Source organism: Notechis scutatus, chromosome 8, assembly GCF_049901735.1.
Source record: "Notechis scutatus isolate UNSWTSFEM ecotype Mainland chromosome 8, rNotScu1.2, whole genome shotgun sequence".
NCBI classification, from domain to species: domain Eukaryota; kingdom Metazoa; phylum Chordata; class Lepidosauria; order Squamata; family Elapidae; genus Notechis; species Notechis scutatus.
The window spans coordinates 27,151,116-27,641,992 of record NC_142016.1 but is presented as its reverse complement, the minus strand read 5'-3'; the positions used below and the strand labels follow the sequence as shown (position 1 = coordinate 27,641,992).

Genomic DNA, 490,877 nt, shown 5'->3' with positions numbered 1-490,877 from the left:
AAAGTTTTTTAAACATGTGACTACGGTACCTGCTTTTCTGTCCCTTAACGAGAGCGTTTGAGCTTTCGTAATACCGTATTAATGTTAATAATGAGGCGTTTCAATTAATAATTATTCGGAATAATAAACTTTAATAAAACCAGAGTGACGAAAAAGTCGCTGCGCGAGGAAGTTGGGCGGGAAGACTCAAAAGAATGGGCGGGAAGTCGGCCGTCACAGAAAGGTCGTTCTTCTCAGGCATCGGGGGTAGCCGCGGTGAACGGACAACCCCAACCCCTAACCCACACCCAAACCCTAAACTCCCTTACCCTAACCTCCAACCTCAACCTCAACCCCAACCCTCTAAGCCCACAACCCCATCTTTTTCTGGGACACCTTTTTCTGTTCATCTATTGCGGCCTTCGGTCTCGTGTTGTCCTATTAATATTAATAGCATATTGATAATAAAGATACGGGATAATAGCCTAAAAAACTATTAAAAGGGTCCCACACCTTCTCCCCGTTATTCCTTCCTGCACCACAGGACGGCACTGTTTCCCGTTTCCCTCAGAAAGGCGGCCGTGAAAAACCCGTTTCAAAAAAGCCCCCCCAAAAGTTATTTTTTAAAAATGAGACTGCGGTGCCTGCTTTTCTGTCCCTTCACGAGAGGGTTCGAGCTTTCGTTATACCGTATTAATCTTCATCATGAGGCGTTCCAATTACTAATGATTCGGAATAATAAACTTCAAATCCCCGAGGGACGAAAAAGTCGCTGCGAGAGGAACTGGGCGGGAAGACTAAAAAGAATGGGCGGGAAGTCGCCCGCCACAGAAAGGTCGTTCTTCTCAGGCATCCGGGGGCGTGGGGGGACAGCCACGGTGAACGGACAAGAAGTTCACCGTGCCGAAAATGTCCGCGCGAAAGGAAGTTGGGGGACGACTTAGAAGAAGGGACGGGAAGTCGGCCATGATGGGAAGGTCATTTTTCAAAGGAACTTGATCGTCTGAAAAGCGGCATTGAGTGGCGGGGCTTTTTTCCTGGCGCTCTGCAGGCCGCGTTTCTCGGTCTCCTTGGTTCTGGGGGAAAGGGGGGAAAAAGAGGACGTGTGAGCGGGTTGCCCTCCCTCTTTTGGTTTTTCCTAAACAATAAAACGTCCTTGTGCGCCAAAAGCATGGTTCCCTTTTTTTCCTAATCAGAATGATTACATTTATAGGAAATGCCATTACAATTCTTAAAATGAAATAAGAATCGGTCAACTTAAAGCTTAGAGTGGCGGTGCTTTTCTTGCCCTTCTGCCCTTCTGGCCTCGCTTCTCGGCCTCTGCGATGCTGGGTGAAAACCTGAGGGAGTGAAGGTGGGGAGTGAGTGATTGTCACCGGGTTGCCCTCCGTGTTTTAGTTTTTCCTAAAAAATAAACATAATTGTGCGCAAAAAGAACTTTTCCCTTTAAAAAACAAAAACAAAAACTACTTCGGTAAATCGCTGCTTTTCCCTTTGGCTACTTGCTTCCTGCTGGACCGATAGGCCTCGGCTTACGACCGTTTCTTTAGTGACCGTTGAGTTGCGATGACGCTAAAGAAAGCGACCTGGGACCTTTTCGTGGACCGCTGTGGTGTCCTGCAGTGCTGTGGGCATAGAAATTGGGGTGCTTGGGGACTAGAGTCCCCATTGGGGTCTTTTACCTGATGAGAGAAAAGGGGGCTCCGTTGTCCTTAGTTGAGGACTACCTGTAGGCTGGATGTGGAAATGAACCTTTTGAAGGGAAGGTCTTACAAAGAAAATAATTTTATTATTGTAAATGTAGGTTGTACATTGTTGAATCTACCGTTTTCCCAGGGATGCGAAGAATTGATCCTGCGTCTATTAATTATGAGCAATTATTTTCCCTTTTCTGAAATCTGTAAATATCCGGGCGTCTCTCTCGCTTGTGGGCTCCCCTCTGGTATGTCCTGATTCCGTCATAAATGCTGCGGGGAACCTGACCGAGCTGGGACTCAGTCTCTATGTCTGTTCAAATTAAAAAGGGAAAGCAGGATGGACGAGGAACGGCTCCCTAAAATCCTGGCTGGACATTCCGATGACTGGGAACCCGGCCTTGTCTCAAAACCCGGGCCCCCTGAGTGCACGGGGAGCCTATTCCCTGAATTTGGGAGAGAAAACTTTACTGTTGCCAAAGGGGATTCTGGGTCTCTGGGAAATACAAATTGACGAGAAATTCAGGTCAGGCTGAGCTAAGTGTGTTTGTCGAGGACGTGTCGAGTCTTTTTATAGCGTAAAGAAACAAAGGATACGCACGCCGGGTACATGCGTCAGTAAGCGAAGGATCAAACAATACGATGTGTTGATTGCCTGAGAACTTTAATTGACAAAGTATTCCTTACAAATAACTTTCCGCGAGTGACAAATTTAGGGGTTAAGCTATTCGCTACCGGTTAGGTTTGTGTCTTTATTGAAAGGGGCGAGGGCTTTCATGATACGCTTTCTATGGTGTATTTGTATAAAAGTATACCAATTTTATTAAAAAAACAGTCGACCAGATTTTTACCTTTTGAAGAAATGATCCGGGACTTCCGTTAAAGTTATCATACACCTTTTAAACTTGGTTTAATTCTTGAAACTAGATTCCTTCTTGTGCTGTCCAGACGGTTATAGTTAATGGGATTTGGGATAGTTAGTTAGGAATTGTGAGCTGTCCCCTTAAGGGAATGCATCATGGTAAATGTAGTTAAGGTATCCTGGGAAAATGCAGTACATGTCATATGGCCACATCTGTAACCCTGATTGGTCACTGAATTGACCCTTGGTGGGTCGGGAGAGGTTTCTTCACTCTTGCCTGAACACTGATCATGATAGCAGCTCTACCCCCTGCCTCTACGATATGGGATGAAAGAGATAACCATCTTTTTACCCATAAAGACAGATATGCAAAAGATTGGACATTAAGAAGAACCTCGTCATAACTGTGAGTTGATAAGGATGCCTGATGAACCAATAAAAGAGTCTTTGTATGAATGCTTTGTGGAGTTTATCTATCTGCCTTTGTACAGTATTTGTACAGTACAGGACAGGCAGAATACTTCTTCTGTGCCTGTGTGGCAGCTCCTGGGCTTCCTGCTCCCTTATTCGTGTTATTAAGGCATTTAATAAGAAAGATACAGAATAACAAACTTAAAATCCCATTAAAATAACACAACAATAGGGTAGAAAAAGACCTTGGAGGTCTTCTCTAGCCCAACTCCTGCTCCGGCAAGAGATCCGTACCATTCTGGATAAATGACTGCCCGATCGCTTCCGATAAACCTCCTGTGATGAAGTACCCTGGCACTGAAACCAACATCACGTTCAAGGTAGAATACCTCTTTGTGCCTAGTGGATCCGCTTGCTTTTTGTTCTATCCTTTAAATCCTAGCCACGTTGTATGGGAAAACACCACTGGGAATGGAAAAATCGTCTAGGATTAAGGTTACTCTGTTCTGCGGGATCTTTTCTTTCTACTGAACGTTCAGAACCTATTTCGCCTTGAAGGGCTGGAAACATTTTTCTGAGGTCCACTGTGCAGAATATCTTGCTTCTGGTCACCGCTGTTATCTGTTTGCTCTCCTTTTTCACTTGTTCAGTAAATGCAGTTATTAAAATAATAAACTATAATACAAAAGAAAGCTAGATAAGTTATATGTTAATTTAAATGAACTATCTGGGACACCAACACCATTCTGAATCACTCTCCAAGTTATTGTTAAAATGTGCCAGTTAGTCATTCCAATGATTACAGATGCCGTAGACCTGCTGCTCAGATTTATAGCAATATTGACTTTTGCTTAGCAAAAAGACTCGCTATGCGCAGGAAGTCCTTTAGGCTTTCTCTATTTTGCCCTAAAAGAGACCCTGGGGTCAGGGACTAATCCTGTTCCTTTGTCGATAGTAATAAAGCTGGTATCTGGCACTCGTCAAAACAAGGTACCGGTAATTCTCGCTTAACAAGAATAATCGGGACCGGAATTTTCATTGCTAAGTTGTGTGGTCATAGAGCGTGATGCTACGTGATGGTTATTTGGCATTCCCCGTTCCTGTCATTAAGCAGGGATCGTGGCTGATTAAAGCAATGACTTGGTATCTTTTGATACTTCATGCCAGGTTCTCGGAAGCAAAGTGAATGCAAGTTGCGAGTCTGAGGGGGCTCGCGAGCAGGTCAGCGGATGGGGTATGTCAGGTGGGGGGATTGCTATGGTACCGTGTGCATGAAAGTACGCATGCACTATGGAATGTGTGACACCCCCCCTTGGATTTTGTATTCCGTAGTGGTCTTGGGAGAAAAGGCAACGAGAGCAACTTACCGGAGCAACTTGCCACCTTCCCTGCCGGGTTCCCTGTTTACTTTGCTTATGCAAAGCCATTGAGGAAGGTCACAAATGACAACCCTGTGGCTGTGGGACGCTTGGCCCATTTAAGTGCAAGCCAATGGCCGAACCTCCAAATCTCGATCCCATGCTGGCAGGGGTGCTGTTGCACCAGCTGGAACTTTGAGGATCTGTTGTAAGTGTGCTTGTTCACCATCGCAACTTTGAGCACTGGTTGTTAACTGAGAAATTTGTGTACTGGTCTTCCCTAAACCTTTCCATTCTCTTGACGTTTTGTAGCATTTTGGGTTTAAATGCACTTCCTCCTCAGCCTGCTATCGTGAAGTGTGACCTGAAGGTGCTGTACGTCTGCTTAATGGTGAGGAACCTGCACTACACAGAACTTTTCTAAGTACCGATCCAGACTTGGTTGCAAATAGACAAGAATGACTAAAAAAACCTTCAAAATCACACCATTTATAGTTAATATAGTGCAACAAAAATAGTTAAGAATGCAAGAACTTTTACGGATTAAAAAAATAGTGTTTAAAACCATCTGATCTTAAAAATAGACAGCGAAGCTTAAAATACAACCACGTTAGTTATTTTTTACTGCTTCTTGCCTGGGACCAGCATAACTTATTAAGGAAAGGCTTTGTTTCTTAAAACAGGCATGTCTGTAGAGGCTGCTCGTTTGTAGTCCAAGTCTAGTATGGTTTTGCCTCTGAATGGTGAGCTTGAACATTCTTGCTGGATCCATTCAATCGGTTTAGAACTGGAATGTACCAGAGAGTTACTTTGACTACCGTTGGTTTGAGAGCAAACGTTATTCACTTCAGGGTTTTTGGTTTTGTGGTGGTTGATATAAACTTTGTATTTTAACAAAAGTATGAAGATAAAAACAAGGACGGATGCCACAATGATGCCTCCGATGATAATAATCATGGTTCCGCCAAGAAACTGTGCGTGGAGGGACTGACACTGCCGGTATGCCTCCTCCGTGGTGAACTGCACACATCCTACCACCAGGGTCGCTGTCAGAGAAGTCACGCCATCGTCATAAACAGCAAGAACACACAGATCGTAGTCCCGCCCAGCAACCAGGTCAGTCAGGAAGAAAGACTTGCTAGAAGCTGGGATCATCCTGCAAGAGAAGACAAATTCAGTCTACAGCGAGAGGACCACACAGTGTTATTCCCTCTCCGCTCCTATGATTTCCTGAAAGGCTAAAAGGATGAACGGGGTAGCCGTTGGCTGTTTAAGCAGTGTAACTGTCCGTTGGTGGCTTTGATGGTGTTAAAATGGCAAAGTGTGCATTATGATATCATGATGCCTTCTGCTTTCTTCTCTTGGCATTGGTGTTGCGCACAACTATAAAGAGAGAGTGTAATTTGTGTTCTGACATCGCAATGTTCCTGCCCGACCCCTGCTCCCCGTGGACAGCTGTGCTCATGAGTCAAAGGGGTAACCACGTATTACTTGCCTGGTGAATTCAGAGCAACATTGAGATGCAAGCTTGCAACCTTCATAAAGGGAACAGAGCGATGTGATTGAGCACAGAGGGGCTACTCCTTTGGCTGGCTCTGTTGACCGACCTCGCAACCACAAAACCAAAGCTGACCCTATGCCTGAGAAGCATCGGTGGTTGTTTTGTTAACTTTGAACGGGAAATGGCTTTGATGGCAACAGGTGTTTGCCAGTTTCGGAGATCGGCCTAAGACTCCAAAGGGATGGCGTTTAATCTCTCTGGTCTCAGTGCAATTGACTTGCAGACAGCTGACGTGAGAAGGGGTCCGCTAGCACCTTTTTGGACTGTGGTAGCATCTTTATTAAAAGCCCGAAGCTTTTTCAGCCACGATACTTCGGGTAAACTGCAGCTGATGAAAACTTCTGCCTTTTTAATAGCATTTCTTGGTAGGGAAAGGAGCTACCAGACCCTTGTGGGGATAGGATATCATAGGGCTACGGAAGGAATTTCATAGGTTTGTATTGTTTCTTGATAAGTAACATGATGACACGGGTGGCCGTACAAATGGAAATAAATGCACGCACATGTAAATTATTGTCGATTGTCCAGTAACCAAAGGGGTTTTGAAAATAGCATGAAATCTATTTTTATGAAGTTTTCTGTAATGTCAACACACGGCTCTGTTTTTTAACTGCTTTGAGTTGATGATGCATTCTTATTCTTATTTTAACAAAGCAACAGTATAGTCCAGGGGTTGCCAACCTTCTGGACCTCAGGGACCACCAAACTCATCATTTTAAATCTCGTGGACCAGAGACCCTGGGAAAATCCCCCACCCTGTTTTCCTACCGATCGATCATTCTTTATTGCAGGATACCATCTCCAGCTCCGTTCTCAGGGGGAGAGAGAGAGAGACTTTTGGCTTCATGCAAAGAAAGCAGCAGAAGCACCAGAAGTCTTTCTTTCTCTCCCCCAAACTCCGCCAGAAATGAGTCTTTGTGACTCTTGGAGCAGGATGCCTTGCAGGGTCCCAAAGGCTAATTTCTGGTAGAGTTTCAGGGAGAGAAAGAAAGTCTTTTGCTGCTTTCCTTGTGTGCAGCCAAAAGCAGAAAAAGAAAGAAGCAGAAAGAAGCAGCCTGGTGCCTAGGCCAGGCGTGTGGGGCGAGTAGGGCAAGTTCCCCCCCTCCGCCCTTTCCCCCTCCCCTCACTACCTTGTGTTGTTCTCAATGCAAGCGATGCAAGCCTTCCCGTGCAGCCTGGATTAATTGCTTTGGGGGTGACATTTCTCTGCGGACCACCAAAATTTTCTCGCGGACCACCAGTGGTCCCCGGCCCACTGGTTGGCGATCTCTGGTATAGTGTGTATATCTACATATTTCAATTGCTGTTTTTCAATTATGCAAAGGCCTGTTGTATAGATTTTTCTCTGACTAACCTGGACATGAAATTTACCCGAGAAGGCCATGTTTCACTTGCCGTGGGGAACAAAATTGGGACTGGCAAATTGAAGAAATTATCCGAGGGAGGGAGGGAGGGGCTCTATCCCCAGCTACTGTTAGGCCTAGGGCAAGGAAGCAATTTCAGGAAACCAGGAGAGCATGAGGTCTAGGCCGGCTGGGTGATCTTGGGCCAGTCACTCTCTCTCAGCCCTAGTAAGAAGGCAGGGAGAAATCCCTTCCAAAAACGTGGTCAAGGAAACAACGAGATCGCTCCGGGCAGTCACCAGGAATCAAGGCACAAAAATAAAAATGAAATTGACCACCCTGTTTTTAATATAATTCTCATCTATCCTGTATGAAGTTCTGGTTTAAAAGGAAGGTGAGGAAAGGAGAGCCCTGGGCTTGGATTTTCCCTTTAGAGTAGAAGACGCTTCTCTTTTCATTCTGCCTCTTGATGATCTCCTCCTACCCTTCTCCTAACTCATTCCGTGCAAAGGCATCAAGCAAGCGGTGCCCGGTTTTACTCCTGATTGTCGAGCTTCCCACCACTGCCACTGTGCCAGAAATAAGCTTGAAACAAGCCTGGTAGGAATGCGTACCTGTACACCAGGATATCGTCAGCAGAGCTGTTGTACTGGATCTGGAACATTCGCATCCCAGGAATATGGTGCTGCGAAGGCCACTGGATGAGGGCAGAGGACGAGGTCAGCTCAGCAATGGCCACTTTCCTCTCTTGGCGAGATTTGGTTTCGTTAGAGAAACTGGACTTGGCTGAAATGAGAATATCCGATGGACCCGCCTCAGCTTCTTTGCCAGAGTTTGTGCTGTTAGCAAGATGAGGATATGGGCTGACCGCAAGTTCAACTGGTGCAGTGGACTCCCCTGCAGCGTTGGATGCTATACAAGTATACATGCCTTGGTCTTCCGTAGAAGTCACTAAAATGTCCAAAGTCCCATTCTCATAGGAAATTGCTCTGGAAGTATTGGAGACCAATTTTCCTCCTGGTGAAATCCATCGTATGTATGGTTCTGGATCACCTACTGCTCTACACTTCAAGGAAACACTCTGTCCTTCCGTGACCGCTTGCTTTGCTGTTCTGTGAGTAATCATTGGTGGTTCACAGACAAATTCCTCCTCCTTAATAGACCAGAAATACCTGCCCGTCAGCTCAGGTGGGGAGGCACAGGTTTCCAGGTCATCTTCCCTAGTCAGGCGCCGTAGCCATACTAGCTCACAGTTGCAGTGTAGTGGGTTCCCTCCAAAGCTCAATACCAGAGAGGATAGAGGGGTACCCTTGGGCTTGGCATAGACGGGAATGCGGGAGAAAAGAGGGTCGGGGGGGATCTTCCTCAGCTGGTTAGAAGTCATGTCCAGCCGAGCTAGTTTGTGAAGATCGGAGAAGATGCCTTCGGGAACAAAATCTATGAGGTTATGATCCAAACTAATAGTATTGGCATTTGAAAGCCTCCCAACAGTTTCCCAGGGGATCTTAACAAGGTTATTATAGGATAGATCTAGATCCTCAATTATGTCAATGAAATCTTCAAAAGATCCAGGTGAAATATAATGTAACTGGTTGTTACTGAGAATTAAGTGGCGAAGGTTAATCAATCCTTTGAAATGATCCTCATCAATATAGGTGAGTCGGTTACTATCCAGGTGTAATGCATGAAGGCCTTTAAGATCAAAAAATGCATAAGGCATAATATGACTGATTGTATTTCGTGATAGCGTTAAATGGATCAGGTCTGTCATGTTTGCAAAATCCATCCTTCGCAAAGTCGTGATGAAATTATCCATCAGCCGGAGTTCTGCTGTCCGTCGGTCAATGGCAGGAGGAACAAAGAGCAGCCCATTCTTCGTGCAAAGAATGGTGAAAGATGGAGACACTGTCTGGCAGCTGCAGCGCATGGGACACATCAGGGCCCTCACAGACATGCTGCTCATCATCAGGAGGCAGAAGACCAACTTTTCCATGGTAAGATAGAGAGGGTACCTAAAAAAAATGAAATCAACAAGTCCATGAATGTGAATTTGAACCAAACATGCTTTAAAAGTGAAAAATAAATAAACAATGGAAAGCCGCATTTGCCTGGGTGTCTACTTAGCTACGCCTACATTGGGCTATTTTTTCAGCTAATCTATCTGCTGTGGACATTAAAAAAAAATAGCCTGAGACTGAAAGATGACTGTGGTTGGAGTCAGAATTTCATTCTGAGGTGCTTCTGGCCTCTTGAATTGATTTACATCAGAAAGAAATCCACCCTATCAGAAAAGTTATTTGGTTCCCCTTTGAGAGAGAACTTGAAACGCTCCATTTACATAAAATGGCACCAGAGTTAGAAGAGGGTACATCCTCCAGATTTCCAGGGAAAGGCTGTTCCCAAGCAAAGGACCATGATGGACCATCTCCAACTTGCCCACCCTGGACTCTCACTCGCAACCTTCCTTCTCAAGACATGTGGGCCACGCAGGGAGATTTCACCTGAGGCAGTCTGTCTTAATAGAATCGAAGGGAAGGGAAGGGAAGGGAAGGGAAGGGAAGGGAAGGGAAGGGAAGAGAAGAGAAGAGAAGAGAAGAGAAGAGAAGAGAAGAGAAGAGAAGAGAAGAGAAGAAGAGAAGAGAAGAGAATTCTTTATTGGCCAAGTGTAATTGGACACACAAGGAATTTGTCTTAGTGCATAGGCTCTCTTAATCTCGCTATACAGGGCATTAGTCAGGCATCTTTTGGGATACTGTGTCGAGTTCTGTAAACCTCATTTAAAAAAAGACATTGGTAAGATTGAGCGAGTCCAGAGATGGGCAACAGAACGGTGCAAAGTCTGAGGAACAAAACATATCTGGAGAGATTGAGGGAACTGAATATGCACAGTCTGGAAGACAGAAGGTAAAGGGTGCATGTGACTGAAATCTTTAAATATATTAAGGGTGTGAATAAGACTCTAGAAGGCAGCATTTTCAATATTAAAATATTGACGTTTTATTGAAATACTTCAATATTTCAGTTTTCTATGTTTCTAGGCAGCATTTTCAATATTAAAATATTGACATTTTATTGAAATACTTCAATATTTCAGTTTTCTATGTTTCTAGGTTCACTTTTCTCATTCCAGAAACAGGGAGGTTTTGTCTTCTACTACTAAGCTTCTCTTAGTACTGGAGAGACATCAGCTCCACATTCTGAAGGGACAGAAAGCAACAGAGCAACCTTTTGACCAGAGAAAAAGCACAGTTAGGAGGAAAGAGGTAAGGTAAGAAGAGATTCTCCCTGCAATTACGGAGACCATTCTTTTGTGCTGGAATTCTACTATAGCAGAGACTTTGCCGGGTGATGGAACAGGTTGCAATAAAAAGGGCTGTGTATGTACACATGCATGTATTTCTGTTTATATGGCTGCCCATCTCGGCCATGGGCAAATCTGGGCAGCAAACACAAATAAAAACATCAGCATAATAAGAAATATGTAGACGTGTAAAGACCTCATAAATATATTTTGATATCTTTCAGTTCTGGATAGGGTAGCACCCCCCGACAGACCCAGTACACAACTCTCAACTCCTGCTCAAAGAGCAGGTGGCAGTGGTGCCTAGGAGAACTTTTGTGCAACTTCAAGTTGTGTTCCAGTTGTTCCCCTTTCTGGATTGGAAATCCCTGTGCTCAGGCCCTCAGACCCTAGTTATCTCTCGCTTGGACTACTGCAATGTACTCTTCATGGTGTAACCCTTGAAGAGTATTTGGAAGCTACAGCTGGCTCTTAATGGAGCTGCCTGACAGTGCGGGGGGCAGGCTACGCTGGCCCATGTGACACCTCTGTTATATAAATTTCACTGGTTACCCATTTGCTTCCAGGTCCAATTCAAGCAGGGGTGTGATTCAAATTTTTTAACAACCAGTTCGGTGGGCGTGGCTTAGTTGGTGGGCATGGCTTGGTGGTCATGTGACTGGGTGGGCATGGCCAATTCGACATCAGTCACATCGAGGGGCGCTTCTCCTCGTCTGGCCTCTCATGACTGTGGGGATGCTGCAACGGTCGTGTGAAAAATGGACATGTCACCTTTTTCAGTGCCATTGTAACTTTGAATGGTCACTAAATGAACTGTTGTAAGTCAAGAATTACCTGTACAAAAATACAAAAAGCTTCTTTGCTTGCAAAAAGCTGCCCTAAATACCAATCATTAGATTAAAAATACCTGCAAGCCAAAGTTACCTTCAGGAATTAAAATAGTTAAAATGCAATGATACCTATCAGCAGCCAAATTTTGCTCACAAAGTGAAACCCTTTAGCAGAGAGGTCCAGAAAGAGCATACCCAGGAGAAGCAATCCTTAGATCCATTCACACCATGTAAAGATACCAGCTGGTCTCATTCACCTCACAAGATATCCTAAGGAAATCATCCAGATTTAAGGAAAGATCACATGGCCCTCAGAAAGGAAGTAAAAAAATCAGTGCCAAGCTTGCATCCTGCCTCTTGGAAGTACACCCCAAAAGGACAGTGCCAGATACCATTAAAGCAGTGAAGGAAGACCCCCTCCCCAGATTAAAAAAAACATGAGGCAGGAAAAATTCAAACACAATAGAAATAATTAAATCATGACAGTAGCTGTTGCTTGTTAAACCAATTATCAGAACAAAGAGACATAGGAACTAGCCAGATTTCTCAACCCAGTTTCTTTTCAGAAACAGAGATTAACCTTTTTCCTTCCAAACAAAGTTGAATAGGGAAAATTATCCCATCAATAAACACAGGATTAAACGTCACCAAGGACAGAATTAAACTTCACCAAAAACCAGTTTTAGACCAAAACTCAGAAAGGGTATGTAAACTCGTTTGAATGTCAATCTTTCTAGCTAGCCAAGAAGCTTTGTTGAATGTCACTCATCTTGGTTCCTTGTCATTGAACGCTTCTTTCCGGCAGCTCTGCTTCGTTATTCAATTATTTCTTCAAAGTCCTAACTCCAACAGTATTTCCTCCCAACAGCAATGTAAAAAGCTTAAAATAATCCTTCCCCTTTAAGAAAGTCAAGCTGTCAGTGAAATGGCTACACATTTGTCAATTTAGGCTCCACACAAACAAAGTACCAGCAAAGGAGAGAGAAACCCCACCCCACCCCCAGAGAAGCTCCAGAGACAGGAAGTCTAGTCCTGCCAAGAATGTAATAAGGGTTAACTGAGAGGCAGTTTTTGTAACAACACCAGAATGTAAGGAATGCCTTCCTTACAGGATTGGGCCTGTAAAGTGAAAAACAAAAAACAAAAGGAGATTTCTTCTAACAACCACTTCTCTGAACTGCTTAGAAAGTTAACAACCAGTTCCAGCGAATAGATGCGAACCGGTAGAATCCCACCCCTGAATTCAAGGTGGTGGTTATCACCTTTATGGTAGGGGTTCAAGTTACCTGAGGATCCTTCTCACCCCATTGGAATTGGCTGATCACCAACGCCAGCAGAAAGGGCATGCTGCAGACCCCATTGACCAAGGAATTTGGGCTGGTGGTGTCCAGGAGATGAGCCTTTTCTGCTACAGCACTCACCCTTTGGAAGCCCACAGTCCTTGGGGTGAGTTCAGCCCCCATCCTTTTGTAAAGATCTTAAAACCTGGCTCGGCCAGTTGGCCTGGGGTCCAGATGGGGGCTTGCAATTCTTTCATTACTGACCCCCCTCTGCTCTAATATTCCCCTGCCCCATCTCTGCTATTTTAGCTATTCCTTGTTAGTTTTATTGTATTTATTGTCTCCTTTTATTGTTTTAATTTTTATGCTACAATCTTATTGCATGGTAAGCCACCCAGGGTCATGCGACAGTGAGATGGGTGATGAATAAATTTAATAAATAAATAAATTAAACAGGAAAGCAAATTAAAATGGAAGCAGGGAAAAATCCATCGGTAATAAATTAATACTTCACTGGCTCAACTAAGCAGATGAGCAAAGGCCCAAGGTGAGTTTGTCCTTGTCAAAGGTGGAAAGTAATGATCTCCTCAGTACTTTGGAGCAGAAACAGCTGCAGCTGCCATTCCAATGCAAAAAAAAGACACTCATGTGTAACATCACAGCACAATCCACACCCTTATGAAACTGCACCGATGTCTGATGCAAACATATCAACTGTACTGTGACATCCTGAAGTCTGTTTAGCACTCCAGCCCCTGCAGATGTTGATGAGAGGATTCCCCACTGCAGACTTCATTACTCCAGCTGCAAAGCCACAATTTATGCCAACCATGTGGAATCCAGCTTAATGCCCTGACCCTGCACTGGTTTTCAAAGCCCTTCATCAGAAGTTAAGTAAAAAGACAGAGCAAAACTAGAAGCACCCAACTACTGTAGCAGTTACAATTATAAATGTCATGACCTCCCCACTCCCCATGTAAGCACTTGTTAGAGCATGTACAATATGACCAGATCAGGGCCTCATCCAGTACAGCATCCTGCTTCTGCAGCAACCAACCAGGTGCTTCTTTTGGGAAGCCTTCTAACGGGAGACTCTGGCTCCCTCAGCTGTTCTCCACAAGGCTGGCACTGTGACCAGAGGCCAGTGCTTTCACTCTTCTTCTAAAGCCAAGTCCTTGGCCATGACTAACCTTCCAAGAGAAAATTAAAACTCCTGTCGTCTCTCTCAAGTTTCCCACTGGAGAACAATTTATCTGGAACGCTAAAGGGATGCATTGCCAAAGACTATCAAACATCTGGTGGTCAGGGTGGCACTTTTCCCATTTCTAGCACTGAGAACTAAAAGAATGAACTGCAATGAATGTAATCTTTACATATTTCAAAGTATTGATCAAACTGTTGCACCCCTTAAATGCAAAGCTTCCTCCCCCAAAACATCTGACTCAAGGGTGGGATACTACCGGTTCGGGATTTACAAGCTTCCCTGCCCGCTGTGAGCCGCGCATCATCATTAGCATGCTGCTTGGCGAGAAGCAGCCTTTGAAACAGCCCTCATTTCTTGTTTTTTTTAACTGCAGCTATTCCTCATTTGTCAGCTGAAGTTGAAAAATCAGGAAATAAAGATCAGGCAAGAGCACGGGTGGGTGGGTGGGCAAAAATATCAGCAGACATAGAACCGGTTCTATGTCTGCTGCTCTTCAGAGCTACCAGTTCTAAAGAGGTGGACAGAACTGGTAGAAACCCACCCCTGATCTGACTCCAATAATATTCAGGAAAGCAACTCAGTAAATCAATCAGTAAATCAATCAATAGCAGGTTGTCTCTCTGTTCAATGACTGGCCCACATTTTTTAATTAACACCTAGTCCTAGAAGAGAGGCTATTTAGACAAGCTAGGTCTTCTATTTACATCTTGTGAGCTGTGAGATAAGAAATTTCCAGCTCAAGGTGTTTTAAAAGGTACTTGTAAAATTCTTCTTTACATTGTTCTTTACAGATTATGTGATTCTAAATGTAATCAAGAATCAAAACAAATTTCGCCCTTCAAGGTGCAAAAGAATAACAAAAAAACCTACATTGACAACAGAATGCAAAATATAGTTATTAATTTTTATTTTATTTTCAGAAACTGTACAATAGTTAAGAATAGTTACATGGTACAATAACTATTTTTTCTACTTATTGCTATAAATCAGTTTGAAAAAAGGCCACATAAAAATCACTAGATGAGCAAGAGGGATGCTGATTGTTAGCTGCTGCCAATTATCCCAAACTGTCCTTTCAGCAGTTCCAAGAAGGTCCCACACCCATTTGGTCTCTGATTCAGGTGACCCTTAGGGCACAGATAAACCCCCAAGTGGCCTCAATGGCTCCCACAATGCTAACAACAAGATGACTGCAAGGAATATGAATCTTTCCATTCATATTCTACCCCCCCCCCCAAATTCATCAGAATTTAAGATGCTTCTTGGATGAGAAGCAAAAGGTCTTCAAGGAAAAAAACAACAAAGAAAGTCCAATTGCCTCTTGAAAAAGCACCTTTGGGAGAACCATAACACAGGGGTCCCCAACCGCCGGTCCGCGGACGTACCGGCATGCGGAACAAGCCTTACCGGCCGCTGGTTGCTGGGCGCCGCCATCTTTTTTTGGTAAAAAGCGCTTCTGGTGAGCTTTTCCGGGTAGAAAGCTCACCGGAAGCGCTGTTTCGTCATAAAAAGATGGCGGCGCCCAGTTGACGCCGGTACCGGGCCGCGGCGCCCAGCTGATGTCGGAACCGGGCCGCGGCGTCGAAAAGGTTGGGGATCCCTGCCATAACACACTGTTAACAAGGAATAGTTTTCAAGCTAGCTCCAGACCCTGCAAACGTCTTTCTCTTTTCCACCTGCTGGCCTTCTCATGCAAGCAGCGTTCTCAAAACCCATTAATGCAGAAAATGAGCTGAAGGCCAGCTCTGCCCAAATAACTACCCCAAAATAAGAGTTTTATGTATGTTTACTGCCTTGTGTTACTTATAAAATAAATGCAGAATATTGCTATAAAAGTCAAATAAATAAATAAACTTTCCAAGCACTCAGATTATTTAATTACAAGGTATAGCCACAAGAGCACAGAGGACCAATTTATCAGTGGGTCAGGTGGCATCTTTGGCAAGGAAGTGAGGGAGGAGCCTTCCCTCTTTCTTTTTGACTTGCCCATTCTTCTTGCTTCCAATTCAGCCCACTTGCACCATTCCTTCACTCGGGCAACAATCTTGTCAGATGATGTGAAAAATGGTAAACATTTTTGGACAATTCTCAGCATCTGATTCCACAAAGAAAAAAAAACTTTTTAAGCTGACAATCCCAGCAAAAAGCAGTGCTGGGATCTTGGAACTTGATGGGGCAGGTGATCCAATATAATTTTCTGATGGTTGAAGGATACTGAAATTCCCAGGACAGTTGCTGTGAGGAGATGGTCTTGACTAATCATAAATGCACTTTTCTTGTAGAGCACTTGAGGGTTAGAGGTATCAGGCTCACGGAACACTGGCTAGATTTAGGAGAAAAAGAAATGGTCTGAAGCATGATTTCCCAGCTCAAAAATAGAACAGCAAAGATTGATGCCCAAAGTAAATTGGGCATCAGAAAATCCACTGGGCCCGGAACATTACAGCCTTCCCGCCCCATGGAAATGGCTCTAAATAAGCAAAGAAATGCTGACAATAGCTTTTTCTGCCCAACTGCCAAGTAAATACAAACTTCCAACAAGACCCTGGAGTCTCAAAAGCAGCACCCTTCCCCTCCTGAAAAGCAAGATGGGACTAATAGGAAGCCTTGTACTTTAGAGATTGTCAGTCTTCCAAAAAACAACAACCACAAAGTGATAGTGTGGTAACAATGAGAAATATTCAGAAAAGAGAAACCCGCCTACAGTTATAGGTAGTCCTTGATTTACAGTTATTCATTTATTGACCACTCAAATGTACAATGGCACTGAACACTTATGACCATTGCAGCATCCTCACAGTCATGTTATCAAACTTCAGGTGTTTGGCAACTGACTTGTGTTTACAAAGGTTGCAGCGTCTGGTGTTTAAAGTCCAGATTGTTCTAAGCAGGAAAACCTCAACATTCAGTTTCAGTCATGGAGCCAGTTAACCAAGGGATGATTAGCACCTTTGGCTGAAGATGTTAGGTACCCATCTATTGGAGATGCTTCATTTTTAATGGGCAAAATAACCTCCTCCTGCTCTATGATTCTGTGGCCGCATAGAGAGAAGCCATAAGACTTTCCTGTGCTCTCCAGAAGCAATGACTAGAAATGCCATGGTGTGTGTGTGTGTGTGTGTGTGTGTGTGTGTGTTGAGGTCAGTTGAAATTTGAACAGCTGCAAGTACCCTGTTTCAGCTGACTAAGGAACTCTGCAGAGCAAGTCTTAGCCTATTTGGGAAACTAAAAAAAGACCCAAACCCTTGTCTTGGTCCTTGAGAGGTAGCAAACCTCCCCCACACAGAGGATGTTAGGTAATGAAATGTCTGGAAGCAAACAACCAAACTCAAAGAGCACCAAGGTCTCCACACTTGAACCCAGGTGGAGGAAACCTTGGTTGTAGTTAGAATTCATGCATTTATTCTGCAGTTTAGAACAATAAACTTTAGTTGCACAGTTTGCAACTAAATTAAAGTTCTTAACTGAGGAAAATCAAACAGGTCTCATCTACACTACACTACATCCTAATGACACTCAGAAAATCATTAAAAACATGGTTGTTCTTCCAGCCCTTGATGCAGGATGGTTGTGAAGATCTTATATGTTTGGCTTCTGATTTGTTTTTGTTTTTTTGTTTTTTAAATTGGCCTTTTAGGAAACTCACCATTCTCTTAGATGTCTCTTAATGTATCTGCAGCTGCTAAGTGGTACAGAGGATGCCAAAAGGGTTGGTTTCCATGCTGATCCAATGCAAATGGATAAATGCAGGATATAAATAAATAAATGAATGCCACAAATGCCAGTTTTCAGCACACACAAACTCCCAAGGCCTGAGCACTAAAGACAGGCCCTGAATGAAGAAGGCACTCGTGAAAATGATGCCTATAACTTTTTAAATAGAGGTCTCTCTCTCTCTCTCTCCCCCCCTCCCTCTGTCACACTTTATTTCGGACATCCTGAACAGAAACTTCGCAGAAGTAAAATTTTTGACAGCCAACATGTGCAGAGAAAACACAGAAAGCTGGGCAACCAGATGGCCCAATGGGACTCCACAGGCATGAACACCCAGCCTTCCTGACAGGAGGCCTTGTCCGATTGCCTCTGTACCTAGGCTCTCCAATGAGCTAACAACTCCACACACCACAGAATCTGAGCCCCCACCCCCTTCTCACAGCTTTCCCACAGGAGAGTCACAGGAACCACAAAACCACCCCATCCCTTTGGGCCAGCAGCAGCAGCAGCAGCAGAGGAAGGGAGGTGGGGCCAAGGCCTTTACAAATGCCTCACAGAACAAGGTGAGCTGCCTTATGGGATCCAGCAGGGGAAAAAGCCTCTGGTGGCTGCCTTGGAAGTGGGGGGGCATCTTCATTAAGCCACCACACACACCTTCACATTTCAAGCCACCCATTTTTTCTCTAGGAGGGGAGGCTATGGCTGTTATGCTCTGGATCTATGCAATTATTGACAGATAATGTATTTGCTTAAGCATTGAACAATTCTAAACCATTTTAAAAGAAAAACCACAACATTCTAATCGTGTTCTGTAGAGTTGTAATTGCAGGAATTTTCCAATCTGATGGCAAACCTCAGGTAATGAATGTTTACCAAGCAAATACAACTCAGGCAAACAAAGTCATTAATGTAAAGGAGGATTAGAGAGAGGAAGTAAACATGTGTTAGACTTTAACTAGAGATAATTAATTGTATTACTATGCTAAACAGTAACGAAAGTTAAGCAATAACCAAAGTTAACCAATGTTAGAGGATTACTAAAAATGTGTATAAATGCAAGACTAGTCTCCAATAAAGTTCATGATTCATTTGATCATGATCAAACACCTCGACTGCCTCGTCATTACAACAGTGTTCCACACAGAAAATGTAAAAAGCACTAGTGGCCCGTGGCTCTGCCGGCCATCCTCCGGCAGCATCCTCTCCCACCGGGTCAGGCCCCATTTCGCCAGCTGAGCAAAGAGCGGAGGCCCTGGCTGAGAACCCGCGGCACTACAGCAGCCTGGGAGCCGGCACGGAGCCCGTCCTCACGTGCACACCAGTCCAGTAACTAGCCGGCCGCAAGGATCACTCGAGGCTATTTCAGCTGGGCAGGGGCAAGAAAGGACTGTCCCTCCTTCCCTTGATGGCAGCGGGGAGAGCCCACCCAGAATCACCGCAGCAGCTTTTGCAGTCTAGCCGCCGGGGTGAAGGCCGCTTTTGGCGAGCGAGCGCACGCGCGCACACAGGCGGACGAAACCGGAGGTCTGGACATGGTTGCCCAGCGGAGGAGGGGTCCCCCAGGCGTAGGCCGGCGCGCTCCCACCGCGCTGCCAACCAGGGCTTGGCCGAAGACCGCAAATAAGCTTCGCTTCGCCTGCCCAAGAATGCGATACCCAGAGCGGCGCGGCTCCCGGCTACAAAAACTGCCCCGCGGAGAGGCTCCAGGTCCGAGACCTGCAGAAGGCGGGGAGGCCGAGCAGCCTCTGCAACTGAAGGCCAAGAGAAGGCGCAGCCAGCGCCAGTGGCGAGAGCGCCCCAGTGGGACTGGAGACCAGACGTGTCCGACAGCGGCCGGCTTCTCCTGGTGGCGAAGGCCGGCCCCGGCGTCTTCCGCCTCCCGACGGGGCGCTGCCTTGCCCCCGTTCGTCGTAAGAGCCCTCGCTGTCCGACTCGGCTCGAAGCTACCTCCGCGCCACAGACGAAGCAAGTGCTCGCCACTCCCCCACTAGGGGTTCCCCGCCGCCAGGTGGGCACCTCAGAGCAGCCGCCCAAAATGGTCAGTAGGGAGCACGCGTGAGCTGCTGACAGGAGCTCATCCACCTCGGAGGAAGCCTGGCACGAGTGGAAAGAGGCCGTTCCGCCAGCAGCAAGAGCGCGCACACAAGCGCGCCCGCACATTCCCCACCCCCACAAGCTTCGAAGCGCAGCGTCCCCTCGTTGCTCCGCTTCACAACAACGGGTAAACACCCCCGCGGCTTCCCGCAGCCAGGAGTTCAAAAGAGCGCAAACCCGGCCCGAGGACGCCCCACCCGCCTCCCTTCTCACCTTGAGACCTGCCATCAGTCGGGAAGGCGCTTGCCCTACCTGCCACCGGCCCCTTGCCGGCGACAATTGGCCTCCCCCCACGGAGAGTGAGCAAGACCAGGTCGCTCGCCTCCGTCGAGGTCCGACGCGCCGGCCTGGAATCCCTCCGCTCCCGGCGGCTCCTCTGTCTCCTCCGCGAAGGTTGACCCGCGACCGGGACGACAGGCGGCGACTGCGCAATTTCGGGCAAAGGCAAAGGTGGGCTGCCGCCGCGACGCCCCTCCGGCCGCGCGCTTTTACCTGGCCCGACGGCCGCCGTTCGCGGCCGCGCCTCCTCTGCGCGCCCGAGTTGGTAGGCGAGGCTGGCCATGCGCTCTCCCGGAGAGGCTCCTCCTGCCGGCTCTTCACGCGCGCGGCACCGTCCGCAGGCGCTACGTCCGCTTCGCCCAGCAGCCACCTCTTCCGACGAGGCGAACTGGGGGGTGTCTCCTGCTCTTGCGGCTCCTATCCCCTTGACGATCGCCGCGGCCGAGCACGGTAGCCACCGCCCGGTCGGTCCACGCAAACCGCTAAGGAAGCCAGTTCTCGGCCGCCGCTGCGGAAGGATTTCCGTCCGCTCGCTTGCTGAGTGGGGCAGCTGCAGCGAATGCGTCGCCGGCTCTGAAGGCAGTCGCTGCTGCCGATGACAGAAGACATGGGAGGGGGGGCGGAGAAGGGGAGGGGGTGTAGCAAGCAAACCTGCCGGCGGCTGTGTTGAGGCTCGCAGGATTTCTGGCAATTCTGCGCTTGGGGCGATCGCGTTTCCCTGCTGTGCCCACCCCGCACGCGTGCCTGTTCGCGGACGGAAATGACGAGTCCTGGTCTTTCCCCTCCACCCTCTCTTTTGCGGAGCTCCTTTCCTCGAGGCCTGCCCACCGGAGTCAACAGAGTTGGAAGGGACCTTGGAGGTCATCTAGTCCAACCCCCTGCTCGAGGAGTCTTTCCAACAGCAGCAGCAGCTTCTGAAGGCACCTCTTCTCCATAGGGCACCCACGCCCTCCCCCCTACTCAAAGAAGCACAGGGAGCTTTGCGCTCAAGCTGGTGCTGCTGGAAGAGTCTGTCGACTAGCCTGGAGATGTATATGTCTAGTCTAAGGAAGAGGCAGGCTAGGGGTGATGTGGTATTAATCTCCCAATATCTAAGGGGCTTGTTATCCTCCCAAGCACCAGAAGGCAGGACAAGAAGCAAGGGATAAATTTCCTGGCAGTGAGAACAATTAACCAGTGGAACTGCTTTTCTCCATAAGTTGTGGATTCTCCATTCCTGGAGGTCTTCAAGAAGAGACTGGACTTCCCTGAAATGGCTCTAGAGCAACAGTCCCAACCTTTCCAGCTCCAAAGACTGATTGGAGGGTGGGTTTGTTTGCATGCTTGTCTGCCACTTGTGCAACCTGCTTCCCAACCGGCTGTGGCTGCAGACTGGAGGTTGGGGACCCCTGGTATAGGGTCTCCTGTTTCAGCCGGAAGCTGGACTAGAACACTTCCAACCCTGGTGCGTTTCTGCTCTCTGCCAATCAGCCTCCATCCATCAGCAGACAGGGGATTAACACAAGAGCAGGCAGAGGGAGGGGGCAATGACCTCACTTACAAGAATGCCTCTGCGCAGCAGAGAACAAAAACCTGGACCTCTGTGGCAGAATTGGCTACAACTATCTACCGTGCCCAGAAAGAGCACCATTGTTCTGGATGCCAAGCTGAAGATTCTTCAAACTCAGGACACAAGGGTCTGAAAACTTTACTGTAGGAAAGGACAGGCCTTGTTCGTGGCCTCCTCTGCTTGGAGGACCCTCAGGGAAATTGCCAGGCTGGGTTTCCTTTCCTGATCCTGGTGAAGACAAGAAAAAGGTTGTCTTCATTTCAATGGAGAGAAAAACTGAGCACACCAAATAAATTGCATGGAATTCTCACTTGCTTGATGTGCATGTGAGAAATATTCTTCCTCTTTCTGGTTGGCATTTAACCAAGAAGCATTGTAATGTGGCAAAGTCTGGTGGGGCAGATCTTAGGACTTGCAATTAACCACAACAGTGGTGGTTAAACTCTTACCTGTCAAAACATTGGACAGAGACCTGGCCAGAGATGGAACTGGCCTCCGGGGCTGTTGCTAGCAGGGAAAGCCTTAGAGCATGGATGCCCCCAACATCCAAGCACAGGCAAGCAGCTCAGTGCCTTTTCTCTGGGTTGCTGTCTTCCTGTGAAACTTGCTCATGAACACTCGGCCCCTGGAGCAAAGCTGGGTTGGCAGCAAGACATTCTGTGGCCTGGAAAGCTCAATGCAGGAGGACCCTACAGAATTCCTAGCAGCTGAATGAATGTTGTTTGCCATCGCACTTGCCCCTTCCCACAGCAAGCAGCTCCAAGCAGACCTAAATTCTCCCCCCTCCTGCTGGACCTGGTTGGGAACCTCTTTCTGAGCAAAGGCAGGGCTTAAAATGTGTGCTGGTCATTTCACCTGCAAAATATCCCAAAGCAGAAAGAAATAATTGATTACATTAAAGCAAATGCAATAAGATGTACAATAGGTAACAGTCCTGATCTCCAGGAGCCAACAGATGGGCAACAGGTGGGGCAGAAGATTAGAACTTCACATTCATATCCTAGTTTGAATTTCACCATATAATTTTGGACTTGCCAACCTTTATAAACGATTTCAAAATCCAGAACTAGGAAAGGCAGGGAAATAAAAAAATAAAAATAGACAATTCATTCAGTTGATTTAAGTTCCTTGGGCAAATACTCTCCAAAATGGATTGCAAACAAGCAACTCTTCTGATATGTTTAAGTATGCATTTGTGCCACCTGGCAAAACAAATCAGATAGGATCAGGAAGTCAAGTCACCCTTATACTATCACTATTCCTATCCCACGAATGGAGATGCCCTGTTGGCCATCAGATGGGGCTGCTGTGAGAAAAAAATCCCCGAGCTGGCTGGGATGGGCTTGTGTGCTCAGTCCTGCATCCAAATATGCCCAATGTAACCAGGGCATCCCCAATCCCCCTACCTCAGACCAATCCCTCTCCACCAGAACTGAAGCCGGAGCATTGCTTGGGAGCACCAGGCATGTAGGCATTGAGGAATGGGAGAAGGGCTCTTCTGATCAAGGTTATCCCTCCATCCTTTCCTAGGTTCTTAAATGCTCTTCCCAACAAGGAGTTCCCAAAAGAATGCAGTGTTTTGTAAACCTTCGGTTGCCTTTAGCCTTTAAACGAGATGTGGAAATTGTTCAAAGAAAAAATATTTTTAAATGGCAGCAACTCCACTGGTTCATTAAGGACATGAACTGCATTATTTTCTGAGTCCATACTATTTCTCATAGCTGCCCACATACATTTGTTCAAACCACATTCCAGATGGAATCAAAGAAAGTGAGTTGCATTTTCTCAGACTCCAAATTCTGCCGTGTGGGGGCTGGAGAAGCCGCAGAGGAGCATATTTGAGCAGGATGCTTCCAGACAGATAGCGCCTGATATGTGCTGCTTTAAAAGAATTCTGCAGCTGCTTTGTCATTTTTCCTTCTTAATGGAAGGGGGAAAAGATGTATGAGAGGATTACAAATGTAAATTTTCCATGAATTGGATTATTCTATCTAATTCTACTGAGCATCATGAGGCAAAAAAGAAGCATCAAAAGTCTTGGCAGCTTGGAGGAAGGAGCTGCTCAAAGTGAGAAGATAAGACATCAATGCTACACCTCTGCCTTGCAAGGCACTGCCTTGAAACTATCCTGAGGTGGGCATCACTGGATCCCTCTTCAAGGTGCAAGGCGGCTGCAGCTATAACTGATGTTTTGCCATGTTTTACCAGGAAGCTGAAGGCCCCAGTGAAACGCTCAAGTGGAATTCAGTGCCAGGAAGAGCAGAGATGAGGCCAATGCCTTGCCATGCAGACTGTTAATGGGGAAGATTTGGCTTTAAGGGTCACAATCTGCATTGCCTAGAGATGATAAGAATGTTCATCACAAGATGAACTGTTTCCTGCAAGAACTTTTCAAAAGATATTTGGCCAAAAAATGAAAAAACTTGATGAGGAGCTACTTAAACAGTATCTCTGTGGTTCTGTGCTTAATTTTAGGCACAATATTACTTAAAGCGAGCTATTTTCTGCTTTTGCAGAAATTTTTATAAACTGGGGACTAAGATCAGCTTCAATGAAACTGCCATTGCATCTGCTGGCTGCCCCTCCCCTCCCCATGATCTCCTTTCATACAAGCAACACTGGCTGTTAGGATGGGTCCTTGGTGTTCTCTTGAGTGCAAGGATGAGGCCCACTCCTCCGATCACAATGTTTCCTTTCTGTGATCAGGATGCCACATTCCATAAAGCCTTCTTCCTCCCTTACAAGGCCAGCATCTTCTTAACTGATAAGCAAAAGGAGCTTTAGAAACGGGAAATCTTTTATGGTGGGGAAATTCCAGAGCTCCTGCTGTATTGACACAATGAAAGCAACCTACTTCCCTCAAGGCTGCTGAGGGGGTGTAAATGCCTGTCTTTATTCCAATGTCTTGCGTTTAGTTGACCTTCAGCAATGCAATTCAGAAGCCTCACAATAGCAGACACTATGGAAGCCCACAAATGAATGAGTCAAGCACATGCTGTTGCTAACAGCACCTCTAGAGCCGACTTGGTTGACCATGAAAAAGCATGCCACAAACACTGTGGCCTTCTCCAGAGATGATGAAAGCAATTGCTGGACATGAACAGAAGCCATTCACCTAACCAAAGGGGCCATTCCCAAGACCTTTGTGGTTTCCCTTCTGTCTATCACAAAACCAGGCTTGCCTACACCTGTGATTTCAGGCTTGTAGGTGAGGACCTATGGTAGTGGGTTAGATGCCCTTGTGAGCATTTATGCCAGGAAGGACAGCAAAGATCAACAGCCTGGCAACAACTTTTGACTAATGAAATTCTCTCCGGAAATGTAGATTGAAAGATTGCCCATTTGTGCTCTGGACAGCTGCTCCTAGTGATACTCTGGAAATTGAGTTTCTCCTGGGGCCTGTGGGTTGAGCAGCTTAGAAACTGAGGGATTACCATCACACTCAAAACCATTGTGCAGCCTTTATGGACGCCAGATATGCAAAAGCCTCGTTTTCTTAAAACACTTTTTGATACAATTAATTTCAGTTTAAGAAAAGTCTTCCAAATAGTACGAAAAAATAAAGACAGTGAGTTGCTTTTGTTTTGGAATCAAGAGGGGGAAAAATACTATATTAAAGGTTTTTGACTTAAAAAGCAAAAAGCTTAACAAGATTGAGTTTTGGGAGGTGCAATAATTTTAGAAAACAGAATAACTTTCTTTGTTGTAAGTTGAAAACCACTGCCATGTTTTATCTTTATCCACTTTCCCCTTGATCTTGTGTAGAAATTGACCATGTAGTGCCAGCAGTTGGTTCTTGTTTTTATTACATTATTTGAATATTCATGTTATGTTTCCTGAACATTCAGTAAGTTCCAGTTATGCTTGTTTTTTGGCAATCTTTTATGTAGTCAGTTGTGCATGCTTTTCTTCTTCAGCAGTTTGACTCGCAGTAAACCTCTGCCTCCATATTTGCAGGGCAGATATAATTGATCACTATCACTACAGGGATATAATGAATAGTGAATAGTCATTCTCTTGTTTTTTTAGTCCAAACTGCCCATTTGAGCTTCTTTCCTATTAATAATTCGAGCAGTATATTGTATCCCAGGTATCGAGTGGCATGGTGGCCTAGTGAAGATGCTCGCCTCCCACTAGGAAGGTTGGGAGTTCAATCCTAGACAGCAGCAGATGTTTCTTTCTCCTGAGATACAAAGAGAAAATATCTGCTATAAACTTGGCATAAGCATCAAGAAGGGCATCCAGCCAGTAAACCCTCAGCGCCAGGCTCTATCCCAAGTTAAGGGATTACAGGGTAGTAAAAAGAGGTTTTTACTGCACCACAGGTATGGCCCAGGTATAAATGCTTTGATGCCGTTTCCACCATTCAATTTTGGTTTTAACTCTTTTCTCACTCTTTGGATATACTCTGTCCTAATTGCACGTTTAACTTGTCCGCATTTTATGATATGCAATAGTAAAATACCCAGATACTTGTAAACTTCATCCTGATGGCTCCCAAGGATATAGCTGTTTGGTATTTCGATTCTATTATTGTTTGTGATTTTACCCCAACATTATTATTACTCTTGCACATTTCTCTAGTCAAATTCCATTTATTTATCTATCCTAAGAATCCTTACGGTATTTGTTAATGACTGGGCTTCAATTTCTGATTTTCCATAAAGCTGCAGGTTATCCTTATAAAGCAAAGGTGAGATTTTATTAGCACCTATTTTGTTTGGTAACCAAGATTTCCTTCCTTCAAAGTCACTTAAATAAATGTTGATAATGAGTCACTCTGCAAGATGCCTCTCCCAACGGTGACAAGCCCATATTTTTCATTTCCAACCAATTTTGTCTTCTACTGCTCCATATTTTTACTATAAACATCCTAATATTTTTACTGACACCAGTTGTTTCCAAACATTTGATGATCCAATTATGTGGTAATGAATCAATTGCACTTTATAATCAATCCAGATGATATGTAAAGTGGATTTTCATATTTTGCAATTCTCCAAAATTATTTTACCAATCTGAACTTGATCTTTGCTTGATCTGCTGTTCCTTTTATTTCCTTTCTGTTTTACTGGATATTATTTTCTTCTAAACAATCTTGGGTGTTCTCCAGTTTTATGCTGTAATTTAAACATTGTAGGCAAAGATATTGTCGGCCTATGGTTTCCTGTTTTTGTTGCTTTTGCTGAGTCCTTTTGAATCGGATACATTTTGCCAGCTATTAACCAGTCACTGATGTCTCTTTTTTCATTAAGCTATTTAGTTATAATGGCATGTCAGCTGGTCAGATATTTGAGCTAAAATTGAGTCATGTAATTGATGACTTCCAGATGTTGTTTTTAATCCCTTTCACCCAATTTTAGCGATTTCTGCTCTTGTTCTTCCATTTGATTTTTAATAAATTCATCTTCAAATTCTTTTATCCATCCATCATTTTTATTATAGCTTGAGTTTCTTGTAGATCTTTCCAAAACTGGATTGTTTCCTTTTTGTTTGGTTTTCTATTTTCAGAAACTCTATTGCTATTTAGACATTGGTATAGTGGATTTTAACATCATCATCATCATCATCATCATCATTATTATTTCCTTATAACCCCAGCTTAAAATTATCATATTTTATTTCAGCAGAATGGTTAAAAATGTGCTGGTTAATGACTGCAATAAAATAAATAATGCCTGACAATTACAATATGCCCACATCAGTTTAAAGTTTTCACAGCAACTCCAGGCATGCCTCATAGAGACTCATTCACCTTGATTGGGCCAAATGATGTTTGCTGGGGAGCAGCCAGACTCCCCTTCCTCTGGGCTCATCCTCCGAGTCACGGCCAGTTCCAGGGAGTGACCCAACTGTGAAAATCCCCCAAGGGCCCTTTCACAAGTACCCCTGATGCTGCTTCCGATGCTTCAGGATTTCTGTGGGTGTGAGGTGCAGGCTGTTCTGGCAGATGGCACAGTGGTAGAGTTGCTGCAGGGCAGAGGTGCCAGAGGCAGTCTCCGCTGCGCCCCCTCTGGGCCCTGGGGGAGCAGAGAAGTCACAATGAGAGGGAGCCCAGTGTTCCAAAGACGAGACCCTGCCCGTCTCCTTCCCAAATCCCAGGAGACCCCGCTGAAGATGCAGCTACAAAAGGACTTGCCTTCGCAGCCGGGGGGCCCCTCCTGAGGGCCAGGAGACCGGCAGGCCTCTTCATGGGCCACACGCTCCAGAGGAGTGAAGGGCATGTAGAGCCCACATTGTGGGCACGTCCAGAAGCTGCGCAGGCAGTCACTGTACAGATCTCCCTCCCCCTGTGGGGGCGTAAGGAGACAGCAGTTACAGGGCGGGTGGGCTGCTGCCCCCTCCCACAGCCAGGAAGGAGAAACATCCTCAAACCCAGGAGTTCTTCCTTCACCCCATCCCTTCCTGCACTCACTGCCAGACAATTAAATGTCAGGAACTCGCCAATCCTGTAGCCACCTTTCACCTCGTGGGGCACCAGCTGCACCCCCTGGAAGAAGCTGGGCAGCACTTCAGCCTCCTCAGGTGCCATCTGAGGGCCTCCATAGAGGTGCTGCTGCTCCAGAGAGGTCATTCGGCGGAGGCTGTACTGGGCCTAAAGGGACAACCAAAGGTGCTCAGACCAGCAGCAGAGGCCGAGCCCCTGCTCCTGAGTAGCAGGGAGGTTCCTCCTCTACCCCTTAACCCAGCGGCAACAAGCCCTCTCCAGGGAGCAGCCTACCAGGCTTGGCCAGCCTCCACCTGTCTCCCAAGGGCATAGCCACGCACCTCCGTCTTCAGGAAGCCCAACAGTTCGTGTGTGAGTTGGCACACCTCTGGGGCGCTGAGTGGTGCCTCTGTCTCTTCCTCCTCCCCAGCCGGGCCTGCCAATCTTTGCAGACACTTGTCCAACACTTTGTCCCAAGAGGCCCGGAGGCGCAGGGCAATGCCAAGCATCCGCACGGCCGTCTCTGCCACGGGGACTTGAAGCTCAAGCCAGGAGTCAGCCACTATGCGCGTGCAGTCAGCGTTGGTATCGAGAGAGCGAGCCAAAAGCAGCAACACCTGGGGAGGAGAGCAGCTGTTTCAGGAAGGAGAGAACCAAAGGGCAGAGTGATACACACAGCCTGCCAGAGCCCACTTACCTGCAGTGCTGGCAGGCGGAGACAGTTTACCATGTAGGGCTTGTGGGTCTCCAGCAGTGAGACGAAGGACAGGATTTGGGGGTGGCTGGTCATCCTCTCCTTGGCATCTGTGGGCAGGAAGGCCACTCCCTCAGGTCCCTCTGAAAGCCTCTTCCCATCTTTCCTGAGCTCTGGAAAAGTCTTGGGCCAGACTAGCTCGCCCTTGATGGCCTTCCAGCTGAACCAGCCACGAAGGGAGAGGATAGCCTGTTTGCAGCTTCTTGCAATGTCCACTTCTTGGCTGCTTCAGTGCAACCTTTACATGACCCAGGACTGCTAACTGCCCTCCAGATGCAGAAGAAAGCCAGACCCAAAGGTCTCTATGCCTTATTTTAATTGTGACATGAATAAAAAGCAATCAAATAAGATGTGGAAGGAATCTTCCATAACAGAAATAGGAGTTGTCAATTGCGGATTGTGTTGACAGGAGGATTGTTAGTTCTAAAAAATGTTATCTAAGGTTTTCCTAATTTCAAATCTGGTTGACTTTTTTCCCCTTTTCTCAGTCTGCTCAGCCAACCCATTTCAAGAAGCCACACTGTCATTCAAGAGGAACTGACCATTAAATCTGGTAAGAATTATACATAAGCAGCAACAGAAACTTCAGATGGATAAGGATCATTTCCCCCACCCCATGTTTTTTCCCAGTGAAATTATTTAGTCCTTTTGCCAAACAATCCTGGGATGGAAACCTGGATTTTCCCTCTTCCTCCCATACCATCACAACTTCATTTCAAGTTAGGCTGGAACCATGATTTCCAGTACAAAAAACCTCCAAGGAATACCGGAAAAAAAAAAAAAGCCAGAAAGAAGCTCTTGACTCTCTCAGGTGGCCAAGATCTCTCTTAAGGCCAGCTGGGAGTTGAGATTCTCTTGGGGCTGATGGGCTTCCTCCTCACCTGGGTCCTTGCCAGCCTTGGAGTCCGAATGCAGCAGTTCTGGGGCATCAGCAAACACACTGGTCGGGTGCAGGACAAGGCCTGCTTTCTCTCTTGTGTGGAAGATCTGGAGAGCACACAAGAATGGTTTCATCGGATCTTTTAATTGTTTATAGATTGTAATTTCTTTTGTTTTGTGCTTAACTGCTGAAAGCCACCCAGATCATCTGCAGGATTGAAGATAGGCAGCTGTACATACTGAAGCAATAAATAAAACAAGAACTAAACAAGCAGGGATGAGTCACGGCAGGGGACCGATTAGGAGACCATCAACCTCTTGAAAGTCTAGGAAAACCTTCCCCCTGCAACGCTGGGCCTGATTCCAGCCCCCTTTGGCCCTCAGTAGGACAGAGTGGCTAGCAAAGACTGCAGGGACACCTGCCTGTTCCGAATCCTTGCGGGTCTCGTTGAAAGGGTCGGGGACAGCCAGCTGAGGATAAAGGCCCTGAGCCAGCACCAGCTGCAGCAGAGCCAGCTGGCTGGTGGAGAGCCCATGGCCTTCACGGGCAGCTGCCTGCAGCTCCTCCATATCATGTCGCAGCTGGAAATTCACATCCTGCAAGGCAACAGCAACACAATCAGCTGCCTGCAGAGGCAGAAAGGGAGACACAGGCACGCACCCACTCTGCCTTTCAGTCCTAAGCCCCAGTGGCCCGTCAGAAAGACACCCCACCAAGTGCTTTGCGGGGCCCTCTAGAAGGACCGGGCCTCCCCACGTTGCAAACATCTACTTCTGGGTGAGGCAGGAAACCTCCCTGTGCTTTCCAAAGTGACCAGCATTTCTTTTGGAGCCGGGAGGGAGGACCTGCTGCTTTCACAGAAGCTGCCGCTGAAAACAGGACAAGAGAGAAGGGGCCACAGTGTCCTTAGAGGAAGGGCCAATGTTTGGTGGACATGCAAAAAGCTAGAAAATTCCGGATTCAAGTACAAGCCCTGATTCAGAGGATTTTAAAAACGAATAAGTTTTTCTTTTGAAATTTATGGACAAACAATTGGGAAAAAGTCATGGAATTTTGTCCCAAAGGAGCTCTTTTTTCAGGAGGCAACTAGACTTTGTTTTTTCTTCAAAGACGTTCTGCTCATCCAAGAAGCTTCTCTGAAGTAGCTTCTTGGATGAGAAGCGAAACGTCTTCAAAGGAAAACCAGGAAGTCCAGTTGCCTCATGGGAAAAAAAAGAGCTCCTCCTTTGGGACAACCATGACACCTGGAGGGCGGAGAACCTCCATAGTCTTGGAACTTTGTTTTCATATGTGCAGCGAGATTATTGTGTGTACAGATGAAAAGATTCGGCATGAAAAGTAGTCCTCAATTTGGGCCGTGGCAACGGGCATGGAGCCACACTATGGTGATCATTATTTGTGACCTTCCCAGTCAGTTTCTGAGAAGCCAAGTCAATGGGGAAGCTGGATTCACTTAACAACCATGATGATTTGCTTAACAACTGTGGCAAGAAAGGTTGTAAAATCAGGCATGACTCAGTTAACAACCACGTTGCTTAGCAATGGAAAATCTAGTCCCAATTGTGGCCATTAAGCCCACTAGTCATTGCTGCCTCTAGAGGGCGCTGCTCACTTCAGTTTCAATGCCATTGAGCCAGTGAAGACATTTCCTTGGTCAGATGGCCAGCATGATGGAGTGCTGTTACCTTCCCACCAAAGTGGTACCTATTTATCTACCCACATTTGCATGCTTTCACACTGCTAGGTTGGCAGGAGTGAGGCGAGGAGAGAGCTCGCCCCTTCGTGTGGCCCTCAGATCTTGAACTTGGGCTGCCAGCTTTCCAACCGACAAGCCCATCATCTCAACCCCTGAACCATCCTGCCGCCCCTGTAATCACAGAGTAAGCGGTAAGTTTATAATTGTACATATAACCGCTATGAAGATCAGAAGCTGTAACTTTTTTTCCGTTTCTTGATTTTTGGCTTTCTCTTTGAATTCTTTCTTTTCCTTCTCTTCTTCTTTATATTAGCTTGTATTACTTATCTTCCTTTTTAAAAAACTGTAATAAAAATTGCATGCGTGTGTATACACATATATACAGAGAGAGAGAGAGATACAAAAGGGAGATTGCAAGTCAACTGGCCCTTCCTCTTATTTGCCCCACCTGGATGTCTAGGCAGGAACTACCCTCCTCCTCTTCCCCAGATGAAAAACCGGACCCTCCTCCTCCTTCCTGCTGCTGCTGTTCCTCCTCCTGCAGCCGCAACAGCTTCCGCCGGCGCCCACCCCGCTGCTCATGCTCCCGCTTGAGTCTGTGCAGCTCTCGATGTTCCCGCCTCCTCCTCTGTCGAGCGTAGGAGCTGTAAGGCTGAGCAGGAGGGCGCAGCAGTCGGTGGTCCCGCAGCAATTCCTGGCAGAGCAACCGGAAGGAAAGGATAGCCCACCCTTGCTCAAGGCTATGGAAGCCCCTTCGAGCCCACCTTCTCTTCTCTCCACAAAGGATGCCCTTGCAAGTGGAGACAAAGAACAGAATGACTCCTCCACATCACCACCACCACCACCACTAGGCGCCCAGCTTCATCTGTCCTCAGTCCCAGCCATTCTCAATGGACACCAACCTGAAACTGGCGCCGCAGATTGGCCGCCTCGTAGAGCCGATGTTCCTCCAGGCCCCGATGTCGGCACCACCGCTGGGATCCTCGGCGATTGGCCGCTTTCTCCTGCCAGCCAGACACAAGGGAAGCCCGGTTCACGTGGCTCAGCAGGAGAGCAAGGCCGAGCTCTGTCCCCCATGCAAGGAGCACACGTGCCAACAAGACCTTCCCGTCCCCTTGCCTGGAGCAGGAATGGAGCTTTGCTGGAAAGATGCCGCCTCAAATGGGTGTCAGTTGCCAAGGGAACCGAAAGAGCAAAGGGCAAATGCCAAGAGAAGGTCCAAGGAACCCAGAGAAATATTCTGGCACAAGGGCCCTGGGCTGGAAAAGGACCCTGCAGGGAGAGGTCGTCCAGGAAGGGAAGGACTAGGAAGGACCTAGCTCTTCACACTGGCACTTCCCATGTCCTGCCTACCTGGACCCAGGCGTTGAAGATATTCAGAAGGGTCAGGGGGTCTCCCAGTGGGCTCCCCAGGCTTCGCCGGGCTGCCAGGCAGTTCAGGTCGCTGCGCCCCCCGCCCCTGTGCAGGAAGGGAGAGGGCACGCTGAGGACAGCGGCAATGGTGAGTGTCGGGGCAGCCAGGTCCAGGAGCGTCCCCAACACTAGCATCTTCCCTGCAGAGGGAGAGACTGCATGAGGTAACAGGCAGTGCCCACCCAGGAAGCCACTCCTCCCTGCCACAAAAGCCCCCCACACACACACACACACTTTCCAGCAAAGTTCAGCACAATGCCCACCCCATGGACCTGAGGCTGAGCCCTGCACAGAATTCTCAGTTCCAGGAAGACACACCGGGATGACAAGATGACAAGGAGTCTGGAAGCAACCCAGCAAGTTGCACACTGCAACAAAGTAGCCGGAAGGAGAAGCCTTGACCCTCAGCTGCACCCATCACTCACCAATCACCACATCAACTGGCAGCTGAGCCAAGAGAGTCCCAATGGGTGTTAGGGCCTCTGCTGAATCCAGGGCACCCTGATGCTTTAGATAGCCCAGGGCTGCCTCCAGGCTGGCCCAAGGAGGTGGCTCCAGGAAAGGGAACGCTCGGGGATCGCCTAGCCCCATGCTCTTCATCTGGAAACAGAGGGCAGAAGGCGGGTGGCTTCATTTTAACAAGCAAGTCAGGCTCTCCTGCTCTGGTTGGGTCCAACTGTTACTCTCCTGCCTGTCCTTCCCGCCTGCAGAAGGACAGGAGGGGTCATTTCTCAAGACCAGGGGAAGGCTAGCAAATCCATAGGGGCCAGGCAGGGCCTTGGAAGGCATTTCTTTGGCCCAGAACTGGGCCAACTGGAGCTCCAGAGCCCAGGCAGGAAACAGCTTTACTTGCCATCTGCTGTCTATCCACACACCTACTCCACCGCATCTCCATGCTAGGAGTGAAATGTGAGGCTTCTCACAAAGCAGGCTCCCACCCGGAACAAGGGGGAAATGGTGGTGGTGCTTCTTCTCCTCAGCAGACTGCCACTAAGGAAGCGCTTCCCCAACAGCCAGGTGTCACCCAGCGCTCTGCATCTGGAGGCCAAAACCTCCCGGAGCGTTCACAAATGCCCACAGCCTGCAGCCCTTCCCTCCGAGCAGTTACTGGGCAGTTTGAGGCATCTGGAGGGAGTAGCTGTCTTCCTTGTGACTCCCCTGACAGGCAGCCTTGAATCACAGCCGTCTGGAGAAAGCCTACCTGTAAAATCAGGGCATCCAGGGCCACCCGCTGGATCTCTGGCACTGGGTAGGGGGCAAAATTGTCATAGTCTGATTCAGCGTAGAGGCGGTAGCAGACCCCGGGCCCAGTGCGGCCTGCCCGGCCCTTGCGTTGCTCAGCACTGGCTCGGCTGATCCAGAACTCCTGGAGGCGATGTAACTTGGCCTTGGAGTCATAGCTCAGCTCTTTCACCTTTCCTGAAAAGAAGGGGAGTGGTGGGGAGAGCAACCATGAGGAAGAGGCCCAAAAAACTGGAAAGAAAAGAGACATCAATGCAGGCATTCCAAGGATGGGGTTGGGACAACGTATCAGCAACAAAGCCGAGAGATCAATTAAAGGAGGGAAAACCCAGCATCGTCTTCTTTCGGCGTCTAACGGTCATCACCAGGCAGGCCATTCAGCTGAGAGGGTCTCTCATGGTCCTACCCTCGGATCAGGCCCTTTTGGGCTCATCATCATCAATTGATGTCTTTGATCGCTGAGTGCTGAGTCTAGACTCTGTTCCTAGATGCCGTTGTCCATGTTATCTTTTAGTCTTTACATTGTTCCCTCCAGCGAACCAACCAGAACTGTCAATGTTATTATTTTTTGCCCTGGGGATACTCAAGCTTATCCGTCCTTTGTTGATGACCTGAATCAATCATGGCAGAATGCTTTGGCACCATTTCCGTCTGGCAGGTCCTCCCAAAGATTATTGCCCTTCCTCTCCTCTCCTGCTCCCCCTCTCCTGCCTCCAAAGCCCAGGGTCACTGCAGTTTCATCTGCTCAAACCTTTGCAATCTTGATTTACAGTCAATTGACTTGGTATCCATTTACTACCGATAGTTTTATAGTGGGAGTTGCTAATTTTCACTTGAGGGACATTCATAGAACTTGGGAGGTGGCTTCACAGGTACCCTGATGGGTCAACTCTCACAGGGTTAGGCAGCTGTTCCTTGGCAAGGGTCATTCAGGCTGTTCTGGACCTTTTCGGGTCTCATTATATTACAGGGCTCTTCAGTGGATTGAATTCAGGGTAAACCCAAGTGCTCCTTCTGGCTTCACATCCCCTAGTATTTATCTGTCCTGCTTTCAGGATTTCAGGCACCAGCTATGTCCTACTCTGGAAAGACCTGTGCAACAACTTGAAGATTAGGACTTCAAGACCTTTTGAGTACAGACTATAGTTCATGAGCAGGATCTGCTCATCCATTCCTTAATCCTAACAATTCTTATTGTTTTTATTTCACTGGAAAGCTTGGTCGTATCATAGTGTTGTTTTAAATATGGAGGGGGGGGGAGTCCTGTGGTTGGGTTAATTTTAGCTTCAGCATCTAGTGTCCCCTGGTCGTAACAAACTTACTACTCTATTAGTGATGGAGGTTTTCACAGTCAGTATCTGTTACAGAGTGTTGGCCTTCAAGGTCTAGTGGCCCCAGTCTAGGCAACAGATTTCCCAACATTTCACCCCTCCCCCCCCAGACATGGTTGGCAAGGTAGTAATTAGGGAGTTTTCCTAATTTGTACTGAGTCTTGGAAAGAGCAGTCAATAGATCGTCTTCATCACCATTTTATCTTGGAACGGTTTGTGTCATTCCAAGGAAAGGAAAGACGGAACTGCAAAAAACAGCCCAGGCGGATTAATCCCGACTCCATTCAGGGCCCTCCATGTCCGTCCCCACAGTGTAGAGTTATGGAGGTGGCCTGGAAAGGAACACCCAGAAGCTCTACAAAATCAACGAGGGCAGAATCATGGTCTGAGTCCTGGGAAACAGCACATGTGAATAACACCAAATCAGATCAAGATGCCCCAGGACCCCAGGAGGGCCCTCCGACAGGAGGCTGCTTGGGGCTGTCCTCCTCCCCTCCCTGATCCTCTTCTTTCCCTTCTGCCTCTGTTACTTGTGGAATGGAATATTCCCTTCAAGGCCATCTCCACAGAAAGCTCCTTTCCCGCACCATGCTTTGCTTCCTGGGTGAAAACAGCGGCTCTCCTCCATTGGACAAACACGGGGGAGAACTCTCACCTGCATCCACAACAAACCGGACCCCATCGATGGTCACAGAAGTCTCCGCAATGTTGGTGGAAATGATGCACTTCCGGACTCCTGGTGGAGCAAGGTCAAAGACCTGAAGAGCAAGGACAGCAGCCATTAAGAGATTCTGGGCTGGTTTGTTTTTAAACAGTAAGTCTCATCTCTCTGGCGAGGGAAAAACAAGAAAAACTGCAACTGAAACCTGGGAAGCTGCCATTCGCTGCCATCCCCAAAAACTCTCGACTCTACATTTGCAAACCGCTTAGACCAGGAGTGTCAAACTCAGGTCATGTAACAGTATTGTGACCTTTTCCCCCTTCGCTAAACCGGGCATGGGCGTGGCCAGGCAGCCTGCAGGTGGTGAGTTTGACACCCTTGGCTTAGACAGGGCCATGAAGTGCTGCAGGGTGACATGTCAGTCTAAGTGCCATTGCTAAGATTTCTCATCTTTCCATGAAAAAAAATACAAGGATATCTAGACAGCAACAAGCCAAAAGAGCCCCAAAATCCCAGCCCCCCCCCCCCATCTGGTCACATCACCACCCTGGATTTAATTGGCCACTGCTCTCCATAACAACAAGAAGGCTTTCCCACCATTGAAAGTGGGAGGAGGCAGTTTGCCTCTCTAGCCCTACTCCACTCACCTTGTCCTGCTCGGCCACAGAGAGGGTGCTGTGAAGAGGAAGGACCACCCAGCGCTTGGTGAAGGCCGCGTAAGACTGCGCGGCCTCCATCACTGCCCCAATCTCAGCCACCCCGCTGAGGAAGATGAGCAGGTCTCCCCTCTCCTCCGGCGGATACTTGTGGTCAATGGCCTGGAGCACCCGCAGGAAGGGCTGGACGCCCAGTCGCTCCCTGCGCCCACAGCTGCTTTCCTCAGGGCGGATGGGTTCGTAGATGACCTGCATGGAACAAGAGGTCACGTTGGCCTACAGTTTTAAGCCTTCTGTATTACAAGATCGGCAGTTGCAAGGACAGGGGCAGCTTCTGATGGAGAACTCACAGAGGAGGGTGAGTACAAGGACTTGGCAAATTACTATTATTTATTGATGTATGAAATCCACATACCGCAAAAGATGGCAAATCTGAAAAACAACAAACAAACCCACACTTCCCAGAAGGGGCTTCAACCATCCTTGCCAAAGGACCTCCAAAACACCAGCTTCAATTTCTCAGGAGAACCTGGGTCCAAAAGGCAGGCCTGCTCTGGACCAGTTTCTGGGTGGTCTTCAAGGCCAACCCCAGGTACAGTGCATTGCAGTAGCCAAGCCACAGGGCGACTAGCACCTGCGTGACTGACTGCCGAGCCTTCTAATCTGAGAAAGAGCACAATTGGCACCTCGGTTGAAGTTTTGAAAAGCCTTCCTGGGCACAGCTGCTCTGTGAGCAGGAACTGTGAATCCGGGAACATCCCCAGATTATACACCCACTTGAAATGGGGACACACCACCCTACGATCCATAAAACATCCTAGATCTGGGTGACCCAAACGCACTCAGTCCTGGTAGGTTTGGAGGCAGGTCCTCCTCCCCAGCCAAACCAGCACAGCCTCCAGGCACAGGGGCGGGACTTCAGCAGCTGAACTGATGATACCAAACCCCAACCCAGTGGTTTTGTGTAGCGGTTGACTGGTGGGCTGAGCAGGCCGCAAAATGGGCCTAGGAGCACTTTCTTCAACACAATCAGCTTGGAGCAGGCCCAGAAGGATGCAGGTCATCTGTGTGGAAAGCCACTTGAGAGCTCAAGCAGCCCAGAGCTGGATGTTTGCCAGTCAACACCCACCTTTTTAAAGGGTCTCTAAAACAGAAACACCTCCTCATTCTACCCAACTTGGAAGGAACCCCCCCCCCCCAAAGTATTCTTCCCGCACCCTCACCGTGATGGGGAAGAGGCGTCCAGGAACCTGGATCACAGGTGCGCCCCCAAAATAGTCGGCAAAAAGCTGGATGTTGATGGTGGCAGACATGAGCACCAACTTGAGGTCAGGCCGGGCATCCAAGAGCCGGCGCAGGACGCCCAGCAGCCGCTCGTGGACCTCATCCACAATCAGCACCCGGTAGGCGGGCAGCGTGGGCTCCCGCTGGGCCTGGCGCAGGAGCAGCCCTTCGGTCAGGAAGACGATGCGCGTGGCCGGCGAGCGGGCGCTCTCGAAGCGGATCTGGTAGCCGACCTTAGCAGAGAAAGGACGAAGGAGAGCGGTCGCTCCCGGCACCGGAATGCTCCCCTCCCCTCGCCCCGGCTGCCCCCGGCCCCCCGCGCGCCTGTGGTCACCTGGTCCCCGAAGCGGCCCAGGCTCTCGCGGGCCACGCGCTGGGCCAACGCCACGCAGGCCAAGCGCCGCGGCTGGGTGCAGGCCACGTGGGAGTAGCCGGCGGCCAGCAGGAACTGGGGCACCTGCGTGGACTTGCCGCAGCCCGTGTCCCCGGCCACCAGCACCACCGGGCTGCGTGCCAGGGCGGCCAGCAGCGACTGCCGCGAGCGGGCGATGGGCAGGGCGGCGCGCTCCCGCTGCAGCCGCGCCAGCCGGGCCAAGCTCCGCCGCTGCGCGAAATCCAGGAAGCGGAGCAACGCTAGGCCGAAGCGGCGCGCTAGCGCCGGGGACACGCCGGCAGCCACTCGCCGGGGCAGCCGCAGGTTCAGGCGGCACCCGGGGTCATAGGCCGGCCGGTCTCCCGCGCCGGAGCCCTGCCGCTCGCAGAAGCCCCGCAGGCGCCGGAAGAAAGCCCAGAAGTCCTCCAGCTCCTGGCCGCTGCAGCCCGGCGGGAAGTAGGCGGCCTCCAGGAGGGCGCGGGTGGCGGGGCAGTCCCAGCCCTCTGCCGCCATCCCGGCCGTTCCCTCGGCTAGCCGGTGGCGCTGCAGGCGCGGGAGGGCGGGCGGGGCGAGGCGAGGCTGCGGCGGAAAGCCTAGGAGTCTGCGAGGGGTTGGGAGGTGGGCGGAGAAAGGGAGATAGCCTCCCCCAAGCTTGGCCCGGTGAGCAGAGAGCTCGGGCGGAGCAGGTAGGTTTTCATCGTTTAGGTCGGAGAAGTTTGTGTGGCATGAGCACCTGAGTTGCACTGACTGTGTGGCGATTGGTTGAATGAACAGATTTTTTAAATTTAATCAGTGACATGAGTTGGAGCATGTGATCTACATTGTCTTAATTTTTGTTTTTTGGACTTTATTGTACACTGCTCAAAAAAATAAAGGGAACACTTAACACAATGTAACTCCAAGTCAGTCACACTTCTGTGAAATCAAACTGTCCACTTAGGTAACAACACTGACAATCAATTTCACATGCTGTTGTGCAAATGGAATAGACAGCAGGTGGAAAGCAGAGGCAGTTAGCAAGACATCCCCAATTAAGGAGTGGTTCTGCAGGTGGTGACCACAGACGACTACTCAGTTCATATGCTTTCTGGCTGATGGTTTGGTCACTTTTGAATACTGGTGGTGCTTTCACTCTAGTGGTAGCATGAGACGGAGTCTACAACCCACACAAGTGGCTCAGGTAGTGCACCTCATCCAGGATGACACATCAATGCGAGCTGTGGCAAGAAGGTTTGCTGTGTCAGTGTAGTGTCCAGAGCATGGAGGCACTACCAGGAGACAGGCCAGTACATCAGGAGACGTGTGGGAGGCCGTAGGAGGGCAACAACCCAGCATCAGGACCGCTACCTCTGCCTTTGTGCAAGGAGAGACAGGAGGAGCACTGCCAGAGCCCTGAAAAATGACCTCCAGCAGGCCACAAATGTGCATGTGGCTGCTCAAACGGTCAGAAACAGACTCCATGAGGGTGGTATGAGGGCCCGATGTCCACAGGTGAGGGTTGTGCTTACAGCCCAACACCGTGCAAGACATTTGGCATTTGCCAGAGAACACCAAGATTGGCAAATTTGCCACTGGCACCCTGTGCTCTTCACAGATGAAAGCAGGTTCACACTGAGCATATGTGACAGACGTGACAGAGTCTGGAGACTCCATGGAGAACGTTCTGCTGCCTGCAACATCCTCCAGCATGGCCGGTTTGGCAGTGGGTCAGTAATGGTGTGGGGTGGCATTTCTTTAGGGGGCAGCACAGCCCTCCATGTGCTCGCCAGAGGTAGCCTGACTGCCATTTGGTACCGAGATGAGATCCTCAGACCCCTTGTGAGACTATATGCTGGTGCGGCTGGCCCTGGCCTTCCTAATACAAGACAATGCTAGACCTCATGTGGCTGGAGTGTGTCAGCAGTTCCTGCAAGATGAAGGCATTGATGCTATGGACTGGCCCGCCCGTTCCCCAGAATCCAATTCAGCACATCTGGGACATCATGTCTCGCTCCATCCACCAATGCCACGTTGCACCACAGACTGTCCAGGAGTTGGGCGATGCTTCAATCCAGGTATGGGAGGAGATCCCTCAGGAGACCATCCGCCACCTCATCAGCAGCATGCCCAGGCGTTGTAGGGAGGTCATACAGGCACGTGGAGGCCACACACACTACTGAGCCTCATTTTGACTTGTTTTAAGGACATTACATCAAAGTTGGTGTGTTTTTTTCCACTTTTAATTTTGAGTGTAACTCCAAATCCAGACCCCCATGGGTTGCTAAATTTGATTTCCATTGAAAATTTTTGTGTGATTTTGTTGTCAGCACATTCAACTGTGTAATGAACAAAGTATTTAATAAGAATAGTTTATTCATTCAGATCTAGGATGTCTTATTTTTGTGTTCCCTTTATTTTTTTGAGCAGTGTATTTATACCGCTCATATCATTTTTAAAAATAACTCAGGGAAGCGAACATATCCAACACTACTTCCTATTATCTCTATAACAACAACCCCGTGAGGTGGATTGGGCTGAGTGAGAGGGACTGGCCCAAAGTCACCCAAGCTGGCTTTCATGCCTAAGGCAAGACTTGAACTCAAGGTCTCCCGCTTTCTAGCCTAGTGCCTGAACCATCAGGCCAAACTTGCTCTATAAATTCTGGTTTAGTCCATGAAAGGAATCAAATTACAGAAAAGTAGTAGCCTAATGGCGGTGCAGCAGATGGATTGGTTTTTAGTTTGTGTCTTCTGAGATCAGCAGTTGTAGCCTGCTCAGAAATGAAGGGCCATATAAGTTGCAATAAGTGAAAGATTAGTATATCAGTAATATTTCCTTTTATATTTGTACACATATACACAGACATACTGAAGCAATACATGAAAGTTTAGGTACATTTCTGTTCACCTATTTCTTTTTATCATGGAATAAGGGGGAAGCAGTGATCCGAGAGTCAGCTACAATTACTGCATCATAGCAAAACTAGTACAGAATGGCCAGAGAGAGCTGCTGTAAACACGTTTCCAGCCGGAGGGGAGCAGGCGTATAGCTAGAAGCACAAAAGACTTGCTTGGGAAGGGCTTACAAGGTTGTGTTTATGCTCTGATCCTCTGTTGTTCTCTGGGAGGGGGCTGTTGACAGTTCCTCATTCAGGACGTTGTGCAACACAGCACTCAGCGAGCGCAGGATTTTAGCCTTGAAGTCTTGGCCTGCAATGACATAGATGATGGGGTTGATGCAGCTGTTGGTGCAGGCGAGAGCCACAGTCAGAGGGTCCAGCTGGATCAGGGATTGGAAGAGGGGGCTGCTCTGAGTCTTACTGGCCAGAATCAGGCCAATCACGTGATAAGGAGCCCAGCAGACAAAAAAGACCACCACAACCACCACAACCATTTTCAGAGTCTTATTGGAGCGTGTGAAGCGACCACTGCGCACACGCAGAACCAGCACCCCGTAGAAGAGGCTGAGGGCTACCGAAGGGACCAGGAAGCCAGTGAGGAAGCGTATGGTGGCCACAGAGACCTCAGCAGTTTGGTGATTTATACCAAAGAGGCCATAGTCGACCACACAGAGCGTCAGGTGATGAAACTCGTAGTATTGTGTTTTTCTGGTTACGAAGGAGGGCAGAGTGAGGAAGGTGGCAAAAGCCCAGGCTGCACCACACAGTTTCCAGGCTAAGCGGGTCGAACGGTGATTCTGGCACCAGACAGGCTTCACCACAAGGGCACATCGATCCATGCTGATCAGGGTCAGCAGCAGGATGCTGGCAAACATGTTGAGGATGACAATAGAGGGCAAGAGCTTGCAGCCAAAATCTCCCAGCACCCAATGATTACCGGAGCCGAGGGACACAGCCAGAACAGGCAGAGACAGGCAGCAGAGAAGATCTGCTACCGAGAGGTTAAGGAACCAGACTGAGCTCACTGTGCGCTGCATCTGGAACCCCAGCACCCAGATGACAGCCCCATTGCCCAGTGTGCCCACTAGAAACACCAGGGCATAGAGGACAAGGGCCAGCAGGATGATGGGACTCAAGCTTCTCTCTACACTGAGAGGTACCTCTGTGAAGTTTGAATAATCGTAGTCAGAAATGTTTGGAAGACCTTCCATAGGGTAATCCATCTCCAAGTGGTGGGGAGTTCTGTAAAGGAACAAGAAAGAGAGGAGGTGGGTGTTGTCCCCCCAAAAGGTGGAGACCAACTTCACCTGTTTCAGGAAAAGGCAGTTGTTTTTTTTAAACTCAGTTTGGACCTCTCTATTCTGGTGAGTTCTCACTTGTTGGTAAACTATTCTAAGAAGTTCTAAAATGATTATAAAAAGTTGGTAAAACCCAGAACAAATGGGGAAGATGAGAAATAAAGCTGATGGAGAAACACATACTCAAAACATCTGGTGGTTGGAAAAAAAAACCCTCAAGATCAGCTGAGATAAGGTATAATTAAAGTAAAAATGTATGGTTTACAAAGCATGGACTAGTTTGAGAAGAAGTCAGTGACACAGCAAGAGGCTGTGTCTGCATATCTGATATTTAGAAATAATGGCTGGATACGAAAGTAAATATTTTAATCCTTCAAACCCAGGGTTCACATAACATGTTAAATCTAGAACGGCAAAGTAGAATTGCGGGGTTCCTAAAAGATGCAGCATGCAAGCAAATACACTGAATTGTGGCTCCGTAGAACATCCTGGTCCTCAAAGACAGCTGCCCTCCCACCGCATCTTGGCTTCATCAAGCGTGCTAGCAAGCCCAACTATTTTTTTAAAAACCTGCCACTACATGTTCCAGAATAATATTCCATCCTTCACAAACTGTGGTTCACAAGATCTGTATGGCAGAACAAATTCAGAACTACCGTATATAAGAATTTCAGGCAAAATATAGCACAGTTGCCCTCTTCCTTCCTTGGTTTTTAATTGCCTTTTAATTTGCATCTTTTTAGGTTTTGAATGACCACAATGCTGCTGCCAAATTTGAATGTGGTTTTCATTCTACATTTTATTTGATTTTATTCTATATATACTGTATTTATTTCAGTTGTACATGTTAATGCATTTTAAAAAAGCCTGATGATGGCAGATGAGATTCTGCTGAAACGTTGCTACTTTAAAAGCACCACTACTATGACGTGGGAAAATACCCGAACAAAGCTGAATGCCATAATGCATTTTATTGTAAATAGTCCAGAGAGTTTCAGCTATTGGAGAGCTTTTAAATATTAATAAATAAACTTTGGCAAATTGCTCCTTCTACCATCTTTACCAGGGCCCAGTGAAATTACAGTCTTGGCTGACAGCAGTTCTCCATCTGAGTCAGTCTGTCACCTCCACTTCAAGCTAACTTTGTGCTGTGAATCCCTTGACTATTTTGTCTGGTGCTTTCTCATCGCTTATTTTTCATGTTCAGTGGAATCCTAAGAAAAAGGATAACTGACTTTAAATTTAGAAGACATTCAATTGCAAATGGCTTCGGACAGCTTACTTTGGTATGTAGGATCTAGTTTCCGTCAAAAGTTCTGTGGTCATGGATGGGAGGGAACAACAAGAAAGAGTGAGCAAATCTAAAAATATGAATCTGCTGATGTTTTCCTCACATACATTGCCTAATCTGACAGCCAATGTTAAAGCCAACGGACGCTGTTTTTCAGTGGTATCTTGGCTATATACATTTGAAGCCCACAAAGATCCCAGACAGACGAGTGAAGAGTGGGTCACCTAAAGATGTCTGGGATAGCTCCTGCCATAGTTTTAAGAGAAGATTTTTGACCTGGTTTAAAAAACTAAACATTACTCATTAAATCTTCTCAATTTTTCTGATTTATAGCCAAATCTGCCATTAGACTAGATGAGATTACTGGGGTCAGTAGGGGCAGTTCTCCCCACTGCCAGACCTGTTTTGCTCAGGATGGCCCAGAAATAAGCCTTGCTGGCCAGGAATGGAGCGGGCACTCTGCAGTGGCTCCTTCTCCTTGGCTTTGGGAGCAGGGAGCCCCCTCCTGGGATTTCCCTCAAGCACATGGAAAGAAAAATCCTGCAGACAAATCCCACTTGGCTCTTGATAATCATTTGTATCCAAAGGACTGGAAAGATCCCTTGAGATGCAAAAGTGTGTGTGGATTACCAAACAAAGCAAATACATATCCTTAAATGATGCACAGTTTAACAGGGAAATTAATCCAATGTGAAAAGGCCTGAAAGAAACCTCTACATAGTCCCAGGTGAGGAAAAAAAGACAGAAACTGCACTTACGGTGGAAAACAAGTTGTTGCTGTGAAGCCTCTGCTTGAGATGACAAGATGGCAATTTTGCAAGGAGGGGCTTGGACACTCTAAAAGAGGAAGTTAGACTTTATTGTTAAAAAGTGTTCCCTAACCAGATGCACCAAATTCAATCAAATATTAATAGGATATCCTTTTGGTATTTATTGGGTACCTTCATCTCCCAAATGTTGGCCCTACAGATCTCCGTTAGGTCAAAAATGCTACTTGGCCCTTAAATAACTGGACACCTTCAGGGCTCTGGGAAAGCAGGAGAGACACATGCCTTCCTTGTCCCCTGATGACGCTCAGGCTTATGCACGTGTCCTGCAGGCTGCAGAATGAAAACACCCACCCATCTATTGCTGAGGCCATCACCTTACACCTAGCCTCTAGCTTCACACCAGCTGCTCTGAGTCAGAGAAGGGCGCTCTAGGGTCAGTGGGGTTTTCCCTCTTATTCCAACACAAGGCATAGCATGCAGGTTCCTAGGATGCACAGAAGACCAGCCCTATTGCATTTTTAGGAGCCTGGGGACTTGGGGGATTTGTAAGCAACCTTGCCAAAGGGTGGCCAGGAACTAAGTTTCATATGGCCAGGCTGAGATCCTAAGAAGAGAGGATCCTCTATTAATTAATTTGAAACACCACCACCCTTGACCCAGTGGGACATTTTCTTGTAGCTACCATTCTGCTGAGTTCTTTGTCTGCCAGCCTCCCTTTCAGAAGATCACAGGGTATTACAATGGGGGATGAGTTTCTTGGATAAACGAATGCCAGCAATGTTCTGGGGATGTCAGCATGCAACGCTGCACATGAAAGTAATCCTGTCTCTTCAGAATGCATAGACTATCATTGGGGCAAAGTGTTCACTCAGCTATTTTTCTACCAATGTTACAGGTACAAGGAGGCAGGGTGGAAGGGTGTCACTCCACAAATAGCGCAGAGCATTACTAGGAAACAGAGAGAACTCCTGCAAGCCCAGCTACCTTTCAGTACATTTGCTCGTCCCTTATGGATATCAGGCCATGCGAACAGAAATGCTGCAGCAGACTACCTGCAGATCAGGTATAATTTAAGGGGAAAAGCCAGTATGGACTCCTGACATGAGGCCACTTGCACCACTATATGTATAGCATCTCGCCCTGCTGGAACACATCTCTGAATCATTACTATACGCATTCTCTCCCAGCACTTGCCCAAAGCATCCTGCGATGTTTCTTGCATCAAGTTATGGCTTTCTGCAGAGGGAGAAGTGTCTGGCCCGAACCAATCCATCTCTGCTTAGATTTGCTTCAGGTAGGCCTGTTTGCTTATTCATGTCAGAAGCATCACAATGAAGATAATGCACAATATGCGACATAAAATTTAAAATACAAAATACAAGATTAAAGTATGTACAAGTTAAACAGATCCTGCCCAGAAACTAGCAACATTGTATTGTCGCACTGCCATGAGGTCCTCAAGTGTGCACTGAGGGCACAAAGGACAGGTACACAGTACATATGTGTTGTTGTCTGCATGTTACCACAATCCACAAAGGCAGAAGCCACCAGATAACCCCCCTTTGTTCAGAGTGCCTCTGGCTCTTCTTGTACCTGTGCACAGTCTGTTAATGAACAAGTTCCATCTTTTCCACTTTTACCAGACCCAGATGTCAGCTTCTACGTTGCTTCTATCAAGTGTTGGCTCCTTGTACCTTTCCATCCGTCCTCACTGCTTTTAAATTCTTTGAAGTCTTTCGCTGACCTAAGGAAGCTTTTCCTAGATTTTAGTCTCAGCTGAACTGGTTGCAGGCCATAGAGAGGGTGTTGTCTGTCTCAAGATTGATGTTCTCTGTCTCAAGATTGAGTCTCTTTCTGTTTGCTGCGGCTTCTCTGCAAACAGCAGGCAGGGCAATCCTGGCTAGATGGTAGGTCTTATCTAGAAGGGCAGGTTTAAGGCATCTGGTAATAAGTCTGCTAGCTTCATTCAGAGCAACATCTACTTTCACAGGTGCTGATTTATATTAGACCAGGCAGAGCTATTCGCCTGCCAAGTAGCAAAGAGCTAGAGATGTTGTCTTAAGGACCCCTAGTTTGGCAACCCAGATGGAGCTTGTTAATTTTCCGAGGATGTTATTTCACCCACTGACCTTCAGTTTAGTGTTAGCACAATCTGCCTATATGTTAGGGTCCTATCTAGAATGATCCCTAAATGTTTAGGGCTGTAGCAATGCTCCAAAAACACCCCTTTCCATACAACAGGCAGCTTCCTAGCAGCCTGCTTACTGTGAAGACAGAAGGCACATACCTGAGTTTTTACTGTATTTGGTCTTAAGTGGTTAGCAAACTAGTATCGCTCTAGCTCTAAAAGGGCTTCAGTTAAAACATGGTTGAACCTTCTCAAATGTTTATCCTTGTACAGTCATTGCTCAAGCATACATATTGCTGTTATTACCTACAGAAAGCAACCGATCATTGGTGTCAATATTAGAGTGGGAGCCAATACACAACTCTGTGATAAGCCATTCCTTTGATTCCTCCATTTACCTCACCTTCCCCAGAACTCCACAAAAAATGTGGTTCTGAAGCAGATTCCTAATGATATTTGTAAGTTTAAAATCTTTAGTCATATCACAAACTTCTTGCTTCAGAGTTCCAAGATCGATGGTATCATATGCAGCCATGAGATCTGTGACTACGTTGCCCTTTTGGAATCCACCTTCAATATACAGGGTTAAATTAAGGATCTATGCAGGCAACTTTTTTCAGGGCAAAATCCAACCTGCTGCGGTATGAGAAGGGGTTCTACAGCTACAGTGAGGATATTTTGTAGGTCTGACAAAAGGGAGAAATTGGGCAGTAGTTCTTAGGGAGATTGGCCTCTTTACCTGGTTTTAAAACAACTGCAACTGTAGTCTTTCGCCAAACACCAGCAATCTTACATTGTTCCAAGCATTTCTAGTAGCCACCATCTCACTTTTGGTCCAAATTGCTAAAGTCCAGTTCTCTGTTGAAAAGCAGCTTTGAGGGAGCTGTGACCTGGATGATAAGAAAACCTCCATAGACACTTAGTTGTTCCATCCTTTCTGTTGATCTCAATTGTGTGTTTTGGTGGGCTTTGATCTGAGTTGCCGTTTTTAAGAAACTGTCTGGTGGTTTGATTTGCACTCATGAGCAAGTTGGATCATTATTCAGGCGATCAACAACCTCCACACTTCAAGGCTACTTATGTTCATGTCCAGTTTATTGTTTTAATGCAGCTTTCTTATTTTAGCTATAGAAGTAATTATTGGGAATGTGCTTATTCCCACCTGTGCCAGGTTCTCCCAGTTTAGTGGTTGCACGTAGGAAAACAAATAGGGGTGGGTGGGGGCACATAATCAGCTTAGTGTTATTACAATTCCATAAATGATCCAAGTACAAGCCTTCTTGAATTCCGCTCACCCTTTTCTGGTGCCAATTTAGAACTAGATTCTTGTGGCTAGGCTTCAGCAATATAAATCTGAATTGCAACTTAACATATGATCCTGATCCTTTGGATCACATCAGACATACATCTCATCAGCTCTGCCTGGTTCAGCTTGGCACCTCACAGGCATCCCATCATCAAAGGACGGAAGGGCAATAAAGCTGTGTGTGTACGTGATGGGAAATCGGGAGAGGGGAAATGACAGGTGATAAAGACCAAAACAACCGCATTCAGTTTGCACTAGCATCCTAATGCCAGGCACCCTCAGAAATGAGGACAATCCTCAAACAACTCAGCATTCTCAAAACATTTTGGAAAGCTCCAGTTGACTGGAAATGGACTGGTCATGGGAGCGGGGGGAGGGATGGGCTGAGGGCTATCCTTTTTTTAATCTTTCCAAAGTTCAGAGCTGGCTTGACTTTACATGCAATCAACCCCTTTAGTAAAAGAACCCTTTGCTTTAACCAAATAGAGTCAAGGGCTTTTCTTTCCTAAGGAATCAGATTGAGGCAGGTCTGACACATCTCCTTGAGCTCCTCAGGAAACCAAGCTGAAGTCCAGAACTCAGAGGCAATCTCATTGAGAGCCCAGGCCATCTCTGGATGTCAGAGTCCAAGCAAACAGGTGGCAGAAATTCCCTGAATACCTTTTAGAAGCCACCCAGACATCCATTTTCCTAATCAAACTTTAAGGTGGCAGCCAACCTCATCTGGACCAGGAAATGGGCTCATTCCAACAGCCTGAAGCAAAAGTTCGGTCCAAAGGGCATCCCCTTACATGGGAAGTACTATCTGCGCTACCCTATCGAGGGGGGAGACTGAAGCATTCCATAACCAAATGGGTTGAGGAACCCCAAGAATTGGATTGGACAGCACATTATAGAGGTGCCAGGTTGTTTGCTGCTGTGGGCCAAAGTGACATGTGGATACATGGCTTTCAGGTGTTACACCGGTGATACCTGACCCACAGTCAGCGGATGAACTCATCTGGCATTTCATGTTATGAACATAGAGGGGCAAGAGCACTATGTCCTGGGACCCTCCCCCAAAAAACTGGGGCTTGAAGCTGGAAGTCTCCCTACCTGCCATTAACAAATGAATATACCAAGGACACCAGGGCACCCATTCCAACCATGATTCATGGGATCAAGAGACTCTGGGGAACCCAGATAGTCAAGCTTTAGGCACCACCATGTACTGCTGGATGCCTATTGCAGGCCCAAATAACCAGGGATAGAATTGCAATTGAGACTATCCAGAAGCCACTCCTTGGCTCCCTATCGCTGGTCAGCATGGTGTCACAGCCTTGGCAGAGGGCAGCTGGTTTCTCCAGCACAGGCCAGACTTCCTTCCAAGAAATGATTCAAGCTTTTGTCGCTTCCACTCCAGCAATGATCCTCTGCACCCACAGCCACTCCGTTCCCCAGGCATGTCCACAAGGTCTCTCTTCTTTCCCCACTTGTGCTTCTGAGAGGACCAAGGGACAGGCAGGAAGACAAGACACACGCAAGCTTTATTGTCAAGAAATTATTTACTTCGTACATGATAATGGAGAAGCCTGTGACAGGAAGGGCCTCACTCTCTCCCAGGGCCCAGGTCACCCCTCCTATACAAAAGACTGGGCTGGAGGGAGGACACTACTTTTCCCATCCAAGAAAGATTGCAGAAGGTTTGGAAGCAGAGCTGCAGGCTCCACTTGTCCATGATTTGTGTGTTAAGAGCACTAAAGGGTGATGGGGGAATTGGGGTGTGTGGCTGGCTGGCTTAACCCAAACTCTGGAGAATGTTCAAGAGTGCCACAAATATGCAGAACACATGTGTGTGTCACAACTGTATCCAGCAGCTCTGATGGTCTGGCTCAAGTTCTCGGCAGGCTGCCAGCTGCATTCCAAGCAGCTCTGGAAAAGAACTGTCAGGGGGCAGCCTCTGGTGCCTCCGTCTCCAAAGGCTCCTGGTGGGCAGGAGAGAAAAAGTCACCAAGCACGAAACAGCCCCTGGAAGGTGGCTGACCACAGGCAAAGACCTGGTCAAAGTGGATCCTGAGCTTCTCGAGACCAAGCGACCGGCCGATGACCAAATTACCTAGCCTTTGATACCTGTGCACTACACAGCGCCATAAACTAACCAAGCCAACTGTATGGGAACAACAGGCCAAGTCACAAAACTTAAAATTAAGCAAGCTGAGCCTATTCTGCAAATGGGCTATTAAGTTTCAAGCCAAGTTGGTTAAGCAGGGTCTTCGAACTCAGCCTAACACTTTTGGGGAGACCTTTAGTTTTTGAACTGAAATGGTTCATTTACTCATTTTCTTCTTTCCAACCTCTTAGATGAGCAAAAATTGCCCTGTTATGAAGTTTATTGTTCTGGTGGCCTTTCAGGGTGAAGAGCAGCAAAAATGCCCCCAAAATAATGATAAAATGATGCATGTATATTTTAAACCTTAAGCTAAAATCCCTACTCACCCCCTTCTTCCACCTTGCTTGGCCAGCCACCTCTTTGGGCTCGGGCATTTCTGCATCCATTTTTATCTCTGCCTCGGGGGCTCTGGGTGCAACAGAAGCTGCCCCTCCTGCTGGGGGGTCCATGGGGAGAGATCCCTGCGCTGCCAGTGGTACCAGGGAACCCACTCCTGCAGGAAGAGAAGAACAGCCTGAGCAGCATCCCATAGTAAAATACACCCTCCTCTTGCCCCACCTCTCCCGGGTTGCCCCAGGAGCCCTCCACCTTCAGGACACTCTGTCCTTTACCAGAAGTCCCAGCAGGCGGTTCCTCCCTGAGCGCAGCCAAGAGGCTTTGGCTGTTGCTGCTGGCCCGGGGAGAGCGCATCTCCATCTCTTCCCCCCAGTCGGACACAGGCTCGTATCCCTCTGCTAGCCCCAAGGGGGTCACGGGCAGCCCCTCCATGGCTGCAGCCTCTTGAGGTGAAGCAGGCCGAAGGGTGAGCTGTTGTCTAGGCTTCCTCGGGGGCAGGGGGGAGCAGGAGGGATGAGGCCCGTCTCCTTCCGAGGAAGAATCCTGGCTACTGTTGGCTTCAGGTTCTTCTTCTTCCTCCTCCTCCTCCTCCCCACTGACATCCTCCCATTCATCCTCTTCCGCATCCTCTTCTGTCACTGCTGTTATTTGTGGCTCTGTCTGGGGGATCCCAGGTGGGAGAGAAAAGGATCACAGGGGAAATCTAAGAATCATTTTTGACTCAATCGTAGACCACAGTTGCCTTGGGAAGAGGCCTCCAACTCTGGCCCAAGGGAGAGCTCCCCAGAGGCCCACCTGGGTCTCCCAGATTGGTTTGGGGAACAGTAAGAAACACTGGCTTCCGGGCCCACCTGCAGCACAGAGGTAGCCTCCACCTTATCCTCCCCTGCAGATGCAGAGAGCGTCCGGTCTGCTTCCTCCTTTTCCCACCGGTTGTCGTGCATGCTGCAGAGACAAGCCAACGCTGAGTCAAGAGTCTCGCACCAGGGCAGGACCAGCAGAGAGACCCTCTGTTGCAGCTCCCACCCTCCCAGCCTGTGTTCACCTGTAGGACTTGGGAAGACTCCCTCGGGGGCACCCACGGCCTTGAATCTTCCGGTGTCGGTCCCCAGATTGCCCAACCACGAACTCCCCAAAAGTGGGCAGTTTGGGAGGATACTTGGAGTGCTCTACAACAGGGGTCCAAAAGGAGGCGATGTCTGTCAAATGCCCACTCTCTGCCCTGTGGGACCATCCCCACTCGGGCAAAGAGGAAGCACCCACAGCTCGTATCCCCTCCTTACCCTGCTTGTCAACCGATGAGCCTCGAGGCTCGCTGCCTTCTTTCAGCCTGTGGAGATGAGAAGCCAGAGGTAAGGGAGACCCTCCCACTCCTGCAACTAAGCTGCTCCAGAGATCCCCTCCTGGTCCCCTGCCCAAAAAAGGTCTGCAGCCACCCTGTGGGATCAGGGCACCTACACGGGATCTGTCTTCTCGGCATCCCATTCTCGGCGCCACTCCCCAGTGGGCTGGCGGTGCCGGGCCAAGCGATCCCGGTCGATCTGCTCCCGTTCCTGCTTCCACCGAGTGTACTCAGCCCGTTCGCGGCCAGTCATGGAAAGTGTCATATCCAAGGTCGTCTTCAGGCCCCTGCGCCGGCCACTGCCCCGGCCCTGCCAGAAGAGGCCAGCTGAGGACAGGGCCCTCCTATACACATACAATCACACACACACACACACACACACACACACACACACACACACACAGAAGGCTGCCTGTGGTCCAGGTCCAGTCAAAGAACCTTCCATTGAGAAACCCAGCTTTTGTATGTGTGGGTGTGTGAGTGTGTAGGTGTGCGCGCCCGCGCGCAAAGGAGGATTCACAGGGACCCCACAACGACTCCCCCACATACATACGCCCATTCTCAAACGCACCAGCGAGGGCGGCTCTTTCTCTGGCTCCAGGCCTGTCTTGACCTTATCAAAGTCAGCACCCCCCCAGTTCCGGACGTGGCGGCGGCTGCCCTCCCGCCTGCCGGCCTCGGAGAAGGTGCCACTGCGCCGCGGGTCATCCAGGAAGTTGCGGACCGGGTTCTTCTCTTGCAGGCCGTCCTGCCCAGGGGAGAGCAGCGGGGCCTGAGCTAAGCCTGTGGCCGCCCGCCCCGCTTGCCCCCCCTGCCACCCCACTCACCCGCTGCCCGCGCTCGTACTCGGCGATCTTCTCCATCTCCTCGTTCATTTGCTCGATGTTCCGCCGCCGCCGCTCCTCCCACTCCTGCGGGGGGAGAAACAGCCCTGCCAGCGCCCCGCCGCCGGACACCCCCGCACGCCCCCCGCAGCTGCCCCCGCCGCCTTACCTGGGACCGCCGGTCGCCTCCGGCCATGCCCGCTCGGCCCCGCGGCCTCCGGCCTCGCTCGCCTCGGCCCCGCGGCCCGCCGCCCTCTCCATCGGCGCCCGGCCCTGCCCAGCCGGCCTCGGCTCGCGGGGGCGGGCTCCGGGCTGCGACTCTCCCCGGCCTCCCGTGGCGGCGCCCTTCCTCCCGAGCGCCCGCCGGGCCTGGCGGAGAAAAGGGGCGCGTGAGGCTCGGGCGGCGTCGGGGCTCCCTGCCCCAGCCTTCTTTCCGCCCGGTCTCACCTCGGGCGGCGGCGGGACTCGCCCCGCGAACCTGGCGGCCTCCGTCTCCACTCGGCGTTTCTCGGGCTGCCCAGCCGCCTCCGCCGAGCGGGCCTTCCGCGCTCCGGTCACGGCGACGCCCTCCCGCTCGGCCTTGCGCCGGTCCTCCTCGATCTCCTGTGCGGGCGAAGGGAGAAGCGCTCAGCCGCCCCGTCGAGCCCCGCCGCCCCGCCGCCCCCGCCCGGAGCCCACCTGGTAGCGCCGGATGAGCGCCTGGTTCTTGCGCCGCAGCGCCTCGATGCGCTTGTCTAGCTCGGCGTCCTTCTCCTCCCGCGACCGCAGCTCCAGCTCGGCGGACTGCGCAGAAGGAGAGCAGCAGGAGAACGGGCGCCTCCCCCTCGCCGCTCACCCCCCCGTGCGCCCCCAAAGCGGTCCCCGCCTACCATCCTCCACGCCGGGCCCGAAGCGCCCGGGCGCCCCCACGCGCGCCCCCCTTTAGCGCCGCCGATCCGCTTCCACTTCCTTCCGGAGAAGGCTGTTCTAGCTGCTTGCTGCGTCGTCCCTCCAGCGCCACCCCTCGGTCGGAGGTCGGGGCGTCGCCGTAGAGAAACAGGTGCCCGCGGGCAGACGGCCGGGAGAAGCGACGTCCCGTCCCTCCGGGGAAGGGCCTGCCCAGGAGGTTCCCGTCCTGTCCCGTTGGGGCTGCCGGCCTAAAGCGCCCTCAACTGCCAGCCGCGGTGGAGGCGCTTCTCTCCGGCCAGGGCAGAGGCCGGCCGCACCGCTGTCCCCTCGCCCCAAGCCGAGGAGACGAGGGGAGGGGGGAGCGAGAGCAGGTCCATATCCTGTACTTACACGCGACAGCTCTCCAAAATAAGACTTTACTTTTATTATTGCTGGATATCATCCTGTTGGTTTCAGCCAGTGTTCAAGCCTGCTGAGGTTAGACCGTAAGCCTTGCCCCCAGATGACATCTTTGCAGTCTGTTTGCACAGTGGCTAGCCACAACAAAGCCCTGCAGATACCTTAAGAAGCAGGCCCACTCAGTGCTCCCGGTACAGAATTCCAGAGTTTAATTATACCTTGTATTTTAAAAATGATTTCTCTCTCCTGATTTTTCCAGGATTCTAATTCATTTGGGTAACCTCTAAGTCTAGTATTTTGGGAGGGTGAAAATGGCTTATCCTTGTTTACTATATCATACATACTTTTGTACCTCTCTGTCATGTCTCCCCCCCCCCCCGCCATTCATCTTCTTGCTAAAAATTCTCCAAATGTTGCACCCTTTCCTCTTGGAGAAGTTGCTCCAACATCTGGCTCATCCTCTGAACCGTCTCTAACTCCACTACTTCCTTTTGGAGGTGCAGCAATGGCACATATTATTTTCAATAACATGTTCAATGCCATGAACTGGCATATATAAGATCTTGGTCAATCTCCCTAGTTACATATCCTGCAAATTTGCTAAGCATTTATTCCATGCTACCCTCACTAGAATGGAGTCCTAGTGATCCCATCATACTTCCAAGACAATGCAGGACCATTGACAAGCAATCTGCGGGTGCGCTTGGTCAACGGATGCAAATTGAACACACTGCACAGTCTCTAACCTGCACAAGCAGATACTGAGAAACTTGTGATCTCACATTTCCACTATCGGTTGGGTGGCTAATTTAGAAAAGTTCTCTCCACATCCTCTCTCAGTGGGTGGCCCACAAGCCTGCCACTTCTTACTCCTTCTAATTGTAATTGTAAAACATTTCACAAATGCTGATCGAAGGCAATATTTGTAGCTTAGGATTGAACTGTGGGGTCCTCAGTGCTCTCTGAGCTTACTAACTAGGTAATATGGATATTCCTTAGTTATGTAATGAAACGTCTGTCAAGCTCAGAGAGCACTGAGGACCCTCCACAGTTCATAGGCACATAGGGCTTCTTTACATATGCAACTACTTCATCACATTTCCTTGGAACAAAGCTGTGACTATCCTTGATGCTCCATTCACGACTCTCCTCCCAGAAGCCTTGAGGTTGCTGGCTTCCTCCAGCTAGGTTTGTGTCCCTAATTCCTGCTCTTTAGGACTGTTTATTTTCACACCAGCTGGACTCTCAGGCAAGCATGACTCCATCAAGCCTTACTGGGTGCTTTTAAAGAAGGGCCCCAGTTGGCTGCATTCCAAGCAGCCCCTTCCTCCCCCCAGTTCATACCAAAGGTGGAGGCAATCCCAGCAGCCATCCCCAGCAGCAGCCGACAAGCATGGGGTGGCTCAAGGCTGCAAAGCTGCCATCCCCTCTGATCAGGTCCGGATGTAACTATTGGAGGACTGCAACCACAGGGGGCTCTTCAGCCGGCAGAGGCTGTTGCAGCTGGGCCCCAATCCCAGCCTAATAGCGTCCAGCTCTCCTCTTCCTGGCTGGGATGAGGGCCTCAGACCAGTCCCCCCCCTTTCTGGGCCAGTTGCTGCTCCTCGGAGGAACAGCCGTGGATGCTGTTTCCATGGCAGTTGCTTTTCCTGCTGGGATGGTCAGCCCTGATTGGCTGCGGCGGTGGAGTGGAAGGGGGTTGGAGGGGCGGGAACCAAACGCCGCCGCCTTCTACTGTTGCTGCACCAGCGGCGAAGGCAAAAGAGGGGCGGGCGGGGCTCCCTCTTGAAACGGGTTGGGCTGGCGAACTGCAAACCGAATCTCGGGACCCTAAAGATGCTCTCGGACCTCTGAGGAGGTCCAGCGCCTGGGCAGCCGGGACTCCGCAGCCCTAGAGTTCTCCGGAACACCGTCTGGCCCCTGGTGCTCTCGCTCTAGCCGCCCGGACAGGCATCAGAAGCAAGGAGCGCCGCTCCGAGGCTCGCGGCTGTAACTGCCGCTGAGTTGGAAGGCCCACCACCCACCGGCCCCCACCTTCTCCCCAGGCCCACGCAGCGGGGCGAATAGCCCGAACTGTCTCTGGTCCGGCTTCCAGCGCGCCTAGGGCTCCGTAACTGGAGCCAAACGCCCCGCCCTGGCCTCCTCGGCTGATGGGTGGGTGACCGCCGGCCGCGTGTTGCCTGGTTTCTGGGCTGCCGGCAGGCGCTTTCCTGTGGAAACAGGCACCTGCCGGCCGCTGAATGGTTGCGCACCGCCCTCGACGGCCAATGGAAGCGCCCGCAACCGCGGAGGGGCTCAAGGCAGCCAAGCGGAACCGGCGGGGTGCGCAGGGCATCCCTCTCGAGGCAGCCGCCTCCGGATTTGCTTGAGCGCCTCTGCCTCTGCCGCACTTGCTCGACGCTCCCCTCACATCCCCGGATGCCCTCCCGCCGCGGGGTCCAGGGCTAGACCAGGGCACGTTCAGAGCGGTGCTTAAACTGCCAGGTGTCCGCCTGCCGCCGAGTTCGCGAGTAAAAAACGACTCGGCCCGGATCCTTCGCGCGGACGGGGCTCGAAGGGCCAATTCCGGCCGCCTTAGGCGGAGAGCACGACCAACGTGCTCGCGCGGAACGCCTCCGCCTCGCCAGCTGGAGGCGGACTAGAAGGCATGGCGGACTGTCCGGGTAGCCTCGGCGCTGCCTCCCCGGGACCATCCCCCAGTCCCCGGGGATGACCTCATCGCGAGGCGGCGTGCACAGGGAGGGAGCTGTCACTGGGCAAATTCACTTGCGCCCCAGCCGCCGAAGCCAGGCGTTCGTCCTGCCCTGCCCGGCGCATGTGCCAGCCGAGCCCCCCGCCAAGAAGCAATAAACAGTGACGTCAACGCGGGGGGGAGGGAGAGCGCAACAGAGACAGCCGCAAAAGCGCTCCCACCGCCTCTACGCCTCGCGTCGCCATTGGCTGCTGCCTGGCTCCCGTCCCGGCGACGCGGCGCTCGTTGGTTCGGCGGCAATGGGGCTCAGCCAGCCAGCGACTGCAGCCCCGCCCCGGCGCTGGGCCCGCTTGTTCCTGGATGCCGCGCGACCCTTCGCTGCGCTCCCCTAGGTGCTCGCGCGGCAGCTCGGAATAAACAAGCGCCTCGGCCGCGCCGAGTCGTGGACTGTGCTCCGTGGCCAACGCCTCTTAAGAGTTAGCCCGGGCCAGGGGCTTCGGGAAGCGACCCGACGTGTCTGGCCCGGCAGCTGACCGGCGGAAGCGCTGCCCCCTCGCCGCCTTCCCAGCCGACTGCCCGGTGCTGGCGGGCGTGGCGGGCCGCGGTCCTGGCCTGGACAGCAGCCTCCTGTTTCGGCCCACTTAGCTCACCAGAACCGGCCCCGCGCCTAGTTGGGGCAAAGAGTCTCTCTCGCTGTAGGGCAACCCCACCAAGGCTCACTAAACCCCAGCGCCTTTCCCAAGGGCCGCCCGGCTAAAAGAACCTCTGCTCCTGCCCCAACGGAGGAGGCTGGCCGCCCCTCTGCCCCTCCTCCACAGGGAAACCAAAGGCGGCGGGCTCGCTTCCCATCTGAGGGTTCTGCAGGAACCTCCGCTCGGCTCATGGTCTCGCTGTCCGAGCAGGAAAACCCGGGCCCGGTTCCCCAGAGGTCAGCCGCCTTTTTCTGCCCTTTCACGTAAGAAACGCTGGGCTGGAGGGGCCGATCTGCCCTTGTCAGGCGAGTTCTGCCGCAAGGACGGGGAGCACGACCTCAGGCCGATGCGGAGCCGCTGCCATGGAGGCGCCCGCTCTCTGCGTTCGTGCCTTCAAAGGGGCGGCAGTGGGGCTGGTCCGAATAGCGGGCTGGGTGGGGTGCCCTGACTGGCCGGTCGGAGACGAGCGCTGAGACGGTGAGGCGGCCGGGCAGGGGCACCTCGCCCCTCCCGCGGGGAGATCCCCGGCTTTTGCACAAGCCCGAACTTGCCTGGGGGCGGGGGCGGGGCGGTGACGTCACGACGGGCGGGGTCTGCGGGCTGGCAGCTCTGCTCAGCGCGGCTGCCTGGCTCGCAGCGAGGATCGTCCCGCCGCTGCTTCGTCCGCTTGCCCTGCCTCGCTCGTGCCGCCGCTTGCGCCGCCCGTGCCAGTCGGAGCCCCGCGACCCCTGAGCCGCCCCGGAGGGTTCATGCAGCTGCAGTAAGTGCGGGAGGACGCCGCGTCGGGTCGGCGGGACTCGGTCCGGTCGCGGAAGCGGGCGGGCGGGCGGGGCACACATGGCCGCAGCGGGGTTGGGATCAGGGCGTTCACTGCTGTTGGGGCGGGGAGAGACCCCGTGCCCAGGGCAACCCCGCAGCCGAGACGAGCCAGGTGCCGAACCGCCGCTCGGTTTGTTTACAAACACGGGGCTTGGCGCGGCCGTTCTGCTCCGCCCCTTGGCTGGGTCGCCGAGCCTGCTGCGTTCCGAGCGGCCAGGCGGGCGGTTCGTCGCTCTGTGCCTTGACCGCTGTTTGCCCGGCAGATCCCCGCGAGCGCCATGGCTAGACCATTGCAGGACCGGAACCTCGTCGAGCCGACAGCCACTGTGTCCCGGAGCCCAACCTTCCCTGTGGGGGGACGCTGGCCCTGCCGCCCGCCGTCTGCCGCCCGCCGCTCGCCTTGCCACCCGGGCTAAACTGCCTCTATCGTTGCGGGCGGGCGCTGGAGCCTCCCGGGAGCGTCCGTGGTGAGTGGTGTCGCTTCCCGCGTCCGCCAGGATAGCTGATGATCCCGTCGCCGCGCCTCGGCGAATTTGTCCCAAGCGTTGCCTGAAGCGCGGCCCGACTGCTCTGCTTTGCTTCCACGGCTGCCCCGACGTGGCTGGAGCTGGTGCCGTGCTGCGCCTCTAGCGGAGCTTTTTTTCTGGGAAACCTCGCCTCGGCCCCATCCTGGAGCCCAGCCCTCCAGGAAAGCCGCACCACCACCACCAGGCCAGTCCTCTGGAGCCCGAGGCTGGAGAGGGTGGGAGCAGCGGCCAAAGGGGGCGGTGCCCGCAGCTTCCACTAGGATCCTGCCAGCCTCCTAGGCCCCTTGCTGACACCGGGACAGGCAGCGCCCCTGCCCTGCTGGCATGGGGATCCCTCCTGCCTGCCCTTAGGATCTCAAGCCCCCAGCAGCACTGACCTGAAATGCCCCTGCTAAGCTGCAGCAGCCCCAGTTGCCAAGGAGATAGGAAGCCACACTGGAGCTGCTCCCATGCCTCCTGCTGCTGAGCCCTGTCCCAACCTGCCAGAAGGCACCCTTGCCCGCCTCACCTCCCTTTCCTTCTCCACAGTGAGCATGCAGCCAACAGCATCCTGCACCCAAGAGGAAGCCCCCAAGGAGCCAGAGCAAAGTGCAGGGGGTCCTAATGGGCACCTCCCAAGAACCCCACACAACCTGGAGCAGGCCATCGGGGCTCGGCTTCGCCACATGGGAGACCGTTTCCATCAAGACCACGAGCACAGGGTAAGCTTTGGGGGTAGAGTAAAGGGTGCTGTGCACCAGACCTGGCCCCACATCTTTTCCCCTTGGAGAATCCAACTTCCTGGCTTGGAGTTGCTGCATCCTGGGCCAGAAAGAGGCCAACTGCCCACCCCACCCCCCATCCCTGCTTCAGTCTGTTCACTCACGGAAGGGCCTGGCCCAGCAGCAATTCGGAGTGTATAAATAAGCATTGGAGGCAATAGCACGGATGTTTGTCCTTTTAAGCACCTGGACAGGGAGCTGGGTGAGGCCAGCCCTGTCCCTGCTCAGTAGTCTTTCCTTGTGTCTCCTTCTGGCATTTAGGAACGCAGGCCTCAAGGTGCCCTCTGGGCCCACTTGTACCATTTCGTCTTCCATCTACTGGGTATCTTGGACAACTTACCTGCCAGGGGGTGACAAACAAGCCTTGGAGTGAAGAGCCATCTACTGAGCTGCTTTGGGACTTCTCTTCCTGCTGGCCAGGAGAACAGCAGTCTCAGTGGAAGAACAGATGCCCGCGAACAGCCGGCCTCGAGCCCATCATGATGGGCAAACAATGCCCTGCTCCAAGTTGCCGAGCGCCATGGCACCCTTTTGCCCCAGCCCAGCAGTGCCTTATGGGGAGCTGCACAGATGGGTGGGGGCGAGACAAGTTAGCACTATGTGAGTGTGTTTCACTGAACCTGTACATGCGGGTTGGGGGACAACAGAATTGCACTTGCCACCTCGACTCGAGGGACAGCCTACAATGTCCACTGTCAATAGGGCCTGGACTTGTATACAGATATGTGGGGTGGGGGAGGGGCGGCGAGAGAAAACCTGCACATTAGTGCAGCTGCTGCTGTGTGTATATAGACGGTCTTCATGCCTGTACATAGAATACAATTGGGTGCTACCTGTACATACCTGAGGGGCTGGTTGTCCGTATCTTGTGAAGAGGTGGAAATTTTTTTGTATATTTCCTTTTCAATAAAACTGGATCAAAGCAGAAACGGCACCTGGCTCTTTTATCCTATGGAGCAATGTAGGCCAAGGAGGTGCCAATGGGCAAGGAATCCCTTTGGCATCCTTCCCGATGATGCTTGTGGGAGAATAAGGACTGCAAGAGGTCACACTCCTCACCAAGGAAATCTCTGGTTCCACCAAGAGTGGGAGAGGAGAGCCAGGCAAGGCTTAGCCCCTCTCTGTGGCCTAGCAGACATAACCCTTCTGGAAAGCTGCCCCTTCTCTCTTAACATGGAACCTGAGCTCCCCCATGTCCAAGCCCAAAGCAGCTCTTTCCCTCCCAAAGCGGCCTTGGACACCTAATTGCTCCAGAGAGCTAATGACAGCTGCCATGGGGACTATCCTTCCCCACTCTCTTGCAAGTCAGGCTGAGCCAGGGGGCTTGCAGCAGCACAGGCATCATCTCTCCTTCTCTAAGGCTGGGGACTCTGCTGTCTCCCTCCCCCCTCCATTTAAAGGGGATGTTGTGGGGAAATCACTGCCAGGGAGACTTGGTAACCAAATAAGTTTTTATTTAGGCTAAGTTGGGAAGAAACATTATGAGGGGTGGCTGTTCAGGAAGGGAATCCATAACTGAAGACCCATCTCCCAAGCCCACGTAGTTCAGGATGGGAGGTTGGGGGCCAGGCACTCTACCACCCCACTGCCCTTTACACCATCAAAGAAGAAGAAATTGTTGAGGGGAGGGTCCCGTTGTGAGAGAGCCTAGGAATAAGAAAGTAGGGGCAGAGGGTAACAGGCCTGGAGGCAGCAGGAACCCCATTACTCTTTGTGCCCCTTGACTGTCTGCCAACGAAGACCCTTTCCATACGAAAGCTCTGCAGAGCAGAAGGGTTTACTTTGCCAGGGTTTCAGGCCACCCCATCTCCAACCCCTTTGCAAAGCGGCAGGCAAACCAAGCCTTGGGTTGGGAGAGGCCTTCCCCAGGCAAAATGCCACACTCTGCTCCCTTCAATTCAGGGCCAGAGCTGGGGGGTGGGGGGGGCGTAGAACATACCTTGACAGCCTCCTGGCTCAGCACCCCTCCAACCACAGCACAAACGGGGGCCATTTCTGAGAAGCAGCTGTTGATATCGGCAAACAAGGAAAAGTCAGGCAGGGGCCCCAAAGCCTGTTGCTCGTAGGGAAGGGAAGAGCTCATCATCTCCTGCACCGGATGTGCAGATGAGGCAGCCCCATATCAGCTGCCCTCTCCTGGCCTACGCAAAGGGAGGCCGCATCCTTTTCTGCACTGGATGAAGGAACTGATGAAGGAAGGTGATCACAGAGGGAGGAGGGGTTTCCCCTGCCACGTCTTCCCTCTTAATGCCCACCCCCCAGCCATCGTCCTTCCCTCAGGCAGCCTATAGAGGAAATGGGGGCCAGCATTGCCACCGCTGCCCATTGGCTGCTGGGGAACATGCTCCTACTTGTTGGGCCACACACAGCATCCTGAGCCAGTTTTTCTACAGGATGTCCATCCACTGCCAATACCACCTTTCGCTCCTTGGTCCCAAGCTGGGGTGGGGGGAACGGGGACAGTTGACCCGCAGCAAGGCTGGCCCCCTAATCTGGTCAAAGGAAGAAAGGAGGCCCCTGCCTGGCAAAGTCGTCAGCAATCAGGTCAGTTCCAACACCCAAAGACGCCAGCACACTCAAGCGCATCTGCCGGAGCGCCTCTGCATCCTCCAGGTAACTCAGTGGGGAAGGGTCTCGCCCCTTTTCTGTCCGGAATTTGAAAAGCACTGCAAGAGGAAAAGACCACAAATAATCTGTTTTACAAGACATACAGCATGCCCAGAAGCCTGTAAGATTGCCACCCAGCTCCCTTATTTGGGGGTGCTCATCTCTGCTCCCCTTGACCTGTCGAGAACTGTAAATCTAGTAAGTCAAAAGGCAGTGATTGCCCTGGGCCAAGATCCACAGTCCGTCTGGACCACCTCCATGCTCATGGAGTCAATCTGCAGCATATAGACCACAGCCCTGACTCCTTCTGACATTCTTCTTCCCCAAAGGGGTGACACAAAATGCCACAACCAATTACACCCCTCCCCCCGAAAGAGGACCTGCAGTTTGCTGTGACCAAAGAACAAAGAGGACGGGTTTAGTGATGAAGGCACCAGAAAACTGGGAGGATGCCAGTTCAAGTTCAGCCTTAGGCATGAAAGCCACCGATAAAGATAAAAGGTTTGTAAGAGTTGAAATGAGGGATCCTTGCTGCTCTCTGAGCTGGGTTGTTTTCTTGCAGACATTTCAGGATCAAACTGGGTAACATCATCAGTGCTAGTGAAAGCATGAAAGCCAGCTCTGTGACTTTGGGCCAGTCACCCTCTTAGCTCAACCCACTTCACAGGGCTGTCGTTCCACGGAAATAGGGGGATGTAAAAGTATCTCCATGGTGAAGGGGGGAGCCATTGCACTCTCTATGAATGCTTGGTCTGTTCTAGGACCAATTCCCAGGGTGCTTTGCTTCAACTCCCGTCCGCTTCTCCCTTGGGCCACAAAGAGTTCACATGCCCGTCAGCTGGAGACTCCTCCATTGTCTGCTCTGGTCAGGAATCACATGATCCAGAAGGAACACTCGCCTCCTATTCTGCTGTCCCACTGCTAGGCCAGATCCTAGCAATGGCTTCCATCTCAGCTGCACCTCTCACCTTGCAGCAGGAAGTAATCTGGGGCAGTCCGCTTCAGGGCTGCTTTGGCCCCTTCACTGCTCCAGCTGAGAGTCAGGGCATCTTTTAGGAGGCAAAAATGAGCATTCTGGGAATGGGTGGAGAAAAGAACAGTGAGGCAACAGAGGCATTCAAATAGCTTCACTTAACCTGCAAGATGCTGCAGGGAGCTAGTAGAACTAAGCAGGTACACCCAGGATCCAGGAGTTAAGGATGTTAACTTAGAGTTAGAATAATTTTATTGACATTTTAATTTTATTGTAACTCTGCTTTACTGTACAACTTGTTCAGTTTTCTGCATCATTTGCTCTTTTCTCTCCTTCCCTATACTGACAACTAAGAGACTTAAATAAGAAATCGGAAAAATCCGCTTTGACATCAATAGGCAATTAAGCTGAAAATAAAACAAAATGCCAAAGGGATAATAAAGATTTCTGGACATTAAAAACTTTCTTTTTCATAAGCAGGAAGGGAGAGGAAAACAATAAGGGCAGGATCTGGAAGAGGGAGGAGACTGCCTGGAATTAAAAAGAATCTAAAGTAAAACTTCAACAAGACTTATAAAAGATACATTTTAACTGACACTTTGCAACTAAATAGTAACCCCAGGAAGAGAAAGTGAAAAAAAAAGAGCAAAAAAGAAACAGCTTGCGTGTATTTGGATTATTTGGTGATCTTTGGATTTTTGGTTATTATATTTGAATGACTAAAATCAACTGGGTGGTTGTTTAAAAATTTATACAATGGCACCACTTCTGGATGAATTGAAAATGGAACTTAAAAAGTACAAAGAAGATGCACAAGAAGGGAAGGGTTCTTTTGGCTTCGTCTTTCAATTTTTAGAAATGGAGATTTGGAACTATGAGAAACAACAAGAAAAGACTGCAAAACAAGACGACTGGGACAAAGAAGAAGCCATCTTTAATGAACAAGCCATTTTATGTGGGGAAGAAAAAGGAAAGGGGGGAAAGAGAATGGAGAATTTAAGACTTATAAAAACAACCAAAGAAAAGAAAAATAATTCGAAAAATAAGTATAATACTGGAAAGCAACAGAAAAGGGAAATACAGAAGAGAGAAATAGAGGTAGAGAGACAAGCGGGTAAAAAGGGGAGAGAAGAAGAGAGGGAAGTAGGAAAGGAAAAGAAGTTACAAAGGACCGGAGCAAGATATAGAGAAACAGGACCTATTTAGAGATAATGGGTGAAAATTTAACTAAAAAGGGGATTCTGTAAAGGTACATAAGATTGTATTGTTATATTAGTAATAGAAATAGCTTTAGAAAATTGGAAACAACGTATGATTAAAATGAGGGATAAAATAATTAGTGTAATTTAGCGAAATGTTTGTGAATAAAATAAGTGAAATAAAATAAATGAGAAAATTGAATCAGGAAGGAACGGGAACATTTTAATTAGTTAATGTTTTATAAAATATAAGTGAAGGGGGGGGGAATTAACTATGGAAAGCTTATAATTGTTCCCATAGAAGTATGATATTTAATTGAAAAGTAATGATAAAGATGTTAAGACTTTAATGAATATTAATGTTAATGATATAATTGAATTGGAATGTTGTTTTAATTATATACATTTATAATTTTTTTCTTTTTTTAAGAATATAGTGTGTATTTTAAGAATGTACCAAGTAGAATCCGAATGGAAGTTATGTATTATATTGAATGTTACAACTTTAGGGAAAAGATATAAAGGCGTCATACTCCAAATCAGTAACTACAGGAGAAATTTTGTTTAATGAGAAAAGATAATAGATAATTGAAACAGGACAGACAAAAAATATAAATACAATGATTTGAATTGAGATAATTAAAATAAAATTGAGAAAATTAAAAGAGGGGAGAAGCTATGCAGAAAATGTAAAATAGTAATAAGATATGGAATAGAATATAAAAATGAGCATGAACCTGAATTTGTGTCTGTACGAAGAAATGTAACCTGGGATTATGCTGCTTTCAAAAAATATGTTTTATTTGTATTTTTTTATCTTTGTAAAAACTCAAATAAAATTTACAAAAAAACAAAACAAAAAAAAAATGCCTGTGACATGGGAGGCCAAGCAAACAGTGAATATCTGCAGGACTAGGGTAGCTCGCCTGAAGGGCCTCTCAGCTCCAGGGAGTTCATTTATAGCTTGGCCATGAAATTGATAAAATCTCCTACACCACAAACAGAAGTAAAAGAGGCTCTGAAAGAAGCAGCCAAATGGTGAAGTCGTATTTCTTGGTACAGTCCTACCTCTCCATCTTCTATGATCCACAGACACAGACTTCACCCACCTTCTTCACCAGGGTTGTCTCTGCAATATCCAACTTGGCTTTCTTCGCATCTGAGCCACCCTGCCCTTCCTGGCTGGCTTTGGTAGTTTTTGTCTTTTCTCTGAAAAGCAGGGTGAGGGAGCGATCAGGGAGGTTAATATAATAGTTTCCACCCCTCATTTCAGTCAGTAGTTCGCTTACAGAATGGTAGCCTTCTTGTCTTCCAATACAGATGTCCAAGAGGAGCTGCTCTTGGACCTATACCCCCTCCCAAGCGGCTTGAGGGCGGCTTCAGATACAGGTGTCAGCCTTAGATTCCAAGCCAAGAGAAACTCACTCAACAAATTCATGTTCACCCAGGTTGGCAAACATGTAGCCGTGATAGCCAAAGACGTCACCAGTGAAGAACTTGATGCCGTGTTTCTTGCATATTTGGTCCACCTTCAGGAGGACTTCCTGGGTGCAGCATGTCAGGCAGACCTGGAATATGAAAAATAGCAGGGAAGACAGAACAAGCAAACATCAACCCCAGCTGTTTTCTCTTCCCTTGAACAGGAAATAATTCCCCCGGCCCTTCCCAGATGGTCGTCAAGCCTCAGAGAAGGCCATAGCTTGCTCAACAAACCAGGCAGGCAGCCCTCCTTCACCCCACCGGGAGTCTTGTGGAGTCAGTGGGCAGAGAGAGGGAAATGGCCCAGGTGTGGCCTGATCCCTGCAGAGACTCACCACATCAAAGCCAGTGAAGAATTCCTCCGGTTTCTGCTCAATATTCTCCGGATCTGCTTTCACATCAACCATGGGATTGAGGTCCTGAACGCGCTCCAGGGACGCCTCCGCTCGGTTCTTTCCCCGGGAGCTGGCTGGAAGCAGGAACTGGCCTCGCGCGTCTTCCAGGGACACCTACGAGGAGCGGGCGGGTCGGAGCCGGGGGCACCGGGCACCGTTCCCCTCCCACCGCTGCCTTCCCGGGAAGTAGCCTCAGAGGCAGCCGGGCCCAAGCCTCCCTCCGACTGCGCTTCTCTTCCACCTTCATAGCCGCCGAGGCCGAGCCAAGCGGGCGGCGGAAGTCTCCTCCCGCTGCTCCGACCCTAACAACCGCCCCGCTTCTCCGCCGGCCCTTCGGACCCACCTGGCGGTGGTCGAGCAGCGTCAGCGCCTTCACGCCGGCCAGCGCCAGGTTCTTGGCCACCTCCGCGCCCAGCCCGCGCAGCCCGGCCACCAGCGCCCGAGAGCCGCGCAGCCTGCGGGGCGGAGAGACACGCGTCAGGGGCGCCCGAGGTCTCCCCCCGCGCCTCACTCCCTCGCGCCCCCCGGGCGCCGCGCTACCGCTTCTGCGCCTCCAGCCCCCAGAGGCGGATCTGCCGGTCGTACTGCGCCGCCTCCTCCTCGCTGATCCCGCCGCCGCCGGAGCGCCCCTTCTCCTCCACCATGGCGGCCACGCAGCCGTCCCGCCCCCACCTTCCTCCCTTCGCGCCTGGCCGGCTTCTTCGAATGGCGGCGAGGAGGCGGGGTCTGGGGAGGAGCCGCGTCGCGCCCCGCCTCTGGGGGGACGACGCGGCCGCTCGGGTGAGCCCGGCAGTTTCCGGCGCCGTTCGGGCGTTTCCGCCGTCGGTCCTGCCCCCGCGTTAGCCGCCTCGGGTCGGGTCGGGTGTGGCCGCGCGCGCCGCGCCTGGCTGGCTGGCTGGCTCGGGCGTCGCTCTCTCTCTCGCTCTCTCGCTCTCTCTCTTCTCAGGCGGGCCGGCGCCATTTTGTGTGGTGCAGCCTCGGAGCCAGCCTGCCGTCCCTACCGCCGCCGCCTGCCTGCCTGCCTGCCTGCCTGCCGGCCAGCGAGCCCACGACCGAGCGACCGAGCGCGGCGCCAGGCCCGCCCGTACAGTGACTGTGCCCCGTGCCCCCGTCGCGCCCGCCCTCCCCCAGCCCGGCCCCCCATGGCGGTGGAGAGCCCCAGCGTGCCTCCGCCCAGCAGCCCCCACGCCAGCAGTCCCCGGCCCCTCTCCGGCCGCCGCCGCCGCCGCCGCCAACCCCTGCTCCTGCACGGCCCCCTCGGCAGCCCGGGCCTCGGCGCGCTGGCGCCCGGCCGCTCCAACAACACCTCCTCCTCCACGGGCCCGGCCCGGACGAAAGGTCCAGTACCCGCCTCTCTTTCTCTCTCTCTCTCTCTCTCTCTGGGTCTCGCGGGGGCGGCGGGCGGCGGGGGTCTCGCGGGGCGGGGGAGGGAGCCCTCATCAGCGCCGGGGCGAGCAGGGCCGGGCCGGCCGGCGGTAAGTAGCAGCAGCAGCAGCAGCCGCGGCCCGTTTCCTCGCCTGGCCGCGCTCCTTCCTCCCCCGCCGCGCCGACCGAGGGGTTCAGCCGGGTTAAAAAGCCCGAGCCCGCCGCGATGCGTCCGGGAGCCCCCCGTGGGCCGAGTCCGCTTCCGCTCCGAGGTTCGGCTGAGCTCGAAGGAAAACTGTAAGCAGCCGCGAAGTGCGACAATCACAAGAGTCCCCAAAGTCTCACCACACGCTCCCGCGTCCCCCCGCGCCCCTCCCCTGCCCCCCCGCGACCGACCGAGCGTGGCCGTGTACAGTACAAGCACCTGAGCGCCCCTGTTGTGGCCCGTTGTTAACCACACACCGTGAACAGTCCACGCTTTTCCCCACACGAGATCAAGGAAGCCGGGTCCTGCCCATTAGGTTAGCCCCGAGCCCGGTCCGCTCCAAAACCGGGCCCCCAGTCTGGTAGCATAACCGTGTTCCCTGGCACACTCTTTCCTTTTTTTCTGAGTGGGGAGGAAGCCACTCTTGCTCATCTAAAATAATGTTGCCTTATTTGTTCCCCTTTACTTGCCTACCAAGTTGGTGTTGTGCTCATGTACTAGAAAACCTAAATTTACAAAACAAGGAAATAAGTTGGGCATTTTTACAAGTTAACATACAGTACTAATGCACCATTAAGCCAATACCTCTATAGTTCTTTGTAATTTCTGCCTCTTTAGTGTGGTTGCCTCTGTAGGGTCAATCGGGTATTCTTGGCAAGCATAAATTTTCCTTTCTGGTGCTAAAACGTGATGGCCAAAATAGTAGTTAACTTGACCAATGTTTGTAGCTTGGGACGAAGTAGATTTCACTCTCATACTTTATTTTATGAAGCAACAAACATACATTTTCTCAAAGGACACATTTCAATGTTGTAACAGCTCACTATAACGTATATGAAACATTCAGTCACTATAACATATATGAAACATTTAACTATTTTACAGCGCTTCAACCAACCTTTTAGAAATTTCCATAACCCAGTTGACTTTTTCCCATTATTTCCGAGGAAGCTTGGGTCCACAGGAGAGTGAGGCAGGGAAGAGCAACCGAAAGCTGCCATTTGACTTCAGCTTTCAATGGCGATTGCCATCTTGCCGTTCCAGATTTATCATTTTAAATTAATCATTAAGCATAAGTGTGGATGAAGCTGTCTCTTAGCATTTAAAATAATTCCTTGATATTTCTAAACCTTAGATAGACCAGAGCTTCTGGGGTCCATCAGAATCTTTTTCTTGATAGTTGTTATAAAATGGGGCTCGGAGTTCACATAGGAATATACAGAATAGCATACCAAAATTTTATATATTGTTTTACACTGTAAATTCTGATCCTTTGCCCAGTAGTTCGGTATACACTCCAAATATGCTGGTCGATGGTCTACAAAGCTTCTCTGATTTTCCCTGGATAGTTTTGCAGGAAAAAAGTGGGGAAAATCAGGATTGCGAGATTCCAGGGTTAGGAATCAGCCGGGCCAGCTGGCAGATTCCTGCTCTGCTGCTGTTTTGAAGTGGCATCTACTGACTTCCCACTGGTTGTCTGCTCTAAGAGAAACCTGTTGAATTTGGCACGTTCCCTCTTGGAAGAATTGGCTCAGTGGTGAATCTTGTGAGTCAGCAGAATTCTAAAGGAACACAGCACCTTTAGTTTTCTGACCTCTTCACTCAAGCGTTGTGTTTTCCAGCAGGCCCAGAGGTCGCTTGGCATTTGAATGGCTTCCATAATTGCAGCAGGTCTCCTGGAGACAACAGCTGCACTGGACAGCTGCAAAGAGGGGCAGGTGAAATGTATTCCATATTTGGTCTTGGAGGTAGGGATGTCCTCAATGTTAAGGAAAACAAAGCAAAATTAGCCACCCCAATGTCACAGTGTGTAACCGGGCCTTTGAAATTCTCCATCAAAGGCAACAGCGCTCCTGGCTCCACCATGGAAGTGAAAATCCAAAGTCAAGTTAGTCTCTCTTGAAGCTCTGCTGGGATATAGAATTGATTAGGCGAATTGACTCTGATGGAAATCAGCAGAATATAGTCAGGCTCTGAGCGGTTAGGTAAAATTGTGTTTGGCTTGTTTTTGGTGGAAGCAGCATTTCCTTTTGCATGCTTTTACCTATTGAGTGAAGTGCACTTTTAGGTAAAATTTTACTTTGACCATTCACAATAATGTTCTTCAAATGTTACTGGTTGTATTGCTTTTTTTGTAGCTGCAACTCTACGGTTTGCCTTAGTTTTGGGTTCAGTTCAAAGCAGGCTAGGAACTGTGGTGCTGTAGTTGTATTGGTTTCATCTTCCTTTATGAAGAAATCGCACTGTTAATGTTGCTGGCCCCAGTGTCTTGGGGGTGTGGTGTGTATAACCAGTGGTGGCTTTGAGTGTGCGACTCAGTAGCCTCCCCTGGCTTGAGCTGGCACTTCCTGGATCCTCCTGGAAACTTTGAAAGAGAAGCACCGCCTCCATTTTGTGGCAGAGGGTTGCAGGGCAATCCTGCCAGGAGATCCGCGAATCAGGCTTGGCTGGGGAGGATTTCCACAGCTTTCTTGTTCAGTGCCACTAGGCGGCTGCAGAGACAACCAGCTTTAAAAGAACAGAATTTGAAAAGTTATTTCTGTCTAGTTTTCAGGACAAAGCTTATTTAGCCTTCCATTTATTTTTCCTATTGGAACTAAGCCAGAGCCTGAAGTTCTGTCATTGAGATTCTAGTCTGTAGTCTTTTTTAAGGAGTAGGGATACTTTATTTGACCAAGTGTGATTAGACACACAAGGAATTTGTCTCTGGCACAGAAGCACTCGGTGCACTTGCAGTCAAATGATAGAATCATAATCCTATTCATAATGATCATAATGCCAGTGTCATCGCTCCTCTCTGCTTGTCCTTCTCATTTTCAGTGTTCTCCTCTTCAGCTCTGCATTATGCTCCCTTCAAGCTTTGTGATTGTTGAGTCCTTCCTACCCTTTTCCAGCTCTAATCTTGGTGCCTGGACCATACAGCTTCACTGCACGTTCGGTTATCTCCCCCCCCGCCGCTCCTCCTTTGAGCTTCTGCCAAGGCTTCATTGATCCTCCAACAACCAGGCACTAATCCCTGCCCTGAATACTGCAATATTGCAGTATGAAAACTGCCTGAATTAGTGACAGGAGAGGGGGGAATGTCTGGATCAGACCTGGGAGGAGAATCCCATGCTGGGCTGCTGTCTGGCTCAAGTCATGTGATCTGTGAGCTCACACAGGTTGACTGTGAGGCAGCAGCCTACCTGGAGAACATTCTGCAGAGGTAGCCAAATGTAGTCCCATGGTGGGCTAGCCACAAGACTAGCAATTCCCCTAATATCAGCTTTATCCTGTGAAAACACCATAGCTTCATGGCAACCACGTTGCTTTGTTCTGTAGCCGGGGTGAAAACGTTTGGCAAGTTGGAGGTGGCAGAATCGTACACTTTTCAGTAATAATAATAATTTTACTCAGAGTTGTAGTTAGTAGCTTGCCCACAGTTGTAAGCCAACATGTGTTAGATCTGGGATTATTTTTGCTTTGACATTGCAGTCTTAAGACCCAGCACTTGACAAATCCCATATTTGGGAGCAGTCCCAGTGAATGCAGAATATCTGAGTAGGCATGCATTTGAGAGCCAGTTTGATATCATGGTGAGACTGTGAGTTCCAATCCTGCCATGGGCACAAAGCCAGCTGAGTGACCTTGGGCCAGACATTTTCTCTGCGCTCAGGAAGGAGGCAATGGCAAACTACTTCTGAAAAACCTTGCCCATGAAAAATGCAGAGATTTGTCCTGACAGTCTCCAAGAATCAGACAGGATGGAATGGAAGGGAGAAAAAAAGCACGGATTGGCAGGCTGCCCTTCCACCTGAAAATGAGTGGCAGAAACTAGGCCTAACAGCCTTAAGACTCCAGTCATCTTTTGTCTGCTATCTTGCCACAAAATTGATTTCCTGGAAAGGGGTTCTGTTCTTTTCAGAAACAGTTCAACAATTCAACCTGATAAAATTGTATCACCTGATCTAATTTTGCTTTGGCCATGAAATCATAAGTGCACAGTTTTGCTGCTTGTGGTCTGTGAATAATTCTGGAGTTCATTTCTTGCTTTGATCCTTTCCTAGTTTGACATGAAAGACTCATGTTGGGCTTAGCAGCAGAAAATATAGAGATGAAGAAGTCAGATTGAGAACAGAGTTCCAGCAGCAATTGACAAGCTCTTTGGGGGAAAATTTAAGGTCCCCAAAGAGACAAAACAAGTAAAGGGCAAGAACTAAGCTGGGCAAGACTGGAGAGATCTTGCCTAAGTTTTGCTTCCTTTTTTCATTTGGATATTGATAAAACTAACTTGTCAGTAATTTCAGGAAGAAATGTCTTAACTTGTTTTGTATTCAGATATACCAGTAGCTTCCTGCAAATTTGATGGCTTGTAGTATAAAAGATATTGGCTTCTGTATTGGCATTTTAGTTTGTGAAATTGAGGATTTCCTATTTTAGAATACTGGAAACTAGACTTTTAAAAAGAAAATGGTTTATCACCAGATTTTATTTAAAAAATTGATTAGGCTCACTCATCATGCTTAGCCAAAGCCTAGTTAGTTGTGCTTTATATGTTGTTCAAATCCATTGTTTGTAAACTAATTTATTGCATTGCCAGTTGTTATCAATAAGTTGTGGCTAACTAATTCTGCTTCAGAATGATTGTGGAGCAGTTCCTATTAGATGCATAATAGCAAGGGCTGGACAGCCAGCTGCCAGGGATACTTGAGAATTCCATGTGCCATATCTGATGGCTTTTGTGACTGTGCAGGTGTCAGGCCTTCTATACGTGAAGGTCCAATTAATCTAAACAGCTTATGAACAGGAGTCTTCTAAACTAACAGTGAGGGCCTGTTTGGAGTTAGAGAAGGATCCATGGAATTCAAGTGGGTTGGATGGGGTTTGTCCCTTGGAACAGGGAATGACCTTGAGGGAGAGGAGGAAGAGCTGCTTCGGAGGGGACACTCGGATAAAAGGGTCCTGAGCCCAGCCCAAGAATATAACATATGACACCTAACAGACGAATTCTCCTCAGGTCACATGAAGATGGAGGAAGCAAATTTAGACATGCAAGATTCCGTTCCCAAAGCTTTACAATAAAAGTCATACGGACCTGTGTGGCATCAGTTTTCTAGTCTGGTCTTCCATGAAGGGCCAAGACATCTTCTCCAGCAGGTGGCCCACCTTCCATTTTCTATAGACCATGCTAAAAAAAATCCTTTTTATGTTGCTTTTAATTGCTCTTGAAGAATCACATTCTTTTTATACTTTTGCATTCCTTGCCGTGTTTCTTCAGATACTACCTGTTTGCTGATAAATCTCTTTAATGATTACATTTGGGGGGGGTTATAGCTCAGTCAAATGCTCTGTCCGTCCACAGCAGGTGTTCCCCATTTTTTTTTCTTATTGTATGTCAAGAATCATGTGTCACTGGGAATTGAGTGGCACATAAATGATGCTGGTCATCATCGTCATCATCACCATGATCCCAATCCAGCCATGTTCCCTTTGTCCTATAAATGTCCAGGTGTTTAAGCTCCCCTAATTATCTGGTAATTGACTAAAATAAATATTATTTATCTAAGCTAACTCCATAACTGAACAGATGTTGGCTTGTATCTGGACTTAATTATAATTTGAGTAACTACACTGAAAGAACTGGGCCTTAAATTAATCATCATATGTAGTTGATGGTCCCATTGCTTTTAATGAATTTAAATGTGAACTATTATAGTAATTGCATTTTAGTTGTAAGTTTCAATCTTATTCCTTTTTTGTGCATCGCTAAATTTCATGTGCTGATCAATTACGTGGGGTTAATTTGGCTTTCTTGCACTTTTTTTCCTGCCAATGGGCTAGGCTTATTGATGGAAGATTTGACAGTTACCTCTGCTAATTTATATACCTGTGCCATTGGTATCATACCAATCGTATCTGCATTGGGCTAAAAAAATTTGGACACGAGATTTTAACACTATAGTAGTGGCAAACAAAAAAGGGACAAGAGCTGTAAATTTTAAATAAAAAGCTAAAACTAGAGGTATCCCCCGCCCCCAAGCATACACAATGGTAGAAGTCATGGAAAAATCCCTGTACATGGAGGTATGGCACATTTAACATTTCCCCCCTGCTCTGAGACCTCGAAGGGGAAGGGAGTGAATTGTTTTTGATAGCTGTCAGTATGATGGAAGGCTTGGCTTTTGTAAGATGATAATATTTGTGTAAGTGATTGCACAGGTAGAGCTGAAGCCATCCGTTTCTTTTCAGTTGTGTGCCTTTAAGGCTGCACCCCTATGCAGTAACCCCAGACTAAATAGTATTGAAATAACTCTCTGCTCCCTCCTGCCTCTGCAACCCCCCCACCCTGAGAGGGCTTGTTTTGCCTCAACTTTGCTGCCCTTTAGAAAAGCTTTAAAAACTTGGGTTTTCAGACAGGCCTGAATGTTTTGTGATTCCAATTGATTGATTCATTGATGATGGCCGACTGGCTAGCCGGTTGATATTATTTGTTTATTTATATAGAGTGTGCTATTTGGTTGTGTGTTATTAGGATGACACTGTATGGTGCCTTTTGATTTGGCAGTACTTTAATACATCATTATTATAGTAAGACCCTATGGACCAAAGAAAAGCCTTGGAACTCCAGCACTAAATTCTCCTCGCCAGCAGTTATGTGGGGGCTTCTTTCTTCTTAAGGTGGAAGCATAATACAGTTGTCGTGATCAGTCCTCTAATCCCACCATTCTCGAATCTGTTGTTCAGCCGATTGGCTGTTACCATATCCTCCTCCTCCTCCTCCTCCTCCACAGGTGAACCCGGTGGACCATCTGACGGAGCAACAGGGGTGAACAGCGCTTGCTTTGAAGTCACTTGCTGTCTTGGGGCCTTTGAGCTCCTGGCCTTCAGAGAGGCTCTGTGGTAGAAAGTAGAAATTGGAGGAGGCCACATGTTGCAGCATCCAGGCCTGGAGTTTTAGCTCACAAAATCACCTGAGGCTTAAAAAGTCAGTCTTGTGGTTCTGCTTTTGGAGAAGAAAAGTCTGATGTTCTGCTGTGGGAAATACAGTGGAGCAAAAGGGAAGGCTTAGAACTGCTGTTGTCTTCTTTTGAAAATGAAAAGCTGCTGGCTGTGAAACTTGCTGCCTGTTTTTAATCCCTTGTCACTACGTCAGAGTAGGGCACATTATATGTCTGTACTTCCAAAGATGAGCTCAAGTAGGAGTTTGATGTGAAAATGCTAGAGGATTTTAGGTTAACTTTCGGAAATGAACTCCAGACAACTTTAATCATAAATGAAGAAGCTGGAAACTGTTGTAGCGGAGGAATGTGAGTGTGAGATGAATTTACATCCTGTCCAGACTTCTTTGGCCAGGAGGTTTATCTTCCAGATTGCAAATGCTGTTTTCATCCAGAACCTCAAGATGGAATTTCAGATAGCTGAAGTGAAATGATTTCTGTCTTTCTACTCCAACTAATGCAGGTCCAGTCTCACTGCATTAAACAATTGCAAGGAAAAAAAAAATCCTTGCCAGTATATTCAAATCATTCTGTAGTTCTAGGATTATTTTCTGGTCCCTCAGACCAACTTCACCAAATTTTCTGGCTTTCCTTCTCCCAATGTCAATCATGGGAATAAGAAAGATGTGATTTCTTTTCCAATAAGAAGAATGAGGTTTCTGACTTTGGATTTGGAATGGAGTTGCTTCCTAGTGACAAATTTTACAGATCAAAACTATTTCAGTGCATTTGTGTGCAGTAAATATTTTCATTAAACCTTTGGTAATTGACAGCTGAAGGTTGGTTATGAAGCCAATTTTACTTTCTATTTGGGTAGCAAAGCATGTAGTAGGTGAAAATTTGGTGTTTTCTGTCACAGATAAATGTTTTGCAAAATTAAAAAAATCAATTGTATTTGGATTATACTATACTGCTTTATATCCAGCAGATTCATATTGATTTATTGCTTGCCAAAATTAATGGAATTCGTCAATTGCACTTTATCTAATCAAAATATGTAAATTATAATGCAATTGATAACCATTTGTGTTTGTGGGTAGTTTTCTGTTCTCAGGAAAATATTACAGAGATCTGTTCTGGCTAACAGGTTAGACTCCCCCCCCCCCTTTTTTTTTTTGGTCACTGAATTGCCCAGAGGGATTTTTGAAAAACATATGGGAATAGTTTGTAATTGGTGTGATTCTCAGTTTTGAAACCTGGCTTTGCTCTTTATCCTGCTACTTCCAGTCGTTGATTTTGCTGCTCCACCTTTTCAGGGAGGATGGTGAGTTGGAAGAAGGAGAATTGGAAGACGACGGGGGTGAGGAGCCCAACGGTGCTTCAGAGGCACATGAGAAGAGCAGGAGGGAAAAAAATGAGAAGCACCACAGCGACTCAGACGAAGAAAAGACGCATCGGAGGAAAAGGAAGCGTCGGAAAGAGAGAGAGAAGGAGAAGCGGAGATCCAAAAAAAAAAGAAAATCTAAACACAAAGTGAGTAATGCGAGATGAGTCTTGAGGGGCTAGCTTGCTTCCCTTCTCCCTTGGAAGCAGGAGATGTCTGTGCGGGGGAACAGAGCTCAGGCTGCGTTTCTGCGCCCCTCACAAAACCAAACTGCTTGATTGGCTAGGGGATGGCACCCTTTCCAGGCCCTTGCCCCTGCCCGTGGCCTGACAGTCCCCCAGTAGACAAATCGTGTATCAGAGGATACTGAACTCGCGCCGGGGAGGATCCTGGAAGACTCGGCCATCTTCCAGGCTTTGGCCAGAATTGGGGGATAAGGATTGAAAGGGCTGGGGGGAGTGAGGGGGGGGGGAGAGAGAGCCTGGTTGGGAGTCAGTGACTTCTCTTTCCCCACAGCGCCACGCTTCTTCCAGCGAAGATTTCTCCGACTTCAGTGAGGATTCTGACTTCAGCCCAAACGAAAAGGGGCACCGGAAATACCGGGAGTACAGCCCCCTCTACTCCTCTGTGAGTGCTGAGGGTCAGCCATAAGGGTGCCCTGAGGGTGGGATCCCCAGGGTACATAAGTCTGTCAGATGTCCTGGTAGTTTAGCAATCGAAATGGTGCTGTTTGGTTCTGCATGGTGGCTTTAAAATGGTAGCAAATCAACGTTGTTTGCTTCTGCTGATTGTGTAAAAGTGATGCTTTATAGAATAATGGTTTATAAAATTGGTCGAGACCCACTTCTTCTTTTGGGGGTCCAGTTCAGTTTGTGTCCTCTCTTTTGTGCAACCATAACCGTTTGTGTGTTTGCCTCCAGTCCCATCAGCAGTACTCATCCTCTCACAGTGGGCCAAAGAAGGGGTATCCTAAAATGGAGAACAAGAGCTACCCTCCCTACGAAGAATACGAGAACGAGGGCTACTGTGACTACGAGGGGGAGGAGGAGGAGGACATGGGGAAAGAGGAGTACGATGACTTTGCAAAGGAGCTGAATCAGTACCGGAGGGCAAAGGAGGGGACGCACAGGGGGCGAGGTACACTTGCTTTTCCTTCAGCCCAGGCACTCAGCACGCGAGGCAGATGCTAGCCACTAGGCAGCCAGACAAAACAAAAGAAAAAAAACCAGGCCCCTCCTGAAAGTGGGACCATCTGTCCGTAGCCATCCATGGGGAGCGTGGGCTGTCTTTTTAAATGACCCAACAGCTACCACTTTTTGCTCCGGAGTGCTGAACACAATGGAGACAGACAGCTCTGGTCCTGCTTCCTTTCTTCAGCAGGGAGGAACTGTGCACCCCCGCTTGTTGAGACCGTCTGGCCCTGTTTGCATGTAACCTATCCAAGTCCCTATTGACTCTAGTTCCAAAAGGCTCCTGCTGATGCAATATTTTCAAGTTAATGCCTTTTCTTTCTGAGTTTCTTTGATTTGGGAGCTGAATTTTAGAAATGTAGCATGCAGGTGTAATCTCCATTGGTTTGCAGAGGCTGGTATACAACATTGCATGAAAGCGTTGTTGTCTCAAAACTGGGAACTAGATATCAGATGCCGTTGTGGTTCTCTCCCTAAACAGTGATCCCAGTTAAGAGTATTGCCTTGAGTTGCTACTTTTTCTCACAGCACTAAGTAAAATGCTTTGAACACACCATATTGGCTCAGTTCCCACAACACGCTAAACCAGGCAGATCAAACAAAACCAGTATAGTTTAGTGTACGTGCAAATGCTGGAGTCTGATCAGTTTGGCACCTTCTCTGGTTTGTGTCAACAGGTGGCCGTGGTCGTGGCCGAGGTTACCGTGGACGTGGAAGAGGTGGAATGAGAGGACGAGGTATGGGCAGGAGCAGCCGAGGCAGGGGAAGGGGAGAACACCCTGAGGAGGAGGAGGAAGAAGTGTACGACGAGGAGATGGAGGTGAACATTGTGATCTGCCCTTGCTCAGCCTGGCTTCCTGCCACGGTGCCCTTTGGCTAATTTCCCCTCTGTCTTCTTGGCAGTTCTGCGAAGGGGAAGAGCCCATGGGGGAGGAAGACTATGATGATTATTCCAAAGAACTGAACCAGTACCGCAGAAGCAAAGAAGGAAGGGGGAGAGGTATGTGGGCGGAGGGAGAAAAAGCCGAGCCGCCTGTCCAAGGCCTCTGCCAAGCAGATGGCCAGATGTAGTTTTCCGTGGCTGGGCTGCAGAATCAACTCGAGTGGTCTTGTTACAGGCATGGGACGTGGACGAGGCCGTGGTTCCAGGGGGCGAGGAGGCAAGGGGATGAGCCGTGGACGAGGTCATCGTGGCAGATCAGGCCTAGGCAAAGCAGCAGCGCTTAATGAGGAGGAGGACTACTATGAGGATGACCTGGGGGTAAGTGGCGTAGGAGGCCCCTCCCTGGCTTTGGGTTTAACTGGGGCTTGAAGTTGGACGGAGGCCAAGAAGTGGCAGCGTGGGAGTGAACTCCCTGGGGAAGGCCAGGTGAGGCCAGGCACCTTCCACCTGCTAGGACTGGGGCCTCAGCGGCGGATACAACTGGGCTGCTCAGTACAGATGAATCAGAAACTCCCAATAATGAAGAAAAGAGCGTGAGGCTCAGCATCCTCCGTTCTCATTGGCTCTGGACTGAGCGTAAGGCCGCGGTCTCAACTCCACGTGGTCTTAGTCCTGAACCTGCCGCCTCAATAGTCGGGGCTGGAGGTCAAGAGAAGTCTGGGCTTGCATGGATCTGACTGACGTACAGCTGCAGAAGAGTGGGTGGGGGAGCCAAGGGGGAGCTTTGGCAGGCGCTTCCGAGGAAACCAACAAAATGCCTTTTTACCCCCACCTAGAAATTATTTAGGCTACCAAATTAATTTTATCTGACTTTTATTCTTGCTACTCTTCCTTCTTACACATTGTTTTTAGTTTTTTTCACAAGAGTCTGCCTAACATTGACATATAAATTAGTCCGGTGAATATTTTTCTTGCAATCTGTACAGGACGGAGGTGGCAGCTGTGGAAATTACAGGCGAACTGATCACGAGAAACCCCACCAGTCAGATAAGAAAGGGAAAGTCGTCTGCAAGTATTTTGTGGAGGGAAGATGCACTTGGGTAGGTGCAGCCAGTTTATGGCACTTTGACCCCTGCAGGATCAGTGGTGGAGGTGCCCAATTCGTAGTCCCCATTGAACCCAAACTTTCTGTTGCTAAATGAGGCATTTGTTAAGCGAGTCGCACCCCATTTTATGACCTTTCTTGCCACAGTTCTTAAGTAAATCCCTTCAGTTATTAAGAGCCACACGGTTGTTAACTGGCTCTGGCTTTGCAACAGTGGATCACGTGATCCCAGGACATTGCAGCCATCACAAATACCTGCTGCTGGTCGCCAAGCGTCCGAATTCTGATCACATGACCACAGGGGGCGCTGCAACGGTCGTAAGTGGAAAAAATGGTCATAAGTCACTTTTTTCAGTGCCTTGGTAACTTCGAATGGTCACTGAATAAATGGTTGTAAGTCGGGGATTACCTGCAGGTGCCTTCGAGCAGGAGTCTAGGGGCTGGTGCAGAGCCTTTTGTGCCTGGGTTGCCCAGGAGCAGAGAAGGCGCCCACTTCGTTCCCTGTGGCATAAGGTGGGGGACGTGGGCGAGGAGGAGTGCCAGAACAGCCTTTCTTCATGTGCATCAGTGCCCCTCCCCACCCCCCAAAAAAAGTGTTCTTGTGGCCCCAGTGTTCGAAAAGGGCCTGCTTAGCCATTTTCACTTAGTTCTCTGTGCAGCAAATCCTCTCGGCAATGTTTAGTCCCATGGTAGATTTAAAGTTTTAGAGCCTGCCTTCCAGATCAGAATCATTTACATACACTTAATAAACAGTGAAGGGAGCAGCCATGTCGTTCATTGAAGCTGATTTTCCACAATCGGCATCCTCCTTTGCCTGCTCCAGGCCATGGTAGTTCCTCTCTGCTCCACTGTGACAGATGCCTTAGTCTCGGCAAGACCCTTGCCCTGGGCTCCTTCCTTCATGAGACTCCACTGCACAGATGAGGGGACTCCCCCCTGGCTTCATGGGGATACTTTAATTCAGCAACAACAACGATAATAATAATGACAACAACAACAGGTTCAGATGTCTTCTGGTCCAACGCCCTGCTTTCCTGCAAGCTTTACTTTCTGCTGGAGTCATTGGTCAATCTGGCTTCTCTTGAAAAGCCCCTGAACGTCCCTTGGCTTCTTTGCTATCCTATCTCCCTTTCTCTGCGTGTTCTCCCATGGAGTGCTACTCTCCTCAAAGCTGCATTTGTATTTGTTTATCCCCAGTTAGGAAAGGATGGAATTAACTGTGGGCCAGGCTCACCCAGCAGACTGAGGGAGGAGGCGGGAGTGGGTAGGACTGGCCTTTGAATTATTGTCGTGGCTGTGAACACCAGCCCTTCTCCCAGCAGCCAGGGTGAGATGCTTTGCATCCTGTCAGCTGATGTCCTGTTGTGTTTGTGGCTAAGCCTTTTGTATTTTTTCTGCCAGGGGGAACACTGCAACTTTAGCCATGATATTGAGCTACCAAAGAAGAGGGAACTGTGCAAATTTTACATCACTGGGTACTGTGCCAGGGCGGAGAATTGTCCCTACATGCATGATATCCTTTCCGGTCACTTTCGTCCAGCTTGTTTAGGACAGGGTTTTGGGAGGTTTTTGGTACCCTGGTCTGCCTCTCCCTACTGGGAGGACTCGCTGACTGCAGGCTGCAGGCCAGCTTTTTTCTCCCAAGGGGATCTTTCAGGGGGTCTTTGTGGAAGCAAGAATTGTGAAATCGTGGATCTCCTGGTGGGTCCCTGTGGCTTTTTTTTGTTTTTTTGTTCTTTGCTTTCCTCAACACCTGGCACGGGACTTCCCTTGTAAACTGTTTCACACCACTGGGAACTGCATTAACGGAGAGGACTGCATGTTCTCCCACGAACCGCTCACTGATGAAACTCGGGAACTCCTTGATAAGGTAAAGGGACAAATGGGCACCCAGATACTCCTGCTCTGCAGACAGGCCTCAGACGGCCCCTGCAGTTTTCATAGTCAGGAGGGCTCCAGCTCGGCAGACGGTGGGAGGTGCGGCTGGAGAAACTGACCGCCAGCCTTTGCCTTGCCTCTTAGATGTTGGCAGATGACGCAGAAGCCGGAGCGGAGGATGAGAAAGAAGTGGAGGAGTTGAAGAAACAGGGCATCAACCCATTGCCCAAGCCACCTCCTGGGGTGGGATTGCTGCCCACTCCCCTGCGTCCCCCAGGGCCCCCAGCTCCAACCTCCCCTAATGGCCGGCCCATGCCCGGAGGCCCCCCTGCCCCTCCCCCTGCCCCTCCTCTCCCTCCCCCAGGGCCACCACAGATGCCTCTCCCGATCCACGAGCCCCTCTCGCCTCAGCAGCTGCAGCAGGACTTGTACAAGAAGATCCCTTCCCTCTTTGAGATTGTCGTGAGGCCGACAGGGCAGCTGGCAGAGAAGCTGGGGGTGAGGTAAGCGTTGCCTTCCGTCCCGGAAGAGGGGATGCAGAAGGCCAAAGCAAAAGAGGAGGGGGCGTCTGCCACAGTTCTGCCCTGGTGGGCGGCAAGTCCAAGGTGCCTGGATTTCCCGGGCAGCCTGGCTGTCGTGTCCATTATCGGCCGGAATGAGGCGCTTCATTGAGATGCTCTTTCCCTCTAGGCATCCTGGCCCATCCCCACCTCGGTTCCCTGGGCCTGGGCACCCAGAGTTGCCTCCTGACATGCCCCCCGACATGCTTCCCGACCTGTGTGCAGACATCTGTCCTGATATGCCGATGGGCCCAGGGATGAACCCTGGCCCTCCATTGGGCCCCGGACCCCCCATGATGCCCTTTGGCCCCGAAGAGATGCCCCCCAGGCCCCCAACACAGGACTTCTATGACAACTTCTACCTGCACCCAGAAGGTCTGGAGATGGGCCCAGGCAAGTCTCTGGGTGGGCTGTGGGTGGCTTTGTTTGTCCCGGCATTGGAACAGGAGGCTGGCTGGCTGGTTGCCTTCTGTTCCAGGGTCTCACTGCTGCCACCCCCACCCCCACCCCACCCCATTTTCCTCATAGAGGGCTACCCAGGCTATGAGGAGATCCCTGCGGAAGGGCTTTTCCCCGACCCCTCTCTGGAGCCAGATTCTTTCTGCGATGGAGGCCTCCCACGGCTGCAGAAACCCTCCAGCAGCATCCCAGATTTCCTGCCTTCCACCCAGAGGGCTCTCTACCTTCGCATCCAGCAGAAGCAGCAGGAAGAAGAGAGGGCTCGCCGTCAGGCAGAGAGCTGCAAGCAGGACCGAGACCATGAGGAAGGCAAGGGCAGCCGAGGCGGTGGGCAGCTGGGAGGGGCTCTGAGAGGGGGAAGCTAAGCCTGCTCCATGCTGGGCTTCTTCGATGCGCTGGTGGGGCCTGGAAGCCCTCGGGGGGCAGTTTGGCAGCCGAACCCAGGAGCAGCCACCATTCGGGCAGGGTCAAGGGTGCACATATCACACTGCCCGAGTGTGGTGGCTTATTCAACCGCCACAGGGACTGGGGAAAAGCGCCCTTGATTCTTCCTACTGAAACTGTAGGGACAGGCTCTTGTGGAGGAGGGCTCCCCAACCCCGTCCTTGTGAAACGGCCCCTGTAGACAACGGGAGAGCCAGTGTGGTCTGCTGGCTAAGGTGCTGGACGAGGATCCGAGAAACTGCAGGTCCATCTCCAGCCTTGGAAAAATGGGGTGACTTTGGGCCAGTCATGGTCATGAGAAGTAAAGGAAGCATTGAGCTACTGGAGGAAAAGTGGGACAGGAGTCTCCCTTAGGATAGGGAAAGGCCCATCTATGGAGTGCCCTCCCCCTTCCTGTTGGGACAGGAACCGATTCCTGCTTGTCAGGGGAGATAAAGGCAACTGTTGGCTAAGAAGGAGCAATTGTCGGGCGTTCTTTTCTGCAACTTGGTCAGTCTGCGGAAATATTTTTGCCTGGGTCAATGAGTTTCCATGAATGAAGTTCCTCTTTCAAATGTGTCTTTGAAATTATTCTTGGTTGCTTCTTGAAGAGGCTTCTGAGATAGCAAGTATAGGCTCACCGCCCTCTCCGTCTCTCTACCAGGCGATCCTGGCAACTGGTATTCCAGTGATGAGGATGATGGAGGCAGCAGCAGCGTCAGCTCCATCCTGAAGACTCTACGGCAGCAGAGTTCCAGCAGACCCCATGAAGACCTCTCTGGAAGCCCCGTTCCTGCCTCAGGCAGGAGCGATCCTCGCCTTCAGAAGAGCCGGCCAGCCGATCCTCGCCTTCTGCGTGACCCCAGGCTTTCTCGAAACCTGGAGCCTTCTGGAGCCGCAGAGGCAGGGCCCACCGATCCACGATTGGCACGGCACGGCGCATCCTCTGCCCCCAAAGCAGCAGAAGTTCTCCATTCGAGCCCTTCGGTCAGCCAGAAGGCTGTTCCTGTCCCAGAGGAGGAGGAAGGGGAAAGGGCCCTGCGGGACAAACCGGTCACCATCCCTCTGGACACCCTGCCGAACCACTCTCTGAGGGACCCTCGCTGCCAGTTGCAGCAGTTCAGCCACATCAAGAAAGACGTCGTCCTGCTCATGCCCAGCTTTGCACGCATGGTGCTGTGGAGCCCCGAAGACTTGATCCCCCTGCCTGTTCCTAAGCAGGAATCAGTTCCTGTCCCAACTGCTCTCCAGGCCCTGCCTGCCCTTGATCCACGCCTGAACCGATCTCAGAATGCCAGCGTCGCTGACCCCAGGCAGCGGGCTGGGTCCCAGCCAGAACCCTCGGCCAGTCCTGGCTCCAGCCTTCCAGATTTTGAGCTGCTGTCCAGGATATTAAAGACGGTCAACGCAGCAGGCAGCCCTGGGCAGAGTGATAAGCCAAGCGATCCCCGTACACGGAAGGCACCTGCGGACCCCCGGTTGCCCAAGTCTTCCGAGCCAGGATCCTCGGGGACCGCCAAGCAAGCTGAAGTCAGCTCCCTGCTAGGAGTGGGTGCAGAGGCTGCCGCCAGTATAGCCCCTTATGATCCCCGGCTGCTGACGGCCGGCGGGTTGAGCAGGGGCCCTGGCCAAAGCAGCGTCCTGAGTGGGATCAGCCTTTACGACCCAAGGACTCCCAGCCCTGGCTGCAAGCCTGCTGATTCTGCTGGCGAAGGGAGCCCAGCCGCCAAAAGTGCCGAAGGCAGCAAAGGTGGCAACCGAGGAAAGGAGCCGCTGTTTGTGCGTCGGTCAGCCTTGGACCAGCTAGAAGCTGAGAAGCCCAGCCCAGAGCCGGTGACTGACCGCTACAACAGCTACAACCGGCCACGGCCCAAGGCAGCCCACTCTGCTCCTGCTTCCTCTGCTCCTGCTGCGGAGACCGCTGTCACTCAGCCTGGCGTCCACAACCTCCCTGTGCCGCCTGTCTATGGCATGGTGAAGCAGGCGGCCAAGTCGGGGGCAGGCAGCCCTTTTGCAGGCAACAGCCCTGCCCAGGAAGGAGAGCTGCAGGACGCGGGCTCTCTGAAGGATGTTTTTAAAGGGTTTGACCCGACAGCCTCCCCATTCTGTCAGTAGTATTAAGAGACTTGTACATGCAGCCTTGTGTCCAAAAGAAGCAGCAGTGTTTGTTCTTCACTTTTTAAAAATTCCATGAATTGCCATTGACCGTGTACCTCCATCCTTTGAGCTTTGCTGAGTGTAACCTCCAAGCGACCTTGTAGGAGAGGAACAAGGGTCTTGAGCCACCCCAGGCAGTATTGTGTCACGCCCCCCCGCCCCCTCAGGGTTCCATTGCAGACTATTCTGAGGTCCACTTGGAATCCTTCAGTGTCTTCAAATCTGGGCTGGCTGGTTCTGCCAGCCCTTCCCTCCTCCTTTACACAGTGGCTGGGCCATGTCTCCATCCCCCCTGCTTCTCCTCTTCAGGTATTTATTGTCTGTTGAATGGAGGATGAAAGGATGACAGTTTCCTAGCGTGCCCTGTTAAGGGGTGAAACTGTCAGCCGTGCTGATCTGTAGAATATATATATCTTTGTTTCTAAACTGTAACAATATATGTGTATCATAGCCTTTTTTTAAAAAGAATCTAGCGCAGCAAAATTATTATGGAGAAGTAACCATGATGAATTATTTTTGTAACTCTATTGAATTTTGTTTTAAATACCCTTCTGCCGTTTTCTTGGATTGCTGGATTCAGATGTGATACAGCCAGGCTACAACAGGCTGCTTCTGCCTCTGGTGGGTGGCCTCTTGAATAAGTGATGCCTTCTACCAAAACAGAGTTTGTAGTATTGAAATTAAATTATTAATAACACTAATTTGCTTGTATGCGTCCTGTGCTCCTCTAAAAAGCAAACAGAAGCCCTGGTGTTCAGAAACGAGATGTTTGTCATTCCTGCAAAGAAGCATTTGTTCCCACAATCTTCTATGCAGGGGCAGCCATAGCCTTCTGGCATCCCAGAAAGCCCCGGGTGCAGTTCCCTTAAAACTCAGGACAGGCAGTTGGGGGAGAGATTGCTGTGGACGAAGGGCCTGTTTTGTAACAACCAAGAGTAGCCCCGCAAATTTAGTCTTTCCAGAATTGCTGAACAGAGCTAGAAGCCCGGCCTGTTTCTGTCCCTCCAGTGCTTCTAACCGATGGATTTGGTCTCTTCTCAAATGCAGAGAACTAAGTTGCACTAGTTTGTCTTTAGAAGGCTGCTTCGTTTCTCCCCCAATAGCCTCTTTCAAAGCTAGACCTTGTTTTGGGGTTAAAAGCAGTGACTTTTTGTCCTGATCCAGCCTGGCAAGAACCACCTGAAGGATGAGCGTCTGTGTGCGCTGGCTGGTGTGCTCTTGAGGCGGGCAATTTGGAGACTCCAACCTTATGGCTCTTCGTACTCTGAGCAAGGGGGCTGAGCTGCATAAGCATAGCTTATTGGGGCTGAGAGGCCAGCCCCTTTTCTGCCTGGGAGATGGCTGGGTCAGTAAAAAAAGGCCCACCTTCCCCACAGAGCAGATGAGCAACTCCGACTGCGGCCCAGCTGCTTCGGTGTAGTGGGATTGCAGCTTCTCCATGAAGTGTATGTGCAAGAGCTGCTAGCTGGTGTCTCTGTAAGAAACCAAGGGATAGAAGTCCTTTGGCCAGGGTCTTTGCAGCTTGACAGACTGCAGGGCGGGAGTGACTGGAGCAGGGTTCATGCCCAGGTTTAGCAGTGTTTAATCTGAAATGGGTGGGGGAGTCTCGGTGACTCCTACTTTCCCAAGCACCTCCCTTTTTTTGCCCAGGGAGTGTAGCACAGTGTAGAACTCACTTGGGAAGGAGAGAAAGTTATGTCCTTTTGGTACAAATGCAAGCTAGTTTCCTTGGAAAGCCAAGCCGGATTCCTACTTTGCCAGTTTCCAGCCACTTAGCTGTACAGGCTCTTTATGCCGACCCACTAAAGTCCAGAGACGGAGAAGAGCTGGAGCAGATTTCCAAGGAACCTTTTTAAACTTGTCCGGAGTGAGCAGGACCTTGTGGAGAAGCTGTCCTGGTCCTGGGATCGATGAACAGCTTGTCAAGGAATATGCTCTTTGTGAAGTATTCTGTCTTGTGAACCTGCCTAGGTACATAGATGCTCTGTGAGATTTGTACAATCTGACTTTTGTAAATCAAGATCCATTCACTAGACTCAAATCTTTGTTATCAATGAAATTTGCCAGCGCTTTATAAAAATGCTATAAAATGTAAATATTATTTGAAAAGGGATTTGTATATATTGTACTGGTATTTTTACAGTGATTTTTGGTTGCATGGCTGTTTGCTTTTTTTTAAATCACACATGCGTCTTCCAACAATGTCCAGACTTGAGACTCCAATCGTTGTACTGCTGGCATTAAATGATGCAGTGATTTTAAAGATTGCCATCCATCTTACTTTGGTATGGAATTATTTCAAATATTCCTGTTGTGAGGCAGAAGGGCGCAGTCAGCCAGGCTACCGTTTATAGCTTGGCAGCTACAGTAAAATGTTTTGCAGGGATGAGGAGCGGTGGGGAAAGGGTCAGAGAAAGCTGACCTTGGAAGACCCAGCCGCCTAAACTCTGGGGGGCCGGCTGAGAAGATGAAGGTGGCCTGCTTGAGTCCGAACAGTTGAGGCCAGGAGACCCCTTTCCCCAAAGACAATAGTTGCTGTGGTAAAGTTTGACCAGAGTCCGGGCTGCAGGAGATGCCAGGGGACTGATACTTGCAATCGTTTTACTCACATACGGTCTCCCTCCGCGCCCCATGCCCCTTTTTAGGTTTCCTGAGCTCAGAAAGGCAGCACAGGTATGACCACCAAAGAGGTCTAGGACTGGTCAAACCTTGGCTTCGGGCAGGTCATGCGTTGCCTGGAGAACGAGCCTGAGCCTAATCCTAAGAACCAGGTATCAGCAGCTGCAGGAGGCCCGTTGGGCATCCCAGGAGGGGCTAACCTTGGAAAGAAGCAAGCCATGAGAATCTCCCTTGGGTGATCCCCTCTCCCAGCCTTGCTTGGTGTACTGCTGCTCTTGGGTGCAGCCCCCAGTCACGGGGCGCCCTCTTCCTCCTTGCACCTGGGGGCAGAGTCCTGATCTCCTAACCCATTGCTTCCCCAATGGCAGCTGCAGAGGTGGGGACCCCTGTTGCCCTCCTGGTGTTGTGAGTTTGTTGTATCCCAGCCTTTTAGAAACAAAACATTTACAATGGACTAAATACACTTCTGGGTGGGTGGCCTTTCTTGTGATGGAATTGCTCCCAGAGGAATCCAGTGAGACTATTGCTGCCTTATTGCAGGTCAAAGATTAGGGTATTTGTGCGGGGCTTGGAAAGGGCCACTTATGGCCAGAGGCAGCCTGGGCTTGACTGACTACTCCAAGGCTAGGCTGTACTCCAAAGAGCCCCCCCCCCAGCTCCTTCTGCTGTGGGTTGGAAGTTCTTGCAAGGGTGTGGGAGGGGTCACTCACCTGGCGTCCTCCCCCTCTCCCAGGGAAGATCCTGGGTGAATGAATCATGGCAGCCAGCCTGGCAACACAATGGTGAGAAACCCAAAATAGGATTTCAGGCCACAGTGATCTCTTCTCCCTTCCCTCTCCCACCTTCATGCCTCTGATGGGTCATTTTCACAAAATAAATCATTCAAAAAATAAAATGTAAAAAATCAGTTTTTATCAAAACCAATAATTCAATGGGAAACAGTGGGACCATGTGCAATTCTTCGAGAAGGTCCCAGGACGGCGACAGCCAGCTCCATGGAGCCTTCATCCCTAAATGCCAGAGAAGGGGTGACCACCTTCACTGCCACAATTGATGCTTCTGTGACGTTGAAGCCCAGGATCCTGTTTCTACAAAGAAAGAATCCTGGACTTGGATGGAACAGGAAGCAGAACTCAAACCCTGAGCAGGAGGTCGGGCTAGAAGACCTCCAAGGTCCTTTCCAGCCCTTGACTCTATGTTCTAGACCTGCTGCCCTGCTGTACGAGAGAGGTCTATCTTCAGTGCGAACGTAGCTGTCCCATTGAACTGGGGAGCTAAAAAGCGCACTGAATTATATGACCCTCACTTTATTAGCGTTGCTGAAATGAATTTAAAAGCAGGAGGGTGGGAATTGCCTGCGTGCCTGAGGTCCCTTCAGGGGGGCAGGGTGGGGGGGATGAAAATAGGATGTATGGTTGACTCCAGTCTGCCCTCTAGTGTCTGCTAGGATTTTCAGGTGAGCACATGGAGACTTTACCCATCTGATGAAGAAAACTAGCTCACCAAAGCTGACCACTTAATTACACGTGCTAGTCTGAAAAGTTTCTGCCAGACTTCTCTTGGTTTTGGGCAGCAGGAGGTAATTTGGGAAGGGGGCTCTTTCAGACACAGCTTGCACTGTAATTGGGGCACAACTTTGGTTTGAGGAGGAAGAGCTAGATCCTTTGGCTAGGCTAAGGGCCTGGGGCAGAAAGCACATGAGCTCTTTAAGAGCACCGTTTCAGCGTGGGGAAGGAGAAAGGGTAGCAGGTGGGATTGAATCAGAATGAGATTGTGTTGTGGTTGGGACAAGGGAGCCCTCAGCCACCCAGAACTGAGTGGCCAGGGATGAATTTCCACACTCTGGAGATTATGCCCATCTTTGAGTCTACCCTGGTTAATTATTACCACGAGGGAGGGTGGAGGCCCAAGATGGGCCCCTTTGGGGTAGGGAAACCAGACCTCTCCAGCTTAGACCGTCCTTCGATTGCCTTCCAAGGGTGAGTGGAGAAGGCCTCCCCTCTCTCAGCCCAGGATGGGAGCGCTCTGGTTCTCCTCAACAGCTCTTTTCTTTCTGATCAGGCAGAAAAGGGAGGGGGCTGGAGAGCAACAGGCAGCAAGCAGGACCCCTGGGGACATCACAGGTACCATTGGAAGGTCCTCCCAGGCACTCTGGGGCTTGGGCTTTGCAGCAGGTGGGATAGAAGAGAGGTGCTCAGGCACAGTGGGGTTGTGTGCCCATCTGCACACCTTCAGTTTGCTCCCAAAGCCAGAGAGGTTGGAACGAGGAAAGGCCAGGTCCTGGGTCAGCATCACTTTCTGGTGGCATTAACAGGTCCTTCTGCAGCAGAGATAGCCAGGTCAGTGGCTGCCTGATTAGCATTATGGCTGATCTAGATCAGTGGCTGCCTGCGAAACCATTTGCACCAAAGCTCAGTTTATGATGCAAAGCAAGGCAGGCCCCAAGAAAATCATCATCCCGGCCACCCTGGATCAGCTCATCAGCTCATAGGCCCCACTTGCTATGCTGGATCAGCTTACAGGCCCCACTGCCCCAATTGCCAGGGCCTAAGCAGGGGAGAGACTCCCACCTGGCCAAAGGGCAGCAGTCTTCCCAAGCAAACCAGCTGCTTGCTTCTGAAGCCGGGGAAAGGCACGCTGCATTGTGCATAGGCCGGGGGAATTACAGTTGGTGGTCACTGCTGTAACTCAGAGAAGCAGGTCCCAAGGGTTCATTGGGGCGTCAATCTGAAATCAGTTTTGGTAAGAGATCCCTTTGGAACTCCCTGCTGTCTATGGATTGCCAATAACCCTAAGGTGACAAGGCAAAGCTTGACCTCCTAGCTCCTTTTGCCTCCCTGAGAATGGCTGCCCTCGGGCTTCTGCTCATGTGTCTCGCCAGGCAACAGAGGCCACGGTCACTGGTTGTGCATTGCTCCTGAATCTGGAAGTGAGCAAAGGTGGCTTTAGTCACCAGGAGGACCAGCTTTTGCAAATGAAACCAGGGACAGCCTGAGCAGCAAGCGATCCCCTTGAAGTGGAAAGGCTCGTTCTCCAGTAGGCAGGGAACCTGTTTTGGGACCTGGGATCTTATAGGAAAGGGAAAGCAAGGACCTGGCAAGCCAGGGCCACTCCTGACCACAGGGCATGAGAGTCAGCATGGCCCTTCCCGTTAAAGCTCTGCCACGACAGGAATGTGATCAGGGCCAGGCAGGGCAGGCTTGGCAGGGCCAGAGCAGGCTTTTAATTTGCAGTCAAAGCGCCCCGCCCAGGTACCAGAGAAGTCACCAAACTGGGGGTCTGGACTGAGAGGCAATGAGTATCAAGAGCGTTTCAAAGCACAGGAGAAGGGCCACAGCCCAAACGCCCAAGGCTGCAGCTGGTGATTTGGGGCTTCCTTCTATTTTGGCTCAAGACTGATCTGGGGAACAAACTACATCTAGCCTTCCCCTGAATATGCTGAACATGCTCAAGCCACCTCTTCTAACCACAGCAACTCTGGGTGGCCAAGAGCACATAAGAGCAATAAAACATAACATTTGCAAAAACTATGTTTGGCCCAAATGCATTTATTCATTCACAGAAACTTAATCTCATTGTATTCTGACATGAAACAATAATTCACCTCACTATAAAACAATAAAGTGTAAAAGACAATGAAGTGAGTTAATTCAATGTTAACTTTGGGATTGCACGTTATACAATTAACATTATATACAGATTGGGATTAAAGTGTTGTTTTGTGCCAAGAAGGAACTGTCAAATTTGGGTTTCTTTTTGGAGGAATATTTTAACATACATTATGCAGATGGCTGTTTTCAAGTTACATTTGTCAATGTTATTTTGAACTACGTTATGAAACTGGGACCTGATCACAGGGGTCTTTCTGAGGGGTTTATTTGTTGTACAGAATAGCCAAGAGAATTATACAGAGAGATTGGAAAAGTGCTCAGTAGCAAAGATTGTATTCGGGAAGTGTGATATCCATTTTTGAAAAGGCTGTTTTCCTCAATTTTGTTAATACTATTTCATAATTAATTTTTGAATATTACTGGTGGGTTTCCCCCCCCCCCCCCATGTTTTGTATGCGATGGGGGCTTTCTTGGTGGGTGTGGGGTGGGTAGGGCTGTGGGCATCTCTAGGCCATGGGAAGCCAAAGGGGCCCAGATGAGTTGGCCACCCAGGGCTCCAGTAAGTCCCTCCCCTCTCCAGCCTCTGCCTGTTCCCAAATAAGGGCACAAGCTCCAGCGGCTCCAGCGTCTACTGGACCAGCCATGGGAGGGAGGGAGGGAGGGAGGGAGGGCCTGGCCCAGCTTCCCTTTGCAAGCATCTTCCCTCCCTCTCTCCCTCCCTTGGGAAAAGACCCCCCCCCCCCGCTTGGATTGAGGCAGGCAGTAGCTGGTACAGATTGACTTGCAGAGACAGTAATGGCAAGGAGGGGGGGGCACATGGGGAGCCATATGTGCACAAACATCTGTGGGGCCTGGGAGAAGTCCTTCTGTAGCCAGATAATGCTAGGGGATCCAGAAGCTCCAGGGTGGACTGGATTGAGAGGGCTGCCACAGGCCCAGTTGCAGGCAGGTGGGCTAAACATGTGCCCCCCCCCACCTGTTGGTGGACCACGCAGACATCCTCCACCCCCACTCCACTGGCAAGGAAGAAGCACAAAGTGCTGCTTGTCTCCTGAAGCAGCTTCTAACCTGGAAAAAAAACCTCTGGGTCCCAGCTGGGGGGTGGGGGGGAGAAGGACTCATTGCCTCTGTCTGACTGAGGAAGTTGTCTGAAATGGGGAAAGGCTGGCGGGTCGGAATGGGACAACTTGCTGCAGGACAGTTTAACTATTCTATTTAATTATTTAAAATAAATAAAAAATGTTTTAATTTTTTGCAGTTCATGTTTCATTCTGTCCCTCCTTTTACATCCTTTCTTTAATGATTCTATTCCACCATTTCTTTGATATCAGTGTAACTCTTGTCCTGCAGTGAGTTGTCCCACAGTGAATTGACCCAGCTAGCGTCACAGCTGTGAGTCTCTAGTAAAGCCTGCTGCCTTCACCTTAACTCACTGGCTAAAGAGGGGGTGCTGATGGGTAGATTGGACAAGGAAGCCATTTCTGAGTTTTCATGGCCCTGGATAATCAGGCAGATAATGTGCCAAACATTCCGAGCCGGAGAAAACCTACCCAAGAACATGCAAACCCAGACACAGCTTCTGGGTGATGGCCACAAAAGCCCAGAAAGCTTCACAGGGGGCAAACCCTCTCCTGGCCAGGTTCTCTCTCACAAGGGCCCCAGTCATCCTAAGGTCCCGTCTCCCCCACCCCGCTCTGGCAGAGGCAACAGTTGAGCTTCTGGGGGGCAGAGCACTTTATTATGGGGAGGTGGCCCAGCAGAGCCCATCCTCCTCCATCAGAGAGAAAGGTTCAAAAGGGCCCAGGAGACCTTCCCAGCAGGGTGAAGGTGGCTGAAGCCATGGAGCCAGCCCATCCTAGTGGAGTCAGGGAGGTGGCAGCAAGTTCTTCCACAGTTCAGCCCTCTCTGCAGCTCTCCAGCGTCATGGTCACTGTGGGACTTTGGGACCCTGGTCCATGTTCCTCTGGCTGCTGGGACTTGTCCGGCGGAGAACATGTTCTGTCCGGAGGCCTCTCAGCTTCTCCAGCAGCTCTCTGGTGAAGTCCTGGGGGGTGGGGGGAGGTTGAGTCCCACCATTCTTCTCCAGTAAGGTGGAGAAGAGGTCTGGCCCTGGGGGAACCCTGCCAGGAAAGGGATCTCCCTCCAATAGGGACTCCCAGGATCAGTAGCAACCAGATCCCAGGAATTGCAAGGGAGCCTCCTCAGGGAGTCATGGGGTGGGAAGAAGGCCGGGGAGCCCAAAGGGTGAAAGGGTGCCTTTCCTCAACTATTCCACAGCAGCTGGAAGCGGGGCATCTCTTTGGGAAAGCAAACCCCACCCTTGGCGGACATGCACATTCCACAGGACCCAGTGCTCAGAAAGGGGACACCCACCTCCGTGTTGTTGTGGCATGACTCCAAGGTGCCCTAGAAAAAAATTACAGTGAGGAACAGCCCCAAAGGATGGGTGGCCCAGCATTTACTCGTCTGGCCCTTTTAATGTGCAGCCTCTTTTCCAGGATTACTCTTGAACTAAACCAGGAAAATCTCTTCCCATGGCTCAGATTCCCTGCCCCCAGATCTAATTTACAACCTTCTCTTTCACAGTGAACACAGATCCCCGGTTCCCTTTTCTTATTCTGTTCAGATCCTAATTTCCATTTATTAACAAAATGGCACAGCCAAGGCTAATGCCACAAATAGTGCAGGGAGAGATAAATCTATGCATCATTCTTGGTTCTCAGAAATTAGTACCAGCATGTTGTTAATGAGCATTAAGGCTCATTTGATCATTTGGTTCTGAAGAAGAGCTTCACTTCTTAGAGTAGCAAGTTCTTCAGAATTTGTGTGCAATGGTGCTCTGTCTGCATAAGAGCCCCCTGGTTCACTCTGCTGTAATGCTGCAACTGCTTTGTCCCTGCCAGGTTTATAAACTCAATATTTTCACCTCCCTTCCATTCCTGCTGACAGGACCCAGTCAAGGGTGCCTTGAGGATTCCTGCCTCTGAGTCAGCAGACCTGGTCATGTGAAGGCAGCTTACCTGTAATTTCTTGGCCCTCTCCTCATCTGTGTCCATCTCTAGGAGATCATCGATATTGACTTCATCTGGCATCTCATCTTCCTGACACAAAATCAAAAAGGGTCAAGCTAGGGGGATCTTGGAACAAGAGTTAGGAACTGGAGCTCTGGGGTCTCAAAGCTTTTTGACAGTAGCCCAGGATCTTCAGTGAAGCATTTCATAGTTCGAAAACATCTAGAACAGGGCTGTCAAGCTGCCGGCCCACAGGCCAGATGCATCACGTGCTGGCCACACCCACACCTGGTTTAGCAAAGGGGGGGGGGGAGTTCCTATATGTCACGTGATGTCACCGTGACAACGTGAGTTTGACACCCCTGATCTAGAACAACAAAGCTTTCAAAGTTTTCAAAACCCACCTGTATCCCGCTTTTTAAGCCAGATGAAGAGCATCCCACCCCACAACATCCCAGAGACGTGGTTGCTGCTTTTCCTGGGGACATAAGTACCCCTATGCCATTGCTCCTATTCTGCCTACCATGCAGTAAGTAATTGATCCAGTTGGAAGAGCCTGGTTCCATCTGTACCCCTTAACAGAATAACAGCATTGGAAAGGACCTTGGAGGTCTTCTAGTCTAACCTCCAGCTCAAACAGGAGACCCTACACCACTCCAGACAAATAGCTGTCCAGTCTCTTCTTAAAAGCCTCCAGTGCAAATCTTTTATCTGAAACCGCCCTGTAAATATGCGGGGGCGGGGGGGATGATCACACACTGCTGCCCCTCACACCAAGAAGCCTCTGGATCAGAGCATCAACCGAGCACCATGTTCCAGCCCAGGGCTTGCTTCCCCCAGAAGAGCTGGCCTGCCGGCTGAGCTGCTCCCCTCTCGGACTCCCAGGGGAGGCAAAAAAGCAACCCAGATGGTAACTCGCTCCTTTCATGGGAGGATTGGAGACGTCTCTTTTATAGCTAGGACAGGCTCCCCACCCCCACACATCCTTTCTAGGCAAGAAAATGTTAGCAACTGGAGGCGGAGATACACATTCCTCCCTGGGAAGAGAGGAGAAGGAGGAGGATGACCCTTCTCTGCAAGCCCATCTGCCACTTTTTCTGTGATCCTGGCAAGGTCCTTTCCAAGCCAAGCAAGGGGCCCTGGGACCTGAAAGAACCTTGGAGCAGGGCAAATAACGGCCCTCTGGTAGCTGGGCATGCAGCTCCCATCATTCCAGCCTGAATTCAATAGGAGCCAATCTCTTGCTCAGTTTTGCCTGCTCCGTGACCCAGACAGGGTCTTCCCGTGCATTCAGTGAGTGGGACATTTCTGAATTTAACCTTGAGATTCCAGGAAAAACCAGGGCTCAAATATCTGGTTCTTGGAAAGATGGCTGAATGGGGTGACCAAGGGCAACAATCCCCGCAGCCCAGAGTCCCTCGTATTTCTGGGTGCAGCTTCTCCTCTTAGCAGTCGCCACAAGTCTCTCTCAGGCTCTTGAGCCTTTAAAAGCAAAACCAGCAGCAAGCAGCAACCACCCTTGTGGACCAAGGCCACCACTTATCAAAAGGCTGCAACTAAAGGGCCTCCTGGCACCCTTAAAGACAGATGTGCCTCCCAACAAGGCAGATGGCTCCCCAGTCCCCGGGGGAGCACTAGCAGCTGGGAGGGAGGGAGGGAGGGGCAGGGGTCCCAAGCAGCCTTAATGTTAACCCCATCGTGGCCTCCAAGAACCAGTTCAGAATTGGAAGGCAGCTGGCCTGGCTCTCTCCCACCAGGCCAGGAAGCTGAGTGAAACCGCAGCTGCCTTTGGCCACGGGAGTTGCTGTGTCCCGGGCGGGCTGGTCTGGATGAGGGCAGCAGCGGTCCCCCCAAAGGACAAGACTTCGAGTCCTCTCGCCCAACTGGCATCCCCCTCACCCGTCCTCGGTACAAGTCCTCCAGCCGGCCGTCGATCCACTTTTCTGTGTCAAGGCGACGCTGCAGTTCCCGTCGGTCATACTTAACCGTGACCCGCGCTTGGCGCCTCTGGATGCCCGGGCTGGCTGTCCTTTCCGCGCGGCTGCCTCCGGGAGAGAGACCGGTAGAGCGGGCCGGCGACGCACGCCCCAAGCGCCTCCCCACCCGATCCGCCGCCATCCTTCGTTCCGCCAGCTAGACGGGGCGTCCGCCGGCTTCCAGCGCCTTATAGCAGCCGGGGCGGAGCTGTGTTGCTCCCAGACCCTCCCTCGGGGTGGAGGGCCGTCTTGCTCTGGGGGCAGAGGCGGGGCCCAACCGGCCTCCCGGCCGTTCTTGTGGACCTCCCTGAAAGATGGAGGCTCGAAGGCCCGCTCTGGCGGGCAGGAGCCGATCGGCGGCCTCGCGGGCCTCTCTTTTCCAGAGCTGGATCCCCGAAGCCTCGGCTCTAATCGCCTTCCAGCAATGTGCGGTCGCCTGACCACTTCCCCCTCCTCGCTCTTTTAGCATTTTCTGAAGTCACGCGGGTTACTAAGATTTGGGCCCGGCATTCCGCCAACTGTTAGCGCCCGCTCCCCTCCCCGGCCCCTTTTAATGGGTGGTCGGCACGGCCCTTCTCTCCTAGCGCCGGCCTGCGAAGGGCTTGCCTTCCAATGTCCTCACCCGTCTCTGCCCCACCTCTGGGAAAAGTCGGGGTTTGCCCCTTCGAGTTGCTGCCGCCTTCTCTGCTCGGGTCATTTGGTTCGGACTCCGGCTGAGAAAGCTGCCGCAGCGTTCTGGAGCGGCTTCGTCGCCCCGCTGCCTCGGCCCCCTTCCTTCTAGCCCCCCACCTGGGCCGTTCTGTCCTTATGCAAGCACGTTCGTCGAAACGACACCCCGCCCTTCCCAAGAGGGGGGCTCCTTCAGGAAGCCTCCCTGCGACGGCCTTCCTGAACCCCTCGCGCTTCCAACAGAGCGGCTTTCCGAGCGCGAAAGGGGGCCGCGGGACCCCCAACCTGCGCTTCGGCAAAAGGTAAGCTGGGATGCTGAAGCGGGAGGGGGAAAAGGGGCGAAGGGAAGGGACTCCGGCTTTTATTCCGGGGCCTGTGCCGATCCCAGCACGCTCTTCCCAAGTCGAGGCGGCGGCGGCGGCGGCGAAACGGAAAGCGGATGAGGCTTCCACAGAAGCCATCCCGGAACCAGGCAACCGCGAGCGGGAGAAGGAACCAGGAGCAGCGGTGCGCACCGTAGCCCCGCCCCGACTGCACCTGCTACATCTTCCGCTTTCACCTTGCAGGTTTCTCCATCCGGGACTTTCCCACTTTGCAGCCGGTGGGGCGCCCCGCCACCACGTGATTGCTACGCAGTCTATGCAAAATAGGTGGGCAGACAGGTGCGATAGACGTCGGTCCCCGTGATTGGCGCCCGGAGAGCGGTGGGCGTGGTTCACCTGTGGTGTTCGGCGGCCGTTGTGGCCCAGCGGGCAGCTTGGCCCGGGAGGACGTTGCGATGACGCGCGAGAAAAGTCTGGCGCTGTTGATCACGTTGGCGGCTGCGCTGGCGGCCGCAGAGTCGCCGCCAGGTAAGAATTCGCGCCCCGTGCTGCTCCCCTGAGCCGGCCTTGAGGAAGAGGCGTTCCTCCCGTCCCTTTGTAGCTTGAAACACGGTGGCCAGGCTTGGTTGCGGATCGTTGGGCGGGTTCCTGCGCTGTGTCCGGGCCACTGCCAATGCCCTGGTCTCTACAGCGCAGGCTGGCCTTGACATGCCCCACCCGAAAAGATCGGCCGGCTGCGGCTCGCTTTAGCCCCTCCCCCACACTGTCCCGGTTGTCGAGAGTCCTCTCTCCCCCCCCGCGTCTTTCCCAGCCACGTTTGGCTGCTGGGTCTGGGAGATGAGGGCCTCCTTTCTGCCCAGCTAGACGGGCACTAGCCTGGTAGCTCCTCCCCCTCCCCCCGGTCTGGATACGCTCCTGAAGCCCGGTCTGGAGTGTTTGCTGGACTGCCTTCGCTCTGCTAGTGGGGTGGGCAGGTACGAAGATGGCAGCCTCTCGCCAGGCCTCTCTTGTGCCCATCAGGGCTTTATGCACTGCTGGTTGTGTTGTCCTGGCTGAATCCCCAAGAGGGGGGAATCTTGTCTTCTGGCAGGGTTGGGGGCAGAAGAAAGCCTTTTCCTGGGCTAGAGCCAGCTGAGAATGGTGATGTCTGCCCTTCCCATGAACTCCCATGGATGAGAGGATGTTCAGTGAAATCTGATCGGGTGGGATGGGCCAACCAGTCCTGAACCGGTTCAGCCTGTTCGGGTGAGGTCTGCAAGTTGTGCCTGAGTCACCTGCCTCCCTGCCATTGTCTGCTGGAGGAAGTTGGTGCCAACTGGACTTCCTGTAAGAAAACGTTCCTGCCGCCCCGCCTAACAAAGGGGGGCAGCGGGTGCTTTCACCTGCCTTTTCTACAAGGGCCAAGTGGCCACAGGGCAAATCCCAAACTTTGGGCAAATAGGAGGAGGGAGCAGGATCCTCTCTCTGCAGTCAGGAGCGGAGGGTCTTCCCTGCGCTGTCTCTTGGTGTGGGAGGTTATGGTGGGCCAATCTCTGGCTCCTTGCCAGCAGCATCCTGGATGGGATCTTTGGGCCACAAATATTGCACGAGGGAGCAAAATGGGAAATTAAGGGCTTTCTTCTCTGAAGCTCACACTCTGCCCAATTATTTCTGGACAAAATCTCTGTTCATCTGAAAAATGGCTAGCTTAGCCCCCTGCAACATTTCATTCAGGTCAGTCATAAACTGGAGGCTCTTACAGCTATGACACGGTTATATGCCTGAAGCCTCAAACTCATTCCAAGTTAAGGAGGCGTTCAAATTAATCCATTGGGCCTTTTTCAATTTGGGTTCTGCTTTAAAACTAGTGGGGTTATGGACAGCAGTTTTGCATGCACATTACAGTGAAAAAGCCTAGAGAATTGCAGTGCAATAAATCCCACACTAAGCAACATGTGTTGCTGAATGAGTTTCTCCTCTGCTCTCCAAAGACCTCCCCCTCACCCCGTAGCCCTCCTTCTTTCCAGGTGCATAGGTTACTTTTCCCCACTTTTGCCCTTGGAAATTGCTCCTCCTGTAGATTCTATTTATTTCCATATAATTATAAAAGCTAACTACGGAGTTCTGATCTCTTTTCCTTTTGTGGGTCACTGGGGGGATAGAAATCTGCCCGGACACTGTGTTTGCAAGGGTTGGGACTTAGACCTTGGAAACGGGGTGTTTGCAGGACATCAGCCAGAGGGAGATGGGCGGCAGTCGAGAAAGTTTCCTTTCTTTTTTAAATTCAAAGTTTTTTTTATTTTTATTTTTTACACATCTCTTCATGTGAGCAACGTGATTCCAGATTACAATATTTATACATAATCATAGACACTTTCAACTTTCTTAATATCATTTCAAATTATTATCCATTCGACTAATCTTTAGATAAATTTCCCTTTCATATTTCAACTCATTAATTCAATATCAAAATCATTTCATCCTCACATATATTTTTAATTATTTATCCCCTATTATTTCCATTTTCAGCTTACCACCTATTTATGTTACCTTATATATAGTTATCTATAACTTTCTCAAGACCAATTTAAAATTAGACAGTCAATGAAAGAAGAAATGAGTAAAAGTAAAATAAGATTAATACATTTAGGATCCACATGGTATATCCCCCATCTACAATATATTTTATATCTATTCCAGAGATATTCATATAATCATTTCATGTTTTTTCTTTGTTTCTAAAATTTACCTATATAATTTTAATAACATTTCATTCCCCAGCTTTTGATTATAATATAATTCATTCATAATAAATATTTTACATTCCCACATAATCCCTTCTAGTTCATTATATTTTCTATTTTCTCATACCCTTTGTATAATCAATTATATTTTCTATTTCATGTATACCACAAAAAAATAAGAATAAAAAAAACAGAGTTAATTTCCCCTTTTACTTCCTTTTAACCAATTTCCACCTATAGCATTTATATAACCCTAATTCACACTTTTTAAACATAATACCAGATTTTCGCCCATCATTATATTCTCTGTTTTCCTAATATTTAAATAGTCATTAGCATACTTTAGTGTGTGTGTGTGTGTATCTTTGTTTTCTGAGGTATTTGTATGTGGGTCTTTGGTTATTCGGGTTTTCTCCCGCGTAAGATTGGAAGTATCTAGGCAACGTTTCGATGAAGTCTCATTCATCATCTTCAGGCTTGTGTGTTCTGCTCTGTGCTTCTCAGAGTAATCTTATACAGAAGCCTGATGATGGCAGATGAGATTCTGCCGAAATGTTGCTACAACTTTAAAAGCACAACTACAATGACGTGGAAGAATACCCGAACAAAGCTGAATACCATACATACATACATACGTGTGTGTGTGTGATTAATAACAATAGAACCCTCTTAATATCACTCACTCCATTTTTCCTCTCCCCCTTGCTTTTTTTCTTTTTTGAAATTTCTTCTTGTACAGCTTCTTTTGCTTACTCTTGGGAGCTTTTTCTCTTTTATTTATTATCTGTGTCGTCAATGTCTTAGTTTTAGTTCCTTTTCTGTCTTTTGGCAATGTCTCTGAATCTTCATGTCCATCTTGGCTGTTTTCCTCTTTGGCCCCTCTAGAATTCCTTTGTTCTGCTATAAATTGCATTACTTTTTCTGCCAGTGTGTTCAATAAACCCCTTCTTTCTTTTATCATTTCTTTCACTGTTTGCAGTTCCAACTTAAATTCTTTGCTTGCTTCTTCCATTTTTTATCAATTATGTTATTCTTTATCTTATTAAAGTTAATTGTAATCCTTGCCAAGAGACGTTTATATCTCTTTTTCTTATGGTCCTTCTATTTCCTTTGCACAGTCAACCCACAACAGTCCCAAGATATTGCCTTCCTTTGTCCTCTTACTGCAATCTCCCCCTTTTTCTTTTAAGCTTCTGGGCTTCTTGTTATGTAAAAGTCTTTTATTTCATGTCTTTTCTCATTCACACATTTAACAGACCTGTAATTTTCCATAAAGCCATCCAGGAAAAAATGCCTTGTACCATTAGGTGGTGCTCTATATCACTTCCACTTTTCAAAGTTCTTTTTTCCCCCTTTTTTTCAATTTTATTAATGGTAATTTTCAAGCATTTCAACCATTAGCTTTTTTTAAAAAAATACAATCAATTCCAAGCAAGTTCAGCATTTTATCCAATGCCTAATTAATGCCAGGTTCTGTATATTATTCCCAATTGCATCCTTAATTTCGTTATAGCTCTTTTGTAGTCCAGACTTTTATTTACTTTATATTGTCCTCTTGTTTTCTATTCGCCACTGTTGTACTCTCAAGCGAGGAATCTTTCTTTCTGCTTTTCGGGGTTATTAAAACAAAAGGTTCAGCTTATCTTGTCTGGATACATGCCACTCACCACTTCACTTCTCCAGCCCACACCTAGGTCCCAGTAGCTTCCTGTCTTCAGGGCAGCCATTAAAACTGACGCTTCTCCCTGTCTTCCAGGGGAGTATACCAAGCCAGGGAGGGGAGATGCGGCTCCCCTCAACCCAGCTGGAGGTCTCCCCCTCTTCCCCCACCCCTCTGAGGTGGGTCTGATGCTTCAGTCCCGTAGGGACCCCTTTAACAGGGTAAGCACGGATCGAAGCTGCACACGATCACAGTCTCCATCCGTCCTCGACGGAAGTGCCACCATAACTCTGAGAAAGTTTCCTGAAGCGGTGCATTGCATTTCAGCCTGGCCTGCCTCAGCCTGCATTCTCTGAAAGCCCTCCATCCCCCAGCCACACAGTAGGAAATGTGACCATACCAGGTTGCTGGAAAATCTAAACAGCAGCTGTGGCACAGGTGGACCATCTTGTGGTGGTCAGAATCCTGTGGGATTTGCTTTTGCTGGTGGGCAAGGAAAGTGATTCAGAGAGGCAGCGTTCCTTTCCTTGGCCGGCTTCGCCAGGGATGAAACCCAGACTCTTAGGCCTCTGTGGTCTTTCCACTCGTACCCTCCCCCCCAAACAACAGCTGTTTCTGGCAAAGTTGTTGTTTTCCACTCTCCTGGGACAAACGGTCACATGCATAGAGAAGGACCTTCCACTGGAAGAGAGACTACAATCAGCTCTAGAATTAGGAAAATACTTTTAATCTTCAGTAACAGAATCAAAGTGTAGGGCAAGCATTCATCTGCTCTGAGAGAACAGTTCACAAATGCCAGCCCCGCCAATGCCTGCAAGTGGATATTTGCAGAAAAGCCAAGGAATTTTCAGCTTTCTGAATGCTATCCCTCCCAGGAAAAGTACCACTGTAACTGCTCTATTAAGGCAAGTTGACTTGCACAGATGGGTATTCCAGACTTATCTCTGCAAGATCAGCCTTCTGAGGAAGAGGGGATGAAGGATCCCACTAGCATCCCATTCATAACTTGTGGTTCACAATCCTACTTGCCTTTCCAGACCAATCTGGGGGGTGGGTTGTCCTGGGCTCTTGGTGCCCAGAGTAGGCAGCAGCTAAGTGTGGCAGTGGGCCTAAATGCCATCAGAAAAATATTTGATACTTCTGATGGCGTTTCAGTTGAAGATGGACCAGAGACCGCGATTGTGCACAGCTTTGATCCGTGCTTGCCCTGTTGGAGGAGTCCCCGAGGGACCGGAACCATCTGACCCACTTTGTAGGGCTGGGGGAAGAGGGGGAGACTGCCAGCTGGGTTGAGGGGAGCCGCATCTCCCCTCCCTGGCTTGGTACTTACTCCCCTAGAAGACAGGGAGAAGTGGCAGTTTAATGGCTGCCCTGAAGCTGCCGGGACTTAACTTTGTGCTGGAGAGTGGAAGTGGCAAGCGGCGTGTAACTGGATAAAAGACTTTGAATTTAAAAAAAAAAAAAACTCCAAAAGAGGAAAGAAAGACTCCTTGCTTGGAAGAATGGTAGCAGCGAAACGAGAATAAGAGGAAAATATAAGGTAAAGGAAAAATCAGAAATAAAAGAATTATATGAAATCAGATATTAAATTTGAACTAATATACAGAATTGGACATTAATTAGGCATTGGATAAAATGCTGGACTTATTTGGAATGAATAAAAATTAACATTAATACTACGGAAAAGAGAATTAAAAATAAAAAAACTTTGGAAAAATAGTGATATGGAACACCACCTAATGGTTAAAGATTTTCCTCTTTTATGTTTTTATGGAAAATTACTGGTCGCATAAATATTTGAAAAGAGAAGAAATAGAATAAAAGATGATTAACACAACAAAACCCCAGAAGTTTTGTTTGTTTGTTTTTTTAAAGAGGGGACTATAGTAAAATATAAAGGAATACAATATTTTGGGACTGCTGGAGGTTGACTGTGACAAGAAAACAGAAGAAAGAGAAAGTGAGAGAAACAGAAACTTTTGGTAAGGACTATAATAGAAAAATTTGATCTTTAATAAAGAAATGGAAGAAATAAGCAAAAAAAATATGTCGGAGCTGCAAACTGAAAGAGGTATGTTAAAAGAAAGAATGAAATTGCTGGACACAATGATTAGTAAAGTAATGGCATTGCAGCTTGCAGAAGAACAAAGAAAGCTCAGAGAAGACGAGTCGGAAGAGGGAAACAACAGCCCAGATGAATATGGAGAACAAAGACCATTGCCAAAGGATATAAAAGGATTTAAAATAGAGACATTGACAACAGAGACAACAAATAAAAGAGATAGGCTCCCAAGACTAAGAAGAAGAAGGAATTATATAAGAAGAAACCCAAAAAAAGAGAACTGGAAAGGGTGGGGGAAAACATGGCTGACAGGCAGAGGAGAATAAAAATAATACCAGAAGAAGAAAAAGAAGAAAGACCAGGATATTTAGAAAAAGGAAAGCTGGCTAAAATTAAAAGAAATAATAAAGCCGAAAAATTTAGAGATAAGAGTTAGGGATTCTATAAGGGGGATACCACATGGGAATGTATATTGGCATTTAGTCTAAAACTTGCTGGGAAATATTTTAGGATTGTGTGTGTGTGTGTGTGTGTGTAAGACCAATAAACACAGACCAAGACTCCCAACCAATCAGGATGAAAAAAAAGCATTCTAACACAGCAGTAGGCTAGCCCCAAATTTAAAACAGAAATGGCTGTGAAAGCCTGACTCGCAGACTAACACAATACACAAGCCTGATGATGGCAGATGAGATTCTGCCGAAACGTTGCTACAACTTTAAAAGCACAACTATAATGACATGGGAAAATATCCAAACAAAGCTGAATACCATACATATAAATACCCATGAACTTAAACACACACACACACATATGAATATGAATTGTATATGAATTATGCTGTTATGAACCCTTTGGAGGATGTAAAAACGGGAATGGAAATGAATTAAAATATATAAAGTGGAAAGGAAGAAAAAATATGATTGTTAATGATTATAAGTAAAGTGAAGATAAAATGAGAGATATTAAGAAGTTATTTTAGGGATTTACTGGGGGAATACTTTAAAATATATACATTTTAAAATATACAGTTGATTATTTAATGGATATTAGAGGCGTACATTGAGAGTATTTTATTATGATTAAAGTAGGGGAACGAAAAATACCATGTGGATCCTAAATATATTGGCTTTATTTTACTTTTACTCTTTTTTTAGATTATTTATTATATATCGGCTTAGAGAAAATTAAGGATAATAATGATGTGTAATGTAAAATAAAATAGGTGATAAGCTGAAAATGGAAATAATAGGGGATAAAGAATTGAAAACCTATGTGTGGATGAAATGATATTGATATTGAATTAATGAAATGCAAATTTATTTAAAGATGAGTGAAATGGATAATGATATGAGATGATATAAGATTAATGGAAATGAAAGTATGACTATGTACAAGTGTTATAATCCAGAATCATGTTGCTCACGTGAAGAGATGTGTAAAATTAAAAAAATAAAACACTTTATTTAAAAAAAAATATTTGAGTGTGGAGTCCACTGGCCTCTTTGAAACTGCTTCCTTCCACAAACCTCTCTCTGCTTTCAGGCCGATGCCACTCGCCCAAGACAGTGGGGCCTTGTCGGGCATCCTTCCATCGGTGGTGGTACAATGCCACGAGTCAGATGTGCCAGGAATTCATTTTTGGAGGTTGTAAAGGCAATGCCAACAACTTCGTCTCCAAACAGGACTGCTTCCAGACGTGTATCAGAGGTGAGCATCAATGAAGGAGTATCTATAGCTCAGGGTTAAAATGAGGGTCCTGGTTGTTTCCCTGAAGACATTTCGTTACTCAGGCTAAGTAACATCATCAGTGCTAGTCTAGCACTACCGTCAGACTAGCACTGAGGTCATCTAGTTGGGTAATGAAACGTCTGCTAGAAAACAGCCCAGTCCAGAGAGCACAATGCCACAGGTGAACATGCCACAGAGAGTTGCCAGAAAGTGTGTTTATGAACCCAGTGCTTGCTGCTGCCTTCCTCTTTTCCTACCGCTGGGACCCCCTGTCACTACGAGGGGCACAAGGCTCCTGCTGCCTTTCTCCCCTTCATGCTTTGTGGCTTTCACTACACCCAAATTCTCAGCCCTGAGAGAAAGCAGCTTGCGTTTCTCCTGCCTTCAGAGCAGCTAGAAGTGGGAGTTCCCAGGACCTGGTATCCACAGTTGGTTCCTGGCGAGGGGTGTGTGCTCTGGGTCACCATCAGGAATGCAGCATAAAACTTAACCATCTCAACACAGAGCAGTAGACAAAGAAAGGCTGAGATCTCCCTCCCCAGGGGATTTTGTCCAAGGCTCCTCCGGGCATGAGGGAGTGTTCCAGGTCAGGCCTTCTTCAGTGAATCTGCTCCAGACCATTGCTCTGGGTTTCTGATGCCAGAATTCTCTTGACTTCCAGGAGGGGCTGCAGAGGCAACAGTGGTACCTAGCGGGCCAGCCACTGAAGGTAAGGGTCTTGGGCTCATGCACGAGGCTGGAAGAATTGGGAACTCGAGGAATTGCTCTCAGAGGTGGGCTGGAGGCTGGGGTCTCCGAAAACCTGTAGCCCCTCAACAATGCTGCCTTGGTGGCCAATTTCCCTGCAAGGGGCTGTTTTCTACAGCCTCCAAAGCCAGATATTTCTTGAGGTCTTCTGGCAGGTTAGGTCTTACCCTCTGTTTTGCACTGGCTGCCTTTTGGAGAGAGGGGCAGATGAGCCTCTGGAACTCCTGGTGTGCATATTAGGGGTGCCCAGGCCTGGGAAGGGGGGAGTGGCTTGGAACAGCCAGCTTTTGCCAAGGATGACCACTGGTCTTCAGCCTCTGGCCAATTGCTCTGCTTTTCTCCCAGTGGCTACACCAAGAGCTGGACATCTCCCAGAGGCCTACGAAAACAGGCCTGGCTTCAGAGGTAAGAGAGTTCCTTCCTTCCTTCCCTGGACTGTCTTTCCTCCAGGGGCCTCTCCGAACCATCTCTTTCCCCCTAGAATTCTGTGCTGCGCCCCGGGTGGTAGGTCCCTGCCGGGCCTCCTTCCTCCGTTGGTACTTCGACCTAGAGAGCCGGATGTGCAAGATGTTCGTCTATGGGGGCTGTCGTGGCAACAAGAACAACTATCTCTTTGAAGAGCACTGCTGGAGCCAGTGCACAGGTGATGGAGGTAACACCTGTCACCCTTCCCAGGCAGCTGGCATGCCCTCCCACCCCACCTCCCAAGATCCAGCATGATTTGGAAAAGTCCATGCTTCCCCTGCACAACCCCCAAAAGGGCAGCCGGGACTCCCAGTTGCTCCTCCCCACTTTTCTCTCTGTCTTCTCTCTGCTTCAGAGATAACTGAAGAGCCAGGAGATGCAGGCGCCCAGCCTCCCCTCCCCTCCGAACCCTTCAGCTTCTCCACCAGAGGTGCGTAGCTGGTCCTCAGCCGAAACGGAGGGAAGTGGGATCTCATGCCACACTTTGGCTTTGTGGCCAGCTCAATCCAAGAGGGACCTGGGCTTCCTGGGGCATCTTGGCAGGATTGTTCCTGGTACAGCTCCACAGCAAGGGCTCCCTAATTGTGCTGCTGCCACAGCTTCTCCAGGGGAGGAAGTCCCATTCTGGATAAGGAGGCACACAGAGGACCGTTGCCTTGCCAACCCAGCAGGCAGCAGGGAAGCTCCCCCGCCTTCCTGAAGCAAAACCCCTTCCCCGCCTGAGGCTTTGTCTCTTCTTCTTCCCCAGCTGTGGTCCTTGCCGTCCTTCTGGCCATCCTGGTGACTATCCTGCTGGGCTCGATGGGGGTTTTCTTTGTTAAGATCTGCCGGAAGAACCCGGAGTTGTCAGTGGGAACAGTGTGGAGCACGCTGGATGACAAAGAGTACCTGATGAGCAATGCCTACACCCTCTGAGCGAGGGAGCTGCCTCAGTGGGAACTAAAGCAGCATGTAAATACCGCAGCAGGCGGCTGTGCCTTGCTGGGCTTTGATAGGGAAGCATCCTTTTCCCCTGGGAACGTCCCCCTTCTCTCCCCTGGCCTTGGTCACCCTTTCGGCTCAGCTGCTCCACAGGAGTCCAGAAGGAGCTGCGGGCACTGCCCCCCCCCCTTCAGACCCAATGACGACTCCTCCTTCTCCTCACTTGACCCACGGCCCCACCCTTGCCTTCCCCCTGGTGAACGGGCTCTACGTAGCCCTGTCCCACTTGGGTCCTCTCAATGCAATGGGAGAGTACCTGGGAATGCCCAGCTGAAGCTCCTCCGGTTGAGTCCCGCAGAGGCGGCTCTGGAGGGTGGGCCTGTGCCCTGCACACATTAATCCTGTTGGGGAAAGAAGGGGTGGCGAGGCTGTTGAAGCCACGTTTCTTCAGGATGAAAACAAAAACAAAAACTTTTGGGGTGTTGACCCCACTGTGCTTCTGTAGAATTCCTCCGGTGCACCCAAGACCTAGAGGTACTGTCTTCCCTCTCAAGCTGGGCTGGGCCATGCATTTCCCAGCGGGGTGAGAGAACAGGCTGCTGTGCAGGGGTTCTGCACAGCTTTCACCAGGGCCCTGCAAAACCTCATTTCCCTGGGGGACACCAGCAAGGAGTGCAGAGTGCCCCAAATATGGCTATGCCAGGGCAACGGGCAGAGTGCAAGAGACCCCAATCTGGGAGCCAGGAAGGGAGAAAAGCAAGGTGTAAGGACCCTAGTAGCCCTTATGTTGCTTTGTCTGGGCAGGGGGCCTTTGGCCCCCTTAGTTCATTCCTCACTATGCCTTAAGCTCAGCTCTTCTCCAGGACCTGTGGGGGCTGCCCAGTTTTTCTTGAGATTACCAGGTGCCAACAGCTGCAGCTGTTGAGGCTCTGCCGTTGGCTGGCATGGACTATTTTCCCCCAAGCCTCCCAGATGAGGCCACCTTTGGCTCCCAGGCCCACTGCAAACCTTCATTTCTCTGGATTGCACTGTTGGCTGTGGCTGCCAGCACTTCCACTGCATGGTTCCCTCCCTGCCGGGAAAGGCTGTGTTTTCAAAGAGTGGCTGCTGCAGAGGCATCTCACTGAGCAAGCTTCTACATAACCAGCTTTAAATGGGTTTTTATATATTTTTTAAAAAACAGATCAAAACTTGATTGTATTAAATCCTGAGGGACTCTTTTAATTGTTTTTAGTAATGAATGAACTCTGAATAAAAGAATCACTGAACTTTTGTGCAACGAATGCTTTAGCACTGGAGGGGGGTAGGTCCTGGCCAAGGGGAGCAGCTGTGGCTGCAGCCCAGAAGGCATTGGAGAAGCTCCTGCCCAACTAGGATTGCCCTTTGCCCATTCAGCGCTGGTGACAAAGGTAGCTGCTACTCCTTGGAAACCTTCCTTGAAAGCCTCTGTGGCAAAGCAGGCTTGCCTACTACCAGAAACCTAACTGCTTCTCTTCCCCACTCTCTTCCAGACATCTTCCCATGTGCCTGAAGGTGCAACCATTTTGCTTCTGACCGCATGTGGCAGAGCAGGCCAACCCCTTGGGGGAGGGCAGGTGGAAGACAGACAAGGCCTTCCAGTACCCCTATCGAAATGACAGAGAGCATGCACACACTGCCTCCCACATTTTATTTTGTTTCTGGCAAGCAGGAAATTCCATATCCTGAAGAGACAGGAAAGTAGGCCCTTTCCCCAGTTCCTCTGCAGGAGTGACCAGCCTGGCTGGACAGGAACCAGACAGAAAAGAGCAGGACAAGCAAACGTCCTGAGCCAGATCAAGGTGGGAGCAGTGCAAACTGCCAGGCACCTCCCGAAGAAGGACTGGGGAGCTGTGATTTAGGGCCCAGGAAAACCCACTTGCCCTCCTCTGTCTTCTGCACAACCAGGGCGGCCAGGGAGAGGGGACAGTTTGGAAATGCTGGGTGTTGGGGGCACAAAGCAGCTGCCGGAGCAAAGCATCAGTAGATGAGCTGAAAGGTGAGCCAGTACATGAGGAAGGGCTGCAGCCCAGCCACAGCCATGGTAAGGTACATGCGCACTTGGTTCTTGGTGTCCCGCCTTGGGACCCCCTCGGTTGCCTCTGACAGGATCTTCAGGCGTAGCGAACGGATCTGAGAGAAGGAGGATGGATGAGAGCAGCCCGCTTAGAAAAGCCAGTGTAAGCAGGTGGCCAAGGACCCACAAAAGTGAAGGGGAGGGCCACCCATCCACCCTCGCCCAGCATGGCAGCCTCTCCCTCTCACCGTAAACACAAAGACGGTGACACAGCACCAGCCGAGCAGCATGTAATAACCGGTCTTCCCAAAGAGCAGCCCTGCCAAGAGGCCTGCAATCATGCTGGCAAGGAGAAAAAGATGGGTTAACCTCACTACCCATCCTGTCCCCCCATCCCGCCCCGCCCCGCCAGGATGCAAGGGCCCCAAGCTCCTCACCCAACATATTTGTAACCTGAGAAGGCGATCAGGTCGATGGGGGTCAGTTTGGTGTTGACGGCCACAAGGTAGAGACCGACCAGAATGGCCAGCACCTCCACGATGAGCCACGCCAGGGTGGAGCTTGCCAGCAAGCCCAACAGGTCAGGGGAGAACCTGCAAGGAGCAGCAGGAGTGGGGAGGGGGTTCCAGGCTAGGGGAGGGGAGCCCGCTAGGCTCAGGTGCTGCCACCAGTCTCACCGATTCTGAGTCCCCAGCGCCAGCCCAGCCACCAGCAGGTAGGTGATGAAGGCCATGACTGTGGAGGAAGAAAAGGTGGAGGAGGAGGAAGGGGGCGGCTTGCCGCCGTCCCCCCCCACACCCCCTGTCCGAGCCCTACCTGGGATGTAGAGGTCGGGGGCATTGACGTCGAAGCGGGGCGCCACGGGGGTCCTGCTGGTAGCGCACCTGCCAGTCCTGCCGAGACAGACAGACAGACGGAGGGGGAGGGGAGGGAAGGGGCGGGAGGACCCCTCGCCCGCCCCCCGCCCCTGCTCACCTGGTGCCCGAAGGGGAAGAGCAGCCGCGCCAGCTTCTGCCCCACGTACCGCGTGTCCACCGCGAAGTAGCACTGCAGGCGGCGCAGCGGCACCAGGCGCTCGGCCTGAGGGGAGACGTGGGTCAGGCGGGAGGCTCTCTGCACATGCTCGGCAGAGGCTCGGCACCGGCGCGGCACTCACCAGTGACCGCCCCCGCCAGGCCAGGCTGCTCCCGTAGGCCGCGGCCAGCTTGGCGAACGGCTCCGGCCGCGGGGGCGCCCGCTCGGGTCCTCCGAGAGCCGCGGCGGGGCGGCGGGCGGGCGGCGGGCGGGCGACGCTGCGAAGGGAAAGGCGGGTGCGCCCCCGCGCCCCCGCTCGCGCGCGCCCTCCCGCCGGGTTGCCCTCCATCGCTGGGCGCTGCTGGGCGCGGGGCAATGGGCGACCCGGGACGCGAGCCACGTGAGGCCGCCGTCGCTCCGGACAGGCCGGCCAGTTGCCAGGAGACAGTTTGACGTCACCGGGGCCCCGCCTGCATGGCGTGCAATGACGTCACTGCACACCAAGCCGCCCCGCCCGTCTTTCGCGGAGGCGATTCCAGGTTTTTTTTGGGGGTGCGGCAGGGGGTCTGATCTGGCAGCCCAGAGAGGCTCGAGGGGAGGAACCGGCTCGGCGAGCGGCTCTGGGTTCTAGTAGCCGTGAGAATAACTTCTCCGGCGGGTTTGCCTGCGACGACTCCGCTCGGCTGCGACAAGCAAACCAAGGAATTGAAGGAGGGCGAGTGCAACGATGTGCGTTTGGCAATCGCCAAAGGCCTCCTGGGTGAAAAGCAGGTGGTGGCGTCTAAAGCTGGTTCCGGAGGGCAGAAGTTCCTTGGTCCTGATAAATCTGGCAGGTTTTCATGGCAGGAACCTGGAGCGTTCCATCCCTGCAGGAGTGAATCGGATGGGCCTATAGGTTGGGGGACAGGTGTTCCCTCAAATTAAGCTAGCACCCACCACCTTGCAGGCTGCCTGGAAGTAAGCCAGCAGCCAACACAGCTTGCAAAGCAGAGGTGGGCTTGTTGAGGCATGTCCATTGCTGCTCACGACTGCATTCTGGAGCCAGTTTAAGTTCCCGGTGCTTTTCAAGGGAGCCTGGTGTATGGTGCATGGCAGTAGTCGAGCATAAGGAGACTAGAACAAGAGTGACTGAAGGGCCCCCAATCTAGGAAAGGCCTTCTTGGCTCTGACATAGAATGGGAAGAACCTCAGGGGGCACACCTTGAAGGGGGATGGGCTACCTCCTGCAAGTCAAAGATCTGGGAGGTGCCCAGATCTGGGTGATTGAAACACCTGCACTCGGTCTTGGCAGGGTCAAGTCATTCCTCTCCATCCAAACCCACCTAGGCTCCTGACACGGTCAGAACCTTGCCAACTTAACTTGACTGGACCTGGGGATCTCCACCTCTGGCCATGAATGCAACGCCCATTTGGGACTGACTGGCAACCCACCTGGACTCTCCGCTCAGCTTGAAGAAGAGATGGCCGTTCTGGCCAGGAAGGTCTTCAGGCAGTCTTTACCTGGGGCACCCTGTGGGTGGACTACTCAGAAGCTGCACTTAGCCCGTGTGCAATGGCATAAGTAGGGACGCTGCGTGCAATTGCAGGTTCTGTCAAGCGCAGTGTGCTCTACAGGTACTAGCTGCAGCCTCGGCCTATCCTGCACAGCCTGACAGGCTTAGCTTGTTTGATTAAGCCAGTCCTCTTTCTTGCTGCACAGGCCTCTCAAGATCTGTTTGCGCCCCCCCCCTACCCCCACCCCCTCTTGAGAATCCGGCCATTGTGTTAATCGGCTGTTACTTGGGGCATCCTCCTTTCATGGCTGGGCTGCTGTTCCTTCAGATTCCTCTTGCTAGATGGAGCCTTGCTTTGCTTTCTGCAAGAAGCCCTTGCTGATGGGGAGCCCATGGCATCAGCCCTCCAGCCCCCCCCATAGGTTTCAGGAGGAGGATTCCACTTTCAGGTGGCTTGGTGGCTTCTGGGGGTCATGCTGGGAGTCTCTAAGCAGCATAGAGGCATAGAGGCCCAGAGAGCCATAGCCTGGCTCCCTTTCCCTGGGTCTGGTGGAATTGGGGAACCAGTCCTTGTGGAACAAGCACTCGGGCCCTCATGGGCTGTTCATGTACACGCTGACATGTGAACACTCTGGATACACCCACATAAAAGATGAGAGTGAATGTTGGAAAATAAAAAATGTTGAGGGATTTGCTTCACTTTTTGCTTGTATATACACTGACAGCTTATGCACTGGAGACAAATTCCTGGTGTGTTCAATCACACTTGGCTGACAGAGAATTAGAATTCTAATTCTCCTGCTCCCCATTCACGCTGCTGTTGCAGGGGACCCTTTCTCTCTGCCTGGTGGCTCTTCCCGGTCCTTGTTCCCTCAGGCTTCCTTGCTAGCAAACCTCCCACCAGTCGCCCAATTCCTGTTTTCACACAACTTGCTTCCTGCCGAGAGCACACCCACAGTCCTCCCTCCTCTAGACCTCCTGAGGGGGCTAACGAGCTCTTTTTCCTGCTCTCTTGATCCCTCCCTCCATTCTGGGAGGTGGCAAGGACCAAGGCCAAGACAGGACAGGACAGGACAGCAGGGGAGCAGCAAAGCACAAGGCCTTGGCCAGAAGTCCTACCTGGTGCCCACTACCCTTGCTTCCTCCAAAATCTGACCCTCCTGGGGTGAGCTTCCACTCCAGTTGGAAAGGCCAAGGATTGGCCTTAATTTCTTGGTCTACGCCAGGGCGAGGAGCCAGGGGCTTCTGAACATGTACCCGATGCTGAGCACCTGACCGTCGGAGTTGGTGGAACTGGGACTGAACTGGGCGAAAGGACCCCGCCTGCCAGGTGCAACTCTTGGCTGTCCCGGCTCCGCCTGACGGGAGGAGCCTGGCCGCCGCCCAAGAGGCTGGTCAGCGGAGTCGCCGGGGCGGACACCGGCTTGGCTTCTGCAAGCGTCTCCTTCTTCTTCCGCTTCTATTTGCCGCGAGTGGCTCTGCGCTCCGCCGGGAGAGCCATGAGGCGCGGCGCCGTGTTGGCGGCCTTCGCGCTGGCCTACGCGGGCTACCTGCTGCTCGGAGCGCTGATCATTTCAGCCGTCGAGCGACCCTACGAGAGCCGGCTGCGAGCCGAGCTGCAGGAGCTTAAGAGCGACTTCCTGCGCAGCAGCCCCTGCCTGTCCGAGGCCAGGCTGGAGCGTTTCCTGGGCGCAGTCTTGAGCGCCGACCGCCACTCCGCAGCCCTCCTGCACAACGGCTCGGCTGCCACGTCCAACTGGGATTTCGCCTCAGCCTTCTTCTTCGCCAGCACTTTGATCACCACCGTGGGTGAGTCGAGGCCGGCCTCGCTTCTTCGGGACAGGCGGCCCTGTTCTCCTCCACTTTCCGCCAGCCATTCCGGGCGCGGTAGGGGGGAGGGGGAAGGGTCTGGCGGGATCCCCGCAACCGTGCGCCTTGTAAGGTGGCGGCGCCGGGAGGAGCGCGCTTCCGGGGTCCAGGCCGAGACCCACCCTCCACGCCCAACTCTCGGACACAGCCTCTTTTTCACGCTTGAACGTGGCGCCGTGTCTCTACCCTCCGAAACGCGATCTTGACGGAGAACTGCTGGCGCAGGTGAGCAGCCGCGGCCGCTTCCTGGTCTTCGCCTGCTGCTCGCTCAGGGCTGCCGAGGGTCGAAACAGTGCGCTGAGAAGGGGCCTTAATACAGTCGCTGGCTTTGCCTGGGGCGGTTCTCTGCTGGTGCGGGTGGTCACATACGGTCCCTGCAGCCCGTTCTGACCCGAAGGGTGTGGACGGAACTGCCAGGCTTAGCCGGAGCTGCGTCTCCCGGCTCGGGTGTTCAGGCTTGTTTGGCTGCGTGAACTGGTAGCAATCCACCGGCTCCGCTTTGTACCTTGCCCGGTGGCAGCTGGCTCTTCTGGTGGAACCCGCCTTTTCCGAGGGAGCCTCGGGCGGCTACTGGGCTGGCCTCCGCGGATCCTCCCTTACTCCTGGCAGGAGCCCTGCAAAACAGGTGGCAAACCTGGTGCCCTTCTCAGTGGGGCTCCATCAGAGGTGAGAGGCAATTTCTGTGCTTTTGGTGCCAATGGCAAGTTTTAAAATTTCATGTTCCATTCTTTTTAACCTAACAGCACAATTTTATTAGCAATAGTTACATGAATATTGCACCATTGTCATGTAGAATGACTCCGAAGATAACTGTTGTGGTTACAACACTCATAAAAACGGCAAAAGAAGAAACAACAGTTAATTTACCCCCCTCCATTTCTTTCTGGAGAAAGAAAAGATGAAAGGCGGCAATGGGCAAGTGCTGGGCTCTGTCAGCTACACTTGGCTTAGGGGCAGAAGTGCCAGCTTTGAAAAAGGGCCCTAGCCTTGATCATTCGTGTCCTCTTGCCACACAGGGTATGGGTAGCCCATCCATTTGGCCCCCTGGAATTGAGCAACAAGCAAGCTGGCTAGTTTTTCCAGCATAGTGTGGCATCCCCAGTTGGTGTGCAGTTGCTGTCCCTCCTGTCTTAACCCAGAAGCCCCCAAGACAACACAGGCAGTGTTCCATGTGAAAGGGGTGCTGCCCAGGAGCCAGAATTCCCCACCCTCTGCTGTGTCACCAGTCCTGGGGCACTGGCACCTGCCACCTGCCTTTGCCCCGTGTCACTTCTGGGTAGCCCGCTGTGCCCAATATACAGGATTGACATTTTTTTCCTTTCAGCAATGAAAACCATTGGAAGTCCCAGCAACGGCCAACCTATTAATGCTTCCAGCCTGAACTCTCAGACTAAAGACTAAAGCGGACTCTCGCCAAGCCCCACCCCACCTGTCATGAACCATCCAGCTGCTCCATGAATGTTCCACTTCCCTTCAGAAGGGCAGAGGTCTACCTGCCTCCCACCCTTTTTTCCCCTTCTGTCCCATGAGCTGTGTGAGGCTGCTATCCAAATAAGAATTGGGCCCCACAGCAGCTCATGCTGCAAAGGCACGAATAGTCCTCCCGTGGGCAGAGGTGGCTTAGTCTGTTTGCTGGTCTGGTCAGTGGAGGGACAGACACCCCTGTCTCTGCCCCTGAACCCAGGTGCTGCTCAGGGCGGAGCCTCAGCACAGGTACCGCTGCCCCTGATGCTCACCCTTCCCTCCTCCCAGGCTACGGTTACACTACGCCCCTCTCGGACGCCGGCAAAGCCTTCTGCATCCTCTACGCTGTGGTGGGCGTCCCCTTCACCATGCTGGTGCTGACAGCTACCGTGCAGCGCCTTGTGGGCACCTTCACCTCTGGGCCCCTGGAATACCTGGCCCTCCGCTGGGGCTCTGACCGCCGCATCCTGTCGTGGGGGCACCTGTTTGTGCTGATGGGCCTGGTGTTGGCAGCCTTCTTCTTAGTGCCTGCTGCCATCTTCAGTTCTCTGGAAGAGTCCTGGAGCTTCTTGGACGCTTTCTACTTCTGCTTCATCTCCCTCTGCACCATCGGCCTGGGGGACTACGTCCCTGGGGAGCAGCCTGGGCAACACCTTCGCCCCCTCTACAAGGTCTCTATCACAGGTCAGTAGTGCTCTGCCCCAGGAACAAATGGAAAGGCCATCCCACCCAGAGAGCATCCAGGTGGAAGGTTGAACCAGAGTTTTGATGGCAGGTTGGTGCTGGGCACCCCAATCCCGCCACTTCACATGGGCAACCCGTGATTCCCAGGTGGGCAAGGAGGAGGGAAGAGCCTGCCTATCTTCCAGATCTGTTCCTGGCTCACCCTCCCCCCTCTCCTTCCAGTTTACCTGCTTCTGGGGCTGATGGCCATGCTGCTGATTCTCCAGACCTTCCACAAGCTGGCAGACCTGCATGGCCTCTCCGAGCTGGTCTTCCTGCCCCCGGAGCAGCCTCCCGAAGAGCATCAGAGTATCCTGGGGGAGCCCAGCTGTCCCTCTGAGCCAGGGCAGAGGGAACAATTGCCTGCACACCCCAGGCCAGGAGGCCCATCCCATTATTCCTCCATTAACACATCGTAGCAAGGAGCAGCAGGGTGAGAGTCGGGGCTAACCCACAAGGAAGACTGGCTGCTCTCCTCTGTCCTTCCTGACCAAGGAAATGAGGCTGCTGGACGGTCCACTCCTGTGGAGGGCAGGGGAGGGAATAGAGCTCCGCTCTGGCCAGGAGAGGAGAGCTTGGAGAGGCTTCTGGCTCTGCCTTTGGATCAGCTGGGAGGGGGGATATTTAAGAAGCTCAGCTAAAAGGCTGGAGCTCCTAGGCCCTTCATCCCTCCGCAGTGACTCCTCCTTCTATCACTGTAGTCAGTGCAATGTGGCCCAGTATCCTTTGCTTCCAGCTGTGGCTTGAGCTGCCGAGGCGGAAGTGGGGGGGCTGTGCGCTTGAGACACCAAAGCCTCAAATGGAAAGTGGAAGGGAAGGGCCCCAACCAGGGTCCATTTCTCAAAACATTTTGCTACTGACACTTCACGCCAGAGAAGACAAACTGGTGGGGTTCGCTCTGTGTGGTTATTTCTGAGCACTTGACTGCAGAAACCCTTTCCCCTTCTGGCTGGTGAGACCCCAGAGCCACCCTGGAGGCTGCTTGGCCTGTGTTGCTATTTCCACCCCCACCCACCCACCAGTTAATCCAGCCAACTCTTCCTGTCCCCACCAAACACCTGTGCCCCAGAGGGAGGGGGGACTGGAGGAACTCCTTGCTGGTCTCTTCTCCTTAGAGAAGCCAAATCTGTCAACTCCTCTTATAGAAAATATTTATTGGTCCAGTAACAGCAGTGAAAAAGTGACTGTGGCCCCAGCTGGCATGCTGCCAAAAAGGCTGACAGCCCCTACCTGGGTTGTGGGCATCTTTGGATGCGCGAGAGGGTTTAAGCGTCTGTTCGAGCAACAAGGGAGGTGGAGCTGGGGGAGCAGAGGTGGTGAGCTGTGGGGCCCCTCTCCTCATGACAGGCAAAAGGACCTGGGAAATGTTTGGGGCTGTGGGCTTCCGTGCTGCCCTTGGTCCCGAGGGTAGGGCTGGAATCCTGTTAGCAGGCATTCACTGGGACTTGGCCCTATTCCCATCCCCTCTGCGAAAGCCCCGTGGGCCCAGGGAAGGACTGGCCCCAGTGCTCCTGCCAGTGCCCTGCAGGGTAACTCCGCTGTGAGTCTTCAGCAGATGAGGAAAGGGTGCGGGGGGGGGCATGCCTTCCCGTGCACACATGGACAACGGGGTGGGTGGGGGAGAGGAAATGTTTCCAATCGGAGGCAACATCCCCTCCCTGGGACAGGGCAAGGAGGCAGCCAGATGGGCTCAGCCTTCCTAGGACAAGAGGGATCCAATCTTATTTTGGAATTTTTTAGCCACCCTCCCCTTGCCCCATGGCCCTAACAAGGAGTAGAAGAGCCCCCGCTCTCCTGAGCACTAGCCCCCTCCCCAGCTCCTCCAAAGGTTGCAGGCTGAGGGGGGTGGGGCGGGCAAAGGGCCCTTTCTCCGTTCCCACCTGGAAAAGTAATAAATATTCCCCACCCGCCCCAGCTCAGGCTCAGCTGCGGGGGATGTGGAGGCATCGGGGGAGCCGCCCTGCGGGAGCGGTGCCAGGAGGGCACAGGCAACGGTAGGAGCCTTCCAGGTTGAGGCAGCGGCCGCCAGAGCACAGCCTGTCCACCTCCCTGCATTCGTCAATATCTGCAGAAGGAGAGAGATCATGTCAGGCCTCCCGTTGGCCAGGAGAGCCGGGCTCAGCCCGCCAGCTGAGGTGGCAAGAAAAGGGGGGCCCTCACCACGGCAGGCCATGTGGGTCGGGTCAAGGCGGTAGCCCTCGTTGCAGAAGCAAGTGAACCCGTCGGCAACCTGGATACACCGGCCGTTCTCACAGCCACTCAGGATCCCGCACTCCTCGGCTGGAAGCCCTCTGGTGCCTCCAAAACGGCCTGCTGGTGATAGACCAAGAGATGCCAGCAGGCTTCCCTTTTGCACTGGCATGGCCTGAGCCGCCCCCTCCTTCCAGCTTCCCCTGCCAGAGGCCCCCTTTCCTTCCAGCCCAGGACCACCTGCAGGTAGCTCCCCCCTCCCCCTTTGTCACCTACTCACGGTAGTCTTCGCTGGCGCGACTGGGCCGCTCAGGATAGGAGTGCCCACGGCCACGGGACAGGTAGTGCCAGTCTGAGTCAGGGGGGCTGTGAGGCTGGTATCCATCCCGAGGGTCCTCAGCTGGGGTCTCTAGCTGCGCTTCGCCATAGGTTGTGTCATCCAGGCCAGCGGCCTCGTAGGGGGATGGCCCATAGAGCGACTCGTGAGGGAGAGCGTCATAGCTGGGAGCCAGAGGGGCAGGCCGTGCCAGGGGGTTCGTAGACCTCAGGGCCATAGGGAAGAAACTCTCCTCCGCCATATTCGAAGGGTGCCCCCAGGCTGCCTGGCCTCCCCAACCCATAAGTGGGACGCTGGAGGACATTACACAGGGCCTCAAAGTCATCTGGGGAAAGCAAAGGGGTGGGGGCGGGTTAGGGCCAAAGCAGTCTAAATGCAGGGGTAGATGGTCTCCAGAAGCCCCCCAGCAGTACGGTGCTGTTGAACAAAGGAGGAAAGGCCCTGAAGCGTGCCCCACAGAGACTCCCCACAGCCTCTCCTTGCTACTGAGGGTCACAAAGCTAGGGAAAGGGCAGCAAGACCCCCCCGGTGGCCAGGTGGAGGTGCTCAGGAAGAAGGCAACATTCTCGCCCACCCGGGCCTGGAAGAGCTGCATCCTCAGCACACACCACGGGGCCTGAGGGGGCACCTGGAAACCTTATTGTGTCAAATAAGGACTTTCCACCCACGGTCAAGATGGCCTCCAGCTCCTTGCCATGAGGACGGGTGGCATAAAAGTTTAATCAATAAATGAAAACAGACGTCTGGGAAAAGGAAAGGTGGCTGCAGTTCTTCCCAGCACCTGCTGCTCCTTTCCTCTTCCCTGTTCATGAGCCTGCAAAGGCGGGGGAGCACGGGGCCCGCTCCTCTGCTCCACCCTCGGCTCCTGGGGGAAGAGGAGGGCACCTACCTGAGTCCCGGGCTGGACACAGAGCGCAGTTCATGCTCCAGGCCTCCCCATAGAGGCAGCAGCACTCCATGTAAGTCACCCGCCGGTCCAGGCGGGGTCGGCGCACACCAGGTCCGGGCCCACCTCCTGCCAGCAGACGGCCAGGTCCTCATCTGGAGGGGAGGAGGGATTGCCAGGACGACTCCCAAAGAACCAAGGCTCCTCCCGATGCCCCCCGCGAGGCTGGGCCTGAAGGGGGGAATACGAACCCAGGCCGTGGCTCTCATTGGTCACGCATCGGCGCTGGGAGGGGTCCAGCACCAGGGGAGCTGCGCAAGAACAGTAATAGGAGCCGATGGTGTTGATGCAGTGGCCCCCCACGCAGGGCTCGGCTTCTTCATCCAGACACTCGTCGTTATCTGGGGCAACAGGGGCATTGGTCACTCTCGGGCCATGAGCACCTCAGAAGCAGGGAGGGAGCAGTGCTCACCGATGCACTCCAGGTGCTGCGTCTCGTAATAGTAGCCATTGGGGCAGTAGCAGGAGTAGCCAGGGATCTTGTTCAAACAGACCCCGCCCTTGCACACCTGGGAGCCGAAGAGGGTACACTCATCCACATCTGTGTAGGAACACCGAGTTGGGCATAAAGGGAAAAAGTGAAGACTTCTAACCCACTCTCTTCCATGTGGGACCCCGTCCCATTTAAGCTGGCCGCATCCAGAGCCCTCCAAGTGCGCACCTGTAACTGCTGGGACGTTTCTGACGAGGACAGCAGTGTAGCCCCTGCCGTGAGGACACAGAGCCTGGAACTCGGCTGCAGGGAAACAGGCCGCCTGTCAGCAGCTGCCCCAAGGCCCCCAGCCCTCCTCCCGGACTCAGTCGGGGGGGGGGGCATCCAACAGCCTTTACAGGACCCTTCAGAGGAGACGGAAGATGACCGAGGCCAGGAACACCCACAAAGGGAACCTGCTCGTGTCTGCCAGAGGCAGAGGGGGCTTCTGACCGGCCAATTCTCAAGACCACCTGCAGCCCTCCTGGTGCCCCAAATGCCAGCCCAGCCCCCTACCCCTGCCCCGCTTCGGTTCCCATTTGGAGCACAGCTCTCTCCCTCCCTGTTCCTTTTGGATTCCTAGAAGTCGGGAGCAAAGCTGGACCGGAAGGCTGCTTGCAACATCATTTCTCCCCTCTGCATTCCCTGCCCCCCACACCCCAGACCAACACAGGTGCTTGGGCTAAGAACAGTCAGGCAAGCGAGCCTAAAGCTCACTCCGCAAAATTAACTTTGGGAAAACCCTCAAGCCCCTCCCCCTTGTTCCCATGACGACAGGGGATCCTTTCACCCAAAGGATCGAAGACCCCAGTGCCACCTACCAGCCTCTAGAGCTGTAACTATTTTCGGCTAAAATGATATGCTTTTTCCTTTTGTTGTATTTTTCACTTAAAAACATTTCGTATGCATTTGCTTTGACAAAGCATGTAATTTTATGTGTGTTTTTCCCAATTCTCTGTCATTATTTAAAAGCCACAAAATAATAAGCTTTTGATAGTGGGGGGGAGGAGCAGGTGCAAGATTCTGTGCCTGGAGCTATTCCAACCCACGGTTCCTTCCCTTGCCCCCCGGGTTGACCCTCCCAGCCTTACCTGTCCCCAAGGAGGGGCAGGCCTGGATGTGGCAGTCGAGGCCCCACCCGTGGCCAAGACTGCAGCAGCACTCCTGGCGGGTGGCATTCCTGGCCAGGACGCTTTCACACGCTTGGGCGGCGTTTGGGTCATAGTAGCACTCGCGTCGCAGACCGTCACCGTTCTCCAACTGTGCCGCATCTGGGTGCCTGGGGAGGGCTGGGGGACGAGCTGCAGGACGGAGAAGGTGGATGGGACCCCCTCCCCAGTTCATTCAGAGAGTTCCTCCCAGAGTGTACCCTCCCCTCCACCAGACTGGGTGGTCCGAAATGCAGCTGGCAACCTGCCTGGCAACATTGTCCCTCTCCTGCAGTTGCTCTGCTGGCTGCTGGAGGCTCCAGTTCACCTTTAAAGCCCTGAAGGTAACCAGGTATCTGCAAGTCCGTGTCCCCCCCCCCAGCCCCCCGCCTGGCCTTGGCTGACCCATTTTGATCAGAGGTGGGGGGGGCGTCTTCCCAGCAATAAGGGGTGTCCTCAGCCCTCCTTCCCATATCATTCCACAAGACCTTTGGGGGCTGCCATCGTGGCTCACCTTAATTAGTTACGTGCCTGACAGTTTTCTATTTGTTGTGTTGTTCTTGTGTGACCTTGAAAACCACCCCAAATCTTTCGGGAACCGGTTCGGAGCGGTCTCCCTCCAAGGGCCACCCACTGGGAAGGCTGCCCCTCTGCTCTGTGGGTGGGAGGCTGGGCCAGTGGCAAGTATTCTATGCTGACCCACCTCTGGGGGGGCTTCCCTCTTTGGACCTTTGAAGCTTACCTTCCTTCCGTCCCTTAGGCCCCTCCCCGGTCTCCAAGCCTCCCCCCAGCTCTCACCAGCACTGGGCAAAGCAATGCAGCGGCCAGTCATGGGGTCAAACTCTTCCCCAGTTTGGGGGCAGATGCACAGGAAAGAGCCTTCCACGTTCTCACACGGTGCTGTTCCACACACCCCCTGCAGTGTCTCACACTCATTCACATCTGTGAGGAACGGATGGAAAAAAGGTGCCACTGGGATCCAGGTCTCCCCCTCCCTTCCTCCTCGCCTTCTCCGTTTGGTCGGTCCCTGGGCCTCCATCCCCTGCCCTGCTGCCAGCCACATACCTAAGCAATGCCGCCCATCCCTGGCACTTTCATAGCCCTGGTCGCAGATACATTGGAAGGAGCCGAGCAAGTTGTGGCAGATGGCATGGGCACCACACGTGGAACTGTTCTGACACTCGTCCACATCTGCAAGGGTCACGTATACCCACTCAGAAGAACTGTGATCCTTTGGCAAGTCACTCAGTTGCAGAGGTCACCGCTGTGAGGCTCCTCCTGCCCACAGTCCAAACCCCATGGATGTCCTCACCTATGCAGTCCCCAGCAGCAGCAGCTCGGTAGCCCATCTGGCAGGTGGCCACACAGTGATAGGAGCCCAGTGTGTTCTCACATCGCTTCTCTCCACACGCTCTGGGGTCCTGGCATTCATCGATATCTGAAGGGGGAGTCGGCGGTTGGAACAGGTGCAAGGCTAACAAGCAGGAAGCTGAACCGGCCCAGGCAGAGGGTGGGTCTTGTTGGAGAAGGCTCCCATGCAGACGCTGTGCAACCAATGCCGGGAAGGAGACACGGAAAGCCCACCAGGCCTGGCACAACTCACCGACACAGTCTCCTGTGGCACTGGTTCGATAGCCGATCTGGCAAGCCACGACACAGCGGTATGAGCCAGCTGAGTTTTCACAGCGCTGTGTTCCACAGAGGGCTGCCCCATACTCCTGGCATTCATCGATGTCTGTGGGATGTACGAAGAGGGAGGCTCAGTAGGAGCCGCTTGTCCCCGGGGAGGGGCTCAGAATTCCAGGGATCAAACCCTGCCGTCGGCATCCAAGGGCCTAATCAACTGTGGTGGAGCATCCCAGGATGAGCCTTTGGGGTCCCCTGCCAGAGGGCTAATGGATGAAACGACACTCTGCAGGGGCCCTGGCAGCAGGCCCTTCTGAGAGAGGCACCACCAGGGGGTGCGGGGGTGGGGGTGGCGGGAGGCAGAGAGACTCTTGGTTTGCGGGTCCCACTAGTGCTGTCAAGAGGGAAGACCCTACCGCGTGGACTTGGAGCTTGTGCTTATGGTGGCTAATCCTGTGCCAGCGGCCAGAGACTCCAGGGTCTCCCATCTCACAGCTTCAACCAAGGCTCTGACTTTCTCCTCTCTCAACCTTGGCAGGCTGAAAGTAATGGTGCCCCCCCCCCCATCCCACAACCCCCGAGACTAACTGCTGAAAACTGCCACTCACCCTCACAGGAAGCTTTGCTGGGTGTGCTGCGGGTGCCAGGGGGGCAATAACAATCAAACGAGCCTTCGGTGTTGGCACAATGCCCTCCAGTACAGACTGTAGCACTGAGGCATTCATCAATGTCTGCAAAGGCCAAAGGAGAGGTCAGCAGGGCATGAACCCCGCAGCGGTTCTGGATCTCATCCCCTCCTTGGCATGCACTCAGTACCCCCCAGATGAGACTGCAGGGCACTTACCCTCACAGGAGGCCCTGTCGGGGGCTGCAGTGAAGCCCTGAGCGCAGAGACAGGTGTAGGAGCCTTCAGTGTTGAGGCACTCACCCCGTGGGAAGCAGAAGTCACCCTCCAGGCATTCGTTGACGTCTAGCAGTGGGGAAAGACGAGTGGGCACTGTTCTTGCCAGTGCTGCCAGTCTATGCCTGGAGGGACCCAGAGCTTGGAAAGAAGCTCAATGTGGGTCTACAGGAAGACCGCAGCCTCCGACTCAGCCCTGGCTGGTATGTTCATCTGATGTGTGGCACTCACCCACACAGGAAGTACCCCCCACGCCCTCCGTCCGATACCCTCGGGCACACTGGCAGCGGAAAGAGCCCTCTGTGTTGAGGCAGAGCCCCTGAGGACCGCAAGGCAATCCTGCTGCTGCACACTCATCAATATCTGTGGAAGGAATATGCCCATCAGCGGTGTCCCTGTGCTGCCCCCACACCTCCCCCCGACTCCTCCCCTTGCGCACCCAGGCATTGGTTCTCCGTCAGGCTGGCCCGGAAGCCAGCAGGGCAGAGGCAGCGGTATCCACCGGGCACATTCTCACAGCGTCCAGAGCCACAGGGTGGAGGGCTTTGCAGGCATTCGTCAACATCTGTGGGGTACAAAGAAAGAGGTTGCATCCCAGAGGGCCCCTCTGGACCCACGCTCGTCTCTCCACTCTGGATGTCTCTGAACAAAGCCTGCCGAAGGGGGTCACCCAGGAGGTTTGGGTGAACAGGCTGCTGCCATCCCCCAAAGCACAAATGGGGCAACAGACCAACCCACAGGGGCAGTTTCTCCCCAGCCCCCTGACCTGCACACAGAGTCCCCAGCGGGTTCGGCTGGTAACCAATGGGGCAGCTGCAGCGATATCCGCCTGGCACATTTTCACAGTGGCCAGGTTGGCAGAGGGAGGGGCGGCCTTGGCACTCATCCGCATCTGGAAAATCACACGGTGACTGTGTGTCCCAGGCTCCTCCCTGCCTCGTTCACGCACTCAGCCCCCCCACCCCCACCAGAAGAGGAGACTCTGGCCAATGGGGCCCAACTGTTTGTGGGAAGTGAGATGCACATTTGGAAGGGCTTTAAACCCTATCACCCTATCAGCAAAGGAGGTGTGAACGTGGGGGCCCTGCTCTCACCTTGGCACTGGCTGTACCCACAGGAGCAGGCACAGAGTCAGCGTGTTTGAGGGGCAGGCAGGCTTGGGGATACCCATTGACATGTGCAGCCAGAGAACAAGAGAAGGGCAGCCATAACAGCAAAACAGCCCCCAGGTTTCTCTGAATGAGAACCATGTTTCAAGTCCCACCCCCCTGTGTACCAGTAGGCCGAGGAGAGGAGCTGGGGCTGCTGGCCAGCCAGCTTACTGCCCCCACCAAGGCCCCACGCCCATTACCTCGACATTCAGTGCCGGAGGGATTGGGCTGATAGCCACTGGGACAGGAGCAGCGGAAGGAGCCCAGGGTGTTGAGGCAATGCCCACCCGCACAGGGCTGGGGCACGAGGGCACATTCATCAACGTCTGGAAGGGAAACCGGACAATGGGAGACACGGGTGCATGGAGGGAAGGGCAATTCCCCTGAGGGCCAAAGCCTCTGGAGCCCCTACCGTGGCACTCCACTCCGGAGGGGTCAGCTTGAAAGCCCATGTGGCACCTGCAGCTGAAACTACCCGGGGAGTTCTGGCATTGCCCGTTGGCACAGGGGCGCGGACTGCTGCGGCATTCATCCACATCTGCAGAGTGGGAGAAGGGAGTACAGCTGGCGGGAAGGTTGGAGGGCAAGAATGGCTCAGTGGAGCCCTTGATCTGCTCCTCTGATCACCTACCCGGCTGGGGGGCGGTGGGGATACCCGTAAGCTGGGCTCAGCCCAGAATCTACCAGCTTCACAAAACCCGGCTTGCCCCTGGCCATCGGAAACTCCATCTTTGGGGAGGCCTGCCTGCCACCCCAAAGGTTGCCCCCCACTGAGTTTGGGTTGTTTTTTTTCTCCAACTCACCAATGCAGTGGGTGCCTTGAGGGCTCAACCAGTAGCCACGGTCACACACACAAGTGTAGCCTCCCTGGCGAGGAAGGCAACGTCCTGGCCCGCACACCTGGGGGTGTCGCTCACACACCCCTCGCCCAGCCTCTGGGGAAGCATGCCATGGGAGCCTGGTCATTTCTGCGCCCTGGCCTTTCCCCCCTTCCCTCCAGCCCTTGCCACCTGGCATAGCCCCACCTTCTGTACTTGGTGCAGCTGGCCCAGTTCCAGGGGAGCGAGTGGGCAGGGGCCAAGGAAAGCGCTCCAGCAGCGTAGTGGGAGGGACGCTCCAGAGAGCTGCAAACCAGAAAGAGCTGGCATAAGGGAGAGGAGGGGCTGCCTGGGAGGCACACCCGAGCCAAGGTGAGAGTCCTGCCCTGAAGACATACCCACAAGAGACGGTGCGGCTGTTGTCCGAGGCACCTGCGGGGGAGGCCCCTGCCTCCCATGCTGACGGGTCACCGGCACTCTGGGGGGGTCCTGGCCAAGGAAGCGAGTGTCAAAACGGAGGTCTGAGGCCGAGTAGTGATAGCCGGGCCCAGCTGGACAGATGTCCTTGAATCCCTCTGGCAGGAGAGCAACAGCGGCACGTCAAGCAGAGGGCAAAGCTCCCATGCCGCCCTCCATCCCGCCCACTTGCCTTTACTCCTGCCTCATGTGGCAGGGCTCTAGGGGCCTCACCAGAGCCAAAGGGTGGGCAGTGCTGGCAGCCCCAGCCCCAGGCCTTGCCCACTCGGCTGCAGCAGCAGATCTGCTTGGTGATGTTCCGGAGGGTGGGCAGGGAGCACCGGCCATCCCGCAGCACACGGAAGCAGGGGGCTTTCACCTCGGAGATCACGTGGTGGGCTGGGGAGGAAGAGAAGGGCCGAAAGCTTTGGCTTGCCAGTAATCCAGGGGGTGCCCCCCGCAGCCCCCCCCCAAGGCAAGCCCAGCCGGAGCAGGGCTAGGATACTCTGCGGGGAGGGGCGGTTGGCTACTTCGGCCACTCCCCAATGTAAAATTTTGCTGTATCTTAGATAAATTTGCCTTCAGCTCAATCAGTTTGTTGCGTAATTTGTCCAATTTTGAAGAAGAAGTTGAAGATTTCTTTCTTAATATCTGGACACAATTTCTGACCGATTGTACATTTGGCGCCACCCTGCTTTTCACACCCAAAGCCAACGGTCTGCAAGTGGAAAGTGTCGCTTTCTCAGCAGTCTGGTTTTACTTCCCTCTGTTACACACTTTTGTATGAACTCTTCAAGGGAACCAAACGTTAAACAAGATGCTACTTCAACTCCACTCTTTCACCCTTTGGGGCGGGCACAATATTGGGTTTCCCCCATGTGACCTTGGATGGCCAGGAGAGGGCAGCATTGGTCCACCTGCTTTGGGAGCCAAAAAGGGAAAAGAGCCCCTCTGCCCCCCCACCCCCCACCCCAGGCCACCAGCAGGTTCTCTTCCCAGGCCCTTCTGGAAGTCCAGGTGGAGCCATACCACCCCACCCTGCCTTCCCCTGGGATTGGACTCACAGATGCAGCTGCTGCGAGAGGAGTCAAGGATGTAGCCCTCATGGCAGACACAGGCAAAGCTGCCCCGCGTGTTGGTACATTCCCCATTGTGGCAGAAGTTGCCCTCCTGGCATTCATCCACATCTGGCCAGAGGGAGAGACGGTCAGGATGGCAGCGGGATCAGCTGGGCAGACTACCCAGCACCTGCAGGTCTAGGCTCTCCGCAAGGCTCCCTGCATCCCTGGCGGCCCAGCAACCCTTCCCAGGTGGCTCACCCACACAGGAATGATTCAGCCGCAGGAACCCTCTGGGGCAGCCCAGCGCATTCCTTCCAACTGGCCCAGAAGCCCCTGTGGAGAGACTGCCCGTCAGAGAATGAAAGACCAGGGCTGCTTGGGGGATGTGGAAGAGGAACGTGGGGCTTTCCAAGGAGGGAGGCAAGCAGCAGGCACGGCCAGAGGGGCGTGGGGAGAGATGAGGATCTGTGGAAAGAATTGGGCCAGAGGACACCAGCTGGGTATCGGGTACCCCGGGGCAGCGGGAACCGCCGCTTTCAGCTATCTTACCCGCGTCACCATCGGCACAAGGCAGACAGCCATGAACACCCCAGGCGACACCGGAGCCACGGCAGCAGATCTCTCGCGTGCGCAGTCCAGGCAAGGGGGCACTGCACTGAAAGGGCGAGGAGGCGGCCAGTTAGGGAATGCCCCTGACCAACCCAACGACACCCTATTAACCTTCCGTGCTCCTGGCAAGCGAGGAGAAGGCAAGGCGTGAGTTCGCACAAACAAGTCCGTGGAGAGCCAAAACTGCACCCCGCCACCCTCTGAGATGGCGGCTGCGCAATAGGACCCTGAGCAGCGCGCTCGCTTCTGTCCTGGGGAATTTCACCCTCTCAAGAAGGAATCGATCGCGCAAAGTTGCGCTCTTGACTGCGCACGTGGTTCTGTGCGGAGTATGAAAATAGGCCTGCGTGCGCTGGAGATCGGCTGAGAATTCAGCAGAAAGAACCTGAAATGGGGTGGGGGCGCCTGGGGCAGCCTCTCTTGCCTGCCTCTTCCCGCCCGCAGCCCTCGCCTACCTCGCTGGGAGGGAAGAGCCGAGACCCCGGCACCTCTAAGCTACTTGCCTCCCGCTGTGGGCGCGAAGGAGAAAAACGACGCGCTTCGCAAGGGAAGACGCGGACATCTGACCAAGGACTAAGGCAGGCTGGACCCGGCCCGGCGCCCGGTCGCTGCCGCTCCGGAAACAGCCGAAAATCCTCGCACGGCCGCGGGAATCTACAGTCGCCTCCGCGCCTCCCGGGCAGAACTCAGCCCCGCTTTTCCTGCCGGCTTCGGCGGGGGGTCGGAGGTGCCGGAGCGGCTTTTGAGCCGGCCCGTCGCCTGAACAGGATTTGTTCGACAGCCGCCCCAGCCTACCTCTTCGCCGCGCAGCTGCTGGAAGCAGTAGCCGAAGCCGGAGGTTTCGCCGTACCCGCCCTCGGGGTCCCGGCGGCTGCTCTGGGCCAACACGCCGGAGAGGGCTTGGCGGGAGGGCGAGAAGGCGTCGGGGCCACTGGGTAGCAACACCTCGCTGACTCGCTCCACCTGGTGGATGGTGACCGAGGCTTCCGGCGGGTGCTCCACGTGGACGTTCACCAGCGACGCCACACCTGGCGGGGAGGAGACGCCGATGGGGGCCCAAACCCCGCCAGCCCTCTGCTGCCCACCCCTGGCCGCCAGGAAAGGCTTGCACCCTGGGCAAGCCCCGCTGGGCCAGCTGCCCCCTCCCCGCTCCTGCTGCCCCCAGTCTACCAGGTTCCTTGGTGAGCTTGACCTGCCTCTCCTGCCCAGCACTGGAGTTGCTGCTGTAACAGGATTATGGTTTATTGGATTTATATGGCTGCCCATCTCGTCTCATCTAAAAGACTCCAGTCAGCTCACAACAGGTTAAAAACAATCCAATAAAAATAAGTGAAAAACTGTCCATAAGAGGGAAATCATCACCAGTAGCCGAATGTAGGATTGATCTTGGCCCAATGCAGCCTTTGTAAGACAGCCCCACCTTTGCTGGACCCACAGACCAGGGGCAGGGCCATGTCTTCAGAGCCTCTCTCAAGGCCAGGAGGGGTGGGTAAATGGGACCCTGACATGCCAGTCCTCAGGGAAGGGGGGGGGCGGAGAGAGGACCCTGTTTCTTCTCCTAAATCTTTCTATCCCTTCAGCCGAGGGGTCCAGCTCTTAACTGATGCACCTTGCTCCATACAGTCACGGGCAGGGGATGGGCCTGCCTTGGTGTCCTCGCCTGAAACTTTGGCATGCAAGCAAACTTTCACAGCCGTTCCTCTCTCTTGGTGGTTCCTTCACGGTCCGATTCCCACCTGCCCACCCTTCCAGGCTTCCTTACCATCTTGCTCGTAGCGGTGGTTGGCGATTGGGAGGGTGTGCACGGACTGCTGCCGTCTGTTCTCCGGCTCCCCCTCAGTTCCAGGATGAGCAGGGCCTTGTCCCTGGCTGGGGTAAGGAAAGGCCGGGATGTGGCAGAACTTGCCAGTCCAGTTGTGGGGGCAGAGGCACTTGTCCTTCTTGAGGCAGACTCCCCCATTTTGGCAGATGAGAGGACACAGGACTGCAGGACAGAAGATGGAGTGGAATCAGAGGCGGAAATTCAGATGACCCAAGCTCAGCTCACTGGCTTCTCAGTGGACACGCAGGCTTGGAACAGGACAACACAACACCAGGCAGCCTGCCTTTGTTTTCCACCCCCACCCTGATCAATGAAGCACCTTCCCTGTCTGGCCCTGTTACACCCACGGCTGGGCCTTTTCTTCGCAAGGAGAAGGAGCACAGGAGAAGGAAGGGGAGGAAGCAGAGGCCACAAAGGAGAGCGGGGAGGCTCCCGATCCTCCAAAGCCCCTGAAGGCGGGACAAGAAGCAAGGGGTGGAAACTATGCAAGGAGAGAAGCAACCTGGAGCTCAGGAGGAACTGACTGACAGGGAGACCAGTCAACCAGTGGAAGGGCTTCCCTCCAGGAGTTGTGAGGGCTCCCTCACTGGAGGCTTTTAAGAAGAGGCTGGACAGGCCTCCTGCTTGATCAGATGGGGCTGGACTAGAAGACCTCCAGGGTCCCTTCCAACTCTCTTCTTATTCTGCGACTCTGCCTGTGACTCTGCTGTCCTATCCAGGGAGAGAAAGGTAAAGTGAAGAGGGGGAGAAGGCGGCTTTTCCTGATCCCATCCTTTGGCTGCCCTTTCCCTGAACAAGAGGCTTCTGAGCCTGTCTGCTCTGGAAAGGCATTTGTCCCCCAGACCACCTTTGCTGAGACTGACAGGTGGGTGAGCAACTGTTTTCAGTACAGAAACGTTTTTATCCCTTGGATTTAGGACGTTTGCATGGCTCTCTAGCAGGAGCTTAGCAGAGAGACCTGGCCAGGATGGCAAGGCAGAAGGCCGCAGGGCTGAGGGCCTTGGGGCTTTTCCCACCTCCCTTCATCCACTGCGATCCACAGGGAAAGAAGCAGCAGCAGATCCTTTCCTCTAGGGCTGCCTGGGCAGGGAAGGGAGCCCTCCAGCTCAGACTCCTTCCAGGGAAAGGGTGGTCGGAGGAGGGACAGCCCTGTGGGAGGAGCTCGAGGCCGGCCGGAACAGCAGGCTGAGGGGCCAGGAAGGGGTGTCTCTTCAGCAACAGAGCAGCAAGTTCAGCTAGGCATTTGCTCCACCTGGGGCGGGGGGAATGTCAAAGGCTACCCCCCATGTGTGGAGCAGCTGCAGCAGCAAGCAATTAGGAGTGTGTGACCCTAGACTAGTGGCCAAACCCCTCCCTGCTGTGCTCCCACCCACACCAGGGCTGGGTAGCATCAAGTGGAACAAACCGCACAACAACTGGGAGGGAGGAGACCGAAAGCAACCCCCTCCCTCCCAACCCCCCCCCCATGATCTCAAGCTAGAGGCCGTTGCCTTTCTAGGGAGAACTGAGGCTCGCTGGGGGCAATTGGTGGGCCGGACAAGTACTTGGGGCCCAGAGGCCTTTCTTGGTCCAACACAGCCACCCCCTTGCTCCTCCACAACTTTGGCAGGACTGGAGCCAAGGCAGACTGGCACCCAGCCCAAGGCAGCTGGTCCCATCTGGTGGTGGCACAATGCCAGCCTCCTGTTTATGCTTTCATTTCCCAGCACCAGGCCCTAAAGAGGCTCCAGCAGGATCTGGGTGTAGGATTGAGCCATTGGGGAAAGAGCTCGTGGGAAAATGGGGACACAGGCAGGTGGGCCCCTCCCAGAAATCAGGGGAGGGAAAAGAGGCAGCCCAGCAGACAGTTCTGTGCCTCTACCCGATTTCCCCCACCCGCCCATGACCCAGATAGTTCTGGGAGACCCCCCTGCGGCCACCTGGGAGAAGAGGAAGGCCAGCCCACCCTGCAGGCAGCTACCTGCTTCTGGGTTGCGAGAATGGCCTGCCCCTGCCCTGCCTCCGCCCTCCACCCCCTCCTGCGCCTACCAGGCAAAGCCACGCCCAAGAGCCTGGCTCGGGCTGCAGTGCAGAGGACTTGAAACCAGAGACAGCCCTGCAGTCAGGGCAGCAGCTGGAAGAGGTAGGGGCCCCAGAAGGAAGGAACCAGGGTGGGCCTACCAAAGGGATGAGGGCCAGCTAGCTGCTGATCCCAGGCAGAACCTTGCCTGGGAAACGGGAGTGGCACAGAGAACCAGGGACCTGCCAAGCAGTGGCTGGGGCTGAAAGTAAGGCGAGACACCCCCAGAGGGCACCTGATTTGGACCAGGCAGCAAAAGGGAAGAGGGGGCGCAGCAGGGTGCTCGAAAACGGACTGGCGTCAGGGCCCTCCATTTCCCACAGCACAGGGTATGGGTCGTCCCCTTGCCCCCTGCCTTCCCTCCCCCTTGACCAGTGTGCGTAGGTCTCTTACCAGGGGCCCATCACCTCAACCCCGAAACCAATGAGTGGGACCGTCAGCTCCCCTGCCCCCTTGGTACTCACAGACACGGAATCCAGACGCCCCTTCCGCTGCCCTGGCACTCTCCCCGCTGTACAGAGTGGTAGCGTTGCCCTGCTCGCATCGGTTAATGCAGCGCCCGTTGCTGCAGTGCATGTGGCAGATTGTGGGGGTGAAGAGGACCTTGACCTGCTGACCCTCCCCAGGCAGGGGGGAGAAGCTAACCAGCAGCAGCAGAACAGCTAGTAGGAGGTGGTGGACGAAGCCCATGGCCCCAAGCTGAGCAGGGAGCCACAGCTCCAGACAGGCTGCAGGCAGGGAGGGCTATGCGCCCACCATGGAGAGCACACAGACCCACCCGCTTAATTGGAAGCAGCAAGCTTGGGGTGGGTGGGCTGCAAGCCAACAACAATGTTTACAAGGGAGCACGGCCGCCAGGAACAGGGTTAACTCTTAGCTGCTCTCCACAAGCCCGGAGGACCGAGCGTCCTTCCCTTGCCCCCCCAGTGCAGAACAGCTGCCCTCCCCACCCACAGAGACGAGGTTCCAGCAGACAAGCCGACTCTGCTGAAGTCCCTCAAGCTGTCCCCCTCTGCAAACATCTGCAGCAGATGTGCTCTCCTGTGCAAGCCACCCCTCTCCTCCACCGTGCTCACTCGTGGGACCCTTGCACTGCCTTGTGCTGGTTGACGCTGCTCCCAGTTGCTGTGTCCCCACCCGCCCCTCCCACTGCCACTATCCCCCCCGCAGCAGCTGCTTCCTGCCCAGTCTGACTGGAGCGCTTCTGGCTCCTCCAGCGAGGCTGCCTCCCCGCCCCATGTTTCCCTCTACTCCCTTCCCCTCCTGTTTGAAGGATAAAGCCCCCTGTCCCTCCATCCCATTTGTGCCTGGGGGTCACTGACTACAGGAGGCCAACGCCTTTTCAGCCTGGAAATGCAAGATTTGAAACTGGTTTCTAAGAGGAGAGCCCCCATTTCCTTTCCCCAGCTGTTGACACACTCAGGGCTGCTTTGTGTTGGATTTCTGACATGCAAAGTCTTCCTCCTCCAATAGCTGTTCCCAGAAGAAAGATCCCTCCCTTGCAAATCTCCCAGCAGGCACCGTTTGGGAGCAGGGCAAACATCTGTGCCAGCTGGACATGCACTGGCTGGTCCTAATGAGTTTGTCTTGTACTCTAAGCCAATTCTCCATCCCCACCCCCGCTTGCTGCCTTCTCAGACATCAAGGGGACTTAGGAAGGCTCATTCCGGAAAAATGGGGATCCTGGATCAGAGGGGAGAAGGAGGACCCTGGGATTTAGGGAAGTTTCAAGCAAAGTAAGTGCCCCCCCCCACCGCACCCAAACATTTGAATGTGGAAAGCACTCAGAGACAGCAAGGGAAGGTGGGGCTTCCTGATGGCCTCCCCAGGGAGGAAGTGGGCCTGTGGGCGGTGGGGGAAGGAGCAGCACCCACTCTCCTCCTTCCAATGCAGCTTTGCATGACATCATCTGGAAAAATCATCTGGAAAAACCTAGCCAGAGGTGGGGTGGGAGCACAGGACAACTGCCAGATCCAGAGGGGCGGGGACTGAGCTGGACATGGGAACTCTTTGGAAACTTCCAGAGAGGGAGAAGAGGGGTGGAGGCATCTGCAAGTCCCTTGCCTCTCTCTACACAGAGAGAGCCCCCTCCCCTCAGGCCTCTCTGCTTAACCCAGATGTGTGGGAGACAAACTGGGCAACTGGATTGTTTGGGACCCCAAAGGGACCAACTAAAGAGAAGCCGGGAACCCTCCTTGGAAGGCCCTTCCCTCAACGTTTCAGCCCCGACAACTCCCCTTCCACGTCCCCACCTGCCCCCCCCCCGAGCCTCTCTCCAGTTGCAAGCCTAGGAGCCTCCCCAGGGACAGGGGCCCTCACCCCTCCTGGCCTTTCTGGTGGACCCCTCCTTGCCAGAGAAGCTGGGTGGGGCGTGCTGTGACCTTCCCAGATCGACCCAAGGCCATGTGCTGTGACTGGATGAGTGCCCCCTGCCTTTCCCCCACCATGGAAGGGGGGCCCTGCTCGAGAGGCCCCCTTCCAGAGGAGGCCACCTATTGCTTTCAGCCCAGGGGGTTCCACTCAGGCCAGGCTGCCCACCCCCCCGGCTGCTGCCCCTCGTCTGCTTAGCCCAGGGGCTATGCTGCCACCTGACCAAGACAACCACCTCCCGGCTGGGTCCTGAGGCTTTATCCTCTACCTGGCCTACAGGAAGGCAGCTTTTTGAGAAGCACCAGAACATCTGCTTCCCATAGAACTCTGGGCAGGACATCCCATGCCAATCCTTTTTCAAAAAGGGTTATACTTCTCAGGAATAGCAGATCTAGCATGGATTCCTCTGTTCCAACTTGGGGGAAAAACAACGTTTGCACATGCTCCCAGTTTTCCAGGGGGAAAAGGCAGATTGCATAACTTACATTTCTTTATTAAAAACCGTCAGTCTTAAACTCTCGAGGATCTGCTCGTGAACGCCCTTCTGCTTTAACCCTAACTGTGGGTCTCTGCAACTTGCCAGAAGTGCCATTCTCCCAGTTCTTTCTGCAGCTCTACAACTAACACCCTCAAGTTACAGCTCAGTGGCAAGCGTAATTCCCAGGAATCTTGTCAGCTCCATTCTGTGGCATCCCACTCTCCTCTGACAATTCCCTCCCCTCTGGGATTGTCAAAATGGCTGTTTGCAGGAGGGCCCTTTTCTCTTTTCTCCTATGTCGGGGCCCCTGCATGGCCATTCTTGCCAGCTGTTTGGACAGGGTGGGGGGAAGCCCAACTCACAAAGGCCAGCCACAGGCTTGCCCAAAGGTTTCCTTCCCATCAGCACTAACGCTCCAGCCACTCTCTTCCTGGATCGACTTCTTCAGGTGGTCAGATTTGAACAAGAGGGATCCAGGGGGATCTCGAGAGGCAGATCGGCCTATGACTAAAATGTAAAAAATACCTGGCATGTTTTCCAGATTCCACATCCCTCTCTGGGACCACAACGTCAATACCAGGTAGGCTCTTTCCAGAGGTGGTTGAAGGCAGCGATTTTCTATCAATAGACCAGACGTTCCCTCCTGTCTCTAGGACCAGAGTAAGCTCATTACTACGGCTGTGCAGACGTAACCCAAAGCGGGCGAATCTAACTGGGAAAAGGCAGGGATGGGCCCACTGTGGGACAAGGCTGCTAAGACAAGAACAGGTGAGGGGGCAGGGAGAGGGCAATGCTCCTCAACACCTGTCTTTTGGTCTTCTCCCAAAAGGTGAATGCGTTTAAATGGACCTAAAAATAGCAGATACCGAACTCGGGGTAACAAGAGGCCTAATTACGGAGCACCGGCCTATCACGAAGCCTGCAGGACCAGATAAGCCGCATCTGAGAGTCTTTTTTTTTAAAAAAAAGTTTTATTCAATTTTCCACATTTTAAAAACATCTCTTTTTAGCGAACAGCATGATTACAGGTTTCACATGTACATACAAATATGACCATAGTTACGTATTCAGTTTTTGTATTCAACTTATCTAAACAAAGCTTTTATACATTTTCTATTTTATTGTATTACTCCAAATGCTTACCTCTTATTTAATTCATCTATGTTAGATTCATAATTATTATACTTTAATACCTTTAACTGTCACATTTGTATATTTCATCTTACATTCTAATTAGATACACTTCTCCTAAAAAATAGTTTCCCCCCTAAATTATCAATTTAAGTGCGCCACCTCAAAGTACTATATATTCATTAATCATCTCCCCTTTTAAGTCCCATGAAACATTTAACTTTTTATTAAAATTAATAATCCCTACATAGCATATATAAACCAGAGTCTGCATGGTTTTTCGCCGTCTTAATTACATAAGATTTGTTTACAATTTCAAAAAAAAGACATATTAATCTATTCATTTAATCCTGAACCCTAATATTAATTTCATTTCAGCTCTCCTCCTGTATAATTTCATTTATTTCAATATATTTAATACACATATTCAGGGGTGGGATTCAAATTGTGTAACTAGTTTTGTGGGTGTAACTAGGTGGGCGTGGCTAAATGGGCATGGCCAGGTGGCATGGCCATGTGACTGGGTGGGTGTGGCTTTTTTTTGCACACACACCCCATGCTCTGTTTTGGGGCTTCCTGGGCCTCAGGGAAGCCTCCTGGGCGAAGCAGTAAGACAGCGAGGGGAATCCTGGCACAGCCGATCATAGGAACAACTGATGCTTGGGAGGGAAAAAAAATACTTAAGGAGTGACTGGGCAGGGAAGAACGCAGTCAGCGATGTCGGGCATGCGCGATAAGGACTGACTGGGCGGGGAGGGGGCGGGGCCAGCTAGGGGCATGATTTGCTGGTTCTCCGAACTGTGCAGGATCACGACAACTGGTTCTATAGAACCGATCCTAACCGGTAGAATCCTACCCCTGAGGTAGTCCTTGGTCCAGCTTGGCTGTTGGGGGCTCAGGTGAGCCCACAGAAACGAGCACTGGCCTCTTCTGCTCCTTGGCAGAAATACCTGAATGTTTTTTCTTCGTATTTTCAGAGTAATTTTAGTCCACACATTTTATGTCAGGGATGACATGGAGGGCAATGGAGCAGGCAACTTGCCTGGGTCACCTTATTTTCTGCCCAGTTGCCAGCCACCCTGGGGGAAAGCGCCCCCATCCTTGACCCAGCCATTTCATTCTGTGGTTTCCTAGACTGGCACTTTTGCTACAGAATCACCTGGGGTTTCACTGCATTTCATTATTGCTGAGGGCTGGAGGGCATTTTTATTATACGGCTCCCTGTTTCCAGAACTTTCTTCAAAAGAGCAATTAGAAAACCAACCACCGGGCAAAAATAACCATCTCAGCCCTAGATAGGATCTCCTGGAAGAGGAAACTCTTGGGTGCCTTTGAAAGTTGGGTGGCATTGGGAGCTCGGGGGGGCACCTAGACTTGGCCAGACCCAACTGCCCCCACAGAAAACCCATTGGCTTCCCCTTCCCACAGCTTGATCGGTCGGGCAATGAAAGAAAGGTGGCCTTGGCGGGGGGGGGGGGGTGGGCTTCCACCGCCGCTCATGCCTACTGGTCGTCGGACTGCTTGCCCGCACTTCCCACTGGCTGCATCTTTGCGCCTCCATCCTTGTCATCCGTGCCAGCCCTGCAAACCCCACAACTGACAGGAGCAAGTGGAAAGGCAGCCCGGCTGCTCACACTGCCCCCCTGAAGCTTTGGTGCACTCCTTCTCCCACTGTAAGGCCCAGATTTGAGGGGCCAGCCCAGCAGGGGAGATCCCGTAGGCAGAGCCTCCCAGCCTTCTCCTTTGCAAAAGACAGAAGGGGGGCGGTTCCCAAGCCCCCCCCATCTTTAGCCGGAACAGTTGGAAGACAGCACCTCTGGTGCCCCCCAAGGTAAGCCCCTGTCCAGCTGCCTGTTCACCTCCTCAGACCATCCGAAGGGCCCCAAGGAGCAGCCTGATCCGAAGGAGTCAACAGCACAAGCAAGGAAGGGCAGGCACAGCTTCAGTGTGCTGTACATCAGGTGCATCAATGGAAACCTGTCACACAAATCCAGCCGTGGAGAGATGGGCGAGATCCTCAGCTCCCCCAAAAAAAAAAAACTTCAGGAGACAGATCCTCTGAATACCCCCAAGGCCTCCATCTACCACAGGGATGGATGCTCCCCCTCCCCAACCACAGAGTGGCCCTTGCTAGACTTGACCCTGCCCCATTTGCTGTCCCACCAGTCAAGGCAGAGCTCCTGCTTCTCACCCCCCACCCCGGGTCCCTGATCTGCTTGGCCAAAACCAGCACCTGGATTGCTGGGGTCCTTTGACTCCAACTTACAAGAACCTGGAAAGGTTTCCCCTCCAGCAAATCCCAGGAAGACTCCAGAGGTTGTGTGAACATCTTTGCACGTGTATTTATTGCTGCTTATCTCCCAGAGAAAGGGAAGAGAAACCAGTCAGCCAAGGTGGTTGAAGGGGGGGGCGGCTATTGCTCATAAATGTCTTTGGCTTTTCACAAGCAGGAGGGAGGGGGGCAGCCTCGCAGGGCTCACGTGTTGCCACCTGCTCTTGCAATCTGCTCTTGCGCACCAGAGGAAAAAACCCCGCTCTGCCAGAGAGCCTTGGAAGGGGCTTGGGACAGAGTTCCTGGGCAAGGAGCCCTGAAGGAAGCGGGGTGGGCACCTCTGCAGCAGGCTCCACTCCACTAGCTCCAGGCCACGGGAGAGGCAAGAGGGGAATGACGCAGCAGCAGCAGCAGGGATCCCCAAGGACGGCCAGAGGTCAGAAAGAGGTTTCACTGAGTGGCACTCTGGGTGGGGCTAGGGGGAGGACAGGCTCCAGGGGGGCAGGAGGGGGACTGGGCGAACTTTGGCTCAGAAGGCTAGCAGACAGCCCACCCCGAGAGTGGCTGACCCACTGGCCCTTGGCAGATTGGTCCAAGAAGTTCCCGCCTAGCTGTTGTCGGTCACAGTCTCCTCGCTGGAAGTCCAACCTGGCTGGGGAGGATTTCGGTGGCTTCTCGCAGGTCCCATCCGCATCTCGGTTCTGGGGGCGGCTAGGAGAACCACAAGCTTGTTATGTGCTGCCTGTGGGGAAGAGAAGAGCTCGATCCCGTTGAGCAACACAATAAGGCCAGTCGAGGGCAGGGAAGATGGCGATTTAGCCAGTCCGTCCTCTTTCCTTGCAGACTTGCACATCTGGAGTTGCCGATGGGTTCCCTTTCAATTACCTGTCCCCCCCCTCCCCATCAGCTGCGCAGGCACACCTCCCCACCTGTGATGGAAGCCAGAAGTCCTGGAAAGAGTGAAAGACCCTGTAGGACTTGTTTCCAGGGTGTGGGTCAGGGCCAAGTCACATTGCCCCAACTCGGACAGCAGCTCTTCTTCTGAGAGACCACCACAATCTGCAGGAAAAGAGGAGGGGGCGTGGCAGAGGTTAGTCTGCAGAGAGACCCAGAAGCAACACGGCCAACAGCGGGAGGCAGTGGGGACGCCTCCTCCTCACTGCAAAGCCCCTGGCTGCCCTCCCCAGCCAAGCTCAGCCCTGGCACCTGGGGGTTGGTCCCCCATCTCCATTGCAGTGGTGAGGTCCCACATCTGCAGGCTGCCATTGCTGTGGCCGGTAAAGAGGTAGCGGCGTGGGCGGGAGCCGATGCGGCTGGAGCCCTCGCACTCCTGGACCAGGAAGGCCGTGATGGACGAGCCGTCAACTGAGCACACCTGGCATATCCTGCGGGGAAGAGAGAGGAACCAAAGGGATAAAAACACCACTAGCCCCCCTCCCCCGGTGAATCTGGGTGTGGCAGCAGCCACCTTTGGTCTGCGAAGGGCAAGAGCAGGGCTAAATTCAAGGTGACTGGCCAGCTGAATTTGGCCTCAAGAACAGCCGCCTGCTGGTCGGGCCCTTTGCAGACCCACCTCTTCCCGGTAGAGGAGAGACGCACGTACAGCTTGCTGGCATCTGGAACCACCTTCTGGAGGAACACCTGTTGGTCATCGCGCTCGCCAAAAGGCCCTGCATGGGAGAGAGAAGGGAGCAGGTGGGGTCCCAGGCCCCAGATTCCACGGGCCCCACCTTGCACCCCAGAGGCCCCTACCAATGTCTGTGCCCGCACTGCAGCCCCCCTGCCCGTCCACGGAGTCCAGGGCCAGAATCTTGAAGGAAGCCAACGGGGTGGAGCCTGGCTGCGTAGAAATCCTCCCACGGAATCGAGTCACCGTCCATGTCCGTACGTGGCTATCAGCACAGACTAGGGGTCAAGCAGACAAAATGAGGTTGGCAGGGAGAGGACCGTTGGCCAGCCTCACCGATCTGCCGCCCGCTCCTCAAAGCCAGTACCTGAGATAAGGTGCTTCTCTGACAGCATCACCTTGGTGACAGGGCTACGATGAACAGCAAAGGCCTGGAAGAGCTGGGGCCCTGAGCCCACTGTCTCTGGGTGCTGGACAATCACTCGTACCATTCCTGAGCTGGTGCCATAAGCGATTTCAATCCAATTTCCACTGTGACCTAGACATGGGAGCAGAGGGCTGCAGCGAAGCAAGGCCAGCCACAGCCCAGGGAGGGAGGCAAACCCTAGCTGGGATTTGGGAAAGTCTGGGCAGGTGAGCCAGGCTCCTGTGCCCAATTCCGCCTGGGGGTGGGGGTGGGGCTTACTGCTTTTGGGCGTGAGGTGGACACTGAGGGCTGTGACAGCATCCTCCGCAGGGTCACGGTACAGCTCGGTCACCAGGAGGTCATTGTCCTTCATGCGCAGAGGGAACTTCTGAACATCTGCGGGGAAGCAGCCGGCAGGTGGGAAGGGCAGCTGGCAGAACAGAGCCAACGTAGCCTCATTGGGACGGCTGGCCGTGACTCACCAACGTAATGGATGGAGCCATTGTGGCAGCCCAGGAGCAAGAAGGAGCCCGCAGCATCGTGGCTGTTGATGGGAACCACATCTTGAGTCTGTGGAGGTGGAGCAGCGGGTGAGAACAGGGGGATCAGGAAGCCAGAGGTCACAGCCTCCGAAAGCTAGAAAATTACCTGTTATGAACATCAAGGAGCATCCTGAACCCGTCAGCTCAGAGAAAGAGGGAAAACTTCAAGGAACCAGAGACTTCATGAATGTTTGAAATGAAAGGAGCTGCACTAGTGCTCAAGCTGTTCCACAAAGGGGGCAACATGCCAATCGTCAGCTAAGCAAGTGCAGCGCCACCCACCAGCCCCAACTGGGACAAGCTCCTTCTCTTCGGAGGGACGTATTCCACCTGGCAACCCGGGGGAAATGCAGTCAGAGAACTACCATGGAGTGCGAGTAAGTTTAAACGTTCATGGCCAGATGAATTACAGGAACTGGCAGACAACCTGTTCAAAACTTTGTTATGATCTTTAGAAAATCATGAAGAGCAGATTAAGAATCAGAGAAGTGGAGTCTGCAACTTTTGCTACCATCTTCAAAAGGTGGGGGGAGGAGCTGCCAATTCTAGTTTAGTTTAGCTGCCACAGGTCAGACTCAAAGATCTCAACAGCAGCAGCCACACCCTTCCAAGCTGTATTTGATTAATCCTACATCTGCAGCTATTATACAACTCCTTGTAACAAGCCAATCCCCAACGCTACTAGGAATCCTCCTTCCCCGAACTGCTTCATTACCTGCCAGTGTTTGGTGACTGCGTTCCAGACACCAATCTTGCCTGTGTGGCTGGTGGCAATAAGCTGGCTGCCAACGAAGAAGAGACCATCTAGGGGGACCCCTAAACAGAACACTCCTACAGAACAAAAGCAGCAATTGGGAGAAGAGCAGGGTTGGGCCCATGGCTCATGAGACTCCTGAACCAGCTGCCCCCAAAGAGCAGGAGGCCGACTGGAGGGCCTGCCCTCCGCACCCAACTCAAGAAGAATGTCCCTGAAAGCACAAAGGAAAACAGCGGTTGGGGCCCCCCCTCCATGGGCTCTCCTCGTCTTCAAAAGCCCTCCTCAGCCATCTGGGAGTGCAGGACTCAGCAACCAGAGCCAGCTGGGGTTTGGGGACAGGTCTGAGACATTCACACAAGAGCAAAGAGGCAGTGGCCTGTCAACCTCCCTTAATCTGATCCCACTGCCCAGAAAGAAAGAAAAAATTCCCTTAACCCAGGTAAAGCCAGCAACTGGGAAATCCAGCTGGCCTTCCCACACCCAAGAGGTATTTGAGATTGCTAAGGATATGTGGTGAGGGAGGGGAGTAGTTTCTCACCAATCTCAGTGCCGTTCCCGTCAGGCTGAAGGGCCCATAGGAGGATTTCGCTGCAGGAGGCAGCAGCCACCATTTTGTCACTATCACCCAGGGACCCACCAAGCACCCGGGCATTTAATGCCACGCGCTCGATTATCCAGTCCAGTCGGGGGCTACAGAAAGCCAGCTGCCAGCCAGAGGTCTCCTTCATCCTACAGAGAGAGAAATGAGTCAGGAAGCAGAGGGAGACCAGTCCCTTCCCATTCAACCCCCACGCTGAGGATTCAGGCGCACCCCTTGTACTTACTTGTAGCAGATAAGGAAGTGAACATAAGCCAGAGCGACCCAGTTATGATGGCCACAGATTAGACGAACCATACCTGGATCATTTGTGGCTCCTAAAAGGAATGGGCAAGGCTGATGCGCAGCACCTCATTTCCAAAATCCGGAGAATGTTTCCCACAAGCCACCCTCCATGCCTTAAGCATCCCGGCTTCTTCTTCCATCATTAAGACCAACTACAAGCCAAATCAACAGAGCTGCATGGCTGCAGAACCAGACACCAGCACACAGGCCATTCCAGCCATAGCACAGCCACACCCCAGCACTCCCAGGTCTGCTTCCACCTTTTCCTTCCTGACATCCACCGGCTGCTGTGCTCCTCTCCTCCACTCTCCCCAGAAGCCCTACGATGCCAAGGTTGGGGGGCATGGTGTTGCTCCGGCGTACCAGTGGATTGCCGGGCCGGGCAGCCAACTGTCCCCCCGTGATGCTGTGGCGATTCCATCGCTTGGCAGGAAACACTGCAAGGGAAAGGAGAGCGAGAGCTGACTGGGTTGCAGGGAGATGGCCGCAGCCCATGCTGCCGTGCTGCCTGTCACCGAGCCTTACCAGAAGGGGGGGGCAGATAACCCTCGAACAGGACGCTCCCGCAAGAGGACCGCTCCAGTTCCTTGTGCAACTGCAGGCGGCGAACTGCGAAGGAGAGCAAGGCAGGGAGGCCAGGTGAGTCCTGGGGGGGGGTCCGCAGACTCGTATTTGGGGGCCCAGGATGGCTCCCCAAGAGCCGCAATCCCGCAACGTACTGAGAGGTGTGATCCCGTAGAACTGGGCTTCGTGCAGCAGCAGCGAGACGTCGCTCCCTCTGTGGAGCAGAAAAGGCGAGGAACCGTTGCAGCGGCGGCGGCCCCGGTGCCCCTCGCCTCAGCCCGCCCCCTCCCGGAGTGCTCACCTGAGGTCCAGCTCTTTGCAGCGGAGGAAGTTGAGGATGGGGGCGAAGAGGTCGGGGTCCCGGTCGATGAAGATCTGGGGGAAGGGAAAGGCGGGGCAGGGCGGGGCTAGCCAGCGGCCCCGGGAGGCGCCGGTCCCTCCAGAAGCGGGGAGGGGGGCTCACTTACGGCGCCGCTCTCGTCCCGTAGCGAGGAGATGCGGCCGCTGAGCAGGCTGCAGGCGAGAGAGGCGGTGAGGGTCGCGGGCGGCGGGTGGGGTGGGGAAGGAGACCCCCCCGGACCTCCCTCCCCGCGTACCTGGAGAAGAAGGAGTCCGGCACCCAGGCGAGCGTCTGGCGGGAGGTGCAGAACCTGCAGGCGGAGAGGGAGGAGGCGGGTGAAGGGCGCAGGAGCAGCGGCCAGATCCCCTCCCCACCCGGGGCCACGGCCACTCGCCTGCGCCCGCCCACGTTCAGATGCACCGGGTCTGCCCCGCTGAGGCGCGCCGCCGCTCGCCGCCATCCTGATCGGCCGGCCGCTTCCGGATCCGGGCGCAGGGCAGCCCCGCCCCCGCCGCACGCTATTGGCCACGGGCCGCCCTTCAGTCATGCCTTCCTCTGGGGCTTGCCCATTGGTCGAGTCTCCCGGGGGCCGATGGGCGTTGTAGTCCTGCCGCCTTTCTCCGGCTTCGGTGGCGCTGCCGCTGCCGCTTTTCGGGAGCGACCCCCGCCCCCGTGGGTGGGGCTGCTCCCGGCAGTGGCTTCTGGGGGAGCAAGCAGTGCCGGCCCCGCCCCACCCCCGGGCGGGGCGATCGGGGGCCTCGAGGAACGCAAACCGGGCCCCGTTGCGAGGGACGGATTCAGCCCCGAGGAGGAGAAACCCTTCCCGAAACAGCCGTTGGCCGGGCGGGGCAGGTCGCGAGTGCCCCACGGGGAGGAGCCGCTCCTTTCACTCCTGCTGGGCAATTTTTGGCAGCCTTTGCCCCGTTTCCGCTCCCAGACGGCGCCTGCTTAGGAAGGCTGCGGGCGGCTCTCCACACGTTAGGCTCTGGCCCCAAGGAAGCCCGTCCCTCCCCGGCAGCAGCCGAGCCCCCCCGCCTGGATCCCGCGTCTACAGGACGAGTGTGACCGGGCCGCCACCCGGGCAGCCCAGGGACGCGGGGAGTCAAACGCCAGTCGCCTCCCGGGAGGCCCACAAGCAGCCAGAGCGCGTTTCCGGAAGCGGCCGCGCCTGGAAACACCGGGGCAGGTTTCGGCATCAGCCGGCAGGTGGGCTGCTCATGCTGGACGTCGACACACGCCCCCACCCCACCCCCGGCGCAAAGAACGGGACTCCCTTCCTGGACGAAGAGTCCCGCCGTTTGTATGCCAGGGGTCCGAGGAAGACGAGCTGCTCTGTGGACGCTTCGGCCAAAGCCCAGCCAGCCATTGACTGAGGGCACCGTCCAAAATGAGGCCAAAATCCAGGCTGTTGGGAGAGCGTGGAGAAGCCCAACTTTTGATCTCATGCGACTAGAATTTAAAATCTTTACAAACTGCGTAAACCAAGTCTTCAGATTTACAATTAGAGAAAAGAGGTGACCCCCCAATAGTTCATATTTTGATTGATCCTTTATACCAGATCCCCCCCCAAAAAAGCAGTTACAATTCTGAACCAGGGAAGCTCCCCGACACAGAGCCAACTCCATCCAGGGTGGTGCATTGTGGAAGCTACATCAGGCCCAGAGGAGGCTGAATTTGGCCCCAACTCAGGCTGAGTGTGTCACGCAACACAGGAAGCAGTAGTGGACCTACTAGCCCCTTGACCCCTGGCCGATGAAGCCTGCTCCCGCTGGAGACAGGCGCCTTGGAAAAAGACAGAGCCACACGACACGGCAGCTAAACTGGTTTCTTCTGGGCTCAGCACTCACATTTTAATGGCAAATCCCTAGTTATCTTAGCCTGTTCTAGATTGCAGGTGTACATCCACATTTGCATGTCATGAAGTACAGTTTCAAGCCACGGCTGCTCCATGTGGTGCCGCTTCCCGGTGGGCTTGCACTTTGCTCAATTCCACCCAGAGGCCCACAGCCACCTACACACTGCTCCCTCAAGCCCTGTGGGGAGGGAGGGGGACACATTCTGGCTACACAGACAAAGGGGCTGGCATGCATGAGGACTCCATGGCCAGAAGGACAGGCAATCCAGGTTCTGCTTTCAGAGCAGCCCCTCCTCCTGCCCCCTTGCGGCAGCAGAGGGAGTCAGGACCTGGGCAGCCCTTGGGCACTTGGCGTTCCAGGCAGGCTCTAGTCAGGTGCTCCCATGCAAATGCTCACAGCTCCGCTGGGGGGTGGGGGGAGCTACGCTGAGGCCTCCCACTGTGTTATTGCATATAAATACACCTGGGTGAGCCCCTCCCTCCCAGCAGGGGATGTGAATATGGCTTGTTCAGAGGGCCAGGGGCCTTCCCACACCTTTGGGCAGCTGCCTACTCTCCTCTTCGGCCCTCTTCATCCTGGAAAGCAGGAAGATCCAGAAGCCCACGCACACTGCTCCAGGGGCGGTTGACAACGGTTAACAAGCAAAGCGGGAGACTTCTCACAGACATCGGCTGAAGTTCTGGAGGGTCAGCTGGAAGAGCATCTTCCCTTTGACCCTTCCATCTGGCCGTCTGGGGGGGAGGGGCTGACGTCCCAGGGATGCACCCAGCCATGCGTCCAAGCACATCTTTGAAAGGGGAGGGAGGCAAAGGCAATCGGCTGGGGAGCAGACATGGAAGTCCTCTCCAAGGCAGGCTGAAGGCAGCAGCTGGATCCAAAAGCGCGGCTCCTTCCTCCAGGGCTGTAGGGTGCCGATGTTCTCACCAGTGAATCTTGTCATGTGAATATGGGGGCAGAAGGGGACGGGGGAGGAGACTTGTGCAGAGAAGGGCCTGCAGCAAGTCCCGAGAAACACCCACCCACCCCATCCTTGGCACCCACAGTAGCACCATTTCTGGGAGACGTGAAGCTGCAAGGAAGGCAAGGGGGTGCTCCTCCACGCAGCCCCTCAGCCTCTGGGGTCCTCTCTCATCCCTTGGCTTCCTCCCTGCTAGCTGCACCCTGGTGCTTGTCAACTGGCAGGACTCCTTTGGGTAACTGCAGTTGTTCCACTGAAGAGGGGAGTGGAAGGAACCTCATGGACCGGATCCTTCTGTCCGGCTGCCATGACAGGGACAGAAAAGGAAATTGCAGGGGGGGAACCCGGGGGCACCTGTTGCCATTCATGGGGAAGGCAAAACTCTGTCCCCAGGTTGAGGGCGCCTCTCGGCTCCTAGCAGCCAGAAAAGACGGGGCAGGCAGAAGCTCTTTGTCCAGCCACACAGGTCCAGCATCTGCTTTGCAGAGAAGTGGTGGGGACCCCTTGCCCCTCCTCCTTGGCAGCCTCAGAGCTCCTGCTGGGCAGCCCCTCAGCCACACACCAAGACTACGATGGCCGGCCTGCCTGTCTTTCCCAGCCCCAGGGGAGGCGGGGTGGGGAGAGCTGTCTCATTTCTTCCTGCCAGAGGTGCTGGCCCTTCTGTCCGTGTCCCGCTTGGGGAGGCCTTCGTCAGTGGAGGAGGTGGTGAGCAGCGCCTGGCCCCAGCGGGCGATCTCCCCGTGCTCCGCAATGGACGAACTCAGAGCCGTCAGCCAGGTCTTCATGTCCTCCTGGGGAGGGAAGAGTCCTTACAGGCCTGAGAGGGGAGGCGGGGTGTCCCACCGTGCCCTGGGTGGGTGGGGGTGGGGAAAGAGCATACCTCATCCTTGGCTTGCAGAAGGAATTCGACCCCGTCATTAGTTCTGCAGGGGAGAATCCCGTCAACAGGGGGCAGCTTCGGTCCCCTCCTGGGAACCCGGCCTGGCCCCCTCCAAGGGACCCGCATCCTTGGCTCCGACATCCCCCCCTCTCCCCAGGAGGCGGCTCACTTGATCTTCAGCACATTCTTCTTCTTCTTGTAGTCGTTGGCCACCTCTGCGGTGCCAGTCTGCAAGCTCAGCAGAGGCTCGTTGCTGTGGGTGCTCCCAGATTCCCGGCCCTTCGAGTCCTTGTAGAAACCCAGCTCCCCTTTGCTGAGGACGCAGTAAAGGTTGATCCAAGATCTACCAGAAGGGGGGAGGGGGAAAACTCTCAGGATCCATCCGTCCTCCCAGCAGCTCCCTTGCTTTACATTGGAAACCGATTCTAATCCTGTCCCAGGGCGTTTGCATTTGGGGAAGGCCGAGCCTCCCCCATGAAGTGTCCCTCAACACAGGTGGGCTTGGGGGGGGGGGTCCATTCCAATGGGGTCTGGGCAGCACTCTCTGGATGGCTCCCTCCTTGGGGCAGGACAGCCAAGGAGCCAATTTGTGTGGGGCATGCAGAGCCCTCTAGCCAGGGGCAGACTAGGATCGCTTGGTGACTGGGGAGGGGGAGGAGGAGAGGAAGGTCAGCTGTGTGGCAAGAGGGAATGGCAGTAAACAGGAGGCTCTTCATATTTGGAGGATACAGTTGGTTGGGGGGGGGATTTGAAGCTGAGGCTGTTTGCGCAAGGCAGGAGAAAGGCGGTATTCACCTAATAACCAAGGTCACCATTGCTGTTTCACTTAACAGCCGCTTCAGTTAGGATGGAAGGTCCCAGCCCCTTCAACCTCCCTGTCCCTCTCACCTCAGCTGTCGTTCTCATGGCTTCCTCAGTTTCCCTGGACCAAAGCATTTGGAACAGCGTCCCTGAGATTGTATTCTCCAAATGTGGGGACTTCAGTTCCCAGAATTCTCAGACTGCTCCTCAACTGAGGAATTCTGGGACTTTCTGTCATTGTGTGAACCTGGCTAGGAAAGGCTGCTCTTGCCTCTCTTGGACTTTCACCCTCAAATCCTTTGCCAACATTTGGGGCCGTTTAAACCACCATTCCTTTAAATCAGGAGGTTGAGTCACCCCAGCACTCTGTTCTACTACGTGATCCCAAGATCAGGTGGGCTCATTCAGAGGGAAACTCCCTTTCCACAACTCCAAGTCCCAGAGACAAAGAACTCCCCCCAACTGAGTAGCTCACCCACCCCAGTTGCCTGCCCTCCCACAACCAGGCTGCCCTCTTGAGTGAGTGGCAGCTGCCAGCTGTTGCTCCGTAGGATCTGGCCCTCCCGCCCTCCCCCTGCCTCACCTGTTGGTGGCTTTCTTGTTTGGCCCCTCCAGCTCGAGCTTGCGGAGAAGGTAGCCCTCCTGCTGGACGGTATGTGTGGGGGGCGGTGGGGGTGGGGCGTTGCTCTGGGCCGGGGCAGAGCGAGAACGCCGGGCTTCACCTGATGGCGCGTTGGGGTCTTTGGGACGGGGCCTCCGGCGAGGTTTGGGTCTGTCGCGGGCCCGGGGCCGGTCTGGGCGTGGCGTCCTCTCTGGGAGCACATCGAGGCCGTTGGGCAGGCGGACAGCAGACTCTCTTTCCTGAGGCTACAGGGGAGAAAGGTCCACGGACAGCCCAAAAAAAGGAGGGACCCCCCCCCACGGACTGCACGCTAGGCCCCCCCGGCCCATCAGCCAGGAGAGGATGGGTACTCACCGTGGCAGGGGCCAGCACCCCTGACTCCTTCTCCTGAAGCTGCTCCACGATGTCAGCCAGGGTGGCCTTGCTGTGGACAAGAGAGGGAGGATCAGGCCAGAACTGGGGCCTTTGGAGGAGGGTGCTGCCTGGCCCGGCCACAGCTCTCCTTCCCACCGCCTCTTTGATTGCCAGATGAGCCTTCCCCCGAACTGAAATTGCAGCCAAAGAAGGGCGTCCCCAGGTGGGAGTCCCGCATGCAGGGAGGGGCAAGCTGCGGCCTCCCTTCTCACGCTTGCTGAGGCCCCAGCACCTACCCGCCTGCTGCTTTGGGGTCTGTGTGGGGAGCCTCCTGCTCGTTGGACTCCCGCCGCTCTGCCCTCCGGTCCCGTCTCTCCCTCTTGCGTTCGCTTGGCTCGTGCCGGGGTGCGTCCTGCTCGGTGGACTCGTGCCGCTCCAGCGGGCGTCGGTGTTCCTGGCGCTCCCGGGGCCTTTCTGGCCTGCTTACCTTGGCCTCGCCCTGCTCTAGAAAGGACGCTGGAGCTCGGCTCAAGGTGCCCACTCTGAGGGCTTCCTCCACAGCTGCGGTGGCCTCGCCTGCTTTCTCCACTGCAGTCCCCAGGCCCTCTTGCAGGCGGTCGATCTTGGGCTGCAGCCGCTCTGGTTTCAGCTCCTGCCGGACGTAGGCCACCTTGGCCTCCGTGGGCTCTGGCTCCAGTCCGTTGAGCAACGCGTGGGCCTTCTCGAAGAGCGGCTGGCACAGGAGGGAGGCCCCCCTGCTGCTCAACTCGGCCGGGTCCGGGAAAATCTTCCGGCCCAAAAGAGGGGTGGGGGGCTGCTTGCTCTGCTCGGCCTTCAGTTTCTCAATCTAAGGGGCAAGCGAGACAAGAGAGGCCAGTGAGCGTCCTGGGCGCCCACCACGCTGAGCCCGCACATCCCAGCCTCCCAGGGCGAGGGCCCCCCCAGTCTGGGCTCCTACAGTGGTGAGACGTCTCAAGGAGCTGAAGCGCTCCTCCCACGTGGCAGCGGCTTTCCGGAAGGCTTCGTGGCGCCGTATGAGCTGCTCCACCTCATCCACGCTGTTGCCCAGCTCTCGGCTCCTCAGCAGGGGCTCCTGGGCGGTCAGCCAGGCATCCGCCACAACGGCCTCCTGGGCAAACTGGTGCACTTCCAGCACTGCCAAGGAGGGAAGAACAGCCCTGAGCAAAGGCTCCTCTGGACGTGCCCAGCCTCCTGCAGGAAGCCCTGAGGAGGGCAGCTGGGCAATGCCCAGCCCAGGATCCAGCAGGGGCCGTCCTGCTGAGCTTTCTCTCTCTCGGGCCAGCTGAGCACGCATCACTCCAGAGGCGGCCACTGAGGATGAGGACGCCTGCTGCTGCCCTCCCCTTGGCCTCTACTCATGGGAAGAGGGGTGGGCCAAGCGGGCTTACTTTGCTGCAGCCACTCCCAGTGCTGGTCCCACTTGTCCACCATCTCCTTCTTCTTGGTCACCAGCTTCTCCAGGTGGAGCTTGATCTGCATTGCAAGCAAGAGAATCCTGGCTGGGAGGGGGAGAGGGACACAATTTTGAACCCTTCCATTACTATCTCAGAGAAGCTTTGCCTTTGCTCAGCGCCTGAAGCTGGGCACTCGCCGCCGTGTGACTCTCTCTGGCGCTGAGCCAGGCAAAGGCTGGAAACCCTGAAGGCTGGCGAGCCAAGGCAGCCGCCCTCGGAAGGCCCCTGCTCTACTTTCCACAGCAGTCCTGCAGGCGAGGCCTCCTCTTCTCAGCCAGAGCAGAGTCAGTCCTGGTCCTGCGCAGAGGAATCCCGCTCTGGGCTCTTGGCTCCAGCCAGCGGAGCCGCATCAGCAGCCACCTTCTCGCTCCCCCAGAGGCTTCGTGGGAGGCTCTGGAAGGAGAAGCCACGCAACATCTCCCCACCCCCGTGCCCGACAGAGAATGGGCCTGGCTCCAGGATACCCCCACCCGAACTCAGCAAGTCCAGGGCAGCTGATCCGCCCCCACCCCCAGCTGATTCCTCCCTGCATGCAGCCATGGACCTGGGGAAAGCCTCTGGCAAACCGATTGCTGTCCTTCCAAAACCGCAAGCCTCTGCAACGGAGTGAGCTCCTGCTTGCTAAATCCCCCGAGCACTCCAGGTGCCAGATCTGGGGGGTCCTCCAGCCCCCTCCCCGCACAGTGGGCCCACCCATCTGCCAGCCCTGCGATGGGCCCTGGGCAAGACTCACCTCCTCGGAGGCCGGGCTTCGGTTCAGCACAAGGGTCTTGCCCAGGTCGACACAGGCGGAGATGGACTTGCTGCGAGCCTCGATTTCACCCTTCAGGCCTTGGTGGTCGCTCATCAGCACCTCCACTGTGGACACATCCCTGCGCAGAGAGATGGCATGGGGAGAGCAGGAGGGCCGCCGTGAGGAGGCCGCACTCCTTCAGAGGAGGACAGGCCGGGGCCACTCTCCCTGCCCTCGGCAATACCTGGGCTTCTCAACAGCACCAATCTGGCAGAGGAGGGTGTCCATCCAGGAAATGAGGTCCCGCACTAAGTTCAGGAAGCGGATCTTATCGGCCGTGGTGGTGACCTGCAGCCGGCAATCTTCACACGAGCTCAGCAACTCTTTCCAGGAACGCATCACCTCCTGCTCCTTGGTGGCGATGGCGTCGGCATTCTCCCCCGCATACACCGTCTGCAGTTGGGCTGCCACCTCCTGCAGCTGCCGTACCTGCCGTCCGTCCCCAGGACAGGAAGATATAATCCCATCCGGAAGCTCGCTCGTCCCTGGGGTGAGCCTTCCCTAAGCACCGTCCCCTCCCCGCTCACCTGGGCCACCAGCACCTGGATGTCATGCTCAAAGGACTTGAGCATCCTTTGCAGAGTCCCAGCTGAGGTCTTGCACTCCCGGGCTGCAATCGCAGGCAGGCGCTGCTTCTTCTCCTCAATTTGGGACAGGACATCCTTGCAGTCGTTGAAGAACTTGTGCAGCTCGTGGGAGGCAGCCAGCATCTGCGCCCTCGTCTCGATCAGCTCCAGCAAGTCTGCCCAGGCCTCGTTCACCCCATCCTTCCACTCGGCAATGGTTGCAGCATCCACGTGCCCATACTCAATCAGCTCATCCACCATCTGGTTGATGGCCAAGATCCGCTCATTACCAATCGTGCCGGTCTCCCTGGCAAACTCAGTGAACTTCTCCTGCAGCAACTGGGCAGAGCAAAGAGTGGATCTTTGTGGGTCGCACTGGTGCATCTCGTGCCACAGCAGCCAAAAAGCTTTCTGCATTCTGGACACGCAGTTCTCGGTGTTTCCTTTCCTTGCCTGTCCTTTGGCTCTGGAGCCAGCACAAGGCTTGAGAGCATTTCCTAGGCGTCGGAAAAGCACATTGCGGCCCCACCAAGCAGCCCACCGGAAGCCAGCTTTTGGTGAGCACTGCCGTCCCCGGGCAGGGTCTCCCTCCCTCCTTCCCTCCCGCTTCCTCGGCCCTTGGCCCTTTCTCACAGTCACATGCTCGTAGTCCTGCCCCAGTTCAGGCGAGCCGGCCACCACCTCCTTCTCGGCGATCCAGTGCTCCATCTCGTCCACCTCGCGGTGGAGTTGGTAGAGCCAATACTGTTGCTCCAGGCTAGCCTTACGCTCCTCCACCAGGTCCTTCAGGGACACGTAGAGCCGGTCCACCTGGGACTGCCTCCTGCTGACCTGCTCACTGGCAAGGGCATAAGCTGGTCAGTGTGACCGGCAGAGGGGATAGGGGAGGGGTGGGGAGGGGAGGGGAGGGCCCCACCTGTCTGCATGGCCCAGCTCCAGCAGGGACCGGCACTGCCGCGACAGCTGGGCGATGGTCTCTGCATAGTTCTCCACCGTCTGTTCGGTCATCAGGTGCTTCTTCAGCAGCTGCAGCGTGCTCTGCTCATCCTAGAAAAGGGGGATGGGTGTGTGGGGAGGCCCCTCCCTCCCTTTGCCCCTCTTGCCCTGCTGGTCCCTTCCACAAGTGGGTGGAGCTGGAGAAGGCAGCTTTCCCCAAGTGCCTCTCTTCTGGCCAGCTGGAAGCCGGAAGGGCCAGGCCTGCACGGGGCCCCCAGAGCGGTCTGAGGAGAGTGGCGGCTTTGACTGCCCCACGGCTCCTGGGACAGCCTGGGAAGAGGAGCTGCTCTCCAGCCAGCAGACCTCCCCAGGGGCTTGGCTGACCATATGCCGGAGCTGCTCTCCAGCCAGCAGACCTCCCCAGGGGCTTGGCTGACCATATGCCCCGTGTGCCGGGGCCGGGGGAGGCTCACCTTGCCCTTCTCCTCGTTCATCATGAAGAGCTCCTGTTCGCTCAGCCAGGCTTCTACCTCCCCCACGTCAAAGAAGTACTGCTCCACTTGGTAGGTGGCATCCAGCAGCTGCTGCCGCTGCTCCGCCTCCTCTTGCAGGGCACCCCACAACTTGGAGAGTTTCTCCCACAGCAGCCGCACCGTGTCCACCTCAGGGCTCTGGATGGAGGCAATGCTGCCGGCTCGCACCAGCAGCTCGTCCACTCGGGGCTTGTGTACCTGGACCTCGCGGCGCAGGTTCTGGCGTCAGAGACAGAGCGTTGGGGGTGGCTGGTTTTCAGCCTCCAGACAAAGTGGTCCAGCCCCGAGGATGGGCGAAGGACCATCCTTTGCCATCACCAACTGACTCTCCATTTGGGCTGGGGGAGAAGGGGCTTCGAGCTGGGACCCAGAGGCTCAGCTATGCCAGCGCGGCTCTCTGAAACAATGTCACCACCCAGGCTGGCTTCAGAACCAAGCGGGCTCTTGGCCAAGGCCCCTCTCTGGGCAGGGCTGCCGGCAAGCTTTGGGACTGGCACACCTGTCTCCATCTCACCTGGTTCTTCTTGATCAGCTGCTGGACGCTCTGCAGGCTGCTCCCGCGGTCTTTCAGCATGGCCAATGGGAGGCGGTCCTGCACCCAGACCTAGTGGGAGAGCGAGGGCAAAAGCGAGGCCTGACTGCCACGTGGCCGGTTGGCAGGTCCGCACCAAGGGTCACAGTGTGGAGGCCGTGCAGGTTCCTCTACACATCAGTTCTCTTGGCTACCCTTTGGCGGCAGGGGTGGGTGTGGAAACAAGCCACTCAGCACCCTATGGATCTCTGTAGCCTGGCATCCCAGTCAGAGGAGTCCTGCCTGGCCCAGATCCCAGGCTGACTCTACAGGGCACCTACCAGCTCCTCCTCTAGATCGTGTCTGATTTGGTGCAGCTCCTTGGAGGCCAGCAGGATCCTTCGGCGCTCCCGGAGGGGCTCAATGAGGCGCACGATACGTGCCCCCACCACATTCTGCCTGTCCTCCACCATCTCCTGGCTGGCTGTCTCCAGCGGCAGAGCAGCAACCTGGGCCTGCAGCTCCCCCGCCTCCTTGGACCATTCCTCTGCCTGCGTTTCCAGGGTCTGTGAGAGAGAGGGCGGATGTTGGCTGGCACCCATGTACACGCTCTGGCTTCTGCCAGTGTGAATCTCGGCGCTCTGCTGCAGCCCTGGACTTTCCTCTAGGAAAATGTTGGCTGCTGGAAGAGGCCTTTAGCCCCCCCCAGAATGCCGTCCCCCCCTCCAAAATCACCATTCTGCTTGATGGGTGAAGTTCACCAAAGATGGCACTGACATCTTTGCTAAAGACTCCGGCTTTGCTCTGAGAGCTGAAGGCTTGGTCGCCCGGTCATGTGTCAAGTTGGCAACCAGTAACCTCTGATGCCTCAGAAGGGAGGCAGGAGTGAGGGAGGAAGCTGAAAGGGGGCAGGGGAGAGGAAGGGGCTCTCTAAACATCTGCCTGGCTGTGTAGAACTACCCATCATAACGATTGTCACAGAGACCATCCCTGTTCCAAAAGAACCAAGGAAACTTCAAGCCAGAAGCGGAAACGAGCACCCAGCTAATCTCCAGCAGGTGGGGCCAGCCATGCCAGGCAGAAACCCTTTCCTCCAGCCCTCACAGCCCAACCAGCTGCCTGTCCTGCCCTTCCATTCCACGTGTTTGAGGCGCCCAGATGCACCTCTCCAAGAACCATTTGTCTCTGGGGTTTCTTTGACCTAGGAAGCCCCACGGAGCAGATGGAAGGGGGGAGGCACAGGGCGGTGCTCCCTCCAGGTTCCTCATGCAGCAACTCGCCTCTCGACTCTGTAGGAAGCGTAACTCCGTAATAGGTCTGACTGGACCTGCTGCTCCAGCAGAGGCCCCCCAGGAGCCCAGGTGAGGCAGTTCCCAGCCGATTCTGTAGCTCCTCCAGTGGTCCACAGAGATTGCCCCCACCACCACCACCACCAACAGAAGCCAGGATGGGTCTGCGCTTGCCTGAAGGGGTCAATTCTGGTGAAGGCCTGGCTAAGCCCAAGGGCTTCGTTGCTACCCCTCCCTCCCGCTGCAAAGCCAGATGCCCTTTGGAAGCCCACCCCCACAGCACCCAATTCTTCTCTTCTCAAATCCCCTCCGCTGACCCCCTGCAACCCACCTGAAGCTTCTTGAGGTTGCTGTTCACACTGACCAGGTCTGACCCAGGGTCCACCATCTGCAGCTGGCTCTCCATGTGCAGAAGCTGCTTGTCCAGCTCCGTGTAGCTCTGCACTATCCGGTCGGCTTGGGTGGCTTCCAGGAGCTGCTGGGCCTTCACCTGGGTGGCCGACTCCAGCTCTGCCCAGCACTGCCAGATCTCGCCCAGCTTCTTCCTCACTGTTTCCGCCAGCTCTGGCTTCTCCTGGATCAGCCGCTGCCCCTCCTGGTGGTGAGGGAGGGGAAGGAGAAGGGCTGCCAATGGCTCTGGATGCTGGGCCTCTGGCTCCAGAGGGCTCCCGGGTGAAGGCAGCTTTCCCAGTGTGCCCTTGAGAAGCCAAGCCAAGGCTTCCTGGGCCACTGGGCACAGCCTCCGGCACAGCTTGGGAGTCCGGAGTCCGCATCGGCCCTTTCCTGAAAACATTCCCTGAGCTTCTACGGGGCCGTAGTCAATGATTGTGGGGAAGCCGGGAAGGCAACGAGAGGAATGTCAGAAATGCACACCCCGAAAATAAGAGAGGAATTTGTTAGCAACTCGTTTCCTAAATGGTCGCTCAGTCCAGCTTGCAAAAAACCTGGAAAACCATTGCAAGGGCTCTCCCTAAGAAACCAGGCTGGACCTTCCTTGCTGAGATTCTGGCCTGCCTTCCTACTCCTGGGATTGAAAGCGCTTCGTTTGCGCCCTGCCACGTGGGCGGCCTTGCAACTTCACCAGCTGGCCTGACCCCCCCATGGCCCCCTTTGACTCGCCAACACCAGCAGCAGGTTGTCACTAGGCGTGTTGGCCGCCACACATTGTGGCTCGACCAGCCGAGTGGCTTTTGCTATCCGTTGAGAGCCACCCCCTCCCATCCTGGGGGCTCCGTGTAAATGCAGGTTCCCCAGAACTGCTGCCTGCAGCCTTGTTTGCCCTGGAGAACGCGATCCTCCCCTCTCTCATTGGCCCAAGAATGGCTCTGCAGACCCAGCTATGCTTTCAGCCAGCACTCCCTTCGTCCCTCTCCCTGAGATGGGGAAAGGAGGCAGCCAGTCAAGCAGGGAGCCGCTTGTCTTGCCCACCTCCCAGGAGTTTCTGTCATTGGATGCACAATAACAGCCGAAGGAGAGAAATGGGACGTGCCCCCCCGCTGTACTAGCTCAAGCAGCCTTCCCTTCCCCTCCGTTGATCTGGTCAAAGTTAGGTAGAGAGGGAGTCTGGGAGGGCAGCAACCCCCCTGCCACCTTTGCTCTGATGCAAAGGCACCCCAGCCCCCATCCAACTGCCTTGGCTTGGGTCGGGCAAGAGGGGGCAGCGGCAGGAACTCCCACTGCAGCTGGGTACAAGCCATCTTCCCTTCCTGTCAGAAGGCGGCCAGCTTGTGGGGCGGGTCTTGGGAAGCTGCAGTAAACTGCCCGGGTAGCTCCATTAGCCCACTGCCTCCCTGGGCACCGCCTGCAGGTCCCCAGCAAAGACCCCAGGCAAGCGACATCCTGCCCGGGCCACAGGGTCAAGATGCCAGGCATGTGCTTTGCGGCTCTGGGCAACACTTACAGGTGCAGGTCTTGGGGAGTATCAGGAAGGCTGCTAGCTTGCTCTATTTTCTTGGAAATAAACCCCCGTCTTTCTCTGCTGAGGGGAGCTTCTCATGTGGCACGCACACAATTGCCCCCCAAGCTGTCAAGGGAGCTTCTGGGTGGGGGCAGCTGAGAAAATGTGCCAGTTGCTGCCGCTGCCAATCCCCAGTCCAACCTTCAAGGTGTGCAAGGTTGTGCATAAGACCCCAGCCCCCTCCTGCCTGCTGGACGTTTACTGATGGGTTAGCCTGATTTATGCAGGAGGCAGGCAGGCCAGTTTAACCTACACACTGCTTCTCTGTCAATGTTTGCCCTGAGCACAACCCCTTCCCGCTGGCACAGGAATCACCTGTGAGAATACGGACCTCCCTCTGCTCACTCAGCCTGGGGTTTCCTGTTCCACTTGGCTTGCCAAGATCTCTAACAGAGGATAAGGGGGGGGGGCTGGGGTACCGTCTGGGCCTGGGGACCCTTTTTGGCATGGAAAGCAAGTGGTCGGTCATGCCGAGAGTTTCCTGCTGCCCTGAGATCCCTGCAGCCTCGGTCGCTTTACGGCAGGGCCCCCCTGGGACCACCCCCTCTGCAGACTGAGGGAAAGAAGGGGTGCTGGGCCTCTGGCAAGAGACATCTGGTGCCCAAATTCAGAAGGTACCCTTATCTCTGGCTACACCATGAGGTGCCAATGGGGCAGGAGCTGCCCTCTAATCACTGCCATCTGCTCTGCATTCAGGGCACATCAAGCAGCCGCTCCAAACTAATCCGGACATCCTGGTGGCTGATGCCAAGAACCCCCCCTCCTCTTTCTCCTCCCCCGCCCCCAAGGGGCCCACCCCCACCTGAGAAACAGCATCTTGTCAAGCACCTCCCTCAACTCTCACCGCTACAACCACAACCGCAGTCACAAAGGAGCCCCTCCTTGGCAGGTCAGGGGAGATACCGGATGTTCAGCCCCCAGCCCAAGTCAGCCGCCTGGTCCCAGAGCAACCTCCCTCCAGGCCAGATTCAGCTGCTGCTCTCCCCAGGTCAGCAAACAGCCCGGCCCCGCTTGCCAGGCGCCTTCCCCGACTCTTCGTGGCAGGGCTGCCCCCCCAGCAAAGGCCCCCAGCTGCAGGCCGGCCAGGGAGCAGGCGCCGCGTATCGCATCTGGCGGCACACACAGCCCAGCCCCGGCCCAGGCAGAGCGAGGTTGCCGAGCGGGGGGCGCCTGCACCCTCCAAGACGCAGTGCGGGGGGGAACGGCCGGCCTCCCCACCCGAGCCGAGCAACGCACCGCCCGAAGCGCGCCCTGCGTCATCAGCCGCCCTGCGGGGGGCGGCGGGGTCTCCCCTCCCCGCCAGGCGAGCCCCAGCCTCGCTCCTCCCGCACACACCTTCTCGATCTTGTGCAGCCACTGCTTATTCTGCGCCAGCTCGGCCAGGAAGGCGCGGTGCCGGAGCCATCGCTTGGGGACCGGCGGCGGCTTCCATGACGGCGCGTCCTTGTCACGAGGCGCCTCGCCGGCCATCAGCGCCTCTTTTTCCGCCACCCAGCCATCCAGCTGCGGGAGAGACAGGCGGGGAGGCGCGCTCAGCCCGGCTCCGAAGAGCCGCCCCCGCTCGGCCCGGGCTCCCTTCGCCCCCTCCTACCTGCGCAGAGGGCGCCTCCGCCCGGCGGCTGCAGCCGAGCCCAGGCCCTGCCGCGTCACGGCCCCCGGCGCCCCGATCCCGGCCGGCGCGCTGCAGCGGCAGAGCTGGCAGCCGCGAGTGGCCCCCGCTCCGTCCCTCCCGCTCGCCGGCTCATCCCCCGCTCGCTGGGGGGCTGGGCTACTCTCGGTGAGCGGTTTTCGCGGGGGGGAGAGGGGCTCAAAACGCTCGTTCCTCCCCCATTCATCGCCGCCCCCAGCCAGCCCCCACCGAGGCGGGGGAGGTGGCGAAGCGACGTCGCTTGGAGCGTCTCCCCTCGGCCTCGAGAAGGGGCAGCGCAGGCCGAGGTGCTTCAAGGCGGGCAGCCGCCGCACTGCGGGCGCAGCCTCGTCCCCCGGCGGCCTTGTTCTTGTTCGCCCACCGCAAAGGATAGTCCCCGGCCGAGTCCTCGGTTGGAGGGCCGTGGGAAATGGAGAAGCCCGGGTCACCGCGGCCTCCCACAGGGCCGGCCCTTCTCAACGGCAACCTTGGAGGGCGACACTCAACCAGGCCGACTTAGCATCTTGAAGGCACAGCCGCGGATCGCAGTCTCGGGAAGGCCGGGAGCTGTGCTGGGAGGGGCGGGGGGCGGCCCCGTGAATGCAGCGCCCACCGGGGCCACGGAGGGAAGGGGGAGATAGAGCTACTTTCCTTTCGCTAGCAAGTGAGAGGGGAAGGCTCTGAGTAAACTCTGATCCTCGCATCCTCCTGCTTTACTCATTCCTCCCCCCTCCCCACTCTCAGACCCTCCTAAGGGCCAGCTCATCTTATTGGTTGAGGGTGAAGGCTGCATGAAAGACCCCAAAACAACCAACACTACCCTGGAGGGGGCAGTGGGTCCTTTGCTGCCAGGCTTCTCTGGGCAAAGCAGGACAGCCCCCCCCCCTCGTCCTTTCTGGGGCCCTCCAAAGGACTAGCTGCATTTGGAGGGCATGTAACGGGCAGGGGTCTGCCCCCTTCAAGACCCTGGTTTCTTAGGGCCTCTGGGGCAGACAGGGCCCCCCTGGGAGTGCCCAGGTTCCATACCTCATGGCAGCTTTGCAGGAAGCGCTGCAGCTCCAGGTGGTCAGTGAGGCGCAGCATCCAGATGTTGGCCAGCTGGACATTTTGTCCACTCCTGCAAGGAGAGCAAAGTGGTCAGCCCAGGAGAATTCTGCCTGGCACACAGACCCCTGCCCCCTTTAGCCCTTCCTGGTACCCAGGCCTCTTTCCTGCTCAGTGAAGGGATGTGTAGGCAGGGCTGGGCTTCAGACCCCTTCGCATCCAGGGAAGGTCTCTGGGCTCCCGGAAGCCCCTTTTCTATTAACAGCCGCACCCAGGCTGGACTTGAATTAGTAGTAAAAGGGACTCCCCACTTCACACACCTACGAAAATGCCATGCGAGAGAACGTGACGTCTGCATTCCTCTTTAAGAACCTGAATCATCATAAGGCCAAAGACCATGATATTGATTGGACAAAGGGATGACAGCAGGGGTAACAACCCTCCCTCCTCCAAAGGGACACCACCTCTGCCCCTCCTGCTTTGGGCTTTAAAAAAAAAAGTACAGCTGAGCCGCTGTTTCTATCTGGAGCAGGAAACTAGATTTGGGACGAAGTAAGGTGTCAAAAACTAGCACTTGGCCCTTTGCAAAGAAGCTTCCAAGGGGTAGGAGGGAAAGCAGCCCCTCGCAGCATGGGCGGTTCCTTCAGCCCTCCTTCATCTTAGTGGATCTGGCACCTTGCTTGGACCCAAGGCCTGGGAGCTGTGGGGAATGTAGCCAGACAGTCACCTGAGAGAGAGTGACAGCCAATCTCTGGCCTGCAGAGGAGGGGGCAGATGTGTGGGGGGGGATGCCTTCCCCAGCCAGCAGCATCCAAGCAGTTGCGAACACCGCAGCTCAGCTCCTCAAGGCACCCGATGGGGGAAGGCATGGGAGGCAACTGGTGTTTATTTCTCTGGGGCTTGCAGGTGGAGCCTTTTCCTCCTCAGGCCCAGGAGCCCTGTTGTGAAGCCTACATAACTGGGGTTAGCCAAGGGTTCACTTGCTCCTAGTCAGAAAGACCAGGCTCAGGCCACAGGGAAAATGGCAGGGAAGGGCCTGCGGCCACCCTGGAAGGGGCTTCCCAGTACTCTGTTCAGCACCACTGGGCAGGCAAGGGCTGAAGCAGAAGACCTGGGCAGGTTCTGTGGGTTTGGCACGGGGGGAGGCTTCTGCTGACCACCTGCTTACTTTGCCCGGAGGGTCTCCATTTTGTCCTTCACGTGCTCACTGTAGAGGTTGCCTTGCCGAATCAGGCTCTCGCCCGCCTTGAGAGCCACCGTGGTCTTTTGCATCTGGAGCTCCATGGTGGTCATGAACTCTTTCTGCTTCTTGATTGCCTTCTCTACCCCTTCCACTGTTGTGGGCAGCTCTGTGTGGGCCAGTGTGGTTTCCTGCAACAATGCCAAAGGGTGAGGGGGGGGGGCTGAGGACACAGCCATCAAAATCCTGCTCCTTTCAGCTAGTCGAGCTACTCCTACGTAGACTTTCTCCAAGAACTGTGGAAGCCGGGCCTGGGGGCCAGGAGACCTCCAACTGCATCATCCACAAGGCTGGGCCCCCTCCCCACATTAACACATTGGCTGAAGGCTTTGCAAACATCAGGATGCTGTGCACAAGATAAACCTGTGTGAAAATAAAACCAGAAGCAGCACGACACAGACAAGGCTAGCATGCAGCAGCGTTTTAAAGGCAGCCGATTAGAAAATGCACAATCTCTGCTGTTTGTTCTGGTGTGGAAAGTGTTCAGGGCAACCTGATGAAAAGGCTGATATGGTCAAGGCTGGAGATAATAAAAGGGCAACATATTGAAATGGGAGGAAAACACTGTGCGAACAAGTCTAGCTTTCTGCATGGTGGAGTTAACCCAGCAAGCCCACCACCCCAAAAAGGGTCTCTGACACAGCTGGTTAAAAACCCAAATCTGAGTGACCCCCCTGCCCAGACTGCAAGATACAATGGAAATTGGATTTTATGGTTCAAGGCAAGAAGCGGGGGGGCAAGTGGAAAAGGCACCTCTGTGGGCTCCAATTATCCCTCAGTTATTGCTCTTTGTCCCCCACCCCACCCCACCTCTGTTTGGATCAGGGCCCAGCCTCAGGGATGGTGGGCCTGCAGTTTTACCAACTCCTTGCAACCCTCTGAGGTGGACTGGACGTGGTGGTTCTGCCTTGTGATGCCATGAAAGCCAGAGAGGAAAGCCTGACTCCCCACCCCCCAGCATGCCCCCAGGCAGAAAGGGTCCTGCAAGGTTTCCTTAAAGGAAGACAGCCGTTCACTTCCTATGCAAAAGATCCTTTATCTAAAGCCTTTATTTAAAGTCTATCATCTGCACCTCTATAACTGTCTGGTTTGCTTCTGCAACCCAACAGGACAGACACAGACTTCAGAGGGTAATTAGAACTGCAGAAAAAACCATTAGTATCATCCTGCCTTCCATCGAGGACCTGTATACTGCACGAGTCAAAAAGAGGGCTGTGAAAATTTCTACAGACCCCTCACATCCCGGACATAAATGGTTTCAACTCCTTCCCTGAAAATGACGCTATGGAGCACTGCGCACCAGAGCAACGAGACACAAGGAGAGTTTTTTCCCGAATGCCATCGCTCTGCTAAACAAACAATTCCCTCCACACTGTCAACTATTTATAAAGTCTGCACTACTATTACTGTTAATCTTCTCATCACTCCTTATCACCCATCCCCTTCCACTTGTGACTGTATGACTGTAACTTTGTCGCTTGTATCCTTACGCTTTATATTGACTGTTTCCTAGTATGATTTGATTGCTTATTGTACCCTATGACTATCATTAAGTGTTGTTACTTATGATTCTTGATGAATGTATCTTTTCTTTTATGTATACTGAGAGTATTTGCACCGAGACAAATTCCTTGTGTGTCAAACCACACTTGGCCAATAAAGAATTCTATTCTATCTAGTCTATTGTGTTGAGAATTGTCCAGAACGTTTTCAAGCACCAAATGCTCAACTAACACTCTTATTCTTTTGGCATGCAAGGCTTAAAATGCATCTAGGAATCTGCCATAACTTACCTGGAAACACAATGACTCTGAATTAAGGCCACCCCACCCCCAAGGATAGAACCAGTAGTAAAAAAGCAGGCAGAAATCTTATGCTCTCACCCCCTAACCTGGCTATGCTTCTATATGGCTTACATAAGAGCATACGCTTGCTGGAAGTCAAATTTATGAAGGAAAAACCTATTCCAATCCTTCACCCCAGGCTAGAAGACTAGAAGAACTGGCTCAGCTCCACCTTCCTGGTTGGGAACTAACTAGTGGCGCTTAGCGTATATTAAGGGTGAACATTCAGTGAAAGTCCGGCCACAAACTTGGCGGTTGTGCCTGGGGTGAAAATCCCCCCAACTGCCAGCCCCCAGGCCTACAGAGAAGAGGAACACCAACAAGGCAAGGCTTTGCATGCCCTCCCAACACTCCCCCCGCCCCCGCCTCGCTGCCTTTTAAAATGCTGGGTTGCACTCCAGCATCTGATGTCTTGCCTTTTAATAAAACCTGTTGGTCAGAAAAAAAGCTACCCTGTTTCTGCTAGGATTGGCCAGCGTTAGTCCTTTGCGAACTGGCCATCTGGCAGCATAGGACTCAGACTTATACAAACCCAGCAAGGGGATAAATACTCGAATACAGTTCATCAGTCTGGAACCCACATTACGTATCTGATATTAGCACAATTGAGAAAGTCCAGAAATATTTCACAAGAAGAGTTCTCCACTCCTCTACTCGTTGTAGAATACCTTATGCCACCAGACTTGAAATTCTAGAACTAGAAAACCTTGAATTACGCCGTCTTCGGTCCGATCTAAGTATAGTATATAAAATCATACATTGCAATGTCCTACCTGTCAATGAATACTTCAGCTTCAACCATAACAACACAAGAGCACACAATAGATACAAACTCAAAGTTAACCGCACCAAACTTGATTGCAGGAAATACGACTTCAGCAATAGAGCGGTCAATGTCTGGAATACTCTACCCGACTCTGTAGTTTCTTCCCCAAACCCCAAAAACTTTAACCTTAGACTGTCTACTATTGACCTCACCCCTTTCCTAAGAGGTCTGTAGGGGGCGTGCATAAGCGCACCAACGTGCCTACCGTCCCTGTCCTATTGTTTCTCTTATTCTTCTTTTATTTTTCTTATATGTACCCATTTCATGTATTCACAACTATGTATACACTTATACTTATTATCTTGTAAACAATTGGCAAATCAAATAAATAAATAAATAATAAATAAATAAACTCGGGTGGGATTCTACTGGTTCTGTCTGGCTCTACAGAACCGGTAGCTCTGAAGAGGAGCAGACACAGAACCGGTTCTGTGTCGTCTGCTGTTTTGGCCCGCCCGCCCGGGCCCTTACTTGTCCCTTATTTCCTGCTTTTTCAACCGCAGCTACTTTGCACAGCACAGCTGCGGTTGAAAAAGCAGGTAAAAAGGGCTTTTCCAACTGCTGCGCACCCGCATGCAGCACTGCTCAGCTGTCAGGGCAGCTCAGCAGGTCGTAAATTGCACTCACGCGACTCGCGAGTTATACCGGTCGGATCCCATCCCTGGATAAACTTGGTATCCAGACTCAGCCTGTGGCACACCTCCAGCGGGTATGAGTGAATCTGCCCCAGAGATGACATGTCCTGCCAGGCCAGAGTGTCTTCTGCTCTGCCCCTAATCTCAAATTGGCCAAGATTGGCTCAGCAGCTTTGACCCCCTTGCCCCAAGCAGGCCGCCTCTCTGCCTGGGAACATTCTCAGCCACTGGCTGGACTCTTCAGAGGCCACCGAAGGCTGGGGAAAGCTGGAATAACCTATCTTTAGTGGATGGCGCAGAGCTGGGCCAGTCCCATGGGTGCCACCAGGCACCTCAGGGGAGCTTCCCTTCAGAGCAGGCCCCTTCTGAGAAGCACGGAAGTCAGTGGCCTCCTCCGAAGCTGGAGGAAGAGTGACTGAGAGGCGGCAGGCCCTGTCAGTTCTGCCTCCTCAGTTCCAACTGCAGCTCTGGGACGGCACTGTGCTACACGTGCACTGCTGCAGAGGAGGGCGATGCCAGGCCGCAGTGAGGATTACCTGGTTGTACAGACAAACTTCGGCCTGCTTGGCATCACGCAGGAAGAGGAAGAAGATGTGTGCCTGCACCAGGAGCTCCCGGCGATGCTCCCAGCTCTCCAGCAGCTTGTTCCAGCCCACCTCCAGCTTCTGCAGCCACTGCTGGAGGGACAGGTAGGGCAGCTCAGCTTCTTCCAGCGCCAGCACATCGTTGACAGCCTGGATCTTGGCATAATCCTCCTCATAGCAGCTGATCTCCTCCTTGAGCAGAGCGTGCTGGTGCAGCAGCCGCTCGGCCTCCGAGAGGTCCCCCGGCAGCTGCTCCCCCGGCGAGGCCACGGCTGCCTGGGTCTTCACCAGCCAAGTCAGGAAGCTGTCCAGGTCCTGGATGAACTGCTGCAACCTGAAGGAGGGGCCGGGGCAGTGAGAGGTCTCCTGCCAGGCCCCTGCCCAGATTGGCCTCCCTGGCCTTCTCCCATTCCGCCACTCCTGTTGGCCACCTGTGGCGAGCCCTGTGCCCCCCTCAGCCACCGGCCCCACTGACCTGCTGGCCACCGTCAGCGAGTCCTCGCAGCCCTGCAGCGTCTTCTTCAAAGCCTCCCACTCCTCGCTGATCTCCTCAAACTGCATGAGGACCTCCATGGCCTGGGTAGGGTGGGTGGTGGCCAAGGACTCCCCCTCCTGCTGCAGCTCAACCAGCCGGGGCTCCAGGAGCACCAGGGCCGCTTCGATGGTGGAGAGGTGCCGCTGGAGCGAGAGGACGCTGCCCAGGTCGCCACTGCTATACTGGGTGCACTCAATGGCCTTGCGCTTCTCCCGGATCTGAGACTTGATCTCACTGCACTCCAGCAAGTAGTTCTGGATCTTCAGGATGGAGCCGAGGTGGTTCTTCTTCTCCTCCACCAGCTCCACCACTCGATTCCACCTAGAATCGAATCGAATACTTTATTGGCTAAGTGTGATTGGACACACAAGGAATTTGTCTTGGTGTAAATACTCTCAGTGTACATAAAAGAAAAGGTACATTCATTAAGAATCAAGAATCATAACGTACAACACTTAATGATAGTCATAGGGTACAATCAACAATCAAATCATAGGAAACAGTCAAGCGGGAGGGGATGGGTGATAAGGAGTGGTGAGAAGATTAACAGTAATAGTAGTGTTCACTTTGTAAATAGTTGAACAGTGTTGAGGGAATTATTTGTTTAGCAGAGGGATGGTGTTCAGGGGGAAAAAAACTCCCCTTGTGTCTACTTGTTCTGGTGTGCAGTGCTCAATAGTGTCGTTTTGAGAGAAGGAGTTGAAACAGTTTATGTCCGGGATGTGAGGGGTCTGTAGATATTTTCACAGCCTGCTTTTTGACTCGTGCAGTATACAGGTCCTCCATGGAAGGCAGGTGGGTAGTAATTGTTTTTTCTGCAGTCCTAATTATCCTCTGAAGTCTGTGTCTGTCCTGTTGGGTTGCAGAACCAAACCAGTCACCCCACGGGACCAGGAAAGTTCATGATGAGGGTGTGGGAAGGAGAGACACGCTTGGGCCCCTCTGTCCGGCACCAGGGTGGGCCAGCAGGGTCTGGGCCTCAGGGGCAAGGCTGTCTTCAGCTGTGATTGAGCACCAGAGTCCCTGACTAGGGTTCTCTGCAGTGCTTGAGGAAGGAATGTGGGCAGGAGATGTGGGACGCACGGTACAGTGCCCAGCTGTAAGAAAGGCTGGCCTCTCCTGGCCGAGCATGCCGTGATTCCTTGCAGGGGGAAAGAGATATAACTGCTTCCCTCCTGCAGGGTTTGGCCAAGCGTCCAGGGGTTGGGGGAGGCGGAACAGAGGGGAAGCTGCAGTGAGCTGACATGGGGCAATTGCCCGAGGGTCTCCAGCAGCCTGTCCCTCCTTCCTTGCTTGCTCTCAGTGGAGCAGCCCACAGGGACTCAGTTCTGAAAAGAGAGAGGAATATCCGGGTCCCTGAAGGGTTTTCTGGGGACAAAACAGCAGAAGCTGCCACCCCCCCCCCCAGGGGGTGCGTAGCTGAGAAAGGAGGGTGCCGGCCTCCATGCCGGACGTTCAGCTGGGCTGCCCTCGCCCTTCCTACCTGCTGTTGAGATGATCCTGGCAGGATCGGACTTCAGAGGAACTAGGGTGGCCCCCATCAACCAGCTGCTGAACAATTTGGTTAACATCCAGAATGCGGCCCATCAGGCTGTTCATCTCTTGGTCGAGGCTTTCAAACCTGCATTGGAAGGGAGGCTCGTCCTGAAAAGACAGCTCACCTGGGTGGGGTGGAGGGGTGGGGCGGAAGAAGTAGCAACCAAGGGAAGAAGAAGGCCAAGACGTTTGGGCACCAAACAATCCCCTCCCCATCTTTCTCTCTCCTGCCCTCCCGTACCGGTGCTGGATCGCCTCCACGTCCTCCAGCTTCTCGGGCACTTCCATCCGGTTGAGCCACTGTTCCTTCTCGTCAAGCCAGATCTCACAGGCGTTCACCTCGCCAAAGAGGTGGTACACAGCCAGGGCATCCTGCAGCCACTGGCACCGCAGCACAGCCACCTCGGCCACCTCCTCGTACAGCTGCTCCACTTCCACGATGCGGATCTGCACCTCCATGGTCTCGTGGTACTCGGGCGCCAGGGCAGCCAGCTGCTTCCGCAGGGCCAGGACTGCCGCTCGGTGCTTGTCGATCTCCTGCATCACCCCCTTGTGCTTCTTGACCAGCGACCGGGTGGAGTGCTCATCATGGCCAAAGTCGTCACTGGAGACGAGGCGGTAGGCGTCCTGCAGCCAGGCCACGAGGTCGTCCGTGTCGGCGCTGAACTGGTGGAAGCTGAGGGCCCCCTGCAGCTTCTGTAGGTGGATAGCTGCCAGCCCCTCCAGCTTCTTCCAGCGCAGGCGCACGTCCCGGATCTTCTCCTGCACACTGCCCAGGCCGAAGCGCTTCCGCAGCAAGGCCTGCTCACCTTGCCGCATGGCTGCCTGCAGCAAGGAGCGGTGGCTGCTCAGCTCACTCAGGAGCAGGTTGTGCTTGCTCAACAGTTTGGCCACGCTGTCCAGGTCCTTGCCGAAGCTCTGGGAGGACGACAGGATGCGCTCCTTCTCCCGCACCCAGGCCTCGGCCTCCTCTACTTCCTGCAGAAAGGACCACAGCTGGCGGGAGGCCTCCAGCTCCTTCCGCCGCTTGGATGCCAGCTCCTGCAGCCGCTCCTGGCAGCCCTGGACGTGGCTGACGCGGTTGCAAATAATCTGAGGGTCGCACGGCTGGTAGCCTGGGGGGAGGGGGGAGGGAAGGATGCCCAGAACATGTGGTGAGAGCCTGTCCGAAGAGCCCACAAGTGCTCCCTGCGCTGCTGGCCAAGGCCCACCAGGCCCCAGGATCACCTTGTAGCTCTGAGAACTTGAGGGCCGCGGCATTGAGGGCCTGGAGCCGGTCCTGCTGTGCAGACAGGTCAGCCTCCAACAAGCTGTGCTTCTGCAGCAGGTCCTCCACCTCCAGAAGGTGCTTCCCGAACTCCCTCGATGCCAGCTGGGCCTGCCAGGGTGATTGGGCATGAGTGCGAGTGGCAAGATTTGTGGCTTTGTTCCCCAGGAGAGGCCACAGCAACACCGGCTGGAGCCACCCAAGCCTCTGCTGGCTCTGGGGATGTACCCACTCTAGAGTGCTGCTCTGGGGACAAGACATACCAGGGAGCCAGGAATTCCCTCTGGACCAGGCCAGGTTGGAAGGGATCCATGGGGCACTCTGTCTCCAGGCTCAGAGGGTGGTACACCCGGACTTCAGCCCAAAGAACAGGGTGGACCCCAACTTGGTTCTCTTTACCCTCTGTGCATTTGGGGGGGGGTGTGTTGTGTGATGTTCTTTGAGATCAGGTATCATAACCTATGTGTCCATGTGCACAAATGCAGCTGGCAGGATTCAGCTTGGCAACACGGCAGGGGGCAGGACCCACCTCCCAGCTGATCTCCCTTGTTGCTGAGCAGGGGATGAGGCAAGATCCCTGTAGACTGCCTGCCCACCCCACCCCCAAGGCCCCCCAGGAGGCCCTGGGGAGGCCTCAGACCTGCAGGTCCTCCATCCAGTCAATCATGTAGACCATCTCCTGGAAGATCTTCTGCAGGGCGACGTTCTGTTCCAGGCGGGTGCGCCGGGCACTGACCAGCTCCGTCAGAAGCCCCCACTGGCGCAAGATGTTGTCCTTCTGGGCAAGGATGCGCCTGCTGTCATAGTAGCCCTCAGATTCCACTTCCTGGGCCAGTTCCAGCACCACCTGGATGCGCTCCTGGTAGGAGGAGATATCTGCCTCAATAGCCTCGTGCTTCTTCATGGCGGCCTCCACGGCTGGCAGGTCACAGCCAAAGTTGTCCTGAGAGGAGGGAAGGTCAGCTGGTGAGCAGAGGCAGAGCAATGTTCTTGCACACGCGCAAAGTACCTTTTGAGCAAGCCAGTGGCTCTCTTGCCTTCCCTCAGCATTTGGAAATAAGAGTCTTTTGGAAGGAGATCCAATCTCTATGGACACCCCCGCCCCCAGGAAATTGTACCTGGATGGTCCCTAACGGCTGCCTGCCGAGGCTGACTGACTTTGCTCCCCCATCCTGGTTGAGGTCCGTGCTTCATGGAAGCCTTTTCCCCAGCTGTCCCCCACTTTTAGAACCCCCCTTGGGGATCCTTGGGACTTTCTCGTGAAGGACAGTCATTGCCAGGCACCAGGGTCAGGAGAAAGCCATGGGACCCCCTCAGCCCAGCCCAGCCTCGCTACCTGGGAGACCAGCCGCTGGTTCTCGTTCAGCCAAGTTTCCCGCATGACGGCTTTGTGGTCGAAACGTTGGGCCAGCAGCTCCAACTTCTCCTGACGGATGAGCTCAGTGCGAAGGGCCACTTCTCGTTCATGCTCTGCCTTCTCCAGCCGTGTCCAGGCCTGGCGAGAGAGACAGAGAGGGAGGAGAGGGAGAGAGGGGAAGGGGAAGGCAAGGTTTGCCACGGCCAAGACATGCCATCCGACTACCTGCCTCTCTTTACCTTGTTGATATCTGAGATGCTCTTTCCCTCCTTGGGGATGTAGAGTTTGCGATTGTTGGCACGGAGTTTGCTCTGGATGGAGAAAAGCAGCACCTCCAGGTTCCCCTTCTCCTGAAACCTGCAGGCAAAAGGGCATGGGGTCAACCCAGCTGGGGTGGGCTGTCCCTGTTAGGGATAACCCCGAGCAAGCAGGGAAGGTGGCAGCAGCAGCAGCAGCAGCCTTGGGGGGGCAGGAGACCGCGGGCCCCTCGGTGCCACGACAGGCTCACTTGAGGGGCTTCTCCAGGGTGCAGAAGGCGGTGAAGGCCTGCAGCTGCTGCTGGACCCCAGACAGGGAGTTGGCAAACTTCTGGTTGGTGATGAAGGGGATGGTGATCTCGATCCACTCCAGTAACTCGCTGGCCAGAGACTCATATCGCTCTGTGATCTTCTCGATCTCCAGCACTTGATCCAGCACCTGGATCAGGGATAGGGGAGACTTTTGTGAAATCCCGCCAAACTTGTGGCAACAAGCAGATGCCCTCTAGGGCACCCTCACAATTGACCCAGCCTGTCACACAGCCTGGAGCACCCCTTCACTCCTAGGCAATGGCCAGCCAGTGGTGCTAATTCCTCCAAGTGCCTGTTTCTGGGAGCTTCTGCCATCCAGTCAGGCTGCCCGGCCAGATGCCAGGTCCACGTGGTCACCCAAGAGGCCCTGGCAGACCAATGACTGCCATCAGTCCCAAAAGCTGGACGAGGCTCCTTCCTTCCAGGGTCCATGCTGAGCTGCTGAGCATATGAAATATTCCCCCCGCCCCACCCCGGCTGGTGTGTGTGTGTGGGGGGGGGGGGCCTCCTTGCTCTGGATCAGCCTTTGCCCTCCACCAAGCCTCTGAGTGCCCCTAATGCATGGGGGTAGTTTGGGTGGGGAGCCTCTGGGAGCCGCACCTGCCAGGCTCACCTTTCCTATCCGCTTCCCCTCCACAGCCAGCGCCTTCATCTTGGAGAAGTAATGGTAAAAAGAAACCACGTAGGTAAGAACGGACTTCTCGTCTGGATGCTCCACGTTGACATCTGTGGGGGTGGGGAAGGTGGTGGTGGTGGTGGAGGAGGAGGAGGAGGAGGAGGAGGAGGAGGGAAAGTACAGCAGCTGAGGAGCTGGATAGGAGGCAGGCCCACGCCTCCTGTCCATGGCTGCCCAATAAGAGTTTGAGGGGCATAGCAGACCCACCGTCATCCCCGGAGAGAGCCTGAGGTACCCCCCATCCCCCGCTGCAACCCCAGCCAACCTGCAGGCTGTTGTGAGAAGGGAATGGATGCTGGGGAAGCGGGTTCGCCTCTGAGGTTCCCCAGGGACAAGGGGGTTCTCACCCTCTATGCTGGGGGGTCAGATTCTGGCACAGCCCCCTAGGATTAATGGGGACAGATCAGCCCCAGTTCTGTCTGGATGCTTTATGCCGTCAAAGCAACAGCTCTTTGGCCCTCTGAGGCCCTGCCACTGGGGGCCTGGGGTCAGTACCCCTCCCTCTGCCAGACCAAGGCAGTGGGCAGAGCCAAAAAAGCTGGCCACTGCGCCTGTCTCCCGGCCTCTCTTGGTCCAAGAGATGGGCTCCCTCTCTCTTTCAGCAACCCAAGGGGCAACTGCCAGACTCCCCTGCAATGCGCCCCCACCCCCGAACCGCTGCCTTTGAACTGGGGCATACCCACTGGGCAGAGAGCTCTCTTGGGGAGGACAGAGGGGAGTGGCAGGTGGGGCTCCATTCCACTTCAGATTAAAAAGCAAGAACGGAAGTCTAATCCTGGCAAATCAGGAAACCTTGCTTAAAAAGCCCAGATCAAAGGGGGCAGGAGCCGCCATGCCCAGACTGGCAGCAGGCAGGAGACAAACTGACTGAGGAGCTCTTCCCAGCCCAGAGGGAGGGCCGGGCAGCGACTGGGCGGGACAACTTGGTCCTGAAGCCTGAGATCCTGCCTTCTGCTCCTTTGCCACTTCCCCACTTTGGGACAAGTGGCCAGCAAGAGGAGTCTGCGCCTGTCATGGAAAGCTGGGTCTGGCAGAGCTCTGGACCTCCAACCTCCATCCCTGCAGACCGCCCAAACGTAACTCCCAAGACCCCTTCCCGGTTCAGAGCCACCTCCCGCCTCCTGAGGCTGGGAAAGGGTTTCCTTTCTCCAGGCATCTTGGGCAGAGAAAGCCACATTCAGAGCCTTACCCTCAGGGTCCAGAAGTTTAGCCAGGCCCAACTGCTGCTCGGCAGTGTTGAAGGCATGCTGGAGATTGTAGACCGCGTTGGATTTGGTCAACTTCTTGAAGTCAATGATGTCAGGCCTGGGAAGGAAACAGAAGGCCTCCTGAGGGGCTGAACCTGTCCAGGGTGGGACCGAGAAGGCATTCCTCCTCATGGCACTGGACCTACTGCTAGCCTGGGCCAAAGTCCACCAGTAACCCCCTGCATTTTGCAGCTGGGCAATTGACACCTCCTGCAGGAGAGTCTACCTGCCTCCCTCCCAAGTCCCTGGCTGGGGAGACCGGCCCCTGGACAACAACCCTCCAGCCACGAGGCCCCCTGGAACCCCCTCACCTGTGCTTGTGAATGAGAGCGCTGAAGGCCAGCCCGTCCCGCCAGCTGGTGGTGAAGTTCTGAATGTTAACCTCGGGGTAACTGAAAAGGAGGAGCAACCTCTTCTGAACCAGGGCGGTTTAAGACAGGGAGGGGGACCTTACTTTCCCCTCCGTGCCAGTAGGCAGCTGCAGGCCCCAGGGACCACCTGCCCACTGACAGGCTGCCTGCGCAGATCCAGGCAGGAGAGGACCCTTCCAAGGGGGGGCAAGCCTTTGCTCCCAGCACTGTCACCTCTCGGTTGTCAGCGCCGCCTGCACCCTGTTCAGCACTCACCCTGCCGTCTTCATCTGACACCAGAGCAAGAGGGCGTCCTTGGCCGAGCGCGTCTCTCGGCTGTCTTCTGTCTCAATTTTAATCACCTGGATCTGGGAGGGGAAGCAGGAGAGGGGGGGGTCCTCCGTTTGCCAAAGCTCACCTGCGCTCAGCCCCCTCCCCAGCCCCGTTTTCATAGGTGCCATAGGTGCCTTCCCTGCCCTGCCCTAGAACCAGCCGGCTCCCCCCTTCTTTTGCCCGGGCTGCCCTTCCTTCCCCAAACTCTTTGTGACCTGCACAGAATACGGTTCTAGCTATTCCTGCTTCTGGGGAGCTGAGGGAAACAAGGCAGACTGGCCCAGCTGCCCAGGCACGGCCCCATCGGTGCCCCCTCTGGAAGGGTTGCCCTCTACCTGGAATCTCAGGATGACGGTCCAGATGAGGCCCAGAGTCAGGCGGTGGTTGCCGTCCACGATGTCATGAGAACCTACGTTCTCCAGGTGGACTCGCTGCTCCTTCAGAAACTGCAGGGCTTTGTCCACGTTTTCCAGGGAGTGGATCCGCATCCTCCCCCGGGTGGGTTTGGGCTGCCACGGAAGCCAATCAAAACATAACTGCTCCCATCAGGGCACAGTTTAAGCACATTCAGCATTGACAAGTAAAAACGGCAACCTTTAAAATTGCACAAATGCAATAAAATAAAAATACTCTATGTTTCTAAGTCACAGCAAAGGTAACACTGACAGGTAGTTCTTGACTTACGACCAATCATTTAATGACCATTCAAAGTTGCAACAGATTAGAAAAGAGTTACTTAGAACTCATCTTCAACGTCACAATCACATGGTCATATTTCCAGCGTTGGCAAACTAGCTTGCATTTACCACCGGTTGCAGAATTTGGTTAAGAGATTGACAACAAAACAGCCCTGCCTTCTGCCTTTACCAACCATCCTTCTCAACAGCCCCTCACAGCCAAGCAGAGAGCAAGTGTGGGGCAGGGAACATCCTGGCCAGACCCTCCCCCCTCCCTCCCTTCACTGACTTCCCTTTCGGGGCCCAGTCCCCCTTGGGCCCTGAGGCCTGAAGTTACCCAGCAAAAATCGAGGTGACTCCGACTGTCACAAAGTGCAGCCCCTTTACAGGAGTGACCAGCCCCTCTGCCCTAAGAGGCAACTGAAGAAGCTGAGAGACCCCCATACCAGCTGCTCCCCAGACAGAACTTCCAGCAGCTTGGTCAGCAGGTATCCATCCCTCAGGTCGGTATAAAGGTCGCCGATTCGGCAGGAGACCTGGCCCAGGTGGGAGTTGATCCACTTGGTGAAAGTCTTCTTCTGCACTGTGTCTCGCTCATCTGGCAACATTTGGGTGTTGGGGGGGGTGTTAGGCTGATCTCTCACCCCGTAGAGAAGGCTCCCCTGCCCCCCAAGCGCTGTCCTCGGGGGAGGGTGGGGCTGAAGGCCATCCTGCAGCCCCAGGGAGTTTTACATTTTCATTGGCCTTCTGGGAAAGGGGCCCCAGCTGCAGCCCCCCCCCAGCCCCTTCTTGCTGGTGGTGTTTAAACAGAGAGAGGACAGCCACAATGGGGCCTGATCCCCTGTCCAGCTTTTCCTTCTCACTCTTCCTGGGGCTAAATCTTTCATTCTCAGAGCCTTGCCCCCCTGGAGATTCCTGGGACCTGGTCCAGCAATTCCCTCCCCCCACACACACACATTTCAGGGCTCAGCACCAGGCAGGCACACCTGCTGGCCTCCCCCATCCTCCCCCTTAAGGAAGATCCTTCTGAAACAAACCCTCTTCCAGAGGGGAAGCATCCTCCCCCAGTCCATTAGTGCCCCTCCCCACGGACATCTCGTTTCCCGCCCAACAAGAGGAGCCCAGGTGGAAGGGAGGCCTACCCGCCAGGGCCTTGATCCGTGAGCATTCGAACAGCTTGACGGTGGCCGTGGCCTCCTCCCAAGGCCGTGGCTGGGGGGGGTCGGTGCCCTCCCATCGGGCATTGCTGAGTTGCTGCTGGGCCTCCTGGTTATCCAGCTGGACTGGTGCAACGTTTGCCATGTTGCTGCTCGCTTGGGAGCCCCATAAAGTGGCGACATGAATCCCTGAAGCTGCGCCAGCCATTTACATGCTGAGTTCAGAATTCCAAAGAAAGAATGAAACAGAAAATGGCAACTCTTTAAAGCGAGCACTTGTTGGGCATACCTGCTTTGCGATGCCTCCACCTGGCCCCAAAGACTGTGAGATGTCACCAACTGGGTGATTCTCTGGTGAGAATGTAGGGGGGCTGGCAGATGCGCCCCCCTTTTCAACCAGTCTCCGGTGTAGCCAGCTAGGCAAGGCTGAGAAAAGACACAATGCAAGAGCATGCAATTTGGTGCTTAGGCCTTTGCTGTCCCCTGGAGCAAATGAGAGGGTGGCACAGCTCATCTGCTTGAACTAGCCCCCCCTTTCCCTCGGGGTGCAACCTGGACACCCTCAAGGCAGCTAGACTGCCCTACTAGCTGGAGGTGTGTGTGTGTGTGTGTCCAAAATCTTCTGCATACAGAAGCCCCGCAGAAGCCACGACTTATCTCTTCTCCCCTAGGAACTTGCCTGGACCATTCAGAAGATTGGGAATCAGAAGTGCCTGCCACCCCCCCCCAAAAAAAAATCTGGGGCAGAAGCAGCTGCAGCTTAAATTATGGAGGGTGGGGGCTGGAACCTGAGTCAATGTAGGAAGAGAGTGGTGGAAGGACAAAGTCCGACCCCCAACAAAAGTCACCCTCTGTAGAGCATCAGGCATGGAATATATATTTATTTATTGCTTGGGAAGACGGGCTGAAAGGCAAATTATGCTGAGGGAATATCCTAAAAAGGTTAATGGTGGGGGGGTGAGAGTGGCTGAATTGCACCAGTGAAAAAGCCCTCGAGGAGGCTCACAGCATCAGGCCACAGCGACATGGTATGACAGAATAACCCCTCCCCCATATTTAAGGCAATGTGGCTCTCCACATCAGGTGGGTTTTCACAGAAGATTTCAGGAGCCTTGGGGTGCCTGGCCATCCCAAAGAGCCACTCAGAGAATGGGGCCATCAAGGAAGCCAGGCAAGTGAGCCCACCAGGGCCCGGGAAATGGCTGATGGCCGAGTATTGTGGATGAAGCAATTCCTTATGCCTTCTCTGATGGGACTCAGCATATGGGGCTGAGCACAAGGCACCTGCCCCCCTGCTCCAAGCCCCCAGGGCAGGTGAAGGCGCCACCCCTGTCCAGCAAGCCGCCTGATCCCCTGCAGGGGAGCAAGAGGTCCTCTCATCCCATTGTTGATGCCTATCATTTACGTATCCATCTGGACACCCCAAATACTTGCCATGTTTGGGAATCTGGAGCCCAAGGCTGCAAGGCCAAAGGAGAGGAACTGGGTCCCTGGCCTTGTTTGGCAAAAACGGGCTGAGCAAGGGAGGAGAGCAGGGCCTGGATGATACCCCCACCACTTCCTTCTATCCCGATGAGACCAGACACAGCCCAGGGTTCAGAAGACCCCTCCTCAGCCCTTCAGCAGCCTCCATGAGCTTGCAGGAGCGACCTTTCTGCTCCTCTCCCGCCCTGAAGAATAGGTCTGCCGCGGGGACGGCTGGCCCATCTGCCGGACTCTCGGCCTGCTCCCTCCCCTCCCGAGAGGCTTCCAGAGAACCGGCTCCGGCTCCCCCCCCCTCCCGTTCTGGTCTTGTAATCAGAGGCCCGAGCGCAGCCGCCGCCTGGGCAACCTCACCTGAGCACCGGCGACTTGCGGGGCCTCATCCCTCCCCGCCGCCTGGCCGGCGGCAGCGACCGGGCGAGATGCTGCTGGCGGGCGCTCTTGTCAACGGGCGCCGGAGCAGAGCAGAGCCGCCCGGCGGTGCCGCTACGCCTGTCTCGGTATAGCCGTCCTGGCCGAGCAGCCAATCCAGGAGCGCCGCTTAGCCCCTCCCCGAATGCCGGAGAGCCCCCCTCCCGCAGCCGCCGCGCCCGCTACAAGGGGGGCTTCCTTTCTGCCGCCACTCAGCAGCTCCCGTGCTGCCGGAGAGATGCTCGGGCAGGTCTGCGGCAGCAGGCGGGGCGAAGCGGGTCACCTTGCGCCCGTCCTTGGCCGCCGCCCGCCCGCCCGCCCGTTCGCCGGCTTCTCGGCGCGAGCAGCTGCTGCCGGTTGGAGCGCTGGGCGTAGATTGCCTGGGAAGAAAGGGCTGCGCGGCGGTGGCGGAAAGAACCGGAGCAACGCCCGGCAGCTGGGATGAGAAGGCGCGAGGGAGGCGCCGGCTGCTCTCGCCGGCAACGGAGCCGACCAGGCCAAATCGGAGGAAGCGCGATGGAGGGACCCGCATGGCTGACCAGGGCCGCCCGCTCGCGCGTTTGGGCAGGGAACGGAGAGCCGCGCGGGGACGGCTCGCCCGAAAGAACCACGGCGGAGCCGTGCAGCTTTTCTCTGCGGGCTGGGCTCCGGGTAAGGCTCCTCCTCTCCCTTTCCCGGGCCGGGCCGGGCAGCAATTCTCAGGGAGGGAAGCGCCCTCGACCGAGGAGGCTCAGACTGGATCCCGCGGCTTGCCCACCGCCTGCACCACTCCCGCCCCTTTCGAGACGGCCACCCGGGCGCTTCCCTCGGGCGCCCAGGGCCGGCGAGCGGCTCTTCCGAGAAGCGGGGAGGGGAGGCAGGCGCGCCGGCGGAGGGGACGGGCTTCGGTTGTTCGTTCTGCTGCGACCCCGAGCGACCCCGCGGGGCTGGAGCCGCTGGCTGGAGGTCACGGGCGATCTGTCCAGCCGGGCAACCGAAGCGGCGAAGCTCCGCCTTCCGCTGGCCCTGCCTCCCCGGGCGGAGCTCCAGGCGGAAGGGCTTGCTTTGGGCCTGGGCCTGAGCGGCGAGAAGGCGACGGGCCGGGATGGAGGGAAGCTGCGCGCCCGAAGGCTCCGCTGCCGCAGCCTACAAGAAAATCGTCATCTTCGGCGCCACCGGCATGACGGGCCTGGCCACCCTGGCGCAAGCCCTGGAGGCGGGTGAGGCAGGGCAGGGGGCGTCGGCCTGGGCGGCAGAAGAAACGGGGACCCGCGAAGCCCCCGCTGCTTCCCCGGAGAAGCGCCGCAACGGCTGACAATTGCGGAAGGGGGCGAGTTCCTTGCACCCGGGGGCTGCGGTGTGGTGTTTGTTTGCGAAGCGGGGTTGGTCGAGATTCAAGGGTTCCGGATCAAGGGTGCCTTTCCCCGGTTGGCGCAGCACCCGCAAGCTATCCCATGGTGCTGGTGCTACCACCGAGACCATAAGCCATAGTGTGGTTTCGGGAAATGGCAAAGTTATGGGAGCTTCCCCAGACGCCCAGCACAAAGTATTCCCAAACCCACAGCAGGGCTTGGTTTAGCAGCCCTGAACCCAGAAGCAGGCCTGGTCTTGTTCCAGTGGGCTTGGCAGGCTGAAGTGGCGGGACTGGCTAGGCGCTTGGGACTCTATCAGAAGTCGCCTGGCGTTCCCCGCAGCTCTGTTGCCCTGTGCTGTGCCCTGATAAGGAGGAGAGCATGGGGCCAGCCCTGCAGGGACCTTATGGCTTCTTTGGGAGTTGAGCTAATCCTGGAGGCTGTTCTGCCTCCCCCCTTTTCTTCCAGCCAAGACAAAGGGGACCTATTGCTGGTGTTCCCCTTTTGCAAGACAAGGCAGGAGAGGGGTTGGGGCAAAGCTTGCTGCAATGGATGTTTTGGATAAGGATGTCCCCTGAGAAAAGGGGTCCCCAGGGCTCCTCCATTGCAGCCATAACTGTGGAGGGGCTGGGGGGGCTCTGGACAGGTCAACCCAGGTGGTGAGAGTTGGGGGATTGTAGGGTTAGGCCCAGCCCTTGGGCTTCTTCTGAGTTAGAAGGTTTCAACTGTCCTCTTCCTTGTGAAGACGCCACGAAAGGGGAAAGTCAAGGAAGCTTCAATCCCCTGGAGAGGAGACTACATTTAAGTGGGGCTAAGCTGCCTACAGGGGGTTGGTCCTATGCTTCCAGACTTGGCACAGAGGCCGGGGGGGGGGGGTGCCAGAATTGCCCAAAGCAGGTTAATGTTCAAAGGAAAAACTCCACCACAAGGGAATTAGTGGGAACAGTCCATTTAAGGTTAGTAAGTGGCATAAAATGTCCTTCACTGGTAGGACATATAAAATAGTCCCTAAAGAAGACTGGTGTGGTTGAAGAAGGCTTTAAGAGGAGAATGATCTAAAAAAGAATGTTTTACCACACAAAAAATTGTAATACAAAAATTATGCCAGGCTAAAAGGTTTAGCATTTCCTCTGTAGCTTATTTGTTAGGTTGTGAATAACCCAAGAAGAAATATAAAGCATTTATTGCTGAACAACCCGAGGAGACAATTAGATGTTAAACGGAACATAAAGTGTTGCAGCAAGAGGACTGGGACAGGGAAAATCGGGCACCGAAATCTTCTCCTTCCTCCCTTTTGTCCGTAGAGGTGGCAGGAGCAGGAGGACAGGCGAGAGCGCTTGCCAGGAGGGTGGGGGCAGAAATTCCTCCTCTGAAGCCCCCCCTCATCGCCAAGCCATTCCGGCAGAGCCATTCCGAGGCTTCCTTTGCTGCTCCCTTCAAGAGCTTGAGGGGAGGATGCCTTGACCCAGGGGTGGGATTCAAAGATCCCAGCAGTTTGTTCGCTGCCCAGTTGCTGGGTGGGTGTGGCCATGGTGGACGTGGCCCACAGGTACTTCAGGGAGGGCCATTTTTCTCCTTCCCAAGGGTCTGGAAGCTTCTGTCGGGCCTCTGGGAAGGCAAAAACGGCCTCCCCCAGGCTCTGGAGGCCCTCTGGAAGCCGGAAACAGGCCCGTTTCCAGACTTCTGGAAGGCCTGTTTCCCCCCCACCCCCCCAAAAAACTCCACGTGGGCCCTGCACTTACCTGCATCAAAAATGGACTCCTGGGAGGGGTGGGGTGGGCGGGGCCAGCCGGTCAGTTCAAATAACAGTTCGGCAAGCCAGATGCAAATTTAACATCCAGTTTGCCCAATCCACCCGAACCGGTAGAATCCCAGCCCTGCCTTGACCAGCTGCTTTCTCTTCCCCCTTGCCAGGCTACCAGGTGACAGTGCTGGTACGGGATCCTGTCCGGCTGCCCCCTGAGCTCCAGCCAGCACAAGTGGTGGTGGGAGATGTGCTGAACCCGGCAGACGTTGATCGAGCAGTGAGGGGGCAGGACGCCGTGATCATCATCTTGGGCACCCGCAATGACCTCAGTAGGAGCAGTTGTACTTCCTCCCCAGCCTCTCCCTGTCCTGAGACTTTTGGCTCAGGTGCGTTTCTTTCTCCTCCTCTCAGGTCCCACCACCATGATGTCTGAAGGCACGCGGAACATTGTGGCCGCCATGAAGTCCTATGGCATCAGCAAAGTGGTGGTCTGCCTCTCAGGTAGGTGCCCCGTGGAAAGCCCGGAGGTCACATCCTCCTGCCTCCTGGACAGGATCTCCCACTGAGCGAGGGGTCAGAACCCCCCCCCCCTTGCCACCTGTCTGTTGGCCCGGCTTTCCTTGGGGAGAAGAACTGCCTTGGGGGTCTCTGGGAGTCAAGAGCATGGAGGGATGGTTCCACTGGCCAGGCAGTTGGAGGTTGGGAGGGAATGAATGTCAGTGGGGTGCTGGCCCCACCTCTGCTCTTCTCTAGACCAAATAGGGGGCGGGGACTCACGGGGGCCCATGGGGTGTGCAGAGCTGCCTCGGATTCCCGTGGGGGGGCTGCCTTCCTTGGTCTCCACCGCCCTTTCCTTCTCACCATTCATCTTGAGGTGTTGAGGTTCCCAAGGCCCTTGAGTGCTCTCCTCCTCTCCCCGCAAACAGGGGAGCTGAGTTGACTCTGCCTGGGCTGCCCCCCAGAAGGGAAGACAACCTTCTGCAATCAGGGTTTTTTCTCGGGGGTGGTGGTGTTCTTGTAGCTTTCCTGATGTGGGATCTGGACAAGGTTCCTGCCAAAATGCAGCCAGTGACCGAAGACCACATCCGGATGCAGCAGATCCTGAAGGAGTCAGGCCTGGACTGTGTCTACGTCATGCCACCCCACATTGCAGGTGTGTCTTGGGCAGAGATCTGGGTAGTGGGGGAACAGTGGCCAGCAAGCAGTGGGTCAGTCTGGGTGCAGGAAGAGTTTGTGACTGTGGAGGTAGTCAGCAAAATCATGCAAAAAAAAACAAAACCCCAACAACAACCATTTTCTACCAGTGGAGTAACCCAGAAACCCGCTAAGGTAGAAATGTGCCCCATTTCCAGTGCTAAACTAAGAGTGAGCTGGGTCTGCTTGTCCCAAGGTAAATGCCACCCCATGACTGGATTGGTTTCCATTGAGTTGTGTGATAGAACTACCATTGTGGTTTATTCCAGAAACCAGGAAGAAGCCAGCTGGGGCTGAGCCAGGTGTTAGGGCTGCCTGGCTGACCCCGTTGGACTTTGCATGCAGCTTCTAGCAATGGGTGTTCTTCCTTCTGCAGGTGACCAGCCCCTCACCGGCGACTACACCGTCACTGTGAACACTTCGAGTGGTTCCCGAGTCATCTCAAAGCATGACCTGGGGCACTTCTTTCTCAAGTGCCTGACCACATCTGAGTACAATGGGAAAAATGTCTACCTCTCCAGGCATTATTCCAAGGAATGACACCCTCCCCTCCTCAGAAGGCTGGAAATCGCTGCTTCAGATGCATACCCCCCCCCCCCGCCCCTTGTGCTACTGAATGACTCCGTTCTCACAGAAAGTCCAGGAGGGCAGCAGACCCCCCCGGCTGCGCACAGTCCCTGTACGCCAAGGTGCCCCTGAATCCAAACATAGCTGGGTGGGCTCTGGGCCGGTGGTCTGCAGCTTCCTTCCCATGGCAGAAAGGGCTCTTTGGGCAGCCAAGAATTTTGCTATACTGAGGAAAGCCCTGGCGCTTGAACAGATGGTAGAACTATAGAACAGATGATTTAGGTCTCCTGCTGGAGCAGGAGATTGAATTAGAAGACCTCAAAAACTCCCTTCCAACTCTATGATTCTGTTCTAAGTTGAAGGCAGCAGCCACGCCCCTTCTGTCAGTAGAGAGGAGGTGGGATGCAGAGGCCACCTGGACAATGAGGTATCCAGCTATCAACAAACCCATCAGAAGTAGTAAAAGGTTGGATGACAAGGAACTGAATTTCCCCAGGTTAATGTTAACCTTCCTCCTGTGTTGCTGAGAAATCTTAATTCATGTTGATGCTTGCAAAGTTCTGTGCAACTTGAAAGCACAAAAAGCGTAAGCAGCTATTGAAATAAATGCTAAACTATTTGGATGGTAATGTGATTCCTGGGACCTAACGAAGAACTGCCTTGGAAGGAATTTTCCGTAATTTCTTGTGCTGAACCCTTCATTCTTTGTGTTGTGGTTAAAAGGCAAAAGAGGGGTTCTTGTTCCCTCCTGGTGGCCCTAAAGAGGGATTACAGATCAGGTCTGCTTTGGGGGGGGGGGCTGCACCCTGCCTGGCCGTTTTTTGCACCTGCACGGGACAAAGAAATGTCAAGGGAATGAACACGGATGGGCATTTAGTGGCCACACTGGAGGTCTGGGGCAATAACTCAGCTGCTTTTCATGAAGGGAAACATGAAAAACCAGGATTTCATGAATAGTAAAATAGGAGATTGAGCTAAGATTCAATTAAAAATAGTCATGACTATGATTTCTTGCATAAGCCATGATTAGATCCTATAACACAACAGCCAGTTTGGTGCAGCGATGAACGTGCTGGACTGGAAAGGGGGAGATGTGAGTTCTAATCCTCCCTTTTGGCCTTGATTCTGGGCCGGTCCTGCTCTCTTGGCCAGCCCACCTCACAGGGTTGTTGTGATGAGGAAAAAAGGCACGAGCTTTAGGTGTCTTCACTGCCTTCAGTTGACCAAATATTTCAAAAAGTGGGCGTGCTTTTGAAACTTCCCCTGACTCTTCTTCCGAAGTTCTCCGTCCTGCGCCGGGGATCCGCCGGCCCCTCTCGCCGCCTCCAGGCTCGCAACTGGCCCGTCTTCAGACGCCTGCGAGCGCCGCCTCTGGGGGTCGCCCTTGCTCCGCGGCAGCGCCTCCTACCGGGCAGGTTCCGGACCCGCTCCCCTGCCTAGCCAATGAGCATACGGGGCGTGGCCTCGGTTTGTTCGGTCAGGCCCGCTTCCTTTCCTTGCGCCCGCCCGCTGCATGGAGATGAGGCGTTCGTGCGAGCGCTCCCATTGGTCGCGATTGGCTCTACGCGCCGGCTTCCAGAGCTCGCTCATTGGCCTCCGAGCACCCGGGTAGGTGATTGAAGGCGGGGCGCGGGGATCGCGCGGCCCGTGGGCTCCTCCGGCGGGGAGGCCCCCTCACCGCTCGCCCGCCCAGGAGGGGACTTCCCCGCCTGCGCGCTTCTCCTTTCGGGCCGGCGGCGCCACGGAGCCGGAGGGACGCCAGGAAGGAAGCGCTTGCTCGGTCCCGCTCCAGAAGCTCCGTCATGGAGATGAGGCGGCCAGGGAGGGTCGCAGCCGCTCGCCTCGCCCGGCCTCCCTGCGTGGCCAAGCAAGGAGCGGAGGGAGCGAAGCCCCGGAAGCAAGCAGCCTGGCTGGTTCTCTTGGGGGAGGGTCCGCGCTTCTGCAGCCCTGGAGAGGCCCCTGAAGTCGCGGCTCTGCCCGCTCTCCGTCCTCCTTGGCAGGACCGGCCCAGGGCCGAGCTGGTCCACCGGACCCCCTGCCTGGGGCCGCCACCTCTGAGGGCTTCCCTTCTGCTCCTTTCCAGAAAGCGGCTGCTGAAAGCCATGAAGCAAAAGTGGACCGAAGAGGAGGAAGCCCAACCTGCTGCAGCAGCGCCCTCTTCAGCCTTTCAGTCTCCAAGCTCCGTTGAGCCCAACCTCCGTCACCTGGTGCTGGTGGCCAACACGCTCCGTGGCTTCCAGGGGGAGATGCAGCCAGGGCCTCTTCTCCAGGCTGCTTTAGGCTAGGAGGACCCTTCTGAGGGCAGCTCGATGCCCAGTGCCCTGACCTGCAGCCGGTCAGAGCCCAGCTGGAGGCTGATGTCACCCCCTTCCCTCTCCCCGCCCCTGGGCGACCTCCTCCTTTCCGATGCGGATTCCTCTGCCTTCCGGGCCTTTGGTATTGGTCAGCCCAAAGAGCACCCCTCCCCCTGTCTTTGTTCAGCCCTGAGGCTGGATGGATTCCCCATGCCTGCCCTTCTAGCACTCTGGAGCTTATGAGCCCAGGTGGCTACCTTCTGGAAGATAGCCTGGAGGGGGTCTTGGAGGACATGGGCACCTCCATGTTTGACTGCGATCTGTGGTTGCCCACCAGCCTCCCCTACTTTAAGGAGGCCTTCTGCTCACCAGGGGATCAGGTGCCAGATGTGGCAGGCTGTCTTGGCTGTCCCATGGCTGTGCTTGTGGGAGTGCAGGAACTACGAGGACCCTGTCACAGAAACTTGTGGTCCCTGGTTGCCTGCTGGAAATGGGAGCTGACCATCTCAGGGAACGAAGTCTTCATTGCATCTTCCCAACTCCTCACACGGCTGGCTCCCTCTCTGGAAGCTTTCTCAAAAGACAAGTGACCAACCTAGCCTATGGCAGTGGCCTAAAGAGGCTCTTCTGGAGCTCAGCCGGGGACTTTATTTACACAAAGGGCTTGATCTGTCTCCGTTGGAGGGAAGGGACCTGCCAGGACTTTGATTTCGGGATCCAGAATGCCTGCTTTTGAGAGAGAGACTTTACCGAGTCTTCTCCAGAACAGCACCTCTGGTTTTCCTCTCCTGGTGAACCCTCCAGATCTGCCTGGGTGGGGGAGCTTCACCAGGCTGGTCTCCTTATGGGAGTAGAGAGGGAGCGATTCCCACAAGTTGGGCAGTCAAGAGGGTCATTTATTATATGAGCATCAAGTATTTAAAAAAGTGAAAAAGCTGCATCCTGTTAAATTGCTTTAAAGAATTCAACACTTTCATGTTGGAATTGCAAGTGTTCTGTGTATCTGAGAAGGAAGGACAGGAAGAGGGTCTTTGCAGGGACTTCTCCTTTCCTGCCCCCAGACCAAGCACACCCCCAACTGCTGCTTTCCCCTCTTGGCTTGATTCACCCACTGCAAAGCTGGAGACTCTTCCCCAGCAGCCCTGGCTGGCACAGGCCTTCTTTCTTCAGTGGGCAGCAGATTGGTTCACAGGCCCTGCTGGCTGGCCCACCGCCTGCCTTACAGCCCCTCTGAATCTGGCTTAGCATTTCAACTCCAGCCTCCTCTGCGCTGCTGGAGGAATTGGAGGAGTGCAGGGTTGTGCATGTTTCTGTTACTCCCAAAGGAAACTGAATTCTTCTAAGTGAATCGGACATTACTGTTGCCATCATTTGACACGGGCATCTACTTATCTGTTTTCACCGACAAGGACAAACATTTAAAAGCAGAATCAGAATTAAAAGACAGATTAAAAATACAATAAGTACAAAACCTGCCAGGGTAAAGAGGTGTATTTGGATTCCCTGAATGTCTTTGCGGAGAGCGAGGGGTGCCCAGGCCTTCCCCGGGGACGTTTTTCTGGTCCCTTCTCTCGCCTGGTCGCTTCTTCCGCCTGGCAGATCGTGAATCGCGCCGCCCTCCCCGCTCGACGGGCCTTTTGTGCCGGAGGGAGGGTCGGAAGGGCGCTTCGGTCGCACCGTCTCTCTCTGGGCGGGGCTGCCTCGGAGCAGGCTCGACGCCGCCCAGACCCTGCCTGGCCCCGCCGCGGCCGCCTTGGACGCCCACGGGATGGAGGGTCGGTCAGAGCCGCCCCCTTCCTGCTGGACCGCGCCCGGAGCGCGCCAGCCAGAGCTTTGCGGAGCGGAGCGCACGAACTGGCTCGGGTAAGTCCTAGGGAGCCGGCTATTCGCGCCTTGCCCTGTTCCCTAACCGGCGGCTTCTCTCGGGACAGACCGGAGCGGTTCGCCCTGCAGAACCGCGCTGGTCTCGTGCGAGGATAGAAGAGCTTCGGCGTCCTTGGCCCCTTCCAAGCCTGGCTTGCTGGACGCGGCCGAGCGCGGAAGGTAAGGGGCGCCGCCTGGGGCGAGGCTCGACTCGCCGCTTTTTCCGAGCCTCCGCGCTCTTCCCGACCCGGCCACAGGAGAAGGCGACGCACCGTCAACTTCTCCCGGTTGGTCCGACAGCCCCCTCCCCTCCGATATCTACGAGAGAATTTTGGATGCCCCGCTGCCCAGGGAAAACCAACGCCGGGGGGATCGAGGGGGGGAGGGGATCAAGGGACTTTGCTGAGTTGGCCCAACTCCAGCCTGGAGCCCGGCGGCTTTTTCTCCTTCCAAATTTGCAAAATGTCCCCGGAACCGCCGGTTCCAGCGTCAGGTGCCAGGCGGCTTTTTCGACCTTTGATTGATACCTTTCCTTTTTCCATCTTTTGCTTAATTGGGGCAGCAGTTCTGGTCTGCAGAATCCAAACGAGCACCAAATGGCAGCCAAGGTTGTGGTTCTGTGCACTCTCCTGGTTGGAGTGACAATCTCAGGGCCCCTGGCAGCAGCTGGGACAGGATGGTCAGGCCTGCTCCTGGTTGGGCTGCCCCAGGTTTTGGCCTCTGGCTATGCTCACCTGTGGGCCCCTGGGCTCTGCTTCCCTAGGCTCCCAGGAGTTGCAAAAGAGTCCAGGTGGCTTGAGACACCCCCCTTCCCAGAGATGGCAGCGTAGCTCCTAAGTGAGCACAAATGGCTTTTCCTGTTTGAGTGGATCATGAACTCTGGAACCCCAGGAAAGCTTTTAGCAAGTAAGAATTGGTGTTCCAACTCAGGAAGGGAGTCGGTTCCTTTCCTGAGAGCTGCTGAGACCTTGGGGAAGCCCACTTGGCCTGGGCAAGGCCCTTGCCAGGGCTTCCCCTACCTGGACCTGGGCAGCCCAGGGCCTGGAATGTGCTGGGAGGTCATCCAGGAGACAATGGGAGGAAAGGTCTTGGCACTATTCGGCCTGGAAATAAAGCTGCCAGGATGTTTGCTGTCTGGTTCGGGGGAGGGAGGGAGGGAAAAAATGGAGAGGACAAGACAGGGGTCTCAGATGGGGGCAGAGGGCAGGGCTCGTGGCAGATGACCAGAACTGAGATAAGGAGGGAGGGACCAGACGGGCAGGAGGGCTGCAGCCGGAGGGGCCCAGGGGCTTTTAGCTGTCGTCCTTTGGTCCAGAGTGGGAGAGGGTAAAGCCTCCCAGTGCTGGGCCTGACTTCGCCCAGCTCTTGTCCTGCTGCTGGGCCTGTCATTGGAGGCCCCCCCTGGAGCCCGAGGGCTTTGGCTTTCTCAGCTCAGTCTAAACAGGACTCCTTTCAGGCCAGGGGTCGAGGGCTGACCCAACCCGGGCGCTTGCTCAAGCTGCCTCTCCAGAACGTGTGGCGCCTGCTCCCCCAACCTGCTTTCCTGGGAAGGGGAAGAGGCGGCTTCTTAAACCAGGACCATCCTTGGAGGAGGAGCCACTTGACTGGACCCAGACCCAGAATTAGCCACAGGATGCTAGGGCGGAAGCCTCCTTCCTCTTGAGCTGAATGCTCTAGGCGCAGCCAGCGTGTCCCTTGAAGGCAGGAAGGAGAGAGAAGTTGGCCCAGAGTCCCAACCCTCCATACCGGCCATCTCTCCTGGAGGAGGGGGAAAAAGTTCTCTTTCCTTGGCTTCATTTTTGCTCCTCTTGACCCCTGAGGTGAGAGATGACTCCAATGTCACCATTTGGTTCTGCTCTTGGTTTCCATAGTTCGAAAGTCCTGCTCAGCCCCACCCGCTGGTGTAACCCCTCCTGTGCTCACTCCCCCAGTTTGGCTTGACTGGAGTTTGACCTGCTCTCCCAAAGCCAAACCTCTTCCTCGCACCTGCCAGATCTCACCGCCTGGCCAGGGCAAGGCTGCTTTCAAGGGGCAGGTGAACGAGGCAGGGTGGGCAGCCAGCACAAATGCACAACAGGCAAGCAAGGCCAGATTGTGGTGCCTGCGCCTGAAGTGCACCTGGGCTGCTCATCCACAGGAAGGAGGCCGAGACACTTTCCTGAGATCTCTGTGCTGGGTTAACTGCAGCCTCGGCCCCCGTTCTGCCCTGCACCCCCTCCCGAGTTTTGCTGAGACTACAGAATACCTGACATTCTCCCCAACCTTCCAGCTGCTCAGCCATGAGTGAAGGGGAGGGACTGAACAAGTCCCCCCCCACCGATTCTCTTGCTCCCAAGTGGGAGCGGCTCTCTCTGCCCGCTGCTTCTTCCACTCAAACTATGGGAGCTCCAAGTCCTGTCAGTGTCTCCCTCCGGCTGGCCCAGGGACCAAGGACTTCTTCCATCAGGCCCAGCCTGGCATCTCCTTGGGTCCGCTTTTAATTTGCTACCCCTGCTTGGGGAACCTTGGCTTCCAGCCCTGGACTGTCAGCTACAGCATGTAGAAGGGACTTACTGTGCCGTTGCCAAAGAGGCAACTTGGACTCCTGCTGAAACAGGCCTCTGACGGCTGCGTGCTGGCTTCCAAAGAAGCACGGGGCACTGCCCTCATCTCCAGGGGCTTCCCACCAGGCCAGGTGCCTGTCCAGAGCCAGTGGACTGAAGACGCTCCTGGCTGTATGCTGCATCCTTTCCCCTCTTGCCACGGGTCCCCTTCGTCCTCCCAGGCTGGCCCCCCGAGTTGCCCCATGGGCAGACTGCACAGGCAAGCAGGGAGAGGCAGAGCCCGGCTCTCTTGACCCTCTGCTTGGTCAGAAGAGGGGGGCCGCTCGGACTGCGCCTGGGCCCTGCTCCTGCTCAGGGGCCGCCATCCCTAGTGGACTCTGAAGAGGCGTGGAGGAATTCTCCTTGGAATGCTGGCAATGGCAGAGGCCTGGCTGGGACTCAGCACCCCTTTGTCTTTCCGGGCAGGGAATGCCTGGCATGGAGCCCTGACCTTTTGGGGAATGGAGTGGCGTGGGCCCCAGTGTCCAGTGTGGGAATGAAATGCCCTGCCCAAACAGCAGAATGGGTCCCACCAGGACTGGGCTGGAAGGCAAGAAAGGAGCTGATGATGATGCGGGGGGGGGACCCCAAAGGCGTCCATGGGACAGAAACTGCCTCTCTTTTCCAGAGGCCCTGGGGCGGCTGGCCTTCCCATGGGCTCCCCCTGCCCAGATGAAAGGCATAACAAGCGGTCTTAATACATAGGTGCCTCCCGCCCCAGGCTGCTGCTAAATTTAAAAATAACTGAGAATTGTTATTAGTATTTGTATACTTCCCAATGTCTCTGGATGGTACATAAACTTAAATAACAATAAAAAATAACATCTAAAATAAGTGCCCATAGTTTGCACCAGGAATAGCAATAGCACTGTAACAATAGCACTTAAGCGTAGATACCGCTTCTCAGTGCTTTACAGCCCTCTTTGGGCTGTTTACAAATGTCAGCATTTTGCCCCAACAATCTGGGTCCTCCTTCTACTGACCTTGGAAGGATGGAAGGCTGAGCCAACTTCAAGCCCTGTCAGGATCGAACTCCAGGCTGTGGGCAGAGTTTGCCTGCAAGGAGAGTGCCATTGCACCCAAAGGGACCCTGAGAACCTGTGTTGTGGCCAGTTTCAAGCAGAGCAGCCCCCAACCCAGGGCTGACCAGCAGGAAAGGAAGGCCAAGTCCCACGGAGGGTTTTCTTTCTGCGTCTCTGTCGCCAGCAACTCCCCAGGAGCTCAGACCGGGGGGGCTTTGCTATTGCCCGGTCTCAGGCTACAGCCACAGGTCAGGCAGCTTGATGTATCCTGCAGAGTTGCCTGAATTGTGAGATTGGTGGCAAATAAATTTGAAAAATAAATTTGATGAAAGAAAGGAGAGGGAGAGAGCACCAACTGCTGCCTTCCCCTCCTCAAGGAAAGGGGGAATTACCCCTGGGCTGAGTCTCACGGGAGGCTTCGGGGTCCAGGTTTGCTGTGTCTCTGAAGAGCCCTACCCACTTCTCAGATGGCAACGGAGGTCTCACTCAGGCCTGGAAAGCTGCCCAGCAACCAGGGCCCTTTTGGAAAACTGGTTCCGGGGTGGATCCCTGCCAGACACACTGGCTGAATGGGACCTGCTGCCCCCCTTTTAAATCTGCCTCTCAGCAGTCCTGCCCCCCCCCCCCCACCGCCTGCTTCCCTCCTTCCCTTCCCACCTGGGCAGGAACTCTGTGGCTGGCAGATGCCTTTGGAGTCTTTCTAAGCAAAGGAATCTTGGACGGGGTTTGCTCTGCCTGCCCACCTGTCCAAAACCAGAACAGAACAAGGCCACGTTGAGGGTGGGGGCAGAAGCCGACCAGGGAAAGGACAGGCTGCATTCAGCTGTGGGGAGCATTACTGACAGCAGCAGTTGTGCAGGGGCTCTGAATGTGGCCACCGGTATCTGCCCCCTTCCTGGCTGATGGGAGCTGGACCTGGGCTTCCTGGAGGGGCACAAGGAGTCACAGCAGCCCGGTATTCAGCTTCCTTGCGGCCGGCCTTCCTGCCCAGGGAAGCTCCTTTGCCTCTGGGCTTCGGGTGCCCTTCCGTACCCCCCCCCCAGCAAAGTCCGAGACGTTTTCCTCCTCCTGGAAAAACGGCCAAGGCTGGACTGGACTGGGGCGAGTAGGTGCCTGCAGGAGGGCGAGGAGCATACTCCATGACTACCCACCTGCAACTGAGGGGGAGAAGGTTTGAGCTCCTCCCTCCAGTCATGCTTTTGCTCCCTGTTCCTAAGTGGGGGGGGGGGGCAGAGGGATGTGCTGCCTGCTACACTCCTGGGCCCACACTGAAGGCCTTGGGGGAGGGATTTGTTCCAAGGGGGTCTCTCATGCAGGTGAAGGAGGCGGGGGGGAGAGCCAGGACTACCTTGGGGCGATTCTTGAAGCTCAAGCATCATTGTTCTAGTGGAGGGCAGAGGAGATCCTCAGGGTGTCTCAGCACCCTCACAGGGACCATGGCCGATGCACCCACCTCTGCAGCCCACAGACTCTGCATCCTCTTCCAGGCCTGCCAAGAGAAGCTTCCTGTGGGGCTGAAGGGGCCCTCCGGAGGAATCACCAACCAGGGAGGAGGTCCTGAAGTGGAGGGGCACAACCTTCTGCTACCTGCCCCCCCAAGATGACAGCACAATTCATTGCAATGGAGGTGAGCAGAGCTTCAATGGCTCCAGGAAGGGATCGCTGAAGGGGGAGGGGGGGGGCTCTAGGATCGCCTTGCCTTGAAAGCTAGGCACGAACCCCAGAGAGCCCCAGCTCAGCCGAGCAAAGGAAGCCGAGGTCAGAGAGGGCTCCTGCAGGGGGCTTTGGCAAGTTTGACCTGCTCTCCCTGGGTTGGGCAGGTGTACCTGGCAGAAGAGGGGAGCCAGCTTTGGCAGGAGAAGGCTCCGCTTCCTGGGGCAAATACAGCTTGGCAACTGCTATCAGGCGGGCGCGCCACCTGCACACACGTCCCTAATGGACCCTCCTGCCCTCCACCCTGCCACTCCTTGCCTTGCCTGGTTGGACAGGCAGCCTTGTGAGGAGAGTCCCCAGAACAGCCAGTCTTTATCACGGGGCGAATTTAGTAGAGAACGCCCCCCCCCCCCGACCGTGCCAGGAAGCCAGAGGCAAAGAATGGGTGGATGGACGGATTCTTCTTTCTCTGCAGAAGACCATCGCGGCCTCTGAGCTGCTGGAGATGGTCGTGGAGACGGAGGCCGGAGCTGGGGCCAGGGGGCTGAGCGTGGCCGGTGGAGGCAAGGCCGGCCTTTTTGTGAAGGACGTGCTCAAGGACTCTCCGGCTGCGCGAGTGCTGAGCCTCCAGGAAGGTGAGCAATCCAGAAGGGCCCAACTCAGATCAATCCCTTTTATGGGTCGATAATATAAAATACAAAAATACAAAAGCAAATAATAGGAAAAGTGTAAAGAAGGGAAAAGGAAAGGAAAGGCGTTGGCTTCCAACTCCCTTTGGTGCGGTAGAGTAAGAAGTAATACCAAACCTCCACTTTTTGACTTTTGTTGAGGTATACACTAGCCATTTCTATCACAACAGATACTCAACGTAGCCCAAAATCAAAGTTTCATTTTCCCCCCCACCTCAAGCACAAAGTCCAGAAGCGGTTTCCAAGTAGAAGCAAAAGTGTTTTTGTCTCTTATCAAAGCCGTCAGTTTCACCGTCTCTGCTAACTCCAACAGCTTTTGCAGCCCTTCCTCCATTGAGGGGATTGAAGCTCCTTCCATTTTTGTGCATAAAGTGATTTTGCTGCCATCAACATACATAACATCAAAACTCCTACACTCTTCTCTTCCCCTTTACCTTCCCTATTTTTCCCGTTATTTGGTTTTATATTTTATATTAGGATTGATCCAGAAGGGCCCAATTCAGGTGGGTAGAGACTGGCAACAGGCCTGGAAGGACAAGATAGGGCACTGCCTCGTCTGGCTGCTTTGGAGGGCCCAGAGCTTTCTGCTCTTGTGGCTTCAAAGGCTGCATTTGTGGAAGAATTTCAAAGGGAGCATTTGTGCCCTTGACCAAGGCTGCCTGGTGGCCAGAGGTCTTGGGAACCAGCCTGCCGCGATGCCCTTAACATCCTCCCTCCCCCGTCTTGCCACTTGCAGGGGATCAGCTCCTGAGTGCCAGAGTTTACTTTGACAACATCAAGTATGAAGACGCCCTGCAGATCCTCAAGTGTGCCGAACCATACAAAATCTCCTTCTGCCTGAAGCGGGTGGTTCCCAGCGCAGATGTCTCTCGCCAGCCCGGAGCCACCGTCTTTGAAGTGAGAGGCCCCAAAGCCAAGCTTGCCAAGCTGGTAGGTGACTCTGGCAGCCCTGGGTCTCTGCCCTCTGGGAACCCAGGCTCTGCCGCCCAGGGAGGGCAGGCAGCAGCACCAAACCGAGGCTGAGGGGGAGAGCCGCCCATTGTCCTCAGAGGCTGCTGCTGTCTGAGCACAAGTTCAGAGGAGAAACGGGGAAGTGGTTGGGCTTCTCTTGGCTGATACAAGAACTGGGAATCTCCCAGTCATCCGAGAAGGGAGATTTCTGGTCAGTTAGTTTACTGCAGAACTAAGAAATCCCTTAAAGGGCAATTCCAGCAGTGGCCGCATCTAAAATGCAAGCTGTATTTTTAATGGAATCCAGAATCAATCCTGCTGCTTTTTTCTCCCACTTGTACCGTACACCACTGGAGCCAGGAGGAGGGGCTTCTTCTGCCCCCTTATGGAGTGGGTCTAAATCAGAATTGGCCCTCGCAGGCTCCTCTTCAGGTGCCCCGGTCGGTTTCTGGAGGGCGATGAGACCGATCTGCTCACTTGAGGCAGGATGTTTGTTCATTTCCCTTCCCAACAGCCTGCAATTTTCTGCTTGCTTCCTAACCTTCCTGCTTCCTACGATCTGTTCAGAAAGATCGGTTGGGCCGTCGTCCCTCCCCCGTTTTGTCCCTGGAGTCCCCCTGCATCATAGGGAAGATCGAGAGGGCCTAGAGAGGGGCTGATGTTGAGAAGAGAGAGCCCGGAAGCCCCTGCCCTTCCCCGTTAGTTGTAAAGGCAGCAGAGCTGTGGGAATGGGGCTGTTTTTCTACCAGACCCTGAGATGCAGGAGCGCTGCCAGGGACCGCGGAGATCTGCGTAGGAGAAGCAGCCCGAGGTCTCTTGGCCAGGGAGGCTCACCGACCCCCTTGCTTCTTCTCTCCCCAGAACATCCAGGGTCTCTCCTCCCTGAAAAGGAAAAAGAAGAAGAAGAAGAAGAGGATAGTGGCACAGAGCCCGGCAGCCGGGAAGCCTGAGGTGGCCCCAGTTGACGTGGAGTTCTCCTTCCCCACCTTCTCCAAGCTGCGCAAGGCCAGGAGCGCTGGAGAGGTGGCCGTGGCTGAAGCGAGCCCAGGCGTTTCGCGGAAGTTGTCCTCCTTGGAGACAAAGCGACACCGACTGAAGTTCCCCCGCCTGAAGGTCAAGGACGCCGTTGCAGCCGAGGCCCGCCTTGCCATGGGCCTGCCCCATATTGGTCTGGCCCTGAAGGAGGCAGGCAGGGGGGGAGGAGGAGGGGAGGAGAAGACGTTCCGATTCACCCTGCCTTTTTCCAGAGCAAAGAAGCCCAAGGAAGAAGCTGGGGAGGAAAGGGAAAGGGGATTCCAAGCCCCGCAAGTAGCGTTGGCTCTCCCTCTGCCTAAGGTGGGGGCTGAGGAGGAGGAGGAGGAGTCTCTCGAGGCCGGGCCCAAAGGCCAGAGCCTCCTGGGCTCAGCATCTCGGCTCGGGTGGCCCAAAGTGGAGGCTGCCCTGCCCAAAGGAAGTGCCAGTGCGCTGAAGACCCCCCCCAGGTCTTCTCCAGGCCGGGCTGAAGCTCCCTGCAGCCGAAGTGGCAGCGCCCAAGGTGGACGTAGACTTGGCCCTGCCCAGGTTGGAGTGTGCCGCGGCCCCAGAGGCTGCCCCTAAAAGGGGGGGGTTCAGAGTCAAGGTCCCCAACTTTGGGGTCTCTGCCGAGGAAGCGGAACTGAAGCTGCCTTTGATGAAGGCGCCTGCCCTGGAAATGGCCTTGGGGGAAAAGTAGGGAAAAGGTTTTGGAGGACCAGCCGAGACCAGCAGGGGCAATGCCTTCTCTGGAGCTCCCCTTTCCCAAGAAGGGGAAGCCAGGCATGGAAAGCCCTGAAGTCTCAGGGGGATCTCCTTGGTCAGCCTACCCCAGCTGGGAGGGGCAGGCAAACTGCCCCAGGCGGAAGCCAGCCTGGGGAAACCGGGGAGCCCCAAGGCGGACAAGGCGAAGGGCTCCCCCATTCAGCTGCCTGGCCTGGAGATTTCCCTGAGGGAGCACCCTTTGGAGAGCCAAGAGGCAGCGGGAGCGGCAGGGGCTTCTCAGGTGAAGCTACCTGAGGTGAGGGTGCCCTCTCTTGACATCTCTGCCCCCAAAGTCCAGGATATCCACCTTTGCAAGGCCATGGGAGAACCAGCCGCCTCTTCTGGAAGGGCAAAACCCAAAGAGGCTGCCGAAGGGGCTGGAATTAAGTTTCAGGTGCCTCAAATATCCCTCCCAAAATTTGACTTCCCTGTCAAGCCAGCCCCCTCCCCACCTCCAGTCCAAGTCAAAATGCCGAAACCAGAAGGAGACCCGGGAATGAAAGTCAGCCTCCCCAAGGGGGGGGGATGTTTTCTTGCTGGCAATGAAGGTGCCAGGCGTGCAACTTCCGAAGGTGCCAAGGCCCGAACTGGGCATCTCTGTTGAGAAGCCAGAGGTTGAGGTGACCACTTCTCCAGCCCCACTGAGCTTTCCACCTGCAACTGTGCCTGTGCTGGACATTCAGCTGCCAAAAGTTGGGGTGGAGCTGGATTTGATGAAGCATGAAAGGGACCTTTCTGAGCAGGGACCTAAAGCCCAGGAGGTCACCCGATGGGCCCCGAGCAAAGACCTCCAGGTAGAAATCAGTCTCCCGAAGGGGGCGGTCAGCCAGCCTGGGCTTGAGCCAGGGATGAGGAGCATCGAAGGGCCGGCTCTCGCTGGGATGGTGGCCAAATTCCCGAAGGTGGACCTGGCCTTTGAGAAGCAGCCAGCAGACGCCGAAGGGCCAAAGACGGACCTGGAAGGAGCCAAGACGAAGCTGCCCACTGTAGAGATCCCACCAATCGGTCTCCCAGAGATGACAACAGAGAATCAAGCCAAGGGGAAAACATCTCGATTCGCCCTGTCCAAATTCAGCATTTTGGGCCCCAAAGTCTGGAGCAAAATGAGCCCAGAAGTTTCGGTGTCTGGAGTGGAGGGCAGAGAAGCTGCCGACCTGGGTTCAAAGCTGAAATTGCCCAAGTTTGGGATCTACTTCCCCAAATCAAAATGGGAAGCAGAGGCAGAAGGTGCCAAATTAGCCCTTGAGGTTGAAGGGGAAGCGCCCAAGGAAAGGCTTGGCAAAACTACAGAGAGCAGAATGAAGCTGCCCACGGTGGAGGTGGACATTGGCCGCCCGCAAGGCACGGAAGGAGGGTCTGACGGAAACAGGGGGAGCCTCTCCTGAACCCCTCGGTGTCGAGTTCAAAGGGCTAAAACTCTCTCTCCCGAGCTTTGGGGGCAAAGGCCGGGAGGAAGCGTGGGGTGCCCTAGAGAGCGGGGAGGTCAAGTGGCAAGACGGCAAGGAGGGCTTGACAGGGCAGCCGGACCCCAGGAGGCTGGAGAAGGAGGCCAAAGCCTCCAGGTTCCGGATAGCTTCGTTTGGCCTCATGAGAAGAGACGTGGAGACCAAAGGCAAGGCGGCCCCTGGGAGTCCAAAGGAGAAGCCCAAAGGCCCATTTGGGAAGATGCCCCAGCTGAAGCTTTCCTCTCTGAAGGTCCACCTTCCAGCTCCAGAACAGGATGAGAAGGTCCTCCCGCAGGTGGAGTTGCCGAGGCTTGCCCCCAGAGCCGAGACAGGGCTGATCCCAGAGCCGGAGAGTCCTGGGTTCAGGGTTCAGGTGCCATCAGTGGAGATTGCTGGGCCTGGTTCCAAAGCTGAAGAGGAGGCGGCTGCGGAGAGACCGGCAGGAGACACAGCCGTGGCCGAGTTCCAGCAGCAGGAGGGGGGGCTCCAGGGGCCCCAAGCACCTTCAATCCAGGTGTCTGCCCCTACACTAGAGCTGGGCATCGCCTTGCCCATGGCTGGGAAAGAAGAGGGCGTTCTCCAGGCAGCCCCTGGCACAGGGCCCAAGGTCAAGCTGCCCAAGGTGGAACTGGCAAAACTTGGGAAGGGCCAGGAGGAAGAGGCAGAGGCGGCTGTGCAACTGCTGGGGAAGGAAGGAGAGAAAGGCCTAGGAGGGGCAGCTGAAGCCTCTGCCCTGGGCACCAAGGTACGGCTGCCCAAAGTGGACATTTCCTTGCCCAAGGCCTGGCTGCCAGAGGTGGAGCTGCCTCCGGCCAAGGTGGATCTTGACCTGGAAGGGCCAGAAGCAAAGTTCAAGATACCTTCAATGGGGCTGCCGAAACTCAGCACCCTAAAAGTGAAGGCTCCTGAGCTGGAGCTTGATGTGGGTTTGGATGGGGGAGGGGTGGTGCCCAAGGTCACAGCAGGCACACCTTCCGTGAAGTGGCCCAAATTTGGGGCCTCTGGCTCACCAGGAGATGGGCAGGGCCAGGAGGATTTGACCCGGGTTCTCCAACTGGAGTTGAAGCCTCCCAAATTCAGCGGAAGCACAGAGGTCTTGGGCTCTGAAATGGGGGCAAAAGAGGGCCGGCTAAGGGTGCCCACTCTGCCTCTTGGCCTGGGCAAGCTGGAAACAGAAGCTGGGATGGGAAGAGAGGAAAGCAGAGTCAGGCTGAAGCTCCCGTCCCCCAGGGTCTCCAAGCCAGAGGCCGAGGTGAGCCTGGATACCCAGCCCCTCTGCGCCCCCGCCGAGGCCTTCAGGGTGCCCCAGATTGCTTTGCCCGATGTCAGCTTCTCTGGGGATCAGGAGAGGGGAGAGGAGGCCGAGGCGGCAGGGGCGACAGACTTGGAGGGGGGGCTGGAGGGCATGCTGAAGATGCCCAAAATCGGTATCACGGTGTGCGGGCCAGAAGCCACCAAATGGGGCACAGAGCGTGCCACTTCTCCAAGCCAGCGGGGTGAGGGTGGGGAGAGCCAGAGGGGAAGAAATCGGTTTTTAAGGCCCCTGGCTTGAAATTTCTGCTCCAGGTCTCAAAGCCCAAGCTGAAGATGAGGTGGGGGGCCCCCACACCCGGCAGAGGGACTCCTTGGACCTGGAAGGCACAGGCAGGGAGGGCTGGAAGCAGACAGATGGCCACTCGGACGCAAGGAAGCGGCACAGGGTGAGGATCCCCACGTTTGGCCTCTTCCTGCCCAGGGTGGGGCTGGAGGCTCCCGAAGGCCTTGGGGGACAGGAGCCAGAAGCCAGGGGGGGCCTCCTGGCCCTGGGGAGGCCCAAGGAGGCGGAAGGGCCTGCTGGGCTCTTGGTGAGAGAAGAGGAGGACCAGGCCAAGGCTGCCAAACTCAAGCTGAGGACCCCTTCGGGGTCTCCCTCTCCAGGCCCAAGGGAGCTGCCGAATTCCATGGGGAAGCGGAGGGGGCTTCCTCCAGGCTGACGGTGCCCAAGCTAGGCTTCTCCAAGGTTGAAGGAGCCGCTCAGCTCCGGGGAGAGAGGGGAGAGGGGCTCCTCCAGGATGGGGCAAGTAAGTTGGGGAAGATCCCACTGCCCCAGGTGGAACTCCTGTCTCCCTCTAAGGGGGCCGAGACTGACCCAGAGCTGAGCCTCAAGCTGGTGAAGGCAGACGAGGTCAAGGAGGGAACCCACCGCGGTGCCACCATTGCCATGGCCCTCAAGGCTGCCAAATTCAAGCCCCCCAGGGTCGCACTCTCCGGCTTCAAGAAGCACAACGGGGAGTTGGCCCCCGAGGCTGTAAGTGCACCTGGGCTCCAAGTGGGGGTGGCACCTTTGAAAACAGCCACTAAAGGGGAGCCGTCCAGCAAGTTCAGGTTTCCAAAACTGGCGTTAAGCTCCAGATCCCAAGAGGTGCTGGAGATCTCCAAGCACCAGCAGGACCAGGGGGGGGGGCAACTTCAGGCTGCCTGCTGTCGCTTTCTCTGTAGAGAGTGGTTCTGAGGAGGGAGCCCCCACCCAGGAAGCCCCTAGAAAAGGAGGGTCTGAATGAAGGTGCTCCCCAGCCTGGCTCCCACCATGTAAAGTTCAGCACTAACTGCAGGGGTGGGGGGGTGGGGGGAGAGACAGGCCTTGGCCAGGGGAGGGCTGGCTGGCTGGCTGGCACAGGCGGAGAGCCGCCTCTCTGTTGGCCTTTCTTTTTTAACTGCCCCTCCACTGCGGCCCTCCTCTGCTGCAAGGCAGACTGGAGGGAAGGGAGCCCCGGCTGTGCCTAAAAGAGGAAGCCAGTCCGGAAAGGGATGCTGCAGACCGGGCAAGCTCGTAGGGCGCTGCCCGCTGCCTCCCAGGCACAGATTGCATTTGGGACAAAGGGCTTACCGTCTCTTCCCATAGAAGCCAGCTCCCAGCTCCTTTGATAACACTAACTCTGTCCTTGAGAATTGGGGGGTGGCAGAAGCTTTGAGAGGGAAAGCAGCTGGGACTGTTCCGTGGGGTTCACAGAAGGGACCGTCAGGGCAGGTGACAGCGCTCAGGGGCAAGGCAGGTCTCACTCACGCTGGTGCTGCAGACAAGGGGCTGCCCCTCACCTGGAGGGCTGGTGGGAGACCTGCCTGCGGGAGGAGGCGGCTGAGCCTGCGCAGGCAAAAGGGCCACCCAGGGGAGGCTGCTTCCACTGCCTTCGCTTCGGACCCCCCCCCCGCCCCCCCACCCTGTGGTTTTCGTGTCCAAAGGTACAACCTGGGAATAGCCCACGGTGGCCCCAAGGGGGGCCCTGGGAAACTGGGAAAGATGAATAATTTTGCCCCATCTGAGAAGAGAGAGAGGCCCCCTAAACTGCCCTCAATTATTCCATGTGTTCCGAATGTACAGAAATCTTTTATTCTAATGTTTAACCAATGTGGCCTTCTGAAGTGGCATTAAAAAAAAACTAAAAGATCTGATAACTGCTTCTTTCCCAGATTATAAACTGACCTTTTCTAAAATGTTTAAAAGAAGTCACGCTATCTCATCCTCTTCTACCACTGCTGCTTGTTTTCTACCCTGGGTTTGAATAAAAAGTAATGTGTGAACTAATTCCATTCCATTTGCATCATGTTTCGTTTTTGGGCATTGCTTTTCTTCAGCTCCGCACAGATCCAGCCAACAGTCAAACTAGCCAAGGACTCAGCAGCCCCTGCAATCCTCCTCTTCCCTTTTGCTTCACTCTGAAGGTGGGACTTCATACCCAGAGATCCTGGCTTGTTCTGCCCTTGTGCCGGTCACCTGCTGCTGGGGACCTGAAGGGAGCCAACTCCAAAGCAAACTCCTCCTATGCCCGAAATGCCATCACCACCTAAACAGCAGAAACCAGGCCCTCCAGAAGGGCATCTCTGCCGGGCATTCTCAGAGAAGGAAGCCAATGTTAGAATATGGTTTTGGGAGGCAGCTTTGCAGAGGAGCGAGAGAAGAGCAACAGCTCTTTCTTGGGCTTTTGGGCATCTGGGGCCATGTGCAGCGATCCACAAAAGCACCTGCGTAATAAATCTACCTTTATAGGGTCCCAAGACTGATACCTGTCAGCAAGCTGGCTTGGCTAGCCTCAGGCCAAACAAAGCTTCTTTCCTGGGACTTCTTGTCCTGGTGAGGAGCCGGCAAATACCTGGCCGCAGGTGCCTTTAGAACTGACCTGGGGGGCAAGAACCTAACCCCAAGGAGGCTTCCTGCCCCCTTCAGGGTATTTGGTGCTGCCTTTGGAGGAGCTGCCACGGGGCTTCAGAACAAACAGGTCCTTACAAAGTCCTTTCTCTCCGCAACCATTTCCCCGCTATTGGCCTTCAGGGAGAACCTGCAGGCAGCTGTGGTGCTCCTTTACAGCCAGCTTGTTTTACAGAGGGGATCCTCTCCTGGGGGACACTGGAAGAAGATGCTCTGTGGTTACACAGAGGTGGGATTCAGCAAGTTCTGACCAGTTCTGGAGAACCGGTAGTGGAAATTTTGAGTACTTCGGCCAATCCCGCCTCTGACTGGAGATATTTTACAGCCTCCTTCCCCTGCCAGGCCCACCAAGCCACACCCACAGAACCGGTACTGAAAAAGATTGAATCCCACCACTGGTGTGGTACTCCTATAGAGTTCTGCCTAGTTAAATTATTAATTATCTGTGATGACCCAGAGTATATCAGAAATACAACAAAACCCAAAACGTAACTAAAAATCCTTTAATGCCTTCAACTTGCCTTCACTGTTTAATTTTCACAGTGGAGGAGTAAACTATTTTCAAAACAGCATTTCAAAGGAAAGAAACACAGTTCAAATTCAAAGAGCCAATAATGAAGCAAAAACCAAAAACAAACTGCACTGAATAAAGTTTCACAACAGACCAGGATAGATAATTGCCAACTTCAGGAAGATAACCAGGTACTGTCCATTGGAAGAACGCCAACCGAGATAAACTTTCTTTAGGAATAAAACACTAAATTGTCTCCAGCGTCTGTTAGCACACAGGTCCAAACTCTTATGCAGATCTCACACCTACAACCCATGAAGAGGATCATGGCCCTCTCCTCCCGAGTAGACCACCTTTTACCCTGATCGTCTCCTCCCTGCGCGTCCTAGGATGGATGGGCCTGGGTCCTCCTCTGACTGCTCAGAGTCAATCTCCACCAGGGGCATGACACTATCAAACTGATTAGGCCAAATCCTCTGAACACGAGGCCACGTTAAGAATCTAGGATTGAGCAGTTGCACACGCTCCAGGGAAGAAAGAGCCTTTGCTGGTCCTTCACTCAAGGCACACTCAACGTAAGGACGGAGTGAGGGGTGAAAGGGGTTCCTCTGAGAGAGCCACACCCCTCCACTCACCACGGAATGTCCATTCCACGTTGCAAACGCCTCTTCAAACCCATCCATCTGCAGTACTCGCCCTTGGCTAAAAGCAACCCTTTGGCTGGCCCTGCAGAGCTGTTCCTGGGGGCCTTCCTCCCCTGGAGCAGCCCCTCCTCCCGGAGAAGGGGCTGTTGAAGACCCCAGGGGGAGTGGGCTCCCTGCCTCCATAACAGAACTTTCTTTGCCTGGCAACTCTGGAACCTGGCTAACTGTTGCATCACCTCCTGTTCCGGAGGAGGCTGGGATTCTCTTTGCTCCGCGGCGGCCGGACCTCTCTTTGCAAGAAGCCACTTTGCACCCGTCTTTCTGAGCTTGGGCAAGCCCAGGACAATGGTCACAATCGAGTCGGAGTCCGATTTCTATGACGTCTTTGAGATTCTGGGGAAGGGCACGTTTGGGGAGGTTGTGAAGAGCTGGAAACGGAGCACTGGGGAGATGGTTGCCATAAAAATCCTGAAGAATGACTCCTACCGCAGCCGGATCATCAAGAACGAGTTGAAGCTGCTGCAGACCATGTCCGAGGTGGACTCCGAGGAGTCTCACATTGTCCAGTTCCACGAGTTCTTCCACGACGAGCTCAAGTTCTACCTAGTCTTTGAGCTCCTGGAGCAAAACCTCTTCGACTTCCAGAAAGAGCACAACTTCTCCTCGTTGCCGGTCCGGCACATCCGCACAGTGACCATGCAGGTGCTGAGAGCCCTGGCCAAGTTGAAAGAGCTGTCAATCATCCATGCTGATCTAAAGCCGGAGAACATCATGCTGGTGGACCAGGTGAGGTACCCTTTCCGGGTCAAGGTGATTGATTTTGGATCGGCCAGCATCTTCAACGAAGTGCGCTACGTCAAAGAGCCTTACATCCAGTCCCGATTCTACCGGGCCCCAGAAATCTTGCTGGGGCTGCCGTTCTGCGAGAAGCTGGACATGTGGTCCCTGGGCTGCGTGATGGCAGAGCTGCACCTCGGCTGGCCCCTCTACCCCGGCAACAATGAGTACGACCAGATCCGGTACATCTGCGAGACCCAAGGCATGCCCAGGCCCGCCCTCCTGAATGCAGCCCGAAAGGCCCACCTCTTCTTTAAGAGGAGCCAGCACCCCGAGGTGGTGAACTCCTGGCAGCTGAAAACCCCGGCGGAGTACCTGGCTGACACCAAAGTGAAGTCTGTGGAGAGGAGAAAGTACGTGCTCAAGTCCCTGGACCAGATGGAGACGGTGAATGTCCACAAGATGATCTACCCGGACACGGAAGCCCTGGCTGAATACTTTGACCTCCGGAGCATGGTGGAGCTCATCAAACGCATGCTGACCTGGGACTCTCACGAGCGCATCACCCCCAGTGCAGGCCTGAAACACCCCTATATTTCCACCCAACCCCTGAAGCAGAACTACGACCTCACCCAGTACTACCAGTTCTGCCTGAGGAGCCTCCGGGAGTCACTGCCCAGCCACGGCAAGGCTTCCCAGGAGGAATTGCAACATTACAGTGCCATGGACGAGGACCGCTTCTATAGCCGGGAGGAAAGCGCCCACGGTCTCCAGGGCACCACCAGCCAAATGGACGAGCTCAGCATTGCCGAAGCCAACCGGGAGGTGCCCCTAAAGGTGTGGGGCGAAGGGCCCAGCGGGGGAGGCTACGATCCCCTCCCGGACCCGGCCGAGGCAGTGGCCAACCGGCACAGAGTGGCCCACCAGAGTCTCCGGCTACACCATGAGCAGGCCCAGCAGGAGCCCATCCCGGCCTACTACCGAAGCCGGCCCGGCAGCCCCAGGCACCACAAGGCTTCTCGCCACATGAAGCCAGACCCCAGCTTTGAGAACCTGATTCTTCTGGGGCAGTACACCCCGGAAGACCCCCCCGGCTGGGAGAAGGAGAGCAATGCCAGCGCCGCTTCCTTGCCAGAATCTGGTGCCCGGGAGGAGGCGAGTTACCCCAAAGGCCTGGTCCTCTCACCCACCACACAGGTAACCAGGACGGTCAAAGGAGGCCACCCGTCAGGCAGGGGGCTGGACTCCATGAAACAGCAAAGCGTAGAAAGAGCCCCCTGAGCTGACGGGTGGCATAACAGGGGAGGGTAGGCAATGGCTGAGCTGGCATGAATGGGGCCTCGGAGGAGGACTGAGTCAGACCCCACCCCCACCCCAATACTGTTGTCACTCTGGGGGTTGGCTCTCTCCTGTCTCCTAGGTCCCCCGGGAAGCTGCCTCAGTAGCCCCAGTCCACAGCGGAGCTTTCGCAGGGCTCGCACCCCTCCTGAGCAGCATCTCTGGGGAAGAAAGCACAGCCCCTTCCCATCCTGGCAGGTCCAGGGGCCAGTCGGCCTCCCCCTCCCCCCCCCAGTGGGCTTGCAGGGAGTTACGGGAGCAGCAGCGGCACTGGCGGCCATGGAATCTGCACATTCAGGGGGCTCAGCAAGGACACCCACCTCGGAGAAAAGGAACATACCATGAGTACCCTGGGGGGGGTCTTTTGTTGGACTGTTCATGCCCCCCCCATCCATGGCCCTTGTAGCTCTCACCTTCCATGGAGCCTGGCACAGTGTCCGCTTCCCAGCAGCCCAGCCCAGCCTTCCCCAGTTTGCAGAGGGGGTGGGGGTGGGTAGAAACCCAGTAAGGGGCGGCCCAGTCAATCTTGCCAGGAGGGTGAAGAGGAGGAAAATGATGCAAACACTCTTCCGGGAACCCAAGCACACACACACACACACCCCCGCTACCCCTCTGCCTTGCCCAGAGCACTTCAGCCCCTCCCTGGGCCCCCTCCCCCAGTAATGCTCTGTTTCTCTTTGGCAGCACGGGCAGTCAGAGGTCTTTGAACCGGCCGTGCCGCTGCCCGGGCCAAACCCCTGGCTGCCCAGTGAGGACTGGCTGGCCGAACACGGCATGGAAAGAGTCCCACTCAAGGCCGTGCTGCACGCCCCCCGGAACCGCCACCAGCTGCAGCCCTACCTGCAACACGTTGCCAGCCACCACTAGCCCCGGACCCTCCGCCAGGAAGAGGGCAGGCGCAGCAGAGAGATGGCCCACCGAGGCCCGGACAGATACCTTTCTAGACATTAAATATATAGACTGTTCCTCACTGCCCAGCCCCACTTACTTAATAAACGCCATCTTGCTGTTACTGAGCTGTACGGAGCCCTGAGGGCAGGCCAAGGCAGACCCGGCGGGGGGAGGTGACGCAGTTGGGGGGCTCTGACCAACCACAGGTAGCCCACTGGTCTTTCTGGGAGCCGAGGGCACTACAAGCAGGCCACACGGACTCCCCCGAGCATCCAGGGGGCACCCGACCTGTTGCATCGTTAATAAACTCATTATCACTTACAGGCTGCTTTGAGGGCATGTTTGTCTAGGGAGCCTCCGCGCTTCTGCCTTGACTTGCCTGCTGACCCCCATCCCCACCCCGCTTGTGGCCTTCAGGCCTTGCAGGGAATATCAGCCGCCTCCCAAGGAGAGCCTGGGCTCGGGCCGGGAGGGAGCCCGGGAGGGGAGGGCAGCAGCCCCGAGGCTGATCTCCGAGGATCTTCCGGGGGCTTTTCCAGGAGGCTTTCTGAAGGTTGCGGGCAGCCCCCTCCACATTCCACCTGGTGGGGCCGGGCAGCCCCTGACGCCCGGAGCGCTGGGCAAGCAGCCTTCTTACGAGCGGCCTTTGCGGGCTTCGGGGCCCGGAGCGTTCCGGGGCTGCCCCGGGGACAAAGGACGGGACAGTCGTCACCGGGGCCAACAGCCGGCGACGCCAGGAACGGTGCTGCTCCCCGGCTGCCCCCCGCGGAAGGGGCCAAAGAGCCGAACCGCGGCGCTGCCCACTCGAGTCGCTCCGGCTCTCGGCAGCCTCGCCGGGGCGAGTCAGAGGGCGCCGCCTGGCAGGGAGGCGAGCAGGCAGCGTCGGGCGCGGCGCCGCACTTCAACTCCCAGGATTCTCAGCAAGCGGGAGGGATCTACCATCGGGGCCGGGGGGTTGCGGTCGAGCCGGCCCAGACGGAATTCCCGGCTCTTTCGCCGCCTTTGCTCCGCGTCCGTCTCAGGACAGGCGCCGCCGGCCGATTCCTCGGAGCTCCTTCCAGCGGGGCAGGGGCGCCGGGAGGTCCTCTTGGCTGGCCGGAGGGCTGGGACGAGCCTGGCGGCAGGCGGGGCGAGCGAGCGAGCGAGCGATCCTGAGCGACAGGCTGCCCGGGAAGCCGAGCTGTCCGCGGTAGGCGCGGGGCGGGCGCGGGGCGGGCGCGGGGCGGCGGGTCCGGACCCGGGACGAGGGGAAGCGGGGTCGCGCCCGGCACATCCCGCGTTGCGCGGGCAGCCGCCCCCGAATCCGCCGCTCTGTGGGCAGCGCCGGGAGGGCGCCTTGTCCCGCGGGGAGGAGCGCGGCGTGATGTGCCGGTGGGCGCTTTGCCTCCGCCTCTCCCTCCCTCCCCGACAGAGCTGGGGCACGGAGACGCCCTGGAGCAAGAGCTGGAGGCGGAGAGGGCTGCCGTCGCGGCGGCCAGCTCGCCGGAGAAAGCCCCGCTCAGCCCCGCGAGGGCAGTCGCTTGGCGAGGGCGGGCACCCTCTGAGCTGGCTCGGGAAGTCGGTCTGGCGGGGGGCGTCGGCGGGGGAGGGAGCTCTGCCCGCGTCGGATGCCTCCGTTTGGGGCGGCGGGAGCGGCGTCCCCTTGAGAAGGCGGCTCCCCCCTCCCCGGGGCCTGCTGCTTTGGGGAGGGCTGAGCATTGGGGGACCTGCCCTTCGTGGGGAGGGGGTTTCCAGTCTTCCACCTGTGCTTATAGAGCCCGGGCCTGCTTGGCCTTTGCCCGCGTGGTCACCTTCGGCAGATTCCCTTCCCTTTGGTCTAGAAAAGGGCCTTTCTTTTAAGGGCGGTTGGTACCTGCAAAAGAAACTCCCGGCTGGGATTGGGCCCGGCTTGGTTTCTGCAGGAGTTCCTTGCTCCCAGTTGGAGGCCCAGGCCGTCTCCTAGTTTCTGCTGCCACCTGCTTGGCACAAGTGGCCCCTTCCAGCCGCTCCTTGGCATTCAGTCTTTCTTTGAACTTCAGGTACATCCTTGGGATTCACTGCGCTTTGCTGGGGCTGGTGGGCATTGCTTAGCCTTAGAGCCTTCCTCTGAGTGCCCCCCTCCCCTCCCCTCCTCCTCTGGGGCCAGGTGGGTCCAATCTTTGCCCAGAATAAAGGGAAACGTTTACTTCTCAGTTGGGACAGAGCCCCAATCCAGCCCTGGATGTTGCACTAGTCTAAGGATCCAGTGGCCGCCCTGTCTTCTCTGCTCTGCCCCACCGATGGCCACTTCCTCCCCTCACACTCACCTCAGAAGGAGCCCCCCCGAATTCCTGTCTAAGTTTCCTCGATTTGCAGAGCGGGTGTCTTCTCGGGCCTGGCTGGTGCCCCTTGGCAGCACCCACATTCGGAAGCTTATCCCCCTCACTCCTCAGACTGCTTCCAAAGGGACCAAAGGGCTTGGGGTTTGAAAAGCTGGCCCTAGCTAAGCCTCCAACAGGACGAGTCCTCTACCTAACGTCCACCGTGACCCAGGGGAGGCCCAGAGCCGCACCTCTTTCTTCCTGTGCCCTTCGCAGGTTCCCCAAAGCTCTCTCCCACTCGACAGGATCTGAGGAAATGAAGCCCCCAGTTGCGTACCAGAAGGTAACGTCTCTCAGCCACACAAAGGGGGGTGGGATTGTGCTGTGGTGGGATCTCTTACCTGCGGGTGATGACAGCCAAGGTGCCCCACTGCTAATCTACCGGGGGGGGGGGAGGGGGGAGGAAGACTTCAGCAAATAAGAGGTCCACGCAGTCCCTCCCCAGCAAATGTGGCTGAGAACTTCTTTCTGTTTGCTTGATGAAAGCCAAGGAACCTTTCCCTCGGAGGCTGTGTGTGAGATTCTGGCTGGCCTGTGGCCACGTCCATGCTGGTAGCTTGAAGTGGGCCTATTCCTGCTCCGTGGCTTTTCCCCCGTGGGTGGGAAACTTTTCTGTGCTTCTTCCTCACAGCTCAAGACACCAGAGAGCCCTCAGGAGTTGCTGCCCCTGGCTGAGCAGCCCGGGCAGACTCTGCGCCAGGTGGGTCTTCCACTGCGGTGGCATCTCTCTTGCTCTTTTCAAATGGGAGGCCCAAACCCAGAGAGGGGAACAAAAGAGGAATTAAGCCCACACAGTCCTGCTGTCCAGCCACACCAGGAAATCAGCTTCCAGGGAGGGAGGGGGAGGGAGGAGGGAGGAAGGAAGGAAGGGAGGAAGGAAGGAAGGAAGGAAGGAAGGAAGGAAGGAAGGAAGGGAAGGAAGGAAGGAAGGAAGGAAGGAAGGAAGGAAGGCTAAAACTATTTTGCTTGAGACCAGCTAGGACAGGGGTGGGCAAACTTTTTGGCTTGGGGGCCGCATTGACTTTTAAAATTTGACAGACGGGCCGGGTCAGCACAAGATTTTTTGGGAATCGCCCCCCACCCTTTCCCCCTCTTCTCCTCCTTCCCCTCCCCTCGGAGGCCCCGAGTCAGGAGTTGCTACCGCCGGCGCGGCTCATGCGCTCCAGTCCCGCGTTGCCTCGGAAAGGGAAAGGCAAAAAGGAAGAGCCGCGGCGGTGCTTTGCAACGGCAGCAGCGGCACCGGAGGCTCAGGCTCAGCGGCTCCTGGTTTTGCCTTTTCCTTCCCAAGGCAACACGGGACTGGAGCCGCGCGGAGCTGCGCCGGCGGTAGCAACTCCTGACAGCCCCAGCCGGACACCTGAGCGGAGCCCGGGCGGAACTGCCTGTTGCTGCTGCCAGAGCACCGCCGGGTCGCCTCCTCCAAGCAGCCCTCCCGCCCGCCGGGCTTCCCCTCTGCCGCGCGGCTCGGGGCCAGGCGTGAGCGCCCGCGAGTTAAAAGGAAGCCGAAAGTTGCTGGGAAGTTGCTCGGGTTTTCGGGGCTTCCAGGCTTAAACTTTGCACAGGCAAAGTTTGCAGGCGGGAGCGTCTTCCCGCCGAGGAGCGGGAAGGGTTCCACCCGGTGGGTGGGCGGGTGGGCTGCTTGGAGGAGGCGACCCGGCGGTGCTCCGGGTTTCCCCTCCGCTGCGCGGCTCGGGGCCAGATGCAAGTGCCCGCGAGGAAAAAGGAAGCCGCAAGTTGCTGGGAAGTTGCTCGGGTGCTGGGAACAGGCTTTTAAAGTGCCGCCCGAGCAGGACCGCCGAGCCGGGAAACGGGGCACCAAGGCAGGGCAAGGCTCCACCAGCAGCGGCCTAGCTTTAGGTGGCTCCAAGCAGCCCGCTCCAAGCAGCCCGCCCGCCCGCCGGCGGAACCCTTCCGCTCCTCGGCCGGAAGACGCTCCCGCCTGCAAACTTTGCCTTTGCAAAGTTTAAGCCTGGAAGCCCCGGAAAAAAGGGGATCGGCGGGACTCACCTTCGGAGAGGTCGCACTCGAAGGTGATTTCGAACTCCCAGCCGAGGCCTTTGCAAAGTTCTTCTTTTCTTTCCTACCCCGAGAGCGCTCCGCACTGTTTTGCAGCTTTGGGGGCCACGCGGCGCAGGGCAATATGCCACGCCCAGCGATTTTTTTTCAGGGCCGGGCCGGATTGGACAGACCAACGGGCCGGATGTGGCCCGCGGGCCGTAGTTTGCCCACCCCTGAGCTAGGAGAACAGAATCTTGCCTGTCTGCTTGTGCTGGTCCCCCTTCCGTAGAAGGGTTGAGCTGCTTCTACAAGTTTTCTCTCATTCTGGGCTTTAAAATGCTCCAGCCCCTTTTGCCTCTTCCTCACTCACTTTACCTGCTCCCTTCTCCACTGGATATTGGCCTGCAAGCTGCTTCCAGACATTGATGGGTTGGTCAGCAGGCACTGAACGGCTCTGCTCGTCCCCAAGAATCCTGAATAATGAAAGCAAAGCAGTGAGAGCCGGCCAGCCCACTGTCGTCTCCCCCCACCCCCCAGAGCACACACGGGTATTTGTGGCTACTGGGCTGGATTCTGAGCTCCCCTCTTTCTTTGCAGTTCCATGGCTCTGTCCTGGGGAGGCCCTGCCACAGCATCTCTGCGTTGCGTCCTGCAGAACCACCCAACCAGTCTACATCCATCCTGCCCTGGGATTTCCAGTGCATGCTGGTGACGGCCATTTTGTCCACTGTGCTGGTGGTGGCCCTGGTGGTCCACTCCTTCTTCTTTCCCTTGCACAGTTTGGCCACGTTAGGGAATGTGCCATTGTTCCCACATGTGGATCACGGGTGCAGCGACTCATGCAGGTATCGGCTCTGCTTGTGATTTGCTTGGCCCCTGGGCTCAGGTAGAGAGATGTCATGTCATGGCCAGCTGTAAATGCTCCTTCTCTATCAGAAAATCTGGCGGCTTTGCTTAAACGTGAAGAAGACTATTCAGTTCTGCTGGTGGTCCTTCCAGGAAAAAGGGGCCAGGCAAGGGGCCTGGGAGGGGGATTGGGATTCTACCTGGACTATCTTGCCTCACCAACTTCTGGATAGCAGTGCCTACACCCCCTGCTTGCATGCCAGGGGCCCACTAGCCCCACGGCTCCCCTCCCTCACGCAGTAGAGTAGGGCCATACCTAGAGGTAAGGCTGGGAGACTCTACTGCTGCTGGCTAATGGGTACAATCCCTCAGACTGAACACCTTCCTGGGGTTCAGCATAGGGGTTATGGGGCTTCCCGGCTCAATGGGCCTACAGTGTGATGTGAGACCCTTGTGGAACCCAACTCATCCCTCAGGAGTGTGCTGGTGGAGAGCATCCCTGAGGGAGTGATCTACGATGACAACAGCACAGTCGGTCCTTCTACATTTGAGACTTGGCAAAGCCTTCTGAGAAACGCCAGGAGCTCTGTGGACATTGCCTCTTTCTATTGGACTCTCAGCAACCAGGACACCCACACCCACGACCCTTCAGCCAGCCAGGTGAGGGGAGGAGCACAGACGTCTCAGGCTCGTCTCCAGAGAGGGGGAGGGTCATGTTTGGAGGAGGGATCAAGCCCAAGGGCAGATGGTCAGCAGATGGTCCCCAGGCTCAGGCAGAGACGGGGCCTTCACTTCATCCAGCGTTCCTGAGGGCAGGACAAGGACCAATGCGTGGAAGCGTTGCAGGAGATCCAGAGCTGGACTAAGGGGAATGTCCTGACCGTGAGAACTACGAGAGAGTGGGTTAGCCAGCGGTCTGGGACAGTCTAAGGTTCCTTAGACTGCCTCTGGGATCTACAACTGGCATTGGGCCTAGAATAGCATCTCTCAGCTGTAAGAAGCCAGGTCTGGTCGACAGTGGCTTCTTCCATCTGGGAATCCTGTGGCCCCTGCACCTACATTAATTTACAGCTCCCAGAATTTCCAAGTGCACTTCTCAGATGTGTAAAGGTCCCAGCTCGGTGAAGCCTCACCCAGGCATTAGTCTCACTGGTTGGTTTTAACAGCTGGTTGCTTTTTTTTTAATCTATCAGCCACCTTCAAACCTCAAGGCTTTTCTTAGGCATGCATGCTTGCTAAGAAGACAGGAAGGGGGCTGGGGCTGGCAGAGCCAAGAGGCAGATGCGGATTAGCCCATGGGGCCATGGCCAAACCCACATGCAAAGAGGCGGCTAATTACACAGGCGTGGAGCCACGCGTGGCCTTGCAGTCCGTCAAAGCTCCCTTTGAGGGCAGCGGAACATTCATTGGTTCAGACTTGGGTTACAGAGGGAGAGCAGAGAGCCGCTCTCTCATTTTGACCACTGTCCAAGGACATGGAGAGGAGGCTGTGTGCTGTTCCCATGGGAGGAAGCAAGTTCAGCAGTGGCTAAAACTATAGCCAACGATGAGGGGGTTGAGCCTGCTTTGCTCTGCTGGCCCAGGCTTCGTCTGAGGGGCCATCGGGTTGGGTAGCATGGGGTGCATCACGTGCCCCCTTGGGGAGGGGGCCTCCTGGGAAGAGGGTCCCTATCCCCAGCAGTTCTCTGCTGCCTCCTGGACCTTTTGCTGTCCCATCAGGGGGAGGATGTGCTGACAGAGCTGCTGCATGCGACCAGTCGAGGGGTTGTGTTGCGGATAGCAGTCAACCCGCCTTCTGCCCGGATACCCAGTACCGACCTTCAGCTCCTGGAGAAGAGCGGTGAGTTTCCGCCATAGCAGATTCAAGTCAGTTAACGGACAGCTGTAGGTGCTGCTGGTGACGGCTCTGGGTCTGCCTGGCTGAGTCCATCCCTGCCCTTAATTAGGGCAGAGAAGATGCTGAAGCTGTGGCCCAGTCAAGTCTTTGCTTCTAAACACACAGGGGCCCAGATCCGCCAAGTGGACTTGCCCAGGCTGACCCGGGGAGTCCTGCACAGCAAATTCTGGATTGTGGACCACCTGCACGTTTATCTTGGGAGTGCAAATATGGACTGGCGTGCCCTTACGCAGGTAGTGCCCTCTTGGTCAGCCTGGCTGGCCTTCCCACGCCCAAACCTTGAGGCTCCCGATGAGGGTTTTGGTGGAGCAACTAGGGGCCTCCTTTGGGGTCACTCTGCAGGCATTCCCCGTCCCTCTTCGGAGGCTTTCTAAAGGTTCCAGAAGGCAGGCTGCCTGGCACCGTCGGGCAAAACCGATTTTCCCAGGTGTCGCAACAAAATTGTTGCTTTATGACTTGATATGCTGGAAGCCAAGAGGACCTCTTGCTGTTTTGAGTCATTCAGAAGCCCCCCCAGGATAGTGGGTGCACCTGTTGAATTATGTGCCTGCAGCTCCTTGTGTTCCATGTGGGGACAGGAGAGAACAGCTAGATGTGCTGGGCCCATTCTCCTCTCTGGTGCCAGGTGAAGGAGCTCGGGGTAGCTGTCTACAACTGCAGCTGTCTGGCCCAGGACTTGGGGAAGATGTTTGAAGCCTACTGGACCCTCGGGCTGCCGAACGCCACCATCCCATCACCCTGGCCGGCCAATTACTCCACCCCCTACAACAAGGAGACACCCCTAGAGCTGAAGCTGAATGGCAGAGAGGCTGCTGTCTACTTTTCGGTGAGGACCTGCGTGTGGACACGGATAAGTGTTTTGCTCCAGCAGCTGCCAGGTTGCTCATGGGACTCTCTGATCACACTCGGTGGGAGAAACACCTTCCTCAAGGTGCAAAAATGATCGTTTCTGCTAAGAGGCTTTAGCAAGAAGAGTAGTGGGCTCTTCTGATGGATTGGGGCGAGGGTCCCACCAGCCCTTCCATGCCCAAGCAGGGACACAAAACATAAAAGCTGGATTGTTGCTGCCCTCCTTTTGGCAAGGTGAAGGGGCTTCTCTTCCCCAGCCCTGGGCCCCCTTGGAGGGGAGCTGGGAGGTGCCAGCTCACCACCGCTGTATAGGGCCAAATGCCCTCTGCCTTCCGGGCAGACTTTGCCTGCTTTGCTAAAATGATAGTGACATTGAGGGGGGTGCTCTTTTGTGCTGCCCAGAGTGCCCCCCCAGCCTTGTGTGCCCCCGGGCGGACGGACGACCTCCAGTCCCTGCTGAGTGTCATCGAAGGGGCCCAGGAGTTTGTCTATGTGAGCGTGATGAGTTACTTGCCCACCATGGAATTCTCCCACCCCAGGAGGTAAATTGGAGGAAAGCTGCAGTGGGGGAACATCATCCCAAGCATTTCAGGTGGCGCGCCCTCTCTCACAGCAGCCCCACAGAGGCTGGGGTGGGTGTGCTTGTTTTCAATGGGGACCATTAGATGCCTCGGCATCACTGGACTCTCCTCTTGGGAGCAGACACGGGCTGCCATACGGGATGCAGGCAGGATGCAAAATCAAGGCCCCTTCGGTCCACAGAAAAACCTCTCTCCATAGAACGGGTCCCTGGTACCAAAAGGTTGGGGGCCACTGGACTGGAGGATCTCCAAAGATCCATCCAACTATTCTTCTGTTCTGATTCCAACCCTGCTGCTCCCCTCAGGTTCTGGCCAGCCATTGATGACCACTTCCGGAAAGTGGCCTACGAGAAAAGAGTCCACCTCCGCCTCCTGGTCGGCTGCTGGAAACACTCCAAGCCAAACATGTTCCCCTTCCTGCGCTCCTTGGCTGCCCTGCAGGACAATCGCACTCACTACAGCCTGGAAGTGGTAAGGGGTCCCAGGGCCAGGGAGACACAGCCCTCCTGTTCCCGAAATGAGGGGTCGCCCATACTGGGAGTTGCTCCGGGCTCCCCAAGGAGCCAGGGGTATGGGGAGGAAATCCCCCCACCAGTCCAACAAGCCCCCTCCCTAACCCATCTCCAAGCGCCTCCCTTGCTTCCCCAGAGGCTCTTTGTGGTGCCAGCAAATGAGACGCAGGCCAAGATCCCCTATGCCAGAGTGAACCACAGCAAGTTTATGGTTACAGACAAGGTGGCTTACATAGGTAAGTTGGGGCAGCTCTGGTCAGCATACTCTGGGAAGGGCGGGGGGGAGCAGGCAGGGGAAGAGGAAGCTGCAGCAGCATCCAGGTGAGACTCGCTGGAGCTCCTGCCAGGGAAACAGCTTCTCTTTTTTGGGGGAAATCTCTCCTCACCTCCTCCTCCTCCTCCTCGCAGGAACCTCCAACTGGTCCGGGGACTATTTCCTGCACACGGCAGGTTCTGCCCTGGTGGTGGCTCAGGGCCCGGCCGGGGAGCAACCCACCCTCCGGGAGCAGCTGCAGCACATCTTTGAGCGGGACTGGGACTCCAGATACAGCCGCCAGCTGGACCCGCAGGGCCCGTGGGAGGCTCTCTGCAGTGCCCGCTAGGCCCCGCCTGGCGCCCCCAACACGCGCGCGGGCGGAGGGAGGTGGCCCTGGCGGGCTGGGAGGGGGGGCAGCGCTGGGTCGAGGGGGAAGGGATCGGTTTCCGCTGGGTCAGTCGCTGGGGGGTCCTCCCCCACCCCGCTGTCCAGGCCCGGCTTCGGGCGATTAAAGGCTCGCTTTTCAGCCCCTCCCTCTCTGTCTGGCGCCTTGCTTGCTGTCTTTGCGGCCGACCGCGGTCGGGGAGGGAGGGGGTGGGAGCGCCGGGCGGGCGCCGGAAGTGACGCCGCGCCGCCTTCCGGTGCGGCCTGCGGGAGCCGGTGCGGCGGGGTGAGCGGGGACGGGGACGGGCGGGCGATGAGCCCCGGGTGCCGCGCCACGAAGGGTGGGGCGGGCCTGGGCGGCCGCGGGGCGGGGGCTTCACGCGGTGTCGCTCTCCGCAGGCATTCCGGCCGCGCCGCCTGGAACAGCGCGATGGCGTCGGTGACGATGGGTGAGTGGGCGCCCTGCCCCTTCCCTCCCCTGCTTGGGCGGGGGTCGCCGTGGCTCTCCTTCCCTCCCCCGCTCGCCCGGTTAACGCCGCTGTTGGTCCCGCAGCCACCTCGGAGTGGATCCAGTTCTTCAAGGAAGCCGGGATCCCCCCGGGCCCCGCGGTCAACTACGCCGTCACGTTCGTGGATAACAGGCGAGTGGCTCCTCCGCGCCGCCGTGTCCCTGGGGGAAACTTAACGAAACTAACAATTAACGTGGACGGACAGAAAGAAAGAAAGAAATCGAGGGGAAAGTAAAAAGCTCAAGGAAAGAGAAAAACGGAGTGTTCTTCGCAGCAATTATAGGCACAAATATATTTTAACTTTTCTCTTTAAAGTTACATCGTTACTCTTTTTTCAATAATTCTTTCTATAATTTACCCTGTCTAATCAAAGCTGTAAATCAAAAGTTTATTTTTACTCACCCATTCCCCCGAAAAAAAGTTCATAAAAAGTTTCTGGTCACTAATAAATTTAGGCAATTTTGTCAACTTCTCCAGCCATTTCTACATAAGGGGAAGTGTTGAATATTGAAATCATCTGTAATTTTTTAAACTTTTCCATTAGTCTTAAAGGACAAGTTCTGACTTCAACAGAATATTGATCTTTATGTATTTATTTTTCATATTTCTTAAATGACCCATCTTTAAAATTGTTTATATCAAAGTATGTATTTTAATTCATTTTTAAACATTTTTACATGTCCATCAAAAGCATGACAAAATGTCCCTTCATGTTGTTCACGCTTCCAAGATAGGCTTAAGTGCCATTATATCTTCTAAATGGAGCCATCTGGCACTTAAAGAATTTCTCAGTACCTTGTAGAATCATAAAAGGATTTGTAGGAATGGTGGCTTACAGAGTTAACCATTGCTGTCTGCATCCTTGCAGGATCCAGAAGAATATGCTGATGGACCTCAATAAGGAGATCATGAATGAGCTGGGTATCACGATAGTTGGTGATATTATTGCCATTCTGAAGCATGCTAAAGTGGTATATCGGCAGGTAGGTTCTGTGGAATTGTTGCTCATCTTTGCTTTGCTTCATACATTGAGGCCTTGGACATGTATTGAGTCATGGTTTTCAAGATGATCTTTCTGATACTGAGACCAATAAATATAGGGCTTTTGGGGTGTCTTAATAAACCTGGATTGTGCACCTGGGGAAGTGGCCTGGTGGCGAAGATGCTCCCCTCCCATTCAGAAGGTTGACAGTCCTAGGTAGCAGCTAGGTATTTCTCAGGGTGCCAGGAGAAAATACTGCTGCAAACTCCACATAGCCATCAGAAAGGGCATCTGGCCAGTAAAGGCTCAGCTTCATTCAGCCATCCCAACTCCACTCAAAATTAAGGGGTTACAGGATCGTAAAAATAAAAAAAGATTGTTGCCTGGGGATGCCAAAGTGCAAGGCCTAGTGCAAGGAGACTGTTGTGAACAGTGCACACGGAGAGTTTCTGAGATTAGGCCTGTCTCCCCATAGATGTTAGTCTTCAAGCTTTGGAGCAAAGAAATTCTGAAAGGCTAAAACTCAGGTGCTTGAAGAACTGCATGCCACTTTTGCTTCTGAGGCTCTGCTGTTCCTCAAACTGCCTTTTCTTCAGAATGCAACAGTTTAACCTAGGGGCCTGATGCATTTCTTCTGGTTTGGTGGCTGTTTTGGTGCATCCTGATCTGCTTATGATCACTTTATTATTGTGGGCATATTCTCCTCCAGGAAATGTGTAAAGCTGCAACAGAATCTGTGGCCTCCAGCCAAACTGCTTTGCAATCTGAACTCCGGAGGAATGCTAATACTGGTGAGTACAGGTTGCCTGCGTTGCTGATCGCAGAGTCTCAGCTGAATCCAGACTTCTGTGGTGGCTATTCTTTACAATTGTGATCTCACCAATTTCTGCAGCTGCCACCAGGATGATTGCCAACAGTTTAAGACGAGACTCTCCACCTTCTACTCCTGTTCGGAGGCCTGACACAAGTGCCTCCAAAATCTCCATCACTGTATCCAACAAAATGGCAGGAAAAAGCACAAAAGCAGGTAATTTTAAAAATCATGGCTGAATGTATTTCTCTGCTGGCAACTTCTGTTCCAAGTGGCTTCACGGTCCCTACAAAACTCTGCCGTTGTATGCAGCTGTTGCCTTTGTTTTGCTCAATCCTATTTCTGAGGAGTGGGATAGGAGATGAATTAGGAATGCTGCATTTGAGGAGAAACTTCATTTTTTTTTAGCCTTAGCCTTTCATTTGCAAGATGAAGTTGCTGGGGTGTTATTGGGCTAGGAATTGTGCAGCATCCTATGTGGCATTCCTCCTGTCTTCAGGGCACTTTATTGAGGAAGTGCCAGGAACTTTTAGGAATGAGCCATGCTGGTGGGGTCCAAGCCTGCTGGGCAGGGAAAGGGGAAAGGGCTTCATGTTCCCATTGCTACAGGCATCAGATGTCCTTCATAAATCAGTGATGGTTGGAGATACATTTATTGTTTTTACCTGCTGCAAGAGAGTAGGGAAGGAAACACATAAGCTAAAAACACTTGCCACCTTCATGGAAGTCAACAAAAGTTAAATATTATTTTTGTATAACACATGAAGCATTATTCCCTGTGCCGTGATTGGATGTACTCCTTTCGCTGTTAAAGAGTATTAAGGTCTAGGCTTCTGTTGCTTCCACAAAGGTAGAATTGAGCTGCTCAGCTGGAGGACCTGGAGCCAAAAATGAAGAAGCCACCCAAGAATCTGAGCAATTTCTCTTTTCACACCCCAGTGGCTGTGCTTGTCTGGGCTCCTGAGCAGAAGCAGTGGGGAGTGTTTCTTGTGGCATTTGCAGGCAGCATAAGAGCATCCATTGACCTGCATCTGCTTGCTTATGTCTTCTTGTGGTGGCAGCTGTTTGCGCTCCTCGGGCTGAGAATCCCACCATCCCAATGAAGCGGCGCCGCGTCACAGCAGAGATGGAAGGGAAGTACATTGTCCACATGCCCAAAGGAACGACTCCCAGGACTAAGAAGATCCTGGAGCAGCAGCAGGCAGCAAAAGGTACTGTAGCTGTCTTTTGATTTTGGGGGGCGGGGCGGGGTGTTGCTTCTTCGAAGGAAGGAGGTTGTGGGAAATCTGAAATGAAAGCGGGGTAAGGATATGTAAATTGAGCACTTAAAAACAAAATTTTGATCAGGACAAACAGGCCATCAAGCAAAAATGGCCAATTAAGAGCATCTGTTCAAACCAAATCTCTTTTCATCTAATGGAATTGTTTTGGTCACTGAACTTTTTCTGGTCTCGTTTGCAATACTAGGCAGGGTTCCCTTGAGACGATCTTCTGCTCCTTGACTCCCTTTGGTAGAGAGGCACAACATCTCCTGCCTCCATTTTCTTTGAAGGGAAACTCAAGGGCCTCCTTTGGAGCAGCTGGGAGGCAGGGGAATAAAACAAATAAATCTGTAGCTGGATTGTTTTCTTGGGAAAAGCCTTTCCTTTTCTAGTCATTTCATAATGCAGATCTTGTATGCATCCATGTTTGTGTTCTCTGTCAGGTTTGCAAAGAACTTCTGTGTTTGACCGGCTTGGTGCAGAGACAGGTGGAGACACAGCAATAGGAAGCAAGGTGAGGGGAGGGGGCGGGCTCTTCTTTGCAGTTGATGGCAGTTTCTCTACCTTTCTTTCTGGTGTGTGGTTTCTGCTGACTCGGTGGTCCCCAACGTATCGGGTGCTGACCCAGGTATCCTGGGTGGGAGGTGGCAGTTCTGACCTGCTGGGCTCCCTGACTATGCCTGGATGGGGCCTGCTTTAGCGTGCCCCTCCCTGAAGAATGCAGCTACAGCAGGTTCCTTCTGGGGAGTGGACCCTTTGCCCGGGGGTCTTGTTTCTGACATGGCAGGACTGGGCTTTCTGGTTGGTTGGATCTGCTTTTTGTTTGCAGTTCCTTTCTTTCTATGAGAACTTGTTGCGACAGAGCAAGCTATAAATGGTGGAGGGCTCTTGTCAAGAACTATTTTTGGTTGGAGGTTGCAGCAGTTGCTGGTGTCAGGAAGACAAGCATGCCATGTCTGCTGCCCCCTTACACTGGTATAAAATCATTTTAAGAGTAGAGATCTGTAGGGATTCTCTACATTTAGGAGTAGAGCATATGAGTTTGGTGGGAAAAATCAAAAGTCTGGTAATGTCTTTTCCATCTAACATTTTATTAAAAGGATTACGTTTTTGTGAGCTGTAGCTCACTTCAGATGCACGAGTGGCTAAAGTGAGATAAGATTTAAACAGGAGAGGTGGGAAGGGAAGACTGGCTAGTTATGTAGACACAGGTGAGGCAGATCACCTAGAGTGCCTAGTGCAATAACACTCTGTGTGTATGTGTGTGTTTGTTGAGATCTTCTGAGATTGCCTAAGGCCAGTGGTACCCTTAGCCTGCCAAAAGCAGAGGGACCCACAATCGTCCAGCCACTAAGCTCTGCTCTGACTCTCCACAGCCCACAGGAGTGTTCAGCCGGTTGGGGGACGTGCAGGAGGACAAAGCGGCTGACAGCGATGATGACAGCTCTGTGCTGCAGTATGCAGGAGTGCTGAAAAGACCTTCCCAGCCCAAGGAGAGCTGCAAAGTTGGTGTCGCCATCAAGGCCAAAGCTACCAGCTCTGAGCCCAGGCAGGTGGCAGCTGATGCCGCTGCCACCACTGTAATCCAGCGACGGGGGAGCAAGAGTGTGGCTGGACCTGCCACTCCTGCCAAGGAAGGGATGCAAGGCTTGTCTCCTGCCCCAGGCAGTGTGGCCAAGAGACTGGGCAAGCGCTCGCTGAAACTCCTTGAGGCCCAGGACAGCAGCGTTACCAGTTCCAGGAGCAGGCCGGACTCTTCCTTCCGAGTCACCATAAACAGAACTTTAGGGAGCTCCAAGGTAAGCAGCTCCAGCCCTGTGGAGCCCCCCGGCGCTCAGATGGACCACACGGGCACCGTCAGTGTCTTTAAGAGGCTGGGCAGGAAGACACTGTGAGCCTGGCCTGGGACCCCACTTGGAGGGAGCTTCCAGACGAGGAGAGCGAGTGTGTGTGTGTGTTCATCTCTCCTGTTGGCTCCCTTTGTGATTGGGGGGGCGGGGGGCGGGGGCTGCACTCCAGAGCCAAGGCAGGTCTGCTTCTGTGAAGCCTTTGGTTGGTTCTCCCAGCACTGTGTCCAGAGTTGCTTAGGGCCACACACTGGTTGAGGCATCTGAAAGGCCAGTCCTGGCAGGGTGCGAGCGCTTAGATGGCCTTGGAAGAGAAAGCGAGGGGTTCTGGGCAGCCCTCTGAACACGCCTTTTGTTTTTTCTCTGCAGGTGTTTGCTCTTTCCTAAGAAGTAGTGTCCATAAGAGAGACAGGCGGTCCCTTCCTTCTTTTCCCTTCTCTGTCCTGAGCTTTCATCTGCCGATCCTGGAACTCCCGCATTCCAGGAAGGGCAACTGACTGGGTGCCAGGCATTTCTTTTAGTGGATGCTGGAGCTGTGCCATTGGTCTGGCAGTGTTCTGGGTTTCTTTCCTTTCCTTTCCCGTTTTCTTAGAATGGTTGAGAAATGCCCCTCCTTGTCTTACATGTCAGGATTCCTGACTGGTCTAGCTCGGTTTCTTTTGCTGCACTCCTGGATTAAGCTGTTCTTGGATTGGGTGTGTGGGCGTGCAAATGGCTGCACCCGCATTCCCTTAGACCTTTTTGAGCAAACAGAAGCAATCTCATTTTCCTCTCTTGATGTCTTGAGGCTTTTCCCTCCCTCACCTGCCCTGCTGAAGGTGGTTAGCATCAGTAAGGACAGGATGGGACGGCCACTGTATTTCTCCACCTCCCCCCCACCCCACTTGTGGCTCTGGCAGTGTGTCTTGGCGGGGGGAATCCTGGAGTTCAACAGGCACACACCCTCCCCTAGCTTAGACCCTTCCCCTCCACCCCGGCTGGCAGGATTTGAGGTAGGCCAATCACAGCTTTGTCCTTGGCCTTAGGAAATGACTGGGCACCAAAGTTTAAGGAGGGGGAGATCTGCTAGGAAAGGGTGCCTGGCACTGATGGGCCCCTACGGTTTCCCACCGGAAGAAGCCCCAGCTCCTTTACAGAAGACCTGGGAAGTCATTTGCCCCCACCCTGGCAAGATCTCCAGGGGGATCTGGGGCAGGCAGGGTCTTCGGCCTCCAGCAAAGAATTTCCATGGATGGCAGCAGGTCTCAAGCCAGGCAAGGGGGAGAAGAAGCCGGTCCATGCTGGGGGGAGGGGTGATTCTGCCCCCCCCCCGCCTCACAGCCGCCGGGGCGGAAGGAGGGTGTTAAGGGGGAAGCAGCGCTGCTTTCCCCCCCTCCCACGGTGTCCCACCTCCTTGCCCTCAGGGCTGCCGATTCAGACCGGCTACAGACACAGGGCTGCACGCCGGCTTAGCCGGCAGCGTCTAACGGGACTTCGCTGCTTGAAAGCGGGTTTGTCAATTGGAGCCTCTGTACATTGGGATGATGCGAGCTTCAAGTTGTACCGCGGCCGCGCAGCCCTCGAGCCGGGCCGGCGAAGGTATGCTCAAAATAAACGGTGTTTCCGCTCTGCTGGTGTCGCTCGACTCTTCCTTGCGTGGCGGCGGCAAAAGCTCCTGCCTTCCGGGGGGATGGCGACCGTCTGCGCATATGCGAGGGGACGCGTCGTTTGCGCAGGCGCCGAGACGGCAACGCGCCTGCGCAGAGTAGCGAAGGTTGGGTGGCGGTGGGGCTGTTGTCGTTCCTGCTCGCGTCCCGGCCGCCCTGCCTGCGTGCGGGTCGGGAGAAGGCGGGGTTTGCGGGCGCCGTCGGACCTGACGCGACGGCACCCCTGAGGATGGCCCCGCGGGGACGCCGGTAGCGGCAGCAGGTGAGGGGCAGGGCGGAGGCGATGCCCGGAGCCCCCGCCGCCTGGCCGAGAGCGCCGGCGCCGGGCGGCCGCGCGCGGGGCATTATGGGAGGGAGGCTGAACCATCGGCCGCGCGGGGGGCGGGCGCGGGGCGGACGCTGCCAGCGGCGCTGGGGCGGGGGCGCCGCCGCGGCTGGTGCTCGGCCCGGGCCCGGGAGGTGTTCCGCGGTCCTCCCCTGTTGGAGCCGCTTGGCCCGCCCGGGCTTCCCCTCTTGGGGCCCTCGGAGCCCGGCCGGTGAGCCCCGCTCCCTTCCCGCAGCGCTGCCCTAGCGGCTGGCAAAGCTGGATCCTAGGCGGTCCGTGCAGCCCCTCCGCTGCCCGGGCTGAGTGGGGGCTGGCGCTGTTTGGGCCAGGAGCGCTTTCCCGCCAGGGCCGGTGGAGGCTCCCGGGAGCCCTTGGACTCTCGGGCTGACCAACCCGGGGGGAGGCCAAGGGGCCTGGGACATCTACTCTTCCCCCTCCCGGCCTCTCCCCCCGCAGCCTGGTGGGGCCGATGGGGCTGAAGGAAGGAAACCGCAGAGGGGAGAAAGAATGCCTGGATTCTGGCGAATAAGGCAAACGCCTGGCCCCCTCCCCTTGCAGTCGGTTTCAAGGGGGCAGAAGCTCAGGCCTCGAACATCGCCGCCCAAAGTCCAAGCAGCAACGTGGGATTCAAGCCTGGCCTGGCCGCTCTGGGAGTCAAGGGAGACCCACGAGTGGAGTGGGGGCCCTGGGGGGCAGCCTGTGCAAAGGAAGAGCCCACCGCTGGCTGAGAGGCAGCAGATGCCCTGTGCCCGCCATGGGACTGTGCTGGTTCTCAGCAGAGCTTCCCCATCGCTGCCCTTAACATTGCCCCTGTGGAGCACGCAGAGGCCCCAGAGGGTTTTTCTTCCCTCTACCCTTCTGCCTTGCCAGAGGGTAAGGCAATGCTGCTCCCTCCTGGGGATTCCTGACAGCCTAAATGTCAATCAGAGGGTATGACAGCAATAATCTCGGCCTGCCCACCCCAAGTGCACATGCATGCACGCACATCCCACCTCTGATCTCCCGCTGGGAGAGTTGGCAGGTGAGCCACCTTTGCAGCACTGAGTTGATCAAAGCCCTTCCGTCTCTGGGCAGCAGAATGTGGGCTTGAAAAGTGGGTGTTTGCGGTGTTACACAGACAATGGATTTCATTCCTTAGCAGTTTGTTTCTCGGGAGGAGGAAGGCATTGCCCCCGCCCCCGTCCTGGGTCCCTCCTGCCATACATGAACAGAGCCTGCCAACCAGAGTCTTTTCCGTTTTCCCAACTTACTTACGACTAGAGGTGCCGTGTGAAAGGGTACCGCTTGCTGTAATGCTAGTCCAGGGCCCTCTGCCACCTGAAAGGGCCTTTTGTCTCCTGGGCAGATTGGAGCCCACTGCCCTACCTTCCCTGCGTGCTTTGAAGAAAGAAGGCAACACAGCCAGCTGAGCTTTCTGCTCTTCTCTGGCTATCTCTGGGAGAAGCAGAGGCTCCGGTTCTTTTGCCCAAGCCTGGATTGAGCCTTCTGATCCCTTCGTTTTTTCCAGTCTTCCGTAATGGACTCCAAAGCTCTGATGCAACCCCCTCGCCGTCCCTGTCGCTCTCGGCCTCTGTAGCAACGGCACATGGTTCTTCTGGAGAGCCTTCCAACTGGGGCAAGGAGATAAGCTCTCCCTTTTTCACCTCCAGCAGCCACAGCCAGCAGGAAAGGGCACAGGATGCAGATGACTGAAAGTGGTTGTTTCACTCCATTGTGCCCTGCTCAGATAATAATAGCAACAGCGCTTACCTATATACCACTTCCCAGTGCTTTACAGCCCTCTCTTAGCGGTCTACAGAGTCGACCTGGGTGCTCCTAACTCACTGTCCAGTTTTGAGCACCCCGATTTAAAAAGCATAATGCAAACATGAGGCTGCCAGGGGGGTCAGAAGGCTGGAAAGAGGTGTCTAGACTGAGTATGTTTAGTGTGCCAACCAGGAGGCTGTTATACTTATCCAGTCTCTGGCGGTGATAACCCAGAAGGAATGGCATTGCTCTTGGTTTCCCCAGAAGGAAGGAAGGAAGGACCAGCACCAAGGAAGGAGGGTCAGGCTAGACATTGAGAAGAACGTCTTGACTGCGCAGTGCAAGCTGTTGGCCAGTTGAGCAGGTTGCCAGGGAAGAGGCGGTGGGCTCCCCTTTGCTGGGGATCTTTGCACGGAGGAGGCCGAGTCCCATCCCATTTGAGTGCTGCACATGTAGGCCGTTCCGTAAGATGGCTCCTCTGGCTTGTGACATGGGGCTCTTAGGCTTCAGAAGTGGCTTCCTTTGCCTGCTGAAGAAGCTGCAGCTCTGCCACCTCTTCCTCATCCCCCGGCATCTTTATTGGTGGTGGTGCTGACGCCGTGTCTCTCTGAACCCTTTGGCCCATGGGAGACGTGCTCCTTCCCAGGCATTTTGTCCGTGTGGTTTTTTTGCTCAAGCAAGCTTTTCTGCGATCAAGCCTTCGTAGGCATCCATGTGCGCCAGCAAAGCGTGCAAGTAGCGAGCTGCTTCTGGAAGGTGCCTGGTGTTGACTGTGGCAAGTCTGTGGTGTCCTGCGTGGTTATCCTGGCCTCTCCTGCTGCTGGCCACGGCTGCGTGGGGTGCAGCTGCGTGGGCTTGGTGCTCACTGGGAGGTCAAGGGGGCTAGTGGAAGCCCCGGGCCTTCAATCGGCCCTGGAGTTTAGCCGCCGGCCGGTCCAGATCCCGGGGGTGGGGGAGCCAGGCTGCTGTCAACTGGCTTCGTAGAGAATTTCACAACGTTCAGAAGCAGAGTTTGTTCTGCAGTGCTGAGTGGGGAGTAGGGCTCGGGGTGGCCTCCGATGTTCTCAGGACGGCAGCCATTCCCTTCTCCCCTGCAGGTCGCCAGGCAGCCTGGGGCCCACCTGGCAGGCAGCAGCCCGTCTCCGTGCCCTGTGGTGGCAGCAACATGAGTGAGGTGTCAGTGATTAAGGAGGGATGGCTGCACAAGCGAGGTGAGTGGTGCCCCGCCTGCCCTGTGGGAGACCCTGAGCTGCCAGCGGGGCTTCTCCCCCAATGGAGGCCTCTCCCCCCCCCTGGCTTTGGCTGCAGCTGGTGAAGGCCATCGCCTCTCCTAACCCCAAGGCCTGAGCAGCCTTCCCAGAGGCAGGCCCTCGGCCACCGGGCTGCATTTCTTCTAGCCCAGGGAAGAACCAGCGGTGGCATCATTTGCCCCGGTGTGCTCCTAAGGGGCTTCTCGGCCCTCTGAGACCCGCTACTGGTAGGGCAACCCAAAGCCCATCTTGGCAAGAGCCCCTGGTCCCCCGGCAGGGCTCCTTCCCCTCCCCACTCCCCTGAGCTGCTGCTCCTCCTCCTCCGGCCCCTGGTTCCTAGCAGACAAATATAGACCGCAGCTGGGGGCTATTTTGGTCCCGCCGTGGCCTGGATGGGTGGCAGGCCTTGGTCTGCTTTTGCCAAGCGGGGCTTGGACAGAAGAGCAGCCTGCCCCCTAAAAGCTCTGGGCTGAGCTGCCCTGCCTGAATCCAGCAGGGTTCCTGCCCTGGAGCAGCAGGAGCCCCCACCCCACCCCCAAAGCTCTTTCTCCAGTCCGTGGAAGAGACGCCTCAGCTGGTCAGGGTCCCCACCTGGCAAGGGACACACGAGGATCTGTTCCTCTGCCAACCTTTAGGCCAGGTGGGGGCTTGCAGGGGTGTTGGGCCAAATGTGGAGGCTGATGGGGTCACCCCTCTATGCCTGCCCGTCCTGTGCGATGGTGGTTGGCCGTGTGGGCCCAGCGTGTCCCCCTGGGTAACCCCAGAACGACTTTCCAGGGGAATACATCAAAACATGGAGGCCCCGATACTTCCTCCTCAAAAGCGACGGCTCTTTCATCGGCTACAAGGAGAAGCCGGAAGCTGCCGATCACAGCGCACCCCCTTTGAACAACTTCTCTGTGGCAGGTGTGTTGCCCAGGTTAGCTTGGAAAAGGTGGGCGGGTGCCCTCCAGCCTCCCAGGGGCCCCGGCAGAGGCTCTTCCCCGGCCTGGACACGGGACTTGGGTGCATGAGTAACGGTTACCCTGGCACTGTCCTCCTCCTCCTCCTCCTCTTTGCCTCTCTGCCTTGGGGACAGCCGCCCTGGCTGAGCCTGTGTGGATCATGGCCGGGGGGACTGGGCCAGACCGGAGCCCCATGGCAGGGGCCGAGGCTCCAACCTGGGGCCCTTTCCTCCTCCTCCTCCTCCCCCCCCCAGAATGCCAGCTGATGAAAGCCGAGCGACCCCGTCCCAACACATTCATCATCCGCTGCCTGCAGTGGACGACAGTCATTGAGCGGACCTTCCACGTGGACTCCCCAGAGGAAAGGTGAGTGGGCAGCCCCCCCGCCCCCTCCCTGGGCAAGGCCTGGTGCCAGCCTCCCAAATTCCTCCTGACCTCTCCTCCTGCTTGGCTCTCCTCGGCTGCCATGGAAACAGGGAGAGGGATAATTGGGGCTTTGGGGGGAAGGGTGCTGCAGGTGGGTTGTAAAAGTTGGGGTGCTTTCCTGCTTACTGCGCAAGTGCAGCTACTTATCCAGTAAAATGACTTATAAAAATGGAGCTCTATAAAAATGGAGTCTGAGGACTTATTTCTTGGGTTTTGAATGGAGGCACATCTGACCCCTCGCTTCGACCGCCACGAGCAGCTGCGGTTTCAGGTGTTGCCCAGGAGTGGGGGGGGGGGGTCTGTTTGGGGTTGTCTCCCATCCTCCTGCGGAGTTCCGCATCCAACTGTCACACTCCGGTCGTCTTTAGGTGCCAGAAATGCCAGGCTCCCCTGACTGGGGCAGCTCCCTTACCAGCAGCGGCGCGTCCTCCCCTTAGGCTGCCCCCTCGGTTTGTCTCGGCTGCCTCGTAACGGAGCCGGCCTGCCTTGGAGGGCTTCTTAAGGGTGCTTGGCACCCTGAGTGTCCGTTTGCCTCTTTCCCAGGGAAGAATGGATGCAGGCCATTCAGATGGTGGCCAACAGCTTAAAGACCCAGGCGGCGGAAGAGGAAGACAGGATGGATTACAAGTGTGGCTCCCCCAGCGACAGTCCAGGGGCCGAGGAAATGGAAGTGGCTGTGACCAAGGCCAGAACCAAGGCGGTAAGCGAGGCAGGTCTGCGGGAAGGAGACGGCTGCTGATCTTGGCTACTTGAGGGCTGCGGTCAAGTTACGGCCGTGGGATTCCAGGGATTTTACCCGAAAGGCTTTGCTCAGTCAGTCAAGGAGCTCTTTTCTCTCTGTCTCTCTCTCTCTTACTTACTTACTTTTTGTTTTTTTTGTTTTCTGTCCCCAGACCATGAGTGACTTCGACTACTTGAAACTCCTGGGAAAGGGCACTTTTGGGAAGGTCATCCTCGTACGGGAAAAGGCCACGGGGCGCTACTACGCCATGAAGATTCTACGCAAAAAGGTCATCATTGCCAAGGTGGGCAGAAGCTCCGGCCCCTCAAGGGTGGGGCAGGGAGAGTGGAGAGGCTTGGCCAGGCCAGCAATGGGTGGCCTTGGGGGACCCGCCAGGGGGCTGCTGCCCAAGAGCAGACCAGGGAGGGGGGAGGGTGTCCAACGCTCTTAGCGGCCAGAGGAAGAAGGCCCCGCCCACCCTGCCCTGGAGAGGACTGACCCAGAGCCCTTCCTCAGAAAACTTGGTGGTGGGGGAGCCCTTTGGGATCGGGGGTTTTCTGCGCCTCCAGAGAGAGAGAGAGAAACAAGCTCTGGAAGGATTTACCGCTGCTGCTCAGACAGTTTGATTCTGGGAAGCCCCCTTCCTCTGCCATCCCAGAGAAGAGTGGATCCGAAGGATTCCCCTGCGCTCCTCCCCCCCCCCCAAAGTTAGCCATTTGGCCAAGGAGCACTGCCTGTTTCAGCCAGGGGGCCAGAAGGGCCCGTCTTTACTCCCACCAGCTGTTCCTCTTCCCCGGCCCTGGGGAGGGTTGGCATTCCTGCCAGTTTCCTGGAGCCTGGAGAGGACGGCTGTGGCGGGGTGGGGGGTGGTAGGTGCTTGCCAGGTGCACTGGGTGAGGACGCTCTTCCCTCTTCCAAGGATGAAGTGGCCCACACCGTCACGGAGAGCCGAGTGCTGCAGAACACGAGGCACCCCTTTCTCACGGTACATGCCAGGGGGCTGGCCATGATCCAGGGGGCTTCAGAATACTTCCCCGCTAGCCAGGAGTATGCTTTGCTTCTGGTTGAGAAGAGGGGCGCTCAGAGCCAGTCAAAGCCTGGGGTCCTGCCCCAAGGGCCCAGACTGAACCCTCCTCCTCCTCCTCCTCCGCCTCTCTCCCCATGAGGCGGCACCAGAATACACAAGGCAGAAGAAGAAGGGTAGGGCAGGGTGGTGGGCCTAGGCCTGGGGCTGGTTTGACTCAGAGCACAGGGCCAGGGTGGGCAGGGGGCAGCTTCTCTGGAGGGGCCGCTTCTGAGGGAAATCTCTGCCCCTCTTCCTAGGCCCTGAAATACGCCTTCCAGACCAACGACCGCCTCTGCTTCGTCATGGAATACGCCAACGGAGGGGAGGTGGGTGTCTGCCAGGAGCCCCTTCCTTGGAGTTGCTGGGCCTGCTTCCCCCTGACCTGGCTGCTTCCCTTCCAGCTGTTCTTCCACCTCTCACGAGAACGCGTCTTCACGGAGGAGCGTGCCCGCTTCTACGGGGCTGAGATCGTTTCTGCCCTGGAGTATCTCCACTCGCGGGATGTGGTCTACCGTGACATCAAGGTGGAGATGAGGGTCCAACGGGGTGGCCCCCAGGCCAGCTGTGGGGTGGGGGTGGAGGGCTCCCCTCGGCTGGGGTCCAACCGCCTTTGTGCCTTTCAGCTGGAGAACCTCATGCTGGATAAAGACGGGCACATCAAAATCACGGACTTTGGGCTGTGCAAGGAAGGTGTTTCCGATGGAGCCACCATGAAGACCTTCTGTGGGACACCGGAGTACCTGGCCCCAGAGGTATTGGGGGAAGGGCGGGTCCAGCCTTGACCAGCCTCAGAGGGCCCGGGGCTGCCTTCCCTGGGTTTCCATCCCCCGCTGCCCTTTTCCCCGCAGGTGCTGGAGGACAATGATTACGGGCGGGCCGTGGACTGGTGGGGCCTGGGCGTGGTCATGTACGAGATGATGTGCGGCCGGCTGCCCTTCTACAGCCAGGACCACGAGCGACTCTTTGAGCTGATCCTCCTGGAGGAGATCCGCTTCCCCCGCACCCTCAGTCCTGAAGCCAAGGCCCTGCTGGCCAGCCTGCTCAAGAAGGACCCCAAGCAGAGGTGAGGGAGTTCCCGGCTGCCCTTTGCTTGGGCCTTTGCTTGCCCGGGGCGAGCTATTGGAGTCAGAGGCCCTTGGGCTTGGCTGCTGGACGTGCCGGAGAGCAGGGAGGCCAAGAGCTGGATCTGGCAGTGGGGGGAGGGGTGTCCTTTCATCAGATTCAAAGGCCAAGCCGTGGTTGGCATGAATTTGGCATTTGGAATAAAATACAGTTGACTTCTGTCTTTTAGAGATTGAAATAAACGCTTAGCACATAGTTTGCACAAACACACGTATAACGTGAGCGCCCTCCTCTGGGCAGAATATACACCGCTGGGGTGCAGCTGGGGGAGGTGGCACTGCCACCCTGAGGAATTCCCCCTCCTTGTCTTCCCCAAAGGGTAAACAGGCACCTCCTCGGCGTTTGCCCTCCCCCCTGAACCTGTGGGCACGCTCACATAGCCATGACTGTCCACGCACACGCAAAGCTCTTAACCAAGCCTTTTCTTGCCAGGCTGGGGGGCGGCCCCAATGATGCCAAGGAGGTAATGGAGCATCGGTTCTTTGCTGCCGTTAACTGGCAGGATGTGGTTCAGAAGAAGGTAAGCACTGCGGTGCTGCTGCTGCTGCTGCTGCCGCCGCCCTTTCCCCCTCAGGGCTCTCCTGGGTGGGAGGGGGGTGGGGGCAGAACCCCCCATGGGGCGAACTAAGCAGGCTCTCTCCCGCCAGCTCATCCCCCCTTTCAAGCCCCAGGTGACGTCCGAAATAGACACGCGGTACTTTGATGACGAGTTCACAGCCCAGTCCATCACCATTACGCCACCAGACCGATGTGAGTAGGGGGCTTTGCATTGAGGGGCAGGCCGGGGGAGGGGGCTCACCTGGTCCTTTGGTTCTGGCTTCACCAGGAAGCCCCCGGCCGGGCTGTTCTTGTCCGCAGACGACTGCGTGGACCCCCTGGACGCCGACCAGCGGACGCACTTCCCTCAGTTCTCCTACTCAGCCAGCATTCGGGAGTAGGGCTGCAGCGCCTCCGGAGAGAGCACGGGGCCGGCCAGGGCCACCCACCCCGTCTGGCTGATCCCGGCTTCCCATTTCTGGGAGCCAAGCAGAGGAGCCTGAACCTGCCACATCGACCCTTGCAGTCAGGACCAGCTGACTCACTTGCGCCCAGGTGTCCCTGCCCCCCATACCTCCCCCTCCCTGCCTCTGGGCCACCACTGAATGTCACATGGAAATTGCTTTGGCGTGTTTGGTGGCTTCTGAGGGCTGCGCTCTGGCACCGCGTTGCGTTGGCGGAAGGCAGGAAGCACCGTTCACTGCCTCACGTATGGGCTGCCACCCTGGACGCCAGAGTGTGGAGGCCTTGGTGGCTTGCAGGGCTGTGCTAAGAGAGGCAGAGCCCCGAAATCCCAGCGCCCTATGGGATAGTGGCCGGCTGGCCGGCCAGCGCTCGGGTGCCTCTTGAGGACAGTTGGCTTTTGGTGGAGCAGAGCAATCCCCATACCTCCGTGGGTGCTGCTGTTAAGAGGAATGTGGAGTTGCCCTCCAGGTAATGGGGAGCTGGCCCCCACTTAGAACAGGGGCCTTTTCAAGGTAAGCCGGGGGCCAGGCAAAGCAGCTGCACCCTCCTGGCCCGTGACAGTCTGTAGCTGCTGCTTGCAAGGCCCAGGACTGGCCCTCGCTGGAGCGATTGGGCCCAGCTGCCCCTGCCCAGTAGTTCATCTGAAGGGGGCTGCCCTTGTGGAGCTGAGTTCCCTGGGCCAGGTCTTGTAGTGGCCCTGGCAGTGTTTCCCTCTCTTTCTCTCTCTCTCTCTTCAGCTGTGGAAGATGGCTGCCTGCCTCTCCCATCTCTGGCCCAGTGGGGTAGGCAGCCCCCTGACCTCTGGCCCTCCTCCTCATGGCTGCAGGGCCCTGCCTTGGGAGGAAGGGAGGTTTGCCAGTCGGGGGCCTTTTGCCTTGCCCCCCAGGCCTATGTGTCTTGACCGGGGAAGAAGCAGGCCAGTCCAGGCAGCCTGGAGCCGCTCGACTCTGCCAGGGCACAGATGCTGCTCAGCTGAGTTGCCACAGAGGGCCCAGAAGCCACACGGCCAGACCCCCCCTTTGCTAAAGAGGAGGTTGTGGTCCTCTGGCAAGCATGGCCGGGAGGTGGACTGACCTTCCTGAAGCTGGCAAACAGTCCGCAGGCCCCCCCACCCCCTGTGCAAAGAGTGGCAGGCCTCTAGGGAAAGGGGCTTCTCCAGCTGTGCTGCTGGCAGGCCAGAGCAGTCCCTCCTGCCTACCCATGTGGCCTCTTGGGCGGGTACCAGAGGATGCCACCTGGTGGGCTGGAAGACGCCCCCAAGGTTGCCTTTGCTCTATCTGACTCTTCTATTGACCTCAGCAGCAGCAGCAGCAGCCCTGGGGTTCCTGGGCTCCCTGGGTTTGGGGGACCTGCCCGTGCCAGAGACTTCTGCGAATTCCACCATTGCTCTGGGCTCCATCACAAGTCTTCTTTCTACAAGGGGGGGGGGAGGGCAGGCAGCATGAACCTGGCTGCAAACATCCATGGCAGCAGCCCTGCCTGGCTTCCCGTGTCTCAACTCTTGCAGGCAGCCAGTGGCAGTTGCCCGATTCCACTGTGCACAGCCCCCAAGCAGGAAGGACGGGGGCTCCCCCAGGGCATACGGCCTCCAGGACTCCCGGTCAGCTGCCCCTGGCGCGGCCTGCTTGCCTCGCAGGGTGGCTCCCATCAGGCGCTCCTGCCCAAAGCCCCCTGAGAGTCGGGTGGGGGAACCCGGGCTGCTCCAGACCCACCGTGTGGCCTTCCTTCCACTGCACCCGAAGTGCCGGCAGCTCCCAGGCCTCCTTGAGCCTTTTGGGTCTGCCCATCAGACCAATCAGCCCAGTTCGGCTCCCTGGACTTGCAGGGCTGGGTGGGACCTGGCCCTCTGGGACGCCTGGGGTGGGGCAAGAATAGTTTCCCATGTTTGCTGTAGTTCTAATTCAGATTGACTAGTTTAACGTTGCCCCTGTTAGACGAGAGTGAAGCGCCCACTGGGCTGTAGCACGTTTTCTGCCCTGCTCGCTTCCCCACTGCTGGAAATCAACAGCACTTCTGGCCCTCTGCAAACAGGGCCAGCTCGAGATTCTGAGTTCCGTTTGTAAAATAAAGGTTGCTGGAGTGTTTTTGTAAATGTGGCTGATAAGCACAAAAACTGGAAAGGCTTTTTTTTTCTTTTTTTTTGGTAAACCACGGAATTGCCTTCCTCTACCCTCAGATTTGTACGGTACAAGCAATAAACTATGTTATTTCTTGGTTATACGGTGGTCTTTTTAATTTTTTTAATGTTTATTAAAATAAATATTTATGAAAATTTTAAAGCAACACCCAAGCTCTTGTTCATTGTAGTTGATTATCTACAAATTTAATCCCAAGTGGCTGTGGTCTTTTGAGGAAGGCATCTTACCTCATTTTTGCAAGGATGAGAGTTTTATCCAGGGAATTTCAGCAAAGCCCACCCATCCCCCTCTTCCTCGCCTTCTTTAAATCTTTGCAATCGGGGAAGCCCCCTCCTCTCAATGGTGAGCCATTTCCTTCAGTGCTGCACAATAGCCGTCCAGCTGCCAGGGGAGAGGTGCTAAAGCAAGCCACCCCCAGAGTTGCCCCAGGCCCACCATCCTCCCTCCAACCTTTGGGCAGCAGGCAAGGGCCCCCACCTGCTTCCCCTCTCAGGAAATGGCATGCCAGGAAATTGGTTCTCTGTAACTTTCCCTTTCCATTCATCGGTTTTGAAAAGGCCTAAAATTAAATCCTGCAATATTATATATATATATATATATATACCTTAGAACATCCAAGCGTCCCTCCTGCTCTGCTCGCTGGTGGCTCGTTCTACTAATGAGCCCTAATTTAGCCAAGCTGGGAATCCTCTGTTGCTCCGAGCTCCCTCCCCACCTTGTGGGTGTTCGGGCAAAGGCCATGGCGGGCCCCGAGGGGAGGCCCTGGACGCTGCTGCTGCTGCTGCAAAGAGCCGTTCCCTCGGTAGGGGCCTTGTTGGTGGGCCGGCAGACCATAAGCCGAGTAAGTGCCCTGGGCAGCCTGTTGGGGGGTCATTGAAGATACGCTCTCCCCTCCCTAAGGGAGGAGGACCTGCGGCCATTGTTTTTCACCCAAGCTACCCGCTACCAGTCCTGGCCATCTGGAGGAGCAACTCTTTGGCATGGACCATCCCTTACCAACAGGCCCCAGCAGCTGCCTGAGCTGCAAAGTGACACCCCGCTCACCTGGGTTCCTCAAACGAGCGGAAGGAGGAGCAGAGGGACCCCCTCAGTCATTTGGGAGCAAGGACTGCCCCCCCCCCCAACTTGGGAGATGCCAGTGGAATCCCTGCCAGATCTGGGAAGGTGGGAAGGTTCACTAATAAAATGAGGCGGCATCCCCCTTTGGGGAGGGTTGTGTGTTCCTTTAAACAGCCTCCCTCTTTTGGTAATGCTGCTTGGTTTCAGGTGGATGAGAAAAGGGAGCCTTTGAAAAGCAAGAGCAATGAAGGGCGGAGCACCGAAAAAGCATGTGGGAAGGTGGGTCACTCCTGGCCCTGCAGCGGAGAGCTGTGGGAGGGCAGGGAGGGAGTACTCAGCCTGAAGCTTCAGACCTGGAAATTATTGGGGTGCTCACAGGAATCAATCCTGGGGGAAGCCAACCCAAGGTTGGGGCTGAAGGGGGGCCACTGGCAGGAACCCAGCTGGTCCAGGGAGAGAAGGTGGCCAGCCCAACTTTCATGCCTCCTCCTCCTCCTCCTCCTCCTCCTCCTCTTCTGTGGGGCTGCACAAGAAGGCGTGTTTCAGCCTCTTTGCACCTGAGCTGTGTAGGAGCAAAATCCTCAAATCCCGCCCTCCACCTGCAAAGACTTTAAGCTGCCAGATTACCAGGGGGAAATGGGACCACCAGAAACTCTGCCTGTGGGAGGAGGTGAAGCCAGGGTGCTTCTGTCAAGCATTAGGTTGCATCCACTGGCAGCTGGTGGGGCAAAGGCACTTGAACAGCCTTGTGCCCAGCAGGAGGCAACCTCGAGCCCCTCGGGGCTCTGGGAGGGAGGTGGCAGCTTGGGCTTTGCTTTGGCAGGTAGCTCCCCGCACCCCGTCCCCAGCCTTGCCTCTCTCCCGGCTGCTGCCGGATTCCTCTCCTCTTCCAGAAGAAAGGCCTGGGAAGCTATGAAAAAGAGGCTGAGGAGCAGGGAGGGCCCCAAGCCCGGGCAGAACCTCCTTTGCTGAGAGAGCGAGGTGAGCTGCCCCTGAACCCCAGAGGACCCTGCAGGCCATCGCTTGGGGGAAGGGAAGGCATGTACCACACTCTGTGACGAGCAGGCATCGTCCCCTCATCATGGCCTGCTGACTAGTGGTGGGGTTCAATCCTTTTTTACCACCAGTTCTGTGGGCGGGGCTTGATGGGCGGGCAGGGGAAGGAGGCTGTAAAATCTCCAGTCAGAGGCAGGATTGGCCGGTTCTCCAAACTACTCACAATTTCCGCTACCGATTCTCCAGAACTGGTCAGAACCTGCTGAATCCCACCTCTGCTGCTGACCTCCCAGTCTCCCCCCTCTCCCCCAGTGGTCCCAGCCTCGCTGGCCCTTGACCAGGAGCTGTCCCAAGCCATGCTGCGGATGGACATGGCCCTGGAAAGGGAGTACGCCTTCGACATCTTCAGCAACTTGATGGTGAGCAGTGGCAGTGGAGCCCCCCCCGCCCCCAGCAACAATGGGGGCCCCTCCCTGGCAAAACCCAGCCTGGATGCCCGGGCGTTGTGCATCCAGAACCCAATGAAGGCATCCCGGATGGTGCTGTGTCGTCCAGCATGGTCTTGGTCATTGTAAGACAGAAGGCCCTCCTTGGCTTGGCCCAGGTTTCAGGGTTCCTCTGATGGCCTCTCTGCCTAGCCAAGGGAGCCAAAATCTCCCTCGTTTGGGGGTTGCTGGTTCCCTATGGCCTCTTGTGTGTGCCACGTACACCCCCTGGCCGGGGACTATAGGGCTCCAAGATGGCACCGCCTCCCCCTCGGCTCCATTCCAAGGAATGTCTCTAGTCCACGCACCTCCCCTGGCCTGCCCAATGGGCCCAGTGTGCCCAACCCTGGGTTCTGACCCTTTTCCTAGCGGAAGCAGCCGTCATATGCGTTCCAGGGCTTTGACCTGCCGCGGTCGGTCACAGTGGAGATGCGAGCCCTTCTGGTGGACTGGCTGGTCCAAGTGCATGTAAGTGCTGGGCTTGGGGTGGCCTGATATGTTGGGTCTAGAAGCAGAGGAGGGACTCCCCCCCCCCACCTCTGCTCTGCTGCGGTGGATTCTGCTCCTTTCCCCCCAGGAGTATCTTAATCTGGCTGACGAGACCCTCCACCTGGCTGTCCACCTCATGAACTCCTACCTGAGAGCAGGCCGGGTCAGGATCCCTTGCCTGCAGCTCCTCAGCGCCACCTGCCTCTTTCTGGCGTGCAAACTGGAGGAGCACACCTGCCCAGAGGTGAGAGTGCAAAAGCTGGATTTGGGAGTGTCCATTGGCCTTCCAGAGAGCGGGGCAACCAAAGCAACTTGCTCTGGTTTAGTCCAGCAGCCCTTCTCGGTCCTCGGCCTTTGAGGCTGGAAGAGGAGGGCACCTGGGCTTCTCTGGAAGGCCCCGCCATGCTCTGGCGCAAGGCCAGGACCTGTTCTCTCCTTTCCTGCAGCCAGCCCAGCTGTGCTTCATGATGGAGAACTCCTGCAGCCGAAAAGATCTCCTGCAAATGGAACGCAAAATCCTGGCCCGGCTCAGGTTTGAGCTGCACTACGCCAATCCCATCCACCTGTTCCGCCTCCTGGCAGAAGTGGCCCATTGCACCTTGGAGGTAAAGGGCCCAAAGTGAGCCGGCGGAGCCAGAACCACCTGCAGGATCACTGGCTGCTGTTCCCAAGCGGTCCCTGGGTCACCTGTGCCCTGGCCTTGTGGGAGTGAGGCAGCAAGCATCCTTTCCCCCTCCTTCTCCATGCCTGTCCAGGTCCAGTTCTTGGCCCTCTATTTCCTGGAAGCGTCTCTCATGGAGGTGGACTGCCTGCGCTTTGAGCCGGCCCAGTTGTCCTTTGCGGCTCTGTCTCTGGCACACCAGCTGTCGTGGGAAGCCAGAATTCAAGACACGGGTGCCCTTCAGCAATACTTTCCAAAGTTCCTTGTGTACAGGTATGATGAGCAAGGTGTAGAGGTGAGGTCAATGAGAAATAGCGGAGGTGCAAATAATTTGGGGTCTCTCCCTCATTTCCCAGCTTTTAAAGCATAACCTCTTGGATGTGAGGCTGCCTGTTCCTTTATGTGCATGCTCCTTCAGAGGGCATGGGAACCGCAGGTGTGGCTGCTGTCCCAATTCTTGCATGGCACCAGATGACTCATGCCCCATGGGGTGCCAGGTTACCATCTGTGCAGCTGTGGCCCATTCAGGATACTCTGGAGGTCAGCTGCAGCCCAGGAAAACAGGGCCTTGGCTGTCTCCCAACTGCAGGGACTGGGGCATTTGAGTAGTAACCAAGTAGTAACTGGGTTCAGTCCGTAAGTGCCCCCCAACTGCTCCTCTCTCCTCACAGTGAGGCCGAGCTGTTGGCTGTCTTCCCGTACATGGCCAAGGCAGTTTTGCAGGGGGCCAATGCCTCCCTTCGTGCTATCTTCCTGAAATACTCCAGGCCACAGAAGCTTTGTGTCAGCACCAACCCTGCCATTGCTGCCTCTAAGTTCCTGAGCCGCTTCCTGGGGGATCCCCCCCAATGAAGGATGCTGGGGTGATGTTTGAACTGCCCCTTCCCACGGCATATGGGGATGGGAAGTGCAGAGAGCCAAGCGTTGTTCCAGGCTTGACTCTGGGTGAGGAGGGTGGGGGACCCCCTCTCTCCTTTTCTTCCTTCATACAGAAAGTTTTCTCACTTCATCCTGATTGGTTTGTCTGTTTATCCCTCCCTCTCTCTGCGGCCTTGAGTCTTGCACTATCCACCCCCCACCATGATTAAAAACAAAAAAGAGATTGTAAGCAAAGGGACTTCATATGTCTAATAAAGTGTTTTATTCCCTTGAAAACACTCTTGCTTCTGAGGTCAGAAAAGTAGGGTGTTTCTCCCTCCCATGGAATTGGCAGCACCCAGGAGACAGAGCTCAGTGTGCGGCCCAGGCATCACGGCTTAGGACCCAGAGGGGCTGGAGCTGCCCATGCTGGGCTGCCCATGCTGGGGGGGGGCATCCCAAGCTTTGAACTCCCACCCCAACCAGTTTACAAGCCATTTCAACATCCATTCATACATAGTCCTGAGCCCTCCGTTAGGTGCTGCTGCTAATGCACCCCCATTGACTGGCTCCTCACAATGCCTCTCAAGCCAGCTTCAGCCTCGCTACCTATCTGACCACACAGCTCCCTTCAAACTGTGAGAAACCCGATCTATGAGTCCAACTTGGAAATCGCTGGAGAAGCTTTTCGGCATCGTGTCAAGCAGGCCTCTGAGGCAGGCAAGAGGCGCTAGCCCGCCCGCCCGCCCGCTGGGGTGCTGCCTGGAGCCGCCTCTCCCGATTTGGTCCCAAGCCATGCGAGGTCAGACTGCTGGTACTGAGGCGGGAGGAGTTTCCCACAATGCACTAGCACGCTGTCCGCGGTGCTGAAGCGGCGCTCGTGGCTCTGCCCGCCTCTCTCCCAGCTCCCCGTCCGGCGGAAGCAGGCATTGGGCTAGGCATGAGCCTCGGCCAGTGAAGGCGGGGATGGAGGAGTGCAGCCTGTACCAGAAGAGCTGCCTGGAGGCCGGTGGGGCCTCCTTGGTGCTGGGGACGGGAGGAGGCGGCTGCCGGGCCCGCTGTGCCGCAGCTGCGGAATTGGAGGCCAAACTCCAGCGGGCGGTGGAATTCAAGGCGGAGGGGCATCGCTGCTACAAGCAGAAGAAGCTCCGCGAGGCTATCGGCAAGTACCACCGAGCCCTGCTGCAGCTGAAGGGACTGGAACCGCCAGCCGCTGAGGGGGAGGTTGATGTGTCTGCTGGGAAGGGCAGCTCGCTGGTCGCCTGGCGCCGCCTGTCAGCCGAGCAGCGGGAGCAGGCGGACAGCACCGAGATGGAGTGCTACGACAGCCTGACTGGTAAGAGCCCACCCCGCCGCCGAGGTGGGAGGGAGAAGGAAGCAGCCTAGTCCTGTCCCCATGCCGGGAGTAGAGACCGGACCCCGCTCGCCCAGCTGGAGAGTCAGATGCAACTCCCAGCACTGTGGAAGGCCGACGCCCAGGGAACCGCTGCTTGGGGCCAACTGGAATTCTGCAAAGCTTAAAAATGTGTCACCATACTTAATTTTGCCACTGGGTCATGGAACGCCAATTAAACATGCTTTTTCTGGTAGCTTTTCCCTTTTAATATCAGGTGTTCCTTTCAATGGAGCCAAGCTGCTCACTGTACCTTTAGAAAACCCCTGTATGATGGGCCGAGACCACAGAATTGGCCCAAGACCCCCAGGGCATTTCATCGCTGAGGCAACGTTCCCTGCTTTGCTTGACCGGCCTGCCTCACAACTGCTCCCCAAAACGCCTGGCGATGGCTCCCGTCCCGTCCCGGTTGCGGACCGACGTCTTTGCTTTGAGACTAGCGGTGCGGGATGGAGGTGCTTCTCAGCGGCTGGCAACCTCGTGAGGTCTCCTCTGGGTCCTCCGTGTCACATGGTTTTGCCACGACAAGCCCTTCTAGAAGCAAAACAGGTGGCCAGAGCTGCACTTCCGGTTGCATTCTTGGTGTGCAGAATGGAAGTGTTCCATGGGTCATTTTAGGTGAGACTTGTAGCCTGAAATGAACTTCAAAAGCTTTGTGGTTTTGTCCATAGAAGAAAGAGAAATTACAAAATGAAAGAAAGTGCTTAGCATATGAAGAGGGAGGAGGAGGAGGGAGGAGGAGGAGGAGGAGGAGGAGGAGGAGGAGGAGGAGGAGGAGGAGGAGGGAGGAGGAGGAGGAGGCAAAATAGACTCATCCCAGTTTGAGGGAGGTGCCTCAAAGAGTTAATCTTGGGAAAAATAGGGAGCCATACAATAGACTCCTGGCTTGGCAGAACTAGTGCAGCTAGTTAGTTGGAGCTGGTACGGCGTGTGTGCGTGTGTCCGTCCTCGGAGCAGATATCCCCCTTCCCCTCATTTGCTACAGTCTGAGGTACCAAGTGGCTCCTGGCTGGATCAAGCTCAGCGTGGGTCCCTCAACCCCCTGACTCTCACCACGCCGCCCCCGCCGCAGGTGAAAGCAGGGAAGGAGAGCTTGGGGTGTCTCGGTGCCCTCCACTTTCTTCCCCGCAGCCTGCCTCCTGCAGTCGGAGCTGGTGAACTACGAGCGAGTTCGCGAATATTGCCTCAAGGTGTTGGCCAAGGAGAAGGGCAACTTCAAAGCCATGTACCGCGCAGGCATCGCCTTCTACCACCTTGGCGACTGTGACAAGGCCCTGCTTTACCTGAAGGAGGCCAAGTGCCGCCAGCCCACAGGTGGGTTTTTGGCCGGGCCGGGCAGAAAAGGGCCTCTCAGGGCAGCAACAGCTGCTCCAGCCTGGCCGGGTCCAGGCAAGAAGGGCCATGTCAGAGGGGAAGCGGGAGGGGGAGCGTCCCATCCGGGCAGCCCCCAGCTGCTCTCCTTGCTCACGGTCCCTCCCACCCACCCCCAGACACCAACATCCTCCGCTACATCCAGCTGACGGAAATGAAGATCAGCCGCTGCCACCAGCGTGAAAAGGAGGAGACCGCGTAGGATGGACCTGCCCCTCCCTTCCGTCTGTCTGGCCAGGCCGGGCCTTGATCGAAGACTCAGCTCCAGGAATCCACGGCACCCACTTCAGCCCATCTGGCGATGCTCTCCAGAGACAGCTTGACCCAGAGCTACCCCCCCACTCCCAGACTGCAGGCGGGAGAATGTAGGTTTTTTTGCCAAACACCTCTGGGGCACCGAGTCCTTTCTTGGGGTGGAGAAGGGCATGAAGGCAACGGGCCGGGTGGAGCGGGACCTTCGGCAGGCTCCAAGGAAGGGCTTCTGGAGGGGTGCGCGGGCCTTTTTCATCTCCGTGTCCTGGAGGTTTTCCTTGGAAGTAGGAACAAGGGGTAAAAGCAAAGGGAACAACTAGAGGGCTCTGGGTCTATGGCCACCCCACTCCGACAGAATGGGTGAATGCAGCGTTCTCTTGGGCTGGCGGACGGAGCAGCCAGCGGACTCCCCTCTGCGTCTCAGGCCCTCCGGCTGCCCCCAAAAGCAGCAGGCTTTCCTCATGAGAGCATGGTCAGCCCCGCGCTTTCTGCTAGACTCTCGCTCCCTCGTGAAGCTCGGGGCATCCTAGGATGTTCTCTGCGGGGCGGGTTCAGGGGTGGGATTCTACCAGTTCACACCTATTCGCTAGAACCGGTTGTTAACATTCTAAGCAGTTCAGAGAACCGGTTGTTAGAAGAAATTACTGGGCTAATCCTGTAAGGAAGGCAGGAAGGAAACATTCTGGTGTTGCTTACAGAAACTGCCTCTCCGTTAACCCTTATTACATTCTTGGCAGGACTAGACTTCCTGTCTCAGGAACCTCTCTGGAGTTTTTTTCCCCTCCTTTGCTGGTACTTTGCTTGTGTGGAGTGACCATTCAAAGTTACAATGGCACTGAAAAAAGTGACTTATGACCATTTTTCACACTTACGACTGTTGCAGCATCCCCACAGCCATGAGAGGCCAGGCAAGGAGATGTGTGCCTCGATGTGAGTGATATTGAGTCGGCCACACCCAGCCAATAACATGACCACCAAGCCACGCCCACCACCTAAGCCACGCCCACTGAACTGGTTGTTAACATTTTTGAATCCCACCCCTGGGCGGGTTCCTCCCTTTGGCCTTGCTCGATCTGTCCTGCTGGGCTGGAGGGTCCCTCCCATCGACAAGGAAGGGGGAATGAAGCCGGCTGCTTCCATTGGTTGAGGCCAAAGAGCCAGGCTGCCCTTTGGGGCGGGACTGGTGTGGCTCCAGGATCTTCTCCCAGTGCCTGTCCCAGGGAGGGAAGGGCACCTGCCCTGTCCTTTCTCCGCACACTCAGCATCTCACCTGGCGGGGAAACGCTCCAGTGACGCCCTCCCCAGTTCTTCTCTGGCTGCCCAATTGCTTCAGGTAGCCCTTGGGGAGATTGGGCCGGCCTGCCTGGTCCCCCTCCCATCTGCAGCCCATTCCTCTCCCCAGGCTTAAAACCCAGGCTCTGGGTCGTCTGCCTCTCAAAACCCCTCTGGAGCCCCAAGCTGGTTCCTGGCCACCTAAACAAATCAATTCTGGGGAGAGGGGCTGCCATGGGTATCCCACCCAGCTGCCGTTTGGTGCTGGTGGGCAGAAACCCTTTGGGCAGGACCCTGGCCCTCCTTTGTGATTTGGGGTTTCTTCGTCCCAAAAGCAAACAGCTTGAAGGAACAGGGTGGGCCTGCAGGAGGGGCCCTGGAGACTGGCTGGGGAGGATGAAACGGGGTGAAGCGCCAGAGCCCCTGGGCCATACAAGGACAGCCATGCTCCCTGGGGGAATCAATGGCCTGCTCCCCCTTGCTCAGTTCCTGGCTACCTTCACCCCCACTTGCAAGAATTAGCAAAAGATCCCATTCTGGTTGCTGCCTGCTGTGGCGCTGAAGCCCCGAGGGACAGGCTCTCGGCTGCTGGGGAAAGGGGCCCAGAAGGCGGCTCTCCCCGCCACACCTTCCGGCCCAGCTCATTGGGCAGAGGGAACGTGGGAGCACCTGCCCATTTCCAGGAGGCTGGCAAAGCCCACGGCCAGGGGCCTGTGCTTGGGGGATTTGCCATGTGGGGTGCGCTGGATGACCACTCTCGATTGCATCAGGCCAGGGACTTCAGCCTGGGCAGGAGAGGAAAGCATGACCACGGGATGTCCTGTCACGGCAGCTTCGGTCTGCCACCGTCCACTTCCAGCCTCTCCGGCCAGGCTTCTGAGTGCCATCTGGGGAGCCTCCTGGGGAGACCCCATACCTCCCCTCCCCACTGAGTATCTGTTTGTAGACTGTGGAGCTTGGCCAGCCTTTCTTCTCGGACGCCACCAGCTCCTTCTTGGCCAAGTGGCTTTGGCCCCACATCTGGTTACTGTCCAAGGGGGTCACTGCAAAACTAGGGAAGGGGAAGCAGCCTTTGAGTGGTGGTCTCCTCCTGCACCTCCTGGCACCACCCCTGATCACCTTCCCCAGGTCATCAGGGCATCGGCTGACCTGGAGGGATCTTTGGATCAATTGAAAGTGGCCAGGCCAGGGGCTCCCTGCCTGGGTCTCTCCCACCTGCCCCTTGGAAACATTTGCTCCACCCGACAGCAGGTGTCTGCAGTGCTGGCCCTTCCAGACTCATGGGGAATGGCTGCAAGGCGTGGGATGAGGCTGGGGCTGCCTGGGGGGCTGGGGGTCCCCCACCTTTTCTGCTCATTGAGGCAGGGGGGACACCTGCCCTGTGATCTTGTGCTCAAAGCCTAGACAAACCAAGAGGGAAGCGACTCAGCCCGCCCCCGCCTGGCCCTTCCTGCCTACCTCCCACCCAGTGTGGAGACCCCAGCCTCACCTGAAGGGAGGCCGATGTGCAGCTGGAGACGGCAGCAGTGTCAGGAGTGCCCCTTCCGCCTCTTGATCCAGGGCTTCTCCTGGCCTAGCTGCAGCATCAGCAGGTTCAGCTCCTGCTCCACCACAGCCACCTTGCGCTTGGCCCACTCCGGCTCCCACCAGCGCAGCTCTGCCTCCTGGGTTTGGTGCTCCTCCGCAGTGCACAGCAGCTCCCAGCTCCTCCATTCCTGAGTCACAGGTGCAGAGTGGAGGACCATTTGCCACTGGGCGGCTTTCCAGCCCTTCCCCCTGCCATTCCTGCCAAGCTTAAACTCTGGGGCTGGTAAGGCCCAGGCAGGGCATTGCAGGTGGGTGGGGTGGGTGACCTTCTCCTTGGTGTGCAGATCCTGGAAGAGCCCTGTGATCTCCATCTTCCAGTCCTGCTGCAGCGACTGGAGGGGCATCTGGAAGAGGGATGACTGCTCTGTGGAGGCGAGTCGCTGAAAGGCTCAAACCGCTGTGGGCCTGGGAATCGGGAGCCGCCTACCTGCCTGGAAGGGATAAAGTTTGGGAGGACCAAGGGGGCTGAAACATGAAGAAAGGCAGGGGTGGGGCAAGTAATGCAGTCCGGGGGCAGCCCCTCGCCCCCACCAGAGCCCTCCTGCCCAGGTGACTTACTCTTGAGGGACTTGAGATCCCGATGGGTGATGGGAATCAGGGCTCCATGGTGAAGGTATTAGCTCATGCCCTGCGCAAGCTGCACTGCCCAGGTGACCAGGATGTGAGGAGGGAGCGTCTTGCTTGCCAAGGCCTGGTTGAGTCTCCCTCTGCGGGCATACTCCATCACCAGGCAGAGGGTGGGAGAGCTCAGACAAACCGCCTTCAGTGCAAGAAGGTTGGGGTGGCTCAGCAGGGCAAACAGCCGGGCCTCCTGGCGCACGTTCTCCACTGTCATGGGGAGCAACTCCTCTGGATCCTGGCAGGCAGCCTTCACGGCTACCTCTTTCCTCGCCACAGGCCCTGTAGACTTTGCTGAAGCCCCCCAATGATCTTGCGCAGCTCCAGCTCCCAGAAGGGGCTTTCCAAGGCGCCCGGGCCCTGGGCATACTTGGGGTCGCTGGACACATAATTGCTGGGGAAGACCCCCCCCTCTCCTGGAGCTTCCCTGTCCACCAGCCCATTCCCCGAGATTGAGTCTTTGGACAGCACCTCCACTAGGTCTCCCCTGGGCAGGGTCAGTTCCTTCTCGGGCCGTGGCCTCCTAGTCAAAGACCAGAAGGGGTTGGGGGCCAGTAAACAATTGGCAAATCAAATAAATAAAAATAAATAAATAAAATCTAGGGGGGCTCACTGCAGCAGTCCTTGCGGTCCCTGCCGCCTGGCCCCATGGAGCCTGCCTCCCCCCAGCTCAGCTGAGAGGCTACTAGCAGATCGAGGCCAAGGCCCCGTTTCCCAGCCCTCCGCTGGGGGGCGTCCCAGGCTCTTGGGGGCGCATCCCCCCTGCGGGGAGGGCAACTCCAGGGAAAGGCCCCCGCTCCCGGCGCCGCAGACCCTGCAAAGGAGTCGCAGTCCTCCCGCCTTTGTCTTCTGCCAAGCGTCCCAGGCCCGTCTTTCCGTATGCGCGGCGCCATCCCCCGACCAAGACCCGGAGAAGCGGCGCTCGCTCAGGACAGCGTGGCCGAGCACGCGGAGGAGGCTCCCAAGACAGCTGGCGGGGGGCGTCTCGGTTCCGCGGCTGCTGCTGATACATCCGGGATGCTCTCCCGACGTTCCCCTCGCCCGACAAAGCGGTTTGTGTGTGAATGGGGGAACGGACCCGGGCCAGCCAGGTGGCAGCTCCGTGGGCGCGCGGGGACTAGCCTGCTCAACGCCCGCCCGCCTGGCCGGCCAGCTCTTGCGGGGGCTCCGCGCTGCTCGACCGCCGCTGGCTCTGGCGCCCTACACCGGCCGCGGAGCAGCGTCGCCCTCCAGCGCACAGACTAGGCGTCCTCAGGCGCGGTCCCGGGCCGGCAACCTCCGGCCCCTTTCTCGGCTTGCTGGGGATTCCCTCCGCAGCTGCCCCCGCGATGGCGGCACAGCCTCCGGATCCCCCTTCCCGTTGGCCGCCCCCGCAAACCTCGTGCTTGGGATGCTCTCGCCCCTCCCGCAGCCCCCGCCTCCGGGACGCCCTCCCCCGCCCCTTTTCCTGTCTGCCGCTCCTGCTGGATCTGTCAGCTGCGCGAGGGACGAAGGGAGGCCGCGGCACGCTGACATTCGTAGTTTCCACGACGGCGTCCCTCTCAGGGGGCGAGTGGGCAGCACCTGGGGACCCCGCCAGGTGGCCAATGCTACGGGTCTCCCCCTTTTATCCTGCCTGCCCGCCCCCCGGTCCTCGCGCTTGGTTGCTTTCCAGAGGCAGCGGGCTGGCTATTTCCAGCCTCTGACCTCCACTTTTCTCCTTCCCAATCCGAAGGAGGTTGTAGCGCAACATTTGTGGTAAGCGGCCACTTAGCGATCTGGCAAGAGCCAGTGCATTTGAAACGGGGGGAGGGGCTGCCAAGAACAGCTCTCTTATTTGGCATTCCTTGCAACAATGAGGACTTCGTTGGCATTTGGGAGGGTTGGCAAATGTCAAAGATGCATTTTTCAAAAAAGCACCTGGACTTCGTTTTTTCCTGAAGAAGAAGGAAGAAGAAGAAGAAGAAAAAAGAAGAAGAAGAAAAAGAAAAAGAAAAAGAAAAAAAAAGAAAAAGAAAAAGAAAAAGAAAAAGAAGAAAGAAGAAAGAAGAAAGAAGCAGCCTTCTTTGGCTCCGAAGGGATGAACTTCTTGGATGAGAAGTGGAACGTCCTCTTCCTCAAGGGAAAAAGAAATCCCCGTTGCCTCTTGAAAAAAGCATGTTGGAGGCAACCGTAACCTGGATGACCGAGAACCTCCAAGGATGTGGCTTCTGGCCCTTGATCCTTGGCCTGGAAGGTTAGGGGGCCTTCCAAGTTGCTTGACCAGGACTCCCCAGGGGGCAAACGGAGCAGTGCTGAGACGCAGAACCCCACAGAAAAGCAGGGAAGCAGCTGGGGATGTGAGGCCCACCTTCTCTTGGACGGCAGGTCCCAGAGACAAGTAGCCTCGGCTCCCCTCTTCTCCCACAGGGCTAATTTGTGTCCCAGTGGGCTTTCTAGCTGGAACTGGGACTGGAGAAGAGCCAAGGGAGCCATGGGACTTCTTCGGCGTTCTCAAGGCTTCTGCCAGGAGAAAAGTGGGCAGCAGCTCTCAGGGAGCTTCTGCCCATGACGCTGCCCCTGCCCTCCACTTCCCAGAAGGAGGTGGCAGCGGCCCTTGGGCTAGCAGCCGGGAGAGGGAGGAGGAGGAGAATCCCTTCTTTCTTTGGCCTCCCCCCCCCCCCATTTCCTTCCTTCCTTCCTACTTTTCCATTCTTCAAGAAGGAAAAGAAAGAAGAGAAGCAAACAAGAAAAGAGGAAAAACAGACTCAAAGAAAAAGAAGACAAGGTGAATGAACAGGGAATTTACAAATATCACGGGATGTAATCGGAGTATATTGGTTACTTTTCAATATCTCAGTTGGTTCACATGTAAAGATCAACACAGATAATCAGTACAATGTAAATGACAACAAATGCGGTCCTGTAATTTTTGTCCAAGCAGGATCTAAAGGATCTAAGCTTATTGAGCAAGACCAGGCAGTAAATTCTCCTGGGTCCTTTGTCTTGTTTTCTGACTTTTGCTGTTGAGTGGCCAGCCAGGAAGGCTTCTTGGCCTGCAGATGTCACTGCCCTGCACCTGGGGCTTCCCAAGATTTTTATCAGTTTTTCAGTCAAAATAATTTTTGAGCCACCAAATTTGGAAAATAATTTCTTAAGTTTTGCCTCTTTCTTGCAAAGGGATCTGTCAACCAGGAATGATATGACATCGTCAGAGAAAAGCAGTGCTCTATAATTTTATCTGGAGGAATAGTGATCTATTCTAAAAGTAATCTTTATCTAGCAGATTTTGTGCGGCCTCCACTTGCTCTTTTGGTACATTTGAAGATCATTTTGGTTCTGAAATAAGGTTGCTTGGAAATAATAATTCTCAAATAATGTATGATCTTTTGAAAAGAAGGGATCTAATATATGGAGTGTGACAGGTGGAATTCATATGGCTACTTTAGGAAAACAAGAGTGATGTCAGTTGAACAATGTACATTAGTCCCAAACAGAAAAAGGGTCCAAGCCCCTCTAGAGGAACATGGAAAGGATTGGCAGGTAGGAAGGCGAGACGTGTCATTGCACTCTGCCGGCTGCCTCCTGGGACCGGCCACTCCAACGGTCTTGGCGGTGGTTTCCTGGCCGCGCCTTCAGGCCTCTGTGCCCAGACTGTGGTGTCTTCTGGAGATGCGAGATTTGCTCTTCCCACAGCCCAAAACGTTCTTCGGTTTCCCCCCAGGAGTGCAACTCAAAGCCAGGGACCATTTTTCACCCAGCGTTTCTAGTGGTCTGGCTTCACCCGTCGCATGTCACAAGCACCGTCATAATGAAAATATATCCCTGTGTGCTCAGTGTGACGATGTCTCTACACTTATTTTGCTCAGACCCACCCTAGTCTTCCTTTTATATTCCCCATCCCAGAAGGTGATCTCTGCACCTGGTTCAGTGCATATGTTATAATATATATTTATCACACACACACACACACACACACCTGCATTCTTGCCCCTGCTTGGTACATTTAAGTAAATAATCAAGCCAACTTAATGATCCAGGCAGATGGCCTGAATAACTAATTTATTCTAGAGTTTGCATAAATTGCCCCCCCGCGCAAAAAAAACCCCTCACAACTCTGTGAGGCTATTCTTGAAATGAGAAAAAACGCACCACGGAGCCTTTTCTCTGTGGGAACGAAGCCCCCCTACCCCCCTGCGGACAGAGCAGGAAGCTACGAATAGACGTAGAGGCTCAGCTTGGGCAGCTTCCCTTGGGGAAGAAGGTCTTCCACTTGAGGTAGAGGGGACCAAAATGGGTGACACCTTGCATCTTGAAGGGCTGCACGTTGTTCTGGTAGCTGAGAGGGATGACGTGGTGGAAGGCAGGCTGTGGGGGCTGGAGCCGGGTGGAGTGGACAATCATCTCGTAGAGGGTCCTCTGGCCCAGGTCGGCTTGCGCCCTCTTCAGCCTCCAGCAGCGGCTGGACACGTACTTGCGCTGGCGATGGTCGCCCACCAGGAGCTGCTGGATCATGGCCCGCACCAGCGGGTTGCTCACACCGTAGAGGTCGAGCAGCGTGGCCGCCTGTTCCTGCCACACAGCCGCCGCCACTCCCTCCTCCTTCATGGAGGCGATGGAGAGGTAGAGGCCCATGAAGGCCTCCCAGTCCACCCCCTTGGCCTCGTCCAGGCGGAAGATGTGCTGCCGGCCACCCCGCCTGAGCATCTTCCGATGGAGGCGCCTGGTGGGCTTGGTCGTCTTGTACAGAGAGTCTTTGGGCAGGCGGTACCCCCTTGGCTGGGGGGCGGCCAGGGCCGGGCTCAGCTCCTCCCTCTGCAGGAAGGCATGCCAGGCCTTCTCCCACTGTTGGCCCAGGGACCACGTCAGCCTCCCGTGGTCCCTTGCTGCTGCCTCCTTTCTCAGGGAGGGCTTCCTCCTGCCCGCCACCCTGGCTTCCTCCAGGCCCTCTCCCTCCTCCCCCTCCCTCTGCCCCCGCTCCTCTGCCCGGCCCTTCTTCTCCTCTGCCCCTTCCAGGAAGCCCAGCGCGATGGGCCGTGATCTGAACTTGAGACACCTCTCCCTGCGCTCCTGCTGCTCCCGTCTTTCCTGCTGAGCCTGAAGCTTCCCCAAGGCCTGCCTGAGCTTCCTCTTCAGCCAGGCCCTCCGGCCCTCCTCCTGGCGCTCCTCCCAGCGGCCTTCCCGGCTCCACTCCCGGTGCTCCTCCCGGCGCTCCTCCCAGCGGCCTTCCCGGCCCCCTCCCGGTGCTCCTCCCGGCGCTCCTCCCAGTGCACTTCCCGGCCCCGCTCCCGGTGCTCCTCCTGGCCCTCCTCCTGGGTCCAGGCCTCCTCCGCCTTCCGCTGCCAAGCCTGAAACCAGACATTGTGGGCCAGCCGCCTCTTGAGGTTCCTGGCCCGCAGCACAGCCTGGGCGGACTTTAAAAGCCTCTTCATCCGGGCGCCATACTGCCTGGGGCTGGCATTCCAGGGCTTGTGGGCCTCCAGCGCCTCCTTGAGACGCCCGAGCACCGACAGCTGTTCTTCTGACAAGGCCTCCTGCCCCTGCTCGGCTTCCTTGATCAGGTCCTCGGCTTTTTGGAGTAGAGCATCCACCATCTCCTGCAGGTGTGCCGCTGAGGGGACCCCGACCAAGGATGCCAAGCGGAAGAGTTTCTGGAAGGTGGCGGAATCCCTCCTCTGCAGCCCCTCTGGCTGAGTCAGGACTTCCAGGAGCAGCTGGGCCTGCTCAGTCAGCCCAGCCTCTGCCTCCGGAGCCTGGTCCATCTCCCACAGGGTCACCAGGGCTTCTCTTTCGTCTTCGGAGAGGAGCCAAACGCTCTCGTCCTCCAGGGCCCCTGGGGAGCCCACCCTCTCTTGGTCAAAGAAGGGGGCCCTTTTCTCAGCCCACTCCTCTTCTTCCTGCTCCAGCTGCTTCTCCATCAGCTCCGCCTGGGCCAGCAGCTGGGCTCTTACCTCAACCAGCTCCAGAAGTCTTTCCTCTGGCATCTCCAGCATGGTGGCTTCAGCCAGTTCCTGGGCCCTGGTCTCGGCCAGTTCTCGGGCCCCTGCTTCAGCCAATTCCAGAAGACTCACCTCATCCATTTCTATCGCCTCTTCCTCAGCCAGCTCCAGAACTCTGGCCTCGTCCACTTGGACTTTGGCCAACACGGCCAACTCCATGGCTCTTTCCTTGGCCAATTCCTCCGCTATTACCAGCACCAGTTCCTGCAGCCTTTCCTCCGCCACGTTCCCCTCCAGTCCCTCAGCCTGGACAACCTTTTCTGCCTCCTCCAGTGCTCTCTCCATCACCTCGTCCAGTGCCTTCTGGTGGGCTTCCGCCAGGACCTTCTCCCAAGCTTCCGCCAGGGCCTTCTTTCGGGCTTCGAGCAATGCCCGGTCTTTGGCCTCGGCCAGAGCTGTCTGGCGGGCTTCCGCGAGGGCTCTCTCCTTTACCTCTTCCAGGGCATACTGCAAAGCTCTCGCCTTCAGTTCCTCCATCACTCTGGCCCTGCCTTCTGCCCTCATTGTGGCCAGTGTGTCCTCCGACAGCTGGGCCAGGATCCTCTCGGAGTCCGTTAGGAGGGGCTTCTCCTGCAGCTCCTCCAGGCTGGGCAGCTCCTCCTGGCTCCTCTCTGTTTCCTCCACTTCCTCTGCCACCACCTCTTTGCCTGCAGGCTGGCCGGCCTTGAGCCTGGTCACTTCTTTTCTTCTCCTTTCAGGAACTTCCCGCTCCTTCGGCCTCCAGGGTTCTACTCCTCGTGCTCGGCCTTCAGAGGGTTCCCGCTCCTTCTCCAGGAGGCGTTCCTGCTCTTTTCTCCTGGTGGGCAACTGCTCCTTGCTCCGAGCAAGCTCCTGCTCCCTGGCCTGGGCCACCGATTCCTGCCTCTGTTTGGAAACCTCTTCCATTCTGGAAGCCCGCTTCTCGGACAACTTAGCCAACCGCCTCGCTTCTTTTTCGGAGGCCACTTGCAGTAGCATGCCCTCTTTAGCTCCACGTTGCTGGAGCCTCTTCGTCTCCGCCATTGCAGCTGTCTCCTCAGCTTCCTTCCGCAGCCGCTTCTCCACCTCCTCCTGGCTGAGCTCATCCACCTCTGAGCTGCTGGGCTCGTCCCCGGCTGTCCTCACGGCCAAGATGTTTTCCAAGCTCTCCACCGAAGCCTGGAGCCACGATTCCTTCAGTGAAAGCTTGACGAAGTCATCCATGTACTTCTTCCAGGCAGGGGTCTCTGTGGTCAGCTTCTCTTGGGAGCTGAGCAGGGCCCGGCTGAGGTTGGTCAAGAGTTCCCAAGAGAGGTTCTGGCCGGTAAGGGCGATTCGGGCGGAGGCCAGGAAGTCCTCCCCTGCAGTGCGCCCTTCGACCGAGGGGGCAATGCGCAGCATCATCAGCTTGTAGAGGTCGTTGCGCCAGTTGGACTTGTCGGCCCCATACTGCTGCTTGGGATCGATGAGGCTGCGTCGGGCAGGGGGGTGGGGCGGGGGCTCCGGGAGCAGCGTGGGGAGCGTAGGCGGCTCCTCGGGGCTGGGCTTGGCCTGTATCAGGCTGCTGCCGGCCTTGGCTTTTGCCAGAGGAGGCACCACCGCCACTGCCGCCGGTGCCGCCTGTTCCTTCCGGACCTTCGTGCTCTTCAGCATCTCCTTGTAGAGCTGTGTGCGGGTGTCTCGGCGCTGCAGGAGAATGGGCTGGGGCTGCTTGCGCACCTTCCTGAGCCTGCGGACCTCTTGGGAAGTGGTGGCTGGGACCCTGGGCTGCCGTAGCTTCTCCTTTTCACGCTGCGCCTTCTTGGCAGCCCGCAATTCCCGTGCTGCGGAGCTGCCGCTGCTCGTGGTGGGGGAACTATTGGTGGTGGTGCGCTGGCTGGGGCTGCTGCTGCTGCTGCTCTCGGGGGCTCCAGGGCGTGGCGTGATGGCAACCCCCTTCCCTCGGGCCTGCTGGATGCGGGGCAGCTTCCTGGGGGAGCTCTGCTTGGCCTCCTCAGTGGCAGCTGTGGGGCAATTGGAGAGAGAAGAGGAAAGGAGGGGGGCAGGGTGCAAATAACAAGGCCACCACCTGCATCAGAAGCAGACTGCCCCCCGGTTTCCGTCCATCCATCTCATCTACAGGATCTGTGGGAAGACAAATGTCCTTTTCCGGAGCAGCAGGAACTGTTCCCCGTCCGAGCAAAGCTAAGACGTGCCCCCACTCAGGCTCCAGGCTCTGAGCCTACAAGAAGTTTTGGGCTGCCCTCCAACAGCCCTGTGACATTCCCAGAGCATGGCCGCAGGTGGGTGGCCTTAGAGGCCCCACAGGAAGACACGGGGCTGGGGGGGACGTAGGGAAGCCACACTGCTCCAAAGGCATGGGGGGGGGTATTCTTACCTCGAGCCTCGGCCTCTTTCCTGCCCGAGCGGCCAAAGAGCCCCAGCCACCGGACCTGGTCTGTCTCTGGCCTTTCTATCTCTCCGTAGTCCTCGGTCCCTTTTCCAGAGATGCGCTTGCGCCGGGAAGGCAGGTGGTGCCCCAAGAGCTGGGCCTCTGGCGAGGGGTACTCAGACATGAGGAAGAGGTTGGCTGTCAGCTGATTCTCCACGCAGGTCATCAGCCTTTCGGTGCCCTCCGTCAAGGCATAGACGGCTTCATCCTTCGAGTCGGCCACGATCCCGGCAGCTCGCACCCTGCGAGGGAAAGTGGCCCTTTCTTTCTGGCTCAGCACCGTCCTGGAAAGGCAGAGAGGGAGACCCCTGGGTGAAGGCAGCCGGTCCGGAGGGAGGGTCCTTCCCCATCCTGGAAACCTTCCTGCTCCATAGGGAGACAAACCCTTGAGGACAGCCCGGTCCCCTGCTCTTTGGGACCTGCCCCGAGTGGAAAGGAAAGCAGCCGAGGGCCCCAGGCCCACCAGAGGAGCCTTCAGGTAGGCAGACCCAGGGCCCCACCTTGGTAGAGAGGTAGAGCCACACCAAAGGATAAGACGGCCCTGTGGGATCAGGCCCAGGAGCCCCTCAGCCCAACTCCTGCCTGTTCCTCACAGGGGCCACCCAGAAGACGCCGGGGTGCTTGGAAGCCGGGGGAGGCAGAGGTCTCCGTCCTGCTGCTGCTGCCGCTGCCGCCGCCCCAGTTGGTCTTCAGGGCCAGGAAGGGGTCCAGCTCCCCGGCTTCAAGGCCACCTGAGGGGAACCAGCTACACAGACTGACCGCCTACCGCAAGGCTGGGCAAGGGCCCTTCCAGGACTTCCTCCCGGCCAGAGGAGGAGAGGAGGAGCGGGGACACCGCTTTGGCCTGCAGCCGGGCAGGGAGGGACTCACAGGTCTTCCAGGCTCATTGCCGCCAGCCGCTGCATTTCCTGTTTCAGGACAAACTTGTCGGTGATGCCGGCCACGGAGTCGAGCAAGGAGCGGGCCAGATCCCGCACTTTCTTGTTCTCATCCATCAGGGCCTGAGCCAGGGGCACCACCTCTTGTTCGCCCAGGAGGTCCATCTTTCCCAAGGCCTCCCAGGCCGCCAGCCGCATCCTCACCTGGGAAAGAAGATGCCTGAGCTGAAGCAGGAGGGTCAGAGCTGTGGCTCAGGCCGACTTTGGTAAAGATTCCCGCTCTGTCAGCAGCTCAACCGGCTGCAGCCATTCTGGCTAAATAAGAATGCTGGGCACAAAATAAGCAGGTGGTGCTGCTGGTGCCCCAGAGTGGCGGCTGCTCTTCCCTCTGCCTTGAACCCCCAAAGGGAAGGGCAGGAGAGAGGTTGGACACCCTCAGCATCCCTTCCGGATGTTCCTGTCCAACCTGCTCACCAGTTGCCAGCCCTGCAGCTCCTGAGCAGCAGCTGCCTCTCCCTGGGAGGAGCTGCCATTGCTGCCTCCTCCTCGGTGGGTCCCCCGTTGTCACTTGGCTCGGACTATACGTCCATCCTGGGCTGGAGGGGGAGGAAGAACCACCTCCTCCTCCACTCAACATCCAACTGCCGCCCCCCGTCATTCCAAGGAGGATGTGGACAGTGACAGCCAAGGACAGCCCCCCGAGGTGCTCTAAGTGCCCCCAGTCCCGCCTGCCGCCCTGACCTCCTTGTGGGTTGTGTCTTGGATGAGGCGCTCAAAGGCCTGTTCCTGTATGGAGGAGGGCAGTGGGTAAGACTCGGTAAGCTGCACCAGCGCGGAGGTGCAGAGCAGGTAGGTGGAGTAGGGGACGTCGTCCATGAGGTTGAGGATGGCTTTCATGATGGAAGGCAGGCTGGTGTCGCTGGGCTTGTGCCTCAGCCAGGGCTTGGTCATGATCTCCGCCAGCAAGTCCCGGTGGCCCCTGGTGCTCGAAGACGTCTGCTTCATCTTCTGGGCCTTCTTCTTCCGCGCCTTCTCCACCACCTCGGACGTGTCCCATTCCAGCATCTGGATCTTGACCGGCTTCCTCTTGGGCAGCGGGTCCCGGCTTGACAACAAGGGGCACCAGAGATCGGGGGGAGTCCCTTTGGGAAAGAGCTGAGCCCGGATGACTGAGTTGGGGATGTAGCCATCAGGAGCCATCGGCCAGGAGTGCCCCTCCTGGAAGCGGAGGGTCTGGAGCAAGGGGACCTGCTCCACCATCCGTGGGAGGCCACGGTAAGGCGGCGGGGCAGCGAGCTTCTTCTCCAGAGAAGACCTGAGAGTGGGCTGCGACAGGAGCTGGTATTCCACCGCAAACTCTGGCAGCCTCTCCTTGGGGGGTGGCCGGGGCAGCCCGTAGAAATCGGGGCCGGGAAAGACGCTTGTGTCCCTGCCCACGAACTCCACCACCACAGCCACGTTCTTCTCGATCAACACCTCCTTGTGGTTGGTGAGGGGCTCCATCCGCTCAAACGTCTTGGCCTGCTTGCCCACCTGCAGGTACCTGAACAACGAAGGACGGTGGTGAACTAGAAGCCGCCTCCTTCTCTGACCCATACAGCCCCATCACACCTGCCCTCCCAAGCAGTTCACCAGCAGGCGGCCACCTGCTGCCCCATTGCTGAGTTAGACTACAACTCCCGGAATTCATAGCCCAACGATGGGGGCATCGGAGCAGAAACTGTGGCCATGCCGTCTCCCGGATTCCCCACCCCCACCCCCCAGTGCTCCAGGTCCCAATCTTTAATGGACAAAGGCTCTCTTTCTCATCCACCCTAAAAGGATCTGGAGCCCACAAACTTCCCACTGCCCCCCCCCTCCATTGGCCTCTCCTCTTCTAAATTGCACCCCCAAGCAGAAGCCGTGCCTGGGCAGCCTACAAGCCCCACAATGGTCCACGGATTCAACATTCTCCTCCCTTACTTTCGAGCAATAGGAAACTGCCGGATGAGGTGATTCCCCAGAGTTGGGCCAGGTATCACACAGAGGAGACTCAACAATGTATTTCAATCCCAGATCAGCAAATTATGTTGGAATTCTTCAATGAAAATCTTTCAAGAGTTTAAGCATTGGAGACCCTGCCTGAACAGGAGGTGCTCTGTTAAGCATGAACTAATTCAAGAGAGATAGGACAATGGTCTCAAGATAGGTTGATCTAAATAAAGCTATGTAGCTCTATGATGCAAAGAAAATCTACATTAAACCCAGAGAGTACGGATACAATAATTGGACCGGCCAAGTTAATTACCTCCCATATTAATAAAACATTACTTAGGCTGGAATGCAGAGATAGAAATAAATCCACGAAGATGTAGCTGGGCCACTGGTTCAAGAAGCAAGAAGGATGCAAACAAGAAACATGGCTGATCCTGGAGGGGAAACCTTCATCAATTGTTCCCTCTGGTCTGAGGCTCTTTGTGCTTGTGAAGGACCCAGGCAGAAGCCCCCTGAGATCTAGCACCAGGCCCTCCAAAGGTCTGCAAGCGGGAGGCTCTTCCAGCCCAGAGATCCCAGGAAAAGCTTCGAGGCTCAAACTAAGGTAGTAAAAAACTTGGAGGGATGAGTAAGAAGAGCATTCAGTGTCTGGCGTACGAGAAGAGCTTCTGTGAAAAAGCCAGGCCCTGCGAGAATCACACTGAGGCAAAGCACTTGGCATGGAGTGGATGTGGGGAAAACTTTTGGCCGAGCAGCAGGTTTGCGTCCACTGTCCAACTGGTACAGTAGTAAAAAAATATACTACAAAAAGCAGAGAAGAGAGAAATCTGCAGATATCTGGAATATGCAAAGGCAGATATTCTCCAGAAAAAAATCATAAAGCACCAGAAAATTCAAATCCCAATGCCTGTTAAGCCAACAAGCTGCAGATACATGGCATAGAAGATAGAGATGATAGATGATAGATAGCCAAATACATAGAAAGAGACAGACAGACAGAGGATAGATAATTTTAGCCACCCCATCAAAACGCAATGGAACCACTTACTTGGGCACAAAAACAATATCGAAGGCAAGAAGGAAGCAGGGAAGGAAGGGCAGTGGGCATTCAACCACATCATCCCTTACACGGTGGGTCAACAGACTGGCAAGATGCTTCCTTGGTAGGTACGTAACACAGGAGATGAAGTAGATGTCCGTGTTGCAGCCAACCACCAAGTCCCCCCGTTGGTTGGCAAAACAGACGCGGCTGAATCTGAGGGTGGTGTCAAACTCCACCAACATTTTCCCCAGGATGTCCCAAATGCGCACGGAGCCATCTGAGCCGCCAGTCACCAATATGCCCAGAGTGTGGCAGTAGTCGAAAGAGGTAATGGTGCTCGAGTGCATGGCTGCCGTCTCCTTCCAGAAGGGGTTCTTCTCGCCAGGAACCAGGGATGCCTGGCGCCACAGCCGCACTCGGTTCTGCTCCGTCAAGGCACAGATGTAGCCGGGGATGAGCAGCAGGATGTTGATCCGGCAGCTGGTGCTGGGAATGACAACCAGAGGGAGCACCTCCAGGAGGCGGCTCTTCTTCAGGATCACTTCCGAGAGGATGATGTATTCGTCGAGTCCATAGGAGCAGAGGAAGGCGGCTTCCCGTGACTGGTACGACAGGTACCCTGACCCTGACAGGCTGCTGAGGGCCACCACGTTGCCATCGTGCAGCTTGCGACCGCCCATTCGATACAGCTGCTGAGTGACTGAGCGCACTTTGCCACTCTTGAACCCGCTGAAGATGAAGCTGGTGGTCCGGCCATTCAGGTCCAGGCGGCTGTAGGCCAAACACAGAACCTTGTCGTCCACGCTGTCTGTGGTGCGCAAAATGTACTTGGCCGGGCAAGGGTTCTTGGTGGTATCCAACACATAGATGTCACTTGTGCCCATTGTCACCAAGAGTTCCTCTCGATCTGGGTCATAAACATAGTCCAGAGCTTTTTCTAGCAGCTGGAAGGGCCAGGTAACGAACAACATTTCTCCTGTCACAGGGGATAAGAATCGGACGAGTCCATCTTCAGTGGTGGCCAGGAGGCGGGCCTTGTCTGGGCCACACTGTACGCGCACCAACCTCTTGAGGGTCGATTTGCTTCTGTTGAAGAGCTGGTAGAAATTGTTGACGGTACGGATGGAGAAGGTATGCAGGGTGCGGAGGAAAAAAGTCTCCTCGTTGAGGAACTGCATCTGGAAGACCTCCTCTCCGATGTCCACCCGCCGGAGAAGCTCGCAGGTCGTCAGGTTCCACTCCTTCAGCATCCCGTCCAAGGAGGCCGTCATGAAGCTGTGCACAGCGATGCGGATGATTACGTTGCTGATGGCACTCTGGTGGGCCTTGACCTGTTTGACATGGGTCCCCGTCTCGAAGTTCCACACCTTGACATCCCCAGCCAGGTCTCCCGTGTAGAGGAAGCTCTGGGGCCAGTAGGCAGCACAGCAAGTGAGAGAGACGCCTTGGCTCATTGGGAAGGTGCGGATCTGGGCTTTGGTTTGGTAGTCATACACCCGGATGATGTTCTCGCAAAGGGCCACCAGCATCCTCCGCTCCTGCTCCACCCTGAGAAAGTGCACAAACTCACCAGTTGCCACCCACACTTCCTGCGTGACGCTCATAGAGGGAACCTCCAGCATCAAAAAGGTCCAAAAGGCCACCACGCCGATGGCGCCAGAAATCAGTTCACATGTTTCGGGACTGTAGCACAGGCTGGTGACCGAATAGGGGGAAGACATCTTGGAGAGCAGCTTGAAGTCCCGGGTGTGGTCCCCAAAAAAGCGGAAGTGGATGTCATCGCAGTAAGCCACAAAGAGGTGCCCGTGGGGGACGTAGATGACAGTGAGGACCCCCGGGTGCTCCTCCAAGGTGTACATCTTCTCGGTCACTGAACTCTCGTCCTCTCGGCTGTAACTCCAGACACGCACCTGGCAGGGAAGAGGAAGGGCTGGAGTCAGCAAGAGTGGACAAGCCCTTCAGCCCAGCCCAGCTTGGACTTCCATGGCAGAGAGAGAGGCAGGATGGACCGAGCAGAGAGCCCCCTCCTCCGCCCTGCCTGCAGTGGGGCCACAGCAGGAGGCTGGGAAAGAGAGTCCAGCCATCAGGTAAGGGATCTGGGAGGTCAGACTACAAGGGCCTTGGGATCTTGTCTAGCTGTGAAAGAGGATCCCACCGCAGCCTGAGCATCTTTGGGCACAAGGAGGAAGGACAGCAGGACTGGGGCACAGGGGGCCGGCTCCCTCTTGGGCGCGGGAGGGCTGAATAGCTCAGGGTTGCTCAAGCCAGGTTGGAGAAGGCAGGACCAGAGCGGCCTCGGGCATGGGGGGAGGGGGCAGCCGGGTCCTTCTTTAAACCAGGTTAGGTGCAACCAAGGAGGCCCAAGTGCCAGCTGCCCCTGGGAACAGCAGGGCCAGGAAAGTTCCGGGGGCAGATACAGAGAGGATGGCTGGCAACAGCCCACCAAAGGAGCCTTCGTAGCCGTGGCCTGCAGGCAGTCGTAGAAGCTCTGGACCCTCTTGGGGGAGCTGGGGGGCAGGGCCTCCCTCGCACTCACCCTGCTCCGCTTGGCCCTCCTCCAGGTGAACGAGGCAAAAAAGTTCCCCCACTCGGTTGCGTAGTAGCAGAAGAGAGGCATGTAGCTGGGGAAGCAGCTCTCCCGGAAGACGATGCTGGGCCTGTCGCTCAGGAGAAAGGGGGTCCCCTCGGCCCCTTCCGGCAAGGCCTGGGCCGAGAGAGAGAGAGAGAGAGAGAGAGAGAGAGAGAGAGAGAGAGAGAGAGAGGGTGCTCACGAGAGGTTGAGGAGGGGTTGAGGAGGGGCGGCAGTCCTGAGCGAGGGCAGAAGCCAGAGCAGTAGGGTGGGGAAGGGGAGGGCTGGCTGCTGGCAGAGCTGCCTCCTCTCCCAGATCAGCCAGGCCAGGGCCGCCGCCTTCCCCCCATGGCTTCAGGGACAGCCAGAGAGTCCCCCATTCTCCTCTCTTTTTCAAGAAACCGGATTCTTTTGAGACTGTGGCCTTGATCCCCACATCCTGCCCCATGCCCCCCTCTGGCCAAGAAGATTCCCAGACTGGCTTCAGGAGCCTCACCTTTTGCAGCTCTAGCCGGCCCCTAAGTTGGTTCTGGAGCTCCTTCCACTGAGGTGCGACGCGGACGGGGCCGTTCAGCATCCTGCCTCTGCTGGCACCTTCCCTGGTAGCCGCCTGGGAAATGTGGATCTGGCCAGAGAGGATGGCGGGCATTGGCTCAGTTCTCATAGAGCTCCACCGTGGTTTGTGGAAGAAGCCATCATGGCTTGGCTATAAACCACAGCAGCTGCTGGCTTGATCCCAGCCAGCCCCCGAAAAAGCGGAAGAGGCTCAGAAGGTGGTGGGGGCAGCTGCGGAGGGTGCCATGCACGGCTCCATGTTCTTCTTAAGCAAAGCGTGGCGGCCATGATCCTCCTTTTCAGAAGCTTTCCCTCAGCATCCCAATCTCCCTTTCAGCCCCTCCAGGGACCACCATCCTGGGTAGAGCTTTCTTTTTTTAGAAAAAAGCTAAGCTCCGTCATGGCTGCAGCGGGCGGCCACCTCAGCGGCATTGGCTTGGAGGAAGACCGGCCTTTGGCAGGAGGGTCCCTGCACCCGCGGTGGTGGTGGCTGGTGGGCACTGCCCAGGAGGTATCTGGAGGGGTGGGGGGGTGGGAGGCCATGGGAGGGAAGGCCCAAAGGACCAGGAATTACTTGCCTGGAGCCTTGGAATCCCGGGGGAATCCCAGGAGGGCTTTATGACATCGCAGCATTCCACCCAATGGGCAAGGAGCCCCTGGGGAAACCTCCTGATTGGTGGGCCGGAGAAAGAGCCCCGCTAGGAACCCTCGGCGGTTAGAAGGCGGGATCCTTCCCGGTCCCATGGGGCCAAATGAGACGCTCCACTTCGTGGGACGCTCGTTCGGGAGGCCAGGAAAGTCACTGGCCCGAAGCGCTGCCTCCCAAAAGGGAAGCCAAAGGAGCCGAACGGAGGCTCGGGGAAGCTTCCATCTCACAGACCAAGAGCGCAACCTCCGTCCTGGCTGAGAGCCGCGGCGTCTCCCGGGAGAAGCGGGCCTGGCCTGGCCTGGGCGGCCCTTTGCCCTTCCTTGCCCGTCTGCAATCGGCGCCGGCTCCTCGGCGAGGGGCGGGCGGAATCCGAGCCCGAAGCGTCCGGAGCGGCATCCTCGAGCCGCGCTCGCCTGGGGACCCGCCCGGGGCTCGACTTCACGGCCAGGGCGGAAACTTCGCGGGAAACAAAGGCCGCCTTGGGATTATTGGGACTTTCGGCCAGCCGCCCCCGAGGGGAGAGAAAAAGCAACGCCGCTCTAAGGCGGCCGCAAGGAGACCGAGAGCCGGCAGCGCCGGGGAGCCCCGAGGTCGGGAAGAAGGCCGCCCTCCCTCTCCGGCGGCCGCGGGGAGCCCAGGGGGAGCCCGGCCATTCCAGCCGGGCTCCCGCAGCCGCAGCCGGACGCCGCTCCTTGCTCCCGCCGGGCAGAGCAGGCCGGGGACGGGGCGCCCGGGGCAGCCCGGCCAGGAGGCAGAGCCGGCGCCTCGCCCCGCCCCGCCCCGGCGCTCGCGCATTCGGCCGGGGAGGCGGGGCGGGGAGGGGCCTCCCGCCCTCCTTCCGGGTGCTCCGCGCCTGCCGCCGCCGCCGCCGAGCGCCAGGTGAGGCCGCGGGATCGGCGCGCGGGGAGGAGGGGTCGCGCGGGCCGCCCGGGGGTCTCCGGCGCGGGGCTGCGGGGCGCCTGGCGGGGGGCGGCCGGGCCTCCCTGGCGCCAGAGTCCAGGCGGCGGCGACCTCCCCGCCGGCCCGGGAGAAGCGGCTCCTGCCCGGCCGCCATTGTGCTCCGGAAGCCGCCGCTGCGGCGGGCCGGGCGAGGGGCGTCGTGCTCGGTGGGCGCCCCGGGCCGGCCGGGGCAGCGGATGGCGTCCCGGGCAGACGAGCGCGGGGCCAAGAAGCAGCGGCCGCCCCCTCCGGGCAGGGGCCACCTGGCCACGGCGGCAGGTGCGAGGGCGGCCCGGGGCGCCGCTGCTGCTGGGCCGAGCCTGGGCCGCTCCCGAAAGAGCTCCGGCCGCCCCTGGCGTGAGAAGCCGCCGCGGGCTGCCCGGCCGCCCCCGGTTGCTGCCCTGGCGCGTCGCCGGGAGGGATTGGCAGCCGGCGGTGCCTCCAGGTAGGGCGCCGGGGAAGCGGGCCGGCTGGGCGGGTGCGGGGCAGAGGCGGAGGGGGTTGCAGTCTGCCGCTGGTTCCCAGGCGCGGCTTCCGACTCCCCCTGCGCCCAGCCCTTGGGGAGGGGCCCCGATCCCCGTGGGCGGCGGCAGCGGCAGCGGGGGAGCTGCAGCGCCCGATCCTAACCATCCAGACGCTGGTCAGAAACGCTTTGGGTTGCTGCGGGGCTAGAGGGCTGCATTGTGTCCCTTTGACCTGGGAAAGGAACTTTTCAGGAAGGTTGGGATCCTTGGCCATTAGAAGGGGCACTCGCCCTGTCTCAGGCCCAGCCTTCTCTTTCCTGCCAGCCCTGCCAAGCCTCCCTGCTGGAGGTGCGTCAACTGGGAATGCCATCTGTGGCCCTTTCCCACCCTCTTTGGCCATTTTCAGTCTGGGACGTCAACTGGACGGGCGGCCACTCGTGTCCTTCAGCATGTTGTAGCAGGTTGTAGGTGGCAGCCCCGGCCTGGCCCATCACAGGGACATCTGGAAGGAGAGCGGGTTGGGCTGTTTCTGTTCCCAAACTGGCCCAGCAGAAGATTCCTGGGCCTGGACAATCTCTGGGTCCCACCTAGGCGTTTAGAGCAACTCGGCAGGAGCAGAGCCCGACCTTGGCAGGGCCTTTGGACTGTGGCAGCGAGCAAAGGGGCTGCTTCTGAGACCGGCTCAGCGTCCTCCTCTCGGGCCACATGCTCTTTATGAAAGGGGCAGCCAGAGGGTGCCATGGTTTTCTTCTGGGTGTTGTGGTGGTGTCCCTGAGAAGGCCACAGTGCCAAGGCTTCCTCCCAGGCCATTCTTGGACACGGAGCAGGTGCGTCCTTCCAAGGTGGCACCTGAAAAGTGGGCCTGCCCCTGGAGGGATCACGTGGTGGGACGTCCCTGATGAGTGCAAGCCTGCCCTGATAAAGGCAAAGGCGGAGGGAGATTTCTGTTTGACTTTGAGGCAACCAACGCTCCCTTAAACAAATAGCCGCTCCTTGCCCGCATTCTTGCTCAGGCCCCTGGAAGTGGGGTGGGCAGACCGTCCCGAACCTCTGGGGCAGTCTACCCGGTGTGGGGAGGGATGGCTGGGAGAGCTCAGAGTCCAAGGCCTGTGCCCTGCATTGGAATCCCCCCAGTCCTGACACTGAACTGCAGGGGAAGAAGGGCCTCTGGGGTTAGGGCCTCTCTGCCCCACTACAGAGTTCTGTGGGCTGGAGTGGGGCTTGGTTCTCATGGTGAGGGCAGGCACCCTGGTATTTGGAGATTATATGTGTGTGTGTGTGTGTGTGTGTGAGAGAGAGAGAGAGAGAGAGAGAGAGAATTTTAGCTCCTGTGGTCGGGGCTGATGGGAGCCATGCTAATTGCCCCTTCCTGCTCAGTCTCTGTGCCTGCCTGCTGCACCAGAGACCTTCCTGGTGGTCTTCAGGAAGCAGCTCGGCCTTGTGCCCGGGAGCCTCCATGGGCCTTCGGCTCCTGTTCCTCGGGTAGGTCCAGGGCTGGGATAGCAGGCTCTGGAGGGGGAGCAGGCCCCCCCCTTTAGTTGCATGCAGAGAGGCCTAACGGTCTTTCTCTGGACAAGGAGGGCTTTTTCCCGCGTGGCACTGAAGATTTGCAAGGAGGTTTTCTAAACCATTTGTGATCTTGTGGTTGTGTGTATGTATAAGGGCGGGGGGATCCTCTCTGCCCGTTCCTTCAGGTAGGCGTTTGAAGCTGTTGTATGAAGAATGATGGGGTGATTTAAGCTAACAGGAAAGAACTCCTCTTCCCTTTGGCAATGGAGGTGGAGAGATGCTGAGAGTCCGTAGTCTGGGAAGGTCGGCTCCTCCTCCCCCCTCTTCCTCCTCCTCCTCCTCAAGGCTTTGGTGGGGAAGGTGGCACGAAGCCTCTTTCGGTCAGGAGCTGAAGTCTGCGGGAAACGCGTCAGCTGCTCCTGCTGGAGCGCAGTTGCCTTTGCTTCCAAGAGCTTTGCAGGCTGTTTCCAGCTCAGGCTTTGGGTTCTTGTGAATTCCACCTTCTGTTCGGGTGGAAATCTTTACAGCAGAATGTAGTAGCAAAATTCACAGGGTGATGAATTTACAGGATGCTGGTCTGGAGAGCAAAACAGTAGCCGGGACCTCTCACTTAAAACCCCAAACGTAGAGGTTGATTCAATTTGTTTCAAACATTTTCTGTGCCAGATTCCACTAAGAGAGGCCTGGCTCCTTCCACCCAGCACAGTGATCTTTGCAGGCGGGACATTATTCAGAATGGCCCAACTGGATCTTCCATCATGCAGGCAGTCCTCGGTTAGCAGCCGTTCGTTCAGCAGCCATTCAAAGTTACAACCATCCTGAACGAGGCCGTCGCAGCATCCTTGCAGTCACGTGATTTGATTTGGGCACTGGGTGCCACGTTTTGTGGGCACGTGGTCGCTATTTGCAGTTTTCGGCTTCTGACAAGCAAAATGGGGAAGCTGGCAGGTGCCGCCAGTGACAATCACGTGACTTCATGCTTAATGACTGCATGGGATTCACTTACAACAGCAACTGGAACAGCTGTCGTAAGTCGTCGTGTCTCGTGACGTTGTGCCTCCTGGTCCCAATGACCATATTCTTAACCAAGAGCAACACCTACACACACACACCCGCCTGCAAAGCTAGCTCTTGGGCTTCCTGTTACTACCCCCCCCCATCCCTCCCCAGTAATCCTCTAACTAACGTGACTGGGACCTTTTTTGCTCACTGCTGCAGCCAACTAGATTAGGAAGGCCAGCTTAGATAGAGAGGCATCTGTAGGTGTCATCCATATGCTGATGGCCGCTGCCAGAGACCACCTGCGGGCAAGCTGGTGGTGGTGCCCGGATGGAGGGAAACAAATTTTAGGAGGGCAGAATTGTGTTATGCCTGCTGTGGGGGGGTGGGGCTCTTTATGGGGCTGCATGCAGGTTTTTAAGCCAATTACGTGGTCGCTCCCCTTATGCCAAACTCTGGGCAGCCCCGAACCCAGAAACTCCAGAAGTTGTTCCTCTGGTGGAATTCTCTCGGGGAGGGGAGGGGGCTGTCACTTGAGGGTGTGGTGGGCTCTTGGTAGACCATCATAAGATCTGCTTGGCCTTTAAAACCGAGAGGGCAGCTCCTGCTTCTGGGTGCTCCAGGATCTGCTCTTCCAAGCACTGGAGATGCTCCCCAGTCCAGCACTGAAACGCCTGCAAGGGAACCCGGCAGCTCCTGCAGCACCAAGAGCTCCGCAGGGAGAGCCCTTCTCTTCCCTGGGGGGGGGGGGGCGCTGAGTTGATCTTCCCCTGATGGCAGACTCTTCTCCTGTACGGCAGGTCTACACCGCAATTGGCGCCGTACCTCCTTTTGTGTGTGTGTCTCCTTCTCTCCTTCTCTCCTCCCACTGCTTGCACCTGGCATGGAGAGTGGGGCCAGGGATGGTCTGCTTGGGACCCCCGTCCTTTTCCAGGAGTGCATAAAATGCAGGTCCCTTTGAGGTGCTCCCTTGACACCCCCCTCCTGTCCTCTTGTTGAAGGTGGCCAGGGGACCCCCAGCAAGCTCTTGAGGGGGCCTTTTCCGGAGCGGCAGACGTGACGGCTCAGGGCCCCCAGTTCCTGAGCATCCCCAGAGACCTGCCCACCCCCCTCCAGGCTCTTTGCTAGGGTTTCCTTGCTTCTTCTGGCCACCCCGGAGGTGCTGACCTGCTTCCCCAGCTGCTGGGCGGCAAAGACTCCGGCAGCCCTGAAATTGGGGGTGGGGGTGGGGAAGCAGTCTCTGGCCCAGCCCAGGTAGTGACCTCACGGCTCAGCAGGGTCCCTGGTGAAGCAGAAGGAAGGCCCCCGTGCAGTGGCTAAAGGCGGCCAGCAGGAGGAGCCGAGCGTCAGCCAGGTTGCCTTGAAACCATCGGTGGGGGCGGGGGGGGGGGAGCCTGTGATGCAACTTCCGCCCCTCCCCCCAAGACCTCATTCTGATCAGTGACCCTGGTTAGGTTTGCTCTGCAGGGCTACCGAGGGGCCGGCCTTCTCTTGGCCAGCTGGTGCAAGGCTGCTGGAGACGTGCCTGAAGGGCTAGCCGGCATTTGGGGGACCCTGGGAAAAGGGCAGGGCTCCCCATCCCTCGCCTGTCTGTGGTAGCAGAACCCACCACTCAGAGCAGCAAGTTCTGTGCTGGAGAGGAATCGGTGGGAAGAAACAGAAGGCACCAGGTCAGCCTGCCGGGGACTCGTGATGAGTGGGGTGCACTGCCAGGGACCTGCCAAGCAGCTGAAGCTGCCCACGCACCTGCCTGCCAGCCTGCCTGCCAGTTTGCAACTCCGATCCTTCCTGCCCTTGAATGTTGCTGCTCTGGTACCTCACACCCCAAATTCGGGTTGAGGTGGGAGGAGGTTGGGTCCAGCATGGCTCCCTCTCCCCAACCCGGCCAGGCCTCTTCGGGGGTTTGGCTTCCCTCCATGCATGGATTCAGGCCAGCCTTGGTGCCGCCCCTTCTCTCTGCCCTCTGCTCCTTTCGAGGACCCCCTTGGAAGCTCTCGGGACCGGCTGGCGAAAGGAGCCGATGCTTTCCAGGTTTGAGTGAGTCAACCGGGAGCTCCTCACTGCCCACTCCAGGATGTGATTCTGCCCTCAGGGGGCAACTCTGGTTCTGGGAAGGGGTTGGACTGAAAGCAGCTGGAATGGCCTGCTGGCCACCATGGACTCTGCCTAGATCCCCTTGTCAGGCAAGAAGCCCTGGATTGGATGGATGGCCAGGATCCTGATGCCTGGAGCAGGTCAAGCCTTTTGCTAGAGATGCCTCTCGGGAAACGGCGGGTGCCTTGGGCTTTGCTTCCTGGATTCTGCCCTGGAGGTTCCTTTGCCTCCTGCCTGGCTTCCAAGGGCCTCCTCAGTGGAGAAAACCGAGCTGCAGCCCAGGGCTGCCTCCGCCTGGTGAGCACACAGTGACCACATTTGCTGTATTCCAACCCTGGAGAAAACGTCACACGTCACTGCAGAGCCTCATTGTGCACTCTGCCTAGAAGCAGGATCCCAGAAAGGAGGCTGTAGCTCCCTAGGAGATGGGCTTTGGAGTCCTGGGTTCCACCAGGACTTGGAAGTCAGTTGGCTGAGTGGGGCCTCTTCAGCTGGCCAAGAGTTTCAGGCAAGGCGTTCTGTCTGCATACCAGCTATTAGAATAGGTGCCGTGAGAATATAAAACATGCCACGGTAGAGTTGGAAGGGTCTTCAGATACAATCTGTCCCACCCTCTGCAATATGTGGAAACCACCCTTGAGAGCTGATTGCGCAGCCTCTTCTACCTCCAGAGACGGAGACCTCACAACTTCCATAAATGCATCATTCCACGGTTGCACAGAGCTTATTTCCTTGGGTTTAAATAAAATTCAGGCACGTGCAACGGATGCTCCTTGTCCTCGTTCTGTGGCAGTGCAGAATAGTTCTTCACCTTTGAGCAACCTTCCTTCGGAGGAAAGAGCTGTGTGGCCTGTGCCAAACTGTGAGCTCTGCGCAGATTGTGCGTGACTGCACCCAAATAGAAAGTCTGCTTCGGCCTTTGGAGGAAACGTCTGGGAAACTTTTTATTTTATTTTATTTTAATTTATTTATTTTGTTAAGCGCGCATTTGATAATAAATATAAGTATAAATGTGCTTATTAATACATGAAATAGATACGAATAAAAGGGACCATTAAGACAGGGACGGTAGGCACGTCGGCGCGTTTATGCACGCCCCTTACAGACCTCTTAGGAATGGGGTGAGGTCAACAGTAGACAGTCTGAGGTTTCTTTCTTCCATGTAGAGGTTGAGCTGGCTTCCTTCTCGGAGGGAGTCTTGGAAACTTGCATCGTGGGGTCATTTTTGCACGTAGCTGAAAATAGTTAGCAAGGCTTTGGCGTGCACATCTGTCCAGTTTGTGTGGAGGCCTTTTGGGGAAAGTGTGGAGGTGGGTCAGAGTCATTGGTTTGTGAGGGGCAGCTGGCTCTGAGGGCCTGGCACGGAAATTCCCCCTCCAAGGCAGGAGGACCAGAGTGCCACTTGGACAGCCCCCCTTGCTACCCAGGAGGCAGACCGGTGCTTGGGCAAAGCAAAGTTCTCCTGGGGAAGGCCTCTCCTTGGCCCAGGCTTCAGCGGCAGGAAGCGAGGGTGGGTTTGGGTGCGTGCTCTCCGCCTCCTCAGAGCTGCTGGCTTGCCTGGCTGGGCAGGAGTGCTTGGGACCTGGCCGCTCTGGCAGGAGGCTCCCAAGGGCACCCTTACTCGAGCTCCTGGCTCCTTTCCGGCCACCCAGTTGGGGAAGGGCAGCTGGGGCTCTGCACAGCCTGTGATGAGGGATGGGGGGGAAGCACCCAGCTCTGCCCGGTATGAGCAGTGGCTGTTGTGTCTGGACATCCCTGGACCTCAGCAGCAGAGCTGGGGGGGGGGGGAGTGCATTGCGCCTCCCCGGCCTGCAGCTCTTCCAAAAGCCAGAGGTCTCGCTAAAGAGCTTCTGCTCGGTCTGAAATGTTTGTCTAGCACCGGACAAGGGTCGGAAGTCAAGGGCGCCCAGTGTCTCTGCTGGCTGAGCTGGGCTCCTGAGCATGGGGCATGCCAGAGAGGGTCAGGTGGGGCCGAGCACTGTTGCTGGGGGTGGGTGGGGGGGAGGCCTGTGCAAGTGAGACTCGGCTGGGGCCCAACGGGAGGCCGGCCTTCCACTGCAGTGTTTCGAGCACGGCCTCTGGAGCACGAGTGGCCGGGAGAGGTTTATTGGAGGGAGCACAGAATGTCAAGGCAGCTGCCAACCTTTCCTGAGGCCGGGGACAGGGGTGTGTGAGTGATATTTGGGCACAGGATCCCCTGCTCTGCTGTGAGCCTCTGCAGCCCGATGTCCTCCAGAGGGGGGAGGCTAGAGGGCAGGCGCAGCAGTTTTCTTGCCTTGGCAGTGCCTGCCACCGGCCGGGCAGCTCCCACACTCCCCGCAGGGGGCCCTTCAAGCCAGGGATGAAGATGAAGAGGAGGGTGCTGGCACTTCCATTTTGTTTCTCGAAGGGAGGGGTCCATTTTCAGGGCTGCCCTCTCCTCCTCTCTCTGCTTCTTCCATTGCTTGAGACGTGGAGGCAGCAGAGCCAAACTGCTCCATGCTGGGTGCCCACTGCAGGCAGCCTGAGGAATGGTTGCAAACCCAGACCCCCCTGTCCTGGGAGAGCCCTTGCCCCCTTCTGCCCTAAGGGGGGCTGCCTGGGACCCCGCTGGGTCCTGTGGAGCATCTGGACAACTTGCATGGAAATGGGGTTCTGGATGGGGGGGGTGTCTCTGTGCTGGCTTTGAGGCTCACGGAGGGCAGGATCCAGGCTGGGGTGGGGTGAGGGATGCATTGGCTATGCGGGGTCTTACTCAACTGTGGCTGCCCGCTTCCCAAAGTTGGCAGTGCCCCCCCCCAAGGGCCTCTGTGGTTCTGTGGGTGGGAACCTCCATCTTGGCTCAGGTGCCAGGGCTGTTGCTGTCAGGATTCCAGCAGTTACCCCAATTAAATCCTGAGTCTCAAGCCAAACTTCCAAAACTTCAAAAGGATTGATTGGGAGTTAACGTGCCCGGCACTGCCGACTCCGAGACACACAATTCATTGTCACTCTTGACCAGAGGTGGGATTCAGCAGGTTCTGACCGGTTCTAGAGAACCGGTAGTGGAAATTTTGAGTAGTTCGGAGAACCAGCCAATCCCACCTCTGACTGGAGATATCCTTCCCTGCCACACCTACCAAGCCACACCCACAAAACCAGTAGTTAAAAGTTTTGAATCCCACCACTGCTCTTGACCCTGGTCCCCCGGGTGTATCATAATTCATATTCTCCAACGGGAGAATAGCCAGGAATCCTCAACCATGTGCTCCAGTTAGAATTTTGCAGGGCAGAAACTTCAGTCACCTAGTTACTATCTTTGAAAACTATTTCTGGGAAGCGCTTTTAGTTTCCAAGCTGCCCCCCTGCTCCCCCCCTGCCTTTCTGTTGGCAACTCTAAAAAGGCCATAGAAATATTTTATGAGTTGACAGTTGCTAGTATAGCAGTTGTGTTGTTGTGGGATGTTCCAGAGTTGTGATTAAAGAAGGTGACTGTACAAATCTTTTAAATGAAGAAATGAGTATGAAAGGAGGGCTGACGCACAGAAACACTCACACACAAACACACGATACTTTGCTCCACGCAGGCAAAGGAGAGCAGCCACCCAGCCGGTCCCCAGCCTGCCTTGGGACATTCACGGGTCACCCTTTGGCCTCCAGATTTAGGGGGAATTTGTGCGCCACAATCTCCAGGCAAAATCAGCCCTCCCCTCCCTCTGGTTGCTTCGCAGGGCGAGGGCTGCCCTGGATAAAACCAATCCAGGGGAGTTTGGATTTGCTCATTGCCGCGGAGGAGCATATTGCAACTCCCGTATTTCAGCTTCTGCGGGAGAGCGATCCCCAGCTCCGTTCCCAGAAGCGGTGTGGGCCTGCCCCACGTTCTGCCCCAGAGCGCCAAGGCTCATATGCCGTTTCGCCTTCTCTTTCAGGATGGTTCCTATGGCTGGAGTAACGGAAGCCCAGCTGCTGTCGTCCTCTTCCAGCGCTGGGCCTTGAGGCTGGGGGCAATGCTGCGCTGAGCCCCCCACCTTGTTCCAGGCCCTCCTGGCTGCTGTGTGCCCATGTCCCGATGGAGATGAAGAGGGCCTTCCTGCAGGGAGCCCAGCCCAGACTATGACAGCGTATCGGCCTGTGCTTGAGAGCTGCGACGTGGGGGGCCTGGACCACGCAGGGGGCGATTACCCCTCTTCAGGATCCTGGGCCCAGAATGGCTGCGCCCCACATGTGGATGATGCTTCCCCTTTGCGACCGGCCACCACAACCCCTGCTGTGCCCAAAATGGGGGTGCGGGCCCGGATTGCTGACTGGCCCCCCAAAAGAGAAGGGTTGAAGGATCCAGCTGCCCCCGGTGCTGCCAAGGCCCCAGAGGCCCCGGGCCCCATGCTGTGGGAGCTTCAGAACGGGCAGCCGCCCAGGGAGGCCGCCTTCTCCTCGGGGCCGAGACCTTCCCGGCGCCTGGCCTGGAGGAGGTCCAAGGACACCGAGTTCCAGGATGGGTGGCCGCACTCTCCTGGCAGGGCATTCCTGGCCCTGAGGAACAGGAGCAACAGTGAGGTCACCCTGAGCGAGTGCGACCTGGAAGCCGCGGTGGAGCTGGCCGGTGGCCTCCCTCTCTTCCGTGAGTACGGCAGCACATCCTCCATCGATGCGCAGGGCCTCTCTGAGCAGAGCTTCTATGAGATGCTGAAGGAGTTCCGGAGTGGGAAGGCAGCGACTGGTCGGCGGCAGCGGCTGGTGGATCCCTTCCACACCACCAGGAACGCCAAGGCAGAGGCCCGGCCAGAACCAGGGTTGACCCTTCACCCCAAGGAGAAGCCCCGCAAGAAGGGCCTCCGGGCAGAGGGGGTGGGGGGGACTCCATCTTCCGGAAGCTGCGGAGTGGCCGGGCAGAGGGAGACTGCAGCAGGGCCCTGGGGGAGGGGGAGGAGGTGGGCCGGGGCTGGCTGTGCCCGAAGAGCCTGGCCCACTACGACGTCCAGAGCCTGCTCTTTGACCTGAATGAGGTGGTGGCCAGGCGGGTCTGTGTGGCTCAGCGGAGGAACACCACCACGGGGGCTTCGGCTGCCTCCGCAGGCTCAGCTGCTGCCGTCTGCGGCCTGGCTGGTCTGGATCCACCCAGCACCTTCTTCAGCCTTGAGGACCTGAACTCCAAGGAGAATCTGGAGCACGATCCAGGGGACAACAACAGCAACAGTCTGCTACTCAGCTGCCCTCACTTCCGCAATGAGATTGGAGGCGAGGGGGAGCGCAACATTAGCTTCTCAACTGCCTCCATGGGTGGCTGTGGGGAGGGGGCCTTTGTGGAGACAGCCCCTGCCCCTTGCTGCACAAACGCCAGCATCTCTGTGCTCGAGACGCCGCAGGAGCTTCAGCAAAGTCTCAGCCGGTTGAAGCACTACAGCATTGAGCACGTGGACCTGGGTGCCCGGTACTACTGGGACTACTTCTCTGGCAAAGGTTGGCACTTTTGGGTGTTGCCGTTTGGGCACTAGAGGGCGAGTGGCCCCTGAGGAGGTGGGCAGTTGAGGATGAGGCTTGATCCCAGGATATGCCAGCATGAATGGAGGCAGCAACCCTGAATTCCAAAGTGGTGGGTTCATCCCCTCCTCCTTTCCCTCCCTGTGCAGCCCCCCGCTTCCCGGTCCCCCTCAGCCCCTGGTTACCCCTCATACCCTTTTTGGCTTAGCTGGGCAGCCAAGTTTCAGCCTTGCAGGAGGAGCCCTTGAGCGGGTAGGTGGGCACCTCTGCCGATTGGTAAAGAATGGCTGGAAGTATGGGGCCGTTGAGGGCAGGAGGTGCAGGATGAACAGCCAGCTTTCCCCTCCTCTTCCTCTCTCCCCCATCAGAACATTTTAACTACTTTGGGGTGGATGAGAAGCTGGGCCCTGTGGCGGTCAGCATCAGGCGTGAGAAGCTGGAGGACCACCGGGACTACGGGCCGCAGTACCAGTACAGGATCATCTTTCGCACCAGCGAGGTAAGTTGCTGTGGCTTTGGGCCACCGAAGGGCCTGCAGCTCAGCGGGGCTGGGAGAGGCAGAAGCTGCAGGGTTTGGAATGTGGTGGGTTTTAAAAAGATCTCAGTGGGCTTTGAGCCCCATCAATTCCCAAACTGGCTGGGAGATGCGCCCCCTCCTAGTGCGGGGAAGCTCAAGGGGCAGGAGACCCATCCAGCTGGCCCAAGGCGCGTCTTTGCTCTCGGCTGCTGTCCTACCAGGACGTCAGGCGGACGGTTGGTCCCTGGGAATGTGGCTGAGAGGCTCTCCTGCCTGAGGCTTCAGATCCCGCAACGGAAAGGGGTCCCCGTGGCCAGGGCGTCAAGTCCCCCTTCCATACCAAAGCCTCCCCAGCTTGACCCTCTCGGAAGAGGCGGGGCTAGCAGGCAGTTCGTCATCTTCATCCTTTTCCTGCAACGTTCCACTGGGATCTCTGGCGGAGCTCTGTCCTCCCTCGTGCTCCCTTCTGGAATGATGGTGGGTCTCTTTCCGGCCCTTCTTGGGCTTCGTGCCAGGCTGAGGTGCCCCTTCTTTGCAGCAGGCAGCTCCTGTCCTCATCCTGACCATTCTCGTCCCTATGGACCCTCCTCAAAGGGTGGGGTCTGACTGATTTATCCTATACAAGAGATCCACTTGCTCAGCGACGGTTTGAAGATATAATGGCCCGAACGAGAGGGGTCTTCGTGGTTGTGGCGACTGCAGTATCCCACGGTCACGAGATCGCCATTTGGGCGCTTGGCCATCGCAGCATCCTGGGTCCCCGCAACTGCCATCCCTGCTGCTTTCCCTGCTGCCTCCTGGCAAGCAAACTCGCTGGTGAAGCCGGCAGGACGTAACGAGAGACAATCGCGTGAGCACAGGAGGCCGCAATCGGACGGGACTTGTCTAAGGATCGCGGCCAGGGCTCATAGTACTCTGTCATAAGTCAGCCCAGCGATGCAATGCCGCGTATTGCTTAGCGGTGGAGTTCCTGGTCGGAGCTGCCACGAGTAGTCAAGCACAGCCTGTGGGGTTTAGACTCTGTCCAACCGGAGCGGGCTATTTGTAAAGCAAGTCCATCCGAGCCAGCAGAGGGTGTGGCAGTGAAGCTGGTAGTGCCAGTTCCTCTCTCGGGGGAGGCACTTCTGCTGTGTCCAGCACTTCTCCGCTGAAAGGGAAGGAAGCCCAGGCTGAGCCCCACGTGGGTCCTGCGAGGTGCCGAGGGCCCTTTGGCCCTGCAGCTTAAACTTCCCAAGGGCAATCCGGGTCGCTCGTGGCCCCTGAAAACCCCAGACGTCCCATTGGCAGCGGTCGAGTGCATTGGACTCTGGCAAACAGTCTGAAGTAGTGAAAGGGGCTGCCGTCTCCATGTGGCATCTTGGATTTGGGGTGTGTGTGTGTGTTAGGGTCAGGGGTTCCTTCCAGGGCCAAGGGGCCTTGTCTCCGAGTGGGCGGGGCCGGCACTCCTCCTGCTCCTGCACATTTCCTGTTGGAAGACTAAAGACGTTTCTGGGCTTTTGCTGGCTGGCGGTGAGGCGAAGAGATGAAGCCGTTTGTCCTGGAGAGTGCAGGGGTCGATCCTGGGGCTCCTTCTAGCTCTCCAATGGTTGGGGGATTCCTCTAGAGCCCCTTTCCTCCCGCTTAGAGCGCTGTTCTGGAAGTCTGTCCAGGAATTTTCTGAGGCTGGCTTGATGGCTCTGCCCCTCCTCCCTGAGGCCTCCCCAGCCCACGTTCAGCCCCCGTGTAGGGGACGTGGCCCGCTGGCCCTGGGCACAAGGCGCTCCTGGGGAAGAGGATGCTCTCTGGCCAAGCAGGACCCTCCCCTGGGTAGCCCTCCGCTGTGCCGTGCCAGGAGAGGCGAGTCCAGGGGGCCCTTGGGCTGGGCCGAGCGTCATTCCTGCCTCTCTCTCTGGGCCCTGTAGTTGACCACCCTCCGCGGTGCCATCCTAGAAGATGCCACGCCCACCACCACCAAGCACGGCACCGTCCGTGGCATCCCCCTGAAGGACGTGTTGGAGCACGTGGTCCCGCAACTGAACACGCACTGCCTGCGCCTGGCCCCGACTGCGCCCCATGTCTCCGAGCAGCTGCGGAAGCTGGACGAGCAAGGAGTAAGCCCACCGGGGGTTGGGCGGGGGTGGAAGGCTTCTCCTCTTGCCCGTGGCCGAGGAAGGCCCCGTTCTTTCCCAGAGCCCCCTTCCCAAGCATCCCTCCTGGGCTTGGGCCCCAGCCAGCTCTGAGGGGGCTCTCCCTGCCTCTCCTCCAGCTCTGCTGGAAACATAAGGTGGGCGTCCTGTACTGCAAGGCCGGCCAGAGCTCAGAGGAGGAGATGTACAACAACGAGGAGGCTGGCCCAGCCTTTGAGGAGTTCCTGGCCCTGCTGGGGGAGAAGGTCTGCCTGAGGGGCTTCCGCAAATATGCCGCGCAGCTGGACACCAAAAGTAGGTCCTTGCCGAGAGGGGTTTGGAGCCTGGCAGGGCGGGACTCCGTGTCTGCCCTCGGGGGGACCCAACCACCCTGCTGAGTCCCCCCCTGCTGCTTCCCTCGCAGCGGACTCCACCGGCACCCACTCCCTCTACACGACCTACCAGGGCTACGAGATCATGTTCCACGTCTCCACGATGCTCCCCTACACCCCCAACAACAGGCAGCAGGTACCAGGCAGGGCAGGTGGGGGCCTGGCCTTGAGGGTGACACGGCACATGCAGAACTGTGGGGTGGGGCTCAACTGAGTGACCTTGGCCCTTTTCTTTTGCACAATGACCCCCCCCCCACTCCACTGGCCCGTGTTTCCTCCTGGTCTCCTGAGCCTCTGGCTGGGCCGGGCCTTCCTTCCCAGGCCCTCAAGTGCTGCCTTCCCCTCCCAGCTGCTGCGGAAGAGACACATTGGGAACGACATCGTCACCATCATCTTCCAGGAGCCGGGGGCCTTGCCCTTCACCCCCCAGAACGTCCGCTCTCATTTCCAGCATGTCTTCGTCATCGTCTGCGCCCAGAGTCCCTGCACGGAGAGCGTCCGCTACAGGTAAGGCTGCGGGAGGGGGGTCCGGGCAGAGTTTGGGCTTGGACACTTGAAGAGAAGAGCCTCCGGGCTTTGATTGGCTCCTGGCTCCAGTGAGACTCCCTCAGCTCTCCAGAGGTCAGGTGGAGTAGGCGGCTTCTCTCAGGTGACGGATCAGGGCTGCGGGTGGAAGTGGGCCTCGGTCCTGCTCCCTGAGATTGACCCACAGGGAACGGCCGAGGAGTCGCCTCGCAGCGGCCTGTGTAGTCTCAGCCACAGGCCTGTGTTCTCATTTCCATGTCCCAAGCGTGGCGGTGACCCGCTCCAAAGACGTGCCCCCCTTTGGGCCGGCCATCCCCAGTCTGGCCACCTTCCACAAGTCGGACGTCTTCCGGGATTTCCTGCTTGCCAAGGTGATCAACGCCGAGAATGCTGCCCACAAGTCAGACAAGTTCCATGCCATGGCCACGCGCACGCGGCACGAGTACCTGAAAGATTTGGCTGAGAACAGCATCACCAGTACCCCCATCGACTCCACGGGGAAGTTCAACCTGATCTCCCTGGCCTCTAAGAAGAGGGAGAAGACGAGGGCCCGGGCTGGGGCCGAGCAGCAGAGCGCGGGGGCCCTCGTATGGCGCGTTCTGGCCCAGGATTACTCTCAGGGAGTGGAGATGGAGTGTCTGCTGGGCATCTCCAATGAATTTGTGGCCCTCTTGGACCTGGCCACCAAGGAAGTGGTCTTCAACTGCTTCTGCGCAGATGTGATCGGCTGGACACCGGACAGCTGCAGCCTCAAAATTTTCTATGGACGGGGGGACCATATTTTTATCCGGGCCCCAGAAAATAATCCTGAAGAAGTTAAAGAGATTGTGCAGAGATTGAGGGTCAGTAGCGCCCCTGCCCACCGATTGGGTAAGATGCCCACACCACCCTGGATGGGAAGTGGCGCTTCTGACCCCGGCTGGGCTTGTGTGCTTTCACCCAGGTCATGACCTCTGGTGCCGAGACAGTGGAGATGACCCTGCGGAGGAATGGGCTGGGGCAGCTGGGTTTCCACGTGAAGTTTGACGGGACAGTGGCCGAGGTGGAGGACTACGGCTTCGCCTGGCAGGCAGGGCTGCGGCAGGGCAGCCGGCTGGTGGAGATCTGCAAGGTGGCCGTGGTTACCCTCAGCCACGACCAGATGATTGACTGGCTGCGCACCTCCGTCACCGTGAAAGTGGTGGTCATTCCGCCACACGAGGACGGCGTTCCACGCAGGTGAGTTTCTGGGCTTCTAGGCAGGATAAAGGAGCCAGGGGCCACACAAGAGGAGGGAGGAGCCAGGGGCCAACGGGGGCCCTGTTGGCTCAGCCAGAGACAAGCGAAATCCTCTGCAGCAGAATTGAGCCTCTGCATAACCTGGGCCCATCTGGCCCCATGGCCTGTGCAGTACAGCAGGTAGCCCTGTGTAGGGCAGGAGGCCTGTCCTGGGGGTCACCCTGCCAAGCCCCCAGTCCTGGCCAACTGGCTCCTGGCCTTGGTGGGAGTTTGGAGCTCCTCAGAGAGGGGCTTTTATTCTGCTGGGCTGGTTCTCTTGGGCTGCGATCCCCCTCTTGGGTGGCTGTCCCTGCTTGGCCCGGGACCCTCTGGGAGAAGAAGGCTGGTTTTTGAGAGGGGAACCCCTGGGGAAGAATCTGTTGGGGTGACTGGCTTCGGCAGCCGGTGGCAGCAACGGATCTTCTGGCAGGTGCCAGGGCTGGCTGGGCAAAACTCTGGCTCAGAGCGGGAAGCTGCTGGGAACCAAAGAGAGGGTGGCCGGCAAATGGCTCCTCAGGTCGGAAAGAGGGGCTGTGGGTGCCCTGGGGCTCAGGGTGCAGCTGCTCTGCCCGTCGGGGGCTGCCTTTTAGGACAAGGTGCCACTGCCTTGGATCCGGGCCAAGAAGCCGCTAAGTGCACGTGGAGGGAAGCGAGCCCAGAGGCCGAGGTGGCATCCTCCAGGCTTCAAACCTGTTAGGCCGTGCAGAGGGGGAAGGGCCGGGGCCCGGCCCTCCCCTGCTTCCTTCGGACTCTCCAGTTATCACGCTGATCCCCCTCCCCCGCTCTCTTGAGCCTCCCTGAGAGTCCAGAGGAAACCTGCACAGTGAAGGGGGAGGGGGTGCCCCCACCCAGCTCCCAGCTTCCTGCCTGGCTTTCCAGGTGTGGTTTGCAAAGCAAGTCGAGGCAGCAGGAAGCCCCGTCACCTTCAGGGTAGGCAGGGCAGGATCCTGCACGGCTCCCGCGTGGCAGCTGGGCTGGGGGGTGACGTCCGGTGGCTCTTTTCCTGCCTGGAGTTGGGGAGGTGGGGGGGCAGGTGGCGAGGCCTGGCCTGGGGGAGGGGCCGGGCGGGGCTGGAAGCTTGAGGTGGCCCGGGGTGCCTTCCTGCCAAGCTGCCCCAGGCTTTGAGGCGTCTCCCAGGCTGGGAGCTGAGAGGCGTCGCCTGCCAAGAGCTGCATGTTGTGAGCGGGGCAGGAAACCTCGGCAGACGCTGCGTTCCCGCCCACCAGGACAGGGTACCGGAGAAAGGGGGCTCCTCCCCTTCCCGCAGACTAGGCCCCTTTGGGCACCTGCTTGGCCAAAGGTTCAGCAAGGGGCTGGGGGCCAACAATGCCCGCCTGCCAGGCATTGCAGCGGCTGGGCTCCCTGACAGGCACCTGAAGCAGACAGGAGGGGCCTGGGGTTGGGCCTCACGGGCAAGGGCCCTGGGCAGGCTGGGCCAGCAACTGCTGGTGGGCCTTCAGGGGGGCAGCACTGCCCCTGGGCAGGTCCTGAGGGTGGGTGGCCGGCCGGCTGGCCGTGTCTGCAGCTTCTCTTCCTGGAGCTGCTGGGCACCTTCCCTGCACACCTCCTGGCCTCTGCGAGGCTGGGCAGGCAGAGACGTCTCCTCCCTCCCTCCCTCTCTCTCTCTCTCCAGAGGGTGGGCCGAATCCCTGAAGACGAGTACGATGGAGCCCCGGGGGGAACCCGAAAGCCTGCCTGGGGGCTTCCGGCCTCCATACCACAGCAACTCAGCCTGGCAGTGGAGTGGCTCTGCCACCCACGGCTCCTCCCAGCCCCCAAATGGGCTGAGCAGCCAGGGCCTGGCCAGTCTCAGTCCCTCACCAGGACCCCAAAGCAGAGCGTCCTGAACCCTTACCGCCAGGCCCAGCCCCTGCAGGGCAAAAGGTGAGGAGGAGGAGGAGGAAGGGAGGCCTCGATGCCCGCTGAGCGCTGGGGCGACTGCCAGTGTCCCTGGGCTAGCCTGCAGGCTCCACGTCAGGGCGGTTTGGGGGACTTGGAGCCTTGCGGCGTGTGCTCTGCTGTGGCCCCTGAGGGATGCTGCCTCTGCCTCGTCCACGGCCCGGCAGGAGGCCTGCATGACTCCTGGGCTTTGCTCCTGGCCTTCAGGGCTCTCCCTCCTTCTCTAGGCCTGCCAGCTTCCCAGAGACCCCCCGTGTCATCTCCTCCTCCCAGAGCGGCACAGAGAAGACCCCGTCATACCGGCAGCCCTCAGGCAGCTTCTCCGTTCCGGGCTCCTCGGGAGGGTCCTTCGCCTGGTACAAGCCCTCCCCGGACAAGTATGTGGGTGGCAAGGGAGGCCCAGGCCCCGGTCCCGGCCCTCTTGCCCAGCCAGCGTTTCCATCCTGCAGATTCTCTTTGGGGGGTTGCTTTGCTGCGTAGCAGTTTGCATCCCACTCCAGTTCCAGGGCTGGGGGTGGGCGGGTGGGCTTGGCTTGGCATTGAAGGAGTGGCCAGAGGCTGCGCTGGGCCAGGCCTTGCACGCACACCAGGGTGAGGGGCAAACCGAGAAACGCAGAGAGCTGAAGCCCTTCTGGTGCTGGGGAAGCCTTGTGTCCCCTGGGCTGTTTGGGTGGGAGCCGTTTGCTCTGGGGAGGTAGCAGGCAGAGGGGCTCGGAGGGGGAAGGGACCCTCTCTGGGCTGCCACCCGATCTGTTGGCTCCAAACGTTGACCCTGCACGATTCGGCCTCGGGAGAGGCTGTTCGTGAGAGGGAGGGAGGGAGGGAGGGGGGCCGCTCTCTCCGCCTGCCAAGGGGAAATGACCAGAGGAGGCGGGGCCAAAGGCATGGTGGAGTGGCGCAAGGCAGCTGTCCTGGTCCGTCTGGGTGCCAGGGAGGGCCCTTGTGAGGCCTTCTGGACACACCCGGGGGCTCTAGCCACCCACCCCTTCCAGATGCCCCTCCCTTGCCCACCCCTGGAGCCGAGCGCAGGAGGAGCTGCTCCCTTCTTCCGCTCCTGGCCCTGCCCTCCTCCGAGCCTGGTAGTTGCTAACAGGGGGGCCAGCCGGTGCTTTTTCCGCTGGGTCGGTGCCCTTCTCAGCTGTCCTGCTTTGCTTCAGCTCTGGGCACAGGTATGTGGTCCCCTTGCGGCCTCTGGGGCCTTTTGAGCCGCCCTGCCCCCCCGAGGTGACCCCAAACGGAGGCTCTTCGTCCGGCGGAGGAGGGCTGGCCAGCCAGGAGGGCAGCATGGAGAGGCCCAAGCTGGGTGAGCATGGACGGTGGGCACGGGGGTGGGGTTGGGGGGTGGGGTTGGGTGGTGTGCCTGGGCTGAGGTTTCGGAAGTGGCCTCTGTGCTGAAGCGGCCAGTCGTCAGGGAGGGGAAGCCCAGCCATGCCCCCCTGGGCCCCGATGTCCTTCCCAGCCTGGGGCCAGCCTGGCGGCCTCAGGAGCTTCTGAGAAGGGCCGGCTGCTATCGCTGCCTCCTGCCGCCTGGCATTGGGGGAGAGAAGCCTCACCCAGGATGGTGGCGGAGGGAGGGGCACCAGGCCTGCTGGGCCACGGCACAGGCCAGCCCTCCAGCCAAGGGACGGGGCTTTGGGAAAGCAGGGGACGAATTGCCTCCCAACCCAAAGGGGCGGCTCCCACTGACCTCCTCCTTGCCCTACCAGAGCTGCTATGGCACGTGCCGGGGCCCTCCAGATCCTCAGCCGCTTCCGGGAACAAGCGGTCTGGCCAGTGGGAGCTGCCTGGCAAGGACTCCCCAGACCAGCCCCTCAAGGTGAGCGTGGGCTCCTGGGGGTTGCCTGCTGGGTACCTCCCTCCGTGCTTGGTGGCTGACTCCCCCTCCCCCCGCAGGGCGAGGGGCAGACGTCCAGCAGCAACACGCTCTCCAGCAACGCCTCCAGTGCTCACAGTGATGACCCAGCCGACCCCGGCGACAGCACGCCAGAGCTCTGGGCCAAGGGCGGGGTCTCCAGCAACAGCACTACCGATGCCAGCGGTGCCACGTCCATCCGGCGCAACCGAGTGCCTGTGTCCTCGCCCCTCTTTGGCCCTGCCCTCCCCGAAGGCCATAGCAAGAGGGCGGAGGCAGCCTGGCCCGCTGGCCATTTGGGCAGACAGAGCTGGAATTACTGCCCCAAGGCCTTCGGGAAAGGAACGGGCGGCCCCGCCCGGGCGGGCAACTGCATCGCCCCAGAGCCCTTCAGGCAGGCCAGGTAAGGGATCCTGCAGCTGCCCCCCCAACATAACCCGAACCCTGAACGTGTGGTGGGTTTGCAGGCCTGTTGGGCCCCGGGGGAGGGGGGCTCTGCGGGTGTTGCAAGAGGAGACCTGGTTTTCAGAGAGGGGGCGAGGGCCCCGGGGCCAGGCCTGCCATTGTCCCAGGATGGGTAGGGTGGGGCTCTTCCTCCCCACCCCAGAGAGGGCAGGTGCCTTGTGTCCAGGGTCCAGCGGGAGTGGGGGGGTGAGGAGGATGGCCCAGGCGCTGCTGAGGGAGTGGCCCCTGCATGGCCGGCTGGGGCCCAGCCGCCTGCAGACTGTCTGTCTCTCTTTCAGCCCCGGTGGCTCCAGGGGACCTACCCCATCCAGGTCTACAAGACGCCCCCTGCAGGTGGCTCCCGGGTGGCTCCTGGACCCCAGGCGGGCTCCTCCCAGCTCTCCGCTTCTGTGCCCAAGGCCGCTGCCGCCTCCTCCTCCTCCTCCTCCTCCTCCTCCAAGCAGAGCGGCCGGAGTGCCAGGCCTCAACCGGCCGGGTGGAAGAAGAGCCCCGAGGAGCCCCAGAAGTGAGCGCTGGCAGGCGGCAGCAGCGAGCCTTGCTTTGGGGGTGCCCTAGCCAGCTGCTTTGTCGGGGGTGACCGAGACTGAGGAGGGGGATTGACAGCCCCCTCTGCCCACAGAGGAATTGACGTGAGCACCAGGAATGTCTTTGGGCAGCCTCGCCTGCGGGCTTCTCTGCGGGACCTTCGCTCCCCACGCAAGGCCCACAAGTCCACCATCGAGGATGACCTGAAGAAGCTGATCATCATGGACCCCACCGGGCTGGAGCAGGAGGACCAGCTGGTGCGCCCCCTCCTCCCCATGGAAGGGGCGGAAAGGGCTCCGGCTGTTCCCCACCAGAGCTCCGGGGCCTGAGTGAGCCAGTGGGGAGGGGAGGGGAGGGTCCCTCCGTGGGGTCCCAGCCTTGGCAGCCTTTGGGCACTGGAGGAGACGCCCACTGGGAGGCCTCCCGGGGATCCCGCTCGGCTCTTGGGGGGCATTGAAAGAGACCTGGGAGCTGCGGGCTTGCTGGGTCTGTGAAGAGGGTCTCTGCTCTCCCCGCAGGCCCCCCAGAAGACCCTCCAGCGGACCCTCTCGGATGAAAGCCTGTGCAGCGGCCGGCGAGAGCCCTCCTTCGCCAGCAGCGCCTGCTTTGAGCAGCCCCTCTCCAGCGACATGCTCTTCACCAGCACCCTCCCTGGGCGGAGGCCGGCCAGCAGCGGCCGGGGGGGCTCCTTGGAGAAGGGTGAGCCCGGGGGTCCCCAGGGTCGGTCGCAGGCAGGCAGGCGGGCGATGGGGACCCTGTCCTCCCCAACAGGGCCAGGGCAGGGGGGCAGCCAGACTTTGCCCCAGCCTCCTCGGGGATCTCCCCCCACCCACCCCGGCAGGGCCACCTGCCCAGGTCGGCTGATGGCTCTGGGGGACGCGGCCTCCTCTCCCTCCCTCTGTAGCCACCGTCTCGGCCTCTGAGCTCTCCCTGACCGAGGTGTGCGACCAGCCCCTGCGGCGCCTTGAACCTGCCCTGATGCCCCTGCCGGACACAGCCGCAGGCCTGGAGTGGTCAAGCTTGGTCAGTGCCGCGAAGGCCTACGAAGGTAAGGGGATGCTCCCGCTTCCTTCCTCCCCTGCCCAGGCATGCAATGCAGCAGTCCGGGAAGGGGCGCAGGGGTCTCTAGCTCCGCCTCTGAGGAGCCTCAAATTCCAGGGGGGCAGAAGGCCCTCGCAAAGGCTTCGTGCGGAGCGATGGGAAACTGGCCCCCACAAAGGCGCTTTGCCCATCCGATGCTTGGCTGCCCCCAACTTCAGCAGGGCAGAGCTGGGGCCTGGTTGCTTGTCAGCAACGACACAGCTCTTGTGCCTGCCCGCCTGCCCGCCTCTTCTGCAGGGAAGTGCGGGGCAGCCTGCAGGTCGGCACAGCTTCTTCCTGGGCCCAGGCAGGCGTCTCCCTCTCTGGCAGCTGCCTTTGGCTGGCACCGCCTTTCTGGGCAAGGGCTTGCTGGAAAAGGGGAGGGGCTGCCTCCCCAAGTCATGGCGGAGAGACGGGGGCTCAGGAGCTTCCTCCTCTTCCTGCCCGGTCAACTACCGGCAGCCGAAAGGTAGGTGATGGAGGAAGAGAGGGCAAGACTGGCCACTGTGCCAGGGTGGACGGTGGGGTTCCCAGCAGGGCTTTCCCCCCACGGGTTTCGTGCCGGCTGGGCCTCCGTTCTGGGCAAATTGGGGATGTTGGCTGGGGCCTGCTTTCCCTAGCAAGGCAGACTATCTGGCAAGGGGCGAGGAGGGCACACACTCCCCGGCAGCTGGGCTTACTTCTCTGAGCTCAGGGTTGCAGTCTCCTGGGGCCCATGGGAGCCATCAGCAAGGAGGCCTGCTGGGATACGGGGTGGGCAGCTGCTGCTGAGGGTCTGGGCTGGGCCGCCTTCACCATGGACTCCCCAAACAGGGCTCCCCTTCCCTTCCCACCACCAGGGGGGAATGCCCTGTGGCCTTCCAGGTGGTGCTCCATCCCCTTAGATGTTTCCCTTGCCCCAGAGAGGGTCTTCCAGGGCGTAGGAGCTCCTCCTCCACCAGCCACCAGACTGGCGTGGCACTTGGGCAGCAGGGGCCGGGGGCGGCTTTTGCCTGGCAGCCTACAGGTTTTCCTCTCCCCCCAGTGCAGAGAGCCGTCTCCCTCTTCTCCCTCCATGAGGCCATGTTGAGCCCCGAGGCGGCCCCGGCTGGCAGCCCCGGCCTTGGGCACCTGAGCTTGGAGAGGCAGCCAGCGCCACCCACGGCTCCTGTCTTAAGGTGAGCGGGGGGGGTGTATCTTTGGGAAAACTTCCTCAAGGAAGGTGACTCTCCCCCCGAGGGTCTGCCTGTCAGTCTGCGTGGGGCTGGAACCCCATCTTGCAGGCGAGCCTCCTCCCACCTCCCTGGGGTTTCAGCCCCCAGGGCTTGGGGTGTGGGTGGGCAGCCTTGGGGGCTGGGGGGCCTGGCAGGAGCCCCGGACGGGTTTGGCATCACAGCCTCTCCGGCCTGCCCTTGCAGCCAGCAGCCGGCGGACCTGAGCGGCAAGGTCTCCCACCTGGAAGCTATGTTGAAGCAGCTGCACAGCGACCTGCAGAAGGTGAGGAGCTGGGGGGGCTTCCCGGGGGAGGGGGAGCCTGGGGAGGCAGCCTGGGACTCCCGCTCCTTCTCGGCCCCTGCAGGAGAAGCAGGACAAGGTGGTGCTGCAGGCAGAAGTGGCCACGCTCCGGCAGAACAACCAGCGGCTGCAGGAGGAGTCCCAGAGCGCCAACGAGCAGCTGCGCAAGTTCGCCCACATCTTCTCCAGCGCCCTCGACAAAGAGGACCTGTGAGCGCCTGCATGGGGCCCCCTTGGAGAGTTTGCCGCCTGCGCCCCCGGCCCCCCTCTGGCCTCGGCCGGAGGGAGGGTCTCTCTCGACACGGGAGGGGCCCTCCAGCCCCCCCCCCCAAGGGCCGGTCTTTGTCCAGAGGGCAGCCAAGTTTCTCAGAGCACTTTCTCACAACTAAATTATTTTCTAGGGAATGCAGAGCGCCTCAGGAAGGTTAAAGAAAAGGTTTAAATGTCTACATTCTTTATAAAACACTATATTTGTATCAATGGTACTGTTTGTAATCTTTTTCAGTTGCATTTCTGTGCATGTGACTGAATCCAGCACCCTTGGTCCCTCTCCGTGGGCAGCAGGGCCGGGACCCTGTGCTGGCACAAAGCCATAGAGGCCCAGGGGAAGCCCCCCGGGCCCTCCTGGGTGCCTGCTCTGGAGCGCAAGGGCTCCCTGCCACCCCTCCTGGCCCTTGTGCCAGTCCTGTGCTGGGCCGGGCCGGCTGGCAGCCGGGCCCAGCGAGGGTGCGTTGTTGTCTCCACTATGCTCAGGCCCCCGAAGGGGGTGTCCTGCTCGGTTGAGGCCTGGACCGCACATGCGTCACGTGGCAAAACCAGCATACAATCTATGCGAAGCCCACCCTGGTCCAGACCTGCCAGGGGTCAGCCTGACCCCCCCGCCCCCACCCTTCCACCTGCCAGGGTTTCAGGGAAAAGGCTCCTGCTGCAGCCTCCCTCCCCCCCTTCCACTCTAGCCTTAATGCCACAGGTGGGCAGAGGGCTCCTGTCCCCCCTTGGCCCCCAGTGCTGGGAAGCCCATCTCTGGACGGGCAGGGGGTCACGGGGAGATCCGTGCCAGGGCCCCCACCACCACCTTTCTCCTGGGCTCACCACCCCAGCAACCTTTCTAGTTTTGTTTGTTTTTAAATTTTGTAGTGGGACCTCACTGGAATTTGTATCCTAAGGATTGCCCCCCCCTCCCCACCTGGTGTCTGGCCTGGGACGGTGGGCCCGATGCTCTTCTGCAGCTCTCATGTCTATCGGTTGTATTACGTGTTCGTTTTTAATTTTATAAGATTCTTTGCAGATCAAATCTGTATTATTTAATTCTGCTCTGTCTTAAAGCTGCTGATGGAGAGAACCATCAGTTTTTGTAAAATAAATTCTCTAGTACTCTGGAAATCTCAGCCTTCCTTTTTTTGGGGGGGGGGCGGGTGTCAAAGCTCTGGTTGGGAGGGATGGCCAGCCGCTCCCAGAGGGGCTCAATGCTAGGGTGGCCCATTGTCAGGGCGACTGGGGGACCCCGGCCGGGGAGAGGCTACCGTTCTTCCAATAGCCACCCCCGCCCAGTATTTGCCCTCCCATTGTTGCACGTGGGGCAGAGAGAGGCGTAGGCAGTGATTCTGACCACATTTAATGTACATAACAATCCAAGCACACAAAAGTTGCAGGCAATGGAACAACACAGCTACACAAGAGGTTGGCAGGGCAGAGCCCCCGCAGGCCTCCGGCTGCTCCCAGGCACTGCTCCCTGGAGTAGCCCACCCACCCTATTTCAAGGCTGCCCTTTTAAAACTTTCTTCTCCCCCCTCCTTTAAAATCATAAATGCCCCCCTCAGCCTTGCAACAGCTTAGTGGTTACCACCCCCACCCCCCCCCCCCCCCTGCTCTTGGCTCCCCCTCCCCCAGCCCAACCACAGTCCCGCCAGCTGGTCCCAACTCTCTTCAAAGGCCTTGCAAGTTGCTCCCATGGGCAGGAAGGGGGTCCATAGCCAGGATGCCCCCCTCCCTTCCAGGCAGCCTCTGGACTTGCAAGCAAAGGCAAACAATTTAACATGCATCAGTCTGGAGGGTGGGGCTTACCCCCCTCCCACCAGGGCAGAGGGGCTGGTCTCTGCCCCCACCCCCCACCCCGGCGTATGGCTTTGTGTGGACTGGCCCCACTGGGGTGGCCTAGGTGGGGGCCAGGAGGCGGCAAATGTCAGTCCCCACTGCCCAAATTCTGGGTGCCAGACCTCGATGCTCCTCTTAATCCTGGGTGGGGGCCCGGCACCGCTCCTGGGCATGGCCTGCAGTACAATTCCAGCCCCCGGGGGCTTGAGGCTGGCGGGGGGCGAGGCTGCAGCCTAGGTCAGGGTGATGTAGGCAGAGGCCTTCTCTTTCAGCTGCCGCAGGCACAGGTGGCAGCTCCAGCTCCCTGCAAGCCAAAGCAGCCCGAGGTCACAGCCAGGCCTCGCCAGAGGGAGCCCCGCCCAGCTGCCCGTCCCTTACCTTCAGGGGGTTCGGCCATCGGTGGGCTCAGGCAGTACATATGGTAGCCACGGTCACAGTCATCGCAGAAGAGTAACTGGTCCTGGTGGGGAGGAAGGGGCCGCCACTGAGAGGCGCATCTGGGACCCTGCTCCAAGGGGCGGGGGAAGCCACCCTCCCCCCCACGGCTGCCATGACTGAGCCTGCCGCCAGCCGAGGAAAGAGGCCTGGAAAGGGCCATGGCAGGCAGCCCCAGGCAACCCTGCGGGGGGCGGAAAAGCCCCTTCCGAGCGCCGAGCGCGCAGCAGCAGCTGACGTACGTCATTTTCTGAAGTGCCACAGAGGCTGCAGCTTTTGCACTCGATGCACTGCCAGCGATAGGTCCGCACAGCGGCCGTCATGTTCACCGTGAACTGCAGGCACGACGGGTGCCCTGGGGGGGAAAGAACCAGCAGCCCCTGAGATGGGCAGCGGCTCGACCTGCAAGGCTGGGCTCCCCGAATGGCCTCCAAGGGCCAGCTGTCCAGCAGGGGCAGGTGGAAGAGCTTTGTGGGAGGAGGGGGACCCCCGGCCTCGCACAGAGGGCACACAAGGGCCAACGCTCCAGCCCAGGCCCTGCGGCTTTCTCCACCCCTCACCAACAGAGGGCCTGGAGGCATCCTGCATGGACCGGGGTGCTCCCCCTCCCCCATGCGTCCAGGTGGTGCCTCTGAGCCACACAGGTGAGTCCTGCCACTGGGCATCCACACAACCGGCTCCCCTTGGTCATTGGCGGGGTTCAGAAGAGACACATCCTGCCATGTACCCCATAAAAGGGTGGGGCATACCCCCCCATGCCAAGCCACGAAGACGCCAGGCCTTGCAGGGCTTTAGCAGCCCCCCTTCCTTGCGCGGTGTGTAGCCAACCTACCCCCTCCCTCCAAACCACGGGAGCAAAGTTTTGGGCTGCTGGGTCCCCGGAGACCCCTAACTCCGCGGCCGCATCATGCGCGCAGGGGCATTCGGGCCCGAGGCTCACCTGAGCGTCCGCAATCAGCGCAGGAGATTAAGTCCTCGGGGCAGCCGGTCTTCTTGGAGCCGCCTAGACAGAAATCACAATAACCATTTGGTATGACTGTCCCGTCCGGAGCTTTCTTAGCTGCAAAACAGCAAGGAGAGGTCGACATCAGGGGCGGGCCCACACGCCCCCACTGAGAGGGGCTGCCCCATCCAGCCGGCCACGCGCTCGCTCGCTCGCTCGCTCGCTCACTGCCAAACGGCTTCGGCCTCCTGCGCCCCTCGCCTCCCCTGGGTGCGTAGCAAGCGCCTGGCTGCGCCCTACAGAGACCCAAAGAGAGCAGGCAGGCACCCCTCTATGCCCAGCTCAGGCTGCCACCGGGAGCTGCCACCCCTGCCCTCCTCAGGCAGCCTGCCCTGCTCGGTGCGCGCATGGCAAAAGAGGGCAATCGCGCAGCTGCCTCACGGAAGCCGCCTGCGCGACTGAGAAGCTGCTGCCCTCGGGGGCTCTTCCCTGCCGCTTTACGGAGGAGGATCCCGGAGCACTTGGGAGGCTGATTGGCCGCAGGGCAGACGGGGGGAAGGGCTTGCCTCCTCTCACCCTCCCCATACCTCTGGAGAAGCCCCTGAAGGGGAGGGGAGGGAGGCCGCACGGGGGTCCCAGGCAGACCCCACGGTCCCAAGCCTCCAGCCTCTCTCAGCGCTGCCGTGGGATTTACCTGTGTGCCTGCGCTGGTTCTCTGGGACCCAGTTCAGTTCTTTGTAAAACTCTAGAGAGAGCCGGAAATGGCAAGAAGAAAAGGAGAAGATGGAAATAAGCACAGGAAAGAAAAAATAAAGGAATATATTTGATTTGAATCGGGGAACCAACCGCGGACCTCTGGCCTGTCTGGACAAGCAGATGAGCGAGCAGGGAAGCGCATCTCCCGAAGGGAAGAAGAACGGGGGCTCCCTGGGGCGCGGCGGGGCGGGGCGGGGGCGAGCACAAGAGGGGCGGGGGGCAGCTTTCGGCCGAAAAGCAACCCAGGCGATGCGAGCGAGCGAGTCCGCGACCGACGCTGGGAGAGAGACAGGCAGGTCTCGGCCGAGGCGGGCGGGGGGCACCCATCAGGCCCCCGGCCCCTTTTCTCCAGGGACGGCGGCTCCAAACAGCCCCTCCCCCCCAACCTCCCGGCTGCTTTGTGCAGGCTTTGCTCCAGCGACGGCGCTGGTATCTCCATGGCAACCACCAAGACGGGGAGGGGATGCCTTTGTTAGGGAGGGGGAGGCCTCTTTCCCTCCCCCAACTCTCCTCAGGCCTGGGGAAGGGGTTCGGAGAGGGCTTCATCAGGCTAGCCCGCCTGCAGAGGCTTTGGCCGACCCCCTCCTCCCCAAAAGAAGTGGGGGTCCAATTTATTCAGCCTTCTTAGCCCCTCCCTTCCCTGAAAACTCATCCACACACACACGCCACACACACACACACACACACACACAGAGTCAGGCCAAGAAACCTGAGCTCTGTTCTGAAGATGTGCAGACACCTCTTTGCACACTCAGCCCTCAAGCTTTCCTGGGGAGGCAGAGGCTTCCACGTGCATATATGTGCCAGCATGAATGCTCCCCCCACCCCCTTGCCTTTCCAGCTCCCATTCCCCAACTAGCCTCGGTATCCCCCCACCTGTCCCCCCTCTCTTGGATAAACCCAAGCTGGAAATCTTCCACCTGCCAAGTTCGCCCACCGTGTTTCCATGGCAACTGCATCAGGGTGGGAGATGCTCAGAGCAGACCCCTCCTTCAGTGGCGGATGAGCAGGGAGGGGGGGCTTTCTGGGAGGGTGAGGTGTCTGCCTGTCTGGAATGTGCCAACTTTGGGAACCCAGAGCCCCTCCAGCCAAAACCTCCACAAAAGACAACACTTGCAGCCCCATTGGGTGGGGGATGCTTTTCTTGGTGGGTGAGGTGGCGTCTAGGGTGATTCCCCCAGCGGAAGGTCTGTGAAACACCCAGCTGGAGCCTCTGCCCCCTTCAAGGCAAGGAGAGAAGGGCAGCAGGGATGGAGATTGGGCCAGGGGCTTTCCAGGGCGGCTGGCAGGACTTGGGGCTGAGAACATCCCCATGCAAGGCAGGGACTGCAGATTGTGGCCCCTTCCCCAAGAGTTGTGCTGCTGCTGTCCCCGGGAGACTCCCATCCTTTAAACCCGACTTGGCAGGCTGCATCCTGGCCTCTCCTTAGCACCCAGCCAGGCTGACTCCCCCCCCCCACACACACACAGCTCAAAGGGCTCCAGGCATGGCGCAGCTTTGGCACAAAGGGCAGGGGGGGGGCACTCACGTTTGTGGTTGTTCTTGCGATGGAAGGGCAGGGTGTGCCGCTCCGGGCCCTCCTCGCCTTCCTCTTCCGCCAGGTGGGTATGTGTGTAGTGGTAGCTGAGTCCCGGGCGGTTTTTGTAGCGTTTCCCACAGACTGAAAAGCCCAGAAGGTGGCTGAGGAGGCACCCCAAAGAGGCTGGCACCCCAGGTGGCACCCCAAAAGTCCCCTTGCTTCTCTGCCCTCCTGGAAACAGCAGGCTCCTCCTCTCTCCCAGGTGATTTTGAGAGGCTGCCAAGGGTGCCCCCGTCCCCCAGAAGGCCCTGAGGGGTCATCATTCTCCTGGCCACCCTGCCCTGCCCCCACTTCCTTCCCCTGCAGCCTCAGGGACATCGGGTGGACATGGAGGCCCACGACAGAAGACAGCCTGGTGGGCCAAGCCCCACATGACCCCCCCCAAACCTCGGCCCAGAAACCTCCCCCAGCCCTCCCAGAAGGAAACTGCACTCACTGTCACACACGTAGGGCTTGTCCCGGTCCTCCATCAGGGCCACCTCCGGCCTCTTCCTCAGCCCTCCGATCCCGTAGGCCTGCGTGGGGGGGGAGAAAGGCAGTGAGAGAGACTCCCGGGCTCTTAAATGGAAGCAACTTTCTAGACCTCATGGACTCTGATGGGGGGTCTGTGGGGGAAGAGGAGACATCCTGTAGACCCTCCCTGCACAAGGGCCTCTGATTTTGGGAGGGGTCCCTGCCCCCCCCTTCAGCTGTGCTGTCACCCTCCCTGCTCTTTGACCAGAGGCTCCCTGGACTGTTCAGCTTCTGAGGCAGCTGAGTACCCTAAACTTTTATTTCTGGGATTTTCCTTTGAGTTTCATGGGTGAGGGGCCTCATTCTCTGTCTTCCACTGAGCCCTCCTCACAACCCAGGAGCTCGCAACCCTGGAACTGCGGGCACCATGCCAGAGTCCCCCTGGCTGCTGACTGGGGCTCTGGGTCTCCCTGTAGCAGCCCCTGTCCTTCCTTGCCCCTCCTCCCCTCTGTGGCTCTTTGCCTGGGGTGGGGATGGGGGGGGCTTCCCTGGCTCCAGGAGCCCCAAAGGCAACTGTGGCGGAAGGCCTTGGACCGCTGAGGCCACTGAGGTGCCCTGAGGAAGCCCTCCGCCTCCTGATTGGAAGGCCTGGAGTTAGACTGCCCCTGTTGCTGGAGGTTCTGCGACTGGTGGGCGAGGGTCTCTCTTTCGACCCTGCCCCAAAACAGTCGGAAGCCAAGCGAGCTTTTCTCTCCAACTTGCTCATTGGTGAAGATCGCATTTCCTAAGATGCAGAAAGACAATGTGTTGCTTTTGTGAGCTGGACGTGGGGCATTTACTGGTGCTGAAGCATGTGGGTGGGGAGGCTCAGGTGGGGCTTCAGACGTCCTTGTCAGCGGCTGCTGTGAGCCAAAGGGGCCCAGGGGAGGCCGGCCTCACCTTGCTCTTGGCCTTGTTCTTCCGCCGGGGGGCGTCTTCCTCCAAGTCCTCCGGGTCCAAATCATGCAGGAATTCGCCAAGAGGAGCCTTCTGCGAGAAAGGGGAGGGGGCGCGTCACAGGCTGTTCCCCCCGCCCCCACCCCCAGGCCGGGAGGAGGCTAAGCTGAAGGGCCTGCAGACACTGGAACCAGGAAGCTTCCCTAAACAGGCTGGGCTGGGGCCTGGTGGGGAAACCGCAAGGAGGCCACCCAGATTCTTCCCTCATCTGGAGGGCCTGGAGGGGGAGGGGCAGGCCCTCCCCCGCCCTCACCGGGCAGTCTAAGGTCAGCTCTTCCTCCTTCAGCTCCGGCTTCTTATCTCCTGTCTCCGCGCAGAGCAGGGCCTCCAGGACGGGGCCTTCTGGGAGAGAGGCCTCCTTCTTCAGGGGGGCTCACAATCTGGGGGGAAAGCAGAGGATGGGTCAGGCAGAAGGAGCCCCTCCCCCCCCCGTCTTCCTTGCAGCTTTCAGGCACTACCGCCCCCTCCCCCCAGGCCCGGCAGGGAGATGCTTCGCACCCAGAAGCTCCTGCTCACTCCCCCGACCTGCCCAGAGGTGGGATTCACATTTTTTACTACCGGCTCTGTGGGTGTGGCCTGGTGGGCGTGGCAGGGGACGGAGGCTGTAAAACCTCCAGTCAGAGGCGGGATTGGCCGGTTCTCTGAACTACTCAAAATGTCCACTACCGGCTCTCCAGACCCGGTCAGAACTTGCTGAATCCCACCTCTGCTCTGGCCCCTCCCTCTTCCAAGGGCATCATCCTCACCCTCCCCACCCACACCTCTTCCCCAAGGGCTTGACTTGCCCTGTCCCCTCCCCCAGACCCTCTCCCACCAAGCTGGACCCCCCACCCACAGCTTGTCCAGGGCTTTGCAAGCCCTGAGGGTCATCTCAACCGGTGCAAAATAGGCCAGAGACCGCAGGCAGCAATTTCACAGGGCAGGAAGGGGCCTCTTTTCATGTCGTGAGGAAGGCAACGGTTCCCGATGGGCCTCCTCATTGCAGCTGTTTTAATTTTGTGGGCTTCCCGAAGCTCCTTCTGAGGGATGGGCGGCTCCGTAAGTAAGTTTGTTTAATAAGCAAATAATCTGCCCGCCTACCTGGCAAGCGCTTGATGTGTCTTTCCATAAACCCTGATTCAAAACCAAGTTCTGACCTGGTCTTTCTAGTTCCCCATTTAGTTCCCAAATTGGGTCTGTTTTATTTGGTTGGCAACTGGCATCTTTCGCCACCCCCCAGAATCCCAGCAGCCATTATTTGCCAGGGAGCTGCAGAGAAAGGCCACCCGAGACAAGGCACCTGTCCAGGGCAATGCCCCCCAGCTCCTTACCAATCTTGAACTCACAGGGCCGCAGCCGTGGGTCCTCCAGGATGTTCAACCGTCGCCTCTTCCGCCAGCAGCGAGCCGGGTAGGTGTAGATCTGACCAGGTGCCAGGCCTGCAGGAGAGATGGGGTGAATCACCCACAATCTTTCCTCAATTTGGCTGGGAATGTAGGGGGCAATCCTCCCTCCCCTGGCACCTGAAGGTTGGCAGAGCAGCCTCATGCATCTGAGGGGAAGCTGAAGGGCAGATGGATTGCTGTGCCCTCCTGGCATGGCATTTGGCATGGGGGGGGGGATGCCTTAAAGGCAGGCTTCATTTCTCTCTGCTCTTATTCCACCATTGAACTTAGCCCATCCTGATGCCCAGGGGACTCAGGAAGCAGAACTGATCCCCCCCCCCAGGGGAGATGCCCACCTACGGGCTCCTAGTCCTCATGAAGTCAGAGTTTGTGCTTCTCTCTCCTCCCCCCAAGCTAGACACTCGGCTCTTGTGGACCCTGGGGAAGAGTCAGCACTACGTACAGTGCCCAGCGGGCATGTCCGCACCTGGGCCCCGGTGGGTCTTCTCCATCCAGATGTAGCAGTTGTTCTGAGCGACCCCTGTCTGCGAGTCCAGGAACGGCAGGCGCATGCTGCGCTCGGCGCACAGGCGGGCGTTATAACTACGGCAGTGCTCGATGGCTTCTCGGTAGAAATCCTCGCCCAGGCTGCAGAAGAAGGCCGGGCCCTCAACCAGCACGCCTCGGTCGCTCCGGTCGCCCAGCGCGGCTCACACAGCAGCCCTCGCCAGAGCTGCCGGGAGCCGGGAAAGCGGCTCCAGGGATTCCCCGGAGAGGCTGGAGAAAGCCACCGCCGGCTGCAGCGCGGAGGGACCCCGCGCCCCTAGAGGCGGCCGGCATGGGACGCCCCGTCCCCTCCCCCCGTCCAGGAAAAACAGCGCTGGTCCCCAAGAGGAAGAGGCGATGGTCACGGCTGGGCCGGGACCCAAGGGCTGAGGAGGAGGAGACCGTTTGCCCCTGGAAGAGCCCCCTCCCCTGGGAAAGCAGCCCGGGAGACCCCTCCCAGAGGGGCTCCGGAGACTTTGGTCCTGGCCCGGCAACGTCCCGGCTCGAAGGCACCGGCTGGGGCATGGCATCAAACTGGCCTCTGCCCATCTGCTGGCCCGGCCCAGAAGCGAACGGGGATGCGGGATGCCTTCAGGTCCTCCCACGGGAGGCTGAGCAACTCCGCACCGAACAATGGGGGAAAGAGCAGTAGCGGACCCCACCCCGGCAGCCGGGCCGCCTGCTGCTTCGGCTCGCCGTCGCGTCATGGGTGGGGAGAGCCCCGGCCGGCACCTGTTTCCTCGGGCACCCCTGTGCCGCTGACCCTCATGCAACACGCGTGGCTACGGACCTCCACGCGGGACACCGGGAAGGACGCCGAGACCCAGCCCACGCTGGTGCCGATCCGCCGAACGCGCAGTCACATCCCCGCGGGAGCCTCTCTCAGATGCCTCCCACCCCTTCCAGCCCCAAGTGCCCTCCCCGTGCCCATCTGTACGGCCAGCAACCAGGCAGACTGAGCCTCTCCCCCCCACCTGCCCCTCCCCCTCTCGCCAAGAGCAGCTGCCGGAACGGCTGAGCCCCGCGCGCGAGGGAGGGGAGGGAGGAGACTCCAGCCATACCCTCCCCCATTTTGCATCCTTGCCCCTCGTGCCTGCCGGGGAATCGTGCCCCCCCCCCCAGATGTGGGGCACTCACCATTTGATAGACTTGTGCACAGCTGTGGCCATTTTGATACGGGAGGAAAATGCCTCACCCAGCCTGGCTGGGCTGGTGGGAGAAGCCACGGATCCCCCCCTTTCTTTTCTCTCTTTCTTTTTCTTTTTCCCAGCCCCCCCCCCCTTTTTTACCTCTCACATCGGAATATACTGTACAATTTTATTCATTCTCGAGCAGCTTGCAGCAAGGGGGGCCAATCACAGTCCAGCTCCTTTGAGCCCGATGCACCATGGGGAATGTAGTCTCGGTCTCACAGAAGACTTCTCTCCTCCACATACACACACAGACACTTTTTTGGCATTAATATTTTCCCCTCCTTCCTTTGCAAGCGCTTTACCCGCTGGGGTGGGAAGCAGGCATCTGTCACGGGAGGACTACAACTCCCACAAGGCCATGCGTTTGACAGCTGGGAGACCCGCCTCCAAAGGGTGGGAGGGAGGGAGGCTTGGGGATATTGAAAAAATGGGAGAGGGAGTCAATCTGACTGTAAATGGCGTTGGTGCAAGAAGCCGCCCTTCCTTGCCGATTGCAGCGCGGCTTCCGTGGAGCGGCTCTAGCCGGCGGGCGGGCGGGAGTCTCGGCCCGGCGCGGAGCAGAGACCGCTAAAGCCGCAAGCCGGGCTTGCTGGGTCGGCCGCCAAGCGGCTGCTCCCGAGCATGTGCAGAGCGCTTCCAGGCGTGAGCTAGCTGGGGCCAAGGGGCAGCCCCGCGGTCTCCGCCGCCGCCGCCGCCGCCGGTCGCTGATCCCCGAGGCCAAGCCGCGGGCAGAGCAGCGCCCCTCCGTCTCTTGCGTGGGCCGAGAAGAGCTGCTGCCCCGCGTCTTGGCCCCGGGAACCTCCTGCTGTCCTCCGGGCGAAGGCTTGACCGGCAGCCCCGCTCCCGGGGGTCAGCAGCAACTCGCCCTCCGACTCCTTCAACGAAGGCCGCCGGCTGAGCGACGGCCATCCCGGCGACCTCCCCTCCGCTGGGCAGCAGCGTCCCGGCGGCGGGTCGTCCAAGAGCCCTGCAGGTTTGGGGGCCAGACACCCTCACGGGGAGAGGCGGGGCTGGGGGGGGGGCAGTCGCCCGCGGGCATCTCTTTGCAAAAGGCGACCGACGCGCCTCCGCGGCCTCACGCGACGGCCACGGCTTCCTCTCCTTCCGCCCCGCCGCTTGGCCGTTCGCAGCTCGGCGGAGAAGCGGGACTTCTGCGCTCGGGGCCCCCTAAGAAGGCATAGCGAGGTCCCGGGCCCGTTGCCTTGAGGCCTTACCGCCGCCACCCCGCCTCGGGTTCCAATTGCGGTTAAACCCCGGACTCAGAGGCCACGACCCCCGCCAGCTGTGTTCCCTCTGGCCCTGCGGGAGGGTCGGGCCGGCCGGGGTGCCTCCCTCTCCTACGGGACGCATTGGCGCTCCTGAGTCGGGCTGAAGGGTCCCTCGACACGGGGCTAAAATGGGGAAGGGGCCAGGCCTGAGCCGAAGAAACCAGTGCCTGGCTGGGCATGTGATCGACTCCCAGCCGCGTTTGTGGCCACCATTGGCAGTAGCAACACCAGCGGCACCATCAGTTGGCACCACAATATGTCCTGGCACACCAAACCAGAAAATTGGCCCTGGTAGCACCAAAACCCCAGGGTGTGTGTGACCTGCAGGCACCACCAGCCCCCTCCTCACCTTTCTGTTTCTTCCCGCTTCTGCCCTTCCGGCCCCCCATAAGAGATACAAGCTCTGCAGTGGGGTATTATGTTACTAGCTCTGTTATTTATTATATAATACAAACAGGTGGGATTCTTTAATACAAAAAGTTTCAAAATAAGATAAAAAATAACACCCCCGGCCATTTTGGGGGACCTCCAGGCAGTTTGGGCAGGAAAGGCCTCTTTGCTCCACTTCTGTCTTCTCTGCTTGCTGGAGGTGGGGGCTGGGGGGGGGGCAGGGAGAGAAGCAAGGGCAGTTCTGTTTTTTGGAGGGGGGGCTGAGGAGGCCAAGGAGCAGTGTGGGTGGGAGGGGCTGCTGCCTTTGAGCCAGACAGCTGGAGGGAGGCAGCTGCTTTCAAGAGCCTGCCTGAAGCTGGCTGTCCCACTGGAGGAGGAGGAGCAGCCCCCACCCCCTCCCCAGGCCTCCCTCCGCTGTTCCTCCCAGGTCACCCTGTGGGAAAACGCCTGGCGGCCGGCCATATGGTTCGTGGCCCTGAGGCCCCCCAAGAAAGAAAACCTTCCCAAGCTTTTACATCTTGGAGGGATTCTTCCCCACTCCCCCCCCCCCCATGCTTGGATTACCAGGGTGAAGCGAGGGGAGCTTCTCTCATCCTGGGATGTATGGGAATGTCCTGTGCCCCCACCCCACCCCCCTCCGCTCCCTTCCCCTGTGATTTGAGCACCAGTACCCTGCCAAACTGGGGATGTGTAAAAACAAGATTGACCTGAAGAATTTTGCTCCACCCCAGCCAAAACTGAGAGGAGGGGGAAATCTCACCCGCAATAACCATTCCCCAAAGCCCACCCCCACCATTAACTTTTGGAGTGGAAAGCCTGTTCCTCCCCCGCCCCCCAAAAGAGATTATGGATCTCCCATTAATCCAGCCTCTGGCTCCTGTGGGGAGGTAGGACCCCAAGGCCAACCCTGTTTGTGCCCCCCACCCGGTGTGCACCTCCTATCAGAAGCTCAGCCTGAGGAAGGTCCCTGGGCATCTGGAGAGAATGGAGCCTCCTTCGCAGCTTCACGCCAAACCACAGGCAGCCTTGGGCGGGGGGGGAGTAGAGCACCGAGCGCCTCCCCAGCAGCTCCACAATGATGCCCCCCTTTTGGGCAGGGAGAGGACAGCTGCCCAGGGAGGAGGGGGCCTGCCATGCACGGAGTGGGGGAACTGACTGACCAAGACAGGGATGCTCTGGGGCTGCACGGGGTGGGGGGAGAGCAGAGACCACCCCACCCTTCCCCTGCTCTCTGGAGGCTGGGGCCGGCCCAGAAGGCCTCTCGCTTACCCTGGTTTCCAACTGGCCACTGACTCTCGGCCTGGGCAGGAGGGGAACTGGCTTCCCAGCCGTGATCTGGCCAGACCAGCAGTGCCTGTGGGGCTCCCCTATCACTTGGGGGCAGCTCCCCCGATCCCCACTGGCCGCCTTTCGAAGCGCTGCTCCCAGCCAGCTCTCCCCACTCAAGGTTTAGACAATCTGGCCTAGCCAGGTGGGGTGCTAAGGGGGAACCTTAAAAATCAGGCTCACAATTCAATTTCCAAGGTTTTCTGCCGGTCGCCAGAAAAGGGGTTGGGGGCAGCAGTGGTAGCCTTGGACTCTAGGGCAGCCCACTGGGTTTCAAAGGGGTCCGGGGGCTCAGGGTGGGAGGCAGAAATGCCTGGGGGGCTTTGCTCGGAGGGCCAGGCAGTCCCATTGGCTCTGAGCCGAGGGGGTCCAGGAGGGCCTGAGGGAAGGGGCTGGCCTTGAGCCCCAAACTTGTAATGGGGGCCTGTGTGGCGGAGCAGAAGGCATTGGTCACCATTTGGGAGGGCGTGATGCCCACCACGGGCACGCTGGGCAGGGCAGGGAAGGGCAAGGCAGGTACGTAGGCAGTGCCCACAGGCACAAAGGTGGGGGGCAGGTGGGGAGACGCAAAGAGGCCTGGGGGAGGGGGCTGCCCCGTAGCCTAGAGGAAAGCTGGGCAGAGGCGGGGGCGGCCAGGGGCCCTTGCTGGTGCTGTTGAGCCTTGGCAGCCTTGGCAACCTCTTCCAGCCAGCGCTCTGCCTCCGAGGGGGTCCTCTTGTGTCCCGGCTGGAACAGGGGCTGGGCCTGGGGGTCGCTCCATGAGGAAGGGGGTCCTGAGAAGGGGGCAAGGCAAATGTCAAAGAGTGGCCCTCGCAAGCTGCCCCCCCCAGCCCAGGGGAAGGGGGCCTTCAGGCCGTACCTGCGCTGCCCCCTTCCGCTGGCACCAGGGCTGCGGGGGGCTCTCCAGCCGGCTGGGCGAGTGAAGCATCAATCTGGGTGCAGAGAGCCGAGATGCTGTCCGAGTCCCTGCTGGGAGCTGCCTCGGCCTCTGGCAGAAGGGAGGGAAGAGTCCAGCCTTCAGTGCATCTGGTGGCTCGGGGCCTCCCCTGCTTTTCTTCCCTCTGGCCTCCCTCTCTGGGCGTCCCCTGCCCGCCCCTCACCTGCGCCCCCGCTGCTGCTCTCGGAGCGGCCCTTGCGCTGCAGGGTGGAAGGCAGCTCGTTGAGGCGGAGGGAGAGCTGCCTCTTGAAGGGGGAGTTCTGGCTCAGGGTGGGGAACCCTCGGAAGGAGCCTTGCCGCACCAGCTGCTCCAGGGGGGCGTGGCGGCGTGGGATGGCGTGCGCCCCCCCAGCCTCCGCCTTCTCCTCCTCCTCCTCCTCCTCCTCCTCCTCCGGGGAAGCGGCCCCCTGGGGCGGGGAGGCGCTGCCGGGCTGGGTGGGGGCTGGGGCCGGGCCAAGGGGCGGCCGCTGCTTCCACTGCAAGAGAGGAGAGAAACTGGGGCTCTGCTGGTGCCCCTCCCCCAAAGCCCCCCAGCCCGGCCCAGCCCCCCTTGTCCCCCGTGGGGGCAGCAAAGCTTGGCGGGGGGGTCAGGGTGCAGAGTCTCTTGGAATGGGTTCTCTCCCCCTCCTTGCAAAGACATCATGCCAACCCTTAAAAATACAGGTTGATCCCGGCTTGTTCCCGGCACACAGAGAGTGAAGAGTTCAGGGAACACAAGAGAGCAGCTTCCTCCCCCACCCCATCCGAGGGGGCCAGTAGAACAGGAGAGTCAGACTGGCTCCCCCAGAAGTAGTCCCCACTTCTCTCTGGACAGAGACCCATCCTCCACAGCCAGCTGTCTTTCCAAACCTTTCAGCGGGGCAGCCCCAGCACAAGGCTTGCAGCCCAGGGTGGCAGCTCACGCAAATGGCCCGGTGCCCCCTACCTTTTTTCCTATCCTGGGGGGGGCGTGCTCCAGAGGGGCGGGTGGTGTGGGCCGGTGGTCCAGGCAGTCGGAAGGAGCCCTCCCGGGCAAAGCTGGTGCGGCTGGCATCGAAGGAGGCCGTCACCCCACATTCCTTCTCGCGCTTCTGCTTGCGCTCCAGGCAGGCGGCAAAGGCGCAGCCCACGGCGTGACTCAGGCGCTCTCCCTGGCACAGAGGGGCAAAGCGAGTGAAGGTGGGGCTCTGCTGGGGGGCAGAATCTGGCAAACAGGGCACGCCGTTCCCTCCCTGGGTCTGGAAAGGTGGCCGAAGCGCCAGAGAGGGACAGAGAGGGTGGCCCCAGGGTTGGACAGGCTGCCTCCCTTTCCCTCGTTGACTGACAGGTCAGCCTCCCAAAAGAGCCCGGAAACCTGCCAGACCTTCCCAGGGCCACCAGGGGCTTGCAGGGTACCCTGGCCACCCACCAGGCGAGGGGCAGCTTCTCCTCAGGATCCCTCCCTCCCCGGACAGAGGGCTGGGGGGGAGAAGCTCTGCCAGGTGGGGGGCGTCCCTCCCTTGTGCCGGGGGCGGGGGGACACCCAGCACTCACCGAGTCCTTCAGGGCCAGGAAGCCATGGCAGATCCAGCGCCGGGTGGTGCCGTCCCGGCAAATGTAGGAAAAAGCCTTGTCGAAATTGCGATCGGGGGCACAGAAGGAGACCTTCTCGATGGTCTGGTCCACGATCAGGTCCTGGTGGGGGAAGGACAACCACAGCCCCACCACACTGTAAGAGGGACCTTTGCCCCCTCCCTGCCTTGTCGGGTTGGAAGCAGTCTGCACATGGTCTGGGCACTTTCATCATTGTAGCTTGGCCCCGGATCAGGAAGGAGCCCCCCCCGCCCCCCCCGCCCCAAGCAACCGCTTGGCTTTGGCTCAAGGGGGGAGCCTTGCCTCCTGCCACCCCCCCTCCAATCGGAGCCAGCCATTTCTGGGCACTGGAGGTGGGGCAGCCTCGGACTGGCACGTTGCCCTCTCCCACCGCCAGGTGCCTACCTTGGTCTTGTCGTCCACCACGCGCAGCCCATCGGCCGACACCCACAGCACGGACTTCACGGATTTGCGGCCGCTCTGTGGAGGCCATGGAGGAGGAGGAGTGCATCAGCAGGGCCACAAAGGGCCCGCCTGGGCCCCCCTCCCAAGTGGGGCCTAGCCCTCCTGCCCCCAGGCCCTCTCCTACTCCAAACTCCTCTGCCCGGGGAGAGGGGGGGAGAGCAGGAGAGAAGCCCTCCTGGCCACCTTGCTCCAAATGCCCAAATGGGTTCAGGCCCTGGGTGGACAGGGCATCCTCACTTTACATGGATGGATCCCACCTAGCCTTGTGCCTGCAAACCTGCCCCCCCGCCGCAGCTGCCCCAGTCTAGGTGGGGCTGGGCCTTGTGAGGGCCGGCAGGAAGAAGCCAGGAGACAGGAGGCTCCTGGATGAAGAGCAAGCAACCAAAGTGCCCGTTGCAACCTGGGCCTCGGATTAATTAGCTAAATTATTCAAAAGACTAAAAGGCCTCCTTAGTCAGGCCACTCTATTTTTGTTGGCACATTATTTATAAACACTGCAGTTTGCAGTGGAAACGTCTCCTCCCCCCGCCCAGCCCCCCAGGGGAAAAACGCTCTTTGCCTTCTGGGAGATTCAGCAGCAGAGGTGCAGCCCCTCCCCACCCAAAGGCAGGCTGCCCCCCCGCAAGCGATGGTTTCATATAAAAGCCTGCGTACATCAAATTATCTTTCACTAATCAATGCCTTGGCTGCCTCTGCTGGAATTCATACAAACGACAAACCGCAGCTTCACAGAGCAAAGCATAAATTCTGCCTGCTCGTTTTGAGTCTTGGGATCTGAAGATAATCCTTAAAACTCATCAATCATTATTTTAAAAAGTTTTAGAAGGAGCAACTTTGTTTTGCAGTATGCTGCGGTGGCACGGCACACTTAACCATTGCACTTACACGACCTGCTGAAATGGCCGAAGGTCAGCCTTCACAAGCATGTTGTGGGACCCCAGATCCCTGGGAGAGGAACTGGCTTCATGGATGGGGCGCCACTCCAAGACCAAAGAGGCGTTTTTGGATGCAACCTCCACCCCCACCCCCCCGCCATCTCCCCCGGGCACATTCAGCCTGAAGGAGAGGAAACCCCGCTCAGCGCTGATGGGGCCCAGCATGAACTATGATTCTGTGTGGCCATCTGACCCCCCCCTCCCCACTAACAAAGGCCGAATTAAGAAAAAGACAAAGAAGAAAGCTGCAAACGGGGCTTAAGTCCCCTGCAATCGCACTGCTCAGAGCCCAGGACATGTGCAGCCTCTGGTCTGGCCAGAGCTCTCCTTGGGCATCTGGCCCCTCACCGCTTTCAGCTTCTTCACTGCCTCTTCGCACACCTGCATCCCTCGGGACTCCTCCACTTCCACGTAGCCCAGGTACTGTGGGGAGGGAGGGAGGGAAGGAAGGAAGGAGGAGTAGTCAGCAGGCAGGACCTGATCTTTGTGCCACGGGAGTGAAAGAGCAGCAGGAGCCACGTCGTGTGGTGCCCGGGATGCTCAGAATCTGACCACCCCCACTGCTGGGCGAGGCGCAAATCGAGGGGACCCAGCGCAGCCCCCATCACCAGGCCTCCCCCCAAGAGGCGCTGGCCAGGGCCTTAATGGCAAGCCCAAGAAGGAGAGGGGCGGTCACTCACCCGCACCGGGAAGCTGCAGCGCCCCTTACGCACCGCCTCCTCATCGGCCTGCCACTGGTGGGGGCGGCTTGCCTCGGGCACGTAGGATGGTTTCTTGCGCCGGAGACTCTGCCGCAGTTTGTTCATTGCTCACCCCTGCCGGGCCTGAGGTGGGAGAGGGCAGGTGAGCCCAGCTGCCCCCCAGGGAAGGCAGGCCCAGGCCTCAGCGAGACTCCTTCCGGTGCCCAGGAGTGTCGGCCTCTGGAAGGATCGCCCTGGTCTGCCCAGGGAACTCCGAACCAGACTTTCCTCATCAGGACGTCAGAAACGGGGGTGGCATATTCTCTGGCGGGGGGAGGGGCGGAGATGCTCCAAAGTTCACACTGATCTGGTGGCTAAAGTCCTCGGGGCAGCCCCCCCCACCGCACTGGGCCTCCCACCTGATGTCCCTCAGCCCTAATAGGAGGTGGTCTTCCCAGGCAAAGGGGGTGCCGGGCATCACAGAGCCCACCTTCGGGCGCTGCTCCTGGGGCTTCCTGAGGCCCAGCCAGGTGGGAACAGAGTTCAGCTGCAGAGCGGAGGAGATCCTTCCCCCCTTCCCTCCCAGGTTCCTCCCAGGGCTGCAGCCTCCTGGGAAGCTTCTGGCATTGCAAGATGTCTCCTCTGACACCTCCCAGCCCATTGGGGTGCGGGGGGGGGGGCTTGTGAGCCCCAGCCCTTTTTCTCCCTGCCTGCTCCTGCTTTAGCCTTACATCCATCTCTGGATCCCACCAGAAAGGCTTGCCTGGGTTTGGGCCACCCCCCACCCTCATCCCCAGCAGATGGGGGGGCAGAGCGTCTTCTCCCATTCCATTTTGGAGCCGTTGCATGTGGAGGGGGCTCTCAGTCATGCCCTAAGAAGGCAAAAGATGCGAAGAGCTGAGCGCTCCCCTCCCTTCCCCTCCCATCTCCTGGGAACAGTGGCTGGCCTCAGGTGGCCTCCTGGCCCCTTCAGAAGGGGCCCCCTTACTTTGCAGGCTGTTTCACTGGCACCCCAAGGTTGGAGGGCCGGTAGACCCCACCTCTGTCCCCCTCCTTTGCTTCTGCTCCCTGCCAGTGTCGCTGTCTTGAAGAGCTGCGGAGAGGGGTGCAAGCCCCCCCCCGCCCCTTGCGGCTTCCTTGAGCCCCGGACTCTGTGAAAACCAACCTGGCCTGGGCAGACGTCATCGAGGGCTGAGAGGGCAGCCTCATTTCCCCTTGGCCAACTCTCCTGCCGTCGTCTCTGCAGGCGCCCCTCAGCTCACAGATGGTCCAGGCCATTAAATGGTCTCTGCCCCACAGTGCAGACGGAGCCCGGTCTCTTTTGTACGGAGCGTGTGCCCCACACAATGGCACAAAGGAAAGCCCCTGGAACTCAGGGGAGACACACAAAGGGGCCCAGGCGCACACGGGGCTAGGGGATGGGTGTCTGTGAGTGGGGGGGGGTGAGGCCTTGTTTAGAGATGGCCTTTTAGCAAAGTCAAACTTTTCCAGGCAACAGCTGCCCCGGAGCTGGTGGGAACAAAAGGGCAACACGGAGGGCCCCTCCCCACGTCCGTCCGGCGAGCAGCTGCCCCGGAGTGGCTTGCGGGATCCCTCAACAGCTGTGCGTGTCCTGGCCCTCCGCCCACTTCCACATCCAGCACACCAGCTGCACCAGGGCTGGGCAAACATTTGGCCAAGAGGGACATGTTTCCTCAGCTGCCACCAGACTGCCCCCACCCCGGCCAGGGTGGCCTGGCACACCCGGGCGAGCGGCTGAAGGGTTTGCAGGCCCTGATGGGAGGGGGCAGGTGGGACTCATTCCCAGGCGAGGAAGGAGGGCGGGAGAGGGAGCTGCTCTGCCTGCCCAGAGAGAGAGCGGGGGGGCGAGATTCTCCCTGGGGACCAGGGCAGGAGGATCCAGGGATCTCTCGGAGGAATCCTGCTCTTGGCTGCTGGAGGAGGGGGAAGCAGGAGGGGCCCTTTCCAGGCCTGCCTGCTGCTTGTCCCCACCCAGAAGAGCTTATGGCTTCCTGCCTCTCCTGCACCAGAGAGCAGCCTGATTGTGGGGGGTGATGCTGGGGTGGGGCTGGGTGAGCTCTAGGGAACTTCTGACGGAAAGAGGCCTGGGAGTCCGGTTGGCTTCTGTTGCGCTTCCTGGCTGGGCCAGGGAAGAAGGTGGCCAGTTGTGTGTGTGTGTGGGGGGGTGCCTCAGAACAGCTGGACCCAGCAGATGCCCATGTGGGGTGGGGGGTGGGGTCTCCTCTATGGCAGGCCGACCCTGAGGAACCTGAGACAGGCAGGCACAGCACCTCCGAATCCAAAGTTGACTACATTTGTACAACCTGTTTCCTGAGTCAATCTGTTTTGGGGGTTTGGTCAACTATTGAACCTCACTAATGGGGGGCCACTTGCATAAGTACCCCCCCCCCAGTAACAAGGTGAGCCTAGCCTTGTGTGCAAGTGCAGCTGCAGGCTGAGCCGACATGCTTGTGCTGGGGTCCCTGTGCGGAGGCTGCCTCTCCAGGAGACCCGGGCCCACTTTCCATCACTCCCCTCCAGCCCGAGGCCCGCCCCATGGCAGTGCCCGACTCAGGGCAGAAGTAGCAGCCCAGGGTAGGACAGCCGGACGCTGGTTTCTCTCAGCTGCACACAGAGCTGCCTGTGTGAAACTGCATGTCGTTCTAAAAATAGGTGGGCACAACTGCCCTCCCTACCTCCCCCTGCCGCTGCCCCCTGGTTTCTTAGCCAGACCACAGCGTTGCTGGCTGCTTTCCCCAGGAGGAGCCGAGGGAGGGCGGGGTCTTCTCCAGGCCATCCTGGGTTGGTGCCCGTTTGCCTGGAGCGCATCTTGGAACACATCGCGTGATACCTTTGCCAGTGCAGAGAGGGCAGGTGTGACCCAAATGAACAGGTCTCCCCCATAGGGCTCGTGGGCTTCCAGGGAGACAGGGGTCCTCCCCCCACTCCAGCTGGCCCTGCCCTGCCCTACTCCAGCCTCCTGGGCCCCTGGTCAGTGTTCCTCTCTCCCTCCCAGGATTTCGCTCCGTTGCAGCTGGGAAAGGCTCATCCAGCTGGGGAGGCTTTGGGGCCACCCAGGCTCCCTCTGGGAAAACGCTGGAAGGGCCTGGCAGAGCAGCCAGGAGGGCGGGAAGGGCCTGCGTGGACCTGTTCCGTGGGGGGTCTGCAGTGTCAGGAATGAAAAAAGGGCCAAGGACCCCAAAGGTGCCACCTGACCCTCTGGCTGCCACCTCCTCAGGCCAAGGCCCAGAGACAGCACCCCAGTGGGCAGCCGGCCCCACTCAGCAGGAGCCCAGGGAGGATCCCGAGCATGAGGATATGCAATGAGCAGGTGTCCTCTGAGCAACATGCAGAGTGCAGAAAGCATTCCTTCCCCAAGGATGACTCCCCCCACTCAATATAGATTATGGGAGCATTGCCTTTGGGGGGGGGGACAGAGAAACTAGGCCTCTGCCTGTGCAGCCCCCAAGAAAGGCCCCCTGTGGGCGGGAGGTGCCTTTCATCAGACAGAACCCCTGGAGCTCTGCTGGGGAAGGAATAGGAAGGAGCCGCCCTGCTGGGGCCAGCGCAAGGACATTCTGGAGTCTTCACTTGCGCAGGGAGGGAGGGGCTCCTTGGGGGGTGGCCCCCTCCAATGCCTGGCAGCCTCTTCTGGAACTCTATTCACTCTCCTGTGCAACCCCTTCCCTTGAAACGACGGGTGTGGAGGGGGGGCTATGCTACCTGGCTTCCTCCCTGGCTGTTTTCCAAAGTGGGGCTCCCCAAAATTCACCTGACTCCCCGCCCCATTTTGGTCAGTCCCTGCGGCAGCTTCATTTCCTCCAGGCTGACCGCAAGTGAGCCCGCCAGGGAGACTCCCCCCCCCGCCCCACAGCCAACTTTGAAGGTGTCACGGCCCCACCCAGGAAAAGTCTCTCTTGGAGGGAAGGAAGCAGACTGCGCAGGCCTCTTAAAATAGCCCAGGCAGCCAGGGCCTGGGCCAGCAAGTGGGACTCCCTGTGGGAGGCAGCAGCTTCCCAGGAGAGGAGGTGGAGGGAGAGGAGGTGGCGCTTGTCTTCCTGGAGCCCAGCTGGAGGTGGGCCTTCCCCAGGCAAACTCTGGGAGATGGGGGGGGGTGAAGGTGGGGGCGAAACTGCAGCCTCCCAGCCTCTCTCCAAAGGGGTCGTTGTGGGGAAGCACATCTCAGAATGTATGACCCGCACCCCAATTTCTTGTCAACACCCACATACACACACACAGCGCCATTCCTGGAAGTTCCCAGCAATGCAAGACGAGCAGCATCCTGCGCGGCCCCCCCAAAACCTTGCGAGCCTGGCGGGGAACTCAGTGGCCCACTCTCAGAAAGGGAGGCGGGGAGGGCAGGGCGAAAAGTTTCCCCAAACCCCGTTGGGAGGCAGCTCCATCTGACCCCCTCGGCGTGGGGGAGGAGGATGGCGGGCGCTCGAGGAGCCGGAACGCTGGGTGGGGCAGCCGGCCAAAGGCAGGAGGATGCTGGAGCTTCCCGGCCAGCCTGGGGTGTGGCGGGGCGAAGGAGGGGGGCTCGGACAACCTGCCCCCGCCTCGCAGTGATGGAAGCCCAGCCCTTCCCGGCGCGCCTGCTGGAGAGCGGCTGGGCGGAGGCGCGGGGGCGTCGGGATGCGATTCCTGCCCCCTCCCGCGACCCCCTTTGGGCAACCCGGAAAGGGTTGCTCTCCGTGGAAGGCAGCCAAGGGCGGGGGAGGCTGCTTTGGGTCCTTGAGCCGGGGGTTCCTCCCCGGGCGCCTCGAGGCGGCCGGGTGAAGGCAGAGAGAGACCCTCCCCAGGCCGTCCCCGCAAGCTCCTGCTGCTGCTGGCCGGCGCGGCGGCGTCCTCACCTGGATGCGGGAGCGGCGATCCTCTTCCCGACTCGGCATCCAAGGAGCGAGGAAGGGCCCGATGCCGCCCCTGCTGTTCCGTCCGCCCGCGGACTCCGCTTCGTCTCTGCCGCCGCCGCCGCCGCCCGCCCGCCCGCGCCTCCCGCCTGGCCACGCCCCGGGGCCGGAGGATGCAAGGCAGGGCCGCCCCCGCCGCGAGACCGCGCCCCCTCCCCGCCTGCCTCGGCCCGGCCCGGCTCCTGCCCGCTTGGCGCGGCTCCCCGCAAAAGGACGCGCCTGGAAGAAACCGGCGTCGCGTTGTACCTGCTTGTCGCGCCTCTTCCTTCCAGGGACGGCGAGAGCCAAGAAATAGCCAGGCCGGCATCCCCCCGCCGGAGAGGACGAGCGAGCCAGCGGCCCGAAGAAGAGGCAGCGGGGAGGCGCCGTTGTCCTGGAGCGAGTCTGTTGGGCGGGAGTCCCCTCTTAGGGGAAGGGGACCAGTCGGCGGGCAGGCCGCCCCCTTTGGACCTTCCCGAGTGCTCAAGCGGCTGGTACAGAGCACGAGCTGGCTGGGGGGCTGGGAGAGCGCGACGGGGACCTTCGTCCAGGGGGTGAGGAGACTGCTCTCCTCCCCCTGGCAGGGATCTAGGAGAGCAACGGTTCACAAAGCTCCCCTTTCACACACCCTTGCACAGTGGAAAAACGCCCCCCATCCCGTCGCGGTTTCTTTTCCGGGAAAGGCAGCTTCCATGAAATCCAGCTGGGCTGGGCGCGGGCCGCCTCCGCAAGGAAACCCAGAAGCCAGACCGAGGCAGGCTTCACGGGGGCCCCAGAAAGCGGGCCCTTCTCTAACCTTAGGGCGGGGCGGCTCTGCTTAGACAGCAGGGAAGGGCTCCCCTCCCAGCGCCCTTTGGGTCAGGAGGAAACATGCTGGGAAAACACAGCAAAGAAATAGGAGCCAGGAATTGATCCAGGAAGTTGGGTCTGGCTGGCTGTGCTGACTGGATCATCCTTGGCCCGCTGGAGGTGGAAGGAAGCAGTGGGAAGGAGCTGCTCCCGAGAGGGCCACTCTACCTGCAGATCTGACCAAAACGACTTCCTGGAGAAGGAGTTCGAGCTGTTGTCTGGCTTCAGAGCCCCCTGGAAGGCTTGGACGGTCAAAAGGCAGTTCTCTCCAGGGTTGGATGGGGCAGGGTCCCGAGATGGCCTTGCAGGGCTTGCTGATGACCTCTGGGGGAGCGGGGGCGGGGCGGCCAGCCTGGTTCTCTGTGATGGCTCAGCAGCTTTGGAGGCCTCTGCCCATTTCAGAGCCAGGGGCCTGGACTTCCTCCTCCTCCTCCTGCGTGATTGGAGCATAGACCTGGGCAAGAGGGCCCAGTCCCTCCCATGTCCTGCTCAACAGCTACATAAGGCTGCTGATCAAGATTATCTCTTGGTTGGAGGCCAGGTGTCATCAGGATGCTGCCCAATGACACCTCTTCAGCTAGGATATCTGGCTGCTGCCAAGGTCTCCTCCCAGGGCTTGGAGGCTGGGGGTGGGGTGAACTCAACTCCCAGAAGATGATCGGCTGTGAGTGTTGGACCAACCTCTGTCCTGAATCGGGTCCTACTTCCCCCTTTGGGGGCCTTCATGGACCTGCAGCTCCTGAGAGCAGCTGTGGCCATCCGTTCACTGAATGCACCAGTGCTGGAGTGGGGGATCCTTCAGACTGTCACTCATACGTCAATCACCTTGCATTTAGACAGTTGTAATGTCTTGTCTTGAAGGGCACTTTGCCCTGGCATTACCAGGCCTGCCTGTATCACACAACAGCTCCCTAAGCTGTGATGGTTACCTGGGGGCATCCTGGCCTCACTCTGGCCTCATTCCAAGGGACCCAGGAAAGCTGGCTCTTCCCCCAGGCCTCACTTGGGCTAAAGTGGGCAACAGGCCACTTGCAGGGATGATCGGTTTGCAAGAATGACCTGTATATCGTTCAAAATTCTGGATTTGTGTTGTATTTTTTACATTTATATTATCCGAGTCATGATGTGTTGGGCAAAAAGAAGGAATTTACCCTCGGAGGCCACATTTTGGACAAGATTTATGAATTTCTTCCTTGGGCAAAGGCCTCCTTTGGAAAACGGCTCAATAACAGACAAAAAGTTCAGAGAGTGGGGCAGCCCAGAGAACATGCCGTTTCTTAAATCCTACACCCAGGAGTGGGGCTTACCCAGCGGGGGATTAGCCGGGAATGGAGAGGATTAACAGGCTGGAAAGGAAGAGCCTCCAAGGGGAGGGGGATGTGGCAGTGCAGCGCAAGGGCTCTTCAGAGGCCTCCCATAAGTGTCACGCATTTCAGCTTTCCTAGAGAAGAGAGGCTTGGAGCTTGGAGCAGATACTTGGAAGGAATATTAAGAACAGCGAGACCTTGGAACTTAGATGGCCGTTCTGCAATCTCTCCAGACACCCCTCCCCCTTCAGCCTCTCTCTAAAGTTGTGCAGGGGACCAGCCCACTGAATGGGCCAAAACATACCCCCGGAGACCCTTTCCAGGCTGTGGAAGGTCCGAGAGAGAAAGAGAGAGAGAGAAAACCCACCAAAGGTTCCATGGAGTATTTGCCCAGAATATCTTTTGAAACACTTTACGGCCATTCAGGAGCTTCCGAAGGCCGGGCAGAGTCAAGGACAGCCTTCCTGGGATGAGGGTTAATGGATGCTGGCCTCAAGCCTCAGCAAACCACCCTCAGCTTCCTTGGGAGGTGGATCTGCGTACTTGAGGGCTCCTTTAAGGAGCGATGCCAAAAAGTGTGCAGGGCCAGTCTAGAGAATGCCAAACTGCTCATAATTTGGGGAGGGGGAATCACACTCCGTCCAGTGAAGAGGGGCATTCTGCCCCTCTGGCCATGTAGCCCCCCTCTGGAAAGGCCCACAGCCACCTGACCAGAAGAGGCTTGGATGCCTCCAAGGCTGAGCAAGTGAAGAGGCAGCCTGGGCCGAGGCTCCAAGTGTTCTCCCTCCCTGGAACTGCCGCTTGGAGGGGGGCCAGAATATGCTCCCTGCTGTATCGACCCCTGCCGTGCCCCCAATCCGCTCCCCATCGACCGACCCGCCTTGTTTGTGGCCAGGCTTCGCTGCCAGCCTGTTTAGCAATCAGTGGTGGGGGTGAACCAGGCGCTTCCAGTCGCCGTGCAGTGGAAACCGTGGGGACTCTTGGGAAGAGGGGTGCCGTCTCCCGCCAAGCCTCCTCAAGCACAGTGGGGAGCCCCCTTGGCCAGCCTGCCCCCAAGTGGGAAGTTTCCAGGGAGCAGGGGAGCGTTGGGGACACCCCGGGTCAGCCATGCAGCAGCCATCTGGGAGGCAGCGCCTGGAAGCCCCCCAAGGGGCTATTTCCCCCTAGAAAGCCCCCCGTTGATTTTCAAGCCCTTCTCGCTTTCCCAAAAAGGCCTGAGCAGAAGCCCCTCCCAGTCCTGGCTTGTAAGGCCCCACAACCCAGTTTAAAGCACCTGGCAGTAAACCATCATTCCCAACCAACTCGGGGGACACCGCCTGATCCTGGCAGGGGCAGATCCGGGATGGCTGAGCTGAGCTGCCTGGTTGCAGATGGCCGGAAACTTCCCTCAAGGGGCTTCCTGGTTCTTTAGGCCGACCTGCTTGTGGCTGCCCCCTTTCCTCATCCTCACAAGCAGCCATTTCAAGGATGAAGAAGACGACGACACCGGTCAGATTTTTCTCGAGGAACGAATGATCGATGTATGCTGAATTGACAGGGAAGAGGAACCGGATTGAATTCTTCTATATTTATTTATACAGTTCTGAACTGGACTTTTCAAAGGTTACAGAACTGACGGACCTCGACCGCAAGAGCCAAACTGGGCACCACTTTGCAAGAGCAGCAGCTCTCCAGCAGAATTGGAGGCAGCAAAGGCACCTTACTGGATTGCCCGGATCGGGCAAATGCCACCTGGCTCCTTGGCCTAAAAAGGACCCGGCAGCACCTGCCAGGAGCTCCTGGAGAGGCCCTCCCCCCCCCAAAGGGCCTGCCTGCCCGACCCAGGCTCTGAACATTGGCCACACGGACAGGCGGAAGGCCGCTCTCCCTGCTGGGAGTCTGGGGCTGACTGGGGGGGGGGCAAGGGGAGCCATGGGCCCTCCCCAATCGACCGTCAGCTCCTACTTCCCCACCCGGGGCAGGAAGCAGCCCAGACCCTGCAGGCCCAGAGAGCAGCTGCCTTCCCAGGCACCTGCGTGGGCACCTTCCCCTGACAAGCAACTGGGCCACTCTGGACCTGCCTCCCAGCCCAACCAGGCCGCCCTCTCCAAGGGGCAGGTACGTCAGATTACTCCCCGCTTCTCACTGCTCTCCACGAGACTCAAAACTGGGGCCCAAAGGAGAGAGGAGCAGGAAGGCTCACCCACAGTCTCCGAGGTGGCCAGTTCTCTCTACTTTGGCTCCTGGCCAGCCTTCCACAAACCCCGAGGCCACGTAGAGCCCCACAAAAGAGAGAAACTGGCAGGCAGGGAAGGGAAGGGCTCTCACCCAAGGCAAGGCGGCTCCACCCCCACCCCCACTGTGAGTTGGGGGCCTTCCAGGCCTCAGCCCCTCCCTGGTACTCCTGCAAGGGAGCCATCGGCACCTCTGGCAGGGCAGCCTGGACTCCTGCAGAGCTCCTCCAGAATGTGGCTGGCTGTAGGTGATGGGACTGGGCAGCAGTTTATCCAAAGCGGCGTAATGGACCCCTGGACAAGCATCTGACAGCCAAGGCCAGCCTGAGTCACAAGAGGCTGTTTTCCCTTTGCAGCCCAGGAGTTAGTTGCCTTTTCCCTGTGGGGCAACCAACAGACACACACCCCCCGCCGCCGCCGGTGCTCTCCCCACAGAAACGCAGCAGAGAGAAGGCAGCCTTCCTGCACCCGCAGCAGCCGGGTTCCCTGGGGGAGGAAGGCTGGTTCCAGGCCCAGGGAGGGGGCGGGAGGAGACCCACCCTCTTCTCTTCACTCCTTCCAGGGAGGAGCAGCTGGTCCCTGGGCTGAGCGCCAAGGCAGCCGGACCACCCTCAGCCCAGCCTAGAAGGGCTCTCCCGGCCTGTGTACTGGCTGTAGGCCTCTTCGAACATCTCCCGGCAGGGCACGGCGGCAGCGAGACGGGCGCAGAGGAGGAAGGTGCCGGCCATCTTGCGGTGCAGGGAGTAGCTCTCCTCCGGAGGGGGGCACAGGCGGTGCTTCAGCATCACGGGGATCAGGTCCTGGACGCAGCGGGTCGTGTCCTGGGTGCTGGAAGTCAAAGGGCCCCGGGCGGAGAAGACCTTGCCCAGGAGCATCACTGCCTCCACGTGGGCCTCCTCAAAGACCTGCCGGGGGGCAGCTGCAGTCAGCCACCCAGGCAGCCTCCCTGCCTTCCCACAGGGCTGCGTGTGAGCTCCTCGGGCACAGCTGCCTCCCCAAAAGCCCTTTGAGAGCCAGGCCTCCCATTCCTTCCCGCTGCCGAACTCGCCTTGCTTTCGAATCCGGTCAGGAATCCCAGGTCCTTGGATTTCCGAAGTACTTTCTCCCTGTCGCCATCGGCCGCGGCTCTCACCACCTGGGGGCAGAGGACGGCCTTCAGACCCTCCGTGCTCTCCTCCCGCTGCCCACCTCCACTTCCTGAACCAAACCTTCCCCCAGTGGGCTCCTTACCCGCCTGCACCATGAAGTGCGGGGGTGGGGTGTCCAGGGAGGGGCCTGCCCTGCTCCCCCCGAGGCTGCCACAATCACCCAGCCTGGGCAGAAACTCGGGACTTGCCTCAATGTAGAGGTCAGTGAACTCCTTGCAAAAATCCCGGCTCGCTCCAAAGTCCAGCAGGGTGACCTGCAAGGAAGGCGGGGCTGAGGGCCATGGCCACAACAGTTAGAGTCTTCCCCCCCACGGAAAGGCTGCTGTCCACACGGCCCGGCTGGAGTCGAGGGAAGGCTCACTTTGTGTCTCTCAGCGTCATAGAAGAAGTTAGCCCAGTTTGGGTCCGTCTGCATGAACCGGAATTCGAAGAGCTCACGGAGGCAGAGACGGAGGATCTGCGAGCAGATCTGGGGGAGGAAGAGAGGCCGCTGGTGGGTCACGGGCAGGGGGGGTATTGGGTCTCCAAGGGGAGACTTTGCCGCTTGGATCCCAGCAGCCCTCACCTCGTTGCGAGCCTCCTGGTCCAATTCCTGGCACTGGTCCAGTGGGACGCCCCCCACCAGCTCCATGGACAGCACTCGCCGGGTGGACAGCTCGTCCACCACCTCCGGCACCTCAAAGAAAGGGTCGCCTTCCAGAAGCCGCCTGGTGAAAGAGAGGCCTGTTGGGACCCCTGCCCGAGCCCCTCCCTGCGCAACGCTCCCCATAGAGCCTCCGAGGGCCAAGAAGCCAGCAGGGACACCGTCTGGGGGAAACCCCACGCAAAAGTCGGTCGTTAACCGGGTGTCGCAAGGCCGCTGGACCAAGGACACCCCCCTGGGCAACAGCCTACCTGAACCTCTTGGTGCTGCTGGCTTCCCGCTCGTAGTCGCACTCCCTCTCCAGCTCCTTCTGAAGGACCTGCAGGGTGTTGTCTGCAAACAGGCCTGGCAAAGGAAGAGCAGAGGGCTGCCCAGCTTTGCCTTCTGCCCTTCCCAATGCCCACCCGCTCCTGGCTCCTCAAAATGGCGAGCGCCTTCCTTGCAGGGGCACGAGGCTCACAGCAGCCACAATTTTCAGGGCCACAGCTGAGCTTCTGGGAGCTCTTCCTCCTCCCAATTCTCATGCCAGTCAGAAGCCCGATAAATGTATCACAAGCTACACCTTTCCCCCTTACCTGCCGGAAACATTGTGCTCATCCTGAGTACCGACAAAAGGTTGTCTACGTCGCTCCGGATGCTCTGGGCAATGCCAGGATACTGCAAGGATGAGGGTTGGAGGCAGAGCAGGTGTTAGAACTGGGGCAGGACAGGGCACCCCACAATGGTTCCCACCTCTTCCCATTGTCCCTGACCTGGATCTTCATTGCCACCTCCGTCCCATCCTTCAGCACCCCAAGGTGCACCTGCCCCACAGAGGCAGCTGCAAAAGGCTGTTCGTCGAAGGAGGCCACCCGCTCACGCCAGTCGGTGCCCAGTTCTTCGGACAGCACCCCCTGGAAGGAGAGAATCCCACAGATGGGGGAGGGGGGACTGAAGGGCAGCCAGCCAGCAAACAGCTACATCGACGGTTGCCCAGGCAGACCTGTCCTGTGCAGAGTCTCAAGGCCACCAGACTCAGCAGCTGCCACTGCCCTCGATCCTGTCCCACCACTTGCAACTTCCCAAGGGCTTAAAACTGACACGCCCCCCCCAAACTCCACGTCAGCAACACACCATCATCTGCGAGGGTGGCATGAAATCTGCACTCTGCCGGACACGCTCAAAGATCTGCTGCAGCTGGGGGCTGAGGAAGTAGTTGTCTGTGGGGAGACCGGAGGGTTACTGGGGCGCTGATCCCCAAACCCACCTACCACAAAGTTTGTAAGAGATGGCAAGAAATAATAGCTTGCTAAATACGGAGTGACAGGGAAGCAGAAAGCAGTCAGTGCATTCACCCCCCCCGCCAGGAGACGCATCGGTCATAGAAGTGCCAGCTGGGCACAGCACCTCTGCGAATGGAGGCTGGTCCAGCTGAGATGCAGCTGCTCCAGGGAGCCTCTGACCCAGCGAGCAGAGAAGCCCCATCGCCCCCACCTTGGATGCTTAACATCTGGCCGATCTTGAGCGCTGCCCCTCGCAGCCGGCAGAGAGTGTCGGCGATCCGCTCCGCGTTGGCTGCCGAAAGGCTGCTCTCTGCAGGGAATAGGGCGGTGGGGGAGGGGCTGTCAAATCACGGGGGTCGCCTCCCCCTGCACGGCAGGAAGTGGGAGGGGACACCTGAGGGGGAGGGGCAATCGGCTGCGCAGGCTCTGGTCCAATCAGAGCCGCCAACCCCCCCCGCCCCCGAGTCCCCAGGCGGCGGCTCTTACCGGCGGCGCTTCGGTCCCCGCGGAGGGAGCTCCTCGCCGCTTCGACCAGGGCCCCGAAGCCCAGGCCCACGGCCAGCCCTGGAAGGGGAGGAGGGGGGCCTTCAGCCGCGAGGGGGTCTCACCACAGGAGGCAGAGCGAGCCCCGGAGCGCCTCTTCCTGGGAGGCAGCCCCGCTGCCCTTCCTGAGCCGCCCCGGGAAGGTCGCGGGGGCTCAGCAGCGGCCGGGGCAGAAGGCCGCCGCCGCTCGGGCGAGCAGCCTGCAGGGAGACCGAGAGACGGGGGCTGCGCGCGCCTCCCCCCCCGCCCCGCCCCGCGCTCACCTCCGAAGGCGGCCAGCCGCCCGACGCGCGTGACAGGCACCTTCCGCTCCTGGGCCCGCTCGCTCAGCTGCGGACAAAGCAAGTCAGGCGCCGCCTCGACCGGAGCCCTGCCCGGCAGCCGCCCCGCCCGCCCGCCCGCTCACCTGGGCCCCGGCCTTGGCCGCCCCCGCACCCTTCCGCGGCCGGGCCTCCCGGGCTCTGCGCACCTCCTCCGCGCTCAGCCCGCGCAGCCGCGCCGCCCGGTGCAGCGCCGCCCGGGCGGGGAGAGCCGCGCGGGCCCGTCCGGCGCCCCGAGCCCCCGCGGCCGGAGGAAGAGAGGGGCCACCGGGGCCCCGCCGCGCGCCCCTGCCACCACATCGCCGCCGGGCCTCGCTTCCGGTCGGAAGTCGCCGGCTCCCGCCTCCTGCGCGCAACTTCCGGCCGCAGCAGGCCCTCCCTTCCCGCCGGGCGCCCGACGGGAGGCTGCCGCGCGGTCCTAGCGCTCGCCCATTGCGGCTGAGCCGGAGGCGACCCCGGCTGGGACTGCGGAGCCTGCGCGGGTGGCGCTCTGGGCCAAGAGAAGGGCGGCCGGGGGAGCCGCGCTCGGCGACGCGTCCTGGCTTTAGCCCTGGAAGAATCCCCCGCCCGCGTGCCTTTTTCCGGGTGGGCGCGCCAGAGGCAGCCCGGGCGGGTGGGGCCCCAAGCCAGATGCGGCCTGGCGCTTGTTCCACCGAAAGGGCGGCGGAGATTGCGCGCCTATGGAGCCCTTTGGAGTTGGGGGAAAGTGCGGAGGAGACTTTGCCGGAGATGTTGGGCGGGTGCAGAGCTCTGGAAAGGGAGCCCAGCCGTTGCTCGGAGCCGGCAGGGTGAGCACCCTTTGGAAAGGGCGACTAAGGTCAGCGTTGGGCGCTGCTCCTCGGCCACCAGCCGCCCCGCAGCCTCCGTCTGACTTCGATTGCACCGCTTTGGTGAGCAGGCGGTGGGCTAACGGCGCAGACAGAAAATAACCAAACGCCCTGCATTGAAATGATAAATAAAATTTAACAACCCTAAAACTGGTTGAAAATGTGTACATTAATTCTTTTTTTGCCTGTTCACATAGCCTGCTGACATAATGGCTTGCTGGGTTTCCACACACATACAATTACACCAAGCCCATACGATCACATCTGGTGGGGCTACAGCCTCTATTTCTCGAGCCCATCAGAAATTCTTAAACATTTGTTAAAAGCTTAAGTTAAAATAAAAAAGAATTGCAGGTCAATGGATGCCTATTGCAGCTATTTGAGATTGCACTTTTTAAAATATGTGTTTTTAGAAAGCTCCTGTACCATAATTCTGTGTATTTTGTGTGTGTTTACTAAAAAACACTGGCTGGGCCTTCCTTTCTCCTTAAGGAATATTTGCCCAACGGATCAGGTCCACCAACCTGAACGTACCAGTCTTCCAGTGCCATCACTTAGCCTGCAATAAGATGGGTGGCCAATAAATTTGACAAATGAAATAACTGGGACTTTGTTTCCTCTTTGGGACAAGTGTGAGTCATGGACAGGGGAACAAGTCCCAGAGCATCACTGACCAATTGCATTACATGCTTTCTGGGAGGAACCATGAGGCCGTCAGAGAATATTATTTGCATGTTTTCTGCCAGGGAAGAAGCCATGGCAGTATGACTGGCTCAGGAAGAGCTGCTGGGAACGGCTGACGCAACATTTGCTGACAAATATGCCAGAGTTGGCGGAGGACATAGCACAAAAGATCCCTGACCCCAGAATCCCATCCAGGCAGCCCGAGTGGCAAGTAAGGAGGGCAAGCTGTGCTGTGAGTCACCCTGGACGTGAAAGGGGGCGCGGCCAAAGGCCCCAAGCGAGCGCCTGGCCTCGGGGACCCCTGGCTGGGGCAGCCCAAACTCAGACCCTTGGGGTGCAAGTCACAGCCACCAGAAGAGGCCCACTTGCGCCAGGCCTCCTGAAGGCCCTCTGCCCGCTTCGGGGTTGAACCACAAAGGCGGGGAATGGGGGGCCTTTGGCCAGGACCTGGGCTGGCTGAGTTGCAAGGCTTCCGGCTGGCCAAGGCAGGAGGGGAGGGCGGAGGGAGGGTGCCCGGACGCGACCTGCGATGTCCGCAGCTGATTCCGGGCATCCGGAGGAGTCCCGGCCCGTTCCCGCCCCCGCCCCCGCCCTCCCGGCTCTTCCCGAATCGCAGCTCCGCCCCGCTCGAGCCGGCAGTCGCAGGGTCGCCGGGGCAGCCCTCTCCTCGCCCGGCTCTGCTTCGCCGCTCGCCGGGAGGGGGTCGGGGATCGCCTCGGACGCCGCCCGTCCCCACGCGGCCGCCGGACGCCGCCCAGCGCCCCCGCGGCGGCCACTCGCCGGCAGCCGGAGCGGGAGGGCGATGCGCCTGGAGGCCGCCGGCGCGGGAGAAGCGCCTTCCGGAGCGGACGAGCGCGGGGACGCGCAGGTGAGGCGGGGGTCGACGGGGCTGAGCCGGGGGAGCGTCTCGGGCCGGAGATGCTCCGCCGCTGGGCGAGCCTTGAGCCGGCCTGGCCGCTTGCGCTGCCGGGACCCCGAGAGGGGTGAGGGAGGGCAGCTGCCCGGGGAGATGGCGGTGCGGTGGGGGCGACCCTGCGAGGTTCCCCCGAAGGATCGGCGGAGCCTCTGTACCTCTGCCCGGCCTGCCTTGGCCAGAGAGGCTCCGGCCGGGGACCCCGAACTGCCCGACCCTGCCGAGCGCGGCCCGGATGCAACCGCTGTGCAGAAGCCCCTGGCCGGAGCCTGGGAGGTGGTGGGCGGAGGGCCAGCCGACGGGTCCCCTTCGGGGCATTGGGGGATCAGCTGCTTTGGCTCGGGGTTAGGACACGGCAGTCCGTTTTCCTTGCAAGCAGTCTGGGGAGCTGCTAGGCCGGGCTGCCCTCGATGGGAGCCGCTCCCTGGGTCTCTTGAGTGGTTGGCAGGGATTGAGCTGAGCTGTGATTTGTGGTTTATTATTGCTTTCTTTTGCTTATATGGCTGCCCAGATCATGTATATGACTCTGGGCAGTGTACAAATTTTACATAAAATACAATTACTGAAATGATTTTAAAAAGAAAGCACACTGCAGCTGAAGACTCATAAAAGGCCTTGAAGGGAGCCATGGCTGGGCTTCTGCACACACTTCGGCCCCAGCTTGGGCCCAGAACCAGGTCTTTGAGGCCTTTCAGAGGCCAGCAAGGTGAGGTCCCACCGCCGAGAAGCTCTGGAGGGCCAGTGCTGCAACAGAAAAGGCTGGTGGAATCCACAACAGGCCTCCTCTGCCGGGCGCGTCAGATGGAGAAACCATTGGGGAGTAAAGAAGGGGACCGCAAGCCACGTAGGAACTTCAAGAGAGACACCTGGCGCCTTGAATAGCCTCACAGAGGTAGCCAACGCAGCTTGCAGGGCAGTGGTGTCACCTGTGCCAAATGTTGTGGCCACCAAAACAACAATAAAGACAGCAACGCTGCTGCTGCTGAGGGCAACTGGCTAAGCTCTGTTTTACAGCCAGAGCCTTCCTGGATTCTGGATCCCTTGGGCCTCAGCACGGGAGTTTCTTTGGTAGCCACAGCAGCGTGGAACGAACTTGCCTCTGCTCTCCCTTGGATGCTCTCTGCCCAGCCCCAACCTGTGGGTGTCCTGGTGTCCTGCTTCGTTCTCAAGGTCGGGTAGGACTGGCTTGGTGATCAACTCCTAGCAAGTGGAGCCACGAACCTGGGGAAAATCCTGCTGACACAGGAGATTTCCCCAATGCGAGGCGCTATCTTTTTTTTTTTTTAATTTATTTATTTATAGATAAAATTACTTAATTTTTTTTAGATCCAAACTTTTATTTCTTTATTTCTTGATGGGCCATGCTCTCCCATCTGGAGGGATCAAAGACCTGTGTGCTGCACAGGCGCCAAACACAATGAAACCTCACATCTTCCAGCCACAAGTCAAGGATGGTCTTTCCCTTGTTTCCCAGCCCCCCCTATGCCCCCTCCCTTCATGCCCTCCTTCCCTAGAGAGCCACAGCTGGCCCCACTGACTCTGTCCAGAATGGGCAAAGTGTTTCCAGCTTTACAAGAGCTGAGCAACTCAATCAACAGTGGCTTCTGTTCTGAATCCCGGATCTTCTGCGATTTCTCACCCATCCAGCCACATTTTCTGGCCTTTTAAAAATCTGGTTTCCATGAGCGAGTGGTTGGGCTCTGCAGGAGAGGGACGGGCACTTGATGCCCCCCCTCCGCCTCTTCCTGGCTCCTCCGATCCTCCCAGGAAAGGCCCAGGCAGGCTTTCTTGATGGGACCAAATGCTTGGGGATCAGAGGCTTCTTCAATCCTTGTCCCCAAATGGGGGGTTGACTTTGGGGACTTCCAGAATTCCCAGCCAGGTAGGCAGAGCTCTAGCTTTCTTGTCCCAGGTGTGGGGCTGCTCCTTCCATCACGCGTTTTCCAGGAGAATGATGAGCCTGTGAGCCCAGGATCCTTTGTCTATCTTGAGAAGATGAAGAGTGAGAAGTCTGGTAAAAATTCTATTTCAAATGAATATACAGAGTGCTGGTACTCTTGACTCAGAGAAAAACTGCTCCAATCAACACTCCCTTGCCTTCATTTGTTTTCTGGAACTTTCTGGAACATACAGAGCACTTATTTCTACCCGTGAGGCACCTGTTTGGCCTCCTTTGATAAGCCGCTTCAGTTGCGCCAGCTGCAATGGCTTTATTTCCGGCAAAATGAATCACCCTGGCTTCTGCCCGGTCCGTGGAGCTGAGCATGCCTGACTCATGCCTGGCTGGAGGGCTGGACTGGCCCGGAGCTCCAGCTGTCTTTATTTATTTTATTTTATTTATTTTTATTTATTTTATTTGGTTTATCAATTGCCTACAAGATAATAGGAATAAGTAAAAACATAGTTATGAATACATGGATACATATAAAAACAATAAAAGAAACAATAGGACAGGGAAGGTTGGTGCGCTTATGCACGTCCCCTGCAGACCTCTTAGGAAAGGGGTGAGGTCAACAGTAGACAGCCTAAGGTTAAAGTTTTTGGGGTTTGGGGAAGAAACCACAGAGTCAGGTAGAGGATTCCAGACATTGATCACTCTGTTGCTGAAGTATTTCCTGCAGTCAAGTTTGGTGCGATTAACCTTGAGTTTGTATCTATTGTTTGCTCTTGTATTGTTATGGGTGAAGCTGAAGTATTCATTGACAGGTAAGACACTGCAATGTATGATTTTATGTACTATACTTAGATCGGACCGAAGGGGGTAGTTCTAGGTTTTCTAGGTCTAGAATTTCAAGTCTGGTGGCATAAGGTATTCTGCAACATGTAGAGGAATGGAGAACTCTTCTTGTGAAATATTTCTGGACTTTCTCAACTGTGTTAATATCAGATACATAATGTGGGTTCCAGACTGATGAGCTGTATTCGAGTATTGGTCTAGCAAAGGTTTTGTATGCTCTAGTTAGTAGTGTAATATTACCAGAGAAAAAGCTACGTAAGATTAGGTTAACAACTCTTAATGCCTTTTTGGCTATGTAGTTACAGTGGGCTCTAGCACTTAGATCATTAGAGATGAGTACTCCAAGATCCTTGACAGAATTTGGATCATCAACAAGGTCTTGACTATTCAGCCTGTATTTTATTTTCTGATTGTTTTTGCCAGTATGTAAAACAGAGCATTTATTTGTTGAGATTTGAAGTTGCCACTTGTTTGACCATTCTGATACATAGTAGAGGTCTTTTTGAAGGGTAGCAGTATTGTCTGTGGTGTTGAATAGCTTTACATCGTCAGCGAAGAGAACGCAGTTGCCCTTAATATGATCACAGAGGTCTTTTATGTAGAGTATGAAGAGAGTTGGTCCTAGAACACTGTCTTGGGGGACACCACTGTTGACAGGTACAGAATTTGATAGGACACTCCCAATTTTGACCATTTGTTGTCTGTTTGACAGGAATGCTTCTATTCAGTTATGCAGGTGTCCAGAGATACCATAAGATTTTAGTTTTAGGAGTAGTTTGTCGTGTACCACTGAATCAAAGGCTTTACAGAAGTCTATGTAGATTGCGTCTATTGCTTTGCCCTGATCGAGTTGTGTAGTCCATATGTTTTTGCAGTGTAAGAGTTGCAGATTGCAGGGTAGTATTTTTCTGAAACCAAATTGTTTATTGGAGAGTAGGTTGTTTGTCTCTAAGTGGAGGATAATGGATTGATTAATAATTGATTCCATGACTTTACAGGTGACGCAGCATAAAGAGATTGGTTTGTAATTTTCAACTAGGCTGGGGTCTCCCTTTTTGAAGATGGGGATGACCGTGGCTAGTGACCATAAGTTTGGCAAGGAGCTGGTCCTGAAAGAATTTTCAAAGATTATGCTTAGAGGTTCGGCTATGGCAGTGGATAGCTTTTTTAAGAAGTAGGCACATATTCCGTCCGGTCCAATAGATAGAGATGGTTTTAGATTGCATAGTGCTTTTTCAACATTGTCTTCTGTAAAATCAATATGTATTAGATCATTGTAGTTGTCTGTGGTCCGACTAGGAAATACTGGGCATGATCCATTGCTGTTTACAAATACTGAGCCAAAAAATGTGTTAAAGCGGTTGGCTTTAATAGTATTGTCATTGCAGTCTTTACCTTTAGGTCCTTTCAGGGGTGGGATGGACCTTGAGTCTTTTAGTTTGTTGTTTACAAAATTGTAGAAAGCACAGGTGGAATTGGTGCATAGAAGATTTTCCTCTTGTTTAATATGATAATTGGTGCATTCAGTCTTTATCCAGTGGCATAAATTTTTGTATCGGCTTTTGAAGTTGGCAACGTGATCAGATTTGTTTTTCCGCCAAAGTGATTTCTTTTTGGATTGAAGCTTCCTTATTGTTATGGGTAATCTGTTTTTTTCTGGTTTTTTTTTGGAGTTGTTATTGGTACATATAGTTTGATGACTCTTTTGACTTCAAGTAAAAATATGTTGTAATGGTCTTCAACAGTATTGCATCCAGTGAATAGAGATTGCCAATCAAGGAATGAGAGATCGTTGTCTATAAGATCATAGTTGCCTTTTTTGAAGATGATTGGGGATCACATCGTTGTGTTGATTTTTGTGTGGACGTATGTTGAAACAAAAGTCAGTCATGCTGTGGTCACTGTTGGAAAAGGGTTCTATAATTTGTATTCCATAAATTGAATTCAAACTATTACAGAAGATGAGATCGACGCAGTTGTTACGTCTGGTATTGTTGGTTACTAGTTGTTCCAGTCCCAGGTTTGTTTCAGCATTATAGAAGGTTGCATGTGTGGGTTCAGTTGTACATTCATTAAGGGTCCAGTAATATGAGGTAGATTGAAGTCACCAAGAAAGATAAAAGCATGTGGGCAGGATGCTGCCCAGGTTAGTAGTGTATTTAGCTTGTTTGCATGTTCGATGTCATAATCAGGGGCTCTAACATAGTAAGAACAGAAATGTTATATTTAAGGACAGTTCACAGACGATGGTCTCAGGAATAGCAAGCTCCTGGGTAACTTGGACGTTTTTTAGATGTAGGGACTTTTTATAGAAGATAGCAACACCACCTCCTCTACAGATTTCACGATCTGATCGGTAAACATGATAGTCTCCTACTGTGGTAATGGAGTCAGGGAGAGATGCGTTGAGCCATGTTTCACAGACAAATATGATGTCGAATTTAGCCATATTTGGTAAGAGGAGAAATTCAGGTATTTTATTCACAAGGCTTCTTGCATTGAGTAGCTTTCATTTAAGGCCAGTTGTTGTTGGAATTGAGGTAGTTAGGGGAGTGCGTGCCTAGTTTTGAGTGATGGTGGGTTGGATGAGGTAGGGTTGGATGTGGAGTTGTGGGTTGTGTGACTTTGTTTTGATACAATCAGCGCGGTAGTCAATGTTGAGATCCTTTTTGGGCATGTGCCCATCAAGGCTCTTGCAAAGGGTAGGAAGCAGAAGGGGGGAGCGTCCTGGCAGACCCCAAGTGGCAGGAGGCCCCTTTCTATGGCCATTTGAAACACAAAAAGGGCTAAATTCTTGGCATGAACTTTAAAGGCTCTTAATTTGCCTCCTGAACGGAAACCCTTAGAAAGAGCCTGAAGGATGAACTAGAGCAACAAAGGGCTTATTTTGGTAAACCAAGATGTTTATTTAAGATATTTCTGCATTTCCCTTCATAGGAAGATGCTGGGGCAGCGTTCAAAGAAGTACTAATGAATGTGTTTACACAAGTTAATTCACTGTAATAAAAAACATAATGGAATTAGTCACATTGAAAATGACGCAAGCTTAAAAATAGAATTTCTTCTAAAGCGCCTGGCTGTTCTGGCTTTGTGGGAAGCTGTCTCAGGACCCGGCAGCAGCTGACTCTCTTGAACAAAGGGGTTTTGGCAGGATCCCTCCAGTTGTCAGGGATCCTCAGGCAAAAGAGTATTTGGGGGAACCTCTCCAGAAGACCTTTGAGGCAAGCAGGCTGGGGCAGTGGTGCAGAATTTGCATTGTCCTGTGAAGGACCCTGAGATTCCAGAGGCTAAGAGGTGAAGGTGAGACAAGGAGATTCTCAGTCATCCAGACAGTCCTGGTTGTCCCAAAGGTGCTTTTTCAAAAGGCAACTGAACTTTCTTTTTGCTTGAAGAGGTTTCGCTTCCCATCCAAGAAGCGTCTTCGGTTCAAGCTTCTTTTAAGGCCAGGGTAGATCAACGGTAGGAAGGCCATCATTTCCCCACCTGTGGCTCCTTTGCAAGCATTTGGATGCAGACTGAACACTCACTGGAGGAAACATCCCCCCCAGCCTGGGGAGGGGGACATCGGTGCTGCTGTCATTCAAGAAAAATGCGTCAGGCCTTTGCTGAGTTCAAAGCACAGAAGAGCTAGAGCGGCAAGGAAGGGACGGGGCTTGCTCTATGGAAAGACCACGGGGAGAGGGGGGGCTGCTCACCGGGGTCATCCTCCTAGTCCCTGGTCAGCCCCACAAAAGGCCTCTGATTGCACAAGAGGATTGTTCTGGAAGAATAGGACTTCTCACCCTGAATCGCTGGCTGGTATTTCCTGGGGGCCAGGAAATGGCTTGTGTGGGGCTCGCTGTGTTGCTCAGTGGAGAAGCCGAAGTGCCAAGTGTGATGGTGGTTCTGCACGTGCTTTTCTCCGAGGGCAGAAGGGGCTCCCAGCAACGACTTTCAAGGGCCACCCCTTGCATGGCACACCCAGTCCTTGGGAGCTTGTCCGTCAGGCGTGGCGTGGAGACGCTGCTCCTCACTCGGCCCACCTTGCAGGTTCCAGTCTGGCCCTCCCGCATGAGGGACACCACAGGGTGCCCGAATTATGAGGCACGTTTCAGCGCGAGAGTCTGGCCTGATCGCCCTCCTCCGACTTGAGCAGAGCCTGTGCACTGTCAAGGCCTCCAGGGCAGAGACGTCTTGCTCCACAATGACTTGTCTGTTGACAGTCCTCTTGCTCTCCACTTTGCCTGTCATGGAAAATTTCTTGCAACAACCCCAGGTTGCTGAGCAACCTGCTGTCTCCTCTCTCTGCCCTTCCTTTCTCCACTTCCAGGAAAAGCGGGGGGCGGGGCACGGTGCCATCAGCATCATGCCAGGGGTGTGGCCAGGAAAGCAGTGCTTTGGCTGCGTGCACCTTGGGGCTGGGTAGGTGCCCACCTCCCCTGGCTAGACAGCCAGCGTTCCTGGCCTAGGGGAAGTCATGCGGAAGCCGGACAGGGGCTCCTTTCTGGTGAGTGCCCCCCCTCCTTCCCAGGGGCTCCTCAGAGCTGCAGGGAGGGGCGGGGGAAATGCTTCCTGTCCTGGGCAGGAGAAAGGAAGGGGCTGCCTCACAAGGGCCCCCTAGTCGCTTCCCCACTGAATAGCTGGCTGTCCGCATGGGCTTCTGAAGGGCTGTGGCTGGTGGGGCTGCTCGGCTCTGGCTTCAGCCGTGCTGCAGGTGCCCTCTGGCTGTTCTTCCCCAGAGATTGTCTGCTTACAAGAGAGGGATGGGAAACGTGGCACCTGCCAGGGCCACCCTTGCTGCTGCTGCTGCTGCTGCCCGTCCTGTGCCAACCAGCCAAACCTGTCGGGGGGTGGGGTGGGGTGGGCATGTTGGCCTTTCTTCCAGAGCCGGTTTCCAGGATGCGCCCTCCCCCTTTTTCCTGCCCAGGAGCCCCGAGGAGCTCTGCATGATGGGAGGCAGCGGGGCTCCTGCACCAGCCGGTTTCTGCTCCCCACCGTGGTTTGGGAACTGGTGGCTTTTTCAGCGGAGGGGACAGGTTTCGTCACCCGGTGCAAATGGGGATGTGGCCAGGAGACGGGTCCTCCTGCCTGGCCTCCCCCCACCCGTCCTGACAGTGTAGATAAAAAGGTGCCTCCGTGGAGGGCATTTCCGCCCTGTGATATAACAAAAGCAACAACTTTGTGGTATTCACCCCCCCGCCCGCCCCACCGCTGCTGCTCTGGCATCTCTCTACCTTCTCTAAGGTCTTCCAAGCAGGATCTTCCCCACTGCTGGGTCCAGTTTACTTGGGGACTGCTCTGGGGGTGTAGGGGGTGTGGGCGGGGGGAGGGGAAAGAAGGGTCTGCTCCTGGGCCCCTTCATTCTGTTTCTGAAATTATCTCAAAAGAAAAGAGAGGGAGGCATTCAAGACATTGGAACTCATTGCTGTGAAGAAAATAATAAGAGGTTGTTATTGATACATCCTACATGCTTTTCTCCAAGAATCATAGGAAACAAATATGGCGGTCCTGTTTTGCTCTACGACAACCCTGCCAGGTGGGCTCATCAGCCAATGAGCTCCATGCCCTTCCAAGTTTATTTTCCCTTCAGGTTCCTGACCTGCTTGGCCTCTGCTGGGGACAGGGTGCCGTTGTCTTTCGTGGGAGGCTCCCTGAGGCGGGAGAGCAGGTGATCCTCCTCCACTCCAGGGTTGCTCTTCTGTATCAGGCCGGCTCTTCCCATGCTTGCAAGGAGCCGCGTCACCACGGCGACCTGCTTGGGCAGCCTGACTCCAGCAAGCTCCAAGGCGGGAGCGAGGCGCTTCCTCTCTTTCCCCCAAAGTCCCACTCCTCCGCCCAGAATTCTCTGGATCTGGGGCAGACTCCCCCCGCTCATCCTCTCCCCTTCGCTATGTCTGCAGAACAAGCCCTGGAAGAAGCTGAAGGGGCTGGTGCAGTGGTCGCCCTGCCTGGTCTCCTTCCAGAAGCGCCACCCCTGGGTTCAGCTCGCTGGCCATGCAGGTAAAGGAGCGGCTCTTGCCCCGGGAGGAGGGGGCACCCTCCATAGCGGGTGAGGCCCCAGCGGGACGCCTGCTGAGCTTTTCCTCCCACAACCCCTCCATCCTCCTCAGGCAACTTCAAGGCCGGGGATCTGGGCCACGTCTTGAAGAGGCACTGCTCCAATGAGCAGCAGTGCCTGGAGCGCCTGGGAGGCGATGCGCTGCAGCCGTATGTCCCGGCATATTATGGGATGGTGGAGCATGATGGGGAGCCCTACATCCGGATGGAGGACCTGCTGTGTGGCTTCGAGAACCCTTCCATCATGGATTGCAAGATGGGGGTCAGGTGAGCCGTCCTTTGCTCCCTGGTGGGGGACTCGGCTCGCCCTTGGCCGGGGTGGGGAGCGGGCAGCCTCCTTGCATCTTCCAGAGAGCTTTGCCCCACAAACGCCTCCAAGGGTCCCGTCTTCTCCCTGTCCTGTGTGCAGGACGTACCTGGAGGAAGAGCTGGAGAAGGCGAGGCAGCAGCCTTGCCTCCGCCATGACATGTATGACAAGATGATGGCAGTGGACCCTTCTGCTCCCACGCCGGAGGAACACGCCCAGCATGGCGTGCTGAAGCCCCGCTACATGCAGTGGAGGGAGTCGCTCAGCTCCACCAGCTCACTCGGGTTCCGCATCGAGGGCATCAAGGTGAGTGGGGGCTTCTCATTAGGAAGCTAAGCACTCCTGCTTGGCTGCCCGGGAAGCCCAGCGTTGGTTGGGGAGGGGGTGTTCCCCCTGCCAAGCTCAGCTGCCTGTTGGATCCTGGCGGCTCTCTTGCCCCGTCTCCCTGCCGTCCGGTACTCTGTTTGGGGAAAGACCCGAGGGGATCCCTGCCAGAACCAAGCATGCCTTGTGCCCTGGGAAAGGAGGCTTGGGCTGGCTCCCAGAAACCCCCAGACCAGCGAGATTCTGCTCCTAGAGCCGTCTCCACAGGGCTTCCTCCTTCCTGTGGAGTCTGTTTTCTGACCTAGGTAAAGACTGACTAGGCTCTTCCTCCCCCACCCCTCCATACCCCCAGACAGCCAGCGGCGCCTGCAGCACCAGCTTTAAGAAGACCCGGCAACCTGAGCAGCTCGTGGAGGCCTTCTGGGACTTCCTGGACAAGGACAAACACCTTCTGGTGAGCATCCAGTTTCTGCCCAGGGGAAGACAGGGCTTGGGTGGGAGGGCCCTTGACAAATGCTGCCTGTTTCCTCAGGCCTTCAACCCCACCTGGGAATCTGCTGCAGGTTTACCCCACCTGGTGGTGGCTTTGTGGGCCCAGCAGTCCCAGCAACAGAGCCTCTCACTGGAGTTGAATTGGATGCAGCAGCTTTGTTGCTTTGGCACATGAAGCTCCAAGCTGAGTTAGGGGCCTCCATTAATAATCCAAGCCTCTTCGCCTACAGGGGGGTCAGTGGGAAGACCCCTGGCCCAGCTTGTAGCTGCTCCATTCCCCAAGGTCATTCCTTTCTCCATAGAGCAGTTACCTGGAGCAGCTGCAGGAGGTGAGAGTGGCACTGGATCAGTCCGAGTTCTTCAAGGCACATGAGGTGCGCTTTTGCCTTTCTTTGGGGAGAACGTTCCAGAAGGGCAGCCTTGTCCCGTTATCTGGGTGCCTTTTCTGGCTAGGGTGGCACATTAGGACTAACAAGCAGTGGCATCCTTCTGGTTTGATACTTTGGGCTGGCTCAGCAAACCCTGTTTAGATGCTCCTTGGACCAACTCTGCTAAGCAAGACACACTTTCTGGCATCTTCCTGCCAACCAGATGGATATCTGTCTGGCACCTTCATGGCCCTGAGTTCTCTCTCTCTCTGCTTCCAGGTGGTAGGCAGCTCTCTCCTTTTTGTGCATGACAAAACGGGGCTTGCCAGAGTCTGCATGATTGACTTTGGCAAGACAGTGCCGCTGCCTGACAAATAGACCCTGACCCACCAGCTGCCTTGGGTGGAAGGCAACCGTGAAGATGGATACTTGTGGGGCTTGGAAAACCTCATGGCAATCATGCAAAACATGCTGGAAAAACCAGGCCGCGCCGTGGACACAAGCCCCACGTAACAAGAGGAGCAATGTGCTGCCAGCTTAGTCAAACTGACTCTGACTCCGACTCCGTTTCAGTCAGATATCCTAAGAAACCCCAGGAATGTCTAGGACTGGACTGCAGCTACCCAGAGAACTGGCGGCATTCTGAATGCCCAGCGGCCAATCTTTGGGGAAGTGTGGAAGGCCAGGCGCCTCCAGGACAGCTGGGGGCCTGAGGTGTCCCTTAGAAGCTGCAATCCCATGTACAGAGAATGCCGTTACTCTGAGAAGGCAGCAGAGCTGCAATTTTTGAACGGGCGGAAGGAACAGACTGAAGAGTAGCAATGTCAACATTTCTTCTTAGAAGAGGGAGTGCTTCTCAAGCACCCATCAATCAAATCAGCTAGATGCAAGGACCCCAGAAGGAGCCACTCTTCTCCACGTGAGCTGCGTATAGAAACATTGAGTTTTATGGTGCAAAGCCCTCCTGGGCACCCTCCCATGCTTGAAAAAGCAACTTGGCTGGAGAACCTCCATGCCACGCGCTGCATGTGAACATAGAAACATCATACTGGAAATGGTTCCTTTTCCCTTTCCTGATCGGGGGTGGGGTGGGGCCTAAGTTTGATTAAATACATAAAATACGTCCAAGCGATCCACGGCTGGCACTCTAGGTCAGAGTTTCCGGGTTGGCAGACTGGAGTGGGAGGGGCATGTGCACAAGCGCAAGTGCCTGCGATGCTCACGCGAGTGGGGCTGCAGGCACGCACAGGGAAACGCTGGCCCTCCTGCCCGGTGGCGGTTAGACCACGGTCTGGTAGTGGGCTACGGCCCACAGGGTAGGGACCCCTGCTCTAGGTAAACCAGCTTAGGTGAGCCTAGGGAAGTAATCCAAGGAAAATCTAGAAAGACCGTCTCAAATTCAAAGTGACCTTTGACTTGCTGGCTCCTGGGAGGAGGGTGCTTCAAAGCATCCCCATGAGGTCATTTCTAGCAGTCGCTTGGCACAGAATGAGGAAGGAGAGGCTGTTTTAAAAGTCAGGCGGAAGGGAAAATCTGGGCCGGCAGTAAAGAGGGAGGGAGCTACAACAGCTAAGAGAGAAACGCAGCCAGCGAGGGCCCAAAGTGCCACGCAGAGTTGTGCTCCTTTATTAACAGCAGCAGCAGCAGCAGGAGGGGCAAAAAGGCTTGTGGTCACTTGACTTTCACACCTGCATTTCTATTCCCTCCTGCTTACAATTGCAAAGTTGGGCTCGTTACTAATCAGAACAGCTGTTCTAGTTTCTGGAGGCAAAAAGCCCCCTGCAGAGACGCAATGTAAGCCACCCGAAAGTCTTATTTCCTCCGTTCTTCCTTCTACTGAAACACAAAGTTCTAATGCCAGGTTGGTTGGCATAAATGGGCTTCAAGTATAAGCTTGTCTTTCCACATCCATGTCCAGGTGTCCTGGAGCTCTGCGAGGGAGGGAACCTCTTTTCCTTGCCTCCTAATGTCCCTCTCTCAAGGCACTGCTAGATGTGAGCAGTTCCCATGCATTTGTCTAAGTCCCTTTAACAGCCCAGCAGCGCTTCTGCAAAGCCAGGTGCAGCCTTCTTTCAGCGCAGACTTGGTGCCACCAGAGCACCCTCACGGCCTTGGCTGCAGCAGCACTGCTTGTCCACACAGTCCCTCTCGCACCCCACCTGCAGGCACAATGTACACTTTTCCATCAGCCGCCCGCCTGGGACTGAAGCCCGTCAGCTGAGCATTGCTCTGCTGTATCTGAGCATAACTCCACAGCTGGTAGCGGCAACTCTTGCCCTGCTTGGATAGCAAGTAGGTCTCGGTGACGGCTTCCAAAGGGACGGCTGAAGCCGTGTGGCTGGCGTGGAAGAGCCCCGGGATGTCCTTGTCTTCCTGGCAGGCAGGCAGGTGGGAATCACTCTTCAGACCAAGCAGAGCTCCTGGGAAAGAAATAAGATGGGGGGAGGGGGAGATTTCTGGGCCCTCAATGGAACGGCTGAATGGAGAAGGAAGAGGGGGTTATCTTTATAGTGCCCATGCAGGCCAGTGCTGATGCTGAAATTTAACCCCATCCCTGGTCAAATCTGTCCTTCCCAACCAACCTCCCTTCCACAACAGAGATGCCTTAGAATCTCTGCCCCCCCCCCAAAAAAAAACTTGGTCATCTGTCACTTGTGCTGGGACCAAGATTCCCAGAATCCCCATCCAGGGACATGGGCGGGACATGTCATTCTGCCACGTTTCTCCCCCAAAGCAAAGCACAAGCCGCCTCTCTGGGATACCCAGAGATGAACCACAACCCACAATTCCGGCGTGGCAACAGCACCCCCTTGTGGACAGCTAGCCAGCAGAGCATACCAGAGGCCACAGCCCAATGAGCCTTGTAGCCATTCCGGAGGCAGGGCTCATGGTTGTAGTCCTCATCATAGCTGCGGTAGGCATTAAGGTCCGGCCTGGCTCAAGAGAAAGCTCCCCTGTGGCACTGGCTGCCTTTGGGGAAAACACCCCTTCCCCCGCTAGCAAGAGGCCAACGGAAAGTCTCTGCTTTCTCAGTAAACAGTTTCAAACTTCAGAGAAATCTTGAAGGAAATGGAAAGGAAACGCTTCCTTAGAGAAGGATACGGTATCAGCACAGGGAAGCCAGCACCGAGATGTTGAAGAATCCTGTCGTGGTTCTGTCCTTGCAGGCCTCCAGAGAGCAGCTCTGTTTCACAGGAGAAGACCTCCTCCGCCAGGTTGGCCATGTCAGCAGCTTGGGGGGGGGGGAGGTGACAAAGGGAATGCTGGAGCCGCGACAAAGGAGCCCCTAACCCAACTGGCGCCCTGCATAACGGGATCCGGATGAGCAGCCTCCTCCCCTCTCCACAGCCCTGACAGATTTGCCCGTTTGTGCTTCTCAGCTACTGACCTGAGAACATTTCTCCTTGTGCCGTGTAGCCTCTCGCAAGAGCCACCTGCCTAATTCTCTCCAGGGGGACCTCAGATGGCAGGCAGAGGTGAGCACCGGCCATCCAAAGGGCCACCAAACCACACCTGCAGGAGGAAGAAAGCCCGAGGCTCTGGGCTGCACAAAGTCCGGCCTCCTGTAATCTTCAGCCCGAGGGAGAGGCCAGTTACCGAGGCCGGCCTCGCCTGTTGTCAGAGGGAAGCCATCCCAGATCCCCCACTCTCTATATGCCGGCAGGTTCAGACCGCCCCAAAGGGGGAGACGGGCCAAAGGCCCCAGCTCCTCCGGCTCCCTTGGGACGCGCTCCCCCCCCACCGGCGATACTCACTGCGGGCCCTCCTGGATGAGGGACGGGACCGGGCGGAGGAACAGCAGCCACGTCAGATGCCGGCTGAACCTGCAACAGAGCGGGGAGGCAGCCTCAGAGCCCCGCCGAGCACCAGCGGCCCTTCCCGCTCTCGCCGTCCCCAAAGCATCGGGCTCAAGGGCGGCCGCGCTCGGGAGGCCAGGTCCGGCCTTACCGGGACTTCTGCCGCAGCAGGAGCTCTCTCACGCCGTCGCGGTCCCCGAGGCCGCCCGCCTTCTGCGCCGTCGCCAGGAGGAGCGCGGCGCCCCGCGGAGGAGGGGGCGGGGGCGGGGGCGGGGCGCGGGGGCTTTTCGCCGCCAAACTCCGCACGGCCTCCGCCATGCCGCCGCAAACCTAGCGGGTCAAAGGTCACGAGCCTTCGGCCGAATCTCCATTGGTTAGTCAGGCGGCACTCGGATTCCGTCATCCATTCGCGTCAGTGAGGATTTTCCAGCGTGTGGCGCGCCAATCTTGGACCGACTTGTAATCAACCAATCGAGCATTGCGGCTGGGATGATGGGCAGACTATATCCCGAAAGGCGGACCCATTTGGGGCGGGAGTAAAGGTAAGGCACGCTGGCCATTGGAGGTTGGCGAGGCAGGAGGAAGTCATCATCTCCCAGCGGTGATTGGCTAACGATCGTCCAATAGTGGAGGACGCGAGGAAGGATCGGCGGGAGCGCTTGTGGGCGACCTGACGCGGCCTGCGCAGGATCGGTGAGGGATCGGGCGAGCGAGGCGCAATCCACGCGTGGGGTGTCGCTGGGGGCGAGGCGCGCCGTCGGGGGCAGCGGGGCGGACCGGACTCTTGGTTGTTCCGGACCCTCCCGAAGCCGGAGAGGCCAAGGAGGCGCGTGAGCCCGAGCATCCGGGGTAGCAGCCGTCGCAGCTCGAACGGAATTCGAAGGGAGAAGTGGAGGGAAGGGGAAGTGGCAGTCGCGTTTTCTTGGAAGAAAAATAGATCCCGGGTAGATCCTACCCAATACGGGACAACATTTAGTGCGCTCCAAAGAGAAGGCGGGCGCTTTCCTTGTATTCTGCGCGGCCCCTCCCATCAAGGCAATCTGGTGGCCTCCCATCCACTTCATGCTTTACCGAGTGGTCTCCTTTCCACTCCCAGCTACGCAGTCTGTCACCGGGATCCACTGGCTCCTCTGTCCTCTTCTGTGGCGTGTCGGAGGGCCGGTGGCCATTTCCTTGCGGCTGGCTGAGTGTTGCAGTTCAGCTCCCTCCTAATTAAGATTTTTCTCTCGCTTTTATCTTTTAATGCAAGAATTAATTACTTTGTTTGGTTGAATCTTTCCATTCCCCACCAGCCTCAGCTTTGCAGGTGTCATGGCAGTCCCAGAATCCCGGTCCAACCACACCATCTACATCAACAATCTCAATGAGAAAATCAAGAAAGATGGTGAGTCGGGGATGCTACTTCAGCGTTAATGCGGTGTATCTTTAGGGGTGGGCATTTTGCCTTAGAAGGGGTGCAGTTCCCACATTGGTGATCTATTTTGGGTTCCCAGATTCTTCCGGAAAGGAAGAAGCATATTTGGAGCAGGTGAGCGTATATCGCAGCACCTGTACTTTGTGTGCAAATTTTGCTTATTCTTTTCCTGGCATTTATGGAAGGACAATAACTGTCCCAAACCCCAGTTGAAGAATGTTTAAAACACAGTAACCAATTTGTGTTTTGACTGCAGAAAATACAACTGCAGAGCATAGAGCGAAAGTTAAAAATGTTCCTTTTTTCCCACAGAGCTCAAGAAGTCTCTCTATGCCATTTTCTCCCAGTTTGGACAGATTCTCGATATTCTGGTGTCCCGCAACCTGAAAATGAGAGGCCAGGCCTTTGTCATTTTCAAAGAGATATGCAGCTCCACCAATGCCTTACGGTCCATGCAGGGGTTCCCTTTTTACGACAAGCCCATGGTGAGTCACTACCGTTCTTGGCTTCAGGAGGAAGGGAAGACAGGTGGCTCTCCTGAGAAAGGAGATAGAATTGCAGTTGGCCAAGGGGCTCTGAACTCCCAGGTGGCTTCACCAAGATGGCCTTTTCTGCCATTGTGACCCAGGGAAGCTTGGGAGTTTGCTGGCCAGGCGTCAGGTAACTCGGTGCTTCTTTGCCATACCCAGAGGATCCAGTATGCCAAGGTAGATTCTGACATCATAGCCAAGATGAAGGGCACTTTTGTGGAGCGGGACCGCAAGAGAGAGAAGCGAAAGCCCAAAGGCCAGGAGGTGCAAGCAGTTAAGAAGCAGATGCCAGGAGCAGCTGGCCCAGTTGCCCCCTCTGTCCAGGGCACCGTGCCGGTGAGTGCCTGCCTCCGGGCACTTTGGGGCCAGCTGGTTCTGGGGAAACAATTCTGCTCTTCTCCAAGGTGGAACCCAGACCCTGGCAGAGTGTGTGTGTGCGGGGGATGGTGGGGGTGGCTTCACCTTTAACAAAAGCAGGGAAAAGTATGAACTTTTTCCTTCCCTGGCCTCGTCCTGCGATTCAGGGCTCTTTGGGAGCTTCATGCTGGCTTTCAAATGGCAGCCACAAGAGGAAGGTGTCTCTGCTTTTTGGAGGGCCCTGCGGCTGTCTTTGCTGAGGGAGGCCCAGCGCGAACCCCTCCTCCCTTGCTTTCTCCTCAGGGCATGCCCCCCATGAACCAGGCCCCCTGTGTCATGCACCACATGCCAGGGCAGCCCCCTTACATGCCACCTCCAGGCATGATGCCACCACCTGGCATGGCACCGGGCTCCATTCCCCCAGGGGCGATGCCACCACAACAGATGCTGCCAGGACAGATGGCCACAGCACAGCAGGTGAGTGACCCAGGGCCAGCTTGGCTGGGCTGGTTAATCGAGTAGAACCCACTGGGGGGTCTGTGTCCGAGGGCTGCCCCTTCCTTCCTGGGCCTTAAGCGATCCGAACAGTGAGATGTTTTTGTTCTCTGCAGCTGTCGGAGAATCCGCCTAACCACATCCTGTTCCTCACCAACCTTCCCGAGGAGACGAATGAGCTGATGCTGTCCATGCTCTTCAATCAGTAAGTCCCGCTCGTTGGTGGGGCTTTGGGGGAGGGTGACCGGGCAGGGCTGGCAGCGAAGGGCTGCCTGGGGTGGAAGGTTGGACTTCCCTCCGTGGTCTGCGCACCAGCCTTTCCTATCCTGATGCCCCCCCCAAGAGCCCCTCTCCGTGCAAGGATCCCCTTTTGACTCAGGAGGGATGCCAACCTCGCAGACTCAGCTCGATTTGCTTTGCTGCAGGTTCCCTGGCTTCAAGGAGGTCCGGTTGGTGCCCGGGCGCCATGACATTGCCTTTGTGGAATTCGACAATGAGGTGCAGGCCGGTGCCGCCCGTGATGCCCTGCAAGGGTTCAAGATCACCCAGAACAACGCTATGAAGATCTCCTTCGCCAAGAAGTGAGGCCCCTTCCTGAGGCGGGGGCCCTTCCTGAACTGTTGGCCTTTTTTCCTAGTTTCTGCCTGTAAAATGGTTTATGTTGTTTCTCTAATGTTGCCTCTGGTGCAGGTAAGTGTGTGTGCGCGAGTGTATGGACGAGTGAAAGAGAGGCAGGCGGAGTGGAAGGGGGCGTCTGAAAGGAGCAGCCGATTCCTGGCAAAAGCTTTGTACCCAGAGTCTGACGGCCAGACATTGCACCTGGAGCTTTTCCTTTGGGCAATAAACTTGGTCCTTCCTTCTTTTGGTCGGCTTTGGGTCTCATTGGCCAGAGGCTGGTGGGTCTCGGTTATTTGGGCTGTTGCTGTGGAAGCCCCTGAAACTTTCTGCCTCTCTCTCTCACCACAGGCCAAGCCAGGAGTTGCCCCATGGGGGTGGGGGGAGCTTGGGCCCTGATCCCACCTGGCTGATTGAGTTTCCAAGCTGGCTTATAGTGGCAAGCTTGCCTGGCAGTGCTGCGTAATTCATAAAAGAGGCGTTGTTTGTCTTCGGTTGAGAGCAAAGGTGCTGTCTTTCCAGAGTGGATTTTATGCTGCTGCAAAACTGCCAGGGCAGATGCTGTATTGAACACTTAGTTTGAATCCTAGTGGGCAAACTCAGTTTGAACTCAGGAGGGTGGGGGGCTTCAAAGACCAAGGATTACCAAAGTCTTGCAAAGTCTGAACCGTTGCTGGGTGGGGCTTAATCCCCAAGAAAGGGAACCCTGGCAGGCGCTGCTTAAGGGCAGGTGTTTATTCTCAATTGCATGCAGGGATGAAGACAGATCACCCAAGGTTACAACCACTCCAATTGCAGCAGCGACTGGGAAAATGTCAGGTCTCCAGGGCCTTGCAAAAGCCTGACAGGGTTGGGGCATCCATTTGGGGGTGGGGGGTGGCTGTATCCCACTCAAGACTTCAGGAAGATGCTTTATCCAACCCAGAGGGGCTTCACCCAATGGATGCTACTCCTCTGCCTGTCTCTGAATAACAGATCTGCTCTGGCTCCCATGGCTAACCCCCCCCCCAAAAGGCCCTCTGCTTGGGCCCCCTCCCTAGTAGGAGGGGTCATCGGTCCCCAGCCGAAGCTCAGCTCTTTCCAGCTTTGGCTTCCTGACCGGCCAGGCAAAATGGCAGCTTGGAGCTTGTGGGGTGGGTTGCCGGGTGGCACTGGAGCTCCCGCTGCCCAAAGTCTAATCAGATGCTCTGCCTGCCTGGGGACCTCCTGGGGAGGGGGGCCGGGTGGGTTCTGTGCTCCCAAGACCCAGGATTGGCTGGGCTACCTGAGGTTTGCCTGCCTCTTGCCCAGCTCTGCTGTTTTCCTTTCGGGATCCCTGCCCAGGGCGATGGAGGTGTTCCTTGCCAAACGGGTTTTGCAGGATCCGCCGGGTGGGGGTGGGGCAGGGCATGCTGGGAGCGGATTGGGAGTCTGCCAAGACAAACTTTGGGCATTTCCTGCAGGGACACCCAACCCCAAGAAGAGGAAAAGCAGGGGGGGAAAACGCCCCCAACCTCACAATAAAAAAGCTTAGCGCGGAAGAGATGTTTTCGATTCACGTGGAAAAGCCTAGATGGGATCTCGACCAGGGACCACGAAGGAAGATCTGGCTTCTGAGCATGAGCAGAGTGCTGCCTTCCTGGGCGACCTCGCCAGATTTTCCCGGGCAGAGCACCGAGCCCCCTCCGCGGTGGGGCTGGGGGAGCTGGAGTTCTTCCTGGGCAGGGAGGCCAAGCCCCTTGCCCCGGGGCTGCGCTGCCTGGCGGACCGCTGGGAGCGCGGAGGGAAGAAGCCGACGCTCGCCTGAGCCCCCTGCTCGAAGGCGCGGACGGGCCTCCCTCCCCCCGCCCTCGGGCTGTCGGCGGCGTGCTCAAGGCCGGCGGGTCTCGGGTGCAGGTGCTGGAGGTCCGCGCCCCGGGGGCGTGGCCAGGCAAATGAGGCTTCTCGCCTTCCAGCTGCCGCCGAGCGCCACAGTCGCCGCTGCACTCCGACGGTTCGCCGATGCCGGTGCCGCCGGTGCCTCCGCACCGACCCCGACCCCGTCGGTGGCGGCCGCTGCGGGGCTTGGGTGCGTGTTGCTGGGCGACGGCGCGGTGGGCAAAACCAGCCTGGCGCTCAGCTACAGCACCAACGGCTTCCCCGCGCTACGTGCCCACGGCCCTCGACCGCTTCTCGGGTACCGTCGCGGCGGCTCCGCCACGGGGAGGGCGCTGCCCTAGGCCGGCGCCGCGTGCGCAGGGGGCGGAGGGCCCGGGGGCGCCGGAGCAGAGTCTTTGGGGAGGCCCGGCGAGGAGGGGCTCAGCGCCGCGTCGGCGGGTCCCCTCCCGCTTCTGTCGGCTAAGCGGAGCGCCTGTTGTGTTTCCCCAGCTGTGGTCCAGGTGGACGGCGCCCCCATCCGTCTCCAGCTGTGCGACACGGCCGGGCAGGTAAGGACTTGTCCAGCCGAGGAATTCAGGCTGCCGCGCTTGGCGTTGTTCTCGCGGCCGGGATCGACGGCCTTCGGCTCCAGGCGCCTCGCAAAAGTGGATCCGGCGAACGCGGCTGTGGCTCCTGGGGTCCTTTGGAAGCGAGCAGCCTCCCCGGGCGGGATCCCCAACGGAGCGGGGGCGGCCCTGCTCTCTTTGGGCCCCGCTCTGCTTTACTCCCACCTGGGAAACACCCCGGTCCCCAGATCCCCACTCCAAAGAGATTGGGTGGGGTCTTCGCTGGCCTCCACTTTCTTTTCATCCCCCCAGCAGTGCGGGTGGGTAGGGGGCAGAGACAGGCACTCTGCACACACCCAGACACACTCAATGTCCCAATGATTACAACACTATTCATGCAATGAGCAACTGGAGTTCTCTGGCCTGTTCACAGGAGGCTGGGGACAGGGCTTTAAGGGCCTCCTGTCCAAGCTGTGATGTTGGTATTGCATCCAACCTGAACTTTGGCCAGGCTTCCAATCGGGTTTGCCCTAAGCATCTATTTGCAAAGGCCAAGGCTGGGCCCTGGACTGGAGTGGGAGGGAACTCTAGGAGTGAGTGGCCAGCCTCCCCTCACACTGTACCCTTCCCTGCTCTGCTGCCAGGATGAATTTGACGCCTTGTGGCAGGCCTGCTGCCCAAAGGCCGACGTCTGCCTGCTCTGCTTCAGCGTGGTGGCACCCACTTCCTTCCAGAACATTGTGGACAAGTGGTACCCGGAGGTGCGTCGCCACTGCCCTTCCGCCCCGGTGCTGCTGGTGGGGACCCAGTCAGACCTGCGCCAGGATGTCAAGATGCTGATTGCCCTCTCCCGGCACCAGGAGAAGCCGGTGCCTCCTACGGCCGCCCGGTCTCTGGCCAGGAAGCTGGGCATGGCCGGCTACGTGGAGTGCTCGGCCCTCACCCAGCAGAATCTGAAGGAAGTCTTTGACACTGCTATTGTGTTGGGGCTGCGGGCTGGTGAAGGCCCCAAGGGGCAGAGGAGCCCCCCCAGCTGCATCTGGGCCCTTTCGAAAGACTGGTGGAACAAGTACGTTTGTGTATGGTAGCGCTGGGGTCAGCATCCTCCCTCCCCCCGCCCCAGGGATGCCGGGATCCTTCATGAACTGGTGCATTGGTCCTGGGTCGGGGGTCCAGAAGCCCAGGGCGATGCCCCTCCTGAAGCATCATGCCCCTCCCTGGCCTGCCCTTTGCGGCCAAAGCCTCAAGCTCTCCCTCCTAAGTGCCGAGGGAAGGACAGTTCCAAGCTGTTCTCTCTCGCTGAGCGCAAAAAAAGGGAAGAAATGGCCCTGGGTCCTCCAGGGGCAGAACCAACTGGAGCGCCTGTGGTCATCGTCATCCCAAATGACAGTGCAAAGTTTTGACCAAGGAACTGATTTTATTATAAACAGAAATGCACCATCCAATGGTATGATTTTTGGAAGTGAAATGACATGCTTTAAAAAATATGGTTAACAAAATGCCTCAGAGAACAGTGCTAACTGCCTTGTTTTTTTTTAAAAGAATGACATGCGATAGGCCAATCCCAGGCCTTCATCTCAGAGCCCTTGTCCTGGCGTAGCCTTCAGACTTTTAGACCTCTCCTCTACCTTGGGATCCCTTAGGGATGAGGCTGGGGGTTATTAATCCCAGCCTCTCTTTATCCTGCTGATCTTCCAGCTGTAATCACTGCAGCCTCACAGACTGGAGTGCCCGGTGCCAGTTGATCGCCCTGCCTTAATATCTTTATGAAAGAAACAGTTTGAGGTGATGCAATATTTCCATTTCCCTGGGCTTTTTTCACTAAATATTTTCTTTCTGCATTTTCTTTACAACCATTATCTATTTAAATGTATTTTCCCCTAAAAGTATTTGGGAATATACTCTTCCTTGAAACCCGAGGTGGAGGTATTCTGTAAGAACATGGCGCTGAGCTGGTTTCGTTACCCAAACTAGGTAACATCATCAATGCTAGTAAAGAAGAGCTTTCTGCACACAGGAGGAGCACTAAAAATTAAGTCTATGGCCTGGGCAGCATCATGCACTTTGCAAGATGTAATGTAGCTTTCAAGGTTAGTATTAACCGGAGCAGGGGTTGAAGTAAAGCTTGTTGATAATGAGGGAGGAAATGTGTACCTAAGAGCAGCAGCTGTTCAACCTGCCGTCAATCCAGGCCCTTTCAGGCCAACCTGCTTCTAACTCCCCCAGTCCTGAAAACTGCCCAATCCAAAACAGGTGACTCACACAACAGCGCTGACTTGCTCAAGATAAAGAATGCCAGATGAGGAGAGGGAGGTAAGACATCCAGACCCAGCTGGGTGGGGAGCTCCTATGTATCCTTAAATGCTCTCGGAACCCTTCCCTCTCCCTGCCTGCTGCAGGACTCAGGAGGAAGTGCCTTGTTGTGCCTTTTCCCTGAGCACCTGGCGGGCATGGCTGTTTCCCTGGCAGAGACAGGGTGTTCATGCCAAGAGCAACTTGTCTCCCAGAGCGGGCTTGCAGGAGCCTGCGGGGCAGGAGGGGAAAGGCTCAGTGAGGTGCAAAGAGGGTCCAGCCACCTTCCCAGTGTCTCCCCACGGGTGGGGAAATATTCCACCAGGCCAAGGTGGGCTGCCCAGTCTGTGTCTGTGTCTACACATGGGCCTCTGCTGCCAGTCAGCGCATTTTGCCCTTTGTGGCTTGGCCTTGGTTCCTTCATTGTCCCCGATCTCCTGGCCCAACCACCCGAGTGAGTGAGTACATGAGAGCATAGGGTTGTTTTAGGCTGAGATATTGATCAAACGTGAAGGCAGATTAAGGCCTTGGCTGGAGGAAGGGAACACTTTGCATGGGGAGGGTTAGGGCCAGGCCCTGCTCGGACGACCAATGCTCGGATGGAGAGAAAAAGGCGCGCGGGTTTCACCCCGGAGACCTTGGAAGGGAGGCAGGCAAGCGCCTTTCTGGCCGAGAGCCAGCCGTGATGTTTCGCGGAGCCACCCAAATAACGCATTCGATCGACGGCTGAATAAAGGCAGACGGGAGCGAGAAGTCCACCACGAGCCACGGAGACGCACCGCCAGACCCCCCCCCCGGGCGGTCTGAGCTCCTTCCGACGCGCTACCCTTTTTATAACCTCCGTCCAAGCAGCTTTCCTCTGATTGGCGGCACGGCCTGAGCCTCCGCTCTCATTGGCTTGGCCGCTGACGTCTTCTCCCCGCGACGCCCGTCTCGGCCGGCTCCTTGGGCGCCGCCATATTGCGCGACGAGGCCGGCGGGCGGGCGGGCGGGCGGAGGAGGGGGTGAGGGCCGCCGCGTCGCTCGCCATGTCGGAGACCTACGGTGCGTGGGCGGCGGGGTCGCGGCGGGGCCGGAGGGGGTCTCGGCGGGGGCCTCTGCAAGGGCTGCCTCCCGTCTCTCTGTCTCCCCGCAGACTTCCTCTTCAAGTTCCTGGTGATCGGCAGCGCCGGCACCGGCAAGTCCTGCCTGCTGCACCAGTTCATCGAGAGCAAGTGTGAGTCGCCTGGACGTCACGGCGTTCGGGGCGGGGGCTGGCCAGGGGTGCTCGGGGGCGGGAGGGAAGGCCCCGACCGGAGCCCCCGGGCGGCTGTGGCTCCGCCCATCCAGCCGACTCCGGCTGCGGGCAGACGGCGCCTCCCGGTTCCTCTCCGAGCGACGGAGCCACAGAGGTCGCTCTCTGAGCCCCCCCCCCGCCCTCCGTTTAAGTCCCCGGGCTTCCCCGCCTGATCCGCTGCCCCCTTGTCCCTCTCGGCCCCCGGCAGTTAAGCAGGACTCCAACCACACCATCGGGGTGGAATTCGGGTCGAAGGTGGTGACCGTGGGCGGCAAAACGGTGAAGCTGCAGATCTGGGACACGGCTGGGCAGGAGCGGTTCAGGTAAGCAGGGGCTGAGGGGTCTGGCCGTTGTGGGCTTTGGCGAGGGAAGCCCCCACCCCAGTCGTTGAGAAGGAGTCTCCTTTGGGGAACACCCCTGCTCTCCATGCCCAGCCCCGGCAGGGAGACGAGCCTGGATAGTGCCGAACTGGGAAAGGGCACCTGGAAGGATTTTTAAAGGGTTTGGAGTGACTAGTTTTAGATTTGCAGTGGTAGGATATTTATAAAGCAGATTCTCATGAGAGCCTGTGCTGCAAGGATTGTACTTCTGATTCACCCAGCTTGCAAGATCTGCTGAATTTTCTGGTTGATATTATTTTTTCCATACCTCAGTTGTTAAAGTTCTTTTTGAAAAGAGGTGAAGGTACGTGGGGGGAAGGTTTCCTCCCCATTGAGACTTATTTGTGCAAGGCTTCAGATGCCATTCCAGTTTTTCAAAGTCTTCTCTGAAACAAAGAGTGCTTTGTCTGCAAGTCTGAGTCCAAACCTATCCCACATGTTGGCCTAGAAAATGCTCTGTACTTACAGAATAGATTGCCTTCAGGGTGATCTTGGTTCTAACTGCACAATTCAGCATCTGGAAACCCACTTAGAAATAAGGTTCAAGTTAGCACGCGCAAGTGCCATTTCAATAGTTTGCTTTGCATCCAGTCTGCCCTAGCTGTATGAAGCCTTGTTCACTTTCTCCCTAGGTCTGTTACTAGAAGCTACTACAGAGGTGCAGCAGGGGCACTTTTGGTGTATGACATCACGAGGTGAGCACATTGGACCCCCATCTCTTGCTTTTCGGCAATAGGAATTCCTGTGAAGTTTCTGCTACGGCTCCCCACAGACAGTTTTCATTGTGGAAGAAAAGCTACGATGCTGTTTCTTAGCGGAAATTTATGCTGCAGGGAAGAGGAGCATCTTGACATACAGAATGGCTGTGGGGAGGGGTCAGTTACTGGTAGGACAGCAGAGGGATATGGAGGAGGAAGCCAGGGAAGCAGCTCACGCAGAAATCTGTTTCCTTTCCCTCTCTGGGACAAAGCCTTCCCTGAGTTCCCCAGCAGGCATTTGCTTGTCTGGCATCCAGCCTGTCAATTCCATCTTGCAGCAGAGAGACCTACAATGCCTTGACCAATTGGCTAACTGATGCCCGGACTCTGGCTAGCCTCAATATTGTAATTATTCTGTGCGGCAACAAGAAGGATTTGGATGCTGACCGGGAAGTTACTTTTCTGGAAGCTTCTCGTTTTGCTCAAGAGAATGGTGAGTGTGTGTGTGTGTGTGTGTGTTTGTGTGTTTATGTAACTCAACCCCTGGAGCCTTGCTTTCCTCAATGCTGCTGGGTTGAGAGAGAAGGGAGCAGTTGCTCTCAAGTTTCCTTCCTGGGCCACTTATGCAATTGACCTGCCGGACTATAATCCCCTCTCTCCACCCCTTGGTTTGGGCTTCTGTCCTGGGGTGCAGGAAGGCTCCTCACACCCATCTGCGGCTTTAACCAAGCTCAGATCTGGGTTCAGAACATACATTGGAGCATTATGGCAGTGGTCTTAATCCGGGGCTTCTTCTTGCCCCGCAGAGCTGATGTTTCTCGAGACTAGTGCCTTGACTGGAGAAAATGTAGAAGAAGCTTTTCTGAAATGTGCACGGACCATACTGAATAAAATCGAATCAGGTGGGTCAGATTTATTTATTTTTAACAGATTTATGAACAGCCTGAGTCCTGAAGGTAGAACTATGGAAACTGTGGTACAGTCAGCCAGCAGTATAAGTCTTTTGGTTAATACCTCAATCGCCTGGGCCAGGAAGATGCAACTTAGTGGTTTGGGTCAAAATGGCTTTGAGCTGGTTCAAATTGTGGCCCCCCCCCCCAAAGCCTGGAGGATGTGCCACGGCCAGGCAGCTGCCCGAGGGCCTGCCCAGACTCTCTTTGGGTAAGTAGACCCGCGTGGCAAAGGGGCTCTGGGACCGAGGGGGCCGTGGGTGACTCTAGCCAAAACCAGTGTTCCCTGAGCGTCTCTTCCCCCACCAGGTGAGCTCGACCCGGAGAGGATGGGCTCAGGGATCCAGTACGGGGATGCGTCCTTGCGGCAGCCACGGCAGCCACGGAGCAGCCAGGCACAGGCGCGGCAGCAGTGCACCTGCTAGGGCCCAGGTCCCCACCGGCTTGCCAGGTGAGATGGGAGCTTCTCCCCAGCGACTCTGCCATTCAGGGCCCTCCGTCTGCCTGTGCCTCCTGCACCCCGGGCTGCAGGGACTCTTCCAATTCCATCTCAGAAAAAGGGGTGACTGGGAGTGCCTCTAGGCCCTCCCCACGCATCGGAGCCAGGGGCAAGAGGCGCACAGGGACCCCTTCAGCCACCTTTGAGTGCCACGGGGAGCTTTGGTGGGCGATCTCCAGGTCACCCCGTAGTCAGGAGGTTTTGGCCACGGGTCCAGTCCCCAGAGGGAGGGGTGAAGAACCGGTGCCTCTGCAGGGCCCCACCATGCTCCCCCTCTCTCCTCAGTGCTGGAACTCCGCTGCTCTGGGCCCAGGGCTATGAGGAGCCTCTTTTTCCGCTTGGTTCTCCACAGCAACAGGCCTCATGGGCTGAAGACCCTGCTGCACCCCCTGCTGTTGCTGCCCCGGCCACTGCCGCTTCCTGCCCCTTGCCTCGCCTCCTGTCCTAAGGAGAAGGGTTGTGCGTTGGGCTCTCAGATTCCCTAGCGGAAGGTTTGCACAAGTGGCCGTGGCCAGGCCCTGCACCCGTCCCCTGGCACACTGCTGCTCCCCCAAGGGTGGGGAGTGCCCCTAGAGGGTGTGGGGCCTTCTTGGCCCCTTCTGCGCTCCTGAGCTGCCTCCAGCTGAATAGCAGCCAATCCCTCTGATTGGGAAGGAGTGTCTGTCCCTCCCAAGATGCTCTCCTTTCTTTCTTCCCTCCATAAGACCTTGACCTGTTTCACGTTGCACTGAACCTCAACCTGCTTGGAGAAGTCGGGGGAGCGGGGTTGCAGGCAGGTGGGAGCGCTGGTGTGGTCCCGGGCAAGGGGCTCTCCCCTCCAGGTTTGCTTGTGCAAGGTGGCATTTCCACGCCTTGTTCCGCTTTCCGGGCCCATCTTAGGCTTGGCCAGTGCCTCTTTTCCTGGGGCCAGGCCAGGCCAGTGGGCAGGTTGGACGGGTTCTTGGGTTTTTGTGGCAGGGTATTGATGGAGAGAGAGCTGCTTCCTCTGGGCAGTTTTTCTGAGCTCTCTTCCTGGGTGGTTTACTCTGGGCTGGGTCCACAGCAAGGAAGCCACAGCGTCGGCAGAAGAACCCTGCCGCTCTGCTGGTGTGGGGATAGTGACAGCCCCATTTGGGTGAGCTTGGATTCTCGCCTGCTTTCAACTATGGCAAGATGTCCGTATCTCTAGAGCCTTTGACCAGACAAAAGTCCCACTGACTTCCAAAGAGCAAAGCCCTGAATTTTGTCACAAGAAGTGGGGGGGAACCACCAGGTTATGGAATTGCCCCCAGTCCTTCAATCCTGTGGCCAGTGCTGCGCGTGGTCCCTCAGCTCTGAGAAGGATCACAACAGTTTCTCTTAACCCTCCAATGGAGTCTGGCTCCCTCCCGCCCTCCCTCTTCTCGTGGGTATTTCTTTCTCCCTGCGTGTTGATCCACATTTGCAGGGACCCTCAGGGGTCTGGTTTTGAGCCTGGGTCCAGGTGGTGGCAAGCCCAGGTGGGTTTGGAAGAGTTTGTTGGTCCTCCCTGGTTCACTGAGGAAGGTAGCGAAACTAAGGGTAGAGTTTTGCAGGGTTGACCTGGCAGTCCCTATTAGCAGTTCCTGCCTTGCCAGAAGAAGAGGTTGGGCACTTTTGCCGCCTCCTTTCCCCTCCCTAGTTTTAAGGCCACATAATGGGAAGGTGGGAACCTGGAGGTGGGGTCTGCTTCTGCTTCCTGCTAGGATGTAGGGATCTGTGCTGCTCCTTGTGTAGTGTTTTGATGGCTCTGGGAAGGTTTCGCTTCCTCTCCTTTTAGGTGTAACGTTTATCTTTGTTATTTATTCTTTTGTGTCAAGGGCAGGAACAGGCCAGCTTTGCAGGTGGGGTCCCTGCTTTCATTTGCCCACCTCAGCTACATCCCTGGTTTGATTCCCTTAAGCTTTGTAGGAGGAGGGGGAGTTCCTTCCATCCAGAGTTGAACAGCTGACAGTTACACGCAGTTTAAAACTTAAATCTTCTGGTTTATTATTATTATTTTTCTATAAATGCAAACATTCCCTCCAACTTTAAGGCTGTGAAACTGATACTTATATATAAAATGTTTTTCCCCCTTTTCCAAATGTCAGAATTGTGATGCCTTTTTTTTTTCTTTTTGAAGCAATACATGTAGTGTAACAAGCAGCAGAAGGGTCGAAGGCTACTCAAATGTAGGGCAGGCTGCTAGCAGGATCGGAATAAGGGCTGGCGGTGGTGGAAGATACCAGGCTGCCATGGTTTCTAACCACGGCTGGTCTGCTTTGGGAATCTCATCAGCAGGACCTTCAGCTAACTGCTCTTCCCTTCCCCGTCATGAGTGAAGTGGATCAGGTGTAGGGTAGTGGGTAGGGCAGGGGTCTGTAGCTGTGGCAATTGGAAGCCTTGTGGATTTCAGCTCCCAGAATTCTGCTGCATCTCCATCTGCAACCTCCTTTTAGAACCCTGTTCAGCCATTGGTGGGAAGTACAGAAAACCCTCCCCTGCTTCTCCACCCAAAAGCTCCCTCCTTCCCTTCACTCGGGCGATGGATCTTTCTCTCTCGTGGACCGCTTGGTTGTCATAAAGCCGTCTGCCAAATGCCCCCCATGCTTGTGTGCAAGGTCCAAGTGACTTTTTAATTTTTCCAAAGATGGCTGAACCCCCAATCTGTCACCCCCAGATGATGGGAGGGGCGAGCTCTGCAGTTTGCCTTAATGGAGGCTCTAACGGACCGAGAGGCAAAAGAACTCCAAGGGAGAAACTGGCATCATTTTTCATGGTGTGAAAAACATGACAGGAGAGTTGTCAAAACTCTGTTACTCTCATAAGCTGAGCCTGTCCTTTACTGTAGAGAGGGAGGGATAAGGAGGCACTGGATCATCCCCGATTCTCCTGTCTTCATTGTAGACAAATCCTATAACCCTTTAATAACAAATCAGCATTGTAACAAGAAGTCATCAACTGAGGACATATATGCAATAGCAATAGCACTTAAGAGTTCTATACCGCTTCACAGGGCTTTACAGCCCTCTCTAAGCGGTTTACAGAGTCAGCAATCCGGCTCCTCATTTTGCCCACCTCCGAAGGATGGAAGGCTGAGTCAACCTTGAGCCTGGTGAGATTCAGTCAGCGGAAGTAGCCTGCAATATTCCACTGCACCACCATGGCTCATGTGTACCATACCAAGGAGACTGAGGACTCGAGTTCTCCAGGATTTACATGCTGTATCACATTTCTTGCCTGTAATTGAACAAAAATTAAAACAGAAAAGACAAATTGATGAACGTGGTCAGAAAATAAAGAGCAACAATTAAAAAGATCCGTTTCTCAGTCAATCCATGGAGCACCTCTTCCGAAATGAAAACTTCTTGCCTCCAAATCCGCAAATCAAGTGGGTGTCAGGGATCCACCAGGAGCTTCCCAGGAAGAAGCCCTGGACCACAAATGAGACTAACTGTGAGTTGAAGGCAAAGGTGCGTCTTAGCTGAGCTCCAAAAAACGGGAACCCACACTGGTGTTTTTTCAATTCAGGGGAAGAGCTGCAAACCAGGTGGGTGGGCTTAGGAATAGTCCCAGAAGCCTCCAAGCACACGGGCAGGCAGACCTTCAAGGCCTTTGGTGGGTAGCAGCCGCCGCCTCTGATTCTGGTATTCCCAAAAAGTTCTCTTGGGACCCAAGCAGGGCATGCGGTTTCCCGCCACAGGGCATCAGTGGGGTGCCACAGACGGGCAGAGCCCTGGAAAGGAAGCAGGCAAGAAAGAGCCCCAATGGGTTTGCCTGCAGCATGTGGGGAAGGGAACCTCTGCCAGACCACCCCCCCCCCAATGATTTGGTTTTCCAGCCTTTTGGGAAATCAAGACAAATAATTCCTGGAAAGGAGGGAAATGGTCTCTATGGGGAATGGCATGCCTGGGCCTGCGCAGCTTCCTTGCTGGTGCCCACTTGGGAAGCGTCGGTGAGTTCTTTTGCCTTGGGTGCTTGGTACCGGTACCACCCAAGTTCCTCTGCCGCACACCCCCCCCGAGGTTTGCTCACCGGCTGTGCCCCGGAAGCCTCTGATGGCTGACCCAAGCTGGCCGTTTTGGCTTCCCTTGGCCTTGTGTGTGTGAGAACATTTTGTCCACCCCGGAGGAACAACTCCTCCTCCGAAAACCTACCGGGCGGCGGGGGGGACGCTGGAGAGGGAGCGTTTGGCCGGATCGAGCTGGGAGAAGCGCTGGGGCTGCCCCTCTGCCTCGGCTCCACCGCCCCGGGCCTCCACCTCCGTTGGCTGGAAAGAGGCGCCGGGTCTGCTCGGAGCTGCCGCGGGGGAAAAAACGCGGGGGTCCCGGTCGCGGGAGAACGCCGGGCCGGGCCCTTCGGCTTTCCGCGCTCCAGAAGAGGCTCCCATCGGCTACGCCGGGGAGTCGCTCTGCGGAGCTCCCGGAAGAAAAGCGGCTCCGGCCAGAAAACCAAGCGCCGCGCGCGCGGGGACCGAGGAGCCGCGCCACCGGCGGCCCGAGCGACCCCCGCGCGCTCCGTTTCCGCTTCCTCTGCTCGGAGGGCCGAGCGCGGGCCCCGTGTGGCGGCGGCGGCACCAGGGGCGGCTCGCTCCCGGGTCTCCCGCGAGGAGGCTGCCCGGGTGGCGCTTGTCCAGAGCCCGGCAGCACAAGCGGCGGCTCCAGCGCAGGTGAGAAGCGCCTGGGGGCGCTGAGCAGAGCGCGGCTGGCTCGAAGGGGCCGGCGGCGGGGGCCGAGACCCCGCCGGCTCGCAGGACAGCGGAGGAGGGACCTCGCGGAGCCGCTTCGTGCCCCGGTTGGCCCGCAGGACAGCGGCCCGTCCCGCCGGGATCTCCGGCTGCCCTCCCGCAGCTCTCCGCCGTTTGTGGGGTCGCGGTCCCGGCAGCCTCTGCCGCAGGCCGGGGAGGTTGGGACCTGCGCTCGGGGGCCTGACTGGGACCGTCTCTTCCCCGCTGGCTCGCTTCCTTCCTTCCCGGGGATGCGGGGCGTTGGCCGCGCTGAGTCCGCTCGGGGCCCTTGGGAGCTCAGCCCCTCCTCTCCCTCCCGCAGGCAACCGGGCCCGGCCCCTCCCGCTGCTCGGCGACCCCTGGGCTCCGCGCTGGGCCGCCCTGGCGACTGCAAGATGCTGCCGGCCCGCGCCCCCGCCCTCCGCGCCTGAGATGGAGGCCCCCCGCCCGGCGGGCCCTGCCGTAGGGCTGCTCCCGGGCCAGGGCAGGCAGGCGGGCAAAGGGGTGGCCGTCCGGGGCCTCCTTTGGCTGGCCCTGACCCGGGAGCTGAAGCGGCCCTGCCCGGAGGCGCGGGCCTCGGAGGCGGAGGGCTCGGCCGAGCGGCGGCCGCGGGAGAGCCCGGCACCCTCCGGCGCGGGCCCGTCGGCCGGCTGGCTCGGGACTACGTGGTGCCCTGCCTGGCTCGCTACGGCCTCTGCGTGAAGGACGCCTTCCTCGGGGAGGCGCTGGGCGGGCAGATCCTGGCGCAAGTGGAGGGACTGCACCGCGGCGGCAAGTTCCAGGACGGGCAGCTGGCGCTTCGCAGAGCGGGGCCCGCCCGCCGCATCCGCGGGGACCAGGTCGCCTGGGTGGAGGGCCGGGAGCCCGGCTGCCGAGCCATCGGCGCCCTCATGGCCCGCCTGGACGAGCTCATCCTGCAGTGCGCCGGGCAGCTGGGCGGCTACGAGATCAACGGCCGGACGAAGGTGAGCGAGCGCCGGCTGGAAGGGCCGCTGCCCGGGCTCAGCCCCTCGGGCAGACGCAAGGGTGGGGGAGAAGGCCGCGGGATCTGGTCTCCGGTGATCCTGTGTGTCCCCTCCCTCCGGAGGGCGCTAAAAGCCATTGGCTTTAACCTGGGGGCGGGATCTCTGCTGCCGCTGCTGCTGGAAGGGGCTTGGAGCTGGGCAGGCGGCCCAAGACCAAAACGACCCTCCCCAAGAAAGGCCTGGGGGCTTTTGGCTCTTCCTTGGGCCTCTGCTTCCCGGGCTCGGTGTCCTGGGAGGGAGGGATGCCCTCTTATTACCTGGGGCAGGACAGGTAGCCGTGGAGGATGGGGGATGGGAGTAGCCCTCCTGGATTTCGGGTCAAGAAGGCAAATAAGCATCTCTGACCCTCCCCCTCTCCCCTTGGTTGGGCTGAGCCCTGAAGGGAGGGGGGGGAGGGGGGCTGTGGGGCGCATCGGCCAGGCTTGGAATGAGCCCCGCCATGTTGTGTGGGTACCAGTCAATTGTCTGCCAGCCCTCCCTGACTTTAGGTGCCTGTGGGGCCCCTCAGAGGAGGCCCCCTCCCTTTTGCTAGTCTTGCCAGCCTGCGCCCAGAGGGACCCTGGCCAAAGTGCCCCCATCCTTGAAGGGGTAAGAGGAGTCTCAGAGGTGGGCAACCAGCCCTGCCTTCGCCTCCTTTTGCAGCCCAGTCCAAAGGCTCCCTGAGTTGGCATCTCCTCCCCCCTGTCCTCGGGTGACCCTGCAGGGAACATCCACCACGTGGCTGGCAGCCGCCCAGCTGGGAGGGAGCAAGTCCCGCCTCACTGGGGGGACTGGATGTCCTGGCTCTTCCTGAGAACAGGCTGCTCCAGCCCTGCGTGGGGAGAGGGTCCCTCCTGTCGGCTGCCCGGGGGAGGTGGGCTTGGGGGCAGGGAGGGCAGATGCCTTGCATGGGGGTGCTGCCAGCCCACTGCATCCCTCTCACAGTGGGGCTTCCCCCCCCCCACCCGCCAGTGTTCAGATGAACCACAATTCATGATGGGGATGCCTCTCAATAGCTCCTGCCCGCCTTGGGCTTGAAGGAGGGGAAGGGAGTCTCGGTGTGTGGTGGGGGAGGGGCTCCTCTCGGAAAGGAGGGCATCTGGCCTGGCCTGGCCTCCTGGGGTGCCTGCAGTGAGGGTATGTGAGACCAGCGGGGCTGCAGGATTTGTCCCCGGCACCTGTTTGATGGGGGCAGAAGATCCATGCCCTGGCATTTGCCCCCCGCCTCTTGTGGAGTGCCTTACCAGGGTGGTCTGGGCTATGAGGCCCGGTCATTTGTGCCAAAGCAGCTGGCCAGAGGGGCAGGGGGCTTCTGGGGGCAAGCCTAGTGGATTTGCCAGCTACTCAGTCGTTCCCCTTCCCCTCCTGCCTCCCAGGCCATGGTGGCATGTTACCCTGGCAATGGCCTGGGCTACGTGCGGCATGTGGACAACCCCCACGGAGACGGGCGCTGCGTCACCTGCATCTACTACCTGAACCGGAAGTGGGACAGCAAGGTAGGGGGTGGCGGGAGGGGCGGGAGGAGGGGGCAAGGGGGCAACTCCTGGCCTTCGGGGCAGCTCAGAGCAGCCAGGGCCGAGACTGAGGCTCCGCTGGCATTTCAGGGCAAAGGGGGAAAGGGACCGGAGTCGCCAGTCTTGGAGAGCAGGAAGGTTGAAGCCCCCGCGGAAGGGGGAGGTTTCCATGCTCCTAGAAGGCTGCGAAGAGTGGAGGGCTCCCCTCGAAGGCAGTTGGGGGCTGAAGGGCTGGGCTCTCGGACAGAGGCCAGGATCGGGTGTCACCCAGCCCCGGGACGAGGGGCTGCCCTTCCAATGCCCCCGGCCTCCATGCCCCCAGACTGAAGGGCCCTCCTTGGCCCCCTCTCCCCCAGGTGCACGGGGGCCTCCTGCAGATCTTCCCAGAGGGCCGCTCGGTCGTGGCCAACATCGATCCCATCTTTGACCGGCTGCTGATCTTCTGGTCCGACCAGCGCAACCCACACCAAGTGAAGCCGGCCTTCGCTACCAGGTGACGGGGACCGGCTGGAGGGAAGGGCCTGGGGCAAGAACCACCCCGGGCCTGCAAATGAATCACCTCCCCCCAGACATGCAGAGTGACACTTTGGCAATGGGGGGTAGCCAGATGGAGCCCCCGCCTCATGAAGAGGAAGGCTTCAGGGCCAGCTGCCCCCCAGGAAAGAGGCAGGGAAGCCCAGAGGCAGCACCCTCCAAGAGACCGGAGGACGGGGATGCCAAGCCAGACGACACCTGGGTCCCTGGGCTGGAACAGAAGATCCCTCTCCCTTCCCCCAGGGGGGCTGCAGCCAGAGGCTTCTGGGCTCCTGCTGAGAAAGGCTGGGGCAGCGCGGGTGTGTGTGTGTGTGTGTGTGTGCTAAGAAGCACCGATGGGAGATTGCTGAGCGGCTTGTCCTGGAGAGGCTGCCCCCATCAGATCCCAGGCCATGCCAGCTCTCTCAACCCCTCCCCCAGTCCCAGCTGCCGCCTGACCTGCCTTCTGCCCACCTGCCCAGGTATGCCATCACGGTCTGGTACTTCGATGCCAAGGAGCGGGCCAGAGCCAAGGAGGCACACCAACGGGGTAAGAGGGGAAGGGGCGACCTTTGAGCGGAGGTGCCGTGGGGATGCCCCCCGTAGCCTGGGCCCTGGAGTCCTCTGCCCGCAGCACGGGAGGGTCTTTCCCTGGGAATGGCTAGCCCAGTTAGCTGTGGGGCAGGGGCAGCTTTGGAAGCTCCACAGACTGTTGTCCAGAGGGGCTTGGCTGATGGTGGCCGGCCAGGAGAGAGCGAACAGGCTGCTGCCCCCTTGAGGGTCCTTTGGCTTTTGGGAGCCAGGAAAGGAGCAGGAAAAGGAGGCAAAGCAGTGGGGGCAGCTTGGGGGAAAGGGCGGGGGCACCTGGAGGGTAACCCCTCTCTTCCCCTCCCCCTGCAGCTTCTGCTAGGAAGGAAGGAGCCTCTTCGGGGACTGACGGCCCCACGTGACGGGTGGAAGACGTTGCCGTGGGAACCTGGCTGGCAAGGCCCTCCCAGCTGCCTGAGGATGCTGCCACGGCTGGGCTGGGACACCCCAATGCAGGGAGGGGGTCTTGGGGGAAAGAGGGGTCCTGGGCTGCAGAGAGGAACCCTACCTACGTGCTGGGATGTGTGGGCTTTGCCCTATGATGTGCAGCTGTGCTCTGGCCAGTCCGTAAATGCAGCTCCACTTTGCACATGGGGTGCTATGGGGAACCCCCTGGCAGCCCCCTCCTGCTGCTGCCCCTTTGTGGACGAGGAGACAGAGAGGGGGGGGCTGTGGAATAAAGATACCTCATTTGGAAACGCTCCTGGCTGATCTCTTGGGGAGACGGGGGGGCTTGACACGCAACCCAGTTTGAGGTGCCCCAGCTGCGTTCCCATGACTGCTGTGCACTCAGGATGCCCCATTGCTGGCTCTGTTCCCACGTCAGCCTGGTCTGTTTCTGGTGGGCAGCGTCTCCCATGCCTGCCTTGCCAGCCCCAGGGCAAGACCCTCCCTCGTGGAATTGGGGGCTGCTCTTCTGAGCGCTTCTCTCCTTCCTTGTCCTGTGAGGCCTCCAGAGGGTCCATGGGGATGGGGGGGGGGAGAGGTGTGATTTGGGGAGCAGCCAGAAATGAAGGGTGCAGGCAAGGAGGTGGCCAGCAGGTGGTGCCCTTGAGCTGACTTGGCTGGGACCCCTTGTGGCACACACACCCCCAGGGCAGGAAATTTGGAGGGCCAGAAGAACTGCCTCCCCTCCCCCCCTCAGCTCTGCATCCTCCAGGGACACCAGGTGAGGTGGAAACTCGCAATGTGCCTGAAAAGCAGGTGTGGGACTTTGGGGGGTGGGGGGTGTCAGCGACCATTTTGGGCCAAACTGGGTCTGCGCCTCCCCCCAACCTCTCCCCCCTCACACAGCCGGAAGCGGGGGAGGCGGGGGGGGGGGCTGGGCCAGGCCCCCAGAGTGTCTTCAGGGCCTCCTGCTTGGTGGGGGGGGGGGCTGGGTTGGGCCGGGGAATGTTGGGAGTCGAAATCCACACCTCTCTACCTTGCCACCCAAGGATCACTGAGACCCCCCCTAAGAGGCAGGAAGTGCCCAAACAGGCCAAAGGGGGTGTGGGGGCCTTTCTCTAGGGAAGCCTCTTCAGGGCAGCTGGAGCATGCAGGACCAACAGCAGCAGCCAGGCTGGCTTTTTAATCCCTGGCTCTGTTGCAGGGAGGGCAGAGGGGAGGGCTGCAGGCCGGGGAATACAGAGAGATCCCTGCCTGGACAAGGAACCGGGCAGCTCCCAGGTTTCTGGGCATCCACCTCTGCAGCCCAAAACATCCTTTGCTAAGAAGGCGACCCCCCTGTTATTGTGGGAAGATCGGCCACAAGATGAGGGGTGTGGGCCTGATCTCTTGCTTTTGGTGGGCGGGGGGAACGACAAAGGGAGAAGGAAGCCGGGGGGGTGTCCCTCTCAGCCAGAAGTGGCCCCTGTGCCCTTGGCTGCGAATGTCAGCAATCAGACACGGCTGTTTTCTCAAGATTTGCAATAGCTTTTGGACAGAACCCCCCCCGTGGAGCGTATAGAGAAGACCTCCAACCCATCCCCCCATCCAAGTCCTGGAGGAGGGAGTTGCTTTTCCCTCTGCCCGGTGCCTGCAGCAGGAGCCACTAAGGGAGCTGAGCCTTGGCGGGTGGGGGGTCAGGGACTGGGCAGCCCAGGGTGGCAGATTTCTCATCCTGCTGTGTTCCAAGAACCTGCTTGGCATTTGAGCCCTCCCTTCGCTTCCCTGGTGCTGGGCAAAGGAGGTCATGGGTGGGGTTGGCAGAGATGCCAAGGTTGGTGGAAACCTGATCTTGTAACCTTATCCTGCTGCTTTTGTATCAGCCCGATAATCCCCTGCACCAGAGCCTCTCCCATATCCCATCTTGGGAGGCGCCGGCTGCGGCCCTGGATCTCTCCACGTTAGAAAACAGGACACTGGCGCAGCCAAAGGGGTTGCTGGGCATTTGGAGAGAGCTCCCCATTGCCAGCGTAGAACAGCCAGGGGGGCTCTGCTCTCGGCTGGGTGTCTCCTGCTGGGGGGCAGAGAGAGGCTCTGCAACAGGTGCTCGGATGGGCCGCTTTGCTGAAACTGCTCCCGCGGGGGAGGCCCTTGGAGTTGGGAAGGGCTCCGAGTGGGGGGGGGGCTACTCATCCTTTTCACCTTCCTGACCACCCCCCTGCCCACTTTCCTTCTGCAGCGGCCCTGCAGGATCCTGGCATCTCAGGCTTTTCTGCAGAAGCCTTGGGTGGCATTGCTGGGCACCGCCTGACACAGACAAGGGACAGGAAGCTTTGCCAGCAGCCTCTGGACCATCTGCAGCGATGGGCACCCATCCTCCCCCGCTGTCCCAGGCCAGTCCACTGGCTTGGGGGTCCCCAGTGGCCGGCAGGTGGGAAGGGCCTCCCTGCCCGGCGATTCTCCCAAGGAGCCCGTGGGGTGCAGGGCATGTTCTGCCCTGAGGCCCAAGGTGGGGGGTGGCCTGGCAGCCGCTCTGGTCCCAGGGAGAAAGTGTTACGCAAGCAGGTGATGCAGCTATTAGAGCCTGAAAGCCACCTCAACTCCAACGCCCAGCCTGCCTTCGGAGCCGCCCTGAGCGATCAGGTTCTACCAGGAGGGGAGACGCCTTCCTCTTGGTACCTGTACCCAGGGCATAAAAGCAGGCACCTGTGCCCGCTGGCTCAGTCCAAGCCTTCTCCTGGCCGGGCCAGCCAGGGTTTCAACCATGGAAGCCAGCGCAGCCACACTTCTCCTCCTGGCTCTCTGCCTTTCCTGCCTCCTGCTGCTCCGAGGAGGAGGAGGGCGACGGGGCACCAAGGCACGCCTGCCTCCCGGACCTCGGCCCTTGCCCATCATCGGCAACCTGCCTCACCTGGATACCAAGAACATGATCAAGTCTCTGCTGCAGGTAAGCTCAGCCTCCGCCTCCAATCGGGGACCCCGTGGGAGAAACGGCTGGGGTGGCGATGCCTGGCGGAGGGCTTCTGGGTCCTGGAAGGCGGCAGGGGCCAAGGCATCGCACTGCCCGCTCCAAGACCTCCTCTCCTTGGGTGCCCCAGCTCAGCAGGCAGTACGGCTCGCTCTTCACCATCCACTTGGGGTCCCGGCCGGTGGTGGTGCTCTGTGGGTACCAGATGGTGAAGGAGGCCCTGGTGGACCGAGGCGAGGAGTTCAGTGGCCGCGGAGACATGCCGGTCTTGTTCCGATTCACTCAGGGGAACGGTGAGCCTGGCTGGATGCAGAGCTTTCCTTGGGGTTTTCCTCGGCAGGAGGAGGCTGGGCCATCAGCTTCCCCACAAAGGGGGCTGCCCCAGGATGAGCGGGGAGGAGGGCGGTCAGCAGGCTCCAAGCAGACCGTTGCCAGGCGAGCCTTTCTCCAGGACCAAGTGTGTGTGTGTGTGTGTGGGGGGGGTGTCCATCCCAGTCCAGGGAGGGGCAGCCGGCCCTTTCTTGCTTGTGGACATGGGATGCTCTCCAGCTGTCCACCTGGTGACCCTCCGGCTGCTCCGTTTCTGCTGCTGGGGCTTTGATTCCTCTGCCCCCCCCCCCATCCAGGCGTCGCCTTCTCCAACGGGGAGAAGTGGAAGATCCTGAGGCGCTTTGCCATCCAGACCTTGCGGGACTTCGGGATGGGCAAGCGCAGCATTGAGGAGTGAATCCAGGAGGAGACCCAGTGCCTGGTGAAGGAGCTGGCCAAGAGGACAGGTGCGTGGGGCTGCGGGGGGGGCCCAGGGGGCACTTTGGCCAGCTGAGCTGCGCCTTCACTTCCTGGGGTGGGGGGGGACTTCGCTCCAGCAGCTGCTTAGGACAGGTAATTGCAGGCTTTAAGAAGGCTGATCGGTAAGGAGGGATCTAGCCACCCGCTGGGAACGCTCCGCCTGGTCCCAGGAAGGAGGGGCAGGAGGGGGGGGGGTAAAAGAGCACAGGTGAGGATAATGAGGAGGAGGAGGATAAGAGCAAAGTGGAAGAGCAGGACGAGAAAACAGAGTTTCCCCTTTAACAGAATAGCGGAGCCTCCTAGTCTGCCCCCACCCCCACCATTTCAGAGAAAGGATTGTCCAGTCTCTATTTCAAAACCTCCAGTGATGGAGCCTCCGCCCCTTCTGGAGGGAAGCCACTCCACTGGCTAGTTGTCCTCCCTGTCAGGTTGCTTCTCTCCTTCAATAGTTCCACCCGTTGCTTCTTGTCCTGCTTTCAGGTGCTTTGGAGGGTAGGTTGACCCCCCCCCACTTCTTTATGGCAGCCCCTCCAGTATTGGAAGTCTGCTGTCCTGTCTCCCCTGGTCCTTCTTGTCTCTAGCCAGGCCCAGTTCCCACAACCGCTCTTTGTATGTTTCAGTCTCCAGCCCCCTCATCCTCTTGGTTGCTCTTCCTGCACTTTTTCCAGAGCCTCAACATCTTTTTTGTATCGTGGCAACCAAAGTATTCCAAGTGTGGCCTTTTCACCAAGGCATCCTAGAGTGGGATTCACCCTTCAAGTGATCTCAGTTCTGTTCCTCTGCAGCCCAGGATTGCGCAGGCAGCTGCCACCCACTGCTGACTCATGTTTAAGTGACCAAGAATCTTCTGTATCTTCTCTTGAGCCCACCTTCTGTGGGGTTGACTGCTCCAGGCAGTTTAGTGTCATCAGTAAATTTGACATTCCCCTTCTACCCCCTTGTCTAAATCGTTGATGAAGATGTTGAGGAGTCCTGGGCCTAAGACAGAGCCTTGGGGTACTCCACTGCCTACTCCCCCCCACCCCGTGTAGAAGAAGAACCAGCACTGGGGGGCTCACTGGGTAGCCTGCCCCTCAGCCCCTCAGGCCTTTCGCTTTTGGCGCTCCAGAGCCCTTTGACCCCACGTTCCTGCTGGGCTGCTCGGTCTCCAACATCATTTGCTCCATCGTCTTTGGAGATCGGTTTGACTACGAGGACCAGCATTTCCTGACCTTCATTGGGCTGATCAACGACAACTTCCGCCTCTTCAGCTCTCCTTGTGCCCAGGTGAGCGTCTGTTTGGGGGCAGGGCAGGAAGCAGCAGCCCCTCCACCGCCCCTCTTTCCCACCAGGCCCCCCTGTGGAGCTTCTACCACCGGCAGCTTCTACCACCACCGTCTTTCATCAGGGCCCTGATCTCTCCTCAGCCTCCGGCATCCCTTTCATGGCATCAGCCCAAAGGTGCTCAAAGAGGCCACCTCCATTAAGACTAAGAACAGCCCTCCCTCGACCGAAGGGGAGGGACAAGACACCGTCCTTTCAGCAGTGCCAAAAAGGTTCCACTCCCAGGTTCCCTCTGATTCAGGGACCCTGAGGGCACAAATGGACCCCCGACAGAACTGAAGAAGCTTCTTGGATGAGAAGTGAAACAACTTCAGGAGAATGCAAACCCCAGCTACCTTTTGAAAAAGCCCCTTTGGGACGATGCCACGAAAGTGAGGCCAAGGCAACCTTTGGTTCAGGTCTCCGTCTGGATCTGGGCCTTGCTGGCCTGTCTCAAAGCACATTCAAGACGAGGGGGAGACCCCTGTGCCCCCCTCGCTTTCTCCTCTCCATGACTCCGGGCTGAAGAAGGGAGCGGCCCCCTTGTGTTGGCTGAGCCTCCTGAAGCCCTAACTCTGAGGGGAAGCTCTGCTGGAGAAGGTTGGGGTCGTGTGGTTGGGAGGGGGTCTTGGTGTCCTTTGCCCCAACAGGGACTGGCCCGAATGCCTCCCACTTCCCACTCACCTCCCCCGCCTTTGGCGGTCTCCATTTCCCATCCCGGATGGTTCTTTCTAGATGTACAACATTTTCCCTCACATCATGTATTACCTGCCTGGACCACACAACCGTATATTTGCCAACTTTGAGAAGCTGCGGGTCCTGGTGAGGGAGATGGTCAAGGCCCACCAGGCCAGCCTGGACCCCAGCTGCCCACGCGACTTTATAGACTGCTTCCTCCTGAAGATGCAGCAGGTGAGAATGGGCTTTGTAGTCCCCTGCAGGGCTTCCATGGCAGAGGAAGGGCAAGGCTGCTGCCTGTCAAATGCAGAGCGGTGGTCCCTGCAAGGGTGCAATTTGAGGAAGGGGAGAGACAGCAACGGGCTCCCAGCTGCCTCTGAAAGGGAGGGGGCTAAAGAGGAGGCTTACCTGTCCTCCTCCTCCCCCACCAGCAGGGCAGGGAAGAGCCATAGCTGGTGGGGACTTAGCGGCCAGATGTGGCTCACTGGCAGCCCAGGTGCAACCTCCCATCCGGGGGACATCGGCTCTTAGAGCTGCAGGAAAATCTCCCCCCGCCTCCCCCCCAAGGCAGTCCCTGCTTGCACCTTCTGCAGCCCTCCTGGGTGGAGCCCCTCCCACCCTGAAAAGGATGGCCTGGCCCGGCAGGGGAGGCGGCAGCCCTTGTGGTCCCACAGGCTCACACACACCCCGGGCACCCCTGTGCCTGCAGGAGAAGGAAGACCCTTGCAGCTTCTTCCACACCGACACTTTGATCATGACTACCCACAACCTCTTCTTTGCGGGCACCGAGACCATCAGCACCACCCTCCGCTACGCCATCCTCATCCTCATGAAGTTCCCCGAAGTGGCTGGTGAGGCTGAGAGGAGCCCCGGAAGGCCAGAGAGGCGATTGCCAGTCGTGCCATCCAAGTGCCCGAAGCTGGCAAAGGTGGCCCCTCTCTGGCTTTGCCCAGCGGGCACCATTTAGGAAAACGGGGCAGCAAGGAGAGAGGCCAGTGTGGGGACCCCACTGGGCAGAGCTTCTCCCTGGGCACTGTGCGGGTGGAGGGAGGGACCAGGGCCCCCAAAGCAGTCGGGTGGAGAACTCACCCCCTGTCTCCAGCCAAGGTGCAGGAGGAGATTGCGAAGGTCATTGGCCCCGAGCGCCTCCCCTCCGTTGCTGACCGGGCGAGGATGCCCTACACGGATGCCGTGATCCACGAGGTCCAGAGGTTTGCAGACATCATCCCCATGGGCATCCCGCACGCCCTGACCAAGGACACCCATTTCCGGGGCTTCTTCTTTCCGGAGGTACCTGGGGGCAGCAGGCCAGAGCAGGCCGTGGGGTCTGGGGTCTGTCCGCGGGCTTTATCCAGGCCTGGCTGCAGTTCTCCCCTTGGCAGAGATGCCAGCTGCTTTCTCCTGGGGGGTGTCTGCGTGGGTTGAGTGATCCTCTCTGCAGGGCACAGGGGGGCAGTGAATTGGGTGGGATCAGGGCAGCTTTCTGGTTTCGCACCTGTCTCTTTGACACTGATGGCGGTTGTTTGATGGATGCAAATTTTATTGGCGCCTGCATGCTGTTACTGGGTTTCTTTGTGGGACTGTTTTAAATGATTTTTATTAGCTAATAATTTTGTGTTTTTGGTTATTTTAAACATTCTTGTTCACCACCCAGAGTTCCTTTTGGTAAATGGGTGGCCATATTAATTTGTTAAGTCAACAAAAAAAAATCTGCAGAGTCAGCTCAGTGTAGCAGTTAAGACACTGGCTAGAAACTGGGAGAGCCGAGTTCTAATCCTGCCTTGGGCTTGGAGCCAGCTGGGTGACCCTGAATGATTCACTTTCTCCATGGCCCTAGGGAGGGAGGGAGGGAGGGAGGGAGGGAGGGAAGGACAAACCAATTTGAAAACCTTGCCAAGAAAATGGAAGGGACTTGTCCAAGCAGTCTCTGAGAATCAGATGTGACTGAATAAAGGACAAACAATATTTGGTTAACTTTTGTTTAATACTCATTTAAACAAACATCTGTAGCTTTAATTGCAAGTCCACCATAGCCATTTTCAAAACAGGTCTGCAAAATTTAATATTCATTTTCACACATATTTCCTCTAAGTTAATGTGAGTCTGACTTTCCTACTTACACATTTTTCAGTGATTCTTTCCTTGCCTTATGCCTAGTAGAGTTTGGACAGTCTTTGTCTGAATATATGTGCCTTTCCCCAGGACGGGTCTTCTGCACGCGGCTGCCAACTTGGCTGTGGCTGCCTGCCCTTCCCACAGCTCCATGCCCTTTTCTTCTACCACCTGCTGCCAGCCATGACTGCGGAAATGACCCAAACCCCAAAACCTTTCACCTTAGACTGTCTCCTATTGGCCTCACCCCTTTCCTAGGTGGGGGGGGGGCGTGCATAAGCGCACCAATGTGCCTACCGTCCCTGTCCTATTGTTTCTTTTTTTCTTCTTCTTATATGTATCCATGTATTCATAACTATGTTTTTACTGATACCTATTATTATCTTGGAAGCAATTGACCAACCAAATAAAACTAAACAACGGAGGCCCCAAGCCAAGGGGGCCACCTGCCCTCTGCTCCCCAGGGGACGAGGAGAGCGGAGGCAGGAGGAGGCCTTTCCTACCCAGGAAATAGCTCCGCCGCCCACCGCCTTCCCTTCCTGCCTTCCCTCCAGGGCACCAACGTCCTGACTTTCTTCCACTCCGTGCACCAAGACCCCACCCAGTTCAAGGAGCCCGACAGGTTCGACCCCGGGCACTTCCTGGACGAGGAGGGCGCCTTCCGCCGCTCCAACGCCTTCATGCCCTTCTCGGCGGGTGAGTGGCGGGGGAGGAGGAGGAGGCGGGGGCCCCGCCTGGGCCTGGGCAGCGCTCCTGCCGGGGGGGGCGGCCGCTTGGCCCCGCTCAGCCGCCCCTCTGCCCTCCCCTCTGCCCCGCAGGGAAGCGGCTGTGCCTGGGCGAGGCCTTGGCGCGCATGGAGCTCTTCCTCTTCCTGACCGTCCTCCTGCAGCGCTTCTCCTTCCAGCCCGGCTGCCCCCGCGACCAGCTCGACCTCTCGCCCCTCGCCAGCGGCATCGGGAACGTGCCTCGGCCCTACACCTGCCGCCCGCTCCCCCGCTGAGGCCGGCCCTGCCGAGCGGAGCGGGAGCAGCCGGGCTGCAGCAGAGCCGCTCCTCTCTCTTGCGGCGGGGAGGGGGCTTCTTTCCTGGGCGCCGCTTCGTTCTTGCCCTTCCGTTGGCGAGCCTCGCCTCCAGGGAGCGCAGCGCGGCCTCGTCTTCTCTGGGCAGCCCGGCCCGCCCGCCCCGCCATCCGGGGAGGCTCTGCCCGGGGCTACCGCCGCCGCCGCCGCCGCTTCTGCAGCCCTTCGTCCGATGAGAGGCGACGTCGGGCTTCAGGGACTGCGGACTCGGGGAACGGCGAGCACAAAAGAGCCGCTTGGCGCCTTGAACTTGAATCCGACCGTAAAGCTTTGGCCGGGCCTTCTCTTGCAAGGGGCCCCAAAGGCAAACAGAAGGGAAGCACAGCCAGAGCAAACGCTGAAGGGCCCGCAATCCACACCCGCCCAGCCCTCCTCGGCTGGTCCGGCCCTTGAGAACCAGGCCCGGTGGGTGAGGCTGAAACGGGAGAAGGTCGCAGAGGGACAGAAAGAGAAGTGCCATTATTGTGCCAAAATTAAATTGCATGCTTTTATGTTAAAACACCGACAGTTTTCAACACCTCCGAAAGATGCTTCCCTTGTAGAAAAAGTGGGGCAGCCCCCCACCCTCCCATCCTGCTCCTGTCCTTGACTTGGTTTGGGGGGTGGGGGGCCTTGCCTTGCAGAAATGGGCTGAGGGCGGTCAAGGGGCCTGGAATAATCCTGCTTTTCTACAGATTCTTCTGCTCTGTTAATCAATTCCAGTGAGCTTTTATCTTTGAGAATTGTTTGTAAACTGTTTTGAGGGTGTTCGGGGATTGGAAAGTGGGGTACAAATATTCTGAATAAAATGCTAAGCAAGCACACACAAGAACCCCCCCCCCGACTTTCTTCATTCAGAACCAGGGCTGGGAATCCGGGTGGGATTCGCACACAGGCTGCCCAAAACTTCTCTTTCTCCAGCCTCTCCTGACTTCCAGCCAGCAAGATTTGAGGTTAGGGAAGCCAGGGCTGGCCCAACCTGGGGAGGAGGCAGAGGGGACCCCTTTGAAAGCCACCAGCTCTACTTTGGCCCACTGAGGAATCTGGCGGCTGAGCTGCCCTCCCCGGCTGGGACAGGCGCTGTGCAGATTGGCCTGTCTTCCTGAGGGATGCCTGGACGTGCTTCTCCACCTCCCCAGCCCCCCCTCTTCTGAAAGGCCCCTCCCAGAAGTGCCTTCGGCCTCTACCAGTTGGTAACCAGCCTGTTTGCTCAGCATCGTCACCCCTGGTGCTTCCCTAGAAAACATGGCATCAAGGGGGGGGGGCTCCCTAATGCAGAACCTTCTCAGCCTTGCAAAGACCCCCGTGGCAGCCCCCAGCTCCGTCCTGGATCTGCCCCTGAGGCTCCTGCCCTGAGGCCTCTTCTCCGGCACGAGGCAATGCCTGCTGGGGTGCCAGACGTAGCCCAGGGCCTGAGAGGCAGCTGAGCCTGGCACCCCCTGGCACCTGGGCAAGCACCTCCAGAGGAGCCCCTAGGGACAGGGGAGGCGGGCGACAGGTTGGCTGGGAAGGCTGGCAGCCCTGGGATGAGAGGAAAGTGGGGCAGCACCACAAAGGGAGGGGTGGGGGGCAATCTGGCAGGCGAGCAACCCACAGCAGCTGGGCCCCCGGGGGGCAGCTCTTCACTGGGGGAGGAGGCAGAACTGGTAAGGCCGGGGATGCTGCCCAGGCCGGTGGACTCGGGGGTGAGGTCGATGGCTGCGGGCTCCGTCAGGGCTTTCAGCCGGAAGTTCTGCAGGATGGTGGTGAGGAAGAGGAAGACCTCCATGTTGGCCAGGCCTTCGCCCAGGCACACCCGCTTGCCTGTGGGGGAGAAGCCTTCCTTGGCGCCTCTGCCAGCAAAGGCAAATGGGGGGCAGCCTGGCACCCGCCCCCAAATGCTTCTGCTCTTTCCAGAGCCCCTGGACCGCCCCCGCCCTCCCCGCCGACCCTGCCCTGCTGGCTGAGCACCATGGGCTTTGTGGTCTGGAGGAAGCGGCTCCCCTGATTGCCTCAGGCCGCTCCTGGGAGGGTGCCAGGAAGCGCATGGCCCCTGGGGCCCTTGCCAGCCTGGCCCCCTCCCTGCCTCCCTTTTGTGCCAGAGCAGCCGGCGAGGGTCCTGCCCACCCTGGCGGGACGGCCGCTTTCCCCCTTACCTGCTGAGAAAGCCAGGAAGGCCTCCCGCTTCCTGAACCGCCCGGCCTCATCCAGGAAGTGGGTCGGGTCGAAGGCGTTGGGGTTCCTGAACTGCGTGGGGTCAGACTGGGAGGTGCAGAGCAAGGGGATGACGTTGAGGTCCTGGGGTTGAGGGGGGAAGGGGACAGCCTTGGTGAGCCCAGCTCTCCCCTACTGAGCGGGGAGCACAGTCATCGCAGGCATGTGCAGAGTGCTTTCTGCTCAGGGCATCCTCGCCATTTGGGCTTGGTGTGGGTCTCATTTGGGAAACCAGCCCAAGCCAAGCCCACCCACCCACCCACCCCCAGCCCAGGTTCCCTACTTCGCCAACCTTGGGGAGGCTGTATCCCCGGAATTCGATGTCCCTGGTGACCGTGTGGGGCACCCCCATAGGGACGATGTTGGCATAGCGCTGCATCTCGTGGATGACGGCGTCCGTGTAGGGCATCTGACTCCGGTCGTCCATGCAGGGGGCACGGTTGTCCCCAATGACCCGGTCGATCTCTTCGTGCAGCTTCTCTGCCGGAAGAACTCCGGAGTCACCACAAGAGCCACAAAGGCAAGGGGAGGAGCCCTCCGAGGAGGGATTCGAAGGGGGCTGCCTGTCCTTCTGCCCTCTGCTCCCTCGCCTGTCCCCTCCCTCCACGTGTTCGGACGCTGCAGGACCCCCTTCATCTGTGCCCCCCAGTTTACCTTCCACCTCGGGGTGCCTCAGGAGGATGAGCAGCCCATAGCGCAGGGTGGAGCTGACCGTCTCAGTGCCAGCAAAGAAGAGGTTGACGGTGGTCTTTGCCATCGTGTCCTTGTTGAAGTGAGAACTGGGGTTGCCCTTTTCCTGCAAGGCGGCAGAAACCAGCCTGTTTTGGTCCTTCTAACGGAGCTGCAAAGATGCTCCTTGCTGGTTGAGAAACTGAGGCCAAGGGATCTTGCTGGCGGGTTTCAGGAATCAGAGCCCACAACGAAGGGCCTTTTCGAGCAGGGCCTGGGAAGCGAAGGCTCAGCCTGGCTGTCCCCCAACGGAGCTGCCCTCGAGGCCCGAGCAGAGCCAGCAGGGCTCCCCGGCCCTGGGTGCAAGACCCCCAATGGAGATGCAGCAACCCCCGTGGCCTCCTCCGAGGAACCCTGGGCCTGGGGGTCCGGGAGAAAGCCCCTTCCCCTCTCGGCAGAGCCGGGCAGGGGCCACGGCGATACCTGCTGGATCTTGATGAGGAAGCAGTCGATAAAATCCCTGGGGGAGTTGGGGTCCAGGGTCTGCCTGTTCATCTCCAGCCGCTCGCCCACAAACTTGGCCAGCTTCAGGTAATTGGCGTAGATTCTCTGGTGGGGCCCTGGGATCCATCGCATGATGTTTGGGAAGACGAAGAGCAGCTGAGGGAGGAGGGAGAAGCTCTGCTCTGCAAGGTCTCGGCTGCGCCCACCCGGCCCACCCAGCCAGAGGCCCCCGAGCCATGGATGAAGCCCCCTCCCATGCTGCGCTGGCCATCAACCATCCACTGCAGTGAGGCAGTTCAGGGATCACCCTTCTCGGTTGAGCAGGCAGGGGGTGGGGGAAGGGGCCCCCTGGCCACCACTCTGGAGAGAGCCAGGCTCTCTCTCCCAGGGCAGCTACTTGGGGGTGGCAGCGAGGGGTCAGCTGAAGGTCCTGTGCCCAGCCCAGTCCTTTTCGGCCCTTGCACCCTGGCCCTTGGCCTCCCCCAGAAGAGAGCTCTGGCTCCTTCCACCCCACTGCCCTTTGCTCTGCCTAAACTGCTCCCTGGCACCAGCTCAGGTGGCAGCTTCAATATTGCACGTTCCTTTGGGGGGTTGAGAGTAGGGGGCAGATTGGAATATAAGTCACCTAACAGGTATTTGGGTTGGAAATATATAAACCAGGATAGACATTTTAAAACTGTATCTTTAAGGCAGGGGTCCCCAACCACCGGTCCGCGGACCGGTCCCGGTCCGTGGAACAAGTCCTACCGGGCCGCTGGTTTGTTGGCGCCGCCATTTTTTGATGAAAAAGTGCTTCCGGTGAGCTTTTCCGGGTAGAAAGCTCACCGGAAGCACTTTTTCATCAAAAAGATGGCGGCGCCAGCGCCCGGTCCCAGAAAAGCTCACCGGAAGCGCGCCGCTATCTTTTGATGAAAAGTGCTTCCGGTGAGGTCACCGGAAGCACTTTTTCATCAAAAAGATGGCGCCAGCTGATGCCGTACCGGCCGCGGCGCCAGCTGATGCCGGTACCGGGCCGCGGCATAAAAAAGGTTGGGGATCACTGCTTTAAGGGAATGCTAAAATTGTAATTAGGTGTGGTTTCTCAAACGGCCATAAGATGGAGCCAGAAACCTGGGTTGTTTAGTTCCTGTTCTGGTGTTTCTGGAGTCTTAGTCTTAGTCTTAGTCTCAGAAGAGAGTGTGAGTCAGTCTCTGTTTCCTTCTGTTGGAGAGTATTACCGTTCCTCATAATTGACTGATATTCTTGGATTTGATGTAAGTCTGATACTGAACTGTTTTTGACACTGGACTTTGTTATTGGATTATCCCTGGACTAAAAACTGACTGATTTAACCTGTGAATGACTTTGGACTGCTTGTTTTGAACTTTGCTTAAACCATTTCTGGAAGTAAAAACCTACATTTACTGTACAGTGTATCTGTATGCTGTGTGTGTATTATTCAAGCACTTCTCTCAAATACATCTCCCTGTATGCACTCATTCTCCTAACGGGGAATTACCTCAACAACCGTCTCCCAAAACTCCCTCTGTTCTCTCTCTCCCTATCTCCCTCCATTAAGGATTTTCAGCTGGGAGGAGGGCTTCCTGCAAGGGGACACTGATGTGGCCTGGACTCTGCCCTCCTTGGATTGCCCCAGCTACACTTGGCAGCCCCTGGCACTCCATTCCTGGCACAGGTGGGAGGATGGTCTGGAAACTTCCACTGGGCTGGCACAGAGCGGTTAAATGATTAGCCACTACCTCGCCTGTACAAAATGAAATCTGCTTTCCTTCCCAATTCGGGTCTGCCTGGTCCCCTGGGCCCCACAGCAGCTGCAGGTGGGAACCAGCCCACCCCACATCACGACAGCCAACTCTAAGCGGGGCTGAAGGGCCTGAGTTCCCAAGACATAAAATTAACCAGGGAAAACCTGGAAGAGCATTGCGGGGGGCATAATGGCAGACTTTAGGTACTTGGTGGAATTTGGACTTGGCCGCCTCCAGTTGCCAGGTCTTAGGACCAGTCCCTTCCTCCAGGTCAGACTCACCTGTCCCCAGGTGGAGCTCATGAGCTTCCAGTTGCTGTTGATCAAGTCAAGCAAGGTCAGGAAGGCCTCATCTGTGTATTCAAACCGCTCTCCAAAGACGAGGGAGCAGATGATGTTGGAGCCAGCGCAGCTCAGGAAGAAGGTGGGGTCAAAGGGCTGGCCTGCGAGCCAAAGGGGGCAGAGGTGAGCCTGGGGGTATTTGGTAACATTCCTCCAGTCCCCAACTCCCACCCACCCCAGGGATCGCCTCATGCCATATAGCCCTTCTTTGGCACACTTCAGACGAACTGACTTAAATATGGCAATTGAATAATTCAGGGAAACAACTTGCATAACTGAAATCTCTGCCAATCCTGTTTCCAACCTGCTCCGTGCCAGATGCCTCCAGAATCCCCGGAGGGCATCAGATGAAGGAAAGGCCCGGCACACCTGGAGGACCACAGCCTGAGAATCGGCTGCACATCCTCCGGCCTCCCCAGGAAGGGAATTCTCGGAAAATGAGGCACTTTATATGCAGAAAAGGCCTGGAGACCTTCCAGAGCGAGGGAACTGGACCGGAGCCAGCTGCTCTAGTTGAGCAATCCTGAACAAGCCCAGCCCCTTTTCCACCAGGCGGGATCTTGGCCTCTGTTGAAGTTGGGCTCCAGCAGGCGGGGTTTTCCAAGCCCCAAAGGAAGGAAGGCCCCCTGAAGGAACCAACCACAGGAGGGTGGCAGCCTCTCCTGCCTTCCACGTAGAAGCAAGAGAAGGGGAGGGTGGGGCCACCTTGGGTTTTGCGGAACTCGGCCACCAGGAACTGGGCCTCCTCCTTGATCCGCTGCTCCATGGACCGCTTCCCCATCCCAAAATTCTTCAGGGTCCCGATGGCAAACCTGCGGAGCTGCCTCCAGCGCTCCCCTGTCCCATACACGATTCCTGGGGAGGGGAGTCAGAGACGGGACAACAGACCTGAGACCAGGCCCAGCCTGGCCCAGCCATAATTTTTCTCCTTCCCAGAAAGCCCCGCCGCTCCCCCCCACCACAAAGCTCTTCCCAGCCCAGGGCCTGGCAGCCCAGGAGACCCAGAGACAATTCCTTCCCCCTCCCCTCCCCCCCTCCCCTCCTCCCCCCCTCCTCTTGTCCTCCTCCCCTCCTCTCCTTCCAGAGTCTCACCATTTCCTTTGCTCCACATCTGGACAGCAGGAAAGTCTCCGCGGCCACTGAACTCCTCGGCTTTGTCAATCAGGGCCTCCTTCAGCACTTGGTAGCCCGAAAGGACCACGCAGGGCCGAGAGCCCAGGTGGAAGGTGTACATGGGGCCGTAGGTCTTGCTGAGCTGGGAGAAGAGGAGGACTGGTCAGGGCAGGGATCCTTCTCGGGGGCGGGGAATGGGGGGCTCCCTTGGCAGGGAACAAGAACCACCACCTCCGTCGGGATTTGGGCTTCCAACGCCTCCGTTGAAGGCAGGGCAGGCAGGGGCGCTTCATAATACACTCTCAGGCCCCTGGGCTGCCTGCCTGGGGCACGTCCTTCCGGCCCAGCTCGAGCTGCTTGGTGGGGCCCAGCAGGCGCTTCCACAGAGAGACGCTTGAGCTGCCCCATGTCCGGGTGCTGGCGCAACTGAGGGGGGCTTTGCTGCTTCAGGCCAAGGCACGAGTGGGTCAGCCTGATGCCAGGCATTGCTCTGGCCTGGGAAGGGAAGACGGTCACTTCCCTGGGTTCGGGGAGATGCCGTTGGCTCTGGGGGGGGCCCACATTGGCCTCAGTTGACGGAAAGGAGGGCTGGTCCAGTTTCCCCCCCCCACTTGGTCTTGTCTTGCTTTCTCTTCCATTTTGTTCCCACAGCACCCGGGGTCTCTCTGGGAGGGAGATGGGCGGCCTCCAAACATGACTGGCCCAGATAGGTTGATGGGCAGATCAATCAATCAGTGGTGACAGATGAGAGACACACAGACAAACAAAGGCGCCATTTTGCCCCGTACGCCCCAGATTCCTCCCTCCCCCCAGGGAGCCCCCCTGCCCGGACTCACTTCCCTGAGGGAGGGGATCAGCTCCTTCACGTCCACCTGGAGCATGTTGCCGATGAAAGGGAGCGGCGGGGGCCCCGGGGGGAGGCCGGCGAACCTCTTCTTGGCTGTGAAGTGGAGGAAGAGGAGGCACGAGGCGGCCATGGCTAGCAGGATGCTGATGGGTCCCCCCAAATCCATCCAAGTGATGGCTGAGATCTCCATGGCTGCTGAGAGTCCAGCTGGCCAGCCAGCCAGCCAGGATATATATGGCCGGACACCTCTTGCGCCAGTCCCTGGCTGGCCGGAAGTTGGGCCACAGCCTGAGGCTGGGCCGATGTCAGCTGGGTGGGGCTGGGCTGAAGGAGGCCAGTTCTGCTGGGGGTCCAGGAACCTTTGCGGTGTGGCTCTTTTTAAAGCCCCCTTTGAAGAAGTCCTGGGCCCTTTCCCTTCCCCTTGCTTGTGGTATCCTGCAGCTCCAAGACCATTCCTTGCACGCCCCCTGCCCTTTCTGCTGCCTAGGAGCTTGCCAAGGCACCGCCCCCCTCCCCCTCCACAGAGCTCCAAGGCTGAAACTGAGCGGCCTTTGTGAGCCAGATTTCTCAAGCCATGTTTGCATACTGCTTTGCAGTTCCAGAGAGATCTGGCTGGGGCTACTCCATTGGCCAAAGATTAACCCAGCCACGTCCAGGACAGCCACTGAATGTGTGTCCATGCTCCTGTTGCACCCGGTGCTGGGTGCGAAGCCCCCCACCCCCGCTCTCCCCTTCCTGCTCCCTTGGAGCCTTTCTCTGGCAGGCTTTTTCTCCTGGATCATGGCCGGTCTGCCCATCCATAACTCTGCTCTGAAAGTGGGCTATGAAGACCAGGTGGCTTGAGTCCCCAACTAGCCACTCCACTTCTTGGCAACCCAGCCCAGCCCCAGCCGGCTACCTTACAAGACTCTGAACTCCTGCCAGAGGCCCAGAGAAACAGGCTGCCCAAGCCAAGCTCGATTCTCTTCATCAGGGATTGAGCAGGTGGCATGAACCCAGACGATGATGGGAAGGGGGCGTCTGCTGCCCCAAAGGTGCTTTTCCGAAAGGCCACTGGACTTCCTTGGTTTTCAGTCCTGACCAAACAACTGAAGAAGCTTCGTGGATGAGAAGGAAAATGTTTTCAAGGAAAAACCCAAGAAAGCCCAGTGACAGCCATGACCTGGTGGATTGAGAACCTCCATCGACGTGTGTGTATGTGTGTGTGTGTGTGTAAAAGAATATAAGGAGTGAGGAAGAGGAGGCTGCATCAGCCTTCGTTGGAATCACCCCTCTTTTCCTGCTCTGGTCAATTCCCTGGTGCTCTCTGAGTGGGGTTATTTTCTTGCAGACATTTTATGACCCAAACTTGGTAACATCCGGAGTGTTCAGCCTTTCATGCCTGAGCTACAAATATTCTCCTTTGTTGCTGCTCAATTCTAAGCAACTGGGCCAAAAAGGAATTTCTTCTGCACCGCAAGAACCCAGAGAAGGCTGGCTGTGCCCTGCCTGAAGCGGCTGCAGTCCGTTCCTTCTGCGCAATGGAGCTTCTGGCCCTTCTCCAAGGGGGGGACAAGCCAGTGGTTGTGGATCATGGGTGGTGGATATCTAGCAGTTGACTTAGTCCACTGTGGGCCATTACCTTATGGAACAATGCAGTTTATTTCTTTGGACTTCGGAAGCAACGTAATCGTAGAAGTTTTGTTTTGTTAATAATAGTTTAGGGTTTACCCTGCTGCATGAATTCAGCCTTCAGGTTGTAGTTTCCTTTTAAAAAAATAAAACCACCATATTCGTCTTAAGCAATCTCTCTAACCTTTTGCTCTTAGCAGAATTTGCCAAGATTAAATTTTAAAAAATCAGTTTTGTTTTACCAAATGACCACTGTCCCCTCAGTGAGCGAATCATCCTCCTTGCAATTGGGCTAAATGACATGACACCCCCAGTTGACTCGCAAAATCCAGGTGGGCGAAGTGTATCTCGTTAAAGGATAATCGGTGTGGAAAGCTTCTGTCAGTGACCTCTCCCCGGTTGCTTTGGACAAAGCCACCCAGGGGGATCTGCAGGACAGGGATTTCATGGTTGAACCTGCAGTCACTGAACGTAGCTGGAAGTCAGAGCTGGATGGATGTAAGTATCACCTTTTCTTTCCCTCTTCTTCTCTGTTTTCCTGGCCAAAGGCTGCCGCTATGGCTGGTGTGTTCCTCTTCAGATGCCCAGGCTGTCTACCATAGAGCTGGTCCCTCATTCACCGTTGCTGCTGCTGCTGCTGCTGCTGCTGCTGCTCTGGGTCTCCTTCACGTTAAGTGGGAGGAAGAAGGGCATGAAAGCCCCCCTGCCCCCTGGGCCCACCCCACTCCCCATCCTGGGGAACTTTCTCCAGCTGGACCGGAAGAATCTGGTCCAGTCCCTGATGGAGGTGAGTTGGGTTTCCTTCCTTGAAAGCCAGCAGCTGCTTCTCAGGGTACACAGCGAGCTTGGTGGGCAATGTTGGAATGGCTGGCCTTTGACCAGGTGTCATGTGCACCTTGGGCATTTTTGCAGGGGGTGGAAGTAGATGGGATACCCAGATTGGCACCCCCTCTTCCCAAGACAGAGAGAGGAGGACAAGTCAACACAATGGCCCTGTCTCGTTTATGCTGCTCCAACCCTTGGGTGGAGTCCTCCTGGCCTGGAGATGAGGAAGCCCAGGGATCAGGGAAGTCACACAGAGTGGGAGGAGGCGTTGTGGTCAGGATACTCCACAACGATACACAGGCATGGCTCGAAATATCAATTTCCCTCCATTCTAACCCAAAGAATTACAAAATGTTGAAACTGATACAAATAAATGGCACCCACCATTCTTTGTTCCACAGCCCACAGAGTTGTGGATGAATGGCTTAAAATATTGCCATATGTCCTAAAGCCAGAAAGGAATTAGAATGCCACGGACATAACCTTTCACAGCAAGCCTTTATGGGGCACTCAAGCACTTCCCCTCAGCAGCTCTGAAGAGGACGCTCGGCAGGCAATCTGCCCCACTGCTCCAGGCACCTTAGGCTGGGTGGGTCCCTTCAGCTCTTTCCATAGGTGTTCTATTGCAGGCGTCTCCATGCTGGCTGGGGAATGCTGGGAGTTGAAGTCCACAAGTCTTAAAGTTGCCACGGTTGGAGTCCCTGTCCTGTGAATTCAAATCACTGGAGGTCCTTTGGGGCCCATTCTTGGGTTTTCTTAGATGTACATTTTGAGGTCGTTATCCTGCTGGAAGGAGCACATGGCTTGTGTGGAGAGGGGCTGGGTTGGAGACCGAGTGCTGCTGCATGGGGGGGGGGGGTTGAGCTCCTGTCACTAGCTCTTTGATGGGGACATGAAAGCAGCCCCCCAGGCAATAGTGATGTCACTGGCTGATCCTTTCAACACGGAAGCCCCTTACACGGGACGGGATGGGGGGGGGGGATCCTGCTAGAGAACCCCATGACCTGCATCAGAGTTTTCTCACACAGAGTTACGTTTTGCTCCAGAATATTTTGATGGCGTCCTTTTGAATCATGTTCTTTTCTTTAAGAAACGTTATTTGTCAACATGCATGTTAGCAAACTCCAGTCTGGCAGATTTGGGGGATCTATTGGAAGCGGGGTCTCCTGGCCCCATCCCAAGAGACTTGGAGGGTGGGTGGAGATAAGGGGACAAGTAGTAGAGGAAGGAATCCTGGCAACTTATTCCAGAGAAAGAAAGAATGAGAACAATATCCTGAGCACTGCGGAATCTGTTGAAAATCTCCCTGGTTTTTATTCTGAATTCCCAACAGTTTGAGAAAAAAGAGATTGAATGAAGAGCCTTGCTATTTTTTCTTGCTTGATCCCTTCAGAAAAGAGATGGAAACGGCTCCCGGGAGGAGGTTCCACCTTCCCACCCCCAAAGACAACCCAGTGTCCACCTGTGGCGCCTGGCATGCAGGCAGGAACTGGGCTCTGCTGGGCGTGAAGGGGCAGCAGCCCAGCAAACCTCCCTGACCCTCCCTTAGGGAGATGTGGGGCCATTGGAGACCCCTTGAGTGGGAGTGGGAGGGGGCGTCAAAGAAGTCCTTCCCTCCTGCTCCTGCGAGGTGGGGCCAGCCACTAGCAGCTCTTTTCTTGGGCCAGCATTTCTCGCTGGCAGCATCACTCTCATCTAGCTGGTTATGGCAACCCCCCTCCCTTCCCCTCAGAAACAAGTTGGTCCTTCTGCCTCTTGGGAAAGGTGTCGGGAGAAACCCCGAGGGAAGAGAGGCAGGCCAGGAGGAGCCCAGCAGGCCTGTCTGGCAGCACCTCTGCCTCTTTCCCAGGCCCCACTTCTTCTGGCCCTCTCCCCTCCAACCTGGCTCGGTGCCCCTTCTCTCAGCCCTGGCACTGGGGTGGCACTGGGTGGCAAGCAGAGTTGACTATCCTGCCCGGAGGGGGGAGAGAGGCAGGGAGAATAAGTCAGAGCTGGATGTCTTTGTTGGTCAGAAAGGTTTCTTCCACCCCGCTGAAACTCCCATCCACAAAGGGTCCTCGGCGGGATTCTAAGCTCGACACCTGCGAGTGGATCTCACCTTACACTCACTTTCCTTTGCTGCAGGGTTTGCCCACTGCTGTTAGCCCAAAGCAACTCAAGCACCTTGTAGCCTAGAAGAGCCTTGAGCCCCAACTATTCATGCAAGAGCCCAGGATTTCTGTAGAATGGATACTTTTCTAAAACAAAACACAAACCTGTCCCTAGGCATAATCTGGAATTCAAATTAGACTATTTGCAGTTCCAAATGTTCAGCATTTGATTCTGATTTTGGGGGAAAGCTGAGTTGTTGTTGCTCAGCAGCCGTTGTGCACCCCTTCGGCTGGGTCTGTGTGTGAAAGCTGGCCTCTTTCCGGCGGGGCCAAGCAGCCTGGTCGGCTTCCTGGGCTGGTGGGACTTGGGAGGCCGCCTGTCTCCTCGGGCTGCTAAAGGCTCCCAATACAGGTGGTGGAGGGGGGGCTCCAAACCACTCCTGGTCTTTCTTGGCAGATGGGCAAGGAGTACGGGCCGGTGTTCACCGTCTTCCTGGGACTGCAGCGGGTTGTGGTCTTGTGTGGCTACCAAGCCGTGAAGGAGGCCTTGGTGGACCAGGCAGAGGAGTTCAGTGGGCGAGGGCAGCTGCCCGCCTTCTCCAAGGACTTCAACCACCATGGTGAGGGATGCTTTGGCTACAAGGCGGGCCTGAAGCTGCCTTGCTGGGCTTGCCTGGCGCTGGTGAGGGGGGGGGGTTCCTGAGAGAAGCCCCCTGACCTCCTAGTCTCTTGGGCAGGGATTGTGTTTGCCAACGGGCAGCGCTGGCAGCAGCTCCGCCGCTTCTCCCTCACCACCTTGAGGAACTTTGGGATGGGCAAGCGGTCCATTGAAGAGCGGATCCAGGAGGAGGCCCAGTGCCTGGTGGAGGAGCTCCGGAAGGCCGAAGGTAGCTGTTGGTGTGGAGCAGCAGCCCCTCCCTCGCCTCGGTTGGCCTGAGCCTTCCTCAAGGGGAGGTCCAAGAATCGCAGGTCAAAGCAGGCCAAGGAAGTCTTCCCCTGCCAATGCCTTTGGCTCGGGAGGTGTCTGGACTCCCAGCAGGGGAAGGTTTGGTTTTCTACCATGGGCAACTACAAGCCCTACGATCCAAAATTTTAGCAAAGGGTTCTCTGCCTGGTTGCTGGGTGGACTCCAGAGGCCTCTGGTCCCATTTCTGGCCTTCCTGGACTTCCGGAAGGCCCGTTTTTCACCCTCCCCGATCCTCCACTCTGCCCTGCGCTTCCCTGCGTCCAAAATGGGCCACGTGGGGGCTCCTGGGAGGGGAGGGGTGGGCAGGGCCAGCCAGGAGTGGGCTTGGGGGCTCTCCAAACTGCACACAATCTTAGCTAGGGGCTCTCCCGAACCCCTGCGAACCCCCAGCAGACCCACCCCTGCCTGGGATCTGTGAGCAGCCCCCCGAAGCTGATCCTGACTGACCCCAGAGGCCATCATGGCTAGTAGCCCTTCTCACTTTCCTCCCTGCCTGAAGCTGCCATTCGCTGTAGAGTTGTCCAGATGCCACCAACAGGATGTGCCCTGCAAGCCCTCCCTTCTGTGGGCCAGTGCTGTGGGCTCTCCTGGGCTCTCGGGCTGACCCTCCTCCCACCACATGCCATTGTGTTCCCTGCAATTGTTTGTCCTCCTGGAAGTGAGGAGTTTGGACTTTTGGGTCCACATTCAATTACTATTGTTATCATTATGGTTTGCTGCACAGCTGGCCAGAGGTTCAGACCGGATGTTATTAACGCTGGGCAGGTGGGTGGGAAGGAGGGGAGGCTGCAGGCCCAGCAAGGTTCCCTCTCTTTTCTCCAGGGACGCCCTTTGACCCCACCTTCCTTCTTAGTCGCGCTGTCTCCAATGTCATCTGCTCCGTTGTGTTTGGGAATCGGTTCGAGTACAGCGATGAAAAATTCCTCCGGCTGAACAAGCTGATAACGGAGCGTTTCTGCATTGCCAGCTCAACCGAAGCCGCGGTGAGGACAGTGGGAGAATGCCTTCACTTTTGCCACCTTTCCCCTAATCAAACCATGAATTGAGGGGGCCATTTTCTGCTGAGTGCCTGGCATTTTGTCCCCAAAATATCTGAAAGTCCATAACCGAATTTGCTATTCTTGGGGGAGAGAAAAGCTCCCCGTGGCTCTCACCCCTCAGGGGGAAGAGGCCGAAAGTTCTTGTTCTGTATTCTGTACAGTGGTAGATTTTGTCTTCTGTACAGACGCAGATAGACAAACAAAACGTATATACAAAGTTTTTATTATTGGTTCATCAGGTATCCTCATAACTCACATTTGTGACGAAGTTCTTCTTTAATGACCAATCCTTTGCATATCCGTCTTGTAGTGTAGAAAGATAAAAAGGTCTCAACCCCATGATAATTGAAGCATGGTATGAAATGGTGGTTTCAGGCAAGAGTGAGGGAGCCTCCCCCAACCCAACAAGGGTCACTATAGTGACCAATCAGGATTACAGATGTGGTCCTGTGACATGGACTACATTTCCCAGGATACCTTAACTACATTTACCATGATGCAGTCTCTTAAGGGGACAGCTCACAATTCCTAAATAACTATCCCAAATCCCATTAACTGTCTGGGCAGCACAGTTTTCCTCATGTTGGTGGTCGTTCCTCCAGCTCCATCCCACCTGGGATGGGGGAGGGGAGAACAGAGGCTGAGCAAACTCTCAATTTGCTTCCAGGCTGGCTGGAATCGGCTGCATCCGACCTCTTAGGTGGAGAACTGGACAAGAATGTTCCCTTCTGGGAGGCTGGTGGGGTTAGTCCAACTGGAACCTGCCTGCCTCCCCCCCCCCTGAATTTTCAGCCATATTCCCAAAGTGGAGCCATGTCTTCAGAGACGTGCCTAGCAGAAGGATGCGCTCACATTGGCCCTTCACCACTTTGATTAAGAAGTAGCAGCTGCTTGCACACAACTATCTAAGTTTGCCTCACTTTTAAAGTCTGTTTTGCCAGTTAACCACAGGCATGTATTGCGCAATCTGCCCAATAGGTTAGTTTGTGTACCAAGTTAAGCCCAGTGCACCCAAAATCTGCGGTCAAGAAAAGCTAACCGTATTATTGTTTCACCCCTTGCCCTCTGTCCAACTTGGGGTAGCTCTACAACATCTTTCCGGAGATCATGGAGAAGATCCCTGGAGTGCATCACGCAGGCCACAGGTGCTCTCAGCAGATCATCGGCTTCATAAAGGAGAGGATCCAGACGCAGCAGGCCTCGCTCGATCCTTGTGCTCCCCAAAATTACATTGATTGTTTCTTGGCAAAGATGGAGCAGGTAATGCTGCTTCTCAAGGAGTTTCACTTCTCACTTGGGTGGCATGAAAGGGCTTCATGTTCAGCTGCCAGGCAAAGGAGCTGGTTGTGGGTCTTTGGGGTGCATCTGTTGGCCCCAGAGGCCTCCCCACCTTTCTTCCCTTGCATGGAAGGAGGGGAAGTTATTCCCCGCTTTCTTTATGGCCACCAAAGACAACTGAGGGCCTTCGGGGTTCAGGCAGAGCTCCAGCCCCAGAGTTTGGCTCAAGATTTAGGAAGAGACTTCTAAGTCACCTTTCAACTCAGAGCTTGGCTAAGAGTAGAGGTCCACAACCCCCAGGCCGCAGGTCACTACTGGGCTGTGGAAGCAGCAGGCGAGCACACCTGTGCAGACAGAAGGCAAGCATGCTGGGAAGCCCCATTTGTGTGAGTGATGGGTGCAGGTGCCCACCACTGGCACAAATAGAGCTGTGCGGGCGTGCCTGCACTCCCTCTTACACACACACACACGCACGCACGCACACCCCTCTGGTCCCCAAAACCAGAAAGGTTATGGAAGTCTGGGTTAGAGAACTAATGAAGAAAGCTTCAAATAGTCTGCTGCTCCTATTCAGCTGAAGATGAATTGCACAGGGTCGTAACTCAGGCAGGCTTCACCTTGCCTGCACAGAGGAATGGGGACCTGCAGCTCCCAAATGTCTCCCGTCTGATTAGAAGCGTGTTACTTCCAGAGCTGCAAGGGGGAGGGGGGAGGGGGGGTGACAGAATCTGACATGCTCATTGGGTGCTATCTGAGCACCACTTCTCCTTCTATTGGCCATCAGGAGACACCATTTTGCTCTACTGGAGCTCATCACTTGACCTCTTTCACAAGGAGGTTCACAAGCCTCTATGGCAGGGATGGGGAACCAACTCCCAGAATTCCCAAGCCAGCCATGTTGGTTCAGGAATTCTGGGAGTTGAAGTCCACCAGTCATAAAAGGGCCGTGGTTCTCTGCTCTATGGGGATTGAACTCCTGGACGCTTCAGATTCAGGTTTCTCAGCCTCGGCAACATTAAAGCGTGTGGACTTCAACTCTGAGGGTTCTGGGAGTTGAGGTTCATATGTGCTGGCTGAGGAAGTTGAGTCAAGGCCATTAGTCTCCCGTTCTTGTTGGTTCAAAACATTCCGCTAAGTCTGAAGCCGCGACTTGGATTAGCAGCGCATGTGACTCGGCTTCCAGACCAGTGTGCCTGCCTGCCTGAGAACCTTCTCTGACACCTAGGAGTTGAAGTTCACACCTGCTGAATTTGCCAAGGCTGAGACACAGCGATGCACACGGTGCCTTAGCAAGCCTTGTTGCGGAAGAGACGCAGAGAGTATTCTCGGCAGAACAGTTTTGAGGCCAGTAGGAGCCCCATAAAACGAAGCTTGCAAAATGAGATGATAACGCAACACAACAACACCCGTCTCTCTGCCTGAGAGCTTCGGAGGGAAGGCAGGCAGCGCAAGCCCAGTCCTAAAGAGAACTTTCCACCCCGGAGTGCCCCGGTTTCCATCCCAGAGAGTCAGCCCGGGAACAACAACTGGCCCCGGGAGGCTCCCCCCAGGAAAGGCCCCGGGTCCACGTCCTGCCCGAAGGATGAAGGGCACGAAGCAGAACCCGAGAAATGGCCACTGGCCACTCTCGTCTCTGCAGCTGCTGGGTCTTGGCAGGCCTATTCCGCTAGGAGGTTTTCACCTAGCAGCGCCTGGAAACGAAGGCGGCCTTTCCCTTATCTCCCGTGGCCTTTGACAGGAGAAGCACAACCCGGATTCTGAATTCTGCATGGAGAATTTGGTGATGGCCACGTTCAACCTCTTCTTTGCTGGCACAGAGACCATCAGCACTACCCTGAGATTCGGCTTCCTCATCCTGATGAAGCATCCACAGGTCCAAGGTCAGGGAGGAAGGAGCCCCCCCAGCACTGCCAGGGGCCTCCTCGGGGGTGGGCTGGCCAGCGGGGGAGGGGGGCCTTCTTTTCTCAGTTGTTCTGCTCTGGGAAGGTGGACAGTCCACAGCATTATTTGGGCCCTGGCTGCCGGCGCTGAGCGGCCCTTTCCCTGCCCAGCAGGGCTGCGCGTCCTGAGGCTGGCTTGTGGCCCTCAGGGAGCCCTAGAAGTTAACCCCCCACGGCGTCTTTTCAACATGTAGGCTAGAAATGAATGAACTGCATGGGAATGGCCCCCTAAAGACCTTTGTCCACGGAGTAGCCCTTGTTCCCATTTTGGCTTGGCCCATCCGGCCCCCAGGCCCTAAGCGCTGCTCTCCGCCCTCCCTTCCCCGCCAGCAGGGCGTCTCCTCCTTTGTTCTGCAGGCCCATTTCATGGCAAGCAGGCGGACTTGTCGCTGCTTTGCCTTCAGGGGCCCTTGCAAGAATCCACTGCAGGCCAGAGTCTGACCCCAGAGCCCCCCCGGCCATCTTTCCCCAGAAAAGCTCCACAAGGAGATCGACCGAGTGATCGGGGCTGGCCGCTGGCCCTCGGCTGACCACAGGCGGCAGATGCCCTACACGGAGGCGGTGCTGCACGAGATCCAGAGGTTCAGCGACATCCTGCCCATGAGCCTCCCGCATGCCCTCACTCGAGACACCCACTTCAGGGGATACGCCATCCCGAAGGTGAGGCTCGGGGGCAGGACAGGACTCGGAGCTCAGCCGCAGCCAGGGTGCTTGTCCGGCACGCTCCCTTCCATTATGGCCTTCGGGGTCTGCCCTCGGCTGTGGGGTGGGGCATTTGTGCCAGAGCCGCCCCGCCCCACTGGCCTGGCCATGCCAGTTCTGCATGCTCCAGTGCCAGCTGGCCTTTGCTAAGCTGTTACCCGAGGAGAGGGGAAAGGAGAAACCGATTCCTGAGTTTCAACCGAATCTGGTCCAATGGGATGGACAGCAGAAGGTCCTGTGGGTGGAGGATGTGCCAAAACAGAGGTTCTGCCGTGGAAGGGTGGCGGGCATCCCTTTTGGCTACCACCAAGCAAAGTTTCTCAGGCCCCCTGCCCTGGACAGCGCCACTGAAATGCCCCTCAATCCTAGCTTCCCCTCTGGCAATGCGGGCACCTCATTCTGGGCTTCCCTCCTTGCCTCTGTCTCCACTTTCCCTCCTGCTCTGCCTGCTTGGATGTGTTCCTGCCAGGGGACCTACGTCTACCCTCTACTCAGCACGGTGCACTACGACGCTGAGCATCACGCCAGCCCTGAGCAGTTTGAGCCCCGGAGATTCCTGGACAGTCACGGCCGTTTCAAGACGGCAGACGCCTTCATGCCTTTCTCCGCAGGTGTGTCCTGGGGCGGGTGTTCCCCTCCCCCCTTCCCTTCCCTTCCGTCCCTCTTTGTGCCACTCGCTCCTCCCCTCCCCTCTCAGAAGGTGGCCCAGCCTTAGGCCACGTGAGGAGCAAGGGGCCCCTCAGCTGCCTCTGGCACCCACTCTTTGCCCCCTCTCTGCAGGGAAGCGGCTGTGCCTGGGCGAGGGCCTGGCCCGCATGGAGCTGTTCCTCTTCCTCACCACCATCCTGCAGGCCTTCACTCTCATGTCACCGGTGCCCCTGGGTGAGGTCAGCATTGTGCCCGATGCCAGTGGTGTCAGCCGTGTGCCCATGAGATACCAGCTCTTGGTGGTACCACGCCAAGCTTGACCCACACTGTTTCCCTTCTGTCGCACCCTCTTCAACTGCCCAGAGGGTGGGAGGCTGTGGTTTCCTCCATCAGGGCAATTTATGGGCAGCGAGTTCCTGCAACAAGCACCCAGTGCTGTTCGTAGAAAAGCATCTCCGCAGTTCCGGTCGGACTGTGAGCTCCTCCTGGGTGCTCCCTGAGCTGGGCACTTTCCTCGTAGACCCCAACTGGGCAACACCTTCAGTGCCACTCTGGCATAGCCAGGGAGCCTCTGCAAGGAAACCAGCCAGCTCAGGGAGCACCCAGGACACCTTTCGGCTCCCTTGAGGGCACAGGGCGCGGGAGCTGCTCCCCCCTGCCGTGTCCCCCCCACAAATCAGGAAGCTGCTTCTCTAACCCTGACCCCTGGAGCATCCCTGGGGCTAGGATGGCAGTGTTGGCCGCTTGAAGCCGAAAAGGCCCTGTTTCCAAAGAGCCAAACCAAGTCACTCTGTGTTTAGGTGGGTGCTTCTCCCACAGCCCCCAAACAAACAAACAAAATGCTTTGAATAAAATGTGCTCATTTCAGTAACACCAGTTTCTGTTTTCACTTTGCCCCCATCAGAAGGGAGCCCAGCACACAGCAGCTGGCCCTGAGGATGCCCGTAAGGGGGCAGCCCTCTTCTCTTGGGCGGTGGCAGGAGGGGCAACTGCTGGCTGCTGTCACCTTCGACCACTGCCCCTACACTGCAGGAAAAGGCCTGTCATTTCGCTCTTTGGGGGCACAGCATGAAGTAAAAGCTTCAGAGGGGGAAGCAGAGCTTGGGGGAAGGCTAGGTGGGGGTGGAATGGGACCGGTGTGTGTGCGTGCGGGGGGGGTGTCGCCTTGTCCCTGGCAGAGAAAGGCCAGGAGCTGCCTTGCATGCCAGCAGACATTTGGGGGAGGGAGATCCACATCTGGGTCTAGGGGGTGGGCCGATGGGCAGAACACGGGCACTCCTGCAGATGCCCCCTGACTCCTCCCAGATGGGACCCCCTTCTTTCCACCACCACCCCAGGACAGGCGCGGCTGCCTGGGGGTCCCTGGGAGGGGGGCTCCTTCTGCTGCCCAGAGGCCTGAGCTCCTTGTCGTGCAGCAGCATCCAATTCAGGGGAAAGCGTGACTCGTCCACCCAAGGAGACACATCCCCTGCTAGGGAGGCTTGTTCCTTGCCTCAGTTTCCCTCTTCGTGAATGTGCCACCCGCCTTGCAGGTTGACCCGGAAGCTCAGCAGGCAAGACCGCAGGGGAAGCAACTGGGGGGGGGTGGGGCTGGGCAGTTGGCCTTTAATCACCCCTGCAGAGGAACATGCCAGGAGACCTGGGGACTCCGATTCTGGGGAGGTGCTGGTGCCGATCAAAGCCAAACGGAAGCCAAGAGGAGCCCGGATTGTTGCGCCTGAGCTTCAAGGATTGCAAGGGAACCCTGGAATTTCAGCTGCTCTTTTGCCAGGTAGCCTGTAAGGGATTCCGCAAAGGGAACCTTTCCCGTGTCAGGGCGGAAGAAGTGGGAATTCTGCTCAGGAAGGACGGGCCTGCTCTTGGCACCGGCTGGCACCAGCCTCAAGCTCCAGCTCTGCCTGCTGGCACAGGACCCTTGAACTTCACCCACATCCATTTTAGGTTGGGGAAAACTGTTTATTTCAATATGGAAAAATCAACAGACAGAGGATATTGATGCAAAATGGAAACTCGCCTGAGTTGGCAACTTCAGAGGAGAGAGACTGTCTGAGGAGGGGGAGACCTGAACACCAGCTATATTCCATGCCCACCCTCCGAAGCCGGCCTGCCTGGAGCTGCTGCAGGAAAGGGCACAGAGGCTGGGGAGAGGAGGAGGAGGCGGAACCCAACGCAGGGGAGGGGGTGCCCGTAGGTGCCAGGCTCTCTGGAGATGGAGAGGCAGCTGCGGTGCCCTCTGCAAGAGAGTCATGTCCTTAGAGGGCACAGGGGGAGATGTGGCAAAGGCGCCAGAGGGCCCCTCGCTCAGCGGGGGATGACAGAGAACTCATAGGCCTGTGGGATTGTGCCAAACCCCACCAACTTCGGGGAGAGGTCGATGTCTTCAGGGGGCATAGCTGACTTGAAGCGGAAATGCTGCAGGATGCTGGTGAGGAAGAGGAAGAGCTCAGCACGGGCCAGATGTTCTCCGAAGCAGTAGCGCTTTCCTGCAAAAGACCAGAGCAGGGAGGCCGGTGGGCAGGAGGGCCCCCTGGGTGCTGTCCCAGCTAATCTATGGGAATTGGATAGTTACTTAGGAATTATGAGCTGTCCCCTTAAGGGAATGCTTCGTGGGAAATGTAGTTAAGGTATCCTGGGAAATGTAGTCTTATGTCACATGACCACATCTGTAATCCTGATTGGTCACTAAATTGACCCTCGAGGGGTTGGGGGGAGTGTTCCTCACTTTTGCCTGAACTCCCTAACTCATGGCAGTTGTTTTCTATCGCTCCGAGATGGGTTAGGAGATAACCATCTTTTACTACAAGGCAGATATGCAACGGATTGGTCATTAAAGAAGAACTTTGTCACAAATGTGAGTTATGAGGATACCTGATGAACCAATCAATGTACTTTGTTATGAACGTCTTGTTGAGTTTATCTATCTGCATCTGCACAGCTTAAAAATCCACTACTGTGCAGAAGACAGAAAAACCTGCCTGCCTCCCCAATGGGGCCTGTGGGGGTCCTTCCCTTGAGGAGGCAACAGAGGACTTGGGGCTCCTTTCGGTGGTCTCAGCATCTCTTTTGAATTTGTGCTTTGTGGAGGAAACTCAAAACTGGGGCCAGGATGTGTTTCTGGACCAGCCCTCTGCATTCTGGGGAGGGGCAGGGAGGAAACTGGGTGACCTTTGGTGGAGGGTCTTTGAGAGGGTTGTCTGAGGTGACTTTCTGGCTTGAGAAATGGTGGGGTGGGGGCTCACCAGTGGAGAAGGGTATGAAAGCCTCATTCCTCTTGAACTGCCCCTTCTCATCCAGGAAGTGTTGGGGGTCAAACTTCTCCGGTCTTGCAAAATGTTTGGGGTCTCTCATCGCTGTTCCCAACATGGGGAAAACCTCGGTCCCCTGAGGGCAGGAAATAACATCAATTATTCTGGCTGAGAATGATGGGAACTATGTTCCAACTTATGTGTAAGACTGATACCCTTGAGGACTATTTTAGAGTGGGTGCTGAAGTGTGGGGTTGGAGATACCCCCCCTTAATACCTTGGGAATTGTGTACCCTCTTAACTGGACATCTTGGGTGACACGCCGTGGCAGTGCCAGGGGGAGAATGTCCCCAAATCTCTGCATCTCATGAATCACGGCTTCCGTGTAGGGCATCCGCAGCCTGTCCTCCATGCTGGGAGTCCGATGGACTCCAATGACACGGTCAATCTCCTTGTGGATCTTCTCTGGGGAGAGATCAGAAAGAGTAATAGAGAACTCCAGGTTCCACTCGCAGCTGGAGAAGTTCCCTGGGTGACTCGGTCCGGCCCTTCTCCGTTCCAGCCCAGACAGTGAGGGAGGAAGGGCTGCTCCTCCTGGAGAAAAGGTGATGGGGCTCCAACAAACCCCTCAACTGCTACCTGGGAGAAGGAGTTGGGCCTTGGAGTCTCCACTGTCCCAACCACCCTCCTGCTCTCTGGCTGGGGGGCGGGGGGGGGGGGTTATTTCTCTGTTGCCATGGAAATTACCTTCCACCTCTGGGTACTTCAGCAGCATCAGGAACCCATAACGCAAAGTGGTGCTGACCGTTTCCGTCCCACCAAAGAAGATGTTAAGCGTGGTTGCCACCAGTTCCTCCATGGAGAAGAAAGAGTTGGGGTTGTTTTCTTCCTTGGTGGGAGAAAAGGGAAAGTTTTTATCAAGAGCCCGGGAGCTCCTGGGCAGCTTTCACAGCTCTCCTAATTTGCTGATGTCAGCGCCTCTCTAGAAGTCTGCACAGCCCGAACCTTGATGAGGCTGACGTTGCTGTCCCACACTGGCTTTTGGTTGATTTGAACTGTGGACCACACCTTGCTTACACTCTTGTCTGCTTGTTTGGGGTCTTGTGGGGAAGAAATCTGGGGAAGTTCCTTTCAAAAGACCCCTGGAAGGAGAATCTCCCAAAGGTTTGTATCTGCTCCCATTCACGTTGTAAGTATTTCTGAGCCTGCATTTCTGTGTGCATTAATCATCCCATTAATCAGGTCCCCCCCGTTCTACCTGCTGCATTTTCACCAGGAAGCAGTCAATGAAATCCCGTGGGGAGTTGGGGTCCAGGGTCTCCTGGTGGGCTTTTGCCTTCTTGGCTACAAATTCCTTCAGCTCACAAAACCTCTTGAAAGCCATTTGATGTGAGCCAGGGATGCGTCGCACAATTTCAAAGAAGATGTCCAAGAGCTGCGGGTTGGAGAAGGGAAGAAAGGAAGGTTTTACTGGGAGAAGAAGTCCTTGGCAAGTGTAGCTGAGGTGGAATAAGGAGGGTAAGGCCTGGGAGGAGAGGTGATGGGTCCCAGGAGACCTGTGGGTGCCTGACCCTTCCTTCTTCCCCCAGGTGAGTTGCTTCTTCAGGTCTGCAGAAGAGGAGGTCCTCCTTCACCGTGGGGGAGGAGAGAGCCAACTGCTGCCCCACCACCTTCACTGGGAGGGGAGTAGATGCCCCTTTAGGTATATTTCAACCCTGGCATTCTATCTCATCCCACGTTGGAAAAAAGGTCATTTCCTGAACCTGTTGAGGGCACCCAAAGTAGGCAGATAAAAGGGGGCCTCCATCACTTCTCCTCAAGGACTTCAGCCCCGGCGCCTTGGGGTTCAGAGCCCCGAATGAACGCCGATGCCTTCCCCAAGGAGAAGCCGCAGAATGGAGCAGGGGGCTGGGTACCTGTCCTCGGGCTGAGGAGCTGAAGCGAAATATTTCATTCACTGCGGTCAGCAAAGAGAGGAACTCTTGGTCTTCATAGTCAAAGCGGCTGCCAAAGGCGATGGAGCTGATGACGTTGGACACGGAGCGGCTCAGGAAGTAGGTGGGGTCAAAGGGGGCCCCTGGGGGGAGAGAAGCCCTTCTTGATGCTCGTGCAGGGACTGCGGGGTCTCTGCCTTGCCAGGCTCAACCCCTCCTCAAATGCTCCTGGCTTCACCTCTGCCTCCTGGGGAGCAGGGAGACCGGGAGGGGGGGGAGGCACCCTTTGGCAGCTAGAGTCCTTGCCAGGGGCTTAAACAGAGCAGTAGATGCTGTGGACACCACCCTGGGCCGGGGGGGCCAGGACCCTCGGAAATGGGATGAGTTCAGGTGTGCCCACCGCTGAAGCCAGCCGGGGAATGTGAGCCGCAGCCTTTGCTTTGCAGGCAAAGAGAACCCAAGTGACATGGACCCTGTGCCAAGGGCTGGCCAGGCTGGGGAAGCCAGAGCAAATAGAAACTCTGCCCCATGAAGAAGCAAACGAAACACTCTGGGCTGGACCTGAGAGTGGGCTGGCGGGTGGGGGCACTGCGGGAAGTGGAACCTTCCCTTGGTGGTCTTGGTGCCTTTGACAAAGCTGGCTTGGATGGCATGAGCCAGGTTCCCCTTTTGGATCTTTGGGCTTCCTTAGCCAAGCCTGTGCCATTTTCTCCAGCCCCCCCTCCCCGAATTGCCCCTTGGCCTGCTTCTGGGGGCAACAGAAGTCCACCTGCCTTTTGTGCCCCTCAGGGCTTCCAGCAGGAAGTGGGCTTCCTCCAGGATCCGCTCTTCGATGGACCTCTTGCCCACCCCGAAATTGCGCAGGGTCGTGATGGAGAACCGTCGCAGGTGGATGGGTTTTTCCCCGTTGCTGAAGGCAACTCCTGCAGGCCAAAAGACAAGGGTGGGGAGGGGGCCAAAGGGGTGTTGGGACCCAGAAAGGCCTCCCAACAAGCAGAAGCGGTGCAGGCAGCAGAGCTCCCTCCCTGGAGGACAGAGTAGGGGGCTCTAGGAGGGACTGAGTCACCCTGAAACGAGGGAGATGGAGGGACCGAGCACATGGCCCACAAGGGACGTCAACTGTAACTTCCCCCACAGGTGCTGCCTAAGCAAAAGTCGTCTTTGAGTCATTGGGGGAGGCAGGTCTTGGAACACACCGTGGCCCTGGAAGATCCAGTCAAAACTGGCCTGCTGCCCCCGGTCACGGAACTCATTCCTCAGGTCCACCAGGGCCTCCTTAATGGCCGCATAGCCGCACAGCACCACGATGCGCCGGGGACCCAGCTGGAGCGTGTAGAGCGGCCCGTACTTTTCGCTCAGCTGCGGAGAACCCGGGAAAGAGAAGGAGAGAGGATTGGCCGGCAGAACCGAATTGGTCCTGGCGAGCATCTTCCCCCAGCTGACCAGATGAGACCCTGGGCAGGAGCTGCTGGGCAGAGGGTCTCAGTGGGCGAATCCATGGGGTGGGGCTCCTGCTGTGGGTTATCTTTATTCGACAGCAGGGTTCAACCCCTGGGACCCTCAGGTGCTGGGGAGGAGGGCTGTTTTGTCCCCCTCCAGGTGGATGTTACCATTCCTGGCTGACTCCTCAGGTGCCCTCTGGCTCAGAAGCACTTTCCACCCTCCCAGGGACCCCACAGTTCTGCCCCCAACTTCCTGTCTGCCTGGTTGCTGTAAAGGAATCCAACAGGAAAGGAAGATGTACCAGTATTAAAACAGATTTAGCATATGTACGGGTCTGCTGTACGTGGGCTGTAACCTCTCTTTCACACAAGAAGTATTTTAGAAATTCAGGGGGAGTTTGGGTGGGGGCCAGGGGGGCTTTTCTGAACAAGAGATTTACGAAAAGGAGGACGCTTTCATGAGAGCTGCGTCGTCAGGAGATCTCTGCTGGTCCAGAATCCACAGGGGACAGGGAGCGCCGCTTCCCCGTTTGCACCTTTGGAGAAGAAGCCCGTTTGAGGGAAGGCAGCTGGGAAAAGCCGACGATGCCTTTTCTCCAGATGTGCGTGTGTGGGCGGGGGGGAGGCTCTCCCTGGTCTTTGGCCCCCCCTAGACTAACCCGGCTCTCCTTCTAGAGCTTTCACGAAAGGACAGGGGATCTTTGGCCAGCCGTGATTCCTGGCGATTCTGCAGTCAGGTCTCTGCCCTCTTCCCAGCAATAGTTGCAGCCCACCAGCTGCACCCAACGGGCTGTATGACGAGACCCTTAAGGAGCCAGACAAGGAAGCGGAGCTGGGTGTTTGAACGGAGAGGACACATCCCCCCCACCCCTCTTCCCTCCAGGCCCCGGTCCAGTGCACAGAAGGTCACAGCCTCTGGCTGTCCTCAGGACGCAGCAGCCCGTGCAGGGAAGAGAACGGCAGGGGCTGGGTTGCTCTCCCTGGGGAATATCTACCTGCTGGCTGGCTAAGAGACCACCAGGACTCCATGGCACCTGACCAACCAACCAAGCAGTCCGATACCTCTTCCACTCTCCAAGGCCCTTTGGGGTCCTGGGGTCCTCCAGCCGGCTGGCCTTCAATGCCGGGGAGTCCAAGGCCAGCAACGGCCACCTGAGCTGGTCAGGCTGAAGGCAGGAAGGAGCAGGCGGGGTGGGGGGCAGAGGAGGCCTTACCTTGATGAGTGACTTGGGCAGGTTGTTTCGGTCTATCCAGAGCAGGTTCCCAATCAGGGGCAGGGGCGTGGGTCCAGGGGGCATCTTGCCCCTTCGCTGCCAGGAGGAGAGGGCCAGGAGGCCGGCCAGGCAGATGGCCAGGAGGAGGGTCCCTGCTCCCAGGAGATCCATGGGGACAGGCAGCTCCGGCACTTCCAAGTGTCAGCCTGGCTCTCCGGGGACCTAATACAGGATCCAGACAGGAATGCAACGCCCACGTCATCATCCAGGTTGTGCAACAGCCCAGGTCTCTTCCAAGCCAGGCAGGAGAGTGGTGCCTTCCTAGAGCGCCTTTCTGCCAATTCAGATTTATTCCACTTGTAGCTGGAGGCTGCTCAGGAGCCAAAAGGGGGGTTGCGGGGGGGGGGGACTTCACTTCAAGACCTGTATTAAACAATACTTTCGTTCTTTAATTACCTCATTTTCCTTCTAAGGCAAGGCTGCACCAACTTCAGCCATCACTTGTGTCAAAGACCCACTATAGCGACTGCCACAAAGTCATTTCATAGACGATGCAATTTGCCATTCATTTATTTTTGGGGGTGGGGGCAGAAAAGGAGCCTTTGAAGTGGAGTTTTCTTCCCCCGTCCTGGGCCAAAACCAAAATGGAGGCTTCAGTCAGAGGGCTGAATTGAGCAAGGCTCTGCAGAGCGAGCACGAATATGTAGGGCAAGGAGCTTTCATTGAGTGCATGACTGGATTTTGGGTCAACTCCAAGGTGCTTTTAAAGAGGCTTCTCCGCAGAGGTTGTGGGATCTCCCTCACTGGAGAGATTGGAGAGCCATTCGCCTGAATTAGGACAGGGGCTCCTGCCTGAGCTGGGGCTTTGACCAGCTGACCTCCAAAGCCCCTTTCAACTCCGTTGTCCAGTTGTCTTCCTATTCTGAGGACTGGCAGCCCAGCGGTCCAGGGGCGAATGGCCAATTGCAGGCACTGCTAGGCACTGTGGCCAAGGGCCAGTAGGGCTGCCACTCATTCAGGGGAAGGAGAGGCTGGAGGTCCCCTGCTGGGAAGGGAGGGGGGTTCACAGGCAAGGGGCAGGCGATGCCCGTGTCCCCCTGTGCATCTTTGCCCTCTGCAAGCAAGGGGGGCAGGTAATGTGGCAAGGGGAAAATGCCACTTTTTGGAAACCCCTCCGGACCTCCTGGAGCACAAGGCGATTCTCCCAGAGAGGAATGGTCTGGAGCTGATCCAAAGTTTCTGCAATTCCTGTCCCCGGTCGCTGAACCATCCAAAGGTTGAGCAGGTGGCTCTTTGGGCCCACTTTGGTGAACCTTTTGCACATCAGGGTTGACCAAATCACAGCCAGTGTGGATCCAAGCAACAGTTGCACACCCTGCCAATATTCCTCGCCACTCCTGGCAATTCCGGTAAAAGTTTCTGAATCGCACCTACGTACAGTCAGGGGGAACCCTGCCTTAGCCCTGAGAGGACTCCCTCCGTGCCTTCCAAGCCCCCTTTGCAAAACCCCTTTGTGGGCCATTTGCTGCTGCCCAGGTTGAGACCTCGGTGGGGCCCTTGAAGGGCAGCGGAGGGGCAGGAAAGGGAGACAACGTGAGTGACGGAAGTGTAAGAAAGAGCAGGGTTGGCAACAGAGGAGCATTTCCTCCCCTCCCTTGTGGGGTTGGAAAGCTTCCAGTAGGGATCCCAGCTTCCAGGTCTCTTCCAAGCCAGGCAGGAGAGCGATGCCTGCCTAGAGGGCCTTTCTGGCCTTTCGGAGAGTGATGTCCGTGGTCCCAGGCCTCTACTGTCCAGCTGGGCCCCCCTTCTGCTCAGCCCAGCCAGGGAGAGGTGAGCTGGGTGTGACCAATCCCCCAAAGAAGTAGAAGAGGAGCAGGCGGTAGCCACAGAAGGCCGAGGAGGGATGGGGGAGGGCTTGCACCAGAGACCCAGAAGCTCTCAAGGTTGCAGGCTGCAGGAGGTCATCTCGGAGCCGCCCTCTGGTGGCCCTGAATGCAAGGAGGGTGGATGCCACCTCCTGAGGGCAGCTGCAGGAGTCTCTGCCCCCACCTCCCTGCATTAATGGGCAAGGAGGTGACTCGGGTGAGGATTTTGAGGGCAGGAGGCACCAAAGGCTGTGATTCAGCGACCGTGAGCCTTCAGGGCGAGGAACGTTCATTGGCGAAGCTTTGGATCAACTCCAAGACCCTGTTGAAAGGTGTCAAAATGCCTTTCTTCCGAGGATTCGATTTTCCCGCTGGGAGAGCTCCGGCGCAAGGATACGGACAACTGCTTGAAAGCTGGATCTTTTTGTTTTTCAGGAAGGCGGTGGACAGCGAGAAGTCTGCGTTCCTGGGCTAGCTGGCTTCTTATGGTAAGTCCCTGGTTTTTATACCCTTTTCTCCCTTTGTGAGTTGATTTCGTGTGAATGTTTGTATTTGTGCTTAATGTTTCAAATCCTGTTTGAGTTTGTCTTTATTCCTGCCGGAGGGCAAACTCCACGGGGTGCGGAAGGCAAACTCCGCGGGGTGGTTAGATTGTATTATGGGTTTTTTCTAATCTCTTTTAGCTTTATAATGTTTTTTTCATATTTGTTTTGTGGCAATCTCCTGTCTGTCTCTTTTGTAATTTATATATTTTTTGTGTCTTTTGTCCGTTTGTTTTGCTTATTTGGTCTGTCCTGTGTTTGTAAGGGTTTCCTTTTCTTATTTGTCTAGTTTTCCTAATTACTTTTGTCTATAGGGATTCTTTAATACCTTTTATTTGATTCCTGTTTTCCTATGTAAGTTTGTTTTATGGCTGGCCTGATGTTCCCCTTGGGCTTTTCCTGTTGGAGTGACACCACTGTCTTCGTGAAGTTCCCTTTCCACAACCCAAACTTCAGGGAACTGGCAGCCCAGCAGTCCCAGAGGGAGCGTCACTAGGCCTCCGAAGGGAGAGTCAGTCACTAAGGGCTGTGGCCAGTGGGAGTCGGGGTCTCACTCCCAATGCTTGGAAGGGGGGATGGAAAGAAACCAAGAGGTGCCCCATGGCCCCTTCTGCCCCTCTGCCCTCCACAAGCGATGGGTGCAGTTGATGGGGCGAGGGGGACCCTCAAGCACACGGCTGCACTTCTCCCAGGCGGGGATGGGCTGGAGCTGATCCCAAAGTCCTGCCATTCCTCCCCACCCCTCACCCCGACTGACCGCTGGACCAACCAAAGGCCTGGGCTCTTCGCTCCCGCTGCAGCAAGGATTGTCTCTCACACTCCGCAGTGCTGCTGCTGACGGGCCATGGAAATGTCAGGATGCCCCCCCCTCCCCCACTGCCCTGCCTGGGACAAGGGAGAAGGGCTGGTCCAGCTAAGCCAGTCCCAAGGAGGAGGCTCTGCAAGCCAGCAGAGGTTCTGCTCATTCCCCTGTGGCTTTTCCGTGCTTTGAGAGTTTCCCTGTGGGCTGAAGCTGGCCAAGAGAGGCAGTGGGGTAGACCTATCGAAGCCCACTGTGTATACACAACATAGGTATCTTAATCCCTATAAAATTTAATCCATAATCTCTCGATAGTAAAACTTGTTTTATTCTGTGTTTAAACTTTGTTCAGACTGCGTACAGGATCGTTCATAATAAGCATTTTCTTACTAAATCCAGCATTTTGTCCTCTTTCTTCCTAAAACTTCTATGCCTTCACAATGTTCATACTAAAAGGAATATTCATAGGAAATTAAAAAAGGATTTCTGAAATAAATTCTGCTTAGGAAGATTGACTGCAGCAGCCTCTGTTTCTGCAATTTCACTCTCTTCTCCAAGTCTGAATATCTTGTTATTAAAATACAGATTTATTATTATTTTTTGCTTATTTCTCTAAACAGACTTTTAATTGCAGTTTTGAAGATCAGACAGATTTCTAAGCTGAGTTAATACACGTGAGAAGGGGGCTGACTCTGTCTGGAATCACCGCTGCGTATAAAGGCAGAGCATGGACAAACTTTCTGGGGCTGGGGGCTTGAGACCCTCTCTTGGGGTGAAAGGGGGCAACTCACCGCAGCCAACTTGCCACGGGACAATTCAACAGATACAAAAGTTATATTGATTCCGATGGAACCAGGTTCAGTAATAATAAAATAAAGTCAATCCGGAAATGTTAGCGTTGCAATAATTTTGACAAAAAATGTGGCCACCAAGTTGGCTGCAGTGGGTTGTCCTTGGCCCTTGAAGGTGCTGTGGGAGGCTGAAACGAAAGGGCCAAACAGGGACAGAAGGAAGACGTAACTTTTACGGCCAGATTGTTCTGACTGCACTCTCCAGCCACTGAATTTAGCACCCTCCCCCCCCCCCCAAGTCTCTGTCCCATCCAGTCACCGCTTGAGGCTGGGAGAAGGTCTTCCGGAGGGGTGTGGGGCCAGAGAGAAGAGCCAAGGCCAGGCCTCCCAGCTGGAGGGCCAAGCAGGGCCGGGGTGGAACAGGGGAGCAGTTTTCCCAGGGCTGGACACACCCGGGATGCTATGGGCTCCTCCACGGACACCCTCCTTGTGGCTCCTGATTGGGATCTGGACAAGAACAGGGGATGCTCTGAGGAAGGGATCCCCTTGACCCAGCAGACCCCAGAGCCTGGGATCTGCTTCAACTGGCCCAGCAGAAGGCAGGGAGCCCTGCTGGGCGGGGCGCTTCCCCGGGTTGGGGGGGCTGTGGGGCTGGGACAGGAAGGGAGCTAGAGAGAGGCAGCAGAGGCCCAGGGGCAGCGGGGCAGCATGCTCAGCTGGTAGACGGGGGGGATGTTCCCAAAGCCGCTCATTTTGGGGGAGACGTCGATGTCCTTGGGGTGCAGAGGCGACTTCAGTGAGAAGTTCTGCAGCAGGGTGGTGAAGTAGAGGAAGAGCTCCATCCGAGCCATGGCTTCCCCCAGGCAGACGCGCTTCCCTAGAGGAGAGGAGAGAAGCCGGGCAGAGACACATCGGCCGGAGAGTCTCTGCCCCCAAGGGCTCCCTGCCCGACTCCGCCAGGGAGGCTCCTTCCCCACTTCTCCTGGCCACGGGGGGCCACCGTCTTTCCAAGGCCCGGCTTGGGGGGGGGAGCTGCCTTGATGAGGGAGGAGGGGTTTGGCTGAAGGCAGTGAGGGGGCTTATGGGGGGGGGGGTCAGGCCAAGGCCACCCCTCTCACCACCCCCCATCTCGCTAGCCCAGAGAGCCAGTGGGAGGGACAGCCTGGAGCAGGCCCTGGGTTTCCAGGGGCCAGGCCACTCATAATCCCCCCTCCAAGACCCAGACTGCCCCCCAAAGAGAGGCTGGTGGGCATCAGAGGCGGAGGTTTTCCCTTCCTTTCCAGCGGTAAAACTGCAGCACCTCAAGTGGAGGAAGCGATTCTTTGGGAAGGTCCCGCCTGGGCCTTGAGGCAGCTCCACTCTCAGCCTCACCTGTGCTGCCCTGGTCAGGTGCCCCAAAGACAGAGGAAAAGAGCAAACCACAGGCCCCAACCCTTACCAGAGGAAAACGGCACAAAAGCCTCGTTCTTCTTAAAACGGCCGTTCTCGTCCAGGAAGTGTCCGGGATTGAAGTTCTCGGGGTCGCTGAAGTATTTGGGGTCCCTTAAGGCCGAGCCAAGCAAGGGGAAGATGTCTGTGCCCTGCGAAGACACAACCCCAAACTCAGAGTGAGGCTCCGTTCCCAGGGATGGACCATCGCTGCACACGCCCCCTTCCTCTCGGGGAGCCTCACCTTCGGCAGAAGGTACCCCCGGAACTGAGTGTCCCGGATCACCGTGTGGGGCACTCCCAGGGGGACGATGTCCGTCACCCTCTGGATCTCATGGACTACGGCATCTGTGTAGGGCATCTTCAGCCGGTCTTCCGTGGCAGGAAGGCGATTGGGGCCGATGACCTGCTCAATCTCCTTGTGGACCTTTTCTGCCGAAACATCCAGGACATCCTTTGGCAGGAGCCACGAGGGGCCCATGCCTCTCAACCCAGCGGGGGCCACAGCCTCGGGCACCTTAGCCAGGAGGCAGGGCAGACCCGGGTAGGCCTCCAAAACTGAAGAGGTCCGGAGCAGCTCCCTCCCCTCCCCCCTTTTCCAAGCCCCACAGATTCACCCAGGGGACACACTCCCCCACTTTCATTGCACTGGGGCCACCCTGATGAAAATGGCCTTGCTCGCCTACCCACGTTCCTGCTCCAGCCACAGAAGCATTCCTGCTGGGGGCCAGCAGCGCGACCTTAGCTTTGACCCTGGACTGGGAGGAAGGCTTGGACCTGATGCAGAGACACTTCCCGACAATGGTTTTCTTTTTTTAAGAAGCCACATTGGTTCCATTAAGAGCCCCCCAGGCTCTCAACCCGGGGAATGCCCGTGGCTGCAGGGGCCGGGCTACCGTCCCCACTTTGAACGGGTCTTCTGCAAGCTGCCTAGTGGGGTGAATTCCCGGTGCTCCATTCAGACAACTGAGATTCCCACCTGGGGGGGGCGGTCTTTCCTGGAGTCTGTGGGGAGGAAGCCGCCTTCCCTTGGCCAAGTCCGTGCAAACAGCTCCAGAGTTTGGCCAGCCTACCTTCCACTTCTGGGTATTTCATCAAGAAAAGGAGCCCATATCTCAGGGTGGAGCTCACGGTTTCCGTCCCAGCAAAGAACAGGTTGAGGGTGGTCAGGACCAAATTCTTCAGGTTGAATTCAGTGGAAGGGTTTCCTTTTTCCTTCGAGGGAAGAAACGGCTTGTCTCAGCGGGGCGTGCATGGTGAGCAGAGGAACGTGAAAGCATTCAGAAAGTCCAGGTTTACAAGCCACTGCCTTATTGACTAGCTGGGTATTCTGGAACCGGAATGCAACGGCTCCCCAAAACCACTGGGGGAGCAGAGGGAAGCGGGCCGGGAAGACCAAGGTGGGGACATCCTGAAACGGCTCCCTGCTCCTTCACAGCCTCCAGTGGGATGGACTCCAGTGGGAATGTCCCCCGATCGCCCACTCCGCCCTGTCCTCCAGTCCCCCAGATTCCCAGCCTCCTCTCTGGGGAGGAGAAACGCCCGGCGGTACCTTCTCCATCTGGACGAGGAAGCAATCGATGAAGTCGCGAGGATTGTTGGGATCCAGCGTCGCCTGGTTGCTTTCGATCTTCCCGGCAATGAAGTCCTTCAGGTCCTCCACCAGGTAGTAAATGCGGTTGTGTCTTCCCGGCAGGTACTGCATGATGCAGGAATACATGTCATAGAGCTGGAAGGCAAAGAAAAGAAACCGGGCGTGTTTGTGGGGCAAAATCAGAGCCCCGGAACTAAGCAGAGCCAACGCAGGAAGGCGCCTGTTCCCAGTCTGTGGGGGAGAGCCCACCGGAGGACCCTTCTGCCCACACCCACACACCTGGAGAAGGGTGGCCCACTACCTGTGCCAAAGGGGTGCTCATCTCTATAAAACTTTCGTTGATCATTCGCAGCAGGGAGAGAAAGGTCTTGTCTTCGTAGTCAAAGCGGCTGCCAAAGACGACGGAGCTGATGACATTGGAGACGGTGCGGCTCAGGAAGAAGGTGGGGTCGAAGGGCTGGCCTGAGAGACGGGGAACAAAAGGGCTACCTGAGGATGCAGCTTTCCCTGAACCAGACCCCATTCAGGTGTGGCCTAGCCTGGTCGGCACCAACCTTTGGTTCTCCTGATTTCCTCCACCAGGTACTGGGCCTCCTCCTGGATCCGCTCTTCAATGGACCTCTTGCCCATCCCAAAGTTCCTCAAGGTGGTGAGGGAGAAGCGGCGGAGCTGCCTCCAGCGTTCCCCATTGGCTAAGGCGACGCCTGGAGGGCAAGGGCAACATCTTCAGCCCCATAAAAACAGCCCCCTCTCTGTCTGAAGCAGTGAGCCAGGCGGGAGATGAGGGGGTTCCCCACAGGTCCCCCCAACCTCCCGCCAGCTTCTCCTTCTGCTAGAAAACCTGGCCTCTCTTGAGGCTGCCCTGGACCTGGTCTACTCACCAAACCCATTGAAGTTCCGGTCGATGGTGGCTATTTCCCCTCGGCCGCTGAATTCCTCAGCCTGGTCCACCAGAGCCTCCTTCACGGTGTCGTGTCCACACAGAACCACCACCCTCCGAGGGCCCAGATAGATTGTGAACACGGGGCCATATTTCTCTTTCAACTGCAGGAAAGACCCAGGACAAGAGTTCCCGAAAGGCTTCCACTCAGGGTCCTGGCAGCAAATTTAGGCCAGAGGCAGGACCCAGATCTCCAATGGCTCTAAAGTGGATTTAGTTTGATCCACTCTCCATGAAGGATTCCAACAGCCTTGATGGGCTTTCAGTGGTTGGGAGCCTGCCAGTAATGGGGTAGCGTCGCCTTTGAGCCCCGGAGCTCTGCTTGGCTGTGGTGCTGCCAAACCGGGCTGGGGAAAAGCTCTTCCCCCGTTTTTCATGGACCCCTAGACAGACTTGAGGAACCGTGCGTGTGTGTGTGTGTGTGTGTGTGTGTGCTTAGAGTGTAGCAGAGCTTGGAAGGGCTCCTTCTGGGCCACCTGGAGCTTCTGCTCGGCCACCCCATGAGCTCGGATACCTCCACCGGCCTTCCTCCCCGCACCAAAGAGGGGGCCACTCACCGCCAGGAAGGACTTGAAGGGCGCGCTGGTTTTCACCTGCAGGATGTTTCCCAGGAAGGGCAGCGGGGGGGGTCCTGGGGGCAGCTTTCCTTCTTTGTGCATCCGCTTCCACGCAGAGACGAGCAGCAAGCAAGAGAAGCAGATGCCCAGGAAGACGCCCACGGTGCCCCCGAGCTCCATGATGACCAGGCGGGAAATGCACCCGGGGCCTCCAGGCCCTGCTGCTGCTATATATCTGCCTCTCCCGGCCCTGACACCTGGGAGCTGAGCAGGAAAAGGAGATTGGGTTTCAGAGCCACGTTTGCTGGGCACCTGGCAGGGAGGGAGGCAGAGCGGGGGCATCTCCCTGGGCAGGGAGGGCTTCTGGCCCAGTGCGAGAGGAGCTATGCCCTCTTCCCACCATAACTGGGGCAGGAAGTCAGAAGCGCCACAACCAGAGGTAGACGTGCCGGAGACTTTTTGGACCCCAATGGAGCAGGCAGGTCCCCCTTTCAGAGGCTGGTGAGTTTGGCGGTGGAGAAACCACCCAGGAGAACACCCTTCACCAAACTACGAGAGAGCAGAACAAGAGGGGATGCTGGGATTTTTGGTCGGCAACATCCGCAGGACCAACATCTGGATGGCCGAATGGCACTTCCTGAAGGCCGGGTGGTTTGGAAGTGTCTTTTGGGGGTCTGGACTCCTGGAGTTGATGCCTGTGGGCACCAGGTGGGTTGCAGACAATTTCCACGGTGACTACCAGAATCTTGACCCATGCATTGCAAAATATGCAGCTTGCTTTGAGTTAGGAAAACAAAAAAAGGGAATTTGGAAGTGCTCCATGCAAGGCAGGCTTGAGTTTTGCTTCCCAGGAAGGCCAGGAAGGGAGGCTGCCCATGTGCCAAAGTTTTCTCTATTGACCTGCCCAGAAAAGCATCCAAGTCAGGAGGAGACCCTGGCCAGCCAGCTTTCTTCTTGGCTAGAACGATATTATTATTATTATTTTTTTGGGGGGCTCTAGCAAGTGCCAGTGATTTGCAAGACCTCAGAGAGCGGGGAGGGGCTGCTTTGGCCCCAACTCCCCCTTCAAGTTCTCCTTGGGATCAGCTTCCCTCCCACTGCTCTCCCCACAGAGAAGCCCAACGGGCAGGATGCCAAAGGCGCCCGGACCTTTGCACTTTCTTTGGGCCTGCACCCGCTGCCCTCCGGGCTTGGCACCAAGACCACGATTGGCAAAGGCTGCCCTGTGGTGACCCTGAGCTCAGCCGACCGATTGCTTCATTTGTGGTGTTGCCATCAACTTCGGGCTCCCTCCTTCTTAAGAGGATGACTAAGCAGGGTGCCAAGAGGCTCTTTGTGGTCAGCAGAGCCCGCATCCTGCCCTTGAACCAGCCACCGACTCCCTTCCCTCCCATCCTCAGTTATATAACCGCCGCCTGTGAGGGCCTCTCTGGATACCGAAGGAGAGGCCGCTGCAGGACGGCAGTTATGTAAAGACGATTGAATTACCTCTTGGCTGCTGTTACATAACCTGCGGCAAGGCAACCCTCCTCCCCTGCCCTCTGGGGATCCCGCTCGGCCCATGTGTGGCGCAATCCCTTGGGACCCCAAGTGGGGCGTGGGGGCAGCTGGGTGATGTCTCTGGGCTACTCCGGGAAGGTTTCCAACATGGAGCTTCCATTGGGGTGATGACTTGGCTCTTCAAACAATCCTTTGAACTCTGCACAGGCACCTTTGAGCAGGAAGGGGTGGGTGGGTGTTTCTAAATTTAAAAAAAAAAACTTTTTTGCAATTTCCATGAAGAAGGAAGAGAGTCTCAGTTTCTGTGGGTTTTTTGCCTTCTTGCAACAGGTCCCTTATCATTTTTCCACTGAAAGACTCAGAGGGTCAAACTTTGATGTTATCTCTTGCTGAGGGCCAGGAAGGCAGCAGACGCAATCGGGCCCGTGGAGAACCAGCAAGGGTTGGCATGGGGGGCTGCAGTTCGGGCGCCGTTGTCTGAGTTTAAAGGAAAGCTTGTGACCGTGGCCTCGCCTCCCTGGGCTCAGGTAGGGGGCTCAGGCAAAGGGTCCATTTCCCACCCTGCTGTGAGTGAGTGCTTGTGTTGCTGAACACGGCCTCAGAGGAAAAGGCTGCCCCCCCACCCCTTTGAGCTCTTGGGGAGGGTCTGTTCCGGCATGGTGCGCAAGAGGGTTCTCCCCAGGCAGCGGCGCCTTCTGTGGGCTGCAGGGGCTGGGAACCTCCTGCTGCTCCAGGGCTCTGCTCGTTTTGCTCCAGGCGAGGGTGGTGCATCCACCGTGGCACGTGGCCTGCGTGGCTGGAATGGCCCAGCGCCTCTCTCCACTGGCAGGGGCACACGGCTGTGGCTCCCGGGCTGCCTTCATGTCCCAGCTGTGGTCCCAGAAGGGACGGCATCAGACACGTCCTCCCTGCTTGCTGAAGGAACCCAGCTGGCCCTGTGGCCCCCTTCCTGCTCAGGGCCCCAGGAAGCCGCAAACCTCCCCTTTGCCCTGCTGGCAATTCACTCGTGCCAGGAAGCAAGTGAGCCGCCTCCTTGAAATTCCCTCCCCTCCCTTCTACCCACCCCAGTGCAATGCCACCCTTCGGGTTCTGCTGCCTGCCTTGCCCAAGCCTTGCCCTCTGGATGTGCTCTTGCCCTGTGAAATTCCACTTGTTTGTGAAAGGGCTTACACAACACTCCCTCTCACAATGTCTCCTGTAAACACGATGCTCATTTCGGTCACGGTTCCTCAGAAAGCAAGCCAAGGAGCCGCCCGGCCCGGCCCAGAGAAGCCTGCAAGCGTGCAGAGCAACCCCGGCAAACAAAGGGCCGGCCGAAGCGGGGATGAGCCCCGTGAGAAAGCCCAGGAGGGCAAGGAAACTCGAGCCCTTCCCGCAGCTCCCATTGTGAGCGGAAAAAGAGGCTTAACCAGGTGACGGCTTACCTCAGCCTCCCTCCCTTCGCAGGGCAGCCTGTGCCAAGAGGGGCACCCAGAGACGGTCTAAAGGGGGCTGGGGGCTGCTCCGTGGGTCACAGCCAAGGCTCTCTTTAAAATAGCCACCCTCTACCTGCAAAAGTGTCCCGAGTGTCCAGTAGGGCTCCGGCCAGGTCAGGGTTCGAGGAGGCCCAGGGCACCTGCCCCCCCCCGGCATCATGCCATTCCTCAACCTTTGCTCCAAACCAGAGTTTTGAGCCACCTGTTGACCCCGGATGTAACTGGATCTCCCAAAGAGGTGCTGGGTGGAGAGCTTTGAAATGTGTATGCTGTGCAACCAACATTCCCCTGGTTTCTTCAGGTAGAAACTTAACAGGTGAAGCAACGTGCCCCAGGGCATTCGACGGGCCCTTTCTCTCTTCTTGCTTTAGGTGCTGTTGTGTTTCTGTTGGGGCTGCAGGACACGAGGAGAGCAGTTATAGCTTCAGAGACTGGCAGCACCCTGGGGCTGGCACGCCTTCTGGCCTCAGTGTGGTGCTTAGGCTTGCCCAGAAGTTGGCAACTGGGCTTCAGCCGGCCTGGCAGACCACAGCTGCTGCCACCCAGTGCCCGCTGTGAGGGCTGTGTTTCGAAGAGGTCCCAGGCAGCCTTGATATCACAGCTTATCCCCAGAGGTTCTGAAGGCCCATCTTTGCTCAAACTGCTCTTGCTGGATGGGCAGCTTTCAGCCCGCCCACCCACAGCCCAGACCGGCTGAAGTATTCAGGGGATTGCAAAGCAACGGCTGACCCAGGAAACGTTTGAAGTCAGAAGATGCTCAGGTGCAAAACTGAGCACGCAACAAACCTCAGTGGAATGCCTGTGGTTTTCTGAAAGTGATTGGCAGCTGTTGGGGGCATTCAGGGTCTGGATGCGGAGGAAGAGCTTTAATCCTAATTAGGTTCCTGGCCTCAGAAAGGCTGCATTTGTGCCCAGGGCATCAGGTGGGACTGGCCCAGGGACTCCTTTGGCCCCTTCACTCTCTTGCCCTGCCATCCTCCTCCTCCCCCTCCTTCTCCCCCCCCCCCCAATTTATATTATGTCCATAGACCAGATTATTTATTATTATTAATTATTATTAATTATTATTAATTATTATTATTATTATTATTATTATTATTATTATTATTATTATTATTATTATTATTATTATTATTATTATTATTACTACTTATTTCTTCTCCTTCCTTTTCTCCTTTTCCCTGGCTGCGTTTGCACAAATAATTCCGATGAGATTCCATGGCTGCACTGGCTGGATTAGGCTTTGGGGGGTCTTAGCAAACGGATGGGCCCGGGGACCACTCCGTAAGTAAGCTACGAACTCGGCGTGAAGGCAGCCTGGGAGCCGAGGGTTGGCCAAGGGGTGGCTGCTTTGGGGTTCCCTTATGTCTGTGTGAGCTGCTTTCCCTCTGGCTGACTCTGGGCTGCAACCCAAGTCTGCAGCTCTTTCTGATCCCACTTGGCCAGTCCGACTGGACCCGCTGGCACTGACGCCTGTCCTGGTATTGGCCCAGAGTCTGGCCCGAGTAGCTGACTGGAGCTCGGTGCGCACCGGTGCTGCCTGGTAGCCATTCTTCTCCAGCCCTTTGAAGGCAGCAGGAGGAGGCCCGGACAATGCAGGCCAGTTGCTCTACTGGCCCCAGAACCAGGGCTGAAGGATCCCTGCTGATCCGTTGCCCGGCCCTTCGCACCCCACGAAGCTCATGGCCTGAACGAGAGGAAGTCCACTCACCGGGGGCATCTGTGCGCCCTGTATGTGGACTTCCTGGGTGTCTCATTTGGGGCCCCCTGGTCCGGGACAGGCTGGAGGCCGAGGGGATCCTGTGGCTTTTTCTGGCAGCCTGCAGGGGAGATCACCGTCTCTCTGGCATTTCCTGCTTTGCTCTTTGGAAGCAAAATGCCACGTGGGCCACCTAGATTTATGGAGATTTATTGTGCTGGGGCACAACAATAACGACCAGGATCATATTACCATATGTGGTGGACTTGTGAGGAGGCCAGGAAATACTGGACTAGAATTCGCATATGGTTGGAAAAAATGACAAAGAAACATATAGATTTGAAGCCAGAGATTTTTTTATTGGGAATCTTACCGGATACATATAATAAAAACTTAAGTATTTGATTGTAAATGTATTAACAGCGGCGAGAATTGTATTTGCTAAAAATTGGAAGAGTGAGAAAATACCATTAGAGGAAGAAATTGTTAAGAAAATATTGGAACGTGCTGAAATGAGTAGATTGACATTTGAAATTAGAGAACAAGAAGATAAACAATTTTATGAAGTTTGGGATCTTTTTTATCAATGGTTAGATAATACAATATAATAATAGAATAGTTAGAAATTTAGGAAATAACGAATGTACATTTTTTCTTGGTTTTGATAACACTTTTAGAATATTTTATTAAGATAGACTTGGTATGATTTTATGATTTGTTATAAAATAAAGTAACTAAATTACAGTTATCTCACCTAAGTATGAATTAGTAAAATTATAGTCAAATGATTGTTTAATAATGATATTAGGATATATAATTGTTGATTGATAATATGAGTTATTATGTAACATAATTATTATGATGACTATGAAATGGATGCACAAAAAGGAGTGGTAAACCAACCGATACACTCTCTGTAAATATATGAAGAATGATGATGTTTTTAATGTTATGTTTTATGTTTTTTGTGTTTTTGTTTGTCGTTAAAATCAATAAAAACTTTTATTAAAAAAAAAACAATAACGACCAGGAAACAAGCAACACATGCGCACACACACACACACATACACGCTTGCTCGCACGGCTTAGAACAAACCAAGGCTCCACCCATCCAGGTCACCTGCATCGCCACAAAGCTTTATATATGCAGACACCTGGCAGGGGCACCTTCTCGCAGCCCCTCAGAGATCTCAGCCCTGGGAGGGTCGCAGAGAAGGGGGCCCTGAAGCCCCCGAAAGTCTGGCTCCCTTCTCTCCAGCGGGGGACGACCGAGAGCTCGAACAGGGGCGGGATGGTGATAAAGCCGAACTCTTGGGGTGTCACGTTGATGTCCTTGGGGTCCACCAGGGGCTTCAGTCGGAAGCGCTGCAGGATGGTGGTGAAGAAGAGGAAGAGCTCCATGCGGGCCAGGGCTTCCCCTAGGCAGATGCGCTTCCCTGCGAGAGGGGGCGAGAGGGGCAGGCTTAGGCCACCTCCGGGCTGGAAGCTGGCGGGTCACCACTCTCTGGCAAAGGCAGGTGCCTAGAGGGGCCGCCTTCCGCCTCTCGCCTGGGCTCCTGACTTGCCGGGGGGGGGGGCAAAGGGGGTCCAGCATCTGCAGGAAATGCCGAGGCAGCGCCCCCGGCTGGCTGGGCAGGGGAGCCGGAAAAGCAGGGCAGCCAAGAAGCCTGGCCCGGGAGGCTGGGGGCGGCTCGGGGGAGGGGCTCGACGTGGCTGTACCTGCAGAGAAGGGGACGAAGGCGTCGTTCTGCTTCAGGCGCCCATTCTCGTCCAGGAAGTTCTCCGGGTGGAACCCTTCGGGGCTCTGAAACTTGGTGCCATCATGCAGGACGGTGCTGAGCAGGGGAAAGACTTCTGTGCCCTGAGGAAGAGAAGGGCCGGCTCAGAGGGGCAGAGGCTCTCTTGCCCAGCTGGCAGCCGATGCCCGAGCCACCGGAGGAAGGCAGACAAGAGATGGTCCCTTGCGCGTGGCAGGGACAGAGCGGGGGCCGAGGACCTGGGTGTTCCTGCCCTTCTGTCCTGCCAATCCTTTGGGGCCCCATCGCACTTGGCCAGCAGAGGAGCCTTACGGCCATTAGCCAACGACACCCCTTCGAGGTGGGCAGCCTCCACCTGGGGCTCCTGCATGTTGGCCAGCCCTCCTCGGCCTGGAAGATCTCTGCCCCGATCCTGCTGGGCAGCCCAGCCAGCGCCCAGGGTGGCAACATGCCGGCCCCATGCCCGCTTGGCCCCTTTCCCCCTCCCAGGGCTCTGACCTTTGGGATGAGGTAGCCTCTGAATTCCGTGTCGCGGGTGACGGCATGGGCCACGTTCATGGGGACGAGGTCGCTGAACCGCTGCACTTCGTGGATGACCGCATCCACGTAGGGCATCTGGCTCCGGTCTTTGATGCTGGGGATCCGGTTCTGGCCGATCACACGGTCGATCTCTTCATGCATCTTTGCTGGCAAAAGGTGGCCTTAAACTTAGTGGCTTCAACCACACTCTGACGCGCCTGGATCAGTGGCTGGGGCCCCAAAAACTGGGCAGGAGGGCTCTCCACCTGCTGAGGGGTCTGTTCTCAAGGGCCATGGGGCTGGCATCCCCCCCTTCGCCCCACGGCAGGGGAAGCTTCTGGCCTGACCTCCTATGGGGTGGCTCTCGGGCTGGATCCAGGCCTTTGGGAAGCTCACAGCAACTTCTCGCTGGCCAAGCGATCCTGGTGGGCCTTGGGGGGGGCTCCTTCCCAGCCTAGAGACATGTGCTGCGATGGGGCTGAATCACACCCCCCCCACACCAAAAAAATACCTTGCACTTCGGGGTACTTCATCAGCAACAGGAACCCGTATCGCAGGGTGGAGCTGACTGTCTCCGTCCCGGCTAAAAACAGGTTGAGGGTGGTCAGCTCCAGGTTCTTCTGGTTGAATTCGCTGTCTGGGTTGTCCTTCTCCTGAAGGCCAAGTGGGAGCCAAGTGCCTGAGAAGCTGTGGGGGGCTCGAAGGGGGCCTTCCGGCTAGTTTGGGGGCTGCACACCAGGCCTGGAGGCTGGCCAAGCGCCGGTTTCCCCGAAGCAGAAACGGCCCCTTGGTCCTAGCCCAGGGGATTCCCAGGGGACAGGCTGCCTCCACTGCCGGCCCCTTTCCTGCTTCACCTGCCCCCGTCCCCAGTGGCCCAGTGCCCTCTGCAGGAGGGGAACCGCAAAGGTTGGGCGTCCCGGGGTTGGGAGAAAAGGCGGCCTGGGCCCTGGTGCAGCTGCAGAGACCGGGGGGCTGGGGGGGCTCTGGACACCAAACGACTCCCTTCGCGAAGGTTCTCCCAACCTTCCCGTCCTTTGGGGATTGTGTTTCCTTAGGAAGGCTCGCAGCTGGGGAAAGGGCCCTGGGCTCCCTCCCCGCACCACACACCTTCTCCATCTGGATGAGGAAGCAGTCGATGTAATCCCGGGGAGCGTTGGGGTCCAGGGTCTCCTTGTTCTTCTTCACCCGCTTGGCAATGAAGAGCCTTATGTCCTCCAGGATGTCGTAGATCTTGGTGTGGGGCCCTGGGAAGAACCTCAGGAGGTTGGCGTAGGTATCGTAGAACTGCGGGGAACGAGAGGGAGGGGACGGGTCAGGGAAAGAGCTTCTAATTCATCTTGGAGGTTTCTCTTCCAAGGGTCCTTTCCTGCCCAGCGTCTTGGGCCGGCGCCAGCTCGTCCGAGGGAGGAGCACTCACGGATCCTTCCCTTTGGCTGGAGAGAGGCCGGGAGCCGTGTGGGGCTACCTGAGACCAGCTGGTGCTCATCTGCCGGAAGCTGTCGTTCATCATCTTCATGAGACCCAGAAATTCCTCATCTTTGTAATCAAAGCGATTGCCGAAGACGATGGAACAGATGATGTTGGACACGCAGCAGCTGAGGAGGAAGATGGGGCTGAAGGGCTTCTCTGGTGTGGAGGGAGAAAGGAAGGAGAAGGGTCAACGTGTTGCAGGAGGTCAACAATTTTCTCCTGGTTTGTTTTGGGAAGGGTGGAGCAGGGGAGGGGGAGAGAGGAAGGGATGCCTGATGCCTCCTTGGGTCGGCAAAGAAAGACACCACGTTCTGTCATGCTCTTTTTCAGCCCAAGCACCTCGTGGAGCAGAAGCCTCCGAGCCCCAGCCTCGGCTCCAGGCCTCCTGCCTCTGAGGTCCCCTGCAGCCCTGGGACTCCACGTTTGCCACCTGGCCTCAGCAATAGGACTAGGGCAGAGGGCTCCAAACTTGGCCACTTTAAGACGTGTGGACTTCAGCTATGCTGGCTGGAGAATTCTGGGAGTTGGAGTCCACACGTCTTAAAGTGGCCAAGTTTGGGGACCCCTGTTCTAAAACGGGTGGGAGGGTCGGTGGGTCGGTCCCGAGGCCTTTCAAACCGCCCCTCCCCCCCCCCTCCCCAGCCTCACCTCGGGTCCTCCGGAATTCCTCCAGCAGGAACTGGGCCTCCTCCTGAATCCGCTCCTCAATGGATTTCTTCCCCATTCCGAAGTTCCTCAGGACGCTCAGGGAGAAGCGGCGCAGCTGCTTCCAGCGCTCCCCCTCGGCAAAGACCAACCCTGGGGGCAGAGCAGAGCAATGGGCCCCCCTGTGGCCAGGAGAGAGCGGGCAGCCCGGCCTCCTCGGCCTGCCCCGCCAGCCTCACCATGTTCCTGGAAGGTCCTCTGCAGGGTAGGGTTGGTTTTCCTCCCGGAGAATTCCTCCGCCTTGTCAATCAGGGCCTCCTTCACGGCTTCGTAGCCACATAAGACCACGATCGGTCGGTTGCCAAAGTAGACCGTGAAGACGGGGCCGTATTTTTCCCGCAGCTGCACAGGAACCAAAAGGAGAGAACCTCGACTTGCAACCACAATGGGGCCCAACATTTCTCTTGTCAAGTGAGTTTTGGCCCGTTTTAAGATTTTTCTTGCCACGGTTGTTAAGGGAATCTGGCTTCCCCGTGGACTTGACGTGTCAGAAGGCCGCAAAGGGGGATCGTGTGATCCAGGACACTGATCCAGGACATCCAGACCTCCAGAGTTAGATGGAACCGTGGAATAAACTTCCCGGAAAGGCCGCGCTTCTCCTTCCAGTGTAGATGGCTGCCTCCTGGTTCTCCGAGGGCTGAAATCCCCCCCACGGACGCTCCTTTCCCCTGCCCCCCACCCTGCAGGATCCCTCTTCCACAGACAGATCCCCACCTGCCTTGGTGGGTGGCTGCCTCACCCAGCTTTGGCCGATCGGCTGATTGCTTTGATCTGTGGGGGAGCCACCCATCTCAAATGCACCGATTGGGTAACCACAGGAAGCCAAGCGAGGTCACAGCCTGAGGACCGAGAGGGTTTCCAGGGCTGCAGGGCGGAGGAAGGAGAAGGCAGCCCCTTCATGCCCTGGCCAGAGGCTGACCCTCAGGGCCGCCCGGGTGGAAGCCTGGAGGGGTTGGGATCCCCCCAGGCTTCCTTGGACTTTGCTTCCAAGCTCTTCCTTCCTCAACACATTGCACAGAGCCAACAGGGTTTCTGTCACGGGGCGACCAGAAACTCCTAGAGGGCAACCAGAGCTTCTCGACTGTGGAAACTGGCCCCACCACTGTTGGAAGGCCAGCCACCAGGAGGGGCTGCTTCCCTTTTACCTTGGCCGGAGCCCTGAGCGTCACTCAGCTCGCACGACTGTTTTACACAGAGATGCAGAGCCGTTAGTGGCCCAAGCGCCTTGCAATTTACACCGAATGTTTGCAGTGCAGCCACTGAAGGTGCCGTGAGGTACAATCTTAACACCAGAAGTCCTGCCACCAGTTGCCTTGACAGTCCAGTTCTTGGAATAGGAACATATTGTTTATTAAATAAACATTCCTTTATTCATCATGTTGCCTAACACACTGTGTAACTTTTAGTCCAAAGAAAAATTGCATAATGCCCCAAAGTCGCACCAAGGCGGAAGAGACACAGACACCTCCCTCCACACACAACTAAAGTATTGGAAACTTCTAGAAAACAGCTCCGGGGGCTCTTTTGACAACGGTGGCAGCATTTGGATCCTTCAAGCGTGGAGCTCAGGAAAGGAGATATTTCCATTTCCTGTTGTTTCATCATGAATATCCCAGACATCAGGCTAACTAAAAATGGGGGACAGAGGTGGTGGCCACTCTAGGTTGTAGAACTGCCTTCATGCCAAGATTGTCTGCCATCCCTTGGGGCGGGTGTGCTGCTGCTGCTGCTGCTGCTGCTGCTGCACAGGCTTCCCTCTGCCAGCCGAAGAATCTTGCCAAGGTTCCCCAAGGAAAGGAAAGCATTTTCCCAGCCCCACCAGGCTTTACCTAGAAAAGTGTCCTCTCATCTTGCTTTGTGTGCTCCTCGGGACACTTGATCTCCTTGATCAGAGGGCAATCCTGTCAAACCTGAGATACGACAGCCGAGGGGGGAAAATCCTTTCCCAGGCTTCACGTAGGTGTGAATGCATGAGTGGAAGCCGAAGGAAAAAGGAAAGGAGACCAACCCAGATTGGATCCCGGAAGAAGATTCAGCCTGAAGAATCCAGGAAGGTGGTGCTGGAAGGAGACGGCTGGCGAGACCCAAGAGAGGGGCCTGGGCCAGGTGGGCATGGACGAGGGGGAAACACCTCTGGGGCTTCTCCTGGGCAAGAGAGGTGAGCTTACCTTGAGGAGGGACGCCAAGGTTTGGAACGCCTGGATTTGCAGGCAGTTCCCGACGAGAGGCAGTGGAGGGGGTCCCGGAGGCAGCCGGCTCCTGGCAGAGGACTTCCTCCGGACAAAGAGCAGGACGAGGCAGGACAGGTAGGCGACCAAGAAGAGGGAGAGTGCGCTTGCCAGCTCCATGGTGTCAACCTCTGCCCAGGCTCAGTGGGGCTGCGCGCATTTAACTGGGGCTGGGTTTGGCACCTCTTCTGGGTTATGCAAGAGCACTAGGTAAATATATCAATCGCTGATCCTGGTGGCAGTAAGAAAGCAACATTTTTTTTAACAACACAATCATATGACCTAGGTTCATCAGTCATATCTCTGCAGAGTGCTTAATGCCATATGCCTTGCCTCCTTGCTTCTCTTTGTGTTTCCCCTGCTGCCCATGGGCACGGCTGCAATCCTGCCCAGGGAGGGGCCTGGCATTGGGGTCCTCCCTCTGCCTCCCCACGCTCGGTGCTCAGAGGGCCACCAAGCGCGCCAGAAGACTCGGGGCCATCGCCTCCCAGGCCAGCTCAAGCCAGGGCACCCCGGGAGCTCCAGCAGCTGCGCCCAGAGACCTGGAGGAGTGCCCGGCCTGGGGATGGGGGCCAGGCAGTTCCCTTGGACAGTGCGAGGTCTTCTGGGGATCGATTGATTTTGATTGGTTTAAAAGATTGATAAGGCCACCCATCTTAAACATGACCGTGGGCAACTCAAGTGTTTAAAAGAACGGTTGTGCCCAGCCTGGTGGGAAAATCTGCATCTGGGTGAATTTAGCTGACACAGCTGCAGGGAGGGGCAGCTTATTCCAGCTGTTTTCCAGCCCTGATTTGGGGATCAGCCTCTGGGACCCTCTTTATGACCAAACAGGTCTGGGCTGCTGCTCTCCGGGCTGGCCTTTGGCCTTTGCCGCTGGGTGTGCTGCAGGCCAGGAAGCTCGTTGGTAGCCAAGAGTGGAAAATCTCCCCTGCACAAGAGCTCCATAAAGTCCAGGGCCTCAGGCCCCTCAGGACACCCCATCTGGGGGGGGGCAGAAGTGGGGCGAGGTTGAAGCAGGACCTTTCCTTCTCTCCTATGACAGCAAAGCTCCCCCCGGCAATGCTCCTGCCCTGGGGATTGAAGCAGCAACAGCCTCCCAGTCAGGGCCCTTCAGTGGATCAGGGCCCTGGCAGGTTGCAACCCACCAGGTCTGCCCTGGGAGGCTGTTGGGGAGACGCTGACCCCCAGGAAAGAAATCAGTGGGGAGACAGCCACCCCAGTAGAGGGCCTATGGCAAGACCAGGCTTGGCAGAAGGCGGATGTAGGAGATGCCGAGTGTCTTCCCCATGGTTCTATTTGCATCTTTTTCGGGGAAGTCTTTACTACCAGGAAAGCCAGGGTTCCTGGCAGAAGTGGGGTGGGGTGGGGTGAGGCAATTACCTTGGGACCAGTGGGGTCCTTCCCTTCTCCTTTCTTCGTATTGGCAGCACACAAAGCTGTGCCATCTTCCCTCACCTTTGGTGGCTCAGTCTTCCCTATTTGTTTGGCACCAGGTGTCAGGCAATACTCATCTTGTGCATATTGCTCCTAAATTGTGTATATGCACAATCAAAATTTTCAATCCAGGGCATTTGAAGCCTCTTTGTCAGCCAGCCACTCAGAGACCTAAGGGCAAAGTTCACGCAGTGTTGGATGGAAGTCTGTAAAGGTGTGTGTGGGGGGGTGTTTGTGGTTTTTACTCAGAAATGGATGTTTTCTGTTTAAACCGTATCCTTGTACTAACATTGGAAATGACCTTGGTCAAAACAAAGGAGCCCGGGTGGAGTTTGACCCCAGGCAGGGAGCCAACGTGCAAAATGCTGGCCAAAGATGCCCCCCCCCACCCCCCCCCCGCCACTTAGAGGAGGGAAGGGGCCCAGAGCAGAAGCCTCAGCCAAGCTGCCCCCCCCCCACACACACACAGCTCACCTTTGAGGATCCCTTGCCTGTCTGTCCCAAAGCAATTAATTGTTCTTAGTCTGGAAGTCGTGACCCCTGGACAACGTTCCTCCAGGCCTTCCTGTCCTCACGCTGACTGATTCAGGGACTCCCTCCGGCCCCTTCCTTCTCTGCCGTCCCCTTCTTCTTCTTCTTCTTTTGCCCCCCAATCGTTCTCAGCATTCGGCTCTTCTCCAGCGCGTCCTTCTTCCTTCTCATGAGGTGGCCAAAGTCTTGGAGTTTCCTCTTCAGGATCTGGCCTTCTCAAGAGCAGCCAGGGCTGATCTCCTCTAGGACTGACCGGTTGGATGGCCTTGCAGTCCAAGGGACTCGCCGGAGTCTCCTCCTCCAGCCCCAGAGTTCAAAGGCCTCCATTCTTTGGCGCTCAGCCTTCCTTCTGGTCCAACCTTCACAGCCATACATTGCAACTGGGAAAACCATCGCCTTGACTCTATGCCCTTTTGTTGGCAGGTTGATACCTCTGCTTTTTAGTGTGCTGTCTAGATTTGCCATAGTTTTCCTCCCCAGGAGCAAGCGTCCTTTACTTTCTTGGCTGCAGTCCCCATCTGCGGTGATCTTGCAGCCCAGGAAAATAAAATCTGTCACTACCTCCATTTCTTCCCCATCTATTTGCCAGGAATTGAGAGGGCCAGACGCCCTGATCTTAGTTTTCTCAGTGTTGAGTTTCAAACCACCTTTTGCGCTCTCCTCCTTCCCCTGCATCAAGAGGCTCTTTTAGTTCCTCTTCACTTTCTGCCATTAGAGTGGCATCACCTGCATATCTGAGGTTGTTGATATATTCCAACTTTTAATTCATCTACAGTATGATGTGCTTTTTCATGATGTGCTCTGCATATAAGTTAAATAGGCAGGACGACAGGATACAGCCTTGCCGGACTCCTTTCCCAATTTTGAACCAATCAGCGGTTCCGTGTCCAGCTCTCACTGTTGCTTCTTGACCCGCATGTAGGTTTCTCAAGAGACACACAAGATGGTCTGTACTCCCATCTCTTTAAGGACTTGCCACAATTTGTTGGGATCCACACAATCAAAGGCTTTAGCATAGCCAATGAGACAGAAACAGGTGTTTTTTTGGAACTCCCTAGTTTTCTCCATGATCCAGCGTATATTAGCAATTTGATCTCTATTTCCTCTGCCTCTTCAAAATCCTGCCTGAACTTCTGGTAGCTCTCGATCCACATCCTGCTGGAGCCCAGCTTGCAGGATTTTGAAGCATGTGAAATGAGTGCAATGGGGCAATAGTTTGAACATTCTTTGGAACTGGAATGTAAACTGACCTTTTCCAATCCTGTGGCCACAGTTGAGTTTTCCAAATTTGCTGGCAAATTGAGTGTAGCATTTTTACTGAATCGTCTTTTTTGAATAGCTCAGCTGGGATACTGTCACCTCCACTAGCTTTGTTATTGCTCAGATTTCCTCAGGCCCATTTCACTTCACATTCTAGGATGTCTCTGCCGCCCTTCGCAGCTCAGCGCCGCCCAGGGAGAAGCGGGTGGCCAAAGGGACCCACCTTATTTCCAGGGGCCACTGCTGCGGGGGTGGGGGAGGGAGGCCGGCTGGAGGAGGCCGAGCTGGGCACCTGATCGGGGAAAAGGGTGAGCCGGGCTGCCTTGGGCAGCACCCTCCAGTGACGGGGTGGGAGTTGCGTTCCCCGCAACTTGAACCAGCCCACAGCTCCCAGCTTTCTCTGGCACTTTCCAAAGCTCTGCCCTGCTCTAATGGCAGATGAGGCATTTTTATACCATTCAACTTTTCCTTGCTTGCTTTAGTTCTCCGGAAACTTTTTAAAATGCAGATTTACTGTTGTTGAGCTGCATTTTCTCCTGAGAGTCCAGTAGCCTAAAATCCACGTCTGGACAAGCACAGAAGGTCCTAGTCACCCCCATCCCCTCCCTGAAGCAAGGATCCCCACCTCCGAAATAACAGAGCTGGAAGGGACCTCAGAGGTCTGCTCGACCAACCCTCTGCTCAAGCAGGAAATCCTGTAGCATTGCAGACAAATGTCCACTCTCTCCTTGAAATCCTGTAGATGTCAAAGACTTTGAACCCCAGAAACTGGTCAGACGTAGCAGTAGAAAGTAACCCAGAAGTTCGGGGGGGGGGAATGCAGATACGCACAAAAGACATCTCTATGGTGGGGGGGGACACAACACTTCTACACCTCTCTCTCTGCTCTTGCCCGTGGCTGAGGCCCCCCATGGCAGGCCCTGAACCTGCCCAGCAGGCTGACCCCTACATCGCAACCAACATTCCCCTGGTTTCTTCAGGTAGAAACTCAACAGGTGAAGCAACGTGCCCCAGGGCATTCGACGGGCCCTTTCTCTCTTCTTGCTTTAGGTGCTGTTGTGTTTCTGTTGGGGCTGCAGGACACGAGGAGAGCAGTTATAGCTTCAGAGACTGGCAGCACCCTGGGGCTGGCACGCCTCCTGGCCTCAGTGTGGTGCTTAGGCTTGCCCAGAAGTTGGCAACTGGGCTTCAGCCGGCCTGGCAGACCACAGCTGCTGCCACCCAGTGCCCGCTGTGAGGGCTGTGTTTCGAAGAGGTCCCAGGCAGCCTTGATATCACAGCTTATCTCCAGAGGTTCTGAAGGCCCATCTTTGCTCAAACTGCTCTTGCTGGATGGGCAGCTTTCAGCCCGCCCACCCACAGCCCAGACCGGCTGAAGTATTCAGGGGATTGCAAAGCAACGGCTGACCCAGGAAACGCTTTGAAGTCAGAAGATGCTCAGGTGCAAAACTGAGCACGCAACAAACCTCAGTGGAATGCCTGTGGTTTTCTGAAAGTGATTGGCAGCTGTTGGGGGCATTCAGGGTCTGGATGGGAGGAAGAGCTTTAATCCTAATTAGGTTCCTGGCCTCAGAAAGGCTGCATTTGTGCCCAGGGCATCAGGTGGGACTGGCCCAGGGACTCCTTTGGCCCCTTCACTCTCTTGCCCTGCCATCCTCCTCCTCCCCTCCTTCTCCCCCAATTTATATTATGTCCATAGACCAGATTATTTATTATTATTATTATTATTATTATTATTATTATTATTATTATTATTATTATTATTATTATTATTACTTATTTCTTCTCCTTCCTTTTCTCCTTTTCCCTGGCTGCGTTTGCACAAATAATTCCGATGAGATTCCATGGCTGCACTGGCTGGATTAGGCTTTGGGGGTCTTAGCAAACGGATGGGCCCGGGACCACCCGTAAGTAAGCTACGAACTCGGCGTGAAGGCAGCCTGGGAGCCGAGGGTTGGCCAAGGGGTGGCTGCTTTGGGGTTCCCTTATGTCTGTGTGAGCTGCTTTCCCTCTGGCTGACTCTGGGCTGCAACCCAAGTCTGCAGCTCTTTCTGATCCCACTTGGCCAGTCCGACTGGACCCGCTGGCACTGACGCCTGTCCTGGTATTGGCCCAGAGTCTGGCCCGAGTAGCTGACTGGAGCTCGGTGCGCACTGGTGCTGCCTGGTAGCCATTCTTCTCCAGCCCTTTGAAGGCAGCAGGAGGAGGCCCGGACAATGCAGGCCAGTTGCTCTACTGGCCCCAGAACCAGGGCTGAAGGATCCCTGCTGATCCGTTGCCCGGCCCTTCGCACCCCACGAAGCTCATGGCCTGAACGAGAGGAAGTCCACTCACCGGGGGCATCCGTGCGCCCTGTAAGTGGACTTCCTGGGTGTCTCATTTGGGGGCCCCTGGTCCGGGACAGGCTGGAGGCCGAGGGGATCCTGTGTTTTTTTCTGGCAGCCTGCAGGGGAGATCACCGTCTCTCTGGCATTTCCTGCTTTGCTCTTTGGAAGCAAAATGCCACGTGGGCCACCTAGATTTATGGAGATTTATTGTGCTGGGGCACAACAATAACGACCAGGAAACAAGCAACACATGCGCACGCACACACACACATACACGCTTGCTCGCACGGCTTAGAACAAACCAAGGCTCCACCCATCCAGGTCACCTGCATCGCCACAAAGCTTTATATATGCAGACACCTGGCAGGGGCACCTTCTCGCAGCCCCTCAGAGATCTCAGCCCCGGGAGGGTCGCAGAGAAGGGGGCCCTGAAGCCCCCGAAAGTCTGGCTCCCTTCTCTCAGCGGGGACGACCGAGAGCTCGAACAGGGGCGGGATGGTGATAAAGCCGAACTCTTGGGGTGTCACGTTGATGTCCTTGGGGTCCACCAGGGGCTTCAGTCGGAAGCGCTGCAGGATGGTGGTGAAGAAGAGGAAGAGCTCCATGCGGGCCAGGGCTTCCCCTAGGCAGATGCGCTTCCCTGCGAGAGGGGGCGAGAGGGGCAGGCTTAGGCCACCTCCGGGCTGGAAGCTGGCGGGTCACCACTCTCTGGCAAAGGCAGGTGCCTAGAGGGGCCTTCCGCCTCTCGCCTGGGCTCCTGACTTGCCGGGGGCAAAGGGGGTCCAGCATCTGCAGGAAATGCCGAGGCAGCGCCCCCGGCTGGCTGGGCAGGGGAGCCGGAAAAGCAGGGCAGCCAAGAAGCCTGGCCCGGGAGGCTGGGGGCGGCTCGGGGGCTCGACGTGGCTGTACCTGCAGAGAAGGGGACGAAGGCGTCGTTCTGCTTCAGGCGCCCATTCTCGTCCAGGAAGTTCTCCGGGTGGAACCCTTCGGGCTCTGAAACTTGGTGCCATCATGCAGGACGGTGCTGAGCAGGGGAAAGACTTCTGTGCCCTGAGGAAGAGAAGGGCCGGCTCAGAGGGGCAGAGGCTCTCTTGCCCAGCTGGCAGCCGATGCCCGAGCCACCGGAGGAAGGCAGACAAGAGATGGTCCCTTGCGCGTGGCAGGGACAGAGCGGGGCCGAGGACCTGGGTGTTCCTGCCCTTCTGTCCTGCCAATCCTTTGGGGCCCCATCGCACTTGGCCAGCAGAGGAGCCTTACGGCCATTAGCCAACGACACCCCTTCGAGGTGGGCAGCCTCCACCTGGGGCTCCTGCATGTTGGCCAGCCCTCCTCGGCCTGGAAGATCTCTGCCCCGATCCTGCTGGGCAGCCCAGCCAGCGCCCAGGGTGGCAACATGCCGGCCCCATGCCCGCTTGGCCCTTTCCCCCTCCCAGGGCTCTGACCTTTGGGATGAGGTAGCCTCTGAATTCCGTGTCGCGGTGACGGCATGGGCCACGTTCATGGGGACGAGGTCGCTGAACCGCTGCACTTCGTGGATGACCGCATCCACGTAGGGCATCTGGCTCCGGTCTTTGATGCTGGGGATCCGGTTCTGGCCGATCACACGGTCGATCTCTTCGTGCATCTTTGCTGGCAAAAGGTGGCCTTAAACTTAGTGGCTTCAACCACACTCTGACGCGCCTGGATCAGTGGCTGGGGCCCCAAAAACTGGGCAGGAGGGCTCTCCACCTGCTGAGGGGTCTGTTCTCAAGGGCCATGGGGCTGGCATCCCCCCCTTCGCCCCACGGCAGGGGAAGCTTCTGGCCTGACCTCCTATGGGGTGGCTCTCGGGCTGGATCCAGGCCTTTGGGAAGCTCACAGCAACTTCTCGCCGGCCAAGCGATCCTGGTGGGCCTTGGGGGGGCTCCTTCCCAGCCTAGAGACATGTGCTGCGATGGGGCTGAATCACCCCCCCCCCCACCAAAATAATACCTTGCACTTCGGGGTACTTCATCAGCAACAGGAACCCGTATCGCAGGGTGGAGCTGACCGTCTCCGTCCCGGCAAAAAACAGGTTGAGGGTGGTCAGCTCCAGGTTCTTCTGGTTGAATTCGCTGTCTGGGTTGTCCTTCTCCTGAAGGCCAAGTGGGAGCCAAGTGCCTGAGAAGCTGTGGGGGCTCGAAGGGGCCTTCCGGCTAGTTTGGGGCTGCACACCAGGCCTGGAGGCTGGCCAAGCGCCGGTTTCCCGAAGCAGAAACGGCCCCTTGGTCCTAGCCCAGGGGATTCCCAGGGGACAGGCTGCCTCCACTGCCGGCCCCTTTCCTGCTTCACCTGCCCCCGTCCCCAGTGGCCCAGTGCCCTCTGCAGGAGGGGAACCGCAAAGGTTGGGCGTCCCGGGGTTGGGAGAAAAGGCGGCCTGGGCCCTGGTGCAGCTGCAGAGACCGGGGGGGGGGGGCTGGGGGGGCTCTGGACACCAAACGACTCCCTTCGCGAAGGTTCTCCCAACCTTCCCGTCCTTTGGGGATTGTGTTTCCTTAGGAAGGGGCAGCAGGCTCGTTGGCCCAGTGGCAGAGCCCCCTGTGCCCACCCACAGGCTCGCAGCTGGGGAAAGGGCCCTGGGCTCCCTCCCCGCACCACACACCTTCTCCATCTGGATGAGGAAGCAGTCGATGTAATCCCGGGGAGCGTTGGGGTCCAGGGTCTCCTTGTTCTTCTTCACCCGCTTGGCAATGAAGAGCCTCATGTCCTCCAGGATGTCGTAGATCTTGGTGTGGGGCCCTGGGAAGAACCTCAGGAGGTTGGCGTAGGTATCGTAGAACTGCGGGGAACGAGAGGGAGGGGACGGGTCAGGGAAAGAGCTTCTCCCAGCCGGCGGATGCCTAGCTAGAGGGGCTCAAAGAAGGAGACCAGTCATCCATTCATGAAGGCAGCATTTCAAGAATGAATCAGCAGGTGACACGAGAGGAACCCTAAATCATCTTGGAGGTTTCTCTTCCAAGGGTCCTTTCCTGCCCAGCGTCTTGGGCCGGCGCCAGCTCGTCCGAGGGAGGAGCACTCACGGATCCTTCCCTTTGGCTGGAGAGAGGCCGGGAGCCGTGTGGGGCTACCTGAGACCAGCTGGTGCTCATCTGCCGGAAGCTGTCGTTCATCATCTTCATGAGACCCAGAAATTCCTCATCTTTGTAATCAAAGCGATTGCCGAAGACGATGGAACAGATGATGTTGGACACGCAGCAGCTGAGGAGGAAGATGGGGCTGAAGGGCTTCTCTGGTGTGGAGGGAGAAAGGAAGGAGAAGGGTCAACGTGTTGCAGGAGGTCAACAATTTTCTCCTGGTTTGTTTTGGGAAGGGTGGAGCAGGGGAGGGGAGAGAGGAAGGGATGCCTGATGCCTCCTTGGGTCGGCAAAGAAAGACACCACGTTCTGTCATGCTCTTTTTCAGCCCAAGCACCTCGTGGAGCAGAAGCCTCCGAGCCCCAGCCTTGGCTCCAGGCCTCCTGCCTCTGAGGTCCCCTGCAGCCCTGGGACTCCACGTTTGCCACCTGGCCTCAGCAATAGGACTAGGGCAGAGGGCTCCAAACTTGGCCACTTTAAGACGTGTGGACTTCAGCTATGCTGGCTGGAGAATTCTGGGAGTTGGAGTCCACACGTCTTAAAGTGGCCAAGTTTGGGGACCCTGTTCTAAAACGGGTGGGAGGGTCGGTGGGTCGGTCCCGAGGCCTTTCAAACCGCCCCTCCCCCTCCCCAGCCTCACCTCGGGTCCTCCGAATTCCTCCAGCAGGAACTGGGCCTCCTCCTGAATCCGCTCCTCAATGGATTTCTTCCCCATTCCGAAGTTCCTCAGGACGCTCAGGGAGAAGCGGCGCAGCTGCTTCCAGCGCTCCCCTCGGCAAAGACCAACCCTGGGGGCAGAGCAGAGCAATGGGCCCCCTGTGGCCAGGAGAGAGCGGGCAGCCCGGCCTCCTCGGCCTGCCCCGCCAGCCTCACCATGTTCCTGGAAGGTCCTCTGCAGGGTAGGGTTGGTTTTCCTCCCGGAGAATTCCTCCGCCTTGTCAATCAGGGCCTCCTTCACGGCTTCGTAGCCACATAAGACCACGATCGGTCGGTTGCCAAAGTAGACCGTGAAGACGGGGCCGTATTTTTCCCGCAGCTGCACAGGAACCAAAAGGAGAGAACCTCGACTTGCAACCACAATGGGGCCCAACATTTCTCTTGTCAAGTGAGTTTTGGCCCGTTTTAAGATTTTTCTTGCCACGGTTGTTAAGGGAATCTGGCTTCCCCGTGGACTTGACTTGTCAGAAGGCCGCAAAGGGGGATCGTGTGATCCAGGACACTGATCCAGGACATCCAGACCTCCAGAGTTAGATGGAACCGTGGAATAAACTTCCCGGAAAGGCCGCACTTCTCCTTCCAGTGTAGATGGCTGCCTCCTGGTTCTCCGAGGGCTGAAATCCCCCCCACGGACGCTCCTTTCCCTGCCCCCCACCCTGCAGGATCCCTCTTCCACAGACAGATCCCCCACCTGCCTTGGTGGGTGGCTGCCTCACCCAGCTTTGGCCGATCGGCTGATTGCTTTGATCTGTGGGGGAGCCACCCATCTCAAATGCACCGATTGGGTAACCACAGGAAGCCAAGCGAGGTCACAGCCTGAGGACCGAGAGGGTTTCCAGGGCTGCAGGGCGGAGGAAGGAGAAGGCAGCCCCTTCATGCCCTGGCCAGAGGCTGACCCTCAGGGCCGCCCGGGTGGAAGCCTGGAGGGGTTGGGATCCCCCCAGGCTTCCTTGGACTTTGCTTCCAAGCTCTTCCTTCCTCAACACATTGCACAGAGCCAACAGGGTTTCTGTCACGGGGTGACCAGAAACTCTTGGAAGGCAACCAGAGCTTCTCGACTGTGGAAACTGGCCCCACCACTGTTGGAAGGCCAGCCACCAGGAGGGGCTGCTTCCCTTTACCTTGGCCGGAGCCCTGAGCGTCACTCAGCTCGCACGACTGTTTTACAGACAGAGATGCAGAGCCGTTAGTGGCCCAAGCGCCTTGCAATTTACACCGAATGTTTGCAGTGCAGCCACTGAAGGTGCCGTGAGGTACAATCTTAACACCAGAAGTCCTGCCACCAGTTGCCTTGACAGTCCAGTTCTTGGAATAGGAACATATTGTTTATTAAATAAACATTCCTTTATTCATCATGTTGCCTAACACACTGTGTAACATTTAGTCCAAAGAAAAATTGCATAATGCCCCAAAGTCGCACCAAGGCGGAAGAGACACAGACACCTCCCTCCACACACAACTAAAGTATTGGAAACTTCTAGAAAACAGCTCTGGGGGCTCTTTTGACAACGGTGGCAGCATTTGGATCCTTCAAGCGTGGAGCTCAGGAAAGGAGATATTTGCATTTCCTGATGTTTCATCATGAATATCCCAGACATCAGGCTAACTAAAAATGGGGGACAGAGGTGGTGGCCACTCTAGGTTGTAGAACTGCCTTCATGCCAAGATTGTGTGCCATCCCTTGGGGCGGGTGTGCTGCTGCTGCTGCTGCACAGGCTTCCCTCTGCCAGCCGAAGAATCTTGCCAAGGTTCCCCAAGGAAAGGAAAGCATTTTCCCAGCCCCACCAGGCTTTACCTAGAAAAGTGTCCTCTCATCTTGCTTTGTGTGCTCCTCGGGACGCTTGATCTCCTTGATCAGAGGGCAATCCTGTCAAACCTGAGATACGACAGCCGAGGGGGGAAAATCCTTTCCCAGGCTTCACGTAGGTGTGAATGCATGAGTGGAAGCCGAAGGAAAAAGGAAAGGAGACCAACCCAGATTGGATCCCGGAAGAAGATTCAGCCTGAAGAATCCAGGAAGGTGGTGCTGGAAGGAGACGGCTGGCGAGACCCAAGAGAGGGGCCTGGGCCAGGTGGGCATGGACGAGGGGGAAACACCTCTGGGGCTTCTCCTGGGCAAGAGAGGTGAGCTTACCTTGAGGAGGGACGCCAAGGTTTGGAACGCCTGGATTTGCAGGCAGTTCCCGACGAGAGGCAGTGGAGGGGGTCCCGGAGGCAGCCGGCTCCTGGCAGAGGACTTCCTCCGGACAAAGAGCAGGACGAGGCAGGACAGGTAGGCGACCAAGAAGAGGGAGAGTGCGCTTGCCAGCTCCATGGTGTCAACCTCTGCCCAGGCTCAGTGGGGCTGCGCGCATTTAACTGGGGCTGGGTTTGGCACCTCTTCTGGGTTATGCAAGAGCACTAGGTAAATATATCAAATGCTTCAATCGCTGATCCTGGTGCCAGTAAGAAAGCAACATTTTTTTTAACAACACAATCATATGACCTAGGTTCATCAGTCATATCTCTGCAGAGTGCTTAATGCCATATGCCTTGCCTCCTTGCTTCTCTTTGTGTTTCCCCTGCTGCCCATGGGCACGGCTGCAATCCTGCCCAGGGAGGGGCCTGGCATTGGGGTCCTCCCTCTGCCTCCCCACGCTCGGTGCTCAGAGGGCCACCAAGCGCGCCAGAAGACTCGGGGCCATCGCCTCCCAGGCCAGCTCAAGCCAGGGCACCCCGGGAGCTCCAGCAGCTGCGCCCAGAGACCTGGAGGAGTGCACACCCTTCCCTAAACGCGGTTCTCCAGGGGGGTTTCTCGCATCTCTGGCCAGGCTGAAGGGCTGATTCCGGGGTGCTCAAGACTTGGCCCACTCCGAGGTTTTGCTGCCCTGCAGTGGCTGCCCCAGCACACCTTCACCCCATGGCAGCCCCCTCGGACCCACACAGGGCGAAAGACAAAGGCTGAATCACATCCAGATTTTTGCTTTTTTTAATTAGCGCCTCTTCTGGCAACGGCAGAGCAAGCCCAGAGTTCATCAGCAGAGAACCAGCTCCTTCAGGGCACAGGTGGCCAGATGAACAAGGCAGCGCAGTTGCTAGCCGATGGGCGGCGGGAGGGGGCGTCTCGACTGTCACTCCTTTGGGTGGGTCCGCCGCTTCCGACTGCCTGAACTCTGGAGACGGAGGCTCACAGCTGACGCAAACAATGCCCAACACGACGGGAGCTTCCCAAACGCCTTCCTTCCCCTCCGTCTCGCTGGGCTCCGATCCTGTGCCTGCTAAGCCCCATCCTGGGGGCTCCGGAGAAGCCAGCCCGCCCTGAGACCAAGGATGGATGGCAGGGCAAGGCCAGGCAGGGCCTGGGGGCGCTGAGAGTTCCTTTGGCGAGAGAGACGCTGGCCTTTGCCCAGGGCCCGATGTGAGCTCGGGGGCAGCTAAGGCAGAGCCATGGGCAAGGGGGTGTCCAGGCCTGGGGGCTGAGTGGCTAAATTCGGCTGCTGCCCCAAGGGGGTCTCAGTGCCGGCCCCCTTGCTGGGCAGGCAGGGGGCTGCCGAGTGGCCGACGGCGCCCTGAAGGCGAGCCCACGCCTGCCAGTCGCTGTTCCGGACGGCCTGGCAGAGCAGCTGGGCCTCTTCCCGCAGCTGGGCCAGCTCCTGCTGGGCCCTGCTGTTCTGCCGGAGCAGCTCCTTTGTCCGGAGCGTGATGCCCAGCAGCCCCGACCTGCGCAGGATCTCCACCGTGTTGTGCAGGCGGCGCTGTCTCACCAGGCTGTGCTCCCCCGGTCTCCTGGCGCCTTTGACAGCCGTCCTGCGCCCAGCGCAGGGCAAGGGGGGATGAGCGGGGGCCTGTGGGCACACAAGGGCAGCCGTCTGTAGGCTGGTGGGCAACCCTTCGGGCGACTTCTCCCAGCTGTCCTTTCCAGTGGGGGCTTCTGGAGGCGCCCAGGCCTCCCCCACGTAGAGCCGCTTGTGCCTGATGGGCTCTGCCGCTGGGCTGGGTGCTTCCTCGGGCTGCCGGCCTGGGTGAGGAGCAATTCTGGGGTAAGCGCCAAGGGTGGGGAAGCGGATCTCCTTGGCAGAGGGCTTCTGGCTGGGGACCATGGGCTTCAGAGAGGCCGTGGGCTCCTGGAAGAGGAGGAGGTGGGCTGCAGAGCTGTAGGCAGTCTCCAGGGGGCGCTGGTTGCTCCAGGCCAGGAAGGGGGCCGTGGGGGACACTCCCAGGGTCTGCAAGAGAGCCAGAGGGTCAGAAGGGGGGGTTTCCCTGGGCCGATGCCCACCTGGCCTCACCACCCCTCGGCATCCGATTCCTACAGGCAAGGGGAGCCCACACCCTCCAACTGACCGACCGAGCGGGCACTCCTTCGGACAGGGAGCCGGGTGCCCTGAAAGCCCGCAGGCAGGAGGCTGAGGGTGGGGCCAGGCCAGGGGCCAGCCACACCGCGGGGGCGGGGGGGGGGGAGCTGGCCCAGGTGGCCAGCCACACAGGCTACCTGTTCGAGGATCACATTCTGGATGAGGTAGAGAGGTGTGAGACCCCCCTTGGCTTCCTGCCACTCGGCCGGCCCCGGAGGCAAGGGGGGGCTGCCCGGATCCCCGGTGTCCGTCTGCTCAAGGGCACTCAGGCACTCCGAGCTCCTGTCTGTGCAAAGAGAGGAGGCGGGAAGCGAGGGAAGCCAGCGAGAGGACAGGCCGGGCAGCGCCTGGCCACAGGGGCCCTTCATGGCCGCCACTCACTCCTGCGGCACAGCCCACACTGCGTGGGGTGGTGGGGAGCAACTGCACCAGGTTCACCCCGCATCATGTGGGTCACCCTCCTGCCCCCTTCACCCCCACCCAGGACCCTCACCAATTGATTCCCCACCACTGGGACAGGCAGAGACCCCCCCAGCAAGGGGGTTGTTATAGCCTCCCCCCTGCCTGTACCTGAAAATCCAGAGTCCTTTTCTCCTTCACTCCCTGGGCAGCTGGGCTTCGGGGGGTCATGACGGGGGGCCCTTTCCATCTTCTCAGGCTGCCCCACGTGGCCCCCCCATGTTGGACCTGGCCTGGCCAATGATCTCCTCTTGTCCTCTGCAGGCCAGGAAGGGGGGGTCGAGGGGTCATTTGAAGGCATGCCTGCACCTCTCGCGGTCCTGTGAGGGGGCAAAAATGGGGGGCGAGAGTAAATAGTCAGGGAAACCCCCCCCCCCAACATGGCAACCGGCAGCATCTGGAAGGCTCCAGTTCACCTTGTGCCCCTTCTTAACCTGATGCGCCCCACCGGCTGGCACATCAAGCACCCTGCTAAGGGCTGGGCAGAGACAGGCATGCTAACAGGAACCCCCCCCCCCACGGCCCCCAAGCCAGGAGAGCTCAATCCGAAAGGGCAGAGCGGAGCAGCCTCAAGGGCCCCCCAGTCTCCAGGGACTATGGGGGGAGAGAAGGGGAGTTTATCTTGGGGAGGAGGAGGGGCTGCGAGAAATGCATCCTACCCACCAAGCCGCTGAAGCGCTAGCCCTGCAGCACCACACCCCGAGGCCACCAGATGGCGCCAGCAGGACCCATTCCCCTCCCAAACTGCCAGCCCCATCCACCTTTCCCTGGGGCGGGGGAGGGGCAGAGCGGGGGCCTTGCCAATCCTGGGGAGGTTGGACTCCGAGCCCATGTGCCCTTGGGAACCCACCCACGGCCCTTCTGGCCTCTCCCCCAGGAATGGCAGAGCCCAGCAGAAGGTGCCCTCCCCTCTCCTCCACGGGGTGCCTGGCGCACGGGGCCTGCCACGTGCTGGAGGCGGGTGCTGAGGCCAGGGAGCCGCCTGGCTGCTTCCTCTTCTCTGGCTGCGGGCGCTTCCAGGCCCCAAGGAGGCTGGTGGGCAGCGCAACTAGGAGGCTCCCCCAGGCTGGGATGCCAGACCCCCACCCTACCCCGCCAGGCATCCTTGGCAGTGGGGGAAGCTGCTTTGGGCGATGCGAGTCACCGCTGCCCCTCCTTCCTCCTTCTAACCACCCAGTCCAATGCACCGCCCTCTCCCTCTCTCTGGCCATCGCACCTCTGGGGAGAAGGCTGGGGAGCGCAGCTCAGCCGGAACACACCAGGCACTCCGTGCCATGTACGGAGGGCATCTCTGCAGGCGTCACTCAGCCTCCCTGCCCTGATGGGTGGTGCAGAGGGCTTGACACATCTGGACAGCTTTGTTTAAAGCATATGCCAAGGGGCAAGTCCCCTCCATCTGCTCAGCCCTCCCGGCCCCCAGGAATGTCCCCATATTTTATCTGCGCTCCGGACGGGGGTCACAGAGAAGTGGCCAGTCCCCCCTGCTCAGCCCTGGCTCCAGGGGGCTCAGCTAAGCCCCAACGTTGTGAGCTCTCAAGTCCCCCCCCCCAATCAACTTGTGGGCCTCGTGTCTCCTGAGCCTTTGGGGGGGGGCAGGAAGGGCCCCAAGCAGAGAGGCTGCACCGCCTTTCCCAGGTCAAGCCAGCTTACGTAACAGCACCCCCTGTTCCCAGCATCTCAAGACCCAGGCTCCCCTGCAGCCCCGGAGGTGGTGGGCGGAGTGAGATTACACAGGGGAGGGAGGGAGGGACCGGAGGAAAAGGCCTGAAAGGGGGGCTCCAGTGTCTGCTCCTGGAGTGGCCAAAGGACGGAGCAGCCACTGCCTGGCTCACATGCTGGGAGGCCTCTCACATCCAATGAAAGGCAGTGGAGGGGACTGAAGAGATCCCCCTACACACACACACACACACACACACAAGCACCAGACTTGTTGGGGACCCCCAGAGGAGGGATCACACCCACCCCGGATTACTCCAGAGACTTCTGAACTCCTGTGTGGAGCGCACACTCGCTCACGCCCACCTCCAGTCCACCTTGTGCAAGGCAGAGCCGAGGCAAGGGTTGCTACGTGACACACACATACACACGCAGCTTTCTCTTTCCCTTTTTCCAAGGATCAAAACCACATGAAGTATTAGTACCACTTTATAAAAGCCTCGGTAAGGCCACACTTGGAATCCTGCATCCAGTTTTGGTCGCCTCCTTACAAAAAAGATGCGGAGACTTCGTTAAAAGTGCAAAGAGCAACTGAGATGGTTAAAAGCCTGGAGATGCGAAAAACGGCTGCAGGATTTGGGTCTGGCCAGTCTAGAGGAAAAAAAAGCCAGGGAGAACACGAGAGCAGTCTTCCATTCTTTGAGGGGCTGCTGCCCCAAAGAAGCGGGGGGTCAAATTCTTTTCCAAAGCACGAAGGCAGGAGAAAAAGTCACGGGGGAACCTGAGCAAGGAGAGAAGCAACCTGGATTTCAGGAGAAACTTCCTGACCGGCGGTCTCCTCTTCACGCGCTTCCCCGGGATGCAGCAACCAGGCGGCCACAAGCCCCCCCCGTTCCTTTCCCGCGGGTGTCCGGGCTGCTCCCCGGGGAGGCTTTGGCGGGAGGCGCAGGATGGAGGGCCGCCTCACCCCCCCGCCCCCTCTGCCCCCCCTCCCGAGAAGCCCCTGCGGGGGGGGGGGCTGGGGACAGTCCGGGCAGAGCAGGCCCGCCTTGGAGCGCCCCGGGAAGGCGGGCGACGGGGCCGAGCCGGCCGCTCGGAGAACGCGGGAGGCCGGGGGGAGGGGATTCCCGCGGCCCGAGTGCAGCTCTAGTCCTCATGGAGGTCTTGGGGGTTCGAGGTCGCGCAGCCCCTACCTGCTCGTTTCGCGTCATGCGGGCACGCCCTCCACTTGATCGGCAGCCGCAGCGACCAATAGGCTACTGTCCCGTCCCGCAGGGGGCGGGCACGGGAGCCACGTGCGGAGTGAGGGGCCCGGTGCGCGGCCATGTGATGGGCAGGCCCAGCGCGGAACACGTGCGGGGAGGAGCCAAAGGCGCCCTCTTGTCGGGCTGCCTCACTTCCCATTGGCCCTTTCACGGGCCTCTGGCTCCGTCTCCCGAGGCTGCTCCAGGCCAGGCGGGCTAGGAAGGGGGCGGCGGCGACTTTCGCGCAGTGGAAGCGCCACTTGAGGGTCAGTTCGGGATTCGTGTGAACCGCCAGAGGTGCCGCTTCCCCCCAGCGGAAGGACTAGCGAGGCCCCGCGGCTAGAGCGGCGAAGCAGCAATCTAAGAAGTCCCGGCCCAGAGGGCTTCCCTCCCATAGCGCAGGCGCCTTTCTGTCCCCATAGAGCTCGGATCGCCAGAGCGTCGCGGCGGAAACCAGGCGCTCCGAACCCGCCTCTCAGTGACCGGACCCAGGTGGCCCCCCACAGGGAGGGGGGGGTCTGAGGTGGCGCGCATGCGCCAGACAGGGCAGTGCCTGATTGGTCCCGCAGCGGACGCGGGTCGGCGTGGCCTGCGCAAAAGCAGCCGGAAATCCCGCCGGGGAAGCTCGCCCGCGCGGTGGGTCCTGCCTGAACCCGGGCCTCCCTTCGCCCCACCGGTGCAGCCCGGCGGCGCGGTTGCCATCCGGCCGGTGCAGAGGCTGCGAGATGGGCGGCAGATGAACGGGAAGAAGAAAGGAAAGACTCCCCGCTGCGCCCGATCCCCGCAGGGCCCGCCGGGAGGGGGAGGCGGCGCGCCCGCTGACCGCCCGTGCTGAGCCCGGAGCAGCCCCCGGCCCGCCATGGAGGCCCGGAAGGCTGCGAGGTTCGCCCTGCAGGCGCAGGAGGAGGAGGAGGTGAGCGGCCGTCCGTCTCGCTCCCCTCCCCAGCAGGCAGGCAGGCAGGCAGGCCCAGCCCCGGGAGGAGCCGCCCACTTTCCTGCTCAGCGCCTCTCACCCGGGAACCGGGCCGGGCCGGGCCGGCTGAGGGCATCCTCGTCGGCCCAAAACCCGCTGCCAGGGAGAGGTGGGGGGAGCGCTTACCGCTGGGCGTCCACGTCCCTGCACGGAGAGCAACAGGCGAGCGTTGCCAGCTGAAGCCCCGGAGCGTCTCTTCCCATTCAAAAGGGACCACGGGGCTCCCTCCCTTTTCGGGGGGCGGGGAGAGACAGTACCGGAAAGCGTCTGACTCCCGCGAAGCCTCCTGCCGCTTCTTCCTTGGGCCCACTGGGGGCCCATTCCCCGCCTGCCTCTGCCCCCTCCCCCCTTTGAGTGATCTGTGAGTCCCTTTGCGGATTCCCTTCCCTCCACTCGGGTGATTTGGGTCCTTGTGCCCGGAAAGCCTCTCTGCGGGGCCGCCATCTCTCTGCACCTGAAGCGGATTCTTTGCCCCCCACACCATTTCCCTCATTCCCAGATGGAGCCTCTCTTCAAACCGGTTTCAGCAGCCGGAGCCACAACAGTCCCTGCTGCCTCAGCAGCGCCCAGGGGGGCATCCTATGCAGACTACATCGTTGGGCAAGCCGTGGCCACCTCCTCCTCCTCTGCCGCTCAGCAGAAACCCACCTGTGCTGCTCCGGCTGCATCGGCCTGGAGCATCTCGGAAGAAGCCCCTCCTCAGAACCAGGAGAAGAACGTGGTGCCCCCCAAAAGCACAGACAGAGGCTCCCCCTTGAACCCCGCAGGCCCCAAAGCAGGGGCCAAGCACAACACTATTATCGTCAGTCCACGGCAGGTGAGTTGAAGCAGGCAGGCCAGCTGGGAACATTCCTGGCAAACCCCCCCATTTTGACAGCCTGGCGGTTGTGAGGCCAGCCGTTCAAGGCCCGTGTGGGTCGGTGCTCAGGGACAGCTGTCCAGGAAGTGGGCAGGGCTACTCTTCACATCCAGCGCAGACCACTTGGATCTCCCTGGGAACTGGTCAGGGTGTCCTCTCCCAGGGTTCCTCAAACACCGTAGGCGCTGCCAGAGTTCTGGCCTTTTTCTCTAGCTGGCCTGGTCTCTCCCCAGCTGCCGCCCCTCCCTGTTCCCTCAGCAGAAGGCATGGCCTTTCTCCACCCTGATAAAATGCCTCCACATTCCTCAGGAGTTTCCACGTACTTCTGATGCTTTTGGAGCCCAGTTAGTGCTTCTGTGACTTCCTCCCCAGTGACAGGACTCTCTTCTGCCTGCAGAGGGGGAACCCCATTCTGAAGTTTGTCCGTAATGTGCCTTGGGAATTCGGTGAAGTTCTCCCAGATTATGTATTGGGCCAGAGCACCTGTGCCCTTTTCCTGAGGTAAGGAGAAGGAGCCCAGATTCACTTCTGCCACCAGTGTTCAGGGGAAATTATAAAAACACTTTAAATGTACTTGCATATACAGCAATATCAGTTTTGAATACAATCTTTGCCAGTTGAAACACAGGAGCGCTTTTTGCCAGAAACAATTCAAAAGGAATTGGGCTTATTTTTCTATTAAAAAAAAAAATCTCACAGTACTGCAAGGGAAACCATTTGATATTAGTTAAGTCTCCTGCAAATTCTTTTTGTCAGATCCAAAATGCTATTTCCCCCTTAGTATAAGCAGGATGCTCTCCATTCTTTTCTTTGGAGCTTTTAAGGTTGTTTCTAAACTTCCCACGATGGCAGCTGGTGAAATGCACAGCCTGAAAGGCAACAGCCGATTTTAGCCACACAGATGAAGATTTAAGATGCCTGTTGCAGAATCCAATGCAGATCTGAATCTGCCCCCTTTTTCAATCATCGTTGCAACATTATCGGGGTTTGGTAAAACCAAATCTTGATATTGGCTGCCCCTTTGAAAAAGACAAACGCCCTTTTTTACCTTTACTTTTGAAGCCTCCGGTACCATAACCTGAATCCAAATTACATCCACGAGCGGCTGCGTAACTTGGGGAAGACATACCAGCTGCAGGTGCTCCTGCTTCAGGTTGACGTGGTGAGATGCACCCCCCTCCCCCCCCCCCCACTATACCATCCTTCCTGCCTCCTTGGGCAGCTGATTGTATGGATTTCCTCGGCCCCACGTTCCTTTCCCAGCCCAGCGTCCACTAACCACACCAGGCCCACGCCGCTTCTGTCCGTTATCTGTGGCTGCTGAGACTTTGGCAGCTGATGCAGGGCTGGGCCTGTTGCAGGGGGAGATGTTGGAGCTCAGGGCCCTTTGCTGGCCTGAAGGCAGGTGGCCCTTTTCTGCCTTCCAAGTCTGCCTTACTTGCAGTTCCTCTCTTTGCCCTTTCAGAAAGACCCCCACCAGGCAGTCAAGGAGCTGGCCAAGATCTGCATCCTTGCTGACTGCACCCTCATCTTGGCTTGGAGGTGAGACCCCAGCACTGGGCGGGTGGCAGAGACCTGGCTAGGGAAGACCCCTACAAGGGGGAGGTGCCGGAAAGCTAGTTTGTGCTTAACGTTTTCCTTAAGGCGAGATGCCCCTGCTCGCGTAGGAAGTCCGTGCCTAGATTTTTTCGGAGACAGACAGGAATAACCTGTCTGAGACAGAAGGGCAGGTCTCCTGAACTTCCTGCAATGACTTTCTGATCCTGTCCCACCTGTAGTCCGGAAGAAGCCGGACGGTACTTGGAGACGTACAAGGCCTACGAGCAAAAGCCGGCTGATCTGCTGAAGGAGAAAGTAGAGCAGGACTATCTCTCACGGGTGAGACTGTTTTCCTTTGGCTGGGGAAGGGAGGACAGCAGAGGCATCTCCTCACCCCCCAGGTCCCTCTGCCCCGGGCACAAGCTGCCACTTGCCTTGCACAGTAGCTAAACGTGGCCTGGTGCTGCCTTTGGTCTCTCCCAGGTCACCGACTGTCTGACCAGCGTGAAATCCGTGAACAAAACAGACACCCTGAGCCTGCTCTCCACGTTTGGAGTGAGTGAGCCAGTTCTCTGTGCTGGGAGTGGGCCGGGGGGGTGGGGGTGTTTGGTGCTTTGAGCACTCCCTGGCAGTGTACAAGCCAGAAGGGGCCGTCTGTGACCCCCTACCCGCCAGGTTGCTGAACTCCACTTCCCATCAGCCCTAACCAAAGCAGCAAAAGTGGGAGGGGTGGGACTTGCAGTTCAGCGATATTTGTGGAAGCGCCTCCTGTCCTTTGCTGCCAGGTGGGTGTTGGTACCTGGGCATTCGCTTCTTTCTGGGCTTATGGTAGGCCTGGGATCGTCCCACTGAGTCCCTCTGCTGTTACCTTGCAGTCACTAGCCAACGTCGTGCAGGCGTCCAAGGAGGACCTTTCCCTGTGCCCTGGTGTTGGGCCTCAAAAGGTAAGGGGAGGCTGTTGCCCCAAGCCCTGGAACCCATCGGTTGGCACAGTGGAAGGGAAGCTTCTCCCCCTTTCCATAGTCGGGGGCTTCCCCTTTCTAAGCGCCTGTCCCAAGGGCAGCCCTCGGTTGCTGCCCTGAACCTCACTGCAGCTGGTCTGGGGAGCCAGGGCTTTCTCCCAAGGAGGGAGACCGGCTGGCACCGGGGGAGGGGGGGGCAATGCGGCCATTTCAGTTTGGGAAGCCAAACCTGGTAGCCCAGCTGTAATATTCCTGGACGTCCTGCACTTCGAGTCCCAACACATTTGGGAGAGACGCCTGACAGAAGAGGAGTTTGTAGTGTCTGGAAAGTCTTTTGGTGGGGAATACCTGGAATTTCATCAAGGGGGGAAAGAGGACTTCCAAAGCCACCCAGACACCTCTCCCAACCCAACTTGCCTTCACTTGCACCTCTTCTTTCTCTCCAGGCCAAGAGGCTCTTTGACATCCTTCACGAACCGTTTCTGAAGGTGCCCAAGTGAGGAGGGGACGACGGACCCAGGACGATGCACAACCTCCTTTGAAACTCCCAGAAGACCAACCACACAACTCCCTCGGGGGAAACCTTATCTTTGCTATGTGAACATTGCGCAACAAAGCAGACAATAAAACACCCCCATTAGACGCTCATGGCAAAGCCTTCAGAGCTCCTGAATTTATTTGGAAGGGCAGGCAGAGCATGAATAAAACAGGGACACTTGGCGGGAAGAGAGCTGTCCCTCCCCGGCTGTTAAGTTCCAGCTGCAAATAGTCCAGCCTGGTCCTCCCTCTCCCTCCTCCTGCCCTTCTTTTTGGGCCTGGGGGCCGCTCCGTTCCTTTGCCATGGCTCTTCCAGCCCCTTTGCCTCTTGCCGGAGGGGGGCAGCCCAGTCCAGCACGTTGGTCGCCAAGCGCTGCTGCGTTTCTGTCCCCTGTTCCGGTAGAGGCTCCTTGTCCAGCTTCTCCTTTTTGCAGGCCAGGAGTTCCCCAGCTGGGCCCAGATGCTCCTCTGGAAGGTGCCCCAGACAATTGTCCCCCGGCTCCTCCTTGATGGCAGCAGCGCCCCATAGCCCCTCCGCCGCTCTCTCTCGGCTCCTCTTCTTCTTTTTCTTCTTCTTCTTGCAGCTGGGGGTTCCCCAGCAGGGTCCTCTGGGGTGACCCCAGACTCTCTTCTGCAAGGCTCCCCAGAGAGGGGACATCCCCGGCTCCTCCTTAAGAGTCCCAAGACCCCACAGCCCCCTGCCCCCTTCCCTGGGCTCTGCTTTATGTAGCCAGCAAGTTCTCTACCGGGTTCCTCTCTGGGTGACCCCAGACAGGGGGCATCCCCCGGCTCCTCCTTGGTGGCAGCAGCGCCCCACAGCCCCTCCGCCGCTCTCTCTTGGCTCCTCCTCTCCTTCTTCCTCTCTTCTTCTTCTTCTTGCCGCTGGGGACTTCCCCAGCAGGGTCCTCTCAGTGCCCCTTGGATTCTCTTCCGGGAGGCTCCCCAGACAAGGGCATCCCCCGGCTCCTCCTTGGTGGCAGCAGCGCCCCACAGCCCCTCTGCCCCGGCCTCTGGCATCTCCCTCTCCCTCCCTCCCTGCAAGCGGAGTTCCCATTCAGGCTGCCAGTACCTGGAACTGGGATTCGGCAACTCCTCCGTCTCCGTCTTCCGCTTCTTCGCTTTCTTCCTGGCTCTCCTGCCCGGCTCTTCCGCCTCTCCCGACCAGGAAGCCTCCTCTAAGTGGCCACTTGGCCGGGCATCCTGCCACAGCAGCCGCCCCCAAGCCCTGGGAGTGTGGCTGGCCCAGTTGCCGCCGCCGGCTCCTCCGCCTCCTCCTTCAGGGGGCGCTGCTTGCTCCCGGCCCTCCCCAGCAGCGGCTCCGCAGGCTCCGGGGAGCCGCCCAGAAGCTGCTCGGGACCCTCCGACCGCCAGAGCGCCTGCTTCCAAGGCAGCAGCGGCCGCTTCTTGCCCCTCTCCCGGGCAGCCTTCCGTGGCGGCGCTCCCGAGGAAGGGAGCCGGGCCCCGAAGGGGAAGAAGCGCTGCTTGAGGCCTGCGGGGACCTTCGGGGCCGGCCTCTCCGGCACGGGGAAGAGCGGCCGGGGGGCGTCGGGCGCGCCGTCTCTCTCCTGGATCCTCAGGGAGCCCCCGAAGGGCTGGGCGCAGATGAGCCGCTCCGGCCGGCCAGCGGCGATCAGCAGGCGGGCAACGCTCTCCTCCCGGGTCGCTCGGAGACCGTAGACTTTCTGGCTGCCGTCCGGCTGCGACGCCCTCAGAAGCGGGGAGCCCCGTAGCGCCAGGCGGTGGCCGGAGAGGCTGCGGGGACAAGAGGCAGCTGGTCAGCCCCGCCGAACCGGCCCCGCCTCCCCCCCCTCCCCCCCTCCGGCCCCCTGGGCGTCCCTCGCCGGGCAGGGCAGGAGGGGAAGGGCCGGTCGACACCCCCCCTCCCCGCGCACCTCTCCGGGCGGAAGTCGGCCGGGGCGCGGATGAGCAGCAGGCGCTTGCCGGGCGCCCCCAGGCAGAAGGCGGCCCCGGGGGCCAAGCGCCGCGCGCAGAAGTCCTCCGGGCAGCGGAAGCGGGCGGGCCCTGCGGGGAGCCCCGAGGCCGCCGCCCCGCCGGGCGCCCCCATCTGTGCCGGGCCACGTGCAGCGCCCGCCGCGCACCTTCCGGGAGGCTCCATCCCGCTGACGGCAGGGGGCGCGGCCTTCGCGCTGCGCCTGCTCGGCGTGACGTTGCCGCCCTGGCCCCGCCCCCGCTCGTCCCTTAAAGGGACCGGAGACCGTCGGGGAAGTTCGCGCGGGAGGCTGCAGGTCCCATCGTTCCCGAGCGCGGCTGATGGGCCTGGTAGTCCGGGCCTGGCCTCCGCCCGCAGATTGGCTGCATTCACAGCGCGAACCGAAGCAAACTCCGCTCCAATCAGTCGGGGGCTCCCGTGCTGTGTGAACCCAGCAGTCCCGGCTTACTGAGCCAAGCGCGGCTTTCCCCGGAAGGGAGCCGGGGTGCTGGATTGGCCACGAAGCAGGCGAAGCACGTGTTTAGGGCACCCCCAGGCCCAAAGGGGGCGCCGCAAAGTGGCCAATATGGCTTCGTTTGTACAGTATGTCGAAAGGTGTGGGGGGGCGCCCAGATTCGTCGGTGCTCGGCTCCAGGGAGCCTTAATCCGCCACTTCTGTGGCCGGCTGAGTGGGTTGCGGGGGGGTTTCCTGATGGTAGCCCCCAGACTCATAAGCGGTCAGGCTGGGCAGTGCCTGATGGGCCCGACGATCCCATCAGAAGCGAAGCCTGCTTGGCCTTGGCTGGCCCTGTGCAGCGCGCCTTCCTGCCGCTGGGTGTCGCTGTTGCAGCGGAGTTTGGTGCCCCGGGAGCCTGGGAGACAATTGGTGGCGGCCCGGGTGGAAGAGCCTTGCAGGCGCTGCGCGGTCTCCGGGCGTGGATCCAGGACTGCCTTGCCGAGCATTGCCACACAGCGAGCTCCTTTCTCCCACCTCCATCGAGCAGCTCGGAGATCGCCTCGCAGCCACGGCCGGGGCCTGCTTTTGCGGGAGGAGGAAGCCCTGCCTGGTGAGGGCAGCCCTGGGCGCTGCTTCCCCTATTGCTGCCCAAGGGGCAAGGGTGGGCAGGCGACCGCAAGCCAGGCCGGGGAGGTTGGAGGCGCCCAGAAGGGCTGCTTTGCTCTACAGCTAATGTGGCACCCACACAAGAAGAGGCGGTGCCAGCCTGAGTGGCCGGTGCCTCCCAGCTGTCGGGATGGAGCCGGGAGAAAGGAGCCTGCTGTGGTGGCAAAGAGGACGGATTTAGGGGGCTCCATCAAGCGGGCTCTGGGGGAACTGAGGCAAAGACCAAGCAATGGGTCTCACCCCCTCCCCAAGCCCTTCTCTGCCCAGCCCCTACCAGAAGGCAGAGCCTGCGGAAGGCAGCCTCAGGTAAGGTGGCGCAGCTCCTTGGCTGCAATGGGTCTGCAAGAGCCACGCTGGCGGTCATGGCCTGGGGTGCAGAGAGGCCCCTGCCTCCCTGGCCTCCGGGGCCCACACCCGCCCAGCCGCCCCCATCTGACGTCAGCCATGAGTTCCTCCACCGCGTTTCCCTCCAACCCTTTTCCTCATGGCCAGGAAGGGCTTATTCCTGTCCTCAAGGCCCTCTGCTTGTGCACGGGAAGCCTCTCGCGGCTCCTTCCCAAGAAGGACTCCCCAGTGGCCAGGCTGAAAATAGCCTCCCTTCCTCCGTCAGCCCTTGGGGACTGCAGGCAGGGTGAGACCCGCTGGGACCCCCTCCTCCCCTGTGAATGCTACAGCTTCACTTCCAACCTTCCAGGAGCTGACCAGGGTTTTTTTGGGGGGCGGGGGCTGGGTTTTTTTGGGGGCGGGGGCTGGTCCAGCTTCCTGTTTTCTTCCTGGCCAAAGTGGATCTTAGGAGGATCCTACTCGAGTTCCCAGCTCGCACTGCTTGCTTGACCCCAGCAGTGTCAAAGGCAGCCGCCTCTCCCAGTCCAGACAATAACTCTTTTTCTGCCAAATGGACAGCAGGTGAGGGGCAGCCGCTTTGAAAGGAAGCCACCAGGTATGGCCCAGGCCTTCCCTGCATGCAAGAGCTCTGGGGCCCTCCTTGGGGTATTCACATGCCCACCACCTGCAGCCTCTGGTGGCTGAAGGGACCCACTGAAAAAAGACTTTGGGTCAGCTGTAGCCACGACTTGCTCGCTGTAGGTGAGATTTACTGGGAAGCTGCCTTCAGACCCCTGAGACCCCCTGAGTTGGCTGCATTTTCCAATCTAAAAGTTATCTTCGTCCTCTTAGGGCGCGGCCTGTCTTTGCAAACCCCGCTCATTTAGCATTTCCAGGCAGGGCGGCATTCTCGGAGCCAGAGGCTGTAAGGAAAATGCCAAAGGGGGCTTTACGGTTGGATGTGGTATAAGAAGAGCAGCAGCTTATTTTAAGTGGCTAAAGGCTATGAGCTTCCCCCAACCCCTCCCACTTCCCACTGGAGACCTGAGGGGCTTCCTAGAATCGCATCCTGCTCCTGCAAGGACGGTGGGGGGGGGGTTAATTTGAGCGAGGGCTCTGTGCCAGAAGGCGATCAGGAAGCCAAACATGCCCATCGGCCCAGCCCCACCTCACCTTCAGGCTCCCAGCTGCCCCCGCCCCTCCCCTGGCAGGGCTAGTCATATTTCAGCACTCAGGCAGACAGGGCTGTTTTGAAGGAAATGCGCTCCAAAGAAGTGGGGGCTTTTTCCTGAGCGTCCCTGATTGTAAACATCCCCCTGACCCCTCACCCGCCTTCTGGCCCTGTCCTGGGGAAGCCTTCAGGAGGACAGGGAAAGGCGGGGGCTTCCATTGGTGGGCCGTGCCTGGGTCCTGCTCCCCACCCCCGTTTCTCTTGCCCAGCGGGGTCTCCAATGGAGGCGATTGGGGAGCGGGCTCTCGGGGCTCCTGGGCGGGGAGGCAAGAGGCCTGCAGGAGAAGGGGGAGGTGGGCTTGGGGCATCCCAAAGGCCTCGGCAGAAACCAGCCCCTGCCGGGTTCAACCCAGTGACGGGCTGGGCCACAAGAGCCGCGGTGGCTGGATGAAGCAGGGCCCAGTGGGCTCTTTCCCCAACCGCTGTCCTCCCCCCCCCCCAGCCTGTATTGGTTCTGGGATGTTTCCAGTGTAGGATCCTGGGCTCCAGAAGGGCTCCTGACCTCTTGCACAGCCCATCCTCGGCCAAGCGGGAAGCGTCAGGAAGAAAAACTGTTTTTCTTGGTTCTTTTCTTCAAGGGGAGGGGAGGGGAGGGGAGGGGGGGTCATTCTGGGAAGCCTTTTGCGGCTGCTGCTGCTGCTCCGCCTGCAGAGCCCCGTTGTGTTCCCGGGAGGCTGCCGGGCTGGCCCAGAGGCCAGCTATTCTTCAGCCATCAGGAAAGTTTACATCTTGCAGGATAAATGAGTGGCGTTTCCCGCTCTGTTTACAGCCGGGGGATCAGCCGGACACGTCAGGTCAGGAGCAGGATTGATGGGGACGCGGCGTGACTACACTTTGTCTCCCAGCACGGATCCGGATGGGGGGGGGGAGGCTGCCCGCCAGAGGCCAAGAGGCTGGGACAGAGCATGCCGTTCCAAGGGGGCCTGTCCGCCCGCCCGTCCATCTGGACGGCAACCAGGACTCCCTGGAGAGGAACATGCACACCGCACACCAACAAGCCCACCACACTCCCCAGAATTTGTTGTGTTCCTAAAACAACGCCTGGCTGATAGGTAGCTATTTTAGCTCTTTATTTTTAAAATTTATAGGCCACTCATCTAAGCATCTTACAATATATTAGACTTAACGGATTTAAAAATTCAAATAAAAATCCAAATACATAACAAAATAAGCACGTTAATACATACGAGAAAATAACTGAACCAGGCGGTGAAGGAGTTAAGGGTCTTCATGCAGCATTTTACATTTCAAATTACGATATATTAAAAGGCTTCAGAAAACAGACCAGCCTTTGCCCAAGGCCCAAAAGAAAATTGGAACGTTTCTTTGTCGAGTACTGGCAGAAATAGAATTGGTGGCACCGCAGCTATGCAGGAGAGGAAGGGCTGGCTGTTCCCTTGGGGTCTCTTCCGAGGGCAGCCCAGGTCCGAACGTTAAAAGGGGAAACACACCAGTGGCTATGAATTGGGGTACCCCGTGCCCAGCATGGTGGTGGCCCGGGATCCACTGAGCCGGTCCGAGGATGGTGGTGGGGGTCTCCTGCCTGCAAGCTGCTGGGGAAGGAAGCGGGTGAGGCTTATGTGCGGCTGGGGGCTGGGAGGGGGGGTGCTGCTGGTTTCCCTCTCACCTGCCCCCCTTCGCAGATAGGATGGAGAGAAATGTGGAGGGGGGGCAGATGTTGCAGAAACCCAACCAGGACGAGAGGCGACTGGAGGGCTGCTGCTCGCTGGGGGGGCGGGGGGATCCCGGGATCCGTATGCAGATGTTCCTCTACGGTTTAGGATCTCTCACTATAGGCAGGGGGGGTCGGACTAGAAGACCTCCCAAGTCCCTTCCAACTCTATGTCGGGTCTCCAGACTTGGCAACTTTAAGGCTTGTGGACTTCCATTCCCCAGCCAGTGTTGAAATCCACAAGCCTGAAAGCTGCCAAGTCGGAAGACGGCTGTGCTCTGCGCTCAGAGCCTCAGAGAGCATTAGGAGGCGGCCATGCGCTCCTTTCCTCTGGGCATCCCAACTCCCTCCCGCCAGCCGTTGCTCCAGCCCCAGACTGGACCCGGGTTGTCTTTGCTGGGTCTCTCTCTGCATTTTCCTCCTTCCCTCGCCCTCCCAGGCTCATACGGGGAAGATCCGCCTTGGAGCAAGGCTCCGTGGACCCAGAAAGAGCCCCGGGCTCGAACTGGGCCGAGAGGAGCACCTGCCGTTCAGAGCCACCCATTGGCTATAAGGATGGGGGTCCCTTTGGGGGGTCTAGGAGTGGTTGGATTTGTCCGCCGGCCCCCTTTCTATCCCTCCCCCCCAGCAATCGCCCCCAAATCCAGCCCACGGGGAGCGGTGCTCTTTCGCCACGGCCACTCCAGGCGCTCAAAGGGGGCTGTCGGCCACTTGCAGGAGGCTGCAGCCCAAGAGCTGAGCCCTCACATCCAGCAGGCAGCCGCGCTGCTCCTCCGTAAGGCAGGGCTTCTTGGGAAAGGGCCGAAGGTCAAGGCCGAGGATGCCCGGTTGGGGTCAAGCAGGGGTCCTCACAGCTCAGCCCCTGCCCCCTTCTCCCTCAGCCCCCTTCCCCTCGGTCGCTGCAGGCGGGGGGGCCTCCGGCGCATCCGGGAGATGCAGGCCAGCCCCAAGTGCGAGAGTCGGTGCAGCTGGACGCGGACACAGAAGACCTCGCGGGTGGCGATCTCGGAGAAGAAGGCCCGGTCCTGGCAGACGCCCACCTCGGCCCCCGCCGGCTCCAGGCTGTCCAGGGCCGCCAGGATGAGCTGCCGCTGGGCTTGGCTCTGCAGGCCTCGAACGTCCAGGAGGGCCGCCAGGTGCTTCTTTCTGGGGGAGGGAATGAGAGGAGGAAGGTGAGTGTTAGGTATAACATTGATACCAAATATAGTTTGGGTGAATAAATATATAAAACTTAGATATCATGGTTTAAGTGCTTATCACTTTAAGAACAATGTTGCAGGCAATTAGCCGATTAAGGGTGCGGTTAGAAGTTACAATATAAGGAAGCATTAGAAGCTGGAAAGTTTACTGCGACTGTGTCTTACTGCGACTAACTGTGTCTTACTGTGACTGTAACTGTGCCTGTGACTGAGATGATACTGTCTGCTACTGTTTGCTGATTTACTGCGGAATTCATCTGTTCTACTGTTTGAGCGTCTTGCTGAATATCCAGCGTTTGTTCCTCTGGAGAGAGGCACCGGAGGAGGAGAAGATATCTTTATCGGCTGATAAAGATATTGTAAGGACTCTTAACTTGGACTGTAATAGTGAGTCTTACTGGATGGAAATACTGTGAATGACTTAATGGACTGAATGACAATGCTTTAAACTCTAAATGGATTAAAAACTATTTAAACTACAAAGAAGTGTTTGTGTTCAGCGTGTGTATACTCTGGGGCCCTTCCACTCTCGTTTTGGCTGCCTGGCTTGACTACTGCTGCAATACTCTGCTAGGGGTACCAAACACTAACAGTGAGGCAGGAGGGACGCCCACCCCGTCCTTCCCCCGGGGCCCACCGTGGCTGAGGTGCCTGCGGGATGGGGCTTGGGGGGGGGGGGCGGTTCCCATACAAAGAATGGGGAAGGAGTATGGGGAGTCCTCGGCTTACAACCACAATGGAGCCCAACGTTTCTGTCCTTGAGTGAGACCCTATGGGAGCTTTGCGCCACTTCATGGCTTTCCTTGCCACCGTTGTTAAGTGAGTCACTGCAGCTCTTAAGTTAGTCACATGGCTGTTAAGGGGACCTGGTTGCCAAAGGGGATTACTTGGGACACGGCTACGGTCATCGATACCAGTCACGTCTGGAGTGTGATCATGTGACCAGGGGGAGGCTGCAAAGGCCAGCCACTTTTTTCAGGGCCGTCGTAACTCTGAACAGTCACTGAACAAGCTGTTGTAAGTCGAGGACTCCCTCCCTGGGGCTGGGAACATCGGGCAGCCGAGGAAACGGGCTGCAATTGTGGTGAGGGGCTTTCTCCCACCAACCCACCTCAGGCGGAGGCAGCCTGGGCCTCCCCTGCTGGGGGTGCAGAGGAGGGGAGCCGCCCAGCCCGAGAGAGTCACCTGGGGAGGAATAGCAAACCTCCCTCCTGCCCTGGCACCCCCCCCCAGGGAGCCCCTCCCAGCAGCTGGCCCCCCAGGACCCCCAAGCGCTGGATGGGAGCCCTTCCTGGGTGTCCAGCCTCTGGGCTTCTGGGGGTGGAGTGGCCGTTTGCAAAGCTCTCGTGTCTGAGGACCAAGTTGGGGACACCCCCGCTGTCCTGCAAGAGAGTTGACTGAAAGCCCGGATGCTTCGGATGCTCATTACCCTCAGGAGGTTGGCAGGGCCCCCCACCCTCAGCCAGGCCCCGAAGCCCGAGGATGGGGCGGCAGAGGGGGCAAGCAGCAGCTGCCATGGGGCTCCTGGCTCCTGGGGGCTCTTTCCCAGCACAGGGGAGGGGTGAGGGGGCTTGGCCAGGAAGACCATCCAAGCCAGCGCAGCCCTGGAGTGAGGCTGGTAGCATGGCTGTCCCACTTTTAGGAGCAGCTTAAAAGGGTTGCTGCCCCCCCCCCGCTCCAGCTGGCAGGCACGCTCTCCCCCCTCCGCAGGCTGGGCACCGTTGTGGGGTGAATCCCCACTCTCCCAAGGGGTGGCAATTGGCACGTCTTGGGCACCGAGGAGGCTGGGGGGAGGCCCTGAGCCAGCGCCCTCTGCCAAAAGATTCCCTCCCGAAGACGTGCCCAGAGGCCCTTGGTGCCCCAGGGGAGCTTCCGGGCATCCTGGCAGAGCCAGTGTGGTTCTTGTCCCGCTGCCAGCCCCAAATGGCAGTCTGGCAGGAAATGGCCCCCAAGCTCTGCTTCCTGTCTGCAGCTCAGCCACTAGTTCTGCTCTGATGGACAGCTTCGTGCTCTCTCTCTCTCTCTCTCTCTCTCTTTCCTTTCGAGAAACAAGAAGTCCAGATAAAACAGGAAACGTCCTTCAGCCACCCTTAAGGGGCGATCTGTCGCCTCGAAACAATTCCTAAGGATGCAATCAGCAGGAAGATGGAAAGAAAAACAAGGGGGGGAGGCATGATAAGGCCCGGCTTTGCCCCCCCCCCCAACGTGACGCAGCCGGCTGGTAGCCAGCCGAGCCGTGTGGGCAGAGCGGGGAAGGGAAGGGTATTTATAACTCCCCAGCCGCCTGGCCCTGGGAACTGGAAGGGACCGTCCTGCTTCCAAGAAGCGGCTCCTTTGGGGGACACGGACGGCTCCCTGCAGGAAACCTGGGAGCGTCACCTACCTGCCTCAGTTTCCCCTGCAGAGGTCAAAGGGGAACAGGCAGAGGCTGCCAAGGGGCAAGGTGGCTGCGGCCACCCAACACCCTTGGAGCCGATGGGCAGAGGGTCTCCTAGGCAGAGAGCTCCGGGTGGTCTCTGGAAGCCCACAGCTGAGGGAGGAGGTGCTGGGCCTGGACGCGTCCCCACGGCCGGCTTCCTTCCTCCCAGAGACATGGCCACTCCCCTCTTGCGATGCGGGGCAGGTCTCTGGGGGTCCTAGCAGCAGCCCCCCCCCCCCGCACTACTCCTTTGGGAGGGAGGGACACATACTGCCCCAAACACCAATTCTGAGTGGGGCAGCAGCAGCCTCCTCCTCCCCACCACCAGATGGACGTATCTCGGGCCCGTTCTTTCATCCAGGTGAAGAGCCTGGCTCTCAACGGGACCCGGTGTGCAACGGGCCGGACTCTGGCCTGGGCCAGACCCAGTTCACTGTTGGCCCAAGGCTGGAGTGGAGTGGAGCCTCGGCTGTCCCCTTGGGAGACCAGCTGTTTGGAAGGAGTCAGAGGGTTGATGCTGGTTGACCAAAGGGTGAAACGTGGAAGGTTTTCCGTGGCTCTGTTTGAATGCCGAGGGGAGAGAGGCCAGAGCATTGCCTCTTCTGGTGCCAAACTTGGCAAAAGAGCCACACCAAGAATGAGCAGCCCAACAGCCCCAAACCTAGAAGGGGAGAAGGGGAAAGCCGGCCTGGCAGAAACCGGGCTCAACGGCCCTTGTCTTTATCTCCCGCTTGAAGGCCTCCATGGATTGGCCCAAGCAGTTGCAAGGAACCCATGACCCCCGGGAGGAGGCTGGATTACAAGTCCCATCATCCCCATGGATTAGTTCCGTGACTAGGGGGTGGTGGGTGTCTTGTTCCACCTCCAGAGGTCCAGCCTGCCAAGGGACCACTAACTGACCAAGGGGGAAAGAGGCTCAGAGTGACCAGAGGGACGAGTGGCCAGAGCTGAGATCCGATACACTGGAGGACCCCAGACTGGGGAAGGGTCACTTTAGGATGGGAACCGGCCAGCCCCCCAGGGGAGGAGGAGGAGGAGCCTCACATGGCCGAGATATGCTTCCTGCTCAGAAGCACCAGCAATGGCCCTTCGCCAAAGGGCCTCCGCCCTGGTCAAGAGGGTCTGCTCCAGCCAGGCTCCTGCAGGCCTCTTGAGGTGACGTCCAGAACGCCTGCCCATGCTCTGGGCGCCCCGGGCCGGTTCCCCTCCCAGCCCCGACTCACTGCACGTCAGGAAAGGCCCTGGCCAGGAAAGCCACTTCCATCTGGATGGCCGGCGTGTCTTCCAGCTCCAGGATTCCCGCCAGGTGGGGCACCACGGAGTCCAGCCAGGAGGAGGAGGATTCCTGCGGGAAGGGAGGAGAGGAGGCGCCTCAAGGGGGAGACCCTCGCTGGGCGGGGGCGACTGGCCTGCTACACGTGCAGACCGAGCCCTCAGGAAGGGGAGGGGAAAGAGGGCCCGGCTCTCTTGGGGGCCGCCAAAGGAGGCGCCCTGGGTGCGCCCTCACGGAGCCAGAGGCCGGGCAAGGCGGAGGACGTTCCTCTGGCCCTTCCGAGGTCCCAGGAGAGCCCCCACCCGCCTAGCCACCTTCTCCAGGGGGCCGGATCCCCCTTCTTCACTTCCAATCCGGTGGGGAGGCGGCCGTGGGGCGGGAAGGCCTGGAGCCCCACTTCTTACCAGCTGAACGAAGAACTCCTGGAGCTGCCTGGCCTCGCCCGGAGCCTGCTGGCCACCTTGGCCCTCATCTTGGCCGAAGTGCAGATGATCCGCACTCGCATCAGCGGCCGGACGTACTCGATCAGCACCCGCCGGTGCACCTCCCTCACCAGCATCTGGGGGAGATCAGAGCTGGCAGAGGGCGGGGCTTCTGGGGCAGGAGAGGGCACTATGGGGGCAGCCCCAGACCCTGGTCTCTCTTTGGCAGGAGGCGGCCTTGGCTGGCCCTTCGTGGCAGTCTGGGGCACGGCCCTGCAGGGCCCCAACTGCTGGCAGAGGTGGGCGCACATGCCTCCCCCTTTCTGGAGGGTCTCCGGCTCTCACCTGGTAGGGCCCCAGCTTCATCCTGCTCAGCTTCTGCGCGTGCTCCGCCAGGAGAGCCATGATGGTGGAGAAGGCCTCATGGTTGCTGAGCCACTTCCGCTTCATCAGCTTGTAGAAGTAGGGCTGTTTTGGGGGGGAGGGAGGGAGGGGGGAGCAGGTCCGGAGTGAGGGTGGGGGCTTCCTGGCTCCAAGCCAGGCCCACTCAGGACAGCTCACCCCAAGGGAACCCACCCACTGAGCCCGGTTGGGGGTGGGGGTTATTGTGTCAGCCCACCCGATCGGCCTGTTCTCAAAATGTGGAGGGAACAAACCCTGGTTTATGGGAACCATGATCTAGCCACCTGGTTCGGCTCTCCATCTGGGGCCTTAGGCAGAAAGGGGGGCAGCGGCACAAGCCTTCCCTAGGGACCCCTCCTCCTTGCAGGCCCCGGGAGACCCCGGGGTTACCTTGAGGCTTTGGAAGAGCTGGTCGGCCAGCACTCGGTTGCCCAGCCGGGTCACCCGGTCAAGGGACAAAACTGCCAGCTGCTTTGCGGTCTCGCTGTCCGGGTGGCCAAAGCTGGCCAGGCTCTCCAGGTAGTCCCTAGAAGAGCAGCCCCGTCAAGCAGCTGCGGGCAAAGCCAGCCGGGGGGGAGGGGGCGCAACCTCTTTTCCTCCCCATTTATTTGAGGCCCAGTGAGGAGGGCTCCCCGGTTGGCATCAGGCCAGGGCTGGCCACTCACCTGAAGGGCGGGCAGCAGTTGACCAGCATGATGGTCCGGCCCATGTAGCTCTCGGGGCTGAGGCTGCTGACCGCTTGGCCTTCGTGAAACTTTTCGACTTTCTTCTGGAAACTGAAGGGGAGGGGCAAAGGGGATGCCGGCATGGGAGCAAAGTAGAGCACCCCCCCACAAAGCACCTGTTTTGCCTGGCCATCTGTGCCACCCCCACCCACCCCACCCCGGCCTGAGGTTGGCCCCTCCAGCACAGGAAACCCCTCCCTCCATTTCTGCAGCAATCCTGGATCGGAACCTGCCAAGTTGAAGAAATGGGCCCCCTCCCTCACCCCAGAAGGGCTGGTTCACCAGAGACCCCCTTTGGCCACTTTCGGGATGCGGGAAGATTGCCCCCCCACCTAGTGGCCCTGGAGACGAGCCCACCCGGGAGCCAGGCTCTCAGAAAACCGGCACGTCAGGAAGCCGACAGCTAAAAATAGTCCCCGGCCGGGCTCTGGCCGCCCACCCCAGAATCCCTGACCAACAGGCCCTTTGGCTCCACCTCGCTGGCCTTTCCTCCTTATCAATGGGCCACGGCAGCTATTTATACCCCAAGGTGAATCCATCCCTGGCGCCCAGTTTGAAGTGGACATGTTGCGCCATGTTTCCCTTTCAGCCCACCGTGTGCCCGCCCTGCGCCACCCCCTGGGCTCCTTCTGCCCTGGGAAGCACAGGCAAGGCCGGGGCAGTTAGTCAGGTGCCGGACACCCCTCAAGGAGAGAGAATGACTGGCAGGCCCTTTGGGGGCCCGGGGGCAAAAGCCAGACGTGCCAACCTCCGTGGTGCCACCTCTTGGTTTCTCCCCTGCCTTGGACAGAGCTGCCCCAGAGGTGATGCCCTGAAGCCAGGGTTGCCTCCTTGAAGACTGGCTGCCCATGGAGGGCCTGGCTTCAGTTGCTGCCCCATGCCCAGCTCCTTCCTGGGCAATCGTACCTCTGCAAGAACTCCGCCAGGCTGGCGAGGCAGCAGTGGGCCACCCTCCTTCCAAAATCCTCTGTGATTTGCAGGGCTTTGTCGACATGCCCCTTCAGCACCTGCAGGGCGAGAGACGGGCTCAGCAAAGCCCCCAAGGCCTCCCGGGAGATTCAGGGAGGGTGGGGAAGCTTCCTGTGGCGAGAAAGGGGGAAGAGGGGCAGCTGCCCCTTTGCTGCCAGGGTCAGCATGCCACCCTCAGAGGGACCCCTTTTAGGCCGGGCCTCTGATGCCACCTGTGTATTTGTGCACTGTGCTGGCGGTCTCCGATACTTTGCACTTCTCACCACCCCCCGCCAGCAGCGTCAGGCACGTTCCAATGGCCCCGCATGGCAGGGAAGGGACTGGGCCCAGGGGTGGGGACAGATGGCAGCTCCCATCGCCCTGCGGGAGTCGCTGGGGGGAGGACGGACCTTCTAGGGCTGCGTTCCCACAGAAGGCCAAACCTGGTTGCTTTTAATCCTGGTTTAGTGCTCAGGCCTGGGCTCAGCCCTGGCGGCGGGCAGATTCCCACCACAGCAACCAAGGACGCTGGGCCTTGGGTCCGAAGCCAGCCTGAACCTTGGTGCCCCGGCTGGGCTAAGCCCTCGCCCACTTCTCCAGCCAGGCCAATGGACGGAGCGGCTCCTGGCTGCTGCTCCCAAGGGTCAGTCCAGGGCTGGGAAGCGGGGTGGGGGAGCCTCCTTGGTGGGTCTGGTGTGGGGCCGCTTTCCTGTGGGGCCAAGGGCCCTGCGAGGGAGCCTGCTGCCCAAAGCGGAAAGGGGCAAGGGGGAGACTCCAGGGCAGGGGGGGAACCCCAACATACCAGGATGACCTTGCTGGACAGGCCGAACTGAAAGCTGCTCTCCTTGTCTTCCTGCGCCCACCACGCTTCCTCCTCCTGCAGCTCTCGGCTCATCTCCCGGATGATCGTCACCTGCAGATGCCCCGGAGAGTCCAAGGTGAGGGGGACACCCACGGCTTGCAGTTTTGGGGATATGGGGGAGGTGGGGAGACCTCTTGAGGTCACCTGGCTGGCCGTCACCTCCCCGAGGCTGCACTGAAGGAGGGTTTTGAATGGCTTTATGCCGTTTTTAGGACTGAGCAGGATTAGGGAGGGTTGGGTCTCTGGGGCCCCCTTGCAAGGAAGGCCACAACCACCTGTGTCCGGGGACCCGGCCTTCTGCCCTGCAGGGAGCGGGGCCTACGTGCCTCGTGGGGGAAAGTAAAGTCACACACAAGGTTGGCCCTGGATAAGCATCTCCTTGGCTGGAGCAGCCTGGCTGAAAACGCTCCCTTTCGGGGCCGGACAGGAGAGGAACTCCCCATAACCGCAAGTGTGTGTGTGTGTGTGGGGGGGGTTCTTCCCCACCCTGGATGCTATTTGGCCTGTCCAGGGCCTCAATGGGTCTCCCCCCCACCTCACTCCTGGCCGGCCATTACCTTCACGCCGGCCATGCACTGCTCCTCCAGGCTCCGCTGTGTTTCCGGGGACAGGAGGGGGCCCAGCTCCTGGGGCTTGACCAGGGGGGAGATTTCCAGCCGGCGGAGGACCTCCCTGGGGGAGAGGGGGGGCAATTTTCAGCACAATCCAGGCTCCCACATAGTGCCTGAATGGTGTCCGCCCAGGGCAGCTGGGCACCGAGGGCTGGGGTGGGGGGGGGGCCTCAAAAGGGGGGGAGGCCCCCCAGGGAGCCTCGGGCCCCCGAGGGCCGGGAGGTTGTCAGGCGAGCTCCAGCTGGGCTGGTAAGAGACACCTCCGGGGCCTCCCCTCCCCCCCATTGGTAGGAGGGTCCATCCCACAAAGGGCCCCGGCCTCCCCCTCCCCCCGCCTACCTTTGGTAGATGTTGCTGTTCCAGTCCAAGACAAAGTAGAGCTCGGAGAGGCTCAGCTGCTTCCGGACCCCTTCGGCCAGGCAGCGGGCCAGGCCCCGGTGGTAGCTGCCCAGGTAGACGCCAAAGGCCTGGTACTCCTTGGGGTAGGCCTGCAGCAGGTGGCCCCTGACGCTGCTCAGGTCCTCCACCGTGCACTTGGCCAGCCGGTCCATCTGGGTGGCCAGGGTGCCCGCCCGGCCCTCCATGCACTGGCACAGCTTCTGGCCCACCAGGCGGTCCACCGCCTCGGCCCACTGCTGCCTCATCTTCCGGGCCGGGCCCCGGGGCCCCCACGGCATCTGCCTGGACCTGGCGCCACCTGCGGTCGGCCTCTTCCTCCTGCTCGATGACCTGCACCAGCTGCTCCAGGGGTGGGTAGGCGCTCTTGGCGGCCAGCGCCTCGGCCAGCACCGCCCAGAGCTCCTTCTGCAGCGCCTGGTAGAGCAGGGCCACGTCCTTGGCCTTCCGGCTGCCGTCCTTCCCGCCGCCCCCCTGGGCACACTCGGCCTCCAGCTCCACGATGTGCCGGTCGGCCAGGCCGAGGTCCCGCTGATGGATGAGGTGGAAGATCTCCAGGACTGAGCGAGGGACACAGGGAGGAAAGGGGCCTGAAAAAGGGGGCTCTGCTGCCTGAGACCCCCAACAAAGAAAGGCAGCCCTCCATATGCAGTGAAGGGCCGGAGGAGGTGGAGGGGAGAGCCGCCCAGAGAATCGCCAAGACTCGGACATGACTGGACAGAGACCATTCTCCCTCCTCCTCCCTCCTCCAAGGGATATGCAGCCAGTGTGAACCTCTGGGCCCCTCCGTCGTTCTGAAGGAAGCAAAGGAAAGGGGTCCCCAGGGCCAACCCCCCTCCCCCCCCAGACCGCTGCTCCGGCCTCCTGGATCAGGGCACGGCAAGGGCAAGGGAGGGGTGGACTGCCCGCCCAGGGACAAGGCAACCTGCCCCCCACCCAACACCCACAGCTGGCATGCTTGAGGTGCCCCTCCTGAGAAGGGCGATCCAACTCACAAGCCCCCCTGACCTCTCCTATGTGCCAGGGCTGGAGGGGCCTGGCAGCCATGGGGGGGGGAGAGGGGCCTGGCCTTCGTGCACATCCTCTGCTTGCCAGAAGCCCAGGCCTGGCGTCCGGCCTTGCGAGGGTTTCAAGGCAGCCCTCCTCGTCATCGCAGGAAGGAGCCTTCCTTGCCCGCAGCCCCGGAGGGCCGAGGGTCTGGCTGGGCTGAACGCAGCCGCCTCTTCCGTTTCCCTGCCCTCCGTGGGGGTGGGTGGGGGAAATGCCCCAGACGGATGACGCAGCCGCCTCCGGCCACCACTATGACCTTATCAGCCGAAGGGCCAAGAGGAGGGGGCTCGCAGGGGGCAGCAGGCATGGACGGGGGCACTGGGGGTGGGCTGGCACGGCCTTGGCTCTTGGGTAAGGAGAGGGAGGGTCTTCCCAGCCTCTGGGGGCAGCTGGGGGGCTTCTGCACGGCTGGCCTCCCAGCGCCTCCTCCTTGGCGCCTTCTCTGGGAAGGTCACAGGCCGCTGCTCAGGAGGCCCTCCTGCAATCAGGCGCTGAATCGCGGCCGCCAGCCGGCCGGGGAACAATGAGCCCGAAATATGTGCACAAAGGGAAGAGACGCTCATTAGACCTGATAAACAGCCTGGCCAAGGTCACCGACGCCCAGCGCTGCTCCTTCCCTGGGAAGGGGGGCTGGCTTGGACAGCCAGCCGATGGCCCTGGGAGGCAAGTGGGGCCCCGGGGTTCTCCAGTGGCTGAGGGAGGGCCCCCAGGATAGGGGGAGATGCCTGGCCAGTTTGGGGGTGTCAGGGGGAGGGAGGGGGTCACCAGGTGATCTTGGCTGGCACCGAAGTCTGCAGCAGCCCCTCCTGCTGGCAAAGCCCCCTTGGAAGGAAGGGGGGGCTTTCTGGGGTATTTAAATTATACAGGCAGCCCTTGACCTATGACCACAATGGAGCCCAAATTCTATGTTGTTAAACGAGACATTTGTTGAGTGAGTTTTGCCCATTTTACAGCCTTTCTTGGCTCAGTTGTTAAGCGGATCACTGCAGTTGATGAGTTACTAAACTGGTTGTTAAGCGAATCCGGCTTCCCCATTGACTTTGCTTGTTGGAAGGTTGCCAAAGGGGATCACCTGACACCCCCCCCCCGACACTTCGGCCGTCATAGATGCGAGTCAGTGGCCAAGCACCCGAATGTTGACCATGTGACCGCAGGGAGGCTGCAAAAGGGACACCTGGGAGAAATAGCCATCGGTCCCTTTTTTTCAGTGCCAAATGGTCACTAAATGAATCATTGTAAGTCGAGGACTCCCTCCTGTACTTAGGAGATCTTATTAACCTGCAGTTGCTGTGAACTGCCCAGAATCTGGGAAGGGGCGACCAACAAGCAAAGGTGTCGGAAGAGATCAAATGCACCAGCTTGAAACCAATCGGGGCTCCGCATATTTGGGGGCCGTTTCCCGACCAGCCTCTCTCCTCGGCCGTGTGCAAAGGCCCCAAGAAGGCGCCCAGCGCACGTGGGGGGACATGGGGGGATTGCTAAGGCCCCCTGGAATTCTCTATGGACACAGCCGGCACTGACAGTGGAGGAAGAAACTCAATCCAAGCAGGTGGTTCATGCTACAGGCCGGCAGTGACTGGGCCCCTGAGCCCCAGACGGTGGCTGGAGAGGCCGCGCTGGCTGGCCCACCTCCGGCTGCCTCGGGCTGAGCTGCTCGCTTGGGGAAGGGACTCCAGTACACAAGCAGGGACAGGAGTGCACTGGAAGGAAGGGGGGTCTTGAGGACCCCAGGCCTAAGCTAGCAATCGGGACACCCCCAAGCTGGCCCCTGGATTAGGCATTCTCTCCAGCCCCCCTCCGAGGGCTCCGCTTGCCAGGGGGCCAAGAGGGGTGCCGGGCTCCCAGTTGGACTCACCCGAGAGCGGCTCCTTGGGCTTGGGGTCGCTCTTCTCGGCCGCCGGGCCGCCTCGGAGCCCTCCGTCTGGTTGAGCTTCTCCACCAGGGACGCCCGGCGCACCTTCCCGCCCAGCCCGATCTTCAGGAAGGAGCCGCGCTTGGCAGCCTCCCCGCCGCCGTTCTCCTCCGCCAGGCCGCAGTCCGAGCTGTAGAGGCCTTCCTTGCGGCGCCCATTGAACCGCTGCAGCAGGCTGAAGTCCTCCGAGCAGCGGCGCGGCTTCTTCTTCTCGGGCACCCGCTGGCCCAGGCCGCCCTCCATCAGGGGCAGCATGATGCGCTCCAGGAAGGACCGCCGGTCGGAGGCCTGCTCTCCCCCGGGCGACCGCTTCTCCCCGCCCTTGCGGCCCTTGCCCAGGCGGAAGGGGCTCAGCCCCACCAGCTTCTCCAGGGTGGCCCGGCGCCTGAAGTGGTCCTCGGGGCTGCCGCTGAAGAGGCCCCGCTCGAAGTCTGCCCTGTCCCTTGGGAGGGACCTCTCTCGGCGGGGGGAGATGCCCCCGAGGAAGGAGTCCTTCTCACTCTCCTCCAGGTCCTCCTCGAAGGGGTTGGTGCCGGGACTCTCCCCGGCCAGGATCAGCGTCCCGCTGGGGCTGCCTCCCCCGCCACTCTCCCTGGGGCCCCTGCCGGCCGCCTTGAGCTGGTGGGGGTTCTTGAGCACCGGCATGGCAGCTACCTTCCCTGGGCCCTGCGGAGGAGAAGCGATGCTCAGCCATTGCTGCTAGGAAGCGCATGGATGCCCTCAGGGGCCCCACAAGAGATCTGGGGAGGGACATCCCAGCAACCCCTCCCCTCCAAATTCTGCAGCCAGATTCAGATATGGGGCTGGCCAACCGTGGCTTCTTTACCCAACCCAGGGGCCACAGAACGGGCTTCCTCATTGGCAGTCGGGCTCCACCCAAAGCAAGGAGGCATTTGCTTCTCCCCTCAAATCGGGGGCTTTGCTGTTGGGTTCAAAGGAGAGGGAGGTGCCCCCCCCCGCCGCAGCAAAGCTTCTTGGAAGCTCCCCATGCGAAGACCTGGCAGCATTGGGAGGAGAGGAGCGAGTGGAAGGGCCGAGGATGGAGGGGCCTTCCAGGACCCCATCCAGGACCCCACCGTGGCCCCCGCAGAGGGGAGACCCAGAAAAGCCATGTCAGAAGAGACGCCATCCCGTGACCCTGGAGCGTCCGTTGTCAGCTGGAATGGACCCACCCAAGGGCTGCTCCCCAGGAAGCCCACGGGGCTCTCCCTGACCCCCCGCTTGGCCCAGGGGGTTCGCCACCCCCACTTTTGGGGCAGGGCAGGTGGCAAAGGTGAAGCTCCACCTCCCTCCCATGGACCCCTGACCCACAGAACCAGCGGTGGAGGCGGCACGCCGGCAGGTTGCTTGTTGCTTTGCTCCCCACCTCTGTGCAGCTACATGACCCCCTCCCCTTTTCTGCTTCCTCTTCCTACTTCTTGAGAAGGTGGGACGGGAAGGACGCCTCTGACAGCCAAAGCCGTTCCTTGCGATCAAACGGTCTGTGCCCCACTCCTGGGCAGGAGCAGCTGGCCCCACAGAGGGGTGCCTGGCTGCTAAGACCGCAAGGGCGGGCGCCTTGAGGGACAAGGCAAAAGCGGGGAGGACGGAGAGAGGGAGGCAAACTCCAGGCTCTCCACGTCAACAGAGCCCACCCACCCCCCACCCCACCCCCGGCAAGGAAAAGGAGGAAAATAAAGGGAGAACTGCAGAAGTTCAGCAGCAACGACAGCTCCCATGTTCCTCAGCCTGGCAGAGGAGACCAAGCCCACTTACTGCCCCCTGGGGTGCTCCTCGGAGGCTGGGTCCAATGTTCCCTTCCGTGGCTCAGCAGCTCACTTCCACTTTCTCTTCCTTCCCTTCTTGCCCAGGCGCACCTCGGCTCACCTGCCCACATAGCCTGGAGGCTGCGGCCTCCGTAAGGGAGAAGGGCTCCGCATTGCCGGAAGGAGCCTGGGGCCTCCCTTCCCTGGACAGCCAGCTTCTCCCTCCCAGCAGCCGCCGCAGCTGCTGGGGGGGCTCTGAGAGTCCGCAGAGCCCCGGCAGCCCCACTTGGGAAGGCGGGGCCCATGAGGGTTGGATCACACCTCAATCGCGGCAGTAGAGGAGACCTTGAGCCGGGCTAAGGGGACCCCCAGGAGCTCTGGTCAGCTCAGGCCCCCTCCAGAGCCATTGGGGGAAACCCAGGGTGGAAAAGCCCTTGGAAGGAAAGGTGGAAACAGCGGAGGAGAAGGCTGCCCACCCTGGGAACTTGGGCGGAAATGCCCAGGTGGCAGAACCTCTGCAAAGGGGTGATGGAGCCTCCCCAGTGAAGGGGCTCCAAGCCAGAGTGGGAGGGTCTGGACTCACCCCCCCAAATGACCCCTCTTGAGCCAGGCTCTCCAGACCTGCTGGACTACAACTCCCATCCTTCTCCTCCAGCCCGTTTTGCCCTGGGCCCGAGGGGAGGGCTGGAGGGTGAGACTCTTGACTCTTGTCCTGCAAGCCAGGCGGAGGAAACGCCTTTGCTGGAGGTGGGCAGCCTCCAAGGAGCCTCGCTCCATCTCCAGGCTGCCAAGGAGGAGGCTAGCTCCTGGCCTTCAGAAAACGAGGGGTTCTGGGCTGGTCTGTCATAACTTCGGTCACTGTGGCCGGTCATTAAGTGAGGACTAACTGTACGCATTTGTGTATGCAAGGATGCACATTTTGAGGAGGAGGGGGATTACCTGCAGGAGGATCCCCTCAATTAAGGCCCCGTCATACCAAATGCAACTTTAGGCCGCTTAGAAGACAAATCCACAGATTGCGCTCCCTCGCCAGTAAATTTCCAGCCGGCTCACCTGTGGTGGCCTTGGCAGACGGGAGGAAGGGAGGCAGCAAGGGGGTGGTCAGAAAAAAGCCAAGGGCAGGAATGAGGGCAGGGCGGGCGGCTCTCCGGCTGCAAGAGAGGCGGGTGCTCTCCTCCGGGCTGCCGGGGCCTTCTTACTCTCACTTTCCAACAAAATAGGATCATCGTCCAGCCCTGTTCCCTGTCTGGTCTACCTTGCAAGGCTGGCAGCAGCCAAAGCTAAGAACAGGAAGCTTTTGCACCACTTGGCTCCCTCCTGTGGGTCTGTTCCCGGGTCCGAGTTGGAGACCCCCAGTGCCAAAGACGAATGGGTGGGGAAGGCTGGCAGGGGGTCAGAGGAGGGGCTCCTCTCCAGAGAGGCTGGCCAGCTGCACCGGAGGGACGAGAGTGACCGATTCTGCGCCCAGGTTCAGTCTCCAGACCCGAAGGGTGCTCTCCAGCCACCCCCAGGAGCTCCCCATCACGGGCCACACTAAGCAGTTAAGCAACCCGGAACGGGATGCGATAATCAGCAATAATCCCGAAGCGGACAAGGGTCCAAAGCCAAGCTGGGCCCACAGATAGGCTGAACCGGTCCGTCGTCAGAGCTAGCTGGTGCCAGCAGCAGGGCACTAGGTGCCCCAGAGGGGGTCTGCACCAAGCCCAAATCAAACCGGCCACTTTCAGGAGGGCCCAGCAGGTAAGACCCCAAATGCCTCTTCAAGACCCCAGGTGTGGCTGTGAGCGGGTCGAGGGAAGAGACCCCTCGTTCGAGAGCGAGTCCCAAAGCCTGAGGGGTTTCGGAGGTCGCCCGGCCCCAGAGACAGCAGGGGACGTTGAAGGAAAGTGATTGGCTTGCATGCAAAGGGGTGGGACTCATTGGGGTCCCTGGAACGGGGGGCAGAAACCATCCTTCTGTATGGTCACTCCTGGATCTGAAAGGAAGACCTGCAAACCCCCAGAAAGGAGCACAAGTGACTCAGCATCCAGGGAAAGCCCCTCCCCAAGAGGAGAGGACTTAGCCCCCCAACAAAAGAAAAAGCCAAGGGGGCAGGGAATGAGAGAGGGAATGGGAAAGGGGAGGGTCTCCCCTCTTTATATCTCAGAAAGGAAGGATTAGGAAGGATTTCCAAGAAGCTCTATGGATGTTCAGAGTCCCCCCCACCCCAAGGAGGGGCCCCTTGAGACCAGCCATTCGGGGAGGGCCATGGCCAGGCTCGCCCCTTTGCAAGCTTCCTTTCAGCTGAGCTCGGCCCCTGGCCCGGGGGGTTCTTGGGGGTCCTCTGCCCACCAGCCCCTCCTGGGATTCATGGCGGGACTCCAAAACTCCTTCCTGTCAGGAGGGAAACAGGGACCCCCAACTCCAGTCTGACACCCCTCCCCATAATGGTTAGAGGAATCCCGGGGGCTTTCAGCCTGCCTTCCGCTGCAGGTGAAGGAGCAACAGGGCAGCTGCCCCCCCCCCACCTCCCAGGAGCCCCGACTGAGTGGAGCCCAGCCAGCTGCAAGCCGGGCACAGACTGGGGCTGGGGACAAAGGTGACTTCTTCGGTTGGCACGGCTGCCCACCTCACCCAACCAACCCTGGGCAGCTCACAAGGGCACAGGCAGAAGTTTTCCCCCACCCAAGGAGCCCCCCTCAAGACAAAGGGGGCACAAGAGGGCAGCTCCCTCTGGGGAAAGTTTGCCCAAATTACCCTCAAAGTCTGCAGTGGGTAGAAAAGGAGGCCGGGGCTTCCCAGGGTCCGGACTGTAGGATGGCCGAACCCCTCGGGGCCTGCCTGGATGGAAGCTGCAGCCCCCACCCCCTCCAGCAGAGCAGAGTCCCTACCTTGGTGCCTTCCCTGCAGGCTGCCCCTCCTCTCGGGCCCTCTGGCTGTTCTGGGCAGTCGGGCTGGGGAGGCCGAGGAGGCTTGGAAGGAAGCCCCTCCCAGGCCGGAGGTGATTCGGAGCAGGGCGATCTTGTGACTCCTCTCCTGTGGGTCTGGGCAGGGAGGGCGGGGGTCAGCCCCAGGCGGAAAGCAAACCAGGAAGCCTCAGGGTCAACCGGGCGGGAGCCGGGGAAATTCCAGCTTTGACAGCCCAGAGGAGGGAGACCCTTGGCAGATGCCCTCCTCTGCCTGCCTCCCAAACAGGCGACTGCAGCCAGGTGCTTGGGGGGTGTCAGATAGAGCCCCCCTTCTTCACCCTCTTCCAACCTACAGGCTGGGTTTGCATGCTTTCCTTGTCATGGTTTGGCCTTAGCTTGTTTGGGGGGGTTCAGCCAGCATCATTTACAAACCAGGATTCAGACAATCCTCAACTTACGACCACAATGGAGCCCCACATTTCTGTTGCTAAGTGAAATTGGTTAAGTTAATTTTGCCCCATTTTATGACCTTTCTTGCCACAGTTGTAAAGTGAACCCAGCTTCCCCACTGCTTGCCAGAAGGTGGCCAAAAGGGATCATGTGCCCCCAGGACATTGCAGTGGTCGTAAGTATGAGTCAGCTGCCAAGAATCTGAGTGCTGACCTTGTGACCTCAGGGAGACTGCAACCGTCACGCAAAAAATGGAGCCCAAATCACTTTTTTCAGTGCCCTTGTAACTCTTACTAAATGAACGGCTGTCCATCCAGGACTCCTTGCACAAGAACCACGTCGGTTCCATTTTGTGAAATAGGCCACGGTTGCCCAAGCCATGACAGGCTGCATACCAGAAGCAGATCTGTGGCCTGGCACTACCAGGGCCTCTGCCAACCTCTGACCCTCAATGCCTGGGACGCCCAAACCTCTCCACTATTCATAGGGGGCAAGGAGGAACGGCCTTGCAGCCCCCTCCCCCCAGAACAATTCTGGGCAGGGGTCTCTCTCGTCAGCCGCTTTCATTGCTTCTGCTGGAGAATCTTCCGCTGGCTGACCCCCACCTGGACCAGGGAGCAAAAGGGCCAAGTCGGGCCTGCTCCCAAACTGTCCCTGGCCAGGCCCAACTTATCCAGGCCCAGGACTCCATGGAGACCGGAAGGCCCAACGGTGGGGGGTGGGGGTGGGGCTACATCCAGGCTGGCTGCCTCCTCCATCTTTGTTTTGGCTGCCTGTCCTCGGCCCGATCCTGCCCCCTGGCGGCCATCGCCTTTTCTCAAAAGGCAGCATCACCTCCTTCAAAGAGTTGGAGCCCAAAGCAGCCTCTTCCCCTCCGAGGAGCTTCTTTGCTGATGGCAACGCTCTGGGCCTGCCCCACTGAGCGCCCCCCCAGGGAGCAGCTGGAGCCCGGCCTCCGGTGCCCGTTTATGCTGTCCCAAGTGGCATCCGGGACCCACAGCTCTGTGGTACGGTGGGGCCTTTTTCTGGGTGCTGTGCTTGGAGCTCCCCTTGAAAAGTATTTGGAAGCTGCAACTGTGAGCCAAAGAGAGCTCAGCTTTCTAATCAACTTGGTCCTGGTTTCTCCTTCAGCCTAAAGGCAGTTGATAGGAGTCCCAGGGAGACCGGCCCGTCATGGGGGGGGGGGGCAGAGATCCTCCTTCCGTGGGGCAGGGGATGCACTTCCTTCCTGGGGAGCTCTTTCCTTCGGCTTCCAGGAAGACCCGGACCGTCCTCCATCTGGACACTCCCCTGTTCGTTTCCCCTCGGCTTTATTGATTTATTTGGGGCTGCTAGCTGGGCAGGAGGAGGCCTGGCATCGCAGCAGCCGCACCTCTGCAGGTTACTAAAGTCAGCACAGCCCCCCCCCCCTGCAAAGCAGCCCAGCCAATCCCGGCTTCTGACAGCAATAAGGGGGTTCGGGGGAAGGGGGCTGATAGCCCCCCCCCACCTGCAGCCTTCTGAGCCACGTTCTCAGCCGGGGCCCCAAGACTGCCCGGCTGCTGAGTTTCAAGGCAGAGCAAGCACTGCCGGGCAAGAAGCGGGCGGGGGGGAGGGCAAGCCACAGGGCAGATGTAGATGCGCTCCGGGCACCACGCTGCCCATCATCCCCGGCCAGCCAGTTCGGGGAGCCCCCCTTCTTTCTAGGAGCGGCTTCGTGATGCAGACCCCACTCCAAGGGCGGAGGGCTGCAGAGCGTTTCAGAGAAGCCCCCGTGGATTGCACCGGGTCACCGAGCAACCGGCTCAAGCCCGCGCGGGGAGCGGCGGAGCACCGGGGGCCCCGGGAGGGGAGGGGAGGGGTCGTTCTCCTCTGCAGAAGCATTCAGCTCTGTCGCCGGATCGCGCCTGCGCAGAAGCGCTCCCTCGTACCTCCGGCAGGGCAGGCAAGAGTCAAGGGCGGTGCTCGGCAGACGGCGATTGGCTGCGCATCCTGCCAATAGAAAGCGCGGGTGAAAGCCACTCGCCCTCCTCGGGGGAAAGGGGCGGGCCGGCTGACCTGGCCTGGCTCCATGCCGCCTTGCAGCCAATCAGCGCCGGCAGGGGCGGTGCCGGTGCTCTGCACGGGCACGGCGGGCAGCCTGCAGGCGAGGGGAGGCCTGGCGGCCCCGGAAACCCCTCCCGGGCACCGGACTTTGCAGGGGGCGCCTAGCGGGCGGGAAGGGCGGGGGTCGTGAACCCGAGATCGGACGCCGCCGGTTCAATAAAGCGCGCAGTCCGTGGGGATCCCTGCCGGGTTGCGCTTCGCATTGCCTGCCAAGAAGTCGCTCCCGCCGACTTTCCCCGTGGCAACCGGTTCTCCTTGTGAGCGGCTCGGCTGCAGCCGAAGGGCCCCTTCGCCCTCTTTGCTGACCGGGGGCAAAGGTGAAATGCCAGCCTGGGCATCCGCGGCCGCCGCTTGCGGGCTGCAGAGGGTCCCGGCTGTGCGAGAAGCTCCCTCGGCACAGCCCGGACAAGCCGGCCCGGTGAGGAGCCGCCCAGGAGCATGGATCCTCGCTGCCTCCGCACGTTTCCCCCGAGGAGGCTGTGGCTTGAGGCGGTGCTGGCCGGGCAGGAGGTCCCCACCTGGCGATGCTGGCTGGGGAATTCTGGGAGTCCGCAGGGAGTCTTGGGTTGCCAGGGAGGGTCCGCTGCTTGGAGGGGCACACCGTTGTTCCAGGGCCTCCTTCCCCTCCGAAGGCCTCCACCCACCGGCTGCCTCCAAGACCCTCGAAGTCATCCTTATCCCAGCCGAGCCTCAGACAAACAGGACGGGGAGATTGGCCCAAAGCCTGGGGGTGGGCAGGGGAAGTCCGAGCCGGTTGCGCCGCGGCTTCTTAGTTTCCAGCCCGGCCGGAGAAGAGAGCAGGGGCCTCCCTCCCACGGCTGGCAGCCCCCGCCTCCTGCCCTCCGCCTCGCCCGCCCACCCGTCTCCTGACCGGCGGTGCCCAAGGGAAGGAGCCCAGGCCCGGCGGACTTTCTCGGGGCTCCAGGGACACCGCCGGTTCCGCAGCCTTGGCGGGGCTCAAGGGGCCTGGAGGATGTTCTCAGGGCAGGTGTCCGAGAAGGGAAGCGCCCCCTCCGGCCCTCCACCCCCCTCCCCGTAAATCGTGGGTCCTCGGAGGGGTGAGGATTCCTCTTGCAGCCGAACCGGCCTCTTTGCCCGGCAGCCAGAGTCAAAGGGCGGCCCTTCCGCTCCCAGCCCGGCTTTTGTCCCCAAGCCTCTGCGCGCTCCGAGAGCCCTCCTCCTCCTGCGGCATTTCGGGTCAGAAGCCGGCCTGACTCCGGGAAAGACAACCGGGCCAGGGAGCGGCTCTTCCCGCCGCCTGAGCCCCCGGCGGCCCTCAAACCTCTTTCGGGCGGCGGCCCACCTCCCGGCCCCTCCCGCGCCTGCTGGGGAGCGGAGGAAGCCGCTGCCCTCCGCCGGGTCGGCGGCGCCTTTAAGCAGCTCGGGGGCGCTTCCTGCGCCTGCCGGGTGTCGTCCGGCCCGGCCTCCTCCTCCTCGCCGCCCTTCTTCCTCCCCCGCTCTCCCCTCCTCCTCCTCCTCCTCCTGCGCGACGCCCGCCTCTCTGGCCGCCCGGAGCAGCCGCCGCCTCGCCCCCGCGCTCGTCCCCAAGCGGCCGCTGCCGTCGCCCCCGGGCAGCAGCCCCAGCTGAACCGCGCCCCGCCTGGCCGGGAGGAGGGGGCTTCGCGGCCGCTCCTGGCGACGGGAGGGGGCTTCCCGGGGCTCGGATTGCGTCCGCATCCCTCCTTCTCCTCCCCTCCCTCCCAGCGCGGGGACGCAGCCATATGGGGGGTGGCAGGAAGCGCCGCTACCCCTTCCTGCCTGCGGGGAGAGTGCGGCGGCCGGGCCGGGCACCGCGGCGGCAGTGAAGGCGAGCGCGAGGCGGCGGCCGAGAGCGGAGCTGACCCGGGCCTGCCTTCGCGCCCCCCGCCCCCATGGCCCCCGGCCCCGCTAGCGCCGCTCCGGCCGCGTCTCCTCTCGCAGGTGCCGCCCCGCCGCTCCAGCCGCCTCCCCCGCCTCTCGCCCTCCGAGCGCGCCGGGGCGCATGAGTGGCCACTCGGGGAGGCCAGCGGCCCTCGTCGCCCCCGCCGCGTCCGGCCTTGGGCCGCGGGAGAAGATGTCTTTGCGCATCGCGCTGGCGGCGGGCAACGAACGCAATTCCGAGCCGGTGAGTCTTCCGCCGCGGCGGCGGCGGCCCCTCTTGTTTACCGGGGCCGGACGAAGGCCGGGCTGGGGCGGGCGGGCGTTGCGGGCAGCCCGGAGTTGGCGGCGGCGGTTCGCTGCGCCTCCGCGCCGACTCGGCTCCCCCACTGTGGGGCGATGGCGGGACGGGGCGTCGGCGAGCGGGTCTCCGGCGGGACCCAGCCTCGAGGGTCGGGCCGGAGGTCACCCGCTGGGCCGCCCACCGGCGCCCCGCGGCTTCCCAGGCGGGCCCGCGAGGGGCCCGGGGCTCTGGCGGCGGCATTAGCGGGCCGGCCGGTGGGCCTCGCCTGGGGTTTAGCGGCAGAAGGCGAGGGGGAGCCTCCGCCAGTGACTCTGCTGCTTTTGCCGCGCTGCGCCCGGCCTCGCCCGCTCCAGCCCGGGAGAAGGAAAGCGAGCCGTCCGGGGGGTCCTTTCCGAAGGACCGGGGAGCCGGTCTCCGGCTGGGAGATTCGGACGGCCGCCCCAGCGCCCTCGGCTGCCCAGGGAGTGTCCCAAAGGTGGGCAGTGGCCTGCAGGCCGAGCCCCCTTCTGTGAACCCCCCGATCGCCCCCTTAGACCCCCAGGACCTCCTTGCTGTCCGAGAATAGCCTCCTCCCAGGGAGGGGACCTCCTGGTGCAGACCGGCTTGCTGGTTATGTGGTGTCAGCCACCTGGGTCTCTGTGGGAATAAGGAGTATTTCCCCCACCCCAATACCATTTAGTCTGAAGCAGGTGTCACAGGTGCCCTTCTGCTGTGGGGGTAGCCTACACAAAATGCCATTTTCAGGACTTACTGGAGGCCCTTATAAGTTGTCTCATCCTTGGCGTGTTTTTAACCAAATTGCCTGGGCAGGTTTTGCCAAGAGAGGTTAGAAGCTGCTGTGTCCTTGGCCAGGCAGAATGGCGGGTGGGCACTGGGTGCGAAGGCTTGTGCGTTGTGCTTTGGGTGCTTGCTGGGTCGGCCTACCTGCTTTGCCTCTGGGGAGGTTGAGCAGTTTCTGTCCGTTTAGCTGCACCTGGATTTGCGCCCCCGTCAAGTGGGGGAGACGGTCAGCAAATGGTTTCTGAGGTTTTAAGGGGAAGGCGGGTGCAGGCCCTGGTTTTGCCCCTGAAAATTCCCGAATGCAAAAAGGCCCCATACCCCATGAATCTCTGGGGCCACCAAGCACAGACTTTCTCCGCTCTTGATTGACACCCCAGCAACACCAGCAGGATATTCTGAAGCCATGTGGGACTCCAGTTGCAGTGGGCGGGTGTATTTATGTCTGTGCCACAAAGGATGTCACCTCCTTTCGGGTTGAAATCCCAGCTTCCTGTCGCATCTCTTTTCGCATGCTGGTGGATGTGCTCGCCTGTATGGGAGGGGGCCACTTCCAGCGCCCCCTCCCCCCTTGTGCTGGGCCTCGCTTGCCCCCGGGCCCACTGCTGCTGTCTGCCAGGCCTTCTCTGGCTCAGGCCCCACCCTCTGCTGCTGACAACCACATCGCCAAGGCTTCCTGAAGAGTGCTGCACCACTGTGTTGCCATGGCAGCGAGGTCCTCACCATGGCAGCCAGCTAGGCATCGCCCTTAGCACCTGTGTCCGTGGCCAGTAGCTGTCAAGTGACCAGGGTGCCTCTGAGCATGTGCCGAGAGTGGCCTGCGAGTGAGTAATGCAGCCTGCCCCTACCTGCCTGGGCCTGGGAGTTCCTGGGTGTGGTTCCCCAGCAGCTTCACTTGGATCAAGGAGTACAATATGTACGGATGACGGAGTGAGACAGACGGTGCCATCTTGCTTGAGAGCTCTTTGCCAAACCAGTTCAGGAGCAGCCTGGCATGGGGGATTTCTGCAAACAGGGCCGGGCACCTGCAGCTCCCAGTAACCTAAGCCAGTGAACCCGGAGAAGAGCAGCTGGAAGGCTGCAGGCCCCTGCCTGCTCTAAGCGACGGAGACCCCGGCCCTTCCATTGCCCTTCCTCCAGCCAAAGCTCCACAGGAGCCAAGGGAGAACCCAGGGCTCCTGGGCACGAATACCCACTCCCCCGAGCTTTGTACGAAGCTGCTGTCCATGGGCCCACACTACACCCTTGAGCAGAGCTGTGGCACCAGGGCTCTGAGACTGCCGTCTCCTGCTTTGGCGTCCTTCCGATCCTGAGCTCCCTGCCTGGCCATGGCCTCGGCTGGCTGCTTCTGTGGCCAACCGCTTCCCTGCGTGCTGCACCCCCCTTGTGGAGCTGGGCCTTGAGCAGGCTGGGCTGGAGACCCTCCCCCTCCGGCCTGGGCCGAAGGGGATGCTGCACCCTTGGCGTGTGGGCCTGGAGAGGGAGGGCGTGGATGCACACCTGGGCCAGCCTCCCCTGCCGAGCGGCTGCCTAGGTGTGGCCCAGCCTCCCACCCCGAGTGGGATGCTCACCCAGTTGGGGACTCATCCGCCATTCCGGTTTCCCTTGACAGAGCAGCCGCCGCTGGCTCTGTGGCTCTCGGAGGATGAGGTGTCAGGGCAGGGCTGCTTCCTGGATCACCTGGGCTCTCCTCCTCCTCTGTTGCGGAGATGATCTTCCTGGATTAAAAGTGAATGAACATTTGGGGCTTCCGGGGAGTGAGCACGGTGCTGCCCTGCGTGTCCCACCTGGGTCCGGCCTCTTCAGAGAGTCTTGCCCGAGGGCCTGGCGCTTGCAGTTCTGCTCCGGGGCTTCTTGGCTTTCGAGCAGCGTGGAGCCCAGGAGAGCCCAGACCTGGCTGGAAATGAGGAGCCCCGCTGGATCTGGAGGGAGAGGCCAGGTGCGCTCCGGGGCCCAGCCTGGGGGTGGGGTGGGTGCTGTGGGGTCCTGCCAGGGTGGGCGCCTGGAGAAGGAGATGGGCTGGTTTGAGGAGAACTTTCCCCTGCCTCCCATCGTAAGGAAAGGGACGGGACGAAGGGCCCAGAGAGGAGCCCCTAAGGAGGAGAGCGAGAGGGAAAAGGGAAAGACCTTTCCAGCACTGAATAGGAATGTTGGCAAGCAAAAGTTGTATAAAAACATAGTCCCGGTTTATTTGTTTGGAATTGGTTAGATTCCTATCCTCCCTCTCACCCAAGAGCTTCGGGTGCTTTACAACGACCCTGTGAGGTAGGCTGGGAGAACAGGTGGGAGAATCACCCAGTGGTTTGTCATGGCTGAGGGTGGTCGTGGGCCCAAGTGGCACCCCCCTCCCCTGGCCCCGCCTTCAGCTTCTGCCCCTGCTAAATCTTTGCCTTCCTTTCCCCCACCTGTACTGGGGGGCAAAAGACCCCGGCGAAGGCTTTCTCTTCTCATTCATAGGGGGCCAAACCTTTTGGGGCTGGGGGTGCCAGGGTAGCCGTGACCCATGGGCTGCGGCCTCCACTGGCCTTGGTTCAGGCGACGCCCTTCTGGCCTGCTTAGTGACGGAAAGACGGCCCTGGCCCTGGAATTCCTTGAGTCATGGAACATGGCCTAGAAGGGGCCGTGTTCCGAGCCCCCTTTTTCTCCCGATGTGCCCAGGCTTTACACTTGTTCAAATGCGGGAAAGGGGGGGGGTCCAAAGGATGGCAGCGTTTTGCACACCACCAGCTGGCCTTCCGAAAGGTCTCACCCTGGAGTGAGGCGCCCCCCCCACCTCTTTGAAGCGTGCAGCGCTGTTTTCCAGTGCATTATTGATGAGTGCTGAAGGGGGGGGGAGCTGTAGCCCCCTCCCTCCTCCCCCTGCCCTGCGTACTCACGAGAGGACAGGCATCCCACAATGCACCGAGGCATTCCTGCACTGTGGAAACGCAGGGAGCTTTCCAGAAAGGCCGGCCCAGGCAGCCGGCCTCGGTCCAGGCCCCCCGCCCCCGCCCCCAGCTGCCCAGGGAAGGAGGGTCCTCTGATTGCTTTTGGTGGGGCAGGCGGGAGCAGCCCTCCATCCACATCCCCTGCCAAGGAGGCCAGCCTGACTTTCTGACTCTCCCCCAGACCTCCTTGCCCAGCCAGAGGGAGGGAGGAATCAGAGCGGAAGGGACCTTGGAGGGCCTCTAGTCCAGCCTGCTGCTTAAGCAGGAGACCCTGTAGCAGGATGTCCATCCTGCACTTCCACTCCCAGAATTCACAAGTCTTAAAGTTCTCAAGGTTGGATCCCCCCCCTCCCTCCCCCATTCCAAACCAAAGTCTATCCAGACTCTTCTGGAAAACCTCCCACAACGTCTGGTAGCAACTTGTTCCCCTGGTGAATTGTTCCCTGATTCCATCGCCTGGGCTTCGGGGAGAGATGGCTCTGTTTCCTCCTCCTTTGCCCCCTTGGGGTTTCGGAAGGGGGCGTGCCAAGGTTCCCCCTTGCGCTTGGCCTTCATGGGGCCGAGGTTCCCATCCTCGGCTGGTGCCCGCGGCTCTCTCAGCCCTCTGGAGTTGTTGGCCTTGGTGCCCAGAGCGGAGCACGAGGCCCATGCTGGCGCGCCTGCCCTGGTCTTGGCCTTTGGGGCAGCCCCTCCTCCAAGAGCCTCACGCAGGCAGTCCTTGACCTACAAGAGTTCAGTTAGCGACCGTTCGAAGTTACAACATCACTGAAAGAAGAAGTGACGTCCGGTCTGGCCATTTTTCCCCACGGACGGCCATCGCAGCCTCCCCACGACGCATGTTTGGAGGCTCGCGTGATCCCCCTTTTGTGACCTTCAGGCAAGCAACGTCAACGGGGGAAGCCAGATTCACTTAACAACTGCAGTCACAAAATGGGGCAAATTCACCTCACGAAGGTTTGGACTCCGTTATGGTCATAAGTCGAGGACTCCCTGGGGAACAGGCAGTCAGTTGCCCCTCAGGCTCTGGGAAACTGACAGGCGGCTCTGGGTCTCTGGCCTCCCCACGTGTCCTTGCTGTGTTCCTAGGGCTGATCCGTGTGGGCCATGACCGGAAGCCCCTGGGCCAAAGAGAAGGTTCCCTGGCCGGGGATGGTGGGACTTGTGATCCTGACCCGCCTTGCACCGGCCTGCTGAGAGGACAGGGACCCTGACCAGCCCCCGCAGGGACTCTTGAGCAGGCACGATCTGCCTCCAGGTGGGAATCTCCCACCTCTAGAGGGGACCTCTTAGCCCCCCACCCCCCACCCCAAACAAGTAGCCACTGTGCTGGGGGCGCTTCCCCCGCCCAAAGCCCAGGGCCAGAGGCCACAAAGGGACGATTGTTCTGACTGGAAACAAGTACCAAGGTCATCCTCGCACCCGGCTCCTTCTGGCTGGCTCTGCCCAGCCTCCCTCCCTGCTGCAGGGAGGGCAGCCTGGCGAGTTAGTGCCGTCTTTCCGCCAAGGAAACAAGGCCGCTTCCAAGGGTGGCTCCTGGGCCCCTAAGAGGTCAGCTGGTGGGGCAGGTTGAGTCTTGGGGCAGGCTGTTGCGAATCCAGCAGAAAGGAAAAGGGCCCAAGAGCTCAGGTTTCCCCCTCAAATGTGAATCCTGCAGCAGCCCCCCTGTCTGTAAAGCCCCAGTGGCAGGGTGCACAGAGAACACACACACACACACACACGCACCGTGACTGGGCCACGGAGAAGGCCCTGTTCCGCCTTTGGCCTTTCTGTTCTCAGCCCTGGAAAATGCCCTCCGCTCTGAGGAAGTCTGCCAGCCAGAATTCTGGCCCTGGGCATGATACGGGCACATTGTGGCACTGCTGGAAAGCTGCAACTGGGCGCTTTCAGCTGGAGAGGCTGTGGCATCGTCTGAGCTCAGTCCCTGCTAAACGCCATGCCTGCCAGGGTGAGCAGGGGAGCGGAAGGCAGCCCTGGCGACAGTCTGAAGGCGAACCGCCTGCCTGGCCCTCCCCTTCCAGCCCTGCGTGGCTGCGCTCCCCGTGCCCGGCCCACGCAGAAAGCTGTGCCCAGAACAGGGAGGGCAGTGGCTGCCCAGAAGGCACCGGCTGGCTGCCTGGCACAGTAGGGCACTGCTGGATACCCCAAAACTGGATCAACTGCGGCTCGCCTTCCCCTTGGATTCCCTTCTGAGTGGGTTGTGGGAGGGATGCCTCCCTGAACCCCAACTTGGCCCATCCTGGTTTGGGAGGGAGGGAGGGCCCGGGAGGGCAGTCTCCCCGTCCACGAGTGGTTGCTTTTCACCCACTTTAGAAAAAGTGCAATTTGGGAGAAGCAGAATTTGTGCCTCCAAAGCTTTGGGTTCAAAACTCTGGAAACTTTTTCATGCTTGATTCAGGAGAACTTTGCTGATGGGGGTGGGGTGGATCCCTTGCCGTCCCCCAAAACAATCCCTGTAGAGCCCAGTGAAAGCAGCGCCTGGGAGGGAGCCCAGAGAGGCCGGGAGCCCCACCTTGAGCAGGGGGGCCAGGCAGAATGCAAGCATGTTCTCTGGGTGGCAGGTGGGGGGCACAGGGTGGCGAAGGCCTTACCAGGGCTGCCAGCAGGCCCGGCTTGTGCCCCCACCCCTTAATTTGAGCCCTGGGGGCGGCGGGACAGACCCTGCTTTGGCCCAGGGCCCCTTGCTCTCTCCAGCAACCCTCCTTTTGCCCCACAGCACCAGCGCTGCCCGGTGGTGACCCTCGAGCCTGCCCCCCTGCCAGTGACGCCGCCGCTCTCCCCCCAGCCCTCCACCCTGGCCAGCAGCCGCTCTGAAAAGGGCTCGTCATGGTCCAGCCGCTCGCTGGGCGCCCGGTGCCGCAACTCCATCGCCTCCTGCCCTGACGAGCAGCCCCACATCGGCAACTACCGGCTGCTTAAGACCATCGGCAAGGGCAACTTTGCTAAGGTCAAGCTGGCCCGGCACATCCTGACCGGCAGGGAGGTGAGTCTGGGCAGCGGTTGGGGGGGGTCTGGGGGAGGGGGTCATGGATTACGGGGGAGGTGGGGGGGTGTCCCTCCCGGGAGAGCTGGGAAGAGGGAAGAGGCAGAGCTGGCAAGTGGAGCAGGAGGGTTGCCGGGCCCAGCACAGGCTGGGTGGGATCAGCTGCTCTCCAGTGCCATTTCCACGGGGGTGGGGGGCTCCTTCTCAGGGAGTCAGGGCCCCTGATGGGGGCTTCCTCCTAGGCATCCCATTGGAGGGGCACCCTCTGGCTGCCCCTGGGGTTCTTCTGAATGGCCTCTGGTTTCCCCTCACAAAGGCTGGGCCTGGCCGAGACCCTCCGGAAAGCTCTGGGCACAATCCCCAAGCCTGACCCTCCCCCCAAAAAATCATAAAGACAGTATCTGCAATTATACAAGGAAGGAAAAAATGCAAAGAGCCACCTGCAGAAGCAAACTTTCTGCCCCAGTCCCCCGTCCCCCCCTCCTCCTCCTGTCAGCTGAACAGCCAGTTCAAATCCTGGGAGCGGGGAGGGGGGGTGCATTACGGAGCACAGCAGCGAAGTGAGGAAAGGCCCCCCACAGGCCCAGAGAAGCCCCCAGCCCCAGGGACAGCTGCCAGCTCTGATGGCCATGGGAGGTCCTGCCTTGGGGGGCTGCAGACTTCCCTCTTGAATTGAATAGGAGCTCCATGCCCCCCCGCTTGCTCCATGGAGCCACTGAGGCTTCAGTCACGCCTGGCCATTGTAAGCCGCCCCCCACTGATTTTCTGCCTTGTATTTTCTCAAGGTGGCTATCAAAATAATTGACAAGACGCAGCTCAATCCAACCAGCCTCCAGAAGGTGAGCAGGTGTTGGGAGGGGCAAGGGAGGGTTTCAGAGCCAGCTGCCACCTGTCTCCCCTTCCAAGGGACTTTGGGGGCGCATGGCCTCACCTGCTCAGAAAGGTCCCTAAACAGCAGGCCCTTCGCCCCCTGACAGGCAGGGTGCCACTTCTGAGTGAGGGGCTTGAGCCCTCGGCCTGGGCAGGGCAGGTTGATGTGTGTCCCCCCCCCCCACTTCCTTCATGGCTCCCTGCATTTCCTGCCAGCAGTGGTGGGGGGGGACATTGCTCCCCATTGCCCCCCTCCCTAATTACAGCTCAGAGTCTAAGCTGGTCGCTGTGGAAACCCCGGCTCCTGCCAGCATCCCAGTGGGGAGGGGGAGGGGAGGACCTGCTAATTAGTGGCTGGATTCTGCAGGACAAATGAGCTTCAGGGAAGGGGGGGCGAATTGTAAAGGCTGTCTGCCCCCCTTCATGGTCTCCATTGGCTCAGCCGCTGCCAATTTGGATGCCCCAGGTGTTTTGGGGGGAGGGAAGACCCCATATCAGTGGCCAAGGGTGGTCAGTGATAGCCCTGAAGGGAATGTGGGGTCTATAAGAGGCTGACTGGGGGTGGGGGGAGGACGTGTCCTTCAGCTGCACAGACCCCCCACCCTAGGAAGTCTCCAAAAGTGCCTTCGCTAGGAGGGAACGGGGGGAAGGAAAGGGCAAGCGGACAGCCCGGCATGCAGTATTGTTTTCATTATAATTTAATTATGCAAAAACTGCTTGGGAGATCCTCTGGAAAGAGATGATCGTTAATCATGGTTAATCAATTAAAGGCCATTCAACCCCCAGCATAGCAAGGCAAGGCAGCCGTGGCCAATTCAGACCGGACAATCCAACAACCCATTATCTGCAGATCAAAGCTAAGGGCCCTTCCCAAAGCTGGGTGCTGTGGACACTCGGAGCAAAGAGCTCCAGCAAGTGAGCCAAACTGCACACGCACCCCCACACATACATTAAAGAAGCCTTAACGGGGTGCCTGACCCTGCACTTCCAGCAGCTCATGGCAAGTCCCCAGACTTTTTCTAATGTATTGTTATCATTTTATTGCTAACGCATATGGAAAAAGAAAGAGAAGAAAGGCCTCTTATCAAACACGATGACTCTAGAAAAAAATCTCTCTTCTTAAACAAGGAATTAAATCTTGGCTCCCTGGAGTAATATTGATCCGTTCTTCCCCTGCAGCTAAAAAGGGACATTTCAGAGGCTGAAAGTGAACATTTTGCCCATCCGAGGTTTCCCCTTTTGGCTCCTTCCAGCCCTCCATTATGAGCCTGTTCCTGCCTTCAAGGCTCCCCAAACTTTGGGTACCTTTGGGGAAGACTTCCAGCCCCCAGTCTCCTTCCAGGGTCATATCACATCTACAGCTAGTCCTTGATTTGCAACATTCATTTAGTGGCAATTTGAAATTGCAAAAACACTGGGGGAAACGTGAAAGTGATACAATAAAGATTCATGGACAGTGGGGGGAAATGAAGGGAAAAGTCCCGTTTCCCTTTTGCCAGCAACACCCAACGGAAACTTTCCTTTCCACAGAAACATCCTTGTTTGGGGGGGACTTTAAAACCGGTCTGCCTTTTGGAGGTGGGGGGGAGGTTTGCTGGAGAGAAAAATGTTAGGCTGCCGCCTTTGGGGAGGGGTCACCTAACTCCTGTTTGGGACATCTTTGCAGCTCTTCAGAGAAGTCAGGATCATGAAGGGACTGAATCACCCCAATATTGGTAAGAAACAGAAGTCTGGGAGACCCCGTGCACGTGCCCCCCCCCAAGGAAGTCTCGCTCTTCAGCAGCTGAGGGGGTCAACATGGGGGCCCATCTTTCAATTCAGCAGGCAGCGGGCTCAGGGGGCAGAAGGTTGCAAAGGCTGGCTAGATACAGTGGTGGGGGGTCAGGAAAAGGACACACACACCCCCATCAAAAAATGAGCAGAATCTGGGATGGAGGCATAGCTTTGGGCAGCAGGCACTGCTCTGGGATGTCCCCCCCACCGCAAGGGTTTGTGCTCCCCAGGAAGGATCACTGCAGCATTGCCAGTTTGGGGGGGTCACAGTGCCTGTTTGCCATCTTCCTGCCCATAATTTTAACTCTCCCAGCTCCGCCCAGTGCGGCCTCGCTCACTGGTGCCCCAAGGGAGGCAGGTGGAGGTGGCAGCGAAATCTGCCGCCCTTAGAAAGGGACCAGTGAGGATCGGGGGCGTGACGGGGGGTGGGGGGCAAAGGAGCCCCCCGGGAGGGAAGTTCCTTGAGGGGAGGCTGACGGGGCTTCTGGTTCTTTGTGCAGTGAAACTCTTTGAGGTGATTGAGACGGAGAAGACCCTCTACCTGGTGATGGAGTATGCCAGTGCCGGTACGCCTTGCCTGCCCTCCCCAGGTGCCAAGGGCCAGCCCGCTCTGGCTGCCTCCCTCTCGTGTGCTGCCCTCACCCCCCCACCAGGGCCTTCGGAGCTCTGTCTCTCTGCCAAGCAGCTGCAGGAAGGCCGCGTCTGGGGGGGCTCAGGCAGGCAGCCCCCCCAAAGCAAAGGGCAGCACCGCGGTGAAGGACTCACAGGCTGGCATTGTCTGCTGCTTAAAGCAAGTTTGATTCCCCTGTAGCTGCTAAAATTAACCCTCCACTCAGTTCAAGGTATCTGCAGCCCCTCACAGGAGCTGCCTACCTGGCCCCCAGGCCAGTTCTGGATGGAGCATTCGTTGAAGGGAACATTTATAGCTCAGGGTTGGGGTGAGGGGTCTTTGGGGGTCTCGGAGCTGCGTTGTTTTCTTGCAGAATTTCATGACCCAACTGGGTAATATCGTCGGGGTCATTGGGGAGTGGGCTTTGCAGAGGAAAAGGGGAGGAAGAGGAGAAAGATTCTAGGGTCCTTGGTGGTTTTCTTGCAGACGTTTCATGACCAAACTAGGGAACATCATCAGGGCACTCTGAGGTTGGCTGTTCCCTAGTTTGGTCATGAAACGTCTGCAAGAAAACCACCAGGTTCACAGAGCACCAAGGACCCCACAGACAGTGCAACCTGGGGGAGGGGTTCTCTCCCCTTGGGGGGTCAGCATGTGCCCCTCCAGGACAGTCTCTCACCTGGACTGCTGTCTACGGGTGACCAAATTCTGCATTTGGAGGCAGCGTAAACACGCTCATCCGACGGGCCTCTCCTCCTTGAGCTCCGGCTGTCCCTGCGTGATCCCCGTTTGTGCTGACAAGCTGAGGAATTTCCGTGCTCTCTCGGGCCAACTGGCACCTGCCCACCCCATTACCTGAGCCAGCTCTTCCCAGCAGAGCTCCAGGAACAGCTGCACGGGCACCCTGCCCGTCCCTGGCCCCGGGTTCAAATGCCCATGGCCCCCACCATCCCCTTCGCGGTTTCTTCACTTCACTCTTTGCTGTTTCTAGCCCCGGCATCCAGGCTGGCCTCCCTCACCTGTCCTTCCTCTCTTCGTGCAGGAGAAGTTTTCGATTACCTGGTTTCCCATGGCCGCATGAAGGAGAAAGAAGCCCGGGCCAAGTTCAGACAGGTGGGGGGCCTCGGGATGCCCCCGAGAAGGGTACCCGTAGGGCCTGGCTGGATGGGCAAGCAAGGGGGGGCGCATTTCTGGCTGCCTGGCAGAGTCCGCTTGGGTGGGCAAATGGGCTCACCTGGCATGAGGGCGGGGGGGGGTTAAGAGAGTCTCCCCTCCTCCACTGGGTGCTAAGCTGGCCAAGGAGTCCCGTCTGCAGGGCATAGGGACCGGCTCCTTGGCTTGGCTTGGAAGGGGGCTGGGGGGCTTGCACATGAGCCAGGATATCCCCCTTTCCACCCCCAGATCGTCTCGGCTGTGCATTACTGTCACCAGAAGAATATCGTACACAGAGACCTGAAGGTGAGGCGCCCCCGCCCCCAATTCCCGCCCTTGTATGATGGGAGGCGATGGCTCAGCCTCCCTGGGGCAGCCCCAAAGCTTGCCCCGGTGGCCGGATTTTGTGAGCCTCAGTGCTCCCACCTATAAAATGGGGAGAGTTGATGCGAGTTCACCAGAAGAGCTAGAAGAATCACAGAAGCTGGACGTTGGGCGGCTCCCCCGTCCGGCATTTTGCTGGTCATTAGGCTTTGGATGCAGGTTCCTAAATGTTTGTTGGGCCTGTGGGGGCTGCAGCAAAACCTTACCCCCCCGCTTTCTCTCCCTCAGGCAGAAAACCTGTTGCTGGACGCGGATGCCAACATTAAAATAGCCGACTTTGGCTTCAGCAACGAATTCACGCTCGGCTCCAAGCTGGACACCTTCTGCGGCAGCCCCCTATGCCGCCCCGGAGCTCTTCCAGGGCAAGAAGTACGACGGGCCAGAGGTGGACATCTGGAGCCTCGGGGTCATTCTGTACACCCTGGTCAGCGGCTCTCTGCCCTTTGATGGGCAGAACCTAAAGGTGAGGCTGTGGGGCGGAAGATTTGGGGGGCAGAGGGTGGGCAGGGCGGGGGTCCCAGGTGCAAAGAGGGAAGTAGGAGGTCAGCCTCTGCCGTGGAAGCCTCCTTGCAAAAGGGGGGCTGGCTGGGGGCTTGGGGGCTGTGCCAGGTGGCTGGGTTCTTGGCTCTGGATCCACTTGGGATGGGCTGAGCCTCCGCGTGGGGGGCAGGAAAAGGGCAGCTGGGCACTCAGTGTCTCTGTCTTTGCCTTTCTGTGCCTGTGGCCCTTGGCTGTTTATTTCTTTCTGTGATGAATTGACGTGTCTCCTGCCTTTCTGTGCCAAGTGGCTCCCTCCCCCCCCCCCCGTCTGCACAGTTGCCCAGGCTGGAAGTGGCAAAGGCCGGTTCCCACCAGGAGAACGAGTGGGTGGCATCTTCTGGGCACGGGGCCACTGGCACCCTTGGCCAGGCAGCAGACTGGCACCCTTGGCAAGGCTGATGGGGGAGCCGGGCTGCGCTCTGACTGACCGGCCTCTCTCCGCCCCCGCCCCAGGAGCTGCGGGAGCGTGTGCTGCGTGGCAAGTACCGTGTCCCCTTCTACATGTCCACGGACTGCGAAAACATCCTGCGGCGCTTCCTGGTGCTGAATCCTGCCAAGCGCTGCACCCTGGAGGTGAGGGGCCCCAGTTGCGTGGCAAGCCCCGCGTGGCAATTTGCCAGCCTTGGGCCGCTCCAGATGCTCCTCCCGCCCTCGTGGTCCCTCTGGGGCTGAAGGAGCACAGCTGGCACTGCCCGTCCCCCATACCAGTTTCCCGGGCACCCACCAGAAGCCGGGCCTTTAATTAGCAACTGTCTCCGGGGGATCTGGCCCTCCCCACTGCTGAGCCTTCCTCCCTGACTCCCCCCCACCAATGACTGTAATTAGCCTAATTGACTCAAGGATAATTGCATGTGTGTCAGGAGGCAGCGCAGCAGCCGCAGCCCTCGCCTCCCCTCCTGGCACAGCTCAGGTCTTCCGGCTGAGCCTCTGCAGGCGCCCTGTAGATTATTGGGGGGCTGTTGGTGCCTCCCCTGAAAGGGAGACCTGTGCTGGGGGAAAATGGGGGGAGCCGCTTGGCCCGGCCTTTGCTCGCCTGGGGCGTCCAGATACCTCAGGTGGGACTGATGAGGGCTTGAGCTCGGGCGCCAGGTGGGCCCGGGGCTGTGTTGGCAGGAGGGGGCCCAGTAGTTTGGTCCCCCATTAATGCTTCTCCCTCCCTCCCCCAGCAAATAATGAAGGACAAGTGGATCAATATCGGCTACGAAGGGGACGAGCTGAAGCCTTACCGAGAACCCGAGGAGGATTTTGCGGATGCCAAGCGCATAGGTAGCCCCCCGTGGACCCCGGCTGGCCTCCCTCCTGCAAAGGCGCCTGAGGCTGGAGGGTCTCCGGGCAATGCCCGGCTGCTCTCCTGGGCTCCGAGGGCATCTGGGCAGCCCCGTCCCCAAGAGCCCCGGGTCTTGGAGCCCCTCCTGACCCTGCTCCTCCTCTCCAGAGGTCATGGTGGCCATGGGCTACAGCCGGGAGGAGATCAAGGAAGCCCTGGCCAACCAGAAGTACAACGAGGTCACGGCCACCTACCTGCTGCTGGGCCGGAAGAACGAGGTACGGGGGCTGCCAAAGCCCCCCACCCCGGGGGTTGAGCAGGAGGGGGCGCCCAGGCGCTTCAGGAGGCTGCGAGGGCAGGTTTTCGATCCACCCGAGGGCCCCGCGTGGGGGCGGGGGCGGGAGGGTCCCTGGCCTCTGAGGAGCCGGGCTGCAGCTGGCCTAAGGAAGGAGCCATTCAGCCCCCACCCCCCGAGAGGGACGCAGCTGCCCCCCCCCAAGAGGGACGCTTGGGCGTGTGGGCAGCCGCTTTGACGGGCCTGGCGTTCCGCTCTGTCCAGCAGGTGGAAGGGGGGGAGTCCCGCACCGGCAGCAGCCTCTCACTGGCCCGAGCACGGCCACCCAGCGAGGCCTCCAACGGCACCAGCAAGTCCTCCTCGCACGCCAAGGGCCAACGGAGCTCCTCCACGTACCACCGGCAACGGCGGCACAGCGATTTCTGTAAGTGGCCCCGGGGCCCTGCCGTCTCTGGAGCCCTGAGGGCTGCTCTCGGGGTCTGGTGGGACCCCCCCCCCCCAGCATGCCGCCTGGATGGCCCCCTGCCTAGCAGACCCCAGCCCTCCTCTTAGCTCTGTCCCCCTCAAAGCATCAAACGGTCCAGGAGTTCATGGGAACCCAAAGTTGTGTGAAGCTGAGGCTGGAGGGAGCTTGGAGGCCTCTTGGGGGTTGGTTTGATAGCCTCAGGGAGTCCTCTAAACTCCCGCAGCTGTGGACCCCTCCGGAGGTTTGAGGTGCCTCCAAGATGGTCAGCAGGGGGGATGGGGAACATAATACGGGGAGTCCTTGATTTATGACCACAAGTTTCTTTTGCCGAATGAGGCAGTTACTGAGTTTTGTCCAATTTTATGACCTTTCTTGCCACAGCCGTTAGGTGAATCACTGCAGTTCTTAAGTTAGTCCCACGGTCGTTAAGTGAACCCGGCTTCCCTGTTGACTTTGCTTGTCAGATGGTCGCCAAAGGGGACCACGTGACCCCCAGGGGATGCTGCGACCGTCGTAAATATGAAGCAGTTGCCAGGCATTGGAATTTTGATCACATGACCATGAATGGGTGCGGCGATGGTCATAAGTGTGAAAAACGGTCAAAACCCCCTTTTTTTCAGTGCCCTTGTAACTTCAAGTGGTCGCTAAAAGGACTGTTGTACATTGAAAAGGGGAAAATGCAGGATTTTCTTCTGTTTTTTTTCCACCTTGGAGGAAGTTTCCAAGAAGGGGCACCCAGAGGGCTTTGGGGTCCTGAGCCCCTTGGGCCCCTGGGGCTGCCCGGACGCTGCCCCCTCTGAAGGTGCCCCCTCCCCCTCCCCAGGTGGCCCTTCCCCCACCCCCCTGCATCCCAAGCGGAGCCCCACCAGCACCGGGGGGGACGGGGAGCTGAAGGAGGAGCGGATGCCCTCACGCAAGGCCAGCTGCAGCGTGGTGAGCAGCGGCCGGGGCGGCCTCCCGCCCTCCAGCCCCATGGTGAGCAGCGCAAACAACCCCAACAAATCGGAGATCCCCGACCGGCGCAAGGACAGTGCAGTCAACACGGTGAGGGGGGGGGAGGGGGACCGGCGGGCTCCTCTCTCGGCACAATCCCCCATTTGGTGGGGCAGGCGACATGGTTGCTCCCCCGGGGCGGCTGGGGGGAATATCCCTTCCCTGCTGGGACCACGCAGGGTGGGGGTTTTGGAGCGCTGCCTGGTCCTCCTGTGCCCAGGCATAAAACTGGGCCCCCCTTTGCCCCCGCCCAATCCAGGAGCCGATGCTCTGGGGACGCTCCTGGGGTGAAAGCAGAAGCAGAGCCTGCCCGAGGAGGGGCCTGCATTGGAAGAGGCCCCAGGGCCCTTCTGTACCCTGATCGGTGGTCCGACTGGTTGACAGAGTGACCGAGCTGGAGGGACCCCGGAGGTCCTCTAGCCTAACCTCCAGCTCAAGCAGGAGCCCATTCCAGGCAAATGGCTGTCCAGTCTCTTCTTCAAAGCCCCCACACCCTCTGGTGGCAGGCTGTTCCGCTGATGAATTGTTCTCCCGGTGAGGAAACGTCTCCCTGATTCCTGGTTGCTGCTCCTGCCTTCGGGGCCTTGGGAGGAAAGGCTGAGCCCTCCTCCTTTGGGGCAGCCCCTCAAGGACGGGATCCCTGCCGCCGTGTCACACCCGGTCCTTCTTTTCGGCAGACGGGCAATGCCGTCCTTGCACGTTTTACCCTGCCGCCGCCTGCACTTTTCCCAGAGTCCCAACCAATATTTTGTCCATCAGTGCAGCAGCCAAACCTGGATGGTTTGTAGGCCACCTGCATCACAATTGCTGCCGGGCCTGGTTCAGCGAAACGAAGGGCCAGGGGTGACCCAAGAGCAGCCGGCGGGGGCTCAACCTCCCCTGCAAAGCACCAGAAGGCAGGGCAAGGAGCAGCGGATGGAGGCTCAGCAGGGAGGGGAGCCACCTGGAACCAAGGAGCGAGGGAGGGCCTGGCAGTGGAAAACCGTGAAGCAGCAGAACAGCCTCCCCAGGAGCTGTGGGGGCTCCATCACGGGGGGCTTTAAGAAGAGGCTGGACAGGCATTCGTCCGAAATGGTGGGGGGCTCCTGCGGGAGCAGGTGGGGCTGGACTAGAAGACCTGCAGGGTCCCTTCCGACTCTGTCGTTCGCGTCTTGAGCCGCCAAGGGCCTGGAGGCTGGGAATCTCGGGCAGCCGGCCTCTAATCCCAGGCTCTGAGCCGGCCGCCCTCCTTCCGTTGCAGAATAACATCCCGTCCAGTATGATGACCCGGCGGAACACCTACGTCTGCACGGAGAGGCCTGGGGGCGACCGCCCCTCCCTGCTCCAGAACGGGAAGGAGAACAGGTGGGCCTTGGGTGGGTGGGTGGGTGGGTGGGTGGGGCAGCCTGGCTGTGGCTCTGGGGCACTGGTTGAAGCGGGCTGGACTTCCACTCCCAGAATTCCTCAGTGAGCCCTGCTGGGAGCTGAAGTCCACCGTCTTCCAGGAACTGGGAAACACCCGACCGGCAGAGGCTCCTGTCCAGAGGGAGCAACAGACGCTGTGGCCGCCTCCTCCTCCTCCTCCTTGGGGCTGGCCCCTCCCAGGGGCCCCCTTTCCTTCTCCCCAGAGCGGAATGCGAGGGGGGCTCCTGAGTCGTCCTGGGCATCCCACCGAGGGGCAGCAGGGCCGTCTTGTCTGGTGTGGGGGGAGGGGATGGGGGCCGCCTCAAGGGCTGCAGGGGACCAGCTGTGGCTCAGGGGTCAAAGGGCAAACCTTTGGGTGGGAGATCTCACATCCTTTGCTCCAAAGTTCTTCCGCCCTGCCCCCGGTCGTTCTCAAGGGGGAAGCACCTTGCCTTGCCCTGAGTGGTGCCCTCTCCTTCCTCCCCTCCCTCCCTCCTCCCGCAGCTCAGGCGCCAGTCGGTTGCCCCCGGCCTCCCCCTCCAGCCACAGCATCGCCGCTGCCGCCTCCTCCGACCGCACCCGGCTCTCTCGCGGCACCAACATCCGCAGCACCTTCCACGGGGGCCAGGTGCGCGACCGGCGTGGCACCAGCGTGCAGAACGGGCCGCCCCCCTCGCCCCCCCTCTCCCACGAAGCCCCCCCCTCTGCCTCAGAGCCGCAGCCGGGCCTCTTCCAACCTGTTCAGCAAACTGACCTCGAAGCTCACGCGGAGGTAAGCGGGGGCCGCTCCTGGCCGGGGGGGCAGCCGGGGGGCTAGGTGGGGGGGGCTGCAGCATCGAATCCTCCCCGCCCCAGATAGTTTGCGGAATTCAGGCCCTTCCTGGATGACAGGCAGCCCCTCCCGCCCCAGGTGACATACAGGCAGTCCACGGCTTACGACCGCAGGTGAACCCTCCATGCAAGATAGTTACTAAGTGAGCTTTGCCCCCCCCCATTTTACGACCTTTCTTGCCACAGTTGTTAAGTGAATCACTGCAGTTGTTAAGTCACTAACATGGCCATTAAGTTGAATCCAGCTTCCACATTGACTTGGCTTGTCAGAAGGTCGCTGCGACTCGAGTCAGTTGCCAAGCGACTGGATCCGGATCACGTGACCGGGGGGTCCTGCAAACGGGGCCAGGTCCCTTTTTTCTGTGCCGTCGTAGCTTTGAACGGTCCCTAAACAAACGGCTGTAAGCCGAGGATTGCCTGAAAGGAGGCAAAGGGGGGGGTTAAGGAGGTTCAGCCCCCCCGGCCCCTTCCCCTGGCACTGCCCCGCGGGGGCCAGCCTCCCCCTGAAGCTCTTGGAGGGGCAAAGCCCCTTCAGGGCAGCTGTTCCAGGCCCAGCGAGGGAAGCTGCCTCTTGCCCCCCCCCGGGGACCCTCCCCAGCCTGCCCCGGGTCTGCCATCCAGGGGAAACCAGGGGCTCCCCCCCAAAGTCCTCGCCCAGCTGCGGCCGCCGTGCTGGCACGATAGGGAGGAAATGGCCTGCCTTTAAAGTGGACAGCGACACCCCTGGCAGAGTCCCCGGGGGTGGGGGGTGGGTACAGGCTTCATAAAGGACGATCCGGATGACCCAGAGGCCTCCGTGTTGCCTGGGCACAGCCAGGGCAGGAGGGACCCCGATGGCTGGCCAGAGAGAGGGCGCCTTCTGCAACCCCCCCCCCCAGAGTGGGGGCTTTGTCCCAGAGAGCCTGGCAGAGCCTTCGGAGCCCCCTGGGAGGTCAAGCAAATGCGCATGACTTCGGGGGGGGCACGCATGGCTTCCTTCCTGGGTGGGGCTGCTTCCTCCCGGCGCTGCTTAGCTCTGGCCCAGCCCCTCCCCACTCCCGAGAGAGGCGAGAGAGGAGGTGGGGGCTCAGATCGGGGCTGGAGGCAGGAAGGTTAGAACAGGAAGCCCCTCGCCCCAACCAGGGGCATGGAAGTGAGCGTGGGCCCCACAAGTCCCTTGGCAGGGCTGTGGGGCAGCAAGGGAGATGGGCGGGGCCTTTGGGGAGGAGCCTCCAGGGGGGTGGGGGCTCTAATGTGGCAGAAGGAAGGAGGGCAGCCGCCCAGGACAGGAGATTTAGGTGCAAGTGGGCGGGGGAGGATTGGCACTCCTGGCAGCGGGCTTGGCTGCATGAGGGAAAGGCAAGAGTAAGGGGTTGGATTTGGGGGCTCGGCCGGAGAAGCCTCGGGGGGGTCTCTGATGCAGTCCGAGGGGAAAGGGGCCCGGCTGGAAGGAGCTGCTCCCTGCACAACCTGGACTCTACCTCCCCCCCACCTGGAGCGTTTGCAGCCGCAGAGGCAGGACTGGCGCCCCTCCCCACTAACCCCTCTTGCTCCCCCCTCCCGCCCCCGCCCCCTTTCACTCTGGCTTCTCTCTGTTTTCAGGGTCACTCTTGACCCCTCTAAGCGGCAGAACTCTAACAGGTGCGTCTCGGGTGCTTCAGTGCCTCAAGGATCTAAAATCAGTAAGTGGCTGCTCCCCCCGCTGCTGCTGCCGCCGCTGCTGCTGCCTTTCTTGCTGCCTCCCTTCCCCCACCAGCCCCCTCTTGCTTGGCCAGGGCCCTTAGCGACCCCCAACGGGGATGCCTCTCTCTCAGCTGCGCCTGGCTGCTCCGGAGCGCACCCCCCGCCCGGCCGGCCTTCCCCAGCTGCAGAGGCGCAGAAAAGCACTCAGGACTCTCTTCCTTGCGTTGCAGGTCGGAGCTAAGGCCGAGGGGCCCCCTGCCCGCCCAGGGCTCTAAGCAAGGCCGGATAAGAGCCGGGCCAGGTGTGCAGCCGGGCAAGCCCAGGGCAGGCGTGTGAGCGCCCCCAGCCCCTCCCCCGGGCAGAGGCAGAGAGGCAGGCCGGCTTCTGCAGAAGGGGGTCCCGGGGGGGGGGGGGTTGTGCCCAGGCTGCCCTCGTGGCTGGGGGAAACCCCGCAACAGCCCAGCCTGCTCCCTGTCCTCTGCCAGGCGGGGGTCAGCTGGCGCCTGGGTTGCCCTGCCCTGGCTACAAGGCCCCCCCAGGCAGAGTCCAAGCCCTCCCCATAGAAAGGTGGCAGGTAAGGGAGGGGTCAGAGCCGTGGCCTGGCAGCCGACGGAGGCTTGGCCCCACAGGGAGCCCCGTTTGCCGTTCTCAGGGGCACGACCCACTCCTGAGCGCGGCCCTGCGCTGGTCCCCCACCTCCCTCGCCCCCTGGCGGATCTGGAGGCTGACGGGGAGGGGGGCCCGCTCCCCACACGCTCTTTGCCTTCACGGCTGTTCCTGCCTTGCCTTTCAGGGTCGCAGACGAACCTGAGAGAATCAGGGGACCTGCGCTCACAAGGTGAGTCCCTGGGGGCCAGCCCCCATCTGTGGGGCAGGCCAGGTCAAAGGCTCGAAAGGTCAAAGGGGCTGTTGGAGAGCGGGGGGCGCACTGACTTCGTCAGCAGCAGCAGCAGCAGGAAACCGCCGCTGTGCAAGAGCTGCACTGACTTTGCACCCTTCAGTTGCAGAATCCATGGGGGGCACGTGGGGGGTTGGGCGATGTAAAATGGGTGGAGCCCAGTTCGGGGGGCTGCCTTTACCTCTGCGAACTAGTCCGTTTTCTCCGGGGTTTGTTCCCCTCACTATTATCTGGGTTCCTCCACTATCTCGTCCGCTGGAGTTTATTTTTACTTATTAGGCCTTTGTTGTTTCTATGAGTTGCTCGTGGCGGCAAACCCCGAATCCTCCTCCCTCCTCTTCCTCCTCCACAGCCACCCTGAGAGGTGGGATGGGTTGGGCAGGGGGGAACAGAAGAGAACAATCGTCACCAACCTGGGTCCCCCATGCCTTGAGCCGTGGTCAGAAACCCAACAAAGCTAAACATGCCCCTTGGCATCTGCCCCCCCCCCCTCGGGCCTTTGGGGCACCTGCTGCTGCTGCTGCTGCTGCTGCCCGCTGAGCAGGCGTTCGTCCTCCTCGCCCGCAGTTGCAATCTACCTTGGCATCAAAAGGAAGCAGAACCCCGGCTGCTCCGATTTACCTGGAATGTGAAGCTGACCAGCACCCGCTCGGCCGAGGCCATCCTGGCCGCCCTCTGCCAGGCCACGGACTCTGCCAACTGCTGCCGCCGCCAGACGGAGCCCTTCGTCCTCTCCTGCACCCACGGGAAGAGCGCCAGCGAGCACTTCTGCTGCTTGGAGGTGGAGGTCTGCCGGCTGCAGCGGCTGGGGGGGCTGCATGGGGTGCTTTTCCGGCGCCAGGCTGGCACCTCCCTGGCCTTCCGCAGCCTGGTGGCCAAAATCACAGACCAGCTGCAACTCTAGGGTGGCCCGGCCTGCTCCGTGCATTGACTGATCCCGGGCTGGGGAGCACGTGGCCCCGGGCCCTCCAGCTTCCCTCCGGGGCCCAGGCCCACCTCTGCTGCCGCGGGACCAGCCACTGCCACCCTGGAAGGTGCCTGCCAGCCTGTCACTGGTGCTAGGAGGGGCACGGGGAGAGGGCAGGGGGGAGGAAGGGCCGCTGGCAGGGCAGGGCGCTGGCCCCTCCCCCGGCCTCTCATTGGGTGGGGGAAAGGCTAGCCGGCCTTCCCTTTCCCCGAGTCACGTGTGGGGAACTGCCGGCGGGGCTCCGGGGCCCTCCTGCTCCATCCGATGTACAAGGGGGGCCACCAGCAGGGCCCTTTCACTCGCCACCTCTCTGCCACCTCACCTCCAGGAGCCAAGGTGCTTTCATTTCCCCAAATGGGGGGGGGGAGACACCTTGGGGCTTGCCCATTGAGTGTCCTGCCTCCCTTTCCTGGCACCCACAAAGGCTGACACACACACACACCCATCCCGGCTCCACTCTGGCTGGAGAGCTGGCGGGAAGAGCTGCTACCCCCCCCACCCCCAAAGAATGCAAACATCCTCCAGGTGGTCCGGTCTGTGCAGCACCGCGTCCAGCTTTCGGTGGCAGCGCCATTCGCACCCGACCAGGCGGGCAGCTGTGGGCACTTTGGGCATCGGAGGCCTTCCCGCCCAAAGGCCTGCAGGCCAGGAGGCCCCGGGCAGCAGGGGGGACCCCCTCACCTCGTGGCCGGACTAAGAACCGGATGGGAAGCCCCCCTCGGAAGGGGCTGGTCCTCCCGAGTGGGTGGGGAGGGGCCCTGCTGGGCCTCTCACTGGGGTGGGCAGCTGTTGGCGCTGCTTTGGTGCAGCAGGAGGGCCGTGTTGGGTGGCGGGTCGGCACCCCTCAACCCCGAGTTTGGGCCCAGCCGTGGGAGGGAGCTGCCAGGCAGCCGGGTTCGGGCTCGGGGTGGAGCCGTTTGGCTAGGAGAAGGCAGCTGCTGCTGGGAGGGTTGGCAGCTCCGGTGGGGAAGCTGCAGTGCCCCCTCCCTCCCCCTCCGGCTTTCCTTTGTTTCCTGGGTGCCCCCGCTGTGACTGTACCCCCTCCCCTCAAATCTGGCCTCTTGGGTGCCCCCCCTTGTACAGACCCCCTGTAAATAGCCGTCCCTTATTGGTCCCGTGTCGCTGGGCAGATATATTAAGCGCCACCTTTTCACCTCTGGACGATGTAAGTTATTCCGGCCCCAAATGACGCCCGTGTCCAACCCCCAATAAACGTGGAAACTCTCCTGGCTCCGTTTGGTCCCTGCGTCCCCCGTGCGTCTGAAGCGGGGGGGCTGGTTGCTGGCAAGGTCCTGGGTGAGAGTCCTGCCACGGACAGCCTGGGGAAGAGGAGCCCTCAAGGGCAGCCTGGATTGAGAGTCAGCCAGGCAGCCGGAGCAGCCCCTGCTCTTGGGAGACCCCAGACTCGGGCAAAAGCACCCTCTGCTCGTGAAGGTAGACTGTCACTGCGGGTGTAGGCTCCATCGCCACCACGGCAGGGCCGCTCCAGGATCGCGGGCTCGGATCCCTCCTAAGAAAAGCCCCTTCCCCAGCTAGGAGCCGGTGTTCCCCTCTGCCTGGCCTTGGGGGGGCCCTGGGGTTCAAGGGCTGGAAGGCGAGATGGGAGGCCCCACTGCTCTGGACCACCCCCTCCCTCGGCCCCTTCCACCTCCCCTGCCCTGAGCAGGCGCCAAAGAAAGAAAGGCAGGGCCTGGGTGGAGACAAGGCCCTGAGGCCGGTCAGTCGCTTTATTAACTCCGTCCACCGTGGCTCCCACGAGGGGAGCTTCCCAGTTGGCAACGGGCAGCAGCCCCCGGCCCTGGGAGAGCCGAGCGCCGGGAGCCGCCGCGGCGAGTGGCAGGGTTGGGGTCACCCCGGAGTCCAGGCCCCAGGCCGCCCGGGGTCAGCGGGGTCCCTCACTTCTGGGCAGGGATCATGTCGTCGATGGGCTGGCCCTTCTCCAGCTTCTTCTCCATCTCCACCATCAGCTTCACGCCGTCCACCACCAGCTGCACCTGCTCCACCTCGGAGGAGCCCAGCCGGTCTGCGTTGGAGATGTCGAACACGGCGCCCACAGCCTCGGTGTCCACGCCGCCTGCGGGGGGAGGGGCAGCACAGGCGGGCTCAGTCCGCTGACCCCCGCAGAGGGACAGACCCTTGGGGACCCCTAAGCGTGGGGCAGGACGACCCAGTGGGGCCAGCCAGCCGGCCGTGACAAGGGCCCCGTGAGGGCCCAGCACCTGGGCGCAAAGGCCAGCGGCTTCTGGCCTTGGCTGGAAAGAGATGAGGGGCTGGAAGGGGGGCAGAGGGGCGAGAAGCAAATTCCCCCGAAGAAACTTTGCGGGGAGGGCATCATCGCAGAACCCCCACCCCCTTTGGCGGCATCGGACAGGGAGGGGCAGGCCTGGCGAGGCGGCCCTTTGCCCAAGCGGAACTGGCCCCCGCCCTGCCCCTCCCCTCCCCTCCCCACCTGTGCCGCGTTTCTGCAGGCGGAGGCGCTTCAGGATCTCCTCGAACTTGGCGTGCTTGCTGAGATGGGGCAGCTTGACGTGGACGCCGCCACGCAGGCCGGTGCCCAGGTTGGAGGGGCAGGTGAGGATGTAGCCCAAGTGCTCGTTCCAGCTGAAGGGTGGCCGGCCTGCTTGAAGATCTCCTCGATCTTTGATTGAGGGGGAGGGGGCAGCAGAGGTTGGCAGGGGAGTGGCCAGGCAGGCCAGACCCACGGCCTCTTTCCTTGCCCACCCCTCCCCCAGGACGGCTTCTCCCCGCCAGGAGAGTCTTTATTCCATTGACATGCGGCCTGTCCAGCATCCCGCGATGCCCTCCCCTGCCCCGCTCCCACCCCTCGGAGCCAGCCCAGAGCCCCTCCCCCGTTCCCCGGGCCCAGTCCCCTCCCCCTCACCTTCTGCAGCCCCACGCAGAAGCGGCGGAAGACCTCCTTCATGTTGCCCCCCTTCTGCATGGAGATGACCCGCAGGTGGTCCTCTTCGTTCACCCACACCAGGAAGGTCTTGTTGTCGTTGTGCCTGGAGGGGGAGCAGAGGCCTCAGCGCCCCCCGCCTGCTGCCCCTCAGGCTCAGTCGGCATTGGGCGGGGGCACCCAAGGGCATCTAGGCGGCACCCTCGGCTGCCCACCACCCAGCTGGCCAGGGCGGCCCTCAGCGGCTCTTCACCTTCGGGCCTGGGGGAGATTGGGAGCGCCCTCCCTCCCCCGCAGGGCGGCTGGGCAGGGGCCGCTCACCAGATGCCCCGGGCGTCGGGCCAGTCGCGGGCCATGCCGGAAGCGAGCAGCAGGGGGAGACGGGCTTGTCGAAGAGGAAGTGGTCGTCGATCAGCTGCTGCTGCTCCGCGTCACTCATGTTCTTCAGGGGGTAGTACTTGCCCTTGAACTCCCCGGTCAAGCTGTTCAGGGCTGGGGGGGACACACGGCGGGGCCAGGCTCAGCAAAGGCGGCCGCCTCCTTCCCCTCCCTCCTTAAGCCTCCCCCAACAAGGCTCAAGGGGGGAAGGGGCTCCTCAACAGCCCCACGTCTGGGGGGGCTGAAATCCTGCTTCCCTCCACCCTCAAAGGGAAAGATTCGCCCCTCTTCAGTTTCCGCCCCTGAGCGAGACCCGGGAATCTGTTCCCAGGACCCCTTCCTGAGGGGGACCTGAAATATTCGGGGCAGCCCCCAGGAGCAGCGGCGCTGGGCAAGGTCTCGACGAGGCTAGCGCCACCTGGTGGAGCAGCGGAGACGGCCTGGCGCTGGGCGGGGCTCACTCCGGCTTGCGGGCTGCGAACCAGCCAAACGGGCAGCTCAGCTCCTCCAAAGTTTGTGTGGAGACCCCCAATTTTGGGCCAAGCGGCTCCTGCCCCCCATTCCTGCCCTCTTACCTTTGATGGAGAGGTTCTCCACAGCCCGGCGCTCGGCCCGGCTGCAGTGGGGAGGCAGCGTGTAGCCCTTGATGCTGCGGCCGGTCCGCACGCGGGAGCTGAGCACGTAGTTGGGGTCCAGATCATCACCGCCCTGCAGGGAAGCAGAGCCGGGCAGGGTTGTCTCGCTGCCCAGGCTGACCACCACCACCCCGTGCCCCCCTGGGCCTCCCCACATACCCCTGCAGGGGGGCACCTGCAGGGACAGCCAGGGGTCTCTCTCTCTCTTTGGCCTCTGCACACTTAAGGGCTTCCCTGAAGTTCCCCCCACCAGCAAAGCCCCCTGCTGCCCCACCTTCAGGTTCTCATGGTTCAGGTCGGTCTTGTGCTTGTCGGTGGGTTTGTAGCCCCCATGGCGGTCGTGGATGATGATGTCGAAAAGGTCCTTGAAGGTGCAATAGCACTCTTCGTCACCAGCTACGGTGCCCACCGTCATGATGTAGGGGTGACCTGCAAGGACAGGGGGCTTCAGCGGGGGGGGGGGCAGAGGACCCAAGTCCCCCTCTGAAAGGCCAGGGCTTGGCACAACTGGAGGTCCCCTCTCTCGCCCCTGCCTGGCACCGGTTCTCTCAGCTGCCCCAAACACGAGGGGAGGGGATGGGGGCAGAGTCTCTGGCAGGGGTCACTGGGAAGCCCAGCCACATTTCACTCCCAGAGGCTACCAGGTCGATGCATGGCGGCATTTGGCCCCCTCGGCCCCTGGGGACCCCTATCCGGCTAAACGTCCCTCTTAAAAACCCGTTAGCCTTAGTTAGCAGTGCGTCTTTCCAGGCAGTGACCAGCCGGCGTCCCCCAAAGCCTTTCCCTTCACCTCCCATTTGTCCTACTCCAAAATGTTCACAAATGTTTCACGAAGTAAGTTAAAACAAAAACTCCCAGAATTCCCCAGCCAGCAGAGCGAGTCATAGTTAACATCAAGATGAAATCAAGCTTTTTTAGTCCATGTGAATAATAAGACTGGAAGAATGGATTCGATTTTTTTCACATGCTACCCCTTTAGCTCTTCTCTCCCCACCCCACCCCCCATGCCCAGAAGCCTGCCCTACGCACGATGGGCAGCGCCCAAGTCAAACAGGTCATCTAGGTAGATTAGGTAGAGGATGGGTGGGTGGAGGGTGGATGGATGAGAGATGAGATCAATAGATACCTAGACAGAGAGACAGACAGACAGAGAGGTAGGTAGGTAGGTAGGTAGTAGGTAGGTAGAGTGTCAGGGTTTCCACGGGTGGCTGAAGGAAGGAGTGATGTTGCCCAAGCAACCAGACTTCATTGGGCTACGTGGCCGATTTCTTGGGAAAGGGGGAATAGCTTTTACTTTTAATTAGGTGAAAACCGTGGAAGCCCCTAGGATCAGTTTTCACCAGCCTGTGCCAATGTGATATATAGAATAAAACTATTCTTTGAGGTACCTGCCTGCCTCGGCATTTTGTTTGCTATGGGCGCATGACTTGGAACCCTGACATTCAACCGACTCTCCCTTGTGGCAACCCTACAGCCTAAAAATGGCCCCAGTCAGCCCAGCTCCAGAGTTGGGAGGGAGGGAGGGAGGGAAGCTGAGCTCCGCTTTCTGCCTTCATCCACAGGCAACCGGCTGCCAACTTGCTCAATGTGATGCCCGCCTGTGCCAGAGGGGGGAGTCAACGACAGGAGAGGAGGGGGCACCAGCAGGCACAGCTTGTGCTTTGCCTGGGGGGCAAGGTCAGTGGCCACCCTCTCCAGGGTTGCTGCCAATCAAACGGGGACGTCCGACGGCTCGAGCTGTGCCGACAGAAAACGGGCCAGGGGCACCGCCGCGTCTAGCCGGGGGAAGGGAGAGGGCCGGCTCACCTGGGTTGTCCACGCCGGTCTGGATGCAGTCGTCCAGGGTGCAGCCGCTGGCCGTCTCCTTGTCCCGCAGCTTCTTGTACATGTCCAGGGTGAGGGCCTTGGCCATGTGGTTGTTGTGCACGGACAGGTCGGGGTACTCTTCTTCCGCGGAGAAGTTCATCTTGTGCTTGTTGTGGGTGTTTCCGAAAGGCATGGTGGCGGCTGAGCACGAGTCCTGCCAGGGCAGAGGGGCAGAGGGTGAGGGGCCTGGAGCTGCAGCAGAGCTGGGATTTCCCGGCAGCAGCGAGACTTGAAGGGGGCTGGGCGCAATGTACCCAGAGATGGGGGAAGGGCGAAGGGGTCTTAGGGTCACTGCCTACCAGATGTAGCAAGGGGGTCTTACAGGGGAAGCTTCACCTGTCAGGTGAAGAGCTCAGTGAGGCAGGGCAGACTTTGGAAAGAAAACAGACCCGGACTTCACACTGTGTGTGCCAAACTCCCCATTTCCACTGCACGACGGACCTGGGTTTGGGCTGCTTCCTTGCGTTTGGGGTGTCAGGCACTGAGTAACAGAAGCATTGGGGGGGCAGTCACTGCGTAAGACTCCTAAGCCAGAATTGGCCCTCCCCCCAAGGGGGGCAGCAGACGGGACCCCCTCAACCACTGGGTCCCAGCCCTTTGAAGACCCAAACGGTTCTCCTTCCTGCCTTCTTCCAAGCAAACCTGCACGCCCCCCCCCCCTTTTAGGATGGAGTCTGGCTGGGCCACCATCTGAAGCCCCCCCCCGCCTGCCCTCTTGCTTGAGGGGGGCCATCAACACCGGGGTCCCAGGACTGAGACCCCCCAGGGACGCAGCACCTGTGGGCCCAGTTCTGCAGGAGGAAGCCCTCGGCAGGCCAGGTGTTGGAGACCCTTCCCCCTTGCTTGCACCCCAAAAGCTTTCCCAGGTGGGAGAGTCTTAATCCCCAGCGGCACTCGAAGTGGGGGCCCCTTCCTGAGGGTCACCGTCAAGGTCAACCCCTGGAGATGTCAGCTGACCCAGCAGCAGCGACTGCGCAGGCCATCTTGGGTCTGGGTGCCAAGAGCGTTGGGGGGGGGGAGGGCACAGGCTCTGCCCCTCCCCTTCAGTTCCACCCACAGGAAGTCAGGATAATTTTAGCCTCTGGGAAGCAAGTTTATTTATAGTGGCAGCTTTTTGTCCACAAAAGGGCCCCGATCACCGCCTCTCGTGGCCTCTGCGCAGGGGGGCACCTTGGCCACAAGCACCGCGGCATTCCAGGGGCGGCTTTTGACCAGGCTCAGCACTTTGTGCAGCCAGACACCCAGCCTCTGGGCTGGGGGGAGCCCAGGAAGGGAAGGCGGTTGCTGGGAGGGGTGAGGGAGAGGAAGGTGGGGTTCTGTCAGGCACCCCCAGCCCCCAACCTCCCTTGGCCCCCACCCCGCAGGGAGAGCACAAGGTCATGGCCAGATGTGTGGTCACCCTCCCCGTTCAGGACCCCCCAAATACTCGCCCTGCAAGCGAGTCCCAGTTTGGTTGTGTGGCTAGGGATTTGCCCAAAGGGCAGAATGTCTCAAAAAAGGCTGTTTAAATCTGCCCCATACTTGCTGGCCAAAGTACCTCACCTGTCTCTGCCAATCCTCTCCCTCCTTCCCACCCACCCCGCTGCAAACCCAGACCCGGGGGGCATTACCTGACCAGGAGAAGCGGAGCCTGCAGAGTCCAGGGGCTGCCTTGTCTCACTCCTGCACAATAGGTGACCCAGGAGTCTGGGCTGGGGGCTTCAGCATATAAACCCTGGCCCTCCTCCCCATTGGCTGAGCCCCAACCAGCAGCCCGGCTGTGATTGGACGTAGCTCAACTTGAAATTGGGTGGGAGTCTTCGCTGTGGGCACCGGAAAAGGCATCGCCCGCCTGTCCTTTCTGGACGGGGCAGAGGAAAGAAGAAAGCCAGCTCAAAAAAAAACCCATTTCTTTGCTGGAGGATTTTCCTTCCTTGGCGGTTCGATGGGATACGAGCTTGAAGGGCGCCTGACTGACCTCTGCAATCTAGCCGCTCTTCTTCCAGAAAGACCCCCAAGCAATGCCCCCCTCCAAGAACTGGCGCTTAGAGGCTGACTGCCTGCAGGACAGCAGAATCCCCCAAGCTCTGGGGCTAGTGGGGCCTCTGCCAGGCCTGACTCTCTTCTGGGGGGGGCCTCGGGGGGCCTTCCACGCACGTCCCGTGGCCGGAGGGATGCCAGCTAGTGCAGAGAGGCCCTGGCTTCTGCCTCCTTTGGCAAGGGGCTCCAACTGAGAATCCCCCCACCATCCCACAGATGGAGCAGAATGAAGTGAAAAAAGGAACTTGGCTTTGCTTCCCCAGGACCATTCGCCTCCCCCCCCACAGCTGCTCCAGATACCTCTTGCTCCATGCAGGGCCTCCAGCAGCTGTCCAAACTGACCCCCCCCCACTCATCTCAGTGCGGTAACTGGAACCCTGGTGCTGCTGGGAGGGAATGTGCCCCCCCCGCCAGGCATTCCAGTTAGGTAAGAAGTATGAGGGCGAGAGCCTATCAGGCACTGCCCTTGCTCTGGCAATGGGGTTTGTAGTCCAACATAGGGGACACCCACAGTCCCTGCCAGCTGCCGGCAGAGACCCGGAGTAGTTTTGCAGCCTTCTGCACAAGCTCAGAGGAGGTTTTTCCTCTACACCTCCTGAAAAAACAGGGGACCCGAATGTAATCTCCATGGGGACTTTCTCGGTTAGAAGCAGGCTCCCTTCCAGCGGGTCAGGATGCCTCCTGCAAACTAGGCCCGCCTCACCGCTGCCGCCACGCCACCCCGTCCCTCCGCCCTCCGGCAGCCAGAGTGGGATCAGGTTCCTCATCCCCAGCCCCCTTCGTCTAGGGAGAAGCCTCCGTCCTTCTGTCCTGCTGCCGCCGCAGCAGCAGCAGCAGCAGCTGCCTCTTTGGAAGCATTTGTGGGAATTTGATCTCCCCCTCCCTCCCCCTCCCCATCCATGCCTGCCTCTGGCCCTCCGCCTGGCCAGGTGCAAAGAGCTGCCCCTTCCCTGGGCTGGGGGGCTGGGGGCTGGGGAGAGGCAGGGCCTGCAGTACATTTGCAATGGGGAGGAGAATGAGAAAGGCTGCAGGGAGCCCCTGTGTGGGTCCCACCCCCCCTCCCACCCCTCCCCAGCCAGCAAGGCCCCACAAAGACCGAGCCGCCTGGGGCCGGGGGGCCTTTCTGGAGGAGGGGAAGCCGCGTCCACTTAGGGGATTCCGGAAGGAGCTGCCACCAAAACGTCTTGGCAGGCGTGGCCCCCAAGCCCCCAAGAGGGCACTGAGAGAGCCGACTTTCACCCAAGGGTGGGGGCTGGGAAGTTGCTTCTGGGGAGCACAGCATCCAGCCCCCTCCCAAAGGAGACACAATCTTAGGAAGGCCTGCAGAGGGAAGTTGCTCCACCGGTTCGTTGGCCTCCCTGTCAGAAAGTTTCTCAATTCCAACTTGCTTCTCTCCTTGATTAGTTTCCATCCATTGTTTCTTTTCCTCTGGAACTTTGACTCCCCCCCCACACCCCCACCGTGGCAGCGTCTCAAATACTGGAATACTGCTATCCCTTCCTTCCTTCCTTCCTTCCTTCCTTCCTTCCTTCCTTCCTTCCTTGTTTACTTGCCAGATTTTTCCCTCTACCTTCTATTTAATCCTGTTTAGCTCCATCTATGGAGAGTTGTGATTCAGCTGAAGAGCCCGGATGCCTCTGCGTGCTTCAGTGTCTCCTATCCTGCACATTCCTAACCGAAGTTTCTGGCCTTAATTGATCCCCAGCATTTCTTGTTCCCGCAGGACCTGGAGGCAGGGCGTGTGGATGAGTGGCTCAACCTGGAGGGATCTGGGCTGATTGAATTAAAGAGGCGTTTGCTCTTCCCAAGGAAGCCTTTGCAAGTTGCCCCCGTCCGAGGGTCTGCGGATCTTCAGGTTCTGAGAAATAAAGGTTGAGAGGGCAGGCAGCTGCACAATGTCCACCCTTGGAGCCCAACACACCCCATGATCCCCAGCTCATGCGGATGGCACCCATAACGCCCACTGCCTGCCCCAGGCAAGTCGCCTCCTTTGCTGTGCTCGGCCTGGCAGAGGTGCCTGGGTTTGGACACTCAGCCCATGCTCAGAGGCAGCCTGGTGTCCGTGCCTTCCTGCACTCAGGCTTTGGACTGGCTCAGTCTGGATGCCGGCCACAGGAACGCCTTCCTGGCAGAGGAGACGCCTCGTCTGCACAACCAAATTGGGCTGCTGAGACGGCGGAAATCTAGCCCTGGGGTGGAGGGGGGGGCGGAGAGACACGTTAGAAGGAAACTTGTCAGCCTGTTGAGCCATTGGCCTGCAGGTGAAGAGGGAGCCCCCACCCCCACCAAGACCACGTGATGCAATTCCTCTCTGGAACAACCCCTCCCTCTCCCCCCCACTGGTGTCTCTCAAGCTTGGCCACTTTAAGCCATGTGGACTTCAAAGCTGGCTGGGGAATTCTGGGAGTTGAAGTCCACGTGGCTTAAAGTGGCCCCCGGGCTTTCAGAGATCGATGGAGACCAGCCCCAGACGCCAAATGCCGACTTCCACCCTGCTCAGAACTCTATGGGGCCCCTCAATCCGCAGCCTGGAGGGCCCCATTCCACCCGCCTTCATCCAGGGCAGGGAACCGGCCCCCGATCTGACGTCAGCAACCCACGGGGTCATCTCCCCCACGGGAATTCTCTCCCAGGCGGCCGGGCAGTGGGAGGGAGGGAGCAGAGCTATTTTTAGAGGCCTCCTCTCCAACCGCAGCAGCAACTGTCTCCGGTTTCACACCAAAGAGAGGAAGGAAAAAGAAGGGCTGCGCACCCGCCTCTCTGCCCCAAAGCTCTTGGGGAACCCCAACTTTGGTGGCCAGCTCCCCACAGCTCCTCCTTGCCTGGGTGTGAAGGAGAGGGGGGGCAGCTGGGGCTGATTTGGGGCTCAAGGCTGGGCATTGCAAGCCCCCTGCCAGTGAGAGGCCTCGATACGCCCCCCCAGAAAGGCAAAACGTCACGCCAGGCCAGCCCCTCCCCTGGCCACGGCAGACCCTGGACTGGGCAGTGCCAGGGATGGTACTGATCCCACGGATTGGGAGGAAGACCAGACTAGATGTGGTCCCATCTTCTCTTCTGGGGAGGCCAAGAGGTTTCTGGGAAAGCGGCAAGCTGGGCACTGAAGCCATGGTCAGAGTCACCAACTGCCCCGCCCTCCTCCTCAGTTGAAGACCAGGTGCCAGCAGCCCCATGGCCTCTGAGGATGACGCCATTCTTGTTTGTTTGCTTCACTTGATTGGCTGCCCATCTCCAATGGGTTGCTTGCTCCTTTCTCTGGGTGGGCTCCGCAGGAGGAGCCCCGGCTCAGGAGCCCAAAGGCAGAAGGGGTCCGGCCACAAGGGACAAGTCCCAGGCAGAGGCGTTTGGGGAGTGGGCAGAGATGCCCGATGGGGCTGTGGGTAGGAGCAAAGCCCTCCCATTGTGGGAGAGGATGCTTGTAAAACTCCCTCCCTCCCTCCCTCCCTCCCTCCCTCCCTCCCTCCCTTCCTTCCTTCCTTCCTTCCTTCCTTCCTTCCTTCCTTCCTTCCTTCCTTCCTTCTTCTTTCCCTTCAAGTGGGCAGGTTCTGGGGACAGGACCACCTTAGGCCAAGGGCCCCTGTGCCAGTTGCCCATGTGAAAATCCTGCCCTTTTGTACACTAGAGTCTGCAAACCGAGGCCTCCTCTCAGCGACCTCTTGCCAAAGCTCTAACACGCCTGGGGTTGCACCCAGAAGAGGGGAGGGGCTGTAGAGGAGAATGGCCTGGCAGGCACTGGCCCTCCATGCTAGCCAAGGGCACCGAGCAGGACAGCAGTGCCTCCCAGGGCTTCTGCAGGTCAGCCTGAGAGGCTCCCTTTCTCAAGCCTTTCGGGGGTCTGCAGCAGCTGCCTTGCCCCCCCCCCCTTCCATTTCTCAGGCTACTTCTCTGCTCCTGCCAGGGCACGCACTGGCTGCCCTCGCCCCACTCCCCCTGGACCACACTTGGCAGGTCCACCTGTTGAAGGAGTCTTGCAGGAGAGATCGAGCACGCCAAGGGGTCCGTGTGGGAGGCTGACCCTCAGCTGGGCAGAGAAGCCACAGCATTCTGGCCAGACTCTTGTTTCCAGGGGTGATTTCCCCCAAAGCTCAGACTCGCTAGTGGAAGATAGGCAGAGCAATGTAAACAAGGCAGGGGCAATGTAAAGGCACTTTGCCCATGCTCAGAGGCCTGGTCTCAAAGCTTTACGTGCTGAGCCCAGATGTGGAACATGGATTCTAGAGCAGAGCTGTGTGGCCTTTAGAAAGGAGCCTGTGCTGTTGGAGTCACCCCTGCAATGAAATTCCCAGCTTCCGAGGACAGAAAAGGACTCGTCACATGCTCTGAGCACTCTTGGCAGACTCTTCCCTTCTGCCAAATAACAGCAACACCACAACTCGCTGTTGTAGAAACGACAAGCAGACACACTGAAAGCACCAACCCCCATGTTAGACTTCCGGCTCATCCCTTGAAGTCTGGAGGTAGCCCACCTTGTGCCAGGCGGGAGAGGAAGGAAAGAGGGTGGACATGGCCAGGCCCCCAAGAGATGGTTCGGTAATGAATGCCATCCTCTGGTTTAACCACAGAGAGTCATCTTTGCCAGCGGGGCTCTGCCCCACTTTCAGGAGGCCTTCTGAAAAGAGGGACAGGGTCCTGTCAACGCCCCCCTTCACTCCTTTGGCTGGAGGTCTCTCACTTCGCCCAAATTTGGTGATGCCTCCTTTAAAAAAACAAAAACAAAAGGAACCCAAGAAACACTTGGCAACATCTGTCACTGGATTCTGTTGCAGGAACTTCTGGGCCTTTCTGCTGTTGAATCACTTCCCCGGGAAGGGCAGGTGGAGGGCGGCTGCCTCTGCCCATTATTTGCCACTCCTGGGCAGGTTGCTGAGAAGGGCAAAGCCCTCCTTGGCACACGAGGCACAAGATGGATGAAAACTCATCAGGGAGGAAAGCCACCTGGGACCAAGTGGGAATTCCCTGACGGGGGAACAAGGAATCGACGGAAGGGCCTTCAAACATTGTGGGGGCTCCAACACTGGAGGGGTTGAAGAAGAAGAGGCTGGACAGCCAGGGGTCCAGAATGCGATAGGACAAGAGCGTCCAACCTTGCCAATAGGCAGAAGTGGACAGGTTAACTCTAAAAATTAAAGGAAAAGAAGAATCGGACTTCTTCATAACACGGGAATTATTCTAGAAATGGTTAAATGGCAGATATTGAGGTTAGAGGAATTAGGGGAAAGATGGTTGATAGGAGAAAGAAAAACAGATGAGTAAATATTTCTGATGGATAGAATCGATACTATAATGGAAGATAATATATGTTGTAATATGATTGGTGTTATCATATTTGTTTTTATGTATATGATCATAATGACAATGATGATGTTTGTATATTTACATCTTGGACACCACAAATCTTAAAGTTCCCAAATTGGACACCCTCGACATAGGTTCTCCTGTTGAACAGGGGGTTAGACTAGAAGACCTCCAAGGTCCCTTCCAACTCAGGAGTTCAAAAGGAGGGGAGGCTGCAGGGTCCCGTGTCAGGAAGGCAGAGCAGCAGAGAGAAGCTACTCACCCCATCCAGAGCCCCCATGTCCTCTCTGTTTCTCTCTCCCCCCCTCCCTCTACCGGCTCTCCTTGTTGATCAGGCAGAAGCCTCAAGGTCTAAAAATATATAAGGTATCAACAGATCAAAATATCTCTGAGCGGCTGAGAACAGCCTTCTGGGCTCTGGTGCAGGAGAAGGAAGATGCCCCCCACACACACACAACCTATGCCCATAGCCTGTGCCATCTTCCGTGATTGCTCATCCAGTCAGCTGGATTCAGGAATCCTGGCCTTGGTGGGATCCACAGATCACCTCCAGAACTGGGTTTGATGCAGGCAGCCAAGCCAGGTTGCACCGCCTACTTTGGCCATTGGAGGCTAAGGAATGAACCAATCTGGTCTGCATATTGCCGTCCGAGAGGGAGGGAGGGGGGAGGGGGGGCCTGGCTCTGGGCACAGCTGTCTCTGTCTGAAGCTGCTGAGGACACACAAAGGGCACCTGCTGCCCCTCTGAGCAATGGCAGCCCAGCCCCTTGGCCCGGCAGAAACAAACCAGGCTCCAGACTGCAACTCCCATCATCCCCTATGCGTCTCCACCACGACAGCTGGAAGAGATGAGGACTTCAACTCCCAGAACTGCAGAGCAGAGCAGAGCAGGCTGGGGAATTCTGGGAGTTCACACCTCTTCCAGCTGTCAAGGGGGAGAAACATGGTCAAGTAGATGGGTTGGCAGGGGATGATGGGAACTGGACCCACGCAAAGTTGGGGAGGCAGTGCGGAAATCAGAACAGGCAAAGAGCATCCCTGGGGGCAAATGGGTTTCAGCCTCCCCATCACCTCCAGCCTGCGGAACCGGCTTGCCTCTTTACCGAAGCAGCCGTGGGCTGGCAAAGCAACAGGTCGCCCCCCCCCCCCGCACGTGGTGCGCCTCCTCGGGTGGCTCCGCACCTGGGGTCCTCCCATCGACGGGGGGCGCATCTTTGAGGGGTCCCCGCCCTTCTGCTTCAATGGTCTCCAAGGCGGCGCCCCACACAGGCTAAAGCCGCGCCTGGACCCCTTCCGCCGGGAGGCTTTCCGGGCTCCGATTGGGAGGGGCTGGGGGGGTCTCTCGTCCCGCAGGATCGCCGCTTGAAAGAACTGCCCAGCCCATTTCGGCCGCTCGCGGGTCCGGCGTGGAAATGCAGCGCCCTCTGGTGGCTGCTTGCAGAGCCGCAGGGCTTGGGCCCAGCGGACCCGGTGCCAGCCTTCGCCCGGGGTTGAAAGCCCACCAGGAAATCTCCGGGAGCGGGAGGGGGCTTCAGACCTGCGAGGGGAGAGTCAGAGCCGCTGGGCGGGGGTGAGAGGCTCTGCGCCAGACAGAGGCCACCCGGGGCACCAAGGGCCTGAGTGGGCCGGTATATCTGGGCGTCCTCCGCCCGGCTGCTTCGAGGAGGTTTCTCCCCGGGCCGATTTCTGGCTGGTGTTCCTGAGCGAGACAGCTGGCCCGCCGAGAGGCCAGATGCGATGCGGAGAAGCCGAGGGGATTTGCTCAGAATGTACAGGAGGTGGGGGGCGTTTGGCAGCGTCTCTGCAGCTTTCAGAGTTTGGCCAAGGAACCTCCTCCACTTGCCATCTCCCAACCTGCCGCCGCCCCCCCCCCGAATAAATGCATTTATTACAAGCGCTGACTGGGCGGCTCTGGCTCCCTGCTTCCTTCGCGCCCCAGCATCATCTAGGAACCGTCCTGGTTCAGCCCGCGAGCGGCTGGAGCGAAGGGAAGGCAGCGGGGGAAGTCGGGGGTCTTTACGCGAGGGGAGCCCCGTGGCGTGCCGCTCGTCCGGCCCGGTCCTCCTGCCCTGCTTCGAAGGACGAAGGCCTCGCTCCACAGGAAGCCGCACCAGGCCCGCCTTTCCCGGGCTGAGGCTGAACTGGGGCGGGGGCCGCCAACGAACCCCCGGATTTAACCAGAGGCCAGGAAACGACCCCAAGAGATCTCCTTCTTGTAGTTGTGCGGGGCTTTTTTTTTTTTTTTTTTAAGAATATTTATTTTTTAAACACATACACAAACAAAACAAAACATAAAACCACCTTCCAGTTACATACAGTGTGTCGGTTGGTTACAAGTCTTTTATGCTTCATCTCCATAGTCCTCACTTATAATTTGTATAAATTCTCATATTAGCCATATATATATTATCATTGTTCATCATTTATTGGACTATGACTATTCCATCATTTTAGGTGAGATATTCACATTTTAGATTAATTTATATTATAACATTCATTACCTCATTATAAATCCATCCAATAATCCATCCTTATGTTATATTCTCTATAATTCTATTATCCTTATATTGTAAAATTCTCTAAAATATTTCATTACCATATTTTAATTTCTAACCATTGATAAAATAAATATCATATCTGATAATATTGTTTGTCTTCTTGTTCTCTAATTTCAAATGTCAATTTGCTAATTTCAGCACATTCCATTATTTTCTTAATAACTTCTCCCTGCATTGGTATTTTCTCATTTTTCCAATGTTTAGCAAATACAATTCTAGCCGCTGTTAATACATTTACAATCAAGTATTTCAATTCTCTACTGTATATTTCCGGTAAAATATCCAATAAAAATATCTCTGATTTAAAGTCTATATGTTTTTTGTTTTTTTGGGGGGGTCATTTTTTCCAACCACGTGAGGATTTTAGTCCGGTATCTTTTAGCCTCTGCAGTTGTGCGGGGCTTTGCTGGGTGCTGGCCCTTCGG

At 57.3% G+C, this 490,877-nt stretch overlaps 45 protein-coding genes, 4 long non-coding RNA genes and 1 pseudogene across 90 annotated transcripts; 24 read left to right on the top strand and 26 right to left on the bottom strand.

Annotated features, from left to right (window-relative positions):
* Positions 1 to 4,777: 4,777 nt before the first annotated feature.
* LOC113425581 (leucine-rich repeat and fibronectin type III domain-containing protein 1-like protein) lies at positions 4,778 to 25,083 on the bottom strand. 5 transcript variants are annotated; one of them, XM_087971295.1, is made up of 4 exons: positions 19,845 to 25,083; positions 17,470 to 17,545; positions 7,823 to 9,220; positions 4,778 to 5,460 (listed from the first exon to the last, which is right to left on the bottom strand). In XM_087971295.1, exons 1-4 carry the CDS (start codon positions 20,773 to 20,775, stop codon positions 4,959 to 4,961), a joined length of 2,907 nt encoding a protein of 968 aa, XP_087827421.1. In that variant the 5' UTR covers positions 20,776 to 25,083; the 3' UTR covers positions 4,778 to 4,958. The 5 variants fall into 5 exon arrangements, with proteins under 5 accessions (XP_087827421.1, XP_087827423.1, XP_087827422.1 ...); XM_087971297.1 differs by lacking the exon at positions 19,845 to 25,083 and adding an exon at positions 19,254 to 19,502; XM_087971296.1 differs by lacking the exon at positions 19,845 to 25,083 and adding an exon at positions 18,747 to 19,476.
* A 1,793-nt stretch (positions 25,084 to 26,876) lies between these two features.
* On the bottom strand, positions 26,877 to 38,755 carry DHX34 (DExH-box helicase 34). Of its 4 annotated transcripts, none has more exons than XR_015750563.1 (16): positions 38,138 to 38,755; positions 37,743 to 38,036; positions 36,511 to 36,768; positions 35,858 to 35,960; positions 33,831 to 34,048; positions 33,055 to 33,229; positions 32,570 to 32,769; positions 32,119 to 32,220; positions 31,665 to 31,910; positions 29,943 to 30,116; positions 29,522 to 29,627; positions 28,584 to 28,690; positions 28,181 to 28,503; positions 27,875 to 28,054; positions 27,599 to 27,749; positions 26,877 to 27,479 (listed from the first exon to the last, which is right to left on the bottom strand). XR_015750563.1 is itself a non-coding variant. In XM_026687792.2 (16 exons), exons 1-16 carry the CDS (start codon positions 38,687 to 38,689, stop codon positions 27,337 to 27,339), a joined length of 3,285 nt encoding a protein of 1,094 aa, XP_026543577.2. In that variant the 5' UTR covers positions 38,690 to 38,755; the 3' UTR covers positions 26,877 to 27,336. The 4 variants fall into 4 exon arrangements, 3 of the variants coding, with proteins under 3 accessions (XP_026543577.2, XP_026543578.2, XP_087827420.1); XM_026687792.2 differs by having other exon boundaries at positions 28,228 to 28,503; XM_026687793.2 differs by lacking the exon at positions 29,943 to 30,116 and having other exon boundaries at positions 28,228 to 28,503; positions 38,138 to 38,738.
* A 2,220-nt stretch (positions 38,756 to 40,975) lies between these two features.
* CCDC9 (coiled-coil domain containing 9) lies at positions 40,976 to 54,084 on the bottom strand. The gene is given in 16 exon segments (XM_087971293.1): positions 40,976 to 41,364; positions 42,215 to 42,296; positions 44,402 to 44,480; positions 50,323 to 50,489; positions 50,608 to 50,992; positions 51,184 to 51,277; positions 51,378 to 51,501; positions 51,616 to 51,662; positions 51,791 to 51,984; positions 52,246 to 52,422; positions 52,502 to 52,630; positions 52,632 to 52,795; positions 52,798 to 52,867; positions 52,946 to 53,101; positions 53,177 to 53,281; positions 53,368 to 54,084. Coding segments are annotated over 16 exon segments (1,995 nt in total). The 5' UTR covers positions 53,371 to 54,084; the 3' UTR covers positions 40,976 to 41,345.
* A 2,325-nt stretch (positions 54,085 to 56,409) lies between these two features.
* On the top strand, positions 56,410 to 60,205 carry LOC148129997 (uncharacterized). Its single transcript, XR_015750561.1, has 4 exons — positions 56,410 to 57,929; positions 58,252 to 58,455; positions 59,044 to 59,216; positions 59,538 to 60,205. It is a non-coding gene; the product is annotated as an uncharacterized LOC148129997 (long non-coding RNA).
* A 508-nt stretch (positions 60,206 to 60,713) lies between these two features.
* SAE1 (SUMO1 activating enzyme subunit 1) lies at positions 60,714 to 66,636 on the bottom strand. Its single transcript, XM_026687759.2, has 9 exons — positions 66,470 to 66,636; positions 66,273 to 66,384; positions 65,870 to 66,043; positions 65,481 to 65,623; positions 65,165 to 65,264; positions 62,852 to 62,957; positions 61,798 to 61,942; positions 61,216 to 61,282; positions 60,714 to 60,923 (listed from the first exon to the last, which is right to left on the bottom strand). The coding sequence occupies exons 1-9, from the start codon at positions 66,571 to 66,573 to the stop codon at positions 60,822 to 60,824; spliced, it is 1,053 nt and encodes a 350-aa protein (XP_026543544.1). The 5' UTR covers positions 66,574 to 66,636; the 3' UTR covers positions 60,714 to 60,821.
* Positions 66,637 to 66,947: 311 nt separating this feature from the next.
* On the top strand, positions 66,948 to 86,726 carry ZC3H4 (zinc finger CCCH-type containing 4). Its single transcript, XM_026687756.2, is given in 15 exon segments — positions 66,948 to 67,206; positions 67,209 to 67,267; positions 75,733 to 75,949; positions 76,317 to 76,427; positions 76,721 to 76,937; positions 77,668 to 77,810; positions 77,894 to 77,990; positions 78,109 to 78,251; positions 78,860 to 78,973; positions 80,380 to 80,491; positions 80,739 to 80,848; positions 81,001 to 81,359; positions 81,547 to 81,809; positions 81,945 to 82,184; positions 82,963 to 86,726. Coding segments are annotated over 15 exon segments (3,771 nt in total). The 5' UTR covers positions 66,948 to 67,071; the 3' UTR covers positions 84,414 to 86,726.
* Positions 86,727 to 90,602: 3,876 nt separating this feature from the next.
* PPP1R14A (protein phosphatase 1 regulatory inhibitor subunit 14A) lies at positions 90,603 to 96,892 on the bottom strand. 2 transcript variants are annotated; one of them, XM_026687766.2, is made up of 4 exons: positions 95,596 to 96,892; positions 93,706 to 93,786; positions 93,059 to 93,091; positions 90,603 to 92,729 (listed from the first exon to the last, which is right to left on the bottom strand). In XM_026687766.2, exons 1-4 carry the CDS (start codon positions 95,812 to 95,814, stop codon positions 92,613 to 92,615), a joined length of 450 nt encoding a protein of 149 aa, XP_026543551.1. In that variant the 5' UTR covers positions 95,815 to 96,892; the 3' UTR covers positions 90,603 to 92,612. The 2 variants fall into 2 exon arrangements, with proteins under 2 accessions (XP_026543551.1, XP_087826487.1); XM_087970361.1 differs by lacking the exon at positions 93,059 to 93,091 and having other exon boundaries at positions 95,596 to 95,952.
* A 203-nt stretch (positions 96,893 to 97,095) lies between these two features.
* Positions 97,096 to 108,241, top strand: SPINT2 (serine peptidase inhibitor, Kunitz type 2). Of its 2 annotated transcripts, none has more exons than XM_026687765.2 (7): positions 97,096 to 97,192; positions 104,655 to 104,819; positions 105,502 to 105,549; positions 105,933 to 105,992; positions 106,069 to 106,230; positions 106,408 to 106,482; positions 106,801 to 108,241. In XM_026687765.2, the coding sequence occupies exons 1-7, from the start codon at positions 97,120 to 97,122 to the stop codon at positions 106,965 to 106,967; spliced, it is 750 nt and encodes a 249-aa protein (XP_026543550.1). In that variant the 5' UTR covers positions 97,096 to 97,119; the 3' UTR covers positions 106,968 to 108,241. The 2 variants fall into 2 exon arrangements, with proteins under 2 accessions (XP_026543550.1, XP_026543549.1); XM_026687764.2 differs by having other exon boundaries at positions 106,069 to 106,239.
* Positions 108,242 to 108,625: 384 nt separating this feature from the next.
* On the bottom strand, positions 108,626 to 110,400 carry YIF1B (Yip1 interacting factor homolog B, membrane trafficking protein). The gene is given in 8 exon segments (XM_026687791.2): positions 108,626 to 109,124; positions 109,257 to 109,350; positions 109,446 to 109,601; positions 109,686 to 109,743; positions 109,825 to 109,874; positions 109,876 to 109,901; positions 109,984 to 110,088; positions 110,165 to 110,400. Coding segments are annotated over 8 exon segments (849 nt in total). The 5' UTR covers positions 110,372 to 110,400; the 3' UTR covers positions 108,626 to 108,971.
* Positions 110,401 to 112,521: 2,121 nt separating this feature from the next.
* KCNK6 (potassium two pore domain channel subfamily K member 6) lies at positions 112,522 to 120,438 on the top strand. Its single transcript, XM_026687740.2, has 3 exons — positions 112,522 to 113,324; positions 115,137 to 115,532; positions 115,755 to 120,438. The coding sequence occupies exons 1-3, from the start codon at positions 113,015 to 113,017 to the stop codon at positions 115,988 to 115,990; spliced, it is 942 nt and encodes a 313-aa protein (XP_026543525.1). The 5' UTR covers positions 112,522 to 113,014; the 3' UTR covers positions 115,991 to 120,438.
* LTBP4 (latent transforming growth factor beta binding protein 4) lies at positions 116,706 to 132,111 on the bottom strand. Its single transcript, XM_026687737.2, is given in 31 exon segments — positions 116,706 to 117,636; positions 117,732 to 117,881; positions 118,042 to 118,288; positions 118,290 to 118,423; positions 118,988 to 119,089; positions 119,092 to 119,139; positions 119,236 to 119,385; positions 119,457 to 119,585; positions 119,706 to 119,780; positions 120,608 to 120,817; positions 121,463 to 121,606; positions 121,730 to 121,855; positions 121,977 to 122,102; positions 122,268 to 122,399; positions 122,899 to 123,021; positions 123,135 to 123,260; positions 123,423 to 123,554; positions 123,631 to 123,756; positions 123,958 to 124,083; positions 124,543 to 124,668; positions 124,755 to 124,880; positions 125,146 to 125,277; positions 125,368 to 125,466; positions 125,559 to 125,735; positions 125,851 to 126,015; positions 126,681 to 126,803; positions 126,936 to 127,010; positions 127,227 to 127,332; positions 128,082 to 128,314; positions 129,049 to 129,270; positions 131,632 to 132,111. Coding segments are annotated over 31 exon segments (4,359 nt in total). The 5' UTR covers positions 131,858 to 132,111; the 3' UTR covers positions 116,706 to 117,493.
* Positions 132,112 to 132,453: 342 nt separating this feature from the next.
* On the top strand, positions 132,454 to 134,968 carry LOC148129996 (uncharacterized). The gene is made up of 2 exons (XR_015750406.1): positions 132,454 to 132,903; positions 134,845 to 134,968. It is a non-coding gene; the product is annotated as an uncharacterized LOC148129996 (long non-coding RNA).
* Positions 134,969 to 137,469: 2,501 nt separating this feature from the next.
* Positions 137,470 to 144,967, bottom strand: SHKBP1 (SH3KBP1 binding protein 1). The gene is made up of 20 exons (XM_087970419.1): positions 144,928 to 144,967; positions 143,646 to 143,942; positions 142,932 to 143,055; positions 142,794 to 142,847; positions 142,665 to 142,710; positions 142,499 to 142,572; positions 142,353 to 142,411; positions 142,159 to 142,242; positions 141,894 to 142,070; positions 141,575 to 141,665; positions 141,289 to 141,479; positions 140,709 to 140,824; positions 139,934 to 140,021; positions 139,731 to 139,847; positions 139,413 to 139,583; positions 139,171 to 139,323; positions 138,992 to 139,088; positions 138,625 to 138,803; positions 138,348 to 138,477; positions 137,470 to 138,129 (listed from the first exon to the last, which is right to left on the bottom strand). The coding sequence occupies exons 1-20, from the start codon at positions 144,965 to 144,967 to the stop codon at positions 137,856 to 137,858; spliced, it is 2,562 nt and encodes an 853-aa protein (XP_087826545.1). The 3' UTR covers positions 137,470 to 137,855.
* Positions 144,066 to 175,563, bottom strand: SPTBN4 (spectrin beta, non-erythrocytic 4). 4 transcript variants are annotated; one of them, XM_087970357.1, is made up of 38 exons: positions 175,409 to 175,552; positions 173,558 to 173,787; positions 172,862 to 173,013; positions 172,074 to 172,247; positions 171,682 to 171,773; positions 171,367 to 171,447; positions 170,998 to 171,113; positions 169,746 to 169,858; positions 169,072 to 169,259; positions 168,803 to 168,920; positions 168,543 to 168,701; positions 167,847 to 168,149; positions 167,167 to 167,317; positions 166,181 to 167,054; positions 165,887 to 166,024; positions 164,344 to 164,724; positions 163,821 to 164,202; positions 159,908 to 160,110; positions 158,722 to 158,812; positions 157,404 to 157,571; positions 154,443 to 154,706; positions 153,164 to 153,388; positions 152,826 to 152,915; positions 152,252 to 152,530; positions 151,759 to 151,889; positions 151,476 to 151,680; positions 150,804 to 151,181; positions 150,461 to 150,705; positions 150,217 to 150,355; positions 149,418 to 149,502; positions 148,967 to 149,163; positions 148,524 to 148,855; positions 148,305 to 148,487; positions 148,009 to 148,078; positions 147,616 to 147,899; positions 146,401 to 146,574; positions 146,232 to 146,274; positions 144,066 to 146,142 (listed from the first exon to the last, which is right to left on the bottom strand). In XM_087970357.1, the coding sequence occupies exons 2-38, from the start codon at positions 173,778 to 173,780 to the stop codon at positions 145,981 to 145,983; spliced, it is 7,593 nt and encodes a 2,530-aa protein (XP_087826483.1). In that variant the 5' UTR covers positions 173,781 to 173,787; positions 175,409 to 175,552; the 3' UTR covers positions 144,066 to 145,980. The 4 variants fall into 4 exon arrangements, 3 of the variants coding, with proteins under 3 accessions (XP_087826483.1, XP_026543514.2, XP_026543515.2); XM_026687729.2 differs by having other exon boundaries at positions 148,305 to 148,855; positions 175,409 to 175,551; XR_015750405.1 differs by lacking the exons at positions 144,066 to 146,142; positions 146,232 to 146,274; positions 146,401 to 146,574; ... (2 more) ...; positions 148,305 to 148,487; positions 148,524 to 148,855 and having other exon boundaries at positions 149,026 to 149,163; positions 149,418 to 149,528; positions 175,409 to 175,563.
* Positions 175,564 to 176,517: 954 nt separating this feature from the next.
* Positions 176,518 to 180,923, top strand: BLVRB (biliverdin reductase B). Its single transcript, XM_026687743.2, has 5 exons — positions 176,518 to 176,664; positions 178,711 to 178,872; positions 178,955 to 179,044; positions 179,565 to 179,696; positions 180,114 to 180,923. The coding sequence occupies exons 1-5, from the start codon at positions 176,550 to 176,552 to the stop codon at positions 180,275 to 180,277; spliced, it is 663 nt and encodes a 220-aa protein (XP_026543528.1). The 5' UTR covers positions 176,518 to 176,549; the 3' UTR covers positions 180,278 to 180,923.
* A 521-nt stretch (positions 180,924 to 181,444) lies between these two features.
* Positions 181,445 to 183,574, top strand: SERTAD1 (SERTA domain containing 1). The gene is given in 3 exon segments (XM_087970359.1): positions 181,445 to 182,201; positions 182,388 to 182,754; positions 182,757 to 183,574. Coding segments are annotated over 3 exon segments (894 nt in total). The 5' UTR covers positions 181,445 to 182,106; the 3' UTR covers positions 183,189 to 183,574.
* A 594-nt stretch (positions 183,575 to 184,168) lies between these two features.
* Positions 184,169 to 197,876, top strand: PRX (periaxin). Its single transcript, XM_087970358.1, is given in 13 exon segments — positions 184,169 to 184,461; positions 189,553 to 189,692; positions 190,194 to 190,353; positions 191,144 to 191,337; positions 192,220 to 192,831; positions 192,833 to 193,063; positions 193,065 to 193,167; positions 193,170 to 193,654; positions 193,656 to 194,504; positions 194,506 to 196,124; positions 196,126 to 196,469; positions 196,472 to 197,013; positions 197,015 to 197,876. Coding segments are annotated over 12 exon segments (5,271 nt in total). The 5' UTR covers positions 184,169 to 184,461; positions 189,553 to 189,665; the 3' UTR covers positions 197,120 to 197,876.
* A 1,375-nt stretch (positions 197,877 to 199,251) lies between these two features.
* Positions 199,252 to 203,775, bottom strand: LOC148129995 (uncharacterized). Its single transcript, XR_015750404.1, has 2 exons — positions 203,246 to 203,775; positions 199,252 to 201,091 (listed from the first exon to the last, which is right to left on the bottom strand). It is a non-coding gene; the product is annotated as an uncharacterized LOC148129995 (long non-coding RNA).
* On the top strand, positions 200,263 to 202,958 carry HIPK4 (homeodomain interacting protein kinase 4). Its single transcript, XM_087970356.1, has 3 exons — positions 200,263 to 201,891; positions 202,231 to 202,242; positions 202,726 to 202,958. Exons 1-3 carry the CDS (start codon positions 200,263 to 200,265, stop codon positions 202,897 to 202,899), a joined length of 1,815 nt encoding a protein of 604 aa, XP_087826482.1. The 3' UTR covers positions 202,900 to 202,958.
* Positions 203,776 to 203,863: 88 nt separating the features above from the next.
* PLD3 (phospholipase D family member 3) lies at positions 203,864 to 212,735 on the top strand. Of its 3 annotated transcripts, XM_087970349.1 has the most exons (13): positions 203,867 to 203,976; positions 204,029 to 204,112; positions 205,479 to 205,545; positions 205,894 to 205,962; positions 207,858 to 208,105; positions 208,583 to 208,766; positions 209,826 to 209,946; positions 210,109 to 210,236; positions 210,629 to 210,829; positions 211,255 to 211,394; positions 211,739 to 211,904; positions 212,082 to 212,181; positions 212,354 to 212,735. In XM_087970349.1, exons 3-13 carry the CDS (start codon positions 205,519 to 205,521, stop codon positions 212,545 to 212,547), a joined length of 1,578 nt encoding a protein of 525 aa, XP_087826475.1. In that variant the 5' UTR covers positions 203,867 to 203,976; positions 204,029 to 204,112; positions 205,479 to 205,518; the 3' UTR covers positions 212,548 to 212,735. The 3 variants fall into 3 exon arrangements, with proteins under 3 accessions (XP_026543556.1, XP_087826475.1, XP_087826476.1); XM_026687771.2 differs by having other exon boundaries at positions 203,864 to 204,112; XM_087970350.1 differs by lacking the exons at positions 203,867 to 203,976; positions 204,029 to 204,112 and having other exon boundaries at positions 205,487 to 205,545.
* An 82-nt stretch (positions 212,736 to 212,817) lies between these two features.
* Positions 212,818 to 219,604, top strand: C8H19orf47 (chromosome 8 C19orf47 homolog). Of its 3 annotated transcripts, XM_087970353.1 has the most exons (9): positions 212,818 to 212,871; positions 212,986 to 213,034; positions 213,139 to 213,226; positions 213,963 to 214,077; positions 214,786 to 214,867; positions 214,969 to 215,103; positions 215,949 to 216,098; positions 216,593 to 216,663; positions 217,526 to 219,604. In XM_087970353.1, the coding sequence occupies exons 2-9, from the start codon at positions 213,016 to 213,018 to the stop codon at positions 218,042 to 218,044; spliced, it is 1,179 nt and encodes a 392-aa protein (XP_087826479.1). In that variant the 5' UTR covers positions 212,818 to 212,871; positions 212,986 to 213,015; the 3' UTR covers positions 218,045 to 219,604. The 3 variants fall into 3 exon arrangements, with proteins under 3 accessions (XP_087826479.1, XP_026543563.1, XP_087826478.1); XM_026687778.2 differs by lacking the exon at positions 212,818 to 212,871 and having other exon boundaries at positions 212,874 to 213,034; XM_087970352.1 differs by lacking the exons at positions 212,818 to 212,871; positions 212,986 to 213,034; positions 213,139 to 213,226 and adding an exon at positions 213,236 to 213,377.
* On the top strand, positions 217,818 to 230,462 carry AKT2 (AKT serine/threonine kinase 2). 4 transcript variants are annotated; one of them, XM_026687776.2, is made up of 14 exons: positions 217,818 to 217,948; positions 222,811 to 222,924; positions 223,741 to 223,869; positions 224,162 to 224,273; positions 224,877 to 225,033; positions 225,227 to 225,358; positions 225,974 to 226,039; positions 226,378 to 226,446; positions 226,522 to 226,644; positions 226,744 to 226,872; positions 226,969 to 227,183; positions 227,675 to 227,762; positions 227,890 to 227,992; positions 228,101 to 230,462. In XM_026687776.2, the coding sequence occupies exons 2-14, from the start codon at positions 222,879 to 222,881 to the stop codon at positions 228,178 to 228,180; spliced, it is 1,449 nt and encodes a 482-aa protein (XP_026543561.2). In that variant the 5' UTR covers positions 217,818 to 217,948; positions 222,811 to 222,878; the 3' UTR covers positions 228,181 to 230,462. The 4 variants fall into 4 exon arrangements, 3 of the variants coding, with proteins under 3 accessions (XP_026543561.2, XP_026543560.2, XP_087826477.1); XM_026687775.2 differs by lacking the exon at positions 217,818 to 217,948 and adding an exon at positions 219,707 to 219,904; XM_087970351.1 differs by lacking the exon at positions 217,818 to 217,948 and adding an exon at positions 219,727 to 219,904 and having other exon boundaries at positions 223,741 to 223,882.
* A 659-nt stretch (positions 230,463 to 231,121) lies between these two features.
* CCNP (cyclin P) lies at positions 231,122 to 235,105 on the top strand. The gene is made up of 9 exons (XM_087970417.1): positions 231,122 to 231,223; positions 231,649 to 231,720; positions 232,290 to 232,422; positions 232,750 to 232,856; positions 233,292 to 233,390; positions 233,500 to 233,655; positions 233,858 to 234,016; positions 234,167 to 234,345; positions 234,744 to 235,105. Exons 1-9 carry the CDS (start codon positions 231,122 to 231,124, stop codon positions 234,922 to 234,924), a joined length of 1,188 nt encoding a protein of 395 aa, XP_087826543.1. The 3' UTR covers positions 234,925 to 235,105.
* Positions 235,106 to 235,381: 276 nt separating this feature from the next.
* On the top strand, positions 235,382 to 238,562 carry TTC9B (tetratricopeptide repeat domain 9B). Of its 2 annotated transcripts, none has more exons than XM_087970355.1 (3): positions 235,382 to 236,266; positions 237,455 to 237,637; positions 237,840 to 238,562. In XM_087970355.1, the coding sequence occupies exons 1-3, from the start codon at positions 235,897 to 235,899 to the stop codon at positions 237,875 to 237,877; spliced, it is 591 nt and encodes a 196-aa protein (XP_087826481.1). In that variant the 5' UTR covers positions 235,382 to 235,896; the 3' UTR covers positions 237,878 to 238,562. The 2 variants fall into 2 exon arrangements, with proteins under 2 accessions (XP_087826481.1, XP_026543573.2); XM_026687788.2 differs by having other exon boundaries at positions 235,386 to 236,266; positions 237,814 to 238,562.
* Positions 238,563 to 240,747: 2,185 nt separating this feature from the next.
* MAP3K10 (mitogen-activated protein kinase kinase kinase 10) lies at positions 240,748 to 243,877 on the bottom strand. Its single transcript, XM_087970416.1, is given in 6 exon segments — positions 240,748 to 241,169; positions 241,364 to 241,690; positions 241,693 to 241,833; positions 241,836 to 241,864; positions 241,866 to 241,946; positions 243,753 to 243,877. Coding segments are annotated over 6 exon segments (1,125 nt in total).
* Positions 243,878 to 244,233: 356 nt separating this feature from the next.
* WDR87 (WD repeat domain 87) lies at positions 244,234 to 257,122 on the bottom strand. Its single transcript, XM_026687786.2, is given in 9 exon segments — positions 244,234 to 245,638; positions 245,641 to 246,631; positions 246,634 to 249,341; positions 249,716 to 250,053; positions 250,640 to 250,851; positions 251,389 to 252,190; positions 253,670 to 255,573; positions 256,200 to 256,367; positions 256,729 to 257,122. Coding segments are annotated over 9 exon segments (7,320 nt in total). The 5' UTR covers positions 256,882 to 257,122; the 3' UTR covers positions 244,234 to 245,594.
* A 1,142-nt stretch (positions 257,123 to 258,264) lies between these two features.
* SIPA1L3 (signal induced proliferation associated 1 like 3) lies at positions 258,265 to 282,371 on the top strand. Its single transcript, XM_087970347.1, is given in 24 exon segments — positions 258,265 to 258,315; positions 267,329 to 268,236; positions 268,239 to 268,856; positions 269,246 to 269,376; positions 271,296 to 271,484; positions 271,640 to 271,814; positions 271,924 to 272,027; positions 272,241 to 272,398; positions 272,682 to 273,258; positions 273,360 to 273,634; positions 275,307 to 275,446; positions 275,449 to 275,557; positions 275,800 to 275,949; positions 276,730 to 276,875; positions 277,279 to 277,388; positions 277,466 to 277,827; positions 278,168 to 278,181; positions 278,184 to 278,394; positions 278,509 to 278,671; positions 278,933 to 279,113; positions 279,319 to 279,462; positions 280,519 to 280,651; positions 280,892 to 280,970; positions 281,053 to 282,371. Coding segments are annotated over 23 exon segments (5,043 nt in total). The 5' UTR covers positions 258,265 to 258,315; positions 267,329 to 267,512; the 3' UTR covers positions 281,203 to 282,371.
* A 214-nt stretch (positions 282,372 to 282,585) lies between these two features.
* Positions 282,586 to 291,680, bottom strand: DPF1 (double PHD fingers 1). The gene is given in 13 exon segments (XM_087970354.1): positions 282,586 to 283,386; positions 283,461 to 283,542; positions 283,760 to 283,872; positions 284,458 to 284,577; positions 285,155 to 285,205; positions 286,746 to 286,877; positions 287,233 to 287,311; positions 288,189 to 288,278; positions 288,499 to 288,611; positions 288,614 to 288,625; positions 289,556 to 289,663; positions 290,097 to 290,257; positions 291,293 to 291,680. Coding segments are annotated over 13 exon segments (1,164 nt in total). The 5' UTR covers positions 291,325 to 291,680; the 3' UTR covers positions 282,586 to 283,315.
* Positions 291,681 to 293,030: 1,350 nt separating this feature from the next.
* On the bottom strand, positions 293,031 to 303,932 carry NUMBL (NUMB like endocytic adaptor protein). Its single transcript, XM_026687748.2, is given in 14 exon segments — positions 293,031 to 293,543; positions 293,638 to 294,705; positions 294,708 to 294,922; positions 294,924 to 294,962; positions 294,964 to 295,105; positions 295,192 to 295,320; positions 295,433 to 295,725; positions 295,727 to 295,745; positions 296,195 to 296,399; positions 296,782 to 296,922; positions 297,226 to 297,300; positions 298,569 to 298,643; positions 298,901 to 299,044; positions 303,754 to 303,932. Coding segments are annotated over 12 exon segments (1,653 nt in total). The 5' UTR covers positions 299,027 to 299,044; positions 303,754 to 303,932; the 3' UTR covers positions 293,031 to 293,543; positions 293,638 to 294,511.
* Positions 303,933 to 307,500: 3,568 nt separating this feature from the next.
* On the bottom strand, positions 307,501 to 313,452 carry COQ8B (coenzyme Q8B). Its single transcript, XM_026687749.2, has 14 exons — positions 313,426 to 313,452; positions 312,161 to 312,871; positions 312,018 to 312,084; positions 311,698 to 311,775; positions 311,423 to 311,521; positions 311,063 to 311,148; positions 310,702 to 310,842; positions 310,525 to 310,606; positions 310,201 to 310,294; positions 309,872 to 310,013; positions 309,668 to 309,775; positions 309,495 to 309,560; positions 309,207 to 309,293; positions 307,501 to 309,063 (listed from the first exon to the last, which is right to left on the bottom strand). Exons 1-14 carry the CDS (start codon positions 313,450 to 313,452, stop codon positions 308,770 to 308,772), a joined length of 2,082 nt encoding a protein of 693 aa, XP_026543534.2. The 3' UTR covers positions 307,501 to 308,769.
* On the top strand, positions 312,757 to 325,895 carry ITPKC (inositol-trisphosphate 3-kinase C). Of its 3 annotated transcripts, none has more exons than XM_087970336.1 (7): positions 312,757 to 313,817; positions 323,115 to 323,214; positions 323,325 to 323,538; positions 323,681 to 323,885; positions 324,256 to 324,357; positions 324,698 to 324,769; positions 325,043 to 325,895. In XM_087970336.1, exons 1-7 carry the CDS (start codon positions 313,722 to 313,724, stop codon positions 325,139 to 325,141), a joined length of 888 nt encoding a protein of 295 aa, XP_087826462.1. In that variant the 5' UTR covers positions 312,757 to 313,721; the 3' UTR covers positions 325,142 to 325,895. The 3 variants fall into 3 exon arrangements, with proteins under 3 accessions (XP_087826462.1, XP_026543535.2, XP_087826463.1); XM_026687750.2 differs by lacking the exon at positions 312,757 to 313,817 and adding an exon at positions 314,083 to 314,453; XM_087970337.1 differs by lacking the exon at positions 312,757 to 313,817 and adding an exon at positions 318,911 to 321,721.
* Positions 314,217 to 332,218, top strand: SNRPA (small nuclear ribonucleoprotein polypeptide A). 6 transcript variants are annotated; one of them, XM_087970327.1, is made up of 8 exons: positions 329,137 to 329,253; positions 329,853 to 329,944; positions 330,287 to 330,459; positions 330,664 to 330,840; positions 331,165 to 331,338; positions 331,473 to 331,561; positions 331,782 to 331,937; positions 332,047 to 332,218. In XM_087970327.1, exons 2-8 carry the CDS (start codon positions 329,872 to 329,874, stop codon positions 332,048 to 332,050), a joined length of 846 nt encoding a protein of 281 aa, XP_087826453.1. In that variant the 5' UTR covers positions 329,137 to 329,253; positions 329,853 to 329,871; the 3' UTR covers positions 332,051 to 332,218. The 6 variants fall into 6 exon arrangements, with proteins under 6 accessions (XP_087826451.1, XP_087826453.1, XP_026543568.1 ...); XM_087970330.1 differs by having other exon boundaries at positions 329,227 to 329,386; XM_087970329.1 differs by having other exon boundaries at positions 329,238 to 329,409.
* Positions 322,641 to 323,413, bottom strand: LOC148129993 (uncharacterized). Its single transcript, XR_015750402.1, has 2 exons — positions 323,330 to 323,413; positions 322,641 to 322,993 (listed from the first exon to the last, which is right to left on the bottom strand). It is a non-coding gene; the product is annotated as an uncharacterized LOC148129993 (long non-coding RNA).
* ACTMAP (actin maturation protease) lies at positions 326,367 to 329,090 on the bottom strand. The gene is made up of 6 exons (XM_026687752.2): positions 328,712 to 329,090; positions 328,519 to 328,587; positions 328,152 to 328,276; positions 327,866 to 327,995; positions 327,602 to 327,672; positions 326,367 to 327,183 (listed from the first exon to the last, which is right to left on the bottom strand). The coding sequence occupies exons 1-6, from the start codon at positions 328,876 to 328,878 to the stop codon at positions 326,867 to 326,869; spliced, it is 879 nt and encodes a 292-aa protein (XP_026543537.2). The 5' UTR covers positions 328,879 to 329,090; the 3' UTR covers positions 326,367 to 326,866.
* A 999-nt stretch (positions 332,219 to 333,217) lies between the features above and the next one.
* On the top strand, positions 333,218 to 336,167 carry LOC113425567 (rho-related GTP-binding protein RhoU-like; annotated as a pseudogene). Its single transcript, XR_015750401.1, has 3 exons — positions 333,218 to 334,126; positions 334,318 to 334,376; positions 335,018 to 336,167. The product of XR_015750401.1 is annotated as a rho-related GTP-binding protein RhoU-like (transcript).
* Positions 336,168 to 336,722: 555 nt separating this feature from the next.
* RAB4B (RAB4B, member RAS oncogene family) lies at positions 336,723 to 343,761 on the top strand. 6 transcript variants are annotated; one of them, XR_015750400.1, is made up of 8 exons: positions 336,723 to 336,996; positions 337,801 to 337,881; positions 338,150 to 338,264; positions 338,954 to 339,016; positions 339,358 to 339,512; positions 339,950 to 340,180; positions 340,279 to 340,420; positions 340,821 to 343,761. XR_015750400.1 is itself a non-coding variant. In XM_087970342.1 (8 exons), the coding sequence occupies exons 1-7, from the start codon at positions 336,735 to 336,737 to the stop codon at positions 340,392 to 340,394; spliced, it is 888 nt and encodes a 295-aa protein (XP_087826468.1). In that variant the 5' UTR covers positions 336,723 to 336,734; the 3' UTR covers positions 340,395 to 340,420; positions 340,821 to 343,761. The 6 variants fall into 6 exon arrangements, 5 of the variants coding, with proteins under 5 accessions (XP_087826468.1, XP_087826467.1, XP_087826469.1 ...); XM_087970342.1 differs by lacking the exon at positions 339,950 to 340,180 and adding an exon at positions 339,826 to 339,921; XM_087970341.1 differs by lacking the exon at positions 339,950 to 340,180 and adding an exon at positions 339,826 to 339,921 and having other exon boundaries at positions 340,754 to 343,761.
* A 1,224-nt stretch (positions 343,762 to 344,985) lies between these two features.
* EGLN2 (egl-9 family hypoxia inducible factor 2) lies at positions 344,986 to 349,487 on the top strand. Of its 2 annotated transcripts, XM_026687779.2 has the most exons (6): positions 344,986 to 345,113; positions 345,493 to 346,135; positions 347,551 to 347,670; positions 348,045 to 348,181; positions 348,684 to 348,751; positions 349,102 to 349,487. In XM_026687779.2, the coding sequence occupies exons 2-6, from the start codon at positions 346,061 to 346,063 to the stop codon at positions 349,149 to 349,151; spliced, it is 450 nt and encodes a 149-aa protein (XP_026543564.2). In that variant the 5' UTR covers positions 344,986 to 345,113; positions 345,493 to 346,060; the 3' UTR covers positions 349,152 to 349,487. The 2 variants fall into 2 exon arrangements, with proteins under 2 accessions (XP_026543564.2, XP_087826466.1); XM_087970340.1 differs by lacking the exons at positions 344,986 to 345,113; positions 345,493 to 346,135 and adding an exon at positions 347,047 to 347,311.
* Positions 349,488 to 350,865: 1,378 nt separating this feature from the next.
* LOC148129992 (cytochrome P450 2F5-like) lies at positions 350,866 to 358,887 on the top strand. The gene is given in 9 exon segments (XM_087970322.1): positions 350,866 to 352,102; positions 352,254 to 352,416; positions 352,750 to 352,899; positions 354,021 to 354,178; positions 354,950 to 355,126; positions 355,602 to 355,743; positions 355,995 to 356,182; positions 357,559 to 357,700; positions 357,909 to 358,887. Coding segments are annotated over 9 exon segments (1,653 nt in total). The 5' UTR covers positions 350,866 to 351,919; the 3' UTR covers positions 358,259 to 358,887.
* A 661-nt stretch (positions 358,888 to 359,548) lies between these two features.
* On the bottom strand, positions 359,549 to 367,246 carry LOC148129991 (cytochrome P450 2F3-like). Its single transcript, XM_087970324.1, is given in 10 exon segments — positions 359,549 to 359,721; positions 359,724 to 359,864; positions 360,197 to 360,338; positions 360,547 to 360,734; positions 360,909 to 361,050; positions 361,407 to 361,583; positions 363,454 to 363,614; positions 364,219 to 364,368; positions 364,606 to 364,768; positions 365,463 to 367,246. Coding segments are annotated over 10 exon segments (1,503 nt in total). The 5' UTR covers positions 365,664 to 367,246; the 3' UTR covers positions 359,549 to 359,683.
* A 117-nt stretch (positions 367,247 to 367,363) lies between these two features.
* On the top strand, positions 367,364 to 377,489 carry LOC113425574 (cytochrome P450 2F3-like). The gene is made up of 10 exons (XM_087970323.1): positions 367,364 to 367,582; positions 367,665 to 367,871; positions 370,457 to 370,619; positions 370,737 to 370,886; positions 371,789 to 371,949; positions 373,090 to 373,266; positions 375,023 to 375,164; positions 375,697 to 375,884; positions 376,396 to 376,537; positions 376,707 to 377,489. The coding sequence occupies exons 1-10, from the start codon at positions 367,577 to 367,579 to the stop codon at positions 376,892 to 376,894; spliced, it is 1,524 nt and encodes a 507-aa protein (XP_087826449.1). The 5' UTR covers positions 367,364 to 367,576; the 3' UTR covers positions 376,895 to 377,489.
* Positions 377,490 to 378,167: 678 nt separating this feature from the next.
* LOC113425563 (cytochrome P450 2A13-like) lies at positions 378,168 to 384,663 on the bottom strand. The gene is made up of 9 exons (XM_026687762.2): positions 384,410 to 384,663; positions 382,950 to 383,112; positions 382,527 to 382,676; positions 381,736 to 381,896; positions 381,078 to 381,254; positions 380,567 to 380,708; positions 380,097 to 380,284; positions 379,814 to 379,955; positions 378,168 to 379,057 (listed from the first exon to the last, which is right to left on the bottom strand). The coding sequence occupies exons 1-9, from the start codon at positions 384,578 to 384,580 to the stop codon at positions 378,876 to 378,878; spliced, it is 1,476 nt and encodes a 491-aa protein (XP_026543547.1). The 5' UTR covers positions 384,581 to 384,663; the 3' UTR covers positions 378,168 to 378,875.
* A 2,905-nt stretch (positions 384,664 to 387,568) lies between these two features.
* LOC113429668 (cytochrome P450 2G1-like) lies at positions 387,569 to 396,356 on the bottom strand. Of its 2 annotated transcripts, XM_087970321.1 has the most exons (10): positions 395,850 to 396,356; positions 392,926 to 393,474; positions 392,310 to 392,472; positions 391,983 to 392,132; positions 391,730 to 391,890; positions 391,387 to 391,563; positions 390,908 to 391,049; positions 390,079 to 390,266; positions 389,845 to 389,986; positions 387,569 to 389,283 (listed from the first exon to the last, which is right to left on the bottom strand). In XM_087970321.1, exons 2-10 carry the CDS (start codon positions 393,265 to 393,267, stop codon positions 389,075 to 389,077), a joined length of 1,674 nt encoding a protein of 557 aa, XP_087826447.1. In that variant the 5' UTR covers positions 393,268 to 393,474; positions 395,850 to 396,356; the 3' UTR covers positions 387,569 to 389,074. The 2 variants fall into 2 exon arrangements, with proteins under 2 accessions (XP_087826447.1, XP_087826446.1); XM_087970320.1 differs by lacking the exon at positions 395,850 to 396,356 and having other exon boundaries at positions 392,926 to 393,832.
* A 2,159-nt stretch (positions 396,357 to 398,515) lies between these two features.
* On the bottom strand, positions 398,516 to 404,415 carry LOC113430366 (cytochrome P450 2G1-like). The gene is made up of 9 exons (XM_026692813.2): positions 404,219 to 404,415; positions 402,230 to 402,392; positions 401,994 to 402,143; positions 401,341 to 401,501; positions 400,983 to 401,159; positions 400,387 to 400,528; positions 399,855 to 400,042; positions 399,319 to 399,460; positions 398,516 to 399,035 (listed from the first exon to the last, which is right to left on the bottom strand). Exons 1-9 carry the CDS (start codon positions 404,396 to 404,398, stop codon positions 398,716 to 398,718), a joined length of 1,623 nt encoding a protein of 540 aa, XP_026548598.2. The 5' UTR covers positions 404,399 to 404,415; the 3' UTR covers positions 398,516 to 398,715.
* A 5,740-nt stretch (positions 404,416 to 410,155) lies between these two features.
* On the bottom strand, positions 410,156 to 415,973 carry LOC148129990 (cytochrome P450 2G1-like). The gene is given in 11 exon segments (XM_087970346.1): positions 410,156 to 410,473; positions 410,743 to 410,820; positions 410,823 to 410,883; positions 411,276 to 411,310; positions 411,313 to 411,462; positions 411,805 to 411,946; positions 412,454 to 412,630; positions 412,920 to 413,092; positions 413,577 to 413,741; positions 413,799 to 413,961; positions 415,777 to 415,973. Coding segments are annotated over 11 exon segments (1,620 nt in total). The 5' UTR covers positions 415,957 to 415,973; the 3' UTR covers positions 410,156 to 410,177.
* A 621-nt stretch (positions 415,974 to 416,594) lies between these two features.
* CIPC (CLOCK interacting pacemaker) lies at positions 416,595 to 421,467 on the bottom strand. 5 transcript variants are annotated; one of them, XM_087970334.1, is made up of 4 exons: positions 421,282 to 421,467; positions 418,544 to 418,752; positions 418,111 to 418,259; positions 416,595 to 417,844 (listed from the first exon to the last, which is right to left on the bottom strand). In XM_087970334.1, the coding sequence occupies exons 2-4, from the start codon at positions 418,731 to 418,733 to the stop codon at positions 417,056 to 417,058; spliced, it is 1,128 nt and encodes a 375-aa protein (XP_087826460.1). In that variant the 5' UTR covers positions 418,734 to 418,752; positions 421,282 to 421,467; the 3' UTR covers positions 416,595 to 417,055. The 5 variants fall into 5 exon arrangements, with proteins under 5 accessions (XP_087826460.1, XP_087826458.1, XP_087826461.1 ...); XM_087970332.1 differs by lacking the exon at positions 421,282 to 421,467 and adding an exon at positions 420,574 to 421,274; XM_087970335.1 differs by lacking the exon at positions 421,282 to 421,467 and adding an exon at positions 420,870 to 421,014.
* A 22-nt stretch (positions 421,468 to 421,489) lies between these two features.
* Positions 421,490 to 426,307, top strand: ERCC1 (ERCC excision repair 1, endonuclease non-catalytic subunit). Of its 3 annotated transcripts, none has more exons than XM_026693428.2 (9): positions 421,497 to 422,245; positions 422,805 to 423,122; positions 423,562 to 423,665; positions 424,227 to 424,326; positions 424,630 to 424,706; positions 424,943 to 425,042; positions 425,187 to 425,258; positions 425,579 to 425,647; positions 426,112 to 426,307. In XM_026693428.2, the coding sequence occupies exons 1-9, from the start codon at positions 422,192 to 422,194 to the stop codon at positions 426,163 to 426,165; spliced, it is 948 nt and encodes a 315-aa protein (XP_026549213.2). In that variant the 5' UTR covers positions 421,497 to 422,191; the 3' UTR covers positions 426,166 to 426,307. The 3 variants fall into 3 exon arrangements, with proteins under 3 accessions (XP_087826465.1, XP_026549213.2, XP_087826464.1); XM_087970338.1 differs by having other exon boundaries at positions 421,511 to 421,629; XM_087970339.1 differs by lacking the exon at positions 425,187 to 425,258 and having other exon boundaries at positions 421,490 to 422,245.
* POLR1G (RNA polymerase I subunit G) lies at positions 426,303 to 428,329 on the bottom strand. Its single transcript, XM_087970415.1, has 3 exons — positions 428,095 to 428,329; positions 427,381 to 427,954; positions 426,303 to 426,872 (listed from the first exon to the last, which is right to left on the bottom strand). Exons 1-3 carry the CDS (start codon positions 428,316 to 428,318, stop codon positions 426,414 to 426,416), a joined length of 1,257 nt encoding a protein of 418 aa, XP_087826541.1. The 5' UTR covers positions 428,319 to 428,329; the 3' UTR covers positions 426,303 to 426,413.
* Positions 428,330 to 431,863: 3,534 nt separating this feature from the next.
* EXOC3L2 (exocyst complex component 3 like 2) lies at positions 431,864 to 446,503 on the bottom strand. The gene is given in 15 exon segments (XM_087970318.1): positions 431,864 to 433,628; positions 437,324 to 437,445; positions 437,778 to 437,815; positions 437,818 to 437,932; positions 438,141 to 438,263; positions 438,588 to 438,723; positions 438,863 to 438,973; positions 439,829 to 439,929; positions 440,673 to 440,783; positions 441,290 to 441,404; positions 441,683 to 442,003; positions 442,005 to 442,299; positions 444,645 to 444,689; positions 444,692 to 445,367; positions 446,457 to 446,503. Coding segments are annotated over 14 exon segments (2,586 nt in total). The 5' UTR covers positions 445,347 to 445,367; positions 446,457 to 446,503; the 3' UTR covers positions 431,864 to 433,330.
* A 7,140-nt stretch (positions 446,504 to 453,643) lies between these two features.
* On the top strand, positions 453,644 to 476,031 carry MARK4 (microtubule affinity regulating kinase 4). Its single transcript, XM_026690551.2, is given in 19 exon segments — positions 453,644 to 453,973; positions 460,448 to 460,714; positions 461,500 to 461,553; positions 463,251 to 463,299; positions 463,858 to 463,923; positions 465,010 to 465,080; positions 465,369 to 465,425; positions 465,732 to 465,835; positions 465,837 to 465,966; positions 466,497 to 466,616; positions 467,210 to 467,309; positions 467,479 to 467,588; positions 467,873 to 468,029; positions 468,895 to 469,115; positions 470,305 to 470,408; positions 470,952 to 471,144; positions 471,146 to 471,219; positions 473,734 to 473,778; positions 474,406 to 476,031. Coding segments are annotated over 19 exon segments (2,382 nt in total). The 5' UTR covers positions 453,644 to 453,850; the 3' UTR covers positions 474,743 to 476,031.
* A 465-nt stretch (positions 476,032 to 476,496) lies between these two features.
* CKM (creatine kinase, M-type) lies at positions 476,497 to 482,263 on the bottom strand. The gene is given in 10 exon segments (XM_026690566.2): positions 476,497 to 476,879; positions 477,255 to 477,413; positions 477,416 to 477,443; positions 477,687 to 477,810; positions 478,026 to 478,083; positions 478,086 to 478,196; positions 478,658 to 478,790; positions 478,992 to 479,146; positions 480,524 to 480,737; positions 482,194 to 482,263. Coding segments are annotated over 9 exon segments (1,140 nt in total). The 5' UTR covers positions 480,717 to 480,737; positions 482,194 to 482,263; the 3' UTR covers positions 476,497 to 476,700.
* Positions 482,264 to 490,877: the final 8,614 nt, after the last annotated feature.

Bases quoted from the DNA above. Each gene is read 5' to 3' on its own strand.
- LOC113430366 (XM_026692813.2), bottom strand. From the start codon at position 404,398: ATGGAGCTGGCAAGCGCACTCTCCCTCTTCTTGGTCGCCTACCTGTCC. The intron at 401,160-401,340 runs GTAGCCCCACAC...CGTTCCCCGCAG, and splicing joins TGAGCACCAGCTGGTCTCAG to TTCTACGATACCTACGCCAA. The intron at 400,529-400,982 runs GTGTGTGGTGCG...CTTGGCCTTCAG, and splicing joins TCCTCATCCAGATGGAGAAG to GAGAAGGACAACCCAGACAG.
- ITPKC (XM_026687750.2), top strand. From the start codon at position 314,115: ATGTCCGCAGCTGATTCCGGGCATCCGGAGGAGTCCCGGCCCGTTCCC. The intron at 323,215-323,324 runs GTAAAGGAGCGG...CATCCTCCTCAG, and splicing joins TCAGCTCGCTGGCCATGCAG to GCAACTTCAAGGCCGGGGAT. The intron at 323,886-324,255 runs GTGAGTGGGGGC...CCATACCCCCAG, and splicing joins TCCGCATCGAGGGCATCAAG to ACAGCCAGCGGCGCCTGCAG.
- HIPK4 (XM_087970356.1), top strand. From the start codon at position 200,263: ATGGTCACAATCGAGTCGGAGTCCGATTTCTATGACGTCTTTGAGATT.
- EGLN2 (XM_026687779.2), top strand. From the start codon at position 346,061: ATGGCCCGCCTGGACGAGCTCATCCTGCAGTGCGCCGGGCAGCTGGGC. The intron at 346,136-347,550 runs GTGAGCGAGCGC...CCTGCCTCCCAG, and splicing joins AGATCAACGGCCGGACGAAG to GCCATGGTGGCATGTTACCC. The intron at 348,182-348,683 runs GTGACGGGGACC...CCACCTGCCCAG, and splicing joins AAGCCGGCCTTCGCTACCAG to GTATGCCATCACGGTCTGGT.
- COQ8B (XM_026687749.2), bottom strand. From the start codon at position 313,452: ATGGCACTGGAAGACTGGTACGTTCAG. The intron at 311,149-311,422 runs GTGGGGGCGATG...GTCTCCCCACAG, and splicing joins CCAGATGTTAAGCATCCAAG to ACAACTACTTCCTCAGCCCC. The intron at 309,294-309,494 runs GCAAGTCCCGAG...CTCTGCCCCCAG, and splicing joins TCACTGACCTCTACATTGAG to GTGGTGAGAGCCGCGGCCGA.
- C8H19orf47 (XM_026687778.2), top strand. From the start codon at position 212,899: ATGAGCCCCGGGTGCCGCGCCACGAAGGGTGGGGCGGGCCTGGGCGGC. The intron at 213,227-213,962 runs GCGAGTGGCTCC...GCATCCTTGCAG, and splicing joins GTCACGTTCGTGGATAACAG to GATCCAGAAGAATATGCTGA. The intron at 216,099-216,592 runs GTACTGTAGCTG...GTTCTCTGTCAG, and splicing joins GCAGCAGCAGGCAGCAAAAG to GTTTGCAAAGAACTTCTGTG.
- SPINT2 (XM_026687764.2), top strand. From the start codon at position 97,120: ATGACGCGCGAGAAAAGTCTGGCGCTGTTGATCACGTTGGCGGCTGCG. The intron at 104,820-105,501 runs GTGAGCATCAAT...CTTGACTTCCAG, and splicing joins CTTCCAGACGTGTATCAGAG to GAGGGGCTGCAGAGGCAACA. The intron at 106,240-106,407 runs GTAACACCTGTC...TCTCTGCTTCAG, and splicing joins CCAGTGCACAGGTGATGGAG to AGATAACTGAAGAGCCAGGA.
- SNRPA (XM_087970325.1), top strand. From the start codon at position 329,872: ATGGCAGTCCCAGAATCCCGGTCCAACCACACCATCTACATCAACAAT. The intron at 329,945-330,286 runs GTGAGTCGGGGA...TTTTTCCCACAG, and splicing joins TGAGAAAATCAAGAAAGATG to AGCTCAAGAAGTCTCTCTAT. The intron at 331,562-331,781 runs GTAAGTCCCGCT...GCTTTGCTGCAG, and splicing joins CTGTCCATGCTCTTCAATCA to GTTCCCTGGCTTCAAGGAGG.
- CIPC (XM_087970331.1), bottom strand. From the start codon at position 420,513: ATGTGTGTGTCACGTAGCAACCCTTGCCTCGGCTCTGCCTTGCACAAG. The intron at 418,753-420,454 runs GTGGGCGTGAGC...GCCCCCTCACAG, and splicing joins TTGCACAAGGTGGACTGGAG to GACCGCGAGAGGTGCAGGCA. The intron at 418,260-418,543 runs GTACAGGCAGGG...CTCTTTGCACAG, and splicing joins AAAGGACTCTGGATTTTCAG to ACAGGAGCTCGGAGTGCCTG.
- AKT2 (XM_026687776.2), top strand. From the start codon at position 222,879: ATGAGTGAGGTGTCAGTGATTAAGGAGGGATGGCTGCACAAGCGAG. The intron at 225,034-225,226 runs GTAAGCGAGGCA...TTCTGTCCCCAG, and splicing joins CCAAGGCCAGAACCAAGGCG to ACCATGAGTGACTTCGACTA. The intron at 227,763-227,889 runs GTAAGCACTGCG...CTCTCCCGCCAG, and splicing joins AGGATGTGGTTCAGAAGAAG to CTCATCCCCCCTTTCAAGCC.
- LOC113429668 (XM_087970321.1), bottom strand. From the start codon at position 393,267: ATGCCCCCGCTCTGCCTCCCTCCCTGCCAGGTGCCCAGCAAACGTGGC. The intron at 392,473-392,925 runs GTGAGTGGCCCC...TCTTTCCTGCAG, and splicing joins CCTTCAAGTCCTTCCTGGCG to TTGAAAGAGAAATATGGCCC. The intron at 391,891-391,982 runs GTTGGTGCCGAC...CCCGTCTCTCAG, and splicing joins GGAAATCAGGAGAACCAAAG to GCCAGCCCTTCGACCCCACC.
- BLVRB (XM_026687743.2), top strand. From the start codon at position 176,550: ATGGAGGGAAGCTGCGCGCCCGAAGGCTCCGCTGCCGCAGCCTACAAG. The intron at 176,665-178,710 runs GTGAGGCAGGGC...CCCCCTTGCCAG, and splicing joins GGCGCAAGCCCTGGAGGCGG to GCTACCAGGTGACAGTGCTG. The intron at 178,873-178,954 runs GTAGGAGCAGTT...TCCTCCTCTCAG, and splicing joins GGGCACCCGCAATGACCTCA to GTCCCACCACCATGATGTCT.
- ERCC1 (XM_026693428.2), top strand. From the start codon at position 422,192: ATGGAGGCCCGGAAGGCTGCGAGGTTCGCCCTGCAGGCGCAGGAGGAG. The intron at 422,246-422,804 runs GTGAGCGGCCGT...CCTCATTCCCAG, and splicing joins AGGCGCAGGAGGAGGAGGAG to ATGGAGCCTCTCTTCAAACC. The intron at 424,327-424,629 runs GTGAGATGCACC...TTGCCCTTTCAG, and splicing joins TCCTGCTTCAGGTTGACGTG to AAAGACCCCCACCAGGCAGT.
- TTC9B (XM_026687788.2), top strand. From the start codon at position 235,897: ATGGAGGAGTGCAGCCTGTACCAGAAGAGCTGCCTGGAGGCCGGTGGG. The intron at 236,267-237,454 runs GTAAGAGCCCAC...TCTTCCCCGCAG, and splicing joins GTGCTACGACAGCCTGACTG to CCTGCCTCCTGCAGTCGGAG. The intron at 237,638-237,813 runs GTGGGTTTTTGG...ACCCACCCCCAG, and splicing joins CAAGTGCCGCCAGCCCACAG to ACACCAACATCCTCCGCTAC.
- SAE1 (XM_026687759.2), bottom strand. From the start codon at position 66,573: ATGGTGGAGGAGAAGGGGCGCTCCGGCGGCGGCGGGATCAGCGAGGAG. The intron at 65,624-65,869 runs GTGAGTCTCTGC...TTCATATTCCAG, and splicing joins TCTTCACTGGCTTTGATGTG to GTCTGCCTGACATGCTGCAC. The intron at 61,283-61,797 runs GCAGGGGCCTCC...CGATATCAACAG, and splicing joins ATTGCTGACGACTTTGCCAG to CTGCTTCTCAGAAATGGCCC.
- SHKBP1 (XM_087970419.1), bottom strand. From the start codon at position 144,967: ATGAAGAGGGCCGAAGAGGAGAGTAGGCAGCTGCCCAAAG. The intron at 142,848-142,931 runs GCGAGTGGCCGT...CTCCGCCTGCAG, and splicing joins CTGAACGTGGGCGGGCGCAG to GTTCTGCACCTCCCGCCAGA. The intron at 140,825-141,288 runs GTGAGAAACTAC...TTTGTTCTGTAG, and splicing joins CGGGAACGGCACTGAGATTG to GAGTGTTCTGTTTAGGGGTC.
- LOC113425574 (XM_087970323.1), top strand. The intron at 370,887-371,788 runs GTAGCTGTTGGT...TCTTTTCTCCAG, and splicing joins GGAGCTCCGGAAGGCCGAAG to GGACGCCCTTTGACCCCACC. The intron at 375,885-376,395 runs GTGAGGCTCGGG...TGTTCCTGCCAG, and splicing joins GGGGATACGCCATCCCGAAG to GGGACCTACGTCTACCCTCT.
- RAB4B (XM_087970342.1), top strand. From the start codon at position 336,735: ATGCTCTCGGAACCCTTCCCTCTCCCTGCCTGCTGCAGGACTCAGGAG. The intron at 338,265-338,953 runs GTAAGCAGGGGC...CTTTCTCCCTAG, and splicing joins GCTGGGCAGGAGCGGTTCAG to GTCTGTTACTAGAAGCTACT. The intron at 339,513-339,825 runs GTGAGTGTGTGT...CTTGCCCCGCAG, and splicing joins TCGTTTTGCTCAAGAGAATG to AGCTGATGTTTCTCGAGACT.
- SPTBN4 (XM_026687729.2), bottom strand. From the start codon at position 173,780: ATGGCTGGCGCAGCTTCAGGGATTCATGTCGCCACTTTATGGGGCTCC. The intron at 167,318-167,846 runs GTCTGAGGCCTC...TCACCCTGGCAG, and splicing joins ACTGGATGGAGGACCTGCAG to GCCCAGCTGGCATCGAGGGA. The intron at 150,356-150,460 runs GTATTGCCGAGG...CTCTCTGCGCAG, and splicing joins GGTGCTGTTGAGAAGCCCAG to GGATGTGTCCACAGTGGAGG.
- POLR1G (XM_087970415.1), bottom strand. From the start codon at position 428,318: ATGGAGCCTCCCGGAAGGTGCGCGGCGGGCGCTGCACGTGGCCCGGCA. The intron at 427,955-428,094 runs GTGCGCGGGGAG...TTGTCCCCGCAG, and splicing joins GCCGACTTCCGCCCGGAGAG to CCTCTCCGGCCACCGCCTGG. The intron at 426,873-427,380 runs TAGAGGAGGCTT...GGGACTCTTAAG, and splicing joins TGCCCGGCCAAGTGGCCACT to GAGGAGCCGGGGATGTCCCC.
- PPP1R14A (XM_026687766.2), bottom strand. From the start codon at position 95,814: ATGGCGGCGGATCGGGTGGGGAGGCGCTTGGGGCGTGCGTCGCCGGCC. The intron at 93,787-95,595 runs GTGAGGGGGATG...ATTTTGTGTCAG, and splicing joins AGGACTTGTACCGAGGACGG to GAAGATGAGATGCCAGATGA. The intron at 92,730-93,058 runs GTGGGTGTCCCC...CCCACCCCCCAG, and splicing joins CATGCCACAACAACACGGAG to GACTTCACCAGAGAGCTGCT.
- CCNP (XM_087970417.1), top strand. From the start codon at position 231,122: ATGGCGGGCCCCGAGGGGAGGCCCTGGACGCTGCTGCTGCTGCTGCAA. The intron at 231,721-232,289 runs GTGGGTCACTCC...CCCCGTCCCCAG, and splicing joins CCGAAAAAGCATGTGGGAAG to CCTTGCCTCTCTCCCGGCTG. The intron at 234,017-234,166 runs GTAAAGGGCCCA...ATGCCTGTCCAG, and splicing joins TGGCCCATTGCACCTTGGAG to GTCCAGTTCTTGGCCCTCTA.
- KCNK6 (XM_026687740.2), top strand. From the start codon at position 113,015: ATGAGGCGCGGCGCCGTGTTGGCGGCCTTCGCGCTGGCCTACGCGGGC. The intron at 113,325-115,136 runs GTGAGTCGAGGC...CCCTCCTCCCAG, and splicing joins CACTTTGATCACCACCGTGG to GCTACGGTTACACTACGCCC. The intron at 115,533-115,754 runs GTCAGTAGTGCT...CTCTCCTTCCAG, and splicing joins CTACAAGGTCTCTATCACAG to TTTACCTGCTTCTGGGGCTG.
- ACTMAP (XM_026687752.2), bottom strand. From the start codon at position 328,878: ATGGCGGAGGCCGTGCGGAGTTTGGCGGCGAAAAGCCCCCGCGCCCCG. The intron at 328,588-328,711 runs GTAAGGCCGGAC...GCTCTGTTGCAG, and splicing joins CTGCTGCGGCAGAAGTCCCG to GTTCAGCCGGCATCTGACGT. The intron at 327,673-327,865 runs GTATCCTTCTCT...TGCCTACCGCAG, and splicing joins GGCTTCCCTGTGCTGATACC to CTATGATGAGGACTACAACC.
- LOC113425581 (XM_087971295.1), bottom strand. From the start codon at position 20,775: ATGACCTCCAAGGTCCCTTCCAACTCTGTTGACTCCGGTGGGCAGGCC. The intron at 17,546-19,844 runs GTGAGAAGGGAG...GCATTGGATCAG, and splicing joins GACTGATGGCAGGTCTCAAG to CATGGAAACCAACCCTTTTG. The intron at 5,461-7,822 runs GTACGCATTCCT...CTTCTCTTGCAG, and splicing joins GACGATATCCTGGTGTACAG to GATGATCCCAGCTTCTAGCA.
- LOC113425563 (XM_026687762.2), bottom strand. From the start codon at position 384,580: ATGGATCTCCTGGGAGCAGGGACCCTCCTCCTGGCCATCTGCCTGGCC. The intron at 380,285-380,566 runs GTAATTTCCATG...ATCTCTCCCCAG, and splicing joins GAAGTACCCAGAGGTGGAAG to AGAAGATCCACAAGGAGATT. The intron at 379,058-379,813 runs GTGAGCCCCCAC...GGTCTTTTGCAG, and splicing joins TTTCATACCCTTCTCCACTG to GAAAGCGCTACTGCTTCGGA.
- PLD3 (XM_026687771.2), top strand. From the start codon at position 205,519: ATGAAGCCCCCAGTTGCGTACCAGAAG. The intron at 208,767-209,825 runs GTGAGGGGAGGA...CTGTCCCATCAG, and splicing joins ACGACCCTTCAGCCAGCCAG to GGGGAGGATGTGCTGACAGA. The intron at 209,947-210,108 runs GTGAGTTTCCGC...CTAAACACACAG, and splicing joins TCAGCTCCTGGAGAAGAGCG to GGGCCCAGATCCGCCAAGTG.
- DHX34 (XM_026687792.2), bottom strand. From the start codon at position 38,689: ATGGCGGCAGAGGGCTGGGACTGCCCCGCCACCCGCGCCCTCCTGGAG. The intron at 32,770-33,054 runs GTGAGTGATGGG...CTCCCTCTGCAG, and splicing joins GCCAGTTGATGTGGTGATTG to GGAAGATGCTAGTGTTGGGG. The intron at 32,221-32,569 runs GTAGGCAGGACA...TCTGGCTGGCAG, and splicing joins TCTTCAACGCCTGGGTCCAG to GAGAAAGCGGCCAATCGCCG.